Source organism: Canis aureus, chromosome 12 (genome assembly GCF_053574225.1).
Source record: "Canis aureus isolate CA01 chromosome 12, VMU_Caureus_v.1.0, whole genome shotgun sequence".
NCBI lineage: Eukaryota > Metazoa > Chordata > Mammalia > Carnivora > Canidae > Canis > Canis aureus.
In genome coordinates this window covers 48,636,196-49,210,553 of record NC_135622.1, presented here as the reverse complement: position 1 = coordinate 49,210,553, position 574,358 = coordinate 48,636,196, and the positions used below count along the sequence as shown (strand labels likewise).

Here is a 574,358-nt window from a genome sequence, read left to right as displayed (position 1 = left end):
GATTAGTGCCCTTACATAAAGGAGGAGAGACCAGAGCCCTCTCTTGGCCATGTGAGGACACAGCAAGAAGGCGGCTGTCTACAAACCAGAAAGAGGGCCCTTCCCAGGCAATGAATCTGCCGGCACCTTGACCTTGAATTTTCCAGCCTCCAGAAGTGTGAGAAGTCAGTGTTTGTTGTTTAAGCAACCTGGGCTATGGTATTTTGGTATAGCAGCCTGAGCTGACTGAGACAAGCCCTGAGATCTATTTTTAACTCATCTTGTGTGCTCAGAAGGATCTAAGAGATCTCCTCCAGCCTGATCTATTTGTGGGGGAAGACTCTCAAGGCTTGGGGACTTGCCCTCATGATCGTCCCATATTTCTGTTGTGTTATGGTTTTTCTGTTGATTTGTTGGAAGAGAGGGAAGAATTTTCCTTCTTCATCACTTTTTATTTCCAAGTAAGAGGACATCAGTAAGTGCATCTCTTGTCCTCTTTCTGCCCCCTGCCCATGCCTTGAGTACAGGTGCTCCTGGTGGCCCTTGGCTATGCCCCAGACTTAGCGATGAAGGCATTGCAGAGCTACCTGTGATGTGGTGGGCAGATCTGCTTCATCCTGGGGCCCAGAACGAGGAGACGCCTGGTCTGCCCACCTAAGTCACCTTCGCCAACAACTCTGTCAGTAACAAAGCTGATATTTGCATCCTCATTTGTCTATTCTTTTTCCTATTACAAGTTGGTTTGGAATTTTAATAGAAAAATGCTATTTATTAGACTCCCTTAAACACCACATCAGCTTTGAAAAGTATTAAGTAAATTAGTCTTTTACCTGTATGATAGGAGTTCCAAATACCTTTTCTAGGGTTCCATTTATCTTTTCATTTGTTGTTTGGTATTTTTCTTCTTTATATGGAAATATAATCAAATTTATCAATCTCATATTTTGTGGATATTGAGGTTTTGTGTCCTGTTGAAAAAGACCCTTCCCCTTCCTGGACTATTAAGCATGTTTTTTGGGGGGTTTTCTTCAGGTTCATACCTGCCTTCATGTTTCATGTTTAATCCTTGAGAGGTCCTACCTGTTATGGCATATTAGCAGGAGCCTAGATTGACTCTACAGGGATGGGTTTTGGGAGGTGGCAAAAGGAGAGACAAGGGAACACAGGGCCAGGTACCTTTGTGTTTGGGTTGGTGCTGATGAGTATGTGCAGTTATGGGTCAGATGTCGGTCTCTAGAGCTGCCTGAGAACTTTAGTGGCCGTACCAGGGTGGAGGAAGAGCTCATGCAGCCTGCCTCTGGAGCCTAGAAAGGGAAGGGGCTCTCTCAGCCACTCTGGGAGAAGGTGCTGGAAAGATTGGAGCCTGGATCCAGTAACCACAAGCTGAGGGCTTGTTTTCTGGAGTCAGGGGCCCAAGAGCAGCTTGAACTAGAGAGCTCAGCTCTGAAGCTGATGGCCCCCCATGCCTTGTCACCGTGAAGCCCCGCCGCATGCCCCAGAGATCTGCTGCACAGCCTGGGCCTGGCTGAGCTCAGACTCCTGCTGGGGATGTGTGGGCTGCTGGGATGGCTAGAAAACTGAGGCAGGCCTGTGACTGGCCTCCAAGAGAAAAGTGATGAGTTGCAACCTCAGTTCTGAGTAAAATCAACAACAGGCTGCAAACATGGGATCACTTAGAGACCAAAGTCTTCCTGCATCGGTAACTTGTTACTCTCAAAGTTCCTTTCACATGTTATAAAGGAATATGCCTTTGGGGAAGCAGGGCAAGCCATGTGCTTATCTCCTTGCAGTCCCTTGTGACTCTCACAGCCTGAAGGACTGGTTGATGAGCAGCTTAGTGTCCTCCCACCTGCCTACCAGCAGTCCTGCCTCTTTCCCACCAGCCTATCCTCAAATAATAAAACAGTCCCTAACCCTTTGCTTTCCATAAGCCTAATTAACACTGAGAAGTTCTTTGGTCCTTGTCCTAATGCTTTTTATACAAAATGGGCGGAGGGGGGGAGGAGTCTGAATGAATGTGAAGATCCCTTACTATAGCTGTTTATGGGCTGTGTGTACATTTAAATTTTATCTATTAAAACTTATTCTCCTCTCTCAACAATGTGATCAATTTGATGTGATCTTTGGTTGCTGTCTCTTCCTAGCTATTTTCCCTTCCTGCCCAGAAAGCCCTGAACAGCTTCCTCCAGAGCTACCATATACAGTTGCACAAGCTGTGTACTACACAAGTGGTATTTTATAGTGTATAGGCTGAAAGGCACTCTTGCACTTATGGACTAAAGCAACACTATCTTCATTGATTGTGCAATCACAATGTACATAGGCCATTCTAATTCGTCTTATAATTAAAAATTTATATGCCGTATGGAAATATTTCTTGGGTTACCTGCTATTCTGGATTATTCATGCTTAACTCTTCTACTAATGTATGCAATTAAGAGTGGCTCCCACTCTTTTAGTTGAGCTGAATCAAGAGATACAAGGAAAATGTCAGATTACATTGATGCACACTGAGGTGGGAAATATGCCACTGGAGCTCTGGAAGAATGGGGAAGGTTATTCCATTTCAGAGAAGGATCCTATTGGCTAAAAGAAAGATTTAAGTTGTAAAATCCCGACTAAATGGGAAGAGGAGGGGAAACATTTTTGTCAGGGTAGGAACAGATTTGAGGGGAGGCTCCTAGGACCAATCAACTCATCAGCCTATAGGTCTGAGGAGAGTGTTTCTGTAGGAGGCATCTTCAGTGTTTTGTCCATTTGGGAAATCCACTAAGCACGAACCTCCCACCTCCTGCTACAGAAGCAGAAATAGTATGAGAACTGTTCAAGACCCTAGCTGCAGATATACAACTTATGACCAGCTAATCAAATGTATCCATCCAGAACTGGAGCAAGGGATGCCAAGAAGCAGGAGCTATTTAGACTTCTTTCTGATGGAAGGTAGAAACAGCAAACATCCAGGTCCAATGCCCACGGCTGCAGAGACTGACAAGTACCCAGCAGCATGGAGGGCAGCCTCCCATGGCCTGGACTGGCACTCTCTGCCTTGCCACCCTGGGTTCCAGCCTGTTTCCTGATCTTGATTCTCTGTGTTTCCTGTAGGTTTCTGTAAACTACCTGATATCTTTCCTAAAAATCATATTCATGCTTACCAGAGTTCGCTTCTGTTTGTATAACCATGAACCCTTAGATAGATCCCTTCTGTTCACAAAGGCCTGAGGTCTTGTTGAAGTCAAAGTGATCCTGTCTGGCAAATAGTGATGTGCTGATAAACCATTCTCTATTTTTTTTAAAAGATTTTATTTTTTATTCATGAAAGACACAGAAGAGAGAGAAACAGAGAGAGAGAGAGAGAGAGTGAGAGAGGGGTGCAGAGACACAGGCAGAGGGAGAAGCAGGCTCCATGCAAGGAGCCCGATGTGGGACTTGATCCCAGGACCCTAGGATCATGCCCTGGGCTGAAGGCAGGTGCTAAACCACTGAGCCACCCAGGGATTCTCCCCATTCTCTAGAATAGAGAAAAGAAAGAAAAGAAAAGAAAAGAAAAGGAAAGAAAAGAAAAGGAAAAGAAAAGAAAAGAAAAGAAAAGAAAAATCTCTTATTTGTGGCTTTGGGCATTTGCTGATCACCATTTCCAACATGGTCAATTTCAAAATACCAACCTTTAAATGTCTGTCTAGCAAGACCCCTGAACATTTAACAACTGGAGGTCAGGAGCCTGCACAGCACTGTTAAGACTTAGAAGCAGGCTCTGAGCCTCTGAGCATGAGGGACACTGTCAGAGTGTGGCTTTTATTTATTTATTTAAAAATAATTTAAGAGATTTTATTTTGTTTATTTATTCATGAGAGACACAGAGAGAGGCAGAGACATAGGCAAAGGGAGAAGCAGGCTCCTCACATGGAGCTTGATGCAGGACTCGGTCCCAGGACCCTGGGATCATGATCTGAGCCCAAGGCAGACGCTCAACCACTGAACCACCCAGGTGCCCCCAGAATGTGGCTTTTATAGCTAAGGTTCTGGATTAGTGAGATGCTGACTTGGTGGAGTGTCAGGAGGGCAGTGGTGATCAGTGGTCAGTCCCCTGAACCGGGGTAGAGAACTAAAGCAATGCCCAGGCGGCTGGTGCTCCCTCAGGCCAGGAAGAGCGTCTTTCCTCACTGAGGAGGGATAGAAACCCATCTCTGTTTTTACCCTAAACCTTGACTGCTAAGGAGGATTCTCTGGCTTTGGGCTAGCTGCTTCTTCCCTGAAGCTCAGTTTCTTCATACAAAAAAGGGGGTGGCACTTGCCCTGCTAACACCTGTAGGAGCCAGGCATTTTGTGCTAAGGCCTTGGTGGGTCAGCTCCACAGGGACTGCTTACGACTGCTAGGGCTGAGGCTGAGAGATCGAGTCTCAGGGGAGGCCCTGGCCTTGCAGCATCTGCGTGACACGTGCCTGGTGTGTGTGTCTCTGTGTGCTGTGAATGTGTGGTAGACCTGGACCCTGGGGACTTCCAGTCCAGTGTGGCTCCAGGCATGTGTCTTTGATTACTGGTACTCAGCGGGTGAGCAGACAACAGAATCCTGTTTTAGAGGACATGAAGAGGATTTGAATGTTTAATAAGAAAAGGATGGGCAAAACATGCTGCAAGAAATCCACAAAATGTCACTGGCATGGGCTGGCCTGCTCCCTCTGGCGTGTGTTGACAGGATTCTGTAAATAGTCTGATTAATTTGTGTCCTCTTGTGACCTAGCAATTCACCATTTGAGTCTGAGTCTGTTCCTGGGCTGTGTTGGCCAGTTGCAGAGAGAAGCAAGGGGGCACTGCATGATTTCCTGGCCTCACATCAGAAAGGCCCTGAGAATAGCTCCTTAGCCTCCCCAAGTCAACAGTCTCCATTGGCCAGCAAAGCCTGCCCTATGTAGAAGATCTGACGTAACTGGTGCTTCCTACTCTGACGGGTCCCAACCTTATTGCATGGCCTGGGATTAGGGCTTCGTGCAGAACGAAGGTCTGGGGCAAAACCGCCCACCCTGCTCGGTACCCTGAAGGCCAGTCAAGTGCTTGTTGCCTTCCATGTCTCCCAGAACATTCTCTTGGCATTCAGCCCTAAAATATCTGGGGAGATAGTGAGATCCTCAGTAACAACTCCTTACACTCATGAACCACATTAATACAAGACTGTTTCGTATGAACTGTGTTCCTAGCTCACATTTGCTGGTACCACTGGATGCTGCTGGCCCTCTTGGCTCAGCACCCCCTGCCCCCCCCCCCCCACCGGCATCTGTAAGGTCTTAAAGCTGAAAGGGAGTGTGGCTGATGCCCAGAGGGTTTAGTGACCATCTGACCCCACGTGGCCCCAGGGGCTATGTGAAGCTTGCCCGAAGCTCGCCCAGAGCACCAGGCACCTCAGCTCTGGAGAAGCGCGGTGTTAGAGGCAGAGCACCGGGCTCTGGTTGGAAGACCTGTCTCTGTCGACAGACTCCCTCACTTCCAGTTTTACCACCTGCTTGCCCTCCCCTCCCTGCATCCTGACCTGTCCCTCTAGTCTGGAAGAAAGTGGCAGAATTCCACTTCAGAAGTAAAGCTGAGAGAGAAAGTCTGTGCTCAAAACGTATGTTTTGGGGGATAGGAAATTTCCCAAATCATTCTGTTTTCCCCATAGAAAGCATGCTATGGCAATATTCTAGCTTTTTGCTTAGCCCTGAATTAGTGTGATGTCATCCAAAATGACTATTAGTCTGAAGTTACACTTTCAAAGCCAAAAAAAAAAAAAAAAAAAAAGAGTCCCTTTCTCCCAAAATAAACATTACATATGTTCAACCATAAGAGAACAGGATTATAGACTCTGGGAACTGGAAGGGATTCTAGAGTTGATCTTACAAATGAAGAAACTAAGGTCTGGGGAGGGACGCTCCCAGCCTGGGGCCCAGATGAAAGGTCAGGATCAGGAGCCCCCAGGGCTCTTGCCACATCTCAGGAGGGCGGTAACGCGGAGTTACCTGGGACAGCAGCTGAGTCTGATCGTACCAACTGCCATTTGAGTGATAGCTGTGTTTGGTCACAGACTGTGAGGAGGTGATGGGGGCCTAAGGGACTGCTGTCTCTTCAGATTTCTGTGCCCCTTGGGACCCTCGAAGTCATTGACTTGATTGTGGCAAGGAGAAGCTCATGGTAGTAAGCAGGGTGCTTCATTCATTCCCTCCTTCCCTGGACCAGAGGGAAGAAGGGTTCCCCCACCCCCGCTCCAGGCAGGAACAGCTGTATACATTTCTGCCGTGAGCTTTTGTGGATAAGCTCCAGCAGATGCCATGACCGGCTGGTGAAGAAGGGGTACTTGGATGGGAGGAGGCTGTTCATTTGATCTGTGAAGCTGCTCAGGAATGGCCAAGAAAGCCCAGTGAGGGAGGTGGGGAGGCTCTCTGCCACCTGGGGGTCAGACTCACTCCAGAGCCTTAGCCTATTTTCTGAAGCATGTGGGGGCTGAAGGTATGGGAAGTGTAGGGCAGGAGGACTTCTCTTGGGCCTGGAGGGCACCTGACATTTTGACGGGGCCATTTTTACATAGGGGCAATATTGTAGTGGCATAAGAAAATACCCCGCGAAATAAAATTTACAAAACTAGAAAGAAAAAATAAACAAAAATATCCTGTGAGATGCTCAGCTCTTTCTTTTCATTTTTCTCTTCTTTTAATTATAATTACTAACAAGATGGGTAAGAGTGCTCCTCCGCCCCAGGTGAGGCTTATGGGCTGGGCGATAGACAGGAGTGTGAGTCATACATATTACTTGGCTAAAACACAGCAAAAATGAAAAAAAAAAAAAAAGAGTTTTTCATATATGGAAGGGGCTACATCAGAAAGTCCCCGATTACAAAGTGCTGCATCTAAATATCTCACTTGGATTCTTAGCAGCTGGGGAGAGGGTGGTGGTGAGTACCCCAGAGAGGGCTTTATATACCAGTGAGGTGCCCCCAACCCCAGGGCTCCCAGCTCCCTGGCCCGAATGCCGTCTACCTCTGCACACCATCCTGCCTCCCCTGGGTCCTCACCACTCTCCTGCACCTGAGGAGCAACACTGGGCAGCCCTGATTGCGGCCTCCTTACTGCTCTTGTCCGGCACAATCTCCTCTGCCCAGGTCTAATACTTGGGTCTCATTTCCCCCAAATCAGCACTTGCAATCTGCCCTGAGCCTTCAACTGTGACTGAACCTCTTGAATTCTTGAGAATGCCTGCCTCCAGGAACGTGTCTATACCACCTGGGACCCTTGGGAGCTGGAAATAGAAATCTTTGTTCCAAAAGGAATGTGTTTGAGTTTCCTGTAATTGCTTTGTTGGGCCAGAGCAGCAGGGCCTCAGTTCAGCCTTGAGGCACCAGGAATGTCCTAGTCACCCTAATACGTATCCTAGGTCTTTGTGAGATTAAAGAGAGAGGGGCCAGGGCATCAGGTCCCCGATGGTTTGGACCTGCATCCACCTGCCCAGAGACACGGACAATGAGGGCATGAGGGAGGAGGTGTGCACTGGGCCAGGCTTTCTAGATTAGGAGACCAGTCAGCTGGGAGACCAGAGGGTCTGTACACAGGACCTAATTCACCTGTTAAATGGAAGGGTTGATGAGGCAGGAGAGCAGCTTCTATGAATGCCAGGTTGCTCTGCTCAGTCACAGGCTACTCTACCCATAGGGGCCCAGCCTTCTAGAAGTTACTCTTACCTTGCTGCTATTGTTCAACTGTCTTTGACAGTCAAGATTTTTCAACCCCAGTGCAATAGAGTTAAACATAAGATTTGATCATATTGCTCCTCTGCTCAAAAATCTTTGCTGGCCTGGTTGACAACCCTTTTGAAAATGGCCAGAGGGGACACCTGGGTGGCTTAGTGGTTGAGCATCTGCCTTTGGCTTGGGTTGTGGTCCTGGGGTCCTGGGATCGAGTCTTGTATCAGACTCCTTGCAGGGAGCCTGCTTCTCCCTCTGCCTGTGTTTCTGCTTCTCTCTCTGTGTCTCTCATGAATAAATAAAAATAAATCTTAAAAAAAAAAAAATCTTAAAAAAAAAATCTATCTGGCTCCCTTCAGCAGTACTCACCACAGTATTTGTCACAGGAGGTTACCAAAATTGGCTTCTGTGATCCTGCTTCCCTCTTGAGGATTTGCAACACACATTAGCGTACTTAAGGGTCCTGAGAAGACCTGCAGGGAAGAAATTGGTTTCCCAAGCTTGACAATGGACTCTGTCTTTTGTTTGCTTAACATCTATTAGCACACAGCAGAGTCTGGGATGTGCTAACCCAAATGAATTAGCCTTGCACTCAAGAGATTATGAAATCTGCCTTTAACCTAAGGTTCTTCCCGTTTCCCCACCATCTTGCTCTTCCTCCCTACATCCCATGCATCTCCTTCCTCAAGCTTGCTGTCTGTATGGGCTGAATTCTGTTGCCCTAAAATTCACATCTTCGTTTCTAATCCTCTATGTTTTAGAATATGACTGTATCTAGGGATAAGGCCTTTAAAGAGGTCATTAAGTTAAAATGAGGTCATTAGGGTGAGCCTCTATCTGATATGACTGGTGTCCTTATAAGAAGAGGAGATGAGGACATGAAGAGAGGTGCCAGGCATGCGTGCACACAGAGGAAGGCCGTGTGAGGACACGCGGAGAAGGTGGCCGTCTGCAAGCCCAGGAGAGAGGCCTCAGGGGAAACTGACCTGCTGACACCTCCTCAATCTCAGACTCCCAGCTTCCAGAACTGTGAGAAGAGAAAATAAATTACTGTCGTTCAAGCGCTCCCATCTGTGGTATTTCGTGGTGGTGACCAGACAGGACTGGTTCACAGTTCTCCCTACTGCTCCCCAAGTGCACCCAAGGTTCAAGTGTTCCACCCCGTGATTCTACTTCTGTTCCAGCCTCCTCCTTCAGAGCTCTGCCATTTGTCTTTCTTTTAGCCACAAAACAAACCAACAAAACGAAATAAAATGAAATTCTACCCATTTTTTTTAAGGCCTGACTCAAATGCCTCCTTTTCCAAGCAGCTCACCCTGATGCTCTCCTTTCTGTGCTCCCACAGCTCGTCGAAGCCTCACCTCTGCTCTTTGCCGCCCGCTTCCTGCTACAGTGAGTGGAGCACATTTACCCCCTCCCCCTGCCATCTTGGGATCTTTGGGGACAGAAACTTGTCCTGTGTCCCAGGATCCAGCACAGTGCCCTGGCACGTAACAGGTACTCAAAGATTATTTTCTGGACGCAATAAAAATCATGTCTCTGCCTCCAGCAGGCCAAGAGGAAAAGTGAGAATCTCCTCTGTCTGGCATTTTCTGGTTTGGGGGCCCTGGGACTGAAGCTGCAGTCTCCGCTCTGGTTCAGGGAGGGCTGTGTAGAGGAGGAAACACTCGAGGTGGGCTTTGAAGGATACGTAAGAGCTGAAGCCATGCCTCTGTGAGAGCAACGGGACAGAGAGCTGCTTAACCTGAGTTCCAAATAATTGCACATGTGTTTGACTTGATGGCCCCGGAACCCTGTGCCCTGCTCACAGAAGTCACTCGGTAACCATGATGCGGGTGAAGATGGCCCAGGTGTCAGCACCCCCAGCTGTCGGGCTCGCTTCTTGGGGAAGTCCCCTCCAGTGACCCCACAGGGATGGGAAGGCACAGGTGGCGTGCCGTGGGTGGAAGCCAGGACCTCCTTCAGGAGGCCAGGCTGGGTGGCACCTGTGTGGGGCCACCAGCACTCGAGTCCCCGGCCCTCACGTGGGGTCTGTCCAGCGAGGCATCTATGTGGCCCACGGCCTGGGGAGAAGGGCCCCCATGCAAGGGGAGCTTTGACACCCTCCGCTCTGATCTGAACACAGGTTTTTAATTTCCCTGTAATTTGCCCTGCTCCCTCTCCTGGGCTGGCTTCCCTGTCATTTCATTTCCTGCTGTATTCTCATCTTACAGCAGAGGTGAAGAGAGTTGACCTCTCCTTGCCCCAAAGCTGAATAAAATACAGAACAGATTTTTTTTGTGAATAAAAATAGGCTTGAATACCAGCGGCCAGTCACTTGGGGCTGCGGGCACCTCCTGGTCTAGTTCTCTCCCAGCCACTGGGCCGCAGGACGGGGCTGTGCCGAGGGGCAGCGGCGCGAGCCCGGGCTCGGGTGGAGGGAGGCAGGGAGGCCGCAGCGAGGCCGGTCCGGTGGTCCTCTCACATGAGAGACGGCTGTGGGCCTGGAAACCGCCTCGCAGGTTGCCCTTGCCAGGGGACCAAGGAGGAAAGATTGAAATGTCAGCACCTAGCGGGAAAGAAATTTCTGTCTGGAACATTTGGGCAGATTCCAAGAGGGATGCAATTAGAGTCTCTCCTAGCAGAGTCGGGGGGATGTGGCTTTAGGGGCAGACAGACTGCAGGCCTGTGTGCTCCTCACCCTTCTGCAGCCGGCTGTGTCATCTCAGACAAGAACCTTAATCTCGGCAAACCTCAGTTTCATCACCTGTAAGATGGAGGCAGCAGTGGAGGTTCTGTAGGGCAGCCGTGGGCATCCCATAAAACAAGGCGGGAAAAGCGCCTAGCACATGGAAGGCGAGCCCTGGTCGCTCTGGGTCCTCTGTCATTCCAGTCCAGGTGTAAAGTCAAGGGGCTGTCGTCTCTAACCCCCAGCTCCCACCCAATGCGGTCACCGACTCTGGGCTCTTGAGCAGTGCCCTGTCCTCCGCAGGGCAGGGATGCTTCCCTGCTTCTCTGTGTAAGAGTTTGATGTCTGGCTCCTCCTGGCAGGAAAGCCTGTGGGGGCAGGGACAAGCCTCGGTGTGGACCAGTGTACCTAGCAGCCACCATCTGGCACAGAGTGGGCACTGGGTCACGAGTTACTGAATACACGGCTGCAGACATGCAGGCGAGCGCTCGTACTGTGTCAGGTAACCGTTCAGTCGTGTTTTTATCCCCCCCCCCCCCCCCCCCCCCCCGTCTCTCCCCATTGCAGGAGTTAGGCCGTGGGCTTCTTTCCTCCGGGGAGATCTGTGGCTGGGCTGAAAGCACAAGTTGTCTGCAAGGTACTCTCCTCCTCGGATTTCGTTTCTGAAATATCTACAACCGCTGAAGGGATTACACTAGGGCCTGGAGGGTTTAAGGAGAGAGAAAAAGAGGGAGGGGGAGGCAGAGACAGAGGTAGAAGAAGGGAGTGAGGGTGGGACAGAGACAGAGAGAAGGGAGGTTGTTCTGCAGGAAACATAAACAAAGAGACTCTCCTCATCACGCACCCCACCAGGTCCAGAAGGAGATTTCTGGAGATTGGATGGGGCAGGAGGAAGCTCTGGGTTCTGGGAATAGCAATGGATGCCCAATCCGCCTGAGATAGTGCCCTCGGGAGGGGTCAGCACTCAGAGATAGTGGCTGTGACATGCCCTCCGGAGGCAGGGACCTGGGCCCCAGGGGGCCCAGTGACAGGAGCAGCAGCTTGGACCAGCGTGAAGATGTCTGAGTGCAACTGGTCAGGGCTGGTGACTGGTGACCACAGGTGCCTCCCTGGAGATAGCATGGCCCCAGGAGGACCGAGCTCTGGCTCGATTGTTCACCCTCCTCTGTGTTATTCATTCACTGGATCTTTTGAAAGGCCTGATGACCCAACCTGTGCCCTGCTTGGAGAGAGGAGTGGCGGGGGGGCGGGGGGCGGAGAGGGGTGAGAATGCCAGTCTGGTCCTAGATAGGGCAGGAAGGAGCATGCCGCCACTGCACCTGCTGGCACTCCTGGACCCCACCTGGCCCAGGGCTTCACGAGTTGTGAAGACATACAAGAAAAGTTGTAATTCCTTATTTCCCTACGGCACAACTAAATCTAGTTAAGGGACCCCCTGCATATGGTTGACGTATAAATATCTGTGACTCTTCATGGTTCCTCCTCCTCACTTGTGTTATATTAGAACTCAAGGCTTTGCAGTCCAGGAGAGGCACGGGAGAGCCAGGGGCCTCACACATGACCACTTGCACTGCGGTGGCTTCTTGCCTAGGACCAGGAGGTTCATTAGAAGGCAGCCAACTCCACTGGCAGCCGCAAGCCTGCTCTGCATGGGAGCCTCTGGGTTTAGGGTCTGCTGGGCCCTGGCGCTCCTTGTCTGTGTCTCCCCTGCACCCTGCAGCAGGTACCCCGCTCCTGGGCTGTGTGTGGGTGGGCCAGGGATCCGTTTCATCCTCTGGTTCGTTTACCATTGGGGCGGTTCATCTGGCTCTGCCCCTCAAAGAACCAGTTCCTGATTCCATCCCCACTAAGAACTAGATCATTCTCTTTGTGTAACTTGGCTGTCCAGAGAAGTCCACCCTGTCTCACATGATGGTGTCTCTCCTCTTGCTCTGAACACAGAAGAGAGGTCAACAGAGTACTGGCTACAAGGGGAATGGCTAACATCTGCGTTAGCTTCCTATCGCTGCTGTAACAGATCACCACAACTTGGTGGCTTAAAACAACACAGACCTAGTATCTCCTGGTTCTGTAGAAGTTTGACACTGGGCTGGAGTCAAGTTGATGGCAGGACTGTGTTCCTTTGCAGAGACCCTAGGGGTGAAGGTACTCCCTTCCCTTCTGACTTATAGAGGCTACTTGTTGTGTTCCTCACCTCATGACTCCTTCCTTTTCTTTTCAGCTTTAAAAAAAATTTTTTTTTATTTATTCATGAAAGACACATGGGGGGGGCAGAGGGAGGGGGAAAGGGAGAGAAGGGAGAGGGAGAAGCAGGCTCCATTGACGTGGGACTCCATCCCAGTCTCTAGGACCAGGCCCTGGGCTGAAGGCGGTGCTAAACCGCCATCCCCGCCCCCCCCCCCCCTCCCCGGGCTACCCGGCTCCTTCCTTTTCAAAGCCAACAGAGTCACCTGTCCCTGACCTGCTCACAAAGAAGTAACATTCTATTTGAGTAGCAGCCAGGTGAGCCAACAGCTTAATTCACTACAGTAAGAGAAGCACAGATTCAGGGAGGGAGCCGGGTGGGAGCAGGTAAGGCCAGGAGGCTCTTCTGAGCCGTGGTACCCAAGCCAATGCCTGGCTTAATTCCTCAGCTGGACTGTGGAAAACTGGAAGGCAAGGACTGGGGGGAACTCATCCTCTTCCTTCCCTCAATGATAAGTTCACTGCTTTGACCCCATAGATGCCCAATGTATACCACTTGCAATGAACTGATTCAACTCTTTCAGAGTCATTTTTCTCTTTAGGGCCAGGGTTGCAGAACTGTGATGTGACTGCAGGTAAGGACTCTTGCTGGTGCTAGAGGACTGAGCCAGCGTCCTTAGGGCAGAGCCCCCGCCCCAGGGCTTGGAGAATTTTCTTTCTTATCATGCATTTTCCTCTATGAGAGATAAATAGCAGGATTGAAGCTGGTGGGGCCAGCCAGTGGTGGGGCCTCACCAGGAATCTTCCCAGACATCAAGGAACTGGATTTGAGAACCGCCCTCCAGTTCAAGCAGGACTATGGGATCACTTGAGAGGTTGATCAGTGATAGATGTCTCCTCCTTTAAGTTTCTTCATAAAATAACATGCTGGGAGCAAGAGGATGAAATTGAGCAAGTGAAATACTTGGCAGAGTGTCAGGAAGCACTTTCTGGGCAGTTCTATTAGCTGTGCCCCAGGGGGAGGGGGCTGTTGCCTGAGTCTGGGGAGGCCTGTGTTGACTGTAGGAGGAAGCATCCTGGGGGCTCTGCCGCTGGGCCCCTGCTCTGAGGTTTGGGCTCCAGTCACAAAAATTCCCCTTGAAGTTTCTACCTGGTGAGGGCCCTAGGCCCAGATTGTTCCCCTTCATTCCGTTCTCCTTCTCCGCCCTCCTCCTCCTCCTTCACCTTCACCGAGCTACTAAATGAGGACCCTACCTGGCTTCTAGGACCTGCAGGCTGACCCCAGGGGTGTCTGAAGCCAGAAATCACCTCTGGCAGGGCTGGCTAAGGACCCGGCTGAAATCTCAGTGGTGACTTAGTGTTTCCCGAGGGAATGAATAACAGAGTGAGGCTGAACGGAGAGTCAAGGTTGCCTTTGACTTTTTCCCTAGGCCATTAGTCTCCTTTTCCAACTGGAGAACACACGGTCCTTAGACCCCTCCTAAGTGCCTGCGGGACCCAGGTTGTACAAGGGATGGCAATGCATCGGATTTAAATATTCTCCAGGCTACCCTTCAACCAGGATTGGCAACCAATTAATGGGTAGTGAAATTAATGTAGCCAAGCATTAAAAGAAAAAGAAAAAAAGACACGGAATCAAGTACAATCGAAAATACCAGAATGTATCTTAAGAATACAGGTCTTACTTTGTAAAAACCGTGTTTCAATTTTGTGTATGACATACAGAATACTAAATGAAGGTTGCAATATGCAATGTATTTCTTGGTTCAAGATAAAAAAAAAAAGGGCTAGAGCATCCCAGGGATTTCTGGGGTCCCACACTCCCAGGGGGAAGCAGCTACAGCTCTGAACAGGCAACTTTATGACTATAAATAAAGATACTTAAACCATCCTAACCAAACCTTTCCTGACACCTTGGGGGCAAGTGGAGAAGTGCTGGCTGGGAGGCGGGAGGCTGGGTGGGGTTCTGACCTGGATCTGTCCTATACTCATTAGGAAACTGGGGTGAATTGCTAACCCCTATTCCAACCTTAGTTTTCTCCTCTCTCAAATGGGGAGAGACCCACTGTGTCTGTGTGCAGGGCTGACCTCTGGCGGTGAGCTCTGGAGCTTGCTGCTGCTCCCACTGGGTTTGCTGATAGGCATGTGGCTCTCCAGCTCCTGTCTGCTCCTGAGAAGGGGCAAGGTGAGAGCTTCACTCCCAGGCAGAGTGTATAGTACCCTAGTGTGTGCGTTGTGAGGTCTCCTCAAAGGCTCTGGCCTAGAGAAATACTCCCATGTGAGAGTGTACAGAACAGACTTTGGAATATTGAGTAACTTCCAAAGTGTGGGAAGTCATGCTAGTACGGAAGGCTTCAGGCCATGGGATTAAGGGATCGGCTTTCACCGGCCTCGACTTTAGCTGGCTTTCCACAATGTGGAGTTTGTTGTAGGGGCACTGCCTGGATGGCCAGTTGAAGGACAGTGGTTTGGTTCTGGGGTGGGTAGTATGAGGCCTATGAGTCTCAAGATGGTGCTACCTCTTCCTGACTGCCCACAGCCGGTCTCCTTCCCTGTGGACATCTTTACCAAACGTCAGGAAAGTCAAGTGAGGCCAAGGGCTGAAGCTTTTCCCCAGGGGGCCTACCTAGTAGCCTGATGAGGTCCACTTGCTTGGGGTACTTTGCTGTATGCCAGGTACTCTGGATGCATCTACTGTGTCTGAACACTATTTTCTGGAGCTGCCAAGAGAGGGACCCAATGTTTAGGGCATCGAGCTTATCTGTCTTGCCACTTCCCCCAACCTCTTTCTTTTCTGATGGTATCAGCACCTGTTTGCATCTCCAGTTAAAGCTCTAATTGAATTCCTTTCAGTCTTTGACTCAACCTCTTGCAAGATAAGTGATTTTCTGAAAAATTTCTCACTTAAACAGCATGCTGTATTGTTCTGAGATTTATTCATAATAAATTAAGAGGATGAGATGCTCCTGGCATTGTCTCTGGATTGAAAAAGGTCAGTTGTCAGCAGGGGTAATGCATCTTCGAATCCCCCAGAGCAAATATCTTGGATCATTGCATTTAATAGGTGTTGAACAATTGTTTTTTTAAAAGGCTGAATGGATGAATGGATGGGTGGAATCTCAGCAATGGTGCTTCGGATGAAGCTTCTGGGCTGTGAAGTCACAGTGTTGTCCCAACCCCACTATTACCTGATAGTTCAGAGGGCTGGAACTAAGTCAGAGTACTTGGTTGATGGGATGGAAAGACTCAAGTAAACATTTGGCAAAATGGAGCCAAAGTACTTTTTAAAACAATCATTTATGTTAGTAAGCCCACTATCTTATGGGGTCTGAGGGCCTAAAGTAGGAGTGATTTATTTTTAACTCCTGAAGTCTGGAGACTTCAGGAATCCCCATGATAGCTGGGTTTGGAGGACATTACAAGTCAACCGCAGCCTAGAAGTGATTACCAAATGCCTCCTTCAGAGACATGGCTCTTACTCTAGGCTGAGTTCAAAGCAGAGTTCTTAGTTTAACAATAATATAAGATTTGCTTTCCTTAACAATTTCCCATGCTGGGACGCTTTTGGGGAAACACACACACACACACACACACACACACACACACTCTCTCTCTCTTTCTCTCTCTCTCTCTCTCACACACACAGAAATATCCCTGGAAGCCTGGGGACAGAAGAGAGACTTAGAAAAAACATGAATTACATATTTGAGTTCTTGTTCACACCCAGTCATGATGGATCATGGAGAAAATGTCTCTCTTTAATTCTCTTGATGGGAAATGGTGGTTGTTTCCTGGGACAAATGAAACATGGGCTTGAATTCTCCCATCAGCAAACACTGTGCTGGATGTTGGTTTCAGGGCTCACAGAATCAGAGAGAGAAGTATGGCCTTGACTGTCATTTATTACCATGTCGTTTAAAAGAAATTGATTAAATATTTGGGAGAAACACTAGAATTCTACACAATAATTTAGAGCAGCGTTTCCCACAGCTGTGGATGAGTACCGATGGCAGCATGTGGCATGATTCTAGGCAAGACATGGATAAATATTTTTATTTTAACAAATGTATTTCAATGGCATATATTTCATGGCAATTAATTTAATGGCATTGAGTTCGATGGCATGTATTTATTTTAACACATGCTAAAAGGATATACAACTAACACATCTTACCCGTGATTTCATGAATATTTTAGGAAAAGACTAAAGAAGCTATTTAAGTAAGAATATTAAGTTAAGAATGAAGGCATGTTACGTTAAAGAAAACTAATCATAGTATGTAGCGATATTGTGAGGCTGGTATCTACACAATGAAGTTTGGGGTACAGAATCAAGAGGAATTATTTACAGCTTACAGATTAAAATCATTTTTATAGCACTGTTAGGAGCAATACTCAGATTCTGTAGTGTCATTGGGAATAAATATACAGGACCTGCCTTCCACTTGGGGGAAGGCTCAGGTACTGTGGTTGTGTTTGGAGGAAGTCTCAAGGGTACAACCACTCTCCTCGGCTGTGGGACACATTTTGACTAAAAGATCTTCCTAGATCAAGTTTCTGTGAGTCCACCAGTAAAGACACCCACTCAGGAGAGTGGATCTTCTCTTAGACTGAGCCTGAGCCTCAGGGCGGCCACCTCACAACTGCCCACCTGTCAAGGATATTGTTGCTAGATACTTTCCCCAGGGCCGTCAGACCTCACAGTGCATCAGAGCAGAGGCCAGCTAACAGGTATGTCTTCTGTGACTCCTGGCTCCTCCACTACTTGGGGATGCAGGCTGGTGTGGGAGCCCCTACTGCATCGCCTTCAGGGTAAGACAAGGGGAATGGGCTCTGCCTTTATGCCCTTTCCTGAGTCTTTGGTGATGGAGAAGTATCCCGGGAGGAGACTCAAGAGGACAGTTTAACCGTTGAGGTGCCTTTTCTGTGAACTTCAGCCTTAATTAGAGAATCCACTCCAAAGCCTGGCCTTGCGCGGGATACTGGCTTTCTCAGAGAAGGAACTCGAACAGTGCCCAGAGCTGGTGCTGGGGATGCCATTTGGTGGTCTGGGAGTTGCTGATTGCTTTCTCTGTCACAAAGCCTTTGATTTGCACCGGCTCATGTGTACACATGTGGGTATTCTTGGTGGCCTGACCATTGAGCATAATTAAAAGAAATGATTGGCTTTCTCTTGATGCAAACATCTGGTTTTACTTGAAACAAGATGACTTAGCTGTTTCAGAAACATTCTTGTAACCCTGGATTCACATTTTCTTCTTAAAATATATATTTTCTCTGTAGGGCAGCATGCTAATGTAAACACTCCGTGTAACTGACAACCGACAGTTTCAGAAGTATGTGGGGCTCCAAGCACCGAAGGAACCGCAAGAATGATTGCGTTTTTGATTTGATCACTGGAAATCTGTTTCAACAGTCACTCTGATTTAAACAATTACTCTGATTTATACTCCAAACGCTATAATTTGCAGAAAATGTAACCATGTGAGGACATTTTTGTAGCGTATGTCTTGGCAACTTGGTTTTGTTGTGATGTCATTCCCTTCAGTTTCAAGGAAGCGCTGAGAGAATGGAGGTAGGAAAACAGGGTCCTTCCTTCTGATGTGCTTTCCTGGCCACCAGGGGAAATAATTCTCAAGTCTTCCTGGTTTACTACTCCTTACCGCTCCCAGTCCCCAAGGCCACCTCTGCAGGGCTCGGAATGACAACCAGAAGAGAAGCGAGACCCACCCAATGCTTTCTGAAGGTCAAAGGATTGAGGACCAAAGAATTAAGGAGTTGGGTGACTGGTTTAGTCATCACCCCCACTGTCCATACTTAAGCAGGGTGAGTGGGAAGCATACTGTCACACCTTGTTCCTTCCTCAAAGCCCAGTTGGGTAGAGCTGGAACACTTAGAGAGCTGGAAGACGTAGAGAGCTTGAAGCTTAATCCCTTCATCTTCCAGGGAAGATCCAGAGAGGTAAAGTACCCCACCCAGGTTCTAGAGTGATTGTCAGAGCCCAGGACGAACCAAGTCCCTGGGTTTCTGATTCGCTGCCTGATTGAAAGGTAGGCATGGAATTGCAAGTTGGGCCCCTTTTGTGTGCAAGGAATGCATTTCAGTAAAATGCAAGTACAAGGTCAAAAATAAACAAAATTGGGGTGGTCTAGATTTTATAGAGTGTGGCTTAAGAAAGTATTAGCTCTGTTTATATTCCCACTTCCCAATCCAACTATCCCCATTGGGCCAGTGCTGCTAGGGAAAGAGTTGTGGAGGGCAATTCTCTGTGGCTTATCTCTCGGTGACAGCTCAATTACCATAGGCATTGAAGGTGCTTCTTACATAAGGTAACATCATATAAGGGTGACAAGACTCATGATGGTATTGGGGTGCCAGGACTCTCTAATCACATCTTCCTAGACCACTGGCTAGGGATTGAATGTTTTTGACCCTCCAAATTCATATTAGTTTTTTTTTTTTAAGATTTTATTTATTCATGAGAGACACAGAAAGAGAGAGGCAGAGACATAGGCAGAGGGAGAAGCAGGCTCCATGCAGTGAGCCCAAGGTGTGGAACTCAATCCCGGGACTCCAGGATTGCTCCCTGAACTGAAGGCAGGCGCTTTATCACTGAGCCACCCAGGCATCCCTCCAAATTCATATTTAAATTCTTAATCACCAGTGTAATGATATTTGGAGGTGAGGTCTTTGAGGGGTAATTAGTCATGAGGGTAGAGTGCTCATGAATGGCATTAGTGCCCTTATACGAAAAGGAAGAGCCTATCAGCATCTAAGCATCTCTCTCACTTAGACCATAGCTACAGCTTCCTAACTAGGGAATTCTGACTTCTACTGGTGTCCCAAAGGAGCAGAGGTTCTCATCTTGGGGCAATCCCTCTCCATCCAAGGGACATTTGGCAATGTTTGAAAACATTTTTGGTTGTCACTATTGGGAGGAAGGTGCCACTAGTATTTAGTGGATGGAAGCCAGGGATGCTGCTCAATATCTTACAGTGCATAGGAAAGTACCCTCCACCCCCAACAAAGAATCACCTGGCCCAAGGTAAGTAGTGCTGAGGTTGAGAAACCCTGCCATAGAATTTATTCTCCCCACTCAGTGAAAGAATGATCTTTTAAAAGTATAAATTAGATCATGTCACTTCCATGCTTAAAAAAATACGGACTGCTAGTGTAACAAGAATAAAATTTAAATTTTTGCTTTAGTCTCAAGGTCCTATAGAATCTATTCTCTGTTAACCTCTTCCCTTCCTTATTTCTTCATTCTGCTCATTTATAATACTCTAGCGGCAGTGACCTTCTGTCCTTCTCTCCAATTTTCTAAACTTGTTCCTGTCTCAGGACCTTTTCACTTGCTGTTACTTCTCCTTGGAATGATGTTCTTTAGATTATTGCTTGATTGCTATCCCATCTCTTAGGTCTTAGGTTGAATGTCACCTCCACAACAAGTCTTTTCTGACCTCCCTAAATAAAACAGGCCCTCTGCTTGCCTTCCAACACACACATACATGCACACACACACACACCCGATATCCCATTATCCTATTTTATCTTATATCTTATTCATAGCACTTATTAATTCCTAATATTATCTTACCTCTGGTTACTTGTTTCTGGTGTGTCTCTTTGCCCGAAGTTTCTTAAGGACAAAACTAATCTTTTGGAATGGTAAAAAGAGGGGCTCAATAAATACTGCTGCTTGCCTGCCTGATTGATTGTCAACATGTTGAATAGAAGCTAAAGTGATTTAGAACATCCTTTCTCTGTTGTCGATGGCTAGCTTTCAGGCTATCATCTTACTGTGAAATTGTATTTCAATAATATGAGCTGAACATTAACTTTTTCTCTATGCATTCCTGTTATAACAATACTAACCACCCCTATTCCACCTCACTCAATCAATATATACCTTAGCTGGCTAAAGAACAGATCATGCACAAGAAAATGCAAAAGAAAAAAATAATCCTTATTTTTCAAAATGTTTCTCTTTTACAAATATAAACAAAGAATTATTTTTTAAAACCCTACTTCTTCTAGGAGGCAGACCCCATCCTATTTTCTCTTTTTCCCAGTGGGTAGCAAGATGTGCCCTAGCTGGTTGGCCTCTGCGTATTGGCCCCAGTAACTGAATGTTGGTCAGCTGTCTCCTTTTACAGCAGCACAAACATGCTTAGGGCTATTTCTAAATTAGTGAAAATAATTTGTTTCCTTGCAAATTAGCAGGTCAAGACTAAATGCAGAAGTGCTGGATTCTCAGGAGCCCTTTCAGATAACAGGCTCCCACTGGCCAGTGTACAAGCAGCCTAAGATTTCACCCACAGAGTAGGTGAGGTTGTGGGAGTATGCTGCTCATGCATGAGTATGCATTGTGGTGTGTGTATGCACAGGTCTCTGTGTATATAGCAGGTGTGTATCTATGTCTATGATACCCCAGAGGTCAGAAATAAAAAAATGGGAAAGGATATTCTGTATATCAACACACGAAAGAGTGATGGGAAGAGCACATTTATTTCACATGAAATAATAGCATTTGGGTAGTGGCAGTTGTTGTAGCTTTTTATTATTATTTGCAATTGGCCTGTGTTCAAATCCATTTGTTAGTGTGTTTTGAAAAAGTACATACTTCTGAGCTTTAGTTTTCTTATCTGGAAGTTACGACTGACAGTTCATTTATCATGGTCCAAAAAGTGCCCAGAGCTCTGTCTTTACCTCCTCCCTGCCCTCCCGTTGCTGGTTAAGAGGCATCTGCTATCCTTGTCTCATAGTTCTGGAGTCTTTATGGCCCAGATCGGTGTGTGTGTGGGGTGTAGGTGAGGGTAAAACATGAAGCCTTATAGGATTTCCATCGCAGATGGCAGGTACTACTGGCTGAAGAACAAGGATGGAGCCAGAGTGAGGAAGCAGAGGCGGAAATAGAGTTGTGCAGGCTCAGTTGTGCAGCTCTTCCCTTAGGGCTGAGGGAGGAAAGAGGATTTCAGGGCATCTGTGAATCATGATAACAGAGGGAACTGTGACAATCTCTAAGGTTCTCTGTGTGTTAGGATGGTGATGCCACTTTATTATTTCCTTGAGTGTCTACAGTATTGATTGAAACTGTTTTTCCATCACTTTAATGGCTTCACAGAGATTCCTTTGAATGTGACAGTCCTCTTAAAAGCTGAACCAGAAAGCCAGACTTCATTCAAGTTATAACCAGTTTGTGCTGCTGTTGTATTAAATGCACATGAAATATGATTTTTTTTGTGTGTAATCCTGAACACAAAGTCTGGTAAATATTAAGCACTAAATAACATGTAGCTACAATTTACTTACTCGTTACTGTCTTATCTCTCAAAGAAGTGACTTGATTTTCAAGAGTTCACATTCTCTTTTATTTGGCACTAACCATTTGCCACTGTTTTGCCCGGTCTGGATTTTCCCTTGGCAACTCATAACCCAAGTCGTATTGGCTCAGAGCTGCTCATGAACCTAAGAATAACTTCTCAAGTTTGTTTTGAGACCCAGAGAAATGGGGGTCAGCTTTAAGGATACGAAATACTTCTTCTTAGAAATGGTTAGGCCTGGGTCCTTTGGATGTATCTTTGTGAAAGGAAAGGAGTGACAGTTGTGATCGAACTGTCAGGTTCTAAGTCAAGGGGCCACTGTGTAGCCTGGTGAGGGGTCCCAAGAATGCCAACTGAAATCCCTTTCCTCTGCCTACCTGCCCTGCTTCTTCCTAGTACTGAACTCCAAAAGCCCTGAACTTGCTCTGTGCTCTGGGAGGTGATTTAGTTCTTCCTAATATGTTAGGATCAACCAGTCATTATATCCTGTGTGGGGTCTCAGGACAAAGTGTGATCCAGGTGTGGGCAACTTTTAAAGAAAAATTATGACATCCCCAGGATTTTCATAGTACCAGACCCAGGGGAAGCATGCTTTACCATGTTGTGGCTGGAATGTGGAAAGGCTTCCTCCAGCAGTCAATTTCCTTTCTGCTCACTGCAGTCCTTACTCTCTGCATCCCTTCCTTAATCCTTCAGGCACCTACTTTCTTGTTCCTTGTGTGCTGGTCTCAACTGCCCATCCATCCCATGGGCAGGAAGTTCATTTCTTTTCATGGAAGGGTGGAGAGCACAGACACAGGTGCAGTTGCGTGGGGTGGATTTCAGGTTTACTACTTGGTACCTGGTGATCCTGAGCCAGTTACTTAATCTTTATATACCTCAACTTCCTTACTTGTGAAAGGGGGGGTATGGTTAATATCTGTCCTATAGATTTGCTATGACTTAAATGAGTTAATACTGAACTCTTCTGGCAGAAAACTATGTAAGTTTTGTGGAGGGTGATGATGATGATGGTGGTGGTGATAGTGATGATGATGGTGATGGTAATGATGAGGGTGATGGTGATGGTGATGATTGGTGATGGTGATGGTGAAGATGATGGTGATGGTAGTGGTGGTGGTGGTGATTATTTTTCTCTTCCCTTGTGCTCAGAAGTACCCAGGACAGGTCTGAACACAGAGTTTGTTGCTCTTAAAAGATCTATTACTTGTCACAGCCTGGATCTGAGCTAACTCTGAGGTCTCTGTGGAAGATAATAGTAATCTCTGAGCTGACTTTTTCCTGTGAACAATCATGGGTCACCCCTAGGAAGTACTCACAAATAAAGAGTTTATGTTAATGCTGCAGTGAGCAGAACCTGATGAGGCTGACCAGACTGGACTGTGAGGGCATCCAGGTCCCCACATAATGCTGAACTAACTCACATAATGACAATTACTACAACACAGGCACTCCTTCCCTTGGCCTTCCTGGGAGTAAGTTGCCCATATTATTGTGAGAATAACCAAAATTTCTTTCAATCCAAATATTTGGAAGTTGTTATCAGGGGACTCAATGGGCTGGGCAAAAAGTGTTGCTTCCTACTCCCAGTCTTTATATCCTGAAATAGTAGTAAGAGCCAGTATACCAGATTTTTTCTAGGGGGGAGATTTTTATTTTATCTTTTTAAAGAAAAGCTCCATTTTTTCTGTATCAGGAAGAGGCCAGACCCTACTAGGTTTATTTGGCAGAGGCTCACAGAAGGAGGCTGGCTCACCCAGATATTTGGGTTCTGGACTAAAACAAACTTCATCTAAATTCTGATTTCTTTTTTCTGAGAAGCCTGTTCCTAAATATTATGGTTCCTTGATTCAAGGATTTACTGATTGATAGTGCCCTTAAAGGAGGAAAAGGAGCTTTTGGAACAGTCAAAAGAGAAAAGGGCCCTAGATTGAGACTTGGGCCAGAGACTGAGCATTGCAATCTGAAGTTGAGCCTTTCCCCAGGAAGACTGCCTTCTGGTTCTTACCGCTCACAGTAGTTGACTGTAGAGATGGTTGAGCACTATAACAATAAGGAGACATGGATCTTCTTGGTATGTGCTTTTATTACTAATTCTAATCTGATTTAATTAGAAGATTTAAATGTATTGTGTTGACTGCCCCACCAGGGACCCTAGATCCCTAAAGTGGTCAGATGGCCCAGGCACTTTGCTCACAACTGCATTAGGGACATTAACTATCATGGAAACAAAGAGCTGAGGTATGTTGCTGAAAATGGTTGGGGTATAATCTCAACCTTAGGCAGAATTGGTCAAAATGGAAATCCCAGTAAGAGGGATGAGAGAATAAAAAGGAATCATGTCCACAGGGAATGCAGGGTGAGATATATAAGCCCAGGGGGCGGGACAGGTGCCGAAGCAGTATCTGTGGTCTGGCTAGCTTGAGTGCAGTGAATGGGTAGGAGATGCCAAAAATTAAGTGCAGTTAACTCTTCTAACTTCATTCTGGAATTTCAGACCCCTCCCTTTGACAATTGTGAAGGCTCTGCCTTTATTTTTTTTTTTAAAGATTTTATTTATTTTTTTTTCATAGAGACACAGCTAGAGAGAGAGAGAGAGGCAGAGACACAGGCAGAGGGAGAAGCAGGCACCACACAGGGAGCCCGATGCAGGACTCGATCCCGGGTCTCCAGGATCACGCCCTGGGCTGCAGGCAGCGCTAAACCGCTGTGCCACCGGGGCTCCCGGCTCTGCCTTTAGAGGGTGTTAGGGACTGTTTATGCTCCCTTCCAAATTTGTATGTCGATATCCTCAGTGCCAATGTGACAGTATGAGGAAGTAGGGCTTTGGGAGGTCATCAGGTCATGAAGGTGGAGGCCTCATGACTGGGGTTAGTGCCCTTCTTTGAAGGCACACAAGAGCTTGTTTTCTTCCCCTCTGCTCTGTGCCATGTCCTCGAGGATATAATGACAAGACGTCATCCTACAAGCCAGGAAGCAGGTTTTCACCAAACATCGTATTTGCTGGTAACTTAATCTTGGATTTCTCAGCCTTCAAAACTGTGAGAAATAAATGTTTGTCATTTCAACCACTCAATCTATGGTATTTTTTTACAGAGGTCCAAGCTGACTAAGACAGGGGTCACTATCGGCCAAGTTCAAGAATATAGTGTTCCCAGAGGTGGCAGGGTCCTACAAGCCACTCCCCCATCCTCTATCTGGCAAAGTTAGACTTTACTACATAATAGCAGTGGTAAGGTCCCGGGGGAGCCTGTGGAAATGTGTGAAACTCTTGAGGCCCAGACTTGGAACTTTTGTGACGTGTGTTCTCTGAGTTCTATCATCTAAACTAAATCACTAAGTCAAGGTATAGATTCCACCTTTTGATGGGAGAAGCCGCAGAGAATTGTGGCAAGTCTTGCAATTAACCACAGGTGTCCTCTGTGATGTTGGTAGCTTTAAGGATTTCCTTCCAGCTCTTTGAAGTCCATCAAATAATTTGTGGAAAGAGAATCTAAGAAGAACTTCAATGTCTGGGAGATTATAAAGATTCCTTTTATTGTCAAAAAGTTAAAACCCCACCAAATAATTGATGGCCTTTCACAATCTAATGTTTGAAAAATTACTTAATAACTAAGTTACTGTAAATTTGAGAAAATTTTGAAATAAATGCATATGTTTTAGTCACAGTAGTCATCAGTAGGCATTAAAAAAGTAGTTTAAAGTTTATGTGAAGTAAGACATACTAAGGCTTCAGGTATTAATGTACGAACAACCTCATGGCCCCTTGTTACAGCTCTGAGATATAATAAGATCCCAAGCCCATAGGATAAGGACCACTGTTCTGCAGGAAATGAAAAACGGGCCTAAAGTAGAGATGTAGATGGAACTGGAAAGAAATTGTGGCTGGAAATGCCTGCCAATGGTAATGGATATATCTGGAGGGTAAAAGAGAGTCATTAACTGAGACCCATGACAAATTTCTGTGTGTTATTTTATATTTGCATTTGAAAGTCATCATCCTGGGCTGTGACAGAGGGGTGTGTTCAATATAGAATTTCTGCTTTGCCTGAAACACTGGCTTTTGGCTGTAAAAGTAACACATTGTCAATTGTCTGTATTTTGGCCTTCACACTGCATTTCCTTCCCTGCTGTGAGGCAGTAACCAGCCACATACCTCCTCTCAGCCTGCTCTGTGTTCATCAGAAACCTGCCTTGTCTCTCTCTCAGAACAATGACCATTCTGCCAGGCGGAGGCCTGACATTCAAGGCCCTTTGCCAGCCAGAGGCTTCCACCTGTGGAAAATGGCCCACACATTTCCTGGGAGAAGGACAGAAAGCAGTTCTGACTTGTGGAGCATCTTTGAATCACCGATGGCCCAGATCAGTGCTTGTCATCATGGTGACAGGCTTCAGCCAGGACCCTGTGGGCACGGGGTGGCCAGCAGAGGGGTGGATGGAGAGCCAATGGGCATGGCCTCCAGCGGTTGAGACCACACCTTTTGAGGTTATGCTTGAGTTCAAACCTCTAGTGCATCACTTATTAACTGTGTGTCTTTGGACAATTTGCTTAATCCCACTGTGTCTCGGTTCCCTCATTGTAACAGCACCAACTTCAGAGGGTTGCGGTGATCATTAAGTGAGAAAATACAGGCAACATGCTCCTCCCCGTGACTGCTCCCTAGCATGTGCTTGGAGAACATTAGTTTCATTAGCATCAACACCGCAGGTGCTATGGTTGCACTCCGCCTGATTTTTAAAATCTGGTGTAAGGAATGCATCGAGGCAGGCAAAGCTCGCCACGTGCTTTAAATAGCCTCTGGGAAGGACCTGTCACGTTTTGGAGATGCCCGCCAAGGAACATCTTATTTCCAGCCAAGCACCCTGTTCGTCCAGCTACAGAGTGTGGCCTATTTATCTGAGACGAAGTCACCCCAGCCCCATTTTTCATATTTACTTCTCAAGACGTGCAGCCAGCGGAGGAAATTAAGTTGTGGCTTGGTTGCAGCCCAAGATGCAGACATTCTCCTTTTGATAGGCGCATCCGCCCTTCCAGTGGCCCCGGGAAACACGCAGGAACGGAGAATCACTTATGGTCACTGGAGGAACTGATACCCTTTGAAAGACGGTTGAGAATAATGCACATGTCACGTGATATCGGCTGCCACAGAATGGAAGGAACAAACCAATTAACTGATGGAATGTGGAGCATCTAGGGGAACTGCAGGGGCTCTGAGAGGCCAAGGAAAGCAGCAAAGTAGGTCCCCGCCTGCACAGGAGTCAGCTCCCGGTGCTAAGTGCGGTCAAAACTAAAGCTGGGCCAGTGGCTTTGACTGGCTCCAGGTCATCCTTCCAAATTCTCAAGGACCTTAATTTCTTTTTTAGGAGCGCCACACCCCCCTTTTGAACCCATAAGCTCCTATATCAGAGTCCAAACACCAAGCCCAAATTTCTCCCTTTCTGGAATCTTCAGTTGCCACTGCCTTGTGGCTTTGCTGTCATGCTGCCTTGTGTGGCCACTGTGCTCGGATCTGCCTCTTCTGTTGAATTCCCAGCTCTGCTGAGGACACCAAGTCCTACCAGACCTGTACCAAGCAAGTCCTTACCTGAGGCAGAAGTAGATTTTTAGGGGGTGCCTCACGCACCAAGTGAAGTTTCTTTGGGAGACTGTGTAACCATCGATTAGCAATGTGTGCTATGGACAAGGGCGTATACACATAGGCTCATCAGACACTAGCGCACAGTAAGGGATTTAGAAATGTTTGTAAACCAATAGCTAAATGAAGAGGAGGTACAACAGACTGGGCAAGTATCTTCCTGAAGCTCACATAGGCAGCCTGTTGTAGAGAATGGACTAGAAAGCTTTCTTTTGCTTGGCAAACCTGAACTCTTCCTCTATGTATCAGTTTGCGCTTGCCCTGGGCTCAAAGTATGGTGGCTGTGGGAAGCCATCAATGAAAGCTGTACAGGGGATCTGGTAAAGGCCAAAGCTCTTTCTCCAGCTCTTGTTTGACCTGGTCAGAAGCAGACGCACCTGGAGCCAGCCTGAGGAAGAGCCCTCAGCTGAAAAGAGATAGACTTCTCTGCAAGATGCCTGATTTCTCTACCACTCAAACAAAAATCTGTTGCAACTTGTGACTGGGGATTGCTAGTCACATATATTCGCCATCTAGAAATTATTTGTTAATCAATGAGTGTGCCTTTTTTTTTTTTTTTTTGGTATGTTGAATCACATCTGGAAATGATCTATCCCCATAAACTGAGGCTCAGGAAGATGATTAAAAAATTCTGATTGTGCCCAAATGAGTATGGTAATGTTTCATAAGGAGCTGGGTCTTAGGATGCCTGTGAGGCATGCTCTGGAATCCTCATAGTTGGGACTTCACTTGGGGCAAAGGGACAAAGGGAGGATTGCGGAGGGGCCGGTTTAGTTTGTTTCCCAGCCTCGTGTGGGCGAGTAATCCCCTGCTCCCTGCTTGCCTTCCACCTGTCTTTCTGGGGTCTAATTTCCATTGCTTGATTGATTCTCAAACATATCACCAGCCTTGTTTCCCAGGGCAGAGGGAAGGCGGAGAAGAGAACGTGGTTGTCACAGCGTTGGCATCTCACAGAAGCGCTGTGAGATTCCCAGGAAGTGGAGATTACCACCCGTTTTCACCCTTGGAAAGGTTATGATGATTTAGTCTTTTTGAGCTTAAAATTTCACGTGACTCACACAAGGTCATAGAACATGCCAGCTGCCTCAGGGCTTGTTGGCAGGACCTCTGTCCTGTCACTGAGTAAGTGGGACCATGCTAACCAACTTCCCTCACAGAGGGTGCAAATGCAGAGTGAGAGAAAGGCCTGGGTGTAGCTTGGCTTGCTGCCCTGGAGACTTTACTACATGCCATGACTTAGGAATGTGCCCCAGAGTTGGAAGAAAGGGCCCCTGCCTGGGCTCTCCTACCTCAGAGTATTGTCCTGTGTCCTCCTTGTGGGTCTAGGGAACCTGACTACTTGCATGATTCCAAGGGCCAAGGAGAAGGGCCCTGGCCTCACCCTCAGCCAGGACAACAGCCTCATCAATCAGCTGTTGGTTGGACTCCATTTACTTCAGCATCTTCTTCTGGGGGCGGGTGGACAGCTCTCTGGGTCCCTCAGCATTTTTCTGTCCTTTGGCCTCCTTCCAAAGAAACTCAGCCCACTGAAGACTAGAAGGAGGAGGAGATTTTCCCAAGATCTCATGGGATGCTGGGGGGCAGAACTAAGATCTGAAATAGGACTCCTGCCCATACCCCACTTCCATATTTCCCAAAACCTTTCTATTTGCCAGATGGTAAATGCACATTTTTCTTAAGCCCCCTGGACATCTGATAAATCAGGTGGCGCCATGACTTTTTCGTCCCCCTGAAAGTTATTGCCCAGGCGTTGGAAGACATAACTGAATTAAGAGCTAGAAGCAGGCAGATCCTGAGAGAGAGAGGAGAGAGAGAGAGAGAGAGCCGCGACCACAGTAATAACCAGAGCCAATAGCTCTGGGAGGAGAAAGGAAGCAACGCTCACTCACCTCAGAAGATTGTGGGGCATGAGGTTCTCAGCCCAGATTTACACTTAGTCCTGCCTATTTCCTGTGAAGCCCTGAGGTGTCGTGTCACAGGCCCTGGGATGCCTGTCTTCTTGGCTGGCCTGGACATTTTGGGCTTTTCTTGGTGTGGCATGAACAAAACAAGGTGGGAAGCCTAAGAGACAGACAAAAAACCAAAACAAACTAAACAGAAACAACTCTTGTCACTCATTAGAGAATACTTGACAAATGACCACCTTATTCTGGGCATTGAGATCACAGGGTATATAGTTCCAGCCTCAGAACAGGGGTCATTTCAATAGAAATGCTCTACATTGTGCAAATTCGTGATGTTACTGAGGGGGATGGAAGGTACTTGAGGAAGTGGCAAATCTTACAAGGTGAGTCAAAGTCAAAGCCATGGTTTCTTCTTGTTTTTTCCTTCTTGTACTGCACTCAGTGCAGGATGGGGAGAGAGCAAAAGTGTAGTTCTGCTCAGCAGGCTTTGCAAGAGGCTTTCTCCCACTGGCCGTGCCTGAGGCTCTCTGGTGTCCAGCTGGTTGTCAGGCACGGTGACTGTGGTCTAGCACGTCTCCCCCCGCCCCTCTGCCCCTGAACTGCCAAGTTGGGTGGCAAGGCTAGGGGAGATTATCCCCATCCTAGAGAAGACTTGGGGGTCTGAGAGTAGTTCCAGGGTCTGCTCTACACTGGTCCTCCATCCAGTGAGGAATACACCATCAGCTTAACACCCACGGCTTGGGTGAAGCTCTGTAAATCCCTTTCTTGGGCTGAGCATTTTTGGCCGATTTTGAGCTTTAACTAATTTGGAAATTTGGTTTGGAGCCAATAGTGGGCCTTCGTCTAAACCTCAGGGCTGCATATAAAGTATCTGTCTTCTTGGGCTAGGGACAGCCGGTGTGCAGATGTTGCTCCCCTGCTCTGAGTGGCTTGCAGGTGCAAGGGGACATGGAGGTAAGCAGCAGGGATGACTCAAGCCAGTTCCCTGGAGGCAGGAGCTATCCAGAAAACTGGCTCCTTACCTCATTTTCTTCAGTTGTCACAAGATGGCAAAAGTACAGAGGTGATGGGTGGTGAAAGGGTCTGAGGGGTCAGGAAAGGAAAGGGTCTGAAACAGAGACCTTGCCTTCGTTGAGCTGCTTCTGCTGACAGTAAATGCATTCAATATGTGTATGGGCTCAGTACTTTTTGCCTGGTCCTGCACTGGGTGTGGAGATGCTGTGGGACATGGTCCTTGCTCACAGAGAGGGCACAGGGCTCTTTCAGGCTATAGGCAGGTAGGTGGGCCCAGTTGAGAGTGGCTTGGTCCAGTGGTGGCACCTCTAGTGAACAAGTCCTGGGGAACAGAAATTTGGTTGGAAGTTCTGTCCCCCAAATAGCCCTGTGGGTCTTGGCAGTCCCTATACCTTCCCCTTATCAGAGTCACTTCTCACGTTCCCAGAGGCCACTCTACCTGGAATGAAACAGAGACAGCACATGTACAGCTAAAAGTGCATTTCCCCATGAGTGAGGATCATGGGCCAGTCTTTGGATGAAGTTCTTTAGGTGGGATGGGTTTTTTTTTTCAGGGTATCTTACTAAAATGAGACACTCCATGGAGAAACCCAAGCCTGATGCCTGTGCTGGGAGGGAGCACTTTCCCCAGCGGAGACCACAGCCGCCACTATGCCTACCATCTCAGACACTATAGGCCTTTCTTTGGAGGCTCAGTTGCTCTCCTGGCCATGAGAGATTAGATTTCTCTACTCTAGTGAACAAGTTTAAGTTAGAAGGAATATGAAAGGTTCTAAGACCCAAATACCTTGTAGAACAGAAAGGGAGTTTGCAACAGTAATAGGAGAAGTCACAGAGGCCAACAACCAAAATGTCATTGTGTTACTTGGGGATAAGGGCCTTATAGGCGGGGGTACTCCAGACGGAATCAAGAGATTTTCTTGTTTTGTTCTCTCCTAGAAGGGCGTCTGGCACATAGCAGATTATGTGCTTGTTGGATGAGCAAATTGCAGCCCATCTCCACTCCGGGGCCTGTCTAGGGACCATATTGACTCTGGTTGAAGTGGGAGGCTGAGGGAGCCCCCCATTTGTGCTCACATCAAGAGGTGTGGGCTGACCTGCCAAGGAGTTCATCTGAGAGCAAAGTGCTGTGATGCATTCTTGGAAATTTCTGTCACTCTTACAGGAAGACCAGCCTCCCTGGGTGTCTCTGAGCACCCCATAGAAAGCATCAGGCTAAGTGAGGAATATCCTAGCCCCTCACCAAAGCTGGTACCGCACTGGGGCTCACCTGGAGCTGATGGAACCAGACTCTCCTCATTTCCTCTGTGATAAGAAGCTGAATATGTAGATTTACTGGAAGCTTGCAGACTGCAGGCAGTACCACCTACCTGCCCGTAACGGTGCTACTGCTCTTCTAGTTGAGGTGACATCTATCAAGCAGAGCACCAGTGTGTGCTAAGTGCACCAAGCTAGAGTTACAAAGCCCTTGCTCTTGGCCCTCCTTCTCAAGGGGCAGTCATCTGACCATTGTTGCTGAGCTCCTCTCTGCCTCCACATATCAAGTAACACAGCCCTGGATTTCAAGGGAGCAGCTGAAGGCAGAATGGAGCAGGAAGGAGAATTCCAGAAGCAGAGGCTGGCAGTAAGCCTGGAAAGGAGGATCTCTGGCAGCTAAAGGGAGGTACCAAGAGGGATGAGCTGGCGGTATGTATGAGGCGGGGCACCTGCTCGTTTGTGTGCACATACATTCCTGCAGATGTGTGTATCTGTGTGTGTGTGTGCACGTGCATGTGCCTGGTGTCTCTCCATAGACACCTGGCAGACCTGGTATTAAAAGATAAACTGAGGCATACTAAAGATTTTAAAAGTTTATACGAGCGAAATCAATTCAAATTGGGCAGTGCCAAACCAGAAGCACTTAGAACCACTCCACTGATAGAGCTAGGAGCAAGACTTTTGTAGAGAAGACCTGGAAGCAAAGCAAGGACATGATTTGATTGGTAATAGCTGAAGTGGTTGCCTTATTTGGGAAAACCCAGTTGTTTGTGATTGGTTTTCCTTAGGTTTCAATTTTTTAACCCTGAGGCATTTGCAGGCTGGTTTTGGTTTTCCTGTGTAAGCTACTAAGGCATTTGAACCACCTGAGTCTGATGACTTCCATGCTTACATCATTTAAGATAGGCACTTCTGAGTCCCCATGACCCCTGTGCACAAATGCAAAGGGCCAGGTGTCAATGTAAAGAATGTGCCCACAGCCCACCTGACGTGGTCACTGACCAATCAGAATGGACACTGTCCAGCACTGCAGTGTTAAGGGGAGGCCCACGGCCCCCTGGAAGGGGCTACGATGACTGGGGCAGGGGAGGGGACATGTGGGGGGCTTGGGCCAGTGGCTGTGTACCAACTGGTTCAGATATATTTCAATATTTTAATAACTGGTATAGCTTTCTTTGTGCTCATGGGAAGAACATCAGTTTTGCTGTCCCTCCAAATCAAGGTAGGTGAGTGATTAGGAAAATATGTTCTGGTCACCGTGAGTTTGATTTTCACTAAAGGGAGTGACAGGATCAGATTTCCATGTTCGAAAGGACACTGTTGGCTCTAGATAAGTTATTTAGCCCCCTCGGAAAATTGGGATGACCACGACCATACCTACCTTTACGTCAAGTTGGTATAAAGACAAAATGAGATAACATTCGTACAGGGTGCTGGGCATGGAGGAGTTGTTAATACCACTGGTGTCATCATTGTTATTATAAAAATGACATAGTATATGTTACCAGGTATGGTTTTGGAGGCTACACAGATCTGAATTTTAAGATAACTTAAATAACTTTGCTGTCGATAACTTGTTTAAGTGAAGCTACTCAGCCTCTCTGAATCTCAGTTTCCCCATCTGTGGTCCTCACTAAGGCCATAATATTTTACCATGGGCTTGATCTAATCCTATTAACTATGCCCTACACAAAGGAAGTAATTATAGGTGAGTCCTGTTATTATTGGGAACGGAGGGATGCATCCACTGTTTGTCAGAACCTGAAGGCCTTTAGGAATCACTGGGTTCAACCATTTCATTGTACAGATCGGACAGTCGTGGTCTGGAGAAGTGTGACATGGGACTCACCTCAGGCCTCCTTGGGGGCAGCAGCCTGAGGAACCCACTGAGGCATCAGGCCTGTGGGCCTCTAGCGGGAACAGCCTTCTTCACTTTGCTGAGCCTGCGTTCAAAGCTGTCCTTTGGACTTTGTGAGACGTTGGTGCCATTTACACTTTCATTATTTCAATAAATGTGTGGATCATTGTTCCCATTCTCTACGTACCCTCCCTGGAACCCAGGCTTCTAGTGACTTTACAGGGAGGGGAGGACGGAGGAAGTCATCACTGGGCTCCTTTTCTGGTGGGTGCAGCAGTGGCCTGGCTGGCTTGTGCAGGTCCGTTGGCTACACTGGTCCCATCACCTGCAAAACCTCCTCTCCACATTATGAGACCTGCATAGATGCTGCTGCCTTTAAGTTAGTGGCAGAGGAAGAAACTGAGGCAAGACAAGGCCTCCCTGGATTCTGGGTTTTCGAGGGAAAACCTTTTGAGGGTTGGTGAAGGAGGTAGAGGCCAATGGCCCATGAAGTGTTGAGTTGGTTCTCAAGGAATAACGAGTTTCTAAATTTAGATCATTGGATAATAAAAATAGCAAGAATGTATATAGCATTTCATTGTGTCAGACACTACTCTGAGCAGCTGACACGTATCCTTTTCATGAGAATTCTCTAAGGTGGGTACTATTATCATCCCTATTTTACATATGAGGAATGGAGATACAGTGCCCTCGAAAGGCCAGGAGGGAGCCAGAATGAGATCCAGGTGGCTGGGCTCTGGACCCTTTTTATTCTGTGGCCTCCATTGGAAGATAGGGTTCAAGGACAAAGTGCTTCTTTCCCCTGGGGACATTGGGGCTGAATGCTGAGAAATTCTAACAGTGGACATTTCTCCCAGCAAAGAGAGAAGCCCTTGAGCTTCACGGCGTGGCTGGGCCACTTGGAAAGGCACTTGCTCTGCATTCCATGGTGGCCATGTGCAGTTGCTGGGAGAGCCTCTGGGGAACGTCATTAATCACTATATGGCCCCTTGTGGGGACCGGCTGCACCTCACACAGCCTCTCCCCTCTCACTGGCTAAATCTTTACCGAGAAAGGGACCACGGCTTTCCTTTGGTGGGTAGGCTCCTGGCAATCTTGAGGTGTGTAGTTGGGACCAATTCTGCCCCAAAGTCATCTATAAGGTTTTGCTCCCACTCCCCCATCACCCCTATTACCCTCATTAAGAGCCTGAGCTCCAGTAGTGGGCTATAGGAGGGATCAGGTGTGTGAAACCCAGGCCTGGCCACACAGCCAGAGAGGGCTGATGCCTCAGAGGACAGGCTGCAGGTTCAAGACTTCCCAGAGGAAGGGGATAGACATGATATGGCATGTTGCTGGGACACAGGGGCAGAGAGGGGTGCTGCTGGCAAAGCAGGAGGGCTGAACCGCACCCTCTGGCACAGGTTTATTCTTATTTTTTCATCTCGTGTGCTCAGTTCACCCTGGCCTCTCTGGTACCCCATGAGGCAGGGCCCCCCAAAGCACATGGTAGGCACTTGAAGGAACAAAAAAATTAAAGACAAGTAACCAGCTGGCTCCCTACCCTGACCTTAGTGCCCCAGCAGAGCACCTGGAGCAGAAGGCTGGCCAAGCCTGGATGACTCTGGGGTGGGCTTCACTTTGTGTTAGGTGTGTATGTCCTCAGCAAGCACTCTCTGGATTGGTATCTGAGGGAAGCTGGCCTGCTCTGGTGATGCTGCATTGTCCTCCAGCATCCCGCACCCCCAGCCTAGGGGCCTGGTCTGAGGCCCTGGAGGGCCCTCAGCCCCCTCCCCCCCACATCCTATCACACCCCCAGGCAGGAAGGGGGAGGTGCAGGCAAGTGTCAGCTGGAGGTCTCAGCCCTGACCACACTGACCTCAAAGCAAACGCATGGCCGGGCATTTCCTGGGAGCCTGACCATGGAAGGAAGAGGGCCTCTCCCTTTTCCCCAAGGAAAGACCACAGAAAATTCAGGGTGCCATCTGTCCTCTTCCCCTTCAGAGCCTGGAGGCATCTGGAGGAGGGGCACCATTAGGATTTGTGTATCCTGAGGAACTTTCACTTTGATTTTCTACCTGTGGGCAGCCGGGAGAGCCGGTGAGGAGTCCCTGTGCCAGTGGGCCCTGGGTTCCTTCCATCCTGGCCCTGGGCAAGCCTGAGTCCACCCTCACAGGGCCTGCCCCAGCCAAGGCAGTGGCAGGGGGAGGGAGCGGCTGGGTTCTCAGGGGTCCACGGGCTTGAATTGCAGCCTCTCCTGGGGCTGTCATGTATTCTCACCTCCAGGTCTTTATTTTGTTGAGAACGGCTCACATTTAGCACTTAATTCAACAGCCATGGAAAATATACTCTTTTTTTTTTTTCCTTTTTTCATCTTTTTGACCTAAGATCATGTTGGTGCCAATTTCCTTTAAAATAATTCATTACCTGCAGGCCATTGGCGTGAAATCCCAGCGGTAGCCCCCACCGACCCTCTGTCTGTAATTCCAAGGCCTCCCCTCGCTCACCCTCCCCTCGGGGAGCCTTGGCCTCTGTGTTTATACACTAATGTTTTTTCTCACACATTCATTGTGCGGCTTTCCTTAATTTGGTGTCTCACCGGGCGCCAGCGGGAGGCCACTCAAACATTATGTCAGTGATCTCAAAATTGAACCCCAGGGCTTTCTTCTGCCAGCGGCCCGAGCAGATGTGTGGCACACTTTATTAACTCAAGTACCCGCGAGTTGAAAATTTCATTAGTTTGAGGGGAGGGCTAAGTCCCATCCAGAGACCTGGTCTGGACAGATTCTTTGTGTCAACCTGACCCCTAGCAAAACGGATTATTGTTCTAAGTGAGACAAGTGACCTAATGTTCTGCCTATTACGCACACATGGTCTGTAACCTTTTAAAATATGAGTGTGGGAAAACAGCGCCTTCTGCACATCCCTGACCACAAATTCCTGACAGGTGGCAGCCAGGCTCTTAGCAACCCACAAGGGGCCTGGAATCATCCCGGGGCCACTGCGGTCCCCTTAGGCCAGGTACGGGCCAGGTCAGGAGCCTGCCGGCTGCGGGAAGGAGCCCTCGGAGGCAGAGCCTCGGCCTTCAGTGCCACCCTGCGACCGGCCGGGGCGCAGCCTCAGCCTGGCGGTGAGCTGGGAAGGGCTCGAGGGCAGCCCACCTCCCCTGCCCTCACGACGTGGGTCTTAGGCTTTCCAGCAGCCCCGGGCCCGTAGGGAGAGGGGGAAGGCTTTGCCATGGATACTGGAGATGAACGCGAAACACTGGTTTGTTTGTTATAAGAGGAGAGGTCACCGAGGCTCCCTGATGAGTGTTGGGTGCAGCCACATCTCTGCCGAGAACACTCTGGACAAACCCACCTGCTCCCCTGGTCCCCCTTCTCTCCCGCTGTTCTGAGCCACCTCATGTTTTGCCTGCTGGGCACACATGGTCTGTAACTTTAAAACATGAGGGAAGAAGGATAGCACCTTTGGCCACATCCCTAACCACAGATTCCTGTCCTGTAGCAGCCGGGCTCTGTGGGGGTGAAGGAAGGACAATGCTCAGCTGAATTCGGTGACCTCCTGCGGCCTCCCCAGCAAGGTCTCAAACTGGGACCTAGGGAAGAGAGAGGTGCTCTGACTGTGGCCTGGGCGTATGCAACGGTAGGGGGCAAGTGGGTGGATATATCGCCAGGTTGGCCCTGGAGGTACCATGTCCATGGAACGTGTGGCTGGAAGTGAAAAGCATTTATAACCAAGGCACTTGGGTAGAGCCCTCAGGGGAGAAGGGCCATAGCAAGGCTTTAACAGACCAGAAGAATGTGCCGAGGAGGGTCCTGAGTAGGAAGGGGAGAAGGTGTGGGTCTTGACTGAGTTTTGGTGGTGCTAAGTGATGGCTGTGATTATCCATAGCATATTTGCTCTGGACTGTGCTTGGGGCTCAGACACAGCACAGTTAGTTCTTAGGCTCAGAGAGATCTCCACTTAGGTCTCCATTGGGGCCATTCATGGAGATGCGCCCTTTGAGGATCCCAGCTCCTGTAGCTGCACAGCAATGCCTAGAGACCTAGGGACACGGCCCCCAGGCCTGGGCTCCACTCTCCCCAGAGTCTCTGTGACCTGGCCTCCCAGAGAGCTGAGGAGAGGGCTGCCCTGGCCCCTACCTTCTGACAGACACAAAGCAGAGCTGGTTGTAAAAACTTAATTAAATGAAATATTTTAACAAGAAATTCCAAGAACAGAATGCCCTGCTCGTAAGCAAGCCCTCACAGAAATAAAAGCTGACAGGAAGCGTGTGTTCTGTCTGACAAGAGAAAGTTTCTGTAAGAATCAACATGGTGCAGAGAGTTGGCCTGAGCTGGACGAGCAAGTGAGCCAGGATGGTTCCTGAAGTGAGAACCTAGAAGGGGAAGACTCTGGAGAGGTATGGACTCCTGACCATCCCTCATCCATTCAGCGTATCTTCGTTGAGCATCTATCATGTGGCAGGTTGTATGCAAGCCTGAGTGTGCGATGCTATAAACATTCACTAGATGTTTCTGTGCTCCTGTGAGAGGGATATTACAAGATGAAGAATGGGAATCTCAGGGAGGTGATATGACTTCCTAGCCTGAGGTCGGACCTGGGACTGGAACCTAGTCCTTTTGGTTCCCAGGTCCAGGCTCACTCTTTCTTTTTTTCTCCTTTATAAGATTCTTTAAAAATTTCTTTATTCATGAGAGACATGCAGAGAGGCAGAGACAGGCAGAGGGAGAAGCAGGCTCCCTACAGGGAACCCAATGCGGGACTTGATCCCAGGACCCAGGGATCATGACCTGAGCCTAAGGCAGACGCTCAACCACTGAGCCACCCAGGTGTCCCTCCAGGCTCTTTCTAACCCAGAGTGCCCTTTCCACCACAATGGAATTGCTGGCTGGCCAGAAGCAGGGCCACATCTAGGGCTGGAGGATGCCACCGTACCTTCCCTTGGAGGAAGGCACAACCAAAACTTCCTAGAGGTAGGCTGAGGTTCCCTGCACCCCCACTCTGAGGAGAGGGCCCTCAGGCTGTGTCCGGCAAGGAGGGAGCATCAGACCTGGTAGAGAACAGTGGGCCTCCAATGTGGGCACACAGATGATCAAGACAAGGATGGTCCAGTCATGGAAGACTTCTGAAGGAGGTGGGACTTGAAAAGGCCTTGACTAGTTCCATAGTCAGTGAGGGTGCTCTAGGCACAGGAAGGAGTGAAAAAAGCTTGGAGGTGGATGGCAAAGCATGACGTGTAGCCAAGGGGCAGGAGGCATCATGGGTGGTGAAAGTGGATCAGCTGACTGACTCTCCAAGGAAACCTTGCTCTCATGTTTGTGTCAGTGATGATGAGGTGACAGGAAGCATCTCTCACTCCCATATCAGCATAGGGCCTCTGTGAAGACAATGCACAGGGCTTGCAAACCAACTCACTTGATTTCTCTTAATCGATTATCCCCTGGCCTAGTATTTCTGTAACAATAGAACCAAATCCTTCTTGCTACGAAGATGGGTTTACTGCATAGTCTTCTAGTGGCCTCAGCAGTACCTGACTGAACCACACTCCATAAAAATCTTGAAATCTACAATGAACATTCATTTTAGGGACAACGGGTCACAGGATAAGAGGAAACTGCTTTACCAGAATATTCCCCATCAGGTTCTCGTACATGATAAATTTTAAATATTCTTTGACTTATCAAAGTGAATACCCAAATTTAATTAAACCTAGTAAATGTGCATGTAAGCTGAGACAGGGCTGTGATTGGCTCAGAAATCAGCTTACAACCTAAGTGATTCTTAGAGTAGAAAATTGCCTGCAAATTCTGTCCCCTACCATCCCCCGCCTGTTTCCTTCCTTTAGAACCAGAAAGGGGATAGGCAGAGAATGTTCTATCAGGGGCTTATATCCACAGGACCCATCTCTTACAACAAAACCAAAGACTTTACTAATTTCCCCCGAGCAAGGCTTTCATCTTGACCTTTTAGGTGAAGGCCAGCACATGTGGGCCTCCCGTTACCAATCTACCTTGTCTCAGGAAAATTGTACACAGAGTTTTTGATAAATGGATTCTTTTAAAAACATGGAAGGAGGAGGCATTGCCCTGTTTTATTTGTGAAAGGTGAAAAAAAAAGTTTTTTTTAAAGCTGGCTGCATGCAGTTGGAGTCTGGAGCCTAAAAGGAAGGCACAAGGTTTCCTAGTAAGAAGACAGCTTGTTTTTTCTTAAATGAAAAAAGGTCAATGGACCTGTTGGTGATAAAACATGAGACCTCACCCTGGCCCTAGATAAAACCATGGAAGAGTCTAATCCTCACTCTACAGTGAGAAGAGTTGTCCTCTGTTGGTGAGGCGGACAGGGTTTGGGGACGTGGGGAAGGTTGACTGGGGTCACGCAGAGAGATAGACCTAGACAGACAAGAGCACATGGTTCCCAGGACATTCGTGTGTTAGGGGGCCCAAGGAAGGCATGTGGGATGGAGCTCAACTGGTTTATTCAGATATCAAAGAGGAGGAAGATCTTGAAGGCTGGATAATGTGGGCACATCCAAGCAGCCAACACTTGGTTGCAGAGGGAGTTTTAGGCTTACATTCGGTGTATGTAGGATTTGCTTACAATAGGGCACACTGTGGTCATACTTAGCCCACAGGCTGTCAGTATTGGGAAGAATATAAGAATAGAGACTCAGCGAATACCATCAGGACACGTCTCCAGTTCACAGAGGCAGTGAGGTCAGCAACACAGATGGAGCAGAAGCCAGGCCTCCTGACAGCCAGGGCAGAGCTTCTGAGTAGAGACCTCTGCAGAAACTTCCAGCTGTTCCGCGGGCTGCATGGAGGACTGGGAGGCCAGATTTCCACTGCAGTTTCCCAGGACTCAGTGGGGGATCAGGAGGGAGGATGCCAGTTCTTGGGGGGATGCCGGGAGTTCCAGGGCTGAGAGCAGTTGTTGAGGAAGTGACAGGGGAGATCTCACCACCACCACCCTGAGCAGCCACTGGCAGCTCAGGCTCCTTGGAGGACATGGATAGCCTCTCTTTGAAAGACCAAAGTCAGCCTCATGGACCCTCAGCTCCTTCCTCCTCCCATCCAAATGCTTTTGTGAGAGGAGAGCCTTCAAGTACCACTTCTGTGAGATGGTTAGTCAGTCAACACACAGCACGTGTCATGTTGAGTGAATTATCTGACAGGACTTCATAAAGGGAATGGTTGTTTCAGCAAACTCAGTGAACCCCCAGGAAGGGCTGGGCCCATCATCTTCCCAGCTATCAGGTAAAACTTGGAAGAAAACTGAAAAGGCCCTAGATGAAGCCCATTGCAAATAGCCTGGTTGACTTCAGGGTTTGGTCTGGGGCAGCAAAAAGAGACCAGTGCAAGCACATGGCCTGGGTGTGCTCTGGAGATGCTCAGAGAAGCCTTTGAGGACTGAGACATTTTTTGCTGGGCCTTGTGTTGAAATATTTCCCTTGTGAGGACAAAAGAGGCCAGTCATGGAGATAAGAAAGTACCGATAGTGCAGGAGGACCCGGACTAATTCAGTACATCTGAAGTGCATTACTGTGGAATTCCCATTTTGCAGAAGAAGAGACTGAGGATCAGAGAGGTAAAGTGACTCTCCCCTCTAGCTAGTCTCCCTTTCTCCCTCCCTGTCCCCATGGTGCCCTGCCCCTGGATTTCTCAGGGTACCCGTTAGTCCTCCTCATTTGGCCCCCTCCCAGACTGAGGGCCTCCCCCAGCCTCCCCCAACAGTGTCCTGAGTGCCTAGGAGAGTGCCTGGCCCAGTGAAGTGGCTTAATAAATAGCTACTAAAGATATGATTTTTCTCTTGAAAAGGGGGAATTTGTCCACACCCAAAATCCCAGGTTGATGCCATGAAGAGGAAAGAGAAACAAAAAATAAAGTGCTTAATATGTCCCAGGCACTTAAATGTTGTCTTTTCTATCTTTTACATAAATAAATTATTAACAACACAATAAAATCAACTAATAACATAATAAACACCCCCAAACTCATCAGCTGGCGCAAGAATAAGAATAATGGGACAATTCACATCTATCACAATGTCCTCACCCATTGGGATGGCTAATGGTAGGTGTCAGCTTGACTGGGCCAGTGGGTGCCCAGATATCTGGTCAGATATCTGAGTGTGTTTACAAGGGTGTTTCCAGAAAAGATTAGCATTCGAATCAGCAGACTGAGTAAAGTGGATGGCCTTCCCCAGTAAGAACTGGCACCATCCTATCTGTTGAGGTCTGAATAAAACAAGGAAGGATGAATTTGCTCCCTTTGCTTGAGTTGGGACATCTGTCTTCTCCCGCCCTTGGACACCAGTTCTCCTTTCTCAGGCCTTTGGACTCTGACCAGGACTTACACGATCAGCCCCTGGATTCTCAGGCCTTCCGACTTGGACATGACCAGCTGGACAACACCAGCCTTCCTGGTTTTCCAGCTTGCACATGGCAGATCCTGGGACTTCTTATCCTCTGTTTTTTAGTCAATTCCCATAATAAATCTTTCATATCCTATTGGTTCAATTTTCCTGGAATACTCCAATTAATACACCCATCCTTTCCCCTGCCTATCTCCCCCAGATATAACCTATCCTGAATCTTGAGTTTATCATTCCCTGTCTTTAAAACTATAATTCTAGAAAACAAATGTTTGCTTTTAGTTGATTTTAGCTTTATTAAAAGTGTACTGTGCTGCGTTTAATCTTCTGGGACTTACTTTTTCACTCCATATTCTGTGAAATCCCTTTACATAGTTGTGTGTAATCATAATTGTACATCATTCATTTTTACTTCTGTCAGTATGACACTCTTAATTTTTCCACTCTCCATGTGCCAGGCACTTGATATACATTCCCTCATTTTCATCTTATTTTTATTTTTATTTATTTATTTTATTTTATTTTATTTTATTTTATTTTATTTTATTTTAGAGAGAAAGAGGGTGAGAGAGTGAGAGCGAGCAGGAGGGAGGAGGGGCAGAGGGAGAGGAAGAAGCAGACTCCCCACTGAGCAGGGAGCCTGTTGTGGGGCTCCATCCCAGGACCCTGAGATCATGACCTGAATACGATCATAACCAAATGAGCCACCCAGGTGCCCCTACATTCTCACACTTAATGTTCATTACAACCCTATGAATAAGAGGAAACCATTTTCTACACTGCTCAGAGTGGCTCAATCTATTCTTTCATGATATCTATCTATCTATCTATCTATCTATCTATCTATCTATCTATCTATCATCTACCTATTTATTTATGAAAGACACAGAAAGAGAGGCTGAGACATAGGCAGAGAGAGAGAAGCAGGCTTCCTGCAGAGAGCCCAATGCTGGACTCGACCCTAGGGCCTTGGGACCACACCTCGTGCCAAAGGCAGACACTCAATCATTGAGCCACCCAAGTGTCCCCATGATTCCCATTTTAAAGATGGAATTAGAAAAGCTAAGCAACTTTCCTGAGGTTACAGAACCCACAAACAGTGAAGCCTGAATTTGACCTCGATGTTTAGGCATTCTTCTGAAAAGAGGGAAATACCAGCTGCCCCAGGATTCCCTACTTCAGCTAAGGAGAGCTACAGGTAGTACTCTGCCCTATTCTTACTGTTGTTTCTATGATCTTCTAGTACATCATGCAATTCCAGAAGTGCTGTAATGACCACAGGTCCCATCAAGCTAGCTCAGCCCCGCTATAAGTCTCCCGGAGCTGTCCTGGCTGCCCCTTGCTCTATAGGGACTAACATGACAACTTGAATGGTTCCCACTTGATGCAAGAGTGGAGAAGGGATGGAGTGCACTTGCAGAGCCAGGAGGAGTTGGTGGAGCTGGCTTATTCACTGATTACCCTTCCTTCAAACTACTCCCTAGGTTGAGTCTCAACTCTGAATGCCTCTGTTCAGCATAGCTTAGAGCTGGTCCAGCACAGCCACAGCCCTACCCATAGCTTAAAAACAAGGGTGGGAACATGAATCTACGGCTCAGGGGCAAGGCTACCTCCAAGGCCTGAGTTATCCCTCTCTCCTGAAACTGGGCCTCACGGGGCTGGTCAAAGGTGTAAAATTTTTGTTGCAGAGATCAGAGCTTAGTGCCTTGTGTCCCAGGCATCACTAACCTGAAGTACTGCTCAGAACTGAAGAGGGCATGAGCCAGCTTGTATAGGAGCAGATGTGCAGGGCCCTTTCCTCTTAGAAACATGTGTACCTACCCCACTAACTTTTATGAGGAATAGGAATGTTATTTGTTGGTGACCACCCAACCATTGCACCAACAAATGGAGTACTCTGAGGGGAGTTGTAGCTGACCTCTTAATGTGAAACAACAAAATGAGGAGATGAGCTAAGAGGTAGGGTCTGTTTCTTCACATTTATCTCTGGTTATTAGACACTTTTAGAGGGAACATCTGTTTGTCCCCTCTGGCTCCCATATTGCAGGTCCTATTTGAGGGCCAGCTTGGCCCTTTCTCTGACTGGATGGGGACTAAATCATAAATTAGAGCCAGAAGGGGGACCTAGAATAAGAAGTCAGAGGGGGCTTTGCTTATATCACCAGTAAAGAGTCATTGGGCTCCTGAACTAGCCAGCCTTCCAGTGAAAAGCAAAGAAGAGGGAATTTGCTCTAAGTGCATCTGGTGGTGCTCACACCCAGTGAACCCATTTATTACAAGGCTTATTCTGGGGACAGCACCACTACTCCAGGCAGGAACTGAGATTAAAACTAAAGCACACAGCTTGATCATGCTTCCAAAGCTCCAGGGACCTGGGCTGGGCTCCATTATTTCATTTCTCCTTTGGTTTGAAATGCTGGTCATTTGTTTTATAGAAAGAATATCTGCATTTATTGTAGGCTTTTCCACATCACCTTACAGTATGTTTTTTTTTTAAAAGATTTATTTATTTATTTATGATAGACACAGAGAGGGTGAGAGAGAGAGGCAGAGACACAGGAGGAGGGAGAAGCAGGCTCCATGCCAGGAGCCCGACGCGGGACTCGATCCGGGACTCCAGGATTGCGCCCTGGACCAAAGGCAGGCGCCAAACCACTGAGCCACCCAGGGATCCCCTCACAGTATGTTTTTAAAAGATGTATATATTGGCTCGATCTCAAGATAATGTCTAATTAACTGTAGAAGAAAAAAAATCCTCCTTGTTTTCTTGTTAAGTTTCTAAATATACTTATAAGGTAAAAAAATTAATGCAATGTTTAGGTAAAATTCTCCTTTGTCCCTATCCCTTTGAATATTGTCTCTCTAGCCCACATCTCCAGCTTAATAGCCTGCTAGTAATTTCTGCTTGGACACATCACTGCAACTTGAAAGTTACTATAGTCCTTTTTTTTTTAAACTATAGTCCTTTTCCAGCTGTGATAGTCTATGAGTCCATGCCTTACATTAATAATCTGCCCCCAACACATTCCTCCTGTTTCTATGGATGCCCCATAACTCTTCCCATTGTACAGGTTCAAAATTTTTTAACTTTCAAGTCAGCTTTGCTCATTCTTCTTTCTTTTTCTTCTGGTGTCTCTTGTACCCTCTCCAGTTCTTGGTTCTAGTGATTTACCAAAGCAGCTCCCTTTCTAATAGCGTTTACATGCATCCCTTCTTTTCTAAACAATTATCCCCTTTTTTTCTGTCAAATATGCCTTCATGATGCTTCTTATATCTCTGATCCCTCCTCACCATCCCCAGTCACTACGACTTGGTTATGGCACTTAGCATTTTTTATTTGGAAGCTGGCACAGCTTTGTATCCATATTAATCCCATTACAATTTATCCTACATGAGTTGCCATATCAGTTTTCTTAAACCACAACTTCTATCACCCTTCCTGCTTCAAAACTTTCATTGGATGCCCTTCTCCAGCAAAGAAGGCACCTTTCACTCTGACCTTTGAGATTTGTGCAATTCTGTCAAATCAGTCTTTCCAATCGTGTCTCCCCTTACTTTTCCTGTCTCTGGCCACTAGATGATCGAGTGTCTCTCATACCCACCCACCTATCTTCCTTTCCGTATGTTTTTCTTCATCTAAAATGCCCTTCCTCCTTTATCACTTGTCAATGTGTCTTCAAGATTCATTCCAATGTTCTCCATGAAAACTTGATTCTCATTCTTTCCTGTTATAAACATTCATAGTACTTTGTTTATACCCATCACCAGACAACACATTCACCTCTGATAGACAAAATGGACAAGTATCTATGAACTGCATCTTATTGATCTTTGTCTCTTTTTTTTTAATTTTTATTTATTTATGATAGTCACAGAGAGAGAGAGAGAGAGGCAGAGACACAGGCAGAGGGAGAAGCAGGCTCCATGCACCGGGAGCCCGACGTGGGATTCGATCCAGGGTCTCCCGGATCGCGCCCTGGGCCAAAGGCAGGCGCCAAACCGCTGCGCCACCCAGGGATCCCCGATCTTTGTCTCCTCTATAGAGCCTTTGTGCTTAGCATATAGAAGCATTTAATGAATGTTCATTGAACTAGATAGGTCTCCCTGCTTCCATTCCCCTTCCTCGCCATAAACTCTTTTAAATTGTCTCCTAAAAATCATGGCACTTTTTTCTTTTCTTCTTTTTTTAAGATTTTATTTATTTATTCATGAGAGACAGAGAGAGAGAGAGAGAGAGGCAGAGACACAGGCAGAGGGAGAAGCAGGCTCCCTGCAGGGAGCCTGACGTGGGACTCGATCCCAGGTCTCCAGAATCAGGCCCTGGGCTGAAGGCGGCCCTAAACCACTGAGCCATCTGGGCTGCCCCCATGGCACTTTTTTTCTATACAACATTAAAGGTTGCAAAGCTCTTTCAGATCTATTATTTCAACTGATTTTTTATTAACATCCCTTCAAAGGCAGACAGTATAGATATTAGCCTCACTTCATAGTTAAGAAAAAAGGCTCACTGAGGAGAAATAAGTAGTCCAAAGCTACAAGCGAGTAAGGAATGTAGCTGGTAATCGAACCCAGGGAAGTATCCTGATTTGTGGTAGAAGACCAAAGAAGAAATCAAGCAATGTTGAAGCCCTCCCAAGTATCCCTTTTCCAACTTTATTGAGCATAATGAAGGTATTCTAAACCATCCAGGAGTGCCTCATAAAGCGATACCAGCGAGGGAACTGGACAGGTGGGCACATGATCATTTCAGATTTAGGTCTTTTTATTCTTCCTTTCATGCCCCAGATACAGTTATCATTTCATGAACACCAGAAACCTTGGACTCCTCCTTCCCCTCCAAATTAAGCCATCACTCCAGGCTTCCTTTCCACTTGAACACTTAGTACAGTCTTGCTACTCAGAGCTCATCAGGGAAACTCTTCTAGTGCTATGCCTAGAACCACGCATGTGATGCCCTGGGAACTGGCCTAATTTTCCTCCTTCTATCACATTTGGAACTGACCATTCATTTACCTACTCGCTCATTGACTCAACTATCTGTCCATTCATCTATCCATCCAACTGTCCATCTATCCATCTATTGATTCATTATCTAAGAGACTTTCTTTCAGAAAGAGATCCATACACTGCCATGTAATCCACTTCCCTATGACTATTGCTGGCTCCTCAGTTCCAAAGAATCCTGCTAAGGATTCAATAAGCTAACGTGTTTTTCTTTTCCAGGTAATGCTTGTGTTGTTTTGTTTGTTTTTTTGGGGGGGTTTTGTTTTTGTTTTTAACAGTGGCTTCACCAAGGGAATGTGAGGCTTTAGGAAATAATGGTGGAGGTTGAAGGCATTTTTGGATAAGAAGAGTCATTTCCAAACAGACTTCATATAGGACTTGGAGGGTGTGGTAATCTCTAATTGCCTATTCCCCAGAGGTTACACCTTTTGTTTTGTTTTGTTTTGTTGTTATTCATTGCCATTGAAAGAAAAAGTAGAGCTCACTTTCCCCAAGATATTAGTGATGTCTGTGCTGCACATGTTCTTTGCAGCCTTCCCTTACTAGAGGTCACCTCAGATGCTCTGACTGGAAGTTGCCAATGTTTAAAAATACAGCTTGAGGTGAGTGGCAGGGGAAACCCTTGGGTTTTGATTATACTTGGGCTTGTTAGATATTAAATTTGGAGGAATAAGGAAGCCCAAGAACACAAATGCATGCTTGGCCTCAGAAATGTTAGAATATATGTCCCCATGCTCCCTCTTTAACTCTTATTTTCTGTGCCTTGAATGGATCCTGGCTAAGCTGCAAGGAGACATCTGAGGTCCCTATTATCATGAAGCCCTTGAGGCCAGGACTTCCTAGCCATCTCTTCTTCATTCCTGGTAGGCTGAGTGAAATAAAGAGTCTGTTGGTTTATCTCAGAGCCCAGTAGAGAGCCTTGCTTAGAGAGGGCAGACTGGTGGGCGAGGAAGAGTATGTGGCACATGAAGACAAATGAGTTCTTCTTTGGGATCAAATTATGTGAAAGCCTTTGCAAATAGTTCTTCCTTTACACTTTTTTTTTTCTTTACACTTGAATACAATCCCTGATATCAGTTACCTTTTATTTTTTTAGGTGGCAAAATATTTCCCTCCTCAATTTCCCCCTTTCTTCTTTTATTCTATTATCCTAAACTCAGTGTGTATTCTTCTAAAAGTGTTGAAATGCCAGAAAGTTGAATCAATACCTTCATTTTGCTACCTTTCAATATGAATGAACCAAACTGAGAGCTATGATACACAATAAAGAATTCATTTATTTGTTCTCCCTCCCCAAGTTTAGTAAAAGAACTCAGATCCTGATTTTCTTTAACTTGCAAAAAAAAAAAAAAAAAGTTATTTCCCAGAGTTGAGAGACCTTTAGAGATCTTATGCCAGCTTTAGTGCAGATCCAGTTCATACATGCTTCTGCCTATAGTTAGCTGCTTGCCATAAGGCTGGCTCAGTGTATGGTTTTATCAATACATACAGTTTGAATTTTCTCCTACTGTATGAAAGTTTAATTGGAACAGAAGAATAAATGAAATTGCTATAAGAATTATAAGGTGATAGTAAATTCTCCTGGAGAAACTTTTATGTAGGGGATCATGTTATTGACTGTGGCCGATTGTAGCTCTTTCAGTAATTCAGTGATATATCTCAGAAACATGTGGTAATTTTGAATGGACAGGTCAATCAATCTTTTGGACTCAGTAATGAATTTTTCATAGTAATCAGAGAGTTGGTCTAAAAAATCCTGTAGTTTATATCTGAACTGCTCGTGGTAGTCAGAAATGATTTCCTTCATTGCATTGGCCCAGCTTTTAATTATTTCCTGAGTGCTGGTAGAAAGCTCTGCAATCTTCTCTTTCCCCTTTCCATCTGCATCAATAAGGATGCTAAGGAATTCCTGAATATCTTTTTGCACAAACTGCTCAACTTTACTTGAGAGTTGGGAAACCAAGTCAGCAGTACTGACAGTGTATTTGGAGTGGAAGTCCTTAAGGACATCCACGAGGTTCTTGATCAAGCTGATGATTTCTTCTTCAAGTTCATAGTACCTCAATGTCCAGCTGACCACATTTGAATCAACATATTCTTTGTGAAGATCTTTTATGATCTGATGGAGCTGCTGTAACTGTTGAGAAGCTTCCTGAAGTTGGTTTTGAACAAGTTCATTAAACTTGCCAAAGTTAAGGTATAGGTTTCTTTTCAGGAATTCAAAAACATATGGAATATATTTGTTGAAGATTATGTTGATCTTGTGTTGAATATGATTAATGAGATAAGTAAATTTCTTCTCCTTTAAGCGTTGAATTTCTTCTTCTATCTTTTGGAAAGCTCTTTGTAAATATCTCTGAAGATCACTTAGCATCTCTGTAGTATTGATAGACTGAAGGTTATTAAATGCATCCTGTGGCTTTTGTGATAAAGATTTCAACACTCTCCCAAACTCCAAGATTACATCTATTAGTTTATAGCTCTTTGAATCAAAAGGGATTTTAATCTCTAGGTCCTTGATTAATTCAGATTTCTCCATCAGGTCTTGGAAATAGGAAAACAATATTTCGAACCCACTATAGATTTTTGAATATACCTGGGACAGCACCTGCCCTACTTCTTTCATGACCATAGTGCAGAGTTCATCTTTAGTGTATGTCCCAGGTTTTCCTGGAAGCTGGAATTTAGTGAACTTCAGGAAATCAATCAACGAGTCAATCTGATGACTGACTGTGACTTTGTATTCTTGAGTAACTCCTATTAATTTGTCAAACATGTCTTTCTGGAGTCCCTGGAAATCACCTTGGTCTCTGTGAGCTAATAACATTTCTTGGTACAGATCCTGGGCCTTGTCCTTCCACTGCTGGTAGGTTCTAGTGGTACCTTTGGCTATGCTCTGGAACCCTAAATCTGCCTTATCAATCTTCTCCAAGACACTGTGATAGGCCCAGTCAGCGCTGTTCTGCAGACTTCTTCTCAGTTTTGAAGAAGCATCCGTCAGGTCGAGTCCTGTGTGCTCCTGGTGGTACTTGTTAGCATAGTCATAAAGGGCCCCTGTGGCCTTGGGCACATTGTCTTTGAGAGAGGTTAGTAGTTTAGATACTGCCTCTTCTTCCCAGCTGACTTTGATCTGATTTTTCTCATCAGATTCCCGGTACCTCCACTCAGTTTTGAATATGTTGAGTTTTTTATCTAGAGAGGACTAAAACCAGCAAACAAAACAAAACACACACACACACAAAAACCAGATGAAAAGAGCATGTTTTTCAATTATCCTGATTACATAATATACTACATTAAAACTTCATTAGCTGTTAAAAGTCAAGATCAGAGGATCTTTCATATTCTGAGGGGATTTATCTTTCATATGTCAGTTCATGTGTTTGTCTTATGGTTAAACCAGTTCACTGTTGTTAATTTCTCTTTATCATTCGCCCCAGAAAGGATAAAATTATGCATGCCATTTACATAGTAACACTTAACATTAAGGCCTTGTTAGGACTGAAGATTAGAAGAGGAGGAAGAGGAGGGAGAGTGGTAAGGGGAGGAGAAAGTGGAGAAAGAGACAGAGAAGACTAATTCAGAGAAAAGAGAAGTAGCAAAAAGGAATAAGTCCAGAGCCCATTGAGCAGAGACCTAGAATACCACTATGAGGAGCCATTCATTCTCAGATTTTAGCAATAGAACCTGCTTGCTTCTTCTCTACTAATGGCATCTTTGATTTGGCCTGACAGAGCTTGTAAAGTACATGAGAGAAATCTGGAATATCTCAAAAAAAAAAAAAAAAAAAAAAAAAAGAAATCTGGCATATCTCAGTTAATGCTTCTTTTGCAGAGAAGAATTTTGAAGCCTCGAATACTCCAGAAGCCCCTATCTGAAAAGTGTACTCAGCATATGGCAGAGTTTGCTCATGACTTAGGTGATGAGGCATAACTCTCACCATTCTAAATCTGCCATAAAGTAAAAAAAAAAAGAAAATAATAGTGGAAATAGGATGTCATGCGTCCGGCAATACTTAAAATCAATAAAATCATGGTAGTACATTCTGGAGAGTAGTTTCTCAGACAAAAAGTTCAACCTGTTCATTGCTTGGTTTCATCTACTTTGGGAAAGGCTCGAGAGAATACTTTGCATTAAATTGAATTGATCTGCCCAAATTCTCTATTCGCTCTTGGGATGTGTAACCCATTAGATGGGACTCACCTGAGGGCGATAGTACAGGTTCAATTTTAAGGTACGGTTATTGTCTTCCATGTCGAAGGCCACAGTGCCTACGGCTGGGGAGGCCACCAAGTAGGAGAGGTAATTCTTATTTAGTTGGTAGTGCAGATGGGCATCAGTGAATGTTGGGCTGGTGATGTCCAGGCGAATCTCTTCTTTCCAGTCCCTGAAAGCAGAAAAGCAGATGAACCATCATGAAAGGGGTATCAAGATGGGAAAAATGACAATGATTTGAAAAGAGATGAGATTTCCATAAAAGTTCCATACTGAAGTCCTCGATATTTGTTATCTTCTTTATATTCTGCACTGATGTCACGGTGTGCAAATGTTCCCTTTGTCCTACAGACTAACATGCCATCTTCAATTTTGTGTGTTCCCACAACTGTAGAGGAGAAATGTTATATTTTATTAGATTAATAACTGCAGGACATAAATATTTTCATTGTAAAAACCAGGAGAATTCCATCTTAACTACATGCTTCACATGTTTGAAACATGCAGTCCCTGTTTAACAAAAATAAATAGTTAGAAAGAGACATTATTAGCCCTACTATCATCACAGAAAAAAAATTTTTTTTTCTTTAAATCTATTCCTCTGGAATGTCAGTAAATTTTCTACAGGGTGATTTTTACAGGCGGGGTATATATCCTTCTCTTTCTCTCTTTTTAAAATTTTGCTATGGAGAGTAATTATGCTTCCATTCTTACAAAAATATGTAATTATTTATTCACAACTCTCATTGCAAATATAGAGCATATAGAAGAGGAGTCAGGACAATTTCTTACCATTTAGATCATATTCCAGGAACTGAATGGTTGAACTGCATGTGGAATTCAGGAACGTTTCAACATATTCTACTTTGTTTTTCAAACCAGCACTCCAAGTAGCATTATACAGAGGAGAGACCACTCCAAAATGTGCAGTCAGTGCTCCAAAGGATGGAATGAAGATTCCAGCAGGCACAGAGAACTTAATGGAAGGAATCTCAATAGTCTGCTCAGGTATGGTAATAGCTGGCAACTCAAAGTCTGCAAATTTGCTAGCCACCTCATTTAGATACTCAACAGCACTGTCACCTGAACTACTTTGTAGAAGAGTGAACTGGGACACAGTTAATTGAGATGCAGGAACAATTATCTCAAAAAAGGGAACTGAGGAGTCTTCTGGTTCAGAATATTTTGTTAACACATCAATTTTGGGGAATTTCACTTTGGGTAGCATTGGTATATTGAGGGAAAATGGCAAAGTGCTTAGCTTCTTGTAGAGTTTTATTTCACTGAAATCAATTGTGTAGGATGGAACCTGAAGATCTGTAAATGGGACTTGGAATGTAGGTATGACAAAACTTGAATTTAAGTCACTTAGTTTCAGCCTGGGAATAATGAATTTATCAGCCAATTCTTGCACAGGGACAGAGAAATGATAGCCTTTGGGGTTTTTGGTGTATACAAGGGCAGTTGCAGCATGAAGATACTGTCTCTTATCGATGCTGGTGGTGACATCCAGCTTGAGGAGGTCCCATAAGCTCTTGTCATAAATTGGAAGGATGATATCTTTGAGGAACCATAGGGACACTTTTAAGGAACTTCCAACGTCAAGGCGTGCTTCTTCTTGGTCATTGGAAAGCTGTATGTTGTTTTGGAAGAACTCAGAATGAACCTGGACCTCACTTTTCCAGCTGACCTTCTGGTTCTCAGTGTTAGCATTCAGAGACATCTCCTGGTCAAGGTAATTGATTTCAAGGAAGGAATTTGGCTGACTTGCATGGACCCGAACAAGGGCTGACATTTTCCATGGGGAGAGTTCCAGGGTAGCTTTGCTTGTATGCTCTCCAGATGATGAAAACAAGTCCTCTAGCTGTAAGGAATTCTTCATATTGTGTTCCCAGATGGCATAGATGCGTTGCAGAGTGGTTTCTCCAGCAAAATTTTCTTTTACATCAAGGTTCCAGATACCATCAACTTTGGAAGCCCCTTGCAGCTTCACTGAAGTCCGAGTACTCTTGGAATTCAAGTAAGTGCTGGCCTCACTGGCAATAGATCCTGAATATTCCCGTGAAAGGACTGAACCCTTGACATCTCCTTTGGTAGATGACTCAATGGAAAAGTAAGAGGTGAGGCTCTCTAAGCTGAGTTTGTGGTTGACTCTCCCTGTAGCAGTAGAGTAGAGTTTGGGGGAATTGAGATCATATATTAATTCAATGGATGAAGAGACAGTAGGCTTTGACTTGGTATTCCCATTAAGTTCTTGCTTGAAATTCATTCTCAAAATGGGAATTTGGACTTTTGCAGAGGTTGTCACTGATGCCTCCATGTTTTTCTTGGTCAAACTAATAGTACTGTCATGATTGCCCTCCACAAATTTATTACTCAGAGACAAAGCTGTAGCTAGCTTCAAGCCTCTTTTCCTCGTCAAACTTGAGGTGCCCTCTAATTTGTACTGCAGTCCATCAATGACAGAAGAAGAGGATGTTAGGAAATGAGCAACAATATCTGACTGGTTATATAGTCCAACATTGGTATTTAGTGTGATGAGGCCTGATTTAAAGGAAAAGTCATAGGTAATGTTGCCCATGGCTGGAATGAAAATATCACCTGGGGTACTCAATACCTGGAAATCTTTCATGTAAAAATGAATTGGGATGATATGCTTATCTTTGTTTTTCTTATACTGAGACTTTACACTTAAATCAAATGACTGCCTTGTCGTCTTCAAGAATTCCTTCAAGCCTGTTTTTTCCCATAAGGAGAAATCTTTCACGTGGGGAGTTGTGAGTGTTGTGTAAGGTAGAGTCATTTCAGGAATTGTCAAAGGAATGTTGAGGAAATCCAGGTTGGCTTCTCCATTTATTCCTATGTGGGCCTCAACACTGTTCTCGTTGTTTCCAGCAGAGAAATTATGATGGTACTTATACTGATTGAACCTGGCACTTGCTTGCCAACCTGCTTGCTGGGTGCTAGGGCTCAAAAGCAGTATATAATTGTTCAAGAAGTCTACCTTCCCAATCAATTTTAATGGAAAACTAACTTTCAAATTCCCTTCATTGTTTGTGGATGCAGTAAGCTCAAATGGCTGTGCTGTAAAGAAAAGAGAATTTTTCAAAGTTCCAATAATTTTTCCATTTAAATGAGCATTATGGTTGCCAGTTATCTCTGCCTTCCTTTCTCCAAGCAGTGCTGTGCCTTTAGCGGCTAGAACGCTGTGGCCTACATGCTGGGATTCAACCTGTGACTGGATTTCAAATTTAGAAAAGTCAGGGAAGCTAGATTCAAAAACCAAGTTTTGGCTTAATTTTAGGTGTTTGCTACTGATCTTATTAGACAATCCAAAGGAAGCCATGGCTTCTTTCATAGTAAAGCTAACTTGTGATTCATGTGCTCCTTCATCTGAGGATGTGTTGCAGGCCCATTTCCAAGACCCTAGTCCAGAAGAAGTCCATGTTATGTGTCCAGATTCCAACAGGGTCTTGATTTCATTACGTAGCTCAGCCTGGCTGGAGAAGTCCAGTTTGGGGATGTTCAATTTGTGGAAGTACTTTGTGCTGCTGTCCAAAGTGAGCTGATTGTTTATCGTGACGAGCACACCATTACTAAGCTCCAGTGTATTTTTTTCTGTGTGTAAACCTGCCACTGTGTTTGATTTTCCCTCAATGGCATTTCCAAAAAACAGCACTTCACTCTCATGCTCTGTTTTCAAGTACTTGCTGGAGAACCTCACAGATTGTTTCATAACCAGTGGACTAATCTTAGGGTCTGAAAGCTGTGCATTGGCTTGAAAATCAAAACTGAGAACTTCTAATTTGGACTCTCCTCTGGCGGTGATGGAAGCTGCGATCTCCGCCTTGTTCCCTGAAGTAGTTACATTCTGAATGTCAGCATTTGCATCTAACGTGAAAAGGGGAGACTGGATTTTCAAAATGCTATGCAGCTTGCCAAAAGTTGGGACTTCAACTGTGTGTGGCATGCGGGGAAGCTGGAATTCTGGTATGTGAAGGTCAGGAACTTGATAATCTTTAAAATCAAAATTTGGGATTATGAATTCTGGAATTGTGATTTCTGGCAAACAGAAGTCTGGCAGAGTGATGCTAGCAAGAATGGTGTCCACTCCCTCCAGGTCCCTCAGGTACATTTCTGGAACTGGCCACTGCAGCTCACTGGACAGCATCTGGTCAATGGTTCTGATGATCTTTGCTTTTAGTTCTACCAAGTCAATTGTAAAGGAGGGCACATGGAAGGTATTAAGGATGGTAAATTCTGGTGTGGTAAACTTGGGTGGAATCTCTATATCTTTCAACTTTTTGAAGTTGATCTGAACTGATGGAACCTTCAAATCTGTCAGGGGCACTATGAAGTCTGGAGTCTGAAATGTAGCTTCCTGAAGAGCACGGAGACTGACTTCAAAGGCAGGCATGGTTCCGAAGGTGGTCTGGATTTCAGGAACAGTGAACCCTTGTTCTACTAAGGCTTTCAAGTTCTCAGCCCAGTATTGGATAGAGTACTGTTCTGCAAAGTCAGTAAGGTTCTTAGCGGCGAGACTCCACCAGTCAGAAATGTAAGTGACAAGTGTGCTGTAAACCTGGCCAACCAGGGACAGGTACCGCTTAACTTCCCGCTGAATGTCCATTTGATACACTCGCTCTCGTATATCCTCTAGGGTCTCTTGGAATTTCTCTTTTATGTAGGTTAAAGATGTTGAATTTAAAGGCTCCTGCAACCAATCGAAGAATAGACTTATTTGGGTGCCCTTAAGGTTTTCCAGATGGACTGAGACCGTGGCTTTGATGTCTTCTATAAATAGTCTCAGTGCTTTAGCTTTCTGTGGAAGTTCCAGGGCCTGGATTTCACCATTGAGTCTCTGGGTCACCTCATGGATTTTGTTATTGGCTTCATCTACAAACTGGTGATAATCAAATGATCTTAATTTCTTTACCAACATGTCAAGGAATCTGTTTACTCCTTCAATGATTTTCTTAAAAGAGAATGCTTTAAGCTGCTTGATAGCATCATCAATACACTTAACTAATTTCTCAAAGTGATCTTTTATTTTAACTTGTTGTAGGACACTGCTTAGCTTCTGAACAGTCTCCTTCAACTTATATTGGTGGGCCAACTGTACCAATTTATCCATTAGAACCTGGATGTGTCGGTCTATTCCATACATCTTAATTAACTTATGGGACATGGTTCCAAACACATTGATTTTCTCAGCTACTTCAAAATCTTTCATAAGATTTACAACATAGTTTCTGACATGCTCAATAATTTCCTTTATTCTTTGAAATGGAATTGTAATTCTCAACTTATCTAAAAGAACTCTGACATCAAGAGCCTCCACCTGTTGTTTTAACTGGTCAGCAAGGTGCTGGATGTCTATATTCTGAATGTGTGTCTTGAGTTGTTGCAATTTCTCTTGTATCTGGATTTTGATTTGATACTTAGTGTCCACATTTTGAATCCAAAATGCAGTGCTATTTCCAATTCTGTTAAAATCAGTCTTTTCAATAAACAAACACACATCATGGATTGTTTTTACTAAATTTACATGGATATGATAATGTTCATCAAGAATTTTCAGTTTTTCAATGATTTGATCAATAATCTTAGCAACTGCTATTTTAAAATCACGTAAATCATAATTATCTTTAATATACTGATCAAATTGTATCACATATGTTTTTAGTTGAGACAGTTTGTCATTAAGGCTGATTTTGGTATTGTTCAGTGCAATTTGTACATCATTTTCTGTAATTCTATAATTTTCTATGAGAGTAATTAGTTTCTCCTTGGCACTTGAAACTTGTCTCTCCCAATTGAGTGAATTCAGATAACCATAGGTTTGCTGTGGGAGTTTGTCCAAGGCTGTTCTGTATTTCTTCACAAATTGATCAATATTGATGAGTTTCAATTCTCTCTGTATGGTTTCCAGTGCTGTTATAATTACCATTCGTTTCTCCTCAAAATATTCTGGCAGGCTTTCAAAGAATGGGAGGTTAATGGTGTGGACATTTTGATTCTTGTCATATTTTACAGAAGCAACAACACTGAATTCTTGGGGTTGGGCAACAGCATCCCTCATCCCTAAAACATCAATTATGTTTATGTATTCACTGAGCAAAAATGGCACTGGAATTGAGAAGTCTATCATGGTGGGTTCAGCCAGGGCTCGTCCTCTAAGCTCCACACCAACTTTGTCTTTATCATTGTAAGCATCGAAGTCTTGGCTGTATTCATTTTCATTCAGCTGGGTCTTGACCTTCCAGGTGCCTGTCTGCTCAGCCGGAGTAAGCAGGGCACTGACTTTGTGATCAAGGCCAGTAGTGATGCTGCTCTTCAAAGGGAGATGGTGACTTGTGGATCCTTTGTAATCATGGGAGAAAGTAAGGGCCAGAGGTTCTGCTTTCAATAGGAATTTGCTATACAGCTGCCCAGTATGCTCTCCCCAGAAACTCAGTTTCCCATTGCTATTTGTAAGTGCATCGATGGTCATTGTAAAAGGGGCCATTGCAGAGTGAACAATGTTGCTGAAATGGAGCGAGTCCGAGTTGTAGCTTGTACTGATGTCAATGGCTGAAGCCAGCCCAGCGATATTTGTGTTGAGCCGATGGCTGAACTCTGTACCTTGAACTTTAGCTACAGTATCTGTTTTATAACTTGCTGATAAGTCAGCATAAGAAATGGTGTAGATGTGTTTTATTTCATTGTTTTGGTAGACTCCTTTTATGTTTCCACCCACATTCAGCTTCAGGGGTTCTAGCCGTAATTTCCCACTGTTGGTCAGATCCAGAGCATTGAATTGCAGGTCATTGCTTAAAGTTGTTACGAGAGAATAGGGCTGTAGCTGTACATTAAAATTTTGCTTATAAAACTTGTCAGAGCTATAAATGTTGTCCAGTTTTGAAGAGAAGTCCAGTGACAACCCTGCAATATTCAGGTTGTTCGTGTAGTCAAGCTTCATCTCAGCATAGGATCCCATCATGTCATTTGAAAGTTTAAGGCCCTCCCGGCTGATTTTGAAGTTGAAGACATTTTTGCTGTCAAAGCCCAAAATCATGGCCTGATAAGCACTTCCCAATGATACTTCTGTGAGGGCGGCTTTTCCGTCTAGACTGAATTTTGCATTGTGTTCCCTGAAGCGGCCGTTCGTTGTTAATCTCACAGATGCCCCAGAGAGGCCAAGTGCTGCATTCAGCTCGTTCTCCAGCACCAGAGGGTTATACTTCAAGTTGGTAGTTGCACTGGTAGACATTCCATCTTGGGCAATCCTTAGTGTTGCTTTGTGAGCACCACTATTAATTTTGTCAGTGCCCAAAACATCAGCATTTAATTCAAGGCCATGGGAATTTAGTGATCCAGAAAGCAGTGTGAAGAATCTTAATGACTTGTAATCAGCCTGATATTCAGAACGTACCAATGCATTCTGCTTAGAGAAGGTCATATCTACTTTGTTATAAGTGGCGAAGTCTTCATGCTTCCCACTGGTGTCAGATTTCAGAGTCAGCTCATAGTTCTCATATCTCAGGAAAGCAGTATTTTTAATGATGCCATCTTGCAGATCCGAGGTGGAGGTTAGGGAGACAGTTCCATCCTCATATCTTCCTGTTATCTGGTTGGTGCCCTGCAGGTAGGAGGAGTTAAACCTCAGGTTGGACTCTCCTCTTAACTGGCCTGTAGTAGAATCCCTCTGGTAAGACAGGTCATATATGCCTTTGGCATAGAACGAAGAGACCGTAAACTGCCCATCAATCTTGGCTTCCTTGACATACAAATGATGTTTCTTTTTTGAGTCCAAATGTAATGAAGCAGACATCTGAGGTCCCCAGGCAGTAGAGGTGTTAAATGTTAGCACACTTTTGGAGGCTGGATTATTTCTAATTTTTTCTACATGACTGAATTTCATATTTGAATCCAGTAATTTGTGGTGAAGATACCCATCGCATGATAATGTGAATGTATTCCTGTGGTCATAGGTTGTTTCTCCAGATCCTGATATAGAAATGAAAACACACTAGTTAAATTAAATAGTAAACTCCCAGATAAATTGCTATGTTAAATGTCATTCAATAATAAAGTACCCCCCACTCCCAAATAGAGCCCCACTGATCTCGGTTAGTCATGTAACTCTCTCCTCCATCCATAACACAAGCATAAAATCTGACAACAAAATGCTTCCCTGACCACCACAGATCTTGTTGAGTCCCCTTATCAAGTGCTCCTTTGTCCCTTATACTTATCCACTAGACCCTATCATAGCACCTCCTATCTTGGATTTTCATTGCTATTTTAGTGGTCTGCTTCTTCTGTTACTGCCTCAGTAGAATGCTTGGTACGTATTATACGTTTAATAAATATTTCTATTAGCTGAATGAATGAATGGATGAATTGGCTTCCGAATAGCAAGGAAAATATCTGTACAAAAGCCCAAGTCCCTTCCTTCCCAGAGGAGACTATCCCACCAGAGCCTGCAATGGATTAACCCTGTGTACTCTCTACCCAACCATGGCTCACCTTGCACACTGTAGGACAGCAAGTCAACCACAGAGTCAGCCTTCATGTGGTATTGAGCCTGAAGGCTCCAGTGGTTGTTGGTGGTGTTGCCACCAGTGTAGGAGGCAGACCAGTTGTATAGATTGTTGTAGATATTTGCAGAGAGGTCTAGAACACCCAAGAGAGGCACCTGGAGTTGATACAACTTGGGAATGGTAAAAGTGGGGACCTGGAATTCCCGAGATGGTAGGTAGAATCCTATGGACTTGAAGTTGAGGTCTGGTGTTTGAATAGTCTCTGACATCTTCAGCTCTTTGGAGGATTTTCCACCAAAAGGCAAAGGAATCTCAATTTTCACACTGTTCTTGTTCAATGTGTATTTGACTCGGCCATCACTAAAATGAACAACAAAGACAACGTCCCCATGGTCAGACATCAAGAACTCAAAGTTCCCTGCTATCTGACCTTCCAAGCAATTGTGCATGTGCCCCATTCCCAAACCCATCCTGTGCTTTTCCTCACACTGCTCCCTGTGTTTGCAATTGTGCTTTTCACCTCCATCCATTCAACACTCAAATCCATTCAAAGCCCTTCAAGGACCGGTCCCTTACATCTACCTCAAAAAACAAGCCACATTTTTGCTTACATAATTAGCACGTGCTTGTTCATTTGCCAGTCAGTGTCTACAAGCTCTTCCTGGGAGGAAGGATGACACCTTACTGGTTTTTATCTTCTCACTACACCTAGTCTAGCATCTTACACACATGTGACACTTGGTACTTCATATTTTCTAAACTGAAATGAGACAACTGGGTATGTGAAAAGAGTGCCGGTGTGGGAGGCAGTAATCTCAGGCTATAGTTTTAGCTTCCAGAGTGGTGATGCTATGTGTGTGTGTGTGTGCCTCTCTGAGTCTCAGTCATGTTATCTATATAGTGGGGATAACAGTACCATTTCTGCTGACCTCACAGAGCTGGTCTTGGCTACCTAAAAGTCCTTTGTAATCTTTTCAATACTATGTACATACAGTGGACTACTATGAAAACTTATCATAAAGTAGAACAGCAAGATTTAGATGTTACGCAAATAAATTGTTGATTGCATGACTCCAATAAGCTACTGCCTATCCAGGACCACAACACTCAATGAGAGGATGCACAATTAAGCCTTGTCCAATTCTAAGATCTGTCTCCCCTATAGCACAAAGAACACCATTGGTCAGAAATCTTAGCAGTGAGGGAAGAGGGTCCTGGATCATCTGAGGATGACATTTTTCCCTCTTATCATCAGTAGGCTTTGTCCATGTCAGTACATTGGTGGACTTCAGTCCTTTCACATTTACTTGGTCTATTAAACTTTGCTGCTCAGCCATAGACTATGGAAAGGCCAATAAGACACAGGCTACTTGTTTTCTTAATCTTGAAGATAATACAGACAATAGTCAATCTAGAAAAGACTATACTTTTTTCAGTATTTGATTTTTTAATTTTCATGATATAAAGCAAAGCATCCCATGTATCTTTGTAACTGGAGGAGTGGACTGAGTGGTTTGGAACTTGACTTCCCCACAAGGATGAGGCCATGTTGCTAAAGGGAAATGCCCTCTCAGGATGCTGCCTTCCTGCAATGCTCCTGAGGTTTTCTGACGCTCTTGAGCTCCACAGCCAGCCTGAAGTTAGCAATTTCTCTCGTCATTCTCAAATTCTCACAAACCAGTTATGTCTGCATCCTGATCCCAAACAAATGGGGAGTTCACTTATAATGGAGAAAACTATATGGCTTCCAAATTCAGGTTGCGGTGCATAAAACCTCTTTGTGTGAATGTATCAAAATCCCCCAATTACTTTCTTAGGTTCCTTCTGACTGCATCGCTGTTCACATTCAGACCCCATGTCCAATAATGCAAAAATGCCATTGTGTTTATGTGACAGTTTTCAATCTCATTAAGATGCTTCAATTACTTCCTTCCTTTGAAAATGTAAATTTAAAGAGTTTTAAAGAGTCTAAATTATGCTAACTAAATCTTTCCATTTACTTTTCATGGTTCAAGATTTTTTTTTTTTTTTTTTTTTTACCTTTTTAAGAAGATGTTTTCTGGGACATGGAAGTCTGGCAATCCCATTTTCTGGAGGTACAATTCTTTTAGGCCACTGAGGTGATCTTGCAAATTCTGGGCATAAGGAAGACTCCTAGATGCCTTCTGAAGCCATGTATCTGTTGCCTGCAAAGTAATAGAAACTTCTTTAGAGCAATGAGTATGGAGGGGCCTTGAAGCACAATTAACATCAGGTGATAATCTGTATTTGACAGATCAATCACTAAGCACAATGATACACTGAAAGTTAAAAACAAATCATAGAAAATTATGAATTTGGTTGCTAGTCATGGATCTCTTCCTGTATTTTATAAAAGAATATATAATGTAGTCGAACTCTTAGCCAGGGTCCTGAAGCTTCCTTTGATATTATAGGCACAGTAAACTCTTCTGCTTAGCAGTATTCATTAGGTATTTATCACACACGGCCTTGTGTAACAGGGTGACTAAGCATACATGAATGTTTGTTTGCTCCCCAGGAATTCCCTGGGATAGGAAGCATACCTTATCGAGCTTTGGATGCTCTTTTACCTAACTCAGGGTTGAGTATGTAATTAGTTGTTATAACCCTGTATTTATTGACTCACTGATTTGTACTTACAACCATTAATTTGGAGCCCACGTGCCGGAAAGTCATGTCTGTTTGAGGAACTCTGTGATCCAAGAGACTATTGGCATACATATGCAAGCTTTTAGGATAATCAGAGAAATCCATGGGGAAATTAGAAGCTGCTTTTTTGGTATCCACATTGGTGCCTGTGTTCCATTCAAATTCAATCTTCTCTTCATCTGAAAATGCACATGTGAAATCATCATCAACCGCACCAGGTCGGCCCCTAAGCCATGACTCTCAACACTGTCCTTAAGCCCATAGTGCTCTTGGAAGCACTCACAGGGAGAGGAGGTACATACCATAACGCCATCCCAGCTTCTTGGAAATCGTTAAGCCATAAGCTGTAGCGGATGAGTCCATGTGGACTAGCAGTTTTGTGGGAGACCACTGGGTGAGGATTTCACTTCTGGCTTCTGCTTGCAGACGGGGTATGGAAATAACACCTTTGATTTTTCCTTCTTCCCTCTTGTCGTAGCTATTGAGAAGAAAATCATTTGAGATCAATGACCGTCCATTCCAAGGAGATATGTAGGCTCAAACAGAAGTATCATTTGCGGTGATAAAAATGAGATACATGAATGGCTCCGAAAATGAGCTCATTAACTTTGGAAGCCGACTTCAGCATCAATTCAAGACTTTCCAGGGAGTCATGGGAGAAAGAAGTGATTTTCAAAAACCGTATGAATCCTGCTGTTCCCTTTACTAGGTCTATTGCTTTGGTCAAATTATTTAATCCTCATGAGGTACCATTTTCTTATCTATAAAACAGGGAAACTCATATCTATGTTGCAGTTTATTATGAGAATGAGATAATTCCTCTAGGGCACCCAGCACAGTGTCTAATGAATAGTAAATGCCCAGTGAATGGTAGGAAGGTCCAACTGGACATGTGCAGAGGGTCAGATTACTGAAGGCTCTATCTGCCCTTTGGACTACAGATGGGGGATGCCCCTGGTTTGGTCAGCCTTAAAGCTAAAAGAGGAAGAAAGGAGAGAGTCACAGAGGCTTGTAGTTCAGGTCAGGTTACCCCGAGCCTTCTGTACCTTACGTGGCCAGTGAGAGTGACCTCAGTGATTTTCTTGTTCTGAATGTCCAAAGTGAGTCTGTAAGACTTTTTTTCCATAGTAGATTCATCACTAACTCTGAGGATTGTCCCAAGGTCAACATCAAAATCTGGAATTTGGATTTCACTAGACAAAGTTGTACTTTGCCGGTTATATTTGAACATCATAGCAGCCTCAGTTTGCTTCAGACCTGGAAAGAGGGTACAAGAGAATCAAGATGTGTCTTCAGAAGCTATGTTTAGGAAGGAAGGAGAGGAAAAGGCAGAGAAATCCTAAGCATTCAATGTGCTCATATGAGGACAAAGTTTAGGATTTTACCTTAAATTTCTAACTCAGGGGTGCTCATACATTTGTTCAGTCTGTACCTGCTTTCTTGTGGGTTTTGTTTTTCTCATTTAATTTCGTGATATACTGGGTGCCTGGGTGGGTCAGTCAGTTAAGCATCTGCCTTCAGCTCAGGTAATGATCCTGGGGTCCTGGGATCGAGCCCTGTGTTGGGCTCCCTGCTCAGTGGTGAGTCTGCTTCTTCCTCTCCCTCTGCCTCTCCCCCTGCTCATGCTCTCTCTCTCTCTCAAATAAGTGAATAAAATCTTTAAGAAATAATTTTGTGACATCCTATCCCTACATTAAAATATCTTCCAAAGTTAACATCTAAGGTTGCCCCATCCCCTATAATCTGCTTCTCCACAAGCCTTTTCTATCTCGGTAAATGGCACCTCCACTCTTCAGTGGCTCAGGCCAAAAAACTTAGTCATTCTGATTCCATTTTCTCTCTTACATTCAATACCTACCTTAACAGCAAATCCCGAGAAGCCTAATCTTGAAAATATGTGCAGAATCAAACTACTTCTTAGATCTCTTCTGCCACTGTCCTAATCCAAAGTGCCCATGTCTCTGGCTTGGATTACTGCAATAGCCTATATACTAGTTTCTCTGTCCTTGACTCCTAAAGTCTTTCCTCACTATAAACATAGATCAGTTCATGAGAACTCTCCAATGGCTTCCTATTTCACTCACAGTAAAAACCAATGTCCTTGCCACAGCCTATAAGCCTCCTTCCTCTACCTCCCCCTATCTCTGTGAACCTACCTTCTACTACTTTCCTTCCTGATCTCTCTGCTTCAGTCATACCAGCTTCCTTCCTTTTCCTCAAACATGGCAGCCATACAGCTGCCTCAGGGCCTTTGCACCTGCTAGCCCCGCAGCCTGTAACACCCTTTCCATATGGCTCCTGCCCTTATTTCCTTCAGGTCTCTTTTTTACGCTCTTTTACCAGTGACACTTTCCCTTACCATTTCAAATAGCACTGTCTTCCTCCCCCTTCCTCATCCTGCCACTCCAGACATTCCTCAGATTCCTGTAGCCTCTGTTTTTCTCCCCAGCTCCAATCTGACATTCTGAATATTTACTTGTTGGGCTGTTTGCTGTAAACAGCATGAAGGCAGAGAGTTTTTCACCACTGTTTTTGTTCTAGCCTCAGGTCTTAGAAGTGGCCTGACACTTTTCAGGCATTCAGTAAATATTTGTAAAATACATTAAATTATTAAGTCCCCCTTGTGAGTCCTGGACCTGAGACTGAGGCAGAGACGGGAGGAGCCCTCTCTAGATACTTGCCTTCAGTCTGAGTTATAAACGTCAGTGTGTCCACCGAGGCTCCGCCCTCTCTCTGCAGTTCATAGGATACACTGGCGGAATATTGCTCTACTTCTCCGGTGGGCTTCAGTTCCAGCTCAAATCTAAAGATATCACAGTGCATATGGTGCATAATGTTAGAGCTTTCAGTGATGATGTTTACCGCCCCAAAACAACTCAGCCTCCATGGCAATAAAAATATGGTCCTTATTTTAATATTGGCTTTTGTCCCTAACTAATGATGACCTTTCTGATCCCTTTCAGTCCCTCTAAGAGCCCACGGGAAAAGGGAGACTCCAGGGTGTTTGGACAAACAGAGCAGGAGTTGGCAGGTTGTGTCAGCAAAGCTGAGAACAAGCAGTGGAAGTGGCGAGAGTTGAAGACAAGGAGCCCTGAAGCATGGCTGGGGCTTCAAACACATCAGTAGGCTCTAGGAAAAGTCAAGCTAATGTGTCTGGAGGCTCAGAAGCCTGGACCCTGAATTAGGAACAAATTGGAATCTGTGCTGTGATGACACCACCTATAAAGAGATGCTTTTAAAGGAATATCTCTCACTGGTAATGGCTTCAGCTCCCTTGAGGGAGGGTGCTAGAATTACCTTGGCTGTTTATTTTTTGAGCTAAGACCTCTCTTAGGGGTCATGACTCCTTACCTTCCAGCCCTGCCCCACCCCTTCTCACCTATGGGGAAACCCAGTCCTACCCTCAAAGTTTAGGTAGGAATATAAGTACCCTTCAGGTGTGTTGGACAGAGGACCGCTATTTTAAGTAATTAAAGGATGGTGCAAAGGCCTAAGGCTGGTGGCACAGGCCTCTTACAACACAGAGCAGTTTTTTCTTTGCCCTGCCTACTGGCCATTATGTAGAAGGTGAGCAGATGCCGGGCGGGACACTGCACAACTCTGACCTGGTGTCCCGGGACAGCGGATAGTAGGAGGCAGATTCTGGAGAGTTGGCGGTGGAGTAAGCGCCCGAGGAACAGTAGTCCAGGCCAGTAAAGAGAGGCTTGCAAGTCGACCAGGACTTGCGGCTCTCATTTAGAGGTGCAAGCTCTTCTGTTTTGGTGGTAGAGACCAAATGCAATGTATTACTGGTGAAGAAAGAAAAAACCTGAGTTACCTTCAAGTTACGAACTGAAGTGAACAACACTGATTGTCGCCTGTCGCAGGGCCGATATTTGCCCCCTTACCCTGCTCTTTATCCCCCTTCTGTCCACACCCACCTCAAATTATTTATTTACTCAGAGACGACTAATAGTACAAACATCAACAAGGCTAAGAAACACAGTGACTCTTCTGTTTCAGACATTGCACTACGTTCTCTGCTTCCGTTTGCTGTGATCCCCACAACAGCAGGCATTAGGAGGCTCCTTGTTTTACTGAGGAAACAGAGACGCAGAGATGTTGCATAAGGATCACTGGGACCTGAACTCAGGTGTGCCCCTTCCCTCGTGTGAAAGGAAGCCTAAGGGTAACTCTTACTTTATGCTTCTTTCCACTTCTTTCCCACATTAAATGAGTCCAAGTCACCTTTCCCACTCACACCTCTCCCACTGCACCTGTGCGCGCACACACCGCACACACACACACACACATATCCTTTTCTTTCCATGCTCAGTCCCTCTTGTGTCCCTCACAATCAAGAAACTTGTCTGCCTGGTGGTCTTCACTCTTTCAACACGCTTCTCATGAACTATGATCCGACGCCACACCATCGAGCTTCTGGGACTGCCTCCATCGGCATCTCCAATCACCTTCTTGCTCCCAACTCCCAAGGACATTCTTAGGCATCGTATTCCTTGATCTCCCAGAAGCATTAGGTAGAGCTGCTCACTTCTGGCCGGATTAAGACTTTAGAGTCCCTAACCTCTGAAAGGATTATGGAATCCTCCTTCAAAGTACGTACTTAAAAAAATATTGGTGAGTACAACAAAATTCAACAATGTTCTGATTTCATTGAAAGATGCTTTCTTTGAAATACTATGTTCTTTTCTCAGTATTATTTCATCCTTTAAGGGGTGCCCTAAAAGCCTTGCTGGTAGGCTGGAACTCTAAGTGCCTGCCCACGGGGCAATCCACCCTGGTGGCCTCTGTTGGGCTTCTATGACCTATTACAGCTTTGGCTCTTCTTCCGCCCCTCCAGCCACTCCTTCCTTGCTCTGTGCTGCTTCGCTTCTGATTCACACATTCACATTTTCCACATTTCTGTCCTAGTGTTACATTTACCTGACACCGATTGCTGTTTGACTTCAACGACCTCTATCTGCAGATGACGCCCAAATCAGTATTTGTAGCTCCAGCCTGTTTACTGAGCTTAGACCCATTGGTCCTGCTGACAGCTGGGTATCCCAACCAGTTGTTTTATAGGACTTCAAAGGTGGCATATCCCAAACTGAGTTTGTCAGCTTCCCTGTTTCAGCGAGAGGCACTCCCCACTGCTCTTCCTCTTCTTTCTCACCTCCCATCAATTGCCAAGGGCTCATGTTTCCATCCACAAAAAATTTCTAGGGTAGCCTCACTCTTCCATGGACCCTCCTTGGACCCCATCTGGTACAGGCCGCAAGCATTTCTCATGCACATGGTGGGTGTGACGGACTCCAGCCAGTCTCCCTGTCTCCAGTCACATTTGTCCATCTGAACCCCGCTCTGGTGTCAGAATACGCCCTCTAAAACACCAACCTTGCTTTATTTATGGTCCCATTTTAAACTCTTCTGCCTTCAGAAGAGTCTGATATCTTTCAGATGGCTCAGAAGGCTGACCCTTGCCAGCCTTTGTCACCTCCCTCCACGACCCCTGCGCCCTATACCACACTGAGTTTCGACTTTCTTGTAGCTCCTAAACCCTATTCTTTTTCCTTCAAGCCATTCTTTTCTCTTGGCCTGGGAACACTCATTCCTTTCTCTTTGGTCTGCATAACTCTGACAGCCTTCAGGTATCAGGTGCTTCCTCTCCTTGAGCACTTGGCACTTATAGCTTTACTGTACATCCTTCCTGTGAACTGTGGGCACTAGAAGGTCAGGTGTATCTTATTCCATGGGCTTCGTATATATTAGGCACTTAAATACTATTTTTACTATTTTTAAATCAATAAATTAAGGTGTCCAACACAGAGAAACTAAGGTAAATCAATGTTTAAGGATATCATTGAAAATGGAGCTCTCCGTAAATGCTGCATCCTATAATCATGAGATTAGGGCTCTCATGCTCTATCCACTGAGCTAGCTACCACAGATCAGTATGTTCTCTGGTGTTCTTCCTATGAAAAAAATGTTCATTTTCCAAGGATGATTTCTCTAGAATTTGTGTTTCTTCATTTTCAAAACAAACGAATAAACAACAACAACAAAAAACCTAATATCGAGTGATTAATCAGTAAGTCCTAAATGTCAGTTTGTAAAATGTGGACAGTCAAGGAAATTGTAATATTTAGGTGAGTCTAAGCTAGGTTAACCTTCTCTCACCCCCCCACCCCCCAGGTACATGGGGCCCTGAATTATCTCAGGCAGTCAAGTCCCATGGATCCAGTCTCAACTGTCCCTCTCACACTGGCTGGTGATCTGATGGACAGAATTACCTGCCACTGAACAGCTTGACTGGCCTTGTCGGAGAAGGAATGACAAACTTGAGCCTTCCAGCTTTGAAGGCAATTTGCATCTCCAGACCTGTCTCGTGGAAGAAGTTGGTGTTCATTTGGATCCCAGTCTTTGAAAAATCCGGGATGATGATGCCCATATTTGTCACAAACTCCATGGACACAGAAGGCTTTGCTACCAGCTCCGTGAGCAACTGTAAATCAGAAAATGACCTGTTCAACTTCAATACCTCAGCCCCTGTGCAGTCAGATCAACCACCCTTCCCCATCCCTGGGCAAACATCTCTGGATCACTCACAGCTCAGGAAACATTACTGTGATATCTTAGGAGGAAGAAAAGCCATGTTCCCAGTTCCCCAGAACCAGACCACTTTGAGACCCAGCACTAGGAAGTGCCCAAGTTAACTTTAAGCATAACAGGATGAAAAAAAGACAGGAATCTTCATTTATTGAGAATTACTGTCTCCTTATTGCTTGCTAGGAGCTAGCCAGGTGGCGCCTCCTAGTGGAATCCTACAGTTTTTCCATAAAAATGAGTAAGGAGATGATGATGATGTACTTCATCTTGAACTGCACACATTTTAAAATTGTACAAGAAACTCACCATGGAGGAAATGAACAATCTAAGGAATGAGAAAGTGAGCAGGGTCTTACATTGGCCATTTCCACCTTCATTCCGGCCTTCATTCCAGGAGTGATGACTCCAGAGGAGGAGACTTGCAATTGTAACCCAAGTCCAGTGGGGAGTTCAAAGGCGTTGTCCATGAAGATGTAGTGAAGAAATAAGTCATTCTTTAGGCCTTTTCTGATGGACTCTCCAATCTGTAGATCAACAGGGGACAGTAGCTATAAGAAAGCCTCATCAAAGCAGAATTTGTGAAATGTACCCTCCCACATATGAGACAATAGTTATTCTCTATCTAGAAAGGAACAGACTAGGATATTTTGACTAGCTGAGTATTTGATAAAAATCAATGATTATTGGTTTCAACATATTGGGATTTAAGAAATTGCTCTAGACAGATACCATGTCATTTTGAACTAGTGGTTCAGTCACTTAAGAATATTGCTGTGCCTCAGAGCTTTATGAGCTATAAGTCACCCTGAATGGCATGGCTTAATTCTAGTTATTTGGAGTCTAAATGGAAATGAGGGTTTACTTAAGCATAATCTATTATGATAAAATCACTTTTTTTAAGGATTATTTTAGAAAGGGGGGAGGGGCAGAGGGAGAGGGACAAGCAGACTCACTGTTGAATGCCAGAACCTGACTCAGGGCTCAACTCTAGGACCTGAGCTGAAACTAAGAGTCAGCTGCTTAACCGACTGAGCTACCTGGACACCCCAAAACCATTTTTTTAAACTAATGAGCTATCGAGATGATGTACATATTACTATGCATTGCTTTTGGGTTTTTAAAATGACATTTCTAGAAAATAACTTGAAATCTGGTTTCTTAAAGCCAACATTATTATTAATCAAATATCAGGGAATATATTTAGATATTTTCTCCCTTATTAATAAATTAATAATGATGAAAACTATAGCTCATATTTAGATAGTACACTATGGTTTGTCAAATACATCCTTTCATAATCATTGTAGCATAGATCTAGGGAACTTGTAGCATAGAGGGAGATACACTTAATATTATTTTCCAGATAAATAAATGAATACCTTTAAAAGATATATCTCACATTATGAATGGTCTAATTTCTAAATGTTACCAATTCTTTGCAATCCAAGAATCTTCCTCTCTGAAATTCAAGGCAAACCTGCTTCTTTGGAAGAAGCACAAGTACTTTCTCTGGTTTGTGGGACAGATCTTAAGGAATCTGGGAGATCTAAGAAAAGCATGGGCTAATCTCATTGTCTGTGATGGGGCCTGACCCACTTACCATCTGGGGGATACCGGCAAGAGTGTGAACACCATTCAGCAGCATCTTTCCCAGGAGCTGGAGGTCATGGAGCCTGACAAAGCCAAGCTCCTCTCCCAGGATGTGGAGGTAGGCTCTGGCTTCTGGGAATTCTTTGGATTTCAAATCTTTGATCAACCTCTCAACATTGAGCATAATTCCATTGACCATATCCTAGGATTTTTAATGACAAAATTTCTAATGAGATGTCAGCATTGTCAAACACCTTTAGAGTCTTGATGTGGGGCCCATCTGCTTCAGCCATTACGGGCTAAACAGAAGTACACAGGTGGGGATGTAGGGAAGCCACTGAAATCACTCCCACCTTTTACTGAAAGATAGATAACTCCAAATTGAGATGAAAAAAGAACCTGAGGTCTTATCAGGGATAGCAGGTGCTTCCATGCTATTCTTGACTTGGATGTAGGCATATTAAGAAGGACCTCTGTCCTTCAGGATACCAGAATTCCTAGGGCTCACCAGGAGTGGAAGATTGTCCCTCACCCCTCCCCTGATTGCCCTTTTTGCCTTTGATGAGGGACGAATACTATGGGTATCTGGAGAAAATGTACCTGCTATATAAATTGACCAAAGCTTGAAAAATGCCCTATCCTAGACAAGTCCTTCTTTGATATAAGAAGAACTCCATAGACTGATGTTTAGATATGTGAAAGAAGAGTGATTGACAGACACAAACAGAGCAAAGGCCTTCAGCCTCCAGTGGAGGTAAGTAAATTAGAAGGTGTAGGTGGGGCCATTATGAGCATCTAGGAGTAAATTATTGCCCTGCTTCTCAATCTGAAGTGTACATACAAGTCAACTTAGGGAATGTCATTAAGATGCAGGTTCTGATTCAGTAGATCCCAGTGGGGCTACATCTAAACTCTGATGTGAGCCAATGACTAAATAACACTTAGGGTAGCAAAAAATTAAAGAAAAAGCAGCTCCAGATTATACAATCTATTTTCTACTCCTGAAGTGGGGGCTTATGCTAGCTTCAAAGGAGATTTTGCTCCCACTTGCTAGTACACTGATATGAATAAGAGCCAAAGAAAGCAGTTAATGAAAATATGAATTCAAAAATTATAATATCTGCTTATTGAATAATCAGTACCAGTCAGGCACTCTGCTTAGCATTTTACATACTTTATTCTATTTATTCTTTAAGTAACCTGGTGAAGTATGGATTATTAGCACTCTGGAGATGTAGAAACAGATATAATATCAAGGAAATTTCCCACGTGTGCACAGTTTGAAGATAGTAGAGTCAGAATTCAAACCCATGCCTCCTAGTTTACACTGTTAATAATTATGTAACAGGGCCTTGAATGAGTCTGGCTCTTGGGTATGTTGAATCTCCAGGAGGCTTATAACTGCAGAGGACACTAGTCCTTACCCCCACAGGACTGGTTAATAATAGCCATAATTATCACTTCAGCTAGATAGCTGCTCGATGACTTCTAGGCTTGGAGAAAAATGTTTTTGTCCTGAGATCTGAAGCTTTTATTAACAAAAACATACCTGCTCACGTTTACCATCTTTGGTGTAGCCAAAGTGGTCAACTAAGACCTTGGAGACATGATCAGGAACTTGGTCATCAACCCAGTACAGAGCTTTGTTGACACTGTCTGGGAAAAAGCCTTGCTTTCCAAAAAGAGCTTCCAGTGTGGGCTCAAAGCCTTTTCCTTCCAAACCAATCTGAGAAAGAGAATCAGGCAAGAAAATGCCATCAGCTTTCTTTGTTGTATGTCAGTCTCCAATTCCTCTCTTTATGTCCATTCAATTAAACAAGCATTTAATGAATAATATGGGGTATGAGCTGAGATTAGCAACCATGGGAGTTGTTTTATTTAGATCTTACTAGAATCTTAAAAGGTAGAATTTATTATTTATCCTTTTCCAGAAGTCACTAAGGTCAGAGAGGATAAACAAACAAAAGATTCAGACTGGGAATGAATTTGGGGTTTGAACCAGATCAGTCTGATTGCACAGCCTATGCATTTTGTTGGATTTTGGTTTTCAGGGCTTCCCTGAGACATCTCCATTTCCATCAATACTACAGAGTCCCACTTTGAGTAACCATTAGCTGGAAGGAAAGAAGGTGAGAGGAAAGAAACGCTCAAACTGATGGTATGAACCAACTGCCTGATTGGATTTCCTCCCCAGGCTGACTCACGGCTCTCTTGACTTGCTATTTACGGTGTTGTACATACAGAACAGGAGAAAGGATGTAAGCCTCTTCTTTTTCATCTCATACATACCTCAAAGAGGTCAGCAGGAGCAAGTCCAAAGACGGTGAGGGTTGTTTTCAGCATGCTTTCTTTAGGAAGGTAATTATTTGGATCAAATATAAGATTTCCCTCAATTTTGCCCGAGATGGGGTCAAGCGATGGAAGGGAAACAGATTTGGATAGGTGATAGTTCCGGGAAAATTTTGAGAAGTCCATGATGGTTGGGAGCTGAGATCCTTTCAGAGCTCCTTCTACTAACTTTTTCAAGCTAGATGGAAAATCGAAAGAAGGAGTGGATTTTTAGCATACATATCCTGTTAAAAATCCATTGTCTTTCTCACCCCAAGGAAATATGGATTACAGTTACTACCAAATGGTCTGGATTTCCTTTGCCCAAGAGCGTGGCTCAATTTTGTTACACTTTTTCGTGAATGTTGCCCAGAAGAAAGAACACTCCGTAAAGGGCAGGCAGTGGCCTTTAGGAATGAGATTTAGGATTCTTTCCCTTTGTGGCAGACAGGGGAAAATGACTCTTACTTACTCTTTGATATACAATTCTTCTGAGTTTAAGATGTTGGCGATGTGGGAAGCCACAAAGTTCTTCACTTGCTCATTCTGTTCCCGTGGCAGAAGCTGGGTGATTTGGTTTATATCTGACTGGGAAGGGCTTCTCATCAGCATGAGATAGGCAGCCAGTCGCTTTTCCCCTGGAGAGGCATCATCGAGGAAAACCTGAAGAAGGACTTCCCGGACCTATAGCCAAAAAACGAGGCTGTTCGCACTGTCCTTTGATCAGAACACAGATGTGGCTGGCAAACACTGATGTGCTTTGCTGATGGTTTACTACGTGCAAGTCAAACATCTTTCTAATAACTTTTCACATGCTGGTATGGAATCTTCTTGCCGGAGTCCCTCAGAACAACCATCTCAAGGAAGGGTCTCAGAAGATTCCTATCATATGCATGTTGCATTCAACTGCATTAATGTACTCAAGTGATGACTTGAGGAAGATCTGCTACTATAAGTGGAAATAAACTTATTTTAACATAAATTATTTCAATGTGAGAATAAAGGTAGAAAGGGACAGTAAGAGTTTGGGGTGATTAAATAAGGCATTTTCCAAAGCTCTGAAGTCATTTTCACCCAAAGTAGGGGCAGGTTTACTATCCCACTTTGGGAAGACTGGGGGAAATCAGGCATGTCTTTCTGAGAGGGATGATTGATCTGGTAGGGGGACAGCATGAAGCTAAAATCTCATATTTTGAGGCTAGAGTAGCAGTTTGGTGCAGTATTTCTCTCTTGCCCACATACTACCAGGCAGTCAAGTCAATAGGCTTTTTGAAATTGGCAATTAGAAAGCAGTAGAATGATGGGATTTAGAATCTTATTCCACCTCCTCGCTAATCTAAATAAACCTTTTTTACATTTAGACTTCCTCTTTGGACCTCACCTCATCTTTAAGTTCCATTTTCCGCAGGGCCTGGATGGCAGCCTTCTGAATCAGCAGTGATGGCTCTGTGCTCTGGATACATTTCAGGATGGAAGACGTGAGTCTTGGGGCTACTGTCTCCATGGTTCTGCCCATATTTCCAATGACCTGCATTGAAAAGAAACAAAGGCAAATCAAGTGCCGAAGGAGAAGTAGGGAGCGTCCAGGAAAATGCTTCTGAAGCAATGCATATCATACAGAAGATTGGAAGTACCCTCAGAATCAAGTAGGTGTGATCTTCGTTCCCAGTGCAGCTGTCTTGAAGCTGTTCCAACAGGTAATCAGCAATATTCAGCAGGTCCTGGGTCACCACGGGATTTGCCTTATGATAGCTACAGAATAAGAGTTAGGACTCAGCAAGCATAGCTAGGTTTATCTTAAAATACAAACTTGTGTGTGCAGATTTCTCAAGTCTTTGCTCTCAAAATGGCCAGTGGAAAAACAAAAGAGGATGCCGGGGGTGGGGGGGGGGTCTGAAAGTGGAGGGAGGGGTCCCATCTTAATACAAGGATGTGGGGTCTTAGCTCCTTGGAGGAGAACCAGTGTGAAACTCACTTGTTGACCACGTGACTCAGAGCATATAAAGTGGCCCGGCTCTGCTGCTCCTGCGCCGTGCTGAAGATCTCCTGCAGTCTCTCGGCCGAGGGCTCTGGTGTCAGGGCCACCAGGTAGGTTACAACATCTATCAAGAGGGGATTGGCCTTCTCACTTCTCAGCCACTGGAGGATGTGAGTGTAACACTGGGATTGTCCGCACTGAATCAAGGCTTGTAAGGTGATGGGGCTGAGAAGGAAAGAGCAGAGAAGGTTACACAGATCACCTTCAGGCAGCTCGGATATCCTTGGCCCATGATGCTCCCTCTGTCAGGAGTATCCCAATTTCTTGTGTTCACTCTCCAAATCCGACCATCTTCCAAAATCCAACTCAAATCCCATGAACAGGAAGCCTTCCCTATAAGTACTGTCCACTGGAGAAGAACCTTGGAGGAAAGTCTTAGATTTATCGCCAAAAGAAGACTGTTATTACTGCCCTTCATTCAGAACATAGCATGTGCCAGGCAAATACTGGCATGGCCTCATTTTGGTCCTTATTCCCTCCTCTGACCTCAGCAGTTAGAGCGAGAGCCTTGAAGTCTAGAGAAATCACAATATTACTTGGTTTGCCTGAGTTCTTTTTCCACTAGCCTAGGCTTCCAGAGGGCATAGACTTCTTTTTCTCTCAAACTTTCCAAGGTACTCACAATAGAATGAAGAATTAGAAGATACTCATCAAAATGTGTGAAATATTTTCCTCCCATTTTGACACACAAATGCATGTCTGCCTTGAATGCAGTGTGTGTGTGTGTGTGTGTGTGTGTGTGTGTGTGTGTGTGTTGCCCATGGAACTCTAAGCACGTTAGTTGATATGTTGATATTTCTCTATCCAGCAAACATTAACTGACCGACTAGTGAAAAAACTGGATTGATATTTTCTGCTTGGCTAGGGTTTGAAAGTTCAGCCATCTACCATAGGTGACACAAGAGATATAGCTGTAACCATTAAAGAAATACCTGGACACCTCCATCAGCTTTGGCAAGAGGGTTGTGAGTGCCTCATTGTTGAGACCTCTCAGCTCAGTAACCAGTTTATTGAAGAGGTTAGCCCTCTGGGCATTCTGCTCTGAGACATGCAGTGTTTGCAGCTCCTGGATAGTCTTCACAATGGCCTCTGCTTGCTTTGGAGGTGATGTGGATTTGGTACTCTCAAAGGCAAGACCCACTTCCTTGGCACCTGGAAGGCGGAAAGTGTCAAAGGGATTTTTGCCTAACCCTACATTTCAACCATCTCATGGTCTACTGAAAACTGGAAATTAGGGAGTTATCAGCAGAGAAGAAAAGAAAACTATGCTATACTCAATGCCTATTATGTATCTGGCTCCATGCTAGGTGTTTGACTTCAGTGTTTTTACTGACTCATCATACTATGCTCATGGGTTGCTATTATTCCTCAATTTAAAGATTAGGGAACTGAGACCCAGAGACGAGCAATTCACCTTGCCAAAGACATCTCAGTGTAAGAGGCAGAGCTGCAATTGAATCCAGGCTTGTCTGACTTTGCTATCAGATTACCTCTTTGCCAGAAGGAACTAGAGGAAGTGCTGCCACTGACGTGGCTGTGGCTGAGGCTAGACACATTGATGCTCACCTGCCATCTTTTCCAATGCGATCTATAAGCAGCTTATGGGGGAAAGACCCTTCTGTATCTCTTCCATCATCCTGCTCTGACCTCTGCCAGGACAGAGGTTAATGTGGGAAATGTGAGGGAATAATGGGGGAAATGTTGTACAATGTATAGAGTACTGGCTTAGATTAGACCTGAGGGCTGGTTTTGCACTACTTCCAATATTCAGAGATGTTGGATACATCACAAGCCTCTCCATGTATCTTTTTCCCCTCTGTAGAATGGGTATAAAAGCACACATGTGGCTACCACCTGATATCATAGGTTGCTGAGAACAATGAATGCATAAGACAGATTTAAATACAAGACAAATACAGGGTTAGGATTGGACTAGAGATTGCTAAGGTTTCTTCCTGCTCTAAAGACCAATTCCTGATCCCAAAAGCCCTCTCCCACTTGTCTCACCTCGCCCAGGTCCTAGGCTTATTACAGTCAGATCTACCAAATTAAAAAGAGGCCAATTTCATCTTTTTAAAAACTCAGGTAGCTTTGAGACACTTCTCCTTTTCCTTTATCGCATTGACACTTGACATTCTGAAAGGGACGTGCTTTCTCATTAGAGCAGCCCATAGCCAGAATGTCAAAACCCACATGACTCATCAGTCAGCAGACATTTCCCAGCCGTGATACATGGTGTGTCTTGGGCAGATTTCCCAGCCGTGGCAACTATGTGCATATAAAATCTTACCTTCATCAAAGAAGCGGCTGTTGATCTTAGGCGTGTCTTCAAGTTTCAAAGTCTGTGTAACCTGTGTCATAATCCCATACTTATTCCTGAACAAATAAAGCACATCATGTCATGGATGGTCAGCTCCCTAAAGTGTAATTATTCTTTTCATGTCGAATGTCTCTCTCTCCACTTCTACTCAAATCCTGCCTATCATTCAAACCATTAAGTCCAGCCTCCTTGGCCTCCTCCCCTGCTAATGAACACCATCCACCTCCTCTTGGTCATGCTAGCTGTCCTTCCATTGGAGAGACATTTGTACCTTACACCTTTTACCAGTCTGGAGTGCCCAGAGAGTAGGGACCAACACTGTGCCTAGAAATTCCTGTGTATCTCCCTTAGCAGAACGTCAAGAATAGAACGATTAATCAATAAACACTAGTTAATGGATTCGGTTTAAAAAATGGATTGGGATGTATAAGTTCTCTACAAAGTCTTTTTAACCAGGGCAGCCTGCAATGATCCCTGGCTTTTTCTGATCCATAATCCTTAAAATATGGGTCTCAGATATATTGTGTTGGTCTCGAATTGTTTTGTGTACCTAAGATTTTCCTTCTGAATTGCCTGTTAGATTGAAAACGGAGACATGGATGGGCTCTGCTTTGTACCTCCTCATAGGCTCCTCCAGGAGCTCTCCAGGCAGAGCCTCGCCTAGAACAGGGCATTGAGAAACATTTGTCTCATATCAACTCTATAAATGATGAATCAGGGTGCAGAGGGTGACCTACTCATAGGAGAAAGGCAGGAACAGGTGCTGCTCCTTGCAGATGGCTTCTGACACATGTTTCTTCTTGGGGTCCAGAGTGTACTGGCAGGACTGGTTGCTGCTAATCAGAGTTGACAAGGGGCGGACCTGTGAATGAGATTGGAAAAAGCATTTTGATCAATTCCTGGGGCTTCAACCTGATTCTTCTGCCATGGGCATTTGCCTTCGAGGGAGGTGGGCGATGGGAGTTCTGTACCACTAGATAAACTCAGTTAAAGAAGGGAACTTGGTACTTGACATTTAGACCAAGGGATGCAATAACTCAGCATCCCCAAAGCTTAGTCAAGCTGTAGACTCTTCTTATTCCATGCCAGTGGACCTCTCTCATCCTGCGCAAAATGTATATAACCTGGTATTGTCCACATCCCCACCCACCACACATTAACACTTCACACACTGCTTCTTGAGTTTTCTTTGCCTAGAAGCCTGTCCTTATCTCTCTCTTTCACTCTTGTGTCTTTTGTATCTTTCATGTTTATGCTCCATATCCTCTATAAACATTTGAGGCTAGACTGATTGATGCTCTCCCACCATTCCTTCTAAGCAGATCTACCACCAGCTTTGCCCAGTGAATTATGTGAAGAGTGCTTTCTCCTTCCTGGTCAGGCCTAGGAATGCTTGTCTGCACTGCTCAGTTTAGATCTTTATCAAGTATGTCATTTATTGTCCTTTATTGGCAAGTGTAGGAACCTTGTTCCTGGATTAGACTGTAAGTACAAGGGGAAGGTCCATGGTTCATCTGCCACTGTCTCTGCCCCTCAGTGCTGCCCATAGTGGGGCTGAGCACACAAGTATTAAAAAAAAAGACACATAAGCAAGTGCCTTGGCCTATTCTGATTATGGACTTTATAGTCATCAGACACCATCTTTTTGGCTTCAAGGACAATAACCAGAACATTGCCAAGTATGGCAGTGATTGCACAAGTCCTTCCTGTTTATTGAGATAAGCTGTGATTCATGTCCCAGAAGATTATAAGGCATTGGGCAAGCTCTGGTGCTACATGACCCCTGTAGAAGTGATAGCAGAGAAGGTTAATACAAGGGGGTCACCTACACAGGAGGTTCTACAGGAGGTAGAACATAGGTCAGGGGACTTCCTCAGAGGTCAGATGCCTAGAACTGGGTACATCCGGCCCTCCTATAGGAAACAGCAGTAGGTGGCTAAGCCCCAGAACCTTCTCAGGAATGGATAGTCATTACTCTCCAGTGATGGTGGAAGGTTTGATTCCAGTGACAGAATGACAGCAAGAAGGACAGAGCTCTGGACCAAGGAGTCAGGACCCTGATTCTAGTCTTGGCTCAATTAACTACAGGCCGTGTGGCCTTGGGCGGTCCTTTCCTGGTCTGGTCCGCAGTTTCCTGCTATAGTCTATATGAAGATGAGGCTGGGTTCATTCTTCCCTAAAATCCCTACCAGCTCTAATATTCCAGAATTTTAACAACCAAGAGGACAATACTCAGTGCAAGGAGCGGTGTGTACATGAAACTTACCATGCCTTTGATCAAAGCAAGTGGGCTAACTCCTGTGCTGATGGGCTTGAAGTGGTCACACTTCTCCAGGTTCCTTTCAATGGATATTTCTGTTGCCACATTTGCCTTCCTTGCGTTAACAGTCAAGTCACTGGAACAGTTTCCATACACAGTATCCTATGAGAATAGAAGATACAGCAGGTGTATCTGACATGGGAAAACAGCTGTAGGTGCTTTAGAGAGGCTGGGAAAGGAGTCTGGGAGGCAGGAGCAACATGGGCTGGGAAGGGACTTTCTTCCTCCAAGGCAGAGTGTGGGCGTTGCTGCTGCCTGGCTGGCCAGAGGTGGAGTGAGAAGGCCAGTTACAGGGGATTCTGGTTCTGAGGCCCACCAGCTGGCCTCCTAGGACCCAGCCACCTCTGCGCTTGTATTCGGTGCTCTCAGAGGTTTTTCTCTACTGCTCATTTACAGCATGTATTCTAGTCTGCCTTATGTTTTGGTTCTCTCCCCCGGTCCTGAGAACTCCTTGAGGAAGGGTCTCTGCATGATGCATCTCTGTTTTCTCCAAGTGTTGTATCCTATAGCACTCAGAACACAGTAAAGACTCAAGAAATATTCATGGGACTCAAATAAATCGGATTCTTTCTCAGATCGAAACTTGACATTCTTAAGAGAGGCTGGCAACAGATATAATTATTTTCTGTGTTTAAAATACACACAGGTTTTACTGTGTTAAACCTTGTGGGGATACAGAAAAAAAAAATCAAACAAGAGTAGCGTGGTCAGGACCTCTTAAGTATTGTTTTAAAATCAGGCTAACCTGGTAAGCCTGCTCAGGAAGATCCATTCCTGAGCCTAGGGGACAAGAAAAGGCTTGGGTCTTGCCGCCTCACCCCAGTACAGGGCCGCCTGCATAACTAGCCACGTAGTCAAGAACCCACTTTATGTACACAGTGGGACCTGGCTCAAATCTGTGAAGAGGAGCTCAAAGGGCCACTGTTACCAACTTTCTGAATTCTTACCAGAAACAACACTTGTTTATCTGCTTCTGTCTCTGGGGGAACCAGGAGGGCCGAAATGAGGCCCCGCTTGATGTTCAGGATATGTGTAGGCTCTTCCTTCTCCGGGTAGAGTAAAACTTGCTTCCCTTCAGGAATGGCCAGTCTGAGCTCATACCTGTTGCAGAGAGAATAAGCTCACAGAAGTGTCCTTTCTCCACCGTGAGCTTGGTGGATGTAAGTGACGGAACTTTGTGGCCTCCCCAACTTGTTTTTTTTTCTCTCCCAATCTTTTCTTTATAAATGTACATTTTCCAAAAGTATGCAAATTTGTGTATGTTTTTGGCATTCTTTTACTTCTTTACCTGTTTTTCTTGCCTCATGCATCCCTACTCTGTTTTCCACCCACACCAGTCTCTGCTGTCATGCTCCTCACGGAACAACCCACCGGGTATTCCATTTCTATCTCCACACTCAGGCGATCCCATCTAGAGGTGTGGGGGTGGAAACATTTGCACATAAAGATTTCTTTCGTTTCTTGTTTCATATAGATGACATTGTATTTTCCACATTTTTTTCTATCTTGCTTTTCTCAATTATATGCCACAGAAATCCTTTGACTCATTTAGTATAGCTCTAACAGATTTTTTTTTTTAAAGCTATAGAACTTTCTCATTTTATGGTTGCAATTTATTCAGGCCTTCTCCTATTTGATGGGATTCACTTTCTGGATTTTTTTCTCCCCCACATGAACAACACTGAAATAAACACCCTCATGCATAGATCTTCACACATTACTGCTTTTCTTTTCATGGGCTAGAGTCCCAGAATATTGAAATTGCTGTGTCAAAGGCAGTAAGTATTTCTAATTATAATAGATATTGACTGTTGGCTCTCATTTCCACCAGCAATGCATACGAGTACACTTTTCCTCAGAGGCCCACCAGCAACAGGCTCTTAGCTGTTTTAAATTTCTGTAATCTTATGGGTATAATGTGATAAATATCTTGTTGTAACATTAATTACACTTCCTGACTATTTGTGAATTTGAGCTTCTTTTCATACATTTGGGTAATCACTCTTTTATATAGTCTGAGACCATGTCTGAAGCCTATATCAACTATGATCTTAGGGACCTCCCTTTGGGGACTTCCTTTTGGAAATTAAGGCTGCATCTGCTCTAGTTAAGTCAGAAGGAGGAGAAGGAGACCAGACATATCTCCTACAGCTCTACATCCTCGCAGAAAGTTCCAGACACTGCAGTGTAGGCCTGGGCAGTCTTGTGGTGGTCAAGAGCAGGAATCCCTTTTGTTTGGAGAAAGGTAAATACCCAAAAGTAACTACCAGTCCCTCCTGTCACCACATCCCTGTCCCCCATACATATTCAGGTCTCAGGTAAAATATTGGTGAGAGACAAGCACCAAGGCTTACTCTGCAGAGAGAGGATTTGCTTTCATGTCTAATGTTTAACAAATCAAAAGATGGGCTGAGTTTCTGATGCTCCCAGATCAACAAACCGATTACTGCCTGTATTTGCACACTCTTAGGACACTACCAACTGTGATTTGGACTTGAGGCAGGGGTGATGTTCATAATATTTACAACAGGTGCAATACAGACACTGGTCAGTCAGAAGGCATGCCAGCCGTAAACACCAGGATGGCCGTGTCACTGTGCACTGGCAGAACACTGGCCCTGGGTGGGGACCTGGCACTCGCTGGACTCTTTGAGGCTGGGCCTTGCCACCCCATGTGTAGGCCACACCCGCAAGTCCTGCTGGACCCTCCCTGAAGACCATGGGCTACCTGTCTTGTTTAGTTCTTTAAACAAGAGTTCACTTGTTTAAATAAACCTTCTTAGCTTTATTGTCTCAAGGAGTTTTAAAGCATGGGAATTTTTAGAAACACATTTAAATGATAATTAGGGGCACTTCACTAGGGGAGGGTAAATACTTCCCTCTTTTTTTGATTTTTGTGACAACTTAGCAATTCCCTAACCCACGATGAATACAGAATAAAATACTTATCCTCACACACATGCCTCACATGAACACTTGCATTCATCCGTCCCTGGGTGCACGTGCACATGTGCGCAAGTGCACACGCACATGCGCACACACATGCACAACACATCCAGTGATTCCCAGAGCTCAGAAGGTTACACAGGCCCACGCCTTACTTGGACATGGCGGCGGCAAACTCCTCAGAGTTCTTGGTCTTATGCAGGGAGGGCCTGCCCTTTGGGTTGAAGCCATTCCCCTCCTTCAGGGTACACTGGCTTGTCCTGACGATGAAGTTGCAGAGCTGAGGGACCTCCAGCTCAACCTGGGAAGAGGGTAGCAGTACATGAAGACCGTCCCTCAGGAACAGGAGACCCCTCACAGCCCAAGGCTTACTCCCTAATCAGGACACCAAAGGAAATACACTTGGGGACCACTGGTTAGACGGAATGCAGTCTAGGAGCTAGAGGAAGAACAACGGGAAGCAGGAAGAAGGCTATCATTGGTTTCAACAGCAAATGTCTCCTTCATGTCACCAAACAACCCAACCAATCCAACTGTCTGTAACTATTGGGGCCTATTCAGAGCTTCATGTATTGCAGGAGCTTATGGAGATCCCTAGTGGTTATCTAACACTGTTCAGGAACTTTCTGCAATAACTGAAATCTTCTACATTTGCCCTGTCTGATATGAGAGTCATTAGCCATGGGCACTTGAAATGTGGCTGGTATGATCAAGAAGCTGAATTTTAAGTTTTACTCAATTGAAATAGCCACATGTGGTCAATGGCTACCTCATTTAACATAGACTATGGGGCCCTAGAAAGAAGAGGTCAGTTTCCCAGCTTGACTTCTCTTTCCCACATGACCCCCAGTAGTGGCCCTTAGATCCATCCCTTATGAACATGCACGTGAGTACAATCATTCCAGCAATAGATAAAGTTTTATTTGAGAACAAACTACATATTTAAATTTTTCTTTCTTTCTTTTTTTTTTCTTCTGTTTGGCTGCAAATATAAACACTGCACCCCAGAATGCTTTCCTGAGATGCCCATCTCCCTTGGCTTACCACCCATTGGGTTTCTCTCATCTTGTTAAATCTACTGTTCTACAATGCTGATATTTTAGATCATGTATTCCAGTTACATCTTGGAAGCTAATGGAAAAATAAATCTGGCTGGCAAAATTTTTTGTAGCAGAAAACTCAGCAGAGTGGCTAACTTTCAAACGTAGGGACAGTTCCTTGCTTTGTGATTATAGCAGTCCTGCTGTGACCTGGGTTTGGAAGGCCAGAAGCCCCAGCTTCCTTTAGTGGCTCTTCCTCTCCCCTCATACCTTGCAGTTGATCCTGGTGGCACTTCTTGAATCAGTGGTCCCAGGGATACTGCTGGAACTCTCAGCCTCATAGTTGTATACATACTTCCTGAGGTGCTTGAAGCGAGTTGCACCTTCTAAAATGGGGACAAATAAGTCAGCTACATAGCAGATAACTCCCCCAAGGATAGTCTATTCTAGGAAGCGAGGGGTAGTGACAAAGACCATAAAAAGTGGTAACTAAACTCCAATTGTTATTGTCATTACTTTAAAAAGATTTTATTTATTCATGAGAGACAGAGAGGCAGAGACATAAGCAGAGGGAGAAGCAGGCTCCCTGCGGGGACCCTGATGTGGGACTCGATCCCAGGACCCCAGGATCACGACCTGAGCTGAAGGCAGATGCTTAACTACTGAGCCACTCAGGTGTCACTCCAATTATTATTTCTAAAAAAAAATTTTTCCCAATTATTTTTAATTGACTTTGCACTATCCTTAATTTCCCTTTACAGATTTAACTTCTCCGCTATGGTTTGTTGAGGATGTTTAAATTTGCCAGTAATTTTTGAATGTATCATGGGGTGCAAGGAGGGGAGTAGTAAACAGTGGAGCCCAGAAAGTCTATGGAGAGACGGTGGATTAACAGTTGGCCTCGTAAAGCAAATACCTCTAACACCTGTTCCGCTCGAAAATACCACGATTCTGTGGCTCCTTTTTTTTTTTTTTTTGGTTCTACCAAATCCCTGAGGCGAGGTTCATTAAGTTTTCGGGGTAGCTGACTGTCTTAAGAAAAATTCCGAGAAGGAATTTCCGGAGTTTCTCACCGTGCTTGAGAATTTGTCGAACAGTTTGAGGAAAAAAAAAGAAAAAGAAAAAGAAAAAGAAAAAAAAAAAAAAGAACATTTGGGGCCCGAGCACCGGTGCAGTGACGCCAGACGGCCACGCGATGGCAGTGCTGCCCCACCAGAGGCCACGGCCTCCCGCTCTCAGGACACTGGGTACCACCAGACGGCCGGCTCCTTGACCCGTGGAGGTCAGGTAAATACTTAGGAGCGGGGTCTGGATTTGTGCGCAAAGGTTAAAGTCAGCATTTCCTCACCCTCATGTGCTTCGAATCAATGATTAGCCACGGATAAACAGACGGTAACGTGATGTCTCTTTAAAGTGTCCCTGGGCCCACTGGGTGACAGTCCCTTCCCTACCCTGCCCCCAGGCCAAGCTCTAGGGACTGAACATTAATGCAGGGAGAAGAGAGTCGAGATCCCCGGGGGGTGGGCAGAGTCTCAGGGGACTGGCCTCTTGGGGCTCAGAGGGGTGCACACTCATCAGACCATCGCGGCGCCCGCGGGCGGGAGGAGGGCGGGGGCCGGGGCCGGGGCCGGGGCCGGGCGGGGGCGGGGGCGGGGGCGGGGGCGCCCTCCCAGCGCGGCGGGAAGGGCCTTACTTGCGCAGCCGGGGCTCGCACTCTCCGGCACCTCGTCTTCTGCAAGAAAAGGGGAAAGGGCGCGTGGGCTTCCCGCGTCTCCCCGCGGGCCCAGGGTCTCCCGGGGCGGGGAGGGGCGCCGCGGAGGGCGGGCACCTGGCGCTCTGCAGGGAAGGCGGTTCCGGGGGGCCGGGCCGCGGGGCGTCCACCCCCACCCCCGGGGCTCAGCGCCCCCCCCAGGCTCAGCCCCCCGCCCCCCGGGCTCAGCGCCCCGCACTCACGAGCCCAGGCGCGGGGGGCGGCCAGCAGCAGAGGCAGCAGCAGCAGCAGCAGCGCGGGCCCGGGCCGGCCCATGCCGACGGGGGGCTCGGGGGGCGCCGGGGGCGCGGGGGCGGCTGGCCGGACGGCTCGCGGGAGGCTCAGGGGCCGCACCCGCAGGCGGCCGCCCCGCACGAGGAGGGAATGCGCCGCCCGCGCCCGCGCCCGCTTTATACCAGGCCGCCCGGGGCGCAGCGCCCGGCTCGGGGCGCGCAGGCCAGTTGCAAAAGGTCCAAAGGGCAGCCGGCTGTTTGCTTTCGCAGCTCGAGGAGGGGCCGGCGAGGGGGCGAGCGCGGGCCGCCAGGCCGTGGGGGCGCCCGGAGTCCCGCCCGCGGAGGCTGGGGCCGGGGGGGCCCCCCCCCGAGGTGCCCGCGCACCCCACGGCACCCGCACCGCCGCTCCCCTCCGCCTTTGTAGCCGTTTCCAGAACCGGCCCTTAACAGCCGCTCGGTTGAGACCTTTTCCGTTCTGTTCGGGTCTGGGGGACTGTGGGGTGGGAGGGGCCCTCACCCCTCACCCCTCACCCCTCGCCCGGATGGCGCCCCTGGCCTGGGGTCGCGGCCTGCACGCCCGCCCGCCCGGAGGGAGCAGAGGGGCACTGGCTGGGGGTCCTGGACCAGTCCCAGGCCCGGCCGAGCCGAGCGCCCACATGGTCCACATGGTCCACATGGTCAGGAAACCCCAGCGAGGTGCCCCTCCCCCGTCATCGTGGGAAACTGGGGAGAGGAGGCCTTTCTCTGCCTGCCCCAGCTCCTGGGTTGCGTCCAGGAACGGGAGGACGGTGGGGGCCGCCGCGTGGTGCATGGACACCTGGACACCGCATGCTCCTCCGCAACAGCCAGGGCCTCCTCCACACTCCACAGACCCCCCCTTCCTCTACGGGGGACATTTGCCAAGCACCCCTCCCCCCCCCAGCTGTGGGGAATCCCGCACAGCGCAGACATTGCAGCTTCATTGACTTTACTGACCCAGTGGCCGTCCAGAGTGTGAGAGATGGGACGGAGCCACATCCGGCACTGGCCTGTCGCCAGGCACCTCCGGTCTGCCTGGTGACAGATGCCATAGACAGGAAGCTGCAGGCAGGCATCGAAGGTAGGCCTCGGGAGTGCTAACGGGGTGAGGTGTTACAGCAACTGCTGGAGAGGTCCAGGGCAGGGGTGGGGTGCGGAGCCCCGAGCAGGGGTGCAGGGCAGGGGCGAGGAGCCCCCAGTGATGAAGAGGGGACGGCGACTACCCGATGTACAAAAACGCCTATTGCACAGGCCAGTGCTTATTTGTCACAGGCTGGTGCTTCTGTATCCGGGTGGAATAAAATTCCTGTGTTCGGGTCTTCTGGGGGTGAGGAGGAAGGTTCCAGAAGGGTTCCTTCCCGGTCTCTCAACGGGGACAGCTTCTACATTTGCCTTGTTCCTGGCACTTGCATCCACATTTCTCTTTAGCCAGGAACTCCTGGGGTGCCTGAACTCCCCGCGGTGATCAGCTGCTTTGCATCCACACTGGTTGGCCTTACCTGCATCGCTGAATTGTGAAAGGTCTGGAGAAAGTATCCACCCCCGAGCCCCAGTTCTCTGAGCATTTTATTAGAATGGCTTTAGGACTGACTTCCCGCAGGAGGAGCTGCTGTTCCTATTTTGGGACATGCATGTTCAATTTAAAGTGAATGGGTGAAAATTTTAGGTATTCAGAACCAAAAGGAGATGAGGAATGAGGTCTCTGTGCTATTGTCAGTCAACAGAGAGCATAGTTTTTGTGATGGGGGTATCAAAAATGAATATGGCAACTTGGATGCAGGGAAAACTGAGGGGGTCTCTGGATGCTTCTGAGCTGTCACCATCTCTAAAAGAGAAAGCCCAAGACTTGGAAGTATGGGGGTCAGCTTCTCTGTTTCCCTCATTTCCTCTCAAAAGTCACCCTCTGCTGGTCTTCCTCCCCTGACAGGGTCCAGGACAGGAGCACCACGGGGCCAATGTTGAATCGTTGAGTTGACCTGAGTACACTCACAGCAATACTGGGAGGATTAATGCAAAGAAACTTCTTAAATTTCAAATCCATTTAGACCCTTTGTCAAAAGCTATTTGAAAACATAGTGTTACTTGTGACCACAGGTATCACCCTTCATCCCTTTCTTTTGAGTAAAACATTTCTCCTCAACAACTTCTAAGTTCCAAGGATATCGACTAGTTTTCATGGAGACATCAAATAGAATTAAGATTCAGGAAATCTTAAGGTATAAGCTACTCATTGAACAGAAAAAGATACTCATCCAGAGAGGTTCTCTGGTATAAAGGAAACCAGTGTGAATATTAGACTCAAAAAGACCAGAGCTATAGTCCTGGCTTTCTTGGGAAGTTTGTAACCTTGAGCAAGTGACTCTACCTTCCTAAGCTTCTGTGCAGTCATCCCTAAAATAGGATTAAAAATATCTACCTTCCTCTGAGGTATTTTTGTAAATGAAACAATTATGTAAATAATTGCACTGATAGCATGACACCTGTCCCCCTTCCCCCCCCCCCCCAAAAAAAAGAAAAAGAAAGTAATTTACTTGTTATGTGTGTATTAGAGCGGAAGTATTTTGTAGCGTACCTACTGAACTAGTTAACCCTGCTGTATACAGAGGCAGAGATAAATTGAACAAAAATAGGAAATCAGAGCTAAGGAAAAGCAGAAGCAGAACAGAGCATCCAGGAGGGCTGTGCATAGATGTGGCTGAGCATCCATTCGTCTCTTGATGATTCCTTACATTTCTGAGTATTTGAAACCACTGCCTTTTCTGAGGCAAATGGGGGCCTTCCTATAGCAGGCAGACTAGTGACTCTAGCAGAGATGCATTCTGGTGTCATGAAGATTAATCCCAGCCAGTAGTTGTGATTTATCAGCTCGTGGATGCAAAGTCCCATTGGGTGAACCATCAGTCTGAGTCAACACGGCTCTGGGTCCCCATTAGAAAGCCATCTGACCAGTGGGATTTCAAGGAATTAGATAATGTTGAATGTTCCAGATGCCGTCTCTAGAAGTGAAACTCTGCCTTGTGTTTATCTGCAGGTGACCAGAAGGGTCCTGGCCAAATTCAGGGAACTATGGAAGTTATTAAAGGCCCCTCAGAAGCCTGATATTTTGGGTTCAGTGCAGTTCACATACTGATATAGATGTTCAGTATGGAATTTGCTGAATACTAATGAATGAATCCGTGCCATTCATTTATACCCCATTGCTTCCAGGATATTTATATACAGTGACCATGATGCCAAATAAATCGTCTCAGTGACATAAAACAAGGAAATACAATCTGATACAAATTATTGCCAGCTATGCTGTTCAAAAAACTCATCTGGCAAATAGGGAGCAGTACTGACAATGACTAATTAGCCTATCTCTTTTCTGCCCATGACTGCATCGTAATTGTAAACGATGCCCAGAAGCTGGAAAGTAAACCTCAAGCATTGTGGATGGAACCACCCATGCCCAATGTCATCTGTACATGTAAGTGCGCACATACCATGTACACACACACCACACACGCACACACACACAAATGAGAAATGTCGAGAAAAAAATGGTGCAATTAGGTGGATGGAGGGCCAGTGTCAACCAAATAAAAGCATTACTGATGATAAATGATTAATCTCCTGTGAGGAAGCAAAAAAGAAATTTTCTTACTCCCTCATTCTGCTATCCAAGAGATAAGGTCAGAGTGTGGAGCAGCAGTTTTTACCAAGGGAGGGAACCCAGAAGTCAGCGCTGGTCTATGTGCAGTGAGGCTCTATGCGTGTGAAGTACCATTTCCTTGATTATGCACGTCTCATCCATTCACCTTCCAGGGCAGGCTGTGGCCCCACCTACTTCAAGGAACCTTTCTCTGGGTCCAGCCCAGGTGGACCTCAAGGCTTCTGGCCCTTATCTCTTCTCAGTTTCTTTTAGAACAACTGGTCATGAACGGCCTTCATACAAACCTTCTACTGCTGCCCTGAACTTTAATTTTTCTCTGGTAATATGATTTAATTTTTCATGTGTTTACATATTACCTTGCCAACTAGAGAGATAAGCTAGGAGGGCAAAAATTGTGTGTGGTTTCCACCTTTGTATCCCTCGTCCCTCTTGCTCACCAACACCTTGTATTAGGCTGGGCAGATGATAGCCTGGGTATACTGACTATGGTTATAATGTGAGATGGTACTTGTGAGACAGGTATTTTTTTATACATGCACTTCATTTTTACTCCTGGGTGCTGCCTGTGTGTGTCTATATCTTTAAAAAATTTTTATTATATTTATTCATTTTTTAAAAAGATTTTATTTATTTATTCATGAGAGACACACACAGAGAGAGAGGCAGAGACACAGGCAGAGGGAGAAGCAGGTCCATGCAGGGAGCCCGACATGGGCTCGATCCGGGGTCTCCAGGATCACACCCCGGGCTGAAGGCAGCGCTAAACCTCTGAGCCACTCGGGCTACCCAAATTTTATTATATTTAAATTCAGTTAATCAACATACAGTGTTATCATTAGTTTCAAAGGTAGAGAGTTTAGTTATTCATCCATTGCATATAACACCCAGTGCTCATTATATCACGTACCTTCTTTAATGCCCAACACCCAGTTACCTCATCCCCCCACTCCCCTGCACTCCAGGGACCCTCAGTCTTAATTTAGAATGTGTGGTGGATTTGAATCTGTATGAGAGAGAATTGCTGCTATGAAGCACCATCATGGGACAGTCTCCAAAACTCTGAGTGTCCATCACTCACCTGTGTGATGAGTGGACAGGACTAGGTGACCTCTTAGGCCCACCACAGCTCTGACTAGTTTGATTCTATGAAGACTTTGCAACTTAAAAAAAAAAAACAACAATTTATAAATCACACTGGGCTCCAACCTCATGGTAATAACCATGGGGCTGGGGCTGGGGCTGAGGATTTGGAATCATTGAGAAGGATGGGTTTTCTGGGAGTCACGTACCTCCATAAAAACTTGCATTCTTTCGTCTAAGAAATAGACCACTCTACTTATTTTAAACAGATTTCCAGATAAGGAGAGGGCATGCCTTCTTGGGGGTACTGGGGAACCCTCAGGGAGCTTTTCCTTGTGTGTAACTTTAGTCTTTGTCTTTGCCTTGACCTCAGATAAGCTTCCTTAGATATACCATAGCTTTTCTTTGAAAGGCTTTTTGCTGACTTTTGTCAACTACTCTTTACTGACTTTTTTTTCCTTCAGTTTTATGTTCTCACAGCACTAAGGACTGGAATACACTACTCTCAAAAAGCTGAGACCAGTGCTGATGGTTAACAGATGGCTGGTTGGCTAAACAAACCTCACCATTCCCACACAACTACTGGTTCTCAAGTATTTTAGGGAGACTGTAAGCACTCTGTGCTCTGAGAACTTAGAGATGAGAAGGGCGTGAATACATATCACAGCTAGTAGCCAGTGTAAATAGAGTGCCCAACGTGTGGTCTATGCAGAGTGCACTGGGCCGGTGTGGGTCTCAGAGGTCCTGACTTGAGCTGCATCTTGGATGATGGGCTTGATTTGGGTAATTGGACTTGGTGGCACCACTGGAAGAGCCGTGGTGAGAAGCAGAGCCTGTGATATGCTCGAGAGTCTGTAATCCAGCCAGCTAGCCGAATCCATGGAGAAGGCTGGAGAGACAGTGGGCTGGGGGATCAGGAGGGAGTATGGTTCGCTGTGACCCAGCCAGGGACTGAGCTTTCTGGCTAATTCCATCTCTGATTTAACTGAGAGTTACTATATAAAATGCGCAGTATATATTTGGCATTAAATTGGTTGTGTAGAAGGCCCTGAGTATTGGGCTGAGTTTTCCTTGTGCAGATCTGTAAAGGGACATGGAGGAGCAGGGATTCATAGAGTGTTAGACAAAAAGATCTTAAGAGATTGATTCTAAATACGTAGAGAAACGTAGGCCCAGACAGCATGTGGTGGTGGTTGTAGTGTCCAAGACAAGGGTAGAGGCAGGGCAAGAACTTGGGTCTCCTAGATTATAAATCTAGATTATTCATCCTACTCTAATTGCATTAACTCTATGTTGACTACATAAAATTGCATGGAGACTGTTTTATGAAGATGACTCCTTGATATTGGTGTGTTTCCTTGTAATCTACTGCTCGTTAAAAGTGAAAAGCTTATTTATTTATTATTTTTTTGTGGATTTGGGTTCAGAATAAATATTCCTTTGTAACTAATTATATAAAATCAGAGATTTGGGACCTCAAAGGGCTATTAAGGTCATTGAATCCTACTTGTTTCCCAATATAGGTGTCCCATCAGTCAGAGAATCCCTGGGCACCCATTAGCAGACTGCCTAAATGGTGCAATTTTGTGAAATTAGATAATGTTCCAGTCAGCATAGCAATTGAAAGTCCCTAAAAAGGAAGCTTCCTGGCCTGTTCATCTGCAGGTAGACAGATGGTCCTTTGCATCAGGTCTTTTTTTTTTTTCTTCTAAAAATTGTATTTATTTATTTTAGAGAGAAAGAGAAGAAAGAGAGCAAACAGCAGGAGGACCAGAGGGAGAGGGACAAACAGACTCCATGCTGAGCACAGAGCCAACATGGGGCTGCACCTTACAACTCTGGGATCATGACCTGAGCTGAAATCAAGAGACAGATGCTTAACCAGCTGAGCCACCCAGGTGCCCCATCAGGTCTCTCCTGTTTCTGTCCATCTTCCAGATCACACTGGAAGGGAAAACTGCAGGGAAAGCTGAAAAAGATGCTAGTCTGGGAATAAAAGTTTCTCTGACAGGTCTTATCTTTTTTAAAAAATATTTTAGTTATTTGATAGACAGTACAAACAAGGTGAGTGGCAGGCAGAGGGTGAAGGGGAAGCAGGCTCCCCAGTCAACAGAGATCATGATGGGGGCTCGATCTCAGGTTCCTGGGATCATGACCCTAGCCAAGGCAGATGCCTAACTGACTGAGCCACCCAAGTGCCCCCCTTACTGATATTCTGAAGTCAAAACCAAGAAATTACCAGATTGCCTGATGGTTTCACCTTACCTCCTTCCTCTCTATTAGCATAGAGGGTGGCAGTGTGGGGTCAGGCCAGCCCCACAACATGGTCTATTTTGATTTCTTGGTCTCCAAACAGAAAGTTGGTAGAAACATGTGCCATTTAGTATCTGGGGACCCCTGCCTTTCTTTTTTTTTAAATGGTGACACTCAGCCTTAGTAAGGTTACTTTAAAAAATATTGGCCATCTTCAGTGTTCTGAGACCTGCCCTCAAAAGGGACTTCTTCTTTAACAGCTTTATTAAGAGAAAATTTATACCATATGGTAACTGCATTTAATCATTTGAGGAACATCCAGGCTTCAGACTTTCCAAAGTGGCTGCACCATTTCACATTCCCACCACCAGTGTATGAATATTCTAGTTTCTCTGCATCCTTGTCAACATTTTTATCTGTCTTTTTGATTATAGCCATCCTGGTGGGTGTGAAGAGGTATCTCATTGTGGTTTCAACTGATATTTCCATGATGGCTAATGACATTGGGCCTTTTGCATGTTCTTATTGGCAATTTGAGAAATGTCCCTTAGAGGAGTATCTATTCAAATCCTTTGGGTTTTGAACTTTTTAATTGAGCTGTTTTGACTTTTTGTTATTTAGTTGCAAGGGTTCTTTTTTTTAAATTTATTTTTTTATTCATGAGAGACACAGAGAGAGGCAGAGACATAGGCAGAGGGAGAAGTAGTCTCCCTGTGGGGAGCCAGGTGTAGAACTCGATCCCAGGACCAGAAGCCAAAGGCAGATGCTCAACCACTGAGTCATCCAGGTGCCCCAACAAGGGTTCTTTATATTTTCTGGATATGAGTGTCTTATCAGGTATAGGATTTGCAAATATTTTCTCTCATTCTGTGGATTCTTTTCCCTTCTTTGCTGGTGTTTTTTGAAGCACAAAATTTTTAAATTCTGATGAAGTCTAATTATTTTTTCTTTTGTTGCTTGTCATTTGGCATCATACCTAAAAAACATTTAAAACTAGGTCAAGAAAATCAAATTTTATGTTTTCTCCTAAAAAGTTTATAGTTTTAGATTTTGTGTTTATGTCTATGATCCATTTAGAGGTTTTAATATTTATAGAAAACTCTTTTTGAGCCTTAGTTTTAGAAATGTCTAAGTTCTGTAAGCCTGTACATGGCCCTGAGTAACCTCTCCTCCCTCCCACTAATAGGGCATGACCTGTTCCCCATGAGGATGACATCAGCCCTATTGCTCAAGGAGCGGGATCAGTCCCTTATCAGGGTGCTGCTCCTCCCTGGTGCTTTCCAAGCAGTGACCAATCATCTAGGACTGAGAGTCACAATCTCTGAGGGGACAGGCCCTGAGCCCTTGTCTTTTCAGAATGAAAAAAGATATTTTGGCCTCTCAAGCTGAATTCCAAAGCTCCTTGTAGAGTCCAAAATGCCATAATGCTGTGGCATTCTTCCTTTTTCTTCAGAAAGTATCTAGTGGTTAGAGAAATGAAGTTTTTTTTTTTTTTCCCACCCAAAAAAGTTCAACATGTATTAGTAGGAAACAGACAAAACCAGTAATAAATAAATAAAATAAGTGAACTGACATAAAAAACCTTAGAATGGCTACTTTGGGGGTGAGTAGAAGAACAGGAGTTGAGAACAGATTTAGGGAGTTAGAATGGGGAATATACAAACAAAGAAACCAACAGACCCAATGATAACAGTATGACAGACATTGAGAAGGAGGAGTGGTCACCTCTCTGCTCCCCAGTGGCAACAGAACAATAGTCATACCATTATAAATGTTTTTAAAACCCTAATATTTTTCAAATACCAAAAATGTACCAGTCCTTTTGGTAGTTAACTTTCATGAATGACCTCATTTAATATTTGAAAGAAAAAATCTGCAAAATAGATATTTTAACCACTGATCTTACAAATAAGCCAGAGCTAAAAGTTCATACACAAGTTGCCTTCTCTCTAGGGAAGTCAGCTAGTGTCTACAATTCCACATTTCTTTGAGGTTTGTTAAGAGCTTTGGTATTCAGTATTTCTTTTAATGCTTCTAATAATCCTGTATGTTTTATGTTATATATCACAGGTGAGGCATTTGAGGCTCCCTGGAGTTAAATGACTTTTAAGGATTGCCTGGCATAGAACTAGCTGAGCTAGAACTTGAACTCAGGTGTTCTGACTTCATGTCCCAAGTAGTTTGGACTCCTTCATCTTGACACTTAATGAGAAGATTAGGAAATCCTGAACTCTTTGTGGCATTTGTTAGAGTTAAGTTATGGGGTTTTGAGCTTCAGCTGGCTCCCAGAGAGGATGCTCAGAGAAGCAACATAAAAATCCTGTAGCACTCGCAAAGGAGGAGATGGGGCTCAGTGGCGTTTCCTAAGGTAGGCCTTTGGTAACATTCAGATTTCTGATGCAATGTGCTGGGAAAGAGCACACGAATGCTGGTCTGTGGCCACTCCTCTTGGGATGAAATCTTCATGTAAATGCTGTTTATTATAATCCCCCTCTTTTTTAAATAATACATTTATTTTTTATTGGTGTTCAGTTTGCCAACATACAGAGTAATACCCAGTGCTCATCCCGTCAAGTGCCCCCCTCAGTGCCCACCACCCAGTCACCCCCACCCCCCGCCCTCCTCCCCTTCCACCACCCCTAGTTCGTTTCCCAGAGTTAGGAGTCTCTCATGCTCTGTCTCCTTCTCTGATATTTCCTACCCATTTCTTCTCCCTTCCCCTCTATTCCCTTTCACTATTATTTATATTCCCCAAATGAATGAGACCATATGTTTGTCCTTCTCCGATTGACTTACTTCACTCAGCATAATACCCTCTAGTTCCATCCACATCGAAGCAAATGGTGGGTATTTGTGATTTCTCATGGCTGAGTAATATTCCATTTTTTAAATAAACCACATCTTCTTTATCCATTCATCTTTCAATGGACACCGAGGCTCCTTCCACAGTTTGGCTATTATGAACATTGCTGCTAGAAACATCGGGGTGCAGATGTCCCGGCGTTTCATTGCATCTGCATCTTTGGGGTAAATCCCCAGCAGTGCAATTGCTGGGTCGTAGGGCAGGTCTATTTTTAACTCTTTGAGGAACCTCCACACAGTTTTCCAGAGTGGCTGCCCCAGTTCACATTCCCACCAACAGTGTAAGAGGGTTCCCTTTTCTCTGCATCCTCTCCAACATTTGTGGTTTCCTGCCTTGTTAATTTGCCCCATTCTCACTGGTGTGAGGTGGTATCTCATTGTGGTTTTGATTTGTATTTCCCTGATGGCAAGTGATGCGGAGCATTTTCTCATGTGCGTGTTGGCCATGTCTATGTATAAGAAGCTTTTGCACAGCAAAGGATACAGTCAACAAAACTCAAAGACAACCTACAGAATGGGAGAAGATATTTGCAAATGACGTATCAGATAGAGGGCTAGTTTCCAAGATCTATAAAGAACTTATTAAACTCAACAGCAAAGAAACAAACAATCCAATCATGAAATGGGCAAAAGACATGAACAGAAATCTCACAGAGGAAGACATAGACATGGCCAACACGCACATAATTCCCCCCTTCTACATGCATTTTCCCCAAGTAGGTACACAAGAACTGGCTCAGATACCTCAGTTCTTTTTCCACACTTGTCCTGTACATAATGGTCTTTGCATGGCTCATTCAACTGAATTCACACTCTAGAATGTGAGACACTGCATCATACCCAGAAAATACCTCTGAGGATGACTCAGTATGAAATGTTTTGTCCTCTCCTTCCAGACCAGGTCTTGAGACTGGAGTCTCTTGGTACAACACTGGCTGATGATAACATTCTCTATCACTGTCTGACCCATGAGCACAGCTAAAGGTCATCTTTGTAAGTTACTTTGGACAAGTCCAATATAAAATGGTAAATTGAGGTAATAAATTCAAATCAATTTATTCCTCTTGACTCTTACACCTTTTTTTACCTGAACATTTTAGTTGAAAATGGGGATGGATGTCTGAATTACCCAGGTAATTACTTTGTTCTCACTTCATTAATAACAGTGCTGTGTCTCCTTGTTAGAGGGCAGGTGAACTATTTACTCCCTTACTGCTCAAAGAAGCTAGAACCTTCCTGAAAGGAGTGTACCAGACAGGTGGGAGAGTCACATAACTAGAGCAACTTGTGAGCTCATCCCACTGATGACTGGACCCCCATCTGTTGCTCTCCTCAGCTGGCCTCTGTTGCTTCACCCCTAGTGCTCCCTTGCCTTACCATTATTCTATTCCATGGGTGGAGAAGGGGTACTCCTGTATAGGACTCCCCCACCGCCCCGCTCTTACCTCACTTGGGTCCCTCTCAGTGCACTCACTCCCTTGCTTTGGTCATCAAGCCTTAGCCCTCATCTCCACTTTATTAAGGTTGTCTGTCATATTTATTCCTCCTCCTCCTTCACATTTTCTGTATCATATCGACCATTTTGGTTCTCCCATTATCTCTGAATTATTATTTTGAGTTATTTTATGGGCTATGATGCTGGCACGTGTGAAATATACCACAGTGACTACCCAAATAGCCTGAGTATTAGTTTTCCTAGGACTTCAATAACAAAGTACCACAGACTGGGTGGCTTAAGCCACAGAAATTAATTTTCTCATAAATCTGAAGGCTAGAAGCCCAAGATCAAGGTGTTGGCAGGATTGGTTTCTTTTGTGGCCTTTCTCCTTAGCTTGTACATGGCTGTCTTCTCTTCCCTGTGTCTTCACATAGTCCTCCCTCTGTGTCTGTTTCCTAATCTCCTCATCTTTATAAAGACACCACTCATATTGTATCAGGGCTCACCCTTTTCACTTAATTACCTCTTTAAGGCTTTTTCTCCAATACAGTCATGCTCTGAGGTGCTGGAGATTGGGACTTCAACATACATCTTAGTCTGCTTGGACTGCCTTAATAAAATACTGGGTGCTTAAAGGAAGTTTATTTCCTTACAGTCTGGAAGCTGGAAGTCTGAGATCAGGATGCCAGCATGGTTGAGTTCTGATGAGAGCTCTCTTCCTGGCTTACAGGAAGCCTGTGTCCTCACATGGCAGGGGGTGGGGATAGGGTGGGGAGAGAAGAAGAAAGAAGAAGAAAGAAGAAGAAAGAAGAAGAAAAAGAAGAAGAAGAAGAAGAAGAAGAAGAAGAAGAAGAAGAAGAAGGAGAAAGAAGAAAGAAGAAAGAAGAAGAAAGAAGAAGAAGAGAGAAACAGAGAGAGAGAAATGTGCTGCAAATATTGTCATGTTAGAGATTAGGGCTTCAACATATGGATTTTGGGGCAACACAATTCAGTCCACAGCGACATGTGAATTTTGGGGGTGGTGGCAGACATAAGTAAACCTGTAATAGCCTGAACGGAGATCACAAACAGAAGTACATGATCTCCTTATAGTGGGCTGTGATATAGACCCATACTTTCTGTGTTTCCTGAGAAGGAAGTTTTTTTTTTTTTTTCCTGAGAAGGGTTTGCTTCAAGGAGATCCTGTTAGCTGACTACCTAACTGTGGACTATGATCCAGGTGGTCTTGTATCTGCCTTGCAGAACTAAGTATGGCTTCCTTTGTGTCTAACGGCTTCCTGAGATGGGTTTTGGCCATGGTACTTGCTGCAGTGGAAGGATATTGTTGGAAAATGTTTCTAGGCATACTGCTGGGCAGCATTGCTACTGCACTCTGAGGGCCACACAGCCATCAAATCCTGGGATATTTATTCCAAGGGTAAAAGAAATCCAGAAAACAACTCCCTGGGACATTAAGACAGCCTGTCAATAACAGCAAAATAACCCAGGAAGAAGAATGATAAAGGTTGTTGACTTTTGCTCTCCAGGGGCTAATTTTCTTCTAGTAGAGTAAACTCACCTCAAGGGGATTAAAGACAGGCTCCCAGAGAGCAATGGACTCCCTTCTACCTCCAGGCTAGCAATTCACTTAGCTCCAGAGACAATGCAGACAATGGAGACCTTGGCCTAATCTAGAAGGGCAGATTAATGCTTGACACTGTGGATATTTTGGGTAGGGAAGAAATAAAGGTGTCTCTGGCAAGAAAAGATTAAGTGCAAAAATTATAAATTAGAAATGAATCATTTATGCGAGATATCAGGCTTCTTCAAGGAAGTGCTAGAAGAAATCTATTTGGCTATTTAGGAGATTTAAAAAGTGACACTTTTGATATCAATAAGCCTTTGGAGAAAAGTATAGTAATATTATATTTAATAAAAATATCAAAATGAGGCAAAAGTAGCATTATATCACTTGGTTGTGTAGTTTGAACTCAACCATAGTTTGATTCCATTATGGTCAGAGAAGTTATGCTGTGTGATTTCAATTATTTTAAATTTGTTGGGGTTTGTTTATGACCTAGAGTATGGTCTAACATATTGAATATTTCATGGTTACTTGAAAACATACTATTTTGCTGAGTTGGGTGTAGTTTTCTTTCTTTCTTTTTTTTTTTTTTTTTAAGATTTTATTCATTAATTCGTGAGAGACACAGAGAGAGAGGCAGAGACACAGGCAGAGGGAGAAGCAGGCTCCCCACAGGGAGCCTGACATGGGATCCCAGGCCTCCAGGATCACGCCCCAGGCTGAAGGCGGCGCTAAACCACTGAGCCACCCGGGCTGCCCAGGTGTAGTTTTCTATAAATGTCAATCAGATCCTGTTGGTTGATCCTGTTGTTGAGTTCTTTTACATCTTTGCTTATTTTGTGTATTGGTTCTATGAATTGCTGACAGTGAGATGTTAAAGTACCTGACTACAAATGAAGCCAGGGCTCAAAAAACTAAAAGACTAAGGCTTCCTCCCATCAGCAGTCAGTCAATTAATCAATTAGTAAAATAGCATTTTGCGAGACAGGCCCAGTTAAGAGAACTGGATATTTACATTATGTATGAAATCAGTGTGTATAGGTTTGTGCTGATATGCTGAAGCATTTGTAACTTCCCTTTCTAAAGATTTTATGTGTTTGATTAATTCATTGGCTAGCCAGACTTGGTTCAAGGTAGCCTGTGGTCTAAGGAGGAGGGCAGAGCTTCCACATGTTGGATAGTCTTGAGGAAATTACTCTTGTAGAACAAGCTGATCACGGGCAGACCCAGAAACCCACCACTTTTTCAAAGCTGTGTATGGTGCTTCCTTAGCTCATGTATCTTTTCTTTTTAGGAAGTGGACCAGCAGAGTGGTTAAGAGCACATACTCCTGAAGCCAGAGGCCTGGGCTTACCCTGTTGCTGTCACCTATTGGCTATGTGATAAGGGACATATTTAGTTTCTTGTCCCTTTTGCTTTCCTATCTGTGGAAAGGGAATCATAATAGATATTCCTGCCTGATAAGGTTCTGTGATTTTTAGAAGGATTAATGCCGATAAAGTACTTGGCCCAGCTCTTGAGCGTGGCAAATAGTCTGTAAGTATTAGTTTCTATCACTAGTCTGTCAATACATCCTTTCAATTCAGTTCCCTTTCTTCTTCCAAATGTCTGTGATCTTCTGATGTGCACACATATGTCTACCTCAGACATTTTCCCAAGGTGAATAAAAAGGGCTTCTTTTCTGCTAGTTTATACTCTTAGAAAGGAAGTATGACCTATAAGAACTGCCAAACTATAAGACCTACTATAATTGCCTTAGGAGGGGTGCACCACTGCTGAGGTCACAGGAGGTGGTGGAGAGAGGTTAACCACTAAGATGAAAGCCCCAGTCCTATGAGGAATTTTGCAAATAGTTCCTTTGGATGCCAGCTGAATGGCCAGTTGATACTTTTTGTGATACTTGTGTTTTATTAAATATGTCCATGATATTTTCTTTACTACGTAGTTTTTTTGAAGTAACTGGAATTATTTGAAAAGTATTTGAAGAAGTAGCTCTAACTTCTCAGTTTTCTAAAAATCTGTTTGAGCTTCTTATCTGGTACCTTTATGTTTTCAATGGAATTCCTGCATAAATCTTGAAACTCAAATTATTTTTCAGGGAAGCCATCCTTTCTTTTAATATTTATGAAAAACAATTATTTTCCTATACAATTTGTAAAACTATCATAGGTAACATTATACATTTTTCAATGCAGTTAAAGCCTTCATGGTTGTTTTGAAAATTGGGTTGCCTTAGAATCTCCTGGACACTGGGTGGGAGTGGATGGGGCTGCCTATGTCTGTAGTATCCAGTCAGGGGTGGAAAGTAAACCTTCACAGTTCAGTCCTTTGGAGAATATTCTTATGTTAAAGAATTTAGAATTGGAACTCATGGCTTTGTGACTTTTTTTTGGTAAAATAATCAATGTTGAATTACAGAGGGTAAGAAGAGAGAATAAAGAATCATAGAATTTTAGATTATTTAGTAATTCTCTATACTTTTAAAAAATTTTAAATTCAGTTAGTCAGCATATAGTCAATCATTAGTTTCAGATGTAGAATTCAGTAATTCATCAGTTATATATGACACCCAGTGCTCATCACATCACATGACCTCTTTAATGCATGTCACCCAATTACCCCATCCCCCACCTGCCTCCCCTCCAGAAGCCCTCAGTTTGTTCCCTATAGTTAAGAGTCTCTCATAGATTGTCTCCCTCTTTGATTACTTCCCATTCAGTTTTCCCTTCTTTCTCCTGTGATCCTTTGCACTGTTTCTTATATTCCACATATGAATAAAACCATATTATAATTGTCTTTCTCTGATTGACTTACACTTTAGAGTGAGGTAAGAAGATCCTTAGAAACTAAGAGACTTATGCAAGGTCTAAAAGTTCTTCTTCTTCTTCTTCTTCTTCTTCTTCTTCTTCTTCTTCCTCTTCCTCTTCCTCTTCCTCTTCCTCTTCTTCTTTTTTTAATGGCTGTACCTGGGAGAGTCATGGCTTTAAGAAGCTTTAGAACAACTGATGAGATTAGGATAAAGCTAGATGCATTTGTCATCAACTATTATTTGCTCTTTAATGATATTGAAATTTGGGAAAGTATTTCCTTACATAGCAATTCACAAAACCTTGAGTTCTAATTGTAAATTATTTAACCTTAGAATACTCTTTGATAGATTTAACTATGAGAATTCTAAGGAGAACAGAAATTGCCCCAACTTGGAATGGATTGGCTGGTATTTTATCCTCATATTATAATTAAACATAAGACATAGATCACCACACAATAGTCCTTGCACTCCATCTACATTATCAGATGTAACTGATAAAGTTTAATTTACTAACTTTTAAATTCTAATGATAATTTGTCCAAGTGACTGTTGTCAACTTCTAGTTTAACAGTAAAACATTTATGTATCTTGGGACTATTCCTTAGGCACACAGAAATGACTGTTACAAAAAGCCATGCTTTCAACACCAACAAAAATATGACAAAGCATATAAACAGTTCACAGAAAAGGATATCATTCTTAAACATGTAAGAAGATGCTCTTTCTTTCTTATAATAAGAAAAATACAATCATAATTACACTAAGATCCCTGTTTTCATCTGTCAGGCTAGCAAAGATAAAGCAATTTTGAAAACACACTTTGCTGTTATTGATGGGGGAACTGTAAATCTGCCCAACTTCTGTGGAGAACAATATGGTAAGACCAAACAAAATGCAAGATGTACATATCCTGAGGCCCAGAAATTATACCTCTAAGCACTTGTCTTAGACACAATGTGTATCTGTAGGTGTGTATAATATACCTATATCTATAAAGTGACATGTGTACAAAGATATTCCCACAATATTGTTTTTAATAGCAAAGTTTAGAAATATATTAAATGTCCGTCTATAGGAAGTTAATTCAATAAATTACTGAACAGGGGAGTCTGGGTGGCTCAGTCAGTTAATCATCTGTTTCTTGATTTCAGCTCAGGTCATGGTCCCTGGATTGTGAGATTGAGCCTTGCATTGGGCTTTGTGTTCAGTGCAGAGTCTGCTTGTCCTTCTTCTTCTGCTCCTCCTCTCTCTCACACACACTCAAATGAATGAGTAAATAAAATCTTAAAAAGAAATTACTTAACAAATATACAATGGAAAACTGCAGTTCTATATTTGCACTGATATAGAACAGTCTCCAAGATAGACTGTTATGTGAAAAGCAGATGAAAATAATGGTTATAAGTGTGTGAACTGTGTAAAACTATGTACAATGTAGCTACACATACAAATGTACACTTGTATATGCATATGCCCTTTTTATTAGAGTTTTTCAGAAAAACTGAACCAATAGGAACCTATATATGTATAGGTATATATATGTAGGTATGTGTGTGTGTGTGTATAATATTATATATTAAATGTATTTTACATCAGGTTTAAGTATTATACATTAAGGATAAATAAAATATAATTTTAAAGAGTGATGATGGGTAAGATAGTGATGGTAGGACCTGGAAGGTGGAGAAGAGAGTACAAACCTTGCTCAGAATTTACTCTTACATTTAGGGAGACCAAGAGTAGAGACCAAGAGCTCCAAGTGAGCCTCATTGTAATCAAGTACTCAGAACATATATGTTATAGTGTGTATCATATGTATATATGATACATATCATATATATATAAAATATATATATTTTGAGGCAAGAAGACATGAATCTTTTCTTTTAGAAAAAGATTGTAGACCTATGAGTCACACAAAGTACTTGGAAGTTAGAAAATGTTCAAAAAAATTTTATTGACTAAACAAACAGAGAAATGAACCCCTCTTCCCAGTTATAGCTGATAAAGCTCTTTAGAGCTTTGATGAGACTGTAAGGTGACATAAATAAACTTTCCTGGAGACAGTAAGGGCTCTGAGAAATCCCCTTGGCATCTGTCCATTCTGAAACCATTTCAAACATGATGTGTTTGTTCAATGAATGAATAAATGAATGAATTGTTGAACAAATCTCTTCTATCTTGAGTGTGGGAAGGAGCTATCTTTATATTTGGTGGCCAATATTCAATCACACATCTTGATTGATGGAGATTCATAACTTATTATTTTTCATCTGCCATTCACAATTTGTCTCCATTCCAAATCTCAATTGCCTATGAGATGTGTCAAATAAGAATGTTTTCCCTCCAAGGTAGTTTCCATTGTTCCATTGAAAGATCACCTTTTGAATTAAAACACAGTGTTAATAGGAATGCTTCTGGAGGTGCAGTTGGATTTGAAAAGGACATTGGACATTTTAAGAAAGTAGGCATGTGTTTTAAAAGATCAGTAAGGAGGGGTACCTGGGTACCTCAGTCAGTTAAGCATCTGACTCTTGATTTCTGCTCAGGTCATGATCTCAGGGTCCTGGGATAGAGCCCTGCATTAGGCTCCATGCTCAGCAGGGCATCTTTTCCTCCCTCCTCCTCTGCCCCTCCCCCAGTCATACTTTCTCTCTCAAATAAATAAGTCTTTTAAAAAATGAAGGATCAACAAAGATAATTTCTTTGGCAGAATTGTTTTCAGTTCACTTTTACAAGTTCTGTTTGCATATACACACACATTTTATTCACAACTCTCAAAAAATTACTGAATAAAGAAGGAAAAATCCATATTATCTTGGTGCAGTAGATGGTTTTTAGTAATTTCTACTATCTGTCTGGTCAGACTTAACACAGAGAATGTTCTTCCTTTGTGTTGTGTGAAATTCCTTCTGGCTGTACATTTTATAAGGTATTGTTTTACCCTGAACAAAAGCACAGAGTCTAGTTTTTAATTCATTCTTATGATTTCAGTAATAAGACATAATTTTTATTTTAGTAAAATTCTTTGGGATTTGGAAAAAAAGAGTAGTTTAGAATTAGAAATATAAACACCCTGCTACATGGACCACATACTCATGTCTTTAGCAAAATAATGTATCAATTCATACCAATGAGACATAAAGCTGTGAAGGGGAGAATATATTTCTCATTTCTCAGCCATCTGAAAAATGTCACTGGGCCAACTTTAATCAGCTTTCCCATTATCAGCTAAATGTATATTTGAGATGCAGCATCATAAACTAAGTGGATATTTCTACATTTTCATGTTAGATTTTCACTGGTTATGAAGCTGCCTGGCATTATTTTCTATTATTTTAGCAGTCAACCAGAGCTTATTTCATACAACTTTTATACAACTTTCCAAAATCAAATTTATCTGATAGCAAGTTATATATATATATACACATATATATAACTGTTAACTTTCCCTCCTTTTTATTATTCTATTGGTAATGACCCCGTTATAGTAGAGATAGTTACTGATTTGGAATATTGGAAGAAATAAATAGAGGACAACTTATGTTTTCTACAGCCTAAATTTTTCACTCATTGTCAGACCAATGCTTTATAAAGAGAATGAATTAATTTTGCTAGTATTAATTATCTGAAAGAAACTTATTACTCTAAATAATTAGGTATTTTCCTATGAAGAGAAAGAAGCATTCCAATTTAGGTATGGAATTAACCTTCTTTGAACTTAGGAAAGCTACAGCTGTGAAATTAGGCCACAATTAATCTTCTGATTAAAACATCTGGATTTAGCTTATACAAGTGTGTAAGAGTTATTTAAGTAACTTACAGGACATTTCCTACAGGTAAACTTTCCTCCAAGATCCTTAGCAAAAGAAAAAAAATAAAGAAAAATAAATGCCTCACCCACAACAAAAGCAAAAAGAAATATCCACTTTCAAAGAATAAATTTTAGATTTGCTTAGGTTCAAATTTTCAAAATCAAATTTGTATATACACAATGACATCAAATAACAATTAGCCAAATGGGACTCTGAATTGCAATGAGCCAACTCAAAAAGAAACATCATGGCCTTGCTGGATATGATACAGCCCACCTAGTAATTTGTCTCCATAGTCTCAATAGCAGCAATCTTAGTGACAGACTCCACCATGAGGCAGTCCATACTCTTCACAATGATGATAGAAATAGTGGGGTTGTCTACATTGCACAATAAATTGATTACCTTCAGTTTACTTGTTTTGAACATGCCGCTACAGTAGGAGACAAACTAAAATGCTTGCATAAATGTCACAGGGATTAGTGACATATCATACTATATTTGCAGAAAATGAGAGTCAGACCTTAGGTTTGGTTAAAGCACTTTTAATCTTATACAAGATATGTATTTCCATGGAGGCTGTGATACCCTGTCACTACAGTCTGATAACTGACCAACTTAATGAATAGATGTTGGGGTAGTAAATCAGATAGAAGCCAGTGTTACTCAAAAGCACCCTCCGCTGCTTTTGATTCATGGTTACAGGACTACTATTCTTAATATAAGAAAATATAAAAACTATAGTTGAGAAAACTAATCATTTAAAAAATTTGAGGGGACATAGAACCCTTTGCAGGTAAGAGCTAGTGTCTTTTTACTATAAAAACCTAGAAATGTCTAGCAAATTTTGCACATAATTGAAGCCCCTATTAATCCATCCTTGGACCCCAACAACTCCTTAGTTAAGATACTTATTGTGACAGCTACAGGATCAAATTCATACTTAATTCATCTCTGTATCTCAAAACTTTCTAGTACACCTGGAGTAGATTTTCAGATACTTTGGGAATAAATAATTTACTAGGGGTTGGAGTTGGTGCTTTCATCCACATGGAGCTCCAGAGCACCAGTAGTAAACCTCCTGGAAACTCAGTGTTCTCATGTCTGAGGTCTAGTGCTCTCTCACCACTGCCTCTTGTCTCTGTGTTCAGGAGAGAAGGATTCTGAGAAGACGAGGATGGCTGGGTAGCAATATGGGTGCTGGTAACAAATGCAAGCAACAGCAACCCCAATTTGACTGCACTGGGCAAGTCATCAGTAAGATCACTTTTGTCAGGCTGATCCTGTTTCTGGCTCTTTTTTTTATGATATTAGAATATTAGAATATCATTGTCCTCCAATAAATAGTACAGTTAACTCTTCCTGTGTCATCAAGAAACCTCTGAAATGAGTCAGAGAAGCAGACACTGAGACACAGGTCCGAAGCCAATTGTCTTGACAGGGAATTTGTCACCACACATAGTAACTAGTGACTGGCCAGGGTCAGAGCTGAAGGAAGATGATCTAAGGGGGAGAAGACCCAAGCTATGCTTGGTGAGAGCTGGTAGTTGGGGTCAACCAGGCAAGCAAGGACTCACGAGGGGGAGAATGGCTACACATGGTAGCTCAGGCCGACTTTTCAGAAAGACTATGCTCTCCTCCACTTGTCTCAGGCTCTGTCCTCTACTCTAGTTACTTCTCTTTTGTTTTTCTGTGAGCCAAGTCTCTTTCTCTAGGGTTTGCTTTCAGTGGACCTCTTGGAAATCTCCCCTAATATCTGAGCTCCCTCTCCTCTTCTGTGACCTCCTGTTACTGAAGAGGAATTATTACCCATGCGGCATTTAAATGTTCTCATTTGTCTCCAGTTGTTTTTAGTCATTCTCCTTCCTGGTTAGATCCTTGAGCACAGGATCTCTATAGGTACTGCTCCATGGGGCTGAGCAAGTACAGAAATCAATAATTACTAGATTGATTGAGTTAGAAATCTAACGAGTGGTCATTAGAGGGGTAACAAGGATGAATCCAAATAATTTTATGGACACCGGAATGGAGAGGGCATGCAGTCTTCTCAGCATTTTGCAAACTTTTTGAAAGTGACCCATACTAAGAAATTCTTTCCCCATCACAATACAGTATACATAAATATATGTAATCGAGATAAAAGTGCCTGAAACAAAAATTACCCTTACTATATGTGGTGTACTCTGATATTTTCTGTTCTGGTCTATTTCATTAAAAAAAAAAATGCTGGTCACCACCCATTTAATTGATTTCATGATCCACCAATGGGTGGTTACTTTTTGTTTGCAAAACACTAGCTTATGTCATGGGATTGTAGTAACCTGACAAGGAATCCTACCCTGCTTCACATTCTTTTCTAAAAACCAGAAAAATATTTTCTCTTCATACATAGTTTACGTAACATACAAAGCACATGCAACAGTTCTGAAGTAGGTTTAACTGTATTTCACAGCTAACAAGTGGTAAAGTTGAGAGCCATATCCAGACTTAAGATTCCAGATCATGGACTGTTTCTACTTTATATTGCTGCATCCATTATCTGATTTGCATCTGTCTAGTATCTCCAACTTAGTTCTAAGAGCCCAAAGGGGCAGAAATGCACCTAACATCAGGCTGAATGCCTAGAAGGTGCTCAATAAATACTGATAAACAGTATAATAAGGTTGGTCAAAAGCCATACCTCTTATGAGGTATATACTTATATATACCTCATATGTACTCTTATATACTTCATGTATAATCTCATGTCTATGATATTCTATGAGTCATTGGATGATAGGGTGGCACTGGAAAAGTTTCCCAAGCTTGTATGGCTTCTTTAGTGAACAGATAACAGATACTGACAGAGGGACACTGTTTGATTCCTCCCTGTACTTGAGTTTTTTCCAGAGCTCCAAAAGAAAGTTCCAGAAAGACATTAAAAGCACCAGACAGGAAGATCTTTGTTTCTGCTAGTTTTCCAAACATCTGTTTTTGTTTTTGTTTTCAAGGCTGTAATTTGTAGACCTGGCTTCTACCAAACGCTGAATCCATGACCAGTGGTAAACTATTGAGAATATGCCCCAATTTCTGCTACCTTGGGCCTCTCCCTAGCTAAGTCCACTGTCCTTGGGGAAACACTGTCCTAAGGTATGAGGAGGTAGGGTAAGAAAGTTAAGACTGAACCGGCGATGAATCATCATCTGTTGAATGTATGCATGAATGATTACAAAGATGAAAAAACTCAAAGTGCAAGCATATGCTATCCATATATGGATATTCAGGGTTTTTTATATGCACTCATATGAGGCTCTTTTCCTCAGTGACCTAGGAGGGGGAAATGTGACAATAATACAGTGTTATGGGAAAGGACAGGTGGGGAGAAGAAATAAGGGGAGCAAAGAGAAGGACCAGAAAGAAGAATGAGGTGGAAATATGTGGCTGGAATAACAGGAAGAAGGTCCAGCAACACTGAATGTTGATCCCAATCTTTGTTAGTTCTAGATTTACCTTTATCTTACCTGTTACTTTGTATACTTTGTTGGATTCAAAGTACATGTTTCATGTGATGGAAAGTTCCTGTTTACTTATTCTTCCTAACCCCATTTTAAAAGGCTGTTTAACCATTTAAGCAAGTCTCTCATAGATGATATACTGCTGGACTGAGCTGAGGAATGGGAGGAAGCAGTGTTATGGTAGCTTCCTAAATCCAGTTCCTGTGGAAGAACCCATAAAGGAAGCCTTCTTTGACATTGAAGCAAACAGAACCCTGTCAGCAGGAGGAAGATAGGTGATGTTGCAATGAAAGGACTCCCCTTTCAACCTCATGTTTGATAGGGTTTTGGGAAAATAACAGCATTCTGTCCAAAAGTCAGTTCAAAAGCTTCTCCGCAGGTTGATTTCCCAATCCAGGGCTGGTAATGTCAAATAAAACAAAGGCCCTTGCCCCAAATGAGGGCGTTAGCAAATATGTCTTTGCTCTACTGGGAAGGGTGTCTTTTCACAACATCATTCTGAATTATCACTTTCCAGGGAGGCAAGAGTTTAATCTTTCAAATGAACCATATGGTGATGGAAGAGGCCATTGGTTCCAAGGGCAGAAGACTGGTGCTACCCTTGGGCATAGGAGAAACATTAGGATCAAGAACACACCTATTGGAGCCAGATTGCCTGGAGCTGAAGTTCATTCTGCCACCAGCTATGTAAGTCACATAACCTTTCTGTACCTCACACATGAAGGAGGGATAAAGTAGTTTTATTTCATAGGAATAAACTAAATAAGTTAATATAGGTGATGCAGTTAAAACAGTGCCTGAATATAGCAGGCATTTAAGAAGTCGTAGCTATTAGAGGGTATAAGAAAAAGAATACTCATTTTCTACACTCAGAGTTTACTTCAGTGATTTTTTTCCCACTTTAATAGGGACCACTGGCTTCAAGAATCTTGGAATGATAGAACTGAAAGGAGTGTTTATTTTACAGATCTGCAAAAAGCCCAGAGTTGAGCTCTCCAAGGCCACATAGCTACCTCATGGTACATCCAAGTCTAGAAAGCAGATTTCCTTTTTCTAGACCATTCCCCATTGTACCACACTCCTTCCCTGGAGGCAGATGTCTAAGACCAAGGAAATTCTATTAGAGCAATAATAATTAGAACTGCAGTACCTCCTCCCCAAGGATTCCCTGGTCACTGCAAATAAAATCTTATGCTTATTGATTCATTCATTTATCCACACACTCACTCACTTAGCACTCAGGCTACCCACAGAAGGTACAGAAAAGTGAAACACAGATGTTGTCCTTAAGGACTTCAACAATTGGGGCAATAAGATAGGCAGAGATGTAAATGATATAATAATATAGTTATTTATATAATGTGAAAAATATTAGAGGGTTAGGTGTCTTTTGCCATGTAACCAATCACATGTTCAATAAAAGAGTTTATAATAGAGTGAGTAAATTTAGGAATGATTAAAATAAATGAAGCCGAGTAGGTCTACTATGATATGAGTTGGGCTGTGTTTAATTTTGCTGTAGCTGTAGGTGACAGAAGCTTCAAATTTCTATGGTGTATTTGTTTTTGTCTCCCCTTGTTGTCCTAGAATTTCTCTTCCTTAGACAGAGTCTGTTTTTGTGGTGGTGAGGTGTTGGTAAGGGGTAGCATTCTGTAATTGTATGGTTAAATATCAGTGTTTTAGGTACCTGGGTTGTGTCCTTCACAAGTGTTTCTTGGATTCCCTCCACCCCTTAAGTAAGACATGAAAGTAGAGGGAGCTGGAATCAAGGCAGTGTACTTCTCTCAGGTAAAATAAGACTCTGGCAAAATCTTTCTTCTGTAGAATAGGACTTTGTTATGGAAGAAATTCTGGCTTTATTTCGAAAAAAAAAATTCTTCATCACATGTCAGAGCTATGAGCTTATCTTTCTTGGCTCTTCACTGTGAGAACCTGATGGGGTTCTGAGAAGTAAAGCCCATGAAAGCAAAAGAGACCCTAAAGAGCACAGACTCCAGGAGTCTCTTTCTCTCATACTAGTCCATACTCAGCTCTAACAATTTGTTGAAATTACCGCAAAAAGTGTTCCTATCAATGTATGACTCCAGTTCTTCACCTAAGCAGATTTCAGTGACTCTTAGGATTCCATTATTTCTTTTTAAGTAGGCTCCTTCTGCACTGTGCAGCCCAACATGGGGCTTGAACTCATGACCCTGAGATCAAGACTTGAGCTGAGATCAAGAATGGGATTCTTAACCAACTGAGCCACCAAGTGCCCCTGGATTCCATTAAATGTTCAGATTTCAGGGTAGCTCTTTGCCCCCACAATATCATGAGTCCAAGACAAGTCATCAATTTTTAGTTTGTTCAGTTTTTTTCATGTAAGATTAGGACTGATGATTTACAAGCTATCTACATGTAAGGCTGAAACCCGAAGTTCCAACTTCATTTTTTTGCATTTGCATATGCAGTTATACCAGCACCATTTATTGAAAAGACTATTCTTTCCATATTGAATCTTTTGACATCCTTGTCAAAAGTCGATTGACTATAAATGTAAGAGTTCATTTCTGGACTTTCATTCTACTGTCTATTTATATGTCTACTCTTGTGCCAGTATCTTGTTTACAGTAGCTTTGTAGTAAGTTTTGAAATTAGGAACTGTAAGTCCCCCGAATCTACTATTCTTTTTTAAGTTTGTTTTGGTTATTCTGCTTTCTTTGCATTTCCATATGCATTTTAGCGTCATCTTGTCATTTTCTGAAAGAAGCCAGCTGGGGTTTTGAAATGGACTGCATTGAATCTTTAGATCAATTTGGGGACTTTGCTACCTTAATAATAGTGTCTTCCAATTCTTAAATATCTGATATCTTTCCATTTATTTAAGTCTTCTCTGATTTCTTACAATGGTATTGTACAATTTTGTGTGTACAAATATCATACCTCTTTTGTTAAATTTATTCCTAAATATTTTATTCTTTTAATACTACTATAATTGGGATTGTTTTCTAATTTTCATTTTTTGGATTTCACATTGCTCATGTATAGAAATAGAATAATTGTTTTTTATTTCAATTGTTTTATTTGAGTATAGTTAATACACAATATTACATTAGTTTCAGGCGTATAACATAGTGATTCAACATCTCTAAACATTATGCTATGCTTCCCACAAGTGTAGCTACCATCTGTCACCATACAATGCTATTATAATATCACTGACTTTATTTCCTGTGCTATGCCTTTTATTCCCATGGCTTATTAATTCCATAACTGGAAGTTGGTATTTCCCAGTGTCCCCACCCCTTCCCTCAGGACCATAAGTTCTCTATATTTATAGGTCTGATTCTGCCTTTTTTTTGTTTATTCATTTGTTTTGTTTTTTTAGATTCCATATTTGAGTGACACAATATGGTGTTTTTCTTTCTCTGTCTGACTTATTTCACTTAGCATAATATCCTCTAGGTCAATCTGTGTTGTCTCAAATGGCAAGATCTCATCCTTTTTTATGGATGTGTAATAGTCCATTGTTTATGTGTGTGTGTGTGTGTGTGTGTGTGTGTGTGCCACATCTTTATCTGTTCATCTATCGATGGACACTTAGGTTGCTTCTATATCTTGGCTATTATAAATAATACCACAATAAAATAGTGATGCATATATCTTGTCAAATTAGTGTTTTCATTTTCTTTGGGTAAGTATTCTGTAATGAAATTATTGGATCATACTGTATTTTTATTTTTAATTTTTTGAAGAACCTCCACATTGTTTTCCACAGTGGCTGCACTGATTTATATTCCTACCCACAGAGTGCAAGGGTTCCTTTTTCTCACATCCCCAGCAACCTCATTATTTCTTGTCTTTTTGATTTTAGCCATTGTGACAAGTGTAAGGTGATATATATATATAAACTAATTGATTTTTGCATGTAGACCTTGTGTCCTGCAACCTTGCTAACCTTGTTTATTAGTTCTTACAATTTTTGAGTGTTTATTTTAGGGTGATCAGTTAAAGTTTCTCTGTGGTCCAGTGAAATTGAGATTTAAAATACTCAAAAGATTTACCAATTAAAACCATTGTTATACTAAGAAAATATAATCTTTTTTAAAAAAAGATTTTAATTTATTTATTCATGAGACAGAGAGAGAGAGAGAGAGAGAGAGACAGAGAGAGAGAGAGGCAGAGATACAGGCAGAGGGAGAAGCAGGCTCCATGCAGGGAGCCCAATGTGGGACTCAATCCCTGGTCTCCAAGATCAGGCCCTGGGCTGAAGGCAGCGCTAAACTGTTGAGCCACCCGGGGCTGCCCAAAAATATAATCTTAATAATATGGTGATGATAAGATAAATTGTAGCTAGAATAAGTCATGGGATCCAGATGATTTGTTTTTGACATGGGCCTGACATGAGCATGTTTATAGGCTGAAGAGAGGAAGAGGTAGGAAGAAAGAGATTAATATTTGAACAAAAATAAGATGATTGATAAAGTGTCAGAGGAGAAGGGGGTGAGTTAAGTGTTGGCACTGACCTTGAGATACCTTGGGTTTACCTTGTGTTCTTAGACTTTGGGAAAGGAGTCAAGGGTACAGATATGAATAAGAATGTGAGCTAGAAAATACATTAAAACTGCTGTCTGAAAGCAAGAAGCTAATGGAGAGTGAGCTTAGTGATTTCAATTTCTCCATGATATAGGAGCCTAGGTGATCTGCTGAGGGTTTTGGGGAGAATGGCAAATGTTTGGAATAATTCTTGAGGAGGTTGGAAAGCAGTCTAAAGAGCAAGTAAAAGGGTCACCAGGTGTTACTAAGGGACATGTGTACACAAGAATAATGAGATATATAAGCAGTAATGTTGCATTGATCTTAGGCTAGAGATTTACTATATAGTTGCTGTAGCAGGGAAAGCATATTAACAAAATGTGTCAAAGATACTGGTCAAGAATAATTGAGACAATCAATTATATATTACAGATTAGGTTAGCAAGAGACCTTCAGAAGGTCTTCATAGACTCGGAAAAAAATTGTGGGTTCAAAGAGCTGGAGGTCTCTGCAGTCGAAAAGTAGGTTTAATGGGAATGAAGGTACAAAGGAAGTAGAAAAATAACATAGATATTAAGGCCCATTGTGGAATAATGGAATTTGGAATTTCTGATCTGGTGCAGCTCCAGATGATAGTTTCTAGGCATGACTTAGCCAAGTAGAGTAGAAGTTACAGCCACTGAAATTATAGAGGTCCAAGTCTGTGTTTCTGGATGGCTCATTTATATGAATCTTGATATCACTCAGAATTATGATAGTAAGTGGGGTAGAGAGAAAGAGTTAAAAATAGACCTGCCCTACGACCCAGCAATTGCACTGTTGGGGATTTACCCCAAAGATACAGATGCAATGAAACGCCAGGACACCTGCACCCCGATGTTTATAGCAACAATGTCCACAATAGCCAAACTGTGGAAGGAGCCTCGGTGTCCATTGAAAGATGAATGGATAAAGAAGATGTGGTCTATGTATACGATGGAATATTCCTCAGCCATTAGAAATGACAAATACCCACCATTTGCTTTGACATGGATGGAACTGGAGGGTATTATGCTGAGTGAAATAAGTCAATCAGAGAAGGACAAACATTATATTGTCTCATTCATTTGGGGAATATAAAATATAGTGAAAGGGAATAAAGGGGAAAGGAGAGAAAATGAATGGGAAATATCAGAAAGGGAGACAGAACATGAGAGACTCCTAACTCTGGGAAACGAACTAGGGGTGGTGGAAAGGGAGGTAGGTGGGGGATGGGGGTCACTGGGTGACAGGCACTGAGGGGGCACTTGATGGGATGAGCACTGGGTGTTATGCTATATGTTGGCAAATTGAACTCCAATAAAAAAAGACATACAATTTAGTAATAGATTTTGGGAAGAGAAAAGAAAAAAGAAACCCTGTATTATATTAATTAAAGTGCTTTAAAATTGCAAAAATAAAAAAAGATGCAGGTCCTATCATTGTCAGTTAATGAAGAAGAATACTTCGGAAGTTGGTAGATGGCAGTAAGAAAGAGAGGCAGAGGTTGGTCTACCTGAATGACCCAACTGCATAGAATCAAGAGCTTTTACTCAACATCCCTGAGGGGTACAATATTAATAAGAGTGGCACACTTTGGAGTGGTTCTTAAGGGGGAACATCACAAGAGAATCTTTGGGGGTAAAGTTGGGAGATAGCCCATACCTATACTAGAAAAACAGCCTGGTAACTCTGATATACCCCACTAAAAAGTGTTAATTTCCACTGTCCCTCTCTTCCCAGTGAGAACTGCTGTTCTATGGATGGCTACAGAAATGCAGAGAGAATACCTGAGGAACACATGGCTTCTATCCCAATCCATACTCCTGTTTGCTACTGAAGACTATATAAAAATGTGAATCAAGATTTCTGACAGATCTTTCTAAGGAAAAATGCACATAATTCTCATAATTACATTCCACTTGATACAAAAGAGCCGAAATTCATATAGTCACTTTTTATAACTGAGGTTTTATTTACAGTGAAATGAGCAGATCTTAAGGGCAACTTGGTGAGATTTGACAAATGTGTAAGCCCTCAAGCTATAGAATATTTCCATTACTCCAGAAAATTCCCTGGTGACCCTTCTAATTCAATTCCTGCCCTTCTTGAGGGAACCACAGTCCTGATTTCTAGCATCAAAGATTAGTTTTACCTGTTTTAGAACTTCATATTAATGGAAACACAGCAGGTACTCTTTTGTGTCTGGCTTTTTTTTTTTTTTTTTTTTGCTTAGCCTAGCAAGGTTTAAAGTTAGAATTTGGGGATTAAAGTAAGTCATTCTAATGGAAAATTCTCATTATTACTAAGGTGACTAAATTCAGACCAGAGTAAAGGCAGGTGTGTGAAAGATCACTAGTGTGTTTCCACCTCCTGGATAGTTTGCCAAGAAAGTCTAAGACAAATTTTAGTTAAGCATTATAGGAACTATATTATGGCCAAAGCCCACTAGGCTTTGTGGCCCCGTTCCCCGAGCTCCCCATTCCTGAACTTTTTATTGTTTCTGTAATGGATCAGAGGAAACAGTTGCTTCTCATACCTTCTGAGAGGGATAATAAACCTGCTATGTGCATGGTAGGATGATACTGCTCCTGCCTTGGGGCATGAAAAAGAAAACCCTAGAATATATTCTCCAACTTAAAAATAAAACCCCAGCTTAAACCTGATATCCTGGAATAGATTTCTTAGCATCTGTCTCAATAGAAATCAAAGTCTGAGCAAATATCTTTCCCTTTTTTAAAATGCTGATTACTCACATTATGATGTGACAGATGAAATGTTTGTGTCCCCTCCAGATTCATTTGTTGAAGCTCTAACCCCCAAAGGGATAATATTTAGAGGTGGGGCCTTTTGGAGATATTTAGGGTTGGATGAGATCTGAGGATGGGGTCTTCATGATGAGACTAGTGCCCTTATAAAAAGAGACACCGAGAGTAATCTCTTTCCTCTCTCCCTGTCTCTCTCTCTCCCTCCATCTCTCTCTCTCTTTAAGTACTTCTCCTTCCTACTCTCTTTTAATCTATGCCCCCCACCACCTGCCATTTTTCTCTTTCCCTCCTTCCCAAGAAAAGAAGACTATGAATGAATTATCTTCCTGGCACCTTGATCTTGACTTCCAGCCTCCAGAACTATGAGAAATATATTTCTGTTGTTTAAGTTGCCCAGTCTGTGGCATTGTGTTAAGGCAGCCCAAGATGAGTAAGGCAGGAGGTAATACTTGTTAAGTACAAACTATGTGTGGGACCCTCTGTCACATTTAATCTTTGAAACAAAACCGGAAGGTAGGTATTAGAGCTCCATTTTGCCAGGAAGGAAAATAAAACTCAGCATCACACAGCTGGTAAATGATGACAGCATCAAATTGCCCTCCACTCCAAGGAAGTTGCATCAGTTTATTTTCTCACTAACAGTTTTCATACATTTACTAACCCTTGTAAATAACTCCAACCCTTTAAAAAATTCCTTATAGGTTTATCTCACTTTAAGGTCTTGAGCTCATTGCTTCCTTTTTTGAGCTAATGGTTGAAAATGAGGACAGCTTCTGAAACCATTAAAATATTGGCTTTGATGCTTCCATATCAGCATATATTCATCTATGTGAGGATTCTTTGGGAAACAGAAGGGCGTTCGGTACTGGTATAGACAGGCAATGGTGCCTTGGCAAGGGAAGGCATCATGTGCAACTTTTAGCGAGAGCTGGAGGGAAGAACATTCTAGGTTTACTTGTCTTATTGCTCACATTGTCCTGAGGGGGTTCTAGATCAGAGGTGATATTAGGGATGCTGAGATTGCTTTGGAATAGTATGGAATGCTTTAGAGTAGTATGTCTCTAATACATTATTAAGTTTTGATTAAAGTCTGCCTACTGAGTGAGGAACTTAGAGGCAGAGCCCCGCAGAATATGAGCCTCAAAATACAAAATAAAAATACAACTGAAGGAATACACATTGATGAAGCCAGGATCCCCCCTGGATCATTTTTTGCCCATTGCTTTCTTGGTAAGTAGTGGCATCAGCCTGAGGCAGTAGGGTAATGTCATGGTGCTGAAGGCTATCTTGGATGGGTAGCCTCTACTAAGATAGGTGACATGTCAAGGTTAGCATAGGTAGGAAGAGGCCAAGCCAGTACTTGAACCTGGTCTCTTTCTCTCTCTCTCTTTCAGACTTATTGAGTTATAATTGATGTAAAATTAGAAGACATTTAAAGTATACATTGTCATGATTTGATATATGTGTATACATTGTGAAAAGATCTCTCCCATTTAGTTAACACATCCATCACCTTACATATTTTTATGTTATATATATATAATATATATATATATATATATAGTAATGTCATGTATATATTTTATAGTAATGTATATATGTATATATTTGGTAAGAACATTCAACTTCTATTCTCTTAGCAAATTTTAATTATAAAATACAGTGTTACCAAGTATACTCACTATGCTATACATTAGATCTGTACTCTACTTATTTATTTATTTAACTTATTTATAGATTTTGTTTTTAAGTAATCTCTACACCCAACATGGGGCTTGAACTCACAACCCTGAGATCAAGAGTTGCATGTTTGGGACACCTGGGTGGCTCAGTGGTTGAGCATCTATCTTTGGCTCACAGCGTGATTCCTGGGTGCCCCATCATGGGCTCATTGTGGGAAGCCTGCTTCTCCCTCTGCCTATGTTCCTGCCTCTCTCACTGTCTCTCATGAATAAATAAAATCTTAAAAAAAGAAGAGTTGCATGCTCTACCAACTGAGCCAGCCAGGTACCACAGATCCCTACTCATTTTATAGTTAAAAGTTTGTACCCTTTTACCAGCCTCCCCCTATTCTTTCCACCCTCCCCAACCCCGTAGGCCTGGCAACCACTTTTCTACTTTATGTTCCAATGAATTTGACTTTCTCTTTAGATTCCACATACAAATGATGCCATGCAGTATTGTCTTTCTCTCTATAACTTAATTCACTTAACATTATGCCATCCATGTTGCTGTAAATGGCAGGATTTCTTTCTTTCTCATGGCTGAATAAAATCCCTTTATATATATATATATATATATTCCACATCCCATATCCATCTATCTATCCATCCCACATCTTCTTTATCCATTCTTTTTTTTTTTTCTCTTTATCCATTCTTTTGCTGATGGACACTTAGGTTGTTTCTATATCTTTGTAACTGTGAATAATGCTGTAATGAATATGAAAATGCAGATATCTCTTAGATATCCTATTTAACTTACATTTCCTTTGGATATATACCCAGAAATGGGAATGCTGGATCACGTGGAAGTTCTATTTTTAATTTTTTCAGGGTCTTCCATGATGTTATCCATAGTAGCCACACCAGGTTACATTCTCACCAACAATGCTAAAGGGTACCCACATCCTCGCCAACACTTGTTATCTCTTTTCGAGAAGAGCCATTCTAACAGGTGTAATGTTATTTATTGTGCTTTTAATTTGCATTTCCCTAATGATTAGTGACATTGCACACCTTTTCATGTATCTATTGGCTATTTGTATGTCTTCTTTCGGAAAATACCTATTCAGTTCCTCTGCCTATTTTTAAATCAAATTATTTGCTTTATGTCATTGAGTGGAAGTTCTTTATATATTTTGGACATTAACACTTTATCATATACATCATTTGAATTGACTTTTTATTTTTTGATTGTTTCTTTTGCTGTACAGAAGCTTTCAAGTCTGATGTAGTGCCACTTGTTTATTTTCACTTTGCTTTTGGCATCAAATCCAAAAGATCATTGCCAAGATCAATGTCCACTGATGTTTTCTTTTAAGAGTTTTATGGTTTCAGATCTTCAACTTAAGCCTTTAATTCATTTTAGTTGATTTTTGTATGTGGTGTAAGATAGGGATCCAGTTTCATTCTTTTGCATGAGGTTGTCCAGTTTTTTCAGCACCATTTGTTGAAGAGACTCTCCCTTCCTTATTGTATATTCTTGGCTTCTTTCTTATTAATTAATTGACCTTACTATATGCATGAGTTTATTTCTGGGTTCTTTGTTTTCTTGATCTATGTGCCTCTTTTCATGCAAATACTATACTATTTTTGATTACATAACTTTATAATACAGTTCGAAATCAGGAAATATGAAGCTGAACCTGGTTTCTTTGATTACGAAAACTGTATTCTTTCTACTATGTAATTTTCTAATTTAAATTACTATGTAACTTTCCCCTAAGGAGCTTCTTACTGGCCCCAGCAGCTTTCTTAATTCCCCCATGGTGCAGCTGAGAAATATTTTTTAAGTTTATTTTTTATATTAAAAATATTTATTTATTTGAGAGAGAGAGAAAGAGCAGGAGGGAGGGACACACACACACACACACACACACACACACACACACACAGAGACAGAGAGAGAGTCTCAAGCAGATTCCCTGCTGAGTGTGGAGCCTGACCCTGGGCTTGACCACATGACCCTGAGATTATGATCTAAGCTGAAACCAAGAGTCAGATGCTTAACTGACTGTGCCACCGAGACACCCCTTGGAAATATTTTTTTTAAAACAGTGATTGATTTATTCAGGTTTTCTCTTCCACCTTAGGTCAAATTTAATCATTCGTATGATAGGAAATGTATTCATTTCATCTAGATTTTTCAATGGATTGGTATACAGTTGTTATATTCTCATAAGTTCCTTTTCTCTTTGACATATGTGTTTCTATGACTTTCACTCATTGCTAATGTGTTTTTTGTGGCTTTGCATTTTTCCTTGATTGATCTTGCAAAAGATTTTTATAATATTCAATTAACAACAAAACAAAAAAAAGGGGAGTTTGAGGAGTTGATAAATACCATCTATTCAATAAATATTTTTTTTTATGTACTCTATGCCATGTACTGATCCTCACTAAATGCTGCTGATAGGTGGGGTGACCATATGCCCCAGTTTATGCCTATTTTCAGGCATAATAATTAACAACACTGCCCTTTACTCTCAAAAGTACATGATCAACCTACTGATGGGTCAGATAAAATTAAAGTTGAAATGTACAAGTGGTGGTCTTCACAAGATAAATTTTAGTGGAGTGTTGAAGATGGAAGCTTGGTTGGAAGGATTTATAAAAATGGAGGACAGCAACTGGAGACAGTGAGAGTTAGATGATTATTTTGGAGAGTTTTGCTATAAGGAGAAGAAATGAGGTAGGAGGCAGAAGAGATGGAGTTGTTTGCTATATTACCCATTTCTGCTTTTATAGTTTTTTATTTTTTCTTTCTACTTTCTATGGGTTTATTTGAGTTATTTCCTAGCTTCTTAGGTTAAAGTATAATGCATTTGAAGCCATATATATCTGTCCATGAACAAAACATTTAGATTCTTATATGGGGTGCTTTTATTTTTATTAATTTTTAAATAATTTGAAATTTCAATTTTGACATTGTCTTAAGCAATGAACTATTTGGAAGTGACTTAAAATATCTAGATGCCAGGATTCAACTTTATTTATTTATTTATAAATATTTTATTCATGAGAGACATAGAGAGAGAGGCAGAGACACTGGGAGAGGGAGAAGCAGCCTCCTCACGGGGGGCTTGATGTGGGACTCAATCCCAGGACCCTGGGATCACGACCTGAGCCGAAGGCAGATGCTCAACTACTGAGCCACCCAGGTACCCCTGGATTTAACTTTAAAAAAAATTTAGTGTTAATATACTATGTTCATTGAAGTGGTCTATGTATTTCTATATATCTTTTAAAAAATTTATTGTAATTTTCTTAGTGGCTCTCTGTAGGACCAATTTTTTGCAAATTTTAACTGAGTAAATGAGCAAATTATATATTCTTTGTTGAGTATGAATTGTATGCATATCTATTAGCATAAGCTTGTTAATTATATTATTTAAGTACTCTGTTGTCCCATCGTACTGGGAGACTTTACTAGACCTCTCAGATGTGGATTTGCTAATTTCCTTTTGTGATTTTACCAATTTTTCATGTACTCCAAATGATGATAGGAACATTTAAGTTCATGATTATTATATCTTCATGATGAATTATTTAACAATGTGAAATGTCCTTGTTAAAACTTGTAATCTTTCTGAGTTTCAATTCTGTTTTGAGTAATATTGATAGTGCTGTTAGTACCTTTTTGTTAATAGTTTCTGGGAATACGTTTTCAAACTTGGAGTAATCACAGCTTTGGCTTTCTCTAGTAAGCTGCACATGGCTGGATTCTTAAAATCAAACCTATTTTACCTTTTATAAAACAAACTTACCCAATTTGTGTTTATCATTATTTGGATGTATTTAGACCTATTCCTGCCATGTCATTTTGTGTTTCAATTTACCATCCTTTCTCTTGTTTCCCCTTTAGCCTTTTTATGGCTTACTGGGATTTCCTTTGTTCTTTTCCTTTACTAGTTTGAAAACAACACACATTTTTTTTTTTATGCTTCTAGAGGTTATGCTTAACTTTTTATCCTAAGTTGTTAAATTTATATTTTTCTAATGCTTCTGAGGTTACTCACTTTCTACTGATCATTTTTGATGAATCTTCGAATGCTTTTATTTTCCTGAATTCTTCATCAGCATCGCTGCTTCCATGTTCCACATCCCATGTTGATGTAATCTGAAATTTTGGCACCAAAATTTTGTTTTAAAATAATCTTTTAATTATATCCCATAGAAAAAAGTAGTTGTATTATTTTTCTGCTAACTGCAGCTGGTTGTTAAGTCTTGGATTCATTTTCTTTGTATATTCTCTTATAGTTCTCTTAGTTTTCTGACAGCATCTATTGAGTTGTTAAAACTCTGACTTTCTGGGTATTTGAAAAAAATCTATGTCATTCTCACATTTCAATTATAATATGTCTGAATATAGAAATTTAGATTTGAACTTCTTTGCTTTCAACAAAGTAAAGATATTGTCCAATGTCTTTTTTTTTCACCCAGCACTGTTGATGAAACACCTAATGCCAAATCTGATTAGAATTACTGTGAATAGTCATTTTCTCACCCTCTCTGGAAGCTTCCACAGCTTCTCTTTATCCTTGTAGCTATTCTCATGCCTAGCATATTGACTGTATATTTAATGTTCTGAACTGTCACTACCTTTGTACATTGCCTTTTTGTGTGTGTGTGTGTGTGTGTGTGTGTGTGTGTTTATTTATTTTAATCCTGCTCTATATTTGGTGGACCGTTTCAGTCTGAGGATTTATGCTTTTTCAACTGTGAGAAGAAATTCTATTTTGTTATTTCCTGAGTTTATCTCTCTTCTATCCTCATTATTCTCTATTAGATGCTATGATTTATAGAACTTTCCTCCATGTCTCTTAAGTTTTCACCTTTTTTTCACCTCTTGCTTCATTCCTAGGCTGTCTTCCAGATATCTAATTTCCTTCTCTGCTGGCCCCATTCTTTTGTTCCTATCTACTGAATTTTTTATTTCAGTAATTATGTTTTATATTTCTAAGGTTTGTGTTTGGTTCATTTTATAACAGACAGCTCCTGATGGTGACATCATGCTATACCTGAAGACACTAAATTTGTTGTAAAGTCAAATTCTTATCATTCTATTAATTTTTCATAATTCTTCTGTTGGGTTGTTATCTATTTCTCATGGTGGCTTCATGCCAGATATTGGTGATTTTCCCTATGGGCTCATCTTTGTGGTTTGGATCTCCTGTTTGGACACTATCCTAGTCCCACAGACAGCCTCAGAGAGGTGTAGAAGTAGCTATTGAGGTCTGTGCACTACAATGGTTTCAGGGAGAATGTGAAAAAGATGGGATGTATGCTGGGTGAGATATCTTAGAAGCCAATATTCTGGGTGAAGTCGTTCCATCTTGGGGATTTTCAGGCTCTGCTCCCCATCAGCTTGGCTCCTACCCAAGGATAGACTTGAAAGGATGTGGAGGAGGGGAGTGAGCTACACATGGGTGGGTATCCCAGCTTATTTCCTGTCATGGTGCATTGGATCCCTCCTCATAGCGCCTGGCTTCTACCACTTGAAGGCATGAAATAACCTTGGTGATGCTGCTTTCTTCTGTGACATACTTTCCAAAAGGCCCCAGTACAAATTCCAGGCTGCAGTTAACCTCTTCAAACTTATCCTGTGTATTTTTAGATTCTCAGGACTTTTTTCATAATTTTTATTAGCTAAAAATGTCTCTTTGAATTTACTGAGTAAGATGTATATTCTCATACTCAAAAAAGAAACTTAAGGCTTAGAGAAGAAGGATAGAGAAGGTTGGGGAAGGAGAGAACATTACCACTGCAGTTGGTTTCCTATTTGGAAGGCAAAGCTTCTACTCTTATGTTGGGTTGTTTGCCTTTTTCTCACTGGTATTAGAGATAGTACACAATTGTTACCTATGTTGAAAATATTTGTTATATATGCCTTTTAATTTTGTTTAAGGTAACTTCTGAGATACAGAAATTTTACATTTTTACAAAGACAGATCTGTCCATTTTTTACATTAAGATTTCTAGATGTTGCGTCATGCTCAGGATATCTTCCTAATACATAATTAAAATCTATTTTTATTATAGTGCCTTTTAATACATCATGGTTCAATCTTTTGTGATTAGATACTTCATGTGTAGATATGGATCCATCAGGGTTTTAATTTTGTGTTTGGTGTGAGATTTGGTGTGTGTTCCATTCCCTCCTTTCTAAAAAGAAAGTTTTTATTGGTAATGTCCTTCCCTGCTCTGTTAACTTGTCTTAGGTGGGTGGGTGTGCAGGATGGTTAATATTTTTTAGTGTATAGGTCATCAACCAACCCCATAATGAACCAAATTGATATTTGATGGATCGGACTGTACAATACTCAGAGTTCTTGAACCTTGAGATGAATGCAGTACCTGCCTGGGATTTGGGGTCCTTTCTCTTAGTGAGCAGGTGAGTGTGAAGAAGGGCATGTGTAGATACATGAAGCCAGCGAAGCTGACTGTGGCAGAGAGCACTGCCCACTGAAACAATTTTCCAATGTTCTCTTTGGACAGATAGCCTGCCTTCCTCACTATAGGTCCAGGTGACTAAGTTGTCTCTAGTGCAATGTGAACAATATTCATGCAAGGCCCATAAAAAGTTCTCATTTGTACTTCTTCATCATTTGTACTTTTGAAGCTTGGATAAAGGTGATGAGGTTCTAGGAGATGGGGTCAGAAGATCTGAGTATGCACAAAGCCTTGTGGAGAAGAGCTTCCTGCTGACAGGAAATACTTGCCTTGGACTAACACCTAAGTGGGAAATAAGCTTCTTTGGTATCTGCCCAAATAAGACAGGTGATTTGAGTTTCTGGTAGATATGCCATATCAAGTTAGGAAAGTTTCCTTCCATTCTTGGCTAAGTGTTATTGTTTTAATCAGGAGTGGGTATTCAGTTTTATCTGAAAATATTTGACAACTACTTAATGATAGAGAAGACACTGAGTACCATAGAGACCTGCTGCTTAAATCTCCCAATGTGATAAATCACAATTACATTGAATTTTGTTTTAAAAATATTAACATTTTCTAATTTATTTATTTTTGCTTTTATTTTTATAAAGTCTTCCCTTTTACTTTCCTTGGTTTTATTTTATGTTCTTTTTCTAATATCTTGAGTGCTATTAATTTTTTGTTTGTTTCATTAGAAAGGCACTCAGGGCTATGAAGTTTCCTATATTCCACAAGTACTGATTCATAATATTCTTTTATTATTTGCTAAGTGATCTGTTAATTCATAAACTTATTTCTTAAGTGACTTCTTTTTTTTTTTTTTAAAGATTTTATTTATTTATTCATGAGGGACAGAGAGAGAGGCAGAGACACAGGCAGAGGGAGAAACAGGCTCCATGCAGGGAGCCTGATATGGGACTCAATCCCTGGACTCCAGGATCACGCCCTGGGCCAAAGGCAGGCGCTAAGCCGCTGAGCCACCTGGGGATCCCCTGTTAAGTGACTTCTGTAATTAGATCTGACATTGTGTGTTTTATGCCAATCACTGACCAGCAGAATATCTTTCCATTTCTCCATGGATTTTGAAGTGTTCTGGCCCACACTTTTCTTTCTGTAACTCATATAAGGGTAATGAGTAAAGAGCCGGAGCAACCTCACATTCCTCTATAATATGTTTGATATGTTTGAGGTATGGTTTTACTCATGCAAGTCTCTTTGTAGGCAATCTACTTCTTTTTCAATACTAATTGGGGAAAGTGTACATATTGAATATAGTTATATTAAAACTTGAATTCTAAAATTATCAAAAATATGAAAGTCTTGAGCAATGAAAATCATCGTATTTATGTCTTTAAATATTTTAATGGCTATATATAAAAATGAAGTCTCTTATTTATATGACATGGTGATATATGTTTCTTTCTTATCTTTATCTTTAGAATTCCTTGCTGAAAAGAAACTTAGTATGACCATAAAATAACCTTTCTATGATTTGCTATGGAGATTTAAAGGTGCATTTCTTTTGTCTCCTTTGATCATCTTATTATTAAAACCAAAGCTACATATTTTTATGCATAGTGAATTTGTTCTTTAGGGGGCTACCAAATATCATTTTGGTCTATATTTTTGCAGTTTAGAATATGGACTCTGGTGCCAACATTTATTAGCTCTGTGACGCTTGACAGGTTTCTTATTCTTTCTCTGCTTCTCTTTCCTCAAAGTAAACTGCGGTCCCTACCTCATAGGAGTTTCCCAAGGATTAAGAGTTCAAAATGTAAGTTCTTAGGGCAGTCCTGGGGACAATGTTAATTCTGTGCACTTCAGCTATTTTTATTATAATCTAGAAGCAATCATAGCTACCCTCTCTAAAAACCCTTTTTCCCCCTTGATTTTCTTCTCATTATTAAAGGGCCCTTTATGTTTAAGAGACATTATATAAACTGTCACCATCTCATTACAAACCCAGTGATATAGTATTATTATGCCATATATATGAGAAGCTAAGTGGGTGAAATAATTTTCAAATTCACAAGGTAGTACGTAACAGAATTGGCATTTGACCTTATGTCTGTCACTAAAGCCCACCCTCCTTCCCATTACATCACTCAGCCTGATGTCCCCACTCTCTATACAATCCACAACCATACCCTTTTTCTGCCATTACCAAACAAGCGCTTCATCTTTTTTGGTACACCAAAAAGTTTGTGCTTATAGCACCAAGATAGTACCTCTGCAGCTTGTTTAAGACCGTAAATAGCCCAGCCTTATTGACCTGGAGTAATGATCACACTGTTCTTGCTTGATGCAGGACATTTAGTCTTTAGCACCATAGAGAGGAGAATGCAGACATTAATGGTTTACTGCTGCTTATCTCAGTTGACCCCAGGTAATTTGTCAATCAGTACCTAGCCTTTTGATTTTCTCTGTGCCGTCCCTCCCAGTCCCAAATTATTCCCATCCTGTAATCCCTGCAATTCAAATGGGTGTTGAAGATCCTAATCTCTAGTTCTCTGGGCATGAAGGCACAACACAGTATTGCATGAGATTCCTGGATTTTATGCAGAAACAGGAGGAAAATGGGTGCTTTCCAAGTAGAAAGAGGAGGGGTTATTGCTCAAAAATACTTCCTAGGCCTGAAAATAATTAAGGTTTTGATTATGTCCATTCAGAGACCTATACCCAGTCTAGGTCTGTGCATCCATGAAGCCGGCATTCTGTGGTCATTCTGATCCTGCACACTCACTACCACCTCCTCCCTTCTCTCAGAGCAGCCTCTGCTCACAGAGTGCTGTCCATTAGGCTGGATTGTTTTATATATTGTCCAGTCAATCCAATCTTTTCTTTTATATTTGTATCCCCCATATCGTCTGCTGAGTGGGAGCCATGTAGCAACTATCATTTTCTTTTTTTTCATTGTGATAAAATATACATGACATAAAACTTACCATTTTAACCATTTTTCAGCATAGAATTCACTGACATTAATTTACATTAATTTGCAACTATCCCCACCATCCATCTCAAGAACTTGTTCATGATCCCAGACTGAAAATCTATTCCCATTAAACAACAACTTCCCATTATTCCCCTCCCCCAACCCCTGCAATCAGCATTCTACTTTCTGTTTCCATGAGTTTGACTACTCTTATGTAAGTGACACCAGTCATACAATCTTTATCCTTTTGTGTCTGCCTTATTTCACTGAGCATACTGTCTTTGGGGTTCATTCGTGTTGTAGTATGTGTCAGAACTTCATTCTTTTTTTTTTAAAGATCTTATTTGAGAGAGAGAAAGAAAGAGAACATGAGTGGGGGTACAGACAGAGGGAGAGGGAGAAACAAACTCCCTACTGAGCAAGGAACCTGATGTGGGGCTCCATCCCAGAACCCTAAATTTGTGACCTGAGCTGAAGGCAGATACTTAACTGACTGAGCCACCCAGGTGCCCTAGAACTTCATTTCTTTTTAAGTCTGAATATTATTCCATTATATGCATATAGTACATTTTGCTTGTTCATTCATTCATGGTGGACATTTGGGTTGTTTCCACTTTTGACTACTGTGAATAATGCTGCAATAAATCTTTGTGTACAAATGTCTGTTTGAATCCCTGCACTGAGTTCTTTGGGGCATATACTCAGTAGCAGAATTATTGGATCATATGGTAATTCCGTGTTTAATTGTGTGTTGTGTTATTTTCCAGTGTTGCACCATTTCCCATCCTCATCAGCAATACACAAGGCTTCCCTTTTCTCCACATCCTCCGAACATTATTTAACCATTATTCTTCATACTTAATCCTCATGACATGTGAATAATTATTACTCTATCTAGCATCTTTATTGTACTTCACAGTTGACAGGTTTTTTTTTGCATATATTAGCCTTTAGAACCTTTATAATGAACTTTGGTTTAGGTATTATATTTATATTACAAAAGCAGAAATTAGAATTCAGAGGTGTTGCAGGATCACCCAAGATCACAAAGCTAATATACAGAAAAAATCAAACACAACAACTTTATTCCTGATTCTTTTTATTATTTGGAGAATTAATCAGTCTATGTTCTTTGAGATTCTTCCCTGCATGCTCTGTTCACTGGAATCAAGGCAAAAGGAAAGCTCACACGCTGAGAATAGATTCCAAAAAAAGGTTATCTGCTATTCTCCCATATGTCCTAAGGTATTAAAGAAAATAAATGGCTTCAATAAGTGGCAGGAAGGATTTAGGTTAGATATTAACTGGGTAGCTGATGTTGGTGAGATGTTGAAAAAGATTACCAAAGGATACTTTGAGATAATTAAAGTCCTGAAAAATGCTATGGGTTGGATTCCATCCCAGTACATGCTTAAGGGTATAGGAAGTGATTCAATGAATCCTTGCTAATTATTTGAAAGCAGGGGGATAAACAGAATGTCCTCATGTAGTTTCTATGAGTGAGTTTTCTGATTCTATAGCAAAGATTCTACCAAATGCATCTGTACTACTCAGGAATGGTGTTCTTTGGCGTTTGGGGATAGATCTTTGTTTTCTTGACCCCTTCATTCTGGATCTCTGGAGAATGCAGACTCCCTCACTCAAATCCATTTCAGACCCTGAGCTGGCCAGAGCCTCAGAGGAGTAGTCTGATGTGACCTGACTCACTAGGGGTCTTGAGCTACTACTGGGGCAGTTGTCTTTCTACACCACTGTTGATTTGGTTTCACTCTGTTCCTCATTGAGGTTTGAAGGAGATGCAGTTTTGTCCTTAGATTAAAGGGAACAGTCTTAGTGGGCTTATGGGTTGTCAGTGCTGTAACATAAAGAAGGGACAAGGTAGGTGGTTTAAAACAGTAAATACACAGCTTTTCCAACAGGCCAGCACTGTTGACATGGAGTAGTAATCACACTGCTCCTGCCTGATGCAGGACACTCAATCTTTAGGACCACTGAGCAGAGGAGAACTAGAATGTAGAGCAGGGGATCTTGGTGGTAACCCCATCCAACCAACTCTGTAACTGTGCAGATGACAAGGCCAGGAGAGGTGTCAATTATTTTTCTTTTACATTTTAGAGTTGGAAATTGAAGAATGCAATGGAAAGCAAGATGAACAAGGCAAGGGTATGTAGCCGTCAATTCCAGATCCATGGAGCCATTATTTGTAAGTAGATCTGACTTTACAGGGTCTGCAGCGTTTACAGGACAATTAAAGAATACTCCAGACCAAATATCACCTCAATAAACACATGGAATTAAGGACAACAGAACCTGGTTTAGCACTAGCTCATCTTGTTTGTTGCCAGACCTCCCTTCCTTCTAAGCCTGGATAACTTCACATGATATTAGGAAATACCCTCCATAGATCTGCCTCTTTACTTCTGCAGGGAAGTTGGCATCTTCTGTAGGAAGCCCTAATCAGTGCAAGATCAACACAAATCCACAAACCTTAATCATTCTGTTTTCACCCACTTTAGATTGCTTTCTCTCTAATTTAATTGCTTGAATTTCAGTGTCTGTGATAAGAACTCAGGGGTAATAGCACACACCTCTGGAATCCCTCTACTGGTTATGGGCTGCACCCTGCAGTATTTGGCCAGTTATGAGTGCAAGGTTTTCCTGGCACTGCCAGGATCTGTATAGAGAATATCATGCTTTGCACACTCCCTTGAAGATGGCTTGATTTCACAATTTTTCACACCTATTGTAATCTCCTCTTGTTTCAAAGAAGATCCCTGTCCAAGTATGCTTTGATATTTTATGTTGTAAGTTGCAAAATTCAGAATTTAAACATCATAAGTAGAAATCCAGTTTTCTTTCTTATTCTGTAAGATTTAGCATATTGGTTTTTCTTTAATCACAACAGAGCATGGTGAACAAAATGTATTGTGGTGGATTATGAAAGTATTTTCCTTTTTCACTGTACTGTTTGCCTGAAATTAATATTATACTCTATGTTAACTAACTGGAATTTATATGACTTAAAAAATTCTTATACAGTGAAAATATATTATATTTATGAATCAGATAAATGTTTTAAAGAATCCTTCTAGGTGTAGTAGGAGTCGGGGGGGGGGGCCTCTGAGGGGTTTTGTGATGTTGGTTCTTAGTTACTCCCTCACTTCTATGATGAAGTGAAACACCATGACTTCCAGGCTATTGGCTACGTTGAGGTTTTATGGCTTTATGAAAGATCTAAATTCATCATCATTAAAAATGTATCTGTAAGAGTCTGGGGAATGTTTCTGATACTAGCTTTATTATTTCAAAACCCTAGATTTGGAGCTGGAATGTGCCAAGAGATTTCTACTTGAGTTAAAGGGAAAGCAGGTGGTCTTCAAGGAGGGGAGGAGGCAGGGGGATATTATGAACACTCCTGTGGTTTCTACGTCTTCAGTATTTTCCTCAGTGTGACTAACTAAAATGGTCTTTGTTCTTTGTTCCAGAGTTAGAGACATCCCTGCCACGCGGCACATAGATTTATAACTCTGAGCAAAGGTTTCAACAAATACGATTTCTTCACTCCAAAGTTCATCTATGTGTGCTCCCTGAAATAAAGAACAGAGCATTTCTGTCTTCTGGTCTCTAATCCCAGAAGCCTTGGCAGGAGAGGCAGGTGGAGTTCCAAAAGTCTTCTTACAGCTCTGGAGATAATGACTGGCTCAAACAAGTTGGCGCCGCATGGGGGGACACCCATGGACCTTATTTATCTCTCTCTCTCTCTCTTTTTCAATCTGACATAGAGTCTGCATTGACACAGGCAGTCCAGAAAAAAGAAACTGTGTCTGTTATACCTTTTACTTAAGTGGGATAAATGGAAAGATCATAACTGAAAGATTTGTTGGAATCACACTTCTTATTCCAGACAATCCATTGTCATTTTGCAATTCAAAAGTTCAACTCAGAGGGGTTAAAAAAAAAAGGGACAAAATTTGGGATTAGGTTTAATGACTTGGAACATGCAAGGACCATAATTAAATTTCTGAGTCCATATCTTGGATGTGGATACGTGGTTGGAGATACACATCAGACTCTTCAATGGCTATATTACCCTGCCCCCACCACGCCCCCTTCCATGAAGATGGGCAACAGGGATGGTGCTTGAATTCTTTCATAACTGTTACTAAACAATTTGTTTCTTTAACATCTCACATAGATGGCTGAAATAACATGTAAAGCTCCCAGGGTTCCAGACTGGGTAAGTGCAGTTCAAATGTCCCAAGTCCATGTGACAATGTTTTTTGAAAAAATGTTTGACTTGAAGCCAAAGCAATGTCACTAAATCCACTCCAGGGCACAATTTTGAATAAGGCATCAATTTTGGAGCCGAGCCCAAATACGAATGGAATTTAGCATTACATTACAATCTGACTTACCACAGGTCTTACAGCAGAGTCCAGGTATGGTAATCTTTGAATTACCTAACCTGGGAAGGAGCCAAGTGGCCTATGGAATACCTGAAAATGAAACACAACCAGTGGTGGGAAAGTATGCCAACCTTAGAAACTCTGTGAAGACACCCATGAAAACTGAGAACCACACTGATGCCAATGTCTTGGCTCTTTTTTTATTTTTTAAAGATTTTATTTATTTATTTATGAGAGACACAGAGAGAGAGAGGGAGAGGCAGAGACACAGGTAGAGGGAGAAGCAGGCTCCATGCAGGGAGCCTGACGTGGGACTGGATCCCTGTCTCCAGGATTAGGCCCTGGACTGAAGGCGGCACTAAACTGCTGAGCCACACAGGCTGCCCCAATGTCCTGGTTCTTATGAAATTTACTGTGTTGTGATGAAAGAAGATAAAAAGTAACAATCATATATATATGTATATATATATATATATTTTTTTTAAATTGAAGCTCGATTTGCCAACATATAGTATAACACCCAGTGCTCATCCCATCAAGTGCCCTCCTCAGTGCCTGTCACCCAGTCACCCCAGCCCCCTGCCTGCCTCCCCTTCCACTACCCCTTGTTCACTTCCCAGAGTTAGGAGTCTCTCATGATTTGTCACCCTCTAATTCTTCCCACTCATTTTCTCTCCTTTCCCCTCTGATCTTTTTCACTATTTCTTATATTCCCTGTATGAGTGAAACCATATAATGATTGTCCTTCTCTGGTTGACTTACTTCACATAGCATAATACCCTCCAGTTCCATCAACATCGAAGCAAAAGGTGGGTATTTGTCCTTTCTAACGGCTGAAAAAAAAATAACAATCTTACATAATTTGAAGCGGTATATTAAGAGTATATCCAGCAACACAGAAGAGGGATGTAATTACCAAGCCAGATGATGAGGGCCAGGGAAGGCTGGCACTCTATCTAGTTATAAGAAATTCAGAGTACAGTTAATGCATTTTGTCTTGAAGATGACACTTGTCCTCCCAATAATTCAGACTCTTCCCAGAACCATTCCTAAGGACTTAGCTTTTCTCATAAATGCTCTAAGTATTTGTTCATCTGTATCCTCAGTGAATGGAAGAGAGGTCAGAAACATGTCACTGCTTTGTAACCTAAGATCTTCAGCCTTGTCTACTGAATGAGTCATTGAATTAATATTCCTCCCTACACAACTTTCCTTTAAGAAGCCTATTCTTAAAAAAAAAAAAACAAAAACAAAAAAGAAGCAGCAGCAGCCTATTCTTTCCTGCCTTACAATCTGAGCCCCTACTTCTCTGGACATCATTCTCTACCTAACTACTTAGACAAACTGTTTAATTTCCCTCGACATTCTTTCTTCTGGACAATAAAAAAAAAAATTGCCTTAGGCATTTTTCTTTTTCTTTTTTTTTTTTTGGTTGATATGATGAAAAATTTTACCTCATTTGATATTTTCTGTTTTCCCTTCCTCTTCTGCACACTTCCAGGAGGCCTCCTGAGTGGTCCATGCTCAAGCTGCATAAGTCTGGCAGTCATTTTTAGTACCAGCTCTTGCTTTATAATGGAAAACCTAGAAATGTTTCATTTCATTTCTTTTTTTTTTGAAATGTTTCATTTCTTGTAAAGTGTTCTGAATCAGATGAGCTGAGAGTCAAAGACCAGGCTTTATCTGGGGTTACTTAGAGAACTCAAAGCCCTAAAAGCAAATGTCCTCTTAGAATTACCTGACAGAGCTGTTTATCTTCCATGACTTAGTACTTTAATCCAGTACAGGGTCTGACTGAACTGACTTGTGACAAAATTAGACTAGGATATCTCTTATCCCTTTATCTTTTCTCATTGGTAATGTTCATGAATCCATTATTCCTATGGACTAGAGAGGGCCTCAGAAATTACAAGATTGGGTTGTTTTAGTTGCAGGCTGGGGTTATGCAGAATATCCTCTGAATGAATTCACTGTCCTGCAGTGGGGCTCGTAGAGTAGAAGAATTTGTTGTTGAGTAAGGGCCAGGCTTAACATTTTTCAGCCTGAGTTTGGAGGTAATGCAGGGTCACTTCAATTATCTTGAAATGAGAGTGCTAGTAACCAGTGGAGAGACTATTTTGGAATAAGATAATAACATTATCAAAAACTACTTCCAGTTTGTAATAAGTATTATGCACCAGTTGATGTTATCATGCAGATTTTCTTGTTAGATCTGCTTATAGAGTGAATTACACCAACAGAGGTTTTAACAACTCTGTTGACATACAATTCCCAAACCATACAATTCACCCTATTAAAGTGTATAATTCAATAGATTTAGTATAATCACAGAATTGTATAGCCAGCATCACATCTAATTTTAGAACATTTTTATCCCACCAAAAAGAAACCCCGTAACCGTTAGCTATAATACATCCTCATTTCACTCCACCCCTAGACAGCTGCTAAACTACTGCCTGCCTTTATTGATTTGCTTGTTATAAACCTTTCATATGAATGGACTCATATGATATGTGGTCTTCTGTGACTGGTTTATTTAATTTAGCATAGTTTTAAGGTTCATCCTGTTGTAGAATATATCAAGGCTACATTCTTTATTATTGCCAAGCAATATTCCATTGATAGATATACATTTATTTATTCATTCATCAGTTGTTAGACTGATTATTTACACTTTTTGGCTATTATGAATAATGCAGCTATGCAGTGTTATCTACAAAAGCCAATATATGGAAGCAATCTGACTGTCCATGGACATATGAATGGGTAATGAAGATATGGTGTACATATGGCAGCTATAACAAAGGAAATCCAGCCATTTGCAATAACATGAGTGAACCTCAAGGTATTATGCTAAGAAAAATAAGTCAGACAGAGAAAGATAAATTCTATATGATCTCATATATATGTGGAATCTGAAAAACAAAGGAAAAGAAAATAAATGTGTTGCTTACCAGAGGTGGAGAAGGGATTGGATAAAAGTGGTCAAAAGGTATAAACTTTAGTTATAGGATAAATAAGTGCTATGAATGTAATGTACAACTTAATGACTGTGATTAATACTGATATATGTTATATATGGAAATTGTTAGAATAAATGCTGAGTTCCCATTATAAGGAAAATAAATTTCTTTTTTTCTTTTTTTTTGTATTTATATGAAATGATAGATGTTAAGTAAACTTATTGTGGTAATCATTTCACCTTTTATGTAAGTCAAATCATTGTGCCATATACCTTAAACTTCTACAGTGCTGTATGTCAATTATACCTCAATAAAACTGCAAAAAACAATGCAGCTATGAACATTCATGTTTAAGTGTTTGTATGGACATATGTCTTCATCTTCCTTGGGTATACATCTAGGAGTGGAATTGCTGGGACATATGGTAACTTTATGTTTAACCTGCTAAGAATTGACAAAAACCAGACAGCAATGGGATTTTTTCCCTAAGAAAATGTTAAGGACTGACAATAAAATTAGATCAAGATTGGGACTGAAGGGGGTTATCCCTAGTTAGATTGCTTTAAGTATCACAATCTGGATATAAAGGGTAGTAATAAAAAGTATTTCCTAGAGAACACTTAGAAAAGCTGCAAGTAAAGTTTCCATTAGTCATAACTTCCCAAGAGATTTTCTGACTCAGACAGGGAGGTAGGTAGATTTTCTATTTTTTTAAAAAGATTTTATTTATTTATTCATGAGAGACAGAGAGACAGAGAGAGAGAGGCAGAGACACAGGCAGAGGGAGAAGCAGGCTCCATGCAGGGAGCCTGATGTGGGACTCGATCCGGGGTCTCCAGGGTCAGGCCTTGGACTGGAGGCAGCGCTAAACTGCCGAGCCCCCCGGGCTGCCCTAGATTTTCTATTCTTGTAAATTATTTCTACATGACATGTCTCAAAGTATTTAGGGAAGACATTGTATAGATTTCACTGCCTGGAGTCAGATCTGAATCTTGTAAAACTGTGTTGCCCAATATGATAGCCATTAGTTATATGTGGCTTTTACAATCAAATTCGTTAAAATAAAATAACATTTAAAATTCCTTAATTGTACTAGCCACACTTCAAGTACTCAATAACCACATGTGACTTGTGGCTACAATGTTGGACATTTCCTTCATTGCAGAAAGTTCTATTAGGGTTGTTCTAAAGCAGTGGTTCTTTTTTTTTTTAATAATAAATTTATTTTTTATTGGTGTCCAATTTGCCAACATACAGAATAACACCCAGTGCTCATCCTGTCAAGTGCCCCCCTCAGTGTCCCCCACCCAGTCACCCCCACCCCCCGCCCCCCTCCCCTTCCACCACCCCTAGTTCATTTCCCAGAGTTAGGAGTATCTCATGTTCTGTCTCCCTTTCTGATATTTCCTACCCATTTCTTCTCCCTTCCCCTCTATTCCCTTTCACTATTATTTATATTCCCCAAATGAATGATACCATAGAATGTTTGTCCTTCTCTGATTGACTTATTTCACTCAGCATAATACCCTCCAGTTACATCCACGTCAAAGCAAATGGTGGGTATTTGTCATTTCTAATGTAAAGCAGTGGTTCTTAAATGGATGGTGATTTCAGCCCCCAGAGAAATCTGGCAATGTCTGGAGATATTTTGTTTTTTGTTATTTATTTATTTATTTTTTTACAACTTGCAGAAGGGAGGGTGCTACTGGTATCTGCTGGGTAGAGGCCAGGTATGATGCTAAATATCCTATAATGCACGGGACAGCATCCACAACAATTAACTATCTAAAAATGTCAGCAGTGTCTAGTTCGAGAAAACATCCTGCACAATAACGTCCAAACCTGGCTAGCACTTCTAAAGAATCACCTGTTAGGCTCTTAAAAAATCCATGCGCATGAGCTCTACCCCTGAGATTCTGATGAAGGATGTATGAAGAGAATCCAGGGATCTATATTGTTCAAGAGCTTTCCAAGTGATTCTTCTGATTGACCAGATCCAAGAATTATTGTGAGAAAGTAGACTGACTTTCAGCTCTTAATTCAGACAAAAATCACCTGGTAAACATTAGGAGTACTCCCAGAATAGATTAATGGCTCCAAGGCCATTACTGTGTCTGTTTAATTTCTTCAATTCCCTCTCAATTAATGGGGTCATTAAGCACCTAAGACTTACCTTAATTTCTCTCCTTTTAAAAAATTCTTTCATTCTTTGTAAATCCAGTTTGCAAATGATTACATCTTGTTAATTATTGTATACTTACAGTTTACAAACAGAACAACTGACCTAGAACATGTTTGGCAGCTGTCTTTGCTGGTGTTTAATGGGAAATAGCTGAGCAAACAGGCACACTGGCCCTGTAGGTGGTGTGGCAAATGTCATCGCCCATTGCTCTGCTACCAACTAAATACATGGAAGTGGGATTTCATTTTGAGTGGTTTGAAGTTGCACACTTTGAAATCATTATGGTTCTGCTGAACTTAGAAAAATAAAATATAAAAATTAATTTTAGCTTTAAGACTTTTTGTTTTTTCCATTTCCCATCATTCTGTAATAAATGACAAGAAAGGAACAGTCCTTGATCTTAAGCCTAAAGGTAGTAATGGGGGCAGCCCAGGTGGCTCAGGGGTTTAGTGCCTGCCTTTGGCCCAGGGTGTGATCAAGTCTCACGTCGGGCTCCCTGCATGGAGCCTGCTTCTTCCTCTGCCTGTGTCTCTGCCTCTCTCTCTCTCTCTCTCTCTCTGTCTCCCATGAATAAATGAATAAAATCTTAAAAAAAAATAAAGGTAGTAATGGAAAATGAGACCTAAACACAAGTACCTGAGAATAGGTGTTAAACATTCTAAGAGGGTAACATTTGAAAGGAAGAGATCCTTCTGGCTGGAGAGAGCTGGGAAATTTTCATGGAAGTAGCAGCACCTTTGGCTTTACCTTTACCCATTCAATATGTTTGCTGGTTCCTACCTCATGCTAGGTCCACCATATTAGGAGCCAGGGATAAGTAGGCACAATCTTCCTATTTATGGGATTTCATTTCCTGGAGGCTAATCAGTCAGCCAGCAATTATTTATTGTGTGCCTACTGTGAGCCAAGCATCCAGACAGGTGACGATGATTCCAAGGGATCAGTGTTAAGATAGGGGAAGGACATGGTACAGTCCATTACAGGCTGGATTTTAATCACACTGAATTCTTTCTGAGCAGAGATAAATCTCTGACCTCACTTGCAAGGGCGGTATCACAGGGCACTCACTTGCCCTCAGTGATAATTTAATCTGATAATTTGATCACGCAGCAGTATCTGTTTGCTGACATGCTGCCATTATCTGATGGATCACTAGGGTTGACTGGCATCTTTCAAAAAATCAGTGCCGAAGTGTAATTAAGAAATCACTGACCTGATCCTCAGTTTGTTAATACCTCTGAGGAAGTTTTCTGAGAGAACTAATATGTATTGACTTTTGTTTGTAAATCTGGAAGCTGTATCAGTTGTGAGATTCCTTAGGAATACGATTCCCAGATAGTACACTTTGTGGTGTGAAGTTTAAAGTCTGGCTGGCTTTATTCAATTTCAAAAATGATGTTAAATTGTAAAACATTTCAAACATATCAAAAGTACAGAAAATAATATAACAGATACCTATATGTACTCCCCATAATGCCTGAAAGATCCAAGGGGTAGTGGAAGGGGGGTGGGTGGGGGGATGGAGTGACTAGGTGTCGGGCACTGAAGGGGGCACTTGACGGGATGAGCACTGGGTGCTACATGTTGGCAAATCGAACTCCAATAAAAAATATGTTAAAAAATGCCTGAAAGTTCATGACATGTTGCTTTTTTTTTTCTCTTTTGCCTTCAGTTCTGTCTTTATTATTTTCTCTGGGACATAAATGAAATTAAACATTAAAGATATAGCTAAAGTTCCCCTTGCACCTACCACCCATTCCTTCAGGCTTTCTTCCTGCCCGGGGAAACCAATATTTTGAAGCTGATAATTTAGCATTCTAATTCTCATGTACTAAATGAGCATTTATAATAAAAATTTTAATTGAAAAATTAAAGTTTTTCTGTATGTGTAAGTATGCATAAATAATGCCTACTATTGCTTGCTTAATGTTTACACAAATGTACGATATTGGATAGAGCGTTTTGCAACTTATTTTAATTCAAAGTTATATTTTCAAGATATTTAGGTATATGTAGATTCAGTTCATTTATTTTCACTGCTGGACAGGAATCCATCCATTTCACTTTACCTGTAGTTCAGATTTCCCTTCCCTGTAATAGTCTCTATGTGCCTTTTCTTGTTTTTTTTTCTTGATTGGTTCTGCAAGAGATCTGTCATGTGATTATTTTTTTCAAAGATAGGTATTTATTAATGGATCTATTTATAGGAATTTATTGTTTTTTCTACTGTTACTTCTGGTTCTTTATTGTTTTGAAGGTCTAAAAGGTTCTATCTTTAATTTTTGTTAATTTTATTGAAGTACAATTCATATACTGTAAGATTCATTAGTTTTAAATATACAATTCAATGAGTTTTGACAAATGCATACAGTGGTGTCACCACAAACACAATCAACAACATTTCTATTGCCCCCAAAATTCTCTCATGCCATTTTACAGTCCATTCCTTGCCATCTACTCATGAGCCCTGTCAATTACTCATCTGCTTTCTGTTGTTATATTTCTACTTTTTCTAAAATTTCACGTGTTCCTATTTCATTTAGGATAATGCTGTTGTGATATATCCATGTTGTTACATGTTGGCAGTAGTTTGTTTTTAATGCTAAGTAATTTTCCATTTTCAAAAATGACTCTCTTTTGTTCCATTGATCCATGTATCTACATCAATCACTGTCTTGATTAGGTAACTTTATAGTTTCAATCTTATAATCTGGTAAGATAAACCTTCCAATTTTATTTATTTTTTTAAGCCTATTGTGAGTTTGGCTGGGATTGTGTTAAATCTATAGATCAATTTGAGGAGAAATGGCATCTTAACAAAATCAGAACCATGGACTATCTCATCACTTATTTAGATCTTTAATTTTTTTTTCAGAAATAGTTCATAATTTCCAGTATCTAGGTATTGCATATATTTTGTTAAATTTATCTCTAAGTATTTAATATTATTGATGCTATCATAAATACTATTTAAAATTTCAAATTCTGGGGAATCCCTGGGTGGCTCAGCGGTTTAGCGCCGCTTTCGGCCCAGGGCGTGATCCCGGAGTCCCGGGATCCAGTCCCACATTGGGCTCCCTGCATGGAGCCTGCTTCTCCCTCTGCCTGTGTCTCTGCCTCTCTCTGTGTGTCTCTCATGAATAAATAAATAAAATATTAAAAAAAATAAAATTTCAAATTCTAATTGTTCAATGCTAATATACAGAATTGACTTTTTTATATTGACACTGTGTTCTGATGCCTACCAAACTTGATTTTAAAAATTCTTATTAGAATCACCACCCTTTTTCTTGACCTTATGAGGAACACATTCAGTCTTTTATCATCAAGTATGATACTAGCTATAGATGCTTTTTACAAGTTGAAGAAGTTTCTCTCTATTCCTAGTTTGGAATTTTCATCATGAACAGGAGATGAATTTTGTCAAATGGATTCTCTGCCTTTATTAAAATTATATGGTTTTTCTACTTTAATTTATTACTTTGGCGAATTACATTGACAGATTTTTAAATGTTAAATCAACTTTGCATTCTAATGAAAAATCCCATGAGGCATTTTTCCTTTATGTATTTCTGGACTTGCTATGTTAATGTTTTGTTAAGGATTTTGCATTCATGTTTTTGAGGGATTTTGGTTTGTAGTTTTTTTCTAATGGCTTTATCTGTTTTGGGTACGAGGGTAATGCTTACCTCAAAAAACAAGTTGTGAAGCATATTCTCCTCTTTATATTTTTGAATTTTGAATTTTCTTTTGGGGCAGGTTTTTAATCTACAAATGCAACTTATTTAAATGGTCTGGAGCTAGCCAGGCTATCATTTTCTCTTGAATGATCTTTGGTAGTTTGTCTTTCAAGGAATTTGTCAATTTTATCTAAATGGCATAAATTGCTCATAATATTCCTTTATTTTAAAATATGTAGCATCTGTAGTGTTGTCCTCTCTCTCATTTCTTATTTGTGTCTTCCTTCTTTCATGTTTGATCAGTTTGACTGATCAAGAGTCAGACTTTTGATCTGAGTTTTGTCACTTTTAATTGGTCTTTCCAATGAACCAGGTTTTGGTTTCACCGGTTGTTCTTTGTTATTTTTTTTCTATTTTATTGACTCCTGCTCTGATGTTTATTATTTCCTTCCTAATGCCTATGAGTTTAATTCATTTAATTCACTTTTTTATGATCTTAAAGTAAAATTTTATAACATTAAATCAAGAGCATTTAATAATATAAATTCCCCTCAAAGCACTGCAGTGGTAGTGACTCATGCATTTTGATATGCTGCTTGGTAATTTTCATTTAATTCAATGTACTTTCTAATTTTCCCCATAATTTCTTTAGCCCTCAGTTATTTAGAAATGTGTGTTTAATTTCCAAATACTTAGAACTTTCCCAAATATCTTTTTGTTGATTTTTAATTTAACTCTACTGTGGTCATAACATACTTTTTGGGATTTATTCTTTTAAATTTATAGAGCTTGGTTTGTGATCCAGAATATAGCTTATGTTGGTAAATGTTTTGTGTGCACTTGAAAAGATGATGCATTCTGCTGTTGCTAGGTGGAATTTTTATAAATGGCAAATAGGTCAAGTTGATTGATGATAATGGTCAGGTGCTCTATACCTTTACTGATTTTCTTTTCACTTTGTCTATTACTGTTAAAATCTCCAACTAAAATTATGAATTTGTCCATTTGTCCTTTTATCTCTTAACAGATTTTGCTTCAGATATTTTGAAACTGTTATTATTTGGATACACATTAAAGAATGTTATGTCCTTTTAATGAATTGACTCATATCATTATGCAATTAACTTCTTTACCCCTTGTAATGTTCCTTGCTCAAAATCTGGTTTCTCTGTTATTCCTATGCCACATTAGCTTTCTTTGGATTGTGTAGGTATAGTGCATATTTTTCCATCACCTTACTTTAACCTGTGTTTTTATATTTGAAGGGAGTTTCTCTTAAACATCATATAATTGTCTTCTGCATATAATCGACTTTTGTTTTCTTTTTTTAAATATTTTATTTATTTATTCATGAGAGACACACAGAGACGGGGTGGGGGGGGAGCAGAGACAGGGAGAGGGAGAAGCAGGCTCCATGCAGGGAGCCTGACGTGAGACTCAATCCCGAGACTCCAGGATTAGGCCCTGGGCTGAAGGTGGCACTAACCCGCTGAGCCCCACAGGCTGCTCTGCTATTTGTTTATGTTCCATACTTCTGGGTTTTTTTCTCATTTTCCTGATTTTTCTTGCATTTTTCTTACTGGTCTTAATTAGAATTTTCATGATAGATTAGAATTAGATAGAATAGATAGATGGAACGATAGAATTTTCGTGGTAGATTAATTGCAAAAAATATCTCTCATCTTTATACCTTCCTGAATCACACACTTTGCAAATTGACTCTGAAGATCTGGCCATCAAGTGGAAGAGTTTATTTCTCTCCCTCTTGAATCTGGGCTGGCCTTGTGATTCACAAGGTATATGTATTTTATCCCTTCAATTTCAATCTTTGTATATGGTGCTCCTTGGGTTTGTATTTTGTAAGTCTCATATAACTGGATTTTATTTTATTTTATTCCTTAATATTGCCTATAGTTATGGTCTGTAATTTTATATTTTAAATAGATAAAAAACTATTTGTACTTATATTTTTTTCTTTGTCTGAGGCTAATCAATATTATAGTCTCATTATCCCAAGATAATTCTTTTCATTGATTTTACTTCATTCTTATGTATGCCTCTCTTCTAAATTATGTTGACATAGCCAACAATTTTACTTCTACATTATCATTAAATTTGTTTAAATAGTATTCTACTTTTATTTTGAGGAATTCTCAATTACATATTATTTCACAGATGTATCATCAGTAATTATTTAAATTTATGCTGATTATTCAATTAGAGATTTTTTTCTTTCTCATTTTGATCCTTCTGGTATCAAGAATTCTGTTGGCTGAAGTGAATCAAACCAAAAGGCCAGCCAACATTTAAGGGAAGGAGAAATAAACTCCATCAGTGGTAAGATCTGCAGTCATTTTGCATTTTGGTTCTTCTGATACCTACCCACCTTCCAAAAGGTACCATGAAATGAGTGGTATAAAATTAATGGTGTCTTAGGAATGAGTTTGCTATATATACAGTAATGCCAGCTTAGCTCATTTCAGACATTACTCCTTCATTAAGAAATATGTGTTGAGTATCCTGCACCTAATTCTGTATTAGGTGCAGGAGATACCAGCCGTGAGTGAGACAGATATGACTCTGGTCCTTATCTAACCCACAGCAGATCTGTAGTCCATAGTCTCAAGGTCCTATTAATTTGATGTTCTACATAATCTCAAATCTGACCCCTCTTCCCTGTATTTCCTACCTCTGCTCTAGCTCAAGCCCTTATCATGTCTCATATATGTTACTGCAAAAACCTCTTTCCCCACAAATCCATTTTCCACAAAGCTTTGTGGTTTGACTTCATCACTCCTTAAACTTAGTTTCAGGGTGAGGTTCAAACTCTATAGAATATCATGCTCTGTTCTCTGTAATCAAGTCCTTGCTACCCCTGACTGGATCTCTGAACAAGCTTCTCAATTTACTCTTGTGTGCCACTGATCTGATTTTAGTTCTCTGTGCATTTCATGCTATGTTTTTCCTTTTTTGCTCTAGTCTATGGTGTTCTGACATACCTACATGTCCTCTGTCTCTGCCAGGCCAACTCCTCCCCATCCTTCAAGGCTTACTTCAGTGCCACCTCCTGGAGCTTAGGAGAAGGGACAGAGCTGGGCAGTTCAGGAAATATGAAAAGGGACTTGAAGGCAAGGAGGGTGAAGCTGGTTGCTGGACTGAGGAAGGGCTGGATGAAAAAGAAGGATGTGGGGGCCAGGATGACAGGATGAATCCTGGGCCTTGAAACAGGAACAGGACAGAGAGCTCCTAAGGATGAGAGGGAAAAGAAGTGTGTGGGCTTGTGTGGAAAGTCTTAGCCTTCTAACTGTCCAGGATGGTTTCAGGGAAATGGGAGCATATATAGGGAAATGGAAACAGTGTCCTTCCACATACCATTTACAATTATCCCATGTACCACATCTTGTAATATATATATATATATATATATATATATATATATATATATATATATCTCATATACTTGGAAAACATTTCAACAATATCATCTTTAACAGCCATATAGTAATCTATTATATGATCTTAATCTCTTATTGATGGATCTTTACATTGTTTCTAGTTTATGTTATTTTAAGCAGTGCTATACTGAATGTCCCTATTGCTAAATCTTTGCTCCCAGCCACAATAATGTCCTTAGATGAAATGACAGGGGGTGGGAGAGAGGTTGTGGGAAATGAGAATGCCAGAGCAAAGGATATTGACAATTTAAAGGTTTTAACTATGGAGTTGTCAAATTGTCAAGGAACGCTTCAAATGCAAGTAAATAGCAGTGTCACCTCTCCCATGTCCTCATAACGCTGGGTATTATTTAAAAAAAAGGTCAGGTTGTCCTTCAACACACATACACACACACACACACTCACAATGGAATATTACTCAGCCATCAGAAAGGACAAATACCTACCATTTCCATTGACGTGGATGGAACTGGAGAGTATTATGCTGAGTGAAGTAAGTCAATCAGAGAAACACAATTATCATATGGTTCCACTCATATGATATAAGTGTAAGAACGTAAGAAATGTAAGGAATGTAAGAATGTAAGAAATAGTGAAAGGGACCATAAGGGAAAGGTAGGAAACTGAGTAGTGAAAAATTAGAGAGGAAGATAAACCATGAGAGACTCCTAATTCTGCAGAAGAGGAGGTGGGTGAGGGGATGGGGTAGGTAACTGGATGATGGGCCTTAAAGAGGGCACATGATGAGATGAGAACTGGGTGTTATACTATATGTTGGCAAATTTAATTTAAATAAAATATAAACAACCCCCTCAACCTCCCCAAAACCAAAACCAAACAAACATAAAGTCAGGTTTAATTGTATCTTAGGTAGAAAAGACCACTTCCTTTAGGAAGTGACAGAGTGACTCAGGATGTGAGATCATCACTAAGTTCGTGCTGCCTCCTGGTGGCACCTACAAAAAACTCAGTCTAACTGAACAATCGGAACAAGTCATCACTATTAATTCATTTGGAGTTAAAGTGATAGAAAGTGAGTAGCAGAAACATAGAAAAAATGGACCTGACTCTGGGATATTGGAGAAAATTAAAACTGGAGGAAAAAAATCTTATCCACAAATATAACACATGGTATGAGTGTATGATGCATTCAGAGGTGATTGGCTAAAATGAATGATAGAAAAACAATTAATGTTTAAATGGCTGGTTCTCAGGGGGGATCGTGTGCAGCTTCCTTGAAGGGGAGGTGGGAGCCACCTATATTTTATGTATTTAACATCTGTTTCTCCCATAGGATGGTGAAGACAATAAAGCTCAAAGAGATCAAGAGATTTGTCCAACGTCAGTCTTCTAGGGTAATTGTTTCATTGCAAAGAACACTCTTAACAGTGGTTATCTACTCCGGATCTTAGATTGGTTTGACAAAGCAGGGTCAGTTTTACTTTTGTATTGTTCCTATGTGTAAGACACCATATCCCTATTAGGGACAAAGGAGGGAAGGAGAAGGGAGAGCTGCAAATGTAGATGACACCCATGTGGCCCTAAAAGGGGTTGCAATCTACTTCTGTTTTCCAGAGTTCCATCTTCTGGGTAATTTCATCCACTCCTGAGATTGCAAATACCACCTGCATGGTGATGCATTTGCCTATTTATTTATTTATTTATTTATTTATTTATTTATTCACTCATGAGAGACTCAGAGAGAGAGGCAGAGACATAGGCCGAGGGAGAAACAGGTTCCATGCAGGGAACCCGATGTAGGACTTGATCCTGGATCTCCAGGATCACGCTCTGGGCTGAAGGTGGCGTTAAACCGCTGAGCCACCCGGGCTGCCCATGCATTTGCCCATTTAATCTTTCACTCAAGGTTCACTGAGGAAAAGCAATGTGCTCAGTATTGCTTCTATGAGACATGATGTTGTAGGATAAGCAGACATCAAATAGTCATGTGAATGAATATATATTTACATATTATGATAAGCGAAGGAAAAAGTCCAGGTTGCTATGAGAAACTAACTTGGTGTTAGTGGTTCTTAAACCTTATTGCTCTTGCATTCTTAAAGCTCTCATATCTATAATGATTGATTGAGGACTTGACTAGATCCTTCCACTCCTGCTTTTTCTTCTTTTTGTTGTTAGTGCTAAAATTTGAGACCACTTGACTTGAAAAAAAAATTTCCTACCCAACCTTCAGAATTATCTACTTTCTGAATTTTGGGGAAGCTTAGCAAAAGGCCTTATCATAAATTACCAAATTATATGTGTTCTTCTTTCACTTTGAAGTGACAGCAGATATATTTAGAAAATACACTGCTAATTTCAACATTCCTTTTTAAAACTTTTTTCTTTTTTCATAGAGATATAGCGTATATAGTGTGCATTCATCTTAAGTGTACTTAAGATCAATGAACTTTTAACATGAAGCTAATTTATAATAATAATTATTATTTGTTTGATAACATTTACTTTTATAATGTATTAGTTTCTATAAAACCCTGGAATTGAAGATTTGCTGAATTCAACATATGAAAATTCCCACATGTAACCTAATTGTTTAGCCAAATATGACTCATTTTTCAACAGAACAAGTTTGACTTTACTTTTCATTTCAAATCAACATATTAATAAGCATCGCTCTGATAATTATTCTAATTATAAGATATATTGCTAAATAAGGAAAAGACCCTTGCCATGAGTTTGTAGCCTGGTTAAAGTATCTCTGCTTTAAAAGTTCTTACTTACATTTTTTAGTTTGGGTTTGTGCTAATAGAACCCCCCCTTGGGAACACTGTATTTTTCAAAAGGTCAAAGAGATGAAAGAAAAAAATGAATATTGTTTTTAATATTAGCTAGGGTTGTCAGATAAAACACAGGATGTACAGTTAAATTTGAATTTCAGGGTCTAATAATTTTTCAGTGTATTTCTGGGGAATCCGTATATTGAAAAAGATTTATCGGAAATTCTAATGTAACTAGGTTTCTGTATTTTTACTTACTAAATCTGGCAACTCTACTCTCCTTTAACTCTATATTATGTCTATTAACAACCTGACATGCACCAAAACACTCCATTTCTAATGCTTTGCTTTTCAGAAAAATTTGAATAATACAGGGAAAGGCACAGCTAAAAGTTTCACTGTTGCTAATATTTTGAACCATTGACTATTTGTTTGGTGTTTGAGGGGGATTTATACTCCAGGGCTAAATCAAGTATAATGGTAAATAGAGGTAATAGAGACATACTTTTATTTCACAAAGTAGGGACAGGGCAGTGATGAAAGGGAAGGAGAAAAGGAGGACTAACTATATGCTTCAGGCTTGTGGGTAGCTTGGTTCTCAGGCAGATCAGATTAGGAAACACTACACATGAAATGTGAGGGTTTGGAAGTTGAATCCTTTAAAACTATTATGCTATCACCCTTTTGGGAAGTCTTTGGGTATTTCTAAGTGCAGGGTTCCAGTTTGATGACTACTGACCCAGACTCTAGGGAAGTCTTTTCAGGGGAAGTGGCATTATAGCTGAGAAATGAAGGATGAGTAGGAGTAATTTAAGTATAGGCGACAGATGGTCCATCAGATGTTCACAGAAATTCCTCCCAGCAGTTAAGTTAGAAAGGGGAAGGTGATAATTGAAGTTAAAATGCTCCCAGGTCTCTGTATTGTCTAAGAGGAGGGTAAACACACTGATTAACTTCAGAATTCCTTCAGAATTCAATAAGCGTTACAAATTGTAGGGTGATCTCTAAAAGATGGTAACAGAGAGAATAACTTCCCAAGTGGTAAAGAAGAAAGTGGCAGATGGGGGTGGGGTAGAGAAGGAGGAGTTAAAAAGAAATTTCCAGTCCCTCTCAAAGCAAACAATAACGGAGAAACCTAGAAAAAGTATCAAAAACTTAACACTTAAAATGATAGGAATGAATCACAAAATATTAGAAACCACAATCAATGTCAACAGACCAAAGGTAAAAAGAAGCTTCTATGTCTGAATAAATAAACATTGAATAAACAAACAAAAAAACAAACTTTGAACAACATGTTACTTACAAAAGACACTTATAAAGACACAGAAGATTAATAGGAAAAAGGGCAGGAAAAGATAAACTAAGGCAAATACCAACTAAATGAAAGCTGGCATAGCTAGATCAATACCACACAAAATAGACTTTAAAGCAAACCTTTTTGGACTTGAAGAAGATTATTACAAATGGATAAAATGGTAAATTCATCAGAATTTTGTGTACTTTATAAAATATAATCAAAATGTAGAAAGCAAAAATTGGCAGATTTACAAAAAGCTGACAAAAATCACTTTCTGTACCTGATACTTGGAAAAATTAACAACTTGTTGTGATGGGTATATGTTTTCAAAAAAGACGACACTAGGTCATGAAGCAGGTATCAAGAAATTTTAAATACTCAGTATTACACATACCATATTCTCTGACTACAGTGCAATTAATACAAGTTACAAATTAATATAAAAAAGATAACAAAACACTTCACATGTGTGGAAGTTAATAAAAATGATCTTTGACCCACAGACTACAAAATAAATCTCAATAGGAATTAGAAAAATTTAAAACTGAATGATAATTGAATAATGCCATAAAAACTTAAGGGATATAACTAAAGCAATTGTTACAGGAAAATTCTATAGCTTAAGTACATTTTTTTAGGAAATGACAGGTTAAAAGTAAAGACAGTAGGAGGTGCCTGGGTAGCTCCCTCTGTTCTGCCTCTGACTCTAGATCTGAGTTCAGGTCTTGCTCTCTGGTGAACTTGATGGGATGAGCACTGGGTGTTATTCTGTATGTTGGCAAATTGAACACCAATAAAAAATAAATTTATTATTAAAAAAAAGAATTCAGGTCTCTCGTTAGGCATGGAGCCTACTTAAAAATAAATAAATAAATAAATAAATAAATAAATAAATAAATAAATAAATAAAAAAAAAATAAAGACAGTAAACTTCCAATGCAAGAAGCTAAAGTAAATAACAGAACAAACTCAAAGTAAATAACAAACTCAAAGCTAAATAACAGAACAAACAAACTTAAAAGGAAAGGATACAGATATAGGAAAGATACATGAATCAGAGAACAATTAGAACAAGTAAAACCAACAAAGATTAATAAGATCTGTCAAGGAAAAAAAAGAGAAGATATAAATAAACAAATACAGAATAAAGGAGGGAATGGTCACAGACATAGATTTTACTGTATTATTTTTTCTCTCTTTTTTAGAGTTTTCATTTTAATTCCAGTTAGTTAACACAATGTTATATCAGTTTCAGGTGTACAATATAGTGATTCAGCACTTCCACACATCACCCTGTTCTCATCACAGCAAGTGCCCTCTTTCATCCCCATCAACTATTTACATCCACCCACCTCCCCTCTGGTAACCATCAATTCTCTATAGTTAAGGGTCTGTTTCTTGGTTCTACTCTCTTCTCCCCCCCTTTGTTTGCTTTGTTTTTCTAAATTCCACATGAGTGAAATTATATGATATTTGTCCTCTTCTGACAGACTTTTCACCTTGCACTATAATCTCTAGCTCCATCCATGTCATTACAAATGGCAAGATTTCTTTCTTTCTCTTTTTTTCTAAATGGCTCAGTAATATCCGTATCTTCTTTGTCCAATCATCAACTGATGGACACCTGGGCTGCTTCCATATCTTGGCTATTGTAAATAATGCTGCTATAAACATAGGTGTGCATGTATTCCTTTGAATTAGGGTTTTTGTATTCTTTGGGAAAATACTCAGTAGTGTAACTTTTTGAAGAACCTCCATACTGTTTTCCACAGTGGGTGCACCAGTTTGCATTCCCACCAACAATGCAAGATGGTTTCTTTTTCTCCACATCCTTGCCAACACCTGTTGTTCCTTGTGTTGCTAATTTTAGCCATTCTGACAGATATGAGGTGATAATCTCATTGTAGTTTTGATTTGCATTTCCCTGATATAAGTAATGATGAGCATCTTTTCACTTGTCTGTTGACCATATGTATGTCATCTCTGGAAAAATGAAAGACATATATTTTAAAATAATATGCTTATAATATTAAGTTCATACTTTAATAAATTAGAAGACCTAGGGGAAATGGATAAATTGATAGAAAAAATAAACTGACAAAATTAATTCAAGGAATAGAACAGTTGATCTGCATGACAAAGTCAAAGATTTTGTCTTCCTCCAAATACCTGTGTCTAGATGACTTTATGGATCAGTTTCTACTCTTTCAAGGAACTGTTAATCATTGTGTAATATAAACTGCTACAGAATATAGAAAAATAGAGTCACACAGCTCATTTTATGAAGCTAGCATAATTTTTTAAATTAAGGTTTTCTTTTTCTTTTGGGATAATTTCACATTTGCAGAAAAGGTACAAGAGTAGTAGAAAGAACATGCCACCTCCAATAATTTGAAAGTATATTACTGACATCATACCCAATCACCCCCAATACTTTGTTGTTTATTTACTACAAGCAAGGACTTTCCCCTGCATAACCCCAATACATTTATTGAGATTAGGAAAGTCACATAATAAATTACTAGTATCTAACCAGAGATCCAATTCAAGTCTCTCCAAAACAGAGAAATGTAATTAAACGCAATAATATACATAAGTATGTTATGAACAGGTGCTCAGTAACTGGCCATTGCTTTCTCTAATCTGTAAATTCATTCCGGGCTCCTGGGTTTCCACCGTGGGAAAGCCACGTGGTGTGTCTGTTCGCGTGCTCTGCCATCCTTGCACAACCAGAGAAGTCGGGTGACCCCACCCCAATGTGCCATACTCTCATGACAAACCATCATTCTTTGCACCACCCTACGCCCTACACAGAGGACCTCCCCCCCCCACCCCCAAGGCTCTCATCCAGGTCAAATGCAGGCTTGAGCCTAACTCGGGTGGACAAAGCTGTGAGATTGTCCGCGTGGAATTTGGAGCTCAGATTGGGCATCGCACTCCCTGGGCCCCACGCACCCTCCGCCCTCGCCCTGGGGCCGCAGGAACCACGCGCACCTGTGAGCCTCGCGCGCCTCCCGCCCCCTCGCAGCCTCCACGCTCTGCGCATGCACCCTAGGCCAGAAAAGGCGGGGGTGGGGTGGGGTGGGGTGGGGTGGGGTGCGGGTGACCGAGTCTCAGGTTTGCTGCCATCTTGGGTCCTGGCGCTCTTCTAGAAGCTTCGGGAAGAAAGGCCTGGCCACTGCTTCTCTGTAGGTCTGTATGGCAGTTAGCCTGCGCTAGGCTGTATTGTTTTGGGTGCCCCCCCCCCCAGCTTTGTTCCTTGACCCGTTGTGGCCTTGGTCCCAGAGGGGGAGCCCAGGCGAGTGGGCCCACCTGGCCGCCAACGGTGTCAGCCGCTCAGCGCCCCTGCGCCCCGCCCCCCGCCCCCACCCCCACAAATGCCGTTTGCAGGGAGGCATCCCCCAGGGTCGCTTCCCTGATGGCCGAGACTATGGCCAGGCGTCTTTCCTTGTGGTGATGGAAGGGCACAGACTGCAAGTGCTCTTCTGAAGAATTATTTATTTATTTATTTATTTATTTATTTATTTATTTATTTGGCTGAGTCATGTCATTGGTGTCCTGCTTTAATACATATTCGGAAGTAACTTTTGACATTCAGGGATTTTTTTTTTAATATAAATTTATTTTTTTTATTGGTGTTCAATTTGCCAACATACAGAGTAACACCCAGTGCTCATCCCGTCAAGTGCCCCCCTCAGTGCCCGTCACCCAGTCACCCCCACCCCCCGCCCACCTCCCCTTCCATCACCCCTAGTTCGTTTCCCAGAGTTAGGAGTCTTCCATGTTCTGTCTCCCTTTCTGATATTTCCTACCCATTTCTTCTCCCTTCCCCTATATTCCCTTTCACTATTATTTATATTCCCCGAATGAATGAGACCATATAATGTTTGTCCTTCTCCGACTGACTTACTTCACTCAGCATAATACCCTCCAGTTCCATCCACGTTGAAGCAAATGGTGGGTATTTGTCGTTTCTAATGGCTGAGGAATATTCCATTGTATACATAGACCACATCTTCTTTATCCATCTTTTTTTTTTTAAAGATTTATTTATGAGAGAGAGAGAGAGAGAGAGAGGGAAAGGCAGGCTCCATGCCGGGAGCCTGATGTGGGACTCCATCCTGGGACTCCAGGATCCCGCCCTGGGGCAAGGGCAGGCGCTAAACCTGAGCCACCCAGGGATCCCCTCCATTCACCTTTCGATGGACACCGAAGCTCCTTCCACAGTGTGGAAGTTCCTCAAAGAGTTAAAAATAGACCTGCCAAAAAAAAAAAAAAAAAAAAAAAAAAAATAGACCTGCCCTACGACCCAGCAATTGCACTGCTGGGGATTTACCCCAAAGATACAGATGCAATGAATCGCTGGGACACCTGTAGCCCGATGGTTCTAGCAGCAATGTCTACTGTGGAAGGAACCTTCTGGGATTTTGAAGAAGAAATGCAAACACTTTGTAGAGGGTCAGCTAAACGGAAGGTCAGGTTAATCCCGCTTCTGCCCTTCCTTGGCTGTCTCCTCCTTTACCTTTCATACCTTCATCTGTGTGCCTACCGAGCATGTATTCATGTACATGTGTAGGATATTGTTAGTGTTGTCCCCCTATTACTCTGACCCACCCTCCAACCCCCTAACTCTACAGGATTCCTAAGACCTGCATCAGTCACTGATGGTAGATCTATTGTTTCTTTTCTTTTCCTTTTCTCTCTTTTCTTTTCTTTTCTTTTCTTTTCTTTTCTTTTCTTTTCTTTTCTTTTCTTTTCTTTTCTTTTCTTTTCTTTTTTCTTTTCTTTTCTTTTCTTTTCTTTTCTTCTTTTCTTTTCTTTTCTTTCTTTTTTTCTTTCTTTTCTTTTTCTTTTCGGTAGCAATTGAAAGAATCAAAGTGTTCTGTAATCTCTTCCACCTATATAACCATTTAGGTTGGGTGGTGTGTTTTACAGGCTTACTGAAATACAATTCAGGTACAACAAACTGCACATGAGGTGTACAATTTGATGACACTGAAGCCTGTACACACTCATGAAACCATTGTAATTAGGATAATAAACCTACCCATCACACCCAAAAAAGTTTGTTCTGGCTCTTCCCCAGGCAACTCTGGTCTGCTTTCCCTCATTATAGATTAGTTTGCGTTTTCTAGAATTTCATATGAATGGAATGCAGTATACATTCTTAGTTTGCTTTCCTTCAGAATAATTTTTTAACAAGAAAAATTAAGTTTACTGGTAATATTTCAAATCTGTATAAAATACAAGTTCTGAAGCAACTATTACTGAATGCTCACATTAATTTTTTTTAAATGAAGATTTGATTTATTTGAGAGAACATGAGAGACCACAAGCATGGCGGATAGGGAAAAGGGCAGAGAGAGAGAGAGGGAGAAGTAGACCAGAGTAATTTGGAGATTCATCTATGATGTGGTGGTTATCAATACTTTGTACCTTTTTATTGCTGATCAGTTACACAACCATTATGAGGTTCCACCTCAGGAGACAAACTATGGTTATTCAGATTGAGTATTTTGTAGACCTTTACTCAAGTGAGTGAAGGAAGCTTGATACTTTAAGGAAAACAGACTGTATTTATTTATGATTAAATTCACGCTTTAAAGCCAAAATTATAAAGTTGGAAAACTTGTGCCGGTCCCTTCAAGCTTTAGAGCTTCTCAATACTTGTGTTGTCTGATGAGGTTGGTTGTGATATTTGATTTTTGAGATATTGGGTAATGCAGTATGTCAGTATATGGAAGTTCTGCATAATTCTGAACTAGTATCGTCAAGCAAATCATTCATATTTTAAAACTCCATTCAAATCCCAAGAGATCTTAGGAGTACAAAAAGTTCATTTATAGGGTTTAATGTTTCCATGTTGTAAATAATGTCCAAGAAACTATCCCTTATTGAGTTTTTGTGATTATTAGAGAAGAGTATCTTCAGTTCTGTGAAAAAGCTACTAAAGCTACTAAAATACTACTCTCTTCTCTAATTACATATCTGTGTGTGGCCAGATTTTATTCACCTACTTTACCCAAAATAGCCTATTGAAACACAATGTTGAGGCAGCTCAGAGAATCCAGCTATTTTCTATCAAGCAGACATTGAGATTTGCAAAAATTGTAAAAACCATGTCCCTCTTCTGTTCTTGGTTTTGAAAAATATCTTTCATGAAAACCTATTTGATGGGTTTATTATGATTTTTTTTTGTTTTTTAAAGATTTATTTATTTATTCATGAGAGACAGAGACAGAGAGAGAGAGAAGCAGAGACATAGGCAGAGGGAGAAGCAGGCTCCATGCAGGGAACCTGATGCGGACTTGATCCCGGGACTCCAGGATCATGCCCTGGGACGAAGGCAGGCACTAAACCGCTGAGCCACCCAGGGATCCCTTTATTATGATTTTGAAATGAATCTTTTTCCTCATGTCTTCTGCCTCTTTATTTTTTAAAATTTATTTCTATTAACATAATGTATTATTGGTTTCAGAGGTAGAGGTCGGTGATTCATCAGTCTTATAAAACACCCAGTGCTCATGACATCATATGCGCTCCTTAATGTCCATCACCCAATTACCCTACCCTCCACCCCCATCCCTTGGCCACCCTCAGTTTGTTTCTTATGATTAGAAGGAGTCTCTTATGGTTTGTCTCCCTCTCAGATTTTATCATCTTCTTTCCTCTCTTCCCCTATGCTCCTCTGTTTTGTTTCTTAAATTCCACGAGTGAGATCATATAATAGTTCTTTCACTGATTGACTTATTTCACTAAGGATAATGTCCTCTAGTTCCATCCATGTCTTTGCAAATGGCAAGCTTTCATTTTTTTGATGGCTGAGTAGTAGTCCTGTGTGTGTGTGTATATACACACACGCCATACCTTTATCCATTCCTCTGTTGATCGACATCTGGGCTCTTTCTAAAGTTTGGCTGTTGTGGATATTGCTGTAAACATTGGGATGCAGGTGCCCCTTCAGATCACTACATTTGTACCGTTGGGGTAAAAACCCAGTAGTGCAATTGCTGGGTCCTAGGGTAGCTCTATTTTTCTTGAGGAACCTCCATACTGTCTTCCAGAGTTGTTGCACCAGTTTGCATTCTTACCAACAGCGTATGAGGGTTCTCCTTTCTCCAGATCCTCGCTGACATCTGCCCTTTGCTGCCTTGTTAGTTCTAACCATTTTCACTGGTGTGAGGAAATGAGTATTTAAGAAATGTTTTTCTAATATAGTAAACATTGAAAGAAGCTATATAAACACCCTTTGGTGTTTGTTTTAGCTTGGGCTGCTCTGACAAAATGCCTTATACTAGTTGGACTGTAAACAACAGAAATTTCTCATGATCCTGCATGGTTGGAAGTCCAAGATCAAGGTGTTTGCAGATCTGGTGAGAGCCTACTTGCTGGTTTACAGATTTTAGATGACTGTGTTCTCAAGGTATCCCTGTATGGCATAGAGCAGAGAGAAGTTCTTTTGTGACTCTAATAGGTGCACTAATCACAATCCTGAGGGTTTCATCTTCATGCCCTCCTCTAATCCTAATTAACTCCCAAAGACCCTACCTTCTAATACCACCACACTGGGAGATAGTTTCAATGTATGACTTTGTGGGGGAGGGCACAAAGACTCAGTCCATAATAAGTTCCTCATTAATTTGTAGGAGTATAAGGGTCCTGGTCAGGAAATGCTTCACCTGAAAGAAAACATCTGACAAAAACTTGAAGGTGGTAAGGAAGCAAGCTGTGCTTGGAGGGAAATAAGCCCAAAACCCAGATGCAGGAAGTTTGAGAAATGGAAAGGCACTGTAGCTACAGCATAATGAGTGTAGTAGGAATAAGATAATAGAAAAACATGTGTATGTGTTGGGGCAGTGGCAGTGAGGGCAGTGGTTAGATCTTGTAGGACTCCCTAAGCCATTGTGACAGCTTTAGGTTTCACACTGTGTGTAATTAGGAGCTACGGATGTGTTCAAGCATAGAAGTGCATGTTATGTCTTAGATTTTAAAAAAGGTCATTATGATTATAGGACTAAGGGTTGTGGTGGGTTAGTGAGGTTAGAAGGAAGGTTAGTGAGGTTCTGAGGACAGAAGCAGGAAGATCAGTTAGGAATCTGGTATTACAGATGAAAAGATGGTAGTTTGGGCCAGGGATGTGTCAGCAGAGATGGAAGAAGCCATCAGAATTATGTGCTCTGAGGATAAACCCCGTAGGCTCTCCTGGTGGATTGTGTGTAGGGTACAAAAAAGTGGAGTCAAGTATGATTGAAGATGCTTGACCTGAGCAAATCTTGCATGTGGTAGATTATATGGATTTTAATTTTGTCCTAGCTTCATTTCTTTTCCCTACGACTTTATGCATTAACTTGTTTTTGTAGCCTTTAGGTTTTGTCTCTTGAAAGCCTTCTTTAGCAAAAAAAAAAAAAAAAAAAATGTTCTCTTAACCTCCCTGGTATTTGCCTTTGCTTTCAGTAAAGCAGTGTTTCTTAGCCTTCACACTATTGACAATTTGGACTGGACAACAGAACAAAAGTTTTTTGTGGGTGGGTGGGGAGATGGGCTTCTCTCTATACCCTGATATTTAGCAGCATCTCTGGGCTCTACCTGCTACATGTCAGTAGCTATTCCTGCCCCCACCCCAGCCCAGTTATGACAAGAAAATCTATCTGTAGACCTCGTCATATGTTTCCTATGGGACACAAAAGCCCTTGGGTGAGGAATGTTAAAATGGAAGCTGTGTTTGAAATATGCAGATTAAAAAAATACTGTCTTATTTCTACTGCATCAGTGTCCTAAAAGACCTAGAAATCAATTGAATAGAGAAAAAAGAAGGAAAACCAGGGCATAGATGCTTAATTTGATTCAGTCTTTTGGAACATGGTAACCTTGCCAGAGTACTGCTAATCAGAGCTTTATCAGAACTATGTTACATTTTGAAAAAGAGAATTAGTAAACAGGTTCTATTCCATAAGGTGCTTTCCCCAATTTTGTTTGTATATCTGTTTTTGGATTTGTGTCTTCCATTTTTAGTGCTTGTCCATAATGATGTGACTTAGTTGAAGGAGCAGTGTGAAACAGTGGGAGTAATGTATATAGAGAACTGGAGTGAATCAGAACCTAAATTCAAGCTCCTGAATTTCTTATCTTCACACTCTTGGCCTGAAAAGTGACAGTCTTGTCGTGAAGATCAGTTACACTAATGTACTGACAACCTCCTTAAAAATAATAGTGTTATAAGGAGCTCTAAATAGAAGGAAAGACATTTACATTTCCTTTAGAGACTTTAAAACTTTAAAATTTAAAGTTACATATATGGATCAGCTGTTTCTGTTGGATCTCACTGGTCTAGACTTATTAGATGTGAATTCGTAGCTAGTTGCCAAACATTGAGAGGACATCTGTAATATGTATTCTATAGAATCAGGGAATTTTAGTGTGAGAAGGGCTCTCCATATCTATTCTTAAGGCATTTATAGGTTGTATTTTCCACAAACCATAGGGGAACTGTGATGCTGTGAATTTTTATTTAAGTTTAATTCATGAGTTTGATTTTTGACTTGAATTTAATTTTAAAGTCTTTTTTACAAAAGAAAACATCCAAATAATATAAATTTATTTCTTTAAAAATATTTTAGTTCATGAGAGACACAGAGGCAGAAACATAGGCAGAGGGAGAAGCAGGATCCCCACAGGGACCCTGACACAGGACTCAATTCCAGGATCCCAGGGATCATGCCCTGAGCCGAAGGCAGATGCTCAGCCACTGAGACAACCCTCAAATAGCATAAATTTAAAAGTAAAGATCAAGCACTAGTTTGTGTCATCAGATTAATTGATTATTAAGTTGTGGTTTTATCTATATTTGAACCTGTATCTGATCATATATAATTGTAGACTTATTTCATATGTCTGAACCTGATTTACTGCTGTGCTATCCAATACAATGATAAGGAAAACTGTATGATGAAGGTTGTATTAATCAAACTAGTTTTGTTATCATTTTCTGGCTTTTTAATAAGTAAATTGTATCAACTTATGAAATGACTAGAAATCCCATTTATGAATCCAACTTATAGGAGTTTTAGGTTTTCTATTTTCTGCATCTTCCATTAGGTTAAGGATTTTTGCTGCTATTGTTGCCAAAAAAAAAAAGTTTGAAAAACTCTAATTCAGCCCTCTCATTTTACAAATTTAGAATCTGATTCTAAGAAACAGTTCCCCAGATCTCACACAATTGAATCTTCAGTAAAAATCCTTTCCTGACATCTAAATCTTGTGTATGCAAAGTACTTTCATGAATATGGTAATAGTCTGAAGAATAGAATATTGTGTAAAGGTTATTGGATCTAGAACATCTTGGTTTAAATTAGGTCTTTAAATGTCCATTGTATAAAAAACCACTGCTTAAAAACATGTTTGGTTTTATTTTTTTATTCTAGTTAACATATAGCATGATATTTGGTTTTAGGAGTATAATTTAGTGATTCTTCACTTACATACAACACCCAGTGCTCATCACAACAAGTGGCCTCCTTAATGCCCATCATCCATTTAACCCATTCTCTCACCCTCCCACCTCCCCTATAGTAACCCTCAATTTGTTCTCTGTAGTTAAGGTTCTCTTATGATTTGCCTCCCTCTCTGTTTTATTTTATTTTATTTTATTTTATTTTATTTTATTTTATTTCATTTTATTTTATTTTATAAGATTTTATAAGATTTTATTTATTTATTCATGAGAGACAGAGAGAGAGAGGCAGAGACACAGGCAGAGGGAGAAGCAGGCTCCTCGCAGGGAGCCCGATGTGGGACTCGATCCCGGGACTCCAGGATCATGTCCTGGGCCAAAGGCAGGAGCCAAACCACTGAGCCACCCAGGGATCCCTCCCTCTCTATTTTATCTCCTTTTTCCTTGCCTTCCCCCATGTTCATCTGTTTTATTTCTGAAATTCCACATATAAGTGAGATCATATAGTATCTGTCTTTCTCTGACTTCTAGCACTTAGCATTATATCCTCTAGGTCTGTCTTGCAAATGCAAGATTCCATTCTTTTTGATGGTTGAGTAATAGTCCGTTGTGTGTGGATATGTCTAAATATTTCTATCTATACCTAAATATATATATCTAAATCTATCTCTCTATATTTATATATCTGCATAACTTCTTTATCCATTCATCAATGGACATTTGGATCTTTCCATACTTTGGTTATTGCTGATAATGCTACTATGAACACTGGGGTGCATATGTATTTTTGTATCCTTTGGGTAAATATCTAGTAGTGCAATTGTTGGATCTCAGGGTGGTTCTATTTTTAACTTTTTTTTTTTTTAAAAGATTTTGTTTATTTATTCATTAGAGACACAGGGAGAGAGAGAGAGAGGCAGAGACACAGGCAGAGGGAAAAGCAGGCTCCATGCAGGGAGCCCGATGTGGGACTCAATCCTGGGTCTCCAGGATCATGCCCTGGGCTGAAGGCGGCGCTAAACGGCTGAGCCACCGGGTTGCCCTATTTTTAACTTTCTGAGGAACCTCCATACTGTTTTCCACAGTGGCTGCACCAGTTTGCTTTCCCACTACAGTGTAAGAGGGTTCCCTTTTCTCAGGATCCTCGCCAACATTTGTTGTTTCCTGCCTTTTAATTTTAGCCATTCTGATGGGTTTGAGGTGGTATTTCATTGTGGTTTTGATTTCCCCAATGAATGATGTTGAGGCTTTTTTCATGTGTCTGCTAGCCATTTGTAGGTCTTTGGGAAAATGTCTATTCATGTCTTTTTGTCTGTTTCTTAACTGTATTACCTGTTTTTTGGGGGTGCTATTTGATAAGTTCTTTATAGGTCATGGATACTAACACTTTACCATGACATCTGCAAATTTTTGATTACTTCCTTCACTGTACAGAAGCTATTTATCCTGATGAAGTCCCAATAGTTCATTTTTGCTTTTGTTTCCCTTGCCTTCAGCGATGTGTCTAGTAAGAAGTTGCTGTGGGGATCCCTGGGTGGCGCAGTGGTTTACCACCTGCCTTTGGCCCGGGGCGCGATCTTGGAGACCCGGGATCGAATCCCACATCAGGCTCCCGGTGTATGGAGCCTGCTTCTCCCTCTGCCTATGTCTCTCTGCCTCTCCCTCTCTCTCTCTCTCTCTGTGTGACTATCATAAATAAATAAAAATTAAAAAAAAAAAAAAAAGAAGTTGCTGTGGCCGAGGTGTCCTCCTCTAGGATTTTGATGGTTTCCTGTCTCATCTTTAGGTCTTTTATTTTCATGTATAGTGTACAAAAGTGGTCCAGCTTAATTCTCTCATGTGTTGCTGTCCAGTTTTCCCAACACCGTTTGTTGAAGAGGCTGTCTTTATTCCATTAGATATTCTTTCCTGCTTTGTCAAAGATTAGTTGAACATGTTTGGTCTTAAATTCCCTGTTTTTTTTTTTCCTCCTAATTCTCTGAATTGTTACATTTTAAGCTTCAAAAACACAAGGGTAGAGCTTTATCCATGGCATTGGGAACTTTCTTCATGATCCTATTAAGCCAGCATTGAAGAGGTAGGTTAAGGAAGCTGACACCTACAGAATAGATTGTCTCCTCAGTCAAGAATCTTTTCCAGGACACCTGCGTGGCTCAGTTGGTTGGGCATCCAGCTCTTGATTTCAGCTCAGGTCATGATCTTAGGGTTGTGAGATTGAGTCCTGTGATGGGCTCCATGCTCAATGTGGAAATTCTGTCTTCCTCTCTCTCTGCATCCTCCCTCTCAAAAAACAAAACAAAACCCCTTTTCCATAGTAGGGGCCTTTGGTAACCATCACACAGGACCTACACACTTAGGTGTCAATTCTTAGGGGCTCATCCACGTTTCTCTTCTTCATACTTACTTGTAAGTCCTGCAGTCTTTCTCCATTGAGTTACTAATCATCCTGTGGAATTAGCTATTGTCCATTAATAGGAATAGATTATTAATGCTAGTAATTTCTTCAAGCACAGTAAATGTACTCTTAGTTCTACAATTGTGACTATTTCATTTTGATTCTCAGGCAAGGCCACTCCAGTGCTTCAGCAATTTCTAGATGTTACTGGCATTAGATGAGAGCATATGCAAACTAGGCTCGGACTTTTTTCTCCCTTCTCCTGTGAAACTCCACATGAAGCCATTTACATTGTTTGAAAGAAGGTTAAGTAGTGTGGAGGAATAGGCTTCTGGTAGTTTGAGTATGCCATTTAACTTCTTTGTGTGTTTGGGTTTTCTTTTGGCTCATATTGTATATATTCCTTCATTTAATAAAAAAGTCCTACATTTGCTTTTTATGCCTAAAGAGAAGTGTAGTTCCTAAAAGACTTAAGTGTTTTGTTTTTCTTTTTCCTATTAGATGAATGGTCACATGACCTTTTGGGTGAATGCCAGGAAGAATTTTCTTGTGTTCTAGTACAGGATCCTTTCTTGAGTACCTGGTCTTCCCTCTGTATAAGGAATGATATAGATCTATAAACTGACTCAGGTCTGGAAGTTTAGTACAGGCCTGTGATTTTAAATAACAGTCGCTTAAGGCCTTTCTTGTCTTGAAGTGTTATGATTTATTCTAATGAAAGTTTTTAGTGAATTTAATCCGTTGACTTGATTTTTTAATTTTTTAGACTCCAGGGTCAAATAAGCATAGCTGTAGTCTGTAGTTCAGACCATAGTGATTACCACCTAATTAATTATGTAGGAGGAAATAAAAACCCATAGTTGGTACCCAGATGTCCCTAAATCTTAACCCTTTCTCTAGCTTTCCAGTGGCCAGTTTCAGCTTTTGGAATTAGGCTTTTAAGTCTTAGAAAAAACATCTGTTGATCTCTGGGAGAACATTTATACTTTGATAAGATTTTATATTCCTGTCTTCTATATTTCTTTTTATCTTCTGAATTTTGGGGTATTCTCTCAATTTTTTTCTATTCTGTTTACCTTTATTTTGTGTTGACTTTCCCCATGGCAGTTTTAAATTCCTTATGTGTATTTTTCTAATTCGGTTGCTGCATCTTGACCACTTACTCATATAAAAATGTGTTCTTTTGACCTTTTGAAAACAGAAATCAGACTTTTGAAAAACAATTATTTGCTGTCTCATATTTATTCCTTAGAGGAGCATTTCCTTGGCTTTTTAAGTGATTTTCTTTTTTAAGGTCCAGTATTTTTCTCATCATAAAAAGAAATTGATAGTTGTAAAGCATTAACTCTAGGTCAAGTAGGAGCTGAGATGTGTCCTGTAATAATAGATGTTGGTTCTAGCCTGAATTTGGGGAATATTTTATACTTGAATATTGATTTTACTTTTAGAGTCCCAACAGTTTAGAGAAAATTAGCTGGAGCCATAGTTAGAGTAGAGAGCTTTGCCTCTGCTGAAGATTTCTTTTCCCTCCATACTTTTTGTGGTCAGCCATGCCAGTGACAAAACCCGGATGCACCTAAGTTGCTTTAGGGTCTTTCCATGCCTGGTTTTCCTTAATGGTGTTCAGGAGTTAGCCTATTGCCCCCTCAAAGAAGAATCCAGAAGTTGTATAGTGATACTGATAGGGTCCAAATGTTACTAATTGAGAGTGGGGAGTATAAACCTTGTGTCCCTTGTGGGTTCACCATCTGCCCTTGCTTCTAGGATTCACCTCTTTGAGTTATAGGTTGTTAGAAGAAGTCTACATGAGGGAAAATAGTGTTCTCACAGCAGTAGAAAGAAGTCTCCAGTTGCCTTTACTTGGCTTCCTTCTTGTACTACATCTGTCTAATATCTAGGAGAAACTTGGAAGTTTCTAGAAAATTGTTCTCCTATTTTTCCAAGTGTGGTTATTTCAGTCATATTTTTTGAAAGTAGAAGGCAGTGAAGTTAGGTATATTGAACAAAATAAAAATATAATTTTTAAACCAATATGTTTAGTTTGAAAAACAGGCACATAATTTTTTAAAAAAGAAATAGCACACGAGCAGCATAGGGGTAGAGGGAGAGAGGGAGAAACTTAAGTAGGTTCCATATCTAGTATGAAGCCTAACTCAAGCTCTGTCTCAGGACCCTGAGATCATGACCTGAGCTGAAATCAAGAGTCTGACACTTAACCAGGAACCCCAGGCATATAAGGATTTTAAGGTTTATGTTTACATACTGAACCTGTAAAAAGGCTAATTTCAAATTTATGGAAGGCTAATTTCACTTAATCATAACAACTGTCTGCCCAGAAGCTAATTAGTACTTATTATTTGCTTTTAGAAAATGGATTCTACATCTCTGTTACCAACGTTTTTAGACGTGGATCTGACAATATCACATGTAGAATGTCTTCCCAAGGATATTCTGGTGAAATTTCAAGGCAAAAATAATATTGAATGTGAGTTTGACTACCACATATTACAGCGGGAAATGCAGCACATTCCAAAAGAAAAAAATAATGTGGACATTGATGAATTTTGTTTGGTAAAAGAAAGTGTATCTGGCGAATGGCAGAGAGGAAGAGTCATGGAAAAGAAAAATGAACTCTATACAGTGCTCCTCATAGATCATGGAAAAGAACTAAAAGTTAATAGTACACAGGTTGCTTCGGCCTGTGGCAACTTATTTGAGCTACCGCCACGGGTAATAGTTGGTATTTTTGCCAACATACTACCAAATGGGGAAAGATGGCCTCCTAAGGCTTTGAATTACTTCAAGTCATTAGTAGGACTACAAGTGAAAGGCTGTGTACAAGCTGTTTTGCCTCTTCAAATGCTTCTTCTTGAAGTGCCAAAAATTATATCACAGGTTCTTGAATTACAATTAGGCAGACTTATTGATGGGGATTCGTTTCGTCTTATTGTGGAAATGTTAAAAGAATTCCCACAGGAAATATCAGATTTACTAAAACATAAAAGACCTGAATTACCATTAAGTAATAATGATGCTTCACTTGATATTCAACACATTCTGGGTAATTTGCAGCCAACTTTGTCAGTAGGCAGTATTGAAAGTATAAAGATATCCTCTGCATTGAGCCCAAGTAAATTTTATTGTCAGTTAATTAAATGGATTCCAGAATTAGAAAACTTAACAGTGTGTATGACTTTGCATTATGATACAGCCAGTCAAGAAAGTAGTCCCACATGTGATAACTTTGGACTACTTTGTGTTGCCAAAAGAAGAAATGGGCAGTGGCATAGAGGAATTCTTCAGCAGCTCTTGCCCAATAATCAAGTGAAAATTTGGTTCATGGATTATGGCAATAGTGAAGCTATACCCTCCATCCATGTAAAGAAACTTAAGCAGGATTTTATTTTAGTACCATTATTTTCATTTCCATGTTCTCTGACATATTTGCACAGTCCAGATAGAGATGCCAGAAAATCTCAACTGAGTGTATTTAAACAAGCTTTGTTAGGACAAATAGTATATGCACACCTTGACTGGTTCAATAAGGATGAACATTTGTATTATGTAACACTACAAACTCAGGAGTCTACAACTAATTCTAAGTGTCTGCTGAAGACTGTAGGCACACAAGTACTCTGTCCAGTGTCTGAATCAAAAATCTCTAATATGTTTAAGGAGACTAATGCTTCTGATGTTAACAGCTTTGCAGTTGAGCATTTTACTGGAAATATTGAACGGCCGATAGACTCTCTAAATAAAAGCACTTTGAAAGTAGGTTTTCCTGTTAAAACTGTAGAGATGGACATACGGGCTACCTATATTGCTTTTGTGGCCTATGTATTAAACCCATCAAATTTCTGGGTACGCACTAATGAACATCAGCATGAACTTCAAGATATAATGAAAAATATAAACAAATCTTATGACTTGTGTGAAAATGATGAACTGATTCTAAGAAATCCAGAGCCCGGATTATTATGCTGTGCTAGATACAGCAAGGACAGATACTTTTACAGGGCTATCATCACTGAAATTAATGGTTATAAGATTAATGTTTATTTTATAGATTATGGAAATACTGATTCCATACCATTTTTTGATGTAAAAATTTTGCTTCCAGAGTTTTGGGAGTTGCCTGCCTTAGCCATGTGCTGTTCACTTGCACATATATTTCCTGTTGAAGATTTATGGGTTAAGGCAGCAATTGACTATTTTAAAAAAATTGTCTTGAACAAAGCAATTTTGCTTCAAGTTATAGCAAGAAAAGATGACAAGTACATTGTAAATATTCAGAGTATTGAAGCCTCAGAAAATACTGATGTTGTCTCTCTCATGTTACAAGCTGGATATGCAGAATATTGGGAAGTAGAACCAGAATGTCTCCCCAAATCTGTAAGTGAATATTCAGTGTTAAATTTAAAGTGTAAAAACAAAGTTAATATTAAAGTCCTATCTGCCCTTCTTGAAGGACCTAAACCTAAGAAGTATCATTCAAATAAGCTAAAAGACAGTAACTTGTCTTTGTTAAAGTCCCCAGCTGTTAACTTCTCAGATTTAAGAAATCCTTCTACCTTGTCTGTGGGACCGGAATCAATACGACCTTATAAAGAATATATGTTTAAACCAGGAACAGTCCTTGAAGTCAAGTGTTCTTCTTATTATGGCCCAGGAGACTTTTCATGCCAGCTTCAATGTAAGTTAGAAGACCTAAAATTACTAATGGATCAAATTCAGGATTATTACAGCATTCATTCTGATCCTTATCAAACTGGGCAGATTGCTTGTGTTGCTAAGTATTCCAAAGATGGGAAGTGGTATAGAGCTGCTATTTTGACTCAAGTATCAAGAAAAGAATTTGACATAGTATTTGTTGATTATGGTTACCAAGAAAGGGTTTTAGTTAAAGATATTTGTGCTATTAACCCACGTTTTCTTGTTTTAGAAGTCCAAGCCTTCAGATGTAGTCTTAACCATTTAGTTGAACACATCAGTGGTAAATTCTGTTGGACAAGAGAAGCATGCAGAGACTTTAGGAATTTTATTTCTTCCTCTGGAGGGTTATTGACTTGTGTCATTTATGCCTTAGCTCTTATATATCCAAACTGTTTATATAACTTGGTGGATTTACACTCTCCACTTACTAGTGCAAGAGAATTTCTCATTAATCATGGCTCAGCACAGTATAGTATGTTATCAAAGCCATTCCCATCTTCAGTTAGTCTTTACAGTTACTATTATTCTTCCTTTAACATAAAAATTGGAAGCGAGGAAGAAATATACATATCTCACATATATAGTCCCAAAAAGTTTTATTGCCAACTTAGTAGAAATATTAAAGACCTAGAGATGATAGAAACAAAAATCGTAGATATTAGTAACCTCAAAAATTGTCCAAAATATGATCCTAGTAAAACGAGGTTGTGCATATCTAAGTATATAGAAGATGGTGTCTCTTACAGAGCTTTAGCAATGCCAACGGATTCATTAACTGATTTTCTGGTCTATTTTGTGGACTTTGGAAATAAGCAGTTAGTAGAAGAAAGTACATTGAGGGTGATTTCAGATCAGTTTCCAGAATTGCTGTTTACACCCATGCAAGCTATTAAGTGTTTTTTGTCAGATCTTAGAGATGTAGATATTCCAGCAGAAATCAATGGCTGGTTTGAAGATAACTTCTTAGGAAAACCGTTAAGGGCAATAATATTGTCCAGGGAGTCAGATGGCCAGCTTGGTATAGAATTGTATGATGGCTGTCAACATATAAATGAGGAAATTAAAATGTTGCTTCATGCTTATGGAAAAAAACATTGTGACCAAGCACACTGTGTGGAAAAGAGTCCTAAAATAAGTGAGAATGAAAGACTTGCTGTTTCTTTGAAAGGCAAAATAGAAAACAATTATCATCATAATATGATAAATAAAACTAATCTAGTAATGTATTCTGAAAACAAAATAGATCAATTAATGAATCCTGGAAGTACATATGCCAAGCTTTTGAAACCATCAGTTTGTTATAAAATTGAACCGGTGTCAAAAACCAAAGTGAACTCTTTGAGTAGTGGACTAAAAAGTAAGGGAGTAAAAAGTGTCTCTGGATCTGCACATGCTCTCGATGAAAATGATGTGGGCCACAGATCAGTAAGGGTTGTATCACAGTGTTTTAGTGGAGAATTAAATCAAGCAGCCTCTCAAAACCCATCTAATCTTATGAGACCACAGATCAAAGATCTTCCTCAACCCCAAATCTATTTGAATGCCAAAGTTAAAGGATATGTTTCTAATATCAGTAATCCAGCAAGTTTCCATATCCAGCTGGCTGAGAATGCAAATGTAATCATCAGACTCACAGATGCTCTAAATGGAAGCAGAGCAAATTTAGTGAAAGAGAGAAGAAAATCAGTGAAGCCTATGGTGGGAGACCTTGTCATTGCAGAATACTTTGGTGACCATGCCATCTACAGAGCAGTAATTAAGAGAATTTTGCCAGGAAATTCTTTTGAAGTGGAATTTATTGACTATGGTAATACTGCGGTAATAAGTGCTTCCAAAATTTATGAATTTCAGAGGGAATTCTTAACTGTTCCTCAGCTAGGAATCCATTCTTTTCTTAGTGGAGTCAAGTGGAATGAGCCTGATGAAATATGGGACAGTAACACTGTGGATTTTTTCACATCAAAAGTGAGTAACAAAACAGTTTCTTGTGAATTTTTGAAAAAGCATGAGCGGAGATGGGAAGTCAGTATCATTTGTGACGGAACGTGTATCATTAATGAATTACTGAAATGGACAGCATATTCAAAACTACAGAAAACAGTATTGCAGCTGCCCGTGGCTGTCTCTCAAAAGGTAAGCTCTGGGGAGGATGATGAAATGAAGAAAGGAAAATCAAACGAGTGTAAAGGTCCTGGGATCCTTCAACCATCCTGCCAACAGCTGGTTAAGATTCCTTTGGAAGAGTTAAAACCTGGACAACTTGAAAAGTCTGAAATACTTTATGTCTCAAAAAGTGGGATCTTTTATGTGAAGTTATCCAAAAATAAAAAAATCTTATCAGATTTAACAGTATTAATCGCCAAAGAAGTAAAGAAACCCTCTTTATCAATTGAAAATATTGAAAAAGGTTTAGAGTGCTTGGCAAAATCTAAAAAATCCTTGAAGTGGTATCGATCAAAAGTAGCAAAGAAGTGTGTTGATGAGAAAGTGCTTGTTTTTTTAGTAGATTGTGGTAAGTATGAAATAGTACCTTTCAGTAATGCCAAGATGCTTAGTAATGAAATTAGAAATATTCCAAGACAAGCTGTGCCTTGTAAATGGATTTGGTTTGAAAATTTCAAAAGCCGGCCATTTGAGTCCATTGTGGGTTTATTTGCACATTTGGAAATAAATATTCTTTTCCTGAAATATTTGGACTCTGTGTGGAAAGTAGACATTCTGGTAGATGGCCTGTTACTTTTGGAATATTTAAATTTAAATAAAGTTCATGTTGAAAACAAACTTAAATCTTCAGAAACTATTTTGAGTGTGGAATCTAAGACTACTGTGTCCTCTTGTACAACAAGATCATATACTTGGGCCCAGCTCCACAATGGAAAACAATATTCTGGTATTGCCACTGCTATTTCTGATCCATCAGATTTCTGCGTTCAGTTAGAAGATTTCTTTGACATAATGAAATCTCTCTTTGTGTTGCTTTCTGATCTACCAGAAAAGTTGCAAAGAGTGCCTCAAGAGTGCATAATTCCTGGTGCAAGTTGTTTGTTCAAATATGAATTGGAAGATCAGTGGAATAGAGTAGAAATTTCTGAGGTCTCTAATCAATCTTTATTACTTGTGTTGATCGACTATGGATTTTCTGTTTCCATACCTTATTCAGATATAAAAAATCTGAAAGTTGCTCCTGTCGAACTTTTGAATATACCAAGGTTGAGTTATCCTTGTATCTTACATGGTATCTTACCTGCTGAAGGGAAACACTGGAATGTAGAAGCCAAAAGTTTTTTTCAAGATTTCCTAAGTAAACCAGGCTTAGTTTTTCAGTTTAGGACATATAATCTTGAAACAAAACTGAAAGTAGAGGTCATTCATGAGAAGAACAATTTGGCAGATATGTTAGTCGCTTCTGGTTTTGCAGCGTATTGTAAAGATTCAGATCATCTTAATGATGGAGTTAGTACTGGATCTACTACAATCCAGCCTCAATTACAGGGGAAGCCTCTCTTCCCATTGTTAGATCAAAATTGTTATAGAAGGGAAAATATAAGTTGTACCTGCTCTGAGAAACAAAGGCAAAAAGAGAAAACTGTAAAGAGGAAAGAAGTCTACCAGAACCTCTTAAGGAAAAGCTGTATCCGTAAAAGATTATATTCTAGAAACGTAACTCTGAGAGAGAAGGCTGATGTTGGGCAGTGTAATCCCCAAAGTTCCTTTACATTGGATACGTGTTCAGCTTCATTTTGGGAACCACCTAATAGTTTCAAGAATAACATCAATTATGCTGAAAACATTTTTGAAAAACTACCAACTGAAGAAATACAGGAAAACAACATAGTGGATTTGAGAATAGCAGTAAAAGCATCGCACGCTAATGAAAAAATTGTATCAGAGGAACAATTTAAGGAACCCTTAAAGGGTAAGTAGCTATTTTAAAAAAGTAGATTGTTTTTGTAGATTTACTTTTTATTCTTTAAATTTTTATTATATGCCAGAATTATCCAAATTGAAAACATTTTGTAGTGTAAGACTTTATAGAAAATCTGAATAAATGGATAAATGGGACTAATCACTTAATTATAAGATGATACGGGACTGTCTTTTCTTTTTTGGAATGGTGACCTTTGAGAATGTAATGAAAGTGGAGAACATTTTTAACCATATATGCATGCACAAATACATGACATTTTACAGACGATTTCAAGGGTTTCACAAAACTTAAAGGCCCATAAAGCTCAGGTTAATAAATCTTGCTATTAGTGAGCTCCTGGCTTCATTTTGAAGAACCAATTTTCTCTTATCGGTTTCTTATCAGATGAAATAGATCTTTATTTAGGTTTTTTGAGTGTACTTTTAGCATATTGCTAATGCAGTTACAGTTATAGAATAAACTGATGGGACATATTTCCTCTTAAATTTTTTAGATGTCAAACTGATTCTATAATGTTAAAATTTTAATATGTTATAGCTATAGTATCGGATTTTTTAATACATGTTGGGTTTCATTTTCTGTGTGAATTAGTTACTGAGGATCTTTGTAGGCTATAAAAATGCTTCTTGTTTAATGAATGTTCTGACTATAAATCTGTTATTCCATGTTCTAACTCGTATTCTAGCAGGTTACTTTCTTTTAATGGCAGAGGGATCTTGTTTTTATTGACATATTTTAGAAAGAATATTTCATTTGAATTCATATTTAGGTGTTTTATAGTGAATGGATATTTTAAAATTGGCTCTTATTTTTGAATATTTTGTTACTGAATTAGCGGTTATGGTGGAGTGCTTATTATGTTCCAGGTGCTGTGTTAAGGTTTTCATATGGATCCCTCATTTAAAGGTTACCAAACTCTCAAGTAGGTTGATACTGAGGTTTAAATGGAGTCTGACAACTAGCTGCCTGAATTCTAAATCACCTTAGAGAGGGACAAGGAGGAAAACAATTGGTGAGCTAAATACCACATTTATTAATAAAGCAACAGCCCCAAAACAATACTGATAAATGTGGGTTTATATCTGTGGGGAAAATAGGTTTACCAACAGTAGGCACAGAGCTGGAACTGCCCCTCCCTCCCATGTGGGGGGGCCTACCCCTGCTTGAGACATTGATCTCCCAAAGAAAGGGAGGGAGGAGGAAGAGGCTACCTTAACTTATTCCTTTGTCCTCCTTTGTCCTCCAAATGGACCAATCAGATTGGCCCTCCTCCTGGTCTAAGTAAGGAAGCCAAAAACCAACAAGAGTGTTGGGTGAGGAGAGTGCCACACCTGTGAATACTTCTACATGGGAGGAAACTTCAGGAATGGGAAGACGCACCCCCCAAAATTATCACTGTTTTATGGATGAGGCTCAGGGCAATTGTCCATGGATAGAAGACAGGATCTTAGTTCCCTATATACTTAGCAACTCTGACGTCTCCAACTCTATGGTCTTTTGTTAATTACTTATATTGCCTTCTGAAAAGCAGTTAGATCATTTGAGGCAGAGTTTTCAGTAAGCTTCTGGCCCTCAGCCCATACATTTTAGCGCTTCCACAATTTCTTTTATTACTCTACCTGAATATATTTCCACCTTCATTTTTCTTAAATTCCTTAAAAACCCACCTCAGGCCCCCATCTCCATCCTACCTCCTGCATTCCTAGCACACGGTGAATCAATGAGTGAGTTAAATGAAGATAGCTATACCAAAAGCAGCTAATAAAACATCAGATTATAGTTCTAAAAATTTTGAAGTTTTTTTTTGGGAAAATCTTTGAGGCAAACATAAGAAACATGGTTTCACAGACTTAGAATTTACTAACACATGTGCTATAATCAGTTTTAAAACAAAATAAGACAACAAGATGGTTTCGTTGCTTTGAGTACTGTCCAGGCTCCTAACACTTATTCCTTGACCACCAGCAGTACTGTAGTAGCCACTGATGTTTGCTATTACTGCTTGCACATGCTCCGGATCTTAGGGAAAAATGGTTTTAATTCTCTGTTAGAGCTCTCAATATTTGAAGTTCTCTTCCCTATTAAAGAAGCTAGAAAAGTGGTGCTAGTGCCCATGCTTTTCAATCTGGGCTTTGCGTTCAAAAGGAAGCTTTAAAAAATTCTGCCTGGGTCTCACTTTTTAGAGATGGTTTTAGTTGATCCAGCTGTGATCTCACCGTCTTAAAGCTCCCCGGGTGAGTCTAACGTCCAGCCAAGGTTGAGAACCGCTGTTCCAGAGACTATTGTGGATAACTTTCTGAATTGTTAGAGAAAAATACTTATTTTGGACTTCACAAAACCTGTTAGAATCTATCGCTCTGGTATTTGGAGTCCAGACAATACATAGTGAGTCATAGTAGTTCTGTGCTAAACTTAACTCAAAGTGTCATTGTTTTAGAAATGGCCTCAAAGTATAAGGCGTTTATTTTGCCTTGCCCAGGTATTGTTTTAATTATACATTTAGAAAATTGGCTTAGCTGTCCCATAGTTTCAGCCTACTATAACATATCTGTATTAAAATATCCAAGCTAGTGTTTTTTATTTGCAGCCTGTTTTCTCAGAATAAGTTACTAGTGTGTGTCCAAGATGTCTTTGCTGTTGTTGCTTGCTTGTTTTTCCCTGGAAGTCCTTAAATAGATAATTATGGGAACTAGGAGAATGTAACAACCCTTTGAAAAGCACACAAATATCGAGTTACTGAGGCAGTGCGTGATGCTGATATGTGCTACCTTCCTACAGTTGCATATTTAACTAGAGGACAACTTTGAAAGAAATCTAGAATGGCAACCCATTTTTGAGGAGACTTTTGTCTGACCTTTTACATTCAAGATGATATAGCTAGATATCCAAAGGGGAATGGCTGATAGGCATGTAAAATGTTAGGCTGAATTCTGAAAATACAAGACTTGTAAGTGATACTTATGGATCACTTGCATTGGATCTAGCACAGTATTTAAAAGTATGGGCAATGAGGCCCCACTCCATGAGTTTGAATTCCTGCTGCATCCCTTCTTAACTGTGAAACTGGAGATAAGCTTTCTAACATATTGATTTTTTTCAGTTTCTTCATCTGTCATATGCAGCTAATGATGACACCATTGGCTGAGTGAGGGCTACATAAGTTAAGACCTGTGAAACCTCTTCACTAGTACCTGGTACAAAGTAAATGCTCACTAATTCTAGAAAAATCAGACATTCTAATAAAACTACTGTATTTGTTTTGAAAATCTTTTGTGAAGTAACTTGAAAAATTGCTGATGTTGCTCTGCATGAAATTGCAATATTTAGGACAGTGTATAACAGGCACATATTTGCAGTAAATAGATTAACAGTTAAATCTTTTTGGAAGATTGGATTTCTGATAGAATTCTTGTTCTAAATGAAGACTAGAAGAAACAAAAATGTATTTTATTTTCCAGAATGGATATATATTAGTAATTATTTAAGAAAAGATGTTTTTAGTTAAGTGTAAGTATGTTTTAGTATATGTATAATCTGTATGCTATATTTCTTTCCTTTACCTTTTTAAATTATGACTATTAGCAATTAAGCAAAAAATTCTGTTTATAGTAGGAACCTTCAAAATAATGTCAGGACTATTAATGAAACCCATAATTCTTGGAAAATATAATCTAACATACTAATTATTCTTTCTTGTTTTTCAGTGCAAGGAGATGAAAGCTCAGATCTTTTATGCATCAGTTTGGCAACAGATAATACATAGGATACCCAGTAATTCCTGTTTTGTTTTAGATGCTCCAAATATATAATAAAGTGGTAAGCATATGACAATTTCTAAACTCAAAGTATCTGAAAGGCATCTAGATTGTTCAGATTATTTTCCTAGCAGACAGTGATTAGAATGTTACAGATTAGAATGTTACAAATTTGTTGTGACCAGGAATTATGATGACTTGTTTTCAGAAAGAATATTTAGGAAATGTGTTTCACTCCTAAAGTATTTTAAACATTTTATTTGATAAAGTATTCTTTGCTATATTTTCAGTCATTAGATAATATTTTACTGTTATATCTTTCAGGTGTCTTTCCTGACTAAAGCCTCTGTTTCTGTTGCTACTTTATAGAGTCATCGTCGAGGTCATGGATAGTACATAGAGAGTTAATGCTACACAACCACATTCCCAGGAAAATATGGGTGCTTATAGGACACTTAGAATATGGAAGAAAAGTCAGACTTAATCCCATTCTTCCCTCTCTCTAGCTCATACAATGGGATTTTTCTTTTACTTTATTTTGTGTGTGTGTGTGTGTGTGTGTGTGTGTGTGTGTATATATATATTTATTTATTTATTTTGGCTTTATATTTTTAGTTATTTGTTGTAGATATTTGTGACATTCAAGAACACTACTGTTTAGTTGGGGGAGAGAGGATTTTGTCAGTGCATTTACTTGTGAATTAGGATTTATCTTACAAGTAAACATTTATTGAGCAAATTTGGAGTATATTCTTGCAGAGATAGAACCATAAAATCATACGAGTACACTTAAGAGTTTCTGCCAAATAGTTTCGAAGAACTAGAGATTTGGTGATTTAGAAAATATTTGAAGAAACTTAGATATTTTCTAAGCTAGCTAGGGCAATCAAATTTATTATTGGTACATGTATATTGAGTGTATTGATGTTGTCATTTTTTTGTGGTTAGGAAGTAATTTCCAGAAATACTGTTGTTTATGAATAGGAGTTTAAATTTGGTATCTTGAAAGTTTATTCGAAGTGAGGAGTGTATTTTTACACTACAAATTAATCTGTGGTTTGTGGTTATTTTAGAGCAGACCATTTAACATTGACTCTTTGTAATATAATTTCTTTGAACACTTTTTTTTCCTTTTCCCCCAAATCTTACCAGATCTTAGGGATTATTTTGTACACTTTAGAAAAGTGCTTCTATTGGAAAAATAATTCACTCTATACAACTTCTGTGACTGTTGTATCATAGGGCACTGGGCAGCTTTTGTTTGTTTTGGTACCATAAAATATGGCAAAGATAACAATTTGGTTAATTTAAAAAAAATAAATGAACTTGAATGCCAAAAAAAAAAAAAAGATAAAGTAATAATGGATGTTTTTGGTACCAGTTTTATCAGGAAGAGCCTCCGGTCCTTCAGTTTTTTAGATTTAACTTCATTGAATTGTGTCTTCAGGTATAGTATTTTATGTTTGGAAATAGACAAACTTCACAAATTTATTATAGCATTTGTTGTTAAATATTGTAGAAAATGTTTTTACAATCTACATTTAGTTAATTCCTACTTGTTATTTTTTTTAAACAGAAGCCCAGTATAGAGAAGTAGCTGAATAAAGGATTAAAATAGTTTCCTTTTAAGATATAAATAGTGCTTAATTTAAAGCTATTTTCCTTTTTTTTTATTTTGAAGGCACATCCCTCCCCCCATATTTGTATATTACACTATAAAATTACAACCTGGAGGATGTATAGTAATTCAGAGTACTTTCAAATAAAAACAAATAAAAAAGTATATTCGATGTTAGGATTTATATTTTCTTAGGATTAAGTTATTATTATATTTTACAGATAAATGAATATTAATGCTTTTTTTTCCTAGTCTAAAACACTTATATTAGTTTAAGTTAATAGAATCTGTTTTTTTGTAAATGTTGGCAACAGACTGTTGGTTCAAAATTTGGGAAAGAGTAACTCATTTGACTTTTTTAGATTTAAATATTTTCAAAGTTAAGGATTGTTAAGTTTTAAATTTGCTTTATTCATATAAATTAAAAATATTTTTTGAACTCCTATAAAAATGGTTTATAAGAATGGAAAAAAAGCATTCCATAGAAATGGATTGGTTTTTAAAAAATATTCACATAATCATATTCAAAGTTATATACATGGATATAAAATAAAAACACATAAAAAGTGTTAAAGACAAATTGTTGGGGTACCTGGATGGCTCAGATGGTTAAGCATCTACCTTTGGCACAGGTCATGATCCTGAGGTCCTGGGATTGACTAAGCCCTGAGTCATGGTTCCTGCTCAGTGAAGGACCCTTTGTCTCTCTCTCTTCCCCTCTAGTGCCCTCTCTTGCTATCTCTGTTGCAGTTTCTCTCTTAAATAAATTTTTAAAGATTTTGTTTGAAAGACAAATTATTAATTTATCTTTTCTTGGCACTATCACTTTGATTCTCTTACACCATCCACAAAGATAAACTCAAAATGGATGAAAGATCTAAATGTGAGAGAAGATTCCATCAAAATCCTAGAGGAGAACACAGGCAACACCCTTTTTGAACTCGGCCACAGTAACTTCTTGCAAGATACATCCATGAAGGCAAAAGAAACAAAAGCAAAAATGAACTATTGGGACTTCATCAAGATAAGAAGCTTTTGCACAGCAAAAGAAACAGTCAACAGAACTAAAAGACAACCTACAGAATGGGAGAAGATATTTACAAATGACCTATCAGATAAAGGGCTAGTATCCAAGATCTATAAAGAACTTATTAAACTCAACAGCAAAGAAACAAACAATCCAATCATGAAATGATTCTAAATTCTTCTATGGGAGATTCTGCGTTGGTTAAATTTTATGTCTAAGTTTTTAAAAGATCTGTATTAATATAACTTTTTCTGACTTTTTAATGTGTATTTAACTCTAACATTACTTGTTATAGTTATGTACACCCAAGGGAAGTTATTTTTGTTTTGTATATTGAGTATTGTTAATTTTTCACAGTACAATACTTTAAGTATAGTTTGCTGAAGTCTGAATGTGTGTGTGTGTGTGTTTTAAAAGACTACTATAGCATTAACAATCAAACCTTGTGTATATTGTGATGAAAAATTGAATTCACTTTAACATTTCCCATAACCAAAGCTAGTCCTTACTCAAACACTTAGAAGTACTTTAAAAGAGGAAAAAACATACTAATTCTCAAAGTTCTTAACCTTTCACTTTTTCACTTTTAAGAAGTGTTGGATTTTTAAAATTACAAATCTTTTTATTTGGCCTATAGTTTTTTATTTTAAAATTTTTATTCTAGTCTTTCTTTCTCTGATTGACTTATTTCTCTCAGCATAAACCCTCCAATTCATCCATGTCAATGTAAAAGACAATTATCATATGGTTTACTCCTATATGGAATATAAGAAATAGTGAAAGGGACCATAAGGGAAGGGGGAAACTGGTGAAAAATGAGAGAGGAAGACCAATCACAGAAGACTCCTAGCCCTGGGAAACAAAGAGTTACAGAAGGGGAGGTGGATGGGGGGATAAGTAACTGGGTGGCAGGCATTAAGGAGGGCACATGATGACATGAGCACTGGGTGTTATACTATATGTTGGCAAATTGAATTTAAATAAAATCTTAAACTCTAGTTAATATTGAGTATTGTACTGGTTTCAGGAATAGATTTCAGTGATACATCACTTATATACAACACCCAGTGCTCGTCACAATGAGTGCCCTCCTTAATACCCATCACCCATTTAATCCATCCCCCCACTCACCTCCCCTTTATCAACCCTTAGTGTGTTCTCTACACTTAAGAGTCTCTTATGGTTTGCTTCCCTCTTTTCTTTCTTCCTCATGTTCATCTATTTTGTTTCTTATATTTCACATACGAATAAAATTATATGGTATCTGTCTGTCTCTGACTCAATTTGCTTAGCATAATACATTCTAGCTTCATCCCTGTTGTTGCAAATGGCAAGATTTCATTCTTTTTGATGCCTTAGTAATAGGTCCTGGGTGTGTGTGTGTGTGTGTGTGTGTGTGTGTAAAATCATCTCTTTATCCATCAGTTGATGGACATTTGGGCTCTTTCCATACTTTGGCTATTGTTGACAATACTACTATAAACATCAAAGTGAATGTGTCCTTTCAAATCAGTATTTTTTGTATCATTTGGGTAAATACCTAGTAGTACAATTGCTGGGTCATAGGGTAGTTCTATTTTTAACTTTTTGAGGAACCTCCATACTGGTTTCCAGACTGGCTATACCAGTTTGCATTCCCACCAACAGTATGACGTTCCCTTTTCTCCACATCCTTGCCAGTATCTATTGTTTCCTGAGTTGTTCATTTTAGCCATTCTGACAGGAGTGAGTGGTATCTCATTGTGGTTTTTGATTAGCATTTCCCTGATTAGCATTTCCCTGATTAGTAATGTTGAGTCTCTTTTCATGTGTCTGTTAGCCATCCGTAGGTCTTTGGGAAAGTGTCTATTCATGTCTTTTGCCTATTCCTTAACTAGCTTATCTGGTTTTGGATGTTAAGTTCTTTATAGATTTTGAATACTAATCCTTTATTGGATATGCCTTTGCAAATATCTTTTTCCATTCTGTAGGTTCCCTTTTAGTTTTGTTGATTGTTTCCTTCACTGTACAGAAGCTTTTTGATGAAATCCCAGTAGTTCATTTTTGCTTTTGTTTCCTTTGCCTCTGGCCATGTCTAATAAGAAATTTCTATGGCCAATGTCAATGAGGTTACTGCCTGTGTTCTCTAGGATTTTTATGGTTTCCTCTCTCACTTTTAGGTCTTTCATCCATTTTGAGTTTATTTTTCTGTATAGTGTACAAAAGTGGTCCAGTTTTTCTCCTACGTGCTTCTGTCCAGTTTTCCCAACACCATTTCTTGAAGAGATTGTAACACCTCAGAGCAATGGATAGAGAACCTAAGCAGAATAAACATGGCTCTGAATGACACACTGGACCAGATGGACTTCACAGAGATATTCAGAACATATCATCCTAATGCAGCGAGATGCGCTTTCTTTTAAGTGCACATGGAACATTTTCCAGAACAGATCACATACTGGGTCACAGATCAGGCCTCAGTAAGTACAAAAAGATGGAGATCATACCATGTGTATCTTCAGACCGCAACACTGTGAAACTTGAAGTCAATCATAAGAAGAAAATTAAAGACCACAAATATGTGAAGGTTAAAGAACATCCAACTAAAGATGAATGAGTTAACCAAGAAAATAAAGAAGAAATAAAATATGTGGAGTCAAATGAAAAGGAAAACGCAACAGTTCAAACCTTTGGGACTCGCGGCAAAGGTGGTCATAAGAGGAAAGAATAGAGCAACCCAGACTTACCTCAAGAAGCAAGAAAAGTCTCAAATACACAACCTAACCTTACATCTAAAGGAGCTAGAAATGGGGTAGCAAAAAAAGGCCTAAAGGGAAATAATAAAGGTTGAGCAGAAATGATATAGAAACACAAAAACAGTAAAACACATCAACAAAACTAGGAGCTGATTCTTTGAAAGAATTAATAAAATTGATAAACCCCTAGCCAGACTTTAGCAAAAAGGAAAAGATAAAGGACCCACATAAAGTCATGAATAAAAGAGCACAATCAACATCACAGAAATATAAACAATTAGAATATTATAACAAACTATATGCCAACAAATTGGGCAATCTGGAAGAAATGGATAAATTCCTAGAAAAATATAAACTACTGAAACAGAAATAGGAAATCTGAACAAACCCATAACCAGCAAAGAAATTGAATCAGTAATCAAAATTCTTCCAAAAAACAAAAGTCCAGGGCTGCCTGGCTTTCCAGGAGAATTCTACCAAACATTTAAAGGATTAATACTTATTTTTCTCAAACTGTTCCAAAAAATAGAAATGGAAGGAACACTTCCCAACTCCTTCTATGAGGTCAGCATTACCTTGACTTTTATTTGGTTGATAGTTTGGATATAATTTTCAACCTTTTTCAGAAGCTTGCAGCATTATATATTTTTTTTCTACATTTGACTTTTAGAATTTTTCTTAGGTTATATTATCACAGCCATACTAAATATACTTAAGATTCTAGTAGCTATTTCTCTCTAGCTAGGGTACATTAACATCTTAGTGTGTAACTAATACATTAGTTTTAATGTATTTTCTTGGCCTTCTCAATTTATTAATTGTAAAATGATCAGTTATTGACAAGTTATATTATCGTAATGATTTTCTATGACATAACATTTCTGTCTTGATGTCCTCAAACACTCCTGTCTCTGAATATTTTCTCCTTAGTACTAAACCATCCTTCTTTATAATCTAATCAGTTTCTTATATGGTACATTCATTCATCAAATGTTTTTGGAAATCACCATATTCAATATAGGAGATACAAAAATGAGTCCAATTCTGATTGTTTAGTTCCAGTGGTGGAAGCAAGTTAATTGTAAATGATACATGGTATGTAATAAGGGTATATAATATGTGCTTTAGGACCACAGAGGGCAATGTGCCTAACTTCCTGAGGAACTAGTTGAAAAAGACTTAAAAAATATGGCCTGTGAACCTGATTCTTGAAAGAACTTAGGCAAACCTACAAGGAAGGAACTTGAGACTGCATAGTACAGCCAAGCAAAACTGACTCGATACAAACCAGTCTTGATTGCCAAGGTCCAAGAGGAACTGGGGGTAGGAAGGGATGGATATGGAGTTTCTTCATGGATATGGAGTTTCTCTCTGGGGCTCTGAAAAGGTTCTGAAATTAAATGGTGAGAGTGGTTACACAACTCTGTGAATATACTAAAATCCACTGATCTGTACACTTAAAGGTAAATTTTATGACAACTGAATATTCAGTGAAGCTTCTTAAAAATTAAACGTATGAAGCTTTATATATAGCTTATGTATTCAATAAACTATTCCTTGAGACTATTTAGAGAAGAATGGAGCTATGTAATGACATTCTGATATCTACTTTAGAACAGAATACAATCTGAAACCTCAAGATTCAAAAAATAAATGAGAAAAGAGAGGCCTAGGAAGGGGAAAGTAAGATCCTTAGCCCAGGTTATTCGATGCATGTCATTATTAGCTATTGGTGTGTGATTCATTTTTATGAATTTTTAAGTATAGACATAAAAGTATACAAAACAGATCTATAGCTAGAAGTCTTATTTCTGATTGAACCACCCTTGTAACTGCTTCTTAGTTCAAAAATGGAACATTGCCAAGATTCTAGAGGTTCTTTTCCTGTCCTGGCAAATATTTATGCCCTCCTCTCCAAAGGAGCTACTACCTTCCTTTCTTTTTGTGTCTTTAAAATAGTTTTACCACCTAATTTTGCCAACAACCAAGAAAAAAATGTTTTTATCTTTTAATGTTTGTATACGGAACTGATAGTATGTTTTTATATCTATTCCTTTCTACAGCTTTTAAATATGGGATTTATCAATTTGTGCAGCTGTAGTTCATTTTAGTTTCTGAATATAAAGTAAAACATCCTATTTTGATGACATTTTTCCAGTTTTCAATTATTTTAAGTAATTATGAGAAATACTATGCATCTTTTCATAAACATGTGCATTTCTGTTGGATGTGTGCTAGGTCCCATTGCTAGAATTGTTGGGTCATTGGTTGTACACTAGTGGTTGTACGCTGTGTACTAGTGTACACAGAGAATGAGGTGCTATAATTACCCACTGGATGTGGAGTTCTCTTCACCTGCTGAGTGTATTTCTGTGGTGGATGTGTATGATCCGCATTGACATGAATCGCCAAGATTGACATACCAAGACTCACGTGCCATTACCACTGGCTCATCCAAATGCCTCTTCTACAGGTTTTCTTTATTTTCCAGATTTGTACCTTCTGAGCCCCAAACAACCAACTTAACCAGTTGGCACTTTGTAGAAGACTATATATACTTACCTCAGATTTCTTCCATTTCCATTCAGAAAGGTTGTGGGCTGTGCCCAAAGAAAAGTTTCTTCTCATCATTGTTCCTTTAGAGATGCCCCTGAATGGAGATGTAGGTTGGCAGTAGTTCATGTTGCCTTGCAATGGCGTATTGAGTTGACATTTATGGGTCAGACTTCCAACGGTCATAGGAAACATTCCTGGAAAGACAGACAGGTTAGGATTTTTGAGTGTTGAAATACCCTTACATTTCTGGGATGCCCCATTTAGGCATGTTATACAATCTTTTTAATGTCTTTCTAGATTTGGTGCTAGCATTTTTTAAGGAATTTTGTTTATGAGGGATATTGGTCTAAGATTCTTTTCTCCCCCTTTGTGATAACTTCTCTGGATTTGATATTAGGATAACAGAATGAGTTGGTAAATATCTCCTCTGCTGCCTGAGAAATCTTAATGTAGGATTATGTTATTTCTAAACTCCTTTTTAAAGAAGTTTCACTTTCCCCCCATTTTTTCCATTTTCCATTTCTTTGACTTAAGAGTAATTTCTTCTTACTCTGTGCTTGATTTTTTTCTAGCTTCTAGCTTTTTCTAGCGTTCTAGTCTCTAAATCTAGAGAGTTTATTTTATAGCTTTCACTTTTGTATTAGAAGTGCTTAATGCTATAAACTACTTCTTAAGCATTCTTCATCTGCATCCCATATGTTCTAAAGTGTTTTTATTTTTTAGGTTATTTTCTAATACTCCTTTATATTAACTTGGATTCAATGACAATTTTCTCAGTGCTTGTTTTTCTGCGAATATCTTTATTTTTGTCATCACTTAAAAATAATTTTAGGCATATTTTCATATCCTTTGATAAACTCCTTTCAAGCATACAACTCAAGTGTTTGGTAGTTGTAACAAGTTGAGCAATTATCTCCATAAATACCTTTTGCAGCATCTTATTCATCATCATTCCTGCAACATTTACTGTTAATCCTCCTATCCTTCTCCAGTCTTACTCCCTATTTCAGGCAAGGGGGGGGGACTTCTGTCCCTCATGGCTTCTGTTTTATGGAATCATAAAGTAAAGGAATCATATGTTCTCATGTCTGGCCTCTTTCAATGGGCAGAGTGTTTTGCTGATTATATCCTTGTAAATGTTTAAGTTCATCCATGCCCCCACCCATTTCCCCTCTAGAAACCACCGTTTGTTCTCTGTATTTAAGAGTCTATTTGTCTTTTTTTTGTTCATGTTATTTCACTTCTATGGAAATTAACAAATAATGTTTGTCCTCCTTGGACTTACTTCACTTAGCATTATAGCCTTTAGATCCATCTGTGTCATTGCAAATGGCAAGATATCCTCTTTTTTTTTTTTTTTTTGGCTGAGTTATATTCCATTATAGATACATATGCCACATTTTCATTCATCTATGGATGGACACTTGTGTTGCTTTCATATCTTGACTATTATAAATACTGCAACATACAGAGGAGTGCATATATCTTTTTCAGAGTAGTATTTTCATTTCCTTTGGGTAAATATCCAGTAGTGGAATTATTGGATCATATGGTAATTTTATTTTTAATTTTTAAAGGAACGTCCAAACTGTTTTTCACAGTAGTGGTACCAATTTACATTCCCATTAACAGTTTGTGAGAGTTCCTTTTTCTCAACATCCTTGCTTATGCTTGTTGTTAGTTCCATTTTTGATTTCAACTTACATCTGTCAGAATGGCTAATATTTCATTGTGATTTTAATTTGCATCTCCCAGATGATTAGTGTCTTTGAGCATCTTTTCATGTGTTGGCCATCTGTATGTTGTCTTTGGAAAAATATTCAGGTCTTCCACTCATTTTTAATTGGATTGTATTTGGTGTGGGGTTATAAAAGTTTATCATATATTTTGAATACTAATCCCAATTGGATTTATCATTTGAAAATGTTTTTTCCCATTCAGTAAGTTATGTGGTTTTCTTTTTTGTTGATGGTTTCCTTTTCTGTGTAAAAACCTTTTATTCCGTTATAGCCCAGTACTTTAATTTTGCTTTTGTTTCTCTTGCCCAAGAAGACCTGTCTAAAAGCATTTCTTTGGGCAATGTCAAAGAAACCACCTGTTTATACTTCTTTTCTTCCAGGGGTTTTATGATTTAAACTTTCACATTTGGGTCCTTAATCCATTTTGAGTTTATTTTTCCAGATGGTGTAAGAAAGTGATCCAGTTTCATTCTTTTGCATGTAGCTCTCCAGTTTTCCCAACACCATTTGTTGAAGAGACCATATTTTCTCCATTGTATATTCTTGCCTCCTTCATTGTAGATCAACCGTATAAGCATCGGTTTATTTACAGGCTCTCTGTTTCATTTTTCTATGTGTCTGTGTCAGTATCATACTGTTTTGATTACTATAGCTTTATAGCATATGTTGAAATCTGGGATTATGATACCTCTAGCTTTGTTCTTATTTCCAAAGATTGTTTTGACTATCTGTGGTCTTTTGTGGTTCCATACAAGTTTTAGGATCATTTGTTCCAGTTGATAATTTGATCTAGATTGCAGTAAATCTGTAGATTGCTTTAGGTAATATAGATCCATGTTGACTTTTTCCAATCCAGAAGCATGGAACATCTTTCCATTTATTTGTGTCTTCAATTTCTTTCATCAACATTTTATAGTTTTTGGAGTATAGATATTTTGCCTCTTATGTCAAGTTTATTCTTAGGTATTTTTGGTACAATTATAAATGGGATTATTTTCCTAATTTCTGTGCTACTTCGTTATTAGTATATAGAAACTCAATAGATTTCTGTGTATTTTGTACTGAATTCTAGTAGTTTTATGCTAGAGTCTTTAGGGTTTTTAAATATATATTATCCTATCATTTGCAAAAAGTAAGTGTTTTTTCTTTCTGCCTTATCAATTTGGATGCTTTTTCTTTTTCTTGTCTGATTGCTGTGGTGAGGACTTCTAGTACTATGTTGAATAAAAGTGATGAGAGTGGACATCCTTGTCTTGATCCTAGAGGAAAAGCTCCCAGTTTTTCACCATTGAGTATGATGATAGCTGTGCATCTTTAACATATGGCCTTCATCATATTGGGGTGTATTCTTTTCACATCTACTTTGGTGAGGATTTTTATCATAAATGGATGTTATGCCTTATCAAATGCTTTTTCTGAACCTGTTGAGATGTTTCTTTTGTTAATATAATGTATCATGTTGATTTATAAATCTTGAACCACCTTTGCATCCCTGGAATAAATACCACTTGATTGTGGTGAAGGATTTTTAAAAATGTATCATTGGATTTGTTTTGCTGATATTTTGTTGAGGATTTTTGTATCTTTTAATCAGAATTATTGGCCTGTAGTTGTGTCTCTCCGTCTCTCCCTCTTTTTTTTTTTTGGTAGTGTCTTTGGTTTTAGTATCAGGGTAATGCTGCCCTAATGAATTTAGAAGCCTTTCTTACTCTTCTATTTTTTTTTGGGGGGGGGGAATAATTTGAAAGGAATGGGTACTAACTTGTTAAATTTAAATCATTTGAATTATTGGTAGATTCACCTGTGGAGCCTGGTCCTGGATTTTTTTTTTTTTTTTTTGGTTAGGAGATTTTTTGATTAATGATTCTATTCATTGCTAACAACTTGTTCAAATTAATTTATTCCTAATTCAGTTTTGGAAGGCTATGCTTCTAAGAATCCATTTCTTCTAGGTTACCCAATTTGTTGGCAAAATATTCTTTTTGTTTCTGTGGTGTAGGTTGTTATTTCTCCATTTCTAATTTTGAGGCCCCTCCCCCCCTTTTTTTCTTGATGGGTCTGGCTAAAGAATGATAAATTTTGTTTCAAAGGACCAGCTCTTGGTTCTTTATCCACTTTTATGCTTGCTATCCTAGTGGATAAGACAAACTATCTTTTGGTTTTAATTTGATTTCACTAATGATATTGCACATGTCTTCATGTGCTTATTAGCCATTTGTATATCTTCTTTGAATAAAAGTTTTCAAAAATTTTCATCATTAAAAAATGTTTTTTAAATCTCTTTATTGTTGAGTAGAAAGAATTTATGTATTCTGGATCCAAGCCCCTTATCCTGTATATAGTTTACGAATATTTTCCCCCATTTTTCTGGGTGTCCTTTCACTTTGATGTCCCTTTGAAGCACAAATATTTTCAATTTTGATGGAGTCCAGTGTGTATCCATATTTTTGATGCTTTTGCATTTGCTCTTGGTGTTATACATAAGAAATCATTATGTAATCCAAGATGATGATCCTAAGAGTTTTAGAGTCCTAGTTCTGATGTTTAGGTCTTTGGTCAGTCTTGAGTTAGTTTTTGTATGTGGAATGAGGTGGAATCTTACTGCCTTTTTTTTTTTTTTTTTGCAGGTGGATTTCTAGTTTTTACATCGTCATTTATTTAAAAAGACGCTGTCCACTGAGTTTTTGTGGAAACTGTCAAAAACACTTGACCCAAAATGACTTACTTGTGGACTCTTAATTGTCTTCCATTGATGAATAGGACTAGCCTTTTGCATGTACTTCACTGTTTTGATTATTATAGCTTTGTAATATTTTTGAAATAAAAGTTCTCATTTGTTCATTTGTTGATTCGTTTTTGGTCCTTTTCTAAAATGATTTTGGGTCTGTTACATTTCCATATGAATAGGAGGGGTCAGATTTTAAACTTCTGCCAAAACAAACAAACAAACAAACAAACACCCTAGCTAGATTTTATAGCAATTGGTTTAAACTGTAGATTAATCTGGGGAAATTTGCTATCTTAACAGTGTCAACCCTTCCTGTCCTGGAACAGGGACTATGTTGATCTTTAATTTACCTCTACAATGTTTGTAATTCTTAGTGCACAAATCTTGAAACTTATTCTGAAATCTAGAAACTTATTCTGTTTCTAAATATTTTCTTTGTTGCTAATTATAATGAAAGATGTTGATTTCATTATTTGTTAGTTGTTCATCTATTAGAATACAATTAACTTTGAATTTTGACCTTGTGTTTTGTAACCTTTCTGTACTTGTTCATTCAAATCTGTGTATGTGTGTTTATTCATGAGAGAGAGAGAGAGAGAGAGGCAGAGACACAGGCAGAGGGAGAAGCAGGCTCCATGCAGGGAGCCCAACCTGGGACTCGATCCTGGGTCTCTAGGATCAGGCTCTGGACTGAAGGTGGCGCTAAACCGCTGAGCCACCGGGCTGCCCTGTATGTGTGTTTCTTTGGATTTGCTGCATACGGAATGTCATAGCAAATAAAACTCAAGTCTTCCTTTTATTTGGATGTATTGGGTGGTGGTTGTTGTTTTGCCAGGTTGCAGGAGTTAGAATCTCCAATATTATGTTGAAAAGAAATGGTAAGAGCAGGTATCCATGTCTTGTTGTCTGTATTAAGGAAAAGGCCTTCTGTCTTACATCATTAAGTATGATGTTTACGGTTGTATATTAACCTTTAATCAGATTGAAGTTTTTTTCTAGTCTTTGAGTTTTTATCATGAATAGATGCCTACTTTATTTCTCTTGGTTATATATTACTTTTACTTTCCCCCCCCTTTTTTTTTATTACAACGTGGGTGTATGTTATAATAGTTTTGGGTTGTTATCTTCCTCTTAAGATTTTAAATTTTTGTTCTGGTAGTTTGTTAGATTATTATTGGACCACTTGGCTTTTGTCCATCTAGTTTAAGGGCAGATCTGTTAATTTTGTTTTCATGCCTTATTCTCCATCCTTCTATGGATAACTTTTCTGGGGTCTCAACTGAATACTCAGGTTGTTTTCCAGGGTGCTTATATTCTGACTTGGCCCAAACTGCAAAATCTCCCAAGCATGCTGTTACCTCCAGAATCTCTTCTCAGCTTTCAGCTTCTTAACACCGTTAAGTTAAATGTGGAGTCTTGTAGAGATCTGCAGCATAGGAGTTGGCTAATGACCTGAGGAATTACCATACAAACCTTTGGGGTTCTTTCTCTGTGGCTCTTATGGTGGCACCAAATCCCAGCTACCATAAATTAGCCTTGCACCTTGATTTCCACATCCTTAATTCAGTAAAGCTACTGCTCTGTGCTTGACCTTACTTTTGCACTGTGGTCCAGATAATTTACCTGGGGAGAGAATCTGGATGGATATAGAGATTCCCCATGTTTGTCTCCCCTCTCAAAGATTACAGCCCTTCATGAGTGCTGTCCAATACCTGCAAACAGTTTTATATATACTCTAGGTTTTGTGTCCTGTTTGTAATGGGGCTAGTCTATCAGTTACTCTCATAGCCAAGACAGGAATTCCCTGGGATCCCTAATTGAGTCAGCCACTATACATAACTCTTCTTTACCTAATTGTTCAGTGCATGAGGAACTCAAAGTGGCTTTTTTCTCATGTTTTATTTTTTCTCCATGTTATCTTATTTTTTCCCCATGTTATCTTAATAGTGTTTAGGCACTATTAAGAGGCAGCAAAAACACATGTGTTGCGAGCACTGTTTCTCCTTCCTGTTGTTATGCATATTGCCAGTTGCACTCTGATCATCATGCATTTCTTGATAAACTGGCATAGAGGATTTTAGTTTCCAGAAATGGCCACAACACTATCTCCTGTCCTGTTCCCTCCTCAAGGAGGACAGAGAAGTGTACTGCTTGACTTGTGTGGTTAGGTTGTGCAAGGTTGTGCATCTCTGTTCACTAGAATAGTCTTGCTTAATGCCAGGTTGCCATGTTAACTAGTCCAGTGACCTTGAGGTTGCCATGCGCTGAAGAAACTCAAGCCACGTGAAAATGTTCTGTTTAGGTTCTTTTCTTGACTGTTCCAGTATATTACCATTTGTGTATCCCTAGATACTGCCCAGACATTGTGGAACAAAGATAAGCTAACCCTGCTGTGTTTTGTCCCAATTTCTGCCTCCTAGAATCTCTGACATAATACCATTATTTTTATCACTGGGTTTTAGAATAAGTTGTTAAATAGAAATAACTGGAACAAACTATGGCACCAGATGTGAAATGCTGCTATAACTTTTGGACTGAGTAGTGGGCAGAAACTGGAAGGTACTTGACAGTCCTCAAGGAGATGGTCAGTGAGGGCCTTATGGTAGTTGAGGAAAATGTTGAAAGCTGGAGGAAAGGAAAATGGAGATCTTTGCTAGATAATCTCATTATATATAACAAAATTGCTACTGCCACAACATGGAGAAAATGAAAATGTGCCTAATGAATGGAGTATTAGTCTTAGGAGGTTTCCAAGTAATTACTGCATGCCTCCTAGTTCTGTTTTTAAATGAGAGTGCCTATACGAGTTACTCTGTGCTTGCCCCACAGTGGTATGTTGGATGTGTGTGGGCTAACATGCTAGTTTGTTTCATAGGTCTTGAGATCAAGAAGAACTGTACCTGAGGAACTGCTTCTGGGGAGCCTAATCTACCCTTGGACCTGATTTAGATGATGAGGTCTGAGGCTGTTCTGATGCCATAATGGATTGAGACTTTGGAGGTCTTGGGAAAGGTGTAGTGTCTTCTGCATATGAGAATGATGTGAATTGGGGCCATAGGGCATACTGTGTTGCATTTTATTATCCAAAGATTGTCATGGTAATATTTAAGCTTTCATCCACTGCGACTTTGCTATTCCCCCTCAAGAAGGGGAGTATATAATTACCCTTTCCTTGGAAGTGGGTAAGCTTGAGTCCTTTGACCAAAAGTCATGGAGTTGAAGTGATGCCATGTCATCTTACAAGTTACTTCACAAACAATGATGTAGCTTTCACCTTATTTTCTGGAACACTTGTTACCTGGTGCCTTGGACCATCATAGAAGAAATCCAAATACCACATCTAGGTTGTGAGGAAGCCCAAGCCACGTGGGGAGTCCATGTGTAAGGACTGTCAACAGTTACATACCCCAACCATTTGAGTTTTCCTTGCTGAAGCCATGGGTATTGATTGTACAGAAACAAGCAAACTCCGTCATGTTCATCACATCCAAATTCCTAAGCTACAGGATCCATGAACCTAATATAGTAGTTATGTTTTATACTAAGCCTTGAGGTAGTTAAGTAGAACAACTGGATAACTTATAATCCACTTATAAAGTATCTTTAGACCTTTTGGCATATGGTGAGAGTAAAAAGACCTGGTAATAAGTGTGAATTTCAGTGAAAAAGTGTGACACGTTTTATCTGCCTAATGGCTTGCTATTCATTTATTTGGTTTTGGAATACTAAGTCCTATGGCTATATGAGTTCTAGAGCATTTATGTGCCCACTGTACATTAGCTTGTACTAATCTCTTCATAAACATTCCATTTACTCTTCATTTTGTTCTACATGATTAAAAACTCAATAAATGATTCCTTCAGTTTGCCTCCATATTTTTACACATAGTAGATGGGAAATAACTACATATTGGTTGAATATTTGTCAGCATTTCAGAGGGCATCGTTCATGAATTTAAAAAAAATATGAAAATGACTTCTAGATGATTTAGGAAATAAGTAATTAGATATTAGTGTTAACTTCACTAATAAGAGGTAAAGTCTGAAAGAAACTAATTCATAGTCTACATATATAATTCGAATATCTTTATGACGATAATAGATAAAACCAAGTTTTTCTAGCAGTTAAGGAAATGATTCTATTTTCAGAGGGTTTTACTGCCATCTAGTGGCAGTCATTTCTATGGTTTAAATTCCTACAAGCTTTATAGAACTCTTTCTGGGTCTTTTAATTTTTAAGGCTTTTTTTTTTTAAATGGAAAAATATATTTCAGGTGCCTAAAGAGAAGGTAGGATTTTTTTTTTGGAAAAAATTCATGGTATTCTTCATATACCTCATAAATAAGTGACTAAACAGGACTATGTTATTCATTCCTAAGTATAGTTTTCCTGCATTTTTTAAATTTTTTTCTTTTGCTTGGGTTCCCCTTTTTCCATTCATAGAATTGCTAAAGACTACCCTAAGGTATGTCGTAATAGTCTAGATTTTTCCGTGTGCACATAATTCAGTGAATGAATATAATTGCGTGAACATGAATACAATGTACATGCTTTTGTTACATTTTAGAAAAACCGCATAATTTTTCTGCATTTTGCTTTTCTCACTTAGCATATCAGAAATCTAAGAAGTGATGTAGTTCTATTCTTTTAAATGTATGCGTTATTTTAAAAAGCACAGATGCATTTTAATTTTGTTTTCAGCAATTTCTTTTGATAGACATCTGCCTTTTTTGCCATCTTAAATATTACTGCAATACATATCTGTGCGTGTATGTCCTTATATAGGGGTAATTTTGTTTCTGAGATAGTTTTTTAGGAGTAAGATTGCTGGATGAAAGAACATATTTAGAGTTTGAATAGATGTTACCACGTTGCTCTTAAAAACAGCTGAAATGTCAACAATGTATGAGAATACCTTCTCCCTACATTACCATTAGTACATTTTATAGCATTTTAAACATTTTTGCCTGTATGAGGGGTTAAAATGATTTTTAATATCTTGATTAGAGAATTTGAACAATTTTATGTGCTGACACTGAATCTAGGAGTTTTTCTAATTTTAATACTTTGTATATTGTAAGATGTTAACTCCTTTTTTATCCTCCCAATTTTACAAGTACTTTATGCAAAAGAAAACAAAGTTTTAACTCTTCATACAATTAAACAGGCCTGTCTTTTTAAACAGAGTTCCCTGTATGTAATGAAGAAGGTCCCACTCCTCACACATGGCCTTTATCTTCCAGGATCCTTTTCTCCATTAAATTTTTTTTTTTATTTTGCAAAGTTTTTATTGTCTGAGTTTTAAGTTTAAATTTTAATCCATCTGGGATTTAATAACTAAACTTCTCAAAATTGAAAGATAACATATACATGGTGAAGTACAGTATTAAAGGATTATCAAAGTTAAACAGACTGATGTAATCAGCAGCCACTCAGAATAATTCTTGTCTCTTCTTAATTACTAAAATTGCATTATCCTAGATACAGCTGTCATGATATTTATGATAATTGCCTTCCTGATTTTTTGTGTTCTTTGCCTCCTAAACTGGATCTCTAAACATTATGGTTTTTGCTCATTGACCTTAATATAAACTCATATGTATTTTTTTTTAAATTTTTTATTTATGATAGTCACACAGAGAGAGAGAGAGAGAGAGGCAGAGACACAAACAGAGGGAGAAGCAGGCTCCATGCACCAGGAGCCTGACGTGGGATTCGATCCCGGGTCTCCAGGATCACGCCCTGGGCCAAAGGCAGGCGCCAAACCGCTGCACCACCCAGGGATCCCCTCATATGTATTTTTATATCCAATATCTTCTGTTTAACATTTTGTTGGTGACTTTTACTCACATTGTGGTGTGCAGCAGATAATTCTCCTGGCTATATGGTTGGTATTCCCTTGCATAAATCTGATTATCCCCCTGTTGATGGATATTTGGATTTTTTTCAATTAACGGTATATAGAACATGGCTGTGAACATTCTTGTGCATTACTTTTGATGCTGTGGTGCCACATTTCAGTTGGATATATATTTCAGAAATTGATGGCTCATAGGGCATGTAGATTTCCACCTTCAGGAGGTCAGTAATTACAGCCCAGAAGTTTTTCGAAGTCGTCCTACCAGTTTACACTCCACCAGTGAGTAGAATTCTGTTCTGCATCTTCACCAGCACTTATCGTGTTTCTTAGCTTAGTTATTTTTATGGGTAGACATTGGTATCTTACTGTAGTTTTAGTTTGCAATTCTGATTACTAAATTTGAACAACTTCCCTATGTTCACTGGTCACTCAGAACTCTTTTTGGCTACTTTCCTATTAGGTAGATATTCTCTTATTGATTTGTAAGAATTCCTTATATATTTTGAGTCAGGCCCTTTGTTTTCCACTTAGGGTGTTTTTTTTTTTTTTTTTTTTTTTAAGATTTTATTTATGAGAGAGAGAGAGAGAGAGGCAGAGACACAGGCAGAGGAAGAAGCAGGCTCCATGCAGGGAGCCCGATGTGGAACTTGATCCCGGGGTCTCCAGGATCATGCCCTGGGCTGAAGGTGGTGCTAAACCACTGAGCCACCCAGGATGCCCATAAACAGAAACTCTTAATTCTACATTTTTTCCTTTGTTTAGTGCTTTTTGTCTTATTGAAGAAACTTTTAACATACTCCAAATTCATGGAAAATGTTTCCTAGAATTTTATTAAGCTGAGTTTACAATTCACTTAAAGTTTTTTATGTAAGTTATAAGAAATGGGTCAGTATTCATTCTTTTGCATATATTCATTTGGCCCTATAGTATTTGTTAAAATATGCTGTACATGCTTTGCTGAACTGATAAATCTTCATGGACCTATATCAAGTGTTTAGTATCCTGAGTAGGTATCTGAGCTTTGTGTTTCTTTCACTGACAATACTATAAAGTCAATACCCTGCTGTCTTAATTACTATAGCTTTATGCTAGGTCTTGATATCTGCTAGTATTCACTAGCTTTTATTTTTAATTTTTTAAAAGATTCTATTTATTTATTCATGGAGACACAGAGAGAGACAGACACAGGCAGAGGAAGAAGCAGGCTCCGTGCAGGGAGCCTGACGTGGGACTCAATCCTGGGTCTCCGGGATCATGCCCTGAGCTGAAGGCGGGGCTAAACTGCTGAGCCACCTGGGCTGCCTATTCACTGGCCTTTTTTTTTTTTTTTCTTTTTTAAAATGATTTTTTTTCATTTTCTTTATCCATTTATTTATTTATTTATTTATTTATTTATTTATTTATTTATTTATTTAATTGGTGTTCAATTTACCAACATACAGAATAACCCCCAGTGCCCATCACCCAATCACTCCGGTGTTCATCGAAAGATGAATGGATAAAGAAGATGTGGTCTATGTATACAATGGAATATTACTCAGCTATTAGAAATGACAAATACCCACCATTTGCTTCAACGTGGATGGAACTGGAGGGTATTATGCTGAGTGAAGTAAGTCAGTTGGAGAAGGACAAACATTATATGTTCTCATTCATGTGGGGAATATAAATATTCACTGGCTTTTAAAAAATTCCTTATTCTATATGTTGGCAAATTGAACACCAATAAAAAATAAATTTATTAAAAAAATAAATTAAAATTAAAAAATTAAAAATTCCTTAATTTGTCTTTCTTTTGCATTTCTATATACATTTTAATGCATACTTTTTAATTTTGTACAAAAAATGCACTTGATTTTCATTGTAATTTCATTCAATGTGCAGTTCATTTAGAGAAGATTTACAACTTCATAATACTGAATCTTCAAGGCTACAAATATGGTGTGTTCTTACATTGAATTAGGTCCTTTAAAATTCTAAAAATACTTTATAATTTTCATAAGAATATTGTAAATATATTTCTGGGTATTTGATGTTTTAGATGTAGTATAATTTAAAAATTTTATATTCATTTTACTTTTGTATACTGTTCTTGTATCTAGTAATCTTGCGAAACTTTTTTTTTTAAAGATTTTATTCATTTATTCACAAGAGACACAGAAAGAGAGAGAGAGAGACAGAGAAAGAGGCAGAGACATAGGCAGAGGGAGAAGCAGGCTCCATGCAGGGAGCCCGATGTGGGACTCGATCCCAGGACTCCAAGATCACACCCTGGGCCGAAGGCAGGTGCTAAACTGCTGGGCCACCCAGGGATCCCCACAAAACTTATTTCTAGTGAAGTTGTTTCTGAAGGTGTTTTTATTTTTAAATCCTTACATCATTAAATTTTTTTCTTTAATGTGTTTGATTCCTGTACAATGTGGAATAGAAGTAGTTGTGAGCATCCTTGTGTCATTCTCAATTTTGGAAAAAGGTCTTTAATATCTCAACATTAAGTATGTGTGCAAAAGTAGTTTTTATAGTCTTTAATAGAGCAAGGAAGTTTCTTTTTAGTCCTTGTTTAAAATTTTTAGTGTGAGTGGTCTGAGTTTTATCTAGTTGCTTCTATTGATCTTGTATGTTTTCTTTTTCTCCTTTTATTGCTTCATTTAAAAATATTAGATAAACCTTATTCTTGGATTAAATTCTACTTGATTATGATGAGCTCTTTCATTTTTCTGTGGATTTAATTTCCTGTTTCAGATTTTTGCTTTTATAATCAGTAGAAGGATGTGTTTACATCTTTTCTTATAACTTTAGAGGTTTTAATGTGTTAAGGTTAAATTGGTATCAGAAATAGAACGGAAAGTATTTATTTGTATTCTCTGGAAGACCTTCTATACATTTTATACGTTCTTTCCATATTTTGAAAAATTCACTGGTGAAGCTATATGGACCTGATAATTTCTAAGAAAAATTTAAAACCGAGTTCTCATTTTTAAGAAAAGACGATCAGATTTTCTTCTATTTTTATTGTATCTGATTTGATGAACATTTTTGTCTATTTTTGTAAACTTTCATACTTATTAGCATGAATTCATAATCTCTTCATTTTTAAATGATTGTAAGATCTATAGTGATACCTTTTAAAATATTTTCTTATTTTGGCTATTTTCTGATAGGGGTTGTGAGTGGGAGGAAGACTACTGAGGTAAATTTTTATATTTTCATTGCATATCACGGTACATATTGTTAACATGTATCACTAATGATGTGAACCTTACTTATTTGAGGTAATACTGATCAGATTTCTTCTGGGTAAAAGAATTCTTCCCCTCTCTGTGCTCTTTATGAGAAAGTCAGTTTGTGCATCCTATATTTAATGGGTGGTAAGTTATGCCCACCTCTTTGAGGAGGGAGTATCTATGTAAATTGAGATTCTTCTGTACAAGATATTTTGTCTATTCTCCCCCATTTAAATATTTAATAATTTCTTTTTATTAATATGGACCCATGGATATTTACTTCATACTTTTGGTTATATCCTGATACTGTGTATTTTATTACTGTAATTGCTCCAGCTTTGGCCATTGAACATTCTTTCAGTTGCCTCCTAAGTTCTTTTGACATAATACCATTGTTTTTTTGTTCTTAAGCACTTTTTTCCTTTTTGGCGCTATGAGGTATTCTAGGCACATCTTCTATATTCCCTACTCCAGTCCTAGAATCAGCCATTTCTTCAAAGTGCTCTGCTTTCTTTTAGTTGGGAATGTTGTACTAGACACCAAATTTTGGATTTCGGGAGAGTACATTTATTTTTATTTCCTTGTATTCTGTTCTTTGATTTCTTTGGGTTGAACTTGCTATCCTTTTTGTAACTTCTTGAAATATATTTTCAGTATCATTGTTTGAAATGTTTTCTAATCTTCATTTCCATCTCTTTTGAACCATGGATTAGAAATATATTCTAAACATTTGGGCATTTTCAAATTTATTTTTTAAAAAAATTCTAGAGTGGTCGGAGAACATAATTTTGAATGATTTATAGTTATCCAAGTGTATCACTTGTTTTATGAGCCATGTATAATCATTTTTTTAATCTTACACTTAAAAAATACTACTATGTGATTGTTATTTAGGTCCTCTTTAATTGTGCTATTTCGGTGTTTTACATCCTTAACTACTTTGTTCAGATCTTTATATTAGAGGGATATATTATAGTCTCTCATTTTGATACGGGATTTGTCTATTTCCCTTACATTACTATATTTTTCTTATTGGAATATAGTTGATCCATAATATTACATTAGTTGTAGGTGTAGGACATGGTGATTTGACAACTCTATATATTGTGGTGAATACCAGTGTAGCTACCACATGTTACCATACAATAGTGTTATCATACCATTGATGATATTCCCTATGCTGTACCTTTCAACCTTGACTAATTCCATAACTGGATTTTATACCTCCCATTCTCCTTCACCAATTTCCCCATCCCCCAAGCCCCCTCTCCTCTGGCAACTACCAGTATTTTTTCTGTATTTATGGGTCTATTTCTACTTTTTTCCTTGTTTTTTAGATTCCACATATAAGTGAAATTGAATGGCATAGGTCTTCCATTGACAGACTTCATTTGGCATAATACTCTTTAGTTTCATCCATGGTATGTCAAATGGCAAGCTTGCTCTCTCTCTCCCCGCCCCCCATGGCTGAGTATCACTGAGATACACACTTGCATTTTCTTCATCTATGGACAGACGTTTGGGTCACTCCCATATCTTGGCTATTGTAAATAATTTTGTGATAAACAGGGGTGCATAATTTTTGAACTAGTATTTTCTTTGGGAGAAAACTCAACAGTGGAATTACAAGATCTTTCTTTTCTTTTCTTTTCTTTTCTTTCTTTCTTTCTTTCTTTCTTTCTTTCTTTCTTTCTTTCTTTCTTTCTTTCTTTTTCTTTCTTTCTTTCCTTCCTTCCTTCCTTCCTTCCTTCCTTCCTTCCTTCCTTCCTTCCTTCCTTCCTTCCTTCCGTCTTTCCTTCCTTTCTTTTTTTTTGAACCTCCATGCTATTTTCCACAGTAGCTGCACCAATTTACATTTCCCACCAATGGTGCACAAAGGTTCTTTTTTCTCCACATCCGCACCAACACTTGTTATCCCCCCCCCTTTTTTTGGCTAATAGACATTTTGATTGGTATAAGTTGATATCTCATTGTGGTTTTGGTTTGCATTTACATAATTAGTGATGGTGAACATCTTCCATATGTCTGTGACCATATGTCTTTGGAGAAATATCTTTTCAGATCTACCCTTTTTAAAATTGTATTATTTGGATATTTTTGGTTCTGAGTTGTATAAATTTTTTATACATTTTGAATATTAACCCCCTACTGGATATATCATTTGCAAATTTCTTTCATTCAGTAGTTTGCCTTTTCATTTTATTGATGGTTTCCTTTGCTGTGCAAGAGCTTTTTATTTTGGTGTAGTCTTAATACTTTTAATTTTGCTTTTGTTTCTCTTGCTTGAGGAGACATATTCAGAAAAACATTTCTAAGGCTGATATCAAAGAGATTACTGCTTATATTTTCCTTGAGGAGATTTATGGTTTCAGGTCTCACATTTCGGTCTTTGAGTTTATTTTTCTGTTGTAAGATAGTGAGGGGTGTGTGTGTGTGTGTGTGTGTGTGTATGTTTAATGTAGCTCCCAAGTTTTCCAAGCACTATTGATTTGAAGGGACTGTCTTTTCCCCATTGTATATTCTTGCCTCCTTCATGGTAGAATAAATAATAATATAGTCATGTGTTTATTTCTGGGCTCTCTATTCTGTTTTTATTGACCTATGTACCTGTTTTTGTTTTTGTTCTGATACCATACGTTTTGGTCACTTTTTAGCTTTATGGTATATGTTGTGATACCTCCAGCTTTGTTATTTTTGAAGATAGCTTTGGCTATTTGGGTTCTTTTGTGGTTCATACAAATTTTGATTATTCTAGTTCTGTGAAAAACATTGTTGGTATTCCGATAGGGATTGCACTTACTCTGTAGATTGCTTTGGGTAGTATGGAGACTTTAACAGTATCGATACCTTCCAATCTGTGATCATGATATCTTTCTATTTGTGTCTTCAATTTAATTCATCATTTTATAGTTTTTAGAGTACAGATCTTGTACCTCTTTGTTATTCTGAGGTATTTTATTTTTGGTGCAAATGCATTGTTTGGAGATTTTAAATAGGAAATTTTTCTTTGTGCTATTTCATTGTTAGTGTAAAGAAGCATAGCTGATTTTTGCATATCTTATATCCTGAAACTTTACTGAATTCTTTTAATAATTTTTTTGGTAGAGTCTTTAGGGTTTTTTGTATATAGTATCATGTCATCAGCAAATAGTGATAGTTATACTACTTTTTTACTAATTTGGATGCCTTTTTTATTTTTTGGTCTGATTGTTGTAGCTAGGATTTCTAGTACTATGTTGAATAAAAATGGTGAGAGTGGATATTGTTTTTGATTTTTGAAGAGCTATCAGTTTTTTGTCATCGACTATGATGTTAACTGTAGGTTTGTCATATTGCCTTTAAGTGTGTTCCCTCTATACCAGCTTTGTTGAGAGTCATTACCATGAATGAATGTTGAATTTTGTCAGATGCTTTTTCTGCATCTATTGCAATGGTTATATTTAGTGTTCATTTTGTGGATGTTATGTATAATTTTGATTTATGAATATTGAACCATTCTTGTGTCTCAGCAGTATATCCCACTTGATTGTGGTGAATGATCCTTTCAATGTATTGTTGAATATGGCTTGCTAATATTTTGTTGAGGATGCATCTGTGTTCATCAAGAATATTGGCCTGTTTTCTTTTTGTAGTGCCTTTGGTTTTGGTATCAGGGTAACGCTGGCCTTGTTGAATGTATTTGGAGGCTTTCCATTTATTTTATTTATTCATTTTTAAAATAGTTTGAGAACAGGTATTAACTCTTTAATGCTTGATAAAATTCACCTGTGAATTCACCTGTGAATTAAGTAATGATCATAAAAGATGCTCACTGGACTTTAGAAGGAGAATGAACTCAGCACTTTAACAGATGGAAAATATAAAAACCAATCAGATTTGAAGACTACAGTAATTGAAATAGAATATACATTAGAGGAAATCACTAGTAAATTGCTGATCCATTCTTCTGCATCTTTTAATCTGGAAGACCAGGTGTAATGGAAAGCCCCCAGAGCATACAGCACAAAGACAATGTAAAAGGGGCACCTGGGTGGCTCAGTCAATTAAGTGTCTGCCTTTGGCTCAGGGCATGATCTCTCCTGAGCAGGGAGCCACCTTCTCCATCTCGCACCCCCCTGCATGTTCTCACAAATAAAGTCTTTAAAAAAAAATGAAAATGAGTTATGGGATCTCTTGGACAACATCAAGCAAACATTGGCATTATTTGGGTCCCTGAAGGATAAGAGAAAGGGGCAGAAAACTTATTTGAAGAAAGAATATCTAAAAAAAAAAATTCCTAACCTGGGGAGGGAAACGGACATCTAGGTTTAGGAGCACCAGAGTTCCAAATAAGATGAACCCAACAAGATCCACACCATGACATATTGTAATTAAAATACTAAAGATTAAAGATAGTTTTTAAAGCAGCAGGATAAAGGAAGACAATAATATACAAGGGGAAACCCCATAAACTTAGCCCTGATTTCTGCCCCTCCCCCACCCCCAGCAGAAAGGCCAGAAGGGAGTGGCACGATGAATCCAAAGAACAGGAAGGAAAAAACCTACAACAGAGAATATACGTGGCAAAGTTACTCAGAATTCAAGGAGAGTTTTCCAGACAAATGTAAGTTAAAGGAGTTCATCACCACCAAATGGGCCTCACAAGAAATGTTAAAGAGACTTCTTTAAGTGGAAAGGAAAAGGCCATAATTAGAAGAAAATTATGAAAAGAAAAAAATACTCATGGATAAAAGCAAACATACAGTAAAGATAGTAGAATGATCACATTAGGAGCTAGTATAAAGGCTAAAATACAAAACTAGTAAAACCAAAGTATATCTTAAAAAAGTAAGGGGACTCACAAAATAAGATCTAATATGACAGCACAAAATTACTATTAAATATATATATAAATACATATGTATACATACATATATTTATTTTGAAGATGTGAATGTGCCTAATGACCTATGTACCTGGTAGTTTTAACCTTTTTTTCATTATAAAAGACTCCTTTTTATGGCTAGTAGTGTTTCTAGCTTTAATGCCAGCTTTGATAACATAGCTACACCAGCTTTTTAGGCTTTTGTTTAGTGTTTGGATAATTTTCCATGTAATTCTTCTTTTAGTTTCAAACTTCCTTTGGCCTTCTGTTTGATGTGTTTGTATCACATGCTATTTGTAGTTATTTTCTTTCAGTCTGAGAATATTTTTATTTTAAAGAAAGTCCTTATTTCATGGGGTTTTATGTAATTAGGGATATATTTGGTGTATATATGCACTGTCTTACCATTTTTTTATTTTGTCCTTTTTCTCATTTTCTTTTGAATCTTCGATTTTTTATTACATTTTTCTATTAGCTTTAGTTATACTTTATTTCACAATTTCTGAAATGGTTACCCAGGGATTGTCCCATGAATGCTTGATTTAGTAGAAGCTAAATTATTTTCTTTATTTCATATACAATGATCTAGTGTTAGAACACTCTAATTCCATTTACTCTTGCTTTTTGTGCTATTGCTTTCATACATCTTAATCTCATGAAGTATTTTGATAGTGTAAAGCAATTACTCAATATTTACCTATATGTCTACCATTTCACCTGGTATGCATCCTGTATTTTCCTGTTTCCTTCTGGGATCATTTTCCTTTTTAAAAGAACTTGTTCAGTATTTCTTCTAACACATGCCTTATGATGAATTCTTTTATTTTTTATAAGTGTATTTTGACTTTAATTTTGAAGGGAATTTTCATAGGCATAAAATATTAGAATAGTTATTTTCTAGCTATAGAATAAAACTTTAATAGAATTTTAGAATATCTAACTTCTTTCAGACTTCTAAAGATGTCTTTTCATTATTTTGATTATCTTGAGACTTCTCTATTCTGTTGAAGTCAGCTGTATTATTGGTTTTCCTTTCAAGGTAATGTGCCTTTTTTTTTTTTTTTTTTGGCTGCTTTTAAGAATTTTTCCTTTTTCTTTTAAAATTTTTTGTGTAATGTACTTGGAATATTTTTGTTTGTGGCTTGTAATTACCCAGTTCAGGATTTGTACCACTTTTTGAATTCTTAGCTAGATTTTCTGGGGATCAGTTTTAATAAATTCTCACTCACCATATCTGTAAGTATTTATTTTTCTCATCTCTTTTCTTCCCATCGGGGATTCCAACTACACCCATGTTAGAGGTTTCACTTTGTTACATATATCTTATGATATTTTTCATCTTTACACTTTCTATATTTAAGTCTGTTATCTACTGACCTATCTCCTGTTTAATCCTTTAGCTATGTCCAACCTAAAATTACATCCATGTAGTGAGTTCTTAAATATAGTATTGCATTTTCAGTTCAGTTCTTTTCATTTGAGTTTCATTGTTGCCTTATCTAAAATTCTCTATCATCTAATGCTTTGAGTGTATTAGTTTATAGTCTATTTAATAACTTCATTTTCAGATTTACCTCTGATTTGGTTTTCTCTTTTGGTTTTCATTGAAAGTTGTCGTGTTGACTTTTGGTTTACTACAGAGTATTATGTAGAATATTGTATGGACATCATGTATATAGATTATAGACATTATTTTTCAGGTGATTTGTTTTTGCTTCTGGTAGGCATTGAAGCTAGTGGCAGATCACTTCAATTCAATCAGTTGCTGAGATGTTTTGGAGCTAGACCACACTTATTCTGAGGGTTCATCCTTAAATGTAGCTTTCTGGGGTCCTGCCCTCTCCTCTTGGAAGACACTGAGCTTCAGTATGTCTCCCAGCTCCTTGAGATTGCCAAAAGCATTATTCAACTTTTTAGACTCTAAATCACAGCTCTTGTTTGTCCCTTCTAGGTAAAGTTGAACCAAGGGCCAGGCTTTCTTTGGTTGTCCTTTTTATTTTTCCGGCCTTTGACTCTGCAAATTTTACTGCTTTGGTTGCTCTCTGATAACTTCAAACAAATGTATCTTATATTTTGTTCAGGTTTTCTGGATTTCCTTAGCATGACACTTGGTTGAAATCAACTTGGAATGCTATTGCCAAATAGATTTTTTTTTTTAACCTGTGGTTTAAGGGATACCGTTTTAGTTCTTCTTGCACATCAATTGTGAATTTTGCTAGGAAAGTTCTTTAAATAATCCATCCTTTTCCTGTAGAATTCAACTACAACCATTGTAGAATATTAAGTCTTATATAGTCTGGTGTTTGATTTTTCTCTTCTGTTCCACTAATCTATTTAATGCTATACAAATATTTTTTTCATGGTTTTATAGTGTGTTTTGATTTCCCAGAAGGCAAGTCCCCTGTCCCCATGTTATTTTTCCTCATACTTTTGTCAAGTATTTACTCATTCATGCAAATGTTGAGATAATTTTGTCCATTTAAAAAATATATTAATGGTTTGGGATCCCTGGGTGGCGCAGCGGTTTGGCGCCTGCCTTTGGCCCAGGGCGCGATCCTGGAGACCCGGGATCGAATCCCACATCAGGCTCCCGGTGCATGGAGCCTGCTTCTCCCTCTGCCTATGTCTCTGCCTCTCTCTCTCTCTCTCTCTGTGACTATCATAAATAAATAAAAAAAAATAAAAATATATTAATGGTTTAATAAAAATTACATGAATATACATCATGATTGTGAAAACTGAATATTTTTATGAGAGTTCTTCCATGAACATGGAAGCTCTTCTAGATTTTCTTAGGGTAGTTGGTCTAAGGCAAGCTAGACTGCTATACTTTTCATTTTATTAAGGCTTGAATTATGTCTTTAAATTAGCTTTCAACTTGATATTTGCGTAGGTTCTATACCTTGTCAAATTTATTTCAACTATTGAAATGCAGTCTTTTTCTATTTTTAGGGGCTTTTTGCTAGATTACAAAGAATCTGATAGTTTATTTAAAATTTGTGTTTATAAAATTATTTCATTGCCAGTTTATTTTCTAGTTTTAAAATGTCACAAACATTTATAATCTTTACATTTATTTTTCTTACAGCATGTGTTAAAATTTCTAGGAAAATGAATAAAATTGAACGTTACCGTTACTAAACTGAAAAGGATTTAGTTCTAATATATTTGCTGTTGGTTTTTATTTTTTCTTACTATTTATTTATTTATTTATTTATTTATTTATTTATTTATTTATTTATTTTTAATGATAGTCACAGAGAGAGAGAGAGGCAGAGACACAGGCAGAGGGAGAAGCAGGCTCCATGCACCGGGAGCCCGACGTGGGATTCGATCCCGGGTCTCCAGGATCGCGCCCCGGGCCAAAGGCAGGCGCCAAACCGCCGCGCCACCCAGGGATCCTGCTGTTGGTTTTTAATAGTTTTTATATCTTTTGTTCAACTTCTATTTTATTTAGTATTTTTATATAAAAGGCTGCTGAATACTTTTTCAGCATCTATTGATTCAATCATGCATTTTCCCTTTTTTAATCTGTTGATGCTATTATTTATATTGATTTCCTGAGTTTGAATCCTCTTTACATAGCTGAAATTTTTCATTAGATTACACTCAGATGTGATCCTATATCATCTAGCCTTTTAAAGTTGTTAAGTATAAGAGTGTTTTACAACATTTATATATACTTTAAATAGCATATAATGGTCACTGTCCCAAGAGCAAGAAATAGAACACTAATTTATTACAGAAGCTGCCTAGGAGCCTTTTCCTATAAAATCATAATTCTAAGTTTCTAAGTTTTGTGCTTATCATTAATTGTAAAAAAACAAAAACCAATAACAAAAATTGTCCTGTTCACCTTATGAGATGGAACCCTGCTTTGTGAATTTTTCCGACTTGGTCATTATTAGGTTTTTGAGCTTTATTCACTTTAATGCATTTGATGACTCATTCATTTTCATTGCTGTATGCTGTCATACTACAATTTTTTCTGTTCTGTTTGGACATTTGTGGTGTTTCCAGTTTTATTCTACAAATGTTGCCATAACACATTTTTCTATGTGTCTCTGCACATATGCAAGAGTGTCTAGGATGTATTCCTAGGACCATAGCTGTCAAGCCATAGGGTGTGGTTATGTTCAATTCTATTAGTTACTGTAGATTCTTTTATAGATTTTCAGAATTATACTAGCAGTTTATGAAAGTTGCTATTTATATCCTCACCAACACTTAATATTGTCTGGTACTTAATGTTTACTAATTTGGGAATAAAATTAATCTCAGTTTTAATATTTTGAAATTTAAAGATCTTCTACAAAATTTTTTCCTCAACTCTTCACCCACATTTCTCAATTTATCATATTTGCCCTATGTTTTAGTTTGTATATGTATGTATGTATATGGATGTATGTGTATGTATAAAAAACCTATAGAGTGTGTATAAACATAGATGTAAAATTAACCATTTGAGAATAAGTTGCAAAAGTTATTCCTTAAACACTGCAGTGTATATTTCCTGTACATGAGGACGCATAAAATCAGGAAATGGGGGCACCAGGGTGCCTTAGTGGTTGAGCATCTCCTTTGACTCAGGTCGTGATCCCGGGGTCCTAGGATGGAGTCCCACCCCAGGCTCCCTACAGGGAGCCTGCTTCTCTCTCTCTGCCTATGTCTTTGCCTCTCTCTCTCTCTGTCTGTCATGAATAAATAAAATCTTAAAAAGAAATCAGGAAATGGACATGTAATACTACAATTCAATTCATAGACTCTCCCCCCTACCCCTATTCACATTTTGCCAATTTTAGAAATGTCCTTTATAATTGCTCTTTTTTTTTTTTTTTATTCTTGGATTAAATCTAAGTGATTTGTTCCCCCTTGGTAGTCATGTTTCATAGTCTGCTTCAATCTGGAGCAATTTCTCAGTTTTCTTGCCATTCATGACTTTGATATTTTTTAAAGAACACAGGCCAGTTTTTGTAGAAGGACTCTCAACTTGGGTTTGATGTTTTCTCATGATTAGATTCTGATAGTGTTTTGGAATGAATTCCATAGGAATGATACTGTTTGTACTTAGGTCAGGAAGTATACAATATTAGTTTGTCCCCTTATGATGATGATGATGACTTTTTTTTTGAGATTTATAAGAGCATGCATGCATGGGTGAGGAGCAGGGGGAGAGACTCTTCAAGCAGACTCTCCACTGAGCACAGAGCCCTATGCAGGCCCATCTCCTGACCTATGAGATCATAATCTGAACTGAAACCAGGAGTTGGTGGCTTAACCGACAGAACCATTCAGGTGTCCCAGATGTCGACTTCTGTCATTTTTCTTGGAAACTGTCTCCCAGATTTATCTGTAATTTTTATGCTTGATTAATGAGTGATTAGAACTATTTTGTGAATTGTATAAATACCCTTATCTACCAATCATTCACCTACTAATTTTGGCATCCTTGATAATTCTTATTTAATCAAATATTACTATAATAGTTGCCAAATGATTTTCTAATTCTGTCATTCCTTCTACGTAGATTTATTATTCGTTTACTCTTATCAGTAATGACTCAAGGATTTCTGTTTTTTTTTATATTATCTATTATTACCATTATGGATTTGATCCCTAAATTGTCACAGAAATGGCCAGTGTGAACTCCTTTGAGATGACTTCTCTATTTTAATATGTCCCCATAATTCTTTGAACCTTTCCTTACTTTAGGATACCTCAACTTTGGAATCTGCCATTTTTTCAAGAGCCCTATAATCTTTTAGGGCTTATTATTAAAGGTAATCATTATCTTTAGGATAGTGATTATAAACAATCTGGATTTTGGTGTGTTCACTTACAGTGTCTGCTACACCCTCTCAGTTGAGTTATATTTGTATTTATATTTACTTATGTATATGTCTGCATATGTGTTTATATCTATTGCTACATACATCCTCTCTGTATGATGAAAGTCACTAGTTTTTACTGAACTCTAATTCTACCTTCCCCCATTTTCACATTTGTAATGAGAAACCTGCCTCCTGTAATCCTCAATATATTTACTTAATTGTTCAGTCCCATTTTTAAGTGGCCAGTCACTTGACCAGCAAGTCCTGTTCCCCACCCCAGTTCTTCTGATATGGTGGCCACAAGACCTAACTCTATACAGAACCATGGCTGTGTTCTCAGTGTTTTAATGGACATTTCTTAGATAACAAATGAGTTACACCTTTAGCTTACTGGACATTTATGCTGCTGCTTTTGTGAAATCCCTATTCCTTTATTTTTCACCGGTCTAACTGGTTGTTGACTTTTGTCCTGATTTTGGATGCTAATACATCTTAATTTGCTTTGCAGTTATCTTCTTGATTCCTTGGTGTTCTTGAATCTGTGAATTAGTGTCATTTGTAAATCTGGAAAATTCTCACCATACTCTCTCCCAGTATTTCTCTGCTTCATTCTCTTTCCTTTGGGAAATTTAGATAAAAATTATTTTCATTCTAGACTATTCTTTGAACTGCCGTCCATTTTTAAACTTTGTGTTATGTTGTGGATAATTATTTTTATAAATTTATTTTTTTATTGGTGTTCAATTTGCCAACATATAGAATAACACCCAGTGCTCATCCCATCAAGTGTCCCTCTCAGTGCCCATCACCCAGTCACCTCCACCCCCCCATCCACCTCCCCTTCCACCACCCCTGGTTCGTTTCCCAGAGTTAGGAGTCTCTCATGTTCTGTCTCCCTCTCTGATATTTCCCATTCATTTTCTCTCTTTTCCCCTTTATTCCCTTTCACTATATTTTATATTCCTCAAATGAATGAGACCATATAATGTTTGTCCTTCTCCAATTGACTTATTTCACTCAGCATAATACCCTCCAGTTCCATCCACGTCGAAGCAAATGAGTGGGTATTTGTCATTTCTAATGGCTGAGTAATATTCCATTGTAGACATAGACCACATCTTCTTTATCCATTCATCTTTCGATGGACACCGAGGCTCCTTCCACAGTTTGGCTATTGTGGACATTGCTGCTAGAAACATCGGGGTGCAGGTGTCCCGGCGTTTCATTGCATCTGCATCTTTGGGGTAAATCCCCAGCAGTGCAATTGCTGGGTCATAGGGAAAATCTATTTTTAACTTTTTGAGGAACCTCCACACAGTTTTCCAGAGTGGCTGCACCAGTTCACATTCCCACCAACTGTGCAAGAGGGTTCCCCTTTCTCCACATCCTCTCCAACATTTGTGGTTTCCTGCCTTGTTAATTTTTGTTGTGGATAATTTCTGTTACTTTTGTTCATCAGTTCTTTCTTCAGATGTTAAAACTAAGATGTTCAGTTTTATCTCCTATTTGAGAAATATTTGACTACTGTACTTGTGATTACCACAAAGATAGTCTAGTGTTTTTTCCTAAAAGCTTTATTATACTGTCTATACATTTAGATTTGAAACAAAGTTTTTAGTATGCTGTGCGGCGTGGGGGTCAAGATGCATATTTTGTACGTATATAAACAGTTGACCAATAAAACTTACTGAAAAGTCCATCCTTTATTGCATTATGGTACAATGCAGTAAGCTGACGGTATGTGGGGAGATCTGTTACTGGGCTGTATTCTCTTCCATTGATCAATTTCTCTTGCCAATACCAAAATGAACTACTCTAGCTTCATAATAGATCTTGGTAACTGGTATGCAAGCTCTAGCTTTGTTTTTGAGGATTGTTTTGGATCCATTGTTATTTCTAGGATTTCTACTTTCTATCTAAAACCTGCTTGCTATTTAATTCTGTCTTTGAGATTTTCCTTTTTGCTGTCACACCTATCTCTCACCTTTTCCATTTCTCTACCTGTATCCATTTCTTTTCCTGTTTCTATCTCTATCCCTCTATCTCTTTTTTCTCATATGCCTTTTTTTTCTCTTCACTTTCCATAAATAATGCTTTAATTAATCTTAATGTTCCAGTGACGGATCTTGGGGATAATTTTTGGTATAGATCAATGTATAGAGTTTCTGAGAAGGAATACATATATTTGAGGAGTGTTAGATTGCTTTCCAGAATGGCTGCCCCAGTGTACACTTTGGCCAGTACATGATTATTCCTGTATCTTCACATTCTCATCAATACTTGACATTGCCCAACTTTGATTTTTGCAATACACTTATCTGCAATGTTTTTACTTGGCTATATTACATAATTGGCATGTTCATGTGATTTAATATTTGGAATATTTTCCTAAGTGTGAAATGAAATTATTAAATGTAATTAGCTTTTTAAAAAGTGACATTGTTTTTTCCCCTCTAATTTAGCTTTCTCTGGTCATGTCACCACCATTGTTGTTCTGGCCTTTGTCACTTTATGTAATTCCTGCTTATTGTCACTGATTCTCTTTCCTTACTATCCTGCTCCTCTTCACATATTGCTTGTTTCTTGTTTTTCATTAATTTATCTTGTCAGCTTACTAGAACTGAAATTTTCTGTGCAGTGACTGAAACTTCTCTTTGTACATCATGTTGCCTTGGGTATTATGGTCAGCACATAGGAGGTGCTTTGAAACCAGTCAATTGTAAAATTTACCTACATGTTTGGAATTATTCTGTCATCAACTTGACATGTATTCAACTCATTCTGGTAGATTGTACTGAGTGAGCTATTCACATTGTCCCATTGATTAATAACACTTATAAAACACTTGCTTGGGATTTACATCTCCATTTCTTAAATTTCCCTTGAACTGCAGACCTACATGTCCTACTGTATCTTTGAGATTTTCAACTGGATGCCTAATAACCAATTCAAACTTAGCATGTCTAAAATTCTTTTTCTTCCCCAACCCCATGTTCCCTAATGTTCTTCACCTTAGTAATTGACTTTTGTTCACCTACTCATCATGACCAAAAAAACCTTGATGTTATGCTTGATTGCTCTTCACTACCTCACAAACTCCCTGTGGGCACTATCTCTAAACTGCATCCCCCTTTTCACCCTCTGCACTGCTACCATCCTAGCCACTACTATATCTAACATGGATTACATGTTGCTGACTTCTGACTGGTCTTCCTACTGCCTTTTTGCCCTCCCCCCTTATATGCCCAGTTTGTTCTTCACGTAGCTGGTGGACTAGATAGGATTAGTTCCAAAATCTCCAGTGGCTTTCTTCTGCATTTAGAATAAAATTGAAAGTCCTTGAGTGGCCTTGAAGGTTGTGTAAGATCTGGCTAATTGCTACCTCTCCTACCTTATCTTCTTCCACTTTTCCCATCACTCACTATTCTCTAGCCACACTGTTTCACTTAATGATCTTGAAACATGTTTATACTTCAGGCACTTCGTGCATAATATTCCTTAGCCTATGTTACTTTTACTTAGGAAATATATACATTTTTTACTTTATTCAAGTCTCTTATTCTAATATTGCCTTATAGAGGCCAATCCTGACCTTTTTCTAAAAAGTAACATATCCTCACCTTTATAACTCCCTGTCTTCTTACTCTATTTTACTTCAGAACATTGATGACAAATTGATGTTATGGTGTATACCTATTCGTGTTTATCTTTTCACACTAAAATGTAAGCTCTTTGAAGGGAAGAAATTTGTTTACTATAGCTCCTATATTTAGAGGAATTGTTGACATATAGAATGTGCCCAATGAATATTTGCTGAAGAGTGAATAAATGCAATTTCTGATAGTGACAGCATTTTGCAATTCTCTGCTCAATTCAGAACATACCTACTTTGTTTTTCATGCATGAGATTTGGCTCAATTCTTAAGAATGCTGGACTTTATTTTGTGCATTATGCATTAATTTATGCATTATCAGACTTATAATCTCTGAATTATTAAATGAGTTTGTCCTTTCTTTTTAGGATACTTAATAATGTCTTTTATCTTTTGTATTTCACTGTCAGAAAGATAGACCAAAAAATAATGAGGCCCTTTAGAATTTAAAAATAGAAATTTTGGCCACCAGATGGAGACCCAGTACTAACTTTTTATGATAAGCTGACTATCCAAGAAGCAATCATAAAAATTGCTTAAACCAAATGCTTTAATTTTTTCCCTTCTATTTTGTATATTTCTAATAATTTTTACTCTATAGAAATATTAGCAATAATCAGGAAGGTTTGGTGTGTGCTTAGCAAATGGTAGTAAAAAGGAATCCTAGATTATAATTCATTTAAATTTCATTCAAAGATCCATACAAAGATCAGGGTATTTGGCTAATTCTGTGGTGAAGTCAGGTTGGAAGAGCAGGATGGTGAAGAAAGTGAAAATGAGTAATGCTGAGTGATAAAAAATTTTAGGAGTCAAGGGATTTGTATTAGTGGGAAAAGGACCAGTCAGGGAACAGTTTAAAAGGGAAAACAGGGGCATCTGGGTGGTTCAGTCAGTTAAGCGTCTGGCTCTTGATCTCAGCTTAGGTCTTGATCTCAGGGTCATGAGTTCAAGCCCTGTATTTGGTTCCATGCTGGGCATGGAGCCTACTTAAAAAAATTACAAGGGAAAATAACTCAATGGTAAAGTAGGTGTTACTAAAGTGTACTTTCCTGGTACAGCAGAGTAGAGAGGCAATGAAGTTCACAAAAGCAGGCAGCTTTCATAAATTTGTCAGCAGCAAGATGTTCTGAGGAATTTTCTAACTGACCAGGCAGGTTGGATTGTGCTTGTTCTTTCCTAAATGAATGGAAAAGTTGGATGATTTTATCACTTTTTATTTGTGATACCATTTTTACATCATGCCGTGCTATTTAGAGACTATATGTGCCACACGTATGAAAAACCTAAAGGAATGAAAAGGTTTTCCAGGTAATTCTCCCCCCCCCCCCCCAGGTAATTCTTAATGAATATGGTTTTCTCACATCTGAAAAAGGAAAAATCCCAGAAAGGAATTTAAAAGTTTGTTTCTCCTCACTGGATTTCATTTAGCTTGCTTCCAGAGGTGCCGCCCCTCCCCCCCAAACAAAACAACCTTAAGTCTTTTATGGTAATACTAGAAGAAAAATATTTCATGGCCTATATGCTATTTTACCTGAACTTTAGAGGAAAAATTTGCTTTGTGTTTCACAGTCACCTCATGGAGAGGTTGATGGACTATGATGTAGTTTGTTGTTTGTAGGGAGTGAAAGAAATCACCTAACTGATCTTTGTTCTCTGTCCCTCCCATTGGCCTTCTAGAATCTTGTCAATCTAATGTGCCTAAAACAAAGATGACCCGCCCATGTCTGTCAAAGATTGCATTCAGAGCAGGGTAAAATCCAAACTCTTTAGCATGGTGAGGTCCCTTGTAACTGGACCCTGCCTGCATTCTGGACTCAATGGCTCAGCTCAAGTGTAACTTTAAAATTCTTCCTTAATTGAACAAAAGTGACTTATCCCCCTCTCTTGTGCTCCCATATTTTCATTTGTGCTCCTATCACTTGCCTTGTATTTTATTGGTTTAGATCTTACATACATTTTGAGTTACTTGAAGTCTGGAATCCTGTCTTATTTCTTAGGTTTTTCAGTGCCAAAATGGGGCCAATTAGTAAATTGATGAATTTGTCATTCATTCTTTCTGTTTTGTTTCTATAGAAATATGTAGAATCATTTATTTCCTGCCATAGAATACTGAAGATTTTAGATAACTAATTTGATCTTTTGAATTCTTGCCTTTTAATGTTCAAAACCAAAATACCTGTTGGTCAAAATCACAAACCAAAGAGGGTATTATCATTTTAACCTCTTAAAATGTAAATAATTGGTCACTTTTGTATTACACTATGGATAATAGTTAATAGAATTTATCTCTTTTGTAAGTTACATGCATCTTACAGATAAAGTCCGTTTGTAACAGAGCAGTAGTTTATAGAATAGGTGAAAGGTCAAGAAGCATTTTAACTTTTTTTTTCTCACTTGAAAGATTAATTGAGCAGTAATGATAGTTTAGATTACAGTGATAGTGAAGAATATATGTATTATATACTTTGGAAGTGGAGCCACCAAGTCTTGCTGGATTAGATATGAACGGAAAGAAGAATCAAGGATGATTTAAAGTTTAGTTTTTCTTTTTCCTCTGTAAAATTTTTTAAAAATATTTATTCATGAGAGAGACACACACACACACACACAGAGAGAGAGAGAGAGAGAGAGAGGCAGAGACACAGGCAGAGGGAGAAGCAGTCTCCATGCAGGGAGCCTGACATGGCACTTGATCCCAGGGTCTCCAGGATCACGCCCTGGGCTGAAGGCGGTGCTAAACTGCTGAGCCACCGGGGCTGCCCTGTAAAATTTTTTTATTTAAAGTTTACTCAGTTCACATGCAGTGCAATATTGTTTTCTGTAGTATAATTCAGTGAATCATCACATACATTTGACTCTCATCACAAGAAGCCTGCACTCTTTGTGAAAATTTTAGTGAAAAAGGAGAAGACAGTGAGGACAGTGGCCGGGACCATCCGGCCCCAGAAGTAGTATTTCCTGCAGGGTCTGTCTCCCATCAGGAGATACAGAACATGAGAGACTCCTAACTCTGGGAAAAGAACAAGGGTGGTGGAAGGGGAGGTGTGTGGGGGGATGGGGTGACAGGTGACGGGCACTCTGGGGGGCACTTGACGGGATGAGCACTGGGTGATATGCTATATGTTGGCAAATCAAACTCTAATAAAAAAACAAAACAACAACAAAAAAAGATGAGTTACAGATCATTGTGACCAAGGTCATTTCAGAAAGCGACAGATTGCCTCCTGGTTTTTCTTTTGCTGGAGTACCTGCATACTTTAGAAAACTAATTTGATTTTGAAGTGCTCGTTTTTTTTGCACTCAAAATGATGAAGATGTAGAGACTGTTAACTGGGAGGACATTCTTAGAGTGCAAAGGAGTGGAAGACACAAAGTCTTTTTTGGCCCTAAATATTCCTGTTTACTCTTCAAGTATTCTTGCTTGCTCTTTCCCTTACCTGGGCAGTGCTGTATCTTTGTAGTATTATGAAATAATGCTATGCATTCGATGTCTTAACCCTAATAACTCCAACCATATAAACCTGAAATGAAATGAATGACTAATAAGAGGATATAGCTGCTAGAGTGTGCTAGATATTTTCATTTTTTTCCCTCCGAATTTATTCTCCACTGTTGTTTAACCTGCTGTCTCCCAGAGGTTGACCTTTATAGACTGCATCAATAGGCTGTTTTGCCCTCTGGCTTTTGTTTAGGTTTGATCAATGGATGCACTGGCAGGAGACTAGAAGGTGAGAAGAAAGTGAGATTGGTGTGTTTGTTTACCTTCTTCCTTCACTACTATTGGCTGTGGTCCTCTACTGAAGGCAACAGCTGTTCTCTCTAGGCTCCAGTATCTATGTTGTCTCCTTGTTCCTTCAGACTTAAGGAGCGTCTTGTTTCCAGTTCCAGAATACTGTATCATCCGTTATGGATTTCCTCAACTGTTTTTTTTTAAACCCTTTTAAAAAAAGTCTTCTCAAAAACCTTTACACCATTTGTGTCTTTCTAGGGTGCTAATGGAATCCTAGTGTCCTTATTTGAAGGTCACAGAAGTGGACACTGGCTAAAATTAAAGGCATAAATTAAAAAGGTATTGCATATCTAATATTTATCAAGATCCTCTTGCCTGATTTGCCCCATGAGAGAACATCCGCTGTTGTTCTTGTCCCCATGTAGCCCTAGATGAAATTGTTCCTGTGGTCCTCGTTTCCTTTGATGCTATTTTTGCATCAGGAACAGAACCTTATAATCAATGATTAATGGCTACTGCCACTCATGTCAACCCCAAATCTGAAGTTCTATGCAGAGTTGATTTTCTCTTATTGTTCTCTGATTGGTCAAAAATACTCTATGCTCCCCTCTGTTTGTGTGCCTCTTTTGCAATAGCCTTCATGTCTAATCCTCAAACATCTTATTTCAGAGATTCTGATCATCCATGTGGACATTTTAAATTCCTTAGTGGTGGAGTTTTACATCTCTATTGTTCTCTGCAAGGCTACTTAAGTACTAATGCTGCAGGATTCTGATCTTCCTTCATCAGCTGGTCTCTGGGAACTTAATACTAGACCATAGCTATGAGTTAGGGAGGTGACAATGCAGCGTACCAGTTGTGTTGCCTCTGGAATTCAAAGAAGCCCTCCACAGAGTATACTTGTTTCTTGGCAGCAGAGATGAAAGGTGTGGATATTTGCCTTTTGCTTTCTAGGAAGTATCCTAGCACTCCACATAGATCACTGGAGTCCAAAATCTTCCCTGAAGTATAAGGACTCTGTAATTTTATGGAATTTCTCTCAGACTCTTTGCCACACGTGTCTTATCAAGATAACTAGATTATCTGATGCTTCCTACTTTTCAGGTTCCATCAATCTGATTGTTAGTATAATACACTAACCCCAAAGAATTTGCCAGAGCAGTAGGTACATGCCAGGCAATAACAGTTGAATTGATTACTTTGATGAGAGACCACGACTGGACCAGCAACTTCAATGGGAAGAATCACTTGATTATACTGTCCTTCTATCTTGGAGTTAAATAGGGATGTGTTAGAAATCCTTACTTGAGCAACTTTGAAGAATTTGGTGGTGGCACTAATCTAATTCTCCAGAGCTACCTGGTGTTTCTATAAATGTACTATTTAGGTCGAAGATGGCACTCGATGTGTTCACTTGGTCCTTCCTACTATAAAAGACTTTTTACTTCATAAGAGCTAATTCAAGGCTTTTATTTCTTGTATATCTATTCCAACTGTATATTAAGGACCTGGGGAATAACCATAGGATGAATCCACTGTTGCACTGATCTGACTGCAAGACTGACTTATGTCTGAATTTGATTTATCTTTAATTGACCACAGTGGCTTTCTAAATTCATAGGGTTTGACATTAACTCAAAGCTACTGTGCAATAGTCTCCAAAAGATCTAGATATTTCTCTATCTTTAGTGCCTCATGCCCCCTTGGTAAAAATTAAGGATTATGGAATGTACTAATCCCTTCATTCAAGTGCCTTGGGATGTATGGACCAACTCAAAGTATTTTGTGAAGGGCTGTTGCTCTATTTGGTGGCTCATATTAGTTCACCAGACTTAGGTTTTTGAGTTATATGAATCATGTAGAAGGCTGCTCATTCATCTTAGTCCTCTCATTAATTATCTAATGGCAAAGGTCACTACTACTCAACATCCTACCACTCTGACAATAACTATGTCCTCTTTTGAGAGGTTAAATGAACCCTCTAGGCATATACCATCCTGAAATCTAATCATTCCTATTGAAATCATGGCACTGATGTCATGTGTGGGCGTCATCACCGGCAGCCTTGCTCTAGAGAGAAAGGATACTGACATTTTTCACGGATACTGGCATTTTCCTCAACCAATATATTTCTTAATTCCTCAGTTGAGTATCTTTTAGATGTTCTTGGGGGATGTAGGAGGATGAGTGAGTAGGTCCACCCATCTCCCCAAATTCTTGGATTCCTTCCTGTATTCTATCAAGAATTTTCTGACATTTCAACTTCATTTAGTGTAGTCGCATTGAGAGCAGCAGGAATCTTTGTATTTTTGAGGGTAAAGGTAGCTCTGCCAGTATAACTAGCTGAAAGCCACCTATAAATAGAGGATACCCAGAGTACTGGAAAATGGGGTAGGTGGGGTCTGGAGGGTTCATTTCAGCAAGCCAACTGGAACTGTTTTAATGACAACCATTTTTTAAAAAATCACTGGATTTGGATGAAATCTGAGGCTCTTTCTTGGTCTTTATTAAAATTACTATAAAAATCAAACTATTCAATTGATCTGCAACTCAATTTTTGACTTATTATATCCTAGACATTTTTCTGAGTCAGTGGATGCAATGGAAGAGTGTGGCTCCAGGAGAATAGATAAGCAGTTTGGTTTCGACAGAAGGAAGGCTATTTCTCCACACCCTGAAATCTAACATAGTCTTTGGTCTGCTTCTGAACTTTTCCCCTTATTTATACAACTACATTATCTTTTAAGTATTGTAGACTTATGTGTTTTCTTTTTTAATGACTGGAAATATAAATCTTATCTCACTTTTTATGGAAGATCTTTATGTTCATTCTTACAGATTTATGCTTCTAGGTTAAATTAAAAAATTCTTTGATCTTCAAAACATTGCAATCCTAATCAAGATTAATTTCAGAAATTTGTATGAGAATAGTTTTCACTTTCCCTCTTCTGTGGCTATTGGATAGAAAGAATTAAGTTTATATTCTCAATTCATAATATATTATCATTGATATATGCCTTATCTTGTTTGATTTCATGGTTGTTTTTCCCTTTATTTTTTATTGCTATTTCTGTTCCTTTCTCCTGATAGATGCCCATGCTAATATGTTTGAAATATGTCCTCATATATGTGTATCTTTGTATATTCCTAGTGACATTGTAGATATAGATGTTTTTAACCTATAAAAATACTGTCCTGTAGATAATTCTTTTTTCGCTCATGACAATACCTTTGGGATCTATCCATGTTGCTATAAGTCATTTAATTTGTCAGTTTTTAATTGGAGTTCAATTTGCCAACATATAGAATATCACACAATGCTCATCCCATCAAGTGGCCCCCTAAGTGCCCATCACCCAGTCACCCCAACCCCCCGCCCACCTCCCTTTCCACTACCCCTTGTTCGTTTCCCAGAGTTATGAGTCTCTCATGTTCTGTCACCCTCTCTGATATTTTCACTCCTTTCCCCTTTATTCCTTTCACTATTTTTTATATTCCCCAAGTGAATAAGACCATATAATAATGTTTGTCCTTCTCCGATTGACTTATTCCTCAGCCATTAGAAACAACGAATACCCACCATTTGCTTCGACGTGGATGGAACTGGAGAGTATTATGCTGAGTGGAATAATTTGTCAGTTAATTGAAGAACATTTAGTTTTTCTATTGGATATTATACTTTCTTATACATCTACTACCTTTTACTTCTCATTTCCCTGCTAGTGGACAGTCAGCCTTCATCCTTCTTCTAAAGTACACTGCAGTGAATATCCATGTATTTTCTTTTTTTGTTTAAAATTTTTAAAATTATTTTTTTAATTTAAATTCAGTTTGCCAAGATATAGTGTAACACCTAGTGCTCATCCCATCAAGTGCCCTCATTAGTGACCATCACCCAGTTACCCCATTCCCTCACCCCTGCTTCTCTTCCACATCACTTTGTTTCTCAGTTAGGAGTCTCTCATGTTTGTCTCCTTCTCCAATTTTTCCCACTCAGTTACCTTCCTTTCCCTTATAATCTCTTTAACTATTATATTCCACGTATGAGTGAAACCATATGATAAAGATGTGACATATATATATATATACACACACACACATATATATATACACACACACATATACACACACACGCACAATGGAATATTACTCAGCCATCAGAAAAGACAAATACCCACCATTTGCTTCGACATGGATGGAACTGGAGGGTATTATGCTGCGTGAAATAAGTCAATCGGAGAAGGACAATCACCTTGTATTTTCTTTATAGAACTCTGTGAGCAAGGATTTATCTGTGATGCATAGTCAAACATGGAATTGTTCAGTCGTAGAGTAAATAGATACTGCCAGATTGTTTGGGGGGGTAACAGTTACTTAGCAGTACAGGAGTTCTCTACATCTAATAGTGTTGTCAATACTTGGTATTTGCCTCCTTTGAAATTTATGTAAATTTAATTATATAAATTGGTATCTCATTGCTGGAATTTGCATTTCTCTGGTTAGTAGCTTTCTTTTCGGGGAATTGTTTATTATTCTTTGCCCAGCTATAAGTTTTCCTTTTTTCCCCCCTTGATCTCGATATACAAATATTTCCCACATGTTCTAGATACTAATCCATTATTGGTTTTAGATGTTATCTTCTCCCAGTCAGTTAATGTTGTCTATGGTGTTCTTTGTTGAATAGGGTCTAATCCATCATTATTTCTTAGTAGTATGGCTCATGCTTTTTCAATTTTATTTAAAAAGTCTTTGTTGTTAGTTCATGTAGATGTTTATTAATACTTACTTCTATTAAAATTTTTACACTTCATATTTTTATTTTTGCCCTTCACATTTTGATCTTTGAGCCATCTGAAGTTCACCTTTGGTTATGATAAATGTAGAGAGATTTTTCTTTTTAGATGTTATCTCTTTTAATTTTTCTACTCTTTTGTGATTATACCCACTTATTTATATTCTCATTAACCCTTTATCTTGCACCATGGCCAATTTTTGGTTTATTTTTAAATTTTTTTTGTTCATTCACTAGATGATAAATGATGCTTTGTTATAGTTGAATATTTTTCCTATGTTTCTTGAGAAATTAATTTTTCGGGTCTGTGTGATTTACTTCTTTTGCCCATATTTGTTAAAATTTTATCTAGTCAAAGTGTCCTACCTTAACTATCCTGTTTTAAAATTGCAGCCCCTCACCTTGCAGTCTTGATTCTCCTTAAACTGCTTTTAGCTTTTCCATAGTGTTTATTACCTTCTGATATGTAAATTCCTATGTTTACTGTTTGTTGTCCATCTCCCATGGACATCTCTATAGAAGTCAATTCTATAGGGCAAGGATTGTTGTCTATTTTGTACATTGATGTACCTCGAATACTGACTGCATGGCTAATAATAGGTACTTCTTATAGGCTGCCCTCTTTCTGCTTACCCCTATTTCTTTCTCCCCCAAATTCATATGCTGATGTCCTCAGTATATCAGAATGTGACCATATTTGGAGAGAAATTCTTTAGTAATTAAATTAAAACAAGATTATTAGGGTGGGCCCTAATCTAGTGTCCTTATAAGAAGGAAGGAGTTTGAACACAGACATAAATGGAGGGAAGTCTGTGTGAAGACACAGGGAGAGGGTAGCCATCAAAAAGTCAACAAGAGAGGCTTCAGAAAAAAGATCAGTCAGCCAAAACACCTAGCCTCCAAAGAAGGAGAAAATAAATTTCTGTTGTTTTTGCCACCCACTCTGTAGTGCTTTGTTGTGGCAGCCCTAGCAAATGAATGCAGTGCTTAATATGTATTTGTTGAGTTTAATTACATATTTTTTCCATTGGAATGTTTGCCTTCTGTTTTTTTTTTAGGAGCTCTTTATGTTGTAAGAATATTTACTTTCTCATTGCAATTTGTTTTTCTAGTTTCTTGCCCTTTAGCTTTGTTTACATTTGATTACCTCTTAACTTTGTTTAAAGGGAGGTTTTAAAGTTGCTATACAGAAATTTTTAATATCAGTGTAGTCAGATCAATCATTGCTTAATATACTTGGGGTTATTTCTGGAATTTTTATACTATTCACTTCTCTCTGTTTTGGTGCTAGTATTCATACTTTTTATTATAAATTTAAAGTATATTTTAACATTTGTCTCTATTATAGATGCAGTGTTTGAAAATTTGCATGAGTATACACGATTTAATATTTTTTGCTGCAAATCTTTATAAAAATGGGTTTGTTGTAATTCCTTTAGATTGGTCATTTTCTTTTAAACTAAAAGTCTCCCATGGCTGCTTTTTAAAAAATATTCATCTTGTTATTGATGGTTGTGTTTGGAGTAGGGGAAGGATATATTTGTTCAGTGTTGGTAGTTAAGGAATTTCTTGTGTGAAAAAGGAAAGATGAGAATTTTATTTAGATTAGAAATCTAGCTACTTTTAAAGATGTAGAGAAAGCCTGTTGGCAATAATCTTACCCTTTATGCTGATGGGCGTCTTTTCAATGTTTTATTATTTTATTTAAAAATTTTATTTCTAAATTTTTAATTTTTATTTTTAATTTTACTTTTAAAGATTTATTTATTTGAGAGTGGGAGAGCATGAGCATGAGCTGGAGAGGCAGAGGGAGAAGGAATCTCAAGCAGACTCTACACTGAGCGCAGAGCCCAATTTGGGGCTTATTTTGTGACCTTGAGTTGATGAGCTAAAAACCAGTTAGATGCTTAACTGACTCTGCCACCTAGGTACCCGTTTTTATTTTTTAATGTGGCTCAAGTAGACACTTGCAGACTAGTGTGACACAAGTGAGCAGCCTAGTGAGAAGACCCTGAGAATGGGTGTCTCCCTAAATTTTGTGCCCTAGAAGCTTCTCTTGCCTTACTTTGGACTCTTCTAACGGTAGTTTGGGTGTGATTATCAAGGGGCACCCTTCTATCTATGGGAATAGATTCCTTTCCTTAGAGTCGCTGGCAGGATTTGCTCCCTACTCATTGCTTCATTGGTGCACTCTCATCTACAGTCCACTGCCACTCCAGGATTTAGAATGGGTACTGGAGATTCTGCTTGGGATATCAGTGCTGTCTACTTCTAAGTTAGGAATTTCCTTCACATACAATATTTTAAATTTGCCTTTTCCTCATTCTGTGTGTTTTACAGAAATTTCTGATATATGGATATATTCCCTTTCCTACTTCAAGAATGAAATGGGGCATGTATGTTTATATTTAGTCATTTCACTTTCAAACAGAAGGAGTTAAATATGTTTTATCATTTTATGATATTGAAGGCTATGGTTAATACTTTGGTGTATTTTCTTTTTTCAAAATAAATATTTTATATATAACTGAAATCAAACTTCTGCACAATTTAATGTTCCTCTTGTATTCACTTCATATCATTAAACACCAAATCCTGGTTAAACATATTTTTAATGGCTGCATAATACTCTGTTAAAAAGATATAATTGAATTTTGCTCCACCATTTGACTTCTGATTATTCCTGTATAGAAGATCTTTTAGACTTATTGACAATTGAGTTTGCTATAAGTGAGTATCTATCTACTCTGTCACACTGTACTTTATTACCCTGGTGACAGTGTGGAGAGAGGTGTGACAGTTTGTATTATAAATTGCAATGAAATGTATAAAAATGCTTTTGGAACATTGAGAAGGGAATTATTTGGCCTTGGTATTTGGAAGTACGGTTTTACTAATGAGTGCCATTTGAAATGGTCCTAAGGACTTAGAAGAGTTTTCATAGTAAAAAAGAGCATTCAAAGTAAAAAGAACAGTGTGAAAAAAGGCATGGAGGGGAGAAATTATGGAATTCAATGCTGACCTGTTCATATGTGCTTATATCTAGACTCATCAGATTGCTATATCCTAGGAAATGATCATATCCCTTTTTAGACCCTTATTGCTAACAAAATTTAGGTATGTTATTTACATATTATGTCTATATATTTCCTCTTCTCTCCTTTCTCTGATGGCATCTGTGAAAACTAAAAGGTTTAGGCAATTGGTTGGATATGTGTCTCTTGTTTTCTTGTATTCCGCGTTTAAATTCTTCGAAGAAATTCTAAGAGATTCTTCTAAGATTTTGGGAAAAGACAATAGCCATCGAAAGACAGAAACCAACTTGAAAATGTCTGTAAGGTCTTGTGTGAAATGGATGATTCATCAAGAAATTGTGGTGTTTTTAGTTAGTGTGAAAACTAAAGTATAAAGTAGAAGAAAATCACTTTTAACTTTCTGTCCTGACTTGTGTACTTAATACTGAGAAGATTCGAGAACTGCGGAGAGTGAAGAATTCTGAGAGCAAAGGGCTTATAGTTTACATATTTTAAGCTTTGAGTGGGCATTTTATATGTTTTTAATGTTACAAGCCATATATTAGGGGTGGCAATCACTAACTCTGGATACAGGGCCTTTTTATCAAATTAGTAAAAGGGCAGTGAAATTTGTTAAGGCTGGAGATGTAATGGTTAGATAATATGTCACGTCTGTGGAAAGCACTAATTACAGCAAGAGATTAAAGTCTCTTGAAATCACTTAAAGCTCTGAAGATTTGTTGAAGTAAATCAGAACAATGCCCCATGTCTCAGCGATATCAGCACCTGAGGAGTGAACATCATATGCTGCCACTTTCTGCTTGTGTGTTTCAGCTGTCCTCAGGACAGAGGGTGTAGTTAGAAGACTGAGGTGATTAAGAGCTTTGCACCTTTAGTAGCAAGCAAACCTACGGTTATCCAGTGGGGGAAGACAGCACAGATGCAGCACAACGACAGGGAGATCTGATTTGACTTAATTTATCCAAGCCATCAATCCATCGAAGCTACTTAATAAAATAATTCTGAACTTTACCAGAGACAAGACTTTAGGCCAGTGATCTTTTAATATGCAAATTAATAAATTAGCCCTTTTAGGATGACTGTGGCTGTCTTTTCCGTCCCTTTATTTTTTTAAAGATTTTATTTATTCATGGGAGAGAGAGAGAGAGAGAGAGGGGCAGAGACACAGGCAGAGGGAGAAGCAGGCTCCATGCAGGGAGCCCGACGAGGGACTGGATCCAGGGTCTCCAGGATTACACCCTGGGCTGAAGGTGGCACTAAACCGCTGAGCCACCCAGGTTGCCCTTACTTTTGAAGAATGATGTCTCTAGGGTTAGATATAAATGCATTGCATCTTAGATGAATTCTGGTCACTTTCTGGTAAACTGATTAAGAATACTTTTCTTGCCTTCAGAAAATATAAGACTAACGAAAATAACACTCTGAAATTAGGTGCTGGCAATACAAATGTTAGGTGTTTTTTGATTTTGAGCCTTGTAATTCAGAAAATCCTGTGTCAGGAAATTTTAGGATCAGAGATGTAGAATGGCAGTCAACCTGAGAGACACGGGGAGAAATAGATATTTTTTAAAAGAAATTATGGGTAAAATATAAATATATGAAATTTTTATTTTGAGAACTTAGGTTTAAAGATTTTTGAATCTTTGAATTTGTGAATATGAATATTCTGTTAAAACAGGGCTTATAAAATTACCATTTTTTCTATGTATGGAGGTGTAAAGTTCTGTAGTCCTATAGAAATATTTCATATTCTAACTTGATGAATATTTTACAAACTTCTCTTAAAAAATATGAAACCCGAATGTTTTTCATGTTTTTCTACCTTAATAGAAATTTTTAAAAGCGGTGACTCCATTTTTAGTAAAACAAACCCCAGAACTTAAAACAAAAACAAACTTGAAAGCAAGATCATGGGTATGGAGGTATGGTGAGGATTACATTGTTCCTAATTTTGTCCCTAAAACTTTTTCTTGGGACTCTCTTATTTGGGTACTGCCACCATGCTGGTTAAAAACAGTCTATCTCCAGGGCCAATCAAGACTTTAGAGGCCCCAAATACTAAAAATATTGCAGAGGCAATGGTACATGGAGGATTTTATGTCATTAAGAACAAAGGTGTCCAATTATATTTTTATATGTATACATACATGTTCTATAACATGTATATATCACATGTATGCACACATATGTTCTATATGTATACATGTATGTTCTATAACATGTATAACAAGGTGTCCAATTATATTTTTCTATATATATATGTGGAACATAGAATTTAAAATATTTCTATACCCTTGTTTGCATGTGCTTAATAACTGGCTGCCTTGTAGGAACTCAGGTATAGGATTTTTTTTTTTCACATTTCTGCTTAAAGCCTTCTCAGAGACACTATGGCCAGCATCACACTGACAGCCTTTAAGTTGAAATCAATCCACTGTACATATATATGATCTACACTCAGATATATTGCATATATGCACATAGTAGTACAGCTTCACTTTATAGTTTATTAGGACCCCCAGTGTTTTAAAAATGATATAACTACTATAACAGCAATATACTGGGAATAGTTGGAAGATAAAAAATATCCTCATTCTGTTACCTTTCTACTTTGGAAACATGAAGATTTTACTTGAAAAGTCCACCTTGTTTCCTTGTCTAAATTACTACTAGCAAGTGAAATTTGTTACCTGTATAAATAGACTACGCTTGTCTCAAATATCATGACTCTATAAAAGATCTTGTTCGCCTAGCATTTCTGCAGGGACTCAGAATTGATTCATTCTACAGATATTTTGGTCTGTCTGCTGGATGCAAATCATTCCATAAATATTTATGCAAGATCTGTGTTTGGGACGCAAATGAATAATATCATTCCTGACCTCAAGACGTTTATTTCTGATAGGGGAGATGAGAAAATTAGTTATCTATAATGAAAGGTGGGCTAGAATAAGTTCTGCATTGATGTCCATTTAATATTTAAGGAGTAGGACACAGGAGGATTTAGTGTCACAAATGTATTTTAATTTTAGCTCAGACCGACAAAGACATTCTGTTTTTTCATCCTTATACTCCATGAGTGTGGAAGTGAATTTATTTCCAGAAAGAATATTGTCACTTTGTCATTAAGAGACAAAGCAATTAAATGGAGAGTTTGAAATTCTTCTGTGTACTTTGCTTTATAGCAAGTTACCTTGCTCTTCCCACTCAAATAATGAAAGCAAACAAACAAAGGAAAACACCTGCTTATTTCACCTCTAATTGTGTTTTCTTTCCTTCTGGACCCCAAGGGCCAGATTTAGTTAACAGCTGTGCACCATGTGTGCCCAGAATCTGTAGAAATTTGTGCCATGGATCTGCAGAGCACACTTTTTCTTTTTCCCTGATGGGATGGTCAGATTGAGTTTACTTTTTCCATTTTTGTGTTTAAGAGTATGCATGGTGGGAAATAACAGGCACACATGTACACATAATTAAAATTATCTTTCAAAGCACAGTAGAAATACTATCACAGCCATCTCTTAATATTTGGCAGCTACAAAGAGATGTACGGAATTTCCCTCCCTATGCCTACATTTTCATGGGCAGGAGGGGAGGAGGGAAGAGGTCTTATTTGTAAGCAAGACGTTGCTGGAGAAGATAGAGCTATGTAGGGACCACGATTTAAATAGTTGTATTTCTTGAGCATTTTAGGTTGTGTGGGGGTAAAGCTAGTATTTAGGTGTTCATAAGGTGTTTAAAAATGTTATCAGCTTTGCTCTTAGAAATCCTTGCTTCATGCAGAGATGCAAAGCTCTGATTAGTCAACTAAATGTGCAATAAAAGAGAAACATGATCTTTCCGAAGATTCTGTGGTAACGCCATCCTTATTTGCAATTTTGCTTTCATAGTGGAGGCTCCCAGATGTGTTCAGGTGCTTAGGTGAAGTGCTAGACCACAACATTTTTGTTGGGTTATAGTGAATTTACTTATTTTGAATGTGTCTTATTTTAAGATAGCCTATATTCTTTTAAAACAATGCTTCCACACCAAATAAAGAATAAAGAGAGCTCAAGATAGTATCAGTCCAGTTTGTCAAAGTCCCAATGTTGTGATGGTGAAAAAAAGCCAGTTTTGATGACAAAGAGGCAAAAGTAAATGGCTAAATTTGTTAACATTGTTCTTTTAAAATTATCTTTATAAATAACTTCATATATGGGATTACATCATCCTTCTAGTAATTCAGCGGACCAACAATGCCATATGGAGTCACATTTTCACCAAGAAAGGGCTTACAGTCTTGAAATTAGTAAGAAGATAGTTGATTTGTTCTACAGTAGTATCCTGAAAGATTTTACTCTTAGTTTTGGTTATTTTTGACTTTGACTGATGTTAGATGATCTTTGAGGGACTTTTTTCAAGAGTTTTGTTCCTTGTACATGATGTTTCATGGCAATGTCAACACTGGTGATTGCTGCAGTGTGGGTTTCTTCTCCTGGACTCTCAGCAGAAACATACCTAAATCAATGAGTGAAATGTGTGTTACCCTGTGTCCTGCTGATCATCTTCCAGTGCAGCCAGGCCCAGCTCATTAGGGATTTCTTGGATTTCATGATGAATGTTGGAAATTATTTTCATAAATGATCATGAGACTGGTGAAAGAAAATGGGGAACAAATTCTGTAGAAATTTTTCTTAACATCAGTTATATAAAAATAAAAGTTGTAAATGATGTGAAGTCCACTGGCTTTATTATTCAGACATTTCTAAACTTCATATTAAGCCAATGGATTTGAATTTTATGAGTGTGGCCTACAGAATTAAATGTGGTAATGAATATTATTACGATAAGTAGAATTTTGGTAAAGGTTTCCAGTTGATTTATACATGAATTGTTGGTATACTACCTTTTCTTTCTTCCCCACACATAAAATCCCCCCAGGTATGCATTGTTCAGGAAACTATTCTTTAAAATGCCCATTGTAGTGGTGCCTAGGTGGCTCAGTTGGTTTAAGCATCTGCCTTCTGCTGGGTCCTGGTTATCTCTGGTTCCTGAGGTCAAGCCCCTTGTTGGGCTTCCTGCTTAGCAGGGTGTCTCCTGGAGTCTCCGCCACCCCACCCTGCCCTCCCACTTGTGCTCTAGCTCTCTTTCTTATAAATAAAATCTTAAAAAAAAAAAAAAGAAAAAACTTATCATGGTAGTCAAAATGTTGGACTATCCTCTGGGCTGCTACCTCTGTTTGTGGTTTGAAAAGTTTCACATCTTTGATAAAATAGAGTTAGTCACATAAATGCTATCATGTTGTAGAGTGTTTTCACATAGACCACACCTTTGGATTGTTAGCATATAACATTGCTAACCTCTTTTCTGTGACAGCTTTAGTATACGTTCAGTGAAAAAAAAATGACCCCCAAAAATTGGCATTTAGATTATTTACTAATATTTGCATATTATCATGTTAATAACTTCAAATACCAGAACATTTGTTAACAAAATAGATGTTTTCATATCTTACCGGTTTTGCCTTTTGCTTCAACCTTTTTTCTAGTTGCTGACATGTCGCTAACCTCAGAAAATGAAGGGCAGTTCTGCACAACTTTCTTTTGTGTCTTGATTAAAAAAAAATTACCTAGAATTTTTCTTTTGTCAAATTAAGTGATCAGCCTCTTTACTGGGAGACATCTTCATAGTTGTGGGAAAATGAACATGCTGAGCTCATACTTCAGGTTCCCTTGAAAAACAAATAGTTATAAAAAGCAAGCCATACTGAACACTTCAACATTTCTTTTTTGATTATTAATAGTTTTATGGCTAATATAAAAATTAAAGTTCAGCCTTTATAATTCAAACATTTGATTTTCCTGTTTACTTTTTTTTATTGAGCAGGAAGTTTGAGCTGGAGAAAAGTAAAATTATATCCATCTAAGAATAGATTCTGAATAAAGAATATTGCCAGCACTGAATTTCTCATCCAGCTTAGAGGTTTCAATATTTATAGTTTATTTCAGTGGTATATTGTTTAGTTAATATGTGGTATCTCTTTTTGCAAGAAAAGAAAGCATCTTGTAAGGTCTGTGCTGTTTTGTCAGACTATTTGTGGCAGAAGCTTATGATATGTCTAGAGAAGGAAAAAAGTTCTATTAGTCTTTGCTTAATTATGAATATATTTTGACAGTTTGAATGTTGCTAGTTCCCTTTAAGGTATTTCATGGCTTAAAAAATCAGATTTACTTAAATAATTGGAAAACAGACTGAATTTTTTTTTGTTTTGACTAATAATGATAAAGAAAAAATACTTATGACTCAATTTGAGAAAGCCTCACCCTAATACATTATTCTCTTCCTCTTAATATAACCATATATCTGATTTTAGTTATTAGCAGTCCAGTGCTTATCTGTGTAGTTTTATGACATTGTATCTGATCCAAAAATATACTATTTAAATGTTCAGTTTTTAGTTTTTATATAAATGACTTTTTTTTCAGTGAATAGTGTATTATAGAAGTTCTTCCATTTTGATGAATGCAGCTATACTTCTTTCATTTCCCAATATTAATAATTTGTTTTTGTCTGTCTAGATGATTTTCAACTTTATTAATCTTTTCAAACAACCGACTTTCAGTTTCTTTGATTTTCTCCATTGTTTTTCAGTTTTGAAATTTATTGATTTCTGCCTTTATTATTTCCTTTCTTCTGCTTGCTTTTAGTTTTCTAGTTTTTAGTGTAACAATTCAGGTAATTGATTTGAAGCCTCTTTTTTTTATAAGCATATAATGCTATGTATTATCCTCTAAGCCTCACTTGATTTAAGTAAGCATGTTTTCTGATTTTCGTGTCATTTCCTATTTAATCCCTGGGTATGTGGAAATATATTTTTAATTTCCATGTATTTGGAATTTTTCTAGTTCTCTTTCTGTTGTTGATTGATAGCTTAATTCCTTTGTGATCAGAAAGCACACTGTGGTGATTTAAATCTTTAAATATTTATTGGCTAGAATACATTCTGTCTTGGTCAGTGTTCCATGTATCCTTAAAGAGAATATGTATTCCGTTGTTATTGGGTAGAATGTGCTGTGTCAACTAGGTTAGACTTCCTGTATTCTTTTTTGTTGTTTTTGTTGAAGATATTCTTTATTGACAGAGAGATAGTGCATGCACAAACACGGGGATGCAGTGGGCAGAGGGAGAGGGAGAAGCAGGCTCCCCATGGAGCAGAGAGCCTGATGTGGGGGACCCTGGGATCATGGCCTGAGCTGAAGGGAAATGCTTAATCAACTGTGCCACCCATGTGCTTAATCAACTGTGCCACCCATGTGCTCTGGGCTTCCTATATTCTTAACCAATATTATTGATTAATAGAACTGTTTATTTCTATCTTTATTGATTATTAGAACTGTTGAAATTTCCAACTATGTTGTGAATTTTTCTAAATTAGTTTTTTTTCTTTATGTGTTTTGAAACTCTCTTCTTAAGTACATACATATTAAGGATTGTTATATCCTCTTAATTAATTATCCTCATTAACATACTGTATATTGGGACACCTGCGTGGCTCAGTGGTTGAGTCCCATGCTGGTCTCCTTGCATGGAGCCTGCTTCTCTCTTGGCCTATGTCTCTGCCTCTCTCTCTCTGTGTCTCTCATGAATAAATAAATAAAATCTTAAAAAAAAAACCATACTGTGTGTCTCGCATAAACCTGATAGTATTCATTTATAGGAGATCTACTTTATCTTCCAAAAGTGACACCTTTCTTTTTTTTTTTTTGACACCTTTCTTTTAATTATCATTTACTTTTAAATTTTGTCCTTTTACCTTTAAATTCTTTGTGTTTTTATAGTTAAAATTCATTTCTGGTAGATAAAATATGGTTCAATTTTGATATATTTTTCCTCCAATCTTTCAATATGTCTTTTAATTGGATTGTTTAAACCATCTATTCCTTTTTTTTTTTTTTTTTTTTGAATTTATTTTATTTTATTTTATTTTATTTTTTTATTGGTGTTCAATTTACTAACATACAGAATAACACCCAGTGCCCGTCACCCATTCACTCCCACCCCCCGCCCTCCTCCCCTTCTACCACCCCTAGTTCGTTTCCCAGAGTTAGCAGTCTTTATGTTCTGTCTCCCTTTCTGATATTTCCCACACATTTCTTCTCCCTTCCCTTATTTTCCCTTTCACTATTATTTATATTCCCCAAATGAATGAGAACATATAATGTTTGTCCTTCTCCGACTGACTTACTTCACTCAGCATAATACCCTCCAGTTCCATCCACGTTGAAGCAAATGGTGGGTATTTGTCATTTCTAATAGCTGAGTAATATTCCATTGTATACATAAACCACATCTTCTTTATCCATTCATCTTTCGTTGGACACCGAGGCTCCTTCCACAGTTTGGCTATCGTGGCCATTGCTGCTAGAAACATCGGGGTGCAGGTGTCCCAGCGTTTCATTGCATTTGTATCTTTGGGGTAAATCCCCAACAGTGCAATTGCTGGGTCGTAGGGCAGGTATATTTTTAACTGTTTGAGGAACCTCCACACAGTTTTCCACAGTGGCTGCACCAGTTCACATTCCCACCAACAGTGTAAGAGGGTTCCCTTTTCTCCACATCCTCTCCAACATTTGTTGTTTCCTGCCTTGTTAATTTTTCCCATTCTCACTGGTGTGAGGTGGTATCTCATTGTGGTTTTGATTTGTATTTCCCTGATGGCAAGTGATGCAGAGCATTTTCTCATGTGCATGTTGGCCATGTCTATGTCTTCTTCTGTGAGATTTCTGTTCATGTCTTTTGCCCATTTCATGATTGGATTGTTTGTTTCTTTGGTGTTGAGTTTAATAAGTTCTTTATAGATCTTGGAAACTAGCCCTTTATCTGATATGTCATTTGCAAATATCTTCTCCCATTCTGTAGGTTGTCTTTGAGTTTTGTTGACTGTATCCTTTGCTGTGCAAAAGCTTCTTATCTTGATGAAGTCCCAATAGTTCATTTTTGCTTTTGTTTCTTTTGCCTTCGTGGATGTATCTTGCAAGAAGTTACTATGGCCGAGTTCAAAAAGGGTGTTGCCTGTGTTCTTCTCTAGGATTTTGATGGAATCTTGTCTCACATTTAGATCTTTCATCCATTTTGAGTTTATCTTTGTGTATGGTGAAAGAGAGTGGTCTAGTTTCATTCTTCTGCATGTGGATGTCCAATTTTCCCAGCACCATTTATTGAAGAGACTGTCTTTCTTCCAATGGATAGTCTTTCCTCCTTTATCGAATATTAGTTGCCCATAAAGTTCAGGGTCCACTTCTGGATTCTCTATTCTGTTCCACTGATCTATGTGTCTGTTTTTGTGCCAGTACCACACTGTCTTGATGACCACAGCTTTGTAGTACAACCTGAAATCTGGCATTGTGATGCCCCCAGATATGGTTTTCTTTTTTAAAATTCCCCTGGCTATTCGGGGTCTTTTCTGATTCCACACAAATCTTAAAATAATTTGTTCTAACTCTCTGAGGAAAGTCCATGGTATTTTGATAGGGATTGCATTAAACGTGTATATTGCCCTGGGTAACATTGACATTTTCACAATATTAATTCTGCCAATCCATGAGCATGGAATATTTTTCCATCTCTTTGTGTCTTCCTCAATTTCTTTCAGAAGTGTTCTATAGTTTTGAGGGTATAGATCCTTTACATCTTTGGTGAGGTTTATTCCTAGGTATCTTATGCTTTTGGGTGCAATTGTAAATGGGATTGACTCCTTAATTTCTCTTTCTTCAGTCTCATTGTTAGTGTATAGAAATGCCACTGACTTCTGGGCATTGATTTTGTATCCTGCCACGCTACCGAATTGCTGTATGAGTTCTAGCAATCTTGGGGTGGAGACTTTTGGGTTTTCTATGTAGAGTATCATGTCATCGGCGAAGAGGGAGAGTTTGACTTCTTCTTTGCCAATTTGAATGCCTTTAATGTCTTTTTGTTGTCTGATTGCTGAGGCTAGGACTTCCAGTACTATGTTGAATAGCAGTGGTGAGAGTGGACATCCCTGTCTTGTTCCTGATCTTAGGGGAAAGGCTCCCAGTGCTTCCCCATTGAGAATGATATTTGCTGTGGGCTTTTCATAGATGGCTTTTAAGATGTCGAGGAATGTTCCCTCTATCCCTACACTCTGAAGAGTTTTGATCAGGAATGGATGCTGTATTTTGTCAAATGCTTTCTCTGCATCCAATGAGAGGATCATATGTAAACCATCTATTCCTAATGTATTTTTTATACAGCAGGATTTGAAAGCTATTATTTTGCTAATTTTAATCTATTTCTTCCTTTTTTCTCTATTTTCTTTGGGATTAAATCTATATTCATTATGAATATAATTTACTTCCACTATTGGCTGTGTTTAATTTTATCTCAATGTTTGCTTTTTTTTAAGTTGGTTGCTCTAGGGTTTAAAATACAAGTTTTCACACTGTATTAACCTTTCTGTATTCCTCTTTTACATAGTATTTTTATTAAGAGAATGGTTTGAATTTTGTCAAATATATTTCTGGCATATATTGATGTGATTATATTGTGTGCTTCCTTTTTGTTAAGAAACAATTAATTTGATAGATTTCTGTGAAGCTAAACTCCCATCATAATGTATGTATTCTTTTGCAGCTTTCTTCATACATTCAATATTTTGTTTCTGAGATTTGACCAATACATGAAGATAGGATTTATTTATTTCAACTACTTCATTGTGTGCATCATATGGGTAAATTAGTTTATGTATCTGGTTTCTCTACTTCTGGACAATTCTTATTTTTCCTATTATAATCAGTGCTGCAATGAATATTTTTGTATGTCTCATTATTTGTTGACTAGAAGTACAAATAGTGGGCAGCTTCATTCTATAAATGTCAACTAAGACAAGTTGGTTGACCATGTTCAGGTTTTCCAAATGTTACTGATTTTCTGCCTACAATCCTAAATGTTTATTTTCTTAATAAGACAGTTTCATAAAAAATGAATCAAAAAGCTGAAAGAACTAGAAAGGAGAAATCAATCCAAATTATAATAGGATATTTCAGGATCCCAATATTAGTAAGGATATAGAAGACTTGAGAATACAGTCAACAATTTTATCTAGTTGATATTTATAGAATATTCATATAGTAAGAGCAGAATATATGTTGTTCTTAAGTGCACATGGGATATTTATCAAGACAAAATATATTCTGGACCACAAAACAAACTTCATATTTAAAAGAATTAAAACCACACTAAATTTTTTCTTCAACTATCATGGTACTAAACTAGTAATGAATAATACAAAGAAATCTGGAAAAATCTTCAAAATAAAAAAATCAATAATTAAAAGCCATAGGTCAAAAAGGGAATTATGTGGAATATTTAAAAATATTTTTACTTAAATGAAAACAAATGTACAATGTATCAAAATCTGTGAGCTTCAGCTAAAGCAGTTCTTAGAGGGAAATCTGTAGCATTAAAATATATTAGTAAAGAGTAGAAGTCTCAAATCAGTGACTTTAGATCTACATTAAGAAAAAAAAAAAAAAGAGCAAATATAACCTAAAGCAGTTAGAAGAAAATAAGATCAGGAATAAGTTGGAATCTGAAAATCAATAGAGAAAGTCAATAAAAGTAAAGGCTTGTTTTTGGAAAGACCAATAGAGAAGAGTAAGAAAAAGTGATTAAGAAAAAGAATTTAAAAAGGAATACTATGATAGATCTTTTAAATATTAATAAAGGAAATACTATAAACAATTTTATGCCTACAAATTTGACAGTGTTGATTAATTTGACAGATTCTTTAAAAGACACAAGCTACAGAAATGCTTTCAAGAAGAAATCATCTAAATAACTATCCATTAAAGCAAATGAATTCATAGTTAAAAACATTATAATAATGAAAACTCAAAACCCAGTTTCACTGACATATTCTTCCAAACACTAAAGCTGAAATAATATAAATTCTACATAAATTCCCCCCAGAAAATAGAAAGGAATGAAACACTCCCTCAGTTTTTCAGGAGCAACCATTACTCTGATGTTAAAACCAGACAAAGAGTTTATAAAATAATAACACCGGAGACCAGTATCTCTCATGTATATGTTTGAAATTATCATTAAAATGTGTACTGTTATTTTAACAAGTGTCTGCTGTCATTCTCCCAAAATATGTAGTGTCATCTTGGTAAGGATTTGAGGGATGCAAATTTAAACGAGAATTTTTAGTATCACACATGTTAAATTTGTTTTGCTCTATTTAAAGCTTGTCTCAGATTTTGACATTTGGACTTTCAATTAAAGTCAGACCTTTTGTTGAGTTTGAGTTGATTAACCTTTTGCAGTAGATAACTTTCCTTTAAATAGTGCCAAGAGAATCTCTGAGGAAAGACTCCAATGAATACTTATTTATAGCCTAATATTGCAATTCATTAGTCTCCCATTTTTATATTTTCAATGAGACTAAAGAATTAACTATCATGGAAAATTAAGCTTGTCCTAAAGTGTTTTTAACAAAAATGGTTGAGAGTCAATTATTTGGCATTGCATGTAGAGAATTTGGAATTCTGAGATTTTGTACAGTGTAGCATCAACTTCCTATGTTGGACCTTCGGTAAGACCCTACACTTAGTTTATAATAATGTACTATGCCAGGTCATACAAATACATTTTGATTTTAGACCTGACATTTAAATCAGAGATACAAATGACTTTTCAGTTTGGCTCATAGATCCAATGATCTTTGTCTCCATGGCCAACTACTCAATTTCCCCAGGACTGTAGTGGAGGGGTTCATATATGAGACTAAAACTGGAAAAGACCTGGTTAAACTGGTAGGAGCTGGTCACCCATATCATTCAAAATTTTGTATTTTTTATTATCCCTTGTGATGATTAACACATTCTCTTCCATGTAGTAGATAAAAAATAATATATGAATCATTGAACACATATTTTATCAAGATTTTTCAGATGTAATAGAACATCACTTTTATATTGCTGATGACATGCCTTTTATGTGCTGGGAAAAAGAATCCAGGAACCACTTGTACATGCTTTGTGGACACCACTGTGATCATATAATTGTCCTGATATGAATATACTGTATGTAATAGTTTCTGGGATAGGAAAACATAACCATTCATTTAGATTATTAGTGTTTATATATTTTAAATATGTTGTTAAAGGGAACATGTAGTTGGGCATTTTTTTCCTAATCCAACATCTTTAATTTTTAACTGGAATAAGACTCTTTACATTTTATATGGTTGTTGATGTAGTTAACTTTAAGTCTATCATCTTGTTACTTGTCTTCTATTTGTCCCATCTATTCTTTGTTCTCGTTTTTCTTTCTTTCTGCTTTCTTTTTTGTATTGATTCCATTTTATCTTCTTTGTTAGCTTTTAGGTATGACTCTTAGTTGTGATAATTTAGTGGTTTCTTTGTGATCTATAGCTACATATTTAAATGTATTAGTTTACTTTCAAGTCATGTTACACTCCAGATATAGCATAAGAATCTTACAATTGGATACTTTGATTTCTTTAACATGTTGTTTTTATACATTTTACTTATACATATTTTATAAACTCTGCTTTGCCTTATGATTTTTGTTAAAACAGTCACATCTTGTGATGTATACTATAAAAAACCTTGCATATTTGTCCATTTAATTACCATTTCCAGTGTTATTCATGGCTTTATATAAACCCATATTTTCATCTTTTCTCATTTTCTTTTTTGCTTGAATAAAATGTCTTATTATGCCTACTTCCTTTAACATCTTTGATAGTAGGAGTCTGCTGGAAATGGATTATTTCAGCTTTTATAATGACTGAAAAATTCTTCATTTCACTTTCTTACTGGAAAGATAATTTACTGGATATAGAAAACTAGGTTGACAGTTTTTTTCCTTTCAGCACTTAAACATGTGACACTGTTTTCTCATTTGCAGTGTTTCCAATGAGATACTGCTATCACCATGATGTTTGTTCCTTTATACTTAATATATTTTCCCCTTACATTCCTAGCTGTATTTAAGATTTCCTTCTTATCACTAATAGAGGTCAATTTGATGATAATGTGCTGTGGTGTAGTTTTCTTCCTTTTTTTCTTTTGTGCTTGGAATTAGTTGGAATTATTGGATCTGTAGGTTTATATTTTTCTTTATTTGGGAAGTTTCTATTATTTCTTGCCCCCCCCTTTTCTTCCTATTCCCACCTTCTTCCATCCCCTTATCCTCCACACTGAGGTTGATCTAAACAAGGCTTGGATATAAATCTACCATTACTTTGGCCCTTTAGTTTTGACCTAGGGCTCCACTTATACTTTCTGGAATTAAACATTTTTTTAACTGACAATTATTTACCAAGATTACCAATTTCCAATGCTCTTGCAACTTCCTTTCTTGTTCTGAGATTTTCTTGGTGCACTTTAGTAAGTAAATGAAGAATAGATGAATGAAAGTGCCATCTGATGTAACTTTTTAGTGTTAACTTAAAAGAAATTTTTATAATTTTCCTAGGCTCTAGTGTTGTTTCATTTAAATTTAGAACAAACCCAGTTGTTTGTTACTTTTGAATCTTAATGATTCGTCTCATGTAGTGCTAAATTTAAAAGACTAGAATAGAAGGAGGTTGGAGTAGATATGCTACTCATTGGATCTAATACTGTAAAATATGGTTTACTTTTCTGTTTTAGAATACCTGATTTAACTCCCATAAGTACTTATGCCTTCCAAGTTATATGATAAAATTAAACTAAGTTCTGGTAAACATCATCCTATAAGCTACAATATAAATAGGTTATTAATTATTTAGGAGTGGGAGTTACTGATATGGATATGATGGTTTCTCATTTATACTAACAACTTCAGAGCTGTTTTTACATTAGAGTACAATAGTGATTTAGCTGGTTAGTAAATGATTAAATGCAAAAAGTGTTATTCAATCTCTTCACCAAAGATTGGTGAATGTTGCTAAGTACTAATGACTCATTTCCTTAATAACACGAGGGAGCAGGAGGCCATAGGTTTCAGTTAAGGAGGTTTTGTCAGGATTGGACTTGGCACTGGTGCAGAGCAGTACAGTGAGGTGGGAAGGATGTAGCCATGTCTGCGCATCTAGATTTGTATCTTGCTGGTTATGCAACCATGAGCAACTTCACCTCTCTGGAAGCTCATCATTCCTTCTGTAAAATGCCCCAACTTCTAAGGTTATTATAAATAAATAGTAGCATATATTATTCATAGTTCTTGCCTATATTACTGTTAGGGGTTGAACTGGGCATTGCTTTCTGTTGTGTCTAAGATGAGATTTTCTCAAGAAAACAATTGTAGGGAGAGTGTGGAAGAAGTCAGTATTGTCTTTGTGGCAGTTTTTGAGGGGAAGAGGAGGCAGCCTTACATTATGGTTAATTTTTTAAAAATTCTGCTTCAATGATGAAGAAATTCAAAGGAAAAACTGGGAAACAAAATGTCTAACCAATAGCTTTCTTACAAACATAATATGGAAATCATGGCTACATTATTTCTTTGACATTTGGAACATAAATCGACCTAGGCTAGGCAATTTGTGTTTAAGATTTAATGGAGGAAGGTGGAGATAATCTGAAGTCAAGATATAGAATAACCATTTTCAAATTGTCTTTTCTCTAGCAAAACAAAAAATGCAACCATAAAAACTAGTGATAGTGTCTGCAGCCTGGGTAGGGTATGCAAGTAGAATGAATGAGAAAAAAAAATAATGATTTGAATTCTTATGAAGGTAACAGATGAGGGATCTTGATTTTCAGAGGAGGCCCCTAATCATACATTCTGTCATTTGTTGCTTCCAAAGATTACCCATGGTTGTTTTGGTGCTAAAATCACATAGTCTATACAGTGGTAAGACTATTGTGCATACTAACTTTTTGAGTGTTAATTCTTGAATGAATATTTACTGAGTGCTATTATGAGTTAGAGACTGAGGATATAACAGTATATAGGCAGACAAGGATCTCTGCTCTGGAGCTTATATTATAATAATGGAAAGCAGACAATAAGTTAAGAAAATGTTTACTATGTTGGAAGATAAATGATATTGGGAATAAGGCATTAAAGGGGGAGTGTGTGTGTGTGTGTCTGTCTGTCTCATTGAGAAGATCATTTTTGAGAAAACGCCTGAAAGAAGTCTATGATTTACTCATGATGAATGTGTAGAGGAATAACAGCCTTCCGTATAGAAGGGACCAGTAAGTATAAAGGCTTTGCATGGGCTTCTAAGTGGCCTCTTCTATTTGAAGAACAGCAAGGAGGCCAGTGTTCTTGGAGCAGTTAGTGAGGGGAGAGGAGGAGATGTCAGAGATCATGGGGGGTGGGCAGATCATAAAGGCCTTATAAGCCATTGTTGCGTGGCGTGAAATGGGAAGGCAAGGCAGGGCTTTGAGAGAAGATGGATAAGATCTGACATAGTTTTAAAGGTTTACTGTGGCTTCAGTATTGAGAGTAGAATATAGGAGAACTAGGGAGGAAACACAAAGACCAATAGTTCATTAAATAGAACTAGGTTAGTGAGTTGCTCACTTGCTTCCTTATATGTGTTATGCCAGGGAGAAGATTAGTAGTACCCATTAAACCTCTGAGATTGGAAGGGTTGGCTTCCTTGAGGGAACTGTGATTTTCTCTTGGCAGATAAGGAAATATTCCTAGGTGATGCAGAGACATCCTTTCTCCTATTAGTGGTGACTTGGTGACAGGAGAGTGAACTTGCTGGCTCTGGCCCACCTGGATGTTTCAGATCTATTTCTGGAATGCAGGTTTTATGAGGTATGCATGGAGCTTCTTCCTTTTATTCCAACTTAAAAGTTTCCTAATTGGGTTGAGTTCAGATTCTGTGTCATGGTTCTGTTTTGCTGGGAGAAGCTAATAAGGAAGGAAACTATGTATTCTTAGGTGTAGGGCAAATGGAGTATAGTAATTAGGCAGGATTGCCCCTCTATGGGACAAAAGCCTTAAGCTGCTCAGGCAAACACCAAACAAAAACCAGGCCCATGCATTTAGATGTAGATATCTGGTGAAATCTTAGAAAATGTGTTCGCATTTATTCTCCAGCAGTGATATTCTTCTCACAAAGCATTCCACACTGTGATAGCTGTATCATTAGCCTGATAATCTCAAGTTAATTCTCTATTGCTTTTTACATGGTTTGCTCTGTAGTATTGGTTTAAAGCAGAAGGCTGAACAGCTTAAAGAGATTGGTTTAAGAAACTGCAGGTTAGGCAGGAAGAGAAAATTAGAACATATGTCTAATAGTTTTCACATTTTGGGGGTTTATTTATAGAAAGAAAAGAAGGTGACTTCACACTCGTTAATTTAGAATGAATCTGCCACAAAGTAGGAAATATTGTTTCTATACACACATTAGAAGTTACTAATTTTAAAAAGTTAATCATCTTTATAACTTTAGGTGAAACAAGATATGCGAGTGAAATTGAGCATGTCGTGTGTGTGTGTGTGTGTGTGTGTGTGTGTATCACAATTGAAACAAAACTGTGCTGGCTTCTATTTTGTGTTAACTAAAATAATAAAATTATATTACTCTATAATGAAAAACTAACAGGTTTACATGAGAAACCATAATGATTTGGGAGAGGAACCCCCGCCTAAACATCCCAAATATTTAAAGGACTCATTCTAATTTATAAAGTTCTTTCTTTACCTCTAGCAGCTATATGGTTCAGTAACTACAAGTGAAAAGGGCATGGGAAAATATTCTTATTTGTTAGTTGTGAAATGTTTTCTGTTGAATTAGCAAACTCCACAGTTAGGTAGGACCCAGAGAACTCAGAGACACTCACAGACTTACTAGGGATGCTGTAGAGTAGTACTTTCTGAAGATGTTCACACTGCACAGCTGAGTGCTTAGAACACAGGTAGAAATCTGTAAACTGTTAGATCTCAGCCCTATCTCCCCATTGTATCTATAGGGCTCCTGAAGGCTGTCACAAGCAATCAAAAATCTATCATGCTGCTTTCTGCATGACTTGAAATGGCACATAAAGTAGTTGAGCCCTGGCAACCATCTCTCTCTGCCCAGGCTGCTGTCTATCCGCTAAGATCACCTGATCTGGGACTACCACTCTTCTTAAGTGTCTGTGGCTTCCTTATACTTACTTACTTACTTTTTCTCCCCAGTAACACTTTTACAAAGTACACTATTTCCTTGCTTCTTGAATATTACATCTTTTTGTGTACAATGTTGTATTTTATCTATTCATTCTTAATTAAAAGATTTTTTCCCTAGATCTAGTGTTGACTAATGCCTAGATTGATTTCTCCTGTTCTCAATATTTACTTATTTTTTTAAAAACTGCCTTATTAGTTTCTTTTTCAAAATTGAAAAATTACTACATATAATAGTAAAAAAGTAGAATGGGAAGATATACAAAGAAAGTGTCAAGGAAGGAATATGAGATTGGAAGTGAGGCCTATCTTGTTGATTCTCAAAACACATTTATTAGCTGCATTAGCTGAGCAAATTACTTCAACTTTCTCTATCCTAGTTTATCAATATGGAAATGTGGACCAAAATGCTCATTTCATAGCATGTTGTGAAAATTAATTTTAGAGTAATATAGGAAAGTATGGTATAAATGGTAAGTGACCATATATATGTACATTATTATTAATTGTAAGTAATGGAAAAGATTTTTGTACTTTGTCTCATCATATTTTGGAATGGAAGCTGGGGAAATGGCTCCAACTACTTAATTATCATTTATGTATGCATGTTTATATGTATATATTTATTAAATATCATATCATAATTTTTCTGGGAACTAAGGAACTCTTGAACATGAAGTTTGAGGGACAGTCTTTGGACCTAGCTGTGAAAAAATAAGAGGAGACAGTGGGAGAGTAGGGAGAGAAGATCTCTTTTTTAAGAAATTGGTATCTCAAGTCATAAGTACCATTATTGTTCCTTGTATATCCTTGCAGAACTATTCCATTCACAGATAAACTGTGTAAATTACTTTTAAAAAAGAATCACACAACTGAGAGCATACCATACATTCTTCTGAATCTTATGCATGAAACACAGTATTTTTGGAATCACTTTATATTCGTATGAATCCAGGATAAAGAAGATATGGTGTGTGTGTGTGTATATATGTATATATATAATTATATGTACACACACATATATACATATATATACACAATGGAATATTACTCAGCCATAAAGGAATAAAACCTCTTAATTTTTAATAGTTCTATAGCATTCTTTTATATAGCTATAACCATAATTTATTTAAAAATATTTATTGATGATAAATTTTTATATTAATGTTGCAGTGAATACCATATGCCTTAGCTTATATCCAGCAATACAGTAACAGAAAATATCCGGAAATGCTGCATCAAAGAGTATGGGCATTTTACATCAGGGCATGTATTGCCAACTTGCCCTCTAAAGAGGCTGCGCCAATTTTCTCTCCTGTTACCAGTGTGTGAGAGCATCTGTTTCCCTCAAACTTGCAAAACTCATTTCCTATGAAATTCTGATCTTTGCCAAAATAATTTATTAAAAAAAATATTATTTTAATTATAGCTTCAGTTAAATGTCTTTTTAAGTATCAATTACCCATTTTTTCTATGAACTATCTTATGCATTTACCCATTTTTCTTTTTGGGGGGACTAAAATTGACATGCAATATTATATTAGTTTCAGGTGTACAACATAGTGATTTGATATTTGTATACATTGTGAACAAATCACCAAAATAAAGTCTAGTTACCATCACCATACAAGATTAATACAATATTATTGACTGTATGCCCCATGCTGTACATTATATCCCCATGATTTATTTGTTTTATAATGAGTATTTTATACTTCTTGATTCTCTTCACTCATTTCACCCCAAACCTCTCCTCTGGTAACCACCAATATGTTCTCTGTATATCCACAAAGCTGTATTTTGTTTTGTTTTAGATTCCACGTATAAGTGAAATCAGGCAGTATATGTTTTTCTCTGACTTATTTCACTTAACATAATACCTTCAAGGTCCATTCATGTTGTTGCGGATGGCAAGATTTCATTCTTTCTTTTGCCACACACACACACGCACACACACACCACATCTTTATCCGTTCATCTGTGGATGGACACTTAGGTTGTTTTCATATCTTGGTTATTGTAAATAATGCTTCAATGAAATAGGGGTGCATGTATCTTTTCAAATTAGTGTTTTCATTTTATTTGGATAAATAGTAAAGGAATTGCTAGATCATATGGTAGTTCTATTTTTAATTTTTTGAGGAACTTCCATAGTGTTTTCTGTAGTGGCTGCTTTGCATTCCTATCCATAGTGCATGAGAGTTTCCTTTTCTCTACATCCTTGCCAACACTTGTTATTTCTTATCTTTTTGGTAAGTCCTTCTGACATGTGTAAGGTGATATCTCATTGTAGTTTTGATTTGCACTCCCTGATGAATAGTGATGTTGTGTGCCTGTTTGCCATCATTATGTCTTTTCTGAAAAACTATCTATTCAGATCTTCCTCCCATTTTTTAATTAGTTTTTTTGTTATTGATTTGTATGAGTTCTTTATATATTTTGGATGATAACTTTTTATTGTATATATGATTTGCAAACAACTTCTCCCATTCAGTAGGTTGCCTTTTCATTGTGTTGATGATTTCCTTAAATATTCATAAGCTTTTTAGTTTGATATAGTGCATTTGTTTATTTTTGCTTTTGTTTCTCTTGCCTTTGGAGTCAGATCCAAAAATATTACTAAGACCAATCCTGGAACTTACCATCTATGCTTTTTTTCTTTTAGGAACTTTTGGTTTTAGGTCTTAGGCCCAAATTTTTAATCTATTTTGGGTTAGTTTTTGTATTGGGGTAGGGTAGTGGTCCAGTTTCATTCTTTTGCATGTAGCTATCCAATTTTCCCAACACCATTTGTTGAATCGATTATCCATTCCTCATTGTATATTCTTGTCTCCTTTGACATAAGTTATTCAGCCATATATGCATGGGTTTATTTATGGGTGTTCTGTTCTGTTACATTGATCTATTTTTATTTTTTATGCTAGTACTGTACTGTGTTAATGATTATAGCTTTGTAGTATAGTTTGAAATTAGGCAGCATGATACCTTTAGGTTTGCTCTTTCTGAAGATTGTTTTGGCTACATAAAGTCTTTTGTGGTTTCATGCAAATTTTAGAATTACTTGTTTTAGTTCTGGGAAAAATGCCATTGAGGTTTTGATAGGGATTGCATTAAATCTGTAGATTGCTTTGAGTAATAGAGACATTTGAACAATATTTGTTGTTCCATAAGCTTGGAATATCCTGTAGTGTCTGGGTGTCTTTGTCGATTAAGCATCTGCTTTTGGCTTAGGTCATGGTCTCAGGGTCCTGAGATTGAGCCTGGCATTGGGCTCCCTGCTCAGCGGGGAGTCATGCTGCTCCTTTTGCCTCTGCCCCCCAACTCATGCTCTCGTGCTCTCTCTCTCAAATAAATAAAATATTTTTAAAAAGCTAGGAATATCCTTATGTTTATTTGTATCAGCTTCATTTTCTATCATCAGTATCTTAATTTTCAGTGTACAGGTCTTTCACTTTATTGGTTAAATTTATTCCCAGGTATTTTATTCTTTTTGATGCAATTATAAATGGAATTATTTTCTTGATTTCTCTTTTTGATAGTTTGTTATTAAAGTATAGAAATACAACTGATTTTTGTATATTTTGTATCTTGCACCTTTACCAAATTCATTTTTTCTAACAGTTTTTTTTTTTTTTCTGGTGGAGTCTTTTGGATTCTCTATACACAGTATATGTCATCTGCAAATAGCAACAGTTTCACCTACTCCTTTCTTATTTGTAGGCCTATTACTTCTTTTTCTTGCCTAATTGCTGTGGCTAGGACTTCCAATACTATGCTAAATGTAAGTGGTGAGAGTGGGCATCCTTGTCTTGTTCCTTATCTTAGAGGAAAAGTTTGTAGTTTTTTATCAATGAGTATATTTGCTTTGGGTTTGTCCTACAGGACTTTTATTATGTTGAGGTACATCCCCTTTCTACCTATTTTGTTGAGAGTGTTTATCATAAATGCATGTTGAATTTTGTTAGATGCCCTTTTTTTTTACATATTGAGATGACTATGATTTTATCTTTTATTTCATCGGTGTGTTATATTATTGATTTTGCTGATGTTGAACCATTCTGGGATCACTGGAATAAATCCCACTTGATCATAGTGTATGATCCTTTCAATGTATTGTTGAATTCAGTTTGCTAATATTTTGTTGAGGATGTTTGTGTCTGTGTTCATCAAAAATATTGGCCTGTAATTTTTGTGTGTGTCTGTGGTGTACTTAGCTGGTATATGGTAAATGAACTTGGAAGCATTCCCTCCTCTTCAATTTTTTGGAAGAGTTTGAGAATGGTAGGTATTAAATCTTGTTTGATTGTTTGGTAGAATTCGCCAGTGAAACTCTCTGGTCCTGGAGTTTTGTTGGGAGATTTTGATTAATTATTCAGTCTCCTTATTAGTAATCTGTCCATTCAGATTTTTTGTGTTTTCATGATTAAGTCTTAGAAGGATGTAAATTTCTAGTGATTTTTGTGCAGTTGGTTGGTGTGTTCATTGTAGTATCTTACAATTCTTTGTATTTTTGTGGTACCTATTGTAACTTTTCCTCTTTCATTTCTCTCTTTTTTTTTTTCACTTGACCACTCTCTTTTATTCTTGATGAGTCTAGCTAAATGTCAATTTTGTTTATCTTTTCAAAGTACCAGTTTTTAGTTTCCTTGCTCTTTTCTGTTGTCTTTTTAGTCTCCATGTCATTTATTTTTGCTTTTATTTTTATTATTCCATTCCTTTTACTAACTTTGGGTTTTCTTCTTTTTCTAGTTCCTCTAGGTGTAAAATTAAATTGAGATTTCTTTTGTTTCTTGAAGTAGACCTGTGTATTGCTATGAATCTTCCATCATAAAGTCACTTTTGCTGCATCCCATAGATGCAAAATCTCATAGATTTTGGTATGTCAAATTTGTTTTCATTTGTTTCTAGATATTTTTTTATTTCTCCTTTGATTTCTTATATGAGCTAGTAGCTACTCAGTAACATGTTTAATATCCAAGTATTTGTAGTTTTCCTAGTTTTATTCTTGTAATTGATTTCTAGTTTTAAACTATTGTGGTTAGAAAAGATGGCTTGATATGGTTTCATTATTCTTGAGTTTATTGACACTTCTTTTGTGGCTTATCTTGTGATCTCTCCTGAAGAGTGTTTCATGAACACTTGAGAAGACTGTATTTTTCTGATTTTGGATGAAATATTCTGTATATATCTATTAAGTCTATCTGGTCTAATGTGTCATTTAAGGCTGATATTTCTTACTGATTTTCTGTCTTTATAATCTATCCTTTGATATAAATGGGGTGTTAAAGCCCCCTCCTATTACTGTATTGCTGTCAAGTTCTCCTTTCAGGTTTGTTTATATCTTTTGCTTTATATATTTTAGTGCTCCTATGTTGGGTGTATAAATATATGAGTATATACTTATAATATGTAAATTATAATTATATATATTATTATATATATAAATATATACTCATATATTTATAAATGTTATCTTCTTAATGGACTGACCCCTTTATCATTACATAGTGCCTCCTTTGTCTTTTATTACAGTCTTGGTTTAAAGTCTGTTTTGTCGGATATGAGTGTAGGCATACCAGTTTTCTTTTTGTTTCCACTTGTAGGAAATATCTTTTCTATTCCTTCACTTTCGGTTTGTGCACGTCCTTACTTCTGAAATGAGTCTTTTGTAGGCAGTATATAGACGTGTCTTTTTTTTTTTTTAATCATTCTACCATTCTGTGTGTTTTGATTGGAGAATTTAGTCCTACTACATTTAAAATAATCATTGATAGGTATGTACATATTGCCATTTTGTTAATTATTTTCTGGCTGTTTTTGTAGTTTATTTTTCCCCCCTTCCTTTTTCTCTCCTCCCTTGTGGTTTGAGTATTTTTAGAATTCATTCTCATTTTCTTTTGTGCATTTAGTCTAAGTTTTTGCTTTACGGTTACCATAAGGTTCACATATATCATCCTATGTATATAACAGTCTATGTTAAGTTGATAGCAATTTAAATTTCAGTACATTCCAAAACTACATTTTTACTCCCCGCCATGTCTTATGTTTTTGATATCACATTTTACATCTTTTTATTTTGGAATACTTTAACAAGTTATTATAATTTTAGTTAAATTTACTGCTTTTGCCTTCTAACCTTTGTAGTAGCTTTATAAATTATTAATCCACTACCTTTACTTAGGTTTTACAGTGAAATTTTTACTTTCCTGGGTTTCCTTGTTATTAATTAGTGCCATTTCTTTTCAGCTTAAAGAAGTCCTTTTTGCATTTCTTATAAGGCAAGTTTACTAGTGATGAGCTCCTTTAGCTTTTGCTTGTCTGGAAAACTCTATTTCTCTTTTAGTTCTTTTAAAAAATTTATTATTATTTTTAAATGTTTTATTTATTTGAGAGAGAGTGAGCATGAGAACAAGCATGAACAGGGGGAGGGACAGAGGGAGAGGGAGTAGCAGGCACTCTACTGAGCAGGGAGCCTGATGTGGGTCTTGATCCCAGGACTCTGTGATCATGACCTGAGCCAAAGATAGCCACTTAAGACTGGGATCAGACTGAGCCACCCAGGTGCCCCTTCTCTTTTAATTCTGAATGATAATCTTGTTGGGTAGAATACTTCTGGTTAGTAGTTTTTCCCTTTCAGCGCTTTGAATATGTCATGCCACTGTCTTCTGAGCTGTATGATTTCTGCTAAAAAATCTGCTAACAGCCTTATTGGGGTTTCTTTTTTTTTAAATAATAAATTTACTTTTTATTGGTGTTCAATTTGCCAACATACAGAATAACACCAGTGCTCATCCCGTCAAGTGCCCCCTCAGTGCCCGTCACCCATTCACCCCCACCCCCCACCCTCCTCCCCTTCCACCACCCCTAGTTCATTTCCCAGAGTTAGGAGTCTTCATGTTCTGTCTCCCTTTCTGATATTTCCTACCCATTTCTTCTCCCTTCCCTTCTATTCCCTTTCACTATTATTTATATTCCCCAAATGAATGAGAACATATAATGTTTGTCCTTCTCCGATTGACTTATTTCACTCAACATAATACCCTCCAGTTCCAACCACGTTGAAGCAAATGGTGGGTATTTGTCCTTTCTAATGGCTGAGTAATATTCCATTGTATATATAAACCACATCTTCTTTATCCATTCATCTTTCGATGGACACCGAGGCTCTTTCCACAGTTTGGCTATTGTGTACATTGCTGCTAGAAACATCGGGGTGCAGGTGTCCCAGCATTTCATTGCATCTGCATCTTTGGGGTAAATCCCCAGCAGTGCAATTGCTGGGTCATAGGGCAGGTCTATTTTTAACTCTTTGAGGAACCTCCACACAGGTTTCCAGAGTGGCTGCACCAAATTACCTAGATAGCCTTCAAATCATCCTGAAAATCTACAAATTCGGCCTCATTGGGGTTTCTTTTGTATGCACAATTTGTTTTTTCTCTCGCTGCTTTTAAGATTCTCTCTCTTGCCATTTTAATCATAATGTGTCTTGGTGTGGATCTGTTTGGGTTCATCTTCTTTGGAACTGTGTGGGATTCCTGGACCTGGATATCTGTTTCCTTCCCTAATAGGAATTTTTCAGCCATTACATTTTCAAGGAAGTTTTCTGCCTTATTCTCTTCTCTTCTGGGATCTCTATAATGTGAATGTTATTCCACTTAATGTTGTCCCAAAGGCCCCTTAAGTTATTGTTACTTTAAAAAATTTTAATTCAAGTATATTTAATACAGTGTTATATTAGTTTAAGGTGTATGATATGATTCAACAGTTCTATATATTTCTCAGTGCTCATCTTTTAATTTTTTTTTTTTTTTGCTGCTCTCTCTGGGTGAGTTTTATTGCTTTGTCTTCCAGTTCACTCATTTGTTCTGCTTCATCCAGTATGTTCTTGAACACCTTAATTATATATTTTTCAGCTCAGTTAATATATTTGTCAACTCTGTGCCTTATGTTTGGTACTTTTCTTATATTTTTCTATCCTTTTATTGGAAGTCTCATTGTGTTTATTCTTTTGAGTTTTCTGAACACCTTTGTGACCATTAGTTTGAATTATTTATCAGTCAGATTACTTATTTCTATACCATTCAGGTCTTTTTTTTAGGTTTTGTTTCGTTAATTTGGAACTTATTTCTCTGTCTCGCATTTTGCTTGACTCTATGTATTTGTTTCTGTGTTTTGGGTGAAATAGCTACCTCTTTTAGTCTTGAAGTAGTGGAATGGCCTTGTGATGAATTTCTCATTCAAATTTGCCATAGCTCTTGGTTGTCTCTCTAAGGTTTGTGATTATCTAAATTGCCTGGTTTATTCTTGAGATGTCCCTGTTGTTGAGGGTGTGCCAAGACCTGTCAGTGTTCCAAAAGGAAGAATCTCATTTAGTACTTAGTTTCGTAATAAAAATCTCTGCTAATTTCTACAACAGTTGATTTGGAGGTGTCTCCTAGGCAACAGTTGCAAAAATTGGGGCTCCAGACAACCATATAAGCTCCTTTCTGGGAGGTCCAATCAAACTGTGATGAGGCCAAGGGAGATATGAAAGGAGGTTATCTCCCTGCTTGTACATTTCCTGAGAGTACCTCCTTAGCCTTTAGATGTGTGGGAAACCTGAAGCCTGTTCCTCAGGCTGAAGTTCCAGGTTAAGTAGATAAGTCTTTTTCATAGAAAGACTGGGGTTGTGTTTGAGTCAGCTGTATGTGCAGTGCCCTGAGGAGTTGGCCTGCTAATGACTGTCATTGATTGTTATATTCCTGTGTAGCTCAGCAACACCAGCCCCCATGGCCACATATAGGAGGTGTCTCCTATATGGTTTATGCATGCCCTGTGGCTGTAGCTAGGCAGCTGGAGAATGTAGGGGGTGAGGCATGCTCGCCTGCTTCAGAAAGGTGGTGAGATAGTGTTGCCACCACGTGCCCCCATGTGTCTTAGTCTGAACATGCCTACCTGTGCTAGCAGGATAAGTGGGGAGTGGAGAAATGGCATCTGCAGTAGCCCACCTCTCTGAGGAGAGGTTCACCTGTCCCCTATCTCTCTAGCAGATGATTTTAGATTAGTAAATGAATCTCTGCTTATAGTGTAGGCACTTTTCAAACTGCTATTTTTCTACTGGGTCTTGGGGTGAATGAGACAGCATTTAAGCCCTATAAAAGGGGAATCTTAATTTCATGTAGCAATTTGGGTTTCTTGGATATAAGCCCTTTAAGTTTTCTAAGCCAGATGTTTTGGAGACTTGTCTCTGATTTAGATCCCTTATGTGGGGAACTAACCCTTTGTTTCTCCAGGAGAATGTGGGACTGGTGAGATCCTTTGCTATTGTGTATCACTATGCTGGGTATGGGATTTTTTTGATGAGACCATGTATCTGCCTCTCTAATGCATCCCAATGTGATCTTTTATCCTTTGTGGTAGAGAGAAGTAGATGCAAAGTTGCTAGTGCTATTTGTTTGTTTGTTTTAATCTTCCTTTGCCATTCTCCCCTTTCCAGAATCTGGCAGCATGTTCTTCACACAGTGAGCATCACTATCAATTGCCTTTGGGCTTATATACTTAGAACCACAAGAGTTGGTGATCTAATACTAGAACATATTTTAGAAGGACTTGTTTCCTTATTCTTAGCCTCCTGTCCTTATTTTTTTTAATGGATGATGACTGTATTTAAATGGAATCAGATATGAGATTGGAGAGAAGCCAAGTCTACAATTAGGTAGTTTAGTGACCTCTCTCCTGTATAAGAATTGTAAGGCCCTAGAGGGTAGGCACTCCAATAAAATAATTCATTCAGACTCAATAGGCATTTGCTAATAAGAATTACTATGTACTAAACACAGTGCTAAGCTCTTTATATCTGTAATCCTTGGAATAATCCTGTGAGGTGGAGGTATTATTTTCATTTTGCAGATGAAGAAAGTCTGAGTTCACTTGAATGTCCCACAATCACATTTCTTGTCACTGACAGCCATGGGATTTTAATTCAGATCTCTCTGGTCCTAAGTTTATCTCCTTTTACAGGGCTGATGGGTGAATTATTAGGTGCACAGGAATACTTATTAAATGCATTGATTTTGATATTTGGGAATTTTGCTATTCTAAAACTCAATTACCTATGATACACAACCACTGACAGGGAACATTCTTCTCAGGTTTCTGTTCAGCTACCTAGCTGGCTGTCCATTCATGCCTGAGCAATATTTCTTCCTTTTCAAATATCTGTTTTATATTGCTATATTGTTTGCTATACACCTCTTGTTTCTCTTACCCTCTAGCCAGTCCTTTTCAGTTTTATTTGCAAGTACTTTTTCCTTATGGGATCCCTTCAAAGTGGGTGCTCCTTGGGAGTTTGTTCTCTTCTCAGTCTATATACTCCCTCACCTTCCAGTGGCAATATCAGTAATTTTAGTTACCACCAATAATTGACAAGGTTCAGAATGATACCTCCAGACCCTGTCTTTCTCCAGGGCTTCAGTTCTGTATATTTAGTAACTTATGAAAGATCTTCATCAGGATATCACATGCATTTCAAATAGAACATATTCTTTCCTACTTCTATGCTTGGATCATTTTTAAATCCTTTTCCTTCCCTTCCTACATCCAGCAAATCATCACATCCTATTGATTCTACTGCTAAATATTTTTCAGAATCAATTCCTTTCTGACCCTCTCTACTACCAGTCCCCAGAGAAGGCTGCCACCATCTCTTGACTAATTTTTTTAGGTCTCCAGACTCTCTCTTCTTTCAATCAATCCATCCCCATACTACAGACAGAACATCCTTCAAAAATTTTGATTATGCCATCCTCTGTTTTAAAATTCTGCAGTAACTTTGTATTGCTTTCAAGGCAAAGTAAAAATTTCCTAATACAACCCATAAGGCCTCCTGTCTCATTCTATTACCTTTATTTCTTCTCTCTTCTTCCAAAACAGCTAATAATGTTTTCAGATCTCATGAACGATCTAGGTTAGGGACCCTTATTCTGTATCTTTCTTTCCTTTTTAATAGAATTTATTACACAGAATTGTAATTGTTCATGTGCCTGTATTCCCTCATCACACTGGAGATGCCAGAGCCTAGAAACTACCATCTTTACCACCTTATCACCAATTGAACACAGTGACTTGCACAGTGACTGGTCAAAGACAAGGGCTGAGCCTCCTTTGGATAGCCCTGAGCTTAGTACCTTAGTAACCTGAGCTAAGTACCTTGGTACTGAGTACCTTAGTAAAATCAGACATCTAGACTTTGCTTCTATTTGGAAGCTGTAATGGAAAGATCAGAAGATTCAGTCATGTAGAAAACGAGAAAGGCTCTTTGTTTAGCAGTAGTTGTCTCCTGTTTCTTATATTTCCTTAGTGAAATATAGGTGGTGTGATAAAAATAATTATGTCATACAAAGTGCAGCATCTGTCTCATTTTTGCCATACTTCAATCTTGAAATTTCTTGCAGATCAGTGTACATTTTATATTAAAGAGAATTCAAAAGATCAAGAACAAGTGATTTATTTAAACTGAAGAGACTGATTTCAAAGAAGTGATGTTATAAATTTAGTAAGAAGTAAAGCATCAGATTACCTGTCAATTTACCTTAACTGATTAAAATATGCCCAGGGCATGACTTCTCAATCTAAGGGTCAAATGTCATAGGGAGAATTTGCAGGGTGTTTGTGAGAAAACGACCAGAAATTCAAATCACCTTTTCAAGTAGAAAAATGCACAGTGCTGCTGGAGGCAGGGGATTAGAGCCACCGTCCATGTGCAAGTAAGGTGAGGATCTGTTGATAGAGAGTGGGAGAATGTAGTGCAAAGGTTAATGATGTTCCTTGTCTCCAGGGAGAAACCTCATAAATGAATGGTGCCTCAGTTTTTCTTTATCTGTCTCAGGTTTATTGCAGGCATAAGTGAAAGGGCAGTTGGGAAGAAGGTACAGAATGTTAATCAGTCTCAAATGCAGATTAAGAAAACTCAGGAAGGTAATAATCCAGTTTTGAATGTAGCTGAATGGGGGGTAGTTAAGACTTGCTGCAGCATTCTTTTTTTTTTTTTTTAAGATTTTATTTATTTATTTATTTAGAGAGCATAAGTGGGGGAGAGTCTGATGTAGGGGGACAGTGTATCTGAAGCAGACTCCATGCTGAGTGTGGAGCTCCATGTGAGGCTCCATCACAGGACCCTGTGATCATGACCTGAGCAGAGACCAAGAGTCAGAAGCTCAACCACTGAGCCATCCACACACCCCTACTGCAGCATTCTTATAATGTTTGTAAAATAAAAATAGTTGTATTTGAGTCCTTTCCACCTAAATGTGAAGAATCTCTTCTTGAGTTAGTGATGCACATTGAGTACAAGAGAACGTGGTTCAATGCAGTAGTTACATCCTTGAGCTTTGGTGGAAATGAAGTAGCATGAGAAATACAGGAAGTGGGTGGGAGAAATTGGGCTACTTACAATGGAAGCCTTTGCCTGCATAGTAACTGGTACTCTGTCTTGATGCAGATGTAAAAGATGAGGTAGAGGAAGCCAAAGAATGGAGAATAAAGTAGGAAATGATTGGAGTCAGAGAAGCTACCTTGGCCACAGAGAAGTGTGAAAAACCTTTTACTTTTTCTTCCTCCCTCTTCTTTTCATCTTCCTTTTTGACAGACATGGTTGCTTATGGAAGGTATACACACTAATGTAGAGCCTTTGCTATCTCCCAGATGCTTGCAATCAGGGATTATAACATTTCAATACCCCTTCCTTTCCTTATGTAAACTTTGAAAACCCTGTGTAGGCTACATCAGTATCATGATGCCCATTTGACAGATAAGGGAAGGGCTCAGAGAAGCTACTGTGACTTGCCCAAGGCCCCTTAGTGATTTATATAGAGTGGGGACTGCAGCCAGAATCTCCTACCCTCCTGTTTTGTGAAACAGCACATTTGTAAAATATGTGGCCATTTTATAATAAACGTTTGTAAAAGTTGGTACTGTCTTTCAGAAACACGGGATCCCAGCCAATGTATTAGATTGCTTTTGGTCAGGTGGAAAACAGAGAAGGTTATATAAACAATTTGTTTGTCTTTATCTTTTAATATTTTGAGAGAGCTTTTGTTTTACTCAAGCAGCCTATTTTCCATCATAAATGATGCTGCTCACAATAAGACTAAAAGCTTCATTAAGCTAAAAAAATAGAAGAAAACAGAACAGTTAACATTTTGTAGAAGCAGTTGTGGAGAATACATTAAAGTTAATGAGTATTAGGCTACTTAAATTATTTACATGACTTGAAAATTTTAAATATTTGTTTGGAGGTATAAGCTGGATCCCGTGCATGTTCTGATCAGTCTCCTGGACTGTAGGATGGTTGACCATTTTCTCTGGGCTTAGATTGAGGTATTTCAATGGTTTAAGCTTAGGTAAAATGAATGGACTCTATCACACTTCCAGATGTTTTGTGAATGTTTCACACCCTGCATCCCTTTTTTCCTAGATGTACCCATTCTGGACCATTTTAAACTCACGCTGAGCATTGAAAGCCACACATCTCCTCTAGGTTTTCCTCTTCTAATAGAACTCACTGGAGAAGGTAATGCTGAAATCAAAAGAATGATTCCTTAATGGTGGAGTCTTAGGCAGTGTCATACCTAGATTTATAATCTACCCTCCTGCCAAAGTATGAAGGTTCATCTAATTGCCCTCTTCCATTCTGTGTGATTTGCTTTGGAAGGCTCATACCTATCAGTCCTTTCTGGGTCAGGCAGATGCAGCCAAGATCACGTGTTAAAATCCTTCAGAAGAGTAAGGTGTAGAGGAAAAGGGCTTATCTGGGAATCAGAAGATGGTCCTTATTCCATGTGTATTAGTAACCCATTCTGTAGCTTTTAAAAAAATTTTTTTATTTGCATTCAATCTAGTTAACATATAGTGTACTCTTAGTTTCAGGAGTAGAATTACTGATTCATCAGTTATATGTAACACCCAGTGCTCATGATATCAAAGCCCTCCTTAATGCCCATCGCCCAATTGTCCCCCCTCCCCACCCACCTCCAAAACCTTTAGTTTATTCGCTTTAGTTAAGAGTCTCTTATAGTTTGCCTGTCTCCCTCTATTACCCCTCCAAAACCCTAAGTTTATTCACTTTAGTTAAGAGTCTCTTATATTGCCTCCTTCTTTTTATCTTATTTTTCCTTCTCTTCCACCTATGTTCACCTGTTTTGTTTCTTAAATCCCTTATAGGAGTAAAATCATATGGTATTTATCTTTCTATGACTGACTTATTTTGCTTAGCATAATTCCTTCTAGTTCCATCCATGTTGTTGCAAATGGCAAGACTTCATTCTTTTTGATGAGTGTATTCCACTCTACACACACACACACACACACACACACACACCTCTATCTGTTGATGGACATCTGAGCTTTTTCCATAATTTAGCTATTATGGACATTACTGCTATAAACATCAGGTGCATATGCCACTTTGAATCACTGTACCCTTTGAATAAATACCTAGTAGTACAATTGCTGGGCCATAGGGTAGCTCTATTTTAACTTTTTGAGGAACCTCCATATTGTTTTCCAGAGTGGCTGCACCAGTTTGTATTCCCACCAACAGTTTAAGTTCCCTTTTCTCTGCATACTCACCATCAGTTGTTTCCTGAGTTCTTCATTTTAGCCATTCTGATTGGTGTGAGGTTATTTCTCATTGTGGTTTTGATTTGCATTTCTCTGATGCCAAATGATATTGAACATTTCTTCGTGTGTCTGTTAGCCATTTGTATGTTTCTTTGAAGAAATGTTTGTGTCTTCTGTTCCTTTCTTGATTAGATTTTTTGTTTTTTGGATGTGGAGTTTGATAAATTCTTTATAGATTTTGGATACTAGTCCTTTATCTGATAAGACATTTGCAAATATCTTCTCCCATTCTGTTGGTTGCCTGTTAGTTTTGTTGTTTCCTTTGCTGTGCAAAAGTTTTTTATCCTGATGAAGTCCCAATGGTTCATTTTTGCTTTTGTTTCCCTTGCCTCTGGAGACATGTCTAGCAAGAAGTTGCTGCAACTGAGATTAAAGAGGTTGCTGCCTGTGTTCTCCTCTAGGATTTTGAGGGGTTCCTGCCTCTCATTTAGATCTTTCATCTGTTTTGAATTTATATTTGTGTGTGGTGTGAAAAAGTGGTCCAGTTTAATTCTTCTGCATGTGGCTGTTCAGTTTTCCCAGCACCATTGTTGAAGAGACTGTCTTTTTTCCATTGGATATTCTTTCATGCTTGTCAGATATTAATTGGCCATAGACTTGAGGGTCCATTTCTGGGCTCTGTATTCTGTTCCATTGATTTATGTGTCTGTTTTTGTGCCAGTACCACACTGTCTTGATGATTACAGCTTTGTAATACAGGTTGCAGTCTGTAATTGTGATGCCTCCACCTGGTTCCATACAAATTTTAGGATTCCAGCTCTGTGAAAGATGCTGGTGGTATTCCGATAGGGATTGCGTGGAATGTGTAGATTGTTCAACCCATTCTGTAGCCTGAGGAAGTCTAGTTTTCTTTTTGGATGCAGGTGTCTACGACTGCCAAATGAGTTGTGGCTCATGTTTGAAAAGGATTGTTGAATTACATTAGCTATAAGATTCATTCTATCTACCTCCAGTGTATAAATGCAAGACTTCATTAAGATACATTTTAAACATGCAAAAATGTATATTTGAGAATAACGAACACACATTGGGCAATATTAAAAATTGCCATCTTTGCTTCTGATTTCAAATAAAACATTCTCCATGAAGTTGAAGCCTATTGAGTACTACAGACTTTTCCCACCCTGTATTTTCTTTTCCTATGTTTCCTACAGAAATTACTGTTGAATTCTGTGTTTAATATGACCATACATGGTTTCAGAGTTTTCAGCACAAGTGTATGTCCTTAAAAATATACAGGTTTGTTTTTAATGTTTTAAAACCATTATACAAGTGACATAATATTGACATGCCAGCCTGAAACTTGCTTTTTGGCTCCTCACTATGTTTTTACATGTATTTTTATATTTCATAGAGCTAGTTCATGTATTTTAACTGCTATGATATTACATTGTGTAAATACACCACAATGTATATAATCAGTGTCTTACTAATGCACATTTGCATTGTTTTTAATTCTTCAGGACTCTATAAGCAATAATTACAATAAACATTCTTCTGTGAACTTGTCTCCTAGTGGATATAAGTAGTATTTCTCTAATAGATAAACTTAGAAGTGGAAATTGTTTCACAGGTCATGTACATCACCAGTTTTACCAGATGTTGCCTAGCACTCAATGTAAGTAGGTAGTAACTGAAACTCTGACCAATAGTAATGAGATTTCTAATTGCTTCATTTTGTTGCCAACACTTACCATTGTCTCACTTTAGAAGTTTTGCCAATTTGATGTCTTAGAAATGGTTTCTCATTTTTATATTTCCCACATTACTATAGTAATAGTAATGTTGAGCTGAGCCTAATGTTGAACACATTTTCATATTTTTATTGGTGTTTGGGTTTCATTTTCTGAAGGAAGTCTATTTGTATTTTTTACTATTTTTATTGGGTTGTTTTGAATTTTAATATTTATGTGGGCTCTTTATATATTGTAGAAATATACTTTACAGTAGCATGTGTTGAAATCTTCACCTAATGTTAGCTTTTAAAAAAATTCTGTGAAGCTTTTATTTTATTCTTTGTTGTTTTATTTCTTTGAAGTTTTAATTTAAATTCCAGTTAGTTCACATACAATGTAATATTAGTTTCAGGTGTAGCAGTATAGTGATTCAGCACTTGTATTTTCCAAAGATACAGCCACAGCATATGTCCTGTCTAACATGCTCTTCTAGAACTTTGCTACTCCCTCAACTGAGGAATAGAATCTATGGCACTTGCACTTAAAATTGGGAGAGACTTTGTGACTGCCTTGATATGAGATTTAGCCGAAGTGAGTTATATGACTTCAAAAGCCAAGTCACAAAAAATGTCATTCATTTCTGCCAGGTTATATTGGGATGTTTTCTCTTGGACTCCAGCCATCTTATTGTGAAGAAATACAAACAGGCTTTAAAGAGGCTCACAGGTGAAGAACCAAGGCCTCTAGTCCACCACCATGATTGACCTCTCAGTTGACAGCTAGTACCAACTTACCAGCCTTGTAAATAAGCCATCTTGAAAGTGTGTGTGTATATTATATTTCCTGCAGCTTTATTAAAGCATAACTGACAGTAAAAATTGTGTATATTTAAGGTACAGAATATCATGTTTGAACTGTGAAGTGATTACCACAATCAGGCTGATTAACTTATCTATTACTGCCAAAGAGATGTATGCATCCCCCTGTTCATTGTAGCATTATTCATAATAGTCAGTGAATAATGACTAAGTGAAAAACCTAAGTGCCCATTGATGGATAAATGGATAAAGAAAATGTGATATATATGATATATATAATATACATACATGATGGAAAATATATACACACACATGCTTACACAATTGAATATTATTCAGTCTTAAGGAAGGAAATCTTTCCATTTGTGACAGCATGGGTGGACCTAGAAGACATTATGTTAAATGAAATAAGCCAGACACAGAAAGACAAATACTGCATGATCTCACTTATATGTGAAATCTAAAAAAGTCAGTCAGTCATTATGCCTGGGTGGTTCAGTCAGTTAAGTGTCTGACTCTTGATTTTGGCTCAGGTCATGATCTCTGGGTCATGAGATCAAGCCCTGTGTTGGGCTCTGCCCTGGGTATGGAGATTGCTAAAAGTTTTCTTTCTCCCTCTGCCTCTCTCCACCCCACTCCTATACATGTATGCTCTCTCTCTCTCTCTCTCCTAAAGAATAAAATAAAAATAAACAAAGTCAAACTCACAAAATCAGAGAGTAGAATGGTGGCTTCCAGTAGCTGGTGGGTAGGCAAATAGGAAGGTATTGATCAAAGTGTACAGAAATTTAGTTTTGCAGCGTGAACAAATTTTGAACATCTGATGTACAGCAGGGTGACTATAGGTAAAAATGCTGGATTACAAACTTGAAATTTGCTAAGAGGGTTGATTGTGTTCTCACCATGCACATACACACACATCAAAAGTGAGTCCTTTACTTTTGGTCATGGGACGCCAGATCTAGAAAAGAGAAAGTCTTGCATAAATTATGGGTTTATGAGCATAATAAACCATTAAATTTTGAAGGTAGTTTGTTAAGCAGTAAAAAAATATCTGATATAATCAGATGAATCAGTCTTATCCATCACTGTTTGTGTAAGTGCATTCTTAAATTATTTCCCATATCAAGACCATAAGAGTGTGGATCTATTTTTTTTCATCTAAAAGTTCTGCTGTTACCTTTTGGTTTATCTGAGATATCTATTTATCTATCTATCTAGTATAAATTAGAGCCCCACTTGATATAATAATATTTATAGTCAAGTGGGGCTCTAGTTTTGTTTTATTATATTAAAAGTGTTTCTTACACAGCTCATTGGCATCTATTGATAGAGTTTAATGCTATCTCTGGCCTATATATAACTCCATAAACTTGTGAGTTTCTTTTTGAGTTCCTTATATTTTTCTCAGGTTTTGTTTGCTTATATATTTCTATGCCACTGTCACATTGTCTTATTTGATGTAGCTTTAGAGTCAGTATTCATATCTGTCAGAACATATTTTCCTATTTGGTCTTTTTATTTATAATTGTCATGACAATTTTTGGCCTTTTGTTCTTTAGTATAAATTTTATTAGCTTGTCATGTCCAATAAAATACATTGTTGATATTATTTATAGGTTATTTTCTAAATTAAATCTTACACTTTTTATTACAAATTATATAATTAAGAAATTATAAATGGTAAATGGGTAGACATATAGTTTATAGAATAGAATACAGAATTCAGACATATATTCACACATGTAAAAATTACATGTTTTAATTGTTGACATAAAGAAGCACATTTGTCTTTTTAGGAATTATGTGCAATAAAATATACCAATTTTAAGGGTGCAGTTTGTTGAGTTCTGATGAATGTATACATGCCTGTAACACACACATTAATTAGGATGTTACCTTCATCTCAGAAAGTTTCCTCATGCCTCCTTTTAAACAATTCTTTCCCACCTGTTGGGTGGGAAACTGTTCTCATATCTGCCACCACAGAGTAGTCAGTTCTCTTTTAAGCTTCATGTAAAGGAAATAAATACATATTTATTTGAGTCTAGTTCTTTTGGTTATTATAGCGTATGTGAGATTCATCAATGTTGCTGCACATGACAATGGATTTTTTCATTTAATTGCTGAGAAGGAATGCATGGCATAAATATGCCACAGTTCACCCTTTCTCTTATTGATGGGCATTTGGATTATTTCCAATTTTTGACTATTGTATGTTACTAAGAATATTCTCATACAATTCTTTTTCTTTTTTTTGGGGGGAGAGAGTGCGAGGAAGGGTGAGGGGCAGGGGGTGGGGAGTGAGAGAGAGAGAGAGAATCTTAACCAGGCTCTACATCCAGCATGGAGCCTAACACTGGCTTGATCTTATGATCCTGAGATCATGACCTGAGTGGATATCAAGAGTCAGACCCTTCACTGACTGAGTCATGTCGGTGCCTCTCTTATACAATTCTTTATGTGGACATGTTTTCATTTATCTTGAGAAAGTACTTGGAGTGAAATTGCTGGGTCACATGGTAGATGTTTATTTCACTTTTTAAGAAACTACCAAACAGTTTTCCAAGATGGTTTTTAGTATCTAAATTCCCAGCAGCAATGCATTAAAGTTTTAGTTGCTTCATATCCTCACTAACATTTGTGTTGTTAATCTTTTAATTTTATCATTCTAGTGAATGTGGTAGTATCTGATTATGGTTTTATTTATTTATTTTTATTTTTATTTATTTATCTTTTTTATTGGTGTTCAATTTACCAACATACAGAATAACCCCCAGTGCCTGTCACCCAATCACTCCCACCCCCCGCCCTCCTCCCCTTTCACCACCCCTAGTTCGTTTCCCAGAGTTAGCAGTCTTTACGTTATGTCTCCCTTTCTGATATTTCCCACACATTTCTTCTCCCTTCCCTTATATTCCCTTTCACTATTATTTATATTCCCCACATGAATGAGAACATATAATGTTTGTCCTTCTCCGACTGACTTACTTCACTCAGCACAATACCCTCCAGTTCCATCCACGTTGAAGCAAATGGTGGGTATGTGTCATTTCTAATAGCTGAGTAATATTCCATTGTATACATAAACCAAATCTTCTTTATCCACTCAAAATGGATGAAAGATCTAAATGTGAGACAAGATTCCATCAAAATCCTAGAGAAGAACACAGGCAACACCCTTTTTGAACTCGGCCACAGTAACTTCTTGCAAGATACATCCACGAAGGCAAAAGAAACAAACGCAAAAATGAACTATTGGGACTTCATCAAGATAAGAAGCTTTTGCACAGCAAAGGATACAGTCAACAAACTCAAAGACAACCTACAGAATGGGAGAAGATATTTGCAAATGACATATCAGATAAAGGGCTAGTTTCCAAGATCTGATTATGGTTATAATTTGTATTTTCCTTACCAGTTATGTCAAATGTCTTTTCATGTGATTATTCACTGATGATATATATATTGTTTTATTAAGTGTCTCTTCCACTGTTTGACAATTTTAAAACTTTGAGTTGTTTATATTCTTCTTGAATTGTAGGATTTTTAAAAAGATTTTATTTATTTATATATTTGAAAGAGAGCAAGAGTGAGAGAGCACAAGCAGGGAGAGTGGGAGAAGCAAGCTTCCTGCCAAGCTGGGAGTCCGATGTGAGACTCAATCCCAGGACCCTGTGACATGACCTGAGCTGAAGGCAGATGCTTAACTTACTGAGCCACCCAGGCACCCCTAATTTTAGGATCTTTAAAACTATATTCTGGATATCATTTATTGTAATGATTTGCCATTTTTGATGGTGTGTTTCAAAGAACAAATATTAAACAGTTGATGAAACCAATTTATTATTTTTCCTTTTATGAGCTTTGGCATGCTATGTAGGGAGTCTTTTTTAAATAGATTTTATTTTTTAGAGCAATTTTAGATTCACTGGAAAATTGAGAGGAAGGTACCAAGAGTTCCTATACACTTCATACCCCCACACATGTATAGGTTCTCCCATTATTAATATCCCCCACCAGAGTGGTATATATTTGTTGCAATTGATGAACCTACCTGGATACATCATAATCTTACTAAGTCCATGGTTTACATTTAGGGTTCACTCATGGTATTGTACATTCTTTGATTTTGGACAAATGTATCATGACATGTATGCACCATTGTAGTGTTATACAGAATAGTTCCCTGTATCTAAGGAATAGTTGCCTACCCCAACATTTTGAATATTTTTCCCTCTATTCAGTTAGTTTTAAGGTTCTAGTCTTTATATTTAAGTTTGTGATCCATTACAATTTTATTGTTTATGCAGTTGAGACAAGAGTCAAGGTTCATATTTGTTCCAAATGAATATGCAGTTTTTCCAGCATGACGGAAAAGATTCTCCTTTCAGATTGAATCACCTTGACACCTTTGGCAAAAATCAATTGAGCATATACGTGTGGATATATGTCTGGACTCTGTATGCTATTCTGAAAATCCTTATGTTACTATCACACTTTCTTGATTCTTGTAACTTTATGATGAGTCTTGATAAAAGGTAGTGCCAGTCTTCTTCTTAAAAAGTGTTATACTATATGTTGGCAAATCGAACTCCAATAAAAAATATTTAAAAAAATAAACTCCCTCAAAACCTAAAATAAAATAAAAAATAAAGGGTCAAAAAATTGTTTTGGCTAGTCTAGGTCCTTTGTATTTTCATGTAAATTTAAGAATCAGCTTGCCAATTTCTGCTCAGACCTAAAATCTGAAACCAAATGTTTCATACATTTTATCTAGTTTTTTGTTTGATTATAGTGAGAGCAAAACCTCTGTGCCATTTCCAGAATGAAAGTTTGGATGGTTAAATTTATATGTCAACTTGGCTAGGCTGTGGTGCCCAGTTGTTTGGTGTAACATTTGTTTAGGTGTTACTCTGAAGGTATTTTGCAAATGTGACTAACAGCTATAGTCTGTTGACTTTAAGTAAAGGACATTGCCCTCAATAATGTGTGTGGGGCCTTATTCAATTAGTTGAATGCAATTAGTTGAATGCAAAACCTAAAATTTCTTGAAGAAGAAATTCTGGCTTAAGACTAAATTGCAGGGATCCCTGGGTGGCTCAGTGGTTGAGCGTGTCTGCCTTTGGCTCAAGGCATGATCCTGGAGTCTAGGGATCGAGTCCCACATCAGGCTCCTTGCATGGAGCCTGCTTCTTTCTTTTCCTGTGTCTCTGCCTCTCTCTCGTGTGTCTCATGAATAAATGAGTAAATTCTTAAAAAAAAAAAAAAAAGACTAAATTGCATACCTGAAACTAGCATTGCACTGTATGTTGACTAACTGGAATTTTTTTTAATAATAAATTTATTTTTTATTGGTGTTCAATTTGCCAACATACAGAATAACACCAGTGCTCATCCTGTCAAGTGCCCCCCTCAGTGCCCCCCACCCAGTCACCCCCACCCCCCGCCCTCCTCCCCTTCCACCACCCCTAGTTCATTTCCCAGAGTCAGGAGTCTTCCATGTTCTGTCTCCCTTTCCGATATTTCCTACCCATTTCTTCTCCCTTCCCCTCTATTCCCTTTCACTATTATTTATATTCCCCAAATGAATGAGAACATATAATGTTTGTCCTTCTCTGATTGACTTACTTCACTCAGCATAATACCCTCCAGCTCCATCCACGTTGAAGCAAATGGTGGGTATTTGTCCTTTCTAATGGCTGAGTAATATTCCATTGTATACATAAACCACATCTTCTTTATCCATTCATCTTTCGATGGACACCGAGGCTCCTTCCACAGTTTGGCTATTGTGGACATTGCTGCTATAAACATTGGGGTGCAGGTGTCCTGGCGTTTCATTGCATCTGTATCTTTGGGGTAAATCCCCAGCAGTGCAATTGCTGGGTCGTAGGGCAGGTCTATTTTTAACTCTTTGAGGAACCTCCACACAGTTTTCCAGAGTGGCTGCACCATTTCACATTCCCACCAACAGTGTAAGAGGGTTCCCTTTTCTCTGCATCCTCTCCAACATTTGTGGTTTCCTGCCTTGTTAATTTTCCCCATTCTCACTGGTGTGGGGTGGGATCTCATTGTGGTTTTGACTTGTATTTCCCTGATGGCAAGTGATGCAGAGCATTTTCTCATGTGCTTGTTGGCCATGTCTATGTCTTCCTCTGTGAGATTTCTGTTCATGTCTAACTAACTGGAATTGAAATAAAAACTTAAAAAAGAAAAACAGACTTTCCTGTAGATATCCTGCCTGAATTCTATCCTGCCAGTCTGTCTTACAGATTTCAGACTTCAGAACCCTAGCTGATACAGAAGAGTGAAAAACATTTTTTGGTTAGTCACATCTCATAGTGAATTTTTCCATTGCTTTACTATTAAGTGTGGCATAAGTCTGAGAGGAAAGGGAGTGGTAATCTTTTAGAAAGGATAAAAGTAAGAAAACTTCATTGAAACTCCCCAGAAAGGGCAGTTCTTCAGGACAGAGAGCTGAGTTTAGAATGAACGGGAAGACGCAGCCTGTTGGGACTGTACCTTCTAAGCATCATCACACAACTAATTGTGCCTCATATTTATGCATCAATACCACCTCTGAGAGATGCCCTGGTTCTTGGCCCATAGATGTCCTCAAAGAACTCATGGTTTAGTGAGACAGTCACATGAATAGCTGAAATAATAGTGAATTAAATGTCTTGGCAGGGCTATGTCATGATTACTATGAGCCTACTTCAGAAGCATGGACTATCCTTTAATTAATCAAGCACACTAAGTGTATTATTAGTGATGGGAGATATTCAAGACAGCAAGGAGCTGAGAAAATGGTAGGAAGCCTTAGCTTATACCCTGCCCATGACTGACAGGACCAGGCCTTGTACCTGCTACAGAGCTCTCTGGAGGGCAAGCCATGTGTCTGGGGAGCCTTCTACATCCTTGGTCCCCCAGTGTAGAATCTTCTTGGCTGTGAAGTATTGCACAGTGAAAAGGTCCCAAAGAAGAAAAAAAAAAAAAAGGTCCCAAGGGATTTATTCCCTTGGAGAAATATCCCTTATACATAGATATGCACCAAACCCTACACTTACGTACATACAGAGAGCTGATTTGCCACAGCCAAGATATTCTACTGAGAAAAATCTCATGATTAGGAGCTCACCATTTGCATCTTCCCCTGGCAGCCATTCCCCATGGGTGAATGACTGGGATTTGGAGTCTAGATCCCTGTGTTTCAGGGGTGCGGTATTTGCTCTGAGAGCTGTGCTGGTTCTTGAATTATTATTCACAAGAAGAAGTAGAAACTGAAGCCAGGTGTTGTGTTCCTAAGATCTTCTAATCAATTTCAAACTTATCATTCCTGATGTTAAGATGATACCTATCCTTAACAAGAATTTTACAGAAAGAAGTGGGTTTTCACTGGTCCTCTTGTGGTACAGTTTCTGAATTTCTCATTTTTTGAATAAGTGAAGTGGCAATGAGGAGCCTAAAGGATATCCATTACTTCCAGGCCCAGAATTGTGAAGAAGGGTGTGGGAAAGTAAATAGTCATCATGTATGTGGACATGTGGGGAATAGTGTGCCTTTCTGGGGCAAAATAGAGCAAAAAGACATAGGGTTTGAAGATACATGTACACCTGTGAAACCATTGCCATTACCTGTATAGGCAAACTCATGACATTGTAAACATTAAAATACTTAGAGCTTTCTGTATGTCAGTCCTACCTCAACAAAGTGGTTTAAAAACAAAAGAAAAGGCATAGGGAACAGTCTCTGAAAGGGTTTTGTTGATGATGGACCATGAGTTCCAGAGGGCTTGGTGAAATGGAGTTGAAAACGAGTGGAAGATGGAGTCAGAGGATTTGAAGAGCCATAGAGAGATAAGGGATGGCGTGAAAGGTTTTGCCATTTACCCAAATGCACAAGCCAAGTCTTGTAAACATCCTCTCTAGAAGCAAAGATGCAAATCCCACTTCTTTTCACTTCTACGGCTACCAGTTATTCTAAGCTGTCCGCCCCTGGCCCCATGGTTGTACTTCTAATTGGCTCCCCCCCCGCCTTTTTTTTTTTTTTGCTCTTGCTTCCCTCTTTCTTAATCTCCACATAGCAATCAGAGGAGATTTTTAGGAATTATATTCAGATCATGTCATTCTTTTGTTCAGAAGTCTCTAGGATATTCTCATCATGTTTAGAACAAATTCAAGCCCTTACCAAGACTTGTACAGGCTTTGTATACTCTGGCTCATAGCACTTCCCTCCCCTAGCCTTATTTCCTACTGTTCTATTCACTTCATACTGGAGGTGGCCACACCAGATGCTGTGCATGCTCTTATCTTGGGGCCTTTGCTTTTACTATTCCCTTTACTTGTCAAGCTTTCCTCAAGATATTCATGTGGCTCACCTCCTTATTTCTTTAAATTTGTTCAAATGCCGTCTTATCTGAGAGACCATCCATGCCTAAAACAGCACCTTCTTACCACTCTCTGTCTCTTCATCCTGTTTGTTCTTTATATTACTTAATTTAATACTGTTTAGGTTTGCCTATATACTGTTACCCTGATTCTTCCCCTACTGTGTGAATGTTCTGTGTAGAGATTGACAGCTGCTGAATGAATTCTCCTGCAATAATGAATAAAAGAATGAATGACTGAATGAAATGAATCTACACTTTTATTATTTCCTAACGTTTATATTTTAATTTCATTTACCTCTTCCCTTATGTCAGGGAGCTCTCTATGGAGTACAATTCTTATTTGCTTGAGAGACTATTCATATTTTTGACTGTGATTCAAGTCCATCTATGATTTGACATCACCCTATAAAGTAAAAATCCAGATATTGAACAAAATGGGAGAAAGTTTCTAAAATACAGATTGAGAGTAGATGATTTCTACTTTAGAAAAACCTATCATGTAAAAATCTGTTCATTAAAATACTACTAGAGAGACAAATCTTGGAGATTGAGGGGCTTGTGGCATTCTTCATTAAAGATTCTCCTGAAGTATCCAATAATCTCCCTATTACCTAGTTTTTATCTGTAAAATATAGGGGAAAGTACCCGACCAAGTGACAGGTTTCATGGTATGGCTTTCAAGCTCTACACAGCTTTCAGAAGGGACAAGTAGGGACACAGATATGCAAAAATCTGTATTTTAGAGACATTCTCCCATTTTGCTCAATATCTGGATGCTTTTTATTCAGGAGAGGCATAAAAGAACTGAAAGGAATATCTAACTTTGGACCTTAGAGAACTGCCAAAAACCTCAATATTTTTTTTCCTTTAGATATTGGCAAAAATTTACCATAAGCCTAATTTTTCTAGAAAAACTGAATAAGCTAATCAGATCTTACTCTAATTTTTCCCTCCGGTAAATCTGCAAGAACTCTATAATCTCAACTATCATCACTGTTATTATGATAATCTATATCTGAAAATGTAGATCCCATCGTGACCCCATTCCAATGGGGAAGAAGTCTATCCATTACAGGGGTAACAAATACTTTAATTAATAGGAGACCTATCTTCAGCCAGGTGTCATATTTTAACAAAGCTGTCATCCAGTAACATGAAACAAATGTCAATGCAGAATTAATTTGTTTTATAATTAATGTTCAATCTTTGGTGTCAAATGGGTATAATAATTTAATGATAGTAATTAGATTTTATTGTAATTAGCTTAAAATGAAGAATACATTCAGAGTCATGCAAAGTAATGCTGGAACTGATTTTTTATGTATGTGTTCTATACAGTAGGAGACTACTATAACGATGTCAGTTCTATAGTCTATAAATTTAGTACTGGTTCAAAACAAATAGCAAGCTTAAAAAATATTGACAAATTGATTCTTGCTTTCATCTCAAAAAAAAAAAAAAAGACTAATTTTGGCCAGGAAATTTGGGAGGAAAAGCTGGGGGAGGGTGGATATTCTCTACTAGATGTCAAAATATACTATGATGTCCATGTAGAGGGATTAATGTATGGTAAGAAATGAAAGAGAAAATTCATAAGCAGAGTCAAGTTTATGTTACTATTTTATATCTGATCGAGTCAGTACTTTTAATCATTGAGAAAATCTTGGTTAGTTAGTCAATGTTCTTGGAACAACTGCTTTGAATTAGCAATAAATTTAAGAAAGCTGGATTAAAGATAAAATGGGCTTTTAGGAAAATCTAATGTATCATTAGAAGAAAATTTTCTTCTAACCTTTCAGTAGAAAGATTGGCAGCATGGCCAGAAACTACAAAGGGAAAAAACACAAATTTGATTCATAGAGTCTGGAATTTGCTTTTAAATATTTTATTTATTCATTTGAGAGAGAGCACAAGCAAAGGGAGAGGTAGAGAGAAAGAGAGAAGCAGATTCCCTGCTGAGCTGGGAGCCTGACATGGGCCTCCATCCCAGAACCTAGAGATCATGGCCTGAGTCAAAGGCAGATGCTTAACCATCTGAGTCACCCAGGTACCCTGAGTCTAGAATTTTTGTATGACAAACTATGACATTCATCCATTATTTCAGTTAACAAAATTTATTCTGTAGCTACTACATGCAAGGCAAAAATGTGAACAATATGTCTATAGTTAATATGGAATACAACAAGATAACATTTTAAATGTATAAAGAATTTTTATGTATCAATAGAAAAAAGATGAACAATTTGAGAGAAAATAGGAAAAATACAGGTAATTTATCTAAATACCTAAAGCCAATAAACAAATGTAGGAAAAGCTTCATAATCAAAGATCTAATTTAAAACGAGAAATGGCTTATCACTTACTGTAGGTTTTTTTTGTTTTTTTTTCTTACTGTAGTTTTTAAAAGATTTTTATTTATTTTAGAGATAGAAAGAGAGTGTGAGTACAAGCAAGAGGGAGGCAGAGGGAGAAGCAGACTCTCTGCTGACCAGGGAGCCCAACTCAGGGCTTGATCCCAGGGCCCTGAGATCATGACCTGAGCTGAAGGCAGATGCTTAACCAACTGTGACACCCAGGTGCCCCTCAATTCCTGTATTACTAAAGATTTAAAGGATTGATAATATCCACTATTAGTAAGGGTATAAGCAAATAGACATCCTTAATTCTTTTGTGAAAATATAAACTGTATAATTTCTAGAGGGCAGTTTGTCAGTGTGTAATAATGTTTAAAATGTGCATAACCTTTCACCAGCAAATCTGTTTCTAGAAATGAATCCTAAAGAAATAACTGCACAAGTATGTAGAGACTTTGATGTAAAAATCTTTCATTTGTAGAAATGCTTATACTAACTAAAGGTGAAGAAATCACCAATCCATAGGGTTTGGTTAAATAAATTATGCCATATCCATACAATGAAATTCTGTAAAACTGTCCCCAAATAAGGTAATTATTTTTATAACTACATGGAAACATGCCCATAATATGTTTTATTGAGAAAGTCACTTTTACAGTATATAAAGAATGAGTCCATGTTTAAAGTGTATATGTATTGGTACTCATAAATCTATGTGTACAATAGTGATACATAGAAATAGCATAAAAATGTTAATTAGATGCAGGATTTCAGAGGATTTATATATCCTTCTTTTTCTATCAGTATCTCTCATATTTATTAAAATAAAGAACATGAGTTGCTTTTATAATGAAAAGAGATACTATCATTTGAAAAAATTAAATCATAAAACCAGAACAATAAGCCACAGAAATTATTTTAAGGTCACTGTCTTCTGCATACATTTTGCAGGAGGATTTATAGGATGTTTAGTCCCAGATTTTTGCTGAGCTGAGAAATTTGCTTTGTCAGTTCTCAGCAATAATTTTGGTGAGGATTTCTGGAGGGCCAGACACTGAGATTCAGAAAGATGACCAGAACAACCCTATGGAGCCTATGGAGCTTCACATCTTGTACCATGGTCAATTTGAAATAGTAAGAAGAACTTTTAGCTGGAGGAGGCTGATGATTTCACTAACAATAGCACCTATATGGTCCTTAAGAAATGTATTTGAGGGCATCCTAAAAATTCGTAATAAAGAGATCTACAACATGGGCTTCTGAGTTAAGCCAACTGCCTGTCTTTGGACATCCTGGCCTAAAAGTATATTCTTTCACAGAATGGACCAGAATTAGGTGACATGAACTGATTGCCTATTGACTCTATTGGATCCGCATGTTCGGGTCAGCCCTTAAATCCCCACTTCTGGTATAGCTTCATTCTTTGGCTCTCCCATTCTTTAAAAAAATGAAGAGCTGCCTTAAAAACACTGGACAGACGCAGGCCAGTTCTTTTGGCCTGTAGGAAAGTGGACAATATATCTAAGCATCAGTTTCCTAAGGGATAGGTTAACTTAACTCCTGGATAGAGTTGAGAGAGTTTAGGTTCTTCAACCGATGCTACCAGCCCCTTATTGTAATTCCTCTGGGCTCAGAAACTCTCTTATCTCCTTCTTTTATTGGATTATATAAAATTTACCTGGTTTGCTGTGATATGCAGAGCCTTTCATGCTAGTTTGCTGTGGTCTAAGGTAGAGACCTAGCATTATTTGTTGGGATTCACATAGATGAGGGTACAAATGTGTCAACCCAGAGAGATATGATTATACATGAGCTCTGTTCTTTTGAGTTCTCTCTATATCCTGTGGAAACGAGGGGTTAAATCATTCACACAGATAACCCAGTGTGCTATGCAGAATGTGAAGAGCAAGCAGGGAACTATAAAGGCTCAGAGAAAGGAGAGTTATCTCCCATTAGAGACACATAGGATGCTTAAAGGAACAGGTAGTATAAGGAATGTAAGATTTCAATGAATGGGAGTTTTAAGGAAAATGAAAAATGCCCTACATTTCTCCTTCCTATAGGGGTCAGGTGATCTCTAGGATGCAAAGTCTGTATGCTTGGAGTACTTGAAGTTACCTGAAAACAGGATTGTTCTGTAAAGTCTTTTTTGAGCAGAGGAGCATGAAGCAGCAGGGAGGTAAACAGAACTCAAGAAGTATATATCACTGGGGTCTGAAAGGGACCCCAGAAAAGAGAATGCTGTAGAACTTTCAAGGGCCTTCAGCAAGAAATCAGAAGCAACAAGGGTCCTTGCCTGAGAAGTCTGAGATTCTAATTGAATCTTGCCACACACGCATAAAATATTTTTTTCTCAAATCATGACCTCTTTCTAGAAGACCTTTCATGGTCTCTATCTATTTATATCCTACCCATTCTTCAGTGTTCAAAGTCTGTCTTTCATGGTATTTTAATTGATTACCCATAATAGTGGTGTGCTCATTCTATGAGCTCCTGTGGCTCTTAATACCTCCTTTTTGTATAGCATCAATTGTGTACTTGCTTGTTGCCTCTTTATGATTATACATTTGCCATGTACCTCAAAGAATGTAAGATCTGTGCTTCTATCACTTAGCAAGCACCATGCTGGAAACATATTAACTATGCAATTTGTTGAGTAAGTGATAAATTCAGACAGATTTTTGTTTAGATCAGTGGTTGTATTAGTACCTCTTATGGGGTGTTTTGGAACTTTATGGGGAATACTTTTGGTTATAATGATTGAGGGGAATCATTGACCTTTAGCGGTCATGACCTAGATATGCTAGATATACTGCAATATATGGTACATTCCTGCATAATGAATGATCCTGTGTCTCATATGATTTTTGACCCACCAAATATTCAGGTAGGTGAAAAACAGTTTCATAATTATTTGAGCCTAGAAGGAAACTACATTCTACATATAAACACAGGTTTATATTTGTACTATATTACTGTATACTGAATTTTGCAGGAAGGCAAGCACTATGTAAATTGAGAGATAATTATATATTTTTTGTTTTTCCTTTGTTTATAATTTTACCAAGTGTTAGTTCACTGTTTTTGGAAAATCCTATCATTGGCAGTATTGCAGCTTATAGTAACTGAATCATCAATTCAGTACACTTGTATTTGTAGAGGTCTCATTCATGGGGCAACCATCTGACTCATTTATGTGTTCTTTGGTAGGCATGCCTAAGAATTCACTTATTAAAATACATGTTAGCGTATTATGAATTCATTTTTATTTCCCTTTTAGATTACTGATAAGATGTTTTATTATTTTATTTATTTATTTTAAAGTTGTACACAGGAAGGGTATGTTGTCTTTGAATTTCATCTCATGATAGTAAAAGGGGTGAATACTGAAGTCTGATAAGGTTGAAAACTACTAATATAGGGACCCCTGGGTTGCTCAGTGGTTGAGCATTTGCCTTTGGCTCAGGGCATGATCCTGGGGTTCTGGGATTGAGTCCTGCATTGGGCTCCCCACAGGGAGCCTGCTTCTCCCTCTGCCTATGTCTCTGCCTCTCTCTTGGTATCTCTCATGAATAAATAAATAAAATCTTTGAAAAAACTTGCTAATATACATTATAAGGTTTTCTATCTATTAATCATGGAAAGGTGGGGACCTTGCTATTGTTCCAGAAGTGCTGTCTAAGGTCTTCTCAATGAACATAAACCCAGTTCACGCCAATGGCTTCATTTAAAAGTTGACATTTCAACATAGCTTGATGGATATCTGGGGAATTGTTTACAATAAATATAATTATTGGAAGTCACATGATAAGTTAAAATTTTTCAAAATGCTAAGATGATCTTATCTTCTAATCTGAGGACAAGCCACATGTTAAGCCCTACCCCTCTCATTTTCAGGGCATCCCTCAAGGTTCTAGCAGAACTAGTAAGCTTATCATTATTAAGACAGTGGTTCTCACACTATAGCATACATCAATGGAAAGCTCCTTAAAATACAGATTCATAACCCTTGGCCCTAGAGTTTCTTTTTTTTTTTTTTTTTAGAGATTTATTTATTTATTCATGGGGGTGTGTGTGTGCAGAGATATAAGCAGGGTCCTCGCAGGGAGCCTGATGTGGGACTTGATCCCCAGACTCGGGATCACACCCTGAGCAAAGGCAGATGCTCAATCACTGAGCCACCCACATGTCCCAGGCCCTAGAGTTTCTGATTCAGTATTTCTTTCTTTAAATTTTAATTCCAGTATAATTATGTGTTATATTAGTTTATGTTACAACTATAACTGTGTTATATTAGTTTAATGTATACGATATAGTAATTCAATAATTCTGTACATTACTCAGAGCTCATCACAATAAGGGCACTCTTAATCTCCTTCAGCTATTTCACCCATCACCCTACCCACCTTCCCTTTGGCAACAACCAGTTTGTTCTCTATAGTTAGAATTTAGTTTGCTGTTTTTGGTTTTGGCCTTTTTTTTTTTTTTTTTTTTTACTGTGAAGCTTTTATTTCTCTGACATACTATGTTTCTCTACCATTACACACTTGTTGACTTAAAAAAAAGGTAGCATTTTATTTTACTTATTTTGATTAAAAATTATTTTATTTAAGTTAATTAATATATAGTGTATTATTAGTTTCAAAAGTAGTGTTTTTATATTTTTAAGGTAAATACCTATCAGTTAAATTACTGGATCATATGGCAATTCTGTTTTTAATTTTTTGAGGAACCTCCACACTATTTTCTACAGTGGATTTCAGTTTGCCTTCCCACCAACAGTGCACAAGGGTTCCTTTTTTTTCCCCACGTTCTTGCCAACACTTGTTTCTTGAGTTTTTGATTTTAGATATTCGGAGAGGTGTGAGGTGCTATCTTACTGTGTTTTGATTTGCTTTTCCCTGATGACGAGTGAGGTTGAACATCTTTTCATGTGTCTGTTGGCCTTCTGATTGTCATCTTTGGAGAAATGTCTGTTCATTGCTTATTCCTATTTTTAAAATTGGATTATTTGGTTTTTGGTGTTGAATTTATAAGTTCTTTATATATTTTATCTGGGAAACTATCTCTCCTTCTATTCTGAATGGTGGTACCAGAGTACTCCTGGTTGTAGATTTTTTCCTCTTGGCACTTTGAATATATCATGCCATTGTCTCCTGGCCTATAGAGTTTCTGCTGCAAAATCAGGTGATATCTTTAAGGGGTTTCCCTTATACGTAACTGTTTTCTTTTCTTTTGGTGCTTTTTATGTTTTTTAAATTTTATTATTTTAAAGGTTTTATTTATTTATTTATTTATTTATTTGAGAGCAAGCAAGTGAGCAAGAGCACAAGCGGGGAAGAGGGGCAGAGGGAGAAGGAGAAACAGACTCCTCACTGAGCAGGAGTCCAATGTGGAGCTTGATTATAGGACCCTGAGATAATGATCTGAGCTGATGGTGAACACTTAACTGACTGAGCCACACAGGCACCCCTTCATTGCTGTTTTTAAAATTTCACTCTATCACTCTTTTTTCCCTTTTAACTACCATGTGTATTGGTGTGACCCTCCTTGGGTTAATGTTGTTGGGGACTCTTCCTGGATCTGGGTTTCTCTTTCCTTACCCAGATTTTTGAAGTTTTCAGCTATTATTTCTTCAAATAACATTTCTGGCTCTTTTCCTCCCTCTTCTCCTGCAATCCCTATAAAGTAAAAGATAACGGTTATCTTCCCCTCTTCCTAGGGCAGGAGTCACTTTGGAATGGTACTGACCCATGTTAGGGCTGCTTGCACACTTCCATGCTTGTGGTGCTGCTTTGGGTGTATTCCTGTTGAGGCTGAGTTGGAGGGGTGGGTTTGCAGGAAGACACAGGGGCAGGGCACCAGTGTTTGCAAAGTGTGAGCAGGTTTACTGTGAAATGGGATCTGTAGCCATTGTTCGCAGCTGATCTGGTTCCTGCAGGTATTTTCTTTAAGAGCATATAAGCTGGAGGAAAATGTCATGTGCCAGCGCTTTTATTCTTGGAGAAATCTTTCAAAGAGTCCTGCCCCTTCATCATATACTCTGAGATTAATAAACATACATTCCTCCTGTATACCATAGGAATTTTTCAAACTGGTGCTTCCGTGGTGTGTGTCTCAGCAGGGCTGTTTGTTATGCTCTCTTTAAGAGTGGGGAGTTTCCTATTGCTCTCTGCCTCTCCCAGACCTGTGCTTGACAATTTATAAATTTCTATGTGTTAAGCCCCATTGATTGTAAGAACTTGAGACATTAAGCCATTCTGGTTTTGAAAACCAAATGTTATGGGGGAATTCACCTTCCCAGGGCAGGTCCTCTGTGCCTAGGGTGCATGGTATGGGGTTTGCTTCTCTCCCCTCTCCATGCCAACAGCATCCCTCCCTCCTAGGGAACAGGCCCCTCAGGCTCCTAACCTAGTCTCTGTTCTTCCTACTCTCTGTGATAGGGCCTCTTCTCAACATTTAGCCTGGAGAGTGTATTCTATCAGTCTTCCTGTTGTTTTCCAGGTTATTTCCACTGATGTAGATCTATGTGTGGGACAAGGTGAATCTAGGATCCTTTCCCTTTATAGCTTCTCCAAGTCAGTATTGTTGAGGTGGAGCAAGTTCTCAGGTGATGCTGCTGCTGCTGCTCAGGAGCCCACAGTGCTGAGAACCACTTAGGAGATGCTAGAAATTCATATATATTTGTCCCTGCCTTGGTCCAGTATGGGCATAAAGCAGGTAATATATATATATTCTTCAAGGAAGAGAAAGAAGAAGAAAATCATAGAACTGGCAATGAGTCTAATACAAAAATGCAAATCAAGGATCTGATATATTTGCTGAGAGGGGGTGTTTGCACAAATATAGTGCCAAGTGTTTCAAATGTCTCTACTGCTAGAAATGCATGTTTTTAAAATATAATCACCTATGGCATCTGGAAAAGAACCGCTAGACTCTTCAGAGCTGTTGTCTGAGACAGAATTTTTTTTTGGGGGGGGACAGAACTTCTGTGGCCAGCCTGAGGAGTGGGCAGTCTGATGCGTCATTATAAATATATTTTAAAAAGATAAATATATAGGCATGTTCATATACACGCACATGCACACACATATGGGATGGATTGAGTAACAGATCCACCATGTGCTTCATTTCAGACAGTTGTGTCATAGTCATTTAATTTTAAGTAAATGATTATAACTAGAAGTCTTACTCAAGTTTTGCTTGTTCTTTCAAAAGAGTTCCTTTTTCACTTACAGGTACTAAAATAGAAAACAAACTGGATGGTAAGTGGGTGAAATTGCCACCTTACACTTTCTTCCAGAGGAGCAGGGCAAAATTCCATTTTATTTATTGTTCTTTAAAAAAAAATCAGGTCTAATAGTCACAATGAATCCTTCACACATGACCAAACTATTTTTTGTTTCTGATTGTCTCCTATAGCGTTTATCTTAATGTTCTTCCATGTGTATAATTTCCCAGAAAATTTAGTACTTAATATTCTGATGGTTTTTAGTACATGTTCGTCTCCCCACTGAGACAGTAAGTGATTCAAGGGCAAAGTCTCTGCCTTACACCATTTCTTTATCTTCCAGTGCTGAACCCACATGAGGTACTTAATATAAGCTAGAACAGTAGTTCTTCATGTGAGGTGGAGGTGAGAGAACATATCAGAATCACATGGGGTGCTTTGAAAAAATTCATATACCAGAAAGTCCCATCTAATTCTTAAGGTGCAAGATTTTAATTTTTTTTCATGTTGTTTGTATTTTTAGTGATAATTTCAACCTGCTTTTACAGGATCTAGTACCTTCATTGTGGGAACTTGGCTTATGATTAAGTCAGCACCACAAAACCAGTAGGTAAGTGATGGGTTACTTTGTAGCAAATAATGGGAATACTAGTTTACTTATTTGGAGGGAAAAAGTTGAATCCTTTCATTGAATCATATAAAAATTCATTTACTTAACTTAATATCTTATATATGCCAACCACTTTTTCTAGATTTTGAGGGAACAGGAGTAAGAAAAAGGGACAATGAATTGATGATCTAGGGAAAGTTTCATTATAGCAGGGTTCTATGGGCAATTAACATACATGTATACAAATATACATTTATGTACATATACACATTGGATTTCAGCTTTCCCTAGTCAAAGGGCTATAAACAAAATAAGTCAAGATAAGGAAATGGGGGAGACAGGAGATATAAAGGATAAGCCTATTTGAGAAGGTGACAACTGGGCAGAAATTTTAACAAGGGGAAGAAGTGACAATGTGAAACAATTGGAGAACAGGGCATTCTGAGTGGAGAGAACAAGTGACTGCAAAAGTGTTTAGGCAGAAAGGAGCTTGTTTTGGTCTTTGGAAAGTGGGGAGGAGTATGTGTCTTTGTCCTTGATCATTGAGAGTAGGAATTGGAAAGTGAGCTGGAGCAATGTGACAGACTAAAAAATCCTGGAGTGGTGACATAGGCTTTTCCAAATATATGAATGGCACATTCATAACTCCTTCCATAGGAAGGCAACTGGACTCTGCTCAAAAGATATTAATTCCCACGCCTCAGATGTTAAGCTGAGTGATATGTCTAATAGTATTGAGCAGGATATAGTAAATTCCACCAAACACAAGGAGATCTTGATCCCTGTCTTTGGGGTGCTATGACAAAACAACATAGACTGGGCGGTTTATAAACAACAGAAATTTATTTCTCATGGGTTCTGGAGGCTAGAAATCTTGCAGCAGGGTGCCAGTATGGTCTGCTGAGAGCACTCTTTTGGGTTGCAGGTGTCTCATTGTATCCTCACAAGGCAGAAAGGGATGGGGAGCTCTGTGGGATCTTCTAAGTACAGTAATCTCATTCATGAGGGCTCCACTCTTGTAATCGAATCACCTGCCAAAGGTCCCACCCACAAATATCATTATCTTTGGGAGTTAGGGTTTCAGCATATGAATTCTGGGGGGAAAGCAGACATTCAGATCATAGCTGTATCCAAAATAGAGAAGCAAGGAACATGTTTTTACGTTGGGCACTGTGTGAACTGGAAATGCCTAGGAAAACCCCTCTGGATGTGGGAGAAGTGGCCTCCTTTGTGGATCAGAGTGTTGCCCAGGACTTTCTCTCTGCATAGGAGTATGGATCATCTTATGCTTGGTGAAAGTTCCACCTGGGAGGGGTATAGAAGGATGGGATTTCATTTCCAACCCCAATAGCTTTTGTTCTTGCCTCTATTCTATCTTGGATGGGTTCCTTTCATTATAATAAAAAGTGAAAATAATGCTTATATTGGCATCACATGTAAGCGAGATTTTTGGTGCTTAGAAGATGTAAGCCTACTTGGATGCTATAGATCTTCTCCTACCCTTCTAGGAATTGGCTCATTTGATTGTAGGGGCTGGCAGTTCTGAAATTTGTAAAGCAAGTTGGCAGGCTAGAAACTCAGGTAAAAGTTGATGTTGCAAGTCTTGAGTCTGAGTTCCACAGGGTAGCAGGCCGGAACTTCAAGCAGGGTTCTATGTTGCATTCTTTTTTTATTTATTTAAATTCTCTACCTACCTATCTTTAGCATTTATATTTCTTTTTTTTTTCAGCTTAAGTGAGGTATAATTGATGAATAAATTGTATATATTTAAAGTATAGAATGTGATGGTTTGATGTGTGTATACATGATGAAAGGACTATCTTCCATCTCAATGGTTACTCTCCTTAACCCCAACCATGGTAAGAATGCTTAAGATAAACCCTCCCAGTGAATTTCAGGTACACAATGCAGTCTTGAGGAGAATTCCTTCTACTTCAAGAATTTCAGTCTTTGGTCTTAAGGCATTTCCTCTTTAAATGAGGTCTACCCACATTATAGAGGTTAATCTGATAATTTATTCACTCAAAGACTACTGATGTACTTATTAATCAATTTAATTACTTGTTATTTATTTACTCACTATTTATTCATTCACTGATTTACTTACTCCAAGTCTACATCTAAAAAATGCCTTTATAGAAACATCTAGACTGGTGTTTGACCAACAGTTGGGCACTGTAGGCTAGGCTAAGTTGACACATTAACCATCACATTAAGTTAACCATCAAAGACACACACACTAGTGTCTTATACATTAAATGAACCAGTGTTCTTGGTGTAGAGATTGTTCCTTGGATATGCAGTATAAGACAATAGTTTAAACTATGATCTCTGGAATCAGACTATTGAGTTTGTATTGTAACCTGTACCATGTACCAGTTCTCTAAACCTTGGGTAATTTACTTAATCTATTTGTGCTTTAGCTTCCCTAGCCATAAAATATGAATATAATATTACTCATATCCTAAGAATATTAGGATGATTAAATTGATGTAGATAGAAAACTGTTATATGGAAGTACTCAGTAAATATTATAGTTATAAACATGAGTATCTTTATTAGATGGTTTTAAGGGCAGGGACTAGGGGGCCTAGGAAATAGGTAAAGACAAGTCAGTAGAAGGAACTCTGGTATGAGCAAGGATAGACCTCAGGAAGAAGGCCAGGGCTAAGGAGGGAAAGGATTGGTAAAAGGTGTGGAATGGGTTACAGCTAGTAGATTTTAGGAGTACTTAAGTTTTATTTTTCAGTATCATAATTTCTTATGACATCCTCAAGTGTTAGAAAGTTGGTTGAGTACTACAGTCTGTGTCAGTCATAGTTTGCCATTGGGACTAGAAGCAACCATGTGTTTACATTTCCAAAGAGTTGGTATGGTAGGGAAATGAAATATGGACACTGATGATTTTATTTGAATATTGAAGGAAGGAATAACTCTAGAATTGGAATGCTCAAGGACATTTCAATAATACACACATATGTCATTGCTTTTCATCTGATCTCTTATACACCAACAGTGCTCATTGCTTACTGTCTGCCATGTTAGCCTGTCCTTTTATATCTCATGGCTTTTGTGTATATGACAGCATTGCCTTTGGGTATTTTTGGGGGGATATTTTTTACTTTGGTTAGAATATAGACAGGAATAATAAAGCAAAGAGGGAGAGTTGTTAGAATCAGGTACTTGGGATACTGTCTTGTGGTTCTGGTTACACTAAAGTTGGTAAAGAGAGGTGGTTCTAAAAAGTGGCCAAATGACCTTGAGCACATAGTGATGAGCGCCTGGAGCAAAGCAGGTAAAACTTTGATCGCTTCCCTTAATTGCCCACCCCATCCTGAACATGTGGATTTCAGGCTTAGCCTTAGGACTGGAAAAGGCCAATTTGAGATTGGTCAGACTTGAGCACCTCGCAAACAGCTATCACAAGCCAAGTCACTGGTGCCCGGCAGAGAAATTAGCATTTATCACATTTCAGTAAAAATGATGTGGCCCAGTTAAATTAGATTTCCTTTCATTTACAATAGACTTAAAATCCTATTTAGCTATAATCCAGCTATCGTAAAATTGGTTACAAGGATCCTAATTTTCTGAGATATTGAAGCCTCCCATTCTATCAGAGCATCTTGATTTTATCCATTTTCATCCATCGTTAAATTTCTTATGGCTGAGAATGCCAGAGGCGACCTACCTTTCCAATCCGCTGCCGCATTCAGCAGTAACTGGATTGAGATCAGAAACATTTATTTTATTCAATGCCTTATCTGCTCTTTTCCACTATTTTAAACACTACTGAGGGTCAGACTGAAAATCCTTCTCTGATTCTAACTGTAATCAAGCAGGAAATAGTTTTATTTTATTTTAAACTAATATCAAGCCTTAGAAGACAGTATCATTTCATACAATGGGATTAGATGGCCCATTCTGCCATTGCTGAAGATTTATAGTTTGCATATTTTACTACAAAACCCATGCTTGCATGGTGTTTCACACTTAACATTCTTTGAGTCTTCTCTCTACTTACATCGATGTGTCTCTTATTTGGGAACCAGTTTGGGCTTTGTCACCTTTAGGGACTTACAGTTGCAGGTGATCTCTCCCCTTCATGTGAATTCATGCCGTTCTGAAGGTCTGTTCTACCTATACAGTCTGTTCTGTCATAGTGTGATGTCCTGTGTCAGTCTTGACTCCCCACCCAAATGGAGCACTTTGTGAAGACTGTGGCTGAAATGGTTTCATTTGCTTCATTTAGTTGGAAGAGAACACCTGCTGATGTTTTGATTCCAACAAGAGAAAGCCTTGTGTGTGCAAGAGTCTGTATTTTCTGGGTTCCTAACATTAGGGTCCTTAAAGCGTTGATTAGATAATCCTTTGAGGAGCTTCTTACTCCTGCTTGCCCTCCAGTTTTCTCTAGGGCTTAATGCTTTCCATGTGAGTGGACTCAACAGCTCAACGTGTGAGGTACTTTGTGATCTGATAGGTAGGGATGGGGTGGAGTGGGAGAGCTGTGTTTCATTGTCCACGCTGAGCTCATTGGTTTCCCAGGCACTGCAGCTTCTGCTCCCATAGAGCAGGGATTCACTCTGCTGTGAATTGATATCATTCTTTCTCCCTGCCCTGCCTTCATGGTGGATACTTATGGCTTTCCTTTGAGCCATTTGCAGAAAGATGAGAAAGATAGGATCTGAACATTGCAGGAAAGTTGGGTTGCTTTGATTTAGAGCAGGAGACAGGACAGGAGACAGCATTTGTGATCCTGCTCTCATGCTCAGTATTCTCAGATGAACTGGAGAGTTGGTGTACAGCAAAGCATGATGCCACCACCAGCTGCACATCTAAGACAAAGGCTGACTGAGCACGTTCTTTGAGTCCTACTCTGCTAGAGATAGGGCTTGGAGTGCACAGACTTGTCCAGCATGGTGCCTGCATTTGAGTTGCTGAATCCTCAACCTGGGCGGTCTAAACCTGAGCCTAGTACCATGCTACATGTCTTCTGAGTCCGAAAACTCAAAGCAAGGATATCGCTGAGGCATGTCGTGGGGATAGAAACAGACACAGAAGGATAAGAGAAAACAAAACTTTGTTATTCAAAAACCTAATAAACTTTCCATAAGCCAGATGTACAAAACTGGAAATGTTTTCTGGGAGGCAGAAGAAGCAAGGGGCAATAACAATATGGTGTGATGTGAGCTGTGCTATGGAGAGCGTAGGAGGTGTGTGAGCCCCAGGCAGAGGTACTGGACCAGTCAAGGTTTCTTGCAGCTGAAGAAGCAGAGAGCTTGGAAAATACTGACAAAATGCTTCTGTTTTTCAAACTTAATAAGAAAGATCATCAGAGTACCAATAGAAAGAAGTGTTCATTGTTCTAGAAACTTTGGATCAAGTGTTCTTATCTCCTTTATTTTTTTTTCCAAGTAGCCTTTTATGATGACATGAAGACAGAATCTTCTGGGGCTCAATCTGGCCTAAGTCACACTTTATCTCAAAAAATACACTAGAGGAGTTAGATGGGAGCCTATGTTGCCCCCAGTTTCTTCCTCAATTACCTGGGGGCTGGGAAGCTATGATTGTAGCCCTTTGCCCACGAGACCTCCTGCCCCATGCAGGGCCCATCATAATTCCCTTCGTTCTTCTCACATGTGCTTATCCTACTAGCTAGCACATAGGATATGGAATGAGCCATGTGGAGGGAATAATCCTCTAGAGATAGCTCTGACCTAGTTGGGATCTGGCTCACCTTCTTGTTCTCCTTGCCTACTCAGGAGCTCATGGGTCTTTGTCAGGAATACTTGTCATCTCACCTTCCATCAGGAAACAGCCCCCTTGTCCAATATTAGTCTAAAATGTGGTGTTGGCAGGATTAACATCAGAGAGCAGAGTGAGTGGCCTCAAGACAGCTTTATTGCTCAGGTTACCCTTGGAGGTTATATATTAGAGGAACACTGGGATTCTAAATACAATTGATGTGGGACTTCTTTCTGAGTAAGCCAATAGGATTTGAAAAAAGATCCTCAGAGAGGGTTAGGGCTCTATCTGGCTTAGCCATTCAAACCCCTCTATCTTCTAAGCCCCTATTCTCATAGTTGGCTTCCTAAGCTCTGAGATGCTGGGGCAGTATAACTGAGGCAACACCCACCACAGTAGTCATATGGGCACTGCTACTAATCAATCAGCAGACGGTGAGCAGCTCTCTTCCTCCCAGCCTGCCATAGAATATCTTGCTGGAAGTGTTCTGTGGGGGAGTCATACTGAAGAACCAAGGATAAGGGCGCCCACGATCAGATACAAGGGAGAATTTTTCCCCTTCTTGTCCAGATTTCTCTCTCCTGACTTCTTGCCACTCAGCTTTGCTGTAGCTCAGAGATGCTGTTCTGAAGTTAAGCCATTAGAAATAAAGTAAAATTCAAAGTCATAGGCCAAGAACTCCTGTGTCTCTTCTTTCAAGGACACTGAAAGTTCAGTTCTATAAGTTCTTCCCTAATTTTCATTGCAGCCCTCTTACAGTGGTAAACTTTCCATGGTGGTAACTTAAAAATGGTTGAACTGAAACCCTAGATTTAGAATTAACCACCTGGATGTTGTTTAACATCAGAGCTGGGATCTAGCCCCATGACCTCTGTCTCATTTATCTTTATACTTCTGCCACCTGTCAGGCCTTGTGTTATGTAGTCTTGAGAAAATTATCTTACCTATTTGAACCTAATTTGTAAAGTGGGTGATCACTGCCAATCTCACAGGGTCTTCAAAAGAGTATATCAAAATAGAATATTTTACATGGTGTCTGACATATAGTAAGCCCCTTTGAAAATGGCGGTTATTAATATAAGTTTTTGATCATGAAGACTGGGTGACCATAACTGCCCTTGAGGTCCAGGATACCACAGCTTCTAAGGATAGTGGCAGGAGTGGATTGGGAAGATCTGACCCCTTGATATCTCACCCTATTAGTCTACTCTCTCTGGTTGCAGACTTGCTACAGAGATAATTTACCTTACCTGGGATTCTGGTTTATATTCTACTGGGGCCTGGAGCAAAGCCAGGGAGGCACAGTGAAGGATGTCTCCCTTTGTCTACGGCTGCTTTCTGGTTACAATGGGCCTTTGTTGTGTGAGGCCACAATGGAAGGGAAATGTAACTGATTGGCTAATTGATTCTGTCTCATGTTTTAGGTCTCAGAGGCCCTGCTCTGTCAGGGTCATCTGAGGTTTTGGGAAATTGTCTCAAGCAGTAGATTAGTTATTACTGATTGGTAGGTGGATTATTGATCTTAACTCTTTTCTCCTTCTTTGTAATAGGATACCTCATGAGCTTTGCCATGTGGCTTTGGTGTACCTCTCATTAGAGCAGGGGTATATGCCACACTATTGTTGAGCATGAATTTATTCAATGGGATATTAGTATTCATGATGTGAACATAGGCTTTGAACGTGGTTGGGTTATTTGGCTTGACCTCTTGTATTTCTGTTCTCTGCCCTTGAATAACATGCTCTGGATAGTTCCTGGTCCACAGAGAATGATGAGACGCATGGAACAACTCTATGCTTAGTTCAGATCCAAGCCTAGCAGAGCCCAGTTGAAATCCACTGAATCTCAGCCTACTGACATACCAATAAGGGAGAAAAAAGAATGTTGTTGTTATAAGCCAGTAAGGTTTGGGGATTGTGATGCAGTGTTGTTGTGAAGCAATAGTTGACTAATGCACTGACACATGCATAGTAAGGAAAGGACCAACAGGAATCTGATGGCTATCAACTGGGTGATATAAGCCCTTTGGGAGAGGGACTCAGATTTTTCTGAACTATTTTTTCCCCTAGAAGAGACTCTAGAGAGCACAGGTTGGGCATGGTTTGTCCCCTTCCTGCTCCTAATACCCAGACTGATGCCCTGCTCAGAGTAGAAAGGTGATAAATATGTGTTAGATCTTACTGGAATGTTTGAAACATAGGCTAGCATGGACTTATTTTTGAAAACTTTCTGTAAGAGCACCCAAGATGCGAATCAGAGAAGAGGACATGAGAAGCACAGACCTAACCCATCTAGGGCAAGTCCAGCTCCAAGAGAAATTTTAGGAATGCCCGGAGCCTTTGAAGAATGCTGGGAGCTTTTGTTCTCTGAGGGTTGCTGGAGAATACGCTTGGAAATGTATTGTTTTCTGTATCAGCTGTTATAGCAGAATATCATAAAGAGCATAGTTTAAACAACAGGAATTTATTTCTTCTGGAGGCTGGAGAGTCTGATATCAGGGTGTCAGCATGGTTAGGTATTGGTGGGAGCTCTCAGTTTGCAGATGGCTGTCTTCTTGGTGTCCTCTTGTGGCTAAGAATGAGAAGAGAGAGAAAGAGCTCTCTCCTGTCTCTTCTTCTAAGTGCACTAATCCCATCATGGGGGTTCTAACCCCATGACCTAATTATTTCCCAGGGACCCCACCTGCAGATACTATCACATTAGAGATTAGGGTTTTAACATTTGAATTCTAGGGGGACACAAACATTCAGTCTACAGCATTTTCTGTTTTAGAATCAACTCTTAATTATGTGGTTAAATGCCGCTCTCCCTCCTTTTTCTGTGTTGCCTTCTCATTCCTCCCTTTCCCCTGCCCACACCCCAAAATCAGGCACCATGATGATGTCTCATCTCACCAAAGCCTGGCTGTCAGATGATCCTCACTAACCTGATCCCATAGAGACATGAGAAATAATTTTTCTCAGACATATTTGTATTTCTAATGGGGATTCTCAGAATTGCAAAAGACTTCTCTAGGCAAAGAAATGAATTACCAATGATAGAATATCAAAAACTGTTAGTTCTGTCAGTCTTTTTGAGAGGAGACTTCTGTGTACTCCTCTTTACCCTCCATCCTAATTTCTCTCTATAGTTTCCTTAAATCCTCCTACATTAGGGTGAGACCTGCTCATCTGCTTCTCTACTCCTTTTTCTCTGTTTTTCGAATGAAACAGAGGTGGGCAATGTATTATACAAGCTGGTTCTATTTAAAATTACTGGGTGAGGGAAGCTCAGGGCATACATGTTTTTTTAAAGCACCAGGTAGGGCTGACACCTGCTGTTGGAAGGTCAGAAAATGCCCTGGGACTTCTCCAGGAGGTGAGACCCTGGAGACTGCTTCCTGCCACTTCATTAAGCCAGTCCCAATGCTTAGACAGGCATCACCCCATTCAAGTCTTCTGGTTAGCCCCTCGGAGAGATGGACTTTTTAGGCCATTGTTTTCAGGTTAAAGCTGACTGGAATTAATGGAGGATCAGCATTTAAAAACAATTGTGTTACTTCCTGACTATACAGGAAAGCAGCAGAATAGTGGAAATGTAAGGTGATAGGACCCTAAGATTCAGAGTCTGAGGTCTGGGAGCTCAGTGTTCCCACCTGGGAATTGTAGGAAGTAAAAGCTTGTCTCACATGGTTGTTGTGAGGATCAATGGAATGTGATTCAGTGGTATGTGAAAGCCTTCTGAGGGGCAGAATTTGTATAAATATTAGTTGTTAATAGAGTAATTATAGAGATTAATACCATGCATCAAGGCTAGTGAAGTCTACTTCACCTTCCTCCTGCTAGATGTCAGGAGGCAAAGCAGTGGTCAAGCAGGAATGCCCTGGTACCAGACTGCCTGCCTTCTAATCCCAGCTTTACCTCCTACCTTCTCTCTGTGGTTTCTGTCAGATTTAACAGAGTTGATAGCTAAAATGAATGCCTGAGTTTTAATTCAAAAAAGTACTTAAATAGTACATGGCAAACAGTAATCTTTCAAGAGATGCCAGCTATTTTTTTTTAACTTCTTATTTTGAAATAACAATAGATTTGCAAGAAGTTGTGAAGGTAAATGTATTGGGAGATCTTGTGTGCTCTTCACCTAGCCTCCCCCATAGTTGACACCTTGTGTAACTATGGTGCAGTATCCATACCAGGAAATTTGCATTGGTAAAATCTATAGAACTCTAAGATTTCACCAGTTTTCCATGTCCCAGAGTGTGTGTATGTGTGTGTGTGTGTGTGTGTGTGTGTGTGTATGTGAGAGTTCACACACAGCTCCATGTAATCACCACCACAATCACGATGTAGAACTGTACAGTCACCATAAGCATCCCTCTTGCTACTCTTTTACAGCCACACCAGACAACTATTTATAATTTGTGAAGTAGTCAAGAAACAGAATTTTTGGTAGAAATATACTTTTATAGCAAGAAATGCCCGACACTGAACTTGTGAGATTATAAGCTTCTTGTCCTTAGAAGCATTCAAATAGCAACTGAATCCTCTTTACCAGGGACTCTTTAAAGTGGTAATACAAGAAAGGAAGAGAGCACAGAGGTAAATTGAACTCTGAGATCCCAATTCTAAGCTTTTAGGATTATACAGGAAGGTACCCTAAAGGAGATAAGGTTTCACATGGGCCCTGAGGAACAGGAGGGCAATAGAGAGAAGGAGAACATACCAGGTGAGCCAAAGGAGAGCCAGCTCCTCTCTGTTCCCTGACCCTGGATGATGAAGGTATGCCTCTGGAGCAGATAGATTGGATTTCTCTGAAAAAAGCTCTGTGGGTCATAGGGAGCCCAAGCATTAGACTTCTTTATCTTTATCTTTATCTTTTTTCTGGACTGAGGAGTTAATAGGGAGGTTGTGTAATAGTCAAAGTATCCACCAAGTGGCCAACTCTTAAAGAGAAGGGTGCTGAGTAAAGACAGTTTTCTTATTCTGGGCTACTTTGCCACAGGCCATGTCTCCTGATCATTCTGCATGGAATGGTTCCATAATTGTTTCTTCTTTATAACCCAGTCCAGTTTTTGGAAATGAAATATGAGCCGGCCCAATGGATCTGCTACTCCTCTGTAACATTGTCTTTCCTTGGAATGTATTCATTCATTCTTCTTCTTCTTCTTCTTTTTTTTTTCCCAGAGAATCTCAGCAGGTAATTTGAAAGACTAACAAACTTTGGCATAGATCACTTTAAGAGCCGAAGAGCTGGCTGGAATATTAATGAAGCTATCTAGTGATAGAGTTGCTTCCTCATGCAGGAACATATCAAAGAGGTTAGGTCCATGAGTGTTGCTCTGCCGAGCCCCATCTCTATTATCTAGCTCTTAATTACTTCATTAAAATTCAGCAGAGAAGCTGCCCAAATCCGGTAGCATGCCCACAGCTTGCTGGGTGATTTCCCTGCCTCTGGCCATACGAGATTTTTAGTTCTTTAGGTCTCCAGAGATGGGAGGCCAGATCTTAGGCAGACAGATCTGCTGCTGGCTGCATTAGCTCACAGCACTGGTGCTGCTGCCTGCCTTCTGCACAGCTGGATATCTGCCCCCTTTCCCACAGGTGCCGTGGCCTCTGCTTACCCTGTCCTTGGGGACGGAGCTACTCTACAAAAGTGTTCTCCAGATCACAGAAGTCTCCTCTGTTAGAGTCACATACTTTCTGGAACTCTTTGGAAGAGATAGATTGCACCCTGCCCTTCCTCCTTTTAAAACAGCATTTGGGATACCATTTCAGCTTGGCTGGCTCATTGGGAAAGTAGTGGACACCGTGGGCTTTGAATAACACTTTGGCTCTATCCCTAGTTTCCTATCTCCCCTGAGCCTCAGTCATTCATCTGGTTTGGTCCCTCCTTAGATCTAAATTCTCCTGGTCTTTAGGAGGATCCATTTTTCCCCCAGGGTTGTAATATAGCGACACCTTCTGTCATGAAACTGTACCAGTCAGCGTCTATCCTAAACTGTCCCTATTGGCTCTCACTTCTAATGCTGTTCCCTTTAGTGTTATCACTCATTATCGTCCTCCTTTCACTAGCCCTACAACCAGAAAAACTGCCCAAGGTATCTTTATTTTTAATTTTTATTACATAGGGAATAAAATAACAAGAAGGTCATTAAAGTCCAATGGGTCCATGGGCATCTTACTGGCTGTTTACAGATCCAGATGCCTTTCTAGTGTCTCTGGGTTTCTACATGTGCTCCAGGTGGAGTGAATTTTTTAGAATCACACTTGGTCAGCAAAAGACAATGCATATAAACATGTCTGTTACTTAGTGGGTGCAACACGTGTTTGTCAGTAAAAGCGGTAGATGTTTCGTCTGCCCTCTCTTGTGCTGCTTCTGCCTTCCTGTATTTATTTCACCTCCCCCGCCCCTCCCGAATCACCCTGTTAGAGGTCCTTTAGGGAAGAACAAGGGCAGCCCATGATCTCCTGGGTTGTGGCCACTGGAGTCTCCAAGAGGTCCATCATGGAGATCTTATGTGACGGAAGACTTGGCCAAGGGCTCAATAGCAGGTGTGCTCAGGCAGAGAGTATAAGGCTGATCCCCCTAAGACAGGGGGTCAGGGAGGAGCATAGGATTTTGAAGAAGGAAGATTAAGAAGAGTTTATGCTAAAGTTGGAATGAGTCATGCAAGTGAGCCAGACTGAGATTTCTGACATACAGTTTAAAAAAAAAAAAAAAAAAAAAAAGGCAAGTGAGCACCTTCTTCTGAGTATTCCTAAGGTAATGGGAGCCTTTGACAGGTCCTTCTTTCCTCTAGTCTTCCCAGGCAGAGGAGAATCTGGAAACTTACCTAGCCCAGCCTTGGCTTTTGGGGGCATTTCTAAACTCAAGAGATGTAGGTGATATTTGAGGGCTCGTTATTTGGCAATTCATTGGCTTCAGAGCCAAATATTGCTCCTGGCTTCAGGGAAATGTTAGAGGAAGAATTTCTGGCACTGGATAGCATAGCGTTACTCAGAGAACTTCTTTGTGTATCTTTTTCTTTCGTGGTTAAACTTTGGGGAATCTCTTCATAATAATTCTCTTGAAAATATCATCCCTTAAAGTGCTCACAATTCCCATAGTTTTATTTGAACTCCTCAAATTTCTCTTTAAAAAGTAATTTTGCTTTGTTTGTCTGTCAGGCTCAGAGTCATTTGTACCTTTGGTATTGGGGCACCTATGCCATTTGGTAAAGGATGGACTCTCTCTAGTGTCTGATTGGTTGTAAGGCCATGCTGGCATTGAATTGCTGCCTGCGATCCCTATTGTCTCAGCTATAATGGTGCTGCAGTAAAAGACCTGGACTTGGGATGAACTTGGGCAAACATGGTGCCTATGCAAGACTTGGTGTCCTGGGGGTTAAATGTCTACTCAGTGGAAATGCTGTATACTTTGTCTGCTTAGGAGACTTGCTACAAGTATCAGATAAACTACAGTCTGCTTAAGAGTCTTGAAAATTGTAAAGTTTGAGGGATGATGTAATAGTAAATTTTATGTGGCAATTTTAGCTACGAGGATGCCTAGATTAAATATTACCCTTAGGTGTGTCTTTGAGGATGTTTTTGGCTGAGATTAGCATTTCAGTTTGTGGACTCATAAAGTAGATTGTTCCCCACTGTGTGGAGAGGCATCAGCCAGTCCACTGAGGGCTTAAATAGAACAAAAGCAGAGGAAGGGATGATTCATCCCCTTGCTGTCTTATTGCATGGATGGAACATCACTTTTTTCCTGACCTCAGACTGGGATTTGCACCATTGGCTTCTCTGGTCCTCAGGCCTTCAAATTCTGACTGATTGACATCACCGGCTTTCCTGGGTCTCCTGCTTGCCGACAGCAGCCTGTGGGACTTCTCAGCTTCAACATCATGTGAGGCAGTTCCTCATAATCAGTCAATCACTCTTTCTCTCTCCACACACACCCTTAGTTCTGTTTCTCTGGATAACCCTGACTCCTGCAGGCAAGTATATGATATTTGACCCTTTCTACGGGTCCTTGGAAGTTACTCTGCAGCATTGGAAGAAGCTCAGAGGCTCAAAACTCTAAGTAGAAAGCATTTTTGGGTTTATTTGGTTTATTCCTGGTGCTAATATACTCAACTTAGTGCAATATATTTTAGCTCCTTATGGATTACCTACTATGTGCCAAGCCCTGTGCTAAGCAAAGATGTGGTAATGTGACAAAGAGGTAAGTCACATAGAATTTTGGTCCCCAAGGCTCACATTCTGGCTCTGATGCAGCATAGCACATTTTACCCAACCTTCCTGTTGGGCAAAGCCACATATACTTTAGCCAGATCCTTGTGAAGGCAGTGCCTATGGCAAGAATTAAAGTATTAACACTTTAATACTTTTGGGAGGTGTATGCCTGAGGTGATGAGAGTGAAGGCAGAAAAAGGGGAAATGAGGCAAGGAAAAATGCAAAACAGCACCATGCTGTGTGTTACTGCGCTGGCTGGGGAGAGGGGCATGACAGAAATTATAAGGACACACAAGGTCTTCAATAGGAATGTTTACTTGGCATCCTGGACTTCCTAAGGGACAAGAGAGAGTATTTATCTGTCCAGTTTCCTACCATTTCTGATTCTCTTTGGTCAAGGTTACAGAGACAGTTGGTCCAATTACACTTCGAAGTTGTATTGTCTAGCCTGTCAAGGATGTTCAGAAAGCCAGTTCCCATGCCACACGATGATGTACTTCATACAAGCCCAAAAGTGGGGGGACAGCTTGGCACAGGTGGAGTCCAACTAAAAGAACGAGAGAGACATTGCAGGTTCTGTGAGAAGGCATGCAGCCTTAAACACTGACTTCTCAAGGTGAGGAAAACTTACAGTCGGATAGAGCAAGGGGGTAGTACGGGTCACCTTCCAAATTCCTTCCTTCAGCCCTATCTCCTGGAAATGATTGCATCTTGCTGACAGACTCCTAAGCTCAGAATCCTCATCCAGGGTCTTTACAGTAACAGATAGGCTTCTGTTGCCCCATCTCATCCTCCCCTGGGGACCCAATCTAGCCTTATCCTCTTCACAATCCCTTATGAGAGGCCCAGATCCTTATTAAGAAACACTATGGATTTTTAGAGTAAAAAATCCATAGAGAGACTTCAGAAACAGTCTGGGGAGATTATGAAGAAATGTGGGCCAGTTTTCCAAGGAGATTTTATAGAATATTCAATAGCTCTCATGTCATAAAAGGCCTATGGAGGTTTCCAAAGCTGAGGCTGGCCCTGAATTATGATTCCCTGATGCAGAGCCCAGCGAAAGGTCACAGCATAACAGATTAGGGCTTGATTCTGCGGCGCTTGTAAAAATAGAGCCACCTCACTAAAATGCGGTGGGGATATTAATTTCCAGGGCTGAAGCTCAATTTAGCAGAAAGACGGAGTAGAAAATAGAGCTGTCTTTTCAATCCCAATGGTCATAATAGAACCCCACCCTGCACCTCTCTGGAAGCTGTCTCCCAGCCAGCTCCCAGACATTCTAAAACGTGCCTCTTTCAACGATAGCTGGAGCTGGGTAGCTGGAAGGACAGCAATTACTTTTCACAGATGAGGAACCTGAGGCATTTGGAGGTTAATCTACTTTCTCCAAGGTGCAGAACAAGTCAGAGGATGAGCCAGTTTGCATTTAATAAAATCCTCCTCTAACTGGCTCATCCTGGAGCAGATGACCACAGGGACATTTAACTTTTATGTAAGAAGGAAGGGTATTAACATGTACCCTACTGTGTACTAGGCCCTGTGTGAAGGGCTTGCCATCCTCTAACATAATATTATAGTGAATTTGATAGATCAATATCTCTTCATCTATTAGGAAACTGAGGCTCAGGAAGGTAAGGACATTTGTCTAAGTAAATTATATAGCTCTTAAGAGGCTTGGTGCTGAGAAGAACTTGCACCAGATGGCCCAGCTGGTGTAGAGTCGCTCTCCTCTTGACCCTATGGCATCTGTTCTGTCTTTTCAGCAAGACTGGAACCTCCACTAGATTAGGAACTGTGTGCTCCTCCCTGTCAGTACCCAGTTCAGGACAGGGGTCTCTCTAAAGTTGCTGAGAGTAGGCGGAAACCCACAAGGAGATGGAAACCCATGAGGAGACGGAAACCCATGAGATGTATGAGATGTCCTTTGGGAGAATCTGGCTTATTCTTTGAAGTAGGTGTGAAACTTTAACTTTCTCTCCTTATGATTCATCTCCTTAAGTGAAATGTCAGTCTGGGCAGATGGGAAGAACTTGAGGGTGAATATGTCCAGTTAAATGAGAATGGGAGCTTGAAGTTGGAGCCACTTGAAAGTCAAACAAGAGCCCTTAGTTGATGGGGCCCAGAATGACAAGTGGAGAGGTTGACTTCACCATTTTTAAGGTGGATTCCAAGTAGGCATTTACTCAACATCTCCTGGGCCCTATGACAGTTTCTTCCTCAGACTCTCACCATTGATCAACAATGGCTACTAGCCTCGGTTGGAACCCAGCACAATGGCCAACTCGCATGCCCAGGGGTAGTGGGGGGATGTCAGTTGTGTGACATTCCAACTTCAGCAGTTGTTGCCCAATGGGTATTCTATGTAGGGCCTGGTACCAGTGCTCTTCCTGGAGGTAGAGGGGAACAGAGGTAGAGGCTGACCCTGGGGCTATGGGCCATATGTGGGTTTTGGGTTCAGCCCCACCTGTGACTGAATTTAGGGAGACACTAATAACAAAATGGACGTGAAAGTACCACACAAATAGTGTGTGCTCTTACTCTCTGCGTCCTCTGATACCTTGATTCGTTGACCACCCTCCTGCTCCCTCTCAGGGGCCATCAGCAGGATGAAGTCATTCTACTGTTGCCAGGCAGTGATGACTATGGTGAACTAATGAGGACATTTTCTGAGGCAGTGATAGCTATAGGACCATGACCCTGGCCTGGGCTTACAAACAGGAACTCGATTCAGCTGTGGTCTGTGATACTTATTGCTACAGTATATATCACACTCACAAAGGATCTCATTAGCGCCTGGGGAAATCTTCCTCCCTGGCCCTTTTCTTTTCTAACAGTGAGCAGTTTTAATTGCATTCAATCACCTTTTACTATGACCTCAATGTTATTTCACCATTTTCTTATCTTACAGCTTCTCTCTGAGAGTATATTCGTGCTTGTAGCCTGCACTTAGTGGGTGTGAAATGGTTATACACAGAGCTGTCAGCGGGGGAGTAGATTGACATTTAATAACATTATCTAGGAAGTGTCATGGCCTCCATTTTTGTGTACAATGGAGAATCTATTTTCAGCTTATACCCCATCTGAAGCTATTTTTCTAGGCAAAAAAAAAAAAAAAAAAAAAAAAAAAAAAAAACAGAATTTACCCACCTATTTCCTATTACCACAGTGTGACCAGAACACAGAAGTACCTACTACCATGGTGTGACCAGAACACAGAAGACCTAGAATAAAAGATTTGGATCAGAGTAGTGTGTGTTACACCTTCAGTACCTGGGAGGTCTTAAAATGCAGATGTGTGAGCCTCATACTTTGGAAATTCTGATTTAGTAGATCTGAAGCAGGGACCAGGCACCTGCGTTTTTTGCAGTCTATCCAGGGCATTTCCATTCCTGGACCGCACTTTTAGAACCACTGGATTAGAAAAATGAGTTAAAGGCAGAGAGCTGCAGGATTCCTTCCTACCCCCACCCACACCCTGAAACCTTTCCCCACCAATAGTTAATTAGCACCTGGTGGATATAAACCTCTTCAATGAGTCAGTTGATAAAGTCTTAAAGTTCAGGTGTCCATATGCCCTGTTCCTTCTAGGGTCATGATTGTTGTAGATCAATTAATATCTGTTAATTGTTTTTAGTGCCTCCTTTCCCCCTTGAAAAGTGTCTGGGTTTGGACGATAAATTATATAGTCACCCTATTTTAAAGTGAACTTAGAGCAAGCTTTGTAAAGCAAGGAGATGTCGCTTTCTGCAAACATAAGCTCCAGAGATGAGTTAATCACTTCCCCGACCAGTGCTGTTGGAATCTGAGGGTGGGAGGAATGAGTATATATATTTGCTGAGTGGTCCTCTCTAGTGTCCCCAGCTAGGGATCACCCCAAGAAGGTTAGAAAGCTCCTGATCTCTGAGGCTTCTGAGGCATAAGTGACAAAAAAAAAAAAAAAAAAAAAAAAGCCATGGGCATATTTCTAGAAGCATAACAATCTTCTTAAAATTATGGCTTACTCTCAATAAATTCAAATCTGTTTACCATCTACCTTCCTACATACGATGGCAACAGAAAACCTTCATTTGTTCTAATCTCAACAACCTTCTCTCTTGTTCAACATTCAGATTTTATTTTCACAAATACAGAACTGCATTCTACATTTGAGGATGTTATTTAAGGCCAAGAAACTCCAATAAAAAAGCATTTATCAGCAGTTAAGTTTGTTTGAGGATTACCCACTGCAAATAAAGCCAAGCTCCCCTTTTAAACTGAAGCATGCTATTTCAGGAATGTGACCCCTTTCATGAATAAATGACATGGTGACATTTACAGATAAAGCAAGATTTAACTGCTATGAAAGGAGGTGACAAATGTCAGGATGTCAATAATGATCCGTGAACATAATGGTTTCTTGCCTGAGTGCTGAACAGATACATAATGTAACTGCTGCCTGCCAGTGTTCTGCAGGAAACGAGCCCTGCAGTCTGGGAAGAGCCTAGAAGGCTCCCAGAACCAGGGGACCGTGAGTCTTGAGTGATGGGTACATGAGGTGGGGTCTGAGTGCAATCTGGCTAATAACCAAAGCTATTAATTCCTGCATGATGTTCTTATACCTACACTCCAGGAAAGATGAAGTTTTTCTATCATCAATGGCTAAATGTTGTCAGAGGTGGATTTGGATGTTGTGAAAATAGCTTCCTGATTATGCCTTCATCTTCCTGAAGAGCCAAGGGTTTAGAGAAAGTGCCAGGAAAAACTGTGCACCGTCAACGGCATGATGGGGCCAGGGCCTGGGCTGTGCCTTACGAAGGTGGTGCAGGCATAGAAGCTACACGAAGGGCGCCGCCCTCGCCGCCATGGGGCCAGCCAGCTGTCTCAGCAGCACATGGCCAGTCACGGAACACACTAGCCAAGTGAGGTGGCTCAGCTGGACCAGCTCACACCACAGCGACCCTTTCCTCCCCTTTCCTCTGGGCCGTTTCTCCTACCTTGGATTCAGGGCACTGTTCCCTCCTGGTTCTGCTCCTACTGCTTTGAAGGTGTTTCTTATTTTCTTTGACTGGCCTTGAACTCTTCCCTTAAAATAAGATGCTCTTGGGCAGTGGTAAGTGTTCTACAACCAACTCTTAGAAAACAAGCTCCTGTTAGTTTGCAGTTTCCTGTGGCACAAGTACTCTTGGTGTTTCTACACTCACTGCTCACATGGTGAGTGCTCTCCTCCCCAGGATGGCATTGTCATTTTCATGCAAAGAACTCCCAAGTGTGTCCTGCTCCCTCCTCAGCTAATCCAGAAGATAACTTCCTCTGCTTTCCCCTTTGCAGGTGTCCTTCTTGATCCCCTTCTTCATCTCTCCCTGATCACCTCCCAGGCAAGGTGAGTCCTGACCTGACCGCTCCTCCTCTGTGATGCTTTCTGGTCTGGCTCCCGGTCTCCAGATCCACAGTGGCACCCAGTCCCCAGGCCTAGGCATTGTTCTCTTTTCTTATAATATGTTGAAGCTCAACAAGTGTCCAGTCACTACCTCATTTAACAATGAACAGAGGCCCTGAGCTACTAATTGACCCCCCAGGAGCCCTGTGGTGTGTTGCATCTAAGTTGTGACTAGAACCTAGGTTTCTTAATTCCTAGGACCAGTGGGAATTTCATATGTAGCATCCTATTTTCCATGACTCCTAAAGGCCAAGATCAAGCTGAAACCTCTGTCCCCTCAGCACCGCCCCCACTTGCCCCACAGTGGCCCTCTGTTGAGATCCTTGGACAGGGCCACATCAGTGGTTGGGGTTGCAGAAGCTGTTGACACTTGTTATTCTGGAGCCTCTAGTACCAAATGGTGGCACATTTTGCTTAGCCTTCCTTTGGTGCCTTGGTACAGATGTGATTTTCTTGACAAATACCATGGTCCTGTCCCCTGTGGCTGCCAGAAAAGCTGTGAACTTTAAGAACAAAAGCAGGTCAAGAAGTGGGGTTGTCATACCTGGCACTGACAGGCCACCAGCTTCCATCAGCAGTGTTGAGCAAGGCTTTGGTTTTTCTGCCTCTGCTGGGGAAGATTTCTTTTCTTTTCTATTCTTCTTTTCTTTTCTTTTCTTTTCTTTTCTTTTCTTTTCTTTTCTTTTCTTTTCTTTTCTTTTCTTTTCTTTTTTCTTTTCTTTTCTTTTTTTCTTTTTTCTTTTCTTTTCTATTTTCTTTTCTCTTTTCTTTTCTTTTCTTCTTTTCTTTTTTCTTTTCTTTTTCCATATAAGGAGGCCTTTCTAAAACAAGGGATGATATTCCTGTATCTTTCTTCCTGTATTTTGTGAGTCTGGATTATGCACCTTGCCTTGTGTGTGTGAGTCGCCCCAGGCTCCATTATACCGTAAGGTGAAGCCAGAGGCCTTCCTAGGCCCAGAATTAGTGAGGTTGGATCTGAGTGACATGATTCAGTACAGCGAAGGAAGAAGATTTGTTGGCTGGAAGAGTCAAGGATGATTTTCTGGGTGAGGGAGGCTACAGGCAGAGCTTTGAAGAGTCACAATTCTCTTGTGTGTGGCAGTGGAGTCACGCAGGACCTCTGCGGTGCGGAGGAGGCTCAGAGGAGGGAAAGAGTGGCTCTCTTCCTCAGGTCTATCTCCCATCTTTGTGAGTCTGCCAGGGAATACACAGTCCAAGGAAGCAGGTCCTCTGGGGGAGAGGACACAGAAGTGTAAATGACTTTAGAAATTTTCCTAAAAGGAAGAACAAATGGGGGGCCCCCTTCAGAGAATATTCCTGGCCCAGTAGGGGCCACAGAGTCAGGGTGGGCCGAGCTCGCAGGCCAGGGCAACCATCTCCGTGCTCACTCTCCCATGTGCAGTCTGTGACCTCTGGCCACAGTGCGGCCAAGGACTTGGCCATTCCAGGAGGTCAGTGAGGCCTGTGTGGGCAGCACGGCTGGGGGCTGGGGGCCCTGCACCTCCTTAGCAGGTTCTAAGGCATTGCCTCAGAGCCCGACTGACATTTTTCTTTCTCAACACTAACTCCCCTCCATCGTGCTTTGCTCCTACAAGCTGACAAGATTTCATCCCAAGGCAGGAGACTCTCAACACTGTCATAAAGTACATGTGGAGAAGAGCTAAGACGTAAATGCATTTCACTGGAAGTCAATTTTGTCTGGAAGTTTCCCGGTGGTTGGAAGTTTCTTTGAAAACTTGGTGAATCTTAAGATGTCTGGTAGGAAGGGTTTGCTGCTGCCTTCCTGCTGCCCAGCCCTGTCTGCTCTGACACTCCTCCTCCTCTGTGCTCTCCACAGAGCAGGGCGGAGGAAGGACGATGGATATTGCAGGGTAACGGTTGGCAGAGAACACTCACTGAGGCCGGAGCCCTACAGTGCTTAGTGGGGTGTGCCCAGGCCACCTGTGTTGGAGGCCCTTGAAGATTTTTTTTTCTTTCTCTACAGGTGGCAGATCCCAGACAATTCCCTCCCTAAGAAGTACACATAAGCACAGGATTCTTTAGTCTAGGAGGAGCCACAGAGTCTGTGTTTGAAGGAGCTGTGTTCTGTGGGCTGAGCAACTTTGTAGAGGCAGAAGCAAGGCCAGAGCCTAACGGGAGAGGAAGAGGGTGACAAAAGAGAACCTAAAACTGCTCTGTTGACATAGGGGCTGTGCCTTTGCTATGTCATGGCAGAAACTCGGCCAGTGTGATTCTGAGACGGTCTGTTGTGTTTGGGCTGGTGGACTTGGGCAAAACGGGACATGGGACTCCCAACTTGGGGAGCAAGGAGACAGTCCCAGTGAGCTGCCATCCGGGAGTGTCCCCAGCTGCCTGGGAGAGTGTGTGAGTACATGTGTGGGAGGGTCTGTGTTGCCTCCAGTGACCTCTGCCCTCCGTGTGGGAATCACGTTGTTGGTGGGCACTAGATGCTGAGGGTCCTGATACTCAACTTTGAGGCTTTCCTTTTTAGCACCATATTCCCCTGGCTCATCCTCACACGGTGCTGGAGTTCTGCACTTCTACAGCTGAGTGTCAATCTCCGTGAGGGGAATGACAGCAAAGAGGGTGCCCACATGTGGGAGGAGACAAAGCAGGAGGGGGGGGGCCTCAAAGACCAGAGGTCAGCAGGAAGGCTCTCAGCAGATCTCAAACTAGTGGTGAGGAGCAGTTCCCCCAGAGTCCTTGCTTCTCACCTTCCCTGGGGTTCATGACCAGTTCTCAGAGAGGACACCTGCTAGGAGACGCCGCTTTTTTGCAGTCTCAGAGGAGCAATTGAGTTATTATTTTTATTTAGATGGAAAAGGCATTGGTGACCCTGAAAGATAGGAAAAATAGGAATATTTGGCATTTAACTATGTAATTCTTCATGTAAACTTTATGCATTTAGAAACTTGTTGAAAACTGCTTTGGGTTCAGGCTCTGTCAAGGATATTGAAGAGAAGAAGACCCAGTGTCTCTCAGAATTCTTTCTCTGGCTAGTGCTGCCATTATTATTATTATTATTATTATTATTATTATTATTAATCATCCTCCTCCTTACCACCACCACCACCACCACCACCACCACCACTAGTACAGCAGAGTTTTATTGGATTTAGGAAACGTACCACCTCTAGGGGGAAAGCTGGATCTGCCTACACCTGGCAAGGGCTGCTGGGTGGCGCTCTAGTCTTGTACTCTGGTCCCTGGAGGTGAGATGGGCTGTGGCATCCTGCTGGGAGAGGGCAGAGTGCTCAGGGGCAGGGGGGAAATCACACTGACTCTTATTCTGTGGAAGCAGTTTTATTCTGAGAACTCCACAGGGTTGAGAGCAGTGCGCATGTGGGCTAGAGTTGGCATTTGGAAGACAGTCTCAGGTTTCTGCCCTTGAAAACTTGAACATCTCTTTTCATGTTCTTCCTTGATCTTGTAGTCAGGGTGTCTGGCCCACTGGACTCCAGGCTTCTGGAATTCAGACACTGTCTCCAGAGAACAGAGCATGGGTCGGAGCATCTGGCAGGTCCTATCCTGCCTTGGCTGGATTAAACAAAGGGCAGGACACCTGCTTCAGAGAGCTTTCCTGTCTCTACCAGGCAGCTGGAAATTAGCAGCCACTGGTGTTGATGGTTCCTTGAGAGGGATTTTTGAGTCGGCACTCTTGGCCTTGCCTCTCTTAGGCAGCCCAGCCTGTCATAGCAAAATACCATTGACTGTGTGACTTAAACAACACAAATTTATTTCTCCCAGTTCTAGAGGCTGGAGGTCCGAAATTAAGGTGACTGTCAGCTTAGCTCCTGGTGACAGCCCTCTTCCTGGTTGTGGACTGCAGTCTTCTTACAGTGTCCTCATGTGGTGGAAAGAGAGAGTGTCAGGTCTCTTGTGTCTCTTTTTATAAAGGCGCTGAGCTCATCCTGTGGTCTCTACCCTCTACCCTCATGATCTGACCTAATATCCTCCTAAAGGCCCCATTTCAAATTATGATCACACTGGGGGGTCAAGGCCTTAATGTATGGGTTTTGGAGGGACGCAAACATGTAGTCCAGAACACTCTGTGTCCTCTTACCTTTGCCTTTGAGCCTCCTTAATTCCCTCACCCAAAGACAAATAGGAACCATACTCTCCTTCCCCTAATCCTCTGTTCCTGAAGGGTTCTAGCTCCAGTCAGGAGAATGGCCTTACTACTTCAGGAGCTGTGTTCTCAGCCAGATTTGCTCAGGAGAGGGAAATGATATTTTCTGGGAATGACGTTCTCAGCTTCAGCCTATGCCTCTAGAACTCTTACTGTTTGGTCAGTTTGGTCCAAATTCAGACTGAGCTGGTGTCCTTTCGACTCAGCTCCCTGGGGTCAGTGCCCGTGACCACTGCTGCTGGCATAGTAGGCAGCACAGGCTTCCTTGATAAAACCGTGGCCCTGGGAATGCTTCAGGAAATGAGGCTTTTCACTCTCAGTGCTTTATCCTATTGAAACTTCAGGGTTGTAATGATGCACACATATGGGGGAAGTTAAGATGAAAACTAAAGCCTTATTTTAACAGATCTATGAAAATAAATATGGCAATGTGCCAGTGTTTCTGGGAGAAATGTGCATGTATGTGTGCATGTGTGTGCCTATATCTATGCGTAAGCTTGTGTGGGTCTGTATGGTCCACATTAGAACAGTGTAGTTAGGAGATCAGTATTCTAACGTAAAATATAGAAGAAAATACTGTGCATCTACAGTTACACTGAAAATCATCTCCTAGCTATTGTAATGAGAGAATAATTTAACCAGGACAATAAATCATAAAACCCAGTTTCCCGTTGACCAGTCCCTTGACTTGTCACCAGGTCTGCTTCCTGCCAGTCCTGTCTCCCCATCCCAGGCACCGATGTTTCTATGTGTGGAGCCACAGACACTAGTGAGTTGAGCAGGGCCTGCTCCGGGGCTTTGGCTTCACTGGGCTCATTGTGACTTTTAAACTTCTAGGATGAACGAACGGCATGATGCCAATTTTCGGGTGTGGCATTTGGGTGAATGAGCCAAAAGCAGCTGGGGGGTTATAAACATGTATATATTATGGAGCAGTGCGTAGTAGTCAGGCCTCAAAGGCTGGTGTTTCTCATATCCCACAGTTTTATGGCCCCATACCTTTAAATATTCATTTCCATTGCTCTACATGAGGACATAAAGTCAGACTGTGCTCCCACAAGCCGTGGTGGGTGCTGTTCCCTGTAGTCCTAACAGCCAGGTCCTTGGGAGGAGAGAGTCGCCTCCTCCCCCAACACAACCCAGGAGAGAGTGACCGCTCCAGGCCAGAAGAGCTGGCCTGACGGTCAGTGTTCACAGGGTCCTCTGCCCAAGGGTCACCCCAAGACATTCTCTTTTCTCTTTTGCCCCCCCCCCCCCCAGTGTCAGACCTGGTTTCTGCATTATATGTATATATGTCTGTGGGTAACCCACCAGGAGGATTTGTATACCTGTACCCTGGGGCCTGCGTCACAGCTCCTGAAACCTATCAGCTGGTCCATATCCATTTGCTCCATATCCAAGGAGTCTCCCACGAAAGCTGCTTCTTGACCGTGGCTTTCACAAATGAATACACTGGCTGTGAGCAAAATATGCTGTGGGAAGAGCGAGGAATGAAGCCACACAATCAGGTGAATTGGCAGAGTTACCCATTCACAGTTTTGCCACCGGATAGTCCCCTGGGCGGGGCTCACTTGCTGGAGGTGAGGCCTGTGATTCGGGGGTGTGCTACCAAGTGATACCTCTGGCCCCTGGGTCAGGCGTCGTGATTGAGCTGCCATAGCTGCTAGAGAGCCTCCTTTGGTGTGTGGTCCTCAGCCTGCAGAGCATCTGTTGGCTGATGAGAATTACTGGGCTATTGAAACTTTTTGCAGCTTATAAAAATGACCTAAGTTGAGTGCACAGTTCCTTTTCCCTGTGGAGTACCCCGAACTTCTTCAGTTTCTTAAGAGTTGGGCTCAAAGAATCGCTGATCAAGCTGTATCATTTCAGGTGTGTACACAATCACCATTACCGGGTAGGGCATCTGTTCTAGAGTGATCAGGAAATCTGCTTTGGGGGCAGGACCCACAACGACCCACAGCAAACAGTTAACATTTTATGTCTCTGTGTTACAATGTCCTTAGTTCACCTGAGCTCGTGTCAATGAAAGGTGGTCATCAAATGAGGAAGGAGGCTCAGATTTGGGGCCACAGCGTGTTGAAATGTAGTATTATGAGGTAATGTTAAACATGATGTGAGAGCACCTCTCCATCTCAGCATTTCCAAGAGCAAGATGAGGTAACTGAGCAAACTGTCCTCACCCTGGCATGACATGACTGCAGGTTTAATTGTAACAAAATGATGTCGAGGGAGTGGCAGGAATGTGGTCGGCAGGCCCCACAGCTGGGCATTACCCATGAAACGTGGAGTCACACGATAGCCCTCAAAGCCAGACTTGGCTCCTCCTTTTCACTTTGTATCTCTACCTAAAATTTATAGGGTTACTTCTCCTCCCACATCCTTTTGTGCCATCTTCCATTATTAGAGCTGATGCCAGCTGCATGGCCATAATTCCCACATTGCAGGGGAGAAATCACTTGGCCATTCAGCAGTGACCTTGGTTCTCGTACCACCTCTGTAAGATGGCCAGACAAATGTTGCCCTCCATTTATACACAGCTGGAAACTAAGACTCAGAGAGGTCACGTGACTTATTCAGAACTATCCAGCTGATTGGAGACAGGGCTGGCACCAGAACTCTGCACTTCTGAGTTCTAATCCACTGCCATCTATACTTCCAGCTCACTGCCATCCGAACCCAAGAACTGTCTGTAAAGGAACAACAAGTTTTCCCCAATGATGCTTGACCTTCACAATTCATTTCAATCTTCATCTTTGAAATGTCTGAAGTAAGTGGTGGTTTTATTCCTGAATACCCTCCTTTCTAGCCTCCATTTCTGGGTGCTGCTCTGATGACGTTCTAGTGGGTGACCCTTCTGTTCCCAGCCCTCCATATGTCCTTAGAGAAGAGCCTTGAAATAGCCAGGCCTGGGCAGTGAGAGCAAATGGGTTATCCCAGCTGGCTTCTCCTTGGGGAACGTTGGTGAACGCAGCCGTGCAAGCCTTGGCACACCGCAGGGACTTGATAAACATCAGTTCAATGAAAACTTTAGAATTGAAACAGTGATGCAAGTTGAGGAATGGTCCAGATGGTGAGCTGAAGGCATTTGCCTTTGGGGTCCTCTGTCACTCTGGAAGCTCCCCCAGTGTTCCTGACATCGAAAGGATTTGTGCTTTTCATTTTCCAAACATGTTCTCAGAAGAGGCCAGAGATTCATCGATTCTTACAAATGACTGGTGTTGGTTTTGAGATAGACTTGGGGGTTAAAAGAAGTAAAGCCCAAATAAAGACAGGAAGCTTTGGTGACAGGATTCTTGACATTGGCCAGCACATGTAGCCAAGAGTGGGACCAGGAAAAATAATTTTGGGGTTCCCTTCCTCCTGAATAAAGTTCTTCTGGCATGGCTGGGATCTGGCAGTTAGGAAAGGTTTTAGATGCTGCAGCATTGCACGGGTGAGCTGTGCTTTCTGCCCAGTGCTGGGCATATCACAATCCCTTTCCTTCCTGAGCCAACTGAATTAATTGGGAAAGGGAGAGAGCCCCAGTGACTTGTGCTCTGACGAGCCCTTGGTCTCTTTGAGCTCAGTGACAGGCAGCCAGACTTCAAAGGCCCTCGGTGCCCTCCTCCTTTTACCCTGCCTGTCAAGAGAGGCTGCAGAGGAGCGAGTGCTAGGGCGGGGGAGTCGGTCTCCCTGACATTTGTCCTTCCCTAGCTGCCGACAGCCAACTCCGGACCAGCTCTGTAGCCTGCTGCCACGGCCCTCCAGCCTCTCACACCAGGGAGACAGCTCGGCCTCTAAATTTAGCAGGAGGAGAGGAAGGGGAGGTCAGCATGTGCAGGGTGAGGGCTGAAGGTGGAAGCAGAACGAAAGCGACAGTGGACCAGTGGGGGCAGTGAGAGAGACAAGAGGGACTGAGGGCAAGCGCTTCTCGCCTGAGTCGCTGTTAGGGATGGAGAGAGAGGAGAGTCTTTTAAAGAGTCTGTAAAAATGTAGCATGTGAATTTTCACTATTAGTAGCACGAGGCATCGCTGATGTGAGGAGGCCGAGTTCCAGCCCTCTTGCAGGGCAGCACTAACTAGCCCCGTGAAGCGGCTGCACTGACTGCGACACAATGGGACCAGTGACGTTTCCATCTAGTAGAAGGCAAGGCAGTGGAGGGGGTGCTAATTAAGCCCTTGTTGTGAGGCAGGACTGGAATTTTCACATTTCACTACTTATTTAATCTCCCAACAGGTGGACGAGAGAGAGCTTTCAGGATAATTTCCTTTTCTGAGTTACGGATTAAAGCTGTGGCTCAACTTGCAGATTTTAGGTGAATAGTCTAGAATTCTATTAGCTCTTGATTGATCATGAACCCTTGCTCTTTGCACTGTTGTCATAAATGAACATGAATGCACTGAAACCTCTCCCCCCAGAATGTTAGTCTCTAGCTCTGACCTCTTCCTTTAAAAAGGTCCCATTTCTTATTTTCTCTTTAGTGGGTGTGATGTGTTCTTTTGATTCTCTCATGATTTTCTTTACACTGTTGCTTAACTTAGCAGACCATGTGGGTCTTAAGGAGGCTTGGGTGAGTTTCAGGAAGCTTTCCGTCAGATCGGGGCTGAAATTCTGAATCAGAGTACCTCTGTGGCTAGCTGGGGCTCCGAAAGCTTGATGCCTTCAGTAAGCCGTGCACACCTACCTAAAATAATTTCGGTGTGCATCCTACCAATCTCAAAGGGAAGCTTTTGGACAAGAGAAGCACTGGGATTGGAAACAGGATGCTGCATTCAGCAAGGAAGCAACCTTAGCCTGGAAGTACATACGTCTCCTTATTTTAATGGCTAAATGACAAGATTGAGATTATTCTGAAGTATGTTTATCACTGTGCTGTTACTACCTGTTGCTTGGCAACCAAGAGTTTGAGCAGTCATCAGTGAAAGGACCAACACTTCCCCGTCTGTGTCCGTTTCTGGCTGGCATCGGTGTGGGGCTTGGCGCTGGGCAGGAGGTGCTCGGCTGGCTTTTGCCTCACCCCAGAAAGTTGCTTGGCAAACAATAGGCACTTACACTATGCCGTTGTGACCACATAGTCAGATGAAGGAAGGAAGGACTTGTCCTAATAGGATCTTACCTTTTTTTTTTTTTTTTTTTTTAAAGCTAACCTTCCAATGAATCCTGGAAGCATTTTTTAAAAGGGAAGGGGTGGAGTAGGTCTCTGAAAGGAGGCATGTGTGCGCGTTTGAAGGAGAAGAGGGAGGGCGAAGATCAGGTCAAGCAGAGTCCTGAAAGAGAAAGGTCTGAGGGCTCTCAGGTTCTATCGGCGGCTGCCATCCCACAGGCTACATATGCTGACGTGCAGGTCACCCTACAGGTCAGGAGCCTGGCCGCCCTCCACCCCAGGATCTTGCTTCCTCTACAGTCTGTGAGGCCACTGCTGTGCCAGGGCTGGCTGGGAGGGTGGGTTGTTTGCTCTCTGACAGGCCAGGCTCTGCATCTCCCACCTCCCTTGGTAGACGAGAGCCTGACCCTCCAGAGTGTCGGGCATAGGATTCCCTGCTCTGAGCACAAATGCATCCACATGAGCAGTGCGAGCCTATTTGTTGTACAAGAAATGACTGCCGCGTTATGAAACATGGCTCATTTCAGGCTAACGTGCCTTGTTTCCCCTGCAGCTCTTTTTATGTTAAAGCCTGTCTCTCCCAGTGTTATCTGATGGTTTCCTAGGAGATGCCCTCACCGGCCAAGCTCTCTGCTGATGCTGGAGTTGGATATGATCTATAGGCACTAAATATCTGCTTTGTTCACTCCGCACTGTTCTGCCCTTTCTCCCTGGGCTGGTGGCTAGTTTCTTGCAAGGGTCCCTAATGGCTGTGCAGAGAGGGAAAGGCTAAATGTATCTGTCTTCCCACATCTTCCACAGCCATGAGCTGGGCTCAATCTCGGCTCTGATAGATTTACTCACTAGTACTTTTTCATTTCAGGCTAATGTAAAGAATTTGTTAGTTGCTGGTGGGTTTTCCAAACTGAGAAAAAGTTGGTACCCAGACACATTGCCAGATTTCATATGAGCGAGCACAGAGACCCCTTCCTGAGAAGGCGAGGTGAAGTTATCCTTATTACACCTCAGCCTCTAGCTCTGTAAAATGGAACCTCTGTGGTAACATCTGGAAGCATCAGCAACGGCTGCGGGAAACTTAGAGTAGGAAGCTTTACTTCCTATTTGTTAGTCTTTTCTGACAGAGAGGTCCAAATATAGCTCCAGGCTGGCTTTCCATAATGTGATGAGAAGACAGGGCGTCCCTGAAGTTTGAGGGAGCCTGCTGTCACGGTGGGAGGGGGGCTTGACAACTTGGGCAGTATCCACACAAAGATACAGTTTCTAATCTGTCAAAATTGCTTTTTCTTAGAAGCCCTGATTATATTAACACATTCTCTATCTGATCTGATTGTGCCTCGCTCAGAAATTTTCTTCTCGCAACTGTAAGCAAAGCCAATCAAATTACATTGAGATTAGGAAATAAATATACACTTTAGGGGAAAAAAGCATGCATATATATTATTTTCAGATTTGAACTTAAAGGTAAATCACATATATCATGGTTTAGCACTAGATTTCTGAAGTGAGAAGTCGTAGAAGATGGCAAACAGGACCTGAAAGGAAATAAGAACTCTTAGAAGAGAATGTGATAAAAATGAGTGTCTGAGAGCAAAATGCAGTTCAACCCGTTTCCTGTAATGACACGAGAACAGATAATAAAAGAAAAGTAGAAGGCCACTATCTGTTTCAGTGAAGCCAATAATCCCGGGAGACCAAATAAGTCAGTATTTGCTTCAAAAAGAAAACCTCTTCATCTTTCCTCATGCCTGGCCCTGTCTAGGGTTCCATGGAGGGACACGTATTTGGTTGAGCTCATCAAGGGTCCCCCAAAATAGAATGAGTGCTTGAACAGGTGAAGAAGTCTGTGTCTACACTGCAACTGTTTACACACAGGATTATATTATCTACACTCTGACAGCTTCATTTATATATTAACTATAGATCTTTGTCTCTGGGTGGGCCAGTTGTGTGGTCAAAGTTAGAGACGACAGCATGACATAACAGGTAACAAACTGAACCTAATTCTTGTGCCCAAAACAAGGCTGCATACACAAAGTGCTACTAGGAGGCTCCACCCAGGCCATCTTCAAACCTCTGGAACTTTCCAGTTATTGGGAAAGGCTTGACTCTTAGGGCCTCTAGAGTACCATCCAAATTAGTGGCACTCAAACTCATTTGATGAGGAACTGTAGTAAAAATAACTTGATGATGCCAACTAGTACACAGGTACCTATGTAAAGATCTGTGCATATAGATAAAAATGAAACATACTATAAAATAGTATTTTATCACATTATGTTGGACTGATATTTTTCATTTCATTTCATTGCAGATAACTGATTATGATTCTCTGAATTTCACTACTCTGTCACTAATCTAGAACCAGGTGTAGGGATAGATAAGGTACATCTTGAGACCATTAAGGTTGTCATTCTTTTGGGCCTGGAAGAGGACAGCTTCATGTAGCAACCCTACCACATCTGAATGCCATATGACAAAATACTATAAAAACACAACACACTTAAAAACTTTGATGGATCATCATTTTGTTTCACCATAGTAGACTGAGTCAAATACAGGTTATTTGAAGTGAACTTTAATGTTACAAGTATTTTATTGGTTTAGTAAAAGAAAATAATCATTTTCTTTACATTATTTTGGCAAGGGGAACAGTGGAAAAAGATGTTAGTATTCATTGAGGCCTTATGTGTGCCTAGTACATTACATGTGTTATCTTACTTAATCCTCAGGGTCACCCCGAAAGGAAGGTATTATCCTCATTTTACAGATAAGGAAATGTAGGTGCAGAGGAATTTAAATGATACGTCTAATTCCATGTAACTTGTCAGTGAAGAAGCCAAGATTCATATGTGGGTCTGTTTCATTGGAAGGCAGATGTCCTTTCACCTACACTCACCTACACTCAGCTACATTCCATATAAGCTTTCAGGTGAGCTCCAACTTCATTATGTTGGCAAGCAAAGATGACCGACATTTCTCTAAGAGGTCATGCGGTTGCCCCTGGGTTCAGGGATAGTCTAAACATAACTGAGGCAAGGGGATTTTGATTCTATCATAAACATTTCCTGGGCAGGAGACCACGTTCTGGCCCTTACTTAGAACACAGGTGGAATTTGCAGTCAAGCTACTGATGTCAGAACTTCAAACACAAAATCCTGTGAATGGTCATGTACACTTGAGATAAAAAATACTCTGCTCTTCCAAAGAGCAGCTTATACTGGCCTGCCAAGAGACTGAGCCATTGCTGGGGGTTCTTTGGCTGGAGGATTTAATTGTTGGTCCTGGGACAGGACACCAAATAAGAGACAGGTTAGTGTTGTGAGTAGGAGTGCTGGCTCTGGACATCGCAGCTATGGGTTCCAACATGGAATGAGCCACTGTGCTAAAACTACTTAATCCTTGTGAGCCTGTTTCCTCATCTGGAAAATGAGATAAATTATATCTATTTATAGAACTATTATATGAGGATTATATAAGTAAAGCTCATAGTAATATTATTAGATATTATCCCTATTATTATTAGTTGTCACTCAGAGCACTTAGCTCTGCTGTCTTCAGTACTCAGCACTTGCATTCATGTCTAATTTCGGGTACTGGGCAGAAATGAAGCCTTTGTACCTGCCACCAGAAAGGGCTATCTATTTTTTAGGAACCCACAAGATCACCATTTATTTATCCAAAGGCACCTGATTCTTCAGTGTTTTATGTTACTAAAAAGGGGTCTACTTTGAAAACAGCAAGGCCTTGAGGAGAAACTAAATTTTGTCCTGAACTCAAATCCTTTCAAAATTTCTACTTGCTACACCTCCTCTCTGCCCCTCTTATCTAGGAGAAGATTGTAGATTTTGACTAATGGGATCCATATTAATAGGAAAGTTTGAAAGCAAAGAGAAAATTCTGGTGGAATGGTAGAAAAAGTGAATGAATTTTTAAAAACTGTCCTGCCAAACACCTTTGAATTGATGAAGGCACAGTTGAGAATGTCTCCCAACATGGAGGCTTGAATGGCCATTTTGCTTTTAAAGCCTCAGAGAAGTTCCTCTTGCAAAATTAGCCAAGTTGAGTAGAAGTGAATCAAAGAAGGAACAAAGGCTTTAACTGAGCACTGAGGGCAAAATAAAACCCAGGCCCTCAACTTAGAGTTTCTACAGGTTCAGTTTCCCTGGTTGTTTCTGGTGCTGGTTCCACAGATAAAACCAGAAGAGATGGCTGGAGGGTTATATTGACTCAGACCAGTTATTGTTCAAGAGGGTCACAACTGGGAAGAAACTCACTAGTATTTGAGACAAGTCAGAAGCTGATGTCTTAGATGAGCAAATACCGAGAAATGTTAGGCCTGAGACAGTATATCACAAATCAGAATGAGGCTCCAAATTAGAATTTGCCCTTGTTTGGGACTGGGTAGCCTATAAAACAGTCTGAAGGTGGGTGGCAACAGATAGTGGGCTTTGAGGCTTCCTTTTTTTAAAAAAATTTCTTTTTAAGATTTTATTTATTTATTCATGACAGACACAGAGAGAGAGGCAGCGACACAGGCAGAGGGAGAAGCAGGCTCCATGCAGGGAGCCTGGTGTGGGACTCAATCCTGGGACTCCAGGATCACGCCCTGGGTCGAACTGAGCCACTCAGGGATCCCCTCTTTGAGGCTTCCTGCTAGCTGGAGTTGTCTAAAGAAGATGGACTGTCCCTAAGGGAGCCACCAGGCTGCTCAAAAGATTTGTTATGATTCAAATGCTGCTCAGTTACTGAAAGGACAATGGTGCCCAAGAGCTGGACAACCATTCTGGATCTTTCCTTGAGGCCACTAACACAGTAATGAAGAGGCACTCTATCACTGGCCAGAATACAGCAGTGGTTCCTGGTTACTGGTCATATCCTAATGCTAGTGGAAAGTCAACAACAAAATGAATCATCTTACGTTTTCATGCTGTGCCTTTTGCTGCAGGCTCTGCTTCTGTCATGGGGCATCTGTAGGCAGCAGTTGGCTACTAATGTTACATGCTGGGCTCGGAGAACCAATTATCCATTTCTCTATTACAGAATACATAGAGACTCAAAGAAGATGCCTGTTCCCCTGACTCTTCTATCCAGGGTCATGACCTTCAAATATATCCTTTCTGCTCAGTCCTGTCTCCCTTCCTAGCTTACTGTGGTGAAAGGTGTGTGCTCAAGTTCTTTCTAGTGTATTTCCTTATCCCAGTTCTCCCTTTCTACCTCAGACTTCAGAGGCCTCTCCTAGCCCCTATTTATTGATTTTCTACTCAATCCTGTTTTCAAAAATCAATAAGAAAGTCTTCCTTATGAACGTAAATGACAGATGTCATTTAAAAATGTGACCTTGGGGCACCTGGGTGGTTCAGTGGTTGAGCATCTGCCTTTGGCTCAGATGGTGATCCTGGGGTCCTGGGATTTAGTCCCACATAAGGCTTCCTGCTGGGAGCCTGCTTCTCCCTCTGCCTATGTCTCTGATGAATAAATAAATAAAATCTTTAAAAGTAAAAATGTGACGTTTTCTCAAGGATATTTGCAATTGAACAGGATGACAGTGTCCCTAACAAACCAATATCTCCTCACTCTTTCCTCTATTTCCGAATTCATGATTTCTTTTTACCCCATTATTTCTAAAAACACACCTCCATCGTCTACTGCCTCCAAAATGGATTTCTACCTTCTTCAGTTTTTAATTAATCGCCTGCATCAATTATTTGTCCTTGCTCTTCATCTCCTCTTTGATTTCAACAACCAGTTGATAGTTCCACAACTGTGGCAGTGTTGAAACTGTTTCTTTTGTCCCAGTTCCTAAGATCTACCCATAGGCACCACAATATCCAGGTCTTCACTATCACTAAACAACCTTAAAACCTTGAGCCTGAGTTACGATCTTCCAGCTACAGTCTGTATACCTTTCCCCCTTTCTTCTGCCCTTATTGGCTTTGTTAATAGCGCTACTCTTCAAATCAAATTGACCTGAGTCCTTGGATTGCCATCGCCATTCATGTTAAAGATTCTCAAATCAGTATCTAAGACTCCTGTGTGCCTTATCTTCCTCTGAGTCTGCCATACTGTCTTCTTCCTTAATGAGTGTTATCCCTATGGAGCCAACTAAAGAAGGTCCATGGACCAAGCAGACCCACATCTCAAGAAAAGCTTGGATTTGGAGAAGCTGTAGGTTTTTTGAACAATTGGGCAGCATTTTCTCACCTGTCTAAATGTTTTTTCTTTTAATCTATCTAATCCAAGATACCTTGTCACTTGTGAAAACTCTAAGCAGAGATTTACTGTGACTGCCATCTAGAAAGGTTGAGAGATTTAAGTGCCCCCAACTCACAAAGAGGCAGCTCATGTGAAATAAACATTGTGACATATAAGAAGCAGAAAGAGCATTTATTTTGGACCAGATGTGTCACTGCATATCACCGTAATGGACTGCTCTATGGCTATTGTGAAGTCCCAGGTGATGAGCTGTGGCCAGTCTGCAGAGCTGGCCTTGAGTCTGCAGACTTGTTCCTTTGGAGCGTAGTACCTGAATTCCACACCTTATATGTTGTATGTAACACATTCTTTACAGTGTGGCCAGAGGGACAGTGGGATATTAGAGAGGTGTCTTCAGCTCTTTTAGGAACCCCAGTGAACTCACAGGCTGTAGGGCATGATTTTTCCTGTGGGATTCTCATACCATAGTCTTCTAGGAAATTCAAAATGATGCCCCCATTCCAAGATGGTCAGTGTTCATTTAACTTTAATATGTAGCCTACATTTATGAAGCTAAATTTAAAGTACTGTGCTCAGTCATGTCTATACAGAAAGAAAAAGACATGGATACTGAACTCAAGAAATAATTTATCCTAGTGAGCTAGAGAGTAATGTACACACACCTTTAAATAGAGTGGAAAGCATAATATTATACAAAATTCATGAGAACACAGATAAAGGAATAAGGAATTCTAATGAAAGAAAAGGCAAAGATTGAGGAATGCTTCATAGAGGAGCTGGCATTTGAGCTGTGCCTTGAAGAACAGGTATACCTCAATGGGCTGAAATGAGGAAAGAACAAAGAAAGGGGAGTGGGAAAAGGGCTGTGGGTAGGAACACAGGCGTGGACTAGAATGTGGAATATATATGTTTGGGAACAGGAGGGGACAGTTTGGGGATGAGGCAGGGCATCAAAGGCAGGATGAATAGACCTCAAGTTTAATGTTCATTCAGTAAATGCCAACAGTTGTGCAAAGCACTAGGTTAGCCTCTGAGACAGGAAGGAGGGTTTTTTTTTTTTAAGATTTTATTTGTTTACTCATGAGAGACACAGAGGAGAGAGAGAGGCAGAGACACAGGCAGAGGGAGAAGCAGGCTCCATGCAGGGAGCCTGACGTGGGACTCAATCCCTGGTCTCCAGGATCAGACCCTGGGCTGAAGTCAGTGCTAAACCGCTGAGCCACCCGGGGTTCCCAGGAAGGAGGGTTAACAAGGGTATCCTTGCAAGGCCAGGAAGTAGAAGCCACACAAATTCGGGAGCTGCTTTTGGAGCTGGGATGGACCCAGAGCTGTCCGTGGCTGTGGATTTTTCATTGCTTGAGTTCTTTTTGATCACCTCCCTTTCTCTTGGCCTTCTGAGGTGCTCATCCTCAGTCTTCTCTTCATTTGTTAAACCCTGATGATCTGAACCATCTGACCCTTCCGAGCCGCCAGTTCTTGTCTGGTTGATGACTCATCAATTTTCCACCACCTAATTCTTCATTATGTGAGTGGTAACCTAACCCTTCTATGCTTTGGCCAGCTCTGAGTGTAGTTTGTCTTCATATAAATACAGACATATTTTGCCTTGGTAATTCTGCGGCTGCATGTTTTCCCCTGCAGGCACTTACTTTGTTGTTATGTAGGCACATAGTTTCGATTCCTGGGATGGCTTTCAGTGTTATGGATGCACTAGGGGAAAACACACACACACACACACAACACAAAAACTGTCACAATCAAAGGAGTTCCAACTTCAATGAGTAATGAAGTTGCATGAATTCCAACTTGTGGTTCCAAAAGATTTCCATAAGCCTCTTGATTTCCAAATGAGAAAATCATGATAAGCAGTTAATTAGCTCTTTAAGCAAAGGCAAGCCACCACAGACACTGCTGTGCACTCCACATTCTCAGGAGAGGGAGGCCAGCACCACATCCCGAAGAACATGCAGTGCAAGCATGAAAACGGAGTTCATATAAATTCAAGTAATGTCCTTTGACTTTTCATTAAGCCGGGCATGTCCCAGTTACCCCTTGGGGACTTTCTTAATGTTATCATGGCAACATACAATTAAGTCAGATTACATTTTTTTATATGCAGGGAGCGGTGCTAAGATACCATTCTAAATTATTCATCAGTTCACTTTTCACAAAACAACCCTAGATATGACTCTAAGATGTGCAATATTAAAAAATAGCAGATAATTTGATATTGCTATATCATGTAAAGAAGCTTTTCTTCCCTTCCCCGGGGAGAACAAAAGACTTAATCGAACTCCACATGTGTCCCTGTGTTTATCACAGCTTACCGTATTACTCTGATTTATGTGGCAGATTGTGAACTCCTCGAGAATTAACAGAAATTTCTTCCCCAGGGCTGGAATATTCTGGTTTCAGTATTACAAAGCTGGGAACAGCTTTGAAAAGGAGCTAAATCATTTCTCTCTCTCTTTTTCTCCCTCTTCCCTACTTTGAGGGTGTGTTTGTATGTAAGTTTGACCCTCAGTTATCATATCATGGTTTCTAAGGAGTCATTAAGGGCACTGATTAAATAAAGATACCTTTAGAAGGACATCATCCTAGTGAGCATTAGGGGTCCCTTAGTCTTTGCAATAAGACCTCTGTTTCAAAGGAGAGAGAATGTAGGAGGCTGTTAGACAAGGAGAGGCCAGCCTCAGTGTGATAGGGCTTAGTGTGGGAAGATACTCTCTTATGGGTCTCTTGTACTCCTCTATGTCGTCAGGTATGCCAAGATTGGAAGACCCTGACCATTCTTTATCTGGACCATTCTTTTTTGAGATTTGTTAGTAACAAGTAACCTTGAGGGATGGGGTAGTTAGCTGCTCCTCCAAGAAAGAAAGCAGGTTCTCTTACATATTCCTATAAAGCAATGGGTTCTTCGGGCTCACTATTCCTCTCTTGTAATGCGGTCTACTTCCTGTGAATCCATCTAGGGGAATTGGGACTTAGTGATCTTGCTGACCCTCTGGCTACTTTTTGTTATAACAGTTTTTGTCTCTGACTCAAGGAGGCATCCGTGGAATTGTGACAAGTTAACTTGTTAGCTTACAAGTAGAATAACCTCTCAGACCCTTTTCAGACCTTGACAGTTAATGTGAAATGCTCGTGGTTGCTTTCTCCTTCGCCTGTCTATTCCAAAGATATAGTTCTTCTGGTTGGAATATCCTATTCTATTGCGTACAGTCCTCATAGATAGGCCAAAGTCTGAGTAGAAGCCTTCTTTTTGAAGATATCAAGTACAGTGTATCATTTACCTCTAAGAAATAAAATGCCATGCACACATCCCTATTGTGTCAGACCTTCTCTAGCATGGATCAATCTTGACTCATTAACCCGTTGTGGGCAGGGTAGACAGATTCTCATGTGTGTCAAATGGTTGCTGCCTGGGTCTTAACCCACCCATAGGATTTTATGACATCATACATCTGGGAGGAGGTGCTCAGGTCTGTTACTTAAATGCTTACTTCTGGGCCCTGTCCCCAAATTCAGATTTGGATAACTCGACAAGCTGTGACTTTGGAAGTTACTTGATGGTGGGTTCCAGGTTGTAATTTGTAGGTCACCGCTGTTGTTTCGTCAGTGCCCGTGGAAGCACACAGCGTGAGCCCCTGAGCAATTGCAGCTCTTTCTCACGGTTCGGAGACTTCTTTCCTGTCTAGCAGGAAATAGTCATGTTGTATTTGTCTTGAAAAAAAAAAAAAAAGGTTTCTTTCCAGGTGGGCATGTTCTTCCTCAGCTGAAATAGTTGCTGCTGTTATTATGCCTGATTCTGAGGGTCTGGCCAAGCCAAGGAGGAGGTGACAACAGAACTACACCTACCCCGACCGTCACCCACTCCAACGGCAGTTCTTCCTATGGTAATTGTCTCCTGTGTTCCAGGGACCTTAGCTCTGTGATCGTCAAAGTTCACAGCAACCATGAAAAGTGTGTGTCACACTGCCCACTTTATACCCAAGGAAATAGAAGCTAACCCAACAAGCTCACAGAGCTCTTGAGTACCAAAGCTAGGATCGTAACCTAGAGCTACCTGAGTTCAAAACCTTGCCTTCCTGTGCTGGTACCTCACTAATCCCACTTTCTTCATAAAGGCTCAGCAGGATGAGATGTGGTCTGTGAAATTCAGACTGTCATTCCCTGGTTCAAACACCTCTGAAGAATCCATGTCACTCATAGAATAAAGTTTGGTCTTCCTACCTTTCAGTCAGTTTCTCTTTCCAGCTACAGTTCACCCCTAGACAGCCCTTAAATCTTAGCCAAATGTAGATATTCATAATTCCCTAGAGTTTCATCAGTTTTTCTCTCTGCTTTTAATCAGGCATCCCCACCCCCTGCTTCAAATGGGCCACCTTTTCTCTAACAACCAACTAAATTCCTACCCATCTTTAAAGGTCTTAAATATCAGCTCTGTGAAGCCATTTATGATTCCCAGGACTGAATGTGACATGACAGTTCTATTTCTAAATTTAAGACCTTGATTGCACATTACCTTAGTGCACCTGTATCCTTAAGACTATATGCTTCTGCAAAGCAAGTTGTCCCAGAGGCCCAGATCATTCTTGTGCTTCAAATTCAAATATCCTGCTGCCTACTAAATACCTCCCCCTGGGAATTCTGCAGGTGCTGCTACCTTGATACAGCCAGAACTGAACTCCTAACTCTCTTATACTTGTGATCCCCCCTGGCACCTCTCATCTCATGAATGGCTCTCCTGTATTATTTACTACAGCTAGAAAGACGGATATCATCACTGATTTCTTTTTCCCCATCAGCTGTCATATCCAAACAATCACTTAATCCTATAGTCCCTGCTGCCTTAATAGTATCAAATCTAATAATACTTTATCTCCACTTCCACTGTAATTTCCCAAGTCCGAATAGCCATCATTTGCCACCCAGATTACCACAGCAGCCTTGTCTTCTCACTGACCTCCGAACTTGCAGGTTTGCCTCATCCAATCGATTCTCACTACTAGAGTCAGCGGTAGCCTTCAAAAATGCAAATCTGACATGTCATTCTCCTGCTCAGGAAATTCTCCTGCTTAGAAATTGCCCTTAGGATAAAATCAAAACAAATGATTTATAAGGCACTTCTTTTGGTGACTCTCTATACCTCTGCAGCCATCTCTTTCACAATACCTTCCTCTTGTCCTTTATGGTTTGGCTATTTTAAACCCCATTTGGTTCTTCTGGTAAGCAGTGCTCATTCCTACATATTTATTTTCTTTACCTCCAAAGATACACTGCTCCTGCCCCTTCCCCAGTGCATACATTCTTGCCTGGCTACTGCTCTGCTCTATCTCAGTTTAGATACAACTTTTGAGAAGCTTTTGCTGACTTCACAAAGACTGGATTTGGTGCTCTTCATTGTCCTCTGTAACTCTAGTGCCCCCATCACAGTGAAGTGTTTGAATTGCTCCTTTTAATGGCCTGTCTCCCTCACTGTATGAATAGAACATATCCATTAGAACCTGGATATTCATGAAAGTCTTTTTTGCATGGTATTTGGGGCTCCATACAATTATTAACTTCCATGGAGTCTAGTGCATGGAAAGAATGCTGAAAGCTTGCTCTTATTTGAGAATAAAGCAGACATTCCCTATACTAAATGTTTACAATGAGTCCATAGATTATTAGAGATAGTCTTGAGTCTTTTAATTGCCAAAGTTTTGTTGTTGTTATTAAATTAGTACTGTCTTGGTGGCAAGCAAGGGTTAATAGCTATTTAAAGAGGACTCAGGGAATGTAGGAAAGAACTTGTCTGGGTTCATGGTGACATTAATTTATGAGGAAGGGTTGGAGGAGCAAGCCAATCAAATACTGGATGCCAAATTACTATATATCACACAATTTACGAGGCAGTCAAAAGTGTTATTAAATTGGAGACCAGGACAACCTTCTTAATTCATCCTTATGACAGTGATTGTAATGACTCTAAGAACCTGGTTTAACCTGAGTTCATTTTATGAAAGGTCTTTCATTTTTAAACATTACATTTATTGAATTTTAAAGAAAGCTTGCCTTAAAATGTATACAGTTAATGCATAATAAAAATGCCTCAATAATTAATCCACATTCAATACTTGGGTTGATATCAGCATCTGTGGGAGGCAAGCAGTGGATTCTGGTTTTCAAAAATCTGATATGGATGCAGTTTTCTATTTTTTTTTCTGTAAAACAAAGTAATTAATTTTTAGATTTCAGTATAGTAATCTTACTCTTTTTTCTTTTCTGTTATAGGCTTCCATGACCCTAGCATCTCTTATCAAACCCTGATTTTTCTCTTCTGGTAACCCTATAGGAGTCAATCTGCCTGACCAGTAGTAGTGGGCTGCTCTTTAATCATTCTGCTTTGCAGATGAAACCAGCACCCATAAACTCAAGAAGAGCCCTGGTCAAGGAAAAGGGCTTGTTCTTATCAAATGCTTTGAGTCTCACTGATCCCTGGCCTTGTGGACTCAAGTGAAAACCTTAACTACAGCATCACCTTTATTATTGCTATTGGCTTACAAGGTGGAGAGTGTTGGATGCAGTAAGCTTACATGGCTTCCTGTCCTAGCCTCAGCCCCCAGCTCTAAGCACAAAATGGATGCTCAATAACTCTTATGGAATGAGTGAAGAAATACTTTTAGTTTTTCTATTTTTTGATTTCTTGACTTCTATAATTCTTTAGTTTATGCTGTCAATTCAAGATGGATGCCGATAAGCACCAACATATGGTGACTTTTTTCATTGGGGCTGTCCTGTCCAGGACATTGACATACTTTGTTGGAGTCCTTGGGGTAGGATGCAGCTCTGCCAAAGCTTGTGTGTGCTCTAGACTCCGTTCTCATAGCAGCTTGCTCCCTTGGCTGCAGCCAATCATCATGTGGTGGCAGAAACTCTGGGGTGGCTTAGTTTTCTACAAAAATTTGGCATCTGGGGCAGCCCAGGTGGCTCAGCGGTTTAGTGCCACCTTCAGCCCAGGGCCTGATCCTGGAGACCCGGGATCGAGTCCCATGTCAGGCTCTCTGCGTGGAGCCTACTTCTCCCTTGGCCTGTGTCTCTGCCTCTCTCTGTGCGTCTCTCATGAATAAATAAATAAAATATTTTTTAAAAAATGGGCACCTTGGAGAACAAGACATCATATGATTATTTTTCCTAAAAGAACATGTTTCTAATGGCCCTTCAGTTGGGATATGGGTCCTGAGAGAGCCCGATACCAACTGGCTTAGGTTAGAGATATATGATCTGAACACAGAGGGCCCAGCATGCATCCAGTGCATAAGAAGCACCTATTAATTGTCAGTACCCTTTCCTATCATTATTTCACCCTCTTTCTGGATCCATGCCATCTTGTTCCCTGGGTAATGCCATCTGACTTTTGGTTGATGGAATGGGGGAAGCAGAGAACTAAGAAAGAGTCCAAAATTTTGATATTTGAGCTAATCCTTAAAGAGTGTATAAGAGTTATTTATACAAGATTAGAATGATGTTCTAGGTAAAAAGCAACAACTTAATCAAGAGAAGGAGATGAGAAATAACAAGGAGTCATTGCAAATTCCATCAATATGAAGAATGAGTGGCTGGAATTGATGGTAGAGAGTTCTGACTAAATTATTGAGGACCTGCTAGGTTGTTCTAAAGATCATAGAATTTGTTCTGAATCAATGAGGAGCTAATGGAGAATTTAAGTGGTGGCAGCCAATATGGCCAGATCTTCTTTTTGGAAAGATACTTCACTCTGGCTGCCATATGGAAGGTGAATTCAAAAGCCCAAGTTTGAGAAATTAGTCTGAGAATCTGATGCAGAAAGGTTGTTAAGAGACAGTGAGGCCTGAGGTATAGCAGAGGGATGGAGTGGAAGAAGTGATGCTGCTTCTGCTCTGTCACAGCCTCTTCCGCTCTGTAATTCTTCATTTCTACTGAAGTGTGATTCCATTCTATAATCTATCTCTGTGTCTCTGTTTCTTTCTCTCTTTAAACAGCAAGTAAAGCCTTGTGATAAAAAGTAAACCTTAAATAAAAAAATAAATCTCAAAGGTAGAATTTCGGGAATCAGTAATGAGTAGAGCAGCAGTTTCAGGAGCTAACAGGCCTTTGTGGTCTCTAATATCTTACCACATTGTTGATTGCCCTGGTTATTTGTTCATAAGAACTTTTCATGGCTCTGATCCAAGGTGACATTCAGGTGTGCTGTCTCTGTGCCTTTACCCTGAGCTACATCTGCAGCTAGACTTATAACACATATAGAGCCAACAGGAAGCTTCTAGAATTTAGTCTAATATTCTCCTTTTGAGCAATGGATGCCCACTGTTCTCTGCTTTCATAGGATGGATGGGGAAATTTATAAAATTTGTTTGCCTGTAGTCCTGTGTTTAGAGCATTACTTTGAGTCTTCCTAAAATCTGAGAATCTGTGACCAGTGATTTCTTCATATGCCCTAATGTGAAAATCTCTCCAAAAATATCCTTGCTAAGATCCAGCATATGCTTGAATATGTCCATCAACAGGGAACTTGTTATCTTTCCTGGAAAACTTTCTACATTAGGATAATCTGTCTCTACTTAAATTGTTAAAAAATATGTCTCTTGTACTTTCCATGCATTGGATTTTATTCTATTTTCTAAATCTATAGAACATGACAGAACTGAAGATATTCACTGTCAACTTTCATGTGTTGCAGACTCTTTTTTAAAAATTACAGTGTAGTTAACATATAGCACTGAGTTAGTTTCAAGTGTATAATATAGTGATTGACCAGTTCCATACATTACTCATTACTCCATTCATACATTACTTATCAAGACAAGTGTACCCCTAATCCCCTTTACCTATTTCACCCCCCTCAAACCTCCCCTCTGGTAACCATTTGTTTATAGCTTATAGGGTCTTTTAGGGTTCCATACAAATTTTAGGATTGTTCTAATTTTGGGAAAACTGCTATCGATATTTTGATAGGGATTATATTAAATCTACAGATTGTTTTGAGTGGTATAGACATTTTAACAATATCCTTCCAATCCCTGAGCATGGAATGTCTTTCCATTTCTTCGAACCATCTTCAATCTCTCTCATCAGTGTTTTATAGTTTTCACAGTGCAGGTCTTTCATTTCTTTGGTTAAGTTTTTTCCTGGGTATTTTATTATTTTTGATGCAATTATGAGTGGGATTATTTTCTAATTTCTTTTTCTGCTGCTGGTATATAGAAATGCAGAGGATTTCTATATATTGATTTTGTATCATGTGGATTTACTGAATTCATTTATTGGTTCCAATAGATTTTTTGGTGGAGTCTTTGAGTTTTCTGCATATAGTGTCATGTCATTTGTAAATAGTGGAAGTTTTACTTTTTTCCTTACCAATTTGGATGCTGTTTACTCCTTTTGTTGTCTGATTGCTGTGACTAGGACTACCAGTACTGTGTGGAATAAAAGTGGTGATAGTGAACATCCATTTCTTGTTCCTGACCTTAGGGGAAAAGCTCTCAGTTTTTTGCCATTGACTATGATTTTAGCTATAGTTTTTTCATAAAAGGCCTTTATTATGTTGAGGTATATTACTCTTACATCTACTTTGTTGAGGGTTTTTATCATGAATGGATAATATACTTTGTCAAATGCTTTTTCTGCATCTATCAAAGTGATCATATGGTTTTTATCCTTTTTCTTATTGACGTGATGTATCGTATTAATTTATTTGCAAATATTGGACCACCCTTGCATCCCAGGAATAAATCCCACTTGACTGTAGGGAATGATTTTTTAAAATGTATTGTTGGGTTTAGTTTGCTAATATTTTTGTGGAGGATTTTTGCATCTATGTTCATCAGAGATACTGACCTCTGGTTCTCTTTCTCTCTTTTTTATTTTTATTTTTGGGTGTCTTTATCTTCTTTTGGTAGCAGGGAAATGCTGGCCTTTGCCTCATGGAATGAATTCAGAAGCTCTCCTCTTCTATTTTTTGGAATAGTTGAGAAAAATACGTATTAATTCTTCTTTAAGTGTTGTAGAATTCACCTGTGACATTGTCTGGTCCTGGGATTTTGTTTTCTGGAAGTTTTTTGATTACTGATTCAATTTCAATGTTAGTAGTCTATCTGTTCAAATTTTCTATTTCATCCTGCTTTGGTTTTGGGAGGTTATTTGTTTCTAAGAATTTATCCGTTTCTTCTAGGTAGTCCAATTTAATGGAATAAATTTTTTTCCTAATATTGTTTTACAATTGTGTTTATTTCTGTCATCCTTTACATCCTATTATTTTTTGTTCTCTTGACTGATTTTTACAGATATACTTATTTTTATTGCTTTTATGTTTTCTACTTTTCTTACTCTTTCTTATAGTCTTTCCTTTCCACTCAAAGAGTCACCTTTAACATTTCCAGTGGGGCTGGTTTAGTGATTATGAACTCCTTTAGCTTTTGTTTGTTTAAGAAACTCTATCTCTCCTATTCTGAGTGATAACCTTGCTGGATAGAGTATTCTTGGCTGAAGATTTTTTTTTTCCCTTTTAGCACTTTGAATATACTATGCCACTCTCTTCTGGCCTGCAGTTTCTGCTGCAAAATCAACTTTATGAGGTTTCCCTTGTTTATAACTCCCTTCTTTTCTCTTTCTGCTTTTAAAGTTCTCTCTTTATCACTACTTTTTTTAAAAATTTTTATTTATTTATGATAGTCACAGAGAGAGAAAGAGAGAGAGAGGCAGAGACTCAGGCAGAGGGAGAAGCAGGCTCCATGCACCGGGAGCCCGATGTGGGATTCGATCCCGGGTCTCCAGGATCACGCCCTGGGCCAAAGGCAGGCGCCAAACCACTGCGCCACCCAGGGATCCCTATCACTACTTTTTGACATTGTAATTACTATGTGGCTTGGTGTGGACCTCCCTGGGTGATTTTGCTGGAGTATCTCTATGCCTCCTGCATCTGGATATCTGTTTCCTTCCTCAGATTTGGGAGGTTTTCAGCTATTATATATTCAAATAAATTTTCTGCCCCCTTTTTTATTTCTTCACTTGGATGCCTAGAATGTGAATGTTATTATGCTTGATGGAGTTGCTGTATTCCCTAAGTCTTTTTTCATTTTGCATATTTTTTTTCTCTCACCTGCCCAGCTTCATTACTTTTCATTACCCTGTCTTTCAGGTCATAATTCACTCCTTTGCTTCTTCTAGCCTGTTATTTATTCCATCATCTAGTGTACTTTTTATTCAATTTACTGAGTTCTTCATCTCTGATCACTTCCTTCTTATCTTCTTGTTAGGGCTTTCCTCCTCTCTTCTCTCAAGTATAGTGCATGTTTTTATGATCATTACTTTAAATTATCTATTAAGCATATTACTTACATCCATTTCACTTATGTCTCTTGCTTTGGTTTTGTCCTATTCTTCCATTTGGAACATATTTGTCTGTCTTTTCATTTGTCTAACTCACTGTATTTGTTTCTTTGTGTTTGGAAAGTCAGATATGTCTCCTGCTCTTGAAAGTAAGGGCCTAATGAAGAAGAAGTATGTAATACCCTGCAGGCAGTGTCCCCTGCTCCCTGGAACCTGGCACTTTAGGGAATGTCTCCTGTGTGTATTGTGTACCTTGCTGTTGTTGTGTCCTGGCCACTTTTTCATTTGGTCTAGTTGTCTGCAGAGGCTCTCTTTGCCTGTTGTGGGCAGTGTTTGGTCCCTGGTAGGGGTGAGGCATGCAGTTTCAACAGGGTGCCCCTCAGTCCTTGCAAAATGAGACCGACCACTAGGTGGGACTGGGCAAACTAGACAGATCCATAAAGTTCACAAAAGTAGGTGAGGTGTGCAATTTTAACAAGGTGGTGCCTCAGGGTCCCACAGGGCCCACTGCTACTGGTGCTGCCAGGAAACCAGGCCCTGCAGAATGACCAGGTCACATTGGTGACAAGGTTTATATGGGTCTTCTGGGGACTTGCAGCACAGGGCCTGAGGTAGGCCAGGCTGGAGGGGACAGGGCCTGGTGTAAGCAGGTTAGGCAGTGAGTATCAATGTGCTGGTTCCCACAGTTGGTTGTCTGTTATGCTGGGAGGCAGAGGAGGGAGGTGGCAACTTGGTTCCTGGTGATCCAATCCCCTCTGGGACATGCTCCAAAATGAGTAAACTACACTCCCTCCCATATAGCCCAGGCATTTTTCAAATTACTGCTTCTTCTTTTTTTTTTTTTTTAATGTCTGTCAACTCCAAGACTTTCTATTTATTTATTATTTATTTATTTATTTATTGGAGTTCAATTTGCCAACATATAGCATAACACCCAGTGCTCATCCTGCCAAGTGCCCCACTCAGTGCCAGTCACCCAGTCACCCCCACACCCCACCCACCTCTCTTTCTACCACCCCTTGTTCATTTCCCAAAGTTAGGAGTCTTTCATATTCTGTCTCTCTTTCTGATATTTCCCTCTCATTTTTTCTCCTTTCCCCTTTATTCCCTTTCACTATTTTTTATATTCCCCAAATGAATGAGACCATATAATGTTTGTCCTTCTCCGACTGACTTATTTCACTCAGCATAATACCCTCCAGTTCCATCCACGTTGAAGCAAATGGTGGGTATTTGTCGTTTCTAATGGCTGAGGAATATTCCATTGTATACATAGACCACATCTTCTTTATCCATTCATCTTTCGAAGGACACCGAGGCTCCTTCCACAGTTTGGCTATTGTGGACATTGCTGCTGGAAACATCGGGGTGCAGGTATCCCGGCGTTTTACTGCATCTGTATCTTTGGGGTAAATCCCCAGCAGTGCAAATTACTGCTTCTCTGTTGTATCTCCAAAGGATGTTTGCCCTTTGTCTCTTTAATGGTGGAGACTTGACTTCCTGTTGCCCTCTAGGCTCTCCCAAGAATGTAGCCTGCTGAGTTTTGAAATTCCAGTCTCTAAGTCCCTTTGGTTTGAAGAATTCACAAAATTTTGGCCCCTCTGGCCAAATGTTATGAGGAGTCATCTTGCCCATGTAGACTCCCTGGTGTGATAGTCTGTTTCTCCCCCTTCTCTGGACCCTATCCTCCCTGCCCCCAAGCCATAGTCCATTTTGCTTCCTGCCACATTTCTGCCCTTTCTACCCTCTTACATGTGGCCTCTTCTCTTCTTTTAGTAGTAGAGTCTGTTCCGCCAGTCTTAGGTCATTTTCTGGGTTACATATGCTGTGAGTGTTATCTAGTTGTATCTATGGGATGAGGTGAGCTTAGGGTCCTCTTACTCTGTCATCTTCCCAGCTTCCTCCAGAGGCTCTTCTTGTGAGCATCTTCCATACCTGTGGTTATTTCCCAAACTACATAGTTTCTAATCTTTCTACCACTTTCACCTTCCTTTGACAGTACTTCTTTTTAGTGTAGGCCAAATCTAGGACAATCTAACAGTGATCTGAGAGCAAAGCTCTGAAGAAAAGCAGCCCAGGATAGGAATAGGGGTGAAAGCAGGCAGAGAGGAGACCTTAACATTCAGGACTGTTTCTTCTACTGCAGCCAGGCTTCTGCAGTATAGCAATGAGGGGAGTGGATGGAGAGCGGGATTGTAGTCTGGTATAGGCTGCCATCATGGCTTTGTAACTCATCTGTTAAGAGGCACCCAAATATAGAATGTGAAAGAAAACTTGTGATGGGTGTGACTTGGGTTATGAAATTCTCCCTAAGCCAATCACTGTGACTCAAGGGATGGAGGTATCAAATTGGAGGATACCTGTGTTGTACAATTTCCTGTAAATGGGGAGATAAAAGAGTGGGAAGCATTTTTGTTGGGAGCCCTGTTAGAGTTGTCTGAAATGGAGGAGAGGCAGTCCTCCAAAGGAAGAGGAATTTTGCTTCCAGAAAAGAGGGAAAAGGGATGCCAGGTAGTTAAAATCAATGTCCCTACAGATCTTGTTTGAGGGAGAAACAGAGGTAGAGAGAGTGACTGAAAGGAGTACCAGGTAAACTTCTTAAACTTCACAATTTAGCCAAAGTCACTGGAAGAGCCTAATTTCTAAATGCCAGAGGTCTGTCCTTTTCAAAACTTTTACTCTTCTGTGTGAAGAATGGTATCCACGTAGCACTTGGGTGAATTTCCTGAACAGCTTGTGTAAAAGGCCCTTGGGGGCCCAAGGTTCTGTCCAGGATGGATAATGAGACATTCTGTTTCTGTCAACCATTGCTCAGATGATGCCTCTTCTCCCTCCTGGGTTATGGAATTGCAGAGTAGGGATTATGTCAACAGCCTACTGAGAGGATACTCAGCACTATCTTCCAGACAGAAGTTGTCAGGAGAGCTCAAAGACTTGGTCCTGGCTCTGGGACCCTGGATTTTTATCCACCCTGAAATATTCTTCTTGATCTCAGTTCACCTTAACATACCTAAAGTTTGACCTTATAATGATATGGACATTTAAGGAAAATCTTAATAAGCAATTCTGCCTAGATAACCCCTTAATGTGATATTTTGAAAAGTTGTTTCAGCCTCTTTAAGCTTTACGCCTGCCTGTACTTTATCGTAATGATTTTCTCAATACCTCATCTCCCCAGAGCATCCGTGCATTGTAAGTACCTTCTGTTTGCTGCTTAAGCTATTTATTAATCACATTCTTTCCTATTCAGCCCTAACCAGGAGAAATGACAATTTCAAGCATTTCTCAGTTACCTACTATAAATTGGCCCAATTGCTATATGATCTTACAGACTATCCCTTGGGGTGTTTCACCCACTCTAGCACTGTAATTGGTTTGCTACAAAGGAAAAAAGAAAAAAAAAATCTTGGGTCTTAATGCTGTACTATGGGGTTTTGTTGGAACTTAAGTTTTCTCTTATATGGTTAAAGGAGTTTTAGGTGTATCATTATTGCAGCAATCACATTTAATGAACACATAAATATGCACCACAATTTTATGAAAATATCCCATTTTCAACATTTATAAACCTGGAAATTGAGGCTCTTTCTTTGTCTTCCCACACAGGGTAGGCTGTGGGATTGAAAGTTTAAATCAGTTGCAGTAACCATTCACTAAAGATTGGAAAATATCCCCCCTCAATCAGAGTATATGAGCATCATTTATTTTGTCTTTCTAGAAATTTCTCAGAGATGGCTAGATGTGTGCTCAATACCTTTGCCTCTTGTATAAAAGGAAGAGCCATTTTTATGCTTTATCACTTGGAGCACGGAGGGAACACAGTATCATTATGAGATGCCCAAGACTGAGCACTGGGGTCATGTGACTGGAGAGCAGGGGAGGAGGATGGGCTGTAAGCTTCATCAGGCAGGTGATTCCCTAGATTGTGTCCTGGGGTAGTTCTGACCACTGAGGACTCCAGGAACTAGGCCACTGTGCCCTGTGGCTTTGGGACCTGGATTTTATATCACTGGGCTATTTTTGGAAAAGCAAATTAAAATTGGAGATGTTACTATGTGAGAGAGTTAAGGAAGCCTTCCACTTCTCTAATTAACAGTTCCAACTTCCTTCAAGATTCAGCTCAGGTTTTATGCTCTCTAGAAAGTCACTTCTGAATTCTAGGCTGAATTAGCCACTCTGATCTAAGCTTTTAGTACCCTTGTTAGCACCTATGATATTGCATTGGAATGATCTGCTTATGTCCCGTTTCTTTTACAAGGCAGAGACTCTATCTTATTACCTTGCACATTCCTGGCACACAGCACAAGCTCTGATATAGTAGGTACTTACTACATGACTGTGGAATCAGGCATGGGCTCAGGACTTGGTATTCAAGGGAGATTTCTTGGCAGAGAACCACAGAGGTTTTCATGGTCATAGACTACATGGATTAGAGTATGAGGGATTATTTTCAAGTGGTATTATGCCTCTGGGTCTTTGAAATAGAAAGCAAAAGGGAAGAAAAAAGATAGTGTCTTGGGAAATAGGCCTAGTTGCATTAGGGTTAGGTGGGTAGCCAGAGTACCAGTAGGGGTATATACTAGGTTTATGGCAGCAGAAAGATTTCCTGGGTGGAGTGAGAAGAAGGCATACTGGTGGCAGAGAGCCTGGACAAAGCCTTCATCCTCAGCAATCAAAGAGCTTCTACTCTTTGGGTATGTTTGGAGACACTGATGGCCTCTTGGTAATCTGTGGGAGCTTTGCTGTCTCTGCAGGAGCTCTACTATCTCCTCAAGTTAGTTGGGGACATACTTGTATTTTTTTTTTAAGATTTTATTTATTCATGAGGGACACACAGTGAGAGGCAGAGACATAGGCAGAGGGAGATCCCAGGACCCTGGGATCACACTCTGAGCCAAAGGCAGATGCTCAACCACTGAGCCACCCAGGTGTCCCCATCCTTGTATTCTTAATATTGGAATAGGTCCCTTTGAGAGACAACCCCATAGTTATTGCCTCCTTTGTTATATTATGTGGCTTCCTGGGCATTGCTATAAAATGTGGAGGGATGGGTAACTAGCTGACCTTCTAAGGCCTCCTCTAAGCCAGGGTTAGAATGCCAAATCTCTTCCTTAAAGTTACCACTGTAATTGGCCTCATCTATTAAATGTACTGTATCATCCTTCACTGCCATGCATTTCATTATGCATTGTGGAAGGGTTTAAATAACAACCTTTACTTCTAAAAGCCTGCTCCAAGTCTTCCAGCATTACTAATAGAAATCCCAAAGAGTACAGCCTATATTAAAATAGAAAATAAAAAATGCATAAACTGCACCAAGCCAATGTGATGGAAATCTTGCCAAAAATATAAAAAAGCATATGCATAATATTTTATTAAACCTAAGAAACACACATAAATTCCTCTGTGGGATCCAAGTATATTAGTAATAGACATACCATAAAACTCAGTTACTCAACAGTCATAAAAAACAGCACAGACCAAGTAAATGCTGCCATTTTAAAGGAAACATTTCAAAATGAGAGAGAAAAGACATTTAATGTATGGCTGCAACTGGGAAAATGACAGTGATGTAGTCAGTGGCTACAAGTCATTTCTGGATAGCTCCAGATATAGGGGCAGCAGGGAGGTGCTGTATTACTCTGGGTTTTATGGAGAAACAGAACCCAATATATATACACATATGTTTATACATACATATATACTTTTTAATATATATACACTTTAAATATATATATACATACACACATTTTATATATATATATATATTTTATATGCACACACACAATAAGGAACATATAGAGATTATAAGGAATTGATTCATGTGATTATAGAGGCTAAGAAGTCCCAAGATCTGTACTCATCAAGTAGAAATCCAATAGAGCCAATGATGAAAGTTCCAGTTTAAGTATAGACTTGAAAGCAGGAGAAGACTGATGTTGTAGCTTCAAAAGAGAGATTTCTTTCTTGCCAGCTTTTTTGTTCTATTTGGAGCCTCAACAGATTGAATGGGGCCCACCACACTGGGGAGGGCAATCTGCTTTATTCCATCTACTGATTCAAATATTAATCTCATCCAGAAACACCCTCATAGACACACTTACAAGCAATCTTTAACCAAATATCTGGACTTTCTGTGACCCAGTTAAGTTGACTTATATAAATAATTATCACCAATGCTGTGTCCTGGAGGAAAGACATACCTGATTTTACAGAGGTGGATATGTGATTTCTATATAATACCACCACACTTAAAAATCAGAATAACAACTTTTGAGGCTGAATATAAGGTATGCACATGGCATTTGTTGCTTAATTTATCAGTGTGTATTTTTTTGCCTGATAGTTTACACCTAAGTAATTTTTCTTCTAAATGCATGGATATAATTTCTATTAAAATACATTAGAAGAGACAAATAAGCTGATAACAGAAGAAGGAATTTTATCCCTACTATAGAATATTGCTTTTCCCAAGAGAATGGCTCACAGTGAATGGAACCAGGATCTCTCACAAGTCCTCTGTATTCCTAACCAACCCATAGAGTGACTATGAGCCTGCCATGCTACTGTGATTCTTACATACAAATTTGGAAGGTGAGGAGCCTATTTGAATAGATTCTGCAGGGAATCATGACTTTTTCTTTCATCCTTCTCATCTGCCAAGCCAGAGGTGTTATGTATGGCCTTAGCCTGGGGAATAACTTTGCAGGTTGGAGAATTGAACTTAAAAAGCTGGAACCATGTGAAGAGAGTGGTTCCTTTTTTGTTGTCTTCCACTATGAATGCGTATCAGGAGATAAATCTAGATGAATTAGGTGGCAAAATAGCATTTGTATAATAAGACTATCCCAGGATGGAGTAAAGGAAGCCAGAACAGCAATTGTATTTTCATGAAGCAGGCAATGTTTCTTAAACTTGGGTGACCATTGCTCTGGAGATATGCGAAGATACAGAACAAACATAGCATCCTCTTGAAACACAAATTTTGTCTAATAATTTGGGGGAAAAATAATTTTATATTAATCCAAATAGATGCTTCACTGGGTAGAATACAGAATTCACAATTTAAAAAAAATGTGACATGTAAGTTCAAGGAAGTTTCATTTTTGTGAGTAGCTACTAAGAATTATGCCTCTTTCCCTTGGGAAAGAGAAAATATATGAAGATATTTAGTTAGAAAAGTTTGGGAGCTCTGGTGAAGGAAGTTGGTTTTTACACTCAAACATTTTGTTGTTTTGCTGTCTAGCACTCAGCAATACTATCCTCTCTTTACCTGTACCTCTTTTTCTATAAAGCTGAAATAAAGTTTTATTTGTCTAGGCTGAACAAAATGATCTCTTGAACATCTCTTGAGTCTTTAACTTTTTCTGGGCTTGAGAAGGAAGAGCTTTGATAACATTTGGGATCTGGTCCATTTTTTACCCCATTCAACTGAGTTTTTCAGTTGCCCTGCACCTCTAGGTCATAGCCTCAAGTCATATTTGGAATGCCCCCAAACTAGCAGGATCTCACTGCTGGTGCAAAGCACTCCACTATCTCAAATCTCTCTTGTTGGAAAAGAGTGATGGCAACCACCCAGCAGGTGACAAGCTCCAATCAGCCTGGTAAGGGTAGCTGTGGATGTACACGCCTTATTAAACACAACCCACGACAGATTGACGTGCTGTGAACACTTGCTAAATGGTTTGGCAAAGACATAGATCCTTTTGCCAAGTGAAGTCTAGAAACTACAAATCTGAAATCCATTATACAACAGCTTTATATTGAGGGCCTAGCTTATTTGGAGATTCTGAAAAGTATCTAACTACTGACAGGTTTTCATTTCTTTGCACAGAAAATGGATCCTTTATAAGATTCCAGGGCAACTTTGTCTTGGGGAAATCCAATCTGAGTGGAAATTCAGTAAAATGTAAGGAAGACGTATTAGGATTGTTTGGGATAGGAATGCCTGGGTGGCCCCGTGGTTGAGTGTCTGCCTTTGGCTCAGGGCGTGATCCTGGAGTTCCCAGATCAAGTCTCGCATTGGGCTCCCTGCATGGAGCCTGTTTCTCCTCCCTCTGCCTATGTCTCTACCTCTCTCCCTGTGTCTCTTGTGAATAAATAAATAAAATATTTTTTAAAAAAGGGTTGTTTCAGATAATCTATTTGTAAATGCAGCTGGCAGTTTCCCCCTGAGTTGTAGAACTGTAGGAAACTCTAAGGGGTCAGCTCTGTAGGCTCCTGTTTCTAGGGAAGGGTAAAAATGGGATACTGGGGCAGCCCAGGTGGCTCAGCAGTTTCGCACCGCCTTCAGCCCAGGGCATGATCCTGGAGACTCGGGATCAAGTTCCATGTCAGGCTCCTTGCATGGAGCCTGCTTCTCCCTCTGCCTGTGTCTCTCATGAATAAATAAAATCTTAAAAAAAAAAAAAATGGGAAACTGACTTGTCATCTGTAGGCTGTTCTTGGTGAGGTCTTTTACCCTGAAGTGGTGACTTGGAGGTCCCAGCCTTCCCCATGAGCTCAACAGCGACTGACCTGCTTTATTCTGTGGCAAGTTATTTTATAGAACTGTACCCAATCTCATTGTCATCAGTGACTCTAGGAGACCATTTTTGCTGTGATGGAAAGCCTCTGCATTTATTCACTTGTTGATCAAATAAATATTTTTGAGCACATACCCATGCATCTGCGAACTTAATTCTCTTTTATTCCTAAAAGTAAATTTAACATACCAGTTGGCATTTGTTGGTTTTAGAACTAGGGAGAGTTCAGTTTTCTGAGACCTTACCGTATTTCACCCTATGATACCCTATGACATACACTACTGTGACATCATACTTCTTCTGTAATAGTATGTGTCATACCGTATTGTAGTTTGTTTAATTACCTGCCACCCCTAGTAGGCTGGAAACTGTGAGGGCAGTGATGGTATCTCCATTCTTCATTGCTATGTCCGCAAAGTTTACAAACATTTCTGGATATCTAGTAAGCACCCAACAAAAACTTACTAATTAAAAAAATACTTCATTGCCTTTTACTTTTTGATTAATTCCAGCAAAGTAAAGTAGAATTCTCCTGTGATACTCATCTCATTTTCCTTACCTCCCCAATATTTGGTTAGACTCCGTGTTAAGTCAGAGGATCAAGTTATATCCACTGAGAATGTATATTTGGCAACTACCCAGTATGAGAAGTGATTTTAGGAAACTAATTTTACTTCAAATGACAGTGAGACAGAAAACAAATATAACTTAGAAATGTGTTGTTTTGAGGTTCAGTAAATAACAGTCCAAAGGCTTTAATATTTTAGGGAAATAACACCATATCCGAGAAAGGTAGTCATTAATCAAATTTTGGAATAAAAGCCAAGTATTTTTTGCTCTTTTTCATTTTCATACTTTTCATTCAGATGGTAGTAGATTTGGTATGATGAGAAGAAATAAACATACAAAACAACAATTTTGTCCTAATAAATTCTTACCCCAACTTGTGGTTTATTTCAGAATGAAATCGTATCATCATCTTCCTGTGATATGTGGAAATGTATGGTCAAAACAGCAAACCTTGTCTTTAGCAAATTCTTGTGACTTCATGGAAACATGAACAATACAGTTTAGGCTGTTTTGTCTATAAATACTGACTAGTTTGAAGCAAAATATATGGCACATACATTTTAATGGGTGTTTGTTTTAATAATGATTGTTTGACATACATAGCTGAATTTAGGGAAATACTGAAAATTGTGGAACTTGAGAAAAAAAAAAACTTTGAACCATATCCTACTTGTCTAATGATTATTAAAACTCTTCCTCTCTTTCTTTATGCACAAGGCACAAGGCACAAGGGATGCAAAGTTGAACAAATGGTTCCTGCCTTTAAAGACCACTGTCTCAGTGAGAGAGATACTAATGAAGCCAGAATTAGAGTGCCCTGTGCCCTGAGAGAGTTTTAGGCAGAATGTTGGGGGAGTATAGAGGAGACAACTGGACTCTTTTAAGAGCTGACATCTGAGCTAAATCTTCAAAGCTGAATTGGAAGTCTTCAGATAGGGTGGGGCAGGATTTTTTAAGCAGACAGCAAAAAAACTTGCAGACATGAAGATATTAAAGAATTTGGTGTACTGAGGAATGTCCAAGAGTGTGTGATAGCTGGAAAGAAGGAGTGATGTGAAAATAAGAACAATGCAGTTTATAAGAGAGATGGAGGATGAGGTGACAGAGGTGGTTTGCCATGATTTGTGAAAAGGTCTATGTCCAGGTCAGGAATGAAGTGGGCAGATGATAAGAGAAAAGGGAGTATTGGGTGAACATCATATAGAGATAGCAATGCTAAGGAATTGCAGCAATTCTAATTCAGATAGAAAGACCCTTTATAATGCTGAAGTAGATTTTGTCAAGGACAAGGACTAGTGATCCTAATTAGGGGCCAGGAAAGGCTTTTTAGAGGGGTTGATATCTGAAGGATAAGTATGAGGAGCCACGGGAAGCCAGGAGGGAGGAAACTATTCCAGGAAGAGGGACCATCCTATAGAAAGAGATGAGTTAAGGAGAAGGGAGGGAAAGGAAGGAAGGGGAGGTGAAAGGAGAGAAGCAGAGTTACATTCTCAGAACTGAAAGTAGTTGAATGTGGCAGTAGGATGGAAGCAAAAGTTAGTGAAGGTAGTGAAGGGGAGTTAGAGGAGATGGCCTTTGGGATACAAACAGTGGCTAGAACAAGTAGGTCCTTGTAAGCAATCTCAGGATGGGGTAGCCTCTATAATATTAAAAGCAGGAAGGTGATATGATCAGGTTTGCAGTTAAGAAAGATTATTCTAGAGAGTCGATTGAAGAATCTATGGTTGAGCCAGAGGATTAACACGTTAGTTGTTTCAGTAGTATAGAAAAAGGTGATGGCAACTAAAACTGGGATACTTATTGACAAGAGAGTTGATATTTTTAAGAAAGGGACTAATGAAGACCATGGGGTTTAAACAATAGGCGTGTGCCCATGGAGAGCAAAGGATACTTGTCAAAGGACTAAAAGCTTCATTGGATCGAAGATTTGGTGTGGCAGTTGGGCGGAATTACTGTAGGAGAATGTAGTGATTGGAAGGTAATGGCTAATTTATTTTTATTTCAGAAGGTAGTGGTTCTTAGCAATAAAAAAAAAAAAAAACTGCCCCTGATGTGGAGATGAGCAAGAGAAATGGAGGAGAAGGTGCCAGATGAGGAGGCCATGGATTGAGTGAGTACCTTGTTGGAAGGCCATCCCTCTGGGCTAGTAAAGAAGAGAGCTTGGGCCAGTGGCTAGTCTTACCATCTAAGTAAGACATGATATGGGATTGGGTAGATGGTGAGATGTAGAAAACCATCCACAAATAAAATGACACCAGTCTAGAAGGAGCAGAGGGCTTTTATAAAAAAAACAAAACAAAAAACAAAACAAAACAAAACAAAAACCAAACACACACACACACACACACACACACACACAAAACGGTTCAGAAATAGTCCAGAAATAACACTGAGCAGCTATCAGAGAATGCACAAGAATGATTAGTTTCAAACTGAGAGGGAAGTAGAAGTGATTGCTCAGGAAAAAAACACATTTTGGATAAAGCAAGAAGATGGATGGAGCAATGTTGAAAAGACCTAGGCTGTGCACATCTGGATTAGGGTGCTAGAGAGCACAGGTTTCCGGAAGCAAAGTGGGAACTGCAAACTTAACCAAAGTTAACCTGGATGGGATGCATGTGGATTTTGGTGGCTATGTTTTCCAAAACTGTTGGAAGGAGAAGGTTGTTCAAGCTTTTAGAGAGGATTAACTGTGCGTACTTTTATTAAATGTGAAAATAAGAAGCTACCAATTCCCCTAAGTGGACTAACTGGAATTTTGTAGTACTGCCACTTGGCCTTATTTCTGAATACTGCTCAAGGATGAAAACTCATAGGGCATCTCTGGAGATCTGTGTCCTGGGCACAAGTTGTTGACTGAAAGACCCTTCAAATTGATGTTTAATGATGAGATATCTAGAAAGAATGTTGCAGTAACCAGGAAAGCTCATCCTACAAAGATTTTTATTTCTAGATCTTTTTCCAAAGACTTCCTCAGCAAAGACACATTTTCTCCTTATGTGTATTAAAAGGAATAAGCTCTAACCTTGAGGGAAGACGGAATCAAAGATCTGACAACAACATTTTTCATAAATAATGAATAAAAAACATTAAAAACTTAATTGGGAAAAATGAAACATCAGTGTAATACTTGTGAAAATTGGCTCATGGGGGTTCTGGTAGGTTCGCCTCACTGATGAGATGTCTGTATGAAATTCTTCTCCCATGGTACTCTCCAAACACTGCTTAGGTTTTCCTCTTCCCTCACCAATGGCTCCTTGTTTTCCTTCTCTAGTCCCTAAGTGAGTGTTCCTCAAATCTCAACTCTCAAGCTTGAGAATTCTTTCAAAAGTTTGTACTTCAGGCTTTTACTGTTTATTTCTAAGTCTATATAGTTCTTTCCTTTCTTTGGCTCAGACTCCAGACTTTTACTGGTAGGGGCATACAAACAGAACTCCTTTCTTGGAATGTACAATTACTGTCATCTCAGCAAACTAATTCTGATTCAATCTCAATTGATTATCTTTCTTTTCAATCTCCTACTCTCTCTCAGGGGCACCATTCCCATCCTGGACATTCAGGCCCCAAATCTTTGTTTATCTCAGACTATTATTAGGGTACCACCAATTCTTCCTTTGCAATCTCTTTTTGTATTTACCCTTTTCACTCCTTTTTTTTATTCCACCACCATGTGACTAGTCCTTAATATCCTACTCTCAAATCTATTCTGCTTACAAAGCCAGTCTTTTCAAAATAGTGATGGAATAGTGATTCCATGTATCTCTATTAAAAAGATACATGGAATATCCTCCCTATCCCTCCATGCTACCTCAGTCCTACATTCTAAGGCCAAACCCCGATTCCACATCCTCTAGGGAGCAGCAGTTTCCACTCAAAACTAAGGCCAAACCCCGATTCCACATCCTCTAGGGAGCAGCAGTTTCCACTCAAAACTCCCATCTCTTCCTTGAAGGGACCCAGCCTGTAAAAGTTGGTATTGGGAATGGCCCAGGAAAACAGGTGATAGATGGGATTTTTGATCACTGAACACCAAGATTCAATAAAGACACAGCCACTGTGCACAGACAGCTCTTGGCCAAAGGTATCATTGCACTTATTATAACTTTCGCTAGTGGTACGTGATATGGGAGACTGGTGTAAAGGAATGTACTAGCATGCATTATGTAACAGGCTTTTGAAACAAATGTGTGAGATGAGTCAATAGTCTCTATAAAGGGTGGTAGGATTGCATGGCTATTGATAAATGCCACTGATGCTTTGTAGAGAGATAATGAACAGCTGAAGGTAAATAAAAGCAATAGAAATCCAGGCATGAAAGCCAAAGGGTTTTTTGGGTTATGTACAAAGAAGTTTTCATTTTGAAACCAAGTACCATGTAAAGACTTAATAGTGATAATAGCTGAGTTTTAAAGACTGTTAAGTGCACAGTCATAGCAGGTCTGATGTTAGAGTCCACATAGAACCAAATATACTTCTTGAGGAGGTGTCTAAGTCCCTAGGAAGAAAGAAATATCATGTAACACTATGACATACATGCCCAGTAAGTTGCCCAGTCCTCCAGGCAGTACTAAGGTCATTTACATGGGTAATTGTGCTCTGGAGATATGGGAATACTAAGATACTCCAAGTACTAGTTGGCATAGGATTTGAGAAGACATAACTAGAGACCCAAACCATATGGTCTTCCTATTAGAGTAGGGGCATATGGGGTCCTGCACAAAGTCTGGTGGGCAGTTCCTCGCCTCAAATGTGTAATTGGGTTTGACATACTTGGCAGTTGGTGCAGCCACCATATTAGATCATTAGTCTGTGGGATCAAAGCTACTGTAGAGAAAATCTTCAAACTGTTCCTCACCCTTCTCCACCCCTGCAGCCAAGATGGTGAATCAAAACCAATATTATATTCTGAAAGGATGGTTGAGATTAATGTCATACTTATAGGATCTGAAGGATGCAGATGGTGATCTTTGTCATATTTCCATCTAATTCATGAGTTTTGTCTTCAAAAACTTGATGAAACTTGGAGAATGATGATAGATTACTGCAAATTCAACAAAGTAGTAGCCCTAATCGCAGCTGCCTTAGCAAATGTATTATCTTTGCTAGAGCAAATTAATATAGCCTCAGGTATAAGCTATGCATTGATTTGGTGACTAGCTCCTTTCATCACTACCACAAAGAAGGTTAAGAAACAGCTCACATTTACATCATATGGAATGGATAACTGCATGAATTTATAATTTTGCTCCAGGGCTGTACTAACTTTCCTGCTCTTTATCATAGTATATAGACTGAAGAGCTCCAGATCAGTGCTGGGCCCAGTATAAATGAAATGTGAGTCATATATGTAATTCAAATTTTTTATTAATCACATTAAAAAAGTAAAAGGAAACTGGTAAATTAATTTAATATGTTTCATTTAACTCAATATTTCCAAAATGTTGTTTCAATACCTACTCGTTATAATAATTAGTGAGTTTCTTGGTATAAAGTCTTCTATACTTCTGATATGTTTTATATTTATAGGATATCTCAGTTCACATGTCAAATTTTCACTGGATGTACTTGATCTCATAAAATTTAGTTAAAAAAGTAGATTTACATGCCCAAATTGTTCCTGACATACTTAAAATTTGACCAATAACTGAATTAACTGCCCAAAAGTACACTTTTCCTTCAATAATTGCATCAACATTAACAAAACTGTTTTATCTTTTTTAAAGAATTGATTTGACTTTGGAGGAAATATCTATCAGTTTGAAAACTACAACTATTAAAATTAACTAAATTTATTAACTCTTTGTCAACCCCATATTACCAAAATTGAAGTAAAAGCAGTAGTACATAAATTGAAAAGCAACTCTAAATTTGTTAATATCAAAAAGTGTTCTTCAAATTTTTCTTATAGTTTTTTCAATAAATTTATATAACACTGCCAGTTACAATTGAAATTTCAATATTCATGTTGGAAAATGTAAAACTATTGATTTATCAATTAAATTATTATTAATTTAATAATCATTATTATTGATACAAAAAACTTAAAGCCCAACATTAATTTGCACACAAGTGTGTCAAAAATAAATGTTTTCTTTCCTCAAGAGCTTCAAAGTTAAGTCTATTCATATGGAGTGTGTTATCAGTGAGAAAATATAGAGTGTACTGCTGGGGGTTTTTTGCCTTTGATTATTGAATGTCAGCAAATACACCTTTTTGTTTCAGAGTTTATAGTAGATTGAAATAGGAGTTTGTAATTCTAGAAATCTTTTTACAATGCTTCCATGACTCAGTCAATGAGAACAAGATCATTTAATTAATTGTCTTCTATTTTTTCAAAAGTTTGATAAACTGGTGACGATTTTTGCACATATGTATTGCATAATCTTAATGACTATATAAGTGGTGCTTTTCCTAGAGTTTGCTAGAAAACTAAACCCAAATATTTCCAATATGTATCATGTAGTGGGATAATCAATGAGAGAAATATCAATGTCTTGTTTTAAAATACCAAAAAACCGATTTTGACCTAACATAGTTGGAGCACCACCCATAGTTATAGAAACAAATTTTTCATATCTAGATAAAAATTTTCTTTGATGGATACAAAGCATTTAAAAATAGCTATTCCATGAATCTTGTTTTTTAGTTGCAAATTGATATTTGTTTATAAATTTGGAAGTCAAAATGAGACATAATATACTGAAGTATTAATTGGGCTTTGTCTTTTAACTTTGCATGGCTCATCTAAAGCTAATGAAAAGTACTTAAAATTTTTCCAAAAAAAATTTAAGAGATTATTTATTTGAGAATAGGAGAGAGCATAATCTGAGAAGGGGCAGACAGAAAGAATCTTCAAGCAGACTCTCTGCTGACTGTGGAGCCTGATGCGGGGCTCGATCTTTAGACCCACAAGATTTCCATCTGAGCTGAAAACAAGAGTAGGATATTTAACTGACTGAGCCACCTGGGTGCCCCTCAATTTTTCAAATTTTGAATCAACTGGTTTTGGTGTTGTTGGAAAAGTCTATCATTGTAGTGATAATTACTTGGTTGCTTCATTGAGGATCTTCCACATTTTATGAAATATCTTTTTTATTTTTTTCTTATTTTATAGCTTTCCATCACTGAAATAATTTTTTACCATTTCTACGTCTAAAAATCATTTTCTGTCTTGTATAGGAATCTGAGACATTTTATAGCTGGCCAACATTATAAACCCACATCCTGTTAAGAGTATTAGAAAATTTTTGTTGGATATTTAATTTAGATTCCAGGTAACTATTTAACTACTAACTTTTTCACTGTTGAGAGGAATCTTCTTATCAAGTTCACTATATATTTTTGGCTAAAAATGCCTCAATATTGCTGACTTAAATCTTTTCTTACACAACAAACAACTTTTTTTTGTTTTTCTTTGCAGTAACAAATTGCAATTGCCATTCATCATGAAATTTCTGATATATTTTCTTCTAGTCACTTTTTTTTTTTTTTGCCTTTGAAGTACTGGCTTTGCATTTTCACTCCATCTGCATCAGTAATATGCCTTCATTTTGCTTTTAAAAATTTATATTTCTTTAAGAAAATTAGTTTAATTATATTACAATTAAAGCACTAATAAGCTACTTCAGTTACTAATAACATCTTAAATAGGTATCATTATACTGTGTATGGATTATAGAAAATATTAAAATAAACACAATATTACACTGATGCCTGGAAAAAGTCATTTATACTTAATTTGTTGACTTCCACTCAGTGATATGTTTCTGTGTAATGCTAGAAATGATGCATGACCCTGAAGAGCACTTTACAATACAATTACATTACTCCATGTAATTTTTAACATAACATGTAATCCTACCAAAACAATGAAGTTATGTCTAACAAAAAAGGCATTTTACACTGTTTCAATCTTTTTTAATACTATTTCAATCTTTAGGTTTAAATTTATTAAAATGAAAAATTCAGTTTCTCAGTTGCACTAAGCCACATTTCACATGGCAAATTGCTACATAATGGACAACACAGATTGAGATTTTTAGACATCTTGCAGACCATCATATTCATCTATGATATCAGTGACATTATGTTGATTGGACTGGATAAGGAAGATGTAGTTAGCACACTGGAAGCCTTGGTAGGATACATGTTCCAGGTGGTGAGAAAGACACGCTGCCATATTCATAAAATATTTAGGAGCCCAGGGCTCTGACGCATGGCATGGCATCCCTCCAAAAGGAAGAGATAAATTATTATATCCCGGGCTTTCTGTCTTGGAGAAGGGAGCACAATAATACCTGGTGGGACTCTTCAGTTCAATTGACAGAGTATTCTGTACAGAGAGATATTGCTCTGGCCCATATACTAGGTGATTGAAAAGACTGCCAGTGTTGAGAGGTTCTGCAACCCTGCCAGTGGGTCTTATGATCCAGTAGGCCCCATGGTGTTAGAGGTTTTGTTGGGAAAAGATGCCGTATGAGGTTTTCGACAAACTCCAGGCCCTCAGGATTCTGGAGTAAGGGCATGCTGTCTACAGTGGGGATTTATATGATTTAAAACAACAGCACATGGTTTGTTGTTGGGCTTTAGTCTAAAGAGAATACCTGACAATGGAATATACCAAATGACCACATGGCTGAAAGTATTTATTATTAGCTGAGTCCTGTACCCATGAAGTCAAAGGTTGGGTTGGCCCACTTTCCATTGCAAATGGAAGTGGTGCATCCTTGTTGAGCATGAACAGGATCAGGGGCACAAACTAGTACCGGAACAGGTTGCCCACACCCACATGACACCCACCACTGTTGGATTAATTACCCTCCCTCAGTGCATGCCTATGGCTATATGAGGATCCCATATAAACAGTTGAAGGAGGAACAAGAAGACTTATATTGGTGTATAAATGGGTTAATCTGTTATGTGAGTATAAGTCAAAAATGGACAACTATACTACAGCCTCAGGGTAGCCTTGAAAGATAGCAGTGAGGGAAAAATCTTTTAATTGTAATAGTTTTGGATAATGCACTTGGCCATCCATTTTGTATGAAAAGAGAAATGACCCCAAGGTTTAATATGCATGGACACGTGGTGAGTAGCAAATGGAAACAGATTGAAACATCAGGAACAGAGAAGTCTGGGTTAATGACATGTGGATGGAGAAATAGGAGTTGTCATGCTGTGTGAACACAACGTGTGTTCATGTTAATTAATGTGTGGGAACGTTAATGCCAGAGAATATACACCAAAGAAGAGATGCTAAACAATCAAGTGGACAAAAGTACTCAGCCATTTGATGTTAGCCAGTGTCTCTCATCAGACACCTCAATGTTGGCATGATAAACACACGAATAGAATAGATACTGTGGCAGAGATGGAGGCTATATGTGGGTTTAACAGCATGAGTTCTGACTTATCAAGATATATTTATCTATAGCCACTATAAAGTCTCCAGTCTGCCAGTAATAGGGACTAGTGCTGAGTACCCAAATGAGTACCATTGCTTGAAAATATCAGGTGACCATTTATTGGCAATATGACAGCATTGGGCCTTTTTCATCCTGGAAGGCTAGAAGTTCACTTTTACTAGACTAGGTACATATAACCTGTGTCAGTGATGTGTCCTTCCTGTCTGTAGGGCCTCAGCCAGCACCACTATTCATAGGTTTATGTAGTCCTAGATCTTTTCTTTCTTCTTCTCTTTTAAAAAGATTTTATTTATTTGAAGGAGGGGGTTGGGAAGAGCATGGAGGGAGAGCACAGAGGGAAAGTGAGAGGGAGACTTCCCACTGAGCAGAGAGCCTGATATGGGACTTGATGCTTAACCCACTGGGCTATCTAGGTCCCCAGTCCTAGATCCAATAACATAGGATCTAATGAGAGGGGGTGTAGATTGCTACATTACCAGACTTAAAAGGGGTTCAGACGGCTAGAGAACAGGAGAAGGAGTTGGCAAACACCAGTTGGTAGATGAAATTGGAGAGGCTGTCAAGGTGTATATAAATCGTGGAAAGCCTTTGTGAGCCAAGCTAGGGAGTCTGGGCCATATGGATGTGGGTAATCAGCAAAGGGTTTTAAAAGGCAAGTGACATGATCAGATTTTCCATGAGCTCCTTATTATCTTGGGCTTTACTTACCTTATTTGTTGAGAAGAGGAGGAATGTGAAGTTCTGAACTAAATTACAGTCTCAAGTGCCAGGTCTCTGTCCTATTTATCATAGAAGAAAGCTCTCTCATTTTTATAATGAGACAATTGGCAAGATTATATTTTTTTCAAGTAACAAAAACATACAAATGGAGTAGGGGAGGATCTTTGCCTGCTCCTATTTGTAAAAACTAAGAACGGAATATAGAAATGCTCAAAGAGCATGTTTGAATACATCTCTTTGTAAAACATGACAGAAAGGAGTGATTATTTAAATTGGACAGGACTTTGCATTCCTGGCTCCTTGGTGGCAGTGCCTTTTGTCTGAACTCTTCTTACTACAAAAATGTCACAAAGGATAAAAAATGAGTCCAATAAGTTTTATTCAATTTCAGAGTCTATTATATATTCTGTTTTACACAAAGCATATAATTTTAAATTTCATAGATAGGCACACCGAACATACACTTGGTAGATATACAGCTGTTTGTATGGGTGAAATTGAAACCCTCTAGGGAGGGTACATTAATAATTCCTTACTTGTAAGACAGAACAGCCATCTCATGTTCCAAACAAAGCCTAGCCAGCCAAAAGTGATTCATGGTCATTTATATAAACTGATTACCAATCACCAGATCTTAAAGCCATGGCAACCTTTATTTTTCAATCTTATAAACAATAAAGCTCTCTTTTGTTAAACTCATGAGGGAACTCTTTCCCACGGAGGAGTTAGTAAGTGCAAAAGCTAATTTCCCACATCTGACAGCAGGAATGAAAGCTGACAAATACATATATGATAAATATATATTTCAGTAGAAAGAAAATATTAGTGTGTATATATTTATATAGAGTTTTCTTTTTCTGAGCTGATCCAATGGGGAAAAAGTCCAGAACTGATCCTTTGTTTTAGTGCTCCAAAGGCACTTTTTTTTTCCTGATAGGACAATATTAAAATATTCAGTTCATTAATCCTAAAAAAATCCATATTCATATTTAGTTTAAGTGATTCTTCTGAACAAGATATTAAAAAGGTAGTTTCTGTATTTAATAGTGAGAAACAAGAGATTGTAATAATTCTTGATTTGTAGCTTAATCTCAGTGCTTGGTAATGACATTAGACAAATCATTCATCAAGTTTTGATCATCCAGGAGTTCCAAGGTACCAGGTAGGACTAGCATGACTCTGTGACTAATGGCTCCTGCTGGGGCCCCTTTTCCCTCTTTCAATGGTTGAGTGGCAGACCAAGTAGATAAGAGAAAGCATCAAGGTCATTTCTTTGCTTAGCCGTCATTTGTTCTGTTACTGTCTGTTCTGTGTATTAGTAAGACGGTAACTTCTTCAAGGTCAGTTTGAAAGCCCAGAAATATGTTCACCCATCATGTAGTCGAAAGTACTGGTAAAGGCATGTGAAATCCAATAGTCGGTTAGGAGGTAGGCAGAGGGTAGAGAGATGGAGGAGCATAGGCAAATCTCTGTTTACTTTCCATTATGTACATAATTGGTTTTACATTTGGAAGAGTTCCTTAAAACATTTCAGTGCAGAGTAAGCCAAAGAAATTTATGAAAAAAAATTATTTCAAATTCAGATAATTATTTTGGGCCATCTTTGAGGGTGATATAGCCAGAGCTGAGCAAGAATTGAAATCTTATTGATTTGTTGAAGTCTGTTGGTATCTTTGGTCTCCATATGATAACTAAGCAATTGTGGATTTCAGGCCATTTAGATTCTCCTGCTCAAACTCTTGAGTCCTGCTTTGGAGTCCTGGCCTTGAACTTAGACCTTCCCGAGTCTTACAACTTTCACGATTGGATCTTCATTAAAGGTGTTAGTTAACTCCATGTCCAGTATCTGTGGTCTCCTACTTTGTTTTAACTCTTCCTTATCCTTTGCCCAAGCTTTGCCCATTGACATGATCCTGAATTGGGCTTGAGCCTCCTTTACTTCTGTAATAGGATTTGAGTAACTCTTACTGCAAATCTTGACTGGTTGCATAATCAATGGTACCTTGACTACCTTAGTCAAACTGGCTCCTGCCTTCTTGTCTGCTTGCTTGAACATTTTATGGTTAAAATTGAGGTTTAGTTGTGGGGGCAAAGGTAGTTCAAAAATTCTAGTCCAGTCTGGCCACAAGAACAATCTTTAGTTCTTATTCTGCATCAAATACATAATCCCTCTTGGGTCTGTTCTAAGCTGTGCAAGCAGATAATTTCTGGTTTTTCAATGGCATTTTTAATAGTTGCCTTCTGGAATTCAGCTCTCAAGGGATTTTTTTTTTTGATAAGAGCTATGTAATCATGATGGAATCTCTTATTAAAAGGACTTTCCTTTTCCAAAGCTTGAAAAAAGTCTGTTTCTCTCTTCTCAAATTATCAGGCTATCTATCAATAATTGAAGGTGAGATCGAAACTATGACCTTGGCAGGTAGTGCAGGAGATTTGCTAAAGTTGTTCAATAGTGTGAGCTATTTTTTCGATTATGTGTTTTTGGACTATATTAAAAGTAAACTTCTTTTCTCACTCTTTAGGAATCTGTGAACAGGTTCATTTATTCAACAAACATTTCACTTATTCAACAAACAATAATACCATGAAAATAGAGGAAGAGAGCAAATTGAGGCAGTTTCCAGCTGCCCTTTCATACTGAATGTCCTTGGGCACATTACCCAAGAGGGGTCCATCCTTGGCCCAGTTACCATAGTGCCTCACAGTTCTGAGCGTGGTTTCAAGTTTAGCCCATGATAAATGATGAACCAGGCTTCCTGCATACAAACCTTCATCTGAATCACCTGAAAAGTGTACGAAAATGCAGATTCCAGTTTTCAAGCCAGATATACAGTCAGTAACTAAATGAAAGGACTTGGAGGGAACTTGTTAAAACACAGACTCCAAAGCAAGGAAATACTTACAAGGCTGAGTCTCTTGCTACTACCAAACTACCACTAATAGTGCTGATAATAACAAAAAAAAAACAGTTATACAGCACTTCCTAAATATTAGTCTAAGCATTTAACATACATTAATTACACATATTCATATGATCCCTGCAACTACCCTATGAGGTAGACACTAGTGTTATCTCTCATTTTATAGATAAGGAAATAGAGACTCTGAGAGTTTAAAAAAATTGTCCAAAGTCACACTATTGAGTTAGAAAGACAGGATTCTGGTCATAACTTCTGATGCAGCCTGCCAGTAATCCTCTATAAAGGTGATTCACAAGAAACAAAAGGACAATTTGTCTTCTTGCCACCAGTCTCTGAGCTCCTCAGGCCCCTGCTCCTCTTTTTTCAAATGCCTGCCTCTTCCTGAGTATCTGCATACTGCACTGGGTCCCTGTGGCTGCTGGATGCTTGTTCCCTTGTCTGTTTCTCTGCATCTCCCACTATGGTCTCTTCACAGCCTGCTGCTCAATTGCTTCTTTAACCTCAGGGAGGAGGTTAAAGGTTCTATATGCCACTGGAATGTGGATCAGGAAGGGAGGAAGAGTTGACATAATTCATACAAAATGGATTTTTAAAAAAAAACTACATCCAGTTTCCTCAGCCTATAGTACCTGGAAGCACTCTGAGACATCATTTCAGGCCCTCTTAGATGGTATCATCTTTCTAGAAGGTGCTGCACCTGGCACATAGTAGGAACTTACTGAATACTCATGGAAAATTGATGTTTTCACATATTATATATGATTTCCTGTGTGGGAGAATGAAGCTAATCCTAGGTCTTTCCTAATCCAGGCTACAGACAGCTTTCTGCTTGTTTTTAAAGATTGTGTTTGGTTTGATCTAGGTATCTAGAATATCAATCTACAGCCATAGTATCAAGCCACTATATAGCAGTATTATTATGACAGTATCTAAAGGGAGAATACTGGCTGTACCAGAAAAAAAAAAAAAAAAAAAGTTTGTCTGGTCTCTGTGTCTGAAGTGTGAGGAATTAATTCAGTCTAGTAACTTGAAGAAACAAAGCAAAGCACAATAACAACAAAAAACCCCACAAAAAACAAACCATGATTTGTGTTCTTCAAGGGGGAGAGCATCTCTCTACTGAGCTAAGTTCAACTTCACCATTGTGTGCAGTTGGCTCCTATTGTAGGGTAGGACCACTCTGTCTAGAGGCACAACTGTCTGTGATGGGAGTAACCCTCTGAGCCATACAAATTGTCTCTGGTATCTTTTGGAGAGCTCTACTACCTCTCTAAAAATGCAGGTAAGATGTTCTTCTAGTCTCTGGGATTGGGGTGCCTAGAATGCTTGGATGAGGAAAGAAAAGAGCACCAAGAAGTGACAGATGACAACCAGATTGTAGAAGAGAGATGAGAGCCATCAGATATAAAAACCAAGCAGAGCAGCAGTCTGGAGCTACTTATTACATAAACAAATAGTTTGAAACCTTTAATCTTCCTCCCACATTGTATCAGGATCATATATAAAAATATACTAATATACATAATTGAATAAAATATGCAATTTGATGAATATAAATTGTTGAAGAAAAGCTGGATTACTTTAGAGGTGGAAGTAAGAGTGCCATGCATTGTGGAAAGTTTTCCATTCAAAATAGATACAAAATGGAGGTACAGTTTTACTTTATGATGTCATACTTATCTGGAATGCTGCATTCCTAGAAAGTATCAACTAAGAATTAAGTGAATTTAACATCTATTGGTTACCTATTCTGTGTCAGGCTTGAGGAGACACTAAGACATAGTATCTGTCCTCGTGGTGCCCACAGTTTTCAGTGGGTTACTTCAATGAGAATCATTTGCGTATCACAGAAGGGGGTATTGATGGTTTCTTTCAGAACTTGGATGGGCCTTTTAGTGACTCTTGCCTTGCTTTTCTTTTCTTTTTTTATAAATTTATTTTTTATTGGTGTTCCATTTGCCAACATATAGAATAACACCCAGTGCTCATCCCGTCAAGTACCCACCTCAGTGCCTGTCACCCAGTCACCCCCACCCCCTGCCCACCTCCCCTTCCACCACCCCTAGTTCGCTTCCCAGAGTTAGGAGTCTTTCATGTTCTGTCTCCCTTTCTGATATTTCCCACTTATTTTGCCTTGCTTTTCACTCAAAGGATATACTGCTGTGTTGCCCAGGCCATTGTATCATGACTTGATCCTCAGAACTATAAAAATGAAGTCCACTCTGGGATCCAAGGAAGGGTATCAACATCATCCCCAATCTAGTTAAAAAGGTTACTTTAAGGGGATCCCTGGGTGGCGCAGCGGTTTAGCACCTGCCTTTGGCCCAGGGCACGATCCTGGAGACCCGGGATTGAATCCCACGTCGGGCTCCCTGCATGGAGCCTGCTTCTCCCTCTGCCTGTGTCTCTGCCTCTCTCTCTCTCTGTGTGTGTGTGTGACTATCATAAATAAATAAAAATTAAAAAAAAAAAAAAAAGGTTACTTTAAGAGCATTGTCCTCCAGGTTCCACATCCTTTCATGAATCTCCAAGAACAATCTTTACCTACTATGGGCAGCATGTGGTTGTAGGGATGGCCTGCCTCTCAGTCACGCCTCTAAAGCTACAGGCTTTCAGTGAGACACTCTATTTTGGGATCTCAGTTTCCCTGTATGAAAAACAAGAAGGCTGCACTCACACCCTCAGTTAGGGTTCTTCCTGGGTAGGCTTTCTGATCAAGCTATTTCCTCTTGCTCTGTTGTTGTAGTCCAGAGCAGGGTGTGCTTCACTGACATCTGGAATAAGCCCAATGAGGCAATAAATACATAGCACAAATTTCTTTATATGGTAATAGGGTGGACCCTTGCTTGCTGAAGCTCCTGCACATACAACATTCTCAACTTAAAATACTGTAAAAGACAGTGGCTCCCTAGTTCTGCGTCTCTGATTCTATGGTTCCTATATTCTGTGCTGTAGAGTGGTGAGGATCAAAAGGAGGCACTGAGGAGTCCTATCCATTATCACAGTTTTGAGCTACAGTATGCCCTTCGTCCTGTTTTTTTTTTTTTTTTTTTTTTTTGGTTGCTTGACAGTCCTTTGGAAGATTTCTTAGCCAAGATACAGCTGATATTCTTGCCATGTCTTTGAACTTGCCTTTGTGTTCTCCCATAGGTCAGATAGATGCTAACTGAACTGAAAAATTAGAGTTCATTAGAGATTTTATTAATTCATAACCATTCCTTCAAAACAAAGAAATTAAAAAAAAGAAATTACCGAATGAAAAGTTACTAATTTATTTAATTCCTATTTGCTCAAGCTGAATATCGTAGGTGCCCTGAAGTCTTCCCTCTACCCTGGGTATCTAATATCTAATCAGTAAGCCTACTTATGCTTCTCTAGAATATTCTTCCTCTACCCCCTAATTTAGGACTGTATTACAGCTTATCTTGACTACTGCAATATCCTCCTATATTGCTACCATGCCTCATCTTTCAACATCCCCAAATCCCAGTCATCATACCTGTATTTCGGCATTAGCTTCATAAATCTTAAGCCCTGGTAATCATTTTCCTCTATTCAAAAACATCAATGTTTCCTGTTGATCCAGCTTAAGTCCAGATTAAAGTCCACGTTCCTCAGTCTCACAGCAGGGCCCTCCTGTGTTCTCCAGTTCTTCAGACTCATCCTGATGCATTCCAACACAAAACTAAGCCCCATCTTTACTAATTTCTTCAGGGAACCACCAGAGAACTTTAATTCCCTTACATTATGCACATGCCTTAAACCTCCCACTATAGTGGAAACTCTTTAGGGGTAATATTCCCTATATTCTCCAGGGACACTGGGTTTTCCTCACAGTTGCTAGCCTAGAGTATAACAGACTGCTTTGCAGTAAATGTTTGTAGGACCCATCAGCGAGGGTACCCCACAAAGCCATTGCCATTTCTATCTTCAGCTCTTCTCTCACATATTGCTCTGCTTGGGATGCTTTCTTACGTTCGCTTTAAAATGTTTGCTAATTTTGGTAAGTTAATTTTCATCTAAGATTTCATATTCATTAGCAGAAAACTCTTCATAATCTCATCTTATTAATGTTTGTGGCATCTGTAATTAATTCCCCCTTTTCTTTTCTAATATTGTTTGTTCATATGTTCTGTACCTTTTATCTTGATCAATCTTGCTAGAGGTTTGTTAATTTTATTACTCTTTGCTAGGAACCAACTTTTGGCTTTTGTTTTATCCTGTCTATTGTATGTTGGTTTTATATTTTATTAATTTCTCTTAGCTTTATTATTTCCCCCTTCTACTTTCTTTGGGTTTGATTTGCTGTTCCCTCTCTCTCCTTTTTTTAACTTTCTAAAACAAATGCTCAGCCCAAGAATTTTCAACCTTTTTTCTTTTTGTAATCATTTGAGATTATACCTTTTTCTGTCAGTGCTGTATTAATTGCATTTTACTCCATAGGGGATTGTTACATAGCATTATTGTTTAGCTCTAGATATTTTCTAATTTATAATATGATTTTTTTGATGTATGAGTGATTTAGGAATGTGTTTTTAAATTTCCACACATGTGAAGTTTTTCCTAGTGATCTTTTAGTTACTATTTCATACCTAATTGCTTTGTGCTCAGAGAAAGTGTGATACCAAATTGTTAAAATATATTAAGACTTCATGGCCAATGTATTGTTGATGGTTGAAGACTTTCTTGTCTTTAATTATTGGGTGGAATGTCTATAAACACCAATTAAGTTATACAGTTAATAGTATGATCTTAATCAGTATTCTTGATTTTGTTTTCTTCTGCATGGGCTAACAGTTACCAAGATAGTGATCTTAAAAAAAAAAATCTTCCATTAACATAATAGTTTGCCTGGTTTTCTCTATAACATTTTTTACTTTAAAAATTTTATGGATATGTTACTAAATACATGCACATTAAGAAAGATTACAACTTTCTGATAAATTGAACCTTTTAACATTATTCGGTGACTCTCTTTTTTCCTTTCTCTAGTGATGGTAGTTATGGTTTTCCCAAGAGTCAATTTCATCTGATATTGCGAATTGTGATAGCTTTCTTTGTTAATATTTACTTGGTATATCTTTCCATTTTTTTCCCTCTCATTCTATTTGTATCCTTTGTCTTAGACGTATCTCATAAAAAACATAGGGCTGGATTTATTTTTATCATCTTCAGTCTTTATCTTTTGACTAGAGCAGTTCATGCATCAATACTTGTCATGATTACTGATACACATATACAATATGTTTATTTCTCTCTATATATATATGTACAATATATTTTGTGTTTTCTAATTATAATATCTTATTTTTCTATTTATTTTTTGTGTTTAATATTTCCTTTTTTTTTTACTTGTGAGTATATTTTATCTTAGTAATTCTACACTCTATTTTTAGTGATTACTGTGATATTTTGATCTTTATCTTCAATGGTGACTTTATAAGTCATTTTCTTTATCCTTCTTCTATAGGTTTTTGGTTGTTAAGAGCTTTGAGATATAATTTGCATATCATATAATTTGCCCATTTAAAGTATATAATTCAATGATTTTTAGTATATTCACAGAGTTGTGCAACCATCGCCAATACCTGATTTTAGATATTTTCTCACTTCCTTTAAAAAACAAAAAACCAAAGAAATTCCCATTAGTATTCACTCTCCATTTTTTACCCACCCTCCCCAGCTCCTGACAATAATTAATCTATTGTCTGCCTCTATGGATTTGCCTATTCTGGACATTTCATATAAATGGATTATACAATATGTTGTCTTTTGTGACCAGCTTCTTTCACTTAGCATAATGCTCTCAAGATTCATCAGTGTTATAGCATATATCAGTACTTCCTTCTTTTTTTTTTTTAAGATTTTATTTATTTATTCATAGAGACACAGCTAGAGAGAGACAGGCAGAGACACAGGCAGAGGGAGAAGCAGGCACCATGCAGGGAGCCTGATGTGGGACTCAATCCCGGGTCTCCAGAATCATGCCCTGGGCTGCAGGCGGCACCAAACCGCTGTGCCACCAGGCCTGCCCAGTACTTCCTTTCTTTTTATGGCTAAATAATTTTTCATTGTATTGATATATCTGACATTTATGTTTACCAGGTTTGGTAAATGCTTTTAAAGCTAAAATTGGTTTCTGTGATCATTTTATATCTGAAGGTTCTTTACTCACTTATTCTGTAGTTTGAAATTATTTAGTTTCCTGACTAATCATGTTAAATCAAGAGGTTAAATTATTAAAATCAGACTGTTTAGATGTTTGTTGCAGATAGTTCAATCTGTGTGCTATATTGCTGGACAAATTAACCATTCAAAGGCCATTCTTTTCTATGCTTTCCACTCTTCCATCTGTCCTTTTCTGCCGGATCAAACCCTCTTCTTTAGAAGATTTTTTTCTGATCTACAAGCTTACTGAGGTCTTACTTGCCTCAAATTCCTTAAACCACTTTTTAGGTTCAGTTCATATGCCTCCTGACACAGATAGCTTTGTCTTCAGTTATTGTTCACTATGATGGGAATCTCTTGGTGGGCTTGTTGTGGGTACCTTGGTTTTTCTGTCTCTAGGTAGGCAGTCTTACCATAGCATGGGACAGATTGTAGGTATTCAAGAACTACCTGTAGAATAAATGAATGAACAGAGTCAAAAGTTGCTATTTTTCTTCTCTGACAATTGACATTTCTGAGTGAAATTTCATGTCTGAAGCTCTGGGTGCCTGGATAAAGCAAACTAGGATTCAGGTGCCAATACACTGCTTGTGGCACCTTTTCTGGGTCTGGCTCCTTCACCTCAGGGATATGGGAGGGGGCCAAAGTACAAGATCTCATTATTTACAGCCTCCCCAGGGCATGTGAGAGGATGTGGAACAAATCATCTTCCCTGGTCTGCCTCCACTGATGCCTCCTGAGGGTTGGGAAGCATTTGTTGCAGTTTTGATTTCACAAATTCAGAGAAGGTTTAGATATGCATCTGTCTTAAGCTCCTTATTGTCTTCTGCATATGAAGTGGCAAAACCAAGGTCTCAGTGGAGCATATTCAAAAGGAAGATCAAGAGAGGAATTTGGATCTGATCTGATTAAACCCTAATCTCCTTATTACCACATTGGTAGGAAAGTGCTGACCAGTACCAGTGGTAGGGCACTTTTCATAGAGCGGCTTATGTGGTTTGCTCGGGAGGAAGAACACAGTGACCCAGGAGACCTTTTACTGGTCTCACAGGCCCTTCTCTGAATTTGTGAATCTTAACTCCAGCTGGGGACGGAGAGCACTGAGGTTGAACATATGGGGCTGCGGCTACTACTGCTGCAGGCTAATGAGAAATCAGCATTCCCAGGTAAAAAGGACTTGGGAGGGACCAGACCTAGGCAGCTTAGGGGAGTTTAGAAAGGGATGAGGGAGGCAATGAAGAATCATCACTGTGGAACTTTCAGCTGCTTCATAATATCAGCACATTACCCTTATTCTTTCTTCCTGAAATAGCAGCTGGTTCATCAGGGGTGTCTAATCTTGACACAGGTTAGAAATGTATATCTCTTTTTTAAAAAGATGGAATAAGTGGGGAAAAATGAAAATACAGCGTTACAGCCTAGCAATATGAGGGGAGGATTTCACATAAACCAAATCTAATTTATAGTTGGCAGTTGCAAAGGGTTGCGGAGCCTTACACATAATAGAGGCTTAATGGGTATTTGTTGAATTTAATGATTTGAATCATTTGCAGCAAAACAAATTCCACTTTGTCTGAATTGCTCAGATAGGTTTCCTCCTCGCTCCATTTAGCGCAGCAGGCAGGTAAGATTTTCCTTGTGCGTTTGAACCACAGGATGAGGGACCCTGGCCCATTCATATACTGTGCCTTAAGCTATAGAGGCATGTGACAGTTGTACTGAAATAGACCTTGGCCTGTGTCCTGGCTTTCTAATTTACCTATCAGGAAAAATACAGAACTTGTCGGTGAGATATAACTCTTATGATGAAACAACACAGTATCTGGCACAATGTAGCCCTCAATAAATGTTTGTTACAAAGATGAGTTGTGATTTCTCCTTAAGACAGTGTTGGGCAAAAATCATTGATTCGGCCTGAGGTGTACCACTAACATATCCATGTCTTCTGAGAAAACTTTGAAAAAGCCTTATAGCCTAAAAGTCCTATGATGACATCCGAGATGGATTTGAATTAATTATGGGAAGGCATGTATCTGAATCAAATAGAGCTGGTGATTTTACCATTGGAAGGACCAATGGCACACCTGTAGCCTGGAAGTAAGGTTAGGAGAGACACATGATAAGGAAGACTGTGCCAAATGGAAAATCCATAGCAAACTGCTTTCTAAAGGACTAAGAATGTGTTATTTCTCCTGATTAGTGCCTCTTCTTCTCCATCTGCCCAGAGCATACAAATCCCAATTTTATTATATGGTTTAGTCCTCGGATCAGACCAAGGGAGGGGCTCTGTAACCAGCATAGTTAGAGGAAGGGATCATATCAGAGAGAAGGACTTCAGGCTAGAGTTTTCTGATGTTAAATGAGAATGGAAGTGGGGGTTCAGGAGGCAGCATTTTTCCCCCAAGCTCTGCAGGTAAATTTAATATATAGTTAGGGTTAGAATCCACCATTTCAGATTTTTCAGGAATATGTTTTTCTTTAGATGGGAGGTAGAAGCATATCATTTTGCAGTCCAGTATCTACCCTAGAAAAATGATAATCAAAGCAGTGTTTCTCAAAGTCTTGTTAAAAACAGATAAAAAAAAATACGGATAATGGGGCACCGGAGGTAGAAGCATATCATTTTGCAGTCCAGTATCTACCCTAGAAAAATGATAATCAAAGCAGTGTTTCTCAAAGTCTTGTTAAAAACAGATAAAAAAAAATACAGATAATGGGGCACCTGGGTGGCTCAGCTGACTAAGCATCTGCCTGGCTAAACATCTGCCTTTGGCTTAGGTCATGATCCCAGGACCCTGGATCCAGCCCCACATGGGGCTCCCTGCTAAGTGTGGAGTCTGCTAATACCTCTCCCTCTCTCCCTTCTCTCCACTTGTGTTCTCTCTCTCTCTCATATAAATAAATAAAATCTTAAAAAAAAAATACAGATAATGCACCCTCACCCAAGACATGCCAAATCCAAATCTCTGGGAAGGTGAGGCTGTTGGATCTTGGGAATCTGCATTTTTCACAACTCCCTGGCTGTCTTTTATGTTCACTTAAGTCTGAAAATAAATGTTAGTTGATTGCAACTCTACCTACATATTAGAATTACCTGGAGAGCTTTGAAAAACAAACAAACAAACAAACAAACAAACAAAACCACAGCTTAAACGCCTCCTCCTGGAGATTTTCATTTAATTGGTCCGGCAGAGGTCCCAGAGATCAGCAACTTTAAAAGCTCCCCAATGAATCCAATGTACTGCTAAGATTAGGAACCACTGAACTAGAGGCTGTGTATGTTAATAAACCAGTAAGCTTAAAATGTGAAAGGTAAATTCCCACAGCAACAATGTGGACGAATAATTCATTCCTTTTGTTTATTGATTACATAAATTTTAAATCCTGAGATTCTTAAGCAAATGAGACAAATGTAGAACAATAGGCTATTCTGTGAACCTATAGCAAACAGATCTTTACTAGCATACCCAAGGATCAAATGCTGGATGCATTTCCTTTAATATTTTTTTATAATAAATTTGTTTTTTATTGGTGTTCAATTTGCCAACATACAGAGTAACACCCAGTGCTCATCCCGTCAAGTGCCCCCCTCAGTGCCTGCCAACCAGTCACTCCCACTCCCCGCCCCCCTCCCCTTCCACCACCCCTAGTTCATTTCCCAGAGTACTTTTTTTTTTTAAGATTTATTTATTTACTTATTTATGATAGACATAGAGAGAGAGAGGGAGAGAGAGAGAGAGAGAGAGAGAGAGAGAGAGGCAGAGACACAGGCAGAGGGAGAAGCAGGCTCCATGCCGGGAGCCCGACATGGGACTTGATCCCGGGACTTCAGGATTGTGCCCTGGGCCAAAGGCAGGCGCTAAACTGCTGAGCCACTCAGGGATCCCCTAATACTTATTTTTTTTTAAAGATTTTATTTATTTATTTGAGAGACAATGAGCCAGGGTGGGGCAGGGGCAGAAGGAGAGGGAGAAGCAAGCTCCCCCCTGAACAGGGAACCCTGACATGGGGCTGGATCCCAGGACCCTGACATCATGACCCGGAGTCAAAAGCAGACAGGATGCTTAACTGACTGAGCCACCTAGGCACCTCCAGTGCATTTCCTTCGAAACAAGAACATGACAAGCATGTCCACTAATATTAAAATTTTGTTTTGAAGGTTTTAACTAATGGAATAGCACAAGACAAAACAATAGAGGCAGAACTAGTGAAACAGATTAGCAATATTACATTTTCTGATGATTCAGGCTTTGCCTAATAAACCTAATGTATAACTATTAGTTGTTAAGATATAAGCAAAAATTTAAAAAAAACCTAATGTATAACTATTAGTTGTTAAGATATAAGCCTAATAAACCTAATGTATAACTATTAGTTAAGATATAAGCAAAAATTTAAAAAACACTACCTTTCCCATATTTTAACATTAACTAAGAAAAATAATAGAAGATGATGACAGTCACATTAGTAATTAAAAGAAATCTTAATAAGAAATCGGAATATAAGGAAACCACAAAACAAATGAGCAACGTAAGAGAGATCTTGTATAAATGGAGTCACCTGATTCATAGGAAAGGACAACTGTAATGATGTCAGTTTTCAGCAAATTAATTTGTAATTTTACTGTAGTTACAAAAAAGTTAGGATTTGTTTAAAAGAATGGATAAGATTATTTTAAAGTCTCCTTAACAGAATGAGTAAGAAAGATTATTTAATAAAAAATGGGAAAATGACAAACATATCTTACTTTGTATAAAAACATACAAAACTGAAAAATGCAAAGATACTTCTTGCAAGAAAAAAAAGGCATTGAGTGGAACAAATTTTTAAAAATTGTAAAACCTCCCTAGAATGTAGATTCATGATATGATATTGATAATATTTCAGATCCCTAGGGAAAATTAATTATTCAACAATTAGAACAATTGATTAGTCTTTGGAAAAATACCAATGTTAAATTTCTATGTCATGAAATATAAGATTAATTCCGTTTCAGTTAAATGAAATGTCCTCTTACAAATAAAAAATATGAGTCCCTCAGTAAAATATGTGTACAGTTAACAAACCACTAATAAATGAAGTGAAAATGACCAATAAGAACGTGAAAATGTTTGACTTTACTAATAATCTTACAAAAATTAAAAAGAATTTATTTTTTGTTTCTTTACTTTTCAAAGAGAAAAATTATGGTGAGGTTGTGGTAAATTGGACTCTCTACTGCTGAGGTTGTGAATTGGTATCATCATTTCTCTAAAGCAAGTTGGAAACGTGTACTGAGAGTCTTAAGACTATGCATTCTTAAAATGTCCAGAACTTTTTTTTTTTTAAGATTTTATTCATCCATTCATGAAAGACAGAGAAAGAGAGAGAGAGAGAGAGAGAGAGAGGCAGAGACACAGGCAGAGGGAGAAGCAGACTCCATGCAGGGAGCCTGACAGGGGACTTGATCCCAGGTCTCCAGGATCATAACCCGGGCTGAAGGCAGGCACCAAACCACTGAGCCACCCAGGCTGCCCCAGAACCTTTCTTTTTTTTTTTTTTTTTTTTTTTTTTTTAGAACCTTTCAATAAGTAATTTCACTTCTAGGACTTTTTCTTGAGGACATAATCAGAGATTTGGTAATGATTATAGTATGAGAATGTTCAGCTGTAGAGCATTGTTTTTATAGTGAAAACCAGAAGCAACATAAATACCCATATTAGGGAATGGCCTTACTAAATTTTGGTTTAGCCATATACTGTAGTTTTGTAAAACCTTAACAAACTATCTTTTTGAAGAAAAATGACATAGGGCAAGTGTGTGCTGTTGGTAAAAGATAGAAAAGACCACTAAAGTAATTAATATATATTGGGGAGAAAAAGTTTAAACCCAACTCATACCCTCCAGCAGAATGATGAATACAATAGTCAAACCTGGGCATCTTTTATTCTGTATATATTAGCAGATAGAATAACTTTGCGTAATTTTAAGGTTATGTTCATTATGGGAGTAAGTCTTGCTTTTGTCCTGCCAGAATTATAATAGCACTTTTTATCTTTGGCTGATCTCCTTTTTCTCCTCATAGAAGTAGGGAGAGTTGAGAAAGTGTGCAGTGTAAAGAGGCAGGGGCTACGGTCACAAGGGCAAATCTCTCTTCCTCTCTTAGTCCTTTCCTCGGGTGCTGCTGGAAGAGGGCATTGGGTCCTTTTTTCTTCTGTTACAGTGGTAAGAGGCAAGGTCTCAACTTGAGTTTAAGGGAAACAGAGAGGATAAAGCCTTTGGCCTGCAGTTAAGGCCAAGTCGACAGAGTAAGAAGAAGCCGTACACCTCTAGCTTTCAGAATCATAGATCAGGGCTTGCAATAAAACATCAGCATCTGACTAATCATTGTTCTCTGAATGTAGTTGCTTCACTTGAAGACATTTATATTGTTGTAGACAAGATTGGGTGATTTTTAGGTCTTGATCCTAATACCATTTTGATCTCATCAGAATTTCTGTGTCTCTCTGTCTCTATCTTGAGAGACCGATTTTACAAATGGACAGTGTCCAGACCATATGACAAAATAGAATTTTGACCCACAGTGGCAACCAGTCCAGAAAGACAAATCAGAACCTCTGTAGCAATTGACTCAAAACAGTCAGCACTTAATAACTAATTGACTGCTCCCCAATTTAGAACGAACCAGAGGAAGTCAAATATGCTTTCCTGACCAATCACATATGACGCTCTGCTTTTAGTTAGCCTGCCTCCGGTTTATGCCAACAACCTCCAAAAGGGGCATGACGGAGGCAACAACTTTTACATCCCCTCCAGCCTCTGAGTTTTTGCAAAATTCAAGTTATGGTGGCTGACTCTCTTGCTAAATAGCAAGCTGGGAATTATCTCTGCTCATTCAGGTGGTCTCTGCTTGTTTCCACACTCTCTGTATCTCCCTATATATGTATGACTCTATACAGAGAAATATATCCCATGAAGGGGAAAATATTCTCTATCTGTAGAAATGTGTATAATACTCAGAATAAGTATTGGTTGCTTTTATCTTGGACAGCAAAATGCACAGATTGATCAGACTGGAATTCAAGGAAGGCCTGGTTTGGCTTTTAGCACAGTTCCAAGAAGTTCTAAAACATCTTGGGAAGAAAAAAAACACAGGGTGGACTGGAGTCAGGGAGGGCTCCAAAGATAAGAAACTGGGGCAGAGGCCAGATAGAGAAAGGAAGTCTGTGGTGAGAGTGATTTATCTGTTGGGCAGTGGGATCATACAAAGATTCATTAAAGGATTGACTGGGTAGTCTGGAAGTGCTCTGTGGATTAGAGAGGGAGAGAAAATGAAGACAGGGAGAGTAGCCAGGAGCTCTTATGGTAGTGTAGGAGAGATTCTGAGGTTACCCAGGAAGAGGGGATGGAAAGACCAGTCCTTAGAGACATGCTGTGATAGTTAATTTTATGTGTCCAACTTGACTGGACCATGAAATGCCCAGATACCTGGTCAAAAATTAGTCTGTATATGTCTGTGACCTATTTAAATCAGTAGGCCGAAGGCCCAATAGAACTGAAGAAGCTGACCCTCCCTGATAAGAGACAATTCTGCTTTCCAACTAGGATGTAGGCTCATCCTGGTTCTACAGCCACTTCTGGCCTTTGCACTCAAACTGAGATGCCACTTTTCCAAATTTTTGGACTTGTCAGCCTCCATTATTGCATGAGCCAATTCCTTAAAATCTACCCCCTCCCCCAACACACACAAAAACATATACTCTATTGGTTCTGTTTTTCTAGAGAGACTCTAGACTCCCTAATACATTATAGTAGAAGCCATCAGACTTTTATTAGACATAAAAGGTTGAGCTGATATGATGGATGAGGGAAACAGAGGCTCTTAAGCTAAAAGATAGATTACTGACAGATATGGGAAAACATAGAAGGCCAGGAATGTTATAGGGTAGAGGAAGGAGGAAATTGGTCAGTCCTCTTTGGAATATATTGAGTTTGAGACAATAACAAGCTATGCAACAGGAGTGGGGAGTGACCTATAAAAAGTCCTCAGTAATGCTCCTTGAATAGAAAAAAGAAGTATGTACAAGTCTAACCAATTACAGATAGGTTGGTTGTTTAAAACCATTATCTCCATCTCTGACACTACAGATTATCAGTTTTCTTAAAGGAATGCTAGCAGATTTTCATAAAAATTAATTTTAGCTTATTTTGCTCTTTATTCATGATCTGAAAGAGCCTGCTAGTGAGAATGAGGTGGAATGAAGTCTCTCATATACTACTAATGTTTTGCAACTGAAAGCAAGTTGTAATTGTTATGCAGAATTATCCCGATTGCCTGTGTACACTGAACTCAGTAGGTGACCCTTTCACTTTCTAGTTCTCTTTGCTTCTGCATAACTAGACTCAATGGTGGATAGAGGGACCGCTCAAAAACGTTGGCTGTCAAATGCGTAAACATGAACCAGGGTTAGAGAAACAGGATTAATGCAGTCTGCTTAATGAATGTTCTCTGCTGAATGGCTTCTCAGCAAGAAGGCAAACATCCAATAGATTCAAGAATGTAACGAAAGCATCCAGAGCAGGTCCACTGGTGGCATCTCTCTCTGAGCTGTCTGCTGCCCTGCTTTGCGCTTCAGTCCCTGCACACTGAATTGTTAACCTTTGGCACGGAGTAGGGTTCAGCATTTCAGAAGTGTCTTGATTATGAAAAATCTGCCAGCACTAATGGGGAACCTCTGACCCAGGTGCCAGCCCAGCCTTACAGCTTCACAGCTGCTGTGATTTTGATTGAAAAACAGGTCTCTAGTGTCAGGAACAAAGTAACTGGGAATTAGGCCACCTGTAATAGTCACACTTTTATGCAGACCATGGAGATTCTTCTTTTCCTTTTTTTTTTTTTTCTTTTTTATTTTTTCCTTTGCTGTCAAAAGACTGATTTCCAACATTGTCTGAACACAAAACTTACAAATCACCATCTTCCACTACTTTTTCACCCATCCATATCAGTTAGGGACCTACTGCGTGTTTGCTCACTGCTGGTTACCGTAGGGGGAGGGTCATTAAATAATGGGGAGTCATGGGCACATGCACACACACATATTGATGTTAAGTTCTGTAAGTCACATTAATACTACATTCAAAGAAGAGGGCGATCACTGTAGACTTGCGTAGCAGGGAAGACTTCTTGGGAAAGGTAGCAGTGGGCCTCGGCATGGAAGAATGGATAAGATGGGGAGGTGGAGAGGATCTTTAAAGCTGAGAAAACAGTCTGGTCTGGCGTTTTAAAGTCAGAATGACCACCGTAATTCTGGTTTGGAAGTCATCTCTTCATCCCTAGCACTTAGCATATGGCACACCAAAGAGCAGATTAAGTATTAACTTACCTGTTTGTTGAGCCCTGTATATTCAGGGGAAGTGGCTAGAGTACCCTGGATTTCACAGAACGCCCCCCAAATAAAAGGAGAAATAAAAAACACGAAGAACTCTTTAAGAGCCCAACTAACATGTTTCTGTAGCTGAGGTTTTCTTAAACTTGTTTTTGTGAAGAGAAGTGATCATTGTATTTCTCTTTTTGAGTGAAGCCAAGTATTTTTTTTTAAGGCCTTAACTAGATTTAGCATATTCACTTATTAAATAGTTCTGAGGGTCTCATATGTTGGGCATTGTTCTAGGTACTGAGTACCCAGTGAAAGAAACAGACAAAAATCCCTCACCTATACCACTTATTCTCTAGTATCTGCAGTGGAGAGAAGCACTACTTTTAATATAGTTAATAAGTAATTAATGTAATATGTTAGGTGATAAATGATACAGAAAAAAGAAACAAGCACTTTAACGGAATAGGTATACTAAGCTGATGATATGCCATAAAATTAACCTTTTTAAAGTATAATAATTCATCACCACTTCCAGAACATTTTCATCATCCTCCCTCCCAAATTCCTGCGCATATGAGGAGTCACTACCCATCCCCTCCTTTCCTCCAGTTCCTTGAAACCATTAATAAATATTCTGTGTTTATAGATTTGCCTATTCTGGATATTTCATATTAATGGAATCATATGGCATATTCCTTATTGTATCTGGCTTCTTATAATGCTTTCCAGATTCATCAAGCTTTCATTTATCAAGCTCTTTATGGCTGTATAATAGTCCAATATATATGACCATATGTTTTCAGTTTTCTTGGGTATATACTTAGTAGTGGAATTGCTGGGTCAAATGGTAACTCTCTGTTTAATTTTTTGGTAGAACTGTCAAATTGTTTTACTAAGCAATTACACAATTTTACATTCCCGGCAGCAGTGCATGAGGGTTCCAATTTCTCCACATTCTCAACAACACTTGTTATTGTCTTTTTTATTATAGCCACCCTAGCGGTATCTTATTGTGGTTGTGATTTACATTTCCTTAATGACGAGTGGTGGTGAACATCTTTTCATGTACTTATCAGCTATTTTTATATATCTTTGGAGAAAGGTCTTTTCAAACACTTCTTCCCACTAAAAAAATAGCATAGTTGTTTTACTTTTTACTGTGTGTGGTTTTACTGTTGATTTGTAAAAATTCCTTCTTATATTTTATATACCAGTCTCTTATCAGATATAGTATATCTTACAAATATTTTCTCCCATTCTGAGGGTTGTATTATCATTTTCATTTTCATAATAGTGTCTTTTGAAGCACAAATTTTTTTTTTAATTTTTAATTTTAAATCCAGTTTTGCAGTTTTTGTTGTTTGTGTTTTTGGTATTGTATAAGAAACCATTGTCTAATCCAAAGTCATGAGATTTATACTTATATTTTCTTTAAAGACTTTTGTATTTCATAGTTTTATCTCTTATATTTATATTATATATAATATATTTTGTATTTCAAGTTAAGTTATATAAGTTATATTTTATAATTTTAAGTTAATTTTTGTGCATGTGAATATCCTGTTGTCCTAGCACATTTTGATGAAAGACTATCCCTTCACCATTATTTTGAGGCTCTTATTGGAAATCTGTTGACAATAGGTATAAGGATTTATTTCTGAACTCTCAATTCCCTTCCATCAATCCATATGTCTGTCCCTGTGCCAGTACTACACGGCTATGAGTACTATAGCTTTGTAATAAATTTTAGAATTGGGAGATGTTCTTCTGTAGATTGTTTTGGCTATTCTGCATTCCTTGTGTATTTATGTGAATTTCAGAATCAACTCATTAATTTCTGCAAAAAAAAAAAAGGCAGCTTGAATTTTGATGAGGTCAAATCTCTACTTCAATTTGGGGAGTGTTGCTATACTTAACAAGACAGTCTTCTCTTCCAGGAATATAGCTATCTTTCCATTTATTTAGATCTCATTAAACTTCTTATACTGATACCTTTTAGTTTTCCATGTGCAGTTTTGTATTTATTTTATTTTATTTTATTTTATTTTATTTTATTTTATTTTATTTTTTTTTGTGTTTTTTTTTTGTGTATTTATTTTAAACTCAAATTTAGTGCTAAATATTTTATTCTTGTTTATGTTACGATAATTGAAATTGTTTTCCTAATTTCAGTTCTGGATCATTCATTGTTAATGTTTAGAAATAAAATTGAACTCCTTTTATAGCTCTAGAAGATTTTTTGTGGGGTTTCTTTTCTTATAATTTTCTTTTTTTCTTATAATCTTAATTATTGAAGTATAGCTGGCATACAGTGTTATATTAGTTTCAGGTATGCAACATAGTGATTCAATAATTCACAGTGATTCTATGCATTACTCAATGCTCACCATGATAATTATAGTTACCATCTGTCACCGTACAATGCTACTACAGTATTATCAACTATCTTCCCTATGCTGTATTTTTCATTTCTGTGACTTTATAACTGTAAGTTTGTACCTGCTAATCTCTTTCACTTATTTCACTCATCCCACATCCCCCTCAACCACCTCCCCTCTGGCAACTACCAGTTCTCTGTATTTATGTGTCTGTTTCTGTTTTTTTGTTTGTTTGTTCATTTGTTTTGTTTTTTAGATTCACATATAAATGAAATTATATGATATCTGTCTTTCTCTGACTTATTTCACTTAGCATTGTACCCTAAAGGTCTACTCATATTGTCACAAATGGCAAGGTTTCATTCTTTTTTTATGGATAAGTTCTTTATGTGTTTTGGATATTAATCTGTTTTTTAATATTAATCTCTTATTAGATGTGTCATTTGCAAATATCTCTGCTATTCATTAAGTTGTCTTTTTGTTTTGTAGTTTTCTTTGATGTGTGAAAGCTTTTTATTTTGATGTAGTCCCTATAGTTTATTCTTGCTTTTATTTACCTTACCTTAGGAAACATATCTAGAAAAACAGTATGGAAGTTGTTCAAAAAATTAAAAGAAGAAATATTGTATGATCCAATAATTCCACTATTGGATGTTTACCCAAAGAAAGTAAAAACACTAATATGAAAAGATGTATGCACGCCTATGTTTATTGCAACATTATTTATAATAGACAAGATATGGAAACAACCTAAGTGTCCATCAGTAGATGAATGGATAAGGAAGATGTGGCAAATATAGGTAAAAGAATATTATACAGCCATAAAAAGGAGATCATGCCTTTTGAGATGTGTGGATAGACTTAGAGGGTATTATGCTAAGCGAAATAAGTTAGAATGAGAAAGACAAATATCATATGAATATAGTTATGGTATAGCTATACCAAAAAAAAAGTCACATTGTTTGCTATTTAGTAAATAAATAGCAGAGGAACAAGGTAGGAAGGAGAGAAAACCACTTAGGAAGTGAGTGTGAAAATCCAGGCAAGAGATAATGATGGTTTGTACCACTTGGTACCAGTAAATTTATTAAGAAGTGGTCAGATTCTATTTTGCAGCCACAGCTACATATACAATTTAAATTGAGAGAAAGTGAAGTAAAGAATGATTCCCGTGTTTTCAGACCTAAGAAGCCATAAGGATCAACTGGGTTGGGGAAAACCAGGGATGGAGCAAGATGGGGGAAGGAGAGGTGTCCAAAGGTTTAGTTTCTGGCATGTGGAATGCTGAGATGTCTATTGGTTATCTAAATGTACTTATTGAGTAGACAGTCTCATATATGTGTCTGAAGTTCGGGAGAACTGTCTAAGCTCAAGATACAGATTTGGGAGTCATTGATATTAAGATGCTATTTGAGGGGCTCCTGGGTGGCACAATTCATTTAGTGAGTGACTCTTGGTTTCAGCTCAGGTCATGATCTCGGGGTTGTGAGATTGAGCCCCATGTCAGGCTCTGTGCTCAATGAGGAGTCCACTTAAGACTCTCTCTCCCCCTGCCCCTCCCCCTGCTCGCTCTCTGTCTCTAGAATAAATCATTGAAAAGAAAATATGTTATCTGAAGGCACAAACTTAGATTACCAAGGAATGATTATATATAGAGAGATGAAGAAACAAAGGAATGAACTCTGGGACACATAGCATTAAGAATTTACAACTCCAGGGCAAATGGAGGAAATAGCAAAGGTGACCAAGAGGGAAAGCTTAGTGATGTAGGAGACAAAAATATTTGGTGTCCTGGAAGCTAAGTGTAGAACAGAGTGTCAATTCTTTTAATACTCTACATATTTTGAAGAACTGTGTTAGCCTCTTCAGCTTCTGAATGATAGATAACATCCTGGCAGCCTTCCCTGTCAGGTGAATGTCTCCTGATTTCAGATTTTGGGGATGTGGCTTCCCTCAAATACGTAATGGTGGAGAATAAGGCTTTGGGAGATGGTGGTGGGGAGATGGTGGCAGGAGAACTGACAGTTTTCATGTCCACTGTGGTTGCATTTGCTTAGAGGTTTGCCTTGCTCTCCACAGTTGTTCTGAGCTGCTAATCGAGTATGCCAGATTTTCAGCTTCTGGTTTGCAAACGCAGATCCTGTCAGTTTTATCCCATTGGAGCAAGAGTTAATTAAAGCAAGATTAAAATGTTAATAATTTGGGGGGCAATATGGTGAAGCTTGGAATCTCTGGAGATTATGTTAGAAAGTTTTTGATGGAAACAAAGTATAAAGCAATGAAAAAAATTCATCTAAATTGTCAAATAAGTCTAATTTCAGAGCTGAATATTTGGTTTTGAGAACAATTATGATCTTTTTTATTTGAAAAGAAATTTATGATATTCTGTAACTCAGGGAGTATGCAGGCCATTAAAATTGTGAACATAGGCATAGACATGGCCCAGAGTTTTCGGGGAGAAATGTATACTACGTCTCTCAGAGTTTTTTTCACAGGTTATGCTGTGGATAATATGTATAATCCATGTCTCTAGTCGTATGTAAGTGCTACTCCTAGCCCCTTACACGATCCCAAAATGTGTTCATGAAATAAAGGAGTATAAAAGCTATTTTGAATTAATGTGGCCTTTTCTTTGACTTCCTGCATAATTTTAGTTAAATCACTTTAAGATCTTCCTTTAGAGATTATATCAGAAGTGGAATCTGCTACTTTGACTAGAAGAGTCTCCAATCATACTCTGGAGATCGGCATCAGTTGTTATTCTGGCCTTCCTTACGGTATCCTAGGCACTGTGCATGCATCTGAAAGGGACCAGGACTTTATTCCAGCCCTCACTATAAGCTATGAGGATTCTATTGCTAGAGATCTACAATCTATAATTGCTAGAGATCTACAATGTATCACAATTTCCAACTGTGCAGTGTGCATTTGGTGCCTACTCACTACTCTTGTATCCCCAGAAGCCAAGCTCACACAATCTGGCTAACCTACCTGTCACTACTCTCTGGAGTTTTGTGGCTTAGAACATACTGTTTAAAGTAGTGAGAAAAAAGTCTGGTCTAGAACAGCTTTTTTATGCTAAAGTGAGCAAATACATTCTCCACAGTGGCAGCAGACATTTGGAGATTTTAAACCACCACTCCCTTATAGAGCTGTCTCTCTGCATTAGATCTGATGCTTTGGAAAATGGTTGTTGCAGACTAATTTCCTGCAGGCGTTCTTGGCTATGTGATGCTCACTTCTGATCTGTAGCTATGGCTCCTCTGCCTGATAGATATATGGTCCCATGTATTGAGGGTTCTTAGCCACTTCAGGGAAGGAATTATCTAGGGAGAAAGTGGCAACTCAGCCAGTTGAGCTAAAAAAAGAAGAAAAAAAAAACTAAATGAGCTAATACAATGCACACTGCTCTAGCATAAATCTTAGTTGTCATCATAACCATAGGCCGATTATTATTATTATCTGAGAATTTTTTAGAAATGGGCCTTCCCTAGTCTCCAGGTTGAATATCTTCCATTTAACTCTTCTGTTAAATGTATTCTCTACCCTCTTTGTTCCTGCTCTGGGTTCCTGGAGGCTGGATTGCATAGACTCCTTCCACTGGATCCCATACTCTCTGGTTTAGGCTTGGGTTCAGCCAGTGGGGACCTTGGAAGGAGCTCTGCAGGAGGAAGGAAAGTGTGTAATGTGAGTGTTATTCCCCTTCTGCCTTATAGTGTCATCTTAGATTTGGTTAGTGTTGAGAAGTCACAGATCTTGCCTGACAGTTTTCTCCACATAGCCTCTTTTTCCAGGTTATGGACCCTGTTCCTTTCTCTTGCTACTTCAGGCCCAGGGGAAGGAAGGCTCTTTCTCAATAGCCCTGGTATACTAGGCCCAGCACCATCCTGTGTGTTTTCCCTATACTCTGCCAGCATTCTTGCAGATGGTTCCTTTATTAATTGTTCTTTAATTACTTAATTGGAGTGTGTCATCTGTTATAGGCTGACACCCTCAATAATACACATCCTACTTCTCTTCACCACCAAGGCAAAACAAAGAAGCCCATCCTCTGCTATTTCTGGCCATACTTCACTGACCTCTTTTTTCCTGCAAGATTACACTATCCTGAAATTACTTGATGGGACAAGTGTGCTTGTTGAATATGTTATCCACTCTTTTATTTTCTCCTGAAAACTTTGTCCAAAGGAAAATATAGGTCTCAACAAGGCTCATCTAAACCATTTGTGGCTCCTCTTGAACTTCTACCACTAGATCTCCCTGACGTCTGCTTCTGGGGTAGGGGGGCAGTGGTGGTATCTGTATAATCACTTCTCTGAAGATAGCTTAAATAACATGTCCTTCCTCTGGTGACCTCTGGCCCTGAACTTTGCATTTGAATGATTAATGGTTGATGCTAGTGAAAATGCTTAGAGATTTAGATGAGAAGACTTTTAGATTCCAAATTGCTCTGGGGACTTTCAGAAATCTGGAAGAGGATTTTATAGTTTATAGACAGCCTTTGTGTTCACAGGCATAGAGATATGAAATTTATGTGTAATTGTCTTCTGTTACCTCCCGTCACCCCACTTTCTCTCTAAACTTTCTAATCCCTGACATAGTTCTGAATACACAGACTGGGACTAAATTACATTAGCTCCCAACTTCTTTGTCAGTTAACGTATTTTTTTGCCATAGTGTGAGATTTTAACAGCCAAACTTGCCACTAGCATACAGTGTCACATCTCAGTGAGTGTCTGGGGAGGAGAATAGCAGCCATTAAAATAACTAATACTGAGTTATGCTTGAGTACTCACTGAGAAAGTTGAGAGGTCAAGTTGGGTAATCTAATGAGCTCTTCCAAAACCACACATGTCTTGAGTATGTTTAAGAAGATGCCCCAAATATCTTTTAGTTGGTTCAGAATCATCACTATGAAATGTGAAACAAGGCCTCTTGATTATATTCAATGGGAATTTGAATACACATTGTTTTCCATATCTGAATAGGCCTTGTTCTCCGTATGCCATGAGACACAAAGTACTTCCCATGGAAACAAAGGCTTAATGAAGGGTGTTTGTCAAAGAGAAAGTTAAGACTCAGGGGAATTATAAATAATCTTCCCAGTGCAGATCTTTCTCTAAGAGAGAATTGAGACCTACCTTCCTTATTTGAGGTTTAGTAGGAAGTCTAGTCTTTTTCAGGAGATTAAAAAAAAAAAAAATCCTGTATTTGAACAGGAATGCCCCAAACCAAATCATCTTTTCAGGGGTTTTAGCCACCATTTGATAAATGCATCCTTGATTGGATCTTCATTTCACGTGTATTAATACAAATTAAGATAGTGAAACCATGGGATATATTATACCAGTGAGGGAAAGGGCTAATGTATATGGATTTTTCTGCCTAACTAAAACTTTTAGGCTCCTTTCTCTGACCTGATCTGATTTAGAATTTTTAGTTTTTTAATGTGGTGACAGCAAACCTTACAGTATCTAGGTGTGAATGCCTCAGACACTTCAGATTGGGCAGGTGTCTATTTTCTGTTTTGATTCTAGGCCCTTTTATGACAGTGCCCAACATTTAATCAACCATTTTTCCTAGAGCTGTCTGTAAGGCTAATGGATTTTAGGAAATACTTTTTAGAAACTTCCAGGCTCTTGTTATGAGATATAGCTGATGTTTAAGAGTCACCACCCTTTAGAGCAAATTTTGATAATTTCTCTGATTGTATTACATAATACTTCTCTCACTAAATTTAACTGTCGACACTCTGTCTACTCTAGAAGCCTTGGAATATTTTTTTTAACACCAAAAGACGTTTAGTCAATCGAAATATGAGATCTTATTAAATTTCTTCTTTCATTACCATTCATAACATGTTAAATAAGATTTGCATTTAGTACAGATCTCTTGGTTATGTTACACTTTATACCTACATGCAGAGAGAATTGCCCATCTATCCTCACTACATGTTTCAGTCTTAAAACCAATTCTTGATCCCTGACAAACAATTCTTTCAAACCCAGGGTTAATCCATTTTCAGTGGCCTTTGATGTGAACACTTCTAAGTGGCTTAAAAAATGTATTTCCAGTCATTCCCTTTTAGTCACCTCAGGTCAGGGTAATTTGCCTTGAAGCACTGGTTTCCAGTGAGGGTTCTGAGGACCTCAGAAGGACATGGAAAATTTAGCAAAGAGTCTGTAAATCCATATGCCCTTCTGGCATTTTCCATAGTTGGAAAAAAATTTCTCTTGCATATCCACAATCTACTATTTTTTAAATGAATGTTGATAAATTTATGATTACTAAAAATCAAATTATTTTATTTTTTAAATTCAAATTATTTTAGAAGAACTATATATTTCATAGGATTTGTTTAAATAGAAGGCATGCATCAGTGAATATTGAAACTCAGAGAAAGTCTTTTCATTTTGGGCATTTTATATTTTTATTTATTTATTTTGTTTTGTTTTATTTTTATTGAAGTTCAATTTGCCAACATATAGTATAACACCCAGTGCTCAGGAGCCAAAATAGGTGGCATATCTGCCTTGGAATTGCAATATTGATTTTATTTAAAAGGCTGTGTTAGTTTCAGTAGTTGGTAACAAATACTGGTTTAGCAGGTGGACTTTTATTGATAATATAGGAAATGGAAGACAACACTTCCATAATTTTTCCTATAACAGGTGCAGGTCACATGGCAACTCAGCAGTATCCTTCCACTAGGTCATCTCTACCACACCTTTTTATTATGTGTTTCCTTCCCAAATCTGGATGAATGCTAGTTTCTATTAGCAAGTTAGGTATTGACTGAATCTCCTGTATCTCTTTTTAATAACCAGCTCATCTACTAGTAGCTTTACCTTGCTAATGGCCATTTAAATTGTTCCTGACTATAAGCAATGGAATAAAATTAATGATTTTGAAAGTACGGCTTGATTACAGACTGTGGCCATTTTATTGTATCCATGAGTGTTAATGGTGCTCACTGTAGGGATCCAATGAGGAAATGTATGTCTTAGTGTTTGGTAAGAGTGAAGTGCTAAGCAAATGCAATTCTTTTTTTTTTTATTAATATGGGAGCATAATACTTGTTTCCTGATTTGGAAACATAAAATCTAGCTGATAGAGTGGATAGCATATACAACATGAAGGAAGATGTTAACATTGGTAGTGAAGTGGAATAGAAGGAAAGGTAGGGGGCGGCCAAGGAAGCCTGCATTTATTGGGGCTGGCTTTAGGCAGCAAATGAAACAATAGACGGGACTTGAAAGATGGGGAAAAAAAAAAAAAGATGGGAAAGGAAGGTCAGGAAACTCCTATTATCCTTGAAGGGCACTTGGAACTTTATATACATTGTGGCGCTCATCTTAATTTTAGTTTTATAAGGCAGAAAATTATTATCTTTACTGATGAGAAAACTGAGCATTAGAAATTAAGTGGTATGGGTTAAAAAGTTACACAGATTAATAGAATTGCAGAACCAGGGCTTGAATCCCAAAGTGACTGCAAAGTCCATCAGGAAAATAGAATTTTAATATCAACCAGGAAGGTAGAATTTCAATAGTTTTTTTTTCTCTCTCTCTGATAGCATATTCTCCTTTGTATGTTTGTGTAAAAAGATAACCAGTACCATGTATACCCATTTATAGTTCCCTATGGTCACCATGAGCATGAGGTTTTGAAGACTTATGTGTCAGCCAAGGTTTAACCAGAAGATCAGTGGAACCAGAAGCAGATTGATAAATCAATTGATCTATGTATTAGTCATCTACCTATTACTGAACTATGAATGTATTACAGGAAATTATTCATACAGTAGTAGGGCTTGTTAAGCAGTCCATATAAGGTTGTCTCCATCTCTGATGCTAGATCTTAAAGCCTACAGGGTAGGTAGTCAGGAATGGAAGATCACAAAGAGGCTGAGGTCTTATACCTAGATTCTCACTGGGATAGCCTGAAACCTTAGTCTGTTTTTGTTGCCTCTGACATTTATGATGAAGGTATCCTGCAGAGGCTAGAATCCTTAGTCCTGGACCTAAACACCCATATCTCATCATGATACTGCTTTGCAACAGAGGTGAATCACCACATTAGTAAAAGTCTATGTAAGCTATAAAAAGATTGCTGTCTCCCTTCTATCTTCCTTTGGGAATCTCCTGAAAATTCTGGGAAATGTAGTTTTGCCTGCTTATTTCAACACTTCACAAAACCATAAGACTTTTTTTCTAAGTGACACAATTATCATTCTAATAACATGCAACAGCCATATTTTTAAAAACTCCAGTATAATTTACATACAGTGTTATGTTAGTTTTCAGGGGTACAACATAGTGACTCAACAATTCTATGCATTACTCAGTTCTTATCACAATAAGTATACTCTTAATCCCCTTTACCCATCATCCTACCCATCTCCCCTCTGATAACTATCAGTTTATTCTCTATAGTTAAGAGTTGTTCTTTTGTCTCTTTTTTCTTTATTTGTTTTGTTTCTTAAATTGCACATATGGGTGAAATAATATATTTGTCTTTGACTTTTTCCCCTTAGCACTATATCGCCTTGATCTACCCATATTGGTTTTTCTTAAAAAATTTATTTTGCAAATGGCAAGATTTCATTCTTTTTTATGGCTCAGTATTATTCCATCATTTTTAAAAGATGTATTTATTTATTTATTTATTTATTTATTTATTTATTTATTTATTCATGAGAGAGACACACACATACACACACAGAGAGAGAGAGAGTGAGGCAGAGACACAGGCAGAGGGAGAAGCAGGCTCCATGCAGGGAGCCCGGCGGGGGACTTGATCCCAGGTCTCCAGGCTCATGCCCTGTGTTGAAGGCAGTGCTAAACCACTAAGCCACCTGGGCTGTCCTCCATCATTTTTATATGTACTGCTTCTTCTTTATTCATTCATCTATTGATAGACACTTGGGTTGCTTCCATAATTCGGCTATTGTAAATAACGCTGTAATAAATATAGAGGTGCATATATCTTTTGGAAATAGTGTTATCATATTTTTTGGGTAAATACCTAGTAGTGGAATTATTAGATCATATGGTAATTTTATTTTAAATTTTTTGGGGGGAACTTTCAAATATTTTTCACAGTGGCTGCACCAGTTTGCATTTCCACCAACAATACATGAGGATTCTTTTTCCTTTGCATCCTTGCTAATGCTTATTGTTTCTTGTGTTTTTGATTTTAGCACTTCTGGCAGGTATGAGGTGATATTTCACTGCAGTTTTGATTTGCATTTCTCTGATGATGAGTGATGTTGAGCATTGTTTCATATAACTTTTGATCACCTGTGTGACTTCCTTGGAGAGATATCTGATCATGTCTTTTGCACATTTTTAATTGGATTTTTTTTTTTTTGGCATTGAGTTGTGCAAGTTCTTTATATATTTTGGATACTAATCCTATATTGGATATGTCATTTGCAAATGTCTTTTTTTCCTAGATTTTCCTAGATTTTTTTTCCTAGATTGTCACTAGATTTTTTAGGTTTGTTGATTTTTTCCTTAACTGTGCAGAAACTTTTTATTTTGATGTAGTTCCAATAGTTTATTTTTGCTTGTATTTCCCTTGCCTCAGGAGACATACCTAGAAAAATGTTGCTATGGCCAATGTCACAGAAATTATGGTTTGTGCTCTCTGCAGGTCTGACATTTATCTTTAGTCCTTTAATTTTGAGTACATTTTTGTATATGGTGTAAGAAAGTGGTCTTATTTCATTCTTTTGCATGTAGCTGTCCAGTTTTCCCAGCACCATTTTTTGAAGAGATTATCTTTTTTCCCATGAATATTTTTGCCTCCTTTGTTGAAAATTAATTTACCATATAATTGTGGGGTTATTTCTGGGCTCTCTATTCTGTTCCATGGATCTATGTGTCTACTTTTGGGACAGTATAATACTGTTTGGATTACTGTAGCATTGTAATATATCTTGAAATATAGATTCATAGTATGTCCAGTTAAGTTTTTCTTTTTCAAGATTGGTTTGGCTGTTCAGGGTCTTTTGTAGTTCCAGTGAGTACTTTTATGACCATTACTTTAATTCTTTTCAGGCATATTACTTTCATTTTGTTTAGGTTGCCTGCTGTGAATTTGTCCTGTTTTGTTTTTTGTTTTTTTTTTTTTCATTTGGGACATATTCCTCTGTCTCCTCATTTTATCTAACTCTGTATCTGTTCAAGGTGTTAGGAAAAGCAGCTATGTCTCCTGCTCTTAAGGTAGAAGAAGAGGTTTAGTACCTAGCGTCCAACAGTCCCTTTTTCTCTAGAACCTGACACTTCAGGGGTGTCCTATGTGTGTTGCTTGTGCCCTAATATTGTGCTGAGCTGCCTTTGCCTAAGTCATCTGCAATGGCTCTTTTTTACCTATTATGGACAGGACTTGGTTCCTGTGTTTTTATTGCCCCATTCTGGGTTGCCTTGGTTTTGAGTTGGGTTACATTATGCATTTGCCAGAGCTGCACTGCACTGAACTACAGGGCACTCTCCCTGTATTGTTCCCTGAGAATTTTTTTTTTTGGTGGGCAGATCTTGCAGTCAGATCAGATGTCTGCCCTTAGCCCAACACTGGAGTCACAGAGGAACTAGTATATGAAGTTATCTTCCAGTCTCCCTGGGGCATGAATCATTTTGGAGTGGTACAGACTCATGTTGGGGCTGTTTGCACACTGCCATGCTTATGGTACCACTTTGGATTTCTTGGGACTAGGTAGGAGGGGGAGGGTTTGCAGGAGGACGTGGGGTCAGGGCACCCACTGTTCTCAAGGTGTGTGCAAGTCTGTTGTGCAAGGGCACCTGTAGCTGCTATTTGCAGCTCTGCTGGTTCCTGCAGCTATCAATGTATCTAGGTGGGAGGAAGGTGGAGGGAAATAGCACTCACCAGCTCTTTTGTTTTCAGAGAAGTCTTTCAAAGATCCCTGCCTCATTAGCATATGCTCTGAGAATCATAAAGAAATCTGTTTCTTCTATATCTCGGGCATTTTTCAAACTGCCACTTCTAAGCTGTGTCTCAGTGGGGCTGTTTGTTATGCTATCTCTTTAAGAGTGAGGACTCAGTTTCCTATTGCCCTCTGCTTCTTCCAGAGCTGTTCCCACTGATATATAAAGTTTCAGGTGTTAAGCACCACTGGTTGTAAGAACTTAAGCCCTTTGTTTTGCAAAGCTAAATGTTATAGGGATTCATCTTCCCAGTACAGGTCCCCAATGCCTTGGGTGCCTGCTGTGGGGTCTACTACTCTCCCCTCTCCATGCTTACAGTGTCCCTCCCTCTTGGGGACAGTTCTGAGGGTTAGTATGGTTCCTGACCAAGTCTGTGCCCTTACCGTCCTCTTTGATGTGGCCTCTTCTCTACATTTAGCTGTGGAGAGTCTATTCTGTCAGTTTTCACATCATTTTCTGATTTAATTACACTGATGTGGTGTTATCTAGTGGTATCCATGGGAGAGGGTGAGTTCAGGATCTTCCTCCTCTACCTTCTTCCCTAGAAGTCACAATTCCACTTTTATAGGACCAGTTAACACTAGCAAAAAAACAAGCTGGTTTGTTAGGGATCATTCAGTCTAGTCATGATAGATAATCTTAATAGTTTCAGGCAGAAAAAGTCAGAGTCATCATTTACACAAATAAAGACATTGTAACCTGTAGACAGACAGTTTTTAATTACTATTCTAACCACAGTAAGAATAAAACCAGAATTATGGAACTTGTGCCTTTTGATTTGGCTGAGAGGCACTTTTCTGAGGGTTTCAGACTGATCCTCCAGGGTTCTTTTATATCTTAAGTAGAGTCTAGGTCACCTTTCACTGGTCTTGGGGATTCCTCAGTTGTGTCAGTATGATGAGCATCTTGAGAGTCCAAAAGGTAAAACCTGCACCCTGTACCCTGTCCTCTAAAGGATGTAGGCATGGGCATGTGGACTGAAGGGACTTCTCAGAAAGCTGGCCAACTGCCTGACCTGGGGCTTACTCTAAGGCAGCCCACAAACTGCCAGCTGACTCAGCCCCAAAACCACTGAATGGTAATGGCAGAAACCGAGGTTTTGTAAACTTTCTGGTGTTTTTAGTCTTCATGAACAATAAAATGAAATAAAATGAATTTCTTTTCTGATAATTTGCATGCTTTTATCTTAGAAACAGAAATTTAAACATTTATCTCAAGTCATCTTTTTATTCAATAACATAGATCATGACTTTTTCTGAAACCTACTATATGAAACACTAAAGGTAACTTTAAGTTAATGTATAAAATCAGGCATCTTAACCCAGATACTCCACAACAGTATGTATCACAGCTAACAAATATATAGATAATTAGACAGTGTTAGGTATGGAATTGCATAGCAAAATGATGTATGTTATATTAGAATTGTCAATATGATGTATAACCCGATTGCAGATATAGGCTAAACAAATTAATGCATCTTTGAGTTTCTGATAATGAATTTTCACTGGCTTTTCAAAAAGATTTAAACCACTGATTCAATCCACCTACAATTATCTTGGAGAATTCTTGGGCAGGAAACACTACTTCTGAGGCTGAAATGATAGGGACGCTCAAGATGCGATACTAAGTGGCAAATAACTCAGTATGCTTGGGACAAATAAGAAATTTTATCAAAAGAAGTGCCATTATCAGGAATACGAGAAAAGTACTTTGGGGTACCATAGGTGGGTAGATTCCTTGCAGCTGAGGAGGATCAGAGAAGCTGAGCAAGGCCTTCAAAGACAGGTAAGGTTTTATCTGGTGGAATTGGGGAGGGCATTCAGCCAGTGTACTGTTTAATTTGACTATGTCTGGTTTAAGACAGCAGGTGAATATAGAAGATATGAAATTTTAAAGGGTACTTAACTCTTGATTTTTCAATTTATCCTTTCATTACAATTATTGGGACTTAAAGTGTTTACAATTAAAGTTAATGAACATTTTATTGCTCATGACAGTTCACAGCAAATTAGACTCTTGCTTTCTTCTCAAAGTGGGATAAGGCCCTAGGCAACCTGTCCCTGAAGCTAGAGCTGTGTAGCATTAGCTCTGTAGAATACTTTGTGGGGATGAAATTTGGAGCAGGTATTCTGCATGGTGGGATCTTTTGTGAAATGTGCAAAGGCTACTTAGGGGTTAGTTAAATGCTGAACTACCTGCTCGAGTTAAGGAAAGAAAAGGAGGTGTGGCCCCTGCCTGGAGCAGCCTGAGAATTCTGTAAATGTTGGCTTCATTTGGTCTGGCGCTGGAGGTAGGCTTGAACTATAGACCTGCTGCCCTTACCTGTTGCTTCCTCTTCACAGCTTCTCCCTAATCCCTGAAGATGGGCCCATTTTGTATATGTGTGTGTAGGGGTGGATGCTGGGTAAAGATACAGTGTGTACTTTTATTGATTTTATGAGGATACTTTCAACAATGGATGATATAATATAGAATAGAACTGGGACTATTTCTCTTTCCCTAGAGCAGCATAGCAATCCTGATCTGGGCTCCTGTAGCCCTATGTCACAGTCCCAACTTAGCTGTTTTTGGGGCACCCTGATCTGGGCCTCAGTACCAAAATGTATATAATAAGGCAACTAGTGTAGCACAAAATTCTTGAAGGTATCTCCTGGATTTCTGTAGATTCTACTCCCAATTCCCCCATGAGATAGCTTAGCTGTTTACATTCCATTTAAGTTTTCATTTTTATTTTTATTCATTTTTAAATGTTTTATTTAAATTCAATTTAATTAATATGTAGTGCATTATTAGCTCCAGGGGTAGAATTTAGTGATTTATCAGTTGCCTATAACACCCAGTGCTAACTGCATCAAGTGCCCTCTTTAATGCCCATCCTCCCAGTTACTTCATCCTCCCACCCACCTCCCCTTCAGCAGCCCTCAGTTTATTCCCTATAGTTAAGAGTTTATGGTTTGTCTCCCTCTCTTTTTATCTTATTTTGTTTTTCCTTCCCTTCCCCTATGTTCATCTGTTTTGTTTCTTAAGTTCCACATAGAAATGAAATCATATGGTATTTGTCTTTCTCTGACTGACTTCACTTAGCATAATACTCTCTAGTTCTAACCACATTGTTGCAAATGGCAAGACATAATTATTTTTGATGGCTGAGTAATATTTCATTATATACACATATCACATATACACATACACCATTGCTTCTGGGCTGTTTCTGTTTTTTTTTTTAAGATTTTTTTTTAAATATTTTATTTATTTATGACAGATACAGAGAGAGAGAGAGAGAGAGGCAGAGACACAGGCAGAGGGAGAAGCAGGCTCCATGCACCGGGAGCCCGATATGGGATTCGATCCCGGGTCTCCAGGATCACGCCCTGGGCCAAAGGCAGGCGCCAAACTGCTGCGCCACCCAGGGATCCCTTTTTTAAGATTTTTATTTATTTATTCATGAAAGGCAGAGAGAGAGAGAGAGAGAGAGAGAAAGAGAGGCAGAGACAAAGGTAGAAGGGGAAGCAGGCTCCATGCAGGGAGCCCAATGTGCGACTCAATCCCAGGACTCCAGGATCATGCCCTGGGCCCAAGGCAGGTGCTAAACTGCTGAGGCACCCAAGGATCCCTGTTTCTGTATTTTGGCTATTGTGGACATTGCTTCTATAAATATTGTAGTACCTGTGCCCCTTTGAATCACTGGGTCATAGGGTAGTTCTGTTTTTAACTTTCTGAGGAACCTCCATACTATTTTCCAGAGTGGCTGCACCAGTTTGTGTTCCCACCAACAGTGTAAGAGTGTTCCCCTTTCTCCACATCCTCACCAACATCTGTTGTTTCCTGAGTTGTTCATTTTAACCATTGTAACCCATGTGAGGTGGTATGTCATTTTGGTTTCGATTTGTATTTCCCTGATGCCATGTGATGTGAGGCGTTTTTTTCATGTATCTCTTGGAGATTTCTATGTCTTCTTTGGAGAAATGTCTGTCCATATCTTCTGATCGTTTCCTGAACAGATTTAGTTTTTGGGTGTTGAGTTTGATAACTTCTTTATCAAGTTTGGATGCTAGCCCTTTATCGGATATGTCATTTGTGAATATCTTCCCCCATTCTATAGGTTGACTTTTAGTTTTGTTAATTATTTCCTTTGCTGTGCAAAAGCTTTTTATCCTGATGAAGTCCCAGTAGTCCATTTTTGCTTTCATTCCCCTTGCCTCTGGAGACATGTCTAGTAAGAAGTTGCTGTGGCCTATGTCAGAGAGGTTGCTGCCTGTGTTTTCCTCTAGGATTTTGATGGATTCCTGTTTCACATTTAGGTCTTTCATTCATTTTGAATTTATATTTGTATATGGTTTAAGAAAGTGGTCCACTTTCATTCTTCATGTGGCTGTCCAGTTTTCCCAGTAGCATTTGTTGAAGAGGCTGTCTTTTTTCTCATTGGATATTCTTTCCTGCTCTGTTGAAGATTAGTTGACCATAAAGTTGCGGGTCCATTTTCGGGTTCTGGATTCTGTTCTATTGATCTTTGTGTCTGTTTTTGTGCCAGTACTGTACTACCTTGATGATTATAGCTTTGTAGTAGAGCTTGCAGTCTGGAATTGTGATGCCTCTACTTCTGGTTTTCTTTTTCAACATCCCTTTGGCTATTTGGGGCCTTTTCTGGTTCCATACAAATTTTAGAATTTTTTGCTCCTGCACTGTGAAGACTGCTAGTAGTATTTTGATAGGAATTTCATTGAATGCATACATTGCTTTGGGTAGTATAGACATTTTAACATTATTTATTCTTCTAATTCATGAGCATGGAATGTTTTTCCATTTCTCTGTGTCTTTTACAATTTCTTTCATAAGTATTCTATAGTTTTCAGAGTACAGATTATTTACCTCTTTTATTAGGTTTATTCCTAAGTATCTTATGGTTTTTGGTACAATTGTAAACTAGGTTGATTCGTTGATTTCTCTTTCTGCTCCTTCATTGTTAGCATATAGAAACGCAACAGACTTCTGTGCATTGATTTTATATCCTGTGACTTTGCTGAATTCCTGTATCAGTTCTAGCAATTTTTTTGATGGACTCTTTTAGGTTTTCTACATAGAGTATCATGTCTGCAAAGAGTGGAAGTTTGACTTCTTCTTTGCCAATTTAGTTGCCTTTTATTTCTTTTTGTTATCTGATTGCTGAACTAGGACTTTGAATTCTATGTTGAACAATAGTGATGAGAGTGGACATCCTTGTCGTGTTCCTGACCTTAGAGGAAAAGCTCTCAGTTTTTCCCTGTTGAGGATGATTTTCACTGTGGGTCTTTTGTATATGGTTTTTATGATGTTGAGATATGTTCCCTCTAACTGTACATCGTGGAGGGTTTTTATAAAGAAAAAATAATGTACTTTGCCAAATGCTTTTTCTGCATCTATTGAGAGGATCATATGAATCTAATCCTTTCTTTTGTTAATATGGTATATCACGTTGATTGATTTGTGGATGTTAAACCACCATTACAGCCAGGAATAAATTCTACTTAGTCTTGGTGAATAATCCTTTTAATGAATGTTGGATCCTATTATCCATATCTGAGTTAGAATTTTCACATCCATGTTCATCAGGGATATTGGTCTTTAATTCTTCTTTTTAATGGGATCTTTGTCTGGTTTGGGGATCAAGGTAATGCTGGCCTCATAGAATGAGTTTGAAAGTTTTCCTTCCATTTATATTCTCAGAAGAGTAGGTTAATTCTTCTTTAAATGTGTGGTAAAATTCCCCTGAGAAGCTATTGGACTTCTTTTTTGGACTGGACTATTGCTTTTTTGGAAGATTTTTGATTATTAATTCAATTTCTTTGCTGGTTATGGGTCTATTCAGGTTTCTATTTCTTTTTGTTGCAGTTTTGGTAGTTTATGTATTTCTAGGAATTGATGTATTTCTTCTAGATTGACTAATTTGTTGGCATATAATTGCTCATAATATTCTTCTGTAATTGTATTTCTTCAGTGTTGGCTGTGATTTCTCTTCTTTCATTCATGATTTTATTTATCTGAGTCCTTTCTCTTTTCTTTTTGATAAGTCTGGTTAGGAGTTTATGAATCTTGTTAATTCTTTCAAAGAACCAGATCCTAGTTTTATTTATCTGTCCTTTTGTTTCCTTAATTTCTATATCACTGATTTCTGCCCTAATCTTTATTATTTCTCCTGCTGGATTTAGGCTTTATTTGCCATTCTTCTTCTATATCCTTTAGGTTTAAAGTTGGGTTGTATATTTGAGACATTTCTTGCTTCTTGAGGAAGGCCTGTATTGCTGCATACTTCCCTTTTAAGACCACCTTTGCTCATCCCAGAAGTTTTGAACTGTTGTGTTTTCATTTTCATTTGATTCCATGTATTTTTAAAATTCTTCTTTAATTTTTTTGAAGAATGATCCACTCATTCTTTAGTAGGATGCTCTTTAATCTCCATGTATTTGTGGTCCTTCCACATTTTTTTTCTTGTGATTCAAGTGTCATAGCATTGTGGTCTGAAAAATATGCATGGTATGATCTCAATATTTTTGTAACAGTTCAGACCTGATTTGTCACCCAATATGTGATCTATTCTGGAGTATATTCCATGTAAACTTGAAAATAATATTTGTTCTGCTGTTTTAAGATGAAATCCTCTGAATATATGTTAAGTCCATGTGGTTTGGTGTGTCATTCAAAGCTCCTGTTTCCTTCTTAATCTTCTGCTTAGATGATCTGTCCATTGCTGTTAGTGGGGTGTTATAGTCCCCTACTATTATGTATTATATCAATGAGTTTCTTTAATTTTGTTATTAATTGATTTATATATTTGGCTGATCCCATGTTAGGGGCATAAATATTTACAATTGTTAGATCTTCTTTGTTGGGAAGATCCCTTTATTATGATGTAGTTTTCTTCTTCATCTCTTATTAAAGTCTTCAGCTTAATATCTAGTTTGTCTGATATAAGGATGGCAACTCCAGTATTCTTTTGATGTACATTAGTATGATAAATGGTTCTTCACTCCCTTACTGTCAGTCAAAAGACAAAGGGTATCAGCATGGATAAACAAACAAACAAACAAAAAAACCAAGACCCATCTATATGCCACTTATAAGAGACTCATTTTAGATCATAAATTTTCACTCTTAAGAAACATTTCCACAGTAAAAAGTTTTAAAACCACCCTACTAGATACTCTCCCAGGGTCCTTTGACTCTCAAATTTCATGATTATTTTCATCACATGCTACTGTAGTGACTCCTAAACCAGCCTTTGCCCCAGCAAGCAAACTGCTAAAGTTCCTCAACAGAATATTAATAGGACTCTTTCTGCCATAGACTGGATGTTTGTGTGTCCCCAAATTCATATGTTGAAATCTACCCCTCCAAGATGATATTAGGAAGTGGGGCCCTTGGGAGGTAGGCGGGGTTAGTGCCATTATAAAAGAGGCCCCAGAGAGCTCTCTTTTCCCTTATGCCTTGCAATATTACAGTGAGAAGATGGCCATCAATGAGGAAGTGGGCTGTCCTTAGACACAGAGTGCGTTGGAATGATGGTATCAGACTTTCTAGCCTCCAGAATTGTGAGAAAGAAAATTTTGTTGTTTATAAGTCAGCTAGTGTATGGTGCATTTTTTATGCAGCCTTAATGGACTGAGACACTTTGCCTTTACACATAGCTCTTCTAGTCCTCCATAAACATATGGATATTGGGGGAATTGGGATGGCTCAGTTAGGTAAACATCTGCCTTTGGCTCAGGTCCTGATTCCAGGGTTCTGGGATCAAACCCTATATCAGGCTCCCTGTTCAATGGGGAGCCTGCTTCTCCCTCTTCCTCTGCCACTCCCCTGGCTTGTGTTCTCCCTCCCTCTCTCTCTCTCTGCCAAATAAATAAATAAATAAATAAATAAATAAATAAATAAAAAATCTTTAGAGGAAGAAAAAAACAATTGGGTACTGACATCCTTCCTGGTTACCAGTCCTGTGTTTGATCAGGACAAGAGTTGCATAGTAAGGAAGGATTGAAGAATGAGCTCCCACCATGCAGAATATATGTAGGACTTACTTCAGCAATAGCACTGGGGGAAGTGTACCTGGTGCTGGACTTTAGTCTCAGTTAATCATTTTCTATACCCCAGACCTAGATGTGGATGCTCACTTCTGCTCCAGACCAACATCCACAGCTTCCTGCTTCAGATTTCTGTTTGCATATCCACCCTATACTTTCCATTCTCTACAGCATATCTTCCTGCCAAGAATTCATTTTCTTACCTTAAAGCTGATTCTTTTTTCCTGACTTTCTGGTCAGGCTGAACAACTAGAGTCATCTGTATCATTTCCCTTCTTCACATCAAATACCTATCCAGTCCCCAAGTCCTGACAAATCTTTTTATTGCTTCTTGCTTCCAGTTCTCTTTTGCCTTTGCTACCCTTCTAGTTCAGGGTGCCATCATCTCCCAGCTATCACAAACACATGACAAATCTTTATGACTCTGTTTTTCCTTCACTCCAATCCTTAATGAAGAGTGATTGGGGACAGCGTTTCTGAAAGACCATGTAGGATATCAGTCCATGTAGTCAACACTCTGATGGCTCTGCATTAAACTAATGGTCTTCACATCAGAATCTCCTTCCATCTCTCCCTCCACCCTTCAGTAGGACCCCACCTGATCTGTATGAAGAAGCATTTTCTTACTATTTCCTTACTGTTATAATTACCATCCCCAAATTATGATCATTTCTGCCACCATCCTGGTCAAACTGTTTTCTTTCTGGAACCCATTTCAGCTTATCCTTCAAGCCCCAGGTAGGGGACTTTGTGAAATTCTCTGAAACAATTTCAAGATCAAAAGATTTCTTTGTTTCTCAGCACTATCTGTGCCCCTTACTATGTCAGTTCATTGGATACTATGGGATTATGCTCTTTTGTGTGTGTGTGTGTGTGTGTGTGTGTGTGTGTGTATGTGTTTATCTTCCTTTAAGTAGGAAGCTCATGAAGGGCAGGGACCTGGAAAGGGATCTTTTGGACCCATTTCATGAGTAACCAGGCAAAAATATGCTCTATATCCAGAAATCTGATCTGTTGGAAAATATTAAAGGATGTCAAAACCTGTGTAGTAACTGCAATGTGTTCAAACTCCTGTGTAATTGACCATAATAAATAACTCTAATTATATTTGTTTTTTCTCCATTTAAATAAGTGAATTTTCTGAAAAATTTGAGATCTGTAGCCAAATGACCCATTCTGGCATATCCTAGGACTTATTATTTTGAGTTTATTTTAAATTATAACAGAGAAGTTACAGATGTAACATTTTTGTATGTTTTTACAAAATTCACATTTTGCTCACTATAATTTATGTTTTCCTTGGTAACTGGTAGAAACATTTTAAGGGTCAGCCTAGAAGTAGCAGAATCAGTGGAAACACCTTTCCTAAACCTTTCTTCCTTGTGTCATTAATCAAAAGAAACACACCTACTAACCCAGCCTGTCAGATTCACTCACAAAAGTTGCAATTTATCTCCAAACCATTCTTGCCCCCTGAACCTGGTAGCTGATTGGGTAATGAGTAATTACACACCTTCAGTTATTACTCTGACTTAGAATTTTTGAGCTTCTATTTTTTGTCAGTAAATGGAACTAAACTGCATGTGTTTTGGCTTGAGTACACAACCAGAATTAATGAAATGTCATATCCATTAAAGCAAACTCAGAAAATTGCATGCAAATATGGATAAGAGGGCTCTCAGTTCTAACATTATAGCTACAAGCAAACCGATAGTGGCCATTTCACATAGATCATTCGATATAGTCTTCCTTCCTGCTGTCGCCCTATAAGACTTGGCCTCCCTAAGACAGGAAGAAAGATACCAAGGCTTCCTAAAAAATACCCATAAGGAATGCCTAAATACTGAGGAAAGCTTTAGTCCTTTAAAATCAACTATGTGAATCTCTCCTCTCTCTGGGAACTTATTCTGACACTGGCCCTGTTACTGCCTACTGTTGTGGACATTGAGGTCCAAAGAGAGCTGATAAACAGAGGACTGCAGTTTGGCAGCAGGACTTGCTAGGTTGTGTTTGTATAGCCAACACAATCTGTTTCAAATGCTTAACACATTTGCTGTTACAACTTGTAGGCTCAAATGTTTACTCTCCCACTTCTATTCATTGGTCTAAACATGGAAGTGGTTTTTAACCTAAAGTAATGTTGGAGAAACGTCTCAGCAAAAGGCAAAGATGAGTAATGTATAGTTCCCTCCAAGACCCTTTCTGGTTTTCAATGCCTAGGTAAAACGCTATTCCTGCTGCCTGTAGTTGTCTTTGCTACCTACTCATGTATATCTGGGTAGATTTATAAACAAATGACAGCCTTTTATTTTATATAAACAGTGAAAAATTACCCAAATAACTAAGTACAGAGAACCATATGTCACTTCACCATTGAGTAGCAGTTCCTGAATTCCTGATTTTGGCTGCACGCTAGAGGTTGGATCATCAATGCTGTGTATCAGGGACAAATAAATGCATGATCCTGGAAGTCTCTCAAGAGCAGTAGTTGGAGTTTTCTTTTTACTGATGTGTATATATCTGTTGCTACAAGTGTGTTTATGGCAAGAAATAATGCATCTTCTCTTGTTTAAGTGATAGGTGGTTAATACTGTTATGATTTTCAGCAAATTTATAAAGAGAGAAATAGAGCCAATGTGGTAGAGCATGCTTAGGTCATATACAGAGATGACATTTTATAATAAACTGCTGCACAGGATGCTGGAGGTCAAGAGTGAGAAAACTCCACTTACAGGTGATCAAAGAATCGTAGAAAATCGAAACAGACAACCTCCCCCAGGTAAGAGAAGAGGCTTAGCAGTTAAGTGGAGACCACTCTAAAACCTAGCCACTCAGGAGAAGCTCTGGTGCTAGTTATTTCCATGTTAGTATGAATTAATGACTTTTAGTCCTCTGTCAAGAATGGCTGAGCTCTTAATTACTCTAAAGATATATAAGAATCGGGAGAAAGGAGGGTTTGGGGGTTTGAAGTAATTCCATGTGGCTTTTCTTTTTTTTAAAGATTTTTAAAAAGATTTATTTATTTATTTGTGAGAGACACACAGAGAGAGGCAGAGATATAGGCAGAGGGCGAAGAAGGCTCCCTATGGGGAGTTTCATGTGGGACTCGATCCCAAGACCCCAGGATCACAACCTGAGCCGAAGGCAGATGTTCAACCACCGAGCCACCAGGCGCCCCTCCATGTGGCTTTTCAAGTTCCCTCCTCTCCTGGACAAAGCTTCTGAGTTTCCCCACCCTGATTTTCACAGAAAGGAAAGCAAGTGTCTCCCCTTTTGATTCTACCATTATTTCAATGAGGGAAATTCATGAATGAAAGAGGAGTTAAGAGAGAGCTGAGACATCTTTAGGGGGTAAATATTGGGAACCAGTGCTTGACTCTGGCCTCTTGGCCATTGAAAACTTGTCAGAGTCATAGGCTTTTGCATTACATTTGCTGTTTAATATATTCTTAGAGTAGGGACAGAGAACAATGTAAATGATAGGGCAATACTTTTCAGATTTTTTGGAGCAGTTTCATCCTAAGAAATTAACTTGAGTGAAAAACAACTCTGTGCTCTCTAACCTGTATTCTCAGAATCTTCCTCAACCTCCTTATCCTAGAGGGCAATTGAATCATGGAAGGAAACCATGAGTAGACCAAGCAACATTGCTGGGGCAGGAGTCCCAGGAGGAGATGGGAGGCAGGCAGGGTGAGCAGAATGAGCACTGGTCTCGGAACTGTGGGGCCTGGTTTCCAGTACTGATGCTCCTTCCATGTATTACTTTTAGAAAGTTGGAGCCGGTCACAGAAACTTTGTTTCACTACGTGAAAAGTGAAAAGAATGGGTCAGCTGACCCCTAATGGTCCTCCTGCATCAGATCTGGTTCTATCCAGCCTTGAAGCCCGTGGAGTTTGCTATTGCTTTTCTCCTGTCAGTAGCTTGTGAGTGTTTCTTTTCTGCTTCTCTGGCCCTTCTTTGCCTTCCTCCTGAGGCTTCCTGACATCACACAGCTGCCCTGCTTTGTTCCCCATCACACTAGGACAAAGCAGCTGGCAGGAGCCAAAGACCAATCAGTGTTTGATAAAGATAAATCTGTGCTCAGAACTGGAACAGATGTTTAGCCAATTAGGAAATGAAATCCTCTGCTGAAGTAGATGAGCTTCCATCTGAGGAGTTTGGATTTTGATGTAAAAATTACTCATTTCTTAAAAAGTGCTTTGCAGAATACATCAAAACAAGGTGTGAGGTTAAGTTGTTTGCTCTAGATTACTCAGTTATAATGTAGCTTCAATATTGTTATTGTTCTCAGATTGATAACATCACAAAGGGTGAATGTTTTAGAATAGAAAGGACCTTTCCTTCCCATCTAGTGGAAGAGTTTTCCAGTCTTTCTACTCAGAGTGTGCTAACTACAGTAGCCCTAGCTTGCCGGAGAGCTTGTTAGAAATGCAGACACTCAGGCCCCAATCCAGACCTGCTGAGTCAGAACTCACATTTTAATAAGATATTGAGAGGATTCATATGTACATGAAAGTTTGAGAAATACCACTATAAGATATCCCTGTTTTAGTTTAAGCACATTCAGACTCAAGATACCTTACATTCCAGGGCATTCTATGTGGGGATAGCTCTAAGCATCAGAATATACTTTCTTATAATAGTAAGACTGGCGTGAATATTTATTGGTCTTTGATCATGTCACTCTTCTCGATGCTTTTTAAGTGTGTTGCACCATTTAATACTCAAAACAATCTAGGTGAGATAAATACTATTTGTTTTTGCTTAATTAATCCCCATAACAAATGTATGAGGGGGACATTCTTGTCTTTCCTATTTTATCAATGAGAAAGCTGAAGCCAAGAAATCAAGTAATTTGCCCAAGTCAAATGGCTTGGAGAGTGTATTATGAGCTGTAACCTCAGTTGTTTGGATCCAGAGCCTGACTTAACCATTATTTTCTTATTCTTCATAGTGATCAAAGTGTCCCTTTCTGTAGTTTCTATCCATCTGTCTTCTAGAAGTATAAATAAAATTCTATTTTTCCCCTATGTGAAAACTCTTAAATTATTTGGAACCAAGTCTCATGATCACTCTCCTTGATAGGTTCTTCATATGACTTTCAATATATATCTTTACCATATTAGTCACATTCTAGTTTGTAACTAAGGTGTGCCCTGCAGGATTGTATCCCAAATCTCAGCTATGTGGTTTTGAGGGGGGCAGAGTTTTAAGACTATCTTCAGTCTGTATCGGAACACCATACTTTGAATAATGAAGCCTAAGTAACTAATGAATCCTTTAACCTAGTCACAGTGGTGATTAGTATTGAGCTCAATGTCTTTTTCATAAAGGCTGTTATTAACCCAAGTCTGTCTAAGTCTCTGAAGATGATTTTTGAACTCAGGGGCATTCTCTTGAAGCAGACTTCTCTCTCATCAGCATCATGTGTTTTTTTTCCCCCACACTGAGCTCAGGTAATAGCCCTGCCCAAGCCTGTAATGTAGGGGGGGTGTTGGCACCTACATTATCCAGGGCAGGGCTGTGGAAAGTAAAACTTGATATCCATCCTGTTAAATTCCATCTTGTTAGCTGTGACTCATTATTCATCCTGTCAAATCTTTTGGATTCTTGATTCTGTCACTCAGCATATTTGCTAGCTGGCCCAGCCCTGTGTCATCTGAAAATTTGATCAACACACCTTCTGTCTTTATTAAGCAATTTATAGCTAAAAGTGCTGACTGGGCCAAAGTTGAAGTTAGCTCCTGGGATGGGACTTGCTCCCAGGGACCTCTTCTGCAGGCTGACTTCAGTTCATTAATCTGCACCTTTGCACCAGGTATTCAATCATCTCAATATCTCTAAGCTCTTCATGCAGCCTATCCCTCTCCCATTTTCCCAAGAGGGAGGATGATGGCCAGCATGCTGTTTTAAACCACCAATGACCTCCAGTTATATGGTCTTGAATTATTATGGTAGAAGCAGCAATCATTTAGTGGAAAGTACCCTGAATCAGCATTAGAAATGAGCTAGATGGGAGTTGTAGCTTTGCCATTTCCATCTTTGTACTCTTCAGTTAGGGCAAATCAGAGCAGAAACATCAGAAATGGTTTATATATATAATTACATATAAAAGGATTTGTTGCAGAGATTTGAACTGTACAGTTGTAGAATAAACAGTATGAAAGGCTGTTACTTCTGTGTATATTTCTAGGGCCTGAAGCAGCAGGATAGTCAGTTGGGAAGAAAATATGGGTATTAAATAGAGAAGAACAAGGACAAATGAGAACCCGTGAGAATGTCCTGGAGCCCACAGAATGGGCTAGAACACACATCAATCTCTCATTACCTCCAGTACTCTATCTTTGATGATATAGGTAACCTGCAGGAGAAGCTGGCACCTTCCTCACAGAGATAAACACACACCTGGCTCAAGAGTCAGAAACTGCAGGGGGAGACATGGTGGGAGTTGGAGTTACTGGGATCTGGCCACTGCCCCATGGCAGCCAGGTGAACCCACAGATCAGCAACGCTGTGCATGAGCCACAACAGCTGCCAGTGCTGACCTTCTTCTGTCTACTGCTTTATGCTGCTTTCCAAATCTCTTTGCAGATTTCTTCTTTAGCCCAGACTATTCTGAAGCTATGCAGGAAAGGGAATTCCGGGAAACATAGTTTTAGCTTAGCTAAATGACACACCATCTCAGCGTGTCATCAGTATATACAGCTTTTAACTGTCCTTACTTTCTAAATAAATACAATTGATAGACCATGTTTCAGCTTAACATAATGCATCTATTCCTTGTACAACTGAGAACACATCCTCTTTCCAAAAGTGAATACAAATTCTTTTTATTCATCTTTGGGTACGGTGTAATCCTCTTCTTGCTGAATCACATTCTCCCTTTGATATCTTGTAATTTAGGTACTAAGATAAACTTAACTACCGTTATCATATCTTATGTTAGATAATGGGGGAATGAGAGAAATGAAGAGGAAAAAAAGTTGGTTAATATGTACTGAAACATTTATATTAAAATAATGAAGAAGTACTAAAATCATGATGATCCTTATTTCTGCAACAGGGCACATGGTTTATAGCTGGTATTTTTAACTACCTTTTTCTACTACATATTCTGTATTTGCATTTCCTGTACCTCAACAAAGTACATCTGCTGGTTTTGGTTCCTTGTCAGATGGGGTGACCCAAACCTTTATTCCTGAAGGTTCTGGGGTATTGAATTAACTGCCTGCATTGAGTTGTTGAAATTTTCCATTAACTTTAATGGCAGGACCTGGTGTTAATAGATGCCCTAGGAACTCTTTTTTTTTTTTTTGTAAATCATGGATGAACTCTTCTTTACTTACAATATGTGGTAGCAACTCTGTATTATCTTGGAGACCTCAGTATCCCCGTCAGTACAGTAACTCCCTTCTTTACCAGTTGAATTACGGCCAGGAGGAGCTCAAAGTGGTTGGTGGCTGGCTCAACTACCACTGTCAGTAAAGCATTGTTGCATCCTCTGTTGGAAGCATCTTTCCTTGGGAGCTAGGTATTATAGACAAGAAAAGGCCAAAGTGGGAATAAAGCAAAACTTTCTCTTGTGGCTCACTGGGAGTATCAATGAAAGGAGCCACTCTCATTTTCAAAACCCTTGATTTTGTAAGTTCTGTAAGCTCTGGCTAAGGGAGAAACAATACTGTATAGCTTCCCGATTTAAAGCATAATGCATTTCTGGAGAGATTTCAGAGATTACTGCCATTACCAAGGACCTGAGAGATGGTAGGATGTGTTCATCTTACCAGATCTTCATTCAGCTTGTTTCTTTGGCTTTCCAGAAGATGGATGGATCTTGGGGACCAACAGTGGATTATCATACACTCAATCAGGTAGTGACTCTAATTACAGCTGCTGTTCCCAATGTAGTTTCATTCCTAGAGCAAATCAGCACATTCCTTGTCCCTAATATATAGCTGTTGATCAGGAAAATGCCCTTTTCTCTATACTTGTTATTGAATCATTAAAAATTCTTTGGCTTCCATCTAGTGAGGCCAATAGCATACCTTCATGATACTACCTCATTCAGCTCTCCAGCCATATGTCATAATCTAATTCTCCAGCAGATCATGCTGGTTCAGTGCATTGACAATATCATACTGTTTGAACCTGGTGTGTTAAATATAGCAATAACCCAAACTATGTTGGTGAGAAACATGTGTGCCAGAGAGCAACAAATAAATCCTACGTATAAGATGACTTCAGGCCAGTAGTCTATACCTTTGAGGTCAGGGGTCCATCATCTAAATATCTGGATGGCACTTCAGGCAGCCTATGTACTTTCAACTGCTCAAGGGTGAAAGCTGGTTACTCTTTTAAATGGTCTTCCCTCACTCCTACTAGCCCATACTGGCCTGGATCTGTTACATTGGAGACAATAGTAGTGTAGTGGAAATACCTGAGCCAGTATTGGAAATGAGCTAGGTTTTTGCTATAATTTTGCTACTTATGCCTATGCTTTCTGAAACAGGCCAGTTTCTTCATCTTTAAGATAAGAAAGACAAAATCCAACTTATAAGGTTGACATGAGGACTACCTGTGATAATGTATGCAATGGAGTAAGGAATTTATTGCTATACAGCCCCTTATGTATGCAGACACGTTATGAATTTGAGTGTGTTTAATACATATGTGCTTTTATTACCTGTTAACAGATAAGGAACAAAGGTTCTGATAAATCCTTTAACTTGCCCAGGCTCATACTGTTAGGAGGTGGTGGAGTCAGGATGTGAACTCCAGCTGACCTGTTAGTAAACCAGTGTTCTTTCCATTTGTCATGTTCCCATTTTGCCATGGTACATTATAAATCCTGAAACACCAACAGTGTATAAATATAGGTTCTAGGCTGTTCTTAGTGAATTCATGCTGAAATGCACTGATCTTCCCTTCCCTAAAACTGTCTAGAAATCCTCTATCTAGCCATCTGGTAACTTTGCCTTTAATTCTTGGGATAAATTTGGTTTTTTGTTCTTTTTTTGTTTTAATTTTGTTTCCTCATTTTGAAAAATTGCCCTTCCTTATATCATATAATTTTATAAAGCACTTATACTTTCTTTTTTCCATTTTTATTTAAATTCAACTAGCAAATCTATAGTATATCATAAAGCAATTATACTTTCTACTTATGCTTTTATGTTCTCTCACCAGTCTATAAGGTGGAGCCTCATTTTTTTCTGTGGGAAACTGAGAATCAGGTAGATAATACTGTATCAAAGCTAACATATTGATAAGTAGAGACATACTTGTCTCCAGCTTCAAGTCTTTTTTCCCACTGTTTCAGTCCTGTGTGGGGCTTTAAATATCTGTTAATTCTATGAAGCCATATTTTCCATTTTCTTCCATTATCAGGATGCCTCTTGGTACTAGACACAATTTCCCCTAGGCAGTATATGGACGTTTGTAAATCTCAGAAGGTTCATAGAGCTTTGTACACCAATAGGTCATAGAAGTGCCTAAAATCTCAGGAGAGTTTTATTTCACAATTCTGTTAGAGGAAAACCACTAAAAGCCATAAGCATCAGAACTGAGCCAATTCCAGCTTATCAGGTTGTGATTATACTGAGGGTAGTAAGATAAAGAAAATGCTCCCAAATACTCACTAATGGCTTATTTTATTTCAGATGTTATTAAATGATCCAGGTTTTTGTGTGTGTGTGTGTAAACTCCTATTAAAAATAACTAATGCTCTTGAATAAAGAACGTTAAGTAGTCTTTAAACCCACATTGAGCTAGTATGAAAGTTAGGATTTATCATAGACTAAAAACTCAGTAGAAGCAGAAGCTAGAGGGCAGGGAAATCGTTGAAGGAGGCTTTTTTTTTTTTTTTTTCTGAACCTTTTTGCTGACTCCTGGGCACTAGGAGTTTCAGTTTTCAAGGCAAGGACAGGAGGTAAAGTGAAGAGTCCATTCAAAATGGTGAGTGTAATAAGAGGGCAGTATCAAGGGCTCTAACCTCAGAAGAGATTCTAACATAACTATCAAGGTTCTTATAATTATGTTTATTTTCTGTCTTCTCAACATGGGCTGAACCACATGAGATTGTTGATACTTGACCATTTTGACCTACAAAAGTATCAGTTTCATATAATTCAATGTAATAGGATGTCACAGAGATTTTTGCCCACAGTTGTCTGTTCAATGCCTAGAATCGTATCTGGTACATAGTAGGTGCTTAATATTTGAGATGGACCGAATGAATGAAATCAAGTTGGAAATCAATCATCAAAGATAAGTAGAACAATTTCAGATGAGAATTAAAAAAAAAAAACACATCTGAACAAGCCATGAGTAAAAAGAATTCAGAATGAAAATAAACAAACCTGAGTTTAGAACCTGTTAGGAATGGGAGTGACTGGAGGCAGAAAATGGTCTCTGGGAGTTGCCTACATAGGGATTTGACCAGACAGCTGGATAAACATTGATTTCTAGGGTCCCTACTGCATCCTTCCTAGCTGGTATTTGCAAGTTTGAAATTTCTGATTTTCATTCCCATCTGAATAAAGCAGATATTAAAAAATAAAAGCTCAAGTCTTTTCAGTGTTTATAACCAAATGTAATCACTTTGAGTAATATACAGGTTCATATTTATAAGAAAAATGTGGAATACAAATTAAAAACCCTATGATGTAGATAGAGCTCAGAAGCTTTCCTTTCAAGAGTTACCTAAGATTATGTGCAGTTTTCTCACCAACCCCCATCTCTTTCATATTTAATCAGATTTGGAGATTAGGGATGCAATTTCCTTTTGTGTCTAGAGAAGTTTATCAGGATGCTGCACACTACTGTTTCCATTCTATTCCTCTCCACTCCCAGGTTATAGCACTAAAGTGTCTATCATGTAAGTATCCATTAAAAAAGAAAATTATTTGCTTTCCTAATTTAATGAACAAAAATTCTGTGAAGTCACATCTTTGTGGGTTAGGTTCAAAAATTGATGAGTAGGGTGAAAATCATATATAGTTAAAACCACACATGAAAATCTTCTATACTAACAAAATATATAAGGTTTTTTTTTTTTTTTTATTTAAGAGCAGATGTTTATTATTTTTCCTAGAATGAAGTTTAATTGCATAAAATATGAATTAATCAATTAATTAATTAATTAATTAGCAAGATTAGCAGAAAATAATTTAAGTTCAGAATTGTAAGGCTGGTAATCTACTCATTTTTCTTCCATTTTGTTCTTATTTTTTTTTTTCTTTTTTTATTTTTTTATTTATTTTTTTTTATTGGTGTTCAATTTACTAACATACAGAATAACACCCAGTGCCCGTCACCCATTCACTCCCACCCCCCGCCCTCCTCCCCTTCTACCACCCCTAGTTAGTTTCCCAGAGTTAGCAGTCTTTATGTTCTGTCTCCCTTTCTGATATTTCCCACACATTTCTTCTCCCTTCCCTTATTTTCCCTTTCACTATTATTTATATTCCCCAAATGAATGAGAACATATAATGTTTGTCCTTCTCCAATTGACTTACTTCACTCAGCATAATACCCTCCAGTTCCATCCACGTTGAAGCAAATGGTGGGTATTTGTCATTTCTAATAGCTGAGTAATATTCCATTGTATACATAAACCACATCTTCTTTATCCATTCATCTTTCGTTGGACACCGAGGCTCCTTCCACAGTTTGGCTATCGTGGCCATTGCTGCTAGAAACATCGGGGTGCAGGTGTCCCGGCGTTTCATTGCATTTGTATCTTTGGGGTAAATCCCCAACAGTGCAATTGCTGGGTCGTAGGGCAGGTATATTTTTAACTGTTTGAGGAACCTCCACACAGTTTTCCAGAGTGGCTGCACCAGTTCACATTCCCACCAACAGTGTAAGAGGGTTCCCTTTTCTCCACATCCTCTCCAACATTTGTTGTTTCCTGCCTTGTTAATTTTTCCCATTCTCACTGGTGTGAGGTGGTATCTCATTGTGGTTTTGATTTGTATTTCCCTGATGGCAAGTGATGCAGAGCATTTTCTCATGTGCATGTTGGCCATGTCTATGTCTTCTTCTGTGAGATTTCTGTTCATGTCTTTTGCCCATTTCATGATTGGATTGTTTGTTTCTTTGGTGTTGAGTTTAATAAGTTCTTTATAGATCTTGGAAACTAGCCCTTTATCTGATATGTCATTTGCAAATATCTTCTCCCATTCTGTAGGTTGTCTTTGAATTTTGTTGACTGTATCCTTTGCTGTGCAAAAGCTTCTTATCTTGATGAAGTCCCAATAGTTCATTTTTGCTTTTGTTTCTTTTGCCTTCGTGGATGTATCTTGCAAGAAGTTACTATGGCCGAGTTCAAAAAGGGTGTTGCCTGTGTTCTTCTCTAGGATTTTGATGGAATCTTGTCTCACATTTAGATCTTTCATCCATTTTGAGTTTATCTTTGTGTATGGTGAAAGAGAGTGGTCTAGTTTCATTCTTCTGCATGTGGATGTCCAATTTTCCCAGCACCATTTATTGAAGAGACTGTCTTTCTTCCAATGGATAGTCTTTCCTCCTTTATCGAATATTAGTTGCCCATAAAGTTCAGGGTCCACTTCTGGATTCTCTATTCTGTTCCACTGATCTATGTGTCTGTTTTTGTGCCAGTACCACACTGTCTTGATGACCACAGCTTTGTAGTACAACCTGAAATCTGGCATTGTGATGCCCCCAGATATGGTTTTCTTTTTTAAAATTCCCCTGGCTATTCGGGGTCTTTTCTGATTCCACACAAATCTTAAAATAATTTGTTCTAACTCTCTGAAGAAAGTCCATGGTATTTTGATAGGGATTGCATTAAACGTGTATATTGCCCTGGGTAACATTGACATTTTCACAATATTGATTCTGCCAATCCATGAGCATGGAATATTTTTCCATCTCTTTGTGTCTTCCTCAATTTCTTTCAGAAGTGTTCTATAGTTTTGAGGGTATAGATCCTTCACATCTTTGGTGAGGTTTATTCCTAGGTATCTTATGCTTTTGGGTGCAATTGTAAATGGGATTGACTCCTTAATTTCTCTTTCTTCAGTCTCATTGTTAGTGTATAGAAATGCCACTGACTTCTGGGCATTGATTTTGTATCCTGCCACGCTACCGAATTGCTGTATGAGTTCTAGCAATCTTGGGGTGGAGACTTTTGGGTTTTCTATGTAGAGTATCATGTCATCGGCGAAGAGGGAGAGTTTGACTTCTTCTTTGCCAATTTGAATGCCTTTAATGTCTTTTTGTTGTCTGATTGCTGAGGCTAGGACTTCCAGTACTATGTTGAATAGCAGTGGTGAGAGTGGACATCCCTGTCTTGTTCCTGATCTTAGGGGAAAGGCTCCCAGTGCTTCCCCATTGAGAATGATATTTGCTGTGGGCTTTTCATAGATGGCTTTTAAGATGTCAAGGAATGTTCCCTCTATCCCTACACTCTGAAGAGTTTTGATCAGGAATGGATGCTGTATTTTGTCAAATGCTTTCTCTGCATCCAATGAGAGGATCATATGGTTCTTGGTTTTTCTCTTGCTGATATGATGAATCACATTGATTGTTTTACGGGTGTTGAACCAGCCTTGTGTCCCAGGGATAAATCCTACTTGGTCATGGTGAATAATTTTCTTAATGTACTGTTGGATCCTATTGGCCAGTATCTTGTTGAGAATTTTTGCATCCATGTTCATCAGGGATATTGGTCTGTAATTCTCCTTTTTGGCGGGGTCTTTGTCTGGCTTTGGAATTAAGGTGATGCTGGCTTCATAGAACGAATTTGGAAGTACTCCATCTCTTTCTATCTTTCCAAACAGCTTTAGGAGAATAGGTATGATTTCTTCTTTAAACGTTTGATAAAATTCTCCTGGGAAGCCATCTGGCCCTGGACTCTTGTGTCTTGGGAGGTTTTTGATGACTGCTTCAATTTCCTCCCTGGTTATTGGCCTGTTCAGGTTTTCTATTTCTTCCTGTTCCAGTTTTGGTAGTTTGTGGCTTTCCAGGAATGCGTCCATTTCTTCTAGATTGCCTAATTTATTGGCGTATAGCTGTTCATAATAGGTTTTTAAAATCGTTTGTATTTCCTTGGTGTTGGTAGTGATCTCTCCTTTCTCATTCATGATTTTATTAATTTGAGTCTTCTCTCTCTTCTTTTTAATAAGGCTGGCTAATGGTTTATCTATCTTATTAATTCTTTCAAAGAACCAACTCCTGGTTCTGTTGATCTGTTCCACAGTTCTTCTGGTCTCGATTTCGTTGAGTTCTGCTCGAATCTTTATTAGCTCCCTTCTTCTCTTGGGTGTAGGATCTATTTGCTGTTTTTTCTCTAGCTCCTTTATGTGTAAGGTTAGCTTTTGTATTTGAGTTCTTTCCAGTTTTTGAATGGATGCTTGTATTGCGATGTATTTCCCCCTTAGGACTGCTTTTGCTGCATCCCAAAGATTTTGAACGGTTGTATCTTCATTCTCATTAGTTTCCATGAATCTTTTTAATTCTTCCTTAATTTCCTGGTTGACCCTTTTATCTTTTAGCAGGATGGTCCTTAACCTCCATGTGTTTGAGGTCCTTCCAAACTTCTTGTTGTGATTTAGTTCTAATTTCAAGGCATTATGGTCCGAGAATATGCAGGGGACAATCCCAATCTTTTGGTATCGGTTCAGACCCGATTTGTGACCCAATATGTGGTCTATTCTGGAGAAAGTTCCATGTGCGCTTGAGAAGAATGTGTATTCAGTTGAGTTTGGATGTAAAGTTCTGTAGATATCTGTGAAATCCATCTGGTCCAGTGTATCATTTAAAGCTCTCGTTTCTTTGGAGATGTTTTGCTTAGAAGACCTATCGAGTATAGAAAGAGCTAGATTGAAGTCACCAAGTATAAGTGTATTATTATCTAAGTATTTCTTCACTTTGGTTAATAATCGATTTATATATTTGGCAGCTCCCACATTTGGAGCATATATATTGAGGATTGTTAAGTCCTCTTGTTGAATAGATCCTTTAAGTATGATATAGTGTCCCTCTTCATCTCTCACTACAGTCTTTGGGGTAAATTTTAGTTTATCTGATATAAGGATGGCTACCCCTGCTTTCTTTTGAGGACCATTCGAATGGTAAATGGTTCTCCAACCTTTTATTTTCAGGCTGTAGGTGTCCTTCTGTCTAAAATGAGTCTCTTGTAGACAGCAAATAGATGGGTCCTGCTTTTTTATCCAGTCTGAAACCCTGCGCCTTTTGATGGGGTCATTAAGCCCGTTCACATTCAGAGTTACTATTGAGAGATATGAGTTTAGTGTCATCATGATATCTATTCAGTCTTTGTTTTTGTGGACTGTTCCACTGAACTTCTTCTTAAAGGGGAATTTTAAGAGGCCCCCTTAAAATTTCTTGCAGAGCTGGTTTGGAGGTCACATATTCTTTTAGTTGCTGCCTGTCTTGGAAGCTCTTTATCTCTCCTTCCATTTTGAATGAGAGCCTTGCTGGATAAAGTATTCTTGGTTGCATGTTCTTTTCATTTAGGACCCTGAATATATCCTGCCAGCCCTTTCTGGCCTGCCAGGTCTCTGTGGAGAGGTCTGCTGTTACCCTAATACTCCTCCCCATAAAAGTCAGGGATTTCTTGTCTCTTGCTGCTTTAAGGATCTTCTCCTTATCTTTGGAATTTGCAAGCTTCACAATTAAATGTCGAGGTGTTGAACGGTTTTTATTGATTTTAGGGGGGGATCTCTCTATTTCCTGGATCTGAATGCCTGTTTCCCTTCCCAGATTAGGAAAGTTTTCAGCTAGAATTTGTTCAAATACATATTCTGGCCCTCTGTCCCTTTCGGCGCCCTCGGGAACCCCAATTAAACGTAGGTTTTTCTTCCTCAGGCTGTCGTTTATTTCCCTTAATCTATCTTCATGGTCTTTTAATTGTTTGTCTCTTTTTTCCTCAGTTTCCCTCTTTGCTGTCAACTTGTCTTCTAGGTCACTCACTCGTTCTTCCACCTCGTTAACCCTCGTCGTTAGGACTTCTAGTTTGGATTGCATCTCATTCAATTGGTTTTTAATTTCTGCCTGATTAGCTCTAAATTCTGCAGTCATGAAGTCTCTTGAGTCCTTTATACTTTTTTCTAGAGCCACCAGTAGCTGTATAATAGTGCTTCTGAATTGGCTTTCTGACATTGAATTGTAATCCAGATTTTGTAACTCTGTGGGAGAGAGGACTGTTTCTGATTCTTTCTTTTGAGGTGAGGTTTTCCTTCTAGTCATTTTGCTCAGTGCAGAGTGGCCAAAAGCAAGTTGTATTGGGAAAAAGAGAAAAAGAGAGGAGAGAAAGAAGGAAAGAAAAGAGAAAGAGAAAAAAAAAGGGAAGAAAAAGAAAAAACGAAAAAAAAAAAGAGAGAAAGAAAAAGAAAGGAGAAAAAAAGGGGGTGGGGGAAGGAAACAAATCAAAAAGCAAAACAAAACAAAAACAAAAACAAACAAACAAAAAAAGAACCACCGGGGAGTATCTTCTGATTCTGTGTTCTTTAAGTCCCTTGGCTTCTCCTGGAAGTTGTCAGTCTAGCTGGTGTTCTGGGGGAGGGGCCTGTTGTGCTGATTTTCAGGTGTTAGCAGTTGGGGGAGCTGCTGTGCCCCTGCCTGGTGCAGGGCTCAGTAGGGGTTGTTTACCCCGTGAGGCCGCAGGAGGAACAGCCCCAGTGGCGGGGCAGCTCTGGAAACCTGGATTCAGCTCCGGCAGGAACTCCGTCTGCAGGGCCTGGAGGCTCCGGGGCGGGGCCGCTGATGTGCTCAGCTGGGGCAGGAGCGTCCTCGCTGTCCTGGGCCCTCCCGGCCTCTGCCTGTCCCGGGGGAGGCTGGATCCTGGGCTGTGTCCCGGCGCCCTGTGCTCCGGAGCCTGCGCTGTTGGATTCGCGCTCCCGGGCCGCGCAGCCCCCTCCGCGGAGCTGCCGCCCAAGCCCCTCCGAGCTGCTCCTGGAACCGCGCAGCCCCCTCCGCACGGAGCCTCTTCTTCTGCCCGAGCCCCTCCGAGCTGCTCCCGGGGCCGCGCAGCCCCCTCCGCGGAGCCGCCGCCCGAGCCCCTTCAGCTGCTCCGGGTCCCGCCGGGTCCCGCCGTGCGCGCTGCAGCCCTTAGGGAGCTCGGCGCACTCTCCTGGGCGCGCAGTTGCTGTTACTGTCCCCGGGAGCCCGAGGGCATCCCCGCCCTCCTGGGGTCCTGCTCCAACTCCCCGCGAGCCCCTTTCCGCCCGGGAAGGTCGGTGCAGCTCCTGCGTCTCCGGGACGGGGCTCTCCTGTCCTGGGGACACTCGCCCCGGCCTCAGCCCGGCTCCTCGCGGGGCCCCTCCCCCTTGGAGGCCTTTGTTTCTTTATTTCTTTTTCCCCGTCTTCCTGCCTTGATAGAAGCGCGAACTCTTCTCACTGTAGCATTCCAGCTGGTCTCTCTTTAAATCTCAGGCCGAATTCATAGATTTTCAGGATAATTTGAAGGTTTTCTAGGTAGTTTGGTGGAGACAGGTGATTTGGAGACCCTGCTCTTCCACCATCTTGCTCCTCCCCTCCAAAATATATAAGGTTTTAAATGCACAATCCTATGTGATGTTCCTTGTGTGAGAACCACTCAGTTAACTACAGAAATGAAAGAGAAGCATATCAGTAGATGTCCAGCTATTTAAATCCTCTGCCTTTAACAAAATTCACATGTGACTATGAGGAAGGTCGAGAACCCTAAAAGTGCTTCTGCTTGCCTTAAGGGATGATTCTACTTTGTTTGAATAGAATGCTCCTATGTTGTATGACACATTCATATATTTGTTCATACTGGTGTTGGTATGTTACATCTTCTGTAGACCCTGTGGACCAATGTTAGGGCTGAGTTTCATGCACCTGCAGTGTTATTATTTATCATCAGGTACCAAATAAAGATTCAAGTTTGGAGCTAAAATTTTACATTTGCAAATATGGACATGCATTCCTAGGTTTCCTCCTTCCATGTGAGAGAGATGATTGAATCCACTTTGACCTGGGAAAGTGGTGTGGAATTCAGGCTGAGGATGTACACCAGATGCAATGTATGGATGGTAATCTCATGTAATGAAGGTCTGTTCAGACCAGACCATGCTTGGGTCAGAGTTTCTGCCTTAACTGTGATTAGAGTCTAGATGCTTTAGAGAATCGTAACCCCTGGTGTGTTAGACGTAAAGATCTCCTCTGGACTTCCTCCTGGCTCCCTCTCCCCACTCCTGCTGGGGCAGAGGGATTGAGAGTAGACACAGAGGTGGCTTTATGGAGAAAGAGCAAGACTTACATTTAGCCTTGTACTCTTGCAAATGTCCTTTCAAGATGTAGTAGGGGTCTTGGCAATATATTCAAATGATCCTTTTTTTTTTTAATTTGCAAAATTAAGATATTATATTCATTATTGGCTAATATCATTCTTTCTTTCTCCCCCACTTCTCCAAACATGTCTATTATTTTATCGCTGGTGGGGTAGCTGCAGAGATTTGGGATCCATCTAAGAGGAAATCGCCTTGAGGTTATAGTAACCTGGAGTTTTGTAGTCGACAGCTACTTTTTTGAAGACATAAGTTGTTGTTGTCTTGTTGTAGAAGTGGCTTCTAGGATCCTCCTGCCATCTGCTGAGATGAACTGCCTAGTCGGCAAGAGGACACAAGGCTGGAGGCTGTGCTGCCTCGTGAATCTGCCTTGTGCACATCACGGGACCACCGTAGGCCCTGGAGGAGAACCTGCAGAGGAAAAGACAAGAGTCATTCTCTTCTCAGCCTTGATAGCTATGCCATAAAATTGTTGACATATAAGCCCAAAGTGTAGGGAAAAATACCAAAGAAGAATGACAGGAGCTTAATTAATACAAACATGATGCTATTTTTCTTGATTTTATGATTATATGTATTTGTCAGCTTTCTATGATGTGTATTGTGATATATTTTGTCTTTATAAATGTTTACTTTCATATGAAATTTTTGTTCTTGCAACTCTAAATTCCCTTTTAAAGTGGCTTTCAAAATTGTATGAGCTTAAGACCTCATTTAACCTACTCTTCTCGAGTCTGGGATCTTGACCAAAGTATGATTCCACATGCTGCTGAAGATTTCTTTGCTTGTCTAGGACACTCCTCCATTGCATGAACTGGTGTCTTATGAGCTATAGAACATCAATCTTTGAAAAGCTGCCTGAAATTGAGCACAGGTGGCAGTGCCCAGGGCCATGAGGCTTATAGAGTCTGACTTGTGTACAAAGCCCTCTCTTTGTCCAGAGAAGAATGAAGAGTATCCAGTGTGCAGACTATACACCAGGCAGAGGAAGCTGTTTTCCTTGAGATTTGTTAGGTGAGTGAGTGGCTTTTTTCATTCCTGGGTGGCTTATGGCTTATGTGACTCAGAAGGTGGTGAAATCAAATAGAAGGTCTTGTTCCATATAGATGCTCAGAGCCATTATTAAGAAGATGCAATGCTAGTCTAGGAGACAGAAGACTTCACCTCTCACTCCTTAGGGTATTTCCAGCTCCCCATGACTTGGACTCTGTCCTGTAAAATTGGGGATGTAATCCTTTGCTAGACTGTGTTAAAGAACTTATTACATAATGCTGGCCACAGAGCCAAGGGAATATGTAATATATGAAGCAGATGTAAGAAATGTGATTAATATAAGAAAATATGAAGGATAAAAATCAATATTGTCATTTAGCTAAACTTTCAGAAAATCTTTTCCTGGACTAGCTGTGGGCTACAATAGAGTGGTTCTGATCAATTAAGGTCACAGAGGCTCGAAAGGATGTGGATTTTTATAACCAGTTTAATTCCCAGGTGCCAATTTGTTCAAGTCTAGACATGTTTGTTCATGTAATTGAAAGAAGCTTGATCAGACCACATGTGTTCTAGCCAGCAGCAGACCCAGGGGACTGTGTTCTTGCTATGCCTAGGGACCTTAGTAGACTACCTGTTCCCAGGCCAAGAGGAAGACAGAAGGGAGGAAAGCTTCCTTCTTGCTTTTGGCCTACTCGTTAATCAATATCACTTTTCTCATTAATATAAAGGCATTCTCAGCTGCACATTTTGAGGAGCTTCCAACAATTCGTTTTTCCTTCTGGTTATAGAAAAAACAGCCTTCATAATGAGGAGGAGAGCTGTGTTTTTTTCAAAGCTAAATATTAATTCTTCTTTCAGTTTGCCATTTGCATATTCCTCAAATTGGGTTTACTTTTTCAATTTACACCGCTGAAGCCCCACAGCCTGAAGACACACAATTAACAGCATTTCCTTGGTGAGGGTCAGAGTGCCTACTTTGAAGGCTCAGGTTTTTCTTAAGATATCAGTTGAAGGTACATGAGAAATGGAATAACGAGAATGATCTCCTTGCCAGGCTGAGAATGAGAGATAAATGTCCATTATCTTAGGTTAGCCATTTCCCTATACACAGTGTTGGTCCAGGTTGTTTCTACTCTCATAGAAGGAAACAGGTACTTAGTCTTGGGTAACTTAGTCTTTGCTCTTCTCTGCCCAGGGATTATGGATGGAGTCCAGTAGCCACTCAGGGTATCCTCTCCTAGCAGGACTAATGATCTCCAGGTATTAACAGATACTCATCTAGGTTTGTAGATGACTCGCTCAAGAACTTGCCTTGATGTTAAGACATACAGACTGTTCATCACCCAAGCCTCGTACTCACCTTCTTCCTTTCTCTTCCCTTCCTCCCTTTCCCTCCCTCCTTCCTTCCATCCTTCTCTCCTGTTTCTTTCCCCCTCTCATTCCTGCTTCCCTCTCTATCTTCCCCTTCTCTCCATCCCTCCTTCCTTCCATGTTGAGCAACTCCTAAGTTATTACGTAGTTGGCACTGTTGCTGGATGCTGGAAACACTATGGTGAAGAAGACAAAGTCTAGTAGGAAAAAGAGTCACAAAAACAGGCACCTTGGGGGTAGTCTGATAACCATCACTACAGGAGACAGGACAGGGTTCTGTGATACAAGGAGGAGTCAGGCAGGGAAGGATGGGTCTTTCCTCTGAAATCTTTCAGCTGGGGATTTTCTGATATCTCTTATATATTTAACTGAGAGGTGCCTGTGATTCTAGAGTTTCATAGGCCAAATGAAATATTCCAGTGTTCATTTTTCTCACTATAAAATAGTAATACAACAAAACCTGAGTTTAGTCATGGAATGTGCTTAGAATTCCAAATCCAGCCAAGTGTTTCTAGGACCATAGATGGCACATATAGGGATTAGGCAGCTATTTGACCTTTTGTCTGTAAATGACAGCTTATGCCATTTAGAATTATCTCTTAGATCTTTAGGGACTTGGAAGACCTCCCTGGAAAGTCAACATGAAAAAGATTCATGGTGTTGGATTCTTCTTAAGGCTGCTGAATAGCTGTACATCTGTTCTGGAATGCCATCTGGAGTCATTTGAGGCTAATAAGGTGAGCAGTATCAGTTCTTCATTTTGGGTAGGTGAGGGGAATCAAAGTTGAAATATTGCATCTACAAGAAGAGTAGTTCTGTTTTACTTTTTTTTCTTTTAATTGCCTAGAATGTGTGCTTGGAATTTTTCTCCTTGGCATCAGGCTTGGTGCATGCTACATATTTTCTGAATTAAAGAGAAAGTGTCTTAGTGGCAAGAGTGCTGAGTCTAAGATCAGAAAGAGCCACATTCAAATTCCAAAACTGCAGTTTACTAGCTTTATAAACTTCAGCAGGTTGCTTCTTTTCTCCAAAACTGATCCTTTTCATCTGTAAAACAAAGATAACTACATTACTAGCTTATAAAGATTTTGTGACTCCTAAATGCTCTTGGCAGATAGTCAATGTGTAATAAACATTAACTATTGTTATAGAACACTAACTGTATACATGCTGTGCACATGTTTACCAAGGCATGGTGCTATGGATTCCACACTACAAGAGACAGAGTCCCTTGGCACACTTTATCTCATGGAGGACATCTGCCATTAATTGGCATGGTGGCTTCTTGTAGAAGACACTCATAGAGCTGTCTCTTCAGTTCCCCCTTTTCTACTGATTGCCTTGCGCTTGTTTATCCTTAGTGTGACTGTAAGAGTTACTGTGCCAGTACAGTGATTCTGTTCCTTAGACACAGTGGACTGACCCAAGATATTGACTTGGGACCCAGAGAGTTGAGTTTGCTTCTTTCTCTGTCTTATAGCAGTAAGATTGACAACTCAGGGACTATTAGAGTCCTTCCACATGGACTTGAGAAACAAAAGAATTTGGTCTAGAGAAAGACAAGGAAAGATAAAGAAAAGAAAAAAAAGAACAAAATAAAGAGAAAGAGATATGTAGTGGATGTGTAGGGAGGAGTGGGAATATGAGTTGAGAAATGAATCGCAAACAATACCTTGGTCCATTTATTCCTGAAATCCAGCTATATGCCTAGTGCTGAGTTCCTTGAGATGATTCAGCAGTATTTCAAAAGTATCTCTACTTTTACCTAAGCTATTGAGAGTTGGGTTTTCATCACTTGTGATCCCCTAAATTCTAAGTAATACCTTCTGCTAATGTTGCAGCAGTGAGGGTGCCCAGCACACGTGTGCAACAGATGTTACAGCTGTTACACATAGCTAACATTACACCCACCTGGCCTTTCTAAATGATTGGTCATCATCATCATACTCACTGCAGAGAATATATACATGAGTTTTTAAAATGACTATCTGTATGATATTGTTTTTTGTATGGTCTTAGGGGTAAGAGAGAAGTTGGAGTGGCATTGTAGCTGCAGATATTGGCAGTTTTAAACACTGAACCCCAGGAACCTCACAGACTAGAGGCACAAAAGGAAAGCCTGAGAAGAGTAGAACCCCTCAGAGATTTGTCTGCCCCCAGCAATTTCTGCTAGAGCCAACAGTTCTTCAATACTACCAGGGTCACTTATTATGGGGAAAGTGATCCTGGAAAAAGATATTGCCAGGTTCCAGTGGCTCAGAGCCTCTACCCCTATCATAGGCTGTACCTAAGAGCTAGAAGGCTGTGAACTGTCACCATGTTGGAGAGGCAGGATAGCATGGTGGATAAGAACATGGATTGCAGAGAAAGACTTTCTGGGTTTGAATCATGTCTATGTTGTGTGATCCTGAGCAAGTTAAATGTGTCCTGTTTTTCCATGTCTTTTTTTAAAGATTTTATTTATTTATTTGTGAGAGACACAGGGAGAGAGAAAGAGAGAGGCAGAGGCACAGGCAGAGGGAGAAGCAGACTCCATGCAGGCAGCCCGATGTGGGACTTGATTCCAGGTCTCCAGGATCATGCCCTGGGCTGAAGGTGGTTCTAAACCGCTGAGCCACCCAGGCTGCCCTGTTCTTCCATTTCTTCATCTGTAAGATGAGGATAACACTGTTATTTACTTCAAAGGTCTGTGAGGGGATTGAGTGGGTTTATATATGAAAAGCATTTAGAATAGTGTTTGGCACATATTAAGCATGATACAAATATTATCATTATTGCCACTGCTGCCTCTTACTACACTACTACCACCACCAACTTTAGTTCATAACCCACATCGGAGGCAACACTGGAACATATTAAACAGCCAAACAGTAAAAAAGAAGAGTATTTAGCATAGTTAATTCAAAAGGAATACTGAGAATTACAGGAATTGAGCGCAAGTATAGGGAAGACCCTCACCTTAAAGTCTCTTGAATGGAGGGAGCCTTAGTGGCCTTTTCATCCAATACCTGACGAGACACATGAACCTAATTATTAATATTTCGGGCATATAATTGTTAACCATAGCCTTGCGTACTTCTCAGTAGGGAACTCACTTCTTTCTGAATCAGGTCAAAGTGATCTTATTAAATGGCTTTGTCAGGTACCAAGTCACATAAGCTAGGAAACTAAAAGCCAACTGGTACCTTTTATTTATTTATTTATTTATTTATTTATTTATTTATTTATTGTCTTAATTTCCCCTACCCCCCACCTAAATGCAAGGTGATTTGCAGTTATTTGGAGGGATGTAGTTCTTGAAGACCATACATAGCTGAAAAAACTTGTGGAAGGCAAGCATTTCTGTTGATCAGCTTAAGTGTTGCTGCCCTATGGTTAGAGTGTAAACAAAGCTTCAATATATTTGGCCTGATAGTCTTGAAAAGAACTGTGCATTAATGCATTTTACATTCAGGGAATTCACTTTATTTCAAATTGTCTGTATAAAACAAAGCTTTATATAAATATTTTTATATCACACACTTTCAAATCTATGTAATTTAAATTTACCCAAGATATCTCTTGACTCTGTCCCTTTCTCCACATCACCTCTGCCTCTCCTTTAGTTCAGACACTCATGATCTCTTTCTGGATTGTTAAATTTCACTTTTATATTGTGATTTACACTGTTTGTTTAGGTGTCTATATCTCTCTCAGTCTGTAAATTAAGAGTAGGAGACAATTTCTATTTATCTTTTTGCTCCTTTTCACTTGGATCACCCCCTCCCCCATGTACACACGCACACACACACACACACACACACATGCACATGCCACACACACACACACAGCATATTCAAAAATATTACCTCATTCAATCTTCCCAGAAATTCTAGGAAGCAGATGGATATTATCTTCATTTTTCAAATTAATGTATGGAGGCTCAGAGTGGTTAATATAATTGTGTAAGAGTCACAAGATTCATAAGTGACAGAGTCAGCAGTTCAACCCGAACTGTATTCCCAGTATTTCCTTAGCCCATTTCAAGCTCAACGACAGAGATTGCCTATTTCCTTTTTATCTGCATAACATTTTTTTTTTTTTGCAGTAACAACCACATCCAGACTGGTCTTTAGGAAAATCAATAGCTAATATTTTGATCATTCCTGAAGCAGAACATAGGACTGGGAAAAGAGAGGAATGCTTAGAAATGAAGCAACTGGTTTAGAAGTGATGATAGTTAGTATGTCTGGCTTTTCAAGTAATATTATGGCCAAAGCTCTGAATTCTTACCAGAGTTCTACCAAACCTAGTTCCTCTCAGCCTTCATCTCCCAAAATGATATGAGCCAGACTGAAAGTCCCTAAGACGTGGTGATGACTGTGTTGTTCACTCGGCTCCCTGCTGGTTGTTGGCCTTTGTCACTATTTCAGATGACCAATTGAAGGGAAGAGTAAGAAACCACACCCTGGAGCCTAGTGGAGCCTTCCTGTCTCTGCTGCCTCACCCACCACACTCAGGAACGCTGGCACACTCTTCCCTTCTAATGTCACAGCATGCACTCCCATCTGAAGCCTTATGTGCCGGTTGCAACCTCTGCCTGCAACATTCTTCCTTTTCTTTCCTTGCTCATTTCCTGTTCACCAATTGGGTTCCAGTCTAAGGGTCCCCTGTTAGGAAGGTCCTTTTTTATTTTCTAGAGTAGAATGAGGATTTCTGTCAAGATTTTGCTGAGATTAACTTTGTGCTTAACTGCAGACATTGGTTATATTTCACCATTTGATGCCTCTTTTGTATATCAGACTATAAGCTGCTTGAGGGCAGAAACTGCCCATTTCATTCATCACTCACATCTAGCACAGATCACAAAACTTTTACACGGTACACACTTAATATTGATCAATGGGTAGATGAACAGGTGGAAGATAATATAATCATCTCCCTGCTTCTTCCCATTAGAGGGAGATGAAGAAGGATGAAAAAAGAGATGACTTTGGTGTCAGCTGGAGGAACTTAATGTTTCAATAAGAAATAAGAGATTTCATTTTCTGAACTGTTGTTTTCAGAATGTTTGTCATTGAAATTTTCACTTTATTTGACAGAACCATTTATATTCCTGTAAGAATGAAATTGAATAAATAGATTTCAGAGCAACCCAAGGTGACCTGCAGACCTAGGCAGCCTGAGCTTGCTGGAGGGCAAGTAGTCTTCGGGTATCAAGAGGGGCACACCAGTATATTTGAGTTTGAGCTGGTACTTTCTCCTTCACTGTGATTTTTTAAAAATCAGATGCAAATCTGAGAATAACACTCATCTTCAGTTTCAGAATGTGATGCATTTAGACCTTACACAGTAAAAACAATGAGAACCTAGGCTAAATTAAAACTTCCCTCCTAACATTCCACATATTCACAAGATTGTAGGGCTTGTTCGTTTTTCGTCTTTGAAAATGAATAGGATAATTCGTGTTCACAATAAAAATATTGTCGGGCAGTGTGTGTAAGGAGCCAGGGTGGTGTGGAAAATGACAGAGCTCCCTAGGAGCTTTTAAATTCTCCTTGGGGAATCTGGAATGCCACAGGATTTAGCATTTCAAAAGGCTGGCCACAATTTATCTTCCCTACATGGGGTGCTTGTAAGAGTAAATGGAGGGTGTTGTTAATAGTTAATTTGGTCTAACCTGCATAAACCAGTGGGCTAAAACCTGGGCGTATGTTCATCTCTTGTCTTTGCAAGAACGATGACATAGATGTTTTGTACTACATAACTCATCATGAAGTGAATTTTACAGGTTATAGTTACTCTAGAGATTCAAATAAGGAACAGAGTGGCATCACTACTTAATGCTGGGTGATTAGTAAAGAATATAACAAGAATGTATAATCTGAACTGCATTTGGGAGGATGGACTGGATGGATAGGGAGGTAAGGGGAGCAGATTTGCCCCACATGAGTGAACGTGCAGAGATTTTTAGGAGTTAACCAGTTGATTTGGATTTTTTAGCCTGGAGTAAAAATTGTGAAAATTGTCAATATTTTAAGAAAGAAGAAATATGTGGTCAATATTCCTACTTTCTATTCATGCTTACTGTAGAATTCTCCAACCCTACAGCAGTCCCAAAGCCCGCAAAGATCAGCTTGGAAGTGCTGGAGGCAGTTCCTACAGTGATACATCTCTTGTTTCTTCCCTGCATCTTCCTCCTTCTCTTTCCCTTTTCACTCTTTTTTTTTTTCTCTCCCTTTCCCCTCCTCTTCTCACCCTCCTTCTTCATACCACACTCTTTCACATACATTCCATCCTGCTGTCTTCCTGGTCTTGGAGAGTGGAGCCAGAACAACACAAATCAGAACATGCTGGACTGTGATTCCAAAATTAGAAGCTGAGACTCTGGGGCATGGGGTGACTGATCACCTCCTATCCAGAGAACATTAACTCCTCTAGGTTCCTGAAATTTCCTTAACACCAGTTCTCTCTTCTTTAGGAGGACAACTGATGGCTGAAGATCCACCTGGGGCACGTTCAGACATTCTTTGTCTCTTCCTCACCTTTGAGCCAAAGTCTAATATTCTTTTTAAAAGAGGGCCTGTTATTGTTTTTCAAGAGGATTTCTTTTAAGACAACCAAATTGCTGAGTGTCATTGTTCTGGTTCTGCTATTTACAACTGTGAACTGTGAGTTCCCCTCATTCAGGGTGGTTTGAAAGGAGCTGTGTTCCCAGGTGCATGTGAAGTCTAGTGAACATTCTCAGAACCTCCAGAACTCTGTTCAATTAACACAGCAGAAGGGCAGGATATTTGAGTCCATTAGTAGTACATTTTAATTTTTTTCTGATTAAAAATGTACTAATTTTGTCCCACTTTAAAAAAAATTCCAGTGTAGTTAATACAATGTTATATTTGTTTAAGGTGTACAATACAGTGATTCAACACTTCCATATATTACTCAGTGCTCATCATGGTAAGTGTTCTCTTAATCTCCTTCACCTATTTCATCCATCTCCCCATCCTCCTCCCCCCTGGTCACCATCTGCTTGTTCTTTATAGTTGAGGGTCTGTTTTTTTTTTTTTTTCTCTCTCTCTCTTTTTGGCTTTGTTCATTTGTTTTTTAAATTCTACACATTAGTGAAATCAGATGGTATTTGTTTTTCTCTGACTTATTTTGCTTAGCATTATATGCTCCATCCATGTTGTTACAAATGGTAAGTTTTTTTATGGCTGAATAATATTCCTCTGTGTGTGTGTGTGTGTGTGTGTGTGTGTGTGTGTGTACACAACATCTTCCTTATTCATTCATCTATTAATGGACACTTGGGTTGCTTCCATAATTTGACTATTGTAGATAATGCTACAATAAACATAAGGGTATTTGTATCTCTTCAAATTAGTGAAACCTACTATTTATAAGTATAATAATATTTCATAATTACAAGAGGTTTGTGTGCTTTTAGTAGTTATCGTATTTGCAAACTTTTTTCTTCCTCTGGGAAGTTTTAAGTAACACTCTGTTCCCCAGCCTCTTCCCTGCCTTTTCCTCTATTGATGCTGGTTTCTCTGAAAGAAGATGACCTACAGACCATGCATCCATCACTGCAAACTTCAGGAAAACATAGGGAGCCAAGGGGAAAAGAAGGCAGCTTTTTAAGAAATAAAGAGATTGAGATATTGAGAGAGAGAGAAAGAACTTACTTTTAAACCAAAACTGTGGATAGCTGCATATTTCTTCTGATGAAGTTAGAAGAAGGCTAGAAGTATTCAGGAAAATTCTTTCCATGAGGATATTGGGAAGAATTGTAGACCCCTATGATGTGTAGAATAGGGATATTATTCAGCTATGAGAAAGAAGGAAATGCTACCATTTGTGAAAACATGACTAGACCTTGAGAACGTTCTGCTAAATGAAATAAATCAGAGAAGTGCAAATACTATATGACTTTATATGTGAAATATAAAAAGCTCTGTTTCTTAGAGAAACACAGGGTAGAATGGTGGTTACCAGGGACTGGTGGTGGTGGTGGTGGTGGGGAATGGGAGATGTTGGTCAGAGGGTACAAACTTCTAGTTATAAGATGCATAATTTCTAGAATCTAATGTACAGCATGATGATGTTAATAGTTCTGTATTATACACTTGAAAGTTAGTTGCTAAGAGAGTAGATCTTAAATGTTTTCACCTCAAAAAAGAAATGTTAAATACATGACATGATGGAGGGGTTAGCTAACTCTGTGGTGGTAATCATTTTATAATATATAAGTCTGTCAAATCAAACAAATGTTATTTGAATTCCTAAGGACAGGACACTTGCACTCATTTGCAGAAGTCCCTAGGAGAGTTGAGAATGAGCTGGCTATGTCTCCAGACACGGGTTCTTGTCTCATGTTGCTTGCTCTTGTCCTTCTCCTTTCTTCACTCTCCTCATTTCACTGGAAGTACACGCTTTTTTTCTCTGAGTGAGGGATGTTTTTCTGGGAAAGAGGCATAGTTACAGATGTGGTTTGCTTTCATGGTTCACTCTTTTACAGTGTCTAGGTGCTTTTGATTATAGTTCCATTTCTAGGCTTTTTTCCTCTTTCAAATCAAATATACTGTCACATTGCTCTAGACAACATTGTTACAAAATACATGCTAAACAACCGATTAATAAGTTAAAGCAAATTCTCATTAAATGACTCTTTGCAAGGCACCGTGGAGGGGAAATGGTATTTCTCAATCATGATTATGCATTGGAAACTCCTGAGGAGCCTCTAATAAAATAGAAGTTGCAGATTATTTTGAGAGGGCATGGAACACAAAGCAATTTATAGATTTGATGCAATCTGTATCAAAACACCCATGACATTTTTGCATTAATAGAAAAATTTATCATAAAATTCTCATGGGCAGCCTGGGTGGCTCTGCGGTTTAGCGCCACCTTCAGTCCAGGGCGTGATACTGGAGACCAGGAATCGAGTCTCACATCCTGCTCCCTGCATGGAGTCTGCTTCTCCCTCTGCCTGTGTCTCTGCCTTTCTCTCTCTCTCTCTCTCTCTCTCTCTCTCTCTCTCATGAATAAATAAATAAAATCTTAAAAAAAAATTCTCAAAGGACCCAGAATAGCCCCAACCAATCTTGAAAAAGAAGAACAAAGTTGGAGGCTTCAGGGTCCCTGATTTCAAAAACATATTACAAAGCCTCAGTAATTAAAACAGTGTGGTTTTGATTGCATAAAGTGGCATAAAGATAGACATATAGACCAGTGTAATAGAATAGAGGGCCCAGAAATAAGTCCTGGTCAGTATGGTAAAGTGATCTTTAACAAGGGTGCCAACCCCACTCAACACAAACATAAAACTTAAAACTTTACTCCTAGGAGAAAACTGAGGGAAAGATTCATGACATGGGGTTTCAGAATAACTACTTGGATATGATACCAGAAGCATATGCAACAAAAGCAAGGTTAGATAAATGGAGATATGTTAGACTTAAAAACTTCTGTATATCAAAGGACATAATCAATAGAGTGAAAAGGCAGACTACAGAATGAGGGAAGATTTTTACAAATTGTGCATCTGATGAATGGCTAATATCCAGAATATATAAAGAAATCCTATAATTCAATAACAACAAAAATAACCCCATTAAAACATGGGCAAAGGATTTGAATAGACTTTTCTCCAAAGATATACAAATGGCCAAAAAGCATATGAAAAGATGCAACACTACTAATGAAAGAAATTAGAAAAATGCAAATCAAATCCAAAAGGAGCTATCACCTCACATCCATTAGGATGATTGCTGTCAAAACAACCCCCCCCCCCCAAACCAAAATAAGTGTTGGTGAAAATGTGGAGAAATTGGAATGCTTGTGTACTGTTGATAGAGCATGTAAAATGGTGCTGCCACTGTGGAAAACAGTATGGTGGTTCCTCAAAAAACTAAACAAAGAATATGATACAGCAAACCTACTTCTGAGTACATATAAAATAATTGAAAGCAGGATCTCAGAGAGATCTGAACATCCATAGTCATAGCAGTATTATTCACAATAGCCAAGAGGTAGAAACAAACTGAAAGTCTACTGATGGGTGAATGGACAAAGAAAATGGAGTATATACATAAAATAGAATATTATTCAGACTTAAAAATGAAGGAAATCCTATCACATGCTACAACATGAACCCTGAAGACATTATGCTAAGCAAAATAAGCTAGTTACTAAAATATAAATACTTCATGATTCCACTTATGTGAGGCATTTACATTCATAAAGGTAGAAAGTAGAATGGTAGTTGCCAAGGGTAGGGGAGGGGGAATGGCAAATTGTTATTTGATGGGTATAGAGTTCAGGTTTTACAAATAAGAATATTCTGGAGATTGGTTATACAACATGAATATATTTAACATTACTGAACTCTACACTTAGAAATGTTTAAGCGGTTCAAACAAATACCATGCCCAGACCCCAACTTCAGACCATTGCACCAAAGTGTCCCTACCCAGGTTTCATGCTTTTACATAGTTCTGCAGGTGACTGAGGTGTGCAGCAGGGTTAAGAACCACTGGAGTGGAGGCCGGGATATGTAAGAGCTAGTTCTGCCATCTGGGAGTTCATCCTCTGGAGGGAATGTGCAGTGTGTATGGAGAACACCATAGGGTCAGTCCATTGTACTAGGAGCCTTAGAGAGTTACAAAGTGTCATGAAAATCCAGAAGGCAAAGACCTGCCTTGTAGCATGGGGTGAGTTTTCAGGCATTTTTGCTGGGCTTTGAAGAATCAAAGGGGCTGACAGGATGCCTGAGAAGAGAAGGGGGTCTGAAGCTGTCAATATAGGATAAAGGTGGGTAAAGTGTCTGGCATGTTTAGTAAATGGAAAGGTGTCTAGTTTCACTAGAGTATGTAAAGGGTGTGTACGTGTGTGGACGGGGACATGGTGGTAAGGAATTACAATTTCAAAGAAGCTGATGCCAGCTTGCAGAGGGTATTGAATGTCATGCTTAGAAGATTAGATATTATTCAGTAGACAATGGGGAGTCATTGCTTTTTTGGCAGGGAGTGAAAAAACCTAAAACATCTGGGTGATTTAAAATCCAGAGTGATAAGAGCTTTGTTTGAAGATGATCTATTTTATTCTTCCTTAAATGACATATACCAACTAGTACTTCCAAGCTGCCTGTTCATATTTCATGCAGATTTTCATCACATGTTTTTTCATTTCTCCTGCCAGGTCCAGAGCTGTCTGTTTGCACCAACCTGATGTTCCCTAGGCCCCAGTTCACACATGCAAGCACATGGGAGTCACTACATCCTGGTTCCTATCTAATGGGCCCAGGTACTTTGCTAAACTAAAACTATCTGTCTCCAAACAACTCTCTTAAGGGAGGAGCAAGTCATATTTGGAAGATTAGTGCTGACTATCATCTACAGCAAAAACCACTTGATAAGCTTGATCCCCACATGGAGGCTGCGGTGAATGCTGCTGATCTTGAGGAGGACCACTGGAGCCCTTGGGAAAGGCATGCAGCTACTCATCACTTAGCTTCCTTTATACGTGCCTGCTTTCTTTCCTTCCCTTGGAAAGCCTGGACAATTGTTATTTTAAAGAATATTTTCAAATCTGCTCCTGGACCCTGACATTTCGAGACAACTAACCTGCTTTGTTTGAGAAATGCATTTAAATAAATTAATGAAACCACTGCTCCGAATGAATCCTTTCAGGCTGCTTACAGAGAAATTTTGAAAGGGCAATATTATCACTGACAAAAACTGCAGCATCTTAGCAATTTGATATCCAGAAAGCTGAGCAGGGAGGCAGAACATAATGACAGAGTTTTACCTATAGCAAAGCCATTAAAGGTCGCCTACTGTAAGGACAGCTGAAATGGAATTTGTTTTCAAATTATAAGATTAAAGAACGTTCCTTGAAGAAAGTATTATTATACAGTGTCAAAAGAAAGAGAGAGATTAAAATGGTTGGAAGATGCAATCACAGCTGAGATAAATTCTACTTTCTCTGTGGTTTGCACACCCTGCAGTCTCTCCGCCTCAATGGGTTGGGTGGGTTGGAGAAATTAGCAAGTGTTCCTCTCTCCACACAGATCTTTCCCCCACTGAGAGTTCTTTTCCCCTCTGGTCTTACTGAAAACACACTGCCTACGAGGGAAACCATGTGGAGGAATGGCGGGTTTCTTTGTTAATGGTGCCCATTGGAGAGGACAACATTAAAAATTCTTTAAAATGAAAGGGGCAATTTTGAGTTTCCAAGTCATTAGGCAGGTTTATGACTTGTCCATTTGCAAAGGAGCTGATGGGACTCTCCACACAACCATTTCACTTAACATTGGCTCCTCTCACACATGGCTTTTTCTCAGCGCCCCCCACCCCCCCAAACCCAGAATTTCTCTGGTATAGGCTAACTAAAGCTGCCTTTGGAACACATGGGGAAAGCCTATCCTGCCTTCTCTGCAGCACCATTTTACTTAAAACGTTATAAGACATTAATACGAATGTAGAGGACTTTTCACAATGAGCAAGTTAAATCCAATATAAACCTGTTCAATTACTACTGTCAATTCTAGAACATGTATCATGCATAAGTTCTTTATAAATATTAGCTAAGAATGAACCTAAGAAATGATACTGGTTCTTTCTGCATTTTAAAAATATTTGAATATATTCCTTGAAAACAAGCTTTGTCTTTATGTGAGACTTTCTGTAATGGACACAGTTTGTTCAAACTTAAACAACAGAGTGGCAGGAGACAGGATGATTATGTAATTTGACTATTTGTAATATAATAAATAATAATGTACTATTGTGAGCTCAGAGCGATTGACGGTTTCTAAATATATTGTCAAAGTGATCATCCAGTTCTTCCTTATTTGAAATACCTACTCAGGACAAAAATACCTACTCAGTGGTCATTGAAGATTCTTTGTGCCTTTTTGTCTTCCTGTATGGATCAGTTTCCTCCAGTTTCCTTGCTATCCTGTGCCCTTCTCAAATGTTAGTTCTCTGCGAGGTTGTCCACACACACCATTTTTTCCCTCAGTGCCTATGCAGTGAGTAGGAAATTATGGAGAGTTGCTGCAGAGCTGAGGCCAAAGTCAAGCTGCCTGAAGACCAGAGAGAAGCTGTTTGGCAAGGTCTTGACCCAAGAATGGTGGGTCATCTTGCTTTTCCTTCCACTATCTTGGTTGGAAATAACCACAGCATTAGTGACAGCACAGTAAAGCCCCTGGAATATCCCTGCTGTGGGACCAATACTCCAAAGTGTGTTTTCTACCTCAGTCAATGAAGCAACAGCTATTGCTTTTGTGCTCTCCTGGGGAATTGAGAGCATCTTCAGGAAGAAACCATTGGCTCTCCTCCACACCCACAAAACAACAACAACAAAAAACTTGAACAAGGTAATTAAAGAGTTACTTAGCTGAGGACCTTGGTCTCCTCTAGAGCTGTTTTTTTCAACATCAATGGTCTGATGCCAGGTCTGAACCTGCCTTTTAATGTCATCCTTGTCTCTCTTATGTTCATTTTATCTTTTATTTTTTTGCATTAAATATTTTTGTAAGTTTTTATTTAAATTCCAGTTAGTATACAGTACAGTATTAGTTTCAGGTGAACGATATAGTGGCTCAGCACTTCCATACAACATCTGGTATTCATCACAGAAAGTATACTCCTTAATCCTCATCACCTATTTAACCTATCTGCTCACCCATCTCCCCTCTGGTAACCATCAGTTTGTTCTCTGTAGCCAAGAGTCCATTTTTGCCTCTCTCTCTCACACACTCCTTTTTCCCTTTATGATCATTTGTTTCTTAAATTCCACATATGAGTGAAATCATATGGTATTTTTCTTTCTCTGATGGACTTATTTCACTCAGCTTATATTCTCTTACTCCATCCACATTGTTGCAAATGGCAAGATTTCATTCTTTTTGATGGCTGAGTGAAATTCCATTTTATGTATACCACATCTTTTTTATCCATTCATCAGTTGCTGGGCATTTGGGTTATTTCCATAATTTGGCTATTGTAGGTAATGCTGCTATAAACATTGGGGTGTATATATATCTTTGAATTAGTATTTTTGTATTCTTTGGTTAAATACCTAGTAGTATGATTGCTAGATTGAAGGAGGATGTAGAGAAAGGGGAACCCTCTTGGACTGTTGGTGGGAATGCAAACTGCTGTTCTATTCCCTTTAACTTCCCTTTTTGCTTTCAATATCATCCAAAGTGGATCTTGGAGTTCTGTAACCAAACCCAAGTCCATCAACCTAATGTGTAGCTAAGACGATCTCTGAAACATCAAGTATGTAGCAAGGAAAGTTTATTCGAGAGGTAGTCAAACGAGGAGATGAGAAGGCAGACCTCAAGTCCACCTCCCCAAAGAGGGAGAGAAAAAAGTTTTTGTAATCAAAGCGGTTGAAATTACATAACTGATGAAAAGGGTGAGTAGACTCATGACTATTTGTGAGAAAAGGTGGAGCATCCACATTGAGCAAACATATAACATTCATCCCATCTTTACTTTGGGGTGAAGACTTAACATCAGAAGGAAGTTATCTTAGAACAAGGAGACGGGGCTCTGGGCATCATCTGAGAGCCCATATAATCTGTATGGGGTCTTGAGTAAGGAATGTGGGGCCTTTTTTGTTCATAGGCTGGAACTATATCAGTTGACTTTGAGTCCATGCTTCTGCAGAGACAGCTAGAGAATTTCATTAACCCTCTGGGGCATTGTTTCAATTCTAGTACCCTGGTTAGGAAATCTGTCCTGTGTCATGGAGATCCCAATGAATAGACAAAATTTGTCTATAGTTCTTTGTGCAGGTTTCAGGTTTGGAGGTCAGGCTTATAATTTTATTTTCTTTCTTATTTGTCTCAGTTTAGAACCAATCAAGAAAATAGGAAAAAAGAAAGAATCGGAGAAATGGAGATTAAAATGTCAACTTTATTAATCATAAGTCTGAATTTGAGAATATGAATTAGGCAGCTATGAATTACGAATTACATCTTCTAGTATTTCCTTCCAAGTCTACCATACCATAGGGAGGCTGGACATACCAAATAGGTGCTCATATCTGTTGTTATAGTAGGAAGAATTTGAGATACCTGCGGTCCTGGGTCCTTAACCTGTGGACTTGCCACAGGGAGTAGGAGTAGAGCAGAATTCATCCATTGTGGTGTGAGACAGTAGAGAGATTGAGGAGGGAAGGAGGGAGAGAGGAGTACTAAGACATTTACATTCAGTTGGTTACACAGTGATGGTTTTATACACAGTACCTAGAAAAAGTAGTAATAGTGAATGGTATTTTAATGGGTTTTCAAAAACACTGTCAAAATAAATACCTTAGACTTCTATAAACTACATGTGTGTGTTAAAATACAAGGACAAACTCTGAGTGAAGAATAATGGGTAACTCCATGCCAGTAGGATTTAAGAGGAGAGATAAAGAAGACTTGCTTGATTGGACAGAAAAAGAACAACATACTTTAAAAGTATACTTTAGTTTTATCAAAAAGAATTTAAGGTAAAAAAGCACAATAGTGATAAAGAGGGACACCTCATAATGAAAAGGGGAGATCAATGGACAGCAGTTATAGGTATTTATCAACATAGCTTTCAATCATATAAAAAAAACTTAGAACAGATTTAAAGTATTAGAATAACATATCAAGCTTGATGTTAAAGATACAGTAGATAGAGAATATGCATTTTTCTCAAGGCATATAGAGCATTCATGAAAATGAACTATACATTATGTCACAAAGGAAGTTAAAAAAATCCAAGAAAATCATCTGTGAACAGACTGGTAAAAGAAGAACTTGCCAATTGGACTTGTGCTACCGAATATTAAAGCATTTTATAAAGCTGTAGTAATTAAAACAGTGCAGCATCAGCACCAGGGAAAGCAAGTGGATGAGTGAAACATAATTGGAAAACCAGAAACAGACTGAAGCTTCTAAAGGAATCTGGTAGATGATAGAGGAGCGCTTCCCTAGTCAGTGGGGAAGAATGATTTGAGGTTGGAACAATTGGCTTTCCACATGAAAATAAAAATAAACTTCATGTCTATCTCTTATAAACAAAATAAATTTCAGATAGATTAAAGGCTAAATAAAAGATGACCTTAAAACTCTTAGAAGAAACTTTTGTCAACGTTTCAAATGATCCCAGGAGAAGAAAAAGAATTCTTAAGCAAAAACCCATAAGGAAATATTGATATATTTGGTTCAAAATTTATAACTTCCACATGACCAAAGATGCCATGAGCAATCTAAGCATGAAATAACAGGCCTGGAGAAGATGTTTGCCACACGTATTAACTGACAATCTAGAATGCATTTTAAATATTCTACAAACCGTGAGGTACAAGACAACCTAAAATGTGGGCAAAGGATAAAAATAGGCAGTGCATGAAAGAAGAAACCTAACTATGGAAAGTTAAACAGGTTTTTGCTAGTAATCAGATGAATATAAGTTAAAATAATAAAATGCCATTTTACAATCGATAGATCAACAACACCATTTAAAAAGATGAGGATCTCAGGTGTTAGCATGTACGTGAAGATGTGAGAACTCCCTTAGACTGCTAGTGGGGGTATGAATGGGCAAAGCTGCTTTAGAGGAACATTTGATATTATCCAGCATGTTTGACAGTACACATCCTCTGACCCACAATTTGGCTTCTAGTTACATGCCGAGAAGCTCTTGCACATGTGAAATAAATAGGAGACATTCATTAAAATGCTTAATATAGCACTGCTTGAATAATGAAAAACTGAATGCAAATTAATGGTCTATAGATCAAAGGTATAGTATTTATAGAATGAAATACTTCCATCTATCTGCCTATCTTTATAGACCTAAATGTCTTAATTTTGAATGAAAATAGCAAGTTGCAGTAAGATAGGTACGCTGTGTTAGCATTTAAGTGACTCTTCAAAACACACATAAACATTACTGTATATAGTTTTGTGGGCGTCCATATGTGGAAAAGCATAAAAATGTAAACCTGTTATGATACCCAGGAAAGTCATGACAGAAATTGCCCATTTTTTTGTCAATAAAAAATAAAAAAAGATTAAACCCCGTCAATGGGCTAAGTTCATTGCTAGGCTTATGGTGGCACTCAGTAATAATGACTATTCTGTACAAAAGGGGTGAAAGGAATCCGTTTGTTGGGATTTGATATATATGTAAAGAAGAACTGAAAGTTTACCAAGTAACTATGACAGTCACCTTTGGCATGGACTCCTAGGTCTTTTCCTCCTCTGTACTTTGAGGAAAAGAAAATTTAAACAGTATATTGTTTGAACTGCAAGCAAATAGTGGTATAAGAGGTAGTGGGATATTGTCAGAATAAGTTTCCATATTTTTTCTGTGAGTCTCTAGACTTCTGGTAAAATCTCAATGCCTAGATATTGATCATATTGGCAAAAATATAAAAGCTTCTTATTGTTACATGCCTAGAGCCTGACAGTATGTTCTCTGGGGGCAAGATTTTTCTTTTGTCAAATCAACAATATCATCCACAAATACAAAGTCTGTTGCCAGTTTATTTAATGGGTCTTTCATGAAGGTGCATTCAAACTTATGAATTCTACTGCCATAAATTCTTTTAAGTATGGAAGAAGAATCCTGGTCTTATAGATCTTCAGGGGCAGTATGCTCTCAGCGATCATCAGGTTCTATATACTCAAAGTTCAGTCTGTGGTCCAGTGCATCGGCATCACCTAGGAGATTGTTCGAAATGCAGGATCTCAGATCCCACTCCAGAACTACTGAATCAGAATCTGAATTTTAACAAGGTCCCTGGGTGATTTGTATGCACACTAAATTTTGAAAAGCACTGATCTAGTCCAGTGGTTTCCAAATCTGGCAATGAATGATATGGATAGCTTTTAACATATACTTCCTTGTGCCTCACTGCCATAAATTCACATTCTTCAGTAGGTGTATAATGAAATCCAGGAGTTTCCATTTTAAATTTTGAAATAATTTCAAATTTACAAAATAGTTTCAAGAAGATTAAAAAGCACCCCTCCTTTGGTACACACACTGGATTATTTGAGAATAAGTTGCCTAAATACAGCCCCATCACTTTCAGAAAACTTTAGCATATATTTCCTACAGTTGAGGATATATATATATATTTTTTTTTGTATAACAGCAATGCAACCACCAAAATCAGGAAGTCAGCATTGACTTATTACTAACACATAATCATCTGACACCATTTGAGCTTTTCCAATTCTTACTGTAATGTCGTTTATAGGAAAAGCATTTAATCCAGGATGGTAAGTTAAATTTAATTGTCTTTTTTTTTTTTAGGTTCCTTGAATCCAAAACAGCTTTTTGGACTTCCCTTAACTCTTCATGACCTAGACAATTCTGTAGATCATAGGCTGGTTGTTTTTGTAGACTATCCCTCAGTATGGATATGTCTGAAGTTTCTCCACGATTAGGTTTAGGTTAGGCATTTTCCCCCCAGGAACGTCACATAAGTGATGCTTGTGGTCTTCATTGCATTTCACCAGGTGTTACATGATTTCTGTTTGTCCTGCTACTGGTGATATTCATCATGATCTTTGACTAAGTGGATGATTGCCAGGCTTTTCCACTGTAAACTTCTCTTCTTCCCTTTATAACCAGTAAGCAAGTGTTTTGAGGAGAGGTATTTTGAAGCTATCACATGCCTCATCACACTTTAATGTACTAGTTTTAGTTTCCATTGATATTTCTTGGCTGAATTAATTACTGCTATGACGTTTGCTATATAGTGATTGTCAAACTGCATCATTCTTTCTACATTTATCCATTGACATTGCACAGAAAAATTTGTCTTCTCTCCATTTTTTTACATATAACAGGATAGACTCATGAATTCCTGTTTTATTTATTGGGTAATAATCTGTTACTATTTATTTTATTACTTACTTACTAACTTATTTATTTATTCATTTATTTTTAAGTAGGCGCCATGGCCAGCATGTAGCCCAGTGTGGGGCTTGAACTCATGACCCTGAGATCAAGATATTAGCTGAGATCAAGAGTTGGATGCTTAACTGTGCCACCCAGGCACTCCGTGACTGTATTTATTTTGATACTTAAATTTTCCCAGGTTTGGGTAGAAAGAGCCCCTTTGAGTTGACCCCCATGTCTTTTTGATGTGTTCCCAATTATTCATTGAGCATCTCCTCATTTTCTGGTGCAAAAAGATTATCCAATCTCATCTTGTACTTTTCCTGATCCAGCCTTAGGTTCAGCTATTTCTCCAGGGGATCCTGGCTTCTTTTAGTGGTATAGTTTAGATACCAGGAGCTCAGTGCGAGGTGTGTTCTTTGTTACTGGCTGTCACTGTTGCCAGTTCTCAGTGGGCAGAGCTAGGGAATATATGCATGTATACAAACACATCTATACAAATCTCTCTGTATATATGATTAAATATATGTTGAAAACCATGAATTCATACCTCAAACTTCAATTAGAATTTAGCACATCTGTGTTAATTATAGTTATTCTTTCTTTTCCTTTCCATATTTGTAATTTCATTTCCCAACTGGAAGAAACTTGTTCATCCCATGATCCTTTGTAATACTTCCTTATTTGAAAAATTACCCCTATACACAACTGAGTGTCCTGCCACTGGCACCATTCTCCCATGGCTCTCTTGATCTTTAATATTTCACGCCAGACTGCTGCCATTGCCGTTCCATTGGATTGATGCCCTTCTCACTGTGGTCCTAATTTCCATGCTGAGCTGCTGTCACTACCCCCTGTTCTTTTTTTTTTTTTTTAATTTAAATTCAATTAGCCGACATAGAGTACATCATTGGTTTCAGATGTAGAGTTCAGTAATTCATCTATTGCATATAACACTCCGTGGTCATCACATCATGTGTCCTCCTTAATGCCTGTCACCAGTTACCTCATCCTCTCATCCTCTCTGGCAATACTCATTTTGTTTCCTAGAGTCAACAGTTTCTCATGGTTTGTCTCCCTCTCTGATTTCTTCTCATTCAATTTTCCCTCCTTTCCTCTATGATTCTCTGCACTATTTCTTATATTCCACATATGACTGCCTCTTTGTTGTTCTTGCATGGTTTCCTCACTCAGCCAGGCTCTGATACCTTTTGCCAGGCTGCACAGAAGCTTTCCTCACCCTTTTTCGACCTCTAACACCAGATTTCAGGCTGCTGTTACTGCCCTGTTCACGGCTCCTCACTGTATGCAGGCTCTGACACAGCAGCTGGGTTTCTACTGCCCCTGTTTCCCCTGCCCAGATATCCTTCTTGCCCCGCTGAGACTGCAACATTGGGCTGCCTCCACCTCCACCGCCCTCCTCATAATTTTCCCTTGGGCCAGTATCTCTTTTCTCCACTTGGTCTCTGATATTCCATATCAGATTATGTACTCTCTCCTCCGCATGAAGCCCACCCACATGGCTTGGCTCCACCTTGATTCCATATTTTTAAAACAAGCTCTTTGAATAATTTTTATGAACAAGTCCAGCAGTGAATTTACACTGGCATGTTGGCGTCCATTTTGTAGTTCAACCTCTTACCCATTGTCATGATTTTTTGCTTTGTGTCTAAGATTTTCTTTGCTCTTATTCCCAAACTTTTTTTGTGAAAGGAAACCCACACAGTTCCTTACTAGCAAGGTCTTTTAGATCTGAGGGTTTTATTCCTTCTCTTATTATTCCTTGGTCTACTCACTTTAGGCAAAGAACAAATATGAACATATCAAGGTAATCATCCTATTTCTCTCTAAATCTTCTCTTTTATAGTCTCCAATTTTCTAGGTCTATTGACATTTGCTTTTACGTCACAGTTTTAAAATTCTTTAATATTTTGTTCATTTTTGTTGAGAATGTTTTAGGTTACTAATATTTTTCTTAAAATGTACCTACTGGTATAGTGACTTTACCTCCTTTAACTTGAAACATATACCTCAGTTAATTTAGCCCATGACCTGTCCAGTTTTCTAGCCCATACCTCAAATAGCTTGTATTTCTGTTCCCTAAAACGCTTAGATCTCTCCTTCATAGAACTCTTTATTAAAAAAAAAAAAGAAATTCTCTAGAATTCAAAGTGATTTGGCATTTAATGTATAAACGAGGTTGTCGGGGAAATACATAAAATTACTGGTTGGTTCTTAAGACCTTCTAAAACTTTTATTTAATCACCAAAAAATATCCTGTGCTTTTGATATTTATAATCAGCTTATAATTAATGGAATACTTACAATGACCCAGCTTTTTAACATTCTTTTAATTATAGATTTATTATTACTCACTTTCCACAGATTACATTAAAGAGGAGAATCTTTATATTAACTTACATTGGATCCATGATTTAGCAATAAATAAATTAAAAAAAATTAGATATAACCCCAACATATAAAATGTATGAAAGTGGATCTGCTCTTCTTGTAACTTGCAACACCATCTTAGTTTTTCCCTTATCTCCTGAAGTATTTCCTGGGGCCTTTACAGAATATAGAAGATGCACTAGATGGATTATCAAGGAGCTTCAAAATATATTGAACAGTCATTTTGCCACAAATAGCTGGTTTGAAAGTGCAGCTTCCATTACTAGCCTAATAGATCCCTTGTCTGAGTGCTAGAAAATGTATTTATTAAACTCTAAGCCTAGCTACTGTCAGGATGAATTGGTTGTTCCTTAATAGGAAGGTGATGATTGGAATAAGTCACTTAGAAATGTCAGACAGGCCATCCATTCTCCCTTCCTCCCTCCCACCCACCCATCCATCCATCCAGATTGTTATAAAGAGTTAAGATCTCTCACTGGTTGTAGAGCAAATGTCCTGAATTCCTTAGAGGAGTGCCATTAGCCAAGTCCTTTGGTTTATTATTCTCAAGTGTCTTGTGGATAGTGGATACTATCACAATTCACATGATCTCCTGTCATTGTTCCAGATCAGGCTTTTTTGTGGGGTCCTTCTCTTTGGGTGAGGGACAGGATATTCATTACTTTTCATGGGGCTTTGGTCTTATATATTCAGGTAGGCTCTCTGTCTCAAAGGTCAAATCTATTCTGATTTTCATCACTTTCTTCTTCAATCTTAGATACACAGTTACACATTTTAATGGATATTCCAGTCAAGTTTCTATAACAGAGAGTTGATAAGGGAGGGCAAACTAGCATTTGTTAAGCAACTTCTATGCATTAGACAGTATATTAGGTGATCCCTTACCTCATCCCATGCTTCTCTCATAGTTAGTGCTTTTTCATCCCTCTACCTTAGTTTCAGTGTTATCTAGGACTACTTGACCTAATTAGGTCTCTTTCCTGCTTTTTAAAAAAATTTTTGATCTATTCCATTATAATTTTATAATGATCTCCTTATCATCTTATAAACCTGTAAGATATAAGTTATTTGAAGGTTTGGTTATGGCTACTGGATAAGTTACTTATCTTGTGAATTTATTCAAGTATGAAGAACAGTGTGCCATTAAGACCTCCCTCATGGAATTATTAGGGATCTGAAATTAGTTAATAATGTAAAGTTCTTACAACTGTGGCTGATACTTACTATATGCTTACTCCTACTACTCTTCTACAATTTCTTCAACTGCAATAATACCTACTATTATTACTACTATAACTATTGCTAACACTTGCTTGTTAGAGTGTTCCAACATAGAAAGGATGCTCAAAAATATTTTTTAATGAATTAATGCCCAGTCCTCAGCCATTGTATAGTAATATTGTGAGGAGAATGAGGCTCACAGAGAAAAACACCTTGTCCAAGGCTACCCAGAGATGAAATGAGACAGAGTCAGCCCTATCTGACCCTCGTGTGAGTGTGATTTCTATGACTTCCACTCTTCACAATTTTTTGTAGCAGGGATTTTATTTATACCATTCTATCCTCCATAAATATCATCCATAATTGAAGTCTTGTAAAAAAAAAAGGCTTTAAGGATTCTGGTCTGGGCGATGGTAAACTGGTTACATGGCCTTATTAAGAGGGTAACTTAAGTATGAGCCTCCATCCTCCCTTCCCCTCACTCAGCCTGGAGTGCCCTGATGCTGTCTCTCAGGAGACTTCACATAAGCTTGGAGTGTGAGAGCTGGAGTCTGATGCCAAAGTCCTCACCCCCATAGACTGCTCAGGAGCACATTTCTCTTTCCCACCTGCTCTGTGAGCCATGCTTGGCTGCCGTGGCCTCCCTGGGGCAGGCATTGCCTCATCTGACAGGCCATAATTTGGGTCATTACACTCTCCCATGGACAGTAATGACATTTTTTTCTTTTCTAGACATGACCGCTGTGCGGTCACCTCATGGGAGGGTGAATTGATTACTCCTTTTCCTTGGCTCCTGGCTGCACCTGGCCCATGCTGGTGGTGGCAAAAGTGGGCTTCTAAAGGCCCCTTTTAGTCAAATTTCCTGTTTGGTGGCACTGGTCTTGGCAGAGGTGCTCTGCACTGTGGAAGGGAAATTTAGAAGGGTCACACCTTGGGTCAATGTGATTTGGGAATAGTGTGGAATTGGCAAAGGCCACGAAGGGAGTGCCTTTGCTTAAAAATAGCTCTACATTTTACCCACAGACGTGCATTTGCATTAGTAAGTTCTAGGGGAGTGTAAGCTCAGAAAAGTACCCCTTAATGAAAACTGTTAGAGCCACCTGGTTTAGGTCAGTAGCCTTCAAGAAATACATTTTAGGGATGCCTGAGTGGCTCAGTGGTTGAGCATCTGCCTTCGGCTCAAGGTGTGATCCTGGGGTCCTGGTTGGAGTCCTGCGTTGGGTTCCTGCAAGAAGTCTGCTCCTCCCTCTGTCTATGTCTCTGCCTCTCTTTCTGTGAAATAAATAAATAAATAAATAAATAAATAAATAAAATATTTTTAAAAAGAAATATGTTTTAATAAAGACTAGAGAGGGAGAAAAATGAGCTTCATGGAAGAGCCAGTCTGTGAGGAATTTGGAGGAGTATGGAAGCAGCCAGAAGGCAGAGCAGGTCCTGCTGGTCCTGTATGTGGGAGACGGTCACAGAAGGAGAAGCATGACAGTAAAAGATGCATTTAATTCTCACTTTACCTTAGAATGCTGTCTAAATTTTCAGCTTTCCCCAAAGCGACACTTAGAGAGATGGTGTGTTATGATGGATTAAACAACTGACCTTGGGGTCAGAAAAAAATGGGATCCAGTCATGTTCTGCCAATTACTCCCTTAGGAACGTTGGCAAGATGTCATACCACTCTAAGCAGTTTTCTTCTCTGTCAAATGAGGGAATTGCTCTGAGTTTCTTAGAGTCCTTCGCAGAGTGTTTTATGACTCTAAGAAGTAGCCATATTTCTATAAAACTGCCAGACTGGGTGCCAGCCTGCCTATGGCAGATGCTTCTTATCTTCTGGGTCTGGAAACACTGAACTGCAGGTGACTCTGGGTCCCAAATGCATTCACTTTTGGCTCCTTACCCAAGGTTATGACTGTGTTAAATTAACATTTGTCAAGTGGAGCACAGGGTGCTGGATGGTGACCCTCAGTTCAACAACAGACCACAAGAGAAATTGAAATAGAGAAGTTGATTACTCAGAGGTTCTAGAAAAAAAGAACCAGGCACACCTTGAGGGGCCGCATGAGGAGGTCAAGATAGGGTGCTGGGGGGAGGGGTTGTACCTGAGGCTCATGCCTTTGTTATAGTATGTGAGTGGAGTGCTTTGGGGTTCCTGGACTGGGGCTAGATTGATGAATTTAAACAAAAAGTGTATGGTATTGGTGAGCACCACTGAATTCCTATTTAAGTAGCACATAAGACAAACAGACCCTGGGAGGCAGGGGGACTGCTGCTCACAGGGCTGTTGGGGATGGACAGCCTATTATGAACTTAACATTTGTTATGACTCTTGGCTGCAATGTAGGGCATGCACTAGCATGAGTTGCTAATATCAGTGTAAGGTCCCTGCAGGTCACTTGGCCACACAAAGTGAATATAGAGGCAGCAGCTACATGGAATAGCTTAGCTCATCTCGCAACACCAAGTATTGGTTATGTGTGTGAGACCTGGGATTTAGCTATCTGCCAAACTCTGGTCTTTTCTTTATCTCTCCTTATAAACCCAATTTTCAAACTGCCAGGAACATATCTTTTTTACCAGTTCCTTAATTAATGAGTTTTTTTTTGTCTGAATTGCTTTAATGTTTAGGAATGACTGGCTATTTTTTTGTCTTTTAAGTGGTTCCCCTACAAGTGAGAAGTGGGATTAAGAGTGGCTTGGATTCCTGGGTACAACTATTTTCCCCTCTGAGAGTGTCTAACTGGAACTTTAGACTCTGGAATATCCTCTAAAGGTTGGTTCTTCCTCTTCATAAACATCTAGTGCTTAAAATGACTACTGTCAGCAGAAGCCAGGACATATTACTCTCTTGAAATACGATCTCTGGATTCCCTGTTTTTTTTAGCTCAAGTCAGTGTATGTGAGAGAGGAAATAACATAGTGGTTATTTGTTTTATTTTACTATTTATAAATGATTTTATTTTAAAGGGAGAGAGGGAGCAAGAGCAGAAGGGGCACAGGGGAGACAGACAGGGACAGATAGTCTCTTGAGCAGACTCCATGCTGAGCATAGAGCTGCTGTGGGGCTTGATCCCAGGACCCTGAGATCATGACCTAAATTGAAACCAAAAGTCAGATGCTTAGCTGACTGCACCACCCAAGTACCCCAAGAGAGTGGTCATTTAAATTACTGTAAATTAATATATCAAAAGTCATAGAAAATTTTGATAATTTGGGGGGTACTTTTGGGTTTTATATAGGGAAGTTAATAGGGGGACTGTTGCAATGTTGTGATTGAGATAGAGTCATAATTCCTGAGATTTGTTAGCAGGGGCACAGATAATTGTCAGCTCAGTGCTGCCCAGGGAGGTGCCAGTCACAGGTCAGAGATAGAGAAGAATATTATAATTCCTGGCATCCAAATAAGTGTGTATTATTTATTGGGGCCACTTCTTGGCCTTCTGCTTCTCCACCAAGTCAAACAGCATAGAAGAATCTCTTGTTGGCAGGTACCTTGGCATACAATTCTTGAAGACTCTCTCCTGGTTTAGAAACCCCACTGGCAGTGTTACTGACATATGGTTTGTTGAATACTTGAAGGGTTGAGAAACTTAATACATATACCTAAGGACAGGCTATGCCACTCAGCATTGCTAAATAGCTTGAGATATCAGGAAGCCACAAGTTAGGAAGACCTGAGAGCTGCCTCCCTATAACTCTAACTCGAGTTTTTGGAGCCATATACAGGTCTCCATGGCTACTCTTTAGAAAATTGAAGGCAGCACCCATGACCCACTTAGCTTCAGGTTTTCTCAAAGTTTGTCATCAAGACCTTGGTTTTGAATCTTCCCCCATCCTGGGGACTCAAAGCCTAATTAGTGTACTGAGATTTCCTACAAACATATCATATTTCTGCTCTAGAGTATAATAATCAAGACCCGACTATGTACCCAGGGTCACCTTAAAGGTGGCCTTCTGCTCTTGGGAAACGTGAAATGAAATCTGGACTTTGCTGTGGATGGTTGATTTGGCCTCTCTCATGTGACAGCATGAGACCTAATACCTCAGGGAAGAGAGGCAGTTCCGGGCTTCTGGTAGTGACACACGCACACACACGCGCGCACACACACACACACACACACACACATCTTGCGATAGGGTCACTGAAAAATACTGAACTTAATCTAGTGTCTTCTTCCATCCTCCATTTTGTAGAATACCGCCAGCAACTGTTAACTGTCCTGCCGAAGGGCATTTTAACTGACAGGAAACAGCAGTGAATTCTACCTGCAGGTATGGTTTGGAGTGGCTTTTGTTCCTGCTATCTCCCATTATGGAAGTTAGATGTGCTCCTTCCAGCATTTGTGGTTAACTATTGGAGGAAAGGACTTTACTTTTTCTGTCTCTTATTTTGTCCTCAGGTCTATTAAAATTTACAGTGTGATTTGGGACAAGTCCTTTGCCCCTGTCAAATGAGGAGATTGGATAGGGTCACTTCCTAGTTCCTTCTAGGTCTATTCTGCAGGACAGTTAGCTGGGACTTTGCATACCAGGGGCTGGCATTGTCACACTTGTCTGCAGTAGTTGGGCCATTGGTAAATAGCATGCTGTTGGGTGACTAATCCCTCTCCACTCCTGGTTTACAGTTTATTGGATGAAGATTTGGGAGCTCAAGAATCTTTATTTCAAGGTTTATGTATCCCCTCTGGGATTGTATGGAGAGTATGGAAAGGCAAACTGAGAATGAGCTGTATGAAGGAGATTTCTGGAACAGGGGTTGGGATCAATCCAAAGTGTCATCTCAGTGAACTCAGGGGGCAAGTCTAACCCCTAGGCTTCAGTTTCCTCATCATAACATAAAGATGGAGCCTAATGTCTCTGTCTCTTGAAACACTCTGATTGCAACATGTTCCCCTAAGAAAGTTTTGTATCTATTAGATCTGGTGCGGCCAGGAACTAACTTCCTAGGAGATGGTCTTACTTTCATGTGGTCATAGAGGAGCTGTTAGAAATCACTTGTAGTGAACATCAGATTTTGCCACTCGGAACCAGCCCCCTTTACTACTGAAGAACGTATTCCTCCAAATGTTGGGAGTTCTACTGTTTGACAACACCCAGGTATTAGCTCTCTTCAGGTATTGCTCTTGGCTCAAGAAAAGAGCCACCTCTCCCAAGGTTACTGTTCCCTTCATTGGAGGCAGACTTCATATAATGTTTGCATCCAAAGTCTAGATAAACTGGCCAGGGAAATTCAGAGGGACAACAGAAATTATAACCAAATATAGGAGGAACATGCACCCATAGGAGAATAGCATACATATGGGAATAGATTCTGAAGTAGCTGAATCAAGGAGGATGGAACATAGAGTTGAATGAGGGAGGGGGCTTATCAATATAGATACACTCTTCTGTGTTAAATCTTAAAGATTTAACAACCTGGTAAGACCCCCAGGAGATGGTTTTAATATGCTGTTAGGTAGCTCTTAGAAGCATGGAGATACTGATGGCTTGAATTAAGTAAGGCAAAAATACCAGAAGTGTTATGGCATATGGTGGATCAAAAGTCTCAAAAAAAAAAAAAAAAAAAGAGCAAGCTAGAATATAGTGTAAGGCTAGAAATGTACCATGTAAGGCTAAAAAACTCACCAGCTGGTTGTATTTAGTGGAAGAACCCAGAGGATGCACCATGTCTCAAAGCAATGAAATTTACTAGAAAGAAGGGCACTGGAACTCCACGATTGCACTCTCTAAAGACTGTAACTAACACTTGGAGAATTTAGATATTATGTTCACTAATAGCAATGGGATGATAAGATCCCCAAATAATCGAGGCCAGGGTGTGGTTCTTAATGCTCAGAAGGAAAAAAGGTGAAACAGTGATAATGAGGTAAGGTCAGAGAGGCAAATGATTACTGTGTCCCCAGTAGGTAGGATACATAAGTCTGAGAACCAAGAGGGAAGAGGACTGGTCCATCTCAGCCTCAGTCTCAAAAAAAAACAAAACAAAAAACAAAACAAAACAAAACAACAAAACAAAACAAAAAACAAAACAAAAACATTTGAAGGAATTAGTGTTTCCTGTTTCCACAACTTTGGGCATTGTAGGTTTTTTAGGTCCTGAAGAGAAGCTTGCACTAGGGAACTTAAGAGTTTCATTGAACACTGACCTTTAGCTGATATCTGGGTATTTTGTGCTCCTTGAGCCAGGGGGCCAACAGGCAAGGAGACGAGCTACCATCATGTCAGGGGCATCTGAACTTGATGAATCAGGAAGAGATAAGGCTTCTAGCACCTAATAGGGACAGGGAAAATATGTTTTGCACTTGGACTCTCTCAACACCCCTTTGCCTAATTTTAATAGTAAATGTACAAATATAGCAGCCAGGGCTTGAGAAAGGTCAGACCCCTTAGACAAGGGGGTCTGGGTCATGCCATCTAGATAGGAGAGGTGCAAGCTGAGAGTAAAGGGCATCTAGGATAGGTAGTGAAGGATGGAGATTATTAGTAGCAGTTGAGGCCTAAAGATCAGCTGAAGCAACAGAGGCTCCCATTTCTCCCACTATCATTCCTTTTATAACTTTATACTGGGAATAAGGACCCCAAAGAATCCTGGAGGAGCTGATCTCAGACCTTATATAAAGGGAATCTGTGAGGCACACAATGGAGTGTTGTTGACACAGAATTGCACTATTTACATGATCCTCTTAGGAGTTAGTTTAAGTAGCTTCTAGGCCTCAACTGTTAGTCTTTTCTAGGAACTTCCATCTACTACAGAGATGCCCCTTCCCATAGACAGACAGTATGCCTCCAAGGACTGACTGGTCATCGCAGAGACATAAAAACTAGCCTCCTCACCCCAACTGTGGGAATTCTGAAAGAACATACAGCCTTCTAGTTTCCCTGTGGAGTCAGCAAAGGCTTTTGTTGTGACTATATTGTGACCCAATTTCTCCCATTCCGGAAATCTCCCTTTCCATCTCCCACAGATTTGAGTCCTAAAAGCACTGCCTAATATTCTTTCTGTATGCTAACCTTCATCTCAGAGTTTACTTCCCAGCTAACTTGATCTATAGGAGTACTTTTTAAAATATTGAGCTTAGTATAAGAAGTATTATCATCATAATACATCACGATTATTATGTAGTGGGTGCTCAGTAAATACAGGTTGAATGCATTGAAGCCTGTCCATGATATTTTTATATGCCCATTGGTACAATCTCCTTAAAGAATTATTCATTTAAGGCATCAAGCTCTAATGTTGAACAAAATCATATAAATCCTGTCAGAAAGGAAAAAAGTGCCTTCCTTAGAAAAGAGCTGCATGAAGCAGCACTGTGTCTTTTGATGGATCTCCTTTGGCCTATGCTATGACTCATTTGCCCAATAAGCAATGATTGCATGTCTGTTCCACACCTATTTATGAACTAACCAAGGAGTAGTTATGCTAATTGTATACATTTTAGAAATTTAATCAAACCAACTCTGTCTGGCATAGCCTGTATCAGAGGTCAGCAAACTTTATATGTAAAGAGTCAGAAGGTAAATACTTATGTAAACAATGAAAGTAAAAATGTAAAATAGTAAATAATAAAAATGTGAAAATAGTAAAATAAAAATTTATTTAAAAAACATGTAAATTAAAATATTTTCGTATAAATAAATACCAGAGGCCACGTGGTCCCTGTTGCATTATTAATTCACTCTACTTTTAGAGTGAAAGCTGCCAGAGATAATATGTAAATGCATGAGAGTGTGTTCGAATAAAACTTAATTTACAAAAATAGTTGTTAGGTGAGATTTGGCCTATAGGGCATATTTAACCAGTTCCTGACCTAACTAATACACATAACCTTTAAAATGAGATGCCTCCTGGTTCTCACTGGCCAGGAATTAAAGATCTCCCATGTTGTAACACTGGATCACAGATTGGCCAATTAGGCAATCCAACCATTTTTTAGTTTTCCCAATCAAAAAATATGTATTGGACGTGTTTTATGTATAGATCCGAGGTATAAAAAGACATAATCCATGCCTTTTAGGGGCCAACATGGAAGTGGGGGTTGAGTCATAGTGGTACACAGTTTTTTTAAGTTTTACAAAGGATTCATGAGGGATAGAGTACAATGCAGAACCAGAGGAATGAGTGACAGATTTTTCTTTCACATCCTTTGAAAAACATAAAGCAGCATAATGTATCCATGGGCATGGTATACCTTACAGCTAGGTGTCAAAGGGATCTCTGATAAGGACCCAGCTGGAGGGTTAAGCAGGGGTCAGAACCATGGGTTTTAGTTTGAAGATAGTGGGAACAATAGGAGTTTTTAATCAGAAGGGTAGCATGGTGAGATTTGCATTTTGCAAAGTTTCCTTTGAAAGCAAATTGCCTGGTAATAGGATGGAATGGCATGAGTAACAAAAATAAAATGATAGTGCTTATCCTCTTTGGATATTATGTACAACTTTTAAATTATGTTTATTATTTATTTTCATTTAATCTTATGCAGTATAAACACCAAATGACAGAGGTTCCATTTCCTTCCCCATTTCTGCTTCCCAAGTACCTAGGATAGTATTGGACACATGATTGGTACTTAGTATTTGTTGAATGAATAAATGAATGAAAATTTCCCTTCCTGTGAAAAAGATGGTAATACGATTTCACTTTCAGCTTCATCAAAAGGCTGGAAGCAGTAAATATGTTTAGTAAATCGATTCACAACTATTTAGGATATAAGACAGACTATGGAAAATCTAATATGACATAGATTGACACATGCAGAGATTCAAACTGAGAAGCGTTAATAGTTATACAGGGGATAGCTCCCAAGAACAATCCATAAAGGAAGAGAACCCTGGGCCGAGGAATCTAGAAGTCTATACTTTTATCTTTACCTTGTCACTTACTTATTGGATGAACCTGGCCATGCCACTTCCCACTCTATTCCCTATGGGATAAGACTAACTCTTACTTATCTCAGTGTAGTCCAAAGGGTCTGATCCATAGTAAAAGCTCAGCAAGTATGTGTTGAACAGCTCTAATAGGAGTTAGGAGTGGACCCCTTATGGCCACAAAGTTGAGATACTGGCTCAGGATGGAAGGTAAAACCTACACGGTAAACCATCTCCTTTCATTTTTAATTGTACAATATTATGACCAGGGATCTCCAGCTTCTTCCCATATAATCATTTTCTGGCTCTGATAGAGGTTCCTAAATGCAGATTCTTGTTAGCAGAGAAATTTAGATCCAGCTGAGTACTATATCTATAAGCCCAAGTCCTTCTAGAGATGCAGAAGGCAACTCAGGAGTCTTAGTGTTGAGGCAGCTGCTAAGATCTGGTTCTCTCACTACAGAAAACAGCTTTTGTTTAAGGCTCTCTTAGCTAGACCAGCACTTCCCAGACACCATGGTTGATCGCAGATCCCTAGGACAGTCAGACTGTATGGAGTTTAAGGAGCACTACAGACCATTCCCTCATAGGAATTATCCTAGTCCCGCTCTTGGAAGATTTTCCCTATTGAGTTTTTCTCTATATGCTTGGTTCTCTGTATTGAAATACTTTGTATGTGAATTTTGCAGTTAAAACAACTTAAGAAAGCCCACAGAAAGAGAGATGCTAAATGTTTCAGAAACGAAGGAACTGTGCAGGCCAGAATCAGAAGTCATTTCCAAACTGGTTGGGACAAAAAGGGAAATGAACTTTTCTGTTTCTACCATGTCTGTCCTGTGGTTGCACTTGACTTCAAAACAGCCTGCTGGGAAAAAGTCTTTAGGCACACTTCAGGTAGCCAGGAGTAAGGAAGTTATGTTTCCTTTTTCTTTAATTAGTTGTAATGGTCTAGGGCTGAAACAATGGGCAGGGGAGTGAAATTTAGGTATAGGGAAGGTAAGAGTACAGGTTGTACCATGAGGATGTGGTCTTGCATTTATTCATACTCCTCAAGCACCTTCCTAGGCCAGGTTCTGGCACCAAATAGAAAACTGGTCCATGTAAGGTATCTCTCCTGAACAAACTCATGGTGTACCAGTGAAAGGGAAGTGCAACCAGTTATAACAATGCATCAGATGTTTGCTTCAGGAAGGCCCCAACAAGGTACTGGGAGAGCGCCAGCTCTGTGTATTTGTTTCTCAGCCAGAGGCAAACTTTTAGACCACATCTGGTAAATTGGTGGAGTTGGTACTGCAGAAATGGGGAAAGAGGTACTACAGAAATGGAAGAATGAGGGCCCTCATGAGAGAGCTCATTCTGAGAGAAGAATGATGAGGAAAGGGCATGATGGGGTTGGTCCCACTAAGAAAACCTTAGTCATGGAAAGATAATTCTCATTACAGTCTGGTATCTGTCACCGATGGGTGAGTGGAAGAGGGAAGTACAATTGGACTACATGTTCTATTTAAATATGCATGGATCATTGGGGTGCAGGTTGCACAGCTGGAGTGTTAACCTAACCAGTGGAGTTCTCATGCCAATTCATAATGGCTTATAAGAGCTGTCCATATTCATCTCTTTCTAGTGCCATTACTGTGGTAGCTCGAAACTAGCCATGGTTGGAATATTTACACCATAGAAATTGTCAAGCAGATAAGAGCCGTTTTGTCCCCTGGAGAGCTGGTTAGTAAACATTTATCAGCATATCATTAACAAAATGTGGGGATCCCTGGGTGGCACAGCGGTTTAGCGCCTGCCTTTGGCCCAGGGCACGATCCTGGAGACCCGGGATCAAGTCCCACGTCGGGCTCCCAGTGCATGGAGCCTGCTTCTCCCTCTGCCTGTGTCTCTGCCTCTTTCTCTCTCTCTCTCTCTCTCTGTGTGACTATCATAAATAAATAAATAATAAAAAAAATAAAATTTAAAACAAAATGTTTGCAGTCAACAAGGTCAAAGAGAAAATTTTATCTCCAAAGCAGTCCCTGACCACAGTACTACTGGGCATGTTGAAGTTCTAATACAAGATTTTTCAAAATGTGCACTGCAAAACACTAGCCTTGCATACTTTTTGGAATTTATACTGCATACTAGCATATCAAAGGCTCTGAGGAATTTACATAAAGAAACATGCTTAATTTTGTTTGATTTAGAGCAGGGCTTTCCAGACTTTAATGTGTATATGATTCATCTGGGAGTTTTGTTAAAATTATGGTCTTGGGTAGAGCCGAGTTTCTACATTTTTCAGAAGATACCAAGCAATGCTGATCCTGGTGGTCTAAGGACCACATTTGGAGAAACAATAGTTTAGAATCCCTCAACTGGCTGCCCAGGTGGCTCAGCACTTTAGCCCTGCCTTCAGCCCAGGGTCTGATCCTGGAGACGAGGGATTGAGTCCCATGTTGGGCTCCCTGCATAGAGCCTGCTTCTCCCTCTGCCTGTCTCTGCCTCTCTCTCTCTCTGTGTCTCTCATTAATAAATAAAATCTTTAAAAAAAATAGAATCCCTCGACTTACTTAACCATGGAATCCAGGATTAAAAAAAATCTATAGAACATATGTGGTATTCTATAAAACTCCATTCTGGGAGAACACTTTGGGAATATTGCTCAAATACATTAGTGTTGGTATATTGGGGTACTGAGGTAGTGAACAAGTCCTGTGGAGATTACAGTGTCTCTAGAGTATCTCCAGGCTGTGGAGTTCACAAGATCATGAGATGACTCTAGAGAGACCACAGTTTTCAGGGGAAAAGCAGTAGAGCATGATGGAAAAGACTGCCAGAACAGAGGTGGAGACTGGGTTTCCACTGGAGGCAGATTTATCCAAGAGCACATATGAGGCATTGTGAGACATAGGGAACAGCCAGAAGGTCATTGTGGGAATTCTTGGCAGGGGCTGTGTTTCTACATCATGTAGATGGTAGTGTGAGGAAACAAAATATTAGACATTACTGTGAATATCACTAGTGTGTACCCACAGGCTCATAAAGAGTGGCCAAAATGAACAATATTTCTCAGAGGGTATTTGGGACAGTTTCTCAGAAGAGGTGATAAGTTCTGTCTTAAAAGATGAATAGAAATCCATTGAATGGAGTTGGGGTGTATATTTGGGTGGGTGAATGCTAGGGAATGGGGGCATATGCAATATGGGGAGTACATTTCATTTTAAAAGATCAGAGAAGGCAAGGGCCTACAGGTGCCTGCCCAGCTCCGGTAGTGCTAGGGCTAGTGCATAAACTTCTTTCTTTGCCCAGCACCTAACTTATATGGAAGACAAGGCACATATCGAGTGAAGGGTGTGCTTCCCATTCTACTGAAGGCCAGATATCTGGCCTGGAAGGACAGATAAGGGAATGGGGAATTAGGAAAGGTAGTAGAGGGAAAAATAAATTTCTGAGGAAATGAACTTTTCAAAAGAAAATCACCTGAAGACTTAGGGGATTGAGTTATATTTAATGATTTGACATCTTCATTTGGCCTTATTAGTATAGATAAAATTATATTTAAGAGAGAGACTCACTATTATATTTACAACTAGAAACAGCAGAAAGGCTTCCAATGGTTTTACCTGGAGTATATTGTACTTTTGGCTTAACAAATCAGAGACGCCAGCTGATAGAAGCTCATCAGCCCAGGTCAGGGGCTGGGAGCCACGAGTGGAGTAGAAAGGAGGAGAGGAGTACTTGAGAGATGGCAGGCTCTCACTGTAGCACTATACACTATTTTCTACTTTTAGGACAGTCCACTCCATGAAAGTACTTCTCTTTCCTGGAGGCTCAGATTCCATCCCACATGACCTCTTTGTTTATTATGTATGTATGTATGTGCTTATCTCTCCTGCCAACTGTTGAGTTCACCAACGAGAGGAGTCTTGTTTTATGAAATAAATAATAAAACTGATATTTATGAGTATCTGTTATGAGATGTGTGATTTCAAAAATGTTATTTCCTTCATCTTTCACATCAAACCTCACAAGGTAAGTGTGACTATCCCAGACTCTCTGGAAATGAAACCAAGTTGCAGAAAGGATAGGAGACTTGTGAAGGTCCCATGGGGTGGAGCTTTCTAAGTGCCAGTCTAGTGGTTATCTACTGCAGTGCAGCTGTTCCTTCTTCAGTTCTATACTCTCTCAATACTCAACCCATACACACAGTTGACTTTGTAAGAGATGCCTTAATATGTCTATCTTTCATCAAAGAAATTTCTTGTTTCAGATGACATACATCATCAATGAGGTATCAAGGAAAGAGATATTTCAAACAATGAGTTCTGCAGTTTGGTTTTTGCTGATTATATGTAGCTTTTATAGTTATAACCCATTCTTTCAACAACTGTTTCACTGGGGCTGGCAGTGATGAGCAAGGTGGACATGGGCCCTTCCACAGACTAATAGCCTTGAGGATCACATAATATGCCTTGAGCATTGTGTTTAATATCTGTTTTCATTTCAAAGTCTTATCCATAATTTATTGTTTTCCTCTCTGCCCATGTAAAATAAAATCTATACTCATATCTTCTAAATCTAAATAAACATAAGGTACAAATGACATTTGAATTAGCCCTTTTACATATGGTCAGTTTTGTTTGACTTCTTTACCTTGAAGAGTTTAAGGTTGAAGTTTTTTGAGCAAAGGAATCACGTGTTTAGTGTGAACTCAAAAAAACACGAACTGTTAATAATTAGCAACAGTGAGGGGAGGGCATGAGAGCCGAAGATCACAAGAGATTAAAGAGATGAGTACTCTAGAGGGAGCATTGGGGTAACACAGGTGGCTGATAGCTATGAGTTGCTGTTCCTCCTGTGTGCAGAGGAGGATTGACTACCCTAACCCAAGAATCTGGAAATCTTTACAGAAAAGTTAATATTTATGTTAACACTTGACAATCAAGTAGGAATGGAGAGGCAGAAAGAGGAACACATGTAAAACCCAGAGATAACAGAAATCATGTTGAGGAAGCAAGTGGTTCAGAATAGCTGGACCACAGAGGTTTATGGGAAGAAGCAGAGGGAGAATGCCAGGCTGTGCTATTGGATACAGTATAAAGAGCAAAGGAGAATCAATGATGCATTGGACAGGGAAATGGCGGGGTCAGATTTTTATTCTAGAAATATCACTCTGGCCATAAGGTAGAAATTGGCTTATAGTTAGAGCAAAAAAAGGGGCATAAGAAGATATGATATCTTCTTATCTTCATAAATAAGAAGTCGTTACAGTTGTCCAGGAGAAAAATGGTGACACCAAGTAGTAGCAGTGATGGTGGTGGGGAGTGGGCAGGTTTGAGAGACATTTAGAGGGTGATAGTAGTAGGACTTGGTGATTAATTAGTTGTAGGGATTGAGACATGGTCAAGGATTACTCAAAGTTGCATGACTTGAATCACAAAGAAACCAAAGTGGTGTCATTCTCTGAGGTGGAGAACCAGGGGAAGGAAGAAGATTTTTGTTCTATCTTGTTTTTGTTTGAGAGTGGAGAATAAAGAGGAAAAGTTATTTTTTACATGATCTAAGGTTTCTGGGGGAGGAGGGCAAGGTGTAGGAGGTAGCTGGACATATAAATCTAAAACTCAGAATGAGAAGAGAAAGCTCCAAAAATAGGTCCATGAACAGACCATTAACATTTACAGGACAAACCTAGGTCAATAAGCCTGGGAAGGAAGCCAAGAGAGAGAGGTCAGAAGGGAGAAGGGATTCCAGAGAATACGGAAGCCTGGAAGCTGAGGGGAGAGGGCATTCAGGAAGGACAGATTTCTCAGCAATGTTGTCTTTCACTCCCATGCACTGCTCCAGGGTCTTTTGGTTTTGTTGTTGCTGCTCAATTATGTGACTGAGGGAAGTTATAAAGGATCAGGGACTGAGAATCATCTGGACATCCCTGGGGCAATTATGCATCTTGGTGGTGTAAGTGTTTTGAGATACTTGTGACCTATATTTTACCAAATACTTAAGATGCCTCGGCAAAAAAAAAAGGGGGGGGAGGGGTGCAGGGATAAAGAGGCAAACTGTATCATATTTTGTGTTTATTTACTTGTTTATTAAAGAATGTTTCTCGAGTGCCTATTATATGCCAGGATCCTAGCGAAGCTCTATGCTGCAGCGGTAAGTGAAGTCAAGTCCCAGTCATTATAAAGCGGTTTCCACAGGTCAATAGAAATTAGTTCAGTAATTACATAAATTAATTTTAACTGTGGAAAATACTGCAAAGGGGAAGTATCAGGTGCGATGTGAATTTAGAGGATCAGGGAAGACTTCCAGAGAGAAGAAATACTTAATAATTGAGAACTGAATGATAAGTAAGCCATTTAGTAGATGTTAACTATCAAAGAAGGAAGAATAGCACTTTACACAGAAGGACTAGTCTGACTGAGAGGCCTGAAGCAGGTGAAACCCTGGTGTGTGAGGAACTGGATGTAGCTGTGTTTGTGTGTTTGGAGCAAGGGGAGCTGGTTAAGAAGGCAATAGCTAGACTTGGCAAGACTTGGAAGGCCCCATCAGGCAGGTTGTTAAGTTGGTGGGTGATATGAACAGATCTGCGTTAGAAAAATCCACTGTGTCTGCAGCATGGAAAAGGATTGAAGGTAAGCATAGAACCCATTCATGAATATGCTTTGAATACCTAAAGTGCGCACTTTTATTTAGTGTCTACTGATTGAGGCAACTGTTGGATGAACTCTATAGAGTATGCAGGCCATGTTGGAGGAGGGGTGAATGAGGAAGACATATATATTCTGTCTCTTATTTATTTATTTATTTATTTATTTATTTATTTATTTATTTATTTATTTATTATTTAGAAGTATATATTCTTGAAGAGTTTGTGATACTTTTGAAGAGATAAAATCAGGAACCTTCTACAGATTAAAAGCACAGGCAGATTATAAAACCAAGAACTAAGGGTGTTGAATGAGAGGGCTCTGGTGGAGAGGAGCCACTGAGTGAAAGAAAGAATTTTTTTTTTTGAAAGATTTTATTTATTTATTCATGAGAGACACACAGAGGCAGAGGCACAGGCAGAGGGATAAGCAGGCTCCTTGCAGGGAGCCTGATGTGGGACTCGATCCCGGATTCCAGAATCATGTCCTGAGCCAAAGGCAGAAGCTCAACCACTGAGTCACCCAGGCATCCCACAAAAGAAAGGATTTTAAATGGGCCTCAAGATGGAGTTCCCAGGGGTAGAGAGTATGAATGAGGGAGCTCCCACAGGCGTTCATAGTAGGGAGAAGGGAAAATACATTTTAGCTGAGAGCAGGGCAGTGCTGGGGCCCTCTTTTCCTGACCCCTGGAGCTGGCTCCCCAGCCGCACAAAATTCTATAGTTGTTGGGCTTGTCTGCCTATCTGTCTCTCTCTCTCTCTCTCTCTCTCTCTCATCTATCATCTATCTATCTATGAAGGGACATCCCAAAGGAAGTTTCACCTTCCTTCCTGTCATTTCCCAGCAGAGCAATCAGCTTTGCAAAGCTTCTGATTTTAGGGGGGATCATGTTCCTTTCCTCCCTGGAAAAGTACTATTTGCATGTTTTTATGAGTCTTATTATATAGCTTTATGACTTGTACATGTAATAATAGTGAGCCAGACGTTCATGTTATGTGTCTCTAGAGAAGTCATCAGTTGAACATAAAAATGTAAATCCATTTGGAAAAACACAGACCAGTTATTGAAAGTGAAGCCTGCAGAACATGTGCCCCCAGTGATAGATTAGCAAAGGTCCAATGACACACACTCTCAGCTCAGACCTGCTCTGCAGACCATCTGGAAACAGACGATGCTTAATAATGCAGAATAATAAAATCAGCTAAATTCCCATTTACAAATGAAATAAATTGGAGGACGAGTGATTAACAGATCAAAATCCAATGGGACTGTTTCCCCCAAATTTAGGGCAGGGTTGGGTGGGGGGACAAGATGGTCAAAGATTCTAGGGCCCATTTTGTGAACCCTGGGTGAAGCCAATGTTTGAAAATAAGAAAGTGCAGATTCCAGGTGGTTGATTCTCTCTGCAAAATTGACCTGTCGAAACCCTTTATGAATGACTGTACTTTCTCTGACAAACAGATATCAATATCTAAAAATGCTTCCTGCAATTTCTTTCCACAAAGCAATAAGACAGTTTCAGACCAATAACAGCTCACTAAGTGGTATTCTCTGCTCTGTCACCCCCGTGGCTATAACCAACAAAATGAAAAGGTAAGAAAGATAAAGCAAAAATCAGGGGTCACCTGCTATCAGCCAGTGGGGCTCTTTATTCAGATAGTGCAACCAAGAGCAGCTTTATTCTTTTCCCGTTTCATTAGCTTTTCCTTCTAAAATCTTATAGGTCTTTCACGAGCAATTAAGACCATTATTTGTCTGACTATTAAATAGGGAACCAAGAACCTGAAAGTTTATGTCACATATAATTGAGAGGCAATTTAGCTGGAAGGACAATGGCTGGGAAGTGAAGAGGGACAAACTCAGGAGTCCTATATCATAACTGCTCTGGTCTGGTACTGGATGAGTTTTAGAGTTTGTTGCTCATCCAGCAGTGTTGTGATCATTCTGCAGCAAAAACAGCTGGAGATTTCTATGCTAGGTCAGAAGCAATAGCAGCTTTCCTACAGTCTGGGTACTGGAAGCGGGAGAATTTTACCACATATCCCAGAAATTTGTGTACCTGTTGCCCCAGCTCATTCCCCTAGTTTGAGGAATTAAATCTACCACCATTTCTTTCTTGTATGCATCAATCAAATATCTTAAAAAAAACATATTGGTATGGTTAGCCTTATGCTGTATGGTCTGACCAATGTATTGCCGTGTGTATGCATGTGTGTGTGTGTACGTTTGTGTGTTGCAGTAGGGAGGCAGGTTGAGCAGATGAAGATCAGAAGATGTCAGGGTTGAATAGCAAAGAGAATCCTTTAGAGTATTCTGAGCTGGTGCAGGTAGGGAAGGGATCGTGGTCAGTAAGTTGCAGAGGCAGCAAGTCAAGTAAAATTCCAAGTGAGGGGAGTGCAGTGTCCCCTGGGGTCTACAGGATGGGAGAGAGCCCTGCGGCTGAGGAAAGGGTACAGTGGGGTGGTAGTGTGTAGTTTGGGTCTTGGAGATGAGGGTAAAAAGGAAGGGACTGAAAGAAACCCTGATGTGGGGGGGAGGGGAAATGCTGATTACCCAACATTCCTGAAGAGCTGAAGCCCTCAGTTTTTCAGCCATGAGAATGCTGATGCCGGACAGTTTATGGCTGGGACTCACCCCATTCTACGATTATTTTTAGCTGAAGAGAGCTGCCTTGCCTAGTCCCCTTTTTGGAGAGTAGCCCCCATCCAGTGAATGATTGATACAGAGTTTAGAATGTCTAGTGCTTTGTCCTAGTTTGGGACAGCCCTGCAGGACCATCCCAGCTGCTGAGTTTACAAGGGGACCGTCTCAGGCCTTTGTGACTGCATCATATCCTTCTGGTCAATTCCACTGTCTTCCCTCCCTCTCAGGTATTGGTCCTGAGAGCACCTTGCAGTTTGGGTAGATACACGAGAAGGCTGCGTGTTCTCTCAGCAGGATTCCCTGCCATTGATGGCTCCCAAGAGATATTTCCAAGAGACTTCCTTCTAGGCCAGGGTCTGTTCCTCTCAGAAGAGTCCCCGAATGGTGGTATCTTGGCAGCTACCTCCTGGGACTTGGTCAGGGAGAGGGGAACATTGAAGGTAGAGAGAGAAAGAAATGTGGAAAGGACGTAAGGCCTAGAAAGAAAAGATGAGAGAAAGAGAGTTATAGTTCCAGATACCAGCAGTTCTAAGTGGGCTAAAGTCAAGATGTTGGTAGGACTGCATTTCTTCTGAAGCCTCTAAAGGAGAATTCATTTTCTTGCCTTTTCAAGCTTCTAGAGCTACTTGCTTTTCTTGGCTCTTGGCCCCTTCATTTTCAAAGCCATCAAGATGGCAAGTCCTTCATTTTCAAAGCCATCATGATCTGGATGGAATCCTCACCCTGTTTTCTCTCTGATTCTGACTCTCTCTTCGATTTCCCTCTTTTACCTATAAGGACCCCTATGATTATGTTGGGCTCATCCAAATAATCCAGGATAATCTCTCTTTTAAGGTCAGCTGGTTAGCAACCTTAATTCCTCTTTGCCATATGACCGAATACAGGTTCTGGGGATTAGGTCTTGGATATCACTGGGGATAATATTGTTCAGATAAATTTTCTTTTAATCTTCACAGTGTAGGGAAAAGAAAGAACAGGGCTTGAGCCCCCGGAGCTACTGTCCCAGTTTTTGCCATTAGGCAAAGCTGTGTATACTTAGGTTTGCTTGACTTTTCATTTTCAAACAATGCCTGTAAGTTGAGAGCTCCCAAATCCTGATCTTCAAAATAGACTGTCTTCCTGAGTTTCATTTCCTTGACCCAGTTGCCTGTAGGATACCTCTTCTTGATTATCCTAAGTCACTTTTGTGTAAGGTGGCACCATGTTTATTGGGTCTGCTCTTCTTTGTCCTTCCACTGCCCTCCTCTCAGTAGCCCTTGCCACTGCCCCCCTGGCTGGAAACATAAAGGTTATCAAATTTTTTCCTTCACAGATTACCTGCAGTCACATACCAAGTTCTCATGTGTGTCTCACATGAATAAATAAAATCTTAAAAAAAAAAAAAAACTGCCCCTGAATTCTCTGTCACTTGTATTTTAGCCATCATCCCTAAGCTACTCACAGCAATAGCAGTGATTGCCAAGTAGGAGACAAAATCCAATTGCTGTGCCAGCCAGAGCCTGTGTGTCTTAGCCAGATGCAACAATTTTCAGGGATCTCCCCCTTGTTGCTCTGGGGCACAACTTTTCCCAGTGTGACCAGTACCACCATTTAAGGTCAGGTCGCAGCCTTCTAGGTTTCAGCAATAACTGACAAGAAATGGGTCTCAGGAATATGTCTCCTTCAGCCACTCTTGCCTCTTCCTTAGAGTTTACCCTCTCGAAAAATTCCTTTTCTAATGTTTTGCTCTTTAAAGAAACTGCTGGCACAACTCCCTCTGTCTCAAATGAATAAGGTATGGCCAACGGCTAAGGTCAAGTAGATGCAGGGCTTGATGAGGATAAGGATGGAGGTTGCCTTGGTGCAGGGTGCTGTGTCCTTCAAATCTCACCATCTCCTCTTTAGTCTTAGATACAGTGGTAATTTTAAGATGGAATGGCAGCTTATCCTTTCTGAAATTATTTTCTTGTTGATTTAATTAATTTGGCCTCATCTTTGCAGGGATCATAAGCAACTTTAAGTAATATTAACTCTAAAAAATGTCACAATATGGAAACTTTATAATAGTTTCAGTTTCTATTATAACAAGAAAAGGCAAAATCTCAGATGTCCATGTCTCACATGTACCTTATAGAGGATCTTTCAATTAGGACGTCTGGGTGGCTCAGCAGTTGAGTTTCTGCCTTCAGCTCAGGGTGTGATCCTGCAGTCCTGGGATCAAGTCCCACATTGGGCTCCCTGCATGGAGCCTGCTTCTTCCTCTGCCTCTCTCTCTGTGTCTTTCATGAATAAATAAATAAAATCTTTTTAAGAAAGAAGAGGGTCTTACAATTAATTATGCTTACAAAAAGTGCCTTATCATTTGCATTATTAGTAATCCATTTTCAAAACATAGTATACCTTGGCAGATTTTTGTGTTGTCTTAAAAAGGTTTTGTGAATATGCAGATTATGGCATCTGTGCAATAAGATTTATTTGACAACCCCTGACACTGGCACTTAAAAATAAGTGCCATAGAAATAGCTTACTGAGTGGAGGGGCAAGTGGCTGAGGAAGGACAGGGGTCTTTCCTCTTCCCAGGCAAAGGGAGTATCTGTATCAATTATGCTTTTGTATTCTCTGGGCTTGTGGTCAAAGCAGGAGCTGTGTCTGGGTAAAGATCAATAGTGGAGCGGTGAAGGTTAGAGCAGAAGAGAGAATGACGTCTCCAAGACAAAGTACCGAGAGCCAGCATAATGCTTGTCAACCATCACCTAGCATCACTCATGCACTGCTTTTAGTTTACACGAACAAACAGTATGCAAAAGGTCATTAAAACAAAACAGCCAGCAATTCTCCCACAAGGAAGTCTTGGACTGAAACACTGGCTATAAATCTTAGGCTTTGAAGAGCAAGAGGCAGAGTTTTGCAGATCTCCATGCTTCCCCACATTTCTCTTCTCTTTCAAATGCTGGAGCAAAGACTGCTGCTTTAGAATGGGCTCAGGGTCAGGGGTTTTGGGCATGCTGCCTCGACTACTACGTCCTTCATCGAAGGACCTGAGTCAGGGTTTGCTGTTTGCTCGACAAGAGCAAAATTTCAAATATTTAACCACAAACTAGATCTCTGCAGAAATTTCTCCCATATGAAGCCCACTCTAGACCACCTCTCTAGACGACCTCTCTTCCTAGAAATTTCAGTTGCTGAGCATCCATTAGCGAAAACAGAAGGTATTTGAATCTTTGGGGGACACTTTTGGCACCCTGTGATCTTTTCCTTCTTTTGTATTAGTTAGGCCAGCTCCTTCAAATATCCCAGTTCAGTCATTCCTTGCATCTTGGACATATTTGAAAAAAAAAAAAAAAAAAAAAGATTTGGATTTTTGCTAGATTACCTAATCCTTAGAGAATTATAAAAACCTTCTTTTAGGAGATTAAGTGGAGAAAAATACAAGCCCCAAACATTTTGAATATTTCTTGACATCAGAATCTGATTTTAAACTGAGTTCTTTGTATTTCATGCTCCTAAATCCAATTAGATTGGCCTCATCTCTTTGAAGGCCTCAGAGTGAAGAAAGGCATTGTGGAGACTTGCTAAGCATTTGGGAATCAAGGAGAAGCACTTTAGATTTTGTATATTCCCTGGGTTAGGAACATGCAAAGCTGTGCGTGCTGGGTTGACAGTATGAAGTGAAGCTGGGGTGGCTCTCTGTGATGCTGTTCTCTGGGGGCAAGTATTGAATTCTCTCCCTGCCTCAATCCCTGGTGCTACCTGCTGGGAGTTGTCTCCAGAGCATGGATAGGAAGGTGGCCACATTTTTCTGGCAGATTAGTGATTTTTCTACAATGCAGCCAGGAGTCCTTTAGGTGAATGGCAGTAAACAAATCACCTGGTGATGAATTTTGCCCTCCTGACTGGCTGGAACCTTCTCACTTGCCGGCCGCCTACAGCCTTTGGGGAAGGCAATGAATGGGGGCCTGCACAAGAAGCATGAATAATCCCGGTCTATTTACTTACAAATGTGTAAAGGTCTCACGCAGCTGAGGATGGTTTTGAATAAATATGCTGCTCTCTCAAAATCAGCAGCCCTATAGATCTGGAGACAGAGCTTCACTGCTCCCCAGTGCTCACTTCATAAATAAATAAAAAGCACCCGTTGATTCAGCTGCCAAATGTGACATGGTGATGAATTTCCAAGGGTGTCACTCAGGATGGTGACAATTGCAATACTGATGGGCCAGGGAAGCAGGCGACAGGCAAAGCGTCTGTGTTCATGGGCTTCACTGAGGCCCTTGGTAGGGGTGGATGACCTGAAATTCTGGCGACCAACACAACCTGGCTTGCTCATATACCTCACCTAGCACACACAAAAACAAGGTGAAGAAGCTGCAGAGACCTAGTGAATAGATACAAAGGAGTGATAGGCCAAAGGTGTCTGGGTGGCCCAGTTGGTTAAGCATCTGCCTTTGACCCAGGTTGTGATCCCAAGGTCCTGGGATCAAGCCCTGTGTCAGGCTCCTAGCTCAGTGGAGTGTCTGCTTCTCCCTCTGCCCTCCCCTTGCTTGTGCTCTCTCTCTCTCTCTCTCAAATAAATTAATAAAATCTTTTTTTAGAAAAAGGGGAGTGATAGGCTAAATCCTAGGGTCCAGACTGACAAAGACATAGTGTCTATGAGGCCATCCCTCTATTTGGAAGGTCCCAGAGAATTTTTCTAAAGGCTTGGCAGGGGATCTCTGGGTGGCGCAGCGGTTTGGCGCCTGCCTTTGGCCCAGGGCGCGATCCTGGAGACCCGGGATCGAATCCCACGTCGGGCTCCTGGTGCATGGAGCCTGCTTCTCCCTCTGCCTGTGTCTCTGCCTCTCTCTCTCTCTGTGACTATCATAAATAAATAAAAATTTAAAAAAAAAAATAAAGGCTTGGCAGACCTTGCCTAAAATCCACTATTTATTTATAGGATAAAATCCTAATTACTGAGCATGTTGCAGTAAGTTATTCTTAATGGCACTAACCTCCCCTGTGGTTCCATCTGCCACCCCTCTTCATACCTCTGCTACAATGTCTTTCCTCTTCTTGCCTAGGCACATCATGCACCTGCTGTGTATCCATCAGGGTCTTTCAGGGAAAAAGAACCAATAGGAATCTATGTTCATAGATTCACTAGAAGTCCTAGAGGGCAGGCTGGTGGGCTGGAGACTTAAGCAGGGGTTCTATCTTCTGGTCTTGAGGCTGAATTTCTTCTCAAGGAAACCTCAGTTTTTGCTTTTTGTGGCCTTCAATTGATTGGATGAGGCCCGGTCACAGTGTCAGGGGTATTCTCCTTTATGTAAATTCAGCTGATTGTGATGTTAACCACATCTGCAAACTATCTCCACAGCTACATCTTGACTAGTGCTTGACCAAATGACTAGGCGCCATAGGCCCTGTCAAGTTAACTGATAAAATTGAACCATTATGTGATGTCTACTTACTTTTGTACACACTGGTCCCATTGCCTAGAAGCCTCACACCCTGTCACACACTCTTCTGCCTATTGAAAGCCTATTCATTTTACAAAACTCAGTTCAGACATTACCTCCTCGGCTAAGCTTGTCCCTCTCGGAGGAGCCAGACACTTACTCTTTCCTGTTTCCCATTGATTGTCCTTTGTTTCTCTGTCAAAATGCACTTAGTGTATTTTGTAGCAGGCTTGTCTGTTAAGTTTGTCTACACCTTGGGGTGCCTGGGTGGCACAATTTTGAGTGTCTGACTCTTGATTTCAGCTCAGGTCATGACCTTGGGGTTGTGGGACAGAGCCCCAGGTCAGGGCTCTCTGCTCAGCAGGGAATCTCCTTGAAATTCTTTCTCTCCTCTCTCCATCCCACTCCCCTATGCTCACTTACTTGCCCTTGCTCACTCTAAAATAAATAAATCTTAAAAAAAAAAAGAAAAAAGTTTGTCTCCATACTAGGTTAGTAGTTCCTTGAAGGCAGGAATTTTGTCTCATTCATCTATGCATTTCTTTTTACTAGTCCAGGGCCTGGAATGAGGTAGGTGCTCAGTAAATATAGATTGAATGAATTATTTTAAGAGACTCATAAAACCTACCATCTGGGAATTTGTAAGATTAACAATATGTCCATTGATTTGGTTTTGCCTTTTATGAGGAATAATGTGCAACATAGCACATCTCTGATTAGAAGATATCATTCATTTTGGGCAAATTTGAAATCAGTTTATATCCAAGTCCAGAGCCCCTCCTCCTGGTTTGCCCTCACTTAGCAAAGGTGGAAGTCTCTTAAATCTTCTACTGTGCCTTCCATCACCATCTGAACCCTACATCCCAGCATTTTTCCTTTCCAAAGGATGACTGTCAGCACCCACTATAGCTTCTAACTTCCTAAATGGCACGTTTTGTCCCTTGAACATGATCTCTACTGAGAAGAGAGAGATTTTCTAAGTATTTTGGGCAAAGTAGTTTTTGGAAAGAGAGAGAGAGAGAAAGAGAGAGGGGAGAGAAAGAAAGAGAGAGAAAGGATTTATAAAAAGATTCATTCTGATCAATCAATTCTCTGGTTAATTGGCTAACAGCTTAATAATCCCCTTTGCTTAAGTATTCATGGACTCCCTGCCCTATCACACTTTTAAACACCAATGAACTAATCAGTGTGGGGTCATCTGTTGTCAGCTTAACATCACCACCTCTTTTGTCCAGAGTGGAAGCTATGAGCCACATTGCACAGGTTCTCCTCTTCCTGGGCTTTTAGGGAAGAATCTGCCAAGGAGTGACATTCACATGGCATTTGGAAAGCAGGAGAGAAAGACAGGCCAATATTCTAGAGATGGTAGTGAGCAGTCTTTAATTTCCAAATTAAAGCCATCATGTTAGAAACAGAATGGCTTCTAGCTACTATTTTCCTCATGATATCCGTTCATCTTATTATTTATACCAGATCTTGAGGAATCATTTGGTTTATTAGTCTCTGAATTCAGTGTCGAGGGCCCTAGACTAGGATTCACAGTTTCCAGTGAGTTGACAGTCATAGCAGGTCACCCTATCTCTAGGTCTCAGTTTCTTATTAATAAAATGAGAAGTTGAACAGTTGCTTTGCAAAGTCCCTTTAACTTTTTAAATTATTAAAAACAATTTTAAGATTTTATTTATTTATTTGAGAGAGAGAGAGCATAAGACAGAGAGTGAGCGAGAATGATAATGAGAGAGAGCTTGAGCAGGAGAGAGGCAGGGGGAGAAGCAGACTCCCTGCTGAGCACGGAGCCCATGGGAGCTGGATCCCAGGACCCTTCATCATGACTTAAGCTGAAGGCAGACGCTTAGCTGACTGAGCCACTCAGGTACCCCAAAGTCCCCTTCAACTTAAAAATAAAACACAAATCCTTTTAAATTGTGTAAATGTGACATCCTAGGTTGTATTGCAGGTCTATTAAATTCTACCAGAGATTATATTAGGGCAGTTCAATGCAGAGGCAAAATTTGATTCTCTAGGCTTGTGAGTTAAGTGTATCATGGTGGTAGTTTGGGACAGATTGAGAGTGAGACCTAGAAGAAAGGATTGTGGGATCCAAGGTGGAGCAGTACAGCCAGCCTCCCAGATACAGAATTTCACTGGGTGTGCATCCGAAGTTTCCTTCCAGCACCGAGCACAATGTCCTGTAAGTGACCTACCTGCTGCAAATAGAGAAAAAGCAGTGCTTATTACCCAAAGATAGCCCATCCCCCAGACTTGGAAATGAGGCAGTGGGATGCTGGGTGAAAGCAGTCTTTATCAACAACCATCCCCTATTCCTGGAAAGATGTCTACCACAAATAGTATTTGAAGCCCCTCCTAGTCCAACAATACCATGTGACTTTATTCTAAAAATCACATGGAACAGATGGAGTGGTCAGAAGTCTTCAGATTAGCCATGAGACAAAGAGCTCAGTGTGAATGTCCAAGGCTTGTTGGTGGAGAGCCTCTGATGACATGGCTTCTGCTTTGCCCAGGGCTGGCTGAAGCTTCTGAAAAGCCAGTCAGGACCTTTGCCTTGTCCTTATGGCAAATAAGGAGCTTATCTCAGGTTTTCCTACTCATCTTGCCTGAAATTCAACCAACATACACCTTACCTGCCCAAAAAACCCCATGAACCTCTGAAGAAGTACCAGAATTTAATTTACATGGCATAATGATACTCTCAGGAACTAAGATGGCTGAAGCTTAATTAATGGTGACTATTAGCATTGCTTTTCTTGCAGAGGTAACTAATGAAGTGATCTGTTGCACTTGGACTAAGATACACTTACTTAGCCCGCTTAACAAAATACCTACAAATTCACTTTGATTTTGCAATTTGTGAGGAAAAGAATTCATCAGCTACTTGTTCACATGTTTCCTGTAGACAGTGGGTGCTCTCTTTTCTTTGCTCCCTAAAACTCAGGACTTCATTTTAGAGATTAAGTGTTCAATGAATATTTGAGGATGGCATATTCTAAGTGGGTTGCCCCAAATCTCCCAGAGGTATTCTTCAGTATCTTTCCTCCCATCCACTAGTGTGCATTCCAGCGGGAGGCATCACACAGTATATTTCAGAGCCCTTTGGAAGATGGTGATTTTCATGCATGAAGCACAGGGTTCTTAATGAGACACGGGTTGAGAGCATGTCTGTCTCCTTGTGTTCTAAGAGAAAATTGCTGCTGGTGACATTGTATAGGTTTTAAGAAACCCTTAGATGAATTTGTTCTCATGTTCTCTTTCTGTGTTATTCTTTTTCTTAAATTCCAACATGTTGCTGTCATGTTGGCAGCAATGAACACTGTAGTGGAAAATGCATCCAAACTTCTTTTCAGACCAACCCTGTTTCCCCTTAGGTGAAAACTTTCCAAAATTAGACGCTCTTGGTGTGACATTTCTTGATATTGAGCTGAACTCAGTAAAGAATGATGTTTGAACTTCGGATTGTTTTCAAGATATATATATATATGTATATATATATTTCAAAATATACTTTTCAACTGTCACATTTTATTCATTTTGTGAATGCACAGGTACAATGCTTGATTTTTAGATCGACTCTTAGTCATTTATTACAGAAGATACATTTGATTATAAATATGTTAACCTCTGTATTGACTATGGCTGAAGTCTAAATAATGATAAATAGTACAGCTGGGAGATGACTTACGTAAGTGTTAAAAGTAGGATTTGATTCCCAAAGGTGTTGATATAAGCAGGAAAATTCTTTTTTAGGGAATTCAACATTAGTGGTATATGAAAATATGTTTGCATTTCAGAAAATTATGTTTGTATTACCAGGAACAACACTTAGTACCAAGGAGTTAAAATCAGTAAATAATGTGTTATTAACCTTTAAGCAAAATGCCTAGCTTTGATAATAGAAATGCAAAAAGAGGGACATTAATGATGTTATTGCTGTTTCATGATGTTACTATTGGATTTCCTTTGGTTCTTATTGTTCTAGGGGCATTTTCTAAACACAGTGTCACAAAAGCTTCTGTTCCCTCTCACCTCTCCTCTCCCTTCTCAACCAGGTTTGATTCTTCTGATGCCCCTATTTTTAATCAATATTTATACTGACGAAAAATTCTCTTAAATGGTCTGATTCTAAAGTTTGAAGTCGTTGTCAACCTTTATCCCTACCATTCAACCAATAAAGTATCAAGTTCAAATTTTAGTCTTAAGTATTTAAAAACCATTTAAGATTAGGAACTATTTCCATTGTATAGGAAATAGTTTGGTGATATCCTTTTGATATGATAAGTTGAATAAAATTTTACTGACCTCTGATATGCCAGAGAATGTATATTATTTTGTGCATATAAGTAACCTTATGGGATCACTATTATTCTCCATTTTACAAAGGAGAAATTAAGGACAAAACTGGTTCAAAAATTTGCCTGAGGTCACAAAGCTCATAGAAGGTAAAGATGTGACTCAAACTTCAGTCTGTCTTACCCCAAGTGCTGTCCAAATCATCAAGACTGTTGGAGATTATAAGCACATTTGGTTATACACAAGTCTACAATAGTAACCCTCCAGCCTTTCTTACCTGCTAGTTCTGAGAATATAATATTATAAACAGATGATGAGGTCTGAAAAGTACTTTCCTTTGTTCGTGGATACAGGAGAAAGGCTGATCAATGAGCAAGGGGCACTCTCCTCTTCTCAGGGACCCTCTTCCCTTGAAGTCTGGGCATGCAGAGCCAACTCTGTCTCTTTCACTTCTTTGCATGCCCTTCAATTCAGCTTCAGTAGCACTTACCAGCTGAAGAAGGTGGCAATGTGGTGGGGGAGGGAGAGGACTTAGAATGCCCCTGAGAGGTATTCCTGGGTTTTAAGCAGACCTTCCCCATAACATCTCCCTGATTTAGGACTGCTGTCCTTCAGAGAGGGTGGAGTTGGGGTGTGGGACATGATGGCTTTAAGAGGTAGAGGAGGTTTTATAGCCTGGGTGGGGTAGTAGTTAGTAGCAGAGAGGAGAAGGTAGCTTTGGTCTGTGAGAAGGCTTGGGTTTAGGGGGAAATGGGGATGGAGGGGCAGTGCCTGGGGGTAGGGCTAAGAGTAGGGACAAAACAAGGTTCTGAGAGCAGGAGATATATGGAGGCCCAATTAGAAATGTGTATCTCCTTTGCTTCCCTGTGTTCCCCTGGAGGAGCTCGCTACTTATCATCCATTGCCTGCAGATGTAGCCTCTTCCCAAAGGATGCTTCAAATGTTTGTATCTAGGATCATCCCTCTATAGAGGCTCCCAACTTGGCCTCTTTTAATACTTAGTTACAAGTCAATACCAAAAAAAAAAAAAAAAAAAAAAAAAAAGTCAAATCCCTTTTCTAGGGAGCTATTTTTTTTTTTTTTTTAAGATTCATTTATTTATTTGAGAGAGGGAGAGTGGGTAGGGGCAGAGGGAGAAGGAGAGAAATTTAAGCAGACTCCACACTGAGGGCAGAGCCCTATGCAGGGCTGGATCTCACCACCTTGAGATCATGACCTGACCTGAAACCAAGAGTCAGACACCAAACCAACTGTACCACCCAGGTGCCCTAAGATAGCTGTTCTTGATAGACTAAGGAGTAGGGGTCACCTCCTTCCAATGACACTGACTTATAGGCCACAGTCCTGTGTTTATATAAATTTATTCCAAACAAAGCTTAGATCAGAGGCTTGTCTCTGCAATACACAATCATTAATTTGGCAAAACACATTTCTCTTTTGCCTCAGTAAGGGCTCATCTGGGCAAATACCAACACAACTCTAAAATGTCTCCCAAAGATCAGGAAACAGTGCTATAAACCAGTGCTATAACACAATTCACTGTGTACAAACATTGCCCAGTGATAGGTGCTGATTTAGTAGGACTAAGTTGGAACCTGAGATTCTGCATTTCTTCTAGCTAATGCAGACACCAAGAGCCCCACTTTGTGTTGCGAGGATCTAACTGCTTTTGCATCAGAGGCTCCAAGCTCTTAGGCCGACATAGCCATAGACACACACTCCAACTGGCTCTCAAAATGTGTCACCATTCCTTTTGCCAGTGGCTGTTAGGTTTTCTCTGCCTAAAAGAGTCTGGACTGATGCTCTCTGGTCAAAGATAAGCTTCTAGAAGCTCTCACAGTCTTTGCCTTGCTTATATATGCCTGCCCCCTGAGGGCCTTAGGATGCCTTTCTTGCCACCCTCCCTGCTGGAGAGACAAGTATGCTCATCATGTTTGTAGCCTGATTGTGTTTCTACTGCCTGAGGCTGGGCTTTTGAATTTTTCAGCAGAAAAAAAAATACTGGGAAATAATTTTCCTGTTGGTGGGCTCTCTAAAGGTTACATACAACTACAGATACTCCACACAGGTAGGTAACAAAGAAAATGGGCTCTTCCATTGCTGACCTCATTGCTGGCAAGTGATGATGACCAGCAACCCACATGGCCCTTCTCAAAGGGCTCCAGACTCTCTCTTTTACCATGATTAATTTTATGTTCTGAACTGAAATGACAATCATTTATTATTCTGTTTTACATATGCACCTCCAGGGAGTCCAGCTAAAAGCTCTAATTTTCTAGTTCAATTGTAATGCTGTTCTTTGAGAGGCATTGACTGCAGAGATGCTAAAAGGATGCTAGTTCAGTGAATTATTGAGTTTTAGATAGAATCATATGCTTATATGGATTCAGGTGATGCTCACTGAAACATGATGCAGACCTCTTTCCCCCGGGCCTATATGTTCATAGGGGGAAGAACAGTAAGTTTGGATGGGAGTGACCTGTTATAAAAATCAATGTGATTGGGCACCCTGAGTATCTGCCTGCGGTGGCTGGCTGTCCTTAGATACAGCCACTGTTGTCAGTCAGCTCTGAGGGGACCTTGGCTGTGGGTCTCCTCATTCTTCCCCAAGCCTGTGGCTGGTGGAAATGGAAATCAAGGCAGTTTTCTGCTAATTTAGATAATGTCATTTAAGATTCCTTCCATTAAAGTGTTTTAACAACATGAAATCTCTTAATCTCCTACTTAAAATGATGAGGGAGATTTCAGAGCAGCAATTTTGAGGTTCTTTGAATTTCTCAAATATGGGTAAAAGTACAGTAACTGGCAAGACCATTGGGTACCTGGACTCATTAGTTAGTTAAGATTAGAACTTTCCTCCCTTACTCTAGCCCCTGGTGAGGCTTCACTTTAACTTCAGCCTTGGTTCTAGGAATATCTTTCAGGTGATATGTGTGCTGGGTATCCTACTTAGATATTTTAGAATGTTAAAGTTTTGGGTTTAAAACCCTCGTTTTGGGTTATTTATTCTCACAACGAATAAAATCGTGAACTTTTTACTTCTGAGTAGGTAAGGGAAGCAGGAGAAAAGAAACAAATGCAGAGCCTTAAGGAGGACAGGAAGAGCCAGGCAATTGGAGGTGAAAGGTCATGGATGAAGACTGGAACAAGTATCCCCAAGCCAGGAGTCAGCCTGCAGCCAGGAGCACACACCAGACCACACCCCAGGGCTCCTAGGGAGGGCAGGGGCAGGTGGGAGTGCGGTTAGCTTGCTCTGGTGATGAAAGAATACATTTTGGCAGATAAACACACACCTTAAAGAAATAAGTGGTCTGGAGGAGGTCACAGCAATGTGTACTTGGGTTCTTGGGGAGATCTTGTGAGTTGTCAGAATTGGGCAATGGTGTTGTACCTTCCCTCTTATCCCTCACTCTTTAGTGATCCTGGGAAAGTAATGACAGAAATAGAAAGAGGCTTTGCTGGCTCAGGCCTGGCCTAAAGCAGAATGATCCAGATGTAGTGTCCATGCTGTGATAGAGAGAATGTGGGTGCAGTACTTAGCACAGTGTGTCACTATGGTTGAAGTCAATAAACATTAGTTTTTGCTGCTTGTTTATTCATTCAGTAAACATAGATCAGGAACGTACCCCATGCTGAGAAATGGGTTACAAAGGGAAAAATAAAGTGTATTCCCTGAACTTTGGGAGCTTAAAAAGTCATGTAATTTTATAATGCAATGGCATAAGTGAGCAAACAGTAATAAAGAGAGAACTGTGGAATCACAGTAGATGGGACACTGACTGCCTCAAGGGATCAGGGAAGGCTTCAAGGGGAGGTTTTCATTTGACCTGGCTCATGAAAGTTGGTCTGTATGAGGTAGGTGAGCAAAAGGGGAATCTGGTCTTTGGAGGACATTCTGAGATGCCGTGTCAGTATAGGTAATGCCCAAGGAAGGTGGAGGTCCTGGTGAGTTTCAGGAATGGTCATTCATTAGGATGGCTGAAGGGAATGTGTACAGAGGAAATGCTAGAAGATAAAGTGAAAAAACCAATTGAGAAGGTTTCAGCTTGTAGCCCTAACAAGCTGTTTTGTTTTTATCCTCTGGTCAGTAGGAAGCCAGTGGGGTTCATAAGGAAGGGTGCGATACAGCAGATCTCTCTATGCCTCAGTTCTCTCATCAATGTGACTGGCAGAGATACCCTAGGGAGTTGTCATTTTCTCTATAGTCTCAGCAGATCACCCCTGTTGAACTTGTACTTACTTATCAGGTGTCTGAAGAGAGACAGGCTTGCTCCTTCTCAGGGCAGAAGTCTGAGAACCATGTGCTGCTTTATCATTTCCTATTGCTAAAGCATACCGACAACTCATGCAGCAGCTGGTCCTGAGATGAATCCTATAATCAAAATCAAATTTAGGAGCCCCAAATTTTATTTATTTATTTTTTGTGTATATATAGTTAGAACTCACTCTTCACTACTTAAATTCTACAGCCAGATGCCCTGTACCTTGCTTTACCATGCTTCCAGCTGTGTCCCTTGATTGTACTGCCTGCCCATCACATTTGTGGCCTGAGGACCAGATTGAGATATTTGGTTGGCTGTCAAGAATCAGTCCCCACTCTGCTGTTTCCACAGGCCACCAGTGTGAGAGCCAAACTGTAAAGATTGTTTGCTAGAATAACCTTTCAGGAAGGTTAGTGATGCTTTCTTGCAAAGCTCAAACTTGGGGCAGGTGATAAAATGAGAATTAAACCAGTGCCTATATTTGACTTAGACCAAAAAACAATTTTGGTGATTTAAGATTAAGTCTGTTGTTGTCAGAAGTTTATATTTTCTTTACCTGTATAATGAGATGGTGGGCCAACGTGAACTTTAAAGCCCCCTTTTCTCCCATGTTCTATTGCTTCCTGAAGCTCAACTTCATCTGAAGTCACCAGGAAAGGACCTTTGCACTCCAGTAGGTGTACAACCACTAAGGGATGGCTGAAACCAGCAGAGGGCAAGCATTGGAGGTTCTGGCCATGTTGATAGCTATTCAGAGTCTCAGTGCCCCCAGAGGGGGCATGATTGTCCTCTTTGTCCTCATTGTCCTCATTGTCCCCAGAGGACAATGCTGGGGACCAGGGCATATAGCTACTTCAGCTATCATTAGGCCATAGCCTAAATGAGTGCAAAGCAGAGCACACTGCAGAGACAGGAGTGCATGTGAAGGTCACCTCGGAGAAGTGAAGCCAGGGATGCCAGACTCCAAAGGCAGAGATTTGCCATACTTGGTGACTTGCCTGGCTCTTTTTCAGACAGAGGAAAGAAGAGAGAGAGAGGGAGAGGGAGAGGGAGAAACATTGATTAATTGATATTTAACAATGACTGTGATCCAAAATTCCAGCAGAATGGGCCTTTAGGCTGCCAAAATGCAGAGAGGATGTTGGTCAGGACCCGAATTCCCAAGGGAAGTTAGAAAATCTTAGAAGTCTGCGTAAGTAATTCCATACATTTTAGACACTGTACATCAAATAATACTAAATATCTACTAAGTTTTAGTTACTGTTCTAAGCATTGTATATGTAAAAACTAAGTCATCACAACAGTTTTATGGAATATAATGAAGATACTGAGGAGAGAAAAGAACAGGTTATATGACCAAGGCCATACAGTTGATGAACAGAACAATCGGAATTCAAGCCTAGGCAGTCTGGCTCCAGTACCTGTGCTCCAAATGATTGCATCATGCTTACTGTTAGAGTGTGCTTTTGCAGCTCTAACAAATTACTACAAACTTAGAGGCTTCAGGAGCCCAACCTTACTATCTTGAAATCCTGGAGGGCAGAAGTCTAAAATGGGTTTAATAATAAAACTATAATTGTAAGTAGAATGCTTTCCTGAGTTCTGTGAGTCATTCTAGCAGATTATTGAACCTGAGGGAGTCATGAGAAGTCCCTGGACTTGTAGCTAGTTGGTCTGAAGTGAGGGCAGTCTTGCTGTGTACTGTGCCCTTTCACTTGTGGAGTCTGTGCTAACTCTGGGTGGTTAGTGCCAGAATTGAATTGCAGTGCATCCCATTATCAGTTGGTGCTGGTATCAGAATATTCCCCATCCCAAGATTCTAACTTATTCACATCTGTGAAGTCCTTTTGCCACGTAAGGTAGTATATTCAACATATACACAGGTTCTAGGGATATGGACCTGTTTGGGGGCCATTATTCTACCCACCACACTACTTCAAAGCATTTATACTTTGAGGACCTTCCATCCAGTGGGTTATATAGAAAAGTCAGACACCGCCAGCTCAGCAGGAAGCAGCAGAGAGATTTTGAAGCTGATCATCTGAGCTGACGAACTCTGGAAGAAGAGTCAGGAGGCCTCAGCCAAGCTCCTCCAAATACTTGCTTGGATTGCTCCTGGCATGTCACCTGGCGTTTTGGCCTCAATTTCTTCATCTAAAAATAAGGATAACAAAATTCTGTAGTAATTTGTGGGAAATGTATGAAAACATATTTGCAAATGGTTAAAATGTATACATTCTTATTCCTTATGTTCTGCTAAGTCATAAGTGCAGAAGTTTGTTGAACCATTATCAGTCCCAGACTTATTTATTTAACAAATGCACTAGCCCTTCACAAACATCAAGGAGACTTAATTATCAGAACAGCCCTGTTACATAGCACTATCCCTATTTAATAGGGAAAAAAGGAGAGGTTAAATCACTTGCCCAAGGTACAGGTCACACAGTGGCAAAACTGAGACTTGAACCCAGGAAATCTGATTGAAAGTCCAGTCCCTTTTTTTTTTTTAAGATTTTATTTATTTATTCATGAGAGACACACACAGAGGCAGAGGGAGAAGCAGGCTCCATGCAACGAGCATGATGCGGGACTTGATCCCAGGTCTTCGGGATCAGGTCCTGGGCTGAAGGCGGCGCTAAACCGCTGAGCCACCCAGCCTGCCCCAAAGCCCAGTCCCTTAAACCTACTCCATGCTGTCTCTTCCAGATGACAGGTGAAATGAACGGAGTACAGAGAGAATGTGGTCCTGCTCTACCAATCCCTTGAGCCACCATCTGAGCATCATCTGGAAGGATCTGTAGCATCGGAGCATCCAGCAGGTCACACTTGGAGTCCAGAGTCTCCTCTCCATCACTGATGATGGATCTGTCTTAAACAGTGCACGTCACATCACTTTGGTGGTTATAACCTCAGATTCCTGGAGACGCACACTCATTGATTCGGACACTAAATTTGATAGAGTAATTCCTTCCGCATGTCGGGGCATCCCCTGCTTCTAAGCTCCTCTGATAGCTATTTTGTCAGGTGGTTTATTAAGAGTCTCAGAAGAGTCTGATTCCCCCATATTTTAATTAACCTTTTCTCCCAGCCCTTGAAATTCCACTAATAGAGACAAAGAGAAGCAAAATGTTGGCAACTGCAGCTCAAAATTGAGTCTCAATTTGTTCATTTACCAATCATTGAAACTTAGACACTCTGAGTTTTAGTTTCCTCACGGTCAAATCAGGGTCCCAGATTGCTGGGAGGACCAGCCGAGGGGACATATTTACAGTTTCTTGCACAGAATCTAGCTCTGTTTGGAGATCACCAACTCCTACTTCTTATCCCTCTCTTCTTGCTTCGCTGCCCACCTCTGGCTGTGCACTCACACTTTTCAGTGTTGCTACTTTACAAGAGTTGACTTTGCTGCCTTCATGTCTCCTGGGACCATTTGCTTCCTAACTCCCTCCAGTCTAGCCTCTAGCCTAGTTATTCCTTTAAACCAAGCCTGTGTGATCACCTGTAACTTCCTAGTTGCTAAAGCTGATGTCTCTCCTTGGTGGGAACCCTGTTTGATCTTTCTGAAGCCTTGGACACCTAACAACTTCAGTTGCTTACAGTGTATAATTCACCTACTTCTCAAGTGATTGCTCTCCTTGCCTTTGGCTTCTTTTTACATCTGCTGTGCTCTGCATGACTGCCTCTACTGTGTCCCTTTGATGAGTCCCTTTCACTGGCTTGTCTACCTCTGCTTGGCTCCTGCATATGAATGCTTCCCAAAAGTCTGTACTCAGTGCTACTCTTTTTCACACTCCCTTCATTCTTGCCAATAGCTACTTCACCCATATCTTGCTGTATGACTGCGATTCCATGAATAATTTTTTTTTTATGCCAGGTACCACTCTTCTGATCTCTACCCCTATATTCCCAATGGCCTAAACACTAGGAGCTCTACTCATGATCACACAATAATATGCCTCGATATCACCATACTATTCCAAACCAGATAGGATTTGACTTTCTCTTAGCTAATGACCACATACCCCATCACCTCTTTGGCAAAACATTTCTAACCCCTCCTTCTTTCCTCAACAACTCAGAAGATGTATCTCTCTTTGAGTTTCCACAGCATTTTGCTCAAATATCATGAGTAATTGGCAGGCTTAGTTATAGAATCTATGGAACTCTTTCCTCTTTCCGGGTAGTAAGCTTGCTATGGACAGAGACTGGGTGTATGTTACCCTGGGAGAAACTGAGTAGCACCATAGCTCTCAACACTCATTGGGATACTTTCTAATTATTAATCTTTCTCATATGTACATGTGATCTCACCAATGAGTCTATCAGTTTATTAGAGATTCAGTCTGTGTATTTTTATATGGCCAATAGTATTTGCTTATAATAGTAGTTATAAAAAATTATAAAACTATTTTTGGTTATTTTAGTCATCTTATAAATTGTGTCACTCCTCCCAAATTTATGTGTTCAAGTCCTAATCACCAGTATTTCAAAATATAACTATATTTGGAAGCAGGGCCTTTAAATTAAAGGTAATTAAAGTAGAAGGAGCTCATATGGGTAGACTCTAATCCAATATGACTGGTGTCTTTTTATGAAGAAGAGATTAGGACACAAACAACACACAGACTCAGAGGGCAAACATGTGAGGATACAGCGAGAAGAAAATGGCCTGTAATCCAAAGAGAGACACCTCAGAAGAAACTAACCAAACCTGCTAATGCTTTGATCTTGAACTGCTAGTCTCTAGAACTATGAGAAAATAAATTTCTGTTCTTTAAGCTACCTAGTTTGTGGTGTGTTATAACAGCACCAGAAAACTCCGAAAACTGTTTAATTGCCACTGACCAGATTTGGGGGTTGAGGAGCAATATTCTTTTGGACTTGACATTTGAAAACAACACCTTTCTTTTAATTCTAGAGATGGGTCTAAAACCAGACAATGGATTAAATGGATAGGATACTTGCCATATAGTTTTAAACCAGGGAGAGGGGGAATTTATGTTATTGGCACTAAAATCTAGTGACTCCTATATATTTCTTGTTCTGTTTGCATTTTCTTTCTTTCTTTCTTTCTTTCTTTCTTTCTTTCTTTCTTTCTTTCTTTCTTCTTCTTTCTTTCTTGAACAGGGATCTGCAGTTTATGTTACAAGATACCCTATATTTGTCTATAAAACAAACTGTGATGTTTGGGCTGGGAAAGACTTGCAGCTTGATAGTAAGGAAGATGGGAATGCCATGTTCCATTTCTGCCCCAAGGTGGTACATGTATAACAGAGCCTAGGGACTGAATCATCATTTGGGCTTAACAAAGGAACTGTCCAGGTGTGTACAGAAAAGAATCTTTTGAGCTGCTCTTACTGTTAACAATCTGGTTTCATATACCCAGATGATTAGATGTCATAGACATCAGAAGGAGGTCAATAAAATTCAAGCTTTAAACTTTGACAATAATTTGAGCTGAATAATAGTTGAATTTCAGAACTGAGTTGTCATGGTGAGAGCCATTGAAGAGGAATAATTATCTTATAACTCGGTTACTGCCCTGCTGAACTCATAACAATATCCCTAACCCCATTTCCAACTCACCAAGCCCAGATCATATTAAGTCATGCTTAGAAACATTATTTTTATATTCTTTTGTGTATATGTTTGCATTCATAGCCAAATATATGTGTGTGTGTATCAAATATATATAATATATTTGAATAAATATACATTCAGTGTAGCTAATGGAAAAATGGTACAGGTCGTTTAGTTAGCTATAAATTACATATTCTAGGGGAAAAAAAAGTACCATTCAAGTATTCTCAAGAGCCAGGTTACCATAGTACAGAGATGTTAGCAGTAATTCTTTTTGCAATTTAACATATATGACAATCAAGCCATTTTTTCCCTTTGCTTTTGTGAACTAAAATTTCAACTCATTTCTCTTGGGTAATACCATACATTTTCTCCCTTATTAATCCATAACAACACTCTGGTGCACTTTGCTAATCAAAATTGCATGTGCATAATAATTTACAATCTAATAAATACAAGCTTCTTCCACATCTCATCAAATGTAGATGCAATTACTAAAAGATACTAAAATACCAAATATAAATTCAAACTAAGAGGAAATTTAGATGCATCAAAAATAGCGAGGAATAAATGAAATGGGTAACTTATATTAAGTACAGTTTAATCAATTATTTGAGGAAAATCCCCAGGGTGTTTTCAATGAAAGTAAAAAAAAAGAAAAAGACAATTCTTTCACCAAGACAAGAGATTTTTCAAGTGATGCCAATAAGTGATGGGCAGAGGGAGGAGTGAAGATAATTATGACTGTTCTATTTTTGATGGCAATAAAATGAAAGAGAAGAGAAAATTGAGAATTAATGGAGAGGAGTCATTCACGTTCAAGACATGATGACATATCTTCCCCCTCCTCTCTTAAAATAACAATAGAAAATATACAAATTATGAAAAGTCTTTACCAGCCATAGAATCAAGGAAAATATATCAACTACATGGCAGGAATTTAAGGAATTTCTGTGAAATAATATAAACATGGCACTATACTAAAATTTAGAAGATGAATATGTGGCTCCTTTCTAAGCACAGAAGCATCATGAAAGGAAATAGAGGAGATGGTGGCTGGAAACACCTCATACTTTATCTAAGAGGAGAAAGAGCTGGAAGACAAGGCAGTACAACTACCTCCCACATCTGCTAACTTCCAGGGCATTTGGCACCTGCAGCTTGGGACAACTCCAAGTGTTGCCTCTAGTACTGCTGTCTAAACCCTGTAGAGGCCTAGAAATGCCAGGTCTGTGCTTCCTGGGTAGCCTTTCACTATAGAGACACGCTTCACAGGGAGTCAGTGGTCCTTTAGGCCCAGCTCTATACTGGGCTGAGGCTGCTTGAACTGTACTGGAGGATTATAATTTATTTTGTAATGTGACTTTCCTCAATTTTTCTAGAGCAGCGACACAAAATTCTGACAGGAGCCAACCCACTTCTTATTTGGCTAAAAACTGGTAATGAATGCACTAGGTTCTTTTTGGAAAAGAGAGAATGGCATAGAGGGGAAAGCGAGATCTATCAAACAAATACTACAAATTTAAAAACAGAACAAAATGGAAAACAAGTCAGTCTTAAAAAATAGAATAATGGCCTTCAAGTGAAATATATTACTGCAAGAGATGGAAAATGTGTGTTCTCAACAAGATTAGAGTTCACTGAAACCATGATAACATTGAGAGAAAAAGTCATGAACACCATGAAGGATTGGATAGAAATGAGAATCAGACTTACCAAATTAAAAATGCCTGTGGGACCACTGAATAGCAAATTGGACACAGTATCAAATCAAATTGGTGAGTTAGAAGAGCAAATATGAGAAATTTTCTAGAAAATCAGAAGAAAAAGACACAGATGAAAATTAGTAGACTTAAATGTACATATAACAGGGATTTCAGAGAGTATAAACAAGGAGAACTGAAATAATAAAAGAAAATATGGTTGAAGACAATGGTAAGCAAATGATCTGGGACTTAAAATTGTGAAGAAATATTGTATTTCAGGTATACATGGTGGAAGGTATACTAAATACAGACAAAACCTCATGGAATTTCCTAACTTCAGAATATTTATATTGTCAAGTATATTTGGGGTTATGTTAGCTTACAGATTCTGTTTCTCTGGATAACAGAGCTCTGTTAGCTTAAAATGGGTTCCATAATTAAATAATAAATTATGGAACAACCATTACAATGTAATCCTGTGTGGGCATTGAAAGTGATAAAATAATTCATATTGGAAATATACGTATAATATAAACAGATTATAAAATAGTAAGTATGATCTCCCACAAATAATATAGATATATATATACACTTAGCAAATTAGAAAAAGAGATACATTTTCAGAGGAACCCTCCCTAAGTAGTAAGAGGATGATAGATAGATTTTAACTTTATTCTCCATGCCTTTATTTTATATATATATATATATATATATATATATATACACACACACACACATATATATGTACATATATATACGTATACGTATACACACACATGCACGCATACAGTTTGCACTCCCACCAACAATGCACAGGGGTTCCTTTTTCTGCACATCCTCTCCAACACTTTTTTCTTGTGTTTTTTATTTTAGCTGTTCTGACAGTTGTTAGGTAATTTGTTGTTGTGGTTTTGATTTGCATTTTTCTCATGATGAGTGATGTTGAGCATCTTTTCACATGTCTGTTGGCTATCTGTATGTCTTCTGTAGAGAAATGTCTGTTCATGTATTCTGTCCATTTTTAAATTGGATTATTTGCCTCTTGATGCTGAGTTGTAGAAGTTCTTTATATATTTGTGCTACTAACCCTTCATCAGATACATCATTTGCAAACATCTTCTCCCATTCAGTAAGTTGTCTTTTCGTTTGGTTGATTGTATCCTTATCTGTGCAGAAGCTTTTGATTTTGGTATAGTCTCAGTAGTTTATTTTGTTTCTTTTGCCTTACAAGACATATTTAGGAATATGTTGTTATTAAAGCCAATGTCGGAGAAATTAATGCTTTTGCTCTCTTCTAGGGTTTTTGTGGTTTCAGGTTTTCACATTTAGGTGTTTAATGCATTTTGAGATATTTTTGTACAGTGTAAGAAAGTGGTCCAATTTAATTCTTTTGCATGTAGCTATTCAGTTTTCCCAACATAATATGTTGAAGAGACAGTCCCCATTGGATATTCTTTCCTGCTTTGTCAAAGACTGGTTAATCATGGAACCAGAACCATGATTACAATTAATCATGGTAATTGTGGGTTTATTTCTGAACTTTCTATTTTGTTCCATTGATCTTTATATCTGTTTTTGTGCCAGTACCTTACTGTTTTGATTAATACAGCTTTGTAATATATCTTGAAATCTTGTATTGTGATACATCCATGTCTGTTTTTCTTTTTCAAGATTGCTTTGACTATTTAGGGTCCTTTTAGTTCTATATACATTTTAGGATTGTTTGTTCTAATTCTGTGAAAAATACTGCTGGTGTTTTGATAAGTAATGCATTAAACCTGTAGATTGCTTTGGGCGGCATGGCTATTTTAACAATATATGTTCTCCTAGTCCATGAACATGGAATGTCTTTCCATTTGTGTCATCTTCACTTTTCTTCATCAATGTTTTAAGTTTTCATAGTATAGGTCTTTCACCTCCTTGGTTAAATTTTTTTTAATTTTTTTAATTTTAATTTATTTATGATAGTCACAGAGAGAGAGAGAGAGTGAGAGAGGCAGAGACACAGGCAGAGGGAGAAGCAGGCTCCATGCACTGGGAGCCTGTTGTGGGATTCAATCCCGGGTCTCCAGGATCGCGCCCTGGGCCAAAGGCAGGCGCCAAACCGCTGCACCACCCAGGGATCCCTCCTTGGTTAAATTTATTCGTATATATTTGACTACTTTTGGTCCAATTGTAAATGGGATTTTAAAAAGTTTCTCTTTCTTCTACTTCATTATTGGTATATAGAAATGCACTGGGTTTCTATAGGTGGATTTTGTATCCTGCAAATGGTATTTTGTTTTGATATACATTACTTTATTCATAAGTGGATTTGAATACTTTCTTTTTTGTCTTTTTTGGCCATTCTTATTTCTCTTTATATATATATACATACATATATATATATATATACATATATATATATATAGTCCATTTTTTTTCTTCTGCTTACTTTCTTCATCAGTTGTTATGAAACTTTTTGTAAGTTAAAGAATTTCTTTGCCTTGTTGGTGTATGTGAATTTGTTCAGTTCATTTTTGATCCTTTTTTTTTCTGTAGAGAAGTTATACATTTTTAAGTACGAGTATTTATCAATATTTTCTCCCATGGCTTCTGAATGTTTTTATCCTGCTTAGAAATACTTTTATGACTCTGGGGTTACAGTAATTACATATGTGCTTTCTTTTAGGAATGTATTTCTTTATTTGATTGATTTAAGGAATTATACAAAGGCTAAGAGCTTTTTTCCCCCAAAGCATTAGCCAAGTGCCCTAATATAATTTTTCATGTATTAACTCCAATATGGAAAACAGTGCCAAACTGTTTTAATCATAAGAATATCATAATATTGTTTAATATGTGTTTAGACTTGATTCCTTTTATTGCTATACTTTCTCAGAATTTTCTGGGGTAATGTTTTATATTCATTCTTCTTGAAAATCATTTGGCATTATTTCTTGTTACTAATAAAAAATCTCATTAGTATTTTAATTTTGTCTGTGTGAAAGTTGTATATTAGTTTTTGAGAAACTTTGCATTTTTTTCAATATTGAGTTTTATTATGTTAGAACATGTCACACAATTAAATCTTAAGTCATGTTTCTCAGTAGTTCTACATTTTGCTTCATATGGATCCTATGCATTTCTCAAGTTAATTTTAAGCTATTTTATTTTTGGGAGTGAAATTCTGAATTAAATCTTTTCTTCCATTATATCTTCCCATGGTTATAATTTATATATAAGAAAACTTAATTTTAATGTCAATTACATAAATTTGTTAAATTTTTTAAACCATTTTATCTGGACTCTCTTGAGTTTTGTAAAATAACAACCATCTGTCATCCCCAAAATAATAGAAACTTCTTGATTCTAACTGTACACCTTTATTGCTGTTTTTTTCTTTTTCCTAATTGCATTGGCATGTCCTTGTTTAAAGATCAGTGTGGAAATAGTAGGCATTCTGGTATTTTCTATGATATTAATGGTGATTTTTAGGGCTTCTGTTACACATCTATCTAGCTTTTAGTTTTAAATACATATTCATTGTTTTAAGAGATGTCTGTTTCTACTGTTAATATCTTACCTCAGGTAATAAGTAAGATGTAGAACTGAATTTGAAGTCTCATAATCTAGAGGCCAGTGGATTTTCACAGAAATAGCCATTTTAAAATAATGTGTTCACCATATTCTAAATGACTCATAACGATAGTCTTTGGGTCAAAGCTGCTCCAACTCAAAATGTTCTTGCTCTGACTTCAGTCCAGATGGCATCATATGCAATTATATATAAGAGTAAAAGCTAATCCAGCACTTTTTATTCCATGACTAGGAATCAAAACATTTTAGTGCCCAAGTTTGAGCATTATGCTGATAATGGAAGAGAATCCATCATGGAGTTTCTGTAGAGAATAGCCTTTTCTATACATTACCGTCTCATCCTCCCTGCCAGCATCACAGAAACAAAGGGTTGCTCCCATGAATAATTTTAAAGGTTACATCCTTTTTTCTTTTTAGCATTTCCTGAGTTTTTTTCAACTTGAGAGAGTAAAACTTTTAAAAATGTATAACCATATGTCCAGATTTGAAATCCAGTTTCAGTTAAGAAGCCAGGCTTGTTGGCTATTATAATGATAAAATAGGCCAATTTCTGCATCAGGTCATGGCTAAATTGAAAGTACGTGCAATCCCCCCTGGATGCAATTATTTCTCATGTAGCCCTTTTAATAACGCCCACATTTTGTGCCAAACAAGCTGATCAATAGTAGCTCTGGGAGAAAATCTCATCAATGCCAGTGTGTCCTCCATGATTATTATGAACAAATTAAAACTAAAAAGACATACTAAAGTGATCTCCCTCTTACAAGCTCCTGGGGGTGGGCACTGAGGAGAGGTGAGCAGGGAGTCAAAATTTATAAAAATAACCATGGCCCTCCAGGGAGAAACAAATCATGTGGAGACAGTGAAATTCTTCATGGAGAAGGATCAAAATGGGTCCATTTGCAGCCCCTTCATCATCTAGATTGTACAGGGGTGAGCAGTGTCATCACTGGCTGAATGAAACACCTGTCTCTTCTTTTCTTTCCTGGGTCCATCCTCCTCTGCAGTCCCTACCTACTGTAGGGTGCTGGCCTTGGGGCACCTTTGCCTTAATAGTCACTAGCTTCCAGGCTCAGTGGAACAACACTTTCACATGCAGGAAGTAAAGGAAGGGTAAGGGACCTGTAGCGAATCAGTGTACCAAGAGTGGTTGTCTAGGGGGCATATCATGGTTAAAAAGTGTTCAGGATTTCATGGCAACCCATTAAGCATAGGGCTAAGTTGAGATACCCCAGTTGACTTGCCCAACAGCTGGGAGCTAAGCCCCATGTGATTGTGGCATGACCCTAAACTACATAAAACAATTACAATAATTAAGTAATCCAGATGCCACCTTTCCTCTTGTCCCCTAACATCATTTTTTAAACAAAATATAACCATTATCTCTTACATAATGAGATGGGCAGAGGATGGATTTCTGTAGTGGAAAGGGTGAAAGATTGGGAGTTCTCCATTAGTCTTTCCCTGGGATCCCTTCCCCACAAGGATTTATATGTGATAAGCACATATTATCATATTAATCAACCTTCCAATAGGTTCATGTTACAGATTTTGTAAACAGGTCAATACATTGACAAGCATATATTAAACTCCTATCAAGTTTTATGGATATGCAGAAGAATATTAGATATAGGTATTGTCCTTTATGGGTCCTTTATGGGTTTTAGTTTAGTTTGAAATAGTAATTATTGTAACCCAAAGAGCAAGTACTAACTCCGTTACTTTCCCCATCAAAACACTCATTCCACTTATTCAAAGAGGCAAAGGAGGTTCAAAGAGTTTAAGGTTTGCTGCAGCCCCTCACCTGGAAGTGGCAGAACTGAAGCTTGAACTTGCATCTGTTTGATTTGCAAGCCTGTGTTTAATTATGGGTTCTGCATCGCCAACATGTGTGGCATAGTTGGAGCACAACCAAGTGCTGGGTGGAATTGGTTTTGCTGGAGGTGAGCCGTTAAGAGATAGGAGGGAGAGGTCCAGGCAGCACAGCCTTCTCTAGGACTCTGCCTAACACCCTGCCCAGAACATGCTGCTGATTGGCTTTTAGACATAGTTTCCACCCTTTCAGAATTAGTCTCATCCTAATATTATGAAAGCAGTAAATCATCACTTATAGCCAGTTCTCATCCTATTTCTACCCCAGACTCAGTTTCATGGGATGAAGGCCTAAATCTTATTTTTAACACTCTTCCTAATACTGGAAACCTTACAGAAGTTCAATAAATGTTTGCTGGATAAATCAGCAAATCAATGAACTTGTACAATACACACATCTATATATAGACATAACCATCTAAACAAACAGACGTACCAATGTGCAGGCGTATATACATGCAGCTTAATTTCACTGTAAGAAAAAGGGGAAGGGCTAAGGGCAGTTAGTGTAGAGATTACAGAGATAACTCACTGATATAGAAGAGGGGAGGTCCCCTGACTCTTCTCCAGTAGATCTCAGCCTTAGCTAAAAGGACAATCCTTTCAGCAGGCCTTAAGAACATGGATACCTCGGTCCTACTTGACACAAAAATGAATCAGAATTCTCTGGAATTAGGCTCCAGGATTGATATTTTAAAGAAACATTGCAGACAGATCTTCTTTGAGACAGGATTGATAACCTCTTCTCACCTGCTGGAAGTCTCAATATTATGACTGAAAATAATTCATATTTTTGTGTTACTAATGAGATGAGAATTTTAATCCTCAAATTAACTTTGGATATTAAACTTTGACATATATACTCTGTACTTTAATTCTCTGCTAAAAGCAAGATCTTTTTAAAGTCAAAAGTAAGAAGACTTACTCTCTGTGGCTTAAGGTTCAGGAAGTGGACATCGGCAGGTTTATGGTAGGTGGGCTTGGCCTTTCATCTCCATCTGCCTGTTGCCTGTGATGCACAGAGATTTGGGACCAGTTGGCTGAACCTCCAAGTTTAACTCTTTGTCACTTCATATGCCAAACACCACAAACACCTTTTGGGAATCTATGGCTTCTTTCTCCTCTTCGTCATCTGACAGTCTTCTACCTAAAGAGTGGTTTCCTCGACATGGACCCTCCCTCTCTGCTCCATGTTGTCTTTGTAGGTGATCTTGCCACAACTTTAACTTCAGTGACCATCAGTTGCCAATGACTTCTTATCTTAGTGTCCTATGGTTGCTTTCATAAAGTGCCACAAGGAAGATACCTTAAAACTATAGGGATGTATTCTCTCACAGTTCTGGAAGTCTGAAAGTTCTAGAAGTCTGAAATTAAGATATCTCTCATGCTGTACTCTCTCTTCTAGTCTCTAGCAGAGGACCCTTCATTTTCCTCTTTCAGCCTTGAAAGCCTCAAGTTTTCTTTGGGTTGAAGTACTTTATTCTCTGTTCCACCGTGACATGATGCTCTCCCCTCATGTGTCTGTGTCACTGTCATTTCCTCTTCTTATAAGGACACAGGCATTTATATTAGACTAGGAGGCCACCCTACTCCAATATAACCTTATCTGAACTAATTACATCTGCCATGATCCTATTTCCAAGTATGGTCACAATCCAAGGTATTAGGGGTCAGGACTTCAACATGTTTTGAGGGGAGAGGATACAACTCAACAGATAATACCCCTGAATCTCCATCTGTTGCTTTGTCTTCACCTCTAAGCTCCAGCCCACCTTTTGGACTTCTCCCAGAGGAAGTCCACAAATGCTTTAAATTCTACAAAAGGCAGTAGGCTCATCATTTCTTATTGCTACATCTCCTTCACAATTCCTTATTTTAGTAAATGGTATATCACTATGTATACGTGGGTATGCAAACCAAGAATATTGTTATCCTTGACATCATTGTCTTTTTATTGCCAATCATTTATAAATTAACTCAGAAAATTCTAGCACTTAAACATCCCTCAAATGTTGTCACTTCACCATTTGCCTGAATATTCAGAGCCACTGTTAGGTCTTACTCAACAATATCTCTGGCTGGTTCTTTTGTAATAATTCTCCCACATCTAGTATCGCCCCTATCAACAAATTTCCATTTATGCATTGTTGTTTTAAAACACGGATTTTATTAAGTAATTTTCCTTATAAAACTCTTAGATATTTTCTATTTCCATGGCATAAATTTCAAAATCCTTAATGTGTCTTATGTGGTCAGAATGATAACGCTTCCAGCTTCACACATCATCCCACGACTCATTCTCCACACTCCAACCACACTGGCCTTCGTACTGTCTTGGAAGCTCCATGATGTTTCTGCAATCAGGGACTTTATACATATTTTCAGTTTCCTGAAGTCTCCCTCCTCACCCCTCTTTGATCAACTATCCCTAACTCAGCCTTCGGATCCCAGATGAAATTTCATCTTCTCCAAGAAGCGTTCTCTGACTTTTCAGTCCAGGTCAGTTCCCCTGTAAAATGCTCTTGTCGTGCTCTGTACTGTTCTTTCACAGCATGAACCATAATTGTAATGAAATATTCAATTACACAATCAGTCTACTATCACTTTCTCCCACTGAAATGTAATCTCTAAGAAGCAAAAGAGGAGGGGCTGTGTCTCTTTACTGTTACTGCTCTAGTTCCTAAAACATTGTCCAGAACATAGCTTACAGTCAAAACATCCTCAGTAAATGAACACGTGAATAAAAGACAAGGCATGTTTCAGTTTTGCTCACAGGTATATCCCTGGTATCTTTGCATAGCACCTTGTACATCCAAGTTATGTCACAAATATTGATTGAATAAAATGGTGCATTAGCCCTTTCCTTATCCATAGTATTGGAACACACATCTCTGGGAGAGCCAGGCACAGCCATTCTAGAGAGGACAATGAATAAGGTGATCAGTGAATGGCAAACAAGACCACCACAGTGTATGAATATTCTGAAATTCCCACACCTTTGCTCTTTTTAAATTACATGTCTACCCCCCACAGCAGTATGGGAGTCATTCTGACAGCTTCCATCTAGCTGGTACAAGCAAGGACAGGTTCTCTTGACATCTCTCTTCCTCACATCAGACCTCTGCAGGGAAAGCAGCAGGCAGGGGTTTTGGGGGCAAGGTTCCACACACCCAGTGTCACACTCTGCCCTTGGATGAAATAGCTTATTGTGAATACTCTTAGGAATATTGGCCATAAAAACGTTTACTTTATCGTCAAATGCAGTTGTGAATTACCTGAAACTAGACTATGTAGTAAAATAAACACAGCCAGATGTATTCAGCATTAATACCATTCAATCTGTAGCTGCTGGTTTTTCTCAATGTGCAAAATGCTTTCACATGTATTCTCACCATTCAGCCCTACAACAAACCTGTGGTAAGAGTTACTATTTTCTCTTTTTTACATTTATGAAATTAAGTCTCAGCGTAGGGCAACTAGCATGGTGTCTAGAACATAATAAGAACATAGTGTGTAGCAGAGCTAGAAAGCAAGCCAAGTTCTCCGACTCCCAGACAATGCTTCTCCCATCTCCTACTGCCTTCCGTGATGGCAGAGGTGGGAGATGAGTTTGGCACAGGTGGGTGGGCTTGATGCTCTTCCTGTAGCTCCCTCCTGAGAAGGGGTCCAGGTGCCTGCTCCTGGGAATCCTTCCAAATATATGCCATTCATACTTGCTAGACATTCTAGAGCACTTCTTTATAAGTCAAACACTTTTATAAGTGATCTATACCTATTATCCCATTTGATCCTAACAACATAAATTTGAAGTATGAACCACTATTACCTCCATTACAGATGAGGAAACTGGGAACCAGGGAATTAAGTAATGTTCCCAAGCCTATGCAGTAAGTTTTAGTGCCAAACACTCAGGCAGTCTGATTCCAGAGCTCAGACAATTATGCGTTATGTTCCACTGCCTCCTCTGTCACATTCAGTCTGTTTTCTTTACATTGTCATCTCTACCCTTCTACTTGCTGTTACTCTCTCACAGGGAAGTGTGACTTTATTTACACTCAGGGTTTTAACTGGACATCACTTTCACTCAATCCCTTTGTCTCTCAGTAATAGGGAAGGAAGCAAAAATACATTCCTTGGACTAAAAGGAAAGATTTGTAAGAAGTGCCTGTAATGTTCGTTTAGGATATTAGTGCTTACTCACTGGTAGTACTTAGAGGGTGATTATAATAATTATGCAAAGCAAACAAATTAGCTAAGTTAACTTCTCACTAAAGCTCATTTCAATGAGGTGTACGAAAGAAAATGAATTCTCCCACTTATTGTTCAACGGAATGGGAATTCTAAAGGAGAAAGCCCATTCTATCAGGGATAATTAAAAGAGATATCACCTAGATATCACATTCAAAATATACACTCATGTGCACACACGTAACTACTATTTAAGACCTATGTGCAAAGACATAGATTTGGAGCCCAATTTCAAGGTGGCTTATTTTGAATAAAAGCAGTGAAAACTTATGATTGAGAACTGCAGCAGCATCTTTAAAATGCTCATATTTCTAAAATAATGAGCTACTTTGCAAGATGACAGATTTAAATGGTGAAGCATAAGCTTCAAAATACTTGCTGTCTAGGCAAGCTTATGATATTTCTACAAATGGGGTTTTCATAATCTGGGGGGAATTGGGAAGGGTACATTGAGTACTTCTCGGTTTTAACAAGCACTTTATATTGCAAAGTTCTTCATAATCACTTTTAATAATTGTTCCCTCCAACAGCTCTGTTATTCCCATTTCAGAAATATAGTAACTGATACAGATAGAATAAAGGGAATCATTTGAAGTCTTCTTCCTAGTTAATTTGAGGGGCTTAATGATTTCTCCTAGCTGAAAATTATGAGAAATCAGGTTTGCCATTGAAGGGATGATCTGTATAGTTCTTAGAAGGGGCTCTATAGTGGGAGTTACTGCTGTACATGCAGTCCTGGCTGGGCTTGTGCCACAGTTAGGCCTGGAGGCTTCAGGAGCCTCCAGTAGAAGGTCACAGGTGGGAGGGGCCAACTCAAGGAGTTACATTGGCTCCACTATTGTCTATAAGCTGGTATACAACTCTCTGAAGTACTGTATTTTGAAAGGAATCATTCATTCCTTCAGGAGCAACTATTTACTGAATGTCCACAAAGAATCTATATTAAAAACTTTCTAATCAAAAGTGACTTGGAAATCTGCCTCTGCATCTTGCTATCTAGCTCTTATAGACCAATCATGCACACAGTATTTCACATTGTGTCCCAAGTTAGATACAATTTGGATATCCAGTGAGAGGGAAAAATTTCTAAGTTTTATTGACCACAGTTTTAAAGATGCTATAAATTCTGGGAGGTACTTATCTAAATATGTTAAAGATCAATTCATCTGTAATCTTGCCTGTCCATGGGATCCCTGGGTGGCTCAGTGGTTTAACACCTGCCTTCGGCCCGGGGTGTGATCCTGTAGTTCCAGGATCGAGTTCCGCATCAGGCTTCTGCATGGAGCCTGCTTCTCCCTCTGCCTGTGTCTCTGTCTCTCTCTCTCTCTCTCTCTGTGTCTCTCATGAATAAATGAATAAAATCTTAAAAAAAAAAAATCTTGCCCGTCCTTGAAGCCCAGGATGACTTTATCTTTCCTATGAAACCTGTCTAGACCAGCTCATCTCTGATCTTTACCAGTTGGGATTGGTACTACAGAGACTTCCATTTCACTTCAATTCCATTCAAATCCTTGTTTGAATATTTATTTCTTGTCAGGTGAAGTGCTGGGTCTAGGAATAATTGCATCATATATTTTATGAATTTTTTTGTTATTTCATGTTTTGTTCTTGTGCTATGAGATGGTGTCCCAGAGGACAGGTTGTAGCTGATACTTTCCCAGCGTTTCTCCTAGTATCACCCAGCACAGTACTTTGCACATAGGAGAAGAGCGACTGTAGTAGCCAGTCAGCTGAATTGCATAAATAAATTCCAGTGCTATTCACTCATTTACTATTATTTTTGAAATTCCTGTCAACCAAAGGGGGTGATTACATCTTGTTTTCTAAATGAATGTTTATTTTATGTTTCCCATTTTTTCCTTTTGCATCTTAAAAACCCACTAAACCTTCTTTTTTGGCTCCAATTATTACTTGGCATACATTACCCTTCCTTTTTCCTCTTTTTTCGCTGACCTTCTGCATAGCTTTTAAATTTGCACAGATCTGTGATAAGACAGGGAATCATGCCACTCCTTGACAGATATTTTGTCATTCTGTACATTTCATAAAGACAGAAAAGGTGGTAGAAATTAGCAATGTCACCTCCAACGTCAAACTCAGTTAACAATCCTTTCCTGTGCATTTTCATACTCCACTTAGCCCAAAGTTTTTACTGTTGTCTTCTTTTTTGAAACTGAAAAGTACGTCTGCATTTGCAAGGAATGGTGACAAGAGATGTAGCCAATGAGAAAAAGCTGTTAGAGGGAAAAATGTGTTAAAACACATGGTCTGTTAGAGTCATAATATATTCTAGAAAGAGATTTCAGAGCTAATACCCATTATTTGCAAACAAGTAGCCTGAAGTCCAAAAAGTAAGCGTTTTATCCTAGTCACCTAGCAAGTCAGTGGGAGATTTTGGATTATATGCTGGATTAGTGACCTTTTGACTGGCTATTCTGATTCATCAACATAAAATCCTCTGTGACGTAACATATTCTGGGACATTGACCACGTCGTCTGTTAAGCTGCCTCTAGAGAGACATATTTCATCATGGTTTAGAGCATAAGATTTGGAGTTAGCTCTGGATTTTTGAAATCAGGCTCATAATAACCTTGAGTAAGTTATATTAGTTCCCTTAGTGTCTGTTATCTCCTCTATAAAATAACGATAATGATAGAGTCTACAGGGTTGTTGCATGAATTAAATGAGCTAACAGCCCACGATCTGGCACGCTGAGAAGCTCAAATCATGGCTTCTACTATTACACACATACACTATTTAGGAATAATTGTGAAGCACACAGATGAGTTCTTTGGCAGAGAGTAATCCAAAAGCACATGTCTTTGAAGCTGTAAAGAGCCATTGGTGACCTATTAAAACTAGGACATTACCCACTCGCCATGTTTATTCATTTGCATTTTCATTGGGTGCCTACAGAAGTATTTTTTGGGCACATACCCAGTGCCACATACTGTGTGAGGCACTGGCAATACAAAGGTGATTTAGAAGATGTGATCTCTATACTTGAAATACTTGTGCAGAAAGACAACTGCATTAGACTGATAAAGTTAATAGAATTACATATAGGATGGCACAGAGAAAAGATCGAGCCTGACCCGATGGATTTTAGGGAGTCAGAGAGCCCTTTGAATATTTGTTTCATTTCTAAGGTTTCTGTCATCATGTTCATGATGAAATAACATCAGGAAAATCTGCTCCCTCCTAATATGTGCAAACAAATTCAGAAATGACATATTGCAAAGGTAGGTCATATCTGATTTAACATGCTCTGGCTTCCACCTAAGGAGTAGCCTTATTTCCCCTGCTTCCTCTTTCCCCACACACAGCCAAGGAAGCCTGCATTATGAAGCTATGGATGCATACTCACTCTAGATAGCAATGATTCTCTTTTTGAAGGAGAATGAAGGGGAGTTTTAGGGTGGATTTAATTTATTATTTTGCTTATGAGTGATCTCCGGTAGGACCTGGAGTAGATAGAGAATCATATGATATTTTCACTTATCAGGGAAAAAAAACTTTAGGATGAGATGAAAAGGAACTATGGGGAATAGAGAATGAATGTCACTAAAAATGTTGTTAGGAAGAACAGAGCCCCATTGCACTGCAAAACAGAGTTGTAAAAGGCAGGGCCATACCAGCATGATAGGAAGTATGCAGCTTACCTTCCTTCTTGGATATTTGGAAAAACTGAGGCCCAGGGAGCTTTGCTAAGGTCATATATGAGCAGATGAGAGAAGCTGGGGATATTGTCCATCTCAGTCTATGCCCCTTTCTACCATGAGAGTGTTTTGTTATTTGCAATCTGCACTGCATGTTCTGAGAACACTTTCACAGATCTCTGAAGATCTTCAGAACTTGTCCAACTATTTGATTCTGCATTTTTTCCAGTGGGATGTTTTCACTGAGCTTATTCTCCTGCCCTCTAACCATTGCTTGTTTCTCTGTCATCCATTTGACTGCTATGATGGACTTTAAGAATTGACTTCTTCCAATCCTGACATCAAGGACTCAGTCTAGAACCTTGAATCAAGATTCCCTCCATAGCCCTGTGGCTCCTCCTATATACCATTTGCCCACTTTGCTTTAGCCACCTTCTGCCCTAACCTGACACCCTTTAGCATCTAGCAGAGTACTATATAACACAGAACATTCGATGAACATTTGTTACATTAAACAAAAGCAATGACTTGACAATAGACAAAATAAGCATAAGAGAAAGACAATGTTACACACTGCTGAGGATTAAATGGATTCTAGCAGTGTTGGAGGAGGTCATCAAGAAGACATGACTGCTGGTTGAACCATGAGCTAGACCTGGGCAATTACAGCCTCCTTACTCCTCCCGTCCTTGGAATATGATTTCTGCTTGTCTTTCCCTCTTCCAAAGGCTACTTTAAGGACATAGCCTTGAGATAGTGATGTGGTGTTGAGAACATCTGGATGGTATACATGACTGAACCCAGTTACAGTCTCTGTAGAGTGTAAACTTTTAAGGTGTGGTGGGTGGATTTGGAGATACTAATTTTGTGGCTGCCCAAGACAAGCCTTATACGTAAGTCCCCTATCACCTACAAGTCTGGAGTGGCCTGCCTCTTTCTTTGGTCTCTCCCTGCCCTCTACATATGGTGGCTGGTTTCAGATTATCCCTGGGAAGTTCTCAGACACCTTGCCAACCAAAAAGAAGCAACACAAAATTAACTGAAGTATCTTTTTTATCTGCTCTGTCCAACTCTAAGGGAAAAGAGCTTCATTATGAAAGAGTAAAGTTTCCTCTTTGCCTCCTTGATTTATTTTCCTCCCACGTCCCTTTGTCTTTGCAAGTGTCTCTCTATGCTACATTACTGGGGCAGTAATCTCTGTAGCTGCTAATTGTGCCTTCATGGATCTGCAATACTTCTTGTGGCCTTGATAGAAGACTTTTCCCTTAACATGCTTATGTTTCCAAAACACTTTGTGCTTTTCCTCCCTTGGGAATGCCTGGGATATGTAGATAGGGATGGCTTTGTGCACAGCAGACTTCCTCTGCCCTGCCTTAGATTCAATGCAGGAGCCTGAAGCCAAAAATTAGAATAAGGCTTACAGAAGCTGCTTTGAGACCTGTGGTTACTAAGGGGAAAGCAATTCAGTGGAGGGGGTGGTTATGGAATTTGGGAGTGGGGAATAGTCAAGATGTGGTCTCTATTCTGCTCAACTGTAATTTGTTCTCAAATACTCCTGAAGACTCTTTGTTCTTCAGATTCCTCTGACATTACCTAAATTTCAGCATCTTCATCCCTCCGAGGCTGCTCTGAGTTCTGACCTTTCTCTATCTGATGCTTACACAGCCTCACTCATTTCCAGGACACAGTTATCTGGATTCCAGACCTACCTCCACCTATTTAGGCACTGATGTTTCACACCACGGAGGCCTCTTATAGTCAAATATTTCATATTCACTATTCCTGACCCAGGTTAGGCTCTCAAATGGCTCTTACCCATTGCACTGTCTTCAAATTGGCTTTCCCCTCCAGCTGCCCTTACTGCCAGTCCACCATCTCCATAAGACAGAGAGCCGTTTCCATATGCCAGTCATCTGGTCAAGGACCTTCTGTGGCTCCCACTGCCTTTGGAATAGGCCCTCAAGGATTGTTGTTGATTGATGGATTGCTCTGTAAACTCTGCATGGTGCCTGTGTTTACGAGGCCCTGACACAGCTTTTAATGACCACTCACATTAATCTCTCTTTCCAAAAAGGTCTTTGGAGATATTTAATGTGCAGCCAGTGTCTCTTTCAAGTAGATGGGTATGCCTGGGAGGTAGAAGTAACTCCAGAGAAACCATGGAGTTTAAATAACACTCCGAATGACATGTCTTCTTTTGGGATATTTCCCCAAACTGATCTGCTTGAAAGTAGAATATGCCTTCATTTTCAGTATTACTCTAAATTTGAATGCTGTTGGTGTCTCAGAGCCCTGCGATGTTCCTTGTGACAGCTAGAGCAAATTCTAATTATGGAAAGATAAATATGAGTTCTAACTCCTTGCTTTTCCCCAGGATGTCACAACCCTAAATGGTTCGTGAGTTCAGATTTCTGTGAGTCACTCTTATTGTGCAGGAGAAAAGTTTATATTATTAAATCTACTCTTAGCTGTACAATTTCTTCAGAGACCTAGAGCTCTTCCTGCCTTTACAAATTTAAAAAAATTGGATAAAGAGACAATAACCTGAGCTTTCCTGGAGACACTGGATATTTTGATCTATTTTTACTGCAGCCTATTTCCAAGGGCAACACATCTCTGATTTTTTTAATCAAATGGTGTGAATCAAAAGTTGCAGCCTGACCTCTGGAGCAGACACCGTGGGATGTCAGCGGTAGCTGTGAATAGTGTGAGCACCAAAAAGGAGTTGTCTTGGTCTTACTATGGGAAAATAACCTTGACTCTGCTGAGGAAGCAGACTACCATCTCAGAGAGCAGGAGGGGGGAGCGCAGTGGTGGTTACTTTACCTTTGGGATTGCTGCATTTTGATCTGCTGCTTACTCTTGTCTGGCCACTGGTTGAGTCTGAACCTGGAGGGCTCCTGTGCCTGGCTAAGACAAGATTAGAAGATTAGTCCAACTTCTCACTGCTATCAACTCTTTCTTTATTGAGTGAGTGTCACAAGTAGATGCTGCTGAGAAATCTCAGTGGAAAGGTGGAACAGAGGGCAATTGAGCAGAGAAAATCACATTTGTATTTGTTTTTGAACAGCAGGGATAGCCATTAGCAAATGTATGAATTAAAGTCTTATTGACACTTATATTATAATTAGGATCACCATTTCTTTGTAGAAAGGTAAGACTCCTGAGTTTCAAATTTAAGAATCTCAATGCCTAGTGTAATTCTGGGTACATTATATAGAGTATAAAAATATTTAGTAATTAAGTAATGAAAAACCAAGAGAGAACATTGTTGAATATTCCCCTTCCCCCTAAGAGTTAGGGTTATTTCATGTGCTCTTGTGGCACCCCTGGTTCTTTCCCCAAATTGATGCTAAACCTGGAGGTACTTGTCCACCCTTTGGCTTCCCTTTCTAGCTGAAGTCCAAGAGGGCAGAGATTATGTCTTTCTTATCATTGTTCTGTGTGGCCCCAGCTTCTAGTTTGGCACCTGGCACATAGTGTGCATCCAATAAATATATATTGCATGAGTAAGTAACATTTGAAAAGTGACACATTTGGCACTTGTGATTTCAGTCAATAAGCTTCATTTGACAAATCCTATAATCACAGTGACTCTGTATCTTTGAGAGCTTAAGTCTCTGTCCTTTTTATATACTACATCACTTTACCCATCATTATAGCACAAGTCTGACACAGCTAAAAAGACCCTTTTCTTCCCCTGAAGAAAAATGACAAAGGGGGAAAAAAAAAACACAGCCAAACTAGTTTTATTCACCCCTGAGCAGGTGCAGAAAATAACTGAGAAGGAGATCTGGTGTTTTAAAGGTGTTTAGCAACTGGGTAAGGGACACAGCCAAGAACTGGTAGTATAGACAGTGAGTGCAGAGGCAGATGAGGGCTGGCTCAAAAAATGTGTTTGTTGGCATGCCAATTTTGGAGAACTAGACATATCTACAGCCAAAGACAGATGAGATAAGATATCTTAGGGCTTTCCAACTGAGCTCATGGGATAATCTCAGATGAGAGTTCTTTCTCCTAATTATCTCTAGATACTGAGAAAGTCCCCTGGAATTTAGCTGTTACTCCAGGGAAAAGATGGGGAGGGAAAGGAGTTTCAATTGACATTGTCTCTCCAAAAAATCCAAAAATAAATAAGTAGATAGATAAATCAATCAATCAATAAATAAAATGTCACATTTACTTGAACATTACCAGAAAAAGGAGGAGGAGGAGGAGGAGGAGGAGGAGGAGGATTTCCTGCTTCCTCTCCCTGACAGATTGAAAGATGGAATAAACAAATTTAAAGAAAAATAACAGAAGTGCTTGAATCTCCAGATCTGATTATCAGAAATTGATTATAGTCCTCTTTGGAAAGTTTAAATTGAAAAAAGAAAACACAGCCTGGAGAAATAGGTGGTACTTCCATTGTTAGAATAAAGAACACCTTAACATTATTTCCTATACTAGTCCACCTGTTCTTTTCAAGCAGATTTCCCCCTAACTTCCCTATATCATCTGCTAAAGGTGAAGTTTAAATACATGATCTCCAAATAATTAAACCAATAAACATACCTGATACTTACTTTCAAATAGGAACCTCTCTGAGAGCATCAGATCTTCATTGTTGAGGTGTGCAGTTTGTTTGTTTTAAATGGAGAAAGGATGAAATAAAAGAGCCTGCCGAAGCTGAAATTTTAATTCTTAGACTAGGATGTTTCCAGAAGCTTCTTAATAAAACTTTTGAATTTATGTTCTTGAGGAAACTTTCTACATCCTGCTGCGGTATAGAAAGAAGCTCTGTTATCTACTGGATACCTGAGAGAGAGAGGGCATAGGGCCTGCTGTGTACAACTTCAAACCTTGAAATAATCACTCATTTTGGCATGAAATTCACCCAGCAATCTGATTTTAAGACCTCAGCATTAAAACAAAAATCAGTTTCTATGGGTTCTACTCTATCCACATGTGAAAAGAGCAGATTTTACAGTTGGATTGTTAATTTTCTTGGAAATGTAATGGTAGGTTAACTTGAAAAATGTGTAACAATGTTTGTTTGTTTTGAAAGATCTAGGATAGCTACAATGAATTTTTAAATGTCTGTTTTGATTAATTTGGCATATTTTGCCTCAAATATTAGCATGTGCTCTGTCTTCATTGCCCTGCCATTCCCTCCTCCCTCTCTTCCTCCACCTTTCCTCTCCTCCACCTTTCCTCTCCTCCTTGTCCTTAGTTTTTGGAAGTATAATTTGCATACAATAAAACACACTTATCTAAATTGTTCATATTGTATGTGAATTTTGACATTCACATACAGTCATGTAGCCAGTGCTCAAAATAAAATCTAGAATATTTTCTTTACTTCCAAAAACTCTCTTGTGTTCCTTCCCAGTCCAGAGGCTCTCAATTTCCTGATTCCATCATTTTAGTGTTGCCCATTCTTTGATTTTGTCTGTATGTAGTAGCATGTACTTTTTGAGCTTGATTTCTTTCTCTTAATATGCTTTTTTTTTTTAAAGATTTTCTTTCTTTCTTTGAGAGACAGAAAGAGAGGCAGAGACACAGGCAGAGGGAGAAGCAGGCTCCATGCAGGGAGCCCGATGCTAAAGTCTATCCCAGGACCTTGGGATCATGCCCTGAGCCAAAGGCAGATGCTCAACCACTGAGCCACCTAGGTGCCCCTCTTGACATATATTTGAAATCCACCCATAGAGATGTATTAGTTTATTCTTTCTGTTGTTTAATAGTATCCCCTTGTATGAATACACCAGAATTTATGTATTAGTGTTCTTGTTGAGGAACATTTATGTTCCTTGTTTTTAGTTTTTTCCTATTATGATTAAGGCTGTTGCTTATCTTTTGTGATCATGTATTTTCGGTTCTCCTGGGTACAAACTTGGATATATAATTGCTGAATCATAGGGTACATGTATCCTTAACTTTTTTAACAGCTACAAAACACTTCTTAGATATTGAATGATTTTATATTCCCACCATTATGAGAGCTCCCATTACTTCAGTTCTTCACCAACATATGGTATCCTCCATCTTATTTTTAGCCATTAGCCATTCTGGTGGTCATAAATGATATCTCAGTTTTTAAATTTGCATTTTCATGATGACTAATCACATTGAATATCTTTCTTGTGTTTATAAATTGGCCATTTGTGCATCTTTTATTTATGAAGTGTCTGTTCAAGTGTTTGCCCAAATTTTTATTGCATTGTTAAATTTTTTATTGCTGATTTGTAGGAGTGCTTTATATTCTGGATATAAATTCTTTGCCATATACATATAATATTTTCTATATGTAATATTTCACCCAGTCTGGGGCTTGCTTTTTCATTTTTTTTTAATCTCTGTCTTCCAAAATGCAACAGTTTTTATTTTGGTAAAGTCCAATTTATTAATTGTTTTATTTTAAAGTTTGTGCTTTTAGTTTCCTATATAATAAATTTTCCCTACACGGAGGTTTCAAAATTATTCTGTCTCCTTCTAGAAGTTTCATAGTATGTATATATATATATTATTGGATTTCAATTTGCCAACAAATCATACAACAGTGCTCATCCCATCAAGTGCCCCCCTCAGTGCCCATTTTAAATGGACTTTTATGATTGGTGTGAAATAAAGGTTATGGTTAATTTCTTTTTTTATTTAGGTATCTGCTTGTTCTGGTACAATTTATGGAAAAGACGATCCTTCCCTATTAAATTGCTTTAGTACCTTGGTCATAAATCAGCATATTTGTGGGGATCTCTTTCTGGACTCTCCATTGTATTTTATTGATCAACTATAATATATAGATGTGATCTATCCATAACGTATCAATACCAAAATTTTCTTGATTGCTGTAGCCTTATAGTAAATTTTGAAATCAAGTGCTATAAATCCTTTAACTTTGTTCCTTCATTTAATATACTTTTTAATATTATTTAATGTTATCAAGCTTCCAGAAAATTATAAAAAGAATAAAAGAAAATATCCCAATTATCCAAATACAAAAATCTTCTACAATCATAGTATAATACCAAACTGAAAAAAATTAACATCGATAAAAAACTGTTATGTAATATTAGTATTATTCAAATTTACCATGACTTTTGCTCATCTTAATTTCCATCCATTATATTTCCCTTCAGCCTGAAGAAATTCTCCTAGTAGTTCTTGAGTGAAGATCTTTTGAAAATGAATCATGTTGACTTTTTTTCTGTCTAGAATGCCATTATTTTGCCTTCATTTTTTTAATGATAGATTTCTAAATTGGTGGGATTTTTTCTTTCAACTTTTACACCTTCTGTTTCTTTGACTTTTGACCCCCCTTTTTTTTTTTTCGGTGATAAGATAGCGTTTTTTGTTTGTTTGTTTTTTGTTTTTCTTTTAAGAGAGGGAGAGAAAGATGGGTGGGGGGAGGGAGAGAGAGAATCTCAAGCAGGCTCCATGTCCAGCACAGAGCCTGATGTGGGGCTTTATCTCACAAGCCTGAGATCACGAATGACCTGAGCCAAAATCAAGAGTTGAACGCTTAACCGACTGAGCCTCCCAGGCACCTCAACTTCTTATTATATCAGTTTTACTCATACATAATCTTTTTCCTCTGGCTGCGTTTAATAATTTTTCTGTAGCTTTAGTTTTTAAAAGTATATTATGCATTATTTTGACTTAATTTACCCTGTTTGATTCAGTGAGCTTCTTTAATCTGTGGATTGAAATCATTCATCAATTTTTGAAAATTCTCTACTAGCAGCTCTTCAGATATTTCTCCTGACCTTTGTTCTTTTTTCTTTCAGGACTTAATTACACATATATTAAGCTATTTAATATTGTCTTACAGATCTCTGATGCTATGTTCAGTATTTTTACACTACTTTTTCTTTTGTATTTCAGTTTAGATTACTTACATGTCTCAATTATAGTTCTTTGGTTCTTTTCTGTTGTATCAGTCTACTGTTAATATCATCAAATGGAGTCTTAATTTCTAATGTTGTATTTTTCATTTCCAGTCTGCTTATTTAATTCCTTTTGATTTTTGTATTTTCCATTTCTCATTGAGATTTCTAATATCTTCACATATGTAGTTCTGGATTTAGAACATGTGGTTTGAGGTAGCTATGTTCCCCATCCTTGCCCTTCCATGCATGAGAGGGCCAAAAATCCTTATGCTGGCTTCCAACCTGTAAGAATATGTATTTATCATCATTGAGACTATTAGTTGAAGAGAACACCTGAAGGCAGCTCTTGTAGGAAGATTCCTGAAATGGTCTAAGCCTTGCCAGAATCATTGAGATAAGTCTGAAGCCTCCTTATAGGGCTCCTTTGAAGAGAAGAGCACACATAAGGAGGCAGGTGCACTGAGGTCAGTTTTGATGGGACATACACAAAAAGCAGTAGCTTATCACTGACATTGCTTAGAAGTGCTGACTCATGGTAATAATAAAAAGCACACTGACTTTTGGTCCATTTCATTATTGTTCTTAAATTCTCCATAGATAATATTCCCTTTTATTACTTGTACCTGGGGTAGACATCTCTGGCCTTGATGTGCTACTGCTCAGAGGCACAAAGGTCTTTTTTTGTTAAGTTATCTACTTTATTATAGCTGCAGATCACTATTCTTTAAAGGACCCAACAGAAATAGTCTTTCCAGAGAAGGAATTTCCACAAAATCCCTGAAGATCAAAGATGTCTAGCTCCTGGACATTGAAATTTTGTCAGTTCTTCTGAGAGACAGGCCATTCCATAGAAGCACAAATAGCCTCATTTTCTCAAAACAATAAGGAAAGAAAAATAAAAACTGCAATTCAAGCTTGCATTGTCTTTTTAAGTTTAAAAATCTCTTACCTCTTTGCTGCAGTGTGCCTCTGGACATATCAGTTCCTTTGATTCTCCAGAGCTGTGTTTTATGCAGGGAGTTGCTAGCAAGAATCATGCCAAAAAGGAAGAGGAATTTAAGCAGAGAGAGCTTTAGAGCATTATGTATTGGTCTCCGGCAAGGGAGCACTTGACTGAACAAGAACCAGCCAGATGCAGTGTCTCCAAGGTGAATCTGTAATAACTTAGGTGGCAGTAATTTCCTAGGAGACTGGCATAATTATACCCAAACAAATTGCCTGAACAGCCACATATTTATTAACATGAGATTAAAACTCTCAAGTTTGAGCAAACCTGGAGAGCAACAGCAGAAGCCAAAGTAGTGAAGAGCATTGGTAATCTGACACCCAATACCAGAGGGCTGATAAAAAAGCCAGGGTAGGGTCCAACCTGTAGTTAGGGCCTCTGAGGCCTCAGCTGTAGGTTCTTGTTTACCATAAATGGAGATTAAAATCACTAGATGTCAACACTTAGAACTCGTAACTAATGTGTAACAAATGACTCCAAAATTTAGTGGCTTTAAACAGCCATTTATTTAGTTTATAATTTAGGCTGGAATCAGTTGGGCAATTTTGGGTTCATCTTGACCCTCTTCTGTATCTGCAGTCAACTGTACAGATCCCCTCTTCTGTATCTGGTCAGTGAAGCAGTGATGCTTCTAGGGTTGGTTGGCTGTTGGCTGGAGCAATAGGATGACTATGACAACTGTCTCCAGTCCTGCAGCAGCCCCAGCCAGGCTTGTCTTCATGGTGGTTCCAGGGTTCCAAAGAGCAAACAGAGCATGCAAGGTCTTGGAAGGGTAGTCCAGAATTGGCACACCATCATTTCTGCTGAATTCTGTTGGCCGAAGCAAATCACACAGTTAGCCTAGAATCAAGTGGAGGGGAAATAAACTCCACTTCTTGATGAAATGAGCTGCAACATCACATTATAACACATTGCAAAAAGTATGGCCAATAAGAGTAATGAAAGACTCTGTTTTTTTTTTTTAATTTTATGACAAAACCCTTGAAAAAAGAAAAACCTACTGTAAGTGGTGCCAGTGCTAGAAGTGAACACTCTGCATTCAACTGAAAGATTTGCTTTATATGTCTTTTTTGTTTTATTAAAATAGCATATATTTATTAACAAGTTATTTAAGCAAGATTCTAAGTTAGGCACCCTGTGGGGAAGAGCAGTTAAAAAAAATGTTGCTCCTGATTTCTAGGAGCTCACACTGCCTCTCTCTCTGAGAGAGACAGACATACAGATAGTTACCTTATAATATCTTCAAAATCACCAATACTGTGATGTTCTCCAATAAGGAATATGAAAAAGGAAGAATGTAGGTAAAGGTACCTGTAGGGTGAATAAGATTACAAAATTGTTACTGTAAGGACTAGACAAGAATGGTGGTAGAGTTTAATGTACTTGGTTGGTTGAGTTGTGCTGAAGTGAGAGTCAAGGAAGCCTGGAATGATAGTGATACCCTCTGGTGAGGATAGCATAAATGTGATTTAGCATGTTATGGGGTCACAGAGAAATCAGGTAACCTTAGGTTTCTGATTAATTGGATTAATTTACCACCTACATGTACTTGATGGTGAGGTGGATTTAATATTTGGAGGGGAAGAAGACATAAAATTGAGCAACAATTCAGATGAAGGTACACAAAAAGCCACAGGGTAAGGGTGGTGCATGTGGCACACCAGTTGGTGAAAACAAAGTGAACACAACTGAAATCCTTAGTGAAAAATTCTTAACAGAGTTCTTGGATTAAGTCATAGAACTGTAATAGTTTATGTAGAGGGTGAACACATACCTACCTTCTATGTTGTTTTCCTATCCTCTCCATACACATTTGCTAGTTTGTTTTATTAGGAGAAAGATGTTGGCATTTCCATATGGGTCTCTCATGCATAGACTCTTCCTTCTAAATTAGGAGCTGGAGTGGGACCAAAAATGAGTATTTATGTATTTTTATATCTTTAACAACTATTGATGGGCTGATTTCATGTATCTCAGGCTTCATAAGCTTGTATCATGAGAAATCTTTAAAACTGTTAAAAATATATTCATTCTGATTCTGTCTGTTCTTGACACTTCTCAATTCAGTGGCCATGTTGTGAAATTCAGGCACTCTAACCTGTAAGAATATTCCCTTGAACATCAGGTTTTCATGATGTCGAGTTTTCCATCTTTGACCATGGTGGGGTGTGCATGATGGGAAAGCATGGGTGTGGGAAGAAGACCCTCATGTGCCACTACGGGCAGCAGTATGTTGTGGTAGTAAGAGAAGGATCTCTGGATTCATACTTCCCTTTTCAAATCACAGCTTTCTCTCTCTCTCTAGCCTTATAATCAAGTGCAAGTTATTTGATCTGTCAATACCTCAGGTTTTTTTTTTACACTAAAATAGGAAAATAATAATGTATGGTTTTGTGGTTGTTATGAGAACAAAGTGTGATATTGCTGTAAAACACTTAGAACCCATCCATGGCAAGAACTAAATAAATGTCTGCAATTAATAGTAATGACTGTATTAATTCTTCTACTGCCTCCCAGTATGCTCTATGCCAAGTTTTTCCCAATTAAAATTTATCAAACACCCACTGGGTACCTGCTAATGCCTACAAGTTACAGGGATTAAGAAGATACAGTTTTTGTTTTCAAGAATTCATGAGAGAGAGAGAAAGAGAGAGAGAGGGTTAATATCAGATGTACTACCTTCCATAGAGGGTTTGAGGTGAAGTACTAACACAGCACAGAAGGGGAGATCTGGCAAGGCTAAGAGTATGGCATTTGAGCTGGAGGATGTTTAGAATTAGGCAAGCTATGATGAGTTGGGGGCTGAGATGGGGATGGGAAGAGAAAAGTCATGTTAATGCTTCTAATTTAAAATGAGGAAATTGGTCCATATAATTTTCAGTTGCATCAGAGCTCTTAAAATTCAATTCTGCAAAATCATGCTTTCATTCCTTGATGAATATATGAGAATTTTGTAAATGAGTTGTTGCATCCAGAAATTTTAGCTGCTGGGCATGAAGTTTACCCAGTATTCACAGCAAAACAGATTACTAGTGGAAATTTGAATTAGAAAAATGCTGACACATTAGAAAATATAATTTGTACGCAATGGCTTCAAAAAAAAAAAAAAAAAAATAAAACTAACCAGTAACTGCAGATAATAAATGGGGCCTAATGGCACATTTGGTTTTCATGTTGCTATTTCAAGGTTGTTCTAACAAAGCTTACCTGGGAAGGACTTTTAGTAAAATTGGCAACATGGCACTTCCTCCAATGTCTCAGTTGAAATGATACTTTGAGATCATTTAGATGTTACAAGTGGCAGTGTCCTTATAAGTTAGGCAAGTGGTTTGCCAATTTTCATTGTTTTTGAGAATTACCTATTTGTAAAAGAAATGCAGATTCCCTGAGCACTGCTTTTGAATATTCTGATGTAGCTGGTCTGTGACAGCACTCGAAGAATCTGCATTTTCAACAAAGACCTGATACAGGTGATCACTCAGAAACACTTAATGAAACAGTGAGTTAATAAGAAGGTAGAGTTTTGTCCAAGGTCACACAGAGTAGGTGTTAAACTAGAATGTGTGTTCTGGAAACAGCATCATTTCTGAGTGCCAAAGATAAACCTGAGAACTGCATCTTTTTAAGAAGGCAGACCAATAAGAAAATTTAAGGTACGAATCAAAGGGATCCGAACTGGTTCAGGGCAGAGTTTTGAGGTCAGTATTTGGTCTTGGATGCCCTCAGTCTTCTTCATCACTTGGTGATCCATAGTCATTTTTCCTCTATCCCCTAGAGCACTCACCCTGCTTCGGTCACACCATTCCCTGTTCCTCCCTAGAAACCTGCCTTCTACTTCTTCAACCACTTGTATACTGGTTTTTAGAGCTTCTCTCTGATGGGGACTGATTTCTTAGAGTGGTTAAGTGGCACAAAATAAAACAATGGCTTCCAAAAGAATCCTAGAAATTGGTTGCTATAAAAAATCTGGATACCATCCAGCCCTCCAATTCATAGTGTATCCTGCTGTCAGTAATAATGAAAGAAAGCAGAGTCTGAAAGAAAAAAATCCCTTCTAAATCCAGTTCAGGCATCTCATAGGGATCTGGGATGGTGTATGGATGTAAAAATCTTATTGGTCCAAGAATGTACATCAGCTGCTATGATAAACACCGTTCACACAGGTACTTTGCTAGAGGAAAGAGACTCTGGCTTCAGTGTGAGCTCCGGATCTAAAGCAAATGCTAAACCTACAGATGATAAGCTACTCTGGAGAAGAGATGATGAAAATAACTTTTGTTTCAGAGGCATCGTTTTTAATGATAACTCAAACAATTAAATTTCATGGCAGTGCCTTACAAAACACTGTTCAAGGTACCTTATAAAACCTACAGTTTAACAGATAACTTAGAATGGGAAGAAGTTTCAAAGCAATGCACAAGATCAAAATATGGCCGAAAGTGTATGTTTATCTCTAGTCTGTATCTTTCTAGGAGTTCTAGCCAAAGGACCTATAGGGGAACATGTGTGTGTTTCTTTATCCAGGCTGGTGCCACGTGGGTCAGCCAACGGTTATGAAAAAGAGGAGCAGGCAAGAGAAGGGATGACCACTAGATGGCAGAGAGGAGTTTGGGCATAATAACCCTTCACAGGAGATGGAGAAAACCTCTGAGGTTGTGTAGTTCCAAGGGCAATTTCAATCTGTGTCATTGTTCAGATTTCCTTTTCTGTATAGCCATCTGAGCCACTCAACCCTGTCTAGAAGCAGAAAGGTTTACACTTGCTGTGACTAGTGAGGTATCCTTGCCTCCAGAAATTCCCTTCCCTAAAACATCTACGTAGAAACATCCTTAAAGAGAGATAAAAATGCTTAAACTGATACTTTGAGATCCCAGTTCATGGTTGTTCTAAGTAACGACTTTAACATAAAGATAGAAGATGAAAGGAAGATCTTCCCCCTGCAAACTCATTTATATGAAGTGTTTATGTTACATATTTGAGGGAGCTAAGAATCACTTTCAACTGTCAGTTGTGCTGGGCAGAACATAGGCAAGCGGTCCCCGAGGCCAGACATTTTCATGGTATGACTCCCAGGGCTCTCATGACATCCTCAGGCTCTACTTTACCTGGCAGAGTGCCCCATGCAAAACAGCACGCGGCCAGAGGCTGTGTGATAGTGGAGCTCTTCTTGAGAATGAGGAACAACTCATGCTCTTTTTTTTCCCCATTCTCACAGGAGGCCTTTAGGATAACATTCTGGGAAAAGTAGCAGCATAGACCAGTCTTTAGTCACAAGATCGCTTCCTTTTGCACATATTGCTGTCCCCCTGCCCACCTGTCACCTCTGATTCTCCACATATTTCCCATCTTTCAACATCAGCTTGAAACATTCTTGGACATCCTTTATCACTGTCTTTCATTGTCTGAAAATCCTACAGCTTCTGGAGTTGATCCCCCACAATGAAAAATTACATTGTCTGTGGTTATGTATGATTCTCCGGTGGCTCCAGATGTGAATTTTGTTTTCTTAGTGGTACTCTGTCTCCAGAAAATCAGCATCTGCTTTGCTGGGTTTAGTCAGGGTGAGATACATGGCTTTCAATAATTTGTTTTTGATCCTTATCACTCATCCAGGATCCAGGATTTATTAGCCATAACCATTAGTAGATAGGCAAGGTGTTAGAGTGACAATACCATTGAATAAACAAAAGGGGTTATTTATTTATTTATTTATTTATTTATTTATTTATTTATTTATGATAGTCATAGAGAGAGAGAGACAGAGAGAGAGAGAGAGAGAGAGGCAGAGACATAGGCAGAGGGAGAAGCAGGCTCCATGCACCAGGAGCCCAACGTGGGATTCGATCCCGGGTCTCCAGGATCGCACCCTGGGCCAAAGGCAGGCACTAAACTGCTGCGCCACCCAGGCATCCCCTGAATAAACAAAAGGGGTTATTGAAAGATAAATGGGATGTGTTACTATTACCAATTGGGCAACATAGAGAAAGGGAACCTAAGAATCTTTGACCACATCCTAGCTGGGTGGCATTAAGGAAATAAGATTTCATATCTGGAAAGGAGCACAAGTATCTTTAATTGTATAATTGTTAACTGTAAGGTGCTGGTTGCAGCATCTGTAGGATTTTCAGGCAATGAAGAGAGTGCTAAAAAGATGTCTAAAAATCCTGGGTTGGGAGGCACCAGGAGGGAACATCTTTATGAAAGAGGCTGCTATCCTCCAAACCACAAGGCTTAGTTGGTTGATTCCTCTCCCACTGGCTGATAGACAGCTTCTTCTGGGGAATATGTACTTTATCGGCAATTTGGAAGCGTCTGTAGCATAAAAAGGTAAAGAATTCCACTTATGTCCCCTGTTTTCTTCAAGCCTCTTCTCTTTCAAGCCTCTTCTCAGACGCTATAGTTAAAACCATGAAGAAAGAAAACAGAAAGCCAGAAACCTCCCACAGCTTCCTGCTGCAAAGTAGAAAATCTCACAGAGACCTACTATGGTGCTGGAATGCTCGTCCTACAGAAAATAAGAATATAGTCACCATGGGTTCTAGTTGTCTGGATATCAGAGGCTTACACCTGGCCTAAGGGTTATATTTTCTGAAAAGGTTCTGGCATGAAGGCAACCAGCGATGTGAGTAGAAGCCACTGGAGATCACCATCTTTATGCCTAAGGATCTTACCTGAGAAGATTCATGGCCTGGGCCCAGCGGATGGCATCTGGGAGGAGGGCTTAAGTGACTTTAGGAATCCTTTAGATCTCTAATCATGAGATTTGGATACTTTTGGAACTTTTGATATCAGCTCCCAGTCTCCCTTCATACTGAACATGTAATCAAGAAGGGAAAGAGAGAAATAGGCTGAATATTCATGAATAATGGATTTTAGCTGTACCTACCCCTGTGTAGTCACTCAGGAACATTTGGAGGCTGTGTGTGTGTGAAGTAAAAGCTTCTTGCCAGAACAGGTGTAGGGGTGAAATCTTAGTCTGGCAAAAGTGCTATTGACTCCTGGGATCCATCCTAATGTCTAAGACTGGAGACATTTTGCTTTGCTATTTATGATATAGGGCTAAGGGTAGCTTGCTAATTGTATTCACAGGCACATCCTGCAGAGCAACAGAGTGACAGATGAGGAAAGCTTTAATCTATTTGCAAGGAATTGCTAGTCAAATCCAAACTCAAATTATGGCCCTTATGGTTGACACTTGAACACAGAGTCTTTCTGATGACTCTCCTTAAGTGATCTGTATGATAAAGAGTTGGTGCTGTACTTGGTGCCATGTGATGCTTAATAAATTTAAATCTTTGGCACTCTGATGACAATGAAATGACTATAAAAAAAGGAGATGGACATTTCCTAGCAAAGTAGTACAAATTCATGTGGTAGATATCATCATTACATTCCTGTTTTGGATGAGGATACAAAACATAGACAACACAGATATTTCGCAAAAATGTCCTATGATGTCAACTCTTCCTAGAATTCTCCTTCCATGTCCACTTTTGACATACCTGCTATTTATTGAATCAGCCCAGAACCCTTGAAATCATCCCAGACAAATCCACCTCTTAGTAATCATATCCCCTTCATTTTTAAGCCATACCAATTTATAGCTCAGCAAAGTCTATCAGAAACAGCAGTTAAATTATTAAAAATAATAAGAGGGCTTAACAGTGTGGCCAACACTAGGAAAAAAAAATCCCCTGCATTTTTATATCCCCAGCATTTGAAAATACATTATTTTAAAATATTGCTAACTAGCTCACATTAATTGAATGCTTATTATGAGCAAAGTACTCTGCATATATTATTTGGTTTACTATTCTATCCATAAATTTGTTAGTAGGTTAATAGGAAAGAAAATATAGTGGGATATTTATCAAACTCTTCATCCTAGATTCAATCTAATTCTTGCTGAATTACCTTCTTTATTCTTTCAGTAAAGTTCTATGAATTACTAAGGCAGTCTGAAAATGTCTCTGTTCTCTCCTAAATGATAATCTGGAAATACAATTTCTAAATAAGTTGTTTTCCTATACTATTTTATTAATAAAATTTTATTTTATTTTATTTACTTTATTTTATTTTACTTTTTTTTAAAAAAAATATTTATTTATTCGTTCATGAGAGACGCAGAGAGAGGCAGAGTCATTGGCAGAGGGAGAGGCAGGATCCTTGCAGGAAGCCTGATGTGAGACTCAATCCGGTATCCTGGGATCACATCCAGAGCCGAAGGCAGATGTCCAACCACTGAACTACCCAGGTGTCCCAGGAATTTATTTTTTTAATCTCTATTTTTGTTAATGGTAGGTGTAACTGTTAATTCCTTGTAAACATTCTACCTTTTCTCTGGGTGTTCTTTAGGATTCTCTGCTTGTCTTTGGGGGTTTTACAATTTAGTGGCAACATGTGTAACTGTGGATTTCTTTTAAAAATACATTGATTTCGTTTAGTACAGAGGAGTCTTACTTTTTACCAGTTCTGGAAAATCTTAAGATGGTATTTTTTTTTAATGTTATTTATGTTCTTTAGAGAGAGATTGAGCATGAGCACACAAGCAGGGTTAGGGTCAGAGGAGAGAGAGAAGCAGACTCCCCACTGAGTAGGGAGCACAACTTGACTGGAAGCTCCATCCCAGGACTTTGGGATCATGACCTAAACTGAAGGCAGACACTTAACTGACTGAGCCACCCAGGTGCCCTAAGATATTATTATTTTAAGTATTGACTTTTCGGTGCTCTCTCTAACCTCTAGGTAGAACGTTCATTAAGTATATGTTGGATGTCTTCTTCTTTCATCTACAGTTCTTAAACTTTTTTTCATATTTCCCATATTTTAATCAGTGTGAGGAATTTCCAGTTCCCCAATTTAGTATTCAGCTCTGCTTATTGATGAACTTTTAATTTCTCTGAAAAACATGGTGTTTATATGTGTAATTCTTAGAACATTTGAATTTATTTATTTATTTATTTATTTATTTATTTATTTATTGTCAGAGGGGCTATTTCTTTTCCATAATCTCCTATAAAATTTGGCTTTCCCTTATAGTTTTTCTTGTGTCTCTGTATTCATTTTAAATATGCTATTTATGAAGCCTAGTTTTTCTACTCTCAGGTTATTTGGGATTATTTAAGGGATATTCAGATTTTTCTTTTGGTGGATCATTGCCTCTTGTGTTTGTTTAATGATAAACTTATGTTCATAAATAATTGTTTTATTCCCAGGATATTTGCTCCCATAAACCTTTCTTATGGACATATTGCTTGAAATGTTTTTTTTTTTTTTTTTGGCTTTAAAAACATTTTTTCTGGGTAGTCTGGGGGCTTTATAGATCTACAATCATTTTTTGATTCAGTTATCACTCTAGAGATATGAATTTCATATTGGCACAAAAATTTAAGTTTTACAGCTTTACTTAACAGAGGTTATGTTAGCCTTTTGGTTATAGATCTTGTAAAATTATATTTTGGTTTGTATGTTGCTGGGTTTTTTTCCCCATACTTTATATTTTTACACACTACTCCTGAGACACATTTTTTTTTTCTTGTTGGTGTCCAGGTTAGTGAGTATACTCCTTCTATTGTCACTATCACTGAGGTTTCACAGTTCCAGCTTCCAGCATCCTGCTATATACATGTGCAAAATATCACATACCCTGTCCTCATGTGGGTTCAAAAACCCAGCTCTTTTGGTCCCACATCCAACAGTCCAGTATACCATGTGATATTTCTTAGGCCACTGTAATTTTGGCTTCTTACTTTACCAAGCTTGCTTTACAGTTTTTTTCTTTTTGTATGATACGTAGGAATTTCACATTCTTTTCTTTGAGCTCAAATATAAGTTGTATTATAGAATATATGTAATCAAACCAACATTTTACTATGTGTAGAAACAGGACTTTTTCTTTGTTGGTTTGAGTCCACCATGTTCCTAGAACAGCATATCCTATAAGGTCAGTTGACATTTTTAAAAATGAGAATGTTAGTAAGAAACAATATTTAAGGGGCACCAGGGTAGCTCAGTGGTTGAGCATCTGCCTTCTGCTCAGGTCATGATCCTGGGATCCTAGATGAATGAATGAATGAATGAAGCAGGGACCCTGCTTCTCCCTCTGACTATGTCTCTACCTCTCTTTCTGGGTCTCTCATAATAAATAAATAAAATCTTAAAAAAAAAGAAACAATATTTAAGGTAAGAGACTCTGGCTTCTGCATGAATTACTACTAAAATAACTCACAATAGGATAAATTAAGACTGACCATAAATCTATTGCCAAAACTGGGAGAAATTTCTACTATTAGGATGATTGAAGTAGATTGAAGAGTGCAATTGATTGTCCATTTTTCAAACTCATGAGAAATCTGTCCATTCCAATGTGGTTGGAAAAATCCCTCTCTTATTTATGCATTCTTTATCCTCCTGATTAGAAACACAAGCTCTCTACTAAGTAATAATATTTATCTCTGCTGTAGGACAGCTTTTCCTTTTCCATGATAGCTAAAAAGCTATTCTCTTTCACTTCCCACTTTCCCCCTGTATCCCAACTCCATCTCCAACTCACACCTATATTGCTTCTTTTTCACCACCTGTAAAAGCCCAAAATCATCAAAATGCAATGCCTTGAAGTAGGTGGAAAGGGGAAGGGCTCATAGTGGCACGCTGAATTTTGGCAGTCACAAATTTATTTAAAAAAAAAAAAAGCACCACTTTAAGTTAGGAAAAACATTGATAGTAATGCATTTGGGGATTTTCATTTGCTATATAGCAAATGAAACCAATATATAGCATAATATACACTATGCATAATACACTATACATAATATACACTATAGCAATGGGGTTAGGAAAAAGTCTTGAGATGTTTACATAAAGTTGCCATCAAGTTGGACATTCAACAATTCAGGATCAAGGGGAACGTCATGTATTCTGATTTTTAGCACATAATAAATCTAGGAAGAATAGTTTCTTATCAGAGATAAGGACCCAGAAAGGAACCAACAAGGAGCCTATGACAATGTACTGTGTATCCCGGGAAAGAAAGATCATTCTGAAGATTAACAACTTACTTTTAAAGATTTTTTATTAGAGGAAACAGAAGGAAAATAGTTTAAAATGTTCCAATCAAATGCATCAAAACCTGGCAATCTTGTTCTTATATTTGAAGACAAAAAAGAGGTAACATATGGACAGCAAATGACAAGAAATTAGAATTTTTTTTAAAAAGGTGGGAGAGCAAGGAACAATTATGAGAAAATCCAAATGATAATGACAAAATTCACACAGAGGGAGATAAAATATGGAAGCAGATATAATAATGCACTATACATTTGGGAAGTCCTCTTAAATTAGATGGAAATTTATGAATAAATGACAATATGAGAGAAGATGGAAAATAAATAAGTGATCCAAGATCTAATCTAAACATGATCATTACTTCTGGAAAAGAAGTCAAAAACAATTGGAACAAATCAAAAGATTGAGAAAGTCTTTCCTGAACTAAAATATAAAAATAAACCGCCAAAGAATGAAGATCAAAAGAATCACTGTGCTCCATGTAATATAAATAAAAGCTTGTGTCCCATTGGGTGAGATTTGATTATATGAATAAATGAAACATGAAGCTTAATTAGCAGTTTCGCCCAAGAATTCACCGAAATAAATATACCATATGAGTTGCAAGACACATCATTCAGAACAGCAGATGACTCAGACCTTTTAAAGTAGATAGCCTAGAACAAGTTATATGGTTCTTAAACTCTGTATTGAGGGTCAAAAGTGATTGTTGATGAGAATTACAGAGGATTTCTTAAACTTTTAAAATATAATTTAATAACATACAAGCATACAACTCAGAGTATATTCTCTTGTAATCATTTCGTGGGTCAAGAAATAGAACACTGTCTACCCTGAAGCCTTAGGCCCCTTCACAATCACTATTTCCTCCTCGCCTCATTTTTTTTTGGTTAAGAATGACCTTTTCTTTACCATAAAAGCTTGTATCACTTAATAATATAGTCTGGTTTTGTGTTTTATATAAATGTATTCGTACTGTGTATATTCTTTTATAACTTAATTCCTCATTCATCACTGTATTTATGAGATTTATCCATGCTGGTTGTGTGTAGCTGTGAATCTTTGATTTTCATTGCTATTTTGTGTTCCTTTCAATGAGGATGCTACAATTTATGTATACTAATAACTTCTGCGTTTTGGCTCTTGCAAATAATGCTGCCATGAAATTGTTGTTCATGTTTTTTGGTGAACATCTATATATAACTTTGTTGGTTATATACTAAGAAGTAGAATTGCAGGATCACAGGGGATGCATAGGTTCAACCTTAGGAGATACTATCCAACAGTTTTCCAAATTCAAACAATGTTGAAAAAACTCATCATGAGTGAGTTCCATTTCCTCTACATCATTACCAACTATTGGCATTATTAGCAGTTGGCATTTTAGCTGATCTGCTGTATGTAAAGTGGTATTACATTTCTGTTTTAATCTATATATATTTTTTAATTTATATTTTTAATTATTAATAATGTTAAACAATTTCACAGTCTTCTTGGTCATTTAGCTTTCCTCTTTAATGAAGTGTTTTTTCACAACTCTTGCCTATCTTTCTTGTCTATCTTTTTCTTACTGATTTGTAGGAAATCTTTATGTATTTTGAAAAAAGTCCTTTGTTTATATGGATGACAAATATATTCCCTGGTTTGTTTTTTCTCTCTTTTTAAGGTATCTTTTAAGGAGTAGATAATTTTAAAATATTGGTATTTATCAATATTTAAAGTTACCACGATGTTATTTAAGAAATCATCTTATATGTAAATTCATGAAGATACTCTTTTCTATTGTCTTCAGAAAGTTTTATTGTTTTCCTTTCACATTTAAGTTTATGATCTCCCTGAAATGAACATGTTTTCTATGTATGAAGCAAGCTCTAATTTTATTCCTTTTCCTTATGGTTTATCCAGTTGTCCCAGAAATATTTATTAAAAAAAAAATCTGTCTCTGCCCCACAGCTTTGCAGTTCTACCCCTGTAGAAACTAAATGTGCATGGAGAGACAGATCTCTTTAAGACTCTACTCTCTGCCATTGGTCCATTTACCTAGTCTCATTATCAAAGCTTTATAATACAATGGGATATCCGGAAAACAATTCTTCCCACTTTGTTCTTTAAGTCAATCTTGGCCATTTCTTTTCTTTCTTCTTTTAAATTTTTTTTTTTTTTTTTTTTGCATTTGTATAAAAGTTGTACCACTCACTTTGTTAAGTTACACACTTGGAGAAACTTGTTGGATTTTGGATGATGGTACACTGAGTCTATATTTGGGAAGAACTGACAACTTTAAATGTGAACTCTACCAGCCCATCAACACACATCTCCTTTATTTAACTCTCCTATGCATGTCAGTAAAGTTTTATCTTTGGATTTGTAGAAAACTTGCACATTGGTTATATAACTATTTGATAGTTCATATTTATAGTGATATTGTATGTAATGTTTTGATTACATTTAATGTTGAAGTAGAAATAAGTTTTGGATATAGAAATCTTGCTAAACTCACTTAATAGCAATTTTAATAAAATCAAATCACCTGTGAATTATGATGGATTTGTTTCTTCTTTTCTTATCCTTCTGTCTTATATTTCTGTCTCTTGGCTTCTTGTCCTGGTCAGAACATTTAGTGAAATGTGGAATAGAAAGTGGAAGAGAGTAAGTCTTGTTTTGTTTCTGATCTTGCTGCATGATTTTTATGTATGTACTTTATTTTTAATTATGTTATGTTTCCCTCTTAGCTTGCTGAGAGACTTTATATTATAAATGGATGCTGAATTTTGTCAAATACTTTTTTCTGTGCCATATGAGATTATAAAATTATCTTTATCCTTATTTTTCTAATGAGGTGAAAGGGGTGTTTATGTAGCTGATAAGTAGAACTACATTTAAGGTGATTTTTAAAGAACTATTTACATGGAAATGTTGAAAGATGTTTTACCATCATTAGAAATATGAGTAACCTTGCATTAAAGAAATGAAATAATGGAAAATATATTTTTGATTTAAAATGAAAACAGCTACTAGGGGGAAAATATAATACTTGAAGTACTTGAGAGAGTTAATGTGGCAGAAGAGTAATTCCTTATAATGAAGGACTGACTGGCTCCTAATTGTACCTGTGAACCAAGAGAGCAGATGTCCAACTTTCCTGTCTCTGAAGCTCTTACCCTCTACTGCAGTATAGACTGTGGGGTCAGGAGACCTGGGTATTATTCCTGGATCTAACTTTGGCCATGGCATTCACCTTCTCTGAGGTTCCTGGGTCATTTTTTCCCACTTCATCTGCTTACATCTAGATAAGAGCTGTTATCTGTTATTCTCCCCTGAAAATTCTCTCCCAGTCTCAGCATACATCTTACATTCAGTATCTTTCCCTGTGATTTTCCATTAGGTTGTGCTCATCTCATCCAGCTTTCAAATGTCTCAAGAAGGCATTTGGGATCCATATATTAATAAATAGCCACAGTTGCTTTTATTTTGTGGGAGAGCAGAGAGCACCCTGGGAATATTGCAGCCATTCATTTACAAATGATTTAAGATATACTTCATCATGCTTTATTGTGTTTCATGTGCTATAAACACACCTCTCAATTGAATTATGCTCTGTATAATTCAATTACACTGCAGATCGAAAGAGAAAAGTACAGTGATTTTAAACAGAGTTGGAGAAGAAGAAGAGGATTTTAGGTCATTAATAAAAGTGTGTAAATATAAAAACTACACCAAATCCTTTCACTCCATAACTCCTGCATGATATTTGAAGACTGAAAACACACTAAGTAGCAACATAGGCCCTCTTGATTACTGGTTACTGCATTAACTGATAGGAGTAGAGCTAACAATTTTTTGATTTATGATGTTCTTATTGAGAATTTCTAAGAAACAGTGAGATAAAACTTGAAGATAGCATAAAATGGATCCCAAACAAGATGAAATATGTTTCTCAAGATCAAGAAAAGAGCGTTGCTGATCCATTATGTTGTAGTGGTAAGATGGTGCTGCTGGTTGTAATACTACTCAGCAATAAAAGGCATAAACTATTGACATACTCAATAGTATGAATGAGTCTGGAAGTAGTTATGTTGAGGGAAAGTCAGACAGAGGAAAGTACATATTGTTAATTCCACCCATATAAAATGTAGGCAATTCTATAAGTAACTGAAGGCAGATGAGTGGTTGCCTGGAGATGAGGCTAGTGGATTTTGGGAAGGCACAGGAGGGATGGATTATAGAGGGACAGGAAGAGACTTTTCACTGGAAGATGAACTCACAGATATGTATGTACATCAAAAGATGTCAAATGATGTGCTTTAACAGTTTATATCAATTACATCTCAAAAAGCTATTTTAAGAAGTGGACAACAGTAAAAATATGCATATATATGTATATGCCTGTATGTATAGATACATATATACATATATGTGTATATATATATATATGAATCAAAAAATAAATGAGACCAATTCATAAGATTACTATGATTATGAAATCAGCTACCCATATCAAATGCTTAGAATAGTGTCTAGCAATAGTATACCCTCGCAAAATATTAGCTAGTGTTTTGTTTATTTTATTTATTTTTTGGGGGGGGACAGTGAAAGAATATATCTCTGAGAGTAGAAAGAGTGCTGAGTGAATTTTGCAAGTAGAGATTGAAGGCCAACTACTCCTCCCTGCTAGAAGCTGATTTTACCCTACCCCCAATTCCAACGTTGAATTCTTGAACGTGCCTTTAAGGTAGCGCCTTTAAAGAGGTAATTAAGTTACAATAGGGTCATTAGGATGGAACTTAGTCTAATATGACTGATGGCTTTATAAGAGGAGATTAGGACACAGAGAGAGACACCAAGACTGCACACACATAAAGGAAAGGCCATGTGTGTGAGGACAGGGAGAATGAGACCATCTGCAAGTCAAGAATACAGGCCTCAGTAGAAGCCAACCCTTTCAACACCTTGATCTTCAATTTTTAGCCTCCAGAACTGTGAGAAAGCAAATTTCTGTTGTTTAAGTCATCCAGTCTGTGATCTTTTGTCATGGAGTCCTAGCAAACTAATAAGCACACCAGACAGAAGGCCTTTTGCAATAGCGCTTCCATATCTGCCAGACACTGCTCATCAACATGCCTCCCTCTGCAGAGCATCCAGGTTTTCCTGCGCAGAACAGCAGTGAACTGTCACTCATTTCAGAATGTATTGTAATGACAAGCCTTTCAGCATCCAAACCCAAACCAGGCGCAGACCCTGAAGCACCTCCTTCAGTGGGGGGTACTCACTGGGGTCTACAGCTGGTATGCCTGTGGGCGCCAGGCTCTAGTATCCTGCTGCTCAGTGGCATTGTCAGGTGCAGTGGAGCCCAGCATTATATAATCAAGTGCTGTGTGTGGTGAGACATCAAAAAAGGGAGAAAACAAATGAAACACACAGATTACTTTACTCATGGGGATTTTTATTTCCTAGTTCACTTATGGCACTTTTCATCCCAAAATTTTCTCTTGGAACGTAGAAGCTTAAATATCTTCAATGGAATTACTATACATTTTCTAAGATGCGGGTGTTCTTTGTATAAAGGAAGGCCTGCTCCTGTTCTCTCCCTTAAGATACCATGTCCTCATTTATTTCCCTGCCTTTTAAACTTTTCTTTCTATATAACAAGTCCCTTGAACACCTCTTAGGATTTTTTTTTTGATCATAAACCAGATTTTTCATTCTTTGAATGCTTGTTCTCTCCAGCCCTCATATTCAACTTCCTGCAGAGTGAATCCATGAGTGATCTGTCATACATAGGCACACAAACTCCTTGGAGACAGAGACATGAGGTTTTATATCTTACACATAGCCTTTTGGGCACTAAGTGTTCTTAATAAATTCCTCTAATGGCTTTCTCAATGTCTAAAGCTCTTTCCCTCCATAAAACTCAAATGTTTTCACATAAACCAAAACTAATTGGAAAATATTCATTAATTTAATCATCAGACACATATCAGTGGATGATATTGCAAAGTGAAATCAGAAACATTATTTGCTCTCAAGGGGTTTTTAATCTAACAAAGAGATTAAAAAATGTAAATAAATATATGTAAAAAAGCATTGTAGGTCTGGGTAGAGTTAGATGTATGGTGAAAGCTAGAAGTAGATACCAGCAGAGGAGGAACAGAATTGGGGGACATTTTAGAGAAGGTGACTGTGGAGCAGAGACCTGACCTACAGACATTTCATCAGGCCCCCTTGCCTCCACTCTCAGCTCTGATGTGTTGTCCCCAAGATGTGTGGGACAGGACACTTTCCCTTTAAGGAACTGAAAGCCCAGTTGGCAGATGTTCGGACTTAGAATCTGAATATTTGTAATATTCCTCACTCATAAACATGTATGGACCAAGAAGATTCATAGAGAGTGAAATGTGGCTCTTAAAAATGTACTAAACTAAGTGAACATGTGGGAATTTATTTGTAAGATTTTTTTTCCCCTTTAAGTTCCATTATATGACAATTTTGTACCAGCCTTGTGAAGTATATTCTAACCTTCACTAAAAATGACAATCAATTTTCTTGAAATGCTGGCAATTCAGAAATATACCACTTTGAAAGCAACCAGCTCCTGGCCTCTAGCTTTTTCCAGAAGGCTTTTCTGACAGTCAGAAGATCAATGTTCTTCCTTCTGTTCCTTTCTCAAATCCTAAAATATGAAGATTTGTAATGCAGCCATTTAGCCCCTAACATGGTATTTTTAAATGTTTGTTGTTTTTTCATTAGTGTTATTCGAAGATAAGATGAGCTCCTGGAGAAGAGTGATCATGTCTGTCCCTTTCATTGCCTTCAAAATGCTTGGCAGGATATGTGATACACAGTTGTCATTCTGGGTCATGAAGGACTGGGTTTGTCTCAGAAGGCCTTCTGCAACCAGTGCAGCCTGCAGCTTTCTGGCTGGTGCTTGCTTTGCAAGGAGAGAAGTGCTATTACCTTACCTTAAAGAAAGATGATTCTTAGGATATTTACCTTGGAGTGCTTTGGTGCCTATGTCATGCAAGGAAGGTATTCCTAGTAGAAAAGTTACAGACTTTGAGGATAAAGAGGGATTGAATTCGGAGCTAAACGATGGTGTTTTCATAAAGAAGTGTACATTTCCAGAATTATTGACCTCCCTTTCACATTGCTCCACTACTTTTTTCCTCTGAGGTGGGTCCTGTCACACACAGTTTGCTAATGTGCTATTGTCAGACTTAACAAAAAATGACCCTATCCTGCTCCCTTAACTTTTAGACCAACAGAAAAGCAAAAGTAGATATCGGTTGAGTTCTTGGAATCTGCATCTTTGAATTGGCACATGGTGCATACAGTACAGCCGCATCCTCCCTACCTATTTGCAAAAAAGGATATTCATTTGCTAGCTGAATACTGCACAGATCACCATTTTCAATATCATTACTAATGAAGCGCACTGTGCTGCTTTGATTGCCATCCGAATGTGAGCAGCTAATTAGATTGATTGTCTATTTGATGCCTGCTGATTAGCTCATGAAAGCCCTCTGAATTCCTGACTTTGTGAGAAAATGCCCCTGACTTTATGATTACTGATTGATGCTCCAATTTCTGATTGCTGTGTGAATAGACACTTAATAGCTCTGTCACCTTGACAAGGGTTTTGGTATTCATCTGATGAGAAAAACAGATCTAGGTGCCCTGTTTATCAAGGTCTACCAAACATTTTAAGTTCTTTAGAGTGTGAAGACCACGAATCAGGGGGCACCTATGGCCTTCTAACAAGGCCTGTGACTAATATCATATGGTTACTGAGAGCAATGAGAGGGGAGAAGACCTGCAGGTGACCCTGAGGCTCTGTTCTTCTCAAAGACTGATTTTAGGATGAGGATTAATCTGTATAGTCCAAGAGTCATCTCTTTGAGTTGATAGCTTCCTTTCAGGAGGGAGCGTGGGGAGCTATAGCCCCTGATGTAGACTTTCTCTCTCCTGTGTGCACTAAAATACCTAGGAAGACACCAACAAAGATAAACTCCCCACAGAAACACAAAGAACTGACAGTGGACTTGTTGATGACATCTAGGAGAATTATCTTACTCTGTAGTGTATAAAACTAGACTATAAAATGAAGCACCTGATTCAACTAAATGCTGATTGCAGAAGTAGGTGAAAAGCCTCTTCAGTCTCACCCAGGCTTTGTGTCTGGATTCAGAATGCTAAATTGTGCTCCAAGCAGAGAAATGGAAAGATACCTTTTTCTCCACTATGGGCTAGCTGTTTCTGAAACAGGTTTAATGTCTCCTTCATTGTCTTTCTGTATCCAAGCAGAGGGTACCACATTCAGGCTCACAGTTACCCTATGATACAAAGGTCTGAAAACCTATTCACTCTTGGTAGTTAAGTTTTTCAAGACAGAAAAGGGTGTATACACACCGATTACCTAAAAGTAGATGTATTGGTCTAGAGAGGAGTCTGAGGATGACATTTAGGGAAAAGTGGAAATGAAAGACAGATGTGACCCCCTTCATGTCTATCTGTAGGGCTGATGCTGGTGATTAGTCACCTTCCCGATGTTTTATAGTCAGAAAATACAAAGCATTGGTGAGGATTTGAACAGTGCAAATGCTCATGCATACAAGCTGGTGTGAAGGCAACTGACAAAGTACTTTAGAAAACAGTCTGACATCTCAAGGATAAGATTGAACAACTCTGCCTCTTGCCACATGCACTCAACCCAAGGCCAGCCATAGCTAGAAGACACCAGTGAGAAGGCACAAGGAGACCAGGGTGAAACTGAAAGTGCAGAGGAAGACGTAAAATGCCATCTTGCATGGATATAATCCCCATTCTGCTGATCACCAATTTTCATATAGTCAAATATATGTTTTAACTATCTTTTCCTTTAGGGCTAATAATGTCTATGTTTTTTTTCTTTGAGAAAGTCTCACCACTCTGAAATAATATATGTATTTTTGTGATGTCTAAATGGGATGTCTTCAATCAGATGAGGGCCCCCGAGTGTGGGAGACTATGTGTTGGAAGCCAGTGGTGCTGACGATGAAAAAATTCATCTGCGGCAAAATAAGACAGTTTATTGAATATAGTGCAAAGAGGCTGTGGGCAGGACAGCAGAGAAGAAGCTGTCTGCCCCTAGGCAGTGGGTGGGGACTGTTTTTAAAGGGGGAAGAGGAGGTAGGAGATGTATGGAATCTTCCCTTTTTGGGTGACTCTTCCTAGTGGTAAGTAGCCTATTGGTTAGTTAGAGCTTATGGCTATTTTGAGGTGGGTCACCTGCTGGGCCTGTCTGGTCAACCAGGGAGTCTCTGTGGGCCTTTCTACATTCTATCATCAGTCAAGCCTGTTTCCTAAAAGTGGCCTCTACTATTTTTATTACTGGTCTTCTAAATAATTTAAAGTTTCATATTTTACGTTTAAATATTTTAATTTATCAGGGTATGACAAAAAGTAGGGATTTACTTTTTTAATATATGGGAATACAGTTTTCCTTTCTTTTTTTTTTTTTTGAATACAGTTTTCCTAACAAAATTAATAGAAATATCTATCCTATCCAATTGAAGAGCAATCCCAATTCATATATGCTCTTTTTATAAATGTGTGTATTTTATTTTGGGGGTCTTTGTTGAAAATTTGAGTAGAATTACAGTGCAGCTATAGATCAATTTGGGCAAAATCTTCACACTTTTTATTCATGAATATGTCATTTATCTTTACTTACATAAGTTTTTTTACAGTTTTTAAAATTGTTTTATAAATTTCTATGTAAAGATTTCATAATCTTGTGTTGGATTTATTCCCATGTACCCTGTATTTTGGTTGCTATTTTAAAAGGAGATCTTTGTGAAATTTGCATTTTCTGTTTACTGTTGTCATACAAAAGTGCACAGATTTTTATATATCTATCTTGTGTCCAGAAACATAATTAATAATGGTCTCATTTATACTAATAGTTTGTCTCTAGATTCTTTTGGGCTTTCTATGTGACAGCCATATGTTCTACAATAATGATATATTTTTCTTTTGTCTATTTCTGTAGTTTCTTTCTGTCTTACTGCAACCAAAGTTGAAGAAGGTGTCGGTTGAAAAGGGCAGTAGTAAGTATTCTTGTTTTTCTCCTGCCTTTTAAAAAGGAATTCTTCACTATTTCATTGTTTAAAGGTTTTAGGGATAGTCAGGATAGGGAGGTTTCTTTCATTCATAGTTCCCTAAACATTGTTTTTATTATGAGGAGTGTGCGTTAAATTTTTCTGAATATAATTTGGCATTTGAGATTATATATGAACTTTCTTCTTCAATGTGATTGTGTAGCAATTACATTAATAATTTTTTAAAATTACTTTTCTGGATGTCCCCTATTTTATCATAGTATAATCTATCTATCTATCTATCTATCTATCTATCTATCTATCTATCTATATATCTATATCTATATCTATCTATCTATATATATATAAAGATTATTTATTTATTTATTCATGAGAGACACAGAGAGAGAGAGAGAGAGAGAGAGAGGCAGAGACACAGGCAGAGGGAGAAGCAGGCTCCATGCAGGGAGCCCGATGTGGGACTTGATCCTGGGTCTTTAAGATCACACCCTGGGCCAAAGGCAGCGCTAAATTGCTGAGCCACGGGGGCTGCCCAGTGTATTATATATTTTTTAATCCATTGCTGAACTTGGTATATATTTAGGAATTTGCATCTAATTACATAAATGAAGTCAGCTTGTGGATTTTTCCTTTTTGTGTTGTTGTCTGATTTGATGTCAGGATTTTACTAACCTCATAACAAGTTGGGGAGTTTTTTGTGTGTGTTCTTTGAAAATGTGTAAAAATACAGAAGTATCTTTGTTACTCTTATCTGTTCTTTGACATTTTATGAGAACTTGTCTCTAAACCTATGAAAGCCTCATGGCTTTATTTATTTATTTTTGTTTACTTGAGAATTTTGTTAACATTTAAAGAATCATTCAAACCTAAATCATCTTCTTAGGTAAGATTTTGTAATTTGTACTTTCCTTAGAATGCTTCCATCTAATTTAAATTTTCAATTTCTTTCACACACAGAATTCATAATAGACTACTACCTGTTAAAATCTCTCTTGTTGCATTGTTGCAATTTATATACTAATGTTAGTTATTTGTCTTCTTTCCTTTTGTTTCATGATTATTTTTGCCAAAGGTTTGTCGATTTTGTACATCCAAAGAACTTTAGGTTTCTTTTTTAATTGAAGAATAATTGACTTAGAATATTATATTAGTTTCAGATGTACAACATAGTAATTTGGTATTTAAATACATTACAAAATTGCCACCAAAGCAAGTCTAGTTTTCAGCGTTTCATGAAAATAGTATATAGCTGGATTTTGTCAAGTCTAGTATGATGAATTTTGTCTCTTACATAAACATTGAGTATAGATTTCATACATATGGATTTATATCTACCATACATCTATTTTGAGGTCTCTGTCTTGCTTTTGCTATTTCAATTCTTTGTCTATCTCTGTCTCCTCATGACTTTTTTTAGATTCATTTATTTTCCTCCTGATTTTATTCTTTTTCCTGTATATTTTGTATGGAATATATCATAGTGTTTATTTTGTATTATATGCTTTTTTTTCCCTGTATATTTTGTATTGTATATATTGTATATTTTTTTTCTAAATTTCACAAATTTAGGATTGATAACCTCTTTACATTTTTCAGGTTGTCTCCGTATTAGTTTCCTACTGCTACTATAACAGATCACCATAGACTTAATGGCTTAAAACAAAACAAATTTATTTTATTTTTTAAAGATTTTATTTATTCATGAGAGACAGAGAGAGAGAGGCAGAGACACAGGCAGAGGGAGAAGCAGGCTCCCTGCAAGAAGCCCGATGCAGGACTTGATCCCAGGACCCTGGGAATAGGCCCTGAGCCAAAGGCAGATGCTCAACCTCTGAGCCACCCAAGCATCCCTCATTAGCAATCTTAATTCCATCTGCTACCTCAATTCCGCCTTTGACATGTAACATATTTACAGGTTCCTGGGATTAGGACATGAATATCTTTAGAAGGCCATTATTCTGCTTGCCACAGTCACCCTAGAAATATTAACATGTGTTTGTGATTTAATACATTTAGTGTTAATCTCTAACTCCCTCCCAAAGGGGATAGGGTATTTAAAATATATAAACATATATCTATACCCTTTTAACATATAGTTATTATTTAAGACTTTAGCTCTATCTTGATTTTTCTACATCCATATTAGAAGTCACCGTTAATGGAAAAAATCATTTAGATATATTTATAACATCATGGTATTCATTGTTCACAATTTATTCTTGCATCTAAAATTTTTCTTCTGGAGTCACATTATTTCTCTCATTTTTTCTTCATTACATCTTCTGTTAGTGAAGGTCTGTTTTCTCCGTTTTTATTTGTCCAGAAAAAATCTTTATTTTACTCTTTATTTAGATAGTATTTCTGGTTATATAAGTCTAGATCAAAGGTTATTTTCTCACAGCAATTCTGGCTTCCAATTTTTGCTATTTAAAAGTTGGGTTAAGAGGGAATAGGAGATACAGCCTTCCAGTTAGGGAATGATAACTCAGGGGAAAAAGGCAGAGCATAAAGAATATGTCAGAAATATTATAACGAGGTTGTATGGTGACAGATGGTAGCTACACTTGTGGTGAGCATAGTATAACTTTTGGAATCACTGTGTTGTATACCTGAAAATAATGTAACATTCTGTGTCATCTATACTCAAATAAAAAAAACACCCCTCCCCCCCAAAAAAGTTGGATGTCAGTCTAATTATCAGTTCTTTCGAAGTAAACTATGTATTTTTCATTTGTCTGTTTTGTCTATTGAGAGGTACTACAGCTTCATTAAGGTATGTCTGATTTAATTTAATATTGATTTCTTGTTCTTTTTTCTATTTGGGATTTGTTGATTGTCTAAAACTTAAGCATTGTTGCCTTTACTCCAGAAAATTCCTATCTGCTATATCTCTAAATATTACCTACTCACTTTTTAAACTATTCTTCCCTGGTTCTCTGTCTTTATGTATTAGGCCTTCTTACTCTGTTGTCCTCTGCATCTTCATCTTGATTTTATGTGTTTCTTTATTTTTCTCTGCTTGTTCTTTGGATAATTTCTGCAATTCTTTTTCATATGACCTGGAAAATACTTTATGATTCTAATATGTTCAGTCATTTGGGGGTTGATTTTAAACTTTTCTGTTTTTCTGCTCACTTTATTCATATGTGAATTGTTTCTATACTTTTTTTAGTGGTGTCATTGTTAATTCACGTTTCTTGAAAATTTCTGTTTCTCAAAGAAGGTTAGCATTTGTTTTCACTAGATTGGATGCTCAAACAAACCAAGACTGTTTGGCTTGAGGTTTTCCTGCCTATGTAGGTATTATAAATTAAAACTAAAAACCCATGTGATTCAGGACACTGGTATAGGAATTCTCTGATTTTTTTTTTTCTCTCTCTCTGTTCCATTCATTTACAGTAAGATCTATGCAGCACACTTTGTATGGGAGGGATTTTTTGGTTCTAATTTCACTTACTGAGGGCATTGCACTTTGGTGGTCTCAGGTTTATTACATACAGTGGAATATTTTTGATCCTTAAAAAAGGAATGAAATTCTGCAATATGGATGAGCCTTAAAAACAATATGCTAAGTATAATAAGGCAGTCACAAAAGAACAAATATTGTATATTCCTATGCACATGAACTTTCTAGAATATGCAAATTCATAAAAACAGAAAATTGATTATAGGTTACCAGGAACTGGGGAGTGGGAAGGGATGGTGAGTTATTGTTTCATGGGTATAGAGTTTCTGTTTGTGGTGATGGAAAGATTTGGAAATAGTGATTATGGTTGCACAACAACATGAATATAATTAATGCCACTGAATTAATTGTACACTTAAAATGATTATATGTTAAATGTATTTTAATAGCAGTTAAATTAATTTTTTAAAGCTTTTATTTATTTGAGAGCGAGCTGGTAAGCATATGCACAAGTGTGGGGGGTGGAAAGGGAGAAGCAGATTCCCAATTGAGTAGGGAGCCCTATATAAGGCTTGATCCCAGGACCCAAGGATCATGACCCGAGCCAATGGTGCCTTTAAAATAATTTTTTTTTAAAGCTGAATTTAGGCCTCTATATATTAGCAGAAGCTCCCCTCCTCTCTAACTGCTGTGCTAGGTCACCGATGGCTTTTAACATTCCTGGCATCTAAGTTTTGCCCCTCTTTACCTTTGCCTTAGCTATGTTTTTAAAATAAATTTTTATACATATGTATTTTATCTAGTATTGAGGTGCACAGTTGAAACATTTTTAGATATAGTATTTCTCTGGAGAAATTTAAGAAACAGAAAGCACATAAATGATAGTCGAAAGCAAGGGAAAGAAGTATCTATTTTTGTAGCAGGAGCTCATATCCAAACAGTGTTGGATAAGTTTGCCCAGCCATGTCATTCATTCTTGCCCCACAAGCCAGATCTTTCCAATGCTGGTGCCTAGTCATGAACGTGATAGCTACAAATGAAGCCCACTCATCTCCAGCTGCCTGCTGATTATTCTGGCCATTCAGGGAGAGAATCAAAATCTGCTCTTTTGTTCCTCTCTTTTGCTCAGTAATTATATTTACTTTCACAAAAGACTGAGTGAAGGCTAAGTCAGAGATTTGTATGATGCAAGATGTCTCAGTCTGTTTTCTATCCCTAAATGGAAGATGAGGATTAATTCCTTTATTTTTCAGGGAAATCAGTGTGGATCCATTGGCATGCTGCTAGCAAAAGTTCCTTGATCAAATACATTTTTCACAATGTACAGACTGCCAACTGTTGTTACAGCACTCTGAAAAGCACATTTTCTTGACTTTAGTATCAGTTTGTGTTGACTTTGAATTTAGAGGGGAAAAAAAGCCATTAACCTCCAGAAATTATAGAAAAATAGTGTAGCTGTATGGTATGGCAAAGTAATGGATAAACAATTATATGCAAATGAATGCAGATACTAGAGGTCTCAGAGGGCAGACTCTATAACTTCTCAAATGAATCCCTTGCCATAATCTTGTTAATAGCAGAGCACATGTTGAGTCCTTGCTGGCCTTTTAACACTTTAGTGGGGATGTAGTAGGATTAACAAGTCAGGCTAAAGTATGGCTTTTTCTGTTGGGTTCCTAGAATAGTTAGTTGTGTGAGAACCCAAAGTGTTTTAAGCAGACTGATTACATACATTGATTGATGATTGGATTCAGAATAATTTTCTCTCCTTGGATGAGAAAAAGTGATGTTTATTGACCCTGTTCATCCAGTCAAAATGGTAATGTAAGATAAGCATGTCTGCTTGTAAAAGCAGCAAGCCAGGGGAAAGTCTAAATGTATGCAGGCTCTGAATCTAAGCTGTGTTTGTGCATACAGTTGATTGACATTGACTGTCACCCCTCCTCAACATACATGCACCCACATGCACTTGTCTTATTATAGATGAACAAGACATTGGGATTGCAGAAATTGTTTTTTTTCTCCATATTTCATTGAGAAGATAATCACTGCTATTCTTTATTTGCAGTTAATGTGCCGTATGTGCAAAAGGGAAAAATGATTAAATGAAATCTATTATCAGAAACACTCAGACCTAATATTTGGTAAAGAAAGCTGATTACTCAATGTATCTGTCAAGAGAGTTTTATGTCTCTAGATCACTTAAAATGACTCTCTGATTACTGAATGTATCATTGTACTCTATTTCCTCCATATTTGGCCAACCCTTCCAATATTGGCTCCTTGGCATCCCTCTCTCAGGAGGCAATTTAGTCCCTTGTGATCTCTTTATAAATACTCCCAAAGGTGCACAGAATCTGGAAGGCATATTGCTATCTCCTGCCATGACCTGATTTTTAAAACAAGTTCATCTAGTATGATGGAGGGACAGAAGAGACTTGGAATAAAGCTAAATGGGGGATAGGGTAAGGGTAGGTTCAAGAAATGTGAAAACAAGGGTGGGTCAGAATTTAAAGGAAAACAATGTACTGGAAAATGATTACTTTTCATGCTTGACCCTTCTTCTGGGAAAGGTACCATGTTACTTGTAAGAAATTCTCTTCTTCCAGACCAATCATGCTGGTATGAAGACTACATTTTTAATGACCTCACATATTAGGCCACAGACTCTCTGAATCCACCCACATTGTAATCAGACTTCTTCAGATTTTTAAACCAATTTAGAGAAGAACAAGTGTCATACCTTCTCTCCACGGAAAATTTGAAACATGTAAATTTGGAGGTACTAGTAGGCATGGTTCTAGTTGCATGAAAGGCACCCTTAGAAGACTGACACAGAGGGAGAAAAGAAGGGGAGGTGGAGAGAAATCCTGGGTGGCATTTTAGTACTACAGAGATGTATGACTCAGAGATCGAGTCATCTGCTCATCTCCAAGGCCCAGTATCATCCCCACCTTTCTCAAAGCTTTTCTATTTGTTGAAACTAATTTGATTTTGTATTTCTAGCACTTTCAGTCCTCAAGTCCTGACCAACAGCACAAAAGGAAAGTTTTCCTAGAAACTGTGTTGCTAAATCAGCTCTCAGGTGTTGTCATATTGCAAGGTTTTAAGACTTACCCTCTTTTTAAATTGCTGGAATTTGTGAAAATTGGGTGGCTTAAGCAGAAATGATTGTTCTTTCCTTCCTATTGCATTTTTTCACACAGATAATTATTTATTAACATCTATCTCTCCTACACATCTGTGAGCTTCTTAAAGGCAGGGGCCAGATTTTATTTTTGACTATCTTCAGATCCTTGAAATAGTTTTAGGCCCAACTTAAGCTTCAAAAAAAATAATTTTTCAGTTGGGTTTAATTGAGCTCCAGTGTCTCCTTAGGATTTTACACTGTTCCTTGAATGAAGTGCCAGGCATTTCTCTCTCTCCCCTTCCTGGGATCTTTTACTTCTCCTTATGCCTACTACAATTCTTACCTATTGTCCTGATTCCTAGCCTGGGAGCTCTGACTCTCAGGAACTTCCAGGAAGCCAAGACTTCAAGAGGAATAGCTTCTTGACATTCTGATGGACTTTTTTTCAAAAACAAAACTCCATTTTGGAAAGAAACAGTGAAACTCCATGTCATTCATGACTCATTTCATTTACCAGGTTGGACACTTTGGATGGCTTATCTCAGCAGGTTTCTATTCAAAACACATGTTATTTTTCTCGAGTCTCCATAATGAAGCCAACATTTAGATGCAATTCCCTAAAGAACCCACAAATATTAAAAACCCAAGCATATACCTTCTCCACTGCTCATTTATTTTAAAAATATAGTTAACATGAAACATTTCCTAAGTGCCTGCTGTATATCTTCTATATGCTTTCGTATTGCATCCTTATTTCACTGAGAGGGGATTGGTATTCAGAGGCATCAAATATTTTGCCCGTGGTCCAGAAGTAGTACTTAGCAGAGCAGAACTCATAAAGGAGTCTGAACTTTGTCACATTCTAATCCTTAGAATGTCCACAGTCCTTGCCATTCTATTAGGTTCACAATGATGTTACTGGCATAAGCTAACCTACTTCAAAATGTAGCTACCTTCTATTATTCTACATTCTTTCAGAAAGAAATAACATGCCATTTAAATATTGTGGGTCATCTGCAAGACTCTTACTTGCATGGCTTCAAATAATACTGACTGGATTTGCATATGCTAATTTTTCATTTTCAATATTGGATTTAAATTCCAGCAGTACTTATATTCTTTTAAAAATCTAGCTCTTTGCCTTTGTGCAAGACTGTATCTAATTACCCCATTCTGCATCTGTCAAAATGGGTCACTGGTGGGGTTTCAGAACAGAAACTGCCCCTTCATATTTTTTAAGTATACAAATCATTGGTATTTTTTGAATTTATAAGGTTGTGCAACTGTCACCTTAATCTAGTTACAGAACTGTTCACCACTAAAAATCTCCCTTGAGCTCTTTTGCAGTCATTCACTGCAGAGTATCCCTGACCAAAGCAACCACTGATCTGTTTTCCATCTCTATTAAGTTACCCTTTTTAAAAATTCTACTTTATTTTTCAGTTTTTCTTTAATTTCCAGTTTGTTAACATGCAGTATTAGTTTCAATTAGTATACAATGCAGTGATTCAACCCTTCCAAACAACACGCTCGTGCTCATCACAATGAGTGTCCTCCTTAGTACCCACCACATTTGTCACCCATCCCCTCAGCCGCCTCTTTTCAAATAACCATCAACTTGTTCTTTATAGATTAGAATCTGTTTCTTGGTTTGCTTCTCTCTTTTTTTTCCTCCATACTCATTTGTTTCATTTCTTAAATTTCACATATGAGGGGATCCCTGGGTGGCTCAGCGGTTTAGCGCCTGCCTTTGGCCCAGGGCGCGATCCTGGAGACCTGGGATCGAATCCCACGTCGGGCTCCCGGTGCATGGAGCCTGCTTCTCCCTCCTTCTGTGTCTCTGCCTCTCTCTCTCTCTCTCTCTCTCTGACTGTCATAAATAAATAAAAACTTAAAAAAAAAAATTTCACATATGAGTGAAATCATAGGGTGTTTGTCTTTCTCTGACTGACTTATTTCACTTAGCATAAAACTATCTAGCTCTATTCATGTTATTGCAAATGACAAGATTTCATTTTTTATGGCTGAGTAATATTCTATAATATATATTTTATATATTATATGTATATATATATGTATATATAATCATACATACTTATTTATCCAACAATTGATAGACACTTAGGCTTTTTCCATAGTTTGGCTATTATTGATAATAAACATTGGTGTGTGTGTATCCCTTTGAATTAGTATTTTTGTATTCTTTGGGTAAATACCCTGTGGTGTGAGTATTGGATCCTGGGGTAGTTCTATTTTTAACTTTTTCAGAAAACTCCATAGTGTTTTCCAGAGTGGCTGCACCAGATTGCATTCCCACCAAGAGTTCAATAGGGTTCCCCTTTCTTTATCCTCACCAATGCCTATTGTTTCTTGTGTGTTGATTTTAGCTATTTTGACAGGTGAGGTAATATCTCATTGTGGTTTGGATTTGCATTTCTGTGATGATGACTGGTATTGAACATCTTTTCATGTATCTGTTGGCCATCTGTATGTCTTTTTTGGGAATAATGTCTGTTCATGTCTTCTGCCCATTTTTTAATTGGATTATTTGTTTTTTGAGTGTTGAGTTTTATAAGTTTTTTATATAGTTTGGAAACTAAACCTTTATCAGATATATTATTTGCAAATATCTTGTCCCATTCCATAGGTTGGTTTTGTTGATTGTTTCCTTCACTGTGTAGAAGCCTATTATTTTGATTTAGTCCCAATGGTTTATTTTTGCTTTTGTTTCCCTTGCCTCAGGAGACATAACTAGAAAAATGTTGCTACAGCTGATGTCAAGGAAGTTATTGCCTGTATTCTCTTTTAGGATTTTTGTGGTTTCGGGTTTCACATTTGGGTCTTTAATCCATTTTGAATTTAGTATAGTGTTAAGAGGGTGGTCCAATTTCATTCTTTTGTGTGTGGCTGTCCAGTTTTCCTAGCACCATTAGCTGAAGAGATTGTGTTTTTCCCGTTGGATATTCTTTCCTCCGTTGTTGAAGATTAATTGACCAAATAATTGTATGTTTGTTTCTGTGTTTTCAGTTCTGTTACATTGATCTATGTATCTATTTTTGTGCCAGTACCATACCCTTGATTACTACAGCTTTGTAATATAACTTGAAGTGTGGAGCTGTAATGCTTCTGGCTTTTCTTTTCTTTATAAAATTATCTTTTTAAGACATTTTATATAAACGAAATCCTATAATATGTAGCCTTTGGTGTCTGGCTTTTTTCACTTAGTATAATGTTTTTAAGATTCATACATGTTGTAGTATATATCAATATTTCATTCCTTCATATTATTGAATAGTGGATTATATGGATATATATAACATTTTATTATATTATCCACTTAGCATTTGGTGGATATTTGGATAATTTAGTTTTGGGCCGTTACAAAAAATGCTTCTATGAACATTTGTATGTAAATCATTGTGTGAGCAAATTTTCATTTCTCTATGGTAGATTATGAAGAGTGGAATTGCTGGGTCATATAAGCAAGTTTATTTTCACTTTAAGAAATTGTCAAAAAGAAAAAGAAATTATTAAATCAGTTTTTGGCTATACCATTTCACATTTCTACCAGCAGTGTGCAAGAATTCCAGTTTATTTCCCAAAACTTAGTATGGTCACACTTTTTTATTATTCATTCTTATAAGTATGTAATGGTATTGCATTGTAGGTTTAATTTCATTTCCTATGACTAGCAATGTGTAACAACTTTGTATGTGCTTCCTAGCCCTTTGCATGTGTTCTTTGGTATATATAAGTTGTTGTCAATTTTGGTCACTTTTTAAATTTTTGAGTTGTCATATAGTATTATGTCATACTGTATGATTCTACTATATTATGTTTTAAATTATATATTACATACTATGTTATATAATATATAATGAATGGAAGTCCTTTAACAAATATGTTTTCCAAATATTTTCTTCCAGTCTTTGCCCTGTCTTTTCATTTTCTTAATGGAATCTTTTGAAGTGGTAAATTTTTCATTTTAATGAAATGTAATCTATTTTATAATTTATATTTTATAACTGGTTTTATATCTAATAACTCTTTGCATGAACTAAAGTCTTAAAACTTTACTCCTATGTTCTATTTGAAGAATTTTAATAGTTTTAGCTCTTACATTTAGGTCAGTGATTGATTTCTTAGTGAATTTTTGTTAAGCATATAAATGATCCCTTTTGTACATGAATAGCTATACTACTACCATTTGTTTAAAATATAATTACAGGGATGCCTGGGTGGCTCAGTGGTTGGGCATCTGCCGTTGGCTCAGATTGTGATCCTGGAGTCACTGGATCGAGTCCCACATTGGGCTCCTTGAAGGGAGCGTGTTTCTCCCTCTGCCTATGTCTCTGCTTCTCTCTCTCTGTGTGTCTCTTATGAATAAGTAAAAAAATAAATTCTTAAAAATATATATATACATATATATAATTACATTGTGTTGTTAAGAAAAAAAAATTGACCATAAACATAAGGATTTATTTCTGGACTCTCAATTCAGTTGCATTGATCTATTTGCTTATCCTTATGCCAATACCACATTGTCTTCTCACTGTTGCTTTATTGTAAATTTTGAAATCTGGTACTTTAAGCCCTCCAAATTTGTTCTTCTTTTGCAAAGTTGTTTTGGCTATTCTAGGTCTTTGCATTTTAAATTTAGCTTGCTATTTTCTACAAAAAAAGTCTTGCAGGAATTTTAACAAGGGTTTCATTAAATCTACAGATCACTTTGGGGAAAAACTGCATCAATTTGGGGAAAAATATTTCAATCCACAAACCTGGCATGTGTCCTCATTTATTTATATTTTATTTGTTACAACAGTATTTTATGGTTTCAGTATACAGATCTTGTACATCTTGTGTTAGATTTATTCCAATGTGTATTATTCTTTTGGATGCTATTCTGAGTAGAATTGTTTTCCTGATGTTATTTTCTGATTGCTCATTGCTAGTATATAGAATTCAGTTGATTTTAGGTATTAATATTGTAATTTGTGATCTTGTTAAATTCATTTTTTCATCCTACTAAATTCTTTTAATGGGGAGGAGGGACATTTTCTTGGATTCTTTACATGTAGAATTATGTCATCCACAAATAAAGATAGTTTTATTTCTTCAGAAATAAATAATAGTAAATAGTAAATAATTTCTGCCCTCCCCCATCTTCTTCCTCCTTCCTCTCTTCCACTTTCTCCTTCTTCTTGTCTTAATATATTAGCTAAAGTCATCAGTGCAATGTTAAATATAAATGGAGACAACAGAGCAGAACATATTTACATTTCTCTTCATCTTTGAGGGCAAGCATTCAGTCTTTTACCACTAAATTTCATGTTAGAACGGTTTGGTTTTTTTTTTTTTGGTATTTTTGTTATGGAATAGCCTATCTCTTCCTAGTTTGTAGTGAAATGTTACTCTGAAATAGTGTTGAATTTCTTTCACAAATTCTTTGCATCTATGGGATTATCATGTGGATTTTGTCCTTTCATTAATATAATGCATTATAATGTTGGCAAATTGAACTTCAATAAATAAATAAATAAACATATGATGCATTATAGTAATTGATTTTTAATAAACTAGGTAGATTTTTCTGACTGAATTTTAGTGATGTGTATCATTCTAGGAATTTGTGCATGTACTCTGACTTGTCACTTGTCTAATCTGTTGACATTCATTTAAGCTGATATTTCCTTATAAATCTCTTAATTTTTATAAGGCGAGTACTGATGAGCCTCTTTCATTACTGATCTTGGTAATTTGTTTCTTTTATTTTCTTAGGTTAACTAAGGATTCATCAATTTTGTTTATTTTTTAAAAAACTGTCTTTTGATTTTGTTGATTTTCTTTTTTTTTACTTTCTTAAAAATTATTTTTATAATCATCCAACAACTTATAATTCCCATGTTTAATTTATGAGTTTAAAGTGATAAAATAGGTTTTTTTTCTTCCTAGATAATCCAAGTGATTGAAAACATTTTAACATTATACACACATTTATGAACCATCAGGCTTATATGTCATTGTAATCTTTTAATTTTTTTCGTTATTGTAATTTTAATGCTGCCTCATTTATTTTAACCCAACTATATGTATCATTATTACAATTAATCTTTTATACAGTCAGTTTTTATTTATATATATCACCCATGTACAATTTTCTTTATTATTCATTCCTTCTTGCATCTTACAGCCTTAATGGATATCTCTTTATGTCAAAAGTGTGTTCTTTAGAAATTTTTAATGTATATTTTTTTATTGGAGTTTGATTTGCCAACATATAGTCTAACACCCAGTGCTCATCCCATCAAGTGCCCCCCCTCAGTGCCTGTCACCCAGTAACCCCATCCCCCCACCCACCTCCCCTTCCACTACCCCTGGTTCATTTCCCAGAGTTGGGAGTCTTTCATGTTCTCTCTCCCTCACTGATATTTCCCACCCATTTTCTCTCCTTTCCCCTATAATCCCTTTCACTATCTTTTATATACCCCATATAAGTGAAACCATATAATGATTGTCCTTCTCCAATTGACTTACTTCACTCAGCATAAAGAAGATGTGGTCTATGTATACAATGGAATATTACTCAGCCATTAGAAATGATGAATACCCACCATTTGCTTCGACGTGGATGGAACTGGAGGGTATTATGTTGAGTGTTGATTTTCTCTATTGCATTTCTGTTTTTCATTTATTTCATTGGTTCACTCTAATATTTATTTCCTTATTTCTTGCTTTAACTTTGGTTTACTTGTTTTATAACTTGCTCAGGTGGAAGCTTAAGTGATTGATTTAAGACCTTTTTTTTTTTTTTTCCTAACACAGACATTTAAAGTTCAGACCCTCCAAGAAGTTAGCTGCATCCCAGAAATTTTGATATCATATGTTTTCATAGTTTCAGTAGTTCAAACTATTCTATGATTTCTCCTTTGAACCATGGGTTGAAGTGTTATTTAATGTCCATGTATTGGGGTTGTCTCAGATCTGTTTCTGTTGCAGATTTCCAATTTAATTTCAAGTAGTCAGAGATTATACTTTACATACTTTCAGGCTTTTAAACTTTTGAGAATTGTTTTAGGGTTCAGCAAGTTGTCTATCCTGGAGACTATTTCATGTGCGCATGAAAATAATGCACATTCTGCAGACTTTGGGTGAAGTGTTCTATTGATGCCGGTTAAAAAAATTGATTTGATAGTATTATTCCAGTCTTTATGTCTTTGGTAATTTCTTTCTAGTTTTTCTATCAATATTTATAAATAGGCCATTGAAATATTTATTATATTGAATTGTGTATTTCTACTTTCAATTCTAACAACTTTGTAGAATAATGCATATTATGTATGCATATTATACATACATAATATGTATAATATACATAATAATTTATTTGGGGGCTATATTGTTAGGTGTACTTGTATTTATAATTCTTATATATCCCTGATGATTTTAGTTATGTAATGGCTGTCTTTGTCTCTAGTACTATTTCCTGTCATAAATCTGATTTTGTGTGGTATGAATATAGCCACTCAGTTCTCTAATGGTCATTGTTTGCATGTTTTTGTTTGTTTGCATGTTATACATTTTATTTTCAATGTATTTATGTTTTTAAATTTACTGAGTATCTTTTGTAGACAGCATTTAGTAGGATTTGCTTTTTTACAGTCTGATAATCTCTGCCATTTGTGTGGGATTGGGTATACTATTCACATTTAATGTAATTACTGGTATGTTTGATTTTACCTCTACCACTTTTATTGTTTTTTTTTTTTTAAAGATTTTATTGATTTATTCATGAGAGACACAGAGAAAGAGAGAGGCAGAGACACAGGCAGAGGAAAAGCAGGCTCCTTTCAGGGAGCCCGATGTGGGACTCAATCCTGGGTCCCCAGGATTACGCCCTGGGTTGAAGGTGGCTCTAAACCACTGAGCCACCCAGTCTGCCCACTTTTATTGTTTTTAAATTTTTAATTCCAGTATAGTTAATATGCATTGTTATATTGGTGTATAATATAGTGATTCAACAATTCTCAGTGCTCAGTGCTCAACATTACTCAGTGCTCATCATGATAACTGTACTCTTTATCCTCATCATCTATTTTACCTGTCCCCACCTCCCACCTCCACTCTGATAAACATCATTTTGTTCTCTATAGAGAATGTTCCCTCCTCTATTTGATTGTTTTGTTTCTTAAATTCACATATGAGTGAAATAATACGGTATTTGTCATTCTCTGACTTATTTCACTTAGAATTATACTCTTTAACTCTGTCCATGTAATTGAAAATGACAAGATTCCATTCTTTCTTATGGCTGAATAATATTGCAGTGTGTGTGTGTGCATGTGTATGTGTGTGTGTGTGTGGTACCTCCTTTATCCATTTATCACATTTTCTTTATCCCTTTATCTGTTGGTGGACATTTGGGCTGCTGCTATAATTTGGCTATTGTAAATAATGCTGCAATAAATATAAGGGTCTATGTATCCCATTAAAGTAGTACTTTTGTATTTTGCTTTGTATTTTGGGGGGATTAATACCCAGTAGTGTGATTCCTAGATTATAGGGTAGTTCTATTTTAACTTTTTAGGGAAACTCCATACTGTTTTCCATAGTGGCTGCAGCAGTTTGCATTCCCATCAACAGAACACAGGTTCCTTTTTTTTTTTTTTTTCACATCTTCGCCAACACTTGTTTCTTGTATTTTTAATTTTAGCTATTCTGATGTGTGTGAAATGATGACTCATTGTGGTTTAGATTTGCATTTTCCTGATGATGAATGACCTTGCACATGTTTTCATGTGTCTGTTAGCCATCTGTAGGTCTTCTTTGGAGAAAAGTCTGTTCATGTCTTCTGCCTATTTTTTATTTTTTTCAAGTTTTAATTTAATTCCAGTTAGTTAACAGATAGTGTTATTAGTTTTATGTGTACAATATAATGATTCAAGGATTCCATAATACATCACTGGGTGCTCATGATGATAAGCGTACTCCTTAATTCCCATCACCTATTTAACCAACCCCCTCACCCTCCTCCCTGTCCTGTCCTTGTGGTAACCATCAGTTGTTCTCTATGATTCTATGATTAGGAATCTGTTGATTTCTCTCTCTATCTCTGTCTCTCTCTCCTGCTTATTTTAAACATTGGCTTATTTGTGTTTTTTTTGTTTGTTTGTTTGTTTTTTGTTTTGGTGTTGAGTTATATCAGTTCTTTATATATTTTGATACTAACCCTTTATTAGCTAAGTCATTTAAAAATATCTTCTCCCATTCTATAGGTTGCCTTTTAGTTTTGTTGTTTCCTTTGCTGTGCAGAAGTATTTTATTTTGATGTAATCCCAATATCTTATTTTTGCTCTTATTTCCCTTGCTTCAGGAGACATTACTAGAAAAATGTTGCCATGTCCCCTGTCAGATAAATTACTGCCTGTGTTCTTTTCTAGGATTTTTATAGTTTCAGGTCTCACATTTGAGTTGTTAATCCATTTTAAAATTGTGTGTATGGTGTAAGAAAATGGTCTCGATTCATTCTTTTGCAGGTAGCTGTCCAGTTTTCCCAGCACCGTTAGTTGAGGAGACTGTGTATTTCCTATTGGATATTCTTTCCTCTTTTGTCAAAGATTAATTGATCATATAATTGTATATTTGTTTTTGTGTTTTCAATTCTGTTACATTGATCTATGTGTTTGTTTTTATGCTAGTACCATACTGTTTTGATTGTTATAGCTTTGCAGTATAACTTGGTACCTCTACCATTTTGATATGATATTTATCACTTATCCTTTTTTGTTCCCCTTTTCTGCCTTTACTGTCTTTTTTAAGTCAATATTTTACAAGTGCCATTTTAATTTATTTTTTTTTAAGATTTTATTTATTTATTCATGAGAGAGAGAGAGAGAGGCAGAGACAGAGGCAGAGGGAGAAACAGGCTCCACGCAGGAAGCCTGATATGGGACTTGATCCTGGGACTCTGGGATCATACCCTGAGCTAAAGGCAAATGCTCAACTGCTGAGCCACCCAGGCATCCCACCATTTTAGTTTCTATGTGAACCTTTAAAAATAATTTTTATTTTCTTAGCAGTTGCTCTCAGAATTATATGTATCTTAACATACTTCAATTTACTTCAAAACAGTCCTAACTTAATTGTAGTAAAATATAGAATCTTTGCTCCAATATATCTCCTTTCATCTCTCCTTTATGCTAATATTTTCATATATATCTATTATAACACAAAAACAATGCTACATTTTTGCTTTATTCAATATTATGTCTTTTAAATTTTGAAAAAAAAGAGAAAATATATGTTTATAGAGTCTTTTTAACTTACCAAAGCATTTCCCATTTCCAGTGCTCTTCATTTTTTTCTCTTGGATTTATGCTACCCTCTGATGTCTCTTCTTTTCAACTTGAAAGATTTCCTTTTGTGTTTTAGGTAATTTAGTTCTGCTAGGAATGGATTTTCTTAGTCTTTGATATTTGTGAATATCATTTGCTTCAGTTTCATATTTGAAAGTTAATTTTGCTGGATATGTAATGTTTGTTTGATATAATTTTTCCCATTTCAATATCTTCTGGACTCCATTATTTTGGAGAAGTTAGCTGTTTATCCTTTCATTGTTCTTCTATATGTGATGAATTGTTTTTCTCTTACTGCTTTCAAGATTTATTTTTATCTTTCAATAAATTGATGATGGCATGTCTAGCTGTGACTTTGTGTTTTTTTTTTTTTTTTTTTGACTTTGTGTTTATCTTTCTTGAGTTTGTCGGGCTTCTCAGATTTGTAGGCTAATGATTTTCATCAAGTTGAGGACCATTTTTGCCACTTATATGTCAATTTTCTTAAACTAATCTCTCTCTGTGCTCTTTCTGTGACTCTCATTACATATCTGTTGATACTTATTATTATTCCATATATCTCAGAGTTTCTGCTTATTTTTCTTTCTTTTTTTACTCTGTTCTTTAGGTTGGATAATTTCTATTGATCTATATTCAGGCTTACTGATTCTTTCTTTCACCATATCAAATATAGTGTTATGCTCCGCTAGTGAATTTAAGTTTCAGGTACTGATTCATTCAGGTCCAGAATCTTCTTTTTTTTTTTAATTTTAATTTTTGTTGTTGTTGAGATCCTCTATTTGTTGACTTGTTGACATACTTTCCTTTAGTTCTTTTTTTAAATATTTATTTATTTTATTTTAAAAAGAGAAGGAAAGTAAGTAAGTGAGGGGAGGAGCAGAGGGAGCATGAGAATCCTGAAGCTGACCCCCCACTAAGCATGAAAACCAACACAGGGCTTGATCTCAGGTTTCTAAGATCTAAAACCTGAACTGAAAACAAGAGTTGCCTGCTTAACCAACTGAGCCACCGAGGCGCCCCTCCTTTAGTTCTTTAAATGTGATTTCCTGCTGTTCTTTGAACAAATTTATCACAGCTTTTTGAAAATCTTGTTGGTTACATAAAAATTTTGTAAGTTTTTTACATATAAATTTTTTTGTTGAAAACTTTTGTTCTTCTTGAGTCTGATTTCCACTTTCTCTTGCTTTGTACACATCATAATTTTATTGAATATTGAATATCTTAGTTGTTATTATTATATCAACCCTGGGTTCTGGTCCATCCCTCCAATTGGGGGAACTCATATCGATTGCAGACAGTGACAAATTAATCTAACTGTTATGAATATGTGAAATAACCATATTGAAGGGGATGAGGACAAAAGCTCTAGACCTAAGTAACTGGAAAATAGTGTTTTAACTGTATACTGTTTAAGACTAAAGTACTATATACAAATATTGTGCTCTAGTTGGTAAATTTATTTTTCAGAAGGGTATAGGCTAGTATTTGTAAAACTACTTTACATGTTAGTAAATATATTATGGATAATTAAAGCCCAATTTCTCACTGTAGGTGAAAGAAATTAGAAATAAGCAAAGAGAGAAGGCTAGAGTGGATCCTGTGCTATTGGTTTCATAATTACAAATGCATGTCTGTTTTAATATATCTATCAGGAAAAATAAATAAAGATATGTATATAAATATGATATAGATATGTATATAAATGAATTTATATCCATATACACATTTCCAAATTCTGCTGGGCTTAAAAAAGTGGCACCTAGTGTCAACAAGCATACTTCACTCCTAAGTGTTGGTTTCTAAATATCATTCTCTAAGAGAAAGAACCAAGGCTTCTTGGAGAAATGGCCAATTTCTCCAAGGGCTGGAGTGGGAAATATAAGAAAAGCTTGGAACTTTTTATGGTGTCAGAAAGTAAGGAAATACTTTAAAAAAAAATGCCACAAAGGATGGGGCATGTGAAAAGGAGCCAATCTGAAATAGCTCCCAATGGCTCAAACTTAAACAGGGTGAGCAACAAATAGGATTGTTATTTTTGTTTGCTCATATGTTGGTAAACATGACTTGCCAGAACTAAATTTGTAAGCTCTCTCTTTCCTGCAGTGTGCAGCCATTGATGTCTCTGATCAGATTTTTTTTTTCTGTTCTCGTTTTAAGCACATATTCTTAATTTTTGGTCTGCGTCTTAAGAAAGATTTTAAGAAGCCTTAAATGAGTAAGTATTCCACTTTTTTGCTTGTAGACCTATGTATAGGCTGGGGACCACATTTATAATGTAGACTAACTCAACTCTCTCCTGCTTTAATTTTCTGATAGTTACTTTCATGTCTTCCTGGGAATGCACTTAGGTTCCATGAGCTAGGGATATGTTGCTGGGTTTCTACCCACTCTAGACTATGCTGCACATGCACAAAGCCTTCTGTCCTTCCAGGATATATAGAGAAATTATCAAGCCTCATGCGACCCACCTGTCCTTCTAGAAATCCCTGCTAACACCACAAGCTAATTTGTGAGTCCATAGCAACAACACTTCAAATCAAGTAATCTCCTATACCCCTTGCAGTGGCATAGAGAATGCTGATTTTCATGGCCTGCTCCACCCCGATTGAACCATCACACTGGGAAACCAGAAGCAGTTCTAGGAAAGAATGTCATAGATTCTTATTGTTCATATTTGTAATTTAATAATTTTCATAAATGAATATTTACTTTTTTCTCTGCTTTTGGTCCATTTCCAGAATGCTAAAGTCACTTTGGCCGTTTTGTGTGGCTTCATATTTGGTTATTAGGGAGAGACTTGTTGATGTCCTCACTCTATTACATCAAACTTATATACATTCTTGTTTTCTTAGTACCTAACACAGTTCCTGGCTCATGGTAGATTCTTAAATTTTGTTGAATTAATAAATTAAGTAAGGGGATAAGAAAAGGAGTGTTATCTCATGCAGTACAGGGAATTCTAAATGTAAGTTGATGGCTTTGCTGTGTTTTTTTTGTTAAGACTGTACAAGAGACATAATCTGGAGATAATTGGTCTTCAACTCAGAATGATTAACTAACAAGACTTATGGTCCCTAGAGATAAAGAGGAACAAGTTGTATATACATGCCAATTTCTGACAGTTTCTATACACATCTATAGACCTCACATTGCTAAGACAGACTTTAGCTTTTATTCAAAGTAAGGGAATTGAGGTCAATGATTTAGCAGCATTTTCATTTTTTTCCAGTTTTATTGAGAAATAAAATTAACATATATTACTGTATAAGTTTAAGGCATAGATCATGATAGTTTGGTTTACTTATATTATGAAACAATTACCACAATAGTTCAGTTAACATCTATCTTGTTGTATAAATACAATAAAAAGAAAAAAAAGAAAAAAGATTCTTGTGATGACAAGTCTTAGAATCTATTAACAACTTTCTTATGTATCATATAACAGGATTAGCTGTATTTGTCCTATTGTGTATTACATCCCTACTACATCTTTACCTTACAACTATAAATTGGTTCCTGTTGACTACTTTCCTGCAATGCACCCTGCCCCCACTTTCTGCTGCTGGTAATCACAAGTCTGATCTCTTTTTCTATTATTTTATATTTTTTGCTTGTTTTTTGTTTTTGTTTTAGATTCCATGTATAAGTGAGATTATACAGTGTTTGTCTTTCTGATTTATATCACACACACACACACACACACACACCACAACTTTATCCATTCATACGTCGATGGACATTAGGTTGTTTCTGTGCTTTGGCTACTAATGCCACTATGAATGTGGGAATGCAGATATCTTTTCAAGTTAAATGTTTTCATTTCCTTTGGATATATTCTCAGAAGTGGAATTGCTAGATCATATGGTTGTTCTATTTTTAATTTTTTGACTATCCTCCATACTGTTTTTCCATAATGGCTGTATCAATTACAATCTCACCAATGGTGCATAAGTGTTCTCTTTTCTCCACATCCACACTAGCACTTGTTATCTCTTGTCTTTTTGGTGATGGCCATTCTAGTAAGAATAAGGTGAAATCTTTTCTTTAATGACTAGTGATTTAGGGCTTTCCCTCAACTTTGCTCTGCTGATGAACAAAACCACTAGTTGGTTGGGATTACTACTTGAGCACTGCAAGTATAAACTCAGTGTGCCAAGATCCCTGTGTTGATTGTTGCAAGCACCTCCCTCCACTTCTCTGTCACAGTTATATTACCAGGGGTTAAATGTCACAAATTTCACTGTGGTCCTCCTGGTGTGAGATCAAAGTAGGGGCTCCCACAAAGCAACTGACAATGCTCTGCGGGAAGTGACCCTTGGGTTCTCTTTCCTACTGGAGAAACCACAGGCTCACGGGAGACCTTTCCACATGGTGCTGTCCTGGCCTGGGGGAGAAACAGTGTGGTCAAAGTGTTGCTGCTTCTCTTACTCTTCTAATGTAGTCTGTTTGGGTCTGTTGTTCCGGAGAGTGCTTCAGCCTCACCCTTGTGTTCTAGGATCCTGTCAGTGGTGTCTTATTCTTAAATGGTTGTGGGTTGTTCTTGTAATGGGAAACAGAGTCAGGAACAACCTGTGTCACCATCTGAACGATACCTGCCTAAGAAATAAATTTCCATTCTGACTTTAGCTCCCAATAATAGTTGTTGGTTGGAGAAGGATTACTCATTCAGAGTGTTTATGAGATACTCAAATTCCTTATTTCATACCAGGAATTCAAACCTACCCAGATTATTTTAATATGCTTATGTCATATCTCTGAACAGGAAAGAATATTGAAATAAATAAATAAATAAATGTTTCATAAAGGCTCAAATAAATAAAATGATATGGCTACACTTGGGTTTAACATACCCATACAGCCAACTTAAATTTTATAGATATTTTTTCCAAAACAAAAATGCTTGAGTTTTGTAAGAAAGCATTTCAGAAGCTGTCACTAAAATTATCTACATAGCCATTTAACCATAGTTATCTTTACCATATTTCCAGCTTTAGAGAGAACATAAAATCCAAGCACTGTCAGTTCATTTATACTACCATATGGCATGATTCTACTTTCTTTCCAAACTCTTCAAGCCTCTGGTATTAGATTCCAAATGTCTGCTTCTGTTCTTAAACCCATCTACACAGACAGACAGACAGTCACCTACCCACACACATGTACACACCTGTGCATGCACACACTCATACACACATTTCTATTGACTGCTGCATTTATCTTTTTCCCTAGGATTAGTATACTTGGTAAATTCCCTCCATGTTTGTGTTCTCTCTGTATCATCAAACAATGGATCTTGCCTCTAAAACTCACTACCCAGTTGTTTGAGACAGTAATCAGCTTTATTACTTTGGATACTACTGGTATACTGATAGCATTCCTATTGTTAAGCTTTTTAAGACAAATATTGGACATGTAGTCATTTATGTTGTGGCTGATCATCAAATATTTAGCTGAACTTCTGACAGTAAAATTAAATGGAGTAAAGGCATCTGGATTCATGATCAATCCAATGTGGCAACTAATGCAAATAATGTACTAGTATCTTGACCAACTAAAGTAACACAGGGTACGAAACTTCATAGAGTTAAGGAAGAGAAAATGCCTTGATATCCAATAGAATAGGGGATTCTTGTTTATTTTATCACTTGGAGAGGACCATTCAGGTTTTAGTAAATATTAGAGGTCTTTCAGTGTCACCTGAAAAAGTAGATATGAGAGCCAAAGGAAATAATTGCTGTTATTCACACAGATATCATTCTAGGAACTCTATAGAGGATTATATGTGGAAGGCCTCCCTGAAATCCTCTTGTTCCTTGACCTTTGGTTTCTGTGTTTTTCTCCATCACAATTCTTATCTTAGGTATCATAATAGGTTTTTGTGTCATTAAACTCCTTTTCTAGACAATGGGATCCTTTAGATAAGGGACTTCTTTTATCATACATAAGTTTTATGACAATATACTCATTTTCTAGAAAATAAGTTCCTTTAGGACAGGGACTCTCCATTACTAGGGGTTTGTTTGTTTGTTTGTTTGTTGGAATCTCTAGTGCCTAGCTTGGTATATGATACAGTAGGCTCTCAGTTGTTTGCTAATTTAATCAATATACAAAAGGAAGAAGAGGGGAAATTCAGTGATGTGCCCACTCATACTTGGTTCACAATAATGCTCAGACACTTGATGGAGTGATAAACTACTGATAAATTATACTTTTTTGATAAAGAGATGAGTAACTTCTATAACAAGCCTATTAATGGGACTTGTTTTGTTATTCCAGAGTTCACCATATTGCCCTGCTAAGTTGACTGTGTTATTTGAAACCAATTCAGGATTTTGAAAAACAAACAAATATAAAAATGGGGATAGTACCAAAAATGCAGATAAGAAAGATACAAAAGAATTGCTAATATGAACAAATTTAAGCTTAGGAGTTTTTTTTTTCAACTAAATTTTGATAAAAATAAAAATATCTTATTTCTTGGGACGATTCCAAGCAGATGCATATTGAGCACTTACATGCAGTCATAATACTTTAAGTTAGGAATACAAACACGGATATAATCCAATCATGTTTTCAAAAATCTTAAATCCTAATTAGAGAGATAAGGTCACAAATAAAGGCAAAAATATGTCACAGGTATTCTTTTTGAAATTGTTCAAGGCAGCGTTTCAAGAAAGGATGTGGTCAATTGCACAGTGAGTCTGCAAGGACAAGAGTCAGACTTGATAGAGGAGGTGACCTTTGAGCTGAGCAGAGCATTGAAGATAAATAAGGTTGGCCGGAAAAGAGGGGAAGAGAACAGGAAGCAGTTTTAGTATAGACATGATAATATGATAACCCAGAAGGCATATGCAAGTGGGGAAGGCAGCTGTGGGTTTCAATGAAATGAGATCTGTACCATCAGGTGCTGTCAGGTGGAAATGGCAGGGTAAGTAGCATATTTGATAGCACCCAAGATAAGGCTCCCTTGCAAATTGAACTTGAAACAAGCTAGATATAAATACAGATCCATCAAGGCAAAGCGCTTCATGTGTCAGTATCTATTAACTGGTTGATGCTAAGATGTATTTTTGCTGAATGGCAGGAGCTGGTGGGCCTGCCAGTCCCAGTAGGGTATAAGACCAAGGGAGATTTTTCTTTTCCCCCTGAAGAGAACTATTTGCTTACAAGTACACACAACCCCTGTTGTATTACAATGTGATTATACTTCAGGCTCTTCTGAGAGATAAAATTGTCTATGATGGAAATCAGAGGGAGAGCACAATGCAAGGCTGGGGGCTGGCTGGCAGCATGCAAGATCAAACTCTCTTTTAACTTGTATCAGACAAGAGATTAACATTGGATTTTGTGATATTTTTGACTGATACTCATACGGTTCCATTAAGAACAATCTTAGGAAATTATCTGAATGCATCTACTTAAATGACAGGAATGGATAATAAATTTTATCACCAGAGCTGTCTTTAAAAAGAGGAGAGGATTCTATAGTTACACACTGGGGATTAGGCTTTGCTCTGTATTTTCACAATTATATTATTTCCCCATCTTAAATTAGTAAAGTGGAGCTGATGGTTCTCCCTATTTCCATGGAGAGCAAGCATATCACACTATCAGGAAACCAGAATTCTCCTATTTTGTCTATATCACCTGCAAGATACCATAATACAGATGTCCCTCACTGTGATGAAAAATGCACATTTCTAAGCAAGAATGATATCTGATTTAACATTGTGTTCGTGTTTATCCAGTATGCCCCTCTGAAAGGACAAATACTTGCATTTTATTTGCCATCTGATTTTTATTTTATTCTAACCCTCTCCTTCTCATCCATGCAGGGCTCCATAGCTTCCAGCCCAGATTTATGAGATCATAGACGGGTGCTATTGCCACAGGGATAATAAGTAACAGTGAAAATTCTGAGTCCAATAAAATTTTTAAATGCTGTTTTTTTTTTTTTTTGCTGTTTTTCTCCAATATTTTTTTATGAATTTTTACATTTACTGAGTTTCATGAAATCCAGCAATAACCAATTACAACTCCCTATCCTTTTGCCCACGGTTAAATTTGATTGAAGTAGGAGCAGATCTGAATGTCCAATGACCATTTTAGATTTCAGTAAAATTAATAATGTTGCTTTATCCATGGAAGTACTTTGGAAGGTTTAATTGTACTGGTTGAGTAGAAATTGGCAGTATTCTTATCACCATAATTCACATACTCCAGGCTACAATAGTAAGGAGGAAAGAATAGTGTTTCAGTAACAATTACACAAACAAGGTACATTCACCAATCCTTCCTTTCACTTCTTCCAGATAGTCCTGGGAAACCCCAGAATCTCTTATGTAATCATTGGACAAGTTAGTATTCTTAGCAACTTCAATAAAATTAGCCATTTTTCTCTTGTGCTATGGCTTGCTCTAATGATGTCTGCTATTTCAATATTCTGTCTTGCTTTCCCCATTAAACCATTTAAATGTTCTAGTAATTTTAATATCTTTCATCTAGGTCACATCATCCCAGCTTCTTGCCCCTGAAACCAAGATAAATATAATTATTCAGACCATGAGCTACACTTTCAGATTGAAAATATTGTCATAGCTTATATCATCAAGTTTTCCAGTAAGGGGATCACTGGCTGTTACTTGTAAATCTTTCTCTTTTTCTGATTTTGTATAAAATAGGATATGATCTGTAGTCAAATGAGGCAAGTCTATTCCAGTCATTAGTTTTCACTATCCACTGGGGGAATGGGGGAAGGTAGGAGAAATGTTCCTGGTTTGACAACACATGTAATTTATCCATCCAGTGAAATATCCTCTCTGGGTCAAACTGAAATGAGCCACCTTGTCAATTAATATGAGCATCCTCTCCAGTAAACAGATATGTCTCTTTGTACTGCTTCACTCTGTGGAGAAAAATGTTCCCAAAAGTAAGTTGTTAGTTTATTGCGGTATATAAGGATTTAGTTTTGTGTTGGCTGAATGGCTTAGATTTTTAGAACAAAAGAGTATCTGCTTAAAAACTATTCCCCCGGGGTCACTGTGATTTCTCAGAGAGTATGTGGCTGATGAGGCAGCTTTGGCCAATATTCATATAATATGCTTTCCAAACTGGCCAGAAATGAACTTCTGTTACAACAACTGACACCCTCTCCTCAGCATCAATTGTATATCTGATTTATATGAGGTTGAAACACCTACTGGGAAACCAACTCAAACAATAATGGGGTTCAGACATGTCTGGAAGGCTGGAGGATGGGTAAACTCAGTGGTTACCAAAATGCAAAGTGAGCGTAAGTTGGCACCACAGAGTGATTTTCATAATAGAAGATGAAGTCTGGCTCAGTGGTCAAGATTTTGCAATGGTGCATGGGAGTGAGATGAGAAAGGGGATTCTGCTTACAGGGTGTTGCTGGTGAAAATAACATTCTCTGGGGTATATTAGATGACCCTTGCTGGTTCTTTCATTTCTGTTCCTATCAATAGGAACACATATGGACACTTCTTTTTTTCTAGTGGAACTAAAAATACAAATGCATATTTACACTTATTTGTATAACAGATTAAAACCTCATTCCATGTATTGGAGCAGCATAATTACATCCACATACAATCATTTGCATATGAAAAGTCCTTGATTTGCATGGACAATTATAAGTACTCTTTTTTTTTTTGCTGATGCAAATGAAGAAACACCTTTGGAAAATTGGCTTCATAATTTCTAATCATATATCATTGAGTGGTGCATACAGTTTTAGGGATGAAATCGGCATCATTTTAAGAATAAGAAATCATTTACGGAGATTTTTTCTGGGAGAAGTGCTTGACAGAATATTTATTTTCCTAGTAATACTTAAAAATTGAGCATTCAATAATCCAAAGCTGAATGAGATGAAGGACAGACTTGGTGTTTCCTGGATACTTGACTTCATTTAACTAACATATGAAGAATTTTATGAATGTTTTCATTAGAAACAATCAGAAAATTGTTTGTTTATCATCTTTGCACCACAGAGGATTGAAATCCCTGAAAGGAATTGACAATTTTCAGTCACATTCCTCAGGTTTCTGGCTTCTTTAAATAAATTTCAGTATGTGTTAAATATTTCCTAAGGGCCAGTGAAACTCACATTAGGATTTTAGCAGTTGTCAAAAAGCCCAGGATCTCTCAAAAGACTGACTTTTAAACATGATCTTTAATGTTGACTTTCTGTCCGAAGTGTTTCGTCTATCTTGAGGTGTTTCTTCACAGTTATCAGTTACTTAGATATGTGAAATTGCTTCTTGTCGTGAGCATGAGCAGGAAGAGAAAATTTTCCATTCTATCATTTATGTACTTTCAGTAATTACACTTCATTTATTGGGTCATGAGAAGTGACATTTTGTTTCTAAATGAATAGAGTTATAATGAATTCACCTCAGATAGTTAAATCTTAAGTCTGTCACTGAGGTGACTCTGCTCTTATAAAATCACTCTGTAATAAGCCTTCTTTCCCTCCTGCTTGTCTAAGAATATAGCCATCTTCACACATAAAAGATATGCCTCCTAGATGGCCCTTGATTTCCCTATCCAAAGGGAGGTTGAAACTAGATCTTTTCAAAGACATTGGGAGGCTGTGTTAGGAACACATATCAACAGTTCACTGATTCAAGGTTCAAGTAGGATGTATTCTCAGCTCTGAGGACAAGCCATCTTCCTTCACTTTCTTCAAGGCCCACATGGATTTGTATCCCTGCCAGGAAGGATTCTGGGTATCATTCTCCTCACACAGTTCATTCTTGTATTTTCAGATCTGTTAGCAATTCTACAAACTGTTATTGCCTTGACATATTGATTAAATATAAACTTAGAATTGATTCCCAGTTGGTTCATTCATTCATGTATATACATACACACATACACAGATACAGAGAAGTCTATATGTAAATAAATATATATTAAAATATATACATGCAATATATGTATAATATGTATAATATAAAAAAAATAATATGTATAATATATATACACACACACACACACACAGTATTGTGTATATTTTTGTGTGTATTCCATCTGAAGAGTTCATTCACAGTAGCAGTGGTTTTTTCTTTTTAACTGTCATGGAAGTAGATTTTGAAATCTGAAGGATTTTATGAGCACTTTAATGATTATAAGATCTTTTGTATCTGTACTATATCTTGTTTTTAGCGACCTTATCATGAAGGTGAGGTCAATAAAATAGTTCCTATTTTATAGATAAGAAAACTGAGCCTGAGAGGGTTTAAAGGATCAGTTCACATTGATAACACTAATAACTCAAGAACCAGGGCTGAACTCAACCTCAAAGACTCTAATTTGGTGCTCTAATTCTACTAGGCTTGTGTATTCCCCTTTTGTATGTCCAACAGTGCCCACCATAGCCTTGGATAAAGCATAGATTATAAGCTAATACTTGGTAAATTGACAGAACTTACTTCCTTAGAGATCACAAAATGTGTCCAAGTCAATTATGCCTGGTGGCCTTGCCTGTTAGCCCAACTATAAAATCTTGAAAAATGCTGAGAGAAAGGGCTACAACTTAGAAGACAAAATTGCCATCTTAAATATCCTGAATATTTACAGCATGTTGTATATAACATATTTTGAGGTATATATGAGAGATTATGGGGGATAGCATATGTATCTCATTTGACAGCAACAGTAAATACCAACATTCTAAGGCCTACTGAAGTTTTCAGCCTCTATTCTGACCTGCAGGTTTAGATTTCTTCAAGGAACACTTCAGTTTCCAAATCTGCCATGCAGCTTCATCTTCCTGTTCAACACATATTTGTTTTGTCTTATCTGGCCTTCTGTGGGGCTCACCTTTACTATTACACCATGCTGCAATATTTGCTTCATGTTCCCTGTGTAGCTCTGTCAACCACACCCCCAGATTAATACTTTGAGTTAAGCAGCAGTACCTGAGCTGCTTTTTTTATTCCACTCAAAGCCTAGTAGGTTCTTAAGACATGCATTTGTATAAATAATAGACTCTAAATAAACAGATTTTGTGTTAAATTTGTCATCCATCTGTAGGCATATTATATCAAATGTGAAGTACCACAGTTTAGGAGATATGAGAGGATGTAAAAGGGAACAGTAATAATGCTAAAGCAGGTGTAGAGTGAGGTCTTGAAGGTAGGCGAAACACCTGGAATGACTGTAGGTATGGACAAGCTTATGTTCACATGCATATTTCTTTAACAGATTGCAAGCTTTTGAAAATACCTATGGAGGTTAGCACAGTGCATGGAAAAGAGTACATACTCAGTGAATATTTGTTAACCCAATTAATAGAAGATCTTTATAGACAGGTAAAGAACATACCGGCACCCCTACTTCTTCCTTTGCATCATCAAAATTTGCCATTTGGCTAAGCATCTGCCTTCTAGCCCACAAGGTTAAAGTTTGGTAAGGGAAAAAACCACAGAAAGTAGAGAGGACAATGTCCCTGTAGAATAAATGACTTGCAGGATTAGTAGCTATCCTACATTCCTCAACAGTTAAGGGTACTTGGCTGCTCCTTAGGAGCAGAGAAAACATACACTTAGTGGCATGTAACATTTGCAACAGAGATAGCATATCTTACAACACGTAAACAGGCCTCACATTCATGCTTGAGAAGTGTAAGGACATGGTCATAAGATCAGAATATGAACTCTTGGCTTAAGCTAGGCTTTACTAAAACTTCAAAATGTATCTCCTGAAGGGAAAGCTGGCTTTTTAGAAAAGCACATAAGACCAAAAATAAAAGGTGCCAACTTTGCCATTTCATTAACACTGGGTGATTTTCAAGCACTAAAACACTGAATGGATTATCCTTTCCTGTAAGTGGAATCAGAGCTCATATTGGCTTCTCCTGTGAGCTGCAGTGTCTGTTAATGTAGCATCATAGGCAAGAGGAATCAGAATTTTTCTACATTGTGAAGGAAACTTGTCATCATCTGTTCCAGGATCTGACTGGTGATCCTGGGCCAATCACTGGCTTTTGAATGGGATGGTTATGAGAAAGATCTGCTCCCCTGAAGATCCTATATCATATCTGCTGCTCTGGGGACAGGCTGATAATGGTTATGCACACAAAATCCTGGGTTTTATAGCAGATAAGAATTCAGACTTAATGTTGCCCAGGATGTTCAAAATCATGTCAGAGAGAATAATTTCACATGAGGATGAATAAATAATACATTTGCTATTTAGCCTGCAAATAAATGATGACTCCTGAAAACTGTACCTATTCACATCCTATCTTTTTAAGCAAAATTGGGCCTGCCATATAGGCAGAGCTGCTCCTCCATTTCTAACTTTAATATTTCTACTTTGGCACAGGTATTCCTTTTTCATTAGAGCTTTTCAACCAGAAAAGCTAATATCTGAATATATTATTCTACATATTTACTTCCAACTTAACAGGACTGAAGCTTGGTGGAGCAGTTTACATGCAAGGAATACTAACAGGAATGAGCAGAGGAATGGAAGGAAAGAAACAGAAATAAGATAGACAGTGACCATGTCCCTTATACATGAGTAGTATAAAAGACGGAGCAAAATTGCTAGGAAAGCTGGTCAAAAGCAAAGTATTTTGAAAAATACTGTAAAAATAGCAAAAAGCCCTATAGCAGATATTTCCACAACTTTTACCAAATAGTGGGCATTAGTATTTTAAAAAAAGGACACAAATATAGGTGAACTGCTAAGATTATTAGTAGAAATGAAAACTGGCTAATGGATTCCAATAAGTAAGTGCCTATAAGTAGTCTGGATTTATAAGGGATATATTTTGGTATTTCCAAATATAGAATTCATAGAAAATTTATTTTTTCTATCTGTAACAAAAAATAAGGAAAATTACCAGGAGGATATTTTAATCCATGTGAGCAGTGATATTCCTATTTCCTTTGCATTTATCAATTTAGCTTAGAACACATGAGTATTTTGTTGGGAAATGGCTAGAGGACAGGAGTCAGTAATTTTTGTTTCATAATACTCTTATTGTGGTTTTGAACTCTGGTTTTCATGGTGCATCTCCATATAACTTTTCAGATATGTATATTTATGTCTTATCATACCAACTAAGCAGCCAACTCCTTAGAGGAAATCACGTATTTTACTTTTTATTCTGTCATATGGCACCTAGCATAGTGCTGGCCACTTTGGAACATACACACATAAGACAACCCCTCTCCCCCAAAATACTTGTGGAGAGGACTGGGTTAGAGCTGTGTGGTGAGCAACCCCACTTTGCTGACCTTAGATACATGGTGATTGCTTAGGGCAAAGAAGAGTCTCATGCAAACATTTTGAAGACAGGAGCATTTCAGCATCTCTACCCTTCACCATGAGGCCTAATATAGAGTGGATATCCAGTAATCAGCAAAGAAAGGCATATTTGATTTGTGATTTCATTTAAGATGCAAGACCACTTTGTAACCTGCACCTTTATAGTTCTTTCACATCGTAGTTATCTCAGAGGATTATTAGGCATAGTATAGAACTAAAATTCAAGAGAAAACCTTGGGTCAAATAAACCTCAGGTGTTGAATGTGACAGGAAAGAATCTGTATGACTTCCCTGAGCTGAGGCACTATGTGTCCTGAGACGAATCTGGCATAGGAGAAGGGGAGGTTGACAGTCATGCTGAGACGCTGGAATAGAAGCGGAGGCAGTGACTCAAAATGGCACAGCTCCAAGATTTGGGAGCCATGGCGGAAGCAGGTGACAATTGTTGAGCTATCTTAGTCTCTGACAGAATGAGAAAGGCAGTTTCAATGAAGAAGTTGAAAAGAGATAGAATGTGATATAATGAATCAGGAGAAAAATAAGTATGCAGCTGGCACACATGTGAGTATATTAAGTGTGCTTCCACTTCAGGAACACTGTCCAGAATGCCCTGTTTCTAGAGAGCCTCATGATTCCTTTCTTCTTTTCATCTCTTCCTTCAGGTCTTCACTCATTCACCACTTCACCAATGAGATTTTCCTCAACCACCATATTAAAAAATAGCAGTCCATTTTCTTATATTCTATATACCCTATTCTTCTTACCCTGCTTTTTCTACATAACAGTTTTCACTTCCCCAATATCATTTATTTACTTATTTATTTAGATCTGTCTCTCTTGAGTATAACAAAAGATCCATGAAGGAAGGAGTGTTGTCTGTGTTTATTCTCTGTTGCCTCCCCAGTATGCAAAATTAAGTAGGTAATGAATGAATAAATGAATGAATGAATCAATCAATTAAAGCACACTCTCTGGGAAAAAGCACCAAGAACCAGAGAGTGCAGAATTCTTGATCCATGCAAATTCTTATTTGCTAGAAAATCAGCTTTTCTCCATTGGCTTCAATATGTCATCTGTGATATTGCGTGAGCTAGGAGAGGTTGGGAGTAGAAGTAACATCATATTTCCCCAGGGAATAAACTAGACTAGTCCATCTCTGCATTTCTTCTGGTTCATAGTCCTCTGGCTTTGTGATTCTACAATTTCATGATCCAAATGTTCCATTTTCTCCCATAGTGAATTCTTTGCTTTTAAATTCAATGAATATCTCAATTTTACATGAAGTTGAGATTGATTGATTTATAAAAGCAAACATAAGAAAAAAAGAAACCAAAATAATTTTTGGTGCCATTAGTCTACCAGTCACTCTATGTTGGCAAATTGGCTAAAATATCCAGTTCAACCAAAGCAGTTTTACTGATGTATTTTCTTTTTTACCACCTGTTATTTAAAAGGATTGACCAAATACAGTAGACAATTCCTTGGTTGTTATTTAGAGAAAGCTTTGAGCTTAAATCAATATGATATTTTGCTCTGTAGGTATTGAAAATCATTCTACCGTTGTCACTAATTGCTTTGGTATTCTGCAAAAGTACAAAGTGTCAGCTATTTATTAATAAATCTGTTTTTGTAGTAGGGGGTGCATCTTTACTGTTTATCATGTAACAGCAGTAAAACATACTGAAGCTCTGAATAGAGCATGTAATGAAAGACTCTGTCAGTGTGTGGCATATCTCTTGATTAAAAAGCAGGTAAAGGGATGTGTAAGGAGCAGGACAAGATGCATACAATTCTTCTAAAGCCCTCATTGCCAGTGATCACTCTTACATGGATTAAAAGCTGTCAGATATAATCATTTATCAAGAAATTGTGAAATGGGGAAATATAAAATTAAGAAGAAATTTTTGATGGCTTGTCATAGTCAGCAACTGGGCTAGGTTTGCATAGAATTCATGAGATTAAGTAGATAAAATACACATTTATTCGATTCTCTGGTGCAACTAAATTGAGAAAGTGGTTTGCAAGACAGATTTTTCATCCCTTTTACTCAGCAGTGAGTGATAGAGAAAGCAGTCCTCTATCTTTATCTTTTCAACAGAGCTCTTCTAGAGACACAAAACCATAGCTCCAAACCATTCTGGGGAACAAAATTGTTTCCTCAGACAAGGAGTGATGGAAGAATGTGCTCCTTAATCATATACAAGTCATTGTTTACCCAAATTTAGTACTACATGTACATATTTATACACCATAATTTGGTGAGCAATGAAACAAACTTCTTAGCCTCCAGGGATCATTTGTACCAGCTTACCCCAATTTCTGAAATCATTGTTATTATGCTTACCAGTCATAGGGACCAGAGTTCCATAGGCTACTTTCTCTGCTGATTCAGTTTAAGGATGTGTTTAAGGATGGTACTAATAAATAAACTATATCAAGATGAGAAATATGAGATATCTCCTGGGACCCCTGACTTGAAACCTCAGAGGATCTAAATATGTTTACAGAGCCTCCAGTTAGTCTACACAGACAATAGGACTCTGCTCTGAGAAAAAAAAAATCTAAAGCTTTTCAAAACATGTGAATTAAATGCCTAATATTATGTGCCAAGCAAAGAGGGAGGAATACAAAATGACTTCTGTTCTTAGTGGGAGGCAAGTACATAAAAAAAAAAAAAAAAGAAAACTGCACACATGTAATATGCCAATTGAGGAATGCATTATGTTGCTTGGGGCTTATAGAGAAATTAGTGACACATTGGGCTTGAGGAAAGGGTTCAATAAAGCTTTCTGGAAAAAAGTGACTTCAGGATGAGACTGCTATAAGGATTAAGAGTTCCATCAGGTAGCTCAGGAAGTTTAAAATATTGCAAAAGAAATTCAGGAAAGGGGGCACCTGGCTGGCTCAGTTGATGGAGCATGCGACTCTTGATCTTGGGATTATGAGTTTGAGCTCCACATTGGGTGGGGAGATTACTCAAAAATATAATCTAAAAAAAAATCCAGAAAAGGAAACCACCTTGCACAGTACTTGGTACCTCTTCTGCCACTATTGCTTCTACTTCCCCCACTTTAACCTGATTCATTTATTTTTCTCTTCTGGAGCAGCTTTCATTCATATAGTCCTATGTATTTTAAGAGTATTTACATGTATTTCCTCATTTAATCTTCTAGCTGCCTTCAATGGTATGCAGGTATAGCAGACCAAGCACTACAGAATATTGAAATGATGATTTCCTCCATTTTTCCATGGAGAGTGCATAAAAGGCTCTATTCTACATGCGTAGGAGAGAAGTTAATTCGTTACATGCCATGGGTGTCATAGGGCATTAAGACTTAATTCTCTGGTTGAGAAAGCATAAGATAGACATTCACCAAACTTACCTCCTGTTTGTACTGACTCTGAAGATAGACTGCATTTTTCAACCTCTCTAGAATTGAAGTGGGGCCAAGTAACTAAGTCAATAGAATGCATGTAAAATTGATATGTGCCACTTTTCAACCAAACTAATAGAAATCCTCCTGCATGCTTGTTCATATGTTTTCCCTATCTGCTGGCTGAAACGGGAGAGCTCTGAGGATAGAGGAAAGGGAAGTGATAGGGAAGAATGGAGCCACCGGTGGAAGGATCTTGAATTCCTAAATTACAGCGTCAAAGGCCACTTGCCAAATACTATTATTGAACTGTTATGCAAACAAGAAATAAAGCTTTTGTATGTTAAACCATTAAATTTTAAGGGTTGTTTTCTTAAAGTAATCAGCCTTCCTTGATTAATATAGTAGAAGAGGCACTGTTTTCGCAGATTTACAACTAAAGAAAGAATGATTAATAGAAAATTAAACTTTGGTGAAGGCAAAATGGCAAGTAGATAATAGAAACTCCACTTGAACACACATCATGTAGCTCTAGAACGTCCAGCATTCTCCACAATATCTTCAGAGGATTGATACTCCACTATAAAATAACTAAGTCTAGCATAAAAGCTACTTAATAAGCCGTGATGAGGTGAATACAGTCCATTGAATATATACTTTGGCTTTGAGGAAAAAGCCCTATGATTGTGCTTCCTTCACAAGCTACCTAAGCATCTGCCCTTCTAGTTACTGCTAAAGGATTGACATGTCTTTCATTTTCTCCTACCCAGAGCCACAAATGGTCCATCTTTCTGTTTGTACTGAGGCTTTGCTACTCAACACATGATCTACAGACTAGTGGCATGCCTTAGAAAAGTATTAGAAATATAGAATCTCAAGCAAAATTCTGCATCTTAACAAAATCTGTAGTGACTCTTGTATTGATTCTTGTGCACACTAAATTTTGAGAAGTGTTGGTCTATAGCATTGCTCTACCCTGAGATTTGCTTTCCTGAATGAGAGTCCTTTTAGCACCTGTTGTCTCTTCCAACTAGTATCCTTTTCATCTCAGTAATTTTCTATGCACTCTCTTACCTTGATTGCACCCTCATGTGGTTACAACTGTGTTGACTTACAAAGACCTGCTTTGATCCATACTCAGCCTGGTTTTGACTTTCTTCATGTGACCTAGCCATTCCAGACTGAGTCTCTAGTACCAAAGGCAGGCATCAACTCTTGTAAGATAGATATATACTCAAAGAAGCACATTTTGGTGCTTTATGGTCATTAAACCCTTAATTAATTAAAGTGTCATATTAGCTCCAGGTACTGAATTGGAATTTATGGGAAATGATCCCTAGAAGTCTCTATTAGAGAGAAAAGATCTGAACATAAGGAGTTGTCCTGGGAGGGCCTATCTTGTTAGTCACCTGTTTTCATTAATTTTTGGGCTAATCAGCATTTGATAATACTCCTCTACTACATAGCATATTGATTTGTTTTCCTAGTATAGCTTTATAAAAATAAAAGTAATAATATCAATTCCCTGCATTTGTATATGAGAATATATCCATGCCCTTAACTGAAATGCCTCAGATATCAATAGAGGTGGGTCATAGCATCCTATTTCAACTTTCTGCATTTTACTGTGACCTGGGCATCTAGCTCTGACAATTAGTCAAGAACAGAAGTGTAGAGTCTAATACTTAGAGGGAACATAGACATCTATAGTCTCTAAACTAGATGGCCCAAATATTTTAATAGATCAAATTTAGAGTCTCAGGACCTGAAATTCAATTGCTCAAAAATAATTCTGGCCTGTTATTTATTGGGAACATTTGGTGACATCATTGACAGCTGTCCTTAGAGTATGGTGAAGAAGAGTGTGGTGGGTTCTTGCTCCCAGCGACTGGGTTTCAATTCTGACTCCATCCTTACTTGTTCTGTGATGTTGAAGAGATTGCTTAACCTCTCTAGATCTCAGTTTCCTCATATTAAAAGAGATTTACAGGGTACTGGGTGGTTAAAAAAGATTTAGTATGTCTTATTAAAGTACTGAGGACAGGCAGCAGTACAGAATCATAATGAAAAATAAGCCCTTGTCTATTGTGCCCATTTGCAGCATTGTCATCCTCAGCAGATGTGGAAAGAAAGGAGTTAAGAAAAACAAACTAACCTTTATCTTTGGCTGAGATGTTTCCTTCTGTTCAGATGAAATAGCACAATAGATGGGGAATCTTAGGCTGGCAAGTGGCTACATGTGGACATTAGACATAAAAGTTAAAATAGTAATAATTTAATTCATTTTGTTGAATATTCACCTTGCTTTTTTCTGTACTGATAAACTAGGTTTCCTGTCTTCCTGTTTCATTTTCCACAGTCATAATTATGCATGGCCACAGCATTCTTGAGTTGATCCAAGACGTAGAAACAAAATATTGTCTCTGAGTTTCTCTATCAGTCCCTGGCTCTGGGAGTTCTACTTTGAGAGCAAGCTTTCTTATAGTGATCAATATTTGTGTGATAAGGAGCAATAGCTTAGTTGTCAACCATCATGGTTCAGATACCTCTTCAGACTAAGTGTCTTGTGTGATTCTGATATTCGATCTCACATTTCCCTCTTCTATGGTGTCCAATCATTCGTTAATGATACCAAAGCGTAACACATTTGCAGGGTATTGTATCCTCTTCAAATCTTTTCAGAACTGCTTTAATACCATTTTACGGGCCCGTGCAATTCATCCAACCCCTTAAATCATTTTTCTTTCCTCAGCTTAAAGCCTTTCAATTCTATACCTCTACCGATAACGCTTAACATTATAACAGCTTAAGACGTTCTTGCTCTTAGACATGTAAGGGGAAATAACTGTCGTATCATTGTCAGTGTTTATCATGAGGATTTTTATGGAGCACATCACAGAGTACTAAGACAACCAACATTTACCAAATTCTATTTTCATATTTAGAAAAACGTCTTTGAACAGGAAATGACAATTGTGGGCAAAATTAACTGACTTGTTTCCAGTAAATTTTCAGCAGCATTATTTTCAGAATAACCAAGCCTCACATGGAATGCACAACTTTTCTTCAAAAAAAAATATTGAAAAGCAAAAAAAAAATGCATTACTTATAAAGAAAATAAAAACTTTCTACTTTTTTATTAAAAATTATAGCTTTCACAGACCTACTCTGTTTCTTTGAATCCAATATTTTTTTCAGTGTAACTACTTTTCTAGTTTTTTATTTCCTTAGTATGTCAGTTGTAACTCATTTTGCCTCTTAACATTCTTATCATTGTAGAATAATTATTTTGGCACCATCTATATTCCCTATTACTTGAGGATAATTTATCATGTCATAATTATTGAATTATTTACTTTTTTAACTTGAATAATACCTTGTATATAGTATACACTCATTAAATATCTCTTACAATTGAATGCATGAATAGAAACAGCATAAAATATAAACTAGAAATACTGGGTTATATTTCTGGTTCTATTCTTAGAAATATGCCATTGAGCAAGAGTGGCAGACACACTCTTTAAGTTGGTACTGATTCTTACCTCCAGATGTTTATACCCTGTGTGATCTCTTTCTTTAGAGTGTAGGCAGGTCTTTAACTTGCTTTTAATCAATAAAATTTGGCAAGGTGATAAGATGTATGAGGTTATATAATGACATTATATAGCATTGTAGTTCTTGTTTGTTGGGTCTCTTTTTCTCCTTTGAAGTAAATGGCCATATTGGGGAACTCCACATGGCAAGAAACTGGGGGAGGCCTCCAACCAATGATACATAGGAAACTAAAAACCTCAGTCCTAAGACTACAAGGAACTGAATTCTTCAATACTTAAATGAACTTGAAAGTGGGTTCTGCCTCTGTTAAGCCTCAGATGATTCTTTAACCCTGGATGGCATCTTTATTGCAGCTGTGACATCACAACTAGAGAACACAAACTTTGCCTAGATACATGACCCACAAAAACTACAAGAAAACATAGTTGTTTTAAGATCAGTTTGTGGAAATATCATTACATAGCAATAGAAAACTAATACAGGGGGTGCCTGAGTGGCGCAGGTGGTATAACCTATTTTAGTTGGCTGAAACATCCAACTCTGGGTTTTAGCTCAGGTGGTGATCTCAGGGTGATGAAATTGAGAGCTCTAAGTCAGGCTTTGCACTCAGCCCCTGTGCCCCTCACCACCCCTGCTCTCTTCCTCTCTCTCTAAAATAAATATGTCCTAAAAGCAACAACAACAAGAACTAATACAGTAAGTAACCCACTGAATATGGGTCTCCATAGTCATAAAATATAAATAAAAATATGTGTTTTACATTAGTGATGGGATTTTTTTAAAGTTAAAAGTCAGTATATTTAAAAGCACTTTAAAATGCTAAAACACTATATGAACATTGTATTTTAAAAGACACACTTCATTAATGCAATCCCATTTATTCCTCCAGTAACACTCTAAAGGAAATAATATTATCATCTCTCTTTAATAGCCAAGTAAACTGTTATACCTATTTTACAGATTAAGAGCCTGAATCTCAGAGAGATCAAGTAATCAGCTTAAGGCAACACAGTTGTAAATAGGGGAGCTCATATTTGAACTGACAAATATTAAATTCCAAACCTTGATACTTTCCACTGATTCTTAGTAAACTGAAGTATGCTGAGAAGCATGTAGGATCCATATCTATGTTTTTAATTTTTCAGGATTCAACTGGAAAGATTCAACATTTAAAAAATTATAGTAAATACAATTCTTGGGTTTAATGAAGCAAACTCATTTCCTAAAACCCTCCATCACAATTGCTATCCCTTAAAAATTTTATTTGACAATGATGACAATAACAGCAAAAATTTTACATGGGCTTACTGTGTGCTAGGGCATCTTCTGAGCATATACCATATATTACCTCAGTTAACAGGAAATGGAAAACAAAACTATCAGCTGATGATTGTTTACAATAAAATTATCACCTTTATGTAACTTTCCTCAGTTTTAGAAAGTAACGAAAATAAACCTGGAAAACTCATTTCTGTTCTCCATTATGCTAGAGCCTGCTACATCATATTATGGAAATTTTGAATAAACATCAGTGAAGACTACAGAGGCTTGTGCAAATAGTTCCAGTAGCAAATAATGCTAATCTTTAAATCCTGCCTTGGCCTATGGGTGAAGGCATTTGTTGGAAGGCACATTTCTGGTTTGTTGCTATTACTTATGCCGTCTTTCTTGTAGGAGAAGCTGATATCCATTAGGCCATTCTGTCATCAGATAAATGGACTCATAATGCCAGAAAGACAAGAAATACTCTCTACTTTCTGTTTCTCTAGATGCTTAACTCCTTGATCAGTTAAAAGGGCCAGTGCTTTAATTCATATGTCCACAACAGTAAAGAGATTAGGCCGGGCAAACTCTTTAAGGCTCAGATGAGAAGGTATATCAAGTATCTTTTATCTGGGTGCATTAACTTCAAGCCTACTAGGAAAAGAGTAGGAACCCTCATTTTGACATCAGGTCCAAATTGCCTTTTTCCGTTCATTACCATCACAAAATGGATGCATTAGCCCTATTTGTCAGTATATACAGTTTTCAATCAGTTGTGATTACTGGCACCCCAAATTGCCAGTAGTGTCTTTTTGCTAATGTCTTTTCCCTCCTTTGGAGAGTGCCTTTAATGAATTATTTTTGAAAATCAGTGAAAATGACTCCCAAACCTGTAGTACTCTTTGTTCAAATTCTAGTCCAACTACCTTCAACTTCCAACTGCTTACAAGTTATTTCCAGTTGAGACTATTATATTGTACCTTGAAATTAAGCATTTTAATTCCTAAATTGTGATAGTGAGCACTTGGAGAGCTAGTTAAACTTATAACTTCCCTCCTTCTTCATTGGATCTTAGTTAGGTCCTAGAATTTGTTCTTTTAGTCAGTACTGGAGGCGATGCTTATGATACAAGAATGTTTAATAAAGTGTGATTGACTTGAGAGGCTGAGACCTCTCAATTACTCCTTGGCAATATTTCTCCTTCCTCTTAAACCATTCATCATTCATCGTGAGATCCATATTATACTCTGTACCTATGGTGTCAGCTTACCTGTAGCCATTTGATGTCAGGGATGCTCAAACCCTAAAACAGATTCCTACCCTAACAGTGATTTAAAAAAAAATTTAATTAATTAATTTATTTGAGAGAGGGAGAGAGCAAGCCAGAATGAGCAGGAGGAGGGGCAGAGGGAGAGAGAGAGAAGCAGGCTACCTGCTGAGCAGGGAACCTGACATGGAGCTTGATCCCAGGACCCCAGGACCATGAACTGAGCAGAAGGCAAATGCTTAACCAACTAGCCACCTATGTGCCCCCATAACAGTGATTTTATAACAAGCCCCTGGCTACATCAGAATCTTTATTCAATCAAACTATCTTAGATATTTTTGAAAATTTGTTATGGAAAATTGCTGAAAGAATAGTTTAATGAAACTCTGTCTACCCATTGCTAGCTTCAACAATTAACCATTCATCTATACCTCATTCATTTCCCTCATCCCTGATGTTTTTGAAACAAATCTCAGTTATCATATCATTTCACTTGTAAATATTTCAGTATGATTGTCTAAAATTCCTACATTTTAAAAAACCCCAATACCATTATCATGCATATAAATAATAATTATTGTTAAATAGTAAATAAATTCCTTACTATAAATTTCTAGTCAGTAAGTGTAAAAATTTTCTCAAATGTCTATCATCTTTAGTTTATTTAATCAGGTTCCAAATAAGGAACATGTATTGACTTTAGTTGATATATGTCTTAGATCTGTTTTGAGTTTCAAATCCAAATCTTTTTTACCCATTTCTACATGTTGAAGAAACTAGATAACTTTTTCTTGTAACATGTACCATAGGGCTGTTGATTGCATTTTCTCTGTTCTTTTTATTTATTGTAAATTAAAGTTAGACTTAGGGAATTGATCATGTTCAGGTTCTGATATTCAAGCAAGAACACTTCAATAGTAGAATTGTGTGTCTTTATTAGGTGCTCATAATACCTGCTTGTTTTCCTTTTCATTGATATTATTGGCCATTGATAACATCTTAGTCCATTGTTTCATTCTGGTATGTTATATGAGATATGCAGAGATTCTAATTCTTTATTTTTTTTCTTTATTCAGTACCTAGAATATTTCCTAGAAAAGAAGAGAATTTCCTTCATTAACTGCTCATTGACCCTGAGCTATATTCCTCAAGGCAAATGAAATACCTGACTCTTTCCCTTTATTTACCAGTTTTCATTGGGTTCTTGAGCATCTTTCAGAGATTACCAGGGAGTCTTTAAAAATAAATATCATGGTACATCTCCATGCATTTAATTATTATTTGAAGCACTTCCATTTCTTGCAATTATTATCCTCACTGATGCTCAGAACTTCTGAACTCCTCTCTCAGGTTCTTTTGAGTTTCATGATACCTTCTGCCTTTAAGTCTACTCTGTTTACCATGTTACATGTGGACCCAACACCAACTCAGCTGTTTTTTGCTCCTAATTGCTAACCTACTCCAGTGACACCTGGAAGAAGAGTGGGACTAAGTATAACCTCTTCTCTATGACTGTTATGATTATGCTTATGTTCTGTAGGCAGTCATAAAAATGAGTCTGGAATTAATGGAGGCTAAGTTTGGAGACAGAGATGTGGGAAACATTTCTCATAAGTAGTACTAAAGCCATCAAAGGCAATGAGATTCTCAAGGGAGATTGAATTAATAGGAAGGTTACAGCCTAAGATTATACAATCATGGAAAGAGTGGGCAGAGGAAATGGAGCAAGTGAGAGGAAACAAAGAGCCTGAGAGCAAACTGGGCAATAAGGTCAGAGTGATTTAAGAAAAGCTAGAGATGGGGAAAGGAAGTATTTAGAAAACAACCACTAGATGAGAGCTTATGGAGTCTTTTGAATTTATCATTTAAGAGGAAATTAATGACTTTCATCAGATGAGTGAAAACTAGCTCAGATTGGTTAGGCAACATGCCCCCAAATCATAGCTGCTAAGAGACTGAGGATCTAAATGCTGGTAGTCAAACTCCAGATACTGTGTTCTGGCCACTGTGGAATGCTGATCAATCAACTGCATTGTAGTTTCCATGGCAAATTGCTATCTGCTTTATCCCTGGAGGTCTAATTCATTATAATGACATCCTAGCTAGATGGGATTTAGAGTCTACTTTGAATGTCCCTGATGGCTGCAATATAGATCTGAAATTTCCACACTCCTGGCCTCACATAAAATGTTAGGAAACAGGCTAAATTCTCTATATCTTCTGGCATTAGTATTCTCTGCTCTAAAGTATGATCCCTCAGTTCATAGCTGCCTGAGAACAAACTAGTCTTATATGTTGGGGGAAGAGAGGTACCCACATGTATGCATTTATTTGTGTACATATCTATGCTGATGACATTTCTGTGGTCAAGGACTGCCATACATTTTTCCCTACATTCAGCTGTGATGAAGAGTCAAGTGTGGTCAGTTCCAGGCTCCCCAGCACTGATGTTGCAGTGGCTATACACGTCAAGTATAAGAAGGAAGGATCAGCACAATTTCAGAAACAGGCTTCTTCCAATCAGAGAGAGTTAGAACCCTACACAGTTTGACCTAATCAAGTTGTCTGTATTTTTTTTTTTCCCCCAAAGCCACTCTATCTAATATTTCTAATATGGGTAAATTTGTCTCTGTAGTACCCGTTCTTATATTGTTTTCCTCCTACTGGTTATACTTTCCCTCTGAAATTTGTCCTGATTGTTCATTTATGCATCATTTATTCCTTAATTTGTCCTTCCTAGTGTCTTATCCATCTTATCCACTACATGGAATGTAGTGACTCTCCTCTGTACTCTCCTAACACTATCTTCATACCTCTACCATAGCACATCATAGTGAAATTACCTGTTTTCTCTTTGAGTAAGGGGGAATGCTTTATATATTATTGTGTCTCACACAAGTTCAGTAATAATTACTGATTTTAGCAAGAAATATTACTGAACACAAGTTCAGTAATAATTACTGATTTTAGCAAAAAATATTTTTAGCTTAGTATGTGAAAATTACCTAATCTTATCTGAGTAGTTTCCCAAATATTGAGGGATTGATAAGGTCTGAAATATAAATGAAACACAGCAGAAATCTAGGGCTTTTATAATGTATTTGACTTAGCATTTATACACACACATATCATATAAATGCTATTTAATATAAACCTTCAATATATATGCATCTATGTTAAGGGAAGGTAGATATAGATCTAGATGTATGGAGTATAAACAGGTACATTTGGCAAGTTCCATAAAAAATCTAGAGAGGAGAGATAGCACTTCTAATTTTAAAGATACAACTCAAATTTCCCACCCTTCCCACCCCTACCACCGCTGCCCCCCCCCCCACTTTTTTTTTGTATCTAGGTCTCCTTACTTTATTTATTTTTTAAAAGATTTTATTTATTTATGATAGACAGAGAGGGAGAGAGAGAGAGAGAGAGAGAGAGGCAGAGGAAGAAGCAGGCTCCATGCCGAGAGCCCAACGTGGGACTCCATCCCGGGACTCCATCCCGGGACTCCAGGATTGTGCCCTGCGCCAAAGGCAGGTGCTAAACCGCTGAGCCACCCACGGATCCCCAGTCTCCTTACTTTAAACTTTTGGAACATTAACTGTTTATAGTGCCCAGTATATTCTAGAATGATGAGCTATTTCATATCAGTGGTATACTTACCTTATGCATTTTGAACTATACTTTAAGCAACAGAGGGCCAAGGTCATACCTTATATCCAGGTTACCTACAAAAGGTCTAGAGAGGAGCTGCCACATAGTGGAAACTTAGTGAACTCTCAAGATTGGGTGGATACCTAAGGAGAGTCCATGTATGTCTAATTAGTTTAAATAGCATGCAGACCCAGGACAACAGGCGCATAGTTTCTAATGGGGCTACTGGAATGTGTTTGAGTCTGTTCTTCAAAGAAAAATAAAACCAAATGCCTCTGTGATTTGGGGATATACCTGAAGTTTTTAAAGCAGAAACAGCCAATCAAAAAAGATTATATCATTGTGAATTCTGTGGTTCCTTTCTCAGGGTCTCACTGAAGCAAGAAGATAGGATAATGATGACTGGATTTTTCAGAGGAAGCTTATCATGCTGCTCTGTGAGAGAGAGTTCAGATGTGCATTTAGTTGTTTGAAAGACTTCTCAGATATGAATACAGACATTCAGCCAAAAGTTATTGTGTCTTGAATAATTTTACCACCACCAACGGAGACAAAAAATGACCATCTATTTATATTTCTAAGAATTATTCTTTTTCACTGTGTTCAAGAAATGTGCTCTCTTGAACATCTAGAAGAAATGTCATCACTAAATATTTAATACTATTGGGTTTCCAACTTGAAAAGAAGAAAAAATTGGAAGAAAAAGAATACTTTCAGTGACAATTCTTTAAATTTTTGATGCCTGCTTCTTCCAAAGAACACTGAGTGTTTCTTAACAAATTAATCTGGCTGTTTTACATTAAGCTTTCTGGCTAGTCTTTGCCATCTTCATCACTTTTACAAAATTTGTAGAGATTTTCTCAGTCCATGTTTGGTATTAATATGTATTTCTCTCTACTTTTTGAATATCTCTCATATCCCTTGAAGGACAGGGACTGGTTTCAGTGATGCTAAGTTATATTTCTTGTTTTTATTGTGATTTAATTGACATTAACATAGTATTAGGTTTAGGCATACAACATAACAAACTGATATATGTATATACTGTAAAATGATTACCATAGTAAGTTTAGTTAACATCTGTCACCATACAGTTACAATTTTATTTTTTTCTGGTGATGAGAACTTTTAAGATATGCTCTTCTAGCAACTTTCAAATATACAATACAGTATTAACTATAATCACTGCTATACATTACTTTCAGAACTTCTTTATCTTGTAACTTGAAGTTTGCACTTTTACTGGCTACTGCACAGGCAGTGTTTAGTATGTCAAACTAGGTACTTAGAATTTTAAGATCATAAATCTTGAAGTTACAAATCAGACAAGGTAACTTTGTGGTATGTATTTCATGATGAAAGATAAACACATTATATGGGTACAATTTTCTCTAAATTGAATAAAGTGTGCAATTTTCATGGCTTTGTTTAAAAATTTAATGCTTTGAGGATTATCATTTTATTTATTGAGCCTTAAAACTCAGTGCATTTAAGAGGTAAAGAAAGTCATTTTGGTGCCTGCTGAGTGACTAAGTTCTTTTTTCCTTCACTGGAGGACAGACTCCTGAATCACAGATAGGCGTTTCAGTCCTAATAAAAGCTACACTCATAATTGTCTGAACAGTTGTTGTGAGATTCAATACATTGATCAAAACACTTGTTCAAAATTGCCTTCTCAGTAATTGGTTTGTTGCCCTTTTGTTCCTTTTTGTTGTTGCTGCTGCTGCTACTGCCTGACCATAGCTACCCACTAGACCAGTCTCAAATCATGTTTTAGTGTCTTCTCTTTGAAGAAATGAAATCATTCTATGAACACTGCCACCTGCATTGCCTTTTTCAGCAGAAAAGGAGAAATGGCCACAGAGTAGTCATCGCATCACACCTAATTCTGGTTCAGGCTTTAACATTAATTGTTTTGATATTGACCAAATTACTTAACAGCTCAGGGCCTCAGTTTTCTTATTTATATAATACATGGATTTGACAGGGTGTTTTCCAGGATCCCTTCCAGTTATTACTTTCTATGATTTTACATGATCAAGTGAAATAAAATTAATGAAATGCTCTATGAACACAAGGGATTATGATGATGATTAAAGGAGGGGGATAGGTTGGAATTTTGCCTCAGTTTATCCACAAAATTATTCATGACCTCAGGATTCTAGTCACTGTACTCTCTGTTGGTGGGAGGGAGCCAAAAAATGATGTCTCATAAATGAGTTCTATGAAGCTATTCATTTTCTATAATGTATTTAAGATATGTGTGGTTGTTGGCACCCTTCACACATACAACACACACACACACACACACACACACACACACAAAGGTATCTGATAGTTACTAGTGACCCTAGTATTAAAAGTTATGTTGTCATTAGGTTTATTTTTTTCTATGGATATACTGTTACTACATTTTACAAAGCTACTGAGGCCAGTGTTGGCTTTTATAAGTTTTCTTTTGTGTTGTGTGTCTGGGTCTTTATGCAATGTAAAAATTCCAGCTGTGTCTTTAATGTTGTCAAATTAATTTCTTCCAAAGTTCATTTTCTTAGTCTAGGTATGTATGTATGAAAAAAACTTACAAAGTATTCTTTCTTCTTTCTTTCCTTTCCTCCTTTCCTCATCTTTCTTGTCCCTCTCAACAGAATAAATTCTCTGGCTTTGAATTAGTTTTTATTCTGTAGACATCTGTTTTGAAGACAACACATGAAAAACCTAAAGGGCAGTACTCGGCTTGGGTTGATGGGGATGATAGATTGCTAGAGAAAGAGGAGTGGATTATCTGAGGGGAGAGATGGCGTCAAAGACGAACTGTGCTTATTTCATACGTCTCCTGCCCACTCCTCTGTGCATTTACCAAAGTCACAGTTATGGAAAACCTCATTATGCCAGCCTCAGACCAGGGCACTCAGGAAACTTAACTGTTTAAATACTGAACTCAAGTATCTTGGCAATTCCTTCAAATGCAAACCCTATGTGTAAATGTATAAACTGTCTCTTTCTAAAGGATGTGATTAAACTCTGTTCAATCACAAGAGGCATATCAATCAAAATATAAATTCTAAAAAATATTCCATAAATTCAGTTGAGTACCCACTATATAATCTTTCCTGACACAGTGAGCTTTCATAGATTTTTGCTTGTTTAGCATCCATATCTTCTTTAATAATATTTTAATTTCCCACCAGGACACTGGTTTTCAAAATTTTTTAATATAACCTACCGTAGCAATGTACTTAAAACTGTAGCCTAGGAACACTGTTAAATAGGAAATAACATTCTTATAAAGTAATGTTTTTATGACCTATTTTATCCTCTGGTATGTTTCTCCTTGTCTTTTTTCTTTACATTTCTTTCTTCTATACTGTCCCCTTCTATTCCCGCAACTAAAACTAAAAACTAAAACAAGAAGGATATTTGGTTGCAACTTACCAAATTGATTTCATGATGCACACATGGTTCTGTCTCCTTGTTTGAAAAGTTGTCCTACATACCACCCTTTCCTCCATGTTCAATGCAAGTGCTGTCATAAGAACTCACAGAGTTCCCAGATCTAACTGCAGGGCATGTGAAGTAACACAATTCATGTATAGTGTTCCCTGGGCTTATGTGATCTGTTCAGCTATGGAAATGTGACATAGCCTGATAAGTCACTCTGAATCTTTTGTGTTCTCATAGGACCTTCTCTTTTTTCTGATAGACTTGTGATAGTGAGCATGTAGAGTCTAGATCTGCTACAGCAATCTCACACAAAAGACAGATATGTCTGAAAATGAAAGTTACTTGCAGAGAAAAGCAGAACCTTTCTGAGAGAAGGAAATTTTACAGACTAGAGAACTGATGTTGGGGTGGTTGATGGTCCAATATAACCTGTGTAAAAAGTTATAGAGTAGAATTAGCAGAAGTTTGTTTGATTCCAAAGCTGATACTCTTTGTATTCTATTATCTTCCAGTAAGGACCTTACAATAGTGTTGGAGGCAAGGACACAAGTAATGTTAATTGTTGTAGCTGGGTAAGAGGAAAGCCCAGTAATGGAACAATATCATATAAGACAAGATGGCAGAAACATGGAGAGATTGGAGGTGGGGAATGGGGGGAGGGTGGTCCTTGAGTTTGGATAAAGAATTTGCATGTGGGGTAGAGCAGAAGGTTGGGGAGGTAGTCTTGGCACAAGAGATCTAGGCATTTATATTCTTATGGTAGTTTTACTGTATTTTTAATTAAAGGGAGGAAATTTTATGAATCTTGGAAACACTATCCTTCCCCAAGGCAAAAGGGATAATCACTTACACATTCAATTATGTATCTCCCCAAAGAATAAACAATATATAATGAACTCCAGGTACACACCAAAAAAAATGTCTTTCATTTTAGCAAGGTGTACTCTGTAAAAGTGCAGATTTTCTGCAGTGTAAGGTGGGTTGCCAGTTTTGCAGGGTTGCATGTTTTGGGGGAGGGTGATGAGAAGAGTATTGTTTCTCATTTAATTTTCAGCATTATAAAAGCTTATGTCTCCATTTCCTCTAAAAACATCTGTTAAACTACAAAGCTGATTCAAGCAAACAAAAGAACTTGAAAGAAAGACCAAATGCTCTGTCTCCAGGAAGACATATTTAGCCTGGTTCAAATTGACATTCATATGCATTTAAAAGCAATTAAACTCTCACAAAAGCAGCACAACCACAGGAGTCTGGAGCACTCCTTGTTTTCAAGCACTGTAAAGCTCCATTTCTGGAGGAGTAAGGCCTGTGGAGCTCATTCTCTGTTGTAATCCTAGCTTAGTAAAGCAGTGAACAGACAGGCTTCTCTGACCTCATTTGGTTAGGAAGTCCAACTTGATTAAAAATTATTAAGAGAAAAAAAAAATTCTCATCACTTAACCATCAATCCAAAAGATCCACTTCCAGAGTTTTTATTCTAATATCCTAATTCCTCACAGTGCCTATAAGTATTATAAGTTGTTTATTTATTTGGTATCTCCCCTATTTCAATGTTTATTCAACAAGAGCAAGAAACCTATCTGTTCCAATATCTAAACACCTTGCAATGAATATTCTTAAATGAATAAATGAATGAGTGAATGAATGGAATTCCTTTCCTAGACTAAGAAAAATCATACTCTAGGCTTGTTCAAATCTTAAGTCACCATTTCATTTCAGTTTATTACTTTACTCTTTGACATTAAAAGCACTAGATCTGGTGGATTGATTGGTGAATCATAATTTTGGTGTATGTTATATCTTTTCTCATCCTCTCAGTTTAGTAGCTGATAACCCTACCAATTTTTAACTATCCAGAGGAGGAATAATAAATATGTCATATTCTTTGTGTTTAACTTCATGAGTTACTCCTAGTTACAAAGGAGCAAAAAGTAAAAATAAGGAATAGATATGTAGATCCAATGTTCTTCACCTAGCTCCCAGAATAAAGTTAATTGAAAATCTTCCAATCAGGGAAAGAAGTAGAGAAGGGGGAAGGCATTTATTGGTTTGTGACACAGTTTGTACTACCCCATGGGATATTAGGCATGAGGTTGGAGAGAACAAATATGAGTGGGAACAGTGTGTAGCCAAGTTTTTCCTGTCCAGCCCAGAGTTCTGCTGATAGGCAGATGGTATGTTTCTTGGATATAATGGTGCTAAAAATCTAGAGAAGAGATGCTCAGTGGTTTGTTAGAGGCAAAGTGAATGGCTGCTGGCAACTCAGAACTTCTGAGGCCTCCAGATGGGCTAGCAAAATACATTAACCTTCCCAGTTCACTTGGGAAGAGCTAGAAAGGACTGAAAAATCATGGAAAGCCTAAGGGTGTAAATAAGGAAGACCCCCCATATAGCAGTACTGGACTTAGAAATTGAAGGCTAAACCAGGATTTTGGACACCTGGGTAAAGTAACAGTAACAGCAACCTTCAGCCCAAATCCTTGACCAGATGACTGGTCACCTCTGTGAGTGTCAGCATGAAGAGGCTGAGCCTGAAGACCACATAAGACAAGGTACATCTCACAGATCTACCAAGTAGAGGGGAGCTCCAAAGGGCTACAGAAAGTTTTTAAAGGGTGGGAGGGAGCTGAAAAGAGTAAATTATCAGCAAAGAATCCATTGTCTTAGGCAAGGATGCCCTCCTAAGGGGAATGGAATGGGTCTTTGAGTAAATTTCCAGGTGCTAAGGGACTGGTTAAAGGTTAAATCTCAGGGAGGGTAAAACTCCAGTTAGATTAGGTATTGTTAGTTTACTGACTTGGGACAAGTGATGCCATTGAGGGCTCTTGGTTTTCTTTTTAACAGGATTTAGTCCTAAAGAGACTGTGGAATGGAGTTTCTCTTTCTTTTTCCATTATTGCTTTTGTAATTGTGGTTGAAGTCTCCCAGAGATTTGAATCAATATGGGGAAAAGGGAGAGAGAGAATAAAATCTGAGAGTGCTTTAAAAAATCTGAATACTGCTGCATTATAAACTGAATTGACTGAGAAGTGCCTGAATGGGAAGAAATTTACCTGAAAGCAACTTGATACCAGTTTTCTGCTGCTGAGCAGAAATGGGAGCTTAATGATAGAAATTATATTTGAATATAGAAAAATAAGTTACGTTTTTGCATACATCAGTTTATGACTGGAAATTTAAATCCATTATATAGTCCCAGCAATTTAATTTTTCTTTTATGGTTTCAACTCCTGATGATTTTCTTTCTTTTTACCTACTACCATTCATTTGTATGCTCCACCTTTTTTCCTGGGGCCATTCATCATTCAACTAGTTCAGAGATAGTTGTTAAAACAATGTAGACAAGTCAAGAGGCAAGGAAGTGCTTATTCACTGTAGTTAAAAAGAAAAATATTCCTCTCCCTATCCTCTCTCCTTGCCTTTGCTTCTATTGTTTCTTTTGCTTAAAATATGCTCTCCCTCCTACTTAATCAAATCCTGTTGATCAGGCTCCAATCAGATCTCATCACTTCAGTTCAGGTTTCTCAGGTGTCCTACCCCACATAGCAGTCACCTTCCCTAAACTCTTAAAGGATCTGCAGTCTCCACTGCATAGTTAAGAACAGGATTATAATTGCCTGCCTTTGTTGTTTTTCTAAGAAATGATTTAAAAAATTTATCAATTAGATTGTGATCTCCCCAAGATCTTCCTTATTATCTTTGAACACAAGGTCTTAGGCAAATAGGTAATAATTGCTAACTGATTGAAATGTAGCATTTAGATCCAAAGTAACAATTTGATTTAGAATGCAGATTTAGTGAGCTTTCACACCACTATGAAATCCAGCCAACCAACAGGTGACTTTCAAAGAAGGTAACCAATGTGATTCTAATTTGAAGTTCTAATTTGAAGTGTTATGACCCATACTAAATTCAAGTATGCTTTAATCAATTTGACATATGATATACTTTCGAAATGTCATAATATTTCTGTGGTGTAAGACAAATGGCTAGAGTTTACATCTCAAGTGTATATGACTTTTGTTCCTCATTCTAACATAGTCACATTCATATAGCAGAATGCTGCCTTACACCTTTCTCATCTCTCCCTTTCTTGTCTACCACCACTTGGCGCATTAGCTTTAGGTACCTGAGGGCACATTTAGATCCAAATCCATTTAGAGAATGGGGTATATCTAATAAAAGTGGTCATACAACTGCTTGGATCACTGTTCTCAGGGGACTATAAAATTTGTGCTGAGATGCAAACTGAAGAATAGGGGAAAAAAAAAAAAAAAAAAAAGATCCTGCCTGGTCTTTAAGTTGAAAATGCATTTGAATGTGTATCAGCCTTGATGATTCTTGATGCTTATACTCAGCTACTTAGTAATCTTTTATTGGCATATGTGAATTAGATATTCATTCAAGTCACTTTTCATAGACATCCAGATGGGTGACGGAGATGGATTTGTACCCATCATTGACCATCTCTTTGGCTCTTATTTAACTTGGCAGGTTTGATGAAGAGCTGTATTTGCACATCAAGATTCTTTGATGGGCCTATTTTTAATATTGACAGCATGAGGTGACTTTTCAAGTTTGAGCTTTTTGCTTGCTGAACTTTGTCCTCCATCCTTATGTTCTTATTCATTATCACAGTTCTTTTCCATCTTTTGCATGTTTAGTATTAGGCAAATCTCCAACAGTTATTAAACTTATTATTATCATCATATAATTTTTATTACAGTTCTAGTGACAGAAATATCTTCTGTTTGTTGAGAAGTTGGGCTAGCTTATGAGATAAGAAAAGATTCTTTTCTTTAACTTGCAGGGTGTCGTTATGATGACTCCTTAACCTAAATTCTCAAAGACTCTTCCCCTCTCCATTACCTTCATTTAAGAGAATTTGTTTTATTATACTTCCTAAATAATTACATGCTGATTTGTTGCAGCAATTAGTAATGACTAATGAAGTCACTTTTTAGTGGCAAGGGGAGGATATACAGAATCTAATTAGAAAATGTTAGAGCACATTGATAATTCCATGTTTCAACAAGCAAACTCCTCTTAGAAGACTAGTTACTAATGGGACCTGTTGCACATGTGTGTTACACTGAGCAAGAATGTCCAAGAACAGGGCAGCCCTGGTGGCTCAGCGGTTTAGCACCGCCTTCAGCCCAGGGCCTGATCCTGAAGACAGGGGATCGAGTCCCATGTCAGGCTCCCTGCGTGGAGCCTGCTTCTCCCTCTGCCTGTCTCTTTCTTTCTCTCTCTCTCTCTCTCTCTCTCATAAATAAATAAAATCTTAAAAAAAAAAAAAAAAGAATGTCCAAGAACAGCAAAGGTAGATATAGACTTCACTAAGTAGTTAATAAGGAGCCACAATGACTTAAAACTTTCTCAGTGTCTTGACAACCATATTTTCTATTGCTTACTAACATAGAAGTTCTGCTTCCCTTATGGACATTGCACTGCTTTTAATCTAAGACATCAGCATACTACAAAATGGCATTTTCATTCTTTTTCCCTTTGCTTCAAGGCTACCCACAAGGTCTTGCAAAACTGCATTCAGCACTGGATCTATAGACAATTTATAAAAATATTCATGGGTATTTCCTTCTCTAAATTCTCAAAGTACTTATTTTCATTGATAAAACTTTTGAATTAACAGGTGGTACTTGATCCACCATCAGTTAGAATGTGCTTAGAAATATATTGTACTTTTAGTTTCATAACTTCTATTGGCAAATGGTGTGATCTATAGTACTGTAATGTTTCTGAAGCATACATTTTTTTGCTAGGATATGGGAATATGAAACCCTATATAAATGTTACCTTGGAAAGGAAAATTTGAACTATTTGTAGAAATGCAAATGAACTTCTGGGTTGGAAAATAATAATGTATTGAAGAGGTCATGGAAACTGATAGTTTGGTTCTGGTAAATGTGCACATTTGTTCATAGGCATTTAACTACACTTGGTTACACATTTCTAAGTGAAAAAAGAGCATTAAAATGAGAGAAAAATATTTATGTTACACCAAGAAACTAGAATGAGTGGTACCTGTAAGTCAGAAGTTTCACGAAATGTAGTGTAATATGAAGTCAGTTTGAGGAAGGACTGGCCTGGTGGAAATTCACTTTATGAGAAGGAAATGTGTTCCTGAGTAGTGAAATGGCAGAGGCTCCTGAAGGAACTCTACTAGTAACCCTTAGTCTGGAGCAGTGAAGAAAAGAGATTGGGGTGGGTTATGGGACAAGAGAGAGAAATTAAAAGAATTAAATGGTCCCCTTACCCTTTGGAAGAACACCAGACATTGAGGATCAATTTGGTCCTAGCTTAAGGTTTATCCTTTAGGTGAAAGAACATTCTGGTGGGGGTGGTAATCTGCTTTGTTGTAACATGGACAATCCTACCACTTCTAGAAGGACACTTTATCTCTGTGGACTTTAAGCTGCCTCACTTCTGTGCTATAAAGGAAAAATTAATTTCTCATGTGTTTCTCTTTATCCACACACTGTTACCACACTCACAACATTTCTGACACCAAATGTGTGAGGCTTTTTCCTATACCAAGCAATTCTTTGTGACACCAGCTGGGTGTCCTGTAATTCAATTCAATTGCACACTAACCAGTGTTAACAAACCCCACAGGTTAAGGGCTGAGTCCCATGAGACTGCCTCCCACTTCAGATGTCAATCACATGTAGTAGGTCCCCAGGTTACCCACAACTTTTAACCCCCTTGGCTATAAATTGGAGGTTCCCATGACCTCCCCCCTTGGATTTGATTATCTGCTAGAACGGCTTGCAGAACTCAAGGAAACATGTTTACCAGTTTATTATATAATAAAGGATATGCTAAACAGATGAACAGCAGGTATAGAGGCCCATAGGGTGAGTTCTGGAAGGGTCTCAAGAATAGGAGCTTTAGTCTCTTTGGAGTTGGGGTGTGCAATCATTCTGGCATGTACACATGATCACCAACCTAGAAACTCCCAGGACCCCCTACTGTTAGGATTTTTATGGAGGCTTCATTGCATAGGCGTGATCAATTATTAACCCTGTTTTCATATCCTTTTTCTCTCTCTGAAGAATGAGAGACGGGGCTGATAATTCCAAGGTTCTACTATGGCTTGGTCTTTCTGGTCAGCCCCCATGTAAGAGCCCATCAAAAGTTATCTCATCAGAAAAAAAAGACACTGGTGTCAACCAAGAAATTCCAAGGGATTTAGGAGCTCTGTGTTAGGAAGTAAGGCTAAAGACAGAATGCTAGAACAAAAGACCTCCTAGCACCCTGGTTTACAAAGGTTTTAGGAAGTATGTGTTAGGAACCAGAGGCAGAGACCAGTGTATATATTTCTCATTATTTCACAGTGCACAAGACAATTCTTGGTTCCTTGGTAAAATATCTGCTGACTGACGGCAAAAGGGGCTTTGCGATTTCTAAAGGCTACAGAATTATAATAGGGGCAAAGAAAAACTATACTACATTTAAAATTCTTTCTTTTCTATTTATCTGTGCTGCAAATACTTGAATGGATGCACCATAATTTCAGACAAGCCCATCATAACTGAACACATTTATATACCAGTCAATGGGAAGAATAGAAAATTACCAGACACATGTAATGTGATTTTGCAGTTCATAGGAAAGAAATAGAAGAATATATATCCTTGTAAATAATGTCTATAAGAAACAGGAAAAATTCCTTAAAATATGTGTAATTTATAATCTCAACCTGATTTGAAATATTTTTATGCCTATGATATTAGGACATTGCTAATCATGAAACAATCTGAAGTTAGGAGTGATTACTTGGGTATTAAAAAAATGTGATTGCTGAGTTTAAAACTGTGAAGAAACCTGGAAATGGCAGCATCCATTTCATAGAAAACCAAATCAGTGACTTAGAAGATGGACTTGGGGAAGTTGTCCAGGAGTTAGAGGAAAGGGAAAAACAAACAACAACAACAACAACAACAAAACAATGAAAGAAAATAAGAGATCCATCAGGGCATATACAGGATATTTTTAAAATGTATAATAGAAATTCCAAAAGAAGAAGAAAGAACAGAAGGAGGAGAAACAACAATGGACATAACAAAGAAGAAAGCATCAACTGCTGGAGAAGGAAAACACTAAATTCTTTGGGTGACATTATAACTAACTGTAACCTTCAAGAATAATGAGATATTTCCCCAAACTGTGAAACATGTAGTCCTGTGACTTTATAATTACATGTCTAGGATTTAAGCCCAAGGAAGTAATGATGATGACATACACACCTTTCATGTTGTTAAGTAAAAATGTCTTTATGAAATACCTTATGTGGTGACAGAAAAGGAATTTGGATCGGCAAAGACAATAATATAGGGTCGTGGCTAAGCATGCAGTTTCTGAAGCTAGATTGCCTGGATCTGATGCCCATTCCACTGCTTACCAGCTGTGTGACCTTGGGTGATCTCTTGACCTCTCTGGCTTCAGTTTCCATACCTGCAAAATGTGGATGATAATATTCATATTTAGCTCCATTAATGTGATAATATTCATATTAATTCATGTTTCAAAGATTAACAGGTATACTACATACAAAGCATTTAAACGGTGCTTGGCAAATTGTAATAGTTATCTTTGTTTATTAAGGATGTGAACCTTGACTTCTGGCAATATTTACGTCAGAAATATAAACGATATAATTAAAGGTAGCTTTTATTTTCTGATTTTTGCTCAACTGTTTTCTAATTATCATACAATCACTATTAATAAAATGTAAAAAAAGAGAAAAATAGCATTTATAGTTTTTTAAACTACTGGCCATTTTTAGCCAGGAAAGTAGAATTTTGTTTTGGTGGAAGAATTGACTGATAGTTTTAGAAATAACTTTAGTTCTGTATTAGTGCTGCTACTGTGGTATCATTTCAATGTTTCAGTTATTCTTTATTGCATTTTCTACTGTACTAATTTATTTGCCTAGAGTGTCATAGTTCCTAATCTACCCTGTTCCAGTCTGTTCTGGGATGTAATGCTGGGGTTAGAACATTGTGAATAAAGTTTTCCAGACTCTTCCTTAGCTGGCTTATCCCTAATTTTGTCCAGTAGGAGGCAGTAGAAGGAGAGTGGAAGGGAGAAGGAGAAGGAACTGCCTTTTTCCTATAAGCTCTGGACCTTGTCAGCATCACTGACAGCAGCTCTTCAGGTGGTACAGTCTACCCCTGCTGCAGCAGCTGGTCCAGCATCTGTCAGCACTCCTGGAACAAGCCTGGAGGTATCCCATCCCCTTAGAGAGATGGGAACAGCCTGGCAAAGCCACCTCCTCAGGGGTCTGTGTGTGAACTTCATCAGGCCCCTCTGACACTCTAAATGGTTTCACTTCCCTGGAGGTGTCTCCTCATCAAGCTCTGGCCACCAGCTCTTTGAGGCTCCTTCTCTGAGCTTCTGAGTTCTATTTACACCTACCTCCTCTCTTTTGTCCCTCCAGGTTTAGGAATAGTAACTGTTCTCTGTTGTCATTATCTCTGGTTTACCTCAGTGATGCTTCTCCTTTCCCCAGATTAAACTCCCAATATTACATATCCTTTTTTTTAAGTATGCAATATAGTTTCTGTTTCCCTGACTGGATTCTGACTAATGCAAGTGGCATTTGTGAATTTGAGAATTGGAGGAGATTTTCAGGACATTAATTCCTGCATGTTAAGAACCTGTTGCATTTTTTTTTTTTTTCAGAAGAGGGAATGAATGAGGTCTGATCTCTTTTCATATGGCACTCTTCTATCAATGTTCAGGTATATAGTCTAGTGAAAGAGAAATGACATTCTTAGAAAAAAAGGTAGAAAGTAATCTTAAGTCATTTGTGTTCTCCATCAGAAGGGATTGGATTCTAATCTGGAACATAGAACCTGACTAATAGTAACTTAAACATATAGGAGTTTATATCATACACCAAGAGATCTGGACATAGGCAATCCAGGACTTGTAAGGCCAATCCACATGGCATTGAGAAATCAGGTTTCTTCTATCTTTCTATTTTGCCATCCTTGGCATGTGACTTTGGTTTTCCTGGTTCCAAGTACTGGTACATTTCCATGTTCCAGGCAGAGGGAAGATGAGAGAGGGGGTTGTGTCAGATTTCTCCTTATATTTTATTGGTCAGAACTATCACAGGGCTTTACCTGAAGCTGTAAGAGAAGATGGGAAATTGAATTTTTAGCTTTTTTTTTTTTTTTTTCTTAAGCTCTATAAATAGAGGCTGGCAAGAGAGAAGGGCAATTACAATACTCATTATACAGATACATAGGCCCATTATATTACATGGGTGCCCCACAGTAAACTGCTGTATTTAAACCCTAATACATAGCATTTATATTACTGGTGCAAAAGGCTGATTATATATTGTCCATTTAAGTAGAGTGTTAAGTTCTTCATTATTTGCTTTCTATTTTGTACAGAAAGGAAATTTTGTGAGTTCAAAGGGGCAGAGAACAAAGCAAGCTTATTCTAGCATACTTAGCCACCCATTTGGTAGCATTTGAACTTTCCTGATGATCATTTACCACGCAACAGTGACTCTCTTCTGTACTTTCACCATTTGCTACAAGGTCACCCTTGAAGAGCTGCAAGGCAAACTCACTGAAGTCTTTAGCACAATGCTTTACCCTCCTTCTTAATTAGCTGCTGGGAAGGAGTGGAATTGTTTTGCCATTCCAGTGTCCCCATTTAACTCATTGGGACTTGGCTCTGCCGATGGAGAAGGGGCTGAGAACAGCTTTTGATGGCACCGCCTAATGAGGCTATCAGTAACACACTCATGCGATTAGACCTCCCAGCATCTCAAATATGTAAGGAGGCAACCTGCACAGTACTGTGAAAACCTGGAGCAAGAAAAGGATTTGGTGATTGTGTTTTATTTAACAAAGATGAAAGCAGCAATCTTCCCATCAGGCACTATTTATGATTAATTAAGATAGATTTTGCAAAGCAATCTATGCTTTTTGTGCTCAAGCAGAGGCATGCTAACAAGAGAGGACAATCATGAAGCTCCATAATCTGAACAGTAATAGGCCTGGCTTCAGCCCCACCAGCTAAATTTCATCTCAGTGACATTCAGGGTTTGGCAGACACCTCCAACCCTCATCACAGATGCTAATAGCAAATCAACTGAAAGGGCTGGTGTGGGTGATGCCAAACCTACAACGATTTGTGTCTTTTGAAAGCTCTATCTCGATTTTCTATAAGTTATTCCAGGTTGGATGAAATACATGTAATATGGATGTAGGCTCTCCTGGAGGTGGGCTCCAGAAACCAGATAGTGAGGCAGTACAAGAAAAAGGAAGTGGTTGTCTGGATGGAAGAAGAATTCATAGCACTCCATGGTCCTAAAACAAACTCACATATTGACTAGTGTTTGTGAACATCTTGTATAATCCCTCAAAGTGAAAGCTCTGATCACATTCAAGACCTTATTCTCAGTTATCAAATTCGACCAAAGAAAGATTTTGAAATCACAAAGCTCATCTAGACAGCAGCAGAAACAATGACAATAACAACACAATAGTGACTTTTTAAGTAAAATATTCTAAGTTCTATGGCCCTTTTAGTTTTTTAAAGTTATTTCTATAGGTTTGGACCAATAAACTGATCAGTTACTTAAAAATCTGTGTTACTTTTTTTTTTTTTTTTTTTTAGATTTTATTTATTTGAGGGAGAGAAAATGAGCAGTGGGGAAGCGCAGAGGGAGAAAGAGAGAAGCAGGCTCCCTGCTGAGCAGGAAGCCCTACAGGGGGCTTGATCCCAGGACCTGGAGATCATGACCTGAGCCAAAGGCAGATAGATACTCACTGACTGAACCACCCAGGTGCCCCAATAATCTGTGTTAATTCCTTTGAAGGAGACAAAAGAAGGGATTTCTTTCACCACTTTCCTTTGAAGTACAGGAAAGATTTTATTCTTCCATTTATTTTATTTATTGAATGCCAGCCATGTGCCAGGTGGTGAAATAGGACTTGAGGGCACATGACAGACCAATATAAACATGTGTTCTGACTTCACATAACTTGCCAATCATGTGAGATTTAGATAAGGACGTGAGAAATTAAAACACAATGTGATATGGGACCTGACAGCCCCCTAATACACCTGATGGTGGTGAGACAAGGGCAATGCAGAAATTTTCTAGAGAAAGGATATCTAAGCTTTGCTGTGAATGATGAATAGAAATTGGCTGGGAATGGAGGAGGCATGGTTTGCATGGGGAAAGGATATTCTGAAAAGAAACAACTTTCGGTGAAAAGAATTGGAGCCTAGAGAAAGAGTGATATATATTCAGGAAACCACTTCTGTGGGCTGGAAGTGAGTGTGTGTGATGGGATATCAGGGAGTAGGATGTGGTTTGAGGAGAAAACAAGAGGTAAGTCTTGGGGTCCCAGATCACAAAGGTTCTTTTAAGTTGTATTAAAGAGTTGGGACTTAACCTATGGTATTTCTAAGCACATATGTATCTTGATCTAATTTGCATTTTAAAATGAAGAAATTCCTGTGGTGATAAAGTTGAGGACTGGGAAACCTGTTATGAGGTTGTTGCAGTTATAAAACCAGTTAAAATGTTGTTATGAGAAGCATAAAAGAGGCAGGTGGAATTGTGAGATGTGAAGATATTTGAGAACTCTTTAGGAAGTAAATCAGCAGACATCAATGACTAATTCCATAAGGACATTCTGGATAATGTGGAGTCCATGGTAGATAATATTTATATTTTTTGAGACAGGAAGCCCAAGATGAAGAACTTGGGGACTGGAGGAAAGGGCTTTAGTTCTCTCAGAGGTTTTAAATTCTAAGTGTCTGTGGGACATTCAAGTAAAGGCGTCTAGCAGACAGTGTGCAAGTTAATCCTGGAACTCATTGATGATATTAAGAGCTGGAAACACTGATTTGTACGTGATGAGCCTTTAGATAATCTTTTTCAGCCATGTAAGTGATCTCATTCAAGAAGACTGAATTAGGACTGAGAACATAACTGGACGATCAGAAAAACAGTAACACTTAAGAGTTGGCAAAGAAAGAGCCCCCAGAGAATTGGTATCAGGAGAGTCATTGATGGCTGAAGTAAATTTTCAGAGAGAGAAGTTGGGCCATTTGTTAAAGATGTTTGACTATGAAAGGGGAGAGAAAAGCTAGTTGATATTTGCGGTGAAAGTGGAAGTGGAAGAGTGATTTCTTTTTAAGATGGGAGAGATGAGCTTAATATAGGCACACAGATATGGAGGTTATGATAATCCAACCTGGGGATAAAGTTTACCTTTGAACAGCTCATGAAAAGAGGATTTGCTGAGCAAAGGAAGGATGTTAACACATTTGTGGAGAGGCATATTTAACCTACTAAAGAGAACAAAGTGTTTCTCTGCACTCTAACAGTAGCTATTTGCATATGCACGGTGTGATTAGAGATTGCTCTTACCTTCTCCCTGGAGCCAGACTTGTCTTTGGCAATAGAGGCATGCCTTGTTGTACTGTGCTTTGGTTTATTGTGCTTCACAGATACTGCACTTTTTTTTTTTTTTTTTTTTTTAACAATTGAGGGTTTGTGGCAACCCTACCTTGAACAAGTCAATTGGAGCCCCTTTTCCAACAGCATTTGCTAATTTAGTGTCTCTGTATCACATTTTGGTAATTTTCACAGTATTTCAGTCTTCATTATTATATTTGTTATGGTGATCTGTGATCAGTGCTCTTTGATTTTACTATCAGAATTGTTTTGGGGTCCACAACCCATGTGCATATAAGACAAACTCAATTGATAAATGTTTTGTGTGTTCAGACTGTTCCACAGACTGGCTGTCCCTCCATCTCTCTCTGTTTGGCCTCCCTATTCCCTGAGACACACCAATGTTGAAATTAGGCCAATTACTAACCCTACAATGGCCTTGCTGTGTCCAAGTGAAGGAAGAGTCACACAGCTCTCACTTTAAATCAAAAGCTAGAAATGATTAAGCTTAGTAAGGAAGGCATGTTGCTAGGTGAGAAAGGCCAAAAGCTAGGCCTCTTGTGCCAAATAGCCAAGTTGTAAATGCAAAGGAAAATTTCTTGAAGGAAATTAAAAGTGCTACTCCAGTGAACACATGAATGATAAGAAAGCAAAACAGTCTTATTGATCATATGGATAAATTTTAGTGGTCTGGATAGAAGATTAAACCAGCTGTAACATTCCCTTAACCTAGAGCTTGATCCAGAGCAAGGCCTTAACTCTGTTCAATTCTATGAAGGATAAGATGAGGTAACTGCAAAAGAAGTTTGAAGCTGGCAGAGGTTGGTTCATGAGGTGTAAGGAAAGAAGCCATCTCCATAACATAAAAATGCAAGGGGAAGGAAGCAGCAAGTCCTGATGTAGAAGCTGCAACAAGTTATCTGGAAGATCGCTCTGAGATCATTAAGGAAGGTGGCTCCACTGAACGGCAGATGTTTAGTATAGATGTAACAGCCTCTATTGGAAGATGTCATCTAGGACTTTCATAGCTAGAGAGGAGAAGTCCGTATCCAGCTTCAAAGCTTCAAGGGACAGACTAACTCTATTGTTTGGGGCTAACACAGCTAGTGACTTTAAGTTGAAACCATTGCTCATTTACTGTTCCTAAAATCCCGGGGCTCTTAAAAATTATGCTAAATATGCTCTGCCTATGCTCTATAAGTGGAACAACAAAGCTTGTATGACCGCACATTTGTTTATAACATAGTTTGTATGACCACAAACATCTATTCTGTAGTCCATCAATCAAGGGGTAACTTTGACTTTAAAGTCTTATTATTTAAGAAATACATTTTGTAAGGCTGTAGCTTTCCTGGATGGTGATTCTTCTGATGGGTCTGGGGAGAGTAAGTTGAAAACCTTCTGAAAAGGATTTACCATTCTAGATGCTATTAAGTACATTCATGATTCATGGGAAGAGGTCAAAATATCAACATTTACAGGAGTTTGGAAAAAGTTGATTTCAACCCTTATGGATGACTTTGAAGGATTCAAGACTTCAGTGGGGGAAGTAACTGCAAATGTGTTGAAAATAATAAGAGAACTGGAATTAGAAGTAGAGCTTGAAGATGGGACTGAATTGCTGCCATCTCCTGATAAATCTTGAACAAATGAGGGTTGCTTCTTACAGATAAGCAAGAAAATAGATTCTAATCCTGGTTAAGATGCTGTGAAGATGGTTGAAATGACAACAAAGGATTTAGAATATTACATAAACTTAGTTGCTAAAGCAGCAGCAGGGTTTGAAAAAGATTGACTCCAATTTTGAAAGAAGTTCTACTGTGGGTACAATGTTATCAAACAGTAGTGCATGCAACAGAGACATATTTTATGAAAGGAAGTCACTTGGCGTGCCGGGCTTCATTGTCTTATTTTAAGAAATTGCCAAAGCCTCCCCAGCCTCTAGAAACCACCACCTTGATCTGTCAGCAGCCATCAACCTAAAGGCAAGACTTTCAACTGGCCAAAAGGTCAGATAATGGTTCACAGTTTTTAGCAGTAAAGTATTTTTACTTAAGGCATGTACATTGGTTTTTTAGACATAATGTTATTGAACACTTAAGATTATAGGGTAAACATAACTTTTATAAGTTATGGGAAACCAAAAATTTTATTTGACTTGCTTTATTGCCATATCCCCTGTTCTGTGGTGGCAGTCTGGAACTGAATGGCTGTGTCCCTGAGGTGTGCCTGTATGTTGTTAGCAATGACTTTGAACATCAAAGTTTGTTTGTGTTATTTTCTTCATTCTTCAGAGTTCCAGGTTCTCTTCTAGGTGTTAAGATTTCAAAGAAGAAGACAAAGTCTTATTCTTCCCTCAAGAATGTTTACAATGCAGTGAGTGAGAACTAGGAGGGAGTCATAGGAGGGTGTCACAGGCACATGGAGGAAGCACTCAGCACAGCCTGTAGCAAGAGTCAGAGGGCAGTGTCTTTCTGGAGATTTCACTGAATTCTGGGAGGCTGAGTAAGAGTTTAATAAGCTATGTTGCCTTTATATTATTTGGAATTTTCACCAGTTTAACCAAAGTCTTTCTCACTACTCCAGTTCCTTTGTGTCAGGAGTCAACACACTTATTCTCTAACAAGGCAGACAGTAACTATTTTAGCTTTGTGGACCATTCAGTCTCCATGTAACTACTCAATTCTGCCTCATAGCCTAGAAATAACCATGAATAATATATAAATAAATGGGTGTGGCCACAGAAACATGGTGAATTTTACCAGCACCCTGAGGTCCTGGAAAACAAAAAGGTTAAGAAATCCCCCAACCCTGTTGTCTTCTAGGAAACAGCTTAAAGGAACGCCTTTCCCCATTGATTTAGATAAGATTCCTGGATGGCCCTGTTGTTTACCCATGCCAGGGCCAGGAACAAACTCTCCAGATTCTGGGTTTTTTTGTTTGTTGTTGTTTTGTTTTTTGCTTCATACATAATTAGCTAAACTCTTTTGTCTCCACTGATAAATGAGAACAAAATGCTTTTAAACCAAACTTTGGTTAAGAGTCTCACCTTCCCTTAGGCTTCTGAACTTTGACCCACTCTCAGCCAGTGATAGCTCTTCTTTAAGAGTAGCTCCAGAAAATAGAATAGCCTCAGCAAGAAACATTCTGACATTCCATCTACAATTCATTAAATCTACTTTTTATTTTTATTTTTTTTCCTTTTTAAAAATTTAATATGTATATTTTTTATTGGTGTTTGATTTGCCCAGTACGCATCCCGTCAAGTGCCCCCCTCAGTGCCTGTCACTCAGTCCCCCACCAACCTCCCCTTCCACTACCCTTTGTTCATTTCCCAGAGTTACAAATCTACTTTTTAACTTACTTCCACACTTGGGTCTCTCTCATCTTGTCCATTTTTTCTACAAAAGAAAATTCCTTTGTGTCTAACCCTTGAGATGTTTGGTGATTTTATAGCCAGAGCTTTCTTTCTATTGCTATGGTCTCCCTCTTCCTATTGCAACAATTCCTCCACCCACCCCCTTGCAGTAATCCTTTTGGATAAAATTTCTTCTTACTAAGTCTGGATTTGTTAATAAAAATGACTGTATTTACACTATGTTCTAATAATACACACTAAAATTTGAATTTTATATAATTTTCAAGTGGCATGAACTTTTATTCTTCTTCTGATTTTCCCCCCAACCTTTTAAAAATGCAAAAATTATTCTTGGCTCAGAATCCATATAAAAACAGATGGCAGGTCAGATTTGACCCCAGGGATATAGTTTTCCAATCCTTGCTTTGTATTAAAGAGGCTTCAGGTTTAGCAGAATCCAGTTAGTTGACCTTTTAGAGAATTACCTACCAATTCAATTCAATAAGAATTTATTAAGTACCTATTTTGTGCTCAGCATTATTCTAGGCCCTAGAGATAAAGTCATAAACAAGACAGATACTGTCCTACTTTCAAGGAATCCAAAAATAAAAGCATCAGTATTTAACTTCAGTATGCTCTGCTGCCTCTTATATGACATGGTGCTATTTAATTACAGGTGCGTTATAGGTACGTTATGACTTGAAGGTATTACTATATACACAGGCTATTGGTTGTCTTGAAAAACACACTCCACATTCTCTAACTGATTATATGCTTTTCCCTATATCAGAATCAACCTAGACACCCATGCACTAATTCTAACAATGCTATAATTATTCTAAATAAATATCGAATTCCTCCTTGAAAAGTGTCTTCAGACCCTGTAGTACATTGTTCTGTAGTGATAATTTTTTACATGTTGATAGTGAATTTTAATATTAGAAACTGCCAAAGATTATTTATAGCCAAGTCAAGTAAATGAGTCAGATGAGTAAGAATGACTAAAAAATAGCAAGTCGTGCTTTCTCCTTTTGAAACACAGTCTCTGATTTCAAGGCAATGCAGTTGAAATTTTGTGTTATTTTTCTCAGACTGGCTTGTGGACTGAATATTTTTGTTCCCTGACCAAATTCCTATATTGGTGCCCTAACACTTGAATGTGACTGTATTTGAAGGTAATGACCTCGTGGAGGTAATTAATATTAAATAAGGTCACAAGGCTGAGGCCCTGGTCCAATGGGATTAGTGCCTTTATGAGAAGAGATACCAGAGAGTTCACTTGTGTTCTCTTTCTCTCTCTCTTCTTCTCTCTCCCTCCCTCTCTCTACATGCACAAAGAAGCCTTGTGAGAGCACAGTGAGAAGATAGCAGGAAGAAGGCTCTTATAAGGAACTGAAGGAGCTGGTTACCTTGATCTGAGACTTGCCAGCCTCCAGACTGTGACAAATAAATGTCTATTGTTTAAGCCACCCAGTCTGTGGCATTGTGTTATGGCAGCCGGAGCTAATACATGGCTCTCTAGAAATTTTGTAAAAGAAGATTTGGAAAGCTCTGAGTCATGTTAGCCTTCTTGGAATTATTTTCCACTCACCAAAGGAGACTCAGTAAAGAGAAAGGAACTCAGGCACTCATTTGGATATGTAAGTTCTTATCAGTTTTAAAAACTAAAAATCATATTTTTATAATCTCATTGTATATATATATTTACATATATCTATCTATATCTATCTAATATCTATCTATATCTATCTAATATCTATATCTATATCTATCTATATAAATATATCTATCTATGTATCTATCTATCTATATATATATATATATATATATTGAGAGAGAGAGAGAGTGTGTTTGCATCCTATCACCTAGTAATTATGAATTATAAGCCCAGGGTTACCTACAGATCTAAACAAGAGTTACATCTATGAAGGGGTGGCTATTTTGGAGTCTCATTGCTTAATATTTCCAGGAAAAAGCAAACAAACAATTTCCCACAGCCTTTTTAGAAAAGAAGTACTTATTTAGAAATATAAAATGAGGGGAGGAGGAAAAAGAGATATATCCGTGAGTAAAACCCATCTTGAAACACAAAGTGCCTAATTTACCTTGAATAGGAGGTGCGGTCTCACATACTTCTCCCCATGGTCTGTGAGGGAGAAGATGGGAGTCTGCTTGTATATATAACATGCCAGAGTGCTTATTCCTTCCCGGACTGTTAGAATCTCAAAATATGGCATTTCCACAATAATCCAAAGCAGTATAATTAAAAAAAAAATAAAAAAAAAAGCAATAAGACCTAGTGAACTAATGTTGACATTGATTAGAAAAATGGGTTAAACCTGTGAATAATGTATTTGACTGAGATTTTCAGTTACCTGCTTGTTGGACAAATAATCACTAATTCCACCACTTACAAGAGTCAGTTACCAACTTCTCTCTCTCACATAAAGCATTTTCATTTCTTTTTGCCCAGAACAGAATTGGATTCGTTTCCCTTTTTAATTTTCCTTCATTTTTAAAACCCCAGTGCCCACTGTGTGATGGTAGGTGCTTAGAGTTGGGAATATGAAGAGAAATATTTTGGGGTCCAGGATTAGAAGTGTTGGTGGCCTTGAGAAGGAGCAAATGCATACAAAGAATTGCAATGCAAACTAAGGGCTATAACACAATATTGTCCAAAATGCGGTGGGGACAAATAGAAACGTGAACCCTCCTTTGAGTACAGGTGCCAGAGCAGCCAATAAACAAGCCCGTGTGTTATTAAGAAAGGTGAGGGAATCACTGCATGCCATTTCTTCCTCCTTCCATTCACTTAATAAAAAGTACAGGGTCAGATAAGTCCAGGAGCAACCAAAATCAATTTACCAGGCAAAAAAAGGAGAGGATAGGGATGAGACTTTTTATGAACTCACTATTTGAGGAGAAAGACGCATTATTTTGGTGGCAGTGGGCAACTAGGTAGAAAGAGATTGCTATTAAGTGAAAAATGAGCTTCCACAGGAAGCCATGACAATGAAAGTAATAATTAAATCTTCCTGTAACTTAGGTTGCATTGTAAGTGCTTAGCTGAAAAATGTGTCTGTACCTCCGGGCCTGCAGCAATGACATCTGTTATATTTTAGGAACAGAAAGCTAATGAGGTGGAATCTGGAGTAGTGAGCTTAATTGGGCTTGTTTTGATTAAGTGTATGTGCTGGGAATATTCTAATCACTTGTCTGAATTGCAAAACAGCCAACGTAAGCCCCCAAATTCTTGCAACCATTTGTGAATCCGTTTAGAATAGATGGGGAGATTGTACAGAGGAAAGAGTAAACTGTAAAGCAAAAATTATCTAAAGTTCAGATGAAGTAAAACGTATGTAGTGTTCCATGCCTAATTAGCAACTTCAGGCCTAAATAGCAGCCCAGTCATACCTGCCTGCTGTTCGCTCTAAGTTAAGGCATCTGCCCTGAGAAGCAAAACATGTCAGAGCCTGAAGGACCACAGTGAGCTTTATGCCATCTGCCCGCCTTGCTTTCAGAGAATTAGAGGCCCAGAAAGAAAAGGGCTTTCCCCAGACCACCTCGGACTCTGTGGCAGCATCTAAGCAAGAACCATGATCTCCTCATTCCTAGTCAGTGACTCCTCTCTCCACCTGCTCCAGCCCAGGGAGTGGGGAGACTCTCAAGCATAGGCAGTGTCTGATGTAACAGTTCCCATCCAAATATCAAAGATCATTTTTAAGTGCCTATTGGCCTCACGTAAGGATTGTGGAATTTTGTTTTCTCTATTACACTCTTTTCTTGTTCTGGGCTTTTCCTCCTCAGAATAGAAATTAATAATTAAATAGAAAATAAATAATTATTTGTATAGATATTTAATATTTTTCTTCTCAACACTGTATGTTTCATGAATACAGCCCCCATCTCTGTACTTCTGGAAATCACACCATTCTTGTTTTGTTTTTCCATAAGGATTTGTCAAATCAAGGATAAATACATGAATAAATAAGTGAACCTCTTGACCTGGAATAGAGGTCAAGAAATAGAGGTGAGAAATAGCAAAGAACCAAATCTTAAAGGGACAAAAAATACTTCTTTGTATATAATATTTGCAGAGAGGCATCTCTGCCTTGGAAAGGACAGAAATAGAGAAATTAAGGTTGAAAGAGGAAGGTGAGCCTGGAAATCAGAGAAAAGGCTCTGGACCTTTGGGCAGATGTCCAAGATGGCTTTGGGGTGTTAGAGTTTAGAGTTTCGTGCATACAATTCCATTCAATTCCTGGATATCTGTTTATTTTAGACCTTGTGTGAACCCTGGAGACATGAAGATAGTAGACCCACTCCTGCTTTCTTGACCTTCAGAGTCAATAGTCGATAAACTATTTCACACTGTAGTAAGTACCAGCATATGCAGACTGTTCACTGATGCTCATGATCTCCAAACAAGCTGCTGTGTGCCCGCATGTGCTCTTGCCTAATGCAGAACATAGATGGAAAAAATGATGTGCTGATGGAAAAAATGCTATCATGAGATACTGTGATCATTAAGGAATGAGGTCAGAGACCAGAGAGAG

At 39.0% G+C, this 574,358-nt stretch overlaps 2 protein-coding genes and 4 long non-coding RNA genes across 31 annotated transcripts in view; 4 read left to right on the top strand and 2 right to left on the bottom strand.

Annotated features, from left to right (window-relative positions):
• Positions 1–48,136: 48,136 nt before the first annotated feature.
• Positions 48,137–85,502, bottom strand: APOB (apolipoprotein B). 2 transcript variants are annotated; one of them, XM_077843995.1, is made up of 29 exons: positions 85,418–85,502; positions 85,158–85,196; positions 83,735–83,850; positions 82,580–82,725; positions 80,426–80,579; positions 79,425–79,580; positions 77,896–78,020; positions 77,129–77,214; positions 75,771–75,990; positions 74,776–75,003; positions 74,435–74,552; positions 74,182–74,328; positions 73,273–73,484; positions 72,762–72,999; positions 72,022–72,198; positions 70,483–70,674; positions 69,239–69,406; positions 68,567–68,778; positions 65,900–66,082; positions 64,976–65,097; positions 63,341–63,551; positions 62,597–62,772; positions 62,286–62,473; positions 61,665–61,810; positions 59,611–59,984; positions 51,892–59,088; positions 51,373–51,487; positions 51,088–51,271; positions 48,137–50,086 (listed from the first exon to the last, which is right to left on the bottom strand). In XM_077843995.1, the coding sequence occupies exons 1-29, from the start codon at positions 85,488–85,490 to the stop codon at positions 48,443–48,445; spliced, it is 13,347 nt and encodes a 4,448-aa protein (XP_077700121.1). In that variant the 5' UTR covers positions 85,491–85,502; the 3' UTR covers positions 48,137–48,442. The 2 variants fall into 2 exon arrangements, with proteins under 2 accessions (XP_077700121.1, XP_077700122.1); XM_077843996.1 differs by lacking the exons at positions 48,137–50,086; positions 51,373–51,487.
• LOC144281163 (uncharacterized) lies at positions 61,692–74,675 on the top strand. The gene is made up of 4 exons (XR_013349648.1): positions 61,692–70,590; positions 71,117–71,226; positions 72,524–72,795; positions 74,209–74,675. It is a non-coding gene; the product is annotated as an uncharacterized LOC144281163 (long non-coding RNA).
• On the top strand, positions 84,664–144,941 carry LOC144281162 (uncharacterized). Of its 5 annotated transcripts, XR_013349646.1 has the most exons (6): positions 86,430–86,546; positions 88,871–88,934; positions 108,956–109,125; positions 114,715–114,826; positions 128,946–129,033; positions 130,316–134,540. It is a non-coding gene; the product is annotated as an uncharacterized LOC144281162 (long non-coding RNA). The 5 variants fall into 5 exon arrangements; XR_013349645.1 differs by lacking the exons at positions 86,430–86,546; positions 88,871–88,934 and adding an exon at positions 84,664–84,751; XR_013349647.1 differs by lacking the exons at positions 86,430–86,546; positions 88,871–88,934 and adding an exon at positions 108,386–108,713.
• A 17,949-nt stretch (positions 144,942–162,890) lies between these two features.
• On the top strand, positions 162,891–411,571 carry TDRD15 (tudor domain containing 15). Of its 13 annotated transcripts, XM_077843981.1 has the most exons (14): positions 162,891–169,028; positions 172,745–172,856; positions 273,464–273,490; positions 274,005–274,066; positions 293,315–293,366; positions 300,212–300,319; positions 331,299–331,403; positions 334,584–334,627; positions 390,017–390,304; positions 396,800–398,574; positions 399,749–399,813; positions 400,528–400,661; positions 406,809–406,860; positions 411,103–411,571. In XM_077843981.1, the coding sequence occupies exons 1-2, from the start codon at positions 162,917–162,919 to the stop codon at positions 172,801–172,803; spliced, it is 6,171 nt and encodes a 2,056-aa protein (XP_077700107.1). In that variant the 5' UTR covers positions 162,891–162,916; the 3' UTR covers positions 172,804–172,856; positions 273,464–273,490; positions 274,005–274,066; positions 293,315–293,366; positions 300,212–300,319; positions 331,299–331,403; positions 334,584–334,627; positions 390,017–390,304; positions 396,800–398,574; positions 399,749–399,813; positions 400,528–400,661; positions 406,809–406,860; positions 411,103–411,571. The 13 variants fall into 13 exon arrangements, with proteins under 13 accessions (XP_077700107.1, XP_077700111.1, XP_077700108.1 ...); XM_077843985.1 differs by lacking the exon at positions 293,315–293,366; XM_077843982.1 differs by lacking the exon at positions 331,299–331,403.
• Positions 411,572–426,501: 14,930 nt separating this feature from the next.
• Positions 426,502–574,358, top strand: part of LOC144281158 (uncharacterized) — a 366,474-nt gene continuing 218,617 nt past the window's right edge. The window contains exons 1-8 of one of the 9 annotated variants that reach the window (XR_013349638.1): positions 426,502–426,704; positions 432,925–433,022; positions 457,260–457,577; positions 505,167–505,224; positions 524,282–524,339; positions 571,141–571,442; positions 573,757–573,832; positions 574,085–574,178. This is a non-coding gene — a long non-coding RNA (uncharacterized LOC144281158). The remainder of the gene's footprint in view (positions 426,705–432,924; positions 433,023–457,259; positions 457,578–505,166; positions 505,225–524,281; positions 524,340–571,140; positions 571,443–573,756; positions 573,833–574,084; positions 574,179–574,358) is intronic. The other 8 variants (XR_013349641.1, XR_013349639.1, XR_013349633.1 and 5 more) reach the window with 8 other exon arrangements.
• Positions 484,561–490,882, bottom strand: LOC144324697 (uncharacterized). The gene is made up of 5 exons (XR_013390130.1): positions 490,747–490,882; positions 489,181–489,310; positions 485,854–485,972; positions 485,306–485,386; positions 484,561–484,885 (listed from the first exon to the last, which is right to left on the bottom strand). It is a non-coding gene; the product is annotated as an uncharacterized LOC144324697 (long non-coding RNA).

Bases quoted from the DNA above. Each gene is read 5' to 3' on its own strand.
- APOB (XM_077843995.1), bottom strand. From the start codon at position 85,490: ATGGGCCGGCCCGGGCCCGCGCTGCTGCTGCTGCTGCTGCCTCTGCTG. The intron at 73,485-74,181 runs GTGAGGTCCAAA...TTTTGGCTATAG, and splicing joins AAATGGAACTTAAAGATGAG to GTCCGGGAAGTCCTTCTTCA. The intron at 61,811-62,285 runs GTAAGTACAAAT...ATTACTTTGCAG, and splicing joins TGGGCTCCAAATTAATGGTT to GCAACAGATACATGGCTTCA.
- TDRD15 (XM_077843990.1), top strand. From the start codon at position 162,917: ATGCAGCACATTCCAAAAGAAAAAAATAATGTGGACATTGATGAATTT. The intron at 169,029-172,744 runs GTAAGTAGCTAT...CTTGTTTTTCAG, and splicing joins ATTTAAGGAACCCTTAAAGG to TGCAAGGAGATGAAAGCTCA.